Here is a 576716-nt window from a genome sequence, read left to right on the forward strand (position 1 = left end):
CAGTTTCTTAGACTAAGCTTTGGGGTTTGGAGAAACAGATCCCTGTTATAGAAGTCTATAAAGGTAAAGGGTGGATTCACTAAACATCAGATTTAGTTGTCAGCTTTACATTATGATTAGTTGATTAGTGTAATGTAATGTTAAATATATATTTTCTGCTTTTGTCCTGCCATTAAAAATTAAATGGAATTAGGTAATAACTAAAAATCTTGGGAGAAGGACCACACCCAAACTCTACTTTCTATGCACATAAAAACACTTCTCTCCCTTCCACTTCTCTCCACCCCTCCCCCCCGCTTCTTTTGATGGTCCAATTATGCTCAACTTCTGTCTGGCTTGGGGTCCCATCAGCTCAAAGCCCCCCAAAACTCCAGCCCAAATTTCTTGAGTTCCCCTTCCTTGCCTCAGCCAAGCGTGGTCCACACTTCGCAAACTTGTACTTAACGATTGTGTTAACTGCAGATTAAATAAATGAAAGGTGTTTGACTTTGATTTGTTTGTGGATGTTTTTCCACAGTACTGTATATGTTTCTGTATACGAGAGTTTGTTCTGATAATATGGACAAATAGAAAACCCAGTTCTCACTTATGCACTACATGCATGTGGTGTTTATTACCTCCGACCCGAGGTACGCTGACATTTAGGCTACTCATAATTTAGCAATGTTATGGTCACTCATTCAATACAAGCTTGTAACAATTAGCATCACAATGTTTTACTAGCTCAAACATGACAGACACAGTCATCACGTAATGTCTTATGTCATGTGTCCATTTGAGAAGTGACATACTGAAAAAAGAATAGAGTAGAATGGAGAAGAATGAATTTAGCATAACCTCATCTGGTGATAAACAGGTTGCTTGTGTGACGGATAAGCTTATAAAGCAGTAGAATAACAGTGAAGTTTAATGGCAGTGTACTTTCAGGAATGATGGTCCTTTTTCGCTGCCAGTAAAACTATCTAGCACTATTTGTGCTGCCATGTTTGAGTATTAGCATTTTTAATGAATGTTATGATGACAGTGATGAGAGAAAAGTCTAAGGTGTTCTCTGGGCCTCGACTGCCGATGGCTAGAAGCATGACCAGGATTCAAACCAGCGATAATCTGATCATAGTGAGTGTCTTACTCCGATGGACCACTTCGTGAACTGTGGTGTGGGGTTTGGACTCAAGTGCAGTTAAACTTATTTTATTGTATTTTTTATTTAAGAAGATTATGGGTGTCTTGATTTGCTTACCAGCATATAGGCAGTTCTTTCCAAGATGTTCTGTCTTCCAGAACTCATCTAGACCTCCACAGATCTTCTGAATAGCCATTTAATAACATTTCACACTGTAGAAACTGCAAAATGAAACACATGGCTATCTCCTAACAGTCTTTCCCTGCCTTGATTCCTTTCATTTTCAGATCATTAGACAATGGCTTAGAAGAGCGCATGGTTGTATCACAAGCACAAGATTTGAAAAAGTTATTGATTATAGTTGTTGATGTACCATAGACCTGATTTGCAAATCAAGGTCTGAGACCTTGGTCAAAAATACACATTTGCACAGGCCAGGCTGATGATTTTTTATGATTTATTTATGAAAGACAGAGAAACTGTGCATGAAGAGACTAAATATGATGTTTTGTGTTTGATTAGCTACAAAGGCTGATCTAAGAGATGCTCCAGAAAAAGCAGCAGTATCATATAACATTTGTTTTACATTTACTCAGAGTAAGACTGATACAAAAGATGTTGATATCAGCTTACATTGGGCTAAAGAAAACAAGCTTGTGATAAGCATCTTTGTGCCGAAAAAACACCTGCGAAATTCTCTACATCTCTATGTTTTACTCATTAATGAAGGTGAGATTTAATACAATAAAAAGTCTGATCTTCACAACACATGTTTGTGGAAGTGTATCATGGTACGAACAAAGGGGATTTCTGAGAACCTCAGAAGGACAGCTGTTGATGCTCATCGGGGTGGAAAGGTTTACAAAACCATCTTTCAAAGAGTTTGGACTACACCCCTCTACAGTCTGACAGATAGTTTACAAATGGAGGAAATTCAACACCATTATTACCCTCACCAGGAGTGGTTGATCAACAAAGATCATGGCAAGACCAAGGCATTTAGTGGCCTGCAAGGTCACAAAGGAACCCAAGGTAACTTCTAAGCAACCAAAGGCCTCTCTCACATTGGCTAATGTTAATGTTAATGAGTCCACCATTAGGAGAACATTGAACATCTATAGTGGGCATGGCAGAGCTGCCCATCTGCAGATCACATGGACAAGCCAGAATGACTATTGGAACAATGTTTTGTAGTGCAGTTAGCATAGCCTCTTATTTCTTAAACAATTTGACACCTACTAAGGCTTTTATTTTTAAGGCGAACATTAGAGTTCATTACATTCCAAGAGCACACAAGACTTTTCCTATTTCTCTGCTCTTCTACAGTAAACCTGCTGCAAAGGAAAAAAGAATTTACTGTAGCATAGCACAGCAGCAGCACATCTACCCACAGCAGAATAGCAAAACACCTCATCAGCGCAGTCTCTGGCACACAGCCATCACTATCCTCTTCCCCACTGCTCTCTCTCTCTCTCTCTCTCTCTCTCTCTCTCTCTCTCTTTCTTTCCATCTTGCCCGCTCTGTCTCCCTCCAGCCTTCGGACAGCCGAGGGTGCCGTGAGCAGAGGTGTTGATATGGCTCGGGTGTTAGGGGGGAAGGGGGGTGGCGGGGTTGAGTGTGATTTGGAAGCAGACCTGAGGGAATTTCAACGTGAGAAACTGACATTGGGGAGGGAGAGCACGCAAAGATACGGAGTGCCTAGCTTTACCAACCCTGAGTAGAATTAGAAACAGGAGAGAGAGAGAGGTGCTTAGAGAGAGGAGCAAATACACACCCAGCAGCGTTCCATCACACCACTGAAGGCAGGGCTGGAGTTCAGGGAGAGAGAAGGTGTAAGAGATGAAAAAGGAGAAACATAGGAAAATGCATCAGACCAAGAGCGCATCCCAGCACACTGACTTACCCTTTCTACTGGCAGTTTCCCTTCTGCTCCTCTCTTCTCCTCTTTACTCACCCTACCACCTCTTTATCTCTTCTGTGTTCCTCTGTGCTATCTTTTAGTCGCACCTCTGGTCAAACATGGGAACGTCCATCTTGCGAGCATGATAATGATGTATTAGTAAAGATGCTGTCTGTACTCGCAAACTGACATTTAGGAGTCAAACATGAGAACATGTATCAAAATATTGTTTTTTGTTATATATTCGTTAATATCAGTAGCATTTGTGAAAATCCATCCTTCCACAGGAGAACACAACAACCATTTGAAAATGTTCGCATGAGACCTCCCAGCCAGCAGGGGGCAGTGATGCCTTGCCATATTTGATGTCAGAATCCTTAAGAAGAACATCATGAGCATGCTCATTGCCCAAAATGTAGAGCGCAATGTTGGTATTCGTTAATATCAGTAGCATTTGTGACAATTATCCTTCCACATGAGAACACAACAACTGGTAAATGTTTACATGAGACCTCCCAGCCAGCAGGGGGCAGTGATGCCTTGCCATATTTGATGTCAAAATCCTCAAGAAGAACATCATGAGCATGCACATTGCCCAAAATGTAGAGCGCAATGTTGGTATTCGTTAATATCAGTAGCATTTGTGACAATTCATCCTTCCACATGAGAACACAACAACAACTGGTAAATGTTTACATGAGAACTCCCAGCCAGCAGGGGGCAGTAATGCCTTATAATATTTGCTATCAGAATCCTCAAGAAGAACATCATGAGCATGCACATTGTCCAAAATATAGAGCGCAAAGTTAAATAAAAATCACGGCAGTATAACGACACAACAGTCTTTATTAATCTGCCCCACTAATCTGATGTTTTACACATATTACAAGACTGATTTCTACCAAAGTTTAAAAGCAAGAACACTGTAATGATTGCTGCCATGGGGCTGTTTACAGTGCCATGGCTACATTACTGACTCTGTAATGCTAACACAGTCTTTATCCGACAAAGAAGCACAGTTTTATTATTTGATCCCCACATCTTCAGAATTGGCCTTTTTTAATCAAGTTGAGATTTGAACTAACTGAGCGCAGTACTTTCTGACAGCTGTGCACTATGATGTAATAAAATTGTAACACTAAATTCAGTGATCAACACATCATCAACCCCAGATTGCAGAGCATAGAGAAACCTAGACATCAACCATGTTGAATTTTGTGTGATCAATTCATGTAAACAGCAACAACCATGCACAAGAGAACAGTGTGATGTCAGCATTTTCAAAAAGCCAAAAGACAGAGAAAAGCTCTGTTTTTAATATAAATAAGTGTTAGACGATGCTTAGAGCGATGCCATAGACAAATCACTTGTGGCTTCCAAAATAATCATGTGTAAATGGAAAAAAAGGCTCTTCACAGTCACACACTGTATATGTAGTTGATACATCTGTTTCTTTAAGCTCACTTTGCAATATTTACTTCTCCAAGGTGCAGCTACATTGTTACCTATAAAGAAATCACAGACGACACAGTCTTTTTCACCATAAGCATATAAAAACTGACCAGTGTCTCCCATTAGTTCCATAAAATGCATGATTGCATAGAAATATCTGCCACAGCATTTTCTTTGGGGATTTCAGGAAAGCACTGATGCACTGAATTGGTTTCAGTGTATCTAAATGAGATGCAAGCAAGTGGCCAGGTGGAAACAGAAAGTGGGTACATCTTATCTGGAGGTTATCCGGATATGAGAAGTTTTAATTAGACTTCACTGTGACTGAAAATCAAGATGAATATCTGAATAGATTGCCCTATTGCTATTAACCTTTACACATTTTAGGATCAATACAGGAAAAGGATAACAAGCAATCCATAAACAGCATCACTATCATGTCAAAAGGGCAAGCAGGTTGTGTTTTCTGTGCTTTCAACATATTTGTGATCAGTGTGGGAGAGTAGTACAAAACAAGTCATGTAATATGGCTTATGCAAACATTGCTGATTAACATGTTTTTTATGTGATGTCACACACAAATTGAGTTAGATGTTTTAAAGTAGCAGTATGTGCATTTTATTGGCATTTTTTGCTCCTGGGTTCCCCCTACAGTCAGGAAGTTGAATTCATGCTTTCAGCCAACTCTAAAAGACATGCTTTTCTCATGCATTTCACACAGTGAGAGCTACAGGACTGGCATCTGAAGTGAAAGAAGCATATGGACTGACATAGTAGAGTAATACTGAAGGATGTTACACAAATATGAGTCGAGTCACACATCGTTATGCAGTTCTCTCAAACGCTTCCCTTCTGCAAAGTTAAATAGTACAGTACACAGTGCGCTGAGCCTGGAGAAGCAACGATAGCAGCGCTATTCTGCTTATTACAGATCAGTGGAGTATCAACATGATTCTGAAGCTGTTCTTTTAAGGTATAAATGCTACATAGTGTTGCTTTAAATGAATGGCTTGGAAACCCCTTACACATTTTTTTCCTTTTTTAAAATATTACATTTTAAAATACTACACTTTTCACAGAAGTAACTGATCACATAGGAAATGTGCATTTTTTAGACATGAGCTCTGAGGATACACTGCAGTTGTCCATATATTTAGGACTTGGTTGATGCAGTAATATGAAAAGCCTAATTTATTCAAATATATTGTGAAATGCAGAGCTATATTTGTTCTTGACAATCAGACAGTTGCATAGAACAGCTCCCTCAATGCTTTCCACTGATAGTTATTGGAAATAGAGCAACATTAGAAAAAATATAGCATTTTTTCTAATCCTAATTTTTGCATTGTGTCTACCTGTACACCTCCTCCAATCTTTTTTTGGTTAGTTTTGCTGACAGCTGTTGAAACATGGCTTTTATGGCTAAGTTGTGACTTCAAGCCAACAGGTCCTGAATCCAAGCTCTTTGAAAAATATGTAAGCTTATGGCTTATACTGTGTTAAATTAGTTTCACTTTTACTGATCCTGTAGACTATTTCTAAAACTACTTCAACAAGTAAGACCTTCTGCACAATACGTGCACCAATTTGGATTTACACTGCATTTCCCTAGTGTAAGGTGTAGTTAAAGAAGAGACATTTATTGCCCCCTGATGGTTGAATCATGACATACAGTTGGGTCAATTAAATGGCACAAGTGGCAGAATCTTAATAAAAGCAGGCATGATTGTAGATCATCAAGCTGGCTGTCATTAAAAATGTGCATAAATTCCACAAGGGACTCTTTTTTATAGCTGACTGAATGTGGTTCCATCTTCAGTTTTGTTTTATTATATTACATTATTATCTGTTATTATATGTTACATCCATAACAAGCCTGTTTATTGGGTCTACCTGCCTTTTGCACTACAGTCATTGGCCTTTTCATCAGGAACACCTACCATATAAAGTAAATGTTCTTTGGAAGCCTACAGTTCCTGACTAGCCTAGCTGTATGCTTTTTATCTAACTTATACCTTGTCCATCAATTGAAAAAGATACCAGCATAGAAACCACCCTCCATCCCACCCCACCCCCCAGAGACTGTCTGGGTGACTGATCATTCTCATCACAGCAGCACCACCGACATGGTAATGGAAATTTGTGTGTGGTGTTGCTGGTTTAAGTGTATCAGACAACGCAGCACTGCTGGAGTTTTAGGCACTTCAGTGTCACTAATGGATTGAGAATAGTTTACCAACCAGAAATATCCAGACAACAGCTGTCCTGTGGTCAGAAAATGACCAATGATGTAAAGCTGTGTTTAGAATTGTTCCATTTTACAGAAATAGTGCACTATATAGGGTGGCAGCCATTTTGTAGTGTTTTTCGAATTCTCAGCAGTACTTTTACTCCCTATATTGTTTACTATTAAACATCCATAATGAATTGCAAATTGCATTATACTGCATAATACTATTAAACACCCATAATGCATTTTCATTTAATGCACTGCAGAGAAACAGTGTTATTTTACAGACATTCGCAATACTGTTACTTTACACATTTCTTCTGAATTAGCCCAAGAGCCCAAGACCCCTTGAGCTTCAAGCATGGCTTGGCTTGACCCACCATCCTTTAATATCCATGGACGACAAGTGTCCAGGCTTTTTTCTGGCCAAGCACTGAAGTGGTGGAATGAACTTTCTCTGGGTGTTTTTAAATGCTAAATGTTTTAAGAGTTCTTAGGTGAAGTGTAGTGTGTTGTTAAGTATTATGGTCTCCATACTGACTTTTGTATTTAGTAGTGTCCACAAACTTTAAATGATGCAGGTGGACAACTTAAAAATAGGCTATTAATGGGATGTAAAATGGCAATGAGCATCGTGACACGCTTTGCACAGGGTGTAATATAGGGCCCATAGTTCCTTTTCCTAATTGCAGGATGCCACTTCACACACAGAAACACATAATTTAGCCTAAACAAATGGTGCAGTCAACGTTTAATGCATTCTGTTGTGCCTCTCAATCTCACATAAGAAATGAGGTGTCATATGTTCTTGTTTAGGCACACAGTGAAGGCATAAATAATTGTACCACAGGTTTAAAAAATTAAATAAAATAAATAAATAAATAAGTACCAGAGTACCAAGTTTAATACAGCGAACAACATAATCAACAACTCTTACATAATCAAGCTCTCATGTAATCAAGCTAAGCGCCTAATAAAAGATATGTTGTTAAGATAACAGAATAATACAATTGCATTTTTTACTGAACTGAGTGTTTTCTGGGCTCTTTTATTTGACAAATATCAAGCTTCACTTCACACACTATCAGCGTTTGCTCCCATGGCTTCATTAGTGTTACAGGAAAACTACCGGAATAAAATATGTTGCTATTATTATTAGCAGTAGTAGTAGTGGTAGTAGGACAATCTCTGCAATTGCTTTTGCTATTGCTCCTGGAGCCATTATCCCTGATATTCCTGGAACCTTCCGCAGATGTACTTAATGGAGATAATCATAATAATAACATAGTAACATTTTTGGACAGTCATTTTAGGTGGTCACTAACTCTGAAGTGGATGCAGAAACATTAGTGAATTACCACAGTTAGAAAAGGAAAGGCAAAGGAAGAAAATACCCTATGCCATCTCTTCACAGTCCAAGTCTGGTTTTCACACATTTGAATGATATTCTGTTACCAGCACCGACCTAGAATATATCATAAAAAAATAAGTCCAACACGACCAAATCAACAAACACACACTGAATTTGTTTAACCCACAAGAACAGTGTTAAAAATGTAAAAAAATAATTCTTACATTACCTTCAACAAGTGACAGCTTCAGACATGAACACCACAGTTTACTTTGAAATTAAGATTCTCTGCTGCTTAAATGACCTCAGTACATTGGAAATGTAATGTGGATGTACATGCTCAAGGTTAAAGTGGTACGTTTTCATGCCAGATGAGCAAGAGACATAATTGATGCATGAAGGTTCAGTTTTTAATAAAACAATACTAACAATATGTATTAAAGGAGCCATATTGGTTTGTTGAGATATCAATGTATCAAAGACATTAATGTATCAAATCTGCCACACTCTACAGCCCTGTTGACTACATTATTGGTTATGTCAGAAAAGCACTGTTATAACATGTTTCAGACACTGACGGACATGGCCTCTAATCATACACCTTCAAGGTGTGCCAACATGGTTGATGTTTCTAATAAAAAGGCTATGCTATTTAAAAGCGTCTGGTAGACTGAGATCACCTGTACACTGTAATATCATGGCCAGATTAGGATATGAGCTATGATCAGAGACTGATCATGCAAGAGGCCTCATTGGCTGCCTGGAGAGAGGCGTGGCAGAATTTGGCTTTTTGAATGTCATGACCAATGGATTGTGTGTGTGTAGGATTTGAACTAAAAAGGCAAATAAAGGGGGCCGATCCAGGCATTTGGATCGCTTTTATGGTTCGGATCCAATTCCGATCCTCAGGTTTGCTGTAGCAGGGTGCCATCTGGCCTCCTCTAGGCACCATTAATAAACATGATCCTTATCTGCTGCAGGTGAACTTCTCTCTTTTTTTTTGGGGGGGGGGGTCTTATTCTGGTGAGGAAAACTAAACAGAGCTTGATTTGAAAGGGTAAGTGCAGTGATGTTAACAGTTAACAGCCAAAACAAAAGCTCAAGTTAGCTTCTTAGGCGAACTCTGCATTCCACCTTAAATAGTGCCTCAGTTCCATAGAGTCCATTTCAACAGCAGAGCATAACTGCTGCGCTATTTAAGGTGAAACGAGAGTTCGGGGAAGAGGGAAACTTTGTCAAGAGTGTGTTAGGTGGTCTATTCTCTGACTATTTTCTGGTCTATTGTCTCTGCTGCCAAAACCACCCAGTTTGTTGTAGTTCTGCAATGACACAGATATTTTATCCAATTAGATCCATTTGGGAAGATCTAAAGCTCCCCCCAGCCCGTCTTTACTCCTGAATTCCGCCTGGTTAGGAACTAGACTATGGTGGAAATGTTCTGTTCTCCCAGCCAAAGGTAAAAAAAGGTAAATAAAGGGGGCCGATCCAGGCATTTGTAATGGATCGGGTATCTGCTTTTACTCCAATTCCGATCTTCCCGATTCCGATATTTTATCCCATTAGATCCATTTGGGAAGAACTAAAGTTCCTCCCAGCCCATCTTTACTCCAATATTTCACCTGGTTAGGAACTAGACTAGGGTGGAAATGCTCTGTTCTACCAGCGAGAGAATTACGCTCCTTTCTCTGGTTCTAAACCAGCTCTGGACAGCGCATTCAGAACCGACGAGGAGGCTAATGCTAATGCTAATGCACGCAAAGACTAGGTGTTCTGACTGCAGAGCTGTAGGGGCTGGGAGCTGAATGGTCAGGTGGGTCAGTCAGACTGGACTGTAAACACTATAGATTTTACTGCTGTTTACTAGCGTGGATTAGCACAGCTTACCTAAATTGTGTGGCTGTATTATTTATAGAAACACAAAGATCAGATCGGTATCGGCCAATAGCCAGCATTAAGAGGACTAAGTAAAACTAAATAAAAAAATTTAATTATTACTACTTTAACCAAGTATAATTTTATTTTATTACTGAATAAACTTTTTTATACACTCTGTTAATTTTATAAACTTTTCTCCAGTTTATTTATATGGTTAGAACATCTCAGGACATCTCATTACTTTAAACCTATTACATTAAATATTTAAAGTTAAACAACAGTGAAGCCTTTTTTATGTTATTTAATTGACTGTTATTAATCTACCAAAATAAAACTGACAGTATAACCAGAGACTAACATGAGAACAAACCCTGCAGTACTCTATTATATAATCACATTTGCCATCATAGCCTTTTAACACTTAGGCCAAGCACTCAGCAATCACAGAAAACAAAACTCATCAGCTAAGAGAAGGTACCCAGGGGCAAAGATTACACACTGATGGTGACTGAGGGTGAAGGACTCGCCCAATATGCAAATAGATGATACCAAGAACCAATGGGAAAAGTGTGAGTTTTCAACAAAATACTGAAGCAGAACAACTGACTCAGTTGCTGGACTTGTTGAGGAACATCAATATGAAAGAAATAAGTAAATCCAACATCAGGGCAGTTTCTATTTTTGTATATTTGTGCCATTTTAATATTGCATGGTCCAATCACTGTTCATCTGCCAATGGCAACTGACTTAACTCAGTTACTATATATCCTCCTGGTGTGTCCTACAGACTAGAACTGTGTGTGTGTGAAAGATTTGGTTATTGATTTGAATCAAGTCTTTTTGAGGTTTGAGGTTCTATAACTCCCTTGAGTTTATTCATGTTGGTTTTTAGATCATTTTCAGTTGGTGCTTATTGGTGTTTCCTGTTCTATCTCACTGGGAAGCAATTTAAACAGTGATTGTGTGTAGATACTTGCACATACACCTGTTTTCCCTAACCTTAGCATCACCTGCCTTTTATAGAGAGGGTTCTCCCTTGTGCTGCCATGACAGATCTGATCATGCAAGGTGTGGACTCCACAAGACCTCTGATGGCGTTGTGTGGTCTGTCAGTTGTAAGGTGGGGCCTCCATTGATTGCACTAGTGAGCCTAAGGTGTGCATGACCCTGTTGCCAGTTAACTGGTTGTACTTTCTTGGGGCACTTTTCGTAGGCACTGACCACTGCATACTGGGAATTCTTGAGTTTTGGAGATGTTCTGGAGACGTCGTCAGGCCATCATATTTTGGCCCTTGTCAAAGTAGGTCAGATCTTTATGCTTTTACCAGGAATCACAATTTACTTGTCAGTGGTGCTAATGTTGACCAGTTGTTGTGGTGAGAAGGCAGGACTTAAAGGGATGTTTTTAAAGCTGTAAAATCTGTTCACAGAATGTAGACGCAAGTGCTGGTGTGAAATGAATGCGAAATCCCAGACATGTTTCACACAATTTAGAAGTCTCAGCTAAATGCATTTTTCATATGCCGAAGAAGTGGATATGTCCAGGAAAAGGGCATCCTAGTTTAAATGTCATAAGGTATAAATAGTTTATAGTAAGTATGTGTTGTGTAAGTGATGTATAGTGTCCATGATATGATACAGTGTCTGTATTGTAGCTGACCTGTAAATAAAGAATGCTGGGGTGAGCTTCAGGCTGTGACAGAAGAGTTGCATGTCCTTCTTTGTAATTTACATCAGCTCATTCAAATATGGACAATAACGTGTCCTCAGACTGGGTAGTTTAGAAGGTTTTTCTCCAGTTTACAGCGTGTATAGGCTATGTTTACAAAATGCAGCTCTTAGTGTGTCCATGCCAGCACTTGACTGCAGTTTTGGTAATATGTGGGCAGTTAATATGTGTTAGTTGACAGTAACAACTCCAATAGCCTATAAGATTTGGTGATACTATAGAGTGGAGCCTTGAATTTGCCAAAGCGTAGTGTTCATCCGGCCCTGTGTAACATGTTTTTTTTGTTTTTTTTTACTAAAAAAAACAAGTTTCTCCTTCCTTGAGACATCTGGAGAACAGATACTGTGTTTTTTTTAATACTGCTGTAATTGATTGGCCTGAAGGATGTGGCATCCTGTTGGGTTTTAATGAATGTGTCATCAGCGTTCGACACACTCCACAGTGACAACGCTAACGCTGCCACCATGGCTACATCTAAATCTGCGGATGTATATTGAGAATATGACACACACACACACACACACACACACACACACACAATCCAATAATTATATCCATGAAAGTAATTACGGACTGCTTTATTTAAAAAGCCCACTCAATATAATGAGCATCTATTTTAGTCTAATAACAAAAATGATATAGTGTCTGTTTTAGAGCTCAAGTTTTCAAACTTCCAAAGAACAAACTGTGAACAACAATCGCTGGGGTCAGTTTGCAGCAGTGACAGAAGCCCACCTAGTGCCAAGTGGAGCGCCTGGCCAGTGAGCTGGAGCATTCCGCAGGCCTCTTCTGACTCCTTGGCTGGTATTTGGATAGAGACAATACACAAATGTCAGCGGCTGCATTCATTATCTCCATGTTGAGTTAGCGTTAATGATGCCATGCATCATTGTTGAACAGGGGAAGACCCCTGCTTCCTCGCGTTGTTCATTAGTCCTGCGTGTCAGCCCCTTGCTCAACGTACCACGCAGCAGATGTACGGGTAAGGACAGCGTGTCCATTCTTCCCTGCACCTATTATCTAGACACACACACACACAACGCCACGCCAGACCACGCCACACACACACTGGTGCTTTTATTTAACATTATGGGCTTGCATTCACCTGAAGTAAGGAACACGTCTCACATCTTATGAGCAAGTATGACAAGGTTTTCTTTGAAGCTTGTGTTTTGAAAAGTCCAACAGTTTGAAAAGTACACACGCCCATTGTGTTTTGATCACATCGCAGATTCAATGCGCCCAGTGACACCAATTAACTCAGCGAGAGATTCAGAGCAGGAGTGAGGATCAGCTTACCAAACACATACATACAAATATGCAACCATGCAGCTGCAACACTTGGATTGGCAGTTGTTTTTTTCTGTCTTTTTTTTCCAATGATGTTTTGCCATTTCATCATCATAAGTTCCAATGCCATTGTATATGTACTTCAAAGTGCCTGAGTCGCTTTTAAGATAAAATGAAAGTAATAGGAAATGAGACTTATTTCATCCCCCGCCCCTCCACACACACCCTCTAAGGAGTCAAAGCCCTTTGCTATTCCTGCTAAAATACATATAATTTATGGACTGACCCATGCAATAAGGGTTCACCACATTCAACTAAGAAAGAGAGAAAGAGCCCAGAGCTGCCCAGGGACACATCCTTCTCCTTTTTCCACTAAAATAATTTGTCCGGTGCACTGGCGCAGGGCTTTTTCCTTTTTTTCTTTCTTTCTTTCTTTCTTCCCAAAGCTTTTTGAAATATTTATTTCTATTTTTACCCTGGAATAAAATAAGGCCCTGTGATTAGACCCAGCCTAAATCTGCAACACAATTGGAAAAGGTAAATGGTTTTTCTGGGCTCGCTCCACGGATCAAAGAAGAGAACAACATGCATCAATCTTCCTCTTTAGGCGAGCTCTATTTTTTTCTTTCTTGGATGGAATTTGCAAGAGCATGTCTTGGAGGGAAAGGATGAATCCCCCCCTCCCCAAAATGTTATCACTTCACATTTCCCAGGGGAAAAAAAAATCATATTTAATGTATGAGTCAAGCAGTGGTGTCATATAAAGCACTGCCTTAAATCATCAGCTCTGCTTTCAGCCCAACAAAGCTGTGGATGAAATATCGAAGGTACTTGTGTGAATGGTAGTCGCAAAATGTATAATAGCATGCCAGCATTAGGGAACATGTGCTTGTTATTCCGAACATTTGGAACATTAATAATCATCACAAAGCTGTGGAGGTAGAAGTAGAGAAAATGTCCAGCAGAAGTGTTTATGCATGTGTGTGTGTATGTGTGTGTGTGCATTGTGATGAAATAGGGCAGCAGAGACAGCGCGTGCCACACACTCGTGAATCACACCGGCTGTGAATTACGCCTCAGCAGCCAGCAGACAGAAGAAAAAAAAAGCAAATTAGAAAAGTTTCCTAAAATGAAGAGAACGGACTGCTCCATAGATCATCCCCTGCAGCTCGTTAAAGAACGCGGGAGAGAGCGAGGAAGAGACCAAGAGAGAGAGAGAGTGAGAGAGGTGTATCCAGAGGCAGCCCCTTGCCTCTATGAGTTAGAGTAGTACAGGGAGTTATCCGGCACTCAGAGCGGATATTACTGCTGATTTGATTAAAACAGTGCTGAATGGCAGCAGAACCACAGTGCAGCAGGCTAGACTAAACAGGGCTATGTAAATACTTGTGTGGGCGCTGCACTGATTTATACTGCATGTGTGTGTGTGCCTGCCTTCTGATACTACTGCCTCCACAGGCAAGCCTTAAATAGACCAGAGCACACTATAGAACAGCATACAGTACACCATGTCTCACACCATGTGTCAATCACGCAAGACAATCTTATGTTCAGAGATGATTCACAGACATAGCCGAAACTTCTCTTCTCTAGGAGCAAGGTGTTGTTCTGATTGAACAGCATGTTGCTTGCTTGCTTATCAGCCTTGTCAAACAATGTTCTATAGGAATGACAGTGGTTCTAAATAGAATTAGAACCATAAAAAAGAAACACCTGATTATGGTCAAATGAGTCTTATACATGGCTATCTAAAGAACCTTACAATGGTTCTCTATATCTTCAAAAAGGTATTTGCAGAGTATGGAATAGCACCACCCTTTTGAAAAAATAGCCTGCCCTGCTCAAGCTAGTCTAATTGGTTAAGGTTAGTTGACCAATTTAGTACTGGACCAGCATAGAGTAGACTTTCATGAACACTTGATGTTTTAACTGGTCTACCAGCATGACAACTTGAGCAAGCCAGTGAGCCTGTATGAGCAAACTTGTTGACCAGCATAACCAGCATGATGACATTGATTGACTAGCTACCTAACCATGACCAGTTTGTTGACCAGCTACTTCATCTCAACTCAAATGAAAGTATACAGCTAAGCTTAACCAGTTTAACCAGCTCGTGTACCATCATAGATACATTTTCACCTGATTGACCAGCTTTTTAACCACCAGCACAGACCATCCGAAACCAGTCACCGTTAAATTCTGGTCCTTTACAGCAAGGAAAACTATATCTGTTATGGTTACTCAGGTAAATAACATAAAAGCCTCAGAATCACAGGCTAACACAGACTAACCACTGTTTATGTGTGTGTACATGTGCAGCTTTGTTCACGCACCTTGTCTGCATGCCTTTTGTCTATCTAAAGTATTATGTGTGGGTAAACTGAAATATTCTATAGCCCTGTAGACTTCACAAAGAGCAAGGACAAAACCTGCGCTTGTATTCATAAAGCTTATCACCGTAAATAAGAGAGGAATCTGATCCTGGACCAACACGCCTACTCTGAGAGGCTTTATGAATACAGGCTGAGGACAGCAGTCGTGACTGAAAGCCAAAGATGCAGCTGAGAAAGGCTGCGCTTCTTGGCCGTTATGTCACCGAAGGCTGACCCATTTTGCTATTTGTCCTTTAAATACAGCTAGCAAAAGCAGCCTTTCTCTCTGAAAAATCAACTGTTCAACTGGTTCAACTGGTGTTTCCTTCAAGAGCTTCAGGCATACACAGTTCCTTGCAGTTACAGCTGCAAGTGATGAGATGTTGCAGCATCAGTATAATGTAGCCTGTTGTAATGAATTGTATATTTAATCTAACGTGAGACGAGCAGGACGTGCATGATGTTTTGGCACAATCTACTCTGGCCTTCTTGAAGATGGATGACTTATGATGTTTTCAGTCCTCAAACTCTAGACCAAGGTCTATGTTTTTGCCAAAACACCTTAATGTGGAATAGGTGTTGTTTTGATGGGTGACAATAGTCTGCCTTAACTTCCTATAATTGGCCTGACAGTCCGAATCATCCAAAAAGGTGTTTTCACACACAAATTGAATCATGATTTAGTTTGACCTGAACTGAGACCACCTCGTTTGGTCAGACCGAAAGTTGGTTCTTTGGTCCCAGCTGTGGTCATCAACACTTTTCACTATTTCACTGCTATTTTGGTTTGGACCAAACAAGATATGTGTGAAACCACCCTAATCTTGAAAACCAAGCTTCATATACCAGGTCTCACTGCCTCTACTGCTGTCTTTACTTTGACAGACAAATTATATGTGCAGAGACAGAAACTGTGTTTCAAAGCTAAGAATGAAGCTGAGGAAGACCAGGTTTCTTGCCTAACAGCTGTCCTGGTTTGCAAGATCCTTCAAATGTGGAAGAGAAACGCAGCCTTCCCTTCTGAGACGCAACTGGTGTCTCCTCCTCCACCACCTATATCCCTGATGCGCAGAACAAAACGAGAGGACAAAATCAGAGGAAGCTAGCTTTCACTCTCTCTGCAGTGTCAAAGGCACTAGGAATCATAGCAAGTGACGTGTAAGTAGTTGTTTTTAAAATGATCAGGAAATTAAAGAATTTGTGATCTGTGCAATCTCCTTAGGTCACGTTAACTGTATGTGAAAAGTGTATTTAATTTGAAAAGTATATACTTTAAGCATTTAAACTTTATATGTATTTAAACACATAAATGAAAAAGGATAAAAGAGACTTTATTGTCAATCGCATCACATGTGGTACATAGGGTGGAACGAAATTGCGACCGCAAGGTCCCATATACAGCCAAAGAGCATTAAATAAATAATATATAAATACATAAATACATATACATATAAAATAATAGAATATAAAAAGTGTAGACATAAATGGAAGGAAAAGTGCAAAAAGTGGAGAAATAAAAAAGGTAGCAGAAATATAATCACAATATATAAAAGGAGTACAGAAGCATGAATGAATAAGTAGCGGTATTATAATAAAGTGTCCAAGTGAAGATGAAGTGTCAAGTGTGGGTAAAGTGTCTAAGTGTCCTCAAAAGTGCAGTGTGTTTGACTAGGTGGAGTTTAAGAGTCTTACAGCTTCTAAATACTACATGTACTACATGTACATGTAATACTACATGTTTTATTTATGAACATTTTATGTCATTAAAAATTATAAATAAACTGTTTAAATACAACTTGAAATTCTTAAGTTGTGCTTTTGAGTGTTTTTCCCCTGACAACTTAAGCAAACCTAGCTAGATTTAAGTATGTCATTTTAAAACATAATTGTTACTGCACTTGAAATATATTATAACTGTTCAACTTTCTTAAATTTATGGAAATTTAGTAAAAAAAATATTTTTTATAATAAACTCTAAAATTAATTTAATTAATTAATTAATCTGCAAATTAACAACCCCACTGTTATTTTACATATTATGCTAATAATTACATATTCCATTTATTTATTCATTTAAGCAAACAAAAGTTGAATGTATGTAAGGCACTAAACATATGTAATACCTAAATAAACATAAGTCATAATACCTTTCTAGTTAACTTAACCCAAAACCTCAAATGACAAAAGCCTGAAAAAAACCTCCCTCTTTAATTCCATAATTGACTAAACATTAACTGCCAAAAAACTGACAGTGCTCAGTCAGCATACAGTCACACTCAGCAACACAGGAAACCACAACTTGCTCTTATAGCCCAAAACACCGTGGCCAAGCAGTCAAGCATTATATAAACGATATATGCATAACCAGGAGAAGGTAACCTGGGGGAACAACTACACCAACCGACAGTGAGTGAGGTGGGACAACATACTCAAATGGTTGTGTAATTTACATTTATATTGAGAGCACTTGAGCACTCTTATCCAGAACAACTTACAAAAGTGCTGCACTGTTTATTAAGAGCACCCTCAGCTAGTTTGAATTGGCTTGAACCCAAAAAATACCTCTTAGCTTAGACTCCACTAAATACTCAGGACTACTCCTTACCCAACTTATCTTAGAAAACATGGGTCTTGAGGCAAGACAGTGAACAACTCTACTATTCAACCATCCAGAGAACGCACCCTCACTCAATGGTACTGGGACAGGAAAAAGCATGGACACTTGTTCTCCCTGGATCTTAAAGGATGGCAGGTCAAGCCAAGCCATACTTGAAGCTTAAAGGGCTACAGATCACTTTTGACCATTGCAATTGGAGGGGATGGTCCATTCTTGGCTTAGCAGGCCAGTGTCAGGGTTTTGAAATGGATGCGGGCGGCTAGAGAACATGAAGGGAACACAACAGAATCACATGGCTGCACTATAATGGGGAGTGGTGTGAGTTTTACTCAGATATAGAAACTGCACTTGGATATAATGATTTAATGAGATGATTTTACACTCATCTGTAGGGTTTGTTTGAACAGCCCAATCTCTGAGTAAACCCTACACCATCTGTTTGTAAACAGGGTGTGTCCTCCAGTAATTGACACTCACCACAAATCAAACTCAAGTATACTAATCTCTATTATACTACAGATCGCTAAAACACTTGTTAAAAATAGCATACCAATTGGCAACATTCATTTAGTGCATGAATGATTACTACTGCATTCAAACATCCTTGGCAGCACAAAGCATTGCACTTTGCTTTGACAACCTTCAACACTGAAAAACAGCTGCAACATGTCACAGATTACTTGAGGGAAGGTAGTTTGTGGAGAGCAACTTCACACTGATGGTGAATAAAGAGGACATGTCCAGTATGCAAGTAGGTGGTGCCAGGAGCCAATGGAAAAAGGTGTGTTTTACTCCACACACAAACCCACTGTATATCACTTGAACTTGTTGAGATAAATGACTGAATCCAACATCAGTGCAGTGTATTTTTGCATGGGTGTGTAATGTGGGATATATCTAGTTTAATGTACAAGAGACTTCATTTATTTGGGTAAAAACAACATTTGGGACTAAAGTGTACTTACATTAATAATTAATAAAACTCACATCTTCCCATTGTCTCCTGGCACCACCTATTTGCATACAGGGTGTGCCATTCCCCCTTCACTCGCCATCAGTGTTTATCCGTTTCCAGGCTACCTTCCCCTATGTGTTCAGTTATAGTTTATGTAGTGCTGTTGTTTTCCTGTTTCCTGTTATAGAAGTGTGTAAGAACAAGTAACTGCTTCCTTTTCTGCTGAGCCTGTAAATTCATTTTCAAGCCCCAAGTTGCTAATGCAAATTGTGGGTGTGGTTGTTCCTGAATTTACTTTGTGTGCAGAAGTTTAAATGAAATACTGAAATATTGCAAGCAGTTAATTTGTTATAGTATGAAAAATGCTAGTATTTATTTTTATTCATTTTTTATGTGAAACCATCAGTCACTCAAAACCCACTCTACTCTTTGTAACTGGACTATGATCAGAACCTTCAATCTGGGGTGGTCTGAGACAGATCTTGCACACCTTAATTGCTTGTCTGTTTCTTTTGTAATAGTTTTGACTGCATATAATTAAAAAGTATATGTGTTAGTGTACCCTTTACAGCGGATTACGCATTTTTGATGAAGGCTGTTAACAGAATCCAGTATATTAAGATATGAAATGTGTTAAAGCAAGGTGTAAACAAGATCTTTGAGACCTCATCTTGTTAAATCTCACTGATCTCTCTGTGATACCGGGTTCAAAAGCTAAAAAGCTAAAAGTGTTGCAATCGACTCGAAAATCGATCATTTAATCAAAACTTCATCTAGTACTAGAGCAGCATCTCTTTATTTTAAAGACATTGAAAGTTAAGAACTTCTTTATCCCTGCAGAAAAATGAGAAAATGCCTTTATTACTTCAATGGTAACATACAGTCTCAATTTTCAAGTCTAGACTAGCTTGAAATAGATCATTCAGGTTTGTGGACAGTGGAACAGATAGATGACAGTGTTTCTGGGTCCTTTTAGTTAGGTTGTGGTAGTCAGATCTGTTGTGAGACACACAGAGTTGTCAGAGTCAGAGTTGTTAGACATACTCTGATTATGTTCTTGTTCTTGTAGACTGCATTAATCCAAACTGAACTAACTCTATCTACTTTCTTTTTTCCGAGTTGATGACTGCCCATCTATCTGGCCTGATGCTAATGGAAGACTGACCATCAGGGTCTCCTGCTACCTGCCCCATGCCAGTTACCAACTCCAGCATCTGCTACACTCTACACCTTCAATCTATTCTCTGTGTCATCCTGATGTTCCAGCACTTTTATATATGATAGAACTGGTTCAGCATCACGTATGTGGTGTAAAGGTGACCTCAAACCATTTATTAGTAATTAATAAGTGGTTTTGACCAGAGGAGAATGGATCCCCCTTGTGAGTCTTGGTTCTTCCCAAGGTTTCTTCCTTTGGCTTTGAGGGAGTTTTTCTTCTCCACTGTCACATTTGGCTTGAAGTGACGTGTCTTACTCATTTGTTTCTTTCTGTATTATTTCTGGATTTCTGTAAAGCTGCTTCAGCGACAACATCAGTGTAAAAAGTCTAATATGAATAAATGTGACTTGACTTAAGTGTGTATATAGACAGAGAAAAACGAACACAACAAGCCACAGGTGATGAAGATAATGAGGAGACGGCGCCAGAAGGAGAATTTAAAGTTACAGCCATTACAGGCAGGTAAGGTCAGAAATACCCCCTGCTTGTCCAAGAACACTTTCCTGAGTTGGCAAAGCAAGGCCAAGAATAAACATAGAACAGCTAAGGTGACTGTAATATCACTTAACGGACAGCAGAAACAGATGGCAGATGTGGCTGTTGTCGTGGTTTGTTTGCTTTTCCATTGACATCATGTCACACTGTGGTACCTTTATACAATTCCCACTGTTTATGTTGGTATTACATCTCACAGACATGTCACATTCATTTCTGATGGCAACCAACACTTCAAATATATGCAGGATATTCTGGACAGCTATCAAAGGCAACCTAACAACAAGCCACAGGTCTTTAGGGTAATGGAGGTTTTAAGATAAGAGTTAAACTATTTCTGGGAGTGATCCCAAAAATAGGATTCTATACAATAAAACCTTTTCAAACAAATTTTATTTAGTCCAGGACAGCAGCTCTACACATCTGAAACATGTTTTACTTTCAGCATAAAAACATCAGTTTTAAATTATATGAGTCCCTTGTCTGGCAAACAAACTCAGCCAAAACCACACAAAGCAGCAATGTTCACATATCACAACGAAATAAAAAAAATATAAGTGTATAGATAGATGATTTCTTCACAAAAACCAACCAACAAGCAATAATTCCACAAAGAACTGCAATCCCAAGAGCATGTAGTCTAGGAGAAATGACTACACATCGATGGCGAATAAAGGAGGGGGGCGAGTGGGGTGAATAGAAAAGGTGAGCATTTTAGTGTACGCAACATAAGTAACAGCCCAAATAGTGCCATACCTACCAATGACTGTAAGGTCTGGAGTTGAAGAAAAATCAGCAACAGAGACAGTAACAACTTGCTCTTACAGCCTTCAACACCAAATCCACTCAACCAAAACACTACAAAGATTACAAAAGATCACAGGGAAGATAGCTTGGGGAAAATGACTACATACTGATGGTAGGTAAAGAAGGTGAAGACACTCCAAGTATGCAAATAGATGGTACTAGGAGCTAGTGGGAAAGCTGTGCATTTTAGCAATCAAAGTTGCACTGCCCAAAGCCCTAATGAAAAAAAGTAGAGTGCAAATCAAACCTAGTCTTTGTTCTCATCAGATCAGTTAATGTAAGCAATAGCCAACGTAGTGGCATACACACCAATGATTATAGTCTAGTGTTGAAAATCTCAATCTGACTTAACTAGAACCACACACTACAAAAATCAGGCAATATTAAAATAATCTTAATACTTACTTTAAGACTACAAAAGAATGCATAGAGGAAGGTAGCTTGGGGGGAATGGCTTCACATTAAAGGTAAGTGAAGGGAGAAAGACACACCCATTATGCAAGTAGTTGGTGCCAGGAGCCAATGGGAAAGTTATGAGTCTTACTCAAATAGGCTGTGTTCCACACACAAACCCACTGCATATTATTGGCCCAGCACAGCTGACTCAGCTACTGGACTCATTCTTTCATTTAGGCCAAAAATAAAACAAACACTATTGCTATTTATTTGTCTATGATAAGGCCATATGCTTTTAGACACAACATGTGCTTTAAATGTCCACCCACAATGTGATTTTAACAATGGGAAGGTTTCAGTGTGCAGACGAAACCTAACTAAGTGGGCAAGGGCATGCCTCTAGCTTGCCTCCACACAGCAATCTCACACACCTGCGGCAGATTCAATCTCTGCGCAAAGGGCCTTTCAGCGTAGTTGCTTTCATAAGAGGTTAGAGCAATACCACCCAATCCGCCTCTTAGCTCCGCTTGACTTCACAGATCTCTCTCTCTCTCAGGCCTTCACGTCAGATAAGGGCTAAATTCATCAGAGCTATCCACCAAAGGTCTCAGCAGACAAGACAGCAGAGCACAGTCTCCTTCTTTCAGTCTAATCATCCCTTTCTCGTTCTTTCTCTCTCTCACACACACAGCCTCGCCTCTTCTCATCCATCCGTCATCACTTCCTTGCTCTCTGCAGACTGGCGAGCGGCGATGAGGGTAGGGAATGCTCATGGCCAGTGTGGAATGGCCAGTGTTCTCTTATAGCCCTTTGTTTACCATATCCAAATAGCTAGACCCTGGACAGTGACATGTAAAGCAAGCTCAAATCAGTCATGTCTGTCTGTCTGGTTTTTATCAGTGGGATTTTATTTATGGGTTCTACAACTGCTGGAATCCAAGCCATGCTGGCCACTATTCTGTGATTTTTAGCAGCCTTTAATGACTATCTGACTGATCTACCCAAAGGAAACATTTGTTTTTCACTGCAATATCTCTCTGATCTCCTGAGATCAGCAGAAGCTTCTCCTTCTGGGATGGGTGCATTGAAAAGATATTTATTGTCCTTAAATGCCTCCTAGAAGCAATAAAGACATACAGTAGAGATAAAAATGTGGATTTTTTATGATGTAAAGAGGATAGAGAGGTCTTGGTTTGATCATGGGGTGAAACCTGAGGCGAAATCTGAAACTTGGAAGTCACAGAATTGCTTGAGGTCAGTTGGGCCAAATTCAAACGTTCTAAGAAATTTTCTGGTCATTCCTTAAAAGATGTAAATGAGATATGTGAGACAAACCTCTAAGTTGAGAATTTGTCTAGAGACATATTTCTAGAAGAGATAGATGAGTGTTGAAAATGTCCTGTTTTGATTTTGCTGTTTGCATGTAATTGTTAGGACTACACTTTGAAAAAGAAGTGTTTTATATAGTACTAAATGGAACCCTTTTGGTGCAAAATATACAGTAGTATACAGTAGTCTTTGTAGCATGAGGTCATTTTTAAACCACATGTCATATAACCGGTGATTATGAGAAAAAAAAAGTGTCAGTAAACTCTGTGCCCATTGACACTTGAAGATATAAAAATTGGCAGCACACATTACAGCAACTCATAACTTACAATAATTAGAATAACAGGATTTATATTAGGTACACTCTCCTTCCCAGAGTCCTTTGCTGCTGCAGACCTCTTAAACACAACCCTGAAAAGTGAAGTTAATCCCTTAACACTTTGGGAGTTAATCTTTAATCTTTTTACAGTAAAGAGCTGTTTTTTTTTGTTTTTTTTTAGAATAACATATGTAATGTTGCCTGTTAATTTATAGCCAAAATGTATTTTACAGTAGAGAGCTGCTGTATTAATAATATCAGGATAATACTGATGAAAAATGACTGTTATTGTTATTATTATTATATTTCTAACAGTGTAGTATCATGTACAAGAGGTTTTCTGCAAATCTAAAACCTTTTTAAGCAGGTGAAAAACCATTAATGCATCCAAAGCGTGTATGTTTCTGGTGTAAGTATCATTATTATTCGAGAAGGATCAGTTCACCACATTCATTTCCATTTTATTAATCTAATCTCAATCTTATTAGTCCTCTTTTTTACGAACGTCAGTTTGACACCTGTTTAATCTTACATCAGGACATATCCCTCATCATGAATCTGTTTGATCTGATCTGACCATCTCTGCCTCCCATGTGGTCAAAATCGGTAGAGAGAGATCACCACATTTCTTACAGAGATGTAAAAGCTTCAACTGCCAATTGTTAAAGCATCAACTGTTCAGGTGGTTTAAAGGATAGCAAAAAGATCCTAATCAGAAATGTGTCTGACAGTTCCCTGTTCACCTTTGCTCAGCGGCTGAAGAGACAGAGGTTAGAAGTCTGGGCTATTAGTAGCTTAGTTTTATGACAGCATCAGTACAAGAAGTACATTAACATTGACACAGGCCTTTATCCACATTTTAACCCTTTCAGATAAGTAAAATAGTGAGATCTTTGTTACAAACATTGGACTGTTCAAATGATATCTGATCATTTGAACAGGTTCCTTTTGTAAAATTGCACAGCTTAAGCAACAGAAGGCTAGACCTATTTGGCATTATATGCAAAGTGAAACTAATGTGCCATGATACAGAATAAGCCAGTGTGAGATTTCTCATTGTGCTTTAGCTTCACACTCAGGGAAACAAGATAGCCCTGCCATGCTTATTAGCGACTTCAGGAGTAGTGTTCCTAGTGTAATTCCAATGTTATGATATAAGTGTAGCATAATTAAATTATAGAACAATCCTAAAAAGCTTTATAGCCTACAGCCCCAAATGCTTAAAGCTTCTATTCTTTATTTACCTCTTTGTTTTCATGGTATATAAACAAAAACAGTATTTGCCAGTGACCACAGTGCTATGTAATGTGCTCATATAAACCAATAGTCAATATTTTGTTCACACTTTATGGCCTGCGGGCCATATGCTGTTTAAGGGGCTAACTTCAACCCAAAACCTAACCTGACCGTAACAATAACCCTAACCTTAACCTCAACCCAAAACTTAATGCTAATCCTAACCTAGCGTTAAAATCAACCCACAATCTAACCCTAACTGTAATCCTAACCCAATTTAAAATCTAACCCTAACCTCAACCCAAATCCTAATTCTAATCCTAACTCTAACTAAACCTAACATTAACCTCAACCCAAAATCCAACCCAAAATCTAATGTTAACCCTAACTTTAACCTCAACCCAAAATCTAATGTCAACCCTAACCCTAACCTCCACCCAAAATCTAATGTTAACCCCAACATTAACCTCAACCCAAAATCTAATGTTAACCCCAACATTAACCTCAACCCAAAATCTAATGTCAACCCCAACACTAACCTCAACCCAAAATCTAATGTTAACCCCAACATTAACCTCAACCCAAAATCTAATGTCAACCCCAACATTAACCTCAACCGAATATCTAATGTTAACCCCAACATTAACCTCAACTCAAAATCTAATGTTAACCCCAACATTAACCTCAACCCAAAATCTAATGTTAACCCCAACATTAACCTCAACCCAAAATCTAATGTTATCCCCAACATTAACCTCAACTTAAAATCTAATGTTAACCCCAACATTAACCTCAACCCAAAATCTAATGTTAACCCCAACCTTAACCTCAACCCAAAATCTAATGTTAACACCTAACCTTAACCTCAACCCAAAATCTAATGTTAACCCCAACCTTAACCTCAACCCAAAATCTAATGTTAACACCTAACCTTAACCTCAACCCAAAATCTAATGTTAACCCCAACATTAACCTCAACCCAAAATCTAATGTCAACCCCAACATTAACTTCAACCCAAAATCTAATGTTAACCCCAACATTAACCTCAACCCAAAATCTAATGTTAACCCCAACATTAACCTCAACCCAAAATCTAACCTAAACTCTAATGTTAACCCTGACATTAATCTAAACCTAACACTAACCCTCATGTGGTGCTTACCTGACCCAGTTCAGTTGAATCCAGTTACAGAATGCTGCCAGCGGCATGCTCATGCTAGTTTGTTGAGAAGGTTTATATGGTATGTCTTATACCTGTTGCTGTTCAGCAGCTTCTCAGATTAACATCAACATCTAACTTGGAATTCTTGAAGAAATGAATAAATAAACAAATCTGGTGCTCACAAGTGTTCTCTCTTTGGAGCTCTTTTTCAGTTGGCAGGATCACACTTAAACTGTTTGTTGCCTGTTTTTTCGAGCAGGCAAAGTGGCAGAGTTGTTATGCAGCGCTAACAGACGAGTCAACACAATGGTAGCTATAACACAGCCCAGCCCTAGCAGTGATAATGTCCCCTGTTTACTTTAGTAGGCGGAGAGGAATAGAAGTCATGGCTGTTCTCCAGCGCCAGACCTCGGGGTGTGAGTGGAATTCTCATTGACAGGTCAGAGTGCCTGTGATGGTTATAAATGTGCACTTATATATAGTGTGCCTCCAGCTAAAGTAGGATTTTAGGCTGCCCCATCCTCTGCCCCATCCTGCACCACTGCTGAGATGCTGCCAGAAATACACACCACTTAACCTGCCATTACGAGATCATGTGTCACCACCACAAATACACACTGCCGGTCAAAGAGAATAGGAAATAGAATAGAGTGAAGGGGGAGGTATAAAACACTTTACTACAGAAGACATTAAAAGCAATAGCTTTTAATCTCTCTCATAGTCGAAATTAAAGAGGCATACATGTCACAACAGAGATGTCCTTTAAGGTCATCTACAGTGCCTGTCAGAAATGGGCATGTATGAATTAGAAGAAGGATTTAACCTTCTATTGTGGTGAAACCTTGTTGTTGTTGTTGTTGTTTGACAAAATTAGTCAGTCATTGACACCCCTAGACATTCTTATGAATAAAATCTAACATCGACCGCTCTGTTAAAAACACCTACCATGTAGCACCACCTTATTGGTGTACACTTAGAGCTACTCTGCTGATACATAGTTAGTGTTAGACATCCTCTAAGAGACTGTTAACACCTGCCCCACCTGTTTGTACAGAAGTCCCTGTAGTTACTGAGTAATACTCCTTAGTGTGTAATAAGCCTTTCTACATTGGGGTTAAAAAACTTGACGCATACTTCATTTCCCTTTTACTTCCTGTAAACTACAGTTTCCTGCTCCAGAACACTTCAAACAACACCAATTTAAATAGCCCAACACAACTAATAGAACAAGTGCTTTCTCCATATTCAACACAAAATGACACTTTTAATTAACTACTCCAGTCTCATAATTATTCAACCCCCTCATGACAAGTATCTAGAGCACCCTTTTGCTGTTATGACCTGCTGCAAACGTGATGCATAGCCAGTCAACTGCTTTTGGCAGTGTTCTTGAGAAAACGTAGCCCATTCCTCATAGGCAGTGGCCTCTAGTTCATTGATATTCTTGGATTTATGTGCTGCAACCACCTTCCTCAAACCCCACCAAATATTTTCTATGGGGTTCAAGTCAGGCGACTGTTACAACCACTCCAGAATCGTCCAGGACTTCTTCTGAAACCAAGAGGCCTTTCAGGCCTCTGTGCCTGGTGCCACCAAATCTTGCTACAAAATGAGAAAAAAATCAGAAAATCACAAGTAAACATGCTGCAAAGGTGATGCATAGCCAGTCAACTGCTTTTGGCAGTGTTCTTGAGAAAACGTAGCCCATTCCTCATAGGCAGTGGCGTCTAGTTCATTGATATTCTTGGATTTATGTGCTGCAACCACCTTCCTCAAACCCCACCAAATATTTTCTATGGGGTTCAAGTCAGGCGACTGTTACAACCACTCCAGAATCGTCCAGGACTTCTGAAACCAAGAGGCCTTTCAGGCCTCTGTGCCTGGTGCCACTAAATCTTGCTACAGGTCTTTTGCAGTCACTCTGGGTTTTTGACCACCTGCCTCCTCATAATAGCTTCCTTTTTCTGCCACGTCCAGGTAGTGTAGCCAGTGTTCCTTTAACTATAAACTTACAAACTATGCTTTCAACTGTATCTCTAATGCTTGACTACTCCATCATTTCTAGATGGCACTATCTTCCACGGCTGTAGAGTGAGAGTGAGTGTGCTGATCTAGAGCCAGTTTTTGCCTTTTCTTCTAGAAAGAAAAATGTTTACAACCGATTCCAGAGCCCCACTTTTACACAGAAACAGGCACAGGTTTTACACTGCTTTACTTTAATAGAGCAGATCTTACCTCAGGCATAGACAATGTTCATCTATACGGGTCATCAGTGTTTTGCCATTTCGGAGGCATACACACAGATACACACAGATAGCCTCCCTGAGGCATTCGTTCCCTTCTTCTTCAAACATGCTTCACAAACGCCATAGTCTCTCTTTCTCTTGCTCACTCTCTCTGAGGCTTTTGTTGTTTGCCTTACTCATTTCTAGGGAAACCCAACTGAAAGTAATAACCTTTATATAAATCTGGAAACTGAAACCAGGGACATTTGTGTACAAATGCAAACATATCCTTGCTGAAAGATGCAGCTCAAGACCAACTTCTGCTGGTTGCAAAATGCTTGAAAAGCTGTACATCCAAGCAAATACATACCCTATGCTTGTAAGCCAGCTGGTTAAGGTGTTGACCAGCATTTTTATGTGAGGTTGATGAATTAGCTGGTCTATCAGCATGACTAACCTGACCTGACCTGGTTGGTCATACTGGCTGACTAGCTTAATCAGGTTGGTCATGCTAGTAGACCAAATAAACCATCATAGACCCTTTACTAGTTAACAGCTCAGCTGGTCAACCAGCCTAACCAGCTTGAGCCTTGAGCTCTTGTTAGTTTAAATATTATACTGGATATTCAGATGTCTTATTGGTATTGGCATGACAATACACACTGTACAGTCATTTGCATAATATCTATGCACCTTACTTACTGCATGTTACACTGCTTTGCTATATTCTTATTATATCTTCCTTCTGTTTATCTGTACATATATGGGAGGCTATTTTGCTCTTTGTTTTGCTTTGCTTGTTATTCACTGAACTTCTGTGCTGCTATAATACCTTATAATACCTAAGACTTTCCCTCTGGGATTAATAAAGTTATCTATCTATCTAAATGTAGGAAGTGGACAACTCAGTTAGGTTATTAAGTAACAAAAAAGAACATCTGTTGCCCTCAGAAAAAAACTACAGTCCTCCTTTTTTTAAACATGCAAAAATTATTATAAAAATTGCTCACACATTTCTGCAAATGACAAAGAGCCAAAACTGTGTAACGGCAAAGTCCTTATAAGAAAGTCTGTTCACTGTGCGGTCATCTTTGCAATGCCATCGGGCATAAGTAAGTTCTGGCCACACAAGATCAGGCTTCTATCTCTATGACTGGGGAGAGACCTAAATAAAAAAAAAATTACCTTTTCAAACACATATTTAAATCACTGATAAAATCTGACAAACCTCAGGAATAGTTTATAGAATTTGGCTCAGTTATGCACAACGCAGGATTTTTTGGCTTGTGCTCACTCGGCTGATTGGCTCTTTTAGTTGAATGGCAGGACTTTATCTGTAAACAACCACCATTTTGAGCATTACAAGTGTCCCTATTCATTTTTATTAATTGTTTTTCTCTTGCAACCCTCACATTTTAGAACAGTGCATATGCCAAAAGAACCTGGACAGACATTTACACACAGTCAGAACTTAGTTGAACAATAGCAGCCTTAAACTAAATAGACATCAATATCAGTTAAGTATTTCCAAAAAGTAAAGGTTCCTTTTTCTATAAAATTATCAACACTTCAGCCTAACCAGTCACACTGCTGGAGATTTCTGTTGAGGAACTATAAAGAACAAATTTTCCTATGAAGAAGCTTACTGGTTTGCTAATTTCCTGCGAAACTCAGCTCTTTGTGGATCTATATGCATAATGTTTTAATTAACCATGAAGACTATCCTATGATAAATCTAACATAAGCTACAATGTATTCTTAAATTTGGCCTAACCACTTTTTCGTTTTTTATTTAGTCATTTTTGCATGCTCGAACCTGGCATCTGCTCGCCTGAAGCTCTGAACATTCATTAGCTCTGAGTGCTAACCTACACCGCTCAGAGCAAACAGCACTCTGACATGAACTTAAGCACTTACACTAGAGATTCAATGCTAAGTGGCAACTGCGGTGCCTAAATGGACAAGTGAGCTAATTAGTTGCCATTAATAATTGATCATTATATTTTGTACCAGTACCCGTTGCCAGCTTGATATACAGTAGGGGAAAAAAGTATTTAGTCAGTCACCAATTGTGCAAGTTCTCCCACTTACAAAGATGAGAGAGGCCTGTAATTGACATCATAGGTAGACCTCAACTATGAGAGACAAAATGAGAAAAAAATCAGAAAATCACATTGTCTGATTTTTAAAGAATTTATTTGCAAATAATGGTGGAAAATAAGTATTTGGTCACCTACAAACAAGCAAGATTTCTGGCTGTCACAGACCTGTAACTTCTTCTTTAAGAGGCTTCTCTGTCCTCCACTCATTACCTGTATTAATGTCACCTGTTTGAACTCGTTAACAGTATAAAAGAGACCTGCCCACAACCTCAAACAGTCACACTCCAAACTCCACTATGGTGAAGACCAAAGAGCTGTCGAAGGACACCAAAAACAAAATTGTAGACCTGCACCAGGCTGGGAAGACTGAATCTGCAATAGGCAAGCAGGTTGGTGTGAAGAAATCTACTGTGGGAGCAATAATCAGAAAATGGAAGATCTACAAGACCACTGCTAATCTCCCTCGATCAGGGGCTCCACGCAAGATCTCAGCCCATAGGGTCAAAATGATCACAAGAACGGTGAGCAGAAATCCCAGAACCACACGGGGGGGCCTAGTGAATGACCTGCAGAAAGCTGGGACCAACGTTAGGCCAACGTTAGGCTACCGTCAGTAACACACTACGCCGCCAGGGACTCAGATCTTGCAGTGCCAGACGTGTTCCCCTGCTTAAGCCAGTACATATCCGGGCGTCTGAAGTTTGCTAGAGAGCATTTGGATGTTCCGAAAGAGTATTGGGAGAATGATCTTAAGGTCAGATGAAACCAAAGTAGAACTGTTTGGTACAAACACAACTTGTTGTGAGAGTGAATGCTGAGTTGCATCCAAAGAACACCATACCAACTGTGAAGCGTGGGGGTGGCAACATCATGCTTTGGGGCTGTTTCTCTGCAAAGGAACTAGGATGACTGGTCTGTGTACATGTAAGAATGAATGGGGCCATGTATTGTGAGATTTTGAGTGCAAACCTCCTTCCATCAGCAAGGGCATTGAAGATGAAACGTGGCTGGGTCTTTCAGCATGACAATGATCCCAAGCACACTGCCAGGGCAACAAAGGAGTGGCTTCGTAAGAAGCATTTCAAGGTCTCCAGATCTCAACCCCATGGAAAACCTTTGGAGGGAGTTGAAAGTCTGTGTTGCCCACCGACAGCCCCAAAACATCACTGCTCTAGAGGAGATCTGCATGGAGGAATGGGCCAACATACCAGCAACGGTGTGTGCCAACCTTGTGAAGACTTACAGAAAACGTTTGACCTCTGTCATTGCCAACAAAGGATATATAACAAAGTATTGAGATGAACTTTTGTTATTGACCAAATACTTATTTTCCACCATTATGTGCAAATAAATTATTTAAAAATCAGACAATGTGATATTCTGAATTGTTTTTCTCATTTTGTCTCTCATAGTTGAGGTCTACCTATGATGTGTGCTTGCTTTTTTACTTGGGGTCATCTTTAGCTTGTAAGGTAGGCTGGTTTTTAAATATACTTCTAACTAGATTCTGCTAACACTCTTGTCTTAAGGTTAACATAGAAGCTTGGTGCTCACTAGTTGATTGAGGTGCTGATTCAGGTGTAGTTTCAGGCCAGCTAGAAGTGTGAATTGCAGAGGAGGAGCCAAGTGCCTCCAATCTTGATAAATTAGGTGTGGAGCCGCTACAGACGTGCACGTCTGTAGCGGTTTGTTAGACGTCATGACTCCTAGCTAGAATATCTGCTGCAAAAACTTTTTTACTCAACTCTGTTCTGTTATACTTGAAGATGTGCTTTGCAATTCCTGTCCTCACCTCTGATAGCAGCCGGAGGTGCAGATACCGATGCAGACGCCGCAATTCCGGTAACCTCATTTACCCACCTTGTTCTAATACCAATGTGATGGTAACTGGGGGACTATGGAATTGCCAGTCTGCAGTGCAGAAGGCAGATTTCATTTCAGCTTTTGCTTCTGCTCGGTCTCTAAACTTCCTGGCTCTGACTGAGACGTGGATCACCCCGGACAACTCTGCAACTCCAGCTGCCTTGTCGTCTGCCTTTGTCTTTTCCCACTCTCCACGAAAGACTGGCAGGGGCGGCGGCACTGGTTTACTTCTCTCTCCTCTGTGGCGCTTCACCCCGCTCTCTTTTTCTAATCTTGACATTTCCTCTTTTGAATACCATGCTGTTACTGTCTCCTCTCCCACTAGACTTCTCATCATTGTTCTCTATCGTCCTCCTGGTCCTTTGGGCAGTTTCATTGATGAACTGGATGTTCTCTTGAGTGGACTCCCTGTTGACGCCCCACTTATTCTACTTGGTGACTTCAACCTTCCATCAGAGAAACTCCAGTCTTCATGCCTTCTCCCAATCCTATCCTCTTTTGATCTCGCGTTCAACCAGTCTGCACCAACACATAGAGCAGGGAACACTCTGGACCTGATCTTCAGCAGACCTGTCCCTGCTCTGGACGTGGCTGTGACTCCTCTGGACTTCTCTGATCACCACTTTCTCTCCTTCTCACTCCCCCTCTCTGCTCCTTCAACTACCACTTCTGCAAGTTCTTCCACTCTTCACCGCAATCTTCGCTCTGTTTCCCCCTCAGCTCTTGCCTCAACTGTCCTGACCACTCTTCCCCATCTTGAATCTTTCTCCTCTCTCCCACTTGAAACTGCTACAGACACTCTCCTCTCTTCTATTTCCACCTCTGTCGACCTTCTCTGCCCTCTCTCCCCTAGGTCAGCAAATTCTTCTCCACCTTCCCCGTGGCTGTCAGATGTTCTCCGCAACAACCGTAGAGAGCTAAGACTGGCTGAAAGGAAGTGGCGGAAGTCACAACATGACTCCGACCTCCACTCTTATCAGTCTCTTCTCTCCAGGTTTAGAACGGAGGTTGCTGCCGCTAAAGCATCCTACTACAGGGGGAAATTGGAATCCTCTGCATCTGACCCACGCAAACTATTCACCATCTTCTCCTCTCTCCTCAACCCTCCTACTCCCCCACCTCCCACTACCCTGTCTGCAGATGATTTTGTCTCCTTCTTTGAAGAAAAGGTTGACAAGATCCGCCGATCTTTCCTCCCCGCCTCTACCCAGCTCTCTAGGCACTGCCCTCCTCCTCCCTCTTCTCTGACCTGCTTCTCTCCTCTTTCCACAGACGACCTCCTACATCTTCTCACCTCCAATAATCCTACCACCTGTCCACTAGACCCTGTTCCTTCCCCTCTGTTCCAAACAATCGCTCCAAACCTCCTTCCCTTTATCTCCTCTATCATAAACAGCTCTTTGTCATCAGGTCATGTACCATCGGCCTTCAAGTCTGCCAGAGTCGTGCCCATCCTAAAGAAACCAACTCTAGACAGCTTGGACATCAGCAACTACAGACCTATCTCTCTTCTCTCTTTTCTCTCAAAGATTCTCGAGCGTTCCGTCTACAACCAACTGTCTCTCTTTCTCTCTCTGAACAATCTTCAGGACCCTAACCAGTCTGGCTTCAAAGCTGCACACTCTACTGAAACTGCTCTCATTGCAGTTACAGAGAAGCTCCATGCAGCTAAAGCTGCCAGACTTTCCTCGGTTCTGATCCTTCTTGACCTCTCTGCAGCTTTTGACACAGTGGACCACAAGATCCTCCTGTCTATCCTTGCCGGTCTTGGAATTACCGGCTCTGCATGGCAATGGTTTGCATCATACCTGCAGGGACGCTCATACCAGGTAACGTGGCAGGGCGACACGTCCGCTCCTTGTAGTCTCTCCACTGGCGTTCCACAAGGCTCAGTTCTTGGTCCTCTTCTTTTCTCACTGTACACTCACTCTCTTGGTAAAGTGATATCCTCTCATGGATTCTCTTACCACTGTTACGCCGACGACACTCAACTCATGCTCTCTTTCCCACCGTCTGACACACAGGTTTCTGCCCGTATCTCAGCATGCCTCGCCGACGTCTCGTCTTGGATGGCGGCTCACCATCTCAAACTCAACCCCTACAAGACGGAGCTGCTGTACATCCCGGGAACTGCTGGACCAAGAAACGATCTTGTCATCACCTTTGAGAACTCACTGGTCACTCCTTCTACTGAAGCCCGAAGCCTTGGTGTAGTGATGGATGATCAGTTATCGTTCTCAAGTCATGTTGCAAACGTAACTCGGTCCTGCAGATTCCTCCTGTACAACATCCGGAGAATTCGACCCTTCCTCTCTAGAGAGGCCACCCAGGTCCTTGTTCAGTCTCTCGTCACTTCCAGACTTGACTACTGCAACTCTCTTCTGGCTGGTCTCCCTCTGCGCACCATCAGGCCCCTGCAACTCATCCAGAATGCAGCGGCACGGGTCGTCTTCAATGTCCCAAAATTTAGCCATGTCACTCCACTGCTGCGTTCTCTCCACTGGCTTCCTGTTGCTGCCCGCATCAAATTTAAAACACTGACGCTGGCCTACAAAGCCAAGAACGGACCAGCCCCTCCGTATCTGATGGCAATGGTCAAAAGCCGATCCGCACCAAGAGCCCTTCGAGCTTCAAGTACGGCTCGGCTTGACCCGCCATCCCTCAAAATCCGCGGAAGACAAGCGTCCAGGCTTTTTTCTGTCCTGGCACCAAAGTGGTGGAACGAGCTGCCCCTGGATGTCCGAACGGCCGAGTCACTCGCTGTCTTCAAACGCAGACTGAAGACCCACCTCTTCAGAGAGTACTTGGACGAATAGTTCTATGGTCGCCTTATTGTATTGTTTAGTAATGTCTAAGCTTGGAGGTATCTTTTGAATTATTAGCCTATTCTAACTAGCGAAGGTTTTCGTGGGTAAATAGCAAAGCACTTTGTAAGTCGCTCTGGATAAGAGCGTCTGCTAAATGCCGTAAATGTAAATGTAAATGTAAATGTCAATTACAGGCTTCTCTCATCTTTTTAAGTGGGAGAACTTGCACAATTGGTGACTGACTAAATACTTTTTTTTCCCCACTGTAGCTGGTTCACCAGCCTCAAAGGTTTGTTAGTTCATCAGCCCCTCCACCAAAAGCTAACTTGGCTGTCCTGGTCACATCATTATACAAAAAACAAAACTGCTAAGCTTGCTAAAAGCTTATAAGCTTATATGAGCTAATAATATGACCAAAAGTTATGATCTGTAATACCTACCTTACCCACATACATTTAAACATACAAAAGTATATGGACATGTTCTGAGATTAAAACCGAACAAATTATTAGTATCATTACTAAGGGAAACATGCAGTTATTCAGCGCTCTGGTTGTTTGGTTATTATGACTGATACCAGTAACACAACTGATGGCGACGTACTCCTGACATCCTACTAATGTGTTGTTGCCAGGTGCGGCATAGATCTTCAGCACACATCTCTGAACTGTATTGCTTGGGAATGCTGTTTTTTCTTTATATTCTTAAAATCGCATGAACATAACAGTTTGTCCTCTAAATGTTGTTATTGCAACATTGTGTTATGACTAAGAAAAAAGTTAATGAATGAATATTTTTTTTTATGTCCCACACAGCAAGAGGATAGCAGGCCAGGAAATGACATAAAATGACTTATTTTCCAGCTTATTTTCCTGTTACCATAGTTTCTTTTTTTCTAGTTATCTTTTATTTACTTTCTTGTAATTTTTTTTCCCTTTCTAAAAGAATTTAAGCAAATAATCTAACAAATGAAGTTAATTATATTCATTATTGTGGGTATAAGAGCGTTTGTTAAGATAAATCTCTATCATTAATAATGGCAAACACCAAACAAACCAATGATCCTACCATGTCAGATAAATTCTGTATCTGTCAGTTGGCCATTGCATGCCACTGCATTCCAATTCAGCCATGTCTCTCCACTACTGCGTTCTCTTCACTGGCTTCCTGTAGCTGCTTCCCGCATCAGATTTGAAACCTTGACGCTGGCCTACAAAGCCAAGAATGGACCAGCCCCTCCGTACTTGATGGCAATGGTCAAAATGGTCCTTTCGAGCTTCAAGTACGGCTCGGCTCGACCCGCCATCCCTCAAAATCCACGAAAGACAAGCGTCCAGGCTTTTTTCTGTCCTGGCACCGAAGTGGTGAAACGAACTTCCCCTGGGTGTCCGTTAGAAGGATGCACGGCTTTTCTCAGTGTCTTATTAGCTTTATAAGAGTGACATGACACTTCATTATTCAAGCAAGACATTTATAACTAATCTAGTACAGCTTCAGCAGGAACATTACATTACTACATTAAAACTATTCTGTTAGCTGCTGCCGTTGTATTTTTTAATTCCATATGTTATTTCCCACCTTTGATTATAAAAACTAAGGCAAACAGAAAAAGACTTTTTTTGTTTTAACCCGTTTATGCAAATGTTACATTATAATAAGTTTTGAGTCAACCCTAAGAAAAAGTGAAGTGTCTCTTTCTGACATTAGACTTACTAATATATTAAACTACATATTAAACTACTTTCAGTCCCTCATATTGCATTTGTTACTCAAGCTGATTTTGAAATGAACAGCAGTGTGTCACCTTTTCCTACACCTCTGCACATGTTGACAAAGGAGTGAAGATCCCATCCATCATTTGTAATTCAGTGATGGATATCAAGTCAACTATTGTTTTCCTGTTCATGTTACTGTATCTCCAAGCCTCTGCTTTTGTCTTCCCACTTCCACCTGCCAGTTTATAAAATGTGTTTTTTTTTACCTTTACTAACTTCCAGCTTTAGTTGTTTTTTCTAGTTTTATAACACTCTTTTAACACTTTGTTTTTTTCTCCATTTGGGTTTCAGTTTAACCCCTTTCACACAGCAAGGCTTATTACACACTAAGGTGTATTACACAGTAACTACAGGGAGTCCTGTACAAACTGGTGGGCCCGCTGGTGGGTCAGCTGGTGGGTCATAGGGTGTTTAAGGGGTTAATAATAGAAAACTGTGGTTATAAGGGTTATTTTTTTTAAAGATGTGATTCATTCTTTTTGAATTTTTGATCACATGAGTCATTATCTATGTACTGAGTAGAATAAATTGGAATAACATTGTTGTTTGATAACTTTTTGGAAGGGAAAAAAATAGAAAACATGTCCTTAATAATAAAGCTAAAAAGAAATCAGCAGGCAAATTGGTGTTTATCTGCAGAAGAAGATGTGGTACAGGAATACTGCTACAGTAAAAGGGCATAGGTGAGCCTGTGAACATGTGAACATACAACAATGCAATCAGACAGATAACAATCACACACAGTGTCACACTTTGTTTTCAGAGAAGTCTTGTTTCTGTTGCAGTGTTTCTCTGTTTCTCATATTCTCTCATGGGTTCAGCAGGGATCTGTGGGTGATTCCAGTGACCTCGAGAGCACCACCTCATCGCCACAATCCAGCTTTGACATTTTCCCTGGATGCTCTGAAGCACCACACAAAGAGTAACCCCAAGGAGACAGAGCAGCTTTTGAAAGGTTCAGAATGTCCAGCAGAGACAGGCCAGAGTCTGTAGTTGTGGACATTGATCTTCTCCACGCTGAGATTGAGAGAATATTGTGTAAAAGAAGAATTTTGCGAAAGTGTTGCAGAAAGTTTTTTCACCAGGGCATCTACCTGCAATGCTCACTGCAAAACTGCCACAGCACACTGAGGCATTTTGCTTTACAGCCACACTGGAAAATATTAGTTACATATATTTTACATATTACATGTTACAGTTTTACGACTTTCTGATGTGGACATCAGGGGCCTTCGTTTCCTTATCTTCATTTCATTCTTCTGTTGGTTGACATCTCAGGCCATCCCCAGTGTGAGCCAGTGTGGTAGCGTTAGTGGAGTGGGGGTTGGCCTATTTCAGTAGTGCAACCATTTTTTAAATGCCCTAATGTGAAACTAAATATCTTGAAAGATAAATGTTTTGCAACAACCTCAATGTGTTCCTCAATTATTTGTCCTGAACTGGTTGGGACAGCATGCAACACTCTGTAAGTCAGCCAACATCATAATGCTTAGTTACATCAGTGAGGCTCTAAGCTTGTCGAGTTGCAGTTGAAACCTAAAATACTTGTGAAGAAAACACAATAGTCTTGGCAGTTTCTCAGTTATAACAACGGTAGCTGTGAAAAGCCTCAGTAGCACTATTTTCTCAGTTCTGGTTTGCTGCTCTAATATATATTGTTACCAGAATGCCAAAAGTCCATCAAAAAATGGTAGAATATACATAAAAAATACATATTACTGGGACATTAACTCCTGCAATACTGTGTCGTTGTAGGTTAAAGCAGAATATTTATCGTCAGCCTTATTTTATTGACACAACAGATTTTAAAAAATAACATTTTTGCTACAAACTTTCTTTAACATGTTCCTTAATTGTTTGTTCCGAACTGGTTGGGACAGCCTGTAACACTCACCATGCTAACCAGCATAATAAAGCTTAGCTACATGAGTGTTTGGCAGTAATATCACTACCATGTGCACTGTGCAAGCCAATTAAACTAATCACTATACAATCATCTATACACTCACCACAGTCACATTTCTCTGGGTAATCTAACCAGTGTCAGCAAACTGCAGATTTTGATTTATTTCTATAAAACATCACAAATTCTCTACCTCATTCATTAACTGCATATTGTTTTTATCCAATGAAATACTTACATTTTTGTTTTCTCCATCATTTGAACCCTATATAAGCCCTGTACCCTGTATATATCATTCTGGATTAATATATCAATAGAAATGCTATTAATATATGCAATGTAAAAAAAAAAAACTTTTTACATTGACTTTCACTTAATTTTTTTTCCTCCTCCTATAAAGTTGCTGTTTTGGAGATACATGTTTTTGTTTGTTCTTTAGACAGTGATTATATTGTCTCGCTTCTTGAGACATCTTTAGTTCTGTATGGATCAATCTACACATCAATATTCTCAAATTATAAACCTATCTGATGAAACTCAGCAGTGTTTGGATGAGGGTTAGGAGAAATTGTGTTTTTGGCACAAATACATCTTTTTTGGTATGACTATGATTTCTCTGCCATTGTTCTCCTGTTGAGAAGCAGCAGAAGATGGTCACTAATATGGCTACAGCAAAAAAACAAACAAAAAACACAGGAGTGAGACAGACACACTGACAGTAATTGTAATTAGGTACCATATTTTATTAATGTAGAACTAATGTATTTAAAATGCATATTTGAATCATGAAAATTCAACGCACCCCCTTACTCACTGTAGGGATGACCTCATCACTACCATTAAGACTTTATACCATTCAGCATCTTGTGTTGTGTTGGCAACATTTCAATTTTCTACTTTGTTCTTAGTTTTCTAATTAATCCTTTGACATCAATTTCTCCATATTGTCATTTCCATATTTACATTACCTTAGTGAAAAGGGTTCTCCACACTTGAATGAATGAATCTACCCGTGAAGATGCATGTGTTCTCACTGCATAATTTGTAATTAGAGCTGTTATAACAACACACACACACAGATTCAAAAACACAATACACTGAAATGACTTTTTCTGCATGAATACAACATTAACCATCTTTCCTTATTTAAGATTGACAATAACTGTGTTGATTTAATCATTTTTGTTAATGTGCAAATTATGTAAATAAATGACTTTGAAGTAAATTTAATGTATAACTGTCCAGCACATATTTAAACACATTACATGGACTGTGACATTTATTACACATAAAAATAAAATACAATGTCCCACAATGGTCTGTACTTGACCTTTACCATGTTCTGTATATGTGACCATTAGGAGCAATTAATATGCAGTTATGGTGGTACATGGCTGCAGGTGTCAGAAAGCATGATGTATACCCAACTCAATGTAACAAAGAAGGACTGGTCGTATAACTGAGTTCAGACAAATGAAATAAATGTTCACTAAGGGCACTTTTGCTCTGCCTCTGCTCTAAAATCTTACAAATCTCAAAAGATTCTTTGTTTATTAGCCTCATCTTTTGTGTGTGGCCCAATTACGCAGCTTTATGTTAATGTAATGTCAATGTCACTTCTGTTCTCTCAATAATCCCACACCATTTCTGAAGATTTGGCCCAGCAATGTGATTTGTTGAGCTCACTCATGAGTTCACTCACAATGAGTTCACTCATCCACTAGTACATAAAAAAATCTATTGACTTCCCAAAGTGTGGCTTGTTCTTTATCGAGGCTCTGAGCTTGCCGAGTTGCAGTTAAAACCTAGAATTGTTGTGAAAAAAAACACAGTAGTCTTGGCAGTTTCTCAGTTACTGTAGCTGTGAAAAGCGTCAGTAGCACTATTGTCTCAGCTCTGGTTTGATGCTTTAATAAGTAATGTTACCAAATTGCCTGTTCACATCAATAAATGGCAGAAGATCCACAAAGAATACATACAGTATTACTGGGACAGTCGCTCAATCAATGCAAATTCAAGCTTAGACTCCGGCAATGCATTGCTGGCTGGATCAACCGGGTCATAAAACAAGCAAGACAAGACAATCATATTCACTATACAGTTGAAACCAGAAGTGTACATACAGTATATAAAAAGACACATATGCATTTTTTTCTCACTTTCTGACATGAATTTAAAATAAACGTTTCCTGTATATTTTTACCAGAATCATGAGAGAGGGATATTTTTAAGGCAAGTTTTAATATTTTCTTCAAAGTCAAAAGTTTAAATACACTAATAGGCCAAAATTCCTGCCAACTATTGTGAAACGCTTGACATTTTGACCCAAGTCATTCAGTTCAAGGGCAATGGTACCAAATACTAATGAAATGTATTTAAACTTTTGACTTTGAAGAAAGTAATAAAACTTGCCTTAAAAAAGCCCTTTCTCATTATTCTGGCATTTAGCAAATAGAAATCATTTTGGTCATCCTAATTGACCTAAAACAGGAAAAGTTTATTCTAAATTCATGTCAGACAGTGAGAAAACAATGCATATGTGTCTTTTTATATAGTGTATGACAGTATGACAGTATGGTTACCCGAATACTGTATTACCTAATTAAAATAATGTCATGCCTGCCCCTGTTGTCATGTCTGCCTTTGTTTGGTTTTGCCATGTGCTCCCAATCACATGGCTCGGTTTGTGTCTTGTCTGCCCTAGCCACGCCTTCCCATTAGTGCTCCACCAGTGTATCCTTTGTAGCCACTCCCCCTTGATAGACCAAGGTGTTCCTTGTGAGTCTCTTGTTAGTGTCTGTATAAGTACCCCTTTGTTTCAGTGGTCCCTTGTCTGGTCATGTGCATGTTGTGCATGTTGTGCATGTTGTGCATGTTGTGCATGTTGTGCATGTTGTGCGCAAATGTTCCTGTGTTCGTGTTAATGGCAGTTCATAGATTTTGCCTGTTTATGGGATTTTGGCTAAATGTTGTGCTTGTTTGGTTTTCTTGTGTTTTGTTTTCTTGGATTAAAACATTATCCTGCTAGTACGTCCACCCCTGTCTTGACAAACCGTGACTAATAATAATAATAATATATACTTGAGAGATAGTCAGCAAGTATCTACAGTTAGTCCTTTCAGAAATGAGGTTTGGCTGTCTGTAACACTTGGCCCAGAGCAAGTTCTTCTGGCACAAGTTTTGGCACAGCTGTAGTTCTAGAATGTGACCGTTACTTAGCAACTCAGCTGCATGTGCACTACAGAGCAGAGTGGAGGATCAGCAGACAATAACTGTGCAGATGCTCCACTGACTCGTAATAGGGAGAATAGCGTCTCCTTGCCACTACAAGCTCAATATGTCGGCTACTGACCTATGTAACTTAGTAGAAGTGGGCAGGACAGAGCTTGTGAGAACTGTGTAATGCTGCATAAATAAGTCATATTTATGTGAATTCTGGTAATATTACTCCACCGTGACAAACCATATGACTCTTTCACTTCAAGTGAAATGCCAATGCTGCTGCATCTTTTAGTTTGGAGAAGGAAGGCTAATGAACAAATCAAAAAAAGGTATTTGCTGCTTTAAAAAATGGTGACATTGCATTACTTTAATTTCGGTATTCAGTGGATCTGACAATATAACATACTATTTTTAGCATATGAAAAACACGTTTGCAGTGTGCTTACCTCGTAGAATGAAAGTAAAATTCCAGCTGCCAACTGTAGGCTTTGCACCATGTAAGATGGAATGGAAAATCCCAAAGGAAACTAGCGAATAACTTCAGCTTTGTTGGTGCAGCTGTGTCATAAATTGTGTTTTGAATTTGATGGCAGAATTCTTTTTTTATGTGAGATTTCTTTGGCAATGTGTTTTGGCAGGGTTTTAGGGACACACAGTTGCTGAGGGATCAGATTAGACTAGATGAACTAATCGACTTAAAGCTGATTGCAGTGTCATGTTTGAAACCTAAACATTCTAAGCAAAACAGTTCAACCTTAGGGGTGGGAGTGTCCTGACCAAGGAACATCCATAGCAAATCCCACTTAAAGGTAAAGGTAAAGGTGCACATGTTTGTCACTGTAAAGTGTACACTGTACAGCGAAATGTGTCCTCCGCATTTAACCCATCTGTGGTAGTGAACACACACACACACACACTAGTGAACTAGGGGCAGTGAGTACACACACACCCAGAGCGGTGGGCAGCCAACTCCAGCGCCCGGGGAGCAGAGAGGGTAAAGGGCCTTGCTCAAGGGCCCAACAGTGGCAGCTTGCCAAGCCCAGGAATAGAACCCACCACCCTGTTATCGATAGCCCGGCGCTCTAACGGCTTGCCCACCACTTACAAAAGGGTTAAAGATAGTCTGATTGGCTTATACCTGTGTATCATTTCAAAAGGTCACAACGTTTGGGTAAAATATCCCATTCATTAATCTGAAGGATAGCTTTTTATATTGTCATTTCTTATGGCAGTATGTACATAAGACAATAAACAGATAGGATAATAGATATGTAGAGAACAAGAGAGGCAATCAATTCACAACATTAACTAAAGCAGGGCTGATTAACTATCAGATGTCCAGAGGGAAACTGGACATCTTGTTAAAACTGAAGGACATATGGATGGAGTAAGATACAGGGACACACTCCAAGACAATCTGTTTCAGTCTGCTAACAAACTTTGCTCTTTAGCAGGTTGGTGATCCCACGCACATGGCCAGTGCAACACAGGAGTGGTTGAACAACAACAAAAAAAATGTTCTACAATGGACAAGTGAAAGTCCAGATCTCAGTCCAACCAGGAATATGTGGCGCTGTTTGAAAATTTACTTTAGGTGCATTCTGTTTTTCAATAAAAAATACTGCATGAGACAATCTGTGGATTTTTAGGGAGATAATTACATACACTACATACATACACTATAGAAAAGTAAAAAAAATCTTTTTGGAGTCAAGACTTTTTTTTTTGGTGGTGTGTGAGTCAGTGGTGTGGGATGATGTGGTGATACAGTGACTACTAAGCAGTACTAGTTGTTGCATAATGGTGAATAAGCAGAGCTGTGGACAGTTACATTTGACATTCATGTGAATTTCACTGAATGTTTCAATGAAAAAAAAAAAGAAACCACAATTGAATTAAACATTTTCAATTGAGTATAAATAATATACAAAATCTCCCACAACATTGTCTACCTGTGTATGTTCCTCGGTTGGCTTCAGGGCTTTATGAAGTCTTGTTAAGCAAGGATTACACTACATGCTTTATACCCAGGTTTTAGTCCTGATTGTCAGTCTGGCTGAGTATGTGCTGGTTGGCTGAAGTCTTCAGATTTTGTCTGTCAGAGTCAACAATTGGAGAGAGAATCGAGTGATGTGTGAGGGGCGCAGGCACAGATTCTTGGCCTCCTAATCGTGTTTCAAAACAAAGTGTAATCTAGTTCTGGACAGTGACTAAATGTGTCCTGTCAATAACCAATTAAAATCAAGCATAAAAAGTGCAGTTTTCGAGCAGTTATTAGGCTGTTCCTTATTTTATTTTTACGTTCCACTTTAAATGATGCAGCAGCTACATGAGTTAGTACATGTCCGATACTGCAGCATCATTTAAAGTGTACAGACCATGTACAGACCACCTTTTTTTCTTTTTGGGTCAGCGAGAATCAGTGTCTCCGAGGCATGCATGTTTTGGGGGTATGGTCGGTTCAGTCCAGCAATAGGTTGAGGTTGCGTAGTTGCTGATCCCTATTCGTCTAGTGTGTGAATGAACATTTTGGGAAAAATCAACAAAACTCATTCAGGAAGTGTGTGATACCCAGTCATTTTTTAATCTACTCCAACTCCAAGTCCTGCAGACTTTTAAAGCTTTAGGCAAAAAACACCCATATTTCTAGTTTATCTTCTCATCTGTTCCAGAATTTTTAGGTTTTTTATTCAGTTTGCCTCTTCTCAGTTCTGATAATGGATTTGTCTGTGTACACCCAGTCCTCCTGTGCTCTTAATTGTTCAGCCTGTTCTGACAATTCCTGGTAAAATGTTCGGTCTTTCGCACATCACACTGCAACTTGTAATTATCAGCCATAGAGCAGATGTGTTTCCATAGGCCCCCAGAGAGAACATTAGCACTGAAGGGTTCATAAATAAGGGTTTATATGCGTAGTATTTGCTTGTAGTAAAAAGTGTGGTAAAAAAGTGCTTCAATGCACTTTAAAAATGTATGGTCATTTAAATGAAACTCACTGCTGACCGCAGAAGGAATTGCATGGTCACCATCAGGCCTACCCGAGAGTAGAACCACAGTCAGGTTAAATGACTAAATCTGTATGTTTTCATGCCAAGGTTTATCAACTAAATGAAGACTGAAAGCTAAAGCTAACTACTGATGGCATATCTGGGTTAATTCAAATTATTGTGGAAAGGTGGCACACATGTAAAGCACACACACATGTATGCACATGCAAGCATACACGTTGGAGAGGAACTCTCTAAAGCAAAATCTGTGAAAGCTACATACTGACTTTCCAGCTTGAAATGCTCTGATACTGAGTTTGAGTAGGAAGTAGCTAATCAAAACTCCCTAATTCAAATAAAACAAATATGACAAACAGAAGTTATGGAAACACAACAGAAATGTTTTATGTATTTACAATCAGACTACAAAACATTTAAATAAATGCATACTAAAGCAAACCTAAATCTGATCTGATCTCTGTTAGATGTGTTTAGATGTTTTCTAGATTCTAGTGTCAATCAGAAAATCATAACTCTATATATGTCATATTCTGTATACTGAAGTATGTACACCTCAGAACATATATGACATACTGGTTCAGACGAATAAACAAACCAGTCCGTCCATTCTTAATTAAAAGCTGTGTTCTTACCCCAGTTTTCTCTTTTTAGAGCAGCCATGTGAATTAACCTTTTATCTGATTGCTGTCTCATGTCTCTTCGGTTAAAATAAACACTCAAAAATGATATAATTCTCAATAGAATATATATAGAATAATGAAACAACTGGGTGTTCCAACAGGACAATGATACCAAACACATATCAAAAGTGTGGAATAGATAAAGCAGGCTAACATTAAGCTTCTGGAATGGACTTCCCAAAGTCATCGCAAATATGTGGAATGTGCCTGAAAGTCAGTCTGCTTTCAGGCAACAAATTTAATTAAACTGTTTCATTAAACAATTCTGACAAGACGAGTAGTCAAATATCCAAACACAATTCTGACAGAAGCTTGGTGGATACCAAAAGTGTCTGGTCAAGGTGCAACTTAACATTTAACCAAACATTTTGTGTGCTATTTGAATCATTTTGGCCTTATATTTTGAATTTCAGAACACCTCCACAAATGTATGTAAACATCCAACCACAACTGTACATACACACAGATCTTTACAATTGCCTAAAACGAAACATTTCACATCTGAACACTTTAAATACCTTTATGTCTTAAGAATTAAATGATGACATTTTGAAGAATTTGGCATGTGGATATAAACATACTTTCAATTCAGTAATACACCACATATTGTAGCTGGTTGAATGGATTTTCTTATACATATTCTATACAGTTTACCATATACAGGTTAACTAGAACCTTAGATTCCTAGTTGCTGTAATGTCATCTTAAAAAGTGTCACTGAACCTATATATTGAATCATTTAATGAATGTCCCTCAAGAATCAAAACACTGCATTGTTACATTAGCAATTACTACTAACTACAGCTACGAAGGACTGCGTGAAGAAGAAGGGTATCGCTTTGCTAAAGATAGTCACCAACAGCCAGAACAGAAAACTGTGCCCTATTCACTATTTAGTGCACTACTTCAAGGTTCTGCCATTTAGTTACTGGAGTTCCACATTTACAGTGCACTGTAACAATCCCATAATGCACCTTAATATGTAGTGTACACAGGATGTACACTAAATGGACATGGAATACCCATAATCCATCATGTTGTTTAGTTTGAAGATTCACACACAGCTTTTCTGAGGTAGACCACTGGTCATATTATTTATGCAACTCCATCTGCTGTCGCACAGCAATGAGCTCACACATATAATGATGTGTCCGAAGTCACTGCCTTGTCCAATTATGGTCCGTATAATAGTGCTCATAATAGTGATCTGGATTTTCACATGTAAGGGACAGTGAATAGGGTACTGTTCCAGACACAGCTAAAATGTTTTTTAGATTTGTACAAGCAAAAAGCAACAAGACCTAATTAAGGTGGATTGTGGCATTTTGCAGGTTATTAGCTCCATTTTTTTATAGTGTTTTGTCAAAGCCCAATCAGAAAAGCTAGCATGCATTGGCTTTCAAGCATGGCTATGTGTGGTTCCACTTCCCCACCCATTAATTACAGCTAGATGCTGAGGTTTTTGATTATTTGAACCTGGGTGGGAAAGGGCTAATTGCCCAGAATGAATTGCAATCAATGGTTTATGTGACAGCCTAAAATGTTTGCTGACCAATTATTTGAAATAGGGCCAATGTGCACTTGAATTTGGCAAGAGGCAATTTTTGTGCCAGTCCAGACCTGTTATTATAACCACACTCTTAAAAAGAAAAGGTACCAAAGGCTGCCATAGAACCACTTTATGTTTCCTAAGTAACTTTTTTCAGTGGGTGATTCACGCAGAACAGTTTTGGTAAATGTGCTCACCTTTAAAGGTGTATTGTAAACAAACCACAGAAGTACGCTCTGAAATAGAGGAACTGGTGATTTTGAATGATAAATATCACAATGTTGCAAAGTAGGAAACACTTAGGTAAGGCCATTTATCAATCTCATTTTGACCCCTTAAATAGCTTCTGGCCTGCTGGAGGGCCAAGAGTGTGATTGCAAACTTCTATAACCAAAGAATAGCCTCATCAGTTTGTACAGAAGTCCCTGTAGTTGCTGAGTAATGCGTCTAATGCAGAGTTCACACTATACAATTTTAGACCAGATTTTCTGCTTGCCGACAGAATTTGGAAGTCGCAGAGAAAAACATAAGCTAAGAAGCAAATTGGTGTTCGCTGGGGGCTCAAAAATCGGCTCTAGATTGCTATGTGTGAATTGTTCAAAGACGCAACACCGACCCAAGTTAAAAAAACATCTAGCATGCTAAATATCTGAACCTGTCAGTGAGTCGAAATCCTGTAGTGTAAAAAGTGTCACGACCAGGTTATGACTGGCAGTGAGTTCGGTCTCACGCTCCAGCCAATGAGAATGCAAGGAGAGAGAAAAGCCGAGGAAGAAGCGAAAGGACTCCCTAAGTCCAGTCTTATCAAGCATCTATGTGTGTGTGTGGGGGGCAGGGACATCATATAGTTTCTATCAGAACACACTGGCATACACTTAACCATAATACCTACATTTTCATTGCAAAAATGTAGATTTATTTACTTCCAGCTTCCTCTTCAGAACAGACAATCCCTGCTGGCCTCGCATCCCAACCCACTCCTTCACCCATATTCTTTTTTTCCTTTTTTCATTTTTTCAGTGCATATCAGCGCACAAACGTCTTTAACCGCTCGCCTCTTGCGGACATCCACATCCATCTTTTTAGGAATAAAAAAAACCTTTCTCACGCACGGTATCGCACCATCCTCCATCACTTCTCGTGTGTGTTTTAAGATCACACGAGAGCAGACAGTCATGTCTGCGATTTTTCCTGGAATGGTCACGTAATCTGTGGCCTGCTGTCGTTGAACAGTCGTGTAGTGTGCAAACCATAACCACTTAAACATTCATGATTACAAGAGATCGAGTTGTGTAGTTTGAACAGTACAGCGGCCTGATGATTCTACAAGTCGTGTAGTGTGTTGAAGCCATTAGTGTGTAATAAGCCTTGCTGTGTTAGGGGGGGTTGACCTGCATGAAAAGGATGTAAAAAATCAAAACAAGCTTTAGCTGATTAAGTTTGACAGTGCAGGCATTGTGACAGAGAGGGATTCTGACAACTGTTGAAGTTGCACCACAGAAGTGAAGAATAAAGAACTGATGTGAATTTCTCTGCAGAATACCATGAGTCAATCAGGTGACTCAGTCTAAATGATTACCCTGCCTGGAGGAAAAAAGGATTTCCTTAAAGAGTTTAACATGCGTGCAGTCACCAAGACCTAGAAAGAATGAATTAATGAATTAGTTCAGTTGTCATCACAAATTGCTCTAATGAGCACTTTAGTTGTTTGTAATAACGTTAGATTTGTGAATTGCTCGTTTCCTGATGGTCTGATCTTTCCTCTAATGGGTAACAGCTCTGCAACATGAGTGACATGGTGTGGTGAGTGACAAGAATCATTTGAACCAGCAAATTTCATGCTTCTGAATGAGGGAGAACTCCAAGCCACCGTACTGCCACTGATGATGTGTAGCAATGAAACTTCAGCGCTCACTCAGTCTGCTGTCCTTAAAGTGACATCCTCCTTCAGAGCTCTTCAAAGGCCTGTGTGAGGCCTGAGGGAGTGAGCTGGCGTGTGGGATGACCCACATATTTCACTCTCCTCTCTTTATTCACTTTGGAGTCTGCTTTATTTATTCTTTCCGCTGGTTCAGGCAAGGAGATGAAGCGGATTCATGTCCATCTCTGGCTCTCTCTCTGTCTGGCTCTCTATCTCTGTCACCATAATAGATTGCTTCATTCTAACTGTAGGAGTAAAGGAGCTTGTCTGCTGTATTAGGCCCTTTCAGAGCTCATTTACTGCATGGAACACAGTTGCTGCACATGTAACATTTAGTACAATCATGCTAGTAGCAGTAGCTCTCAGTCCGGCCCTCAGAGAACTGTGGCACTTTATCAATGGGGGAGAAATGCAGAATGGATCCCACTTCCACTGTCAAACCTCATTCTGTGTACATATGTACTGTGTGTGTTGAAAACATATCAGTTCACTTTGTTGTATCTTCTTTTTACCTTGTTCAGCCACACCCACTTTCAAGAGTTTATTTCTTCTTAGAATTTCTAATCATAAAATTCATAATATTCTATTCTTAGAGTATAGCTAACTAGCTTTCAAACACAGAGCATGAAGATCCGAGTGTTATGGGGCACCATGTAACTGATATCCACCACCTTCCAAAGAAGATGTACCATGTCTATGGTTGTAGGTGCTACATTAAAAACGTCCAAACATCAGCCTATACCTTTTTGTTGACGGGAAAACTCGCTTTTGATGCACCGGTGAATTAGATGCATAGGGGGTTTGTGAGGCTGTCAAGTAAGTTAGGTTAGTCTAAGAGCTAACCGAACATCTTCACAACACCCTTTATGAGTCCGCTTCACCAGAGCTCCATAACTGAACCCTCTCTCTCAGTAAGAATGTTCTGATGTTGGTTTCTCCTCCACAAAATGCCACGAGCAGACAAACTATGTGACTTTTATGGTGTGTCCCAAGCCGGCAACCCTGAATATTACCCTATCAGCACCACCCAATATTTTAATTATGTATGTCATACATTATATATATATATATATATATATATATATATATATATATATATATATATATATATATTGACTAATGCCTATAGGAAGGGACATCTAATCAAGAGTGCCATAATTTGTACTAGAGAAACTCATTGGAATGAGGACAAACTATGGTACACGTGTTACTATGTTACACACTATGTGGGTTATTGTGTTGTGTTGGGTTATGGTATTCAGACAATGTGTGGTTTTCTAAATGTGTCACTGAGGCTAAATGTGTGTATCCACCTTGCACTTAGTCTAGTGACTACAGTATAAACAGTACAGGGGTTGTTAACAAATAGTCCTACATAGTTCATGGTTTACATTCAGCTGTGAAAATGACACTTCTTTTAACAAGTGCTGTTAACTAAAATGTTAAATGTTAAATACAATGTAAAAGGCCTAATTTATAACAGTTTGTTCTAATTCCAAATCCCAAGAAATTGAGATCTCAGGTACACTATTCTTGCCCTGAGAAATATTTTTATTGCAGCCTTAAACCAGAGGTTAAAAACGTGCCTCATACCCATTAAACCACGACCAAAACACAGACAAACATTTACCTTTTCAAATCTATTCTAATGGCAATATTCTTCCACTGCTTGTTTTAATGCTACACCCATTAATGAAACAGAATGACACTTGAAAAATTCAAGTGGACAAAATAAAAGTAATGGAACAGAGAACATCTCTCCCTATTATTCTTTATTTTTCTTCTTTTCTTTTTTTGCCAGTTTTTTCCATTAATTGTGTTTCTTTGCTTGGAGGAAACATCACTGCAAACTAGATTTAGCACAACACAGCAGTTGCTAAGCAATGGTGACAGCAACTCCTTGGCTGCACAGCCCTCTGAACTTGTAATCATTAGTAGAGAAACCAGTCGATATCTAAAACCATCAACATGCTCATATCATCTGAGAGCCATGGCAAAAACACATAGGCTACTTAAATTTCATGAGAAAATCATGTGACACCCCCAAAGAACATCAATACCATGTGATCTCTGCCCCTGGCTCTGGCTGTTTAATGAATGAAATTCAACCTTCAAACTTCATACCCTCTGGGCTTAGATTTCAATGAGTTAATGTTCACAACTTAGAAACTACAAGGTTGGTAGTAAAGAGCTAGGGTAAAAAAGCCTGAAAATGCCTTTTTGGGGGTTATGTAATATTATTTATTATGTACTATACTTACTTATTTATATATAATATGTTCCATCCTAGCTCAGAATACACCTGTACCAGGCTATAACTTTTTAAATGGCTTAGTTTATGTGCATTTGGAGCTGGAGTTGAGCCAAAATCTGCATCACCTGTTGGTTTAGGAAACCTTGCTATAGCACATTGGAAGATGAGTGGTCTTTTGTATATCTCATAATGTTTAAGATATTTTAAATGTGCTTTAAAACTGCTTTAAGTGTTAAACCCTTTTACAAGTAAGTTCTGGCTCTCTAGAGGGAGATCTTTTGGCAAGTATGCTAGCTGTGGTTTTGAAATGTGGCCGCTGCACAGCTTTGGCCAGACTGATCACACAGTGAAAACTTCCATGTCTGTCTTTTTTTAATCTTCTTGTAAAATGACCCATTGCAACGTTCAGAGGAAACATGAAAAAAAAAAAACTACAGACGACTTGTTTTCAAGTGCACTGACAACTGAGAGTCAACTTATCAAACCCAATGTTACTGTAAACATACACATACACTTTAAGCTAAACCTAAACCTAATATAAACCATAGTGAAACTAGGAATCCTTCCAATTTCTCCATTGATGTCGGTTCATTCTTTTCTTTTTTGTGTGTATTTTGCTCATCAGCACCACCAGTGGGCCGGTGAACAAAACGGTGATAAAGACTTCAGCTCTACGTCATCTGCAGAATCATGTGAAGAAGCAGCAGGTTGTACATGCACACATGCAGGTTATATTCTGCACCTTACATACTGAAAGGGAAAATCCAGTCTTGTGGGTGCAAACATGTTTAAAGCCATAAATCACAGCATTCAGTGGCAGAAATGTTCTGCTGAGATTCAGCAGTGAGACGCAGGTCATTTAGGTGTTGTGTTCTTAGCAAGTAACGCTAACAAGAGAGACATCATAGGCGTTTACTTCGTGAGGACCCATAAATCACATTTTCCACAGGGTGGCCACATTCTTCCGCTAGAGGCTAATTTATGCCAATTTATACAGATTGCGGGTGTCACTGGCTATGTTAACATGCAAAGATTTTCTCCAATCCGACTGAATTCATTCCGATTATAGATGAAGCCTGAGGTGTTTATACATACTCTCTACTCAACAATCTGATTAAAATCTCTGTTAACATGCACACTACAAATAATCTGATCCACAATCTTGTGAATGTGCAGAGTACCATTTAGTGTACATGTTCTTAGGACAAGATGCGAGAAGCTCTGGATGAAAGTGTGCAGTACACAACTGCTAGGAGGGATGTACTGAAGATTTTGAGTAGAAGCTACATTTTTGTATGTCATTTAAGATTGTATGCAGTGGACACGAACCCTATTCCAGTTATAATGTATGTTGCGGTTGCTTTGTATATGCTGAGAACATACTTAAACTTTCAGATTAGGAATGTGATTGCATACATAGCTATTATTCGTCTATCTAATGGTTTATTTAAAGAACTGACCCATCTCATTCTATAAGATAGAAATTGTATTCAGGATGGCCTCAATCGGACTAGTCTATTCCAACAGAGGTGTATACATAGATGTATTCTACTCCAAAAGGCTATCAGTCATATTATTAACGGATTATCAAGCTGCATGTAATTGTGGCTACTGTGTTAAGGATACACTGATTAAAGCTAACTGTTGCATCACTTTCAAAGCTGAAACATGTTCTACGCTGAACATTTTCATCCCTCAGATGTGACTACACTAACCAGAGACCAGCCACAGCAAATCCCACCACTTGCGAAAGAGTTGAAGACTCTATTTGACCTGTCCATTGATAATATTAACCAAAACAGTCCAGACAGAAGTAAAGCACACTTTCCACATTCCATGCAAATGGTAAAAGCTCATATAAAATTTATGCCAATCCTAAATTAAGGATGAGTAAACATATTACCACAGTTCTATTTCTTCTTAACTCAACACGAAATCTGCTGGTGTGCTCTGGGAATCTGGCCAAATAACTCCAGATTCTCATGGCTTTGGTGACAATTTAGGTACGTTTGGCCGATCCCTCAAAACTCCAGTTGAATTGAACATCTTTAAAAGCAAATTTAGAGACTGAACTGAACTTTTCTAAAATGGAGTGAAAGACCGAGTCAGGTCTTCCCCCTCTTTTTTTTTTTTTTTTTACTTTGATGTGAGGTTCTTAGTGAGCAGGTCAGGCAATGGCGATTCAACACCTGAGGCAGGAACCCATTTGTTATTCCGTCTGATGTTCTGTTCATTATAGGCTGAGGCTGACCGAAGGAGAGGCTTTTTTACATCCACTTGTTTTGTTCAGTGAGCCTCTCTTCAGAATAATACAATGATATTATTTTCCTTTATCCACCATCGCCTCATCCAGACTTTTTACATTTAATAAACCCCCATGGCCATCTGAATTTATTTCACATTAGACATATTTACTATAAATAAAGCAAAGTACATCTCCCCTTCATCTCTCAGGTTAGATTAGTGATACTTTGCCAGAGGAGCAGACTGTGGGGGTGGAGGAGATCATATCTGGTGCTTTGTGCTGTGAAGTATTCATGCAGATAAGGGTTACTCTTTGGTGAGGTGCTCAGATACTCGATATGTTGACCACACATGACACACAGCTTAGCTCGGGAACAAGGTGAGCACAAGCCATACACATAAAAAGCACTTGTGGCCATTGAGCTGGCAGTGTAACTGATGGAGTAGAATACTAATTAAACTACCTGGCAGCAGTTAGTGTTGCTCTCCTTACTTTCTATGATCAGTTCTGAACTTATTGGCTGTGGAATTCAGAAATATGTGAACAGATAACCAAGAAAAACTCTTTACAAGGAGTCACCCCAAAGAAGGGGCAAAAGACCCCCTTGCTCATAAAAAGATAAGCAGTTATTTTTTAATCAGAAATAATCACAAAGTTGTTCCATGGAGTTGCTTGCACTAGCAGTATATGCTAGCTAGAGCATTTATGGCCATTACTGAGGAGCCTGGTTATAATTAGAAGTATCAGTAGATTTAAGTTTTTAAGATATCAGGAGCATTTGTAGGTTGTCATCTTATTTTCAACACCTTATTTGCACAAATTAATTTCCTATTTATTATATACATTTTTATTGTATATACATTACAATACATTATATACATGATCTATAATATATAATTAAGAATTATGTCCAAATTGAAATTCTACTTTACATTTTGATTTTATAATTATTTGTCATACAATGAAGTGTAATCATAATGTAGAAATGGACAACAATGCCATTAGTTTTATAGATTAAGATTTTATAGATTTTATTTGTTTTATAGATTAAACTGTGAAATAAGTAGAACAAAATACAAATAATTCATTTAGCAGTGGGATTAGCACATATGTAGTAGGTGCCTGAGAAAACCTTTTTGAAAAACTGCTGTCTAGACCAGAGCTTTGTCTTTGCCATTGTATTAGACACTTTCCAACACCCCATTACTCCACCCCATCTCCTCAATGGTCCATTACTTTATCCCCATCTCCTCAACACTTCACTACTCTAGGCTTTACAATGAGAATCAACTAGATGAATCTTTATTGCTTAGAGAGCTAAGAAAAGTAAAGCTTTGGGGAGAAATATATGTAATTCTAGACCACTGCAGCTAATGATGCTAACCAGCTAACAGAGTTGGTGACTGAAAAACTCCTTACTCCTGTCTTATTACAAAGAAACATTGGACAGCAAATAAAAAGGTAAAGGTGCACGTATTTGTCATTGTACAGTGAAATGTACAGTGTCCTCTGCATTTAACCAATCTGTGGTAGTGAACACACACTCACACACACTAGTGAACTTGGGCAGTGAGTACACACACACACCCAGAGCAGTGGGCAGCCAACTCCAGTGCCCGGGGAGCAGAGAGGGTAAAGGGTCTTGCTCAAGGGCCCAACAGTGGCAGCTTGCCAAGCCCAGGAATTGAACCCACAACCCTGTTATCGATCGCCCGGCATTCTAACCGCTGAGCCACCACTGCCCCTTAATAAACTTAGGCAGGATGAATGTGTTGAGTATGTGTGTAGCATGACTGGATGACATATAAATAAAACATTCTGTGTAAACTGAGTGATAACATGGACATATATGCCCCAGGGAGCTTTTTGCTTGGGGTTCTACATTAGTCCTTCTATAAAAACAAGGGTATCACTCTACTTAGATGGTCCATTATAGATGCCTTGTAGATGCCTACCTGATATTCAACAAACATTCAACTGAATATGTGTTAAATGCTGTGACATGTAATGTAATTTGAGGCTGAGGTAATATATGCATTGAAATGTCTTTCTTTAAATTTAATACACAGAAATATACAGAATTGACACACAGACATACCTACTCTCAATGTTTGTTTTGCACAAATCTTTGCTGATATTTAAAGCAGCATTATACGAGAATTGGTATTTCTTGCTTCACCTACAGCCAGGAAGTAGAATTCACGCCTTATGCCACCACTAAAGAAAACACTTTCACACACATTTTACAAGCTGAGAGATACTGAGAACTGGCACCTGAAAGTGAAAGAATCACGTGGACTGATGTGGTAGAGTAATATTACAGGATCTTACACAGATATGACTCAGGTTATGCAGAGTTATGCATTTCTCAGAAGTGTTACCGTTCATGCTTCACCTACATAGTAGAGTTTCTGGCGTGCTGAGCCCGGACTGGCAATGATAGCAGTGCTACTCTGCCTATTAAAGGTCAGTGGAGCAACAACATGATTTTAAAGCTGTTATTTTAGGGCAAAATGCTACATAACACTGCTTTACATCAAAAGCTGAACTTTAGTGCTTAAACCATTTACTAAAACGAATGGTACCTGATAGGTACCTCATAGCTAATCAGATCAGCAGTTTATATGGAAATAATGGGGAGTATTAATGGCAATACTTTACAGAACCTTAACACATCGGCACTGTCACACAAGCCTCAAACGTTTTTGGGATGATTGTTTTATACTTTTTGACATTATTTAAATCGGCCAGTTTACATTTACATTGTGTTAAAAACGTAATAAAGTAATAAAGTGTAATAAAGTGTATATCCTTTTCACATTGACTTCCTTTGAAAATTACTTTTCTGGCTCATATTTTAAAGATACGGATACAAGTTTGACAGGCCTGTGTCTCTCTCCTTTTCTGTATTGCTTTTCATCTGTTTATATTAATCTGTTAATCTGGTTACCTTTTCAACTTGCAGGATGTATTGAATTAGTTGTTATGCATTATATTGTCTATTTTATATTTAAATATGTTCCTACTGAGCAATTACTGAGGATTGGATATCCATTTGTAAACTGAACATAATTACAAAACTTACTATTGAAGCTTGCATGGGCTGTACCTTGTGTATAATTTCTAATTCCAGTGAATAATGATGGTATATTTCACAGGCAGACAGAATCTGTTTCATGTCTGATATCATCAGTTGAAGATTACAGCAGGTTTTATGAGTGAGATAAGTGTGGAACATGTGTTGAAGTGATGTAACAGAGAAAATGCAGCTAGTAAGATCTTCCCGACTGTAAGCCACAGGACCAGGTTTGACTTGAATAAGCCACTTTTAACTTCTGATTTGTTGTTATTAGTTGCTCAGTAAATAATACATAAATATATACGTCTCTAAATCTTGTCTTCAGTTTTTGTATCAAGACTACGCCAGCAGATATGGTTTTATGATGAAACAAATATTAACAAATTATTAAGTAATTCCAATACTGACATATAATAAGGTGGAAGGCCCAATATATTTAACACAGTGGAAGCAGAAGGAAGCTAGAACACTGTAATGACAGAGCTGTGAAAGTCATAAAGTCATAAAACGTCAGAATCAGAATCAGAATCAGAATCTCTTTATTTCACCAAGTATGTTACACATACAAGGAATTTGTCTTGGTGAGAGCAACACGTATGAAAAGTAACAAAAAACACTAAAGGAAACTAAAGGAAAAAGACACTAAACAATAAATAGGGTAGGGGATAAATTAAAAAAGTAAAAAGTACTAAAGGTAATAAAGAGCTGATATTTACAGAAAGTAAAGAGCTGATATTTACAGAAAAGAACATCTGTACAGTGTGCAAATAGACATAGTGCAAATAGGCAGAGTGCAAAATAGCTGTTCAGTGCGGTTTGGTACAGTTCAGTTGTATGTTTTGAGGTTTACAGTGGGAGGTGTTCACTGTGGTTGAGGAGCGCTACAGCTCTGGGGAAGAAGCTGTTAGCATGACGTGTTGTGCTGGTTTTGATGGACCGCAGTCTTCTACCAGAGGGGAGTGTCTGGAAGAGGAGGTGTCCAGGATGTGAGGGGTCAGATGTAATCTTGCCAGCCCGCTTCCTCACCCTGCTGGTGTAGATCTGCTGAAGTGATGGCAGGTTACATCCAATGATCCTCTCTGCTGTCCTGATTTTACGTTTTTGTTATTGCTGCTCTGTTCAAATGTAATTATGTAAGTGTATATTTAACCACAAAGTGGACCATTTACGTATTATTTACATTCTGTGTTGACTTTGATTCTGCATTATCATCAACATCAACAACAAACAAGTGTTTTTTTTTATTCACTCATTATTAATGCAAGAAACATGCTGCAAATAGACCCAATAATTTTACGTCCTGCCTATTCATGCATGAATGATTGTCTTGTATTGATTGTCTAGTATTGTCTTGAACAATATCACTGTTGAACAAGTTTAACAAGCATGTCTGAGCCAACTGCTTTTGATATAATGCCTGCTCTCTTTCTGAAACACTGATTTAACTTTTTCCTGTGTTTGCATATGATTTGCTGCCCATCTGTTCTGTAGAATGTAGTAAACGTATGTAGCCTAGACAAGTGTATCTTAGACTATATTTTGAAAAAAACAGTATTTGTAATATAACATCTGTGTTCTTTTCGTAGTTGGTGTTGCAAAGTGAGTAACAACTCACTGCCTTCCTTGTGGCAGACTAGGGCTCAATTCCCTGGCTGAGCACAACACTCTACACCAATAGAGTCCTTGAGCAAGACATGAGTAAAACCTTACATTCAATAGACAACCATGTACATGTAACTTAGGGTTCAGTTTCATCCAATAGCCTTTATCTACCATCCAAGTTAAGTGGACTGTTGTGGTAGAGTAATATTATAGAATTTTACACAGATCAGACTCAGGTTACACAGCGTTATGCATTTCTCAGAAGTGTTATCTTTTAACGCTTCACCTACATAGTGTAGTTTTTTGACATGCTAAACATGATTTTAAGGCTGTTATTTTATGGCATATATTTAATTATTCATATTTATATATATTTTAAGTATTATATTAGTAATAATTTTAAGTAATTTTAAATAATAATATTAGTTAGTATAGTATGTATTATTATAAGTGCTACCTAACCCTAAACCTAACCTTAACCTTTCCCTTGAAGTAACCCTAAAACCTAACTTTAAGCCTAACCTTTTATCTAAACCTTAAATCTCACCCTAAAACTAACCCTAAAAGAGTAAGACAATCAACATTGACAACAGACAATCATTTAGATTCAGTTTAATTTAATATGCACCTATAATAAAGCTGCAATCTGTATAGTCTATAATGGATCACCCAAGTAAAGTGATACCGTGTGTTTCAGTAAATTTACTCATAATACTGGAAGAAGATTTCAACCATTGTTTCGGATGCCCAGGGGAAAAAAATAGTGGGCCCAGTCATAGCACCACCATTGGTTGGAACCTATTCGCTTTCATGTTCAACACGGTTACATGCATCAGCACCTGGAACAGGAGCTTAGCTTAGAGTGTCCATCCCTGTGTTCTAAGGTTTGTGTATTAGACTCTGGATCATTTGTCCGACTCTCAATGCCAGGCCTACGTTTTCCTTTATGTTCCTCTTTTCACATGTTGTCAATGACAGACTGACCTGAAGCCTGTTGCCATTCAGTATTGTGATTGGCTGTTGATTCCACGCACTGGGGATGCCATCAGTCGCACAGGCCTGCATGCATTAGGGACAGTGCCGATTGCCACTCGTACCTGCAGATGGTGTCAGGCTGGCGGCTCGGCATGTGTCTCTCCCTCTGTGTGATACGTGTTCTCCACAGGCGCCGCTGACAGCACTGCTCAGCACTGGGCTAGCTGCGCTAAATCAGATTAGCGCTCCGGATCACAGAATGCTAGCTCCTTCACGGCGGAAGCACCTGTCGTGTCTCCCTAATGCTGTGAGACAGAGTTAAATAAACACACACACACACTCTCTCTCTCTCTCTCTCTCTCTCTCTTACTCTTTGTCACATTCACACACATATGCAGTGTTCCAGAAAGATAAAGGCAGGGCTGGAGGCTGGATGGGCGGCTCATGAGGGTTATCTACAGTAATTAATAAGAGTGGGCTCCAGGGACATGCTGACTGCACAATGGACCAGGAACATATCTCAGAACAGCACACACACACAGTGTACATAGTAACAGTAACATTGCCTGGACCAGCTTAAATCTATTATTTTTTTATGCACTGGAGTGAGGTAGTGGATTTATCTCACTTAAACATCACTGGCCCTTCAGTTCCACATGAGTGACATATACTACATCAACCAAGTTACTGTCAAACGTAAAGAAACAGAAAGACAAAACTGTGTTGATTTAATGTTTTATTTATGTGGATCTAATATCGGTTTATCAGTTCTTTCAGTGGACTTCATGATGTGTAGTATGACTGTATAAAAGAGTGAAAGGTTAAATTGGGTTTCATGTAACCAGTGGCAGATTTAGGACTGGGTGACCTGGGTAGCCACCAAGGGCAGCATGTTGCTGGGGGTGGTGCAGGGCCCATACACAAAAATATTGGAATAATGATATTGGAACCGCTTCTTTTTCTGCTTAGTAGACATGTTGACAGTGATCACTTAACCTCTTAATGCAGCAAGGTTTATTACACACTAAGATGTGTTGCTCAGTAAATGCAGGGAATTGTACAAACTGGTGGGGCTATTCTGTGGTAGCAGAAGTTCAGCCTGCCAGTGGGCCCTAGGCTCTTTAAGGGGATAGACCTCCCACACCAAACCGTCTCTTTTAATGTGCTGTTATGACCCTGCGGTTGTTCATTTGTTCAGTCTCTGTTTCTGTCTCTTCCTCTCTTGTCTCTCATTGTTTCTTTTTCCTAGAATCAATGACTGGAGGACTGTGACTGGGTGCAGCAGGGGGCGGACCAGTTACTTAAGGGGCAAAGATGACTGTAGGGGTTTGGGGCTGTTCCAGCGGTCGCATCAGCCCCGACTTACCTTATTGTCCCATAGAACTTTTTTTCTTAGTCTGTTTGTGTAAGTTTACCTAAAAGAAATCTTGTAAGTAAGGAAAGGGTGAGTGCCCTGTTTCTTTTGCATATTTATTTTCGCCTGGTTAATTTACAGGGAGGTAGGTGTAGCACTGTGTTTAGTTGTTCTGTTAGATTAGTTTAGTTATATCTTATTTCTAGTTGGTTTGGGTTTTTAACTCAGCCTTAAAGCCATTTGTTAGCAAAACAACAGCACTTGAAGGCAGCCTTGTTGCAGCTTTACTTCAGAGTCTGTTATGTCTGTGAATTCATCCCAAAAAGAAAAGTCTTTTAAAAGAGAAACTTAACAAGCATGGCAAGAAATAAATCTTGACATTTTTCTTTCTTTCATAAACATTCAGTCGGGTGCTTTGGCGTAGTGGGTGAGTTGGCACTGGCTTAATTTTTATGTCTGGCCTTGACATCTGAGGTCGTAACAGTACAATAAGACACAAAATGCTTCACAAAACTACCACTACAGGTCTCTACTTATGAAATAAATACAAATCCTAAAGGCTTACTAAAGCATCACAGGAGCAGAAAGAAAAGGATAAGCAAGTTAAAGATGAAGGTATGCAACTGTGTTATTCTCCCTTTATAAGTGTACATATAAATAATATTATCAGACATTTAGAGAATAGACTAAACACTAACATTTGTGAATGTTAGTGTGTTGCTACATTGCTTGCTATGCTATTACATATTTGTAATATAGTATTTTTTTATAATTAGCTCACCTAGCATTGGATATAGATTACAGTTCAATGCTTTGGTGGCAGGGTGGCAGATGGTAATGCTTTAAAGTGCATAAAGTATATAAAGCATTAATGATGTATTCATGAAGAGTACATTAAGCCTTCATTACAATTACATAATCACTTTTAAACATCCATTACATACATTTATTAATGAGTAACGGCCCTATAATATAAAGCACAAACGTGTTTTACATTTTATAAGATTGGCATGAATATATTAAAACACACATTCAGTCTTTTGCAGGAAACAAATGCATTGCTATGCACATGGTATTCAAAAGGTAGCTAAATTGAAAATTAATAAATTCAAACATTAACAATTAACATAATTCAGTCACCTGCTTTCATGATGTTTATAGTGTACCCAAATAGGCTTCATTTCAGAAACTAAATGCAATTCATAAATGTTGCAAGAATTGCAAGATAAAATACTGACATTTGAACAGATTTTGTGTAATTTATGAAGATTTTATGCCCATATGCATTTTGGCAACTGTAGGCTTACCATGTGTTGAGTATATCTCAAAGTTTTCATGATCATATCATGCAATATACAGTCAACTGTGTTTTCAAACATTTACATATACAGTCATTCCTCGTTAATGGATGTATGTAATGAACATTTCAAAGTAATTCTTAAGGACCAAGTGGAGCAACTGTCAAGTTGTTATCATGTTAAGGGCTAACCTTATCATCAGGAGTCTGATCCCTGGAAATGTCCTCCCTCTCCCCCATCACTGTGTAATTCAGTAATTCTGGCATAAGCATCTGTTAGCTGATCAACTGGGCAGTTAGTATTTACCTCCAAAAGTGTTTACTTGTCTAATGATGCTGCACAGAGGTGTCACTAGACATTTGTCAATGGGGGGCTAAATCTTTTCTGGGAGAGGTCTGGGGGCATGACCGTCTAAAATTAATTCATAAATTTGTACAGTAGCAACAGGCATATATGACTCAATATGACTTTTTTCAATCAATACTCATCAGCTTCTAACACACTATTCTTTCTCTCCTCTGCCGAAGGCTGAAGGTCCTATCATTTTATTTTTTCAAATCTAAGTTATAGACTGCTAACTAATCAGGCTGGCTTCTCTGCCATTTCTTGTTCGTGTTAAGAACTACAAGAACTTATTTCACAGCATGCTGTGACTCTTTTGCTTTCTCTTTCTCTTTCTCTGCCACAGTCAAACAAACAACATGGAGAACCCAGCTCATGGGGCATCAGGCACCAAAAGAAAATCCCCAAGGCAAAAGATAACAAGAGCAAACCAGAAGACTCTGGACCTGGAAACCCCTTATTGAAAGACAAGAAATAACAAAACCCAAAGGGAAAAGGATCAAGAGACATAGCAAACTTGACAGACATGTACAAAAGGGATGTTTGTTTGGGATCTGCATTATCAACTGTGAAAACATCCACTGAGTGGTAGTTCTGTGTTTTAAAGTGCCTTGTTGGTGAGAAGGAGATCAACAGTGAATGACCAGGCAGGTAAAGTACTTGATTTTTGCTTAGACATAAAGATAGTATGATCAGAATGTGGCATCAACAGCTTCAATCCATTGACCCAGCCTTGTTTCAAGTCCAGTATGGTGGAGGTGGATGGTATGGGGAATGTCTCAGTTTATTCTCATATCCCCTCAACCAAGCATACCCCCTCAAATAAATAGTCTCACAAGCCTCTTCACCCAACGTTAGCATGTAAGCTGTAAACAAATCCAGTAGCAACACATTTCTAGTTCTTCATTTCTAGACATCACACCACTTTACACAAGTTTTCATATAGGTTGGTTCACATTCATATATGATCTCTTCAGCTCTCTGAATAGAAGAAAGGCTTCTTAGTGACTTTTTAATTGTAATTTCATGCTTTAATATGGTAGAATATTCATCCCCAGACACAGTGCAGTGGACAGTGTTCCATTTGCCCTCAATTTAATGACCCATTAACAAACCTTTTAGACTGGGACACAGATGTCAATTACAACAATACAGAATAGCAGAGATGAGTTCAGCTAACAAAGCGAGGGGGAAAAAGCCACTATCGGCAGCAGGTACTGCGAATGAGTGATAGTAGTCTCATGTCTGGACTCAGATGAAGTTAGCAGTAAAGGGCAATGAACAAAGCTTGGCTTTTCTGTTAGCTAGACTAGTTCCCTTTAAAGTGGTGTCAGCCTTGAAATGCCAGGACCTCATGCAGTCTGACAGTGACCCTTTCACTGATGAGCACTGGCTCAGTGAGACGTGTGTCTGTCTCCTCTTATGAGTCCGTCATCGCAACATGTGCCTCATGCTAGTGACTGCCTTCTAAATGAGAATGGCCAAAAACAGACCCAAGGGCAAGGTTTGAGACTCACAGGGCCTCATTTGAAAATACGTTCATAGTTTTCAAATCTGATCAATTTATTTATTCTCTGCTTGCCATTTTCACAAATTTTACTCCTAAATTTTTTTTTTGTGTGATACATTATAGACTTCTATAGATTATATCATTCTATCAAATTCAAGTCTATGTTTGAGAGTCTTTAACCTTATCCAGGCAGGATTACATTTACTGTGGTCCTGTTGTAGTTCTCTCTTTCACAAGAGCTCTTCTGTCATTTTATTATCTACCAGATTGACCATGTCTGTGTTCTTCCTGCAATTACCTGCACATTTTCTGGATTTTTCTGAATAGGTGAACAAATCCTTGTAGTAAACATGAATTTGTTTGCACCGTTTGAAGCAAATGAAGCATATTTAATATTCCATTACTTTTGAACATGCCACATTTGGCATTTTTTCAGATTTTTACCCATTTGGACCCAATCAATACATATTGTTTCCTTATCAGATGCAATGCTTTCGACACTGGGAGGGTGAAGACCGACATGTGCTGGCCAGCACATCTTTTTTCTAAACTGTCGCCAATGCAACGCCATTGGGCAACCAACACACACAGAGGAAAGCACCATGTCCCTGGCTCTGATGCATTGGCCAGCAGCCACCAGTGCCAGACAGCACTGCACTGGAGTGATTTCGGAAAAAGTGCCATCTATCCATCCTGGAGAGAGCAAGGCCAATTGTGCTCTCTTAGTGCCTGACTGCCGATGTCTATAAGCATGAAGGCATAACACATCTCTGTATAAGTACAGTCAAGCCGGAAAGTCTGCACATCCCTTTCAGCGTCTCCATGTTTTATGAAATGACATCCAAAAATTTGCTTATACTGCTTCAGATGTTTCTACAACTTAACTGGAGTCCACCTGTGGTGAATTTAATTGATTTGACTTGATTGGGGATTGTAAACACCTGCCTTTATAAGGTCCCACATTTGACTGTGCTTGTCAGAGCAAAGTCAAAGCTATGGGGTCAAGGAGAAGGATACAGAAAAAAGCTTTACAGGTCTCAAAGAGCACAGTGGTCATTTGTAAATGGAAGAAGTTTAGAACCACCAAGAATCTTCCTAGACTTGGCCTCTCAGCTAAACTGATTGGGGAAGACAAGCTTTGGCCAGGGAGGTCCGAGCATCACTCTGGCAGAGCTCCAGCATATCCTAGAGAGATGGAAGAACCTTGCATCCAGGCAGCACTCCACAAATCACACCTTGGTAGAGTGGCCAGATAGAAGCCACTCCTTAGTAAAAGGCACGTGACAGCTCGCTTGGAGTTTGCCAATAGGCACCTAGAGGTTTCTCAAACCATGAGAAATAAGATTCTCTGATCTGGTGAAAGCAAAATTGAACTTTTTGGCCTGAATGCCAAGCGTCACATCTGGAGGAAACCAGGCACCGCTCATCACCTGGCTAATGCCATCCCTACAGTATAGCAAGGCAGTGGCAGCATCATGATGTGGGCATGTTTTTTGGCAGTGGGACCAGGGCGACTAGTCCTGATAGAGGGAGAGATGAATGCAGCTAACTACACAGAGATCCTTAAAGAAAACCTGTTCCAGAGCGCTCTGGACCTTAGACTGGGGTGAAGGTTTACCCTCCAACATGACAACGACTCAAAACACACAGCCAAGAGAGCAAAGGAGTGTTTCAGAGAAAGTGTGTGCATGTCCTTGAGTGTCCCAGCAAGAGCCCAGACCTGAATCCAATTGAACATCTGTGGAAGGAGCTGAAAATGGCTGTGTACCGGTGCTCCCCATCCAACCTGATGGAGCTTGCAAGGATGTGCCAAGAGGAATGGGCAAAAATGTCTAGAAACGAGTCTGCCAAGCTCATTGCTTCTTTCCCAAGATGCCTTGATTGCTGCCAAAGGTACATGAAGCAAGTATTAGGTTAAGGATGTGTACTCTGGACTCCTATCTGCCACTATTAATATTACCACTATTAACCATCATTACTCTCATTACTCTTACCATCACTGCTATGACTACATTAAGTTATACTATACTTTTTGTCTGTAAAATAAAACTGCATATTTTCTATAACTATTGGCAATTGTGTGTAGATGTCTGAGGCAAAAAATGTGGGGAAGTTGAAAGAGGTGTGCATACTTGACTGTAAGTATAGCACACAATGTCGCACATTGTCGCTGTCATGCAAAACCCTTGTATATCCAAAATTGCTACTTTACCAGAAAACGAAGATTATTAGGTTGAGCCGGCTCTGCATCCACTCAATATTAAACCTATTCTGAATCACAAATTGTAAATAAAATTTCACCCTAAATTAAAAAAGAGTCTTTTTTTACTTCAGAGTATCTTCAACAACTGAATATAATCATATGACCATGTGATTCCATGTGATTCTAGTACTATACGTGTTTTACTTTCGTCCAGTAGGGAGAGTTTTTTCACTAAGGAGACGTATAAAATACCTATAACAGTCATCCCCCTGATAAACTAATCTAGGCTGAATAGGGCTTATGAAGGATTTCACAAAGTTTTCACAGAAGGCCTTAAATGGCTGAAAGTTCTGTGGAGAGTTTAAATGCTAAACACACAGTAAGACTTTTAACATTCCATGTCAAGATATCTGTCTGTCTCTAGGGATTAACTGAATGTTTCAGCTTCGAGCCTGCTACTGCTCTCCATTATTCACTGCTGGTGAATATTACTGACACTGCAGGTGACACTGCATGCAATTCCTTTTGTAGTAGAACTAAACATTGGTGCAGGCCTGAAAACTGAAAACTCCAGGACTGAAAAGACATTACAACCCAAACATATATATTATATATTGTTAAAAAAGGCTGAATCCAAAAACTTAAAACTGTTACATAACAGTCTTGAATGTATATACATCCAGCCCAGCACTGAAAGCCTTTTAACACCTAAATGCTTTTACATGGTCAATCGTTACAGCCACTCTGGGAGAATATGGTGCTGTTGATACTTGTCATCAGTTTTCTGAGCCAATCTGTGTCGTAATTGTACCTTAGAAACACTGGACAGCAGCAAATCAGCAACAGACTCAGCAAGATACTGGAAAATAGTTTAAACAGAAAACCTGGTGACCAAAGTGTCAGCTGGGAAAGTGGATGGTATCTGTACAAGGCTAAAAGCTTATCCTAGCCAAACGGCTTTACCAAGACAGGACAAGAAAACTATTCAACAGATGGAATTTGGCTTCCACCTTTAACCCATCCGTGCAGTGAAAACACACATACACACCAATAAAACACTGCCATTGCTGCAGCGCCCCAGGAGCAGAGAGGGTGAAGAGCCATGCTCAAAAGCCCAACAGGGGCAGCTTGCCAGGCCCAGGTGTCAAACCTACAAGTCTGCCATCAATAGCCTGGAACTTTAACCGCTGAGCCACCACCATATTTGGACTTTCCCCAACCAAAGCCACATATATTCTATTTATACATCTACGAAAAACATAAATACTGAATAAATTGTACATTATTTTACCATAAAATAAAAAATATCCAAAATCATTGTGATGCTCCCCTGATGTGTAATAGGGAAAATAGAGTCTCTGTCATTGCTCTGTCATTCTGGACTGGGCGCACTGCTAACCACACTATGTACCTTTGGAGCAACAGGCAGGAAAAACTCACAGCAAAGACGTCCACATTGATTGTTTGTTTTGTCTTGTAAAACAAGCCATTTTTACGTTCAGAGGAAAAGCAACCTCTAGTGATGATGAAAAGACTACAGGGCACTCCTGAGAGCTGACTCTTCAAATACAACATTACTGTAACGAAGCTAAAACCTCAAAACTGTAAAATGTAATTTTATTATTTTTAATATATACCTAAACCTAATATTAACTTTTGTTCTAAACCCTTTCTCTAACCATAACCACACTGAAATGATGATTCCTTACCATTTCTCCAGTAATTTCAGTTGTTATTTTTTTCCAAAAAGTTTATAAACAGCAAGGTTTTCTCCAACAAGATCTCCCAGCACTGTTTTATCAGTTCTTCTTCATGCATGTGTGTGTATTTTACTTAACAGTGGTATTAGTGGACAGGCTGGGTTTTTTATTATATATATATTTTTTTTTTGGGGGGGGGGGGGGGGATTTTGGACCAAAACAATCAACATGTTTATGTAAAATCCTGTAATATTACTTTACCACAATGGACTATATTCTTTTTTCACATCTCTCTCCAGAAATGTATGTGTAAAGTGTGTCCTTGGGCTCAAAGCCCAAATACAGTTCCAGACTGGCAACTGACTGGGGAAGGAGCCCAGGAGCTAGAAATACCAATTCCCACGTAATGCTGCTTCATTCAAGGTAGGATGGAAAATTATTACATAAAAATTAATTCTGACTTTTTTGTTACAAAAATCCACACATCATAACTGGTCCTCGGTGCTCCTTGAGTACTGGAATTTGACAAGGAATTTGAGCAGTGGTGAGAAGCAGATTCCATCTAGGAATGCATCAAAACACACCAACTACTTCAAATATTGCAACAGTATGAAAGATGAAAAACGCATTGTCAGGATTTTCTAAATCCGCTACAGCACATGTGGATAAGGGCCTTCGATAAGCAACAGGAACAGATTAAGGTTCTGTTGACTCTTCCATTGCGATTCATTCACAAGCTGTTGTTTGTATTCCCCTCGACATCTTCCACTGGTTTGTGACACACACTTTATTTGTATTCACACATAAACACACACGGGGCGGATGGCATTTTTATTCTGAGCAGCATGAGGGCTGAGGAATAACTATTAAGGTGGCTGATTTGCTGGTGTCTGAAATTACAGACATCAAGGCTGAGAGGTGCTTGAAGCTTTGAGACATGACAAAGTGATGTCCCCTGCTACAGACAGTTGCAGTCAGTAATATTCACATGCAAAGTGTAACAGCTAAATTGGAAGCAAACCGTCTGTTAATAGTTGAATGGCTGAATGTGATCACCAACTCACTCCACTATGGGAACTCAGTCTACACAAGCCTTAAATGACTACTGTCCACTGTAAAAAACCCACAGACTGCCGTTCAGTGTTCAGATTTAGGTCTGCATGCTGTGTGAGTTAACTCTCTATTAAAATATGGCTTAGAGTGCAAAGATATAGTCTTCAAGCAGCTCATGCTTGATGAGTCACTGATAGATGAGTAACAAAGAGGTGTTACAGCATCAAATCAGCCAATGCAGTAGCAAATTTTAATGTATTGGCACTGATTCTAAAAGCCAAGAAGCTAGTGTCTCAAGAAAAGGATGTTATCATAGCTATTGCTTTAATTGTTCCTACTAGTTTCCATTAAATATGCTTAGACGTTCTTGTGTGAGTCTTATGAATTAAACTTGCCAAAACTAACTTGCCATCCTTTTATATTTTCTCATTTTTCTTCTCTTGAAACATTTCTCAACAATACTTTTCATGCAATTCCAACACACAGAACCAGTTTTCTAACAACCGTCTGCTGTGCATATTTGTTCTGCTTCTTTCTTTCACAAAGATCCGTCCCTTTATCTCAGTTTTCCCCAAACAGATTGTTCATTATTTTCTTTTTATTTTTGCTTTTTAAAATTTTGACTACTTTTCAATGCAGTTAATGTTCCTAAAAACTTTTCTTCTTCCCATTTGCTATTTTTTCTCCCTCTAATCATAATTTTTCCATCGATATGAGACACATAATTTATTCTCATTTTGAAATATTTTAAAGCTAAAACCACTAAACTTGACAGAAAGGTTCTAATTACTTTATTCCTCATTTGTACTTTTTATTCATTATACATTTTAAAATGTCATAGGTAATAATAGGTCATTTTTATAGCACCTTTCTCAAACGCTTAGCTTTAGCAACAATAAAATATGACTAACAAAAATAAAAACAATCACAACACACACACACACACATACACACACTGGTCCCCAAGAGGCAGGGGTAAAATCTCCTGAGACCAAGGTGTAACCTCACTTAGCTGAACGAGATAGAGGTCTTATGAGTGGGAGAAGATTCTGCCTACCCAGAGAGCCCCTAGAGCCGCAATGCACAGTCATCCCAGTGACTGTCATGCTAGGGCTTCTGAAATCTAGAAACATCAGCAGGTTGGGACACGTCTGAGCCATGTATATACAAACAAAACCAATTTAAATGCACAGTTTGCATCACTGGATCAGGCATGCTCACAAATAAATATAAAATAAAAAACAAATGCAGTTCCTGACTCAACTTTAGACCACCACTGGAAGTACATCTGGCATATATTTTATATTGTATATTTCATTAGTGTTTAAAGTTTATAAGTCTGAGGTTTGGGGCACAGACAGATCAATGATAATTTGAAAGAAAATATATTGTATTAGTTTTGCCCCCTTACCATTGCATATTCATTCATATATTATTTTATAAATGCTGAATATGTTTAATTTTTACATTTCAAATTCAGGGTAATCATGACTAGACTGTGGGTAGATCAGAAAGTCAAAGGGCAACCTGAGAAAATAAGCAATTAAATATCAACCCTGAAAGGCTGGCCTCAAAACCGGCTCGATTACCCTCATGTAGTGTGGCGTCAAAATAAAGTATACAGTGATTGTCTCTCCGTCACCCCTCTTCAATCTTCTGTTTTTAACCCACAGAAAATCATTTATTTTGATAGTTGAATTTCAAGCTGGAGCCATCAAAGCTGGTATACTCAATCCCTGACTCAAAACATATAACCTCTTAGAATGATTGAGTTATGGCCCTCCGCTTTCAACCTAAAGCACATGATTGCATTTTATACTGATACCACTTATCTTTTTTACCCTGCTTTTTCATCTCTCCATCATCTCATAGAAATTCAGTGATTCACTGGGTACTTCTTGAATGAACTATAAGTGAAGCCAAGCAGTTTGATAGAAAAGACACATCTCAAAGGACATGCCAATATTTTATTTGCACAAAGATCATCAACCAGCTATATTTTCAAGCTCCCATGCTCTTATATGCACTTCTAATGGCAAAATACTAGAATTCATAATTTCTGAACAAGGAATAAGTGTGTATCTATGCTCCACCTTTAGCTTGTTGATACCTTACATCATTTACCTTACATTTGCATCTGAATGTCTTGCTATCCCTTTGCTGCTGTAACACTGAGAATTTTCCCACTGTGGGACTAATAAAGGATTGTCTTATCTTATCTTACATTAACCTCTTTTCACAGATTAATGAGTGGATGACATTTCTGCAGCTGGTTGTTGCATGTACTTAATATGTATTAAACATTATCTATAAAAGTTTACACAAAAAAAACATTTTAAACATGAAAACACATTATATATTACTTTATATATACCCATATATATTATATATTAGCCATATATTATTTGTCTTTAAAAAAGCATGCCTAACTTGGGGGAAGAAAACATAGAGTATCCAACAAGAACAACAGCCTTGTACATCTTTTATACAGCGATAGTAGTTGGACCACAGAACATACCAGTTCAACACATTGATCCACTTCACTAACTTCACCATGCCTAAATATGCCATAACTTCCCTGGTGCCAGATTTAAACCAGAAAACATATATACATTGAACCAGTCAGTTTCAATCAAGGTACCACAATGGATACTAGGAAGCCTGCAGAAAAGATGGATTGCACCTAAATACATGAAATCCATTTATACTTTTCACTAAAATGACCAAATGCAATTTGACTTTACTTTCTTGTGTAAAAAGGAAATTCATTTAGCCTTAATTTCTGTAACTTACTGTAAACATGGTTCCACATCCATTTCTATGCTGTCTAATACAGAGGTCACAGACATTCAGCTTCTCTGGAAAAGTGTTAACAATGCTTAAGTAACTGTACGGTCATATAGAAAATTCCAAATTCCATTTACATTTGTGTTGATTGGAGTTTACAGCATTCCTGGCTATCTCTGACCACCTCTAAACAGCCGCACTGACTCTTTTTGTACCTCCTTTCTGCTCCAACTCCACCCTGGTATGGTCCACTAATCACTAAATCTGCACCTGTCTCTGATTGTGAATATGTTTTGAGTCTTGTAGCTATTTTCTGAATTTCTGAAGCACTAATCGAGCTGGGACTTTACAGGTTGAAGCATATGGGCTAAAGTATCTGTGTAATTTCCCCTTACATTAGCAAAGATGTTGCTGATTATGTTCAGGTCAGCATTACATAAAAGAGACAAGACTCAATAACAGTAAGAATATGGCAGATTCTCATGTTTACTGTAATCTGGAGTGCTATTACTGAAGGAACTCCAGTAATGAGGGACAGTCCAAATATTACTGTCAGCCGTAAAGGATAGCTCCCACTAATTTCATCCGTATTACATATCAAAGCTACATCAGGGAAAGCTAATACAACTCGTATAGGGCTTTAGTTGTGTGTTCTCTTCAGTGTTTCACATTTCCTGTGCTCTCCTCTTTCCAGTTTCCTACATTCTAGGATCTCTGGAAATTGCTGTTTGCCATTTGAGCATTAGAGTCTGGTAATGGTTATGCTTTGACTTCTGCTGTGTGTTATGATGATGATTATTGGATTAGCCCAAATAAACCTACCATGTGTCACAATATGCTCATACCTGAAATTGCTCTTTAAATAAATCTGCTAACACAAGTAAAGTGAAGGCATGTTGTTGTCATGGAGACCATTGACTGACTCTAAATGTTGTGCTCGTTTTATGGATAATGTTTTTTTTACATGCAATCAAATGCACAGTTCCCCCCAATCCCACCCCCCCCCCTCCCGATACAGGGTATATGACCACAGGTCCATGAGGCTTGCAATGGATTACCACATTCATCACATGCCCATTAACCTTTATTTGTGGTAGTTTCTGCACCACTTTTTACAAAGGGCTCTTGCTTAATTGAAGGTTGCCTCTTTAATAATTGCCCCATTTATCACCCTCTACCAGCAAATATGTGGTTTTCTAAGTTTTCTTTTCCAAACAGGATACTGCCAGTGTAGACGCATTCTCTTGACAGGGCCTAATGTATTTAAATAAACCTCTAGCCATCTCTAGACTATTTGTACCAATACTTCTAAAATAGCTGTATAATGTTATTTATCCTTTTTGTTAATATTTATTCTTAATAAAATGTCTTTATAAACAGGTTTTAAAATGACTAAAACCTCTTATTTAGTCCTTAAGACAACCTCCATATCAAGTCTTTAATTAAATATTTAATCATGTTTATGCATAATATGTGTTTTTATTAAATGCCAAATCGAATCTAGGCATCTGCATGTCAGAACGATAATGTGCAATATGGATCCCAAATTAACACATGCAATAATTCATTTAACACATTATTAATGTAGTGCAATGTTGACAACAGTTTAGAATATTAAATCTAGCACTAACACACTCCCTCACACTCCTCCTGAATTAACCTTGTTATATTGTACATCTCATAGCATCATAATAACAGGGAGCATGCATATTTTTACCACTCCTAAAAATAAAGGTGCATGAAAGGGTTCTGTATGTAATGTCATAGAATAAACACTTTAGGTTCTGTAAAAAAAATAAATAATAATAAACATTTCATGGTTCCTTAGGGACCTATGTATGTGTGCTATCTGGTTGTGAATTCAAACACAGTAAAACACACCACTTGGTTTTAACAATTAAAGTAAAGTGCTTCTAACAGCTGTGGAATGGAGCATTAGCAGTTGCAGGCAGTTTTCGAAGACTGTCTTTGGGCTGAAATCCGTTTATCCCTCCTCCAAACCAACACACACATACATACAAACACACACACACACACACACACACACACACACACACACCAAATACCTGAGCTTCATTCCCACATCCCCCCCTTATCCTATTGATCCAAACATATTGATTTCTTATGTTCACAAGACTTTTACCAACTTTGTTGCCGTTCACTTGTATTTTGCAAGCTGGGATAGGGAGTAGCACTGTTTCAGTAGAGATAGATGGCTTGGATACTGAGTTGAAAACACAGATTATGTCCATTTTGAGGTTGGTTCAGCATACGTCTCTTAAAGTTGCCACAGTAATAGTTGCCCCAACGTTTTCATCAATAACAATCTGGTATATATCGTTTTAATGATACAAATATAAATGTACAAAGGATTTTTATAGACTGGGCCAAAATAAAGCAACAATATATAACATTTTTATATTAAAATAACAACATCAAAATTCATTTTGCTGCTCTAGGCTCGGCCTACTACTGACTGCACTCTGTAACTGTGATGAAGCAGGCAGAAGAATCATCTCAGGAACTGTGCAACACTGCATAACCCTGAGTCATATATCTGCAATTTCTTGCCATATTACTCAGCTTTGACAGTCAACAGCTTTTTTCACTTTCATTGCTGGTTCTGTATCTCTCAGTACATAAAATTTCACAAGGATGGGGGAAGCTCAAAGCGTGATTTGTCTTCACTGCAGTGAATTACACTCTCCACCTTGCTTTATTCTACATTCTCCCGGCATACTGCTAATCCATAACCCTAAAAGAGTTCCAGTGTGGAACTGGAATTTATCAGGTGTGTTTGGATCAGTGGTATGCCTGAAGGAGGAAGAATGATGCATACACTAAAAGATTATTAATATTTTTTTTGTCATTTTTAATATATCACTATTCATACATTGTTCATGTGAAGATGGACAGCACAACAAAAGACAGCAGCCGAGAGGGCAAGAGTGATAAAATCAAAATGTAAAAATGATAAAATATGAATAATAAATAAGAGTAAAAAATGAAAACGATGAGGGCAGAGGGCTTCTCAAAATTTTTATCCTAAGACTTTTTTTTAGAGGAGACCTCCAGCAGAAACCCATTGCCCTGTACACAAGATCAAGAGTCAACTGGATCAATAACTGAGACCTATACAGTAAAAATAAGCAGTGAGCAGATTTATATCTGTATTTTTATCTGTAGTGGTCTGTCCAGTTGCTGTTATTCAGTTCAACATGTAACAAATCATTTTTCCACATCTGCAGGTTAGTGGCTTTTTATTAATACAGTGCAGGCCTTGAGCAGGGAGAAATACGGGAGATTGGTTAGAGACGCTAGGCACCATTTAAAATCACTCTATAGTCTCCTTTGGTAAAGCTCTGAGGCTAGAAGTTTCATCCTGCTGCAGCTCTTCTGCCAGATAAGCTTTTTTCTGTTGTTCTTTATCCCTGGGGAGGATACAGCAGTGAATATCTGTGAGTCAACTCCACAGCTCAGGTACCACATGACCCAGAGGTCTTCAAGCTTTCCCTTTTTTTATCCTCATCCTGCTTATGGCCTCCATTTCTTTACATTCTAGTCTACATCTGTAAGCTGCTGCAGTTGAATTTAATGATGACACAGCATTGACCCATCCAGATTTGTTTACCCAAATGGCATTTCCTTTAAAAGGCTTTTCTAAGGTATGCTGTATTGAAGTGACGGCCAGGTTGCAAAAGTCACCCGAAATGCCTGGTGTTGGTTTAAACTCACAAAACACTAACAAATCTCCACTGCACTGAAAAGACCTATCCAGCATATGTTGCAAGGCCATTCAGTTTTACTGCAGCCGCTCTGCTCCGTCTGAAAGCACTTTCAACTGCTTCTGTGTTGTCTCGCGGCAATATATCCCAAACCCAGGGCTTGAGGCATTAACTAAACATTAGCCACATATCAACACAGAAGGGAGAGCTTTAGGGCCATCCCAAGATTGATAATTCAATTATACACATACTATTTTTCACCACCGTAAAACTGCTCCAAAGACAAGTGAAAAAGCTGAGATGATGCATTTAGTGTGAGATTTTTCAAATGGGCTTTTTGTAGGATAATACTCAACAAAATAAATGAACTAAACAGAAAGCAATATATTACCTCTCATCTTGTTACAAGGGAAAATGTGGAATGATATAGATATATATTTTAATGCACTCAATTTCATTCAAACTCAACGTACAGTAAGGAAATCATGCAGCTTTCTGTAAACTTCCTGTACACCCTCATAAATTAGCAGAGGTTCCAGTCTAGGTCCAGTCCTGTCTAAAAAACTGCAAATTTACTGCAAACCCTAAAAAAGTTTAGGTTTACTAACACGTCCAATACAATCACATATATACAGTCTCTGTCATGCTAAAATCTCCAAATTGGCAACTTTCAAATTGGCAAATGAGTTAACTTTCAATAGAGGTCAATGTAAAAAGATTTTACCCCAATTTTGGAACATTTCTCCAATCATGTAATGTCAAAAAGTGAGAAAAAAAACAAACAAAAAACACAAAGATGGAGATACAGAGATACAAAGATTTTAGCATGACAATGGCAATAGCAATAGCAATAGCACTTCAACACAAGAAAATAAATGTATAAATATCAAAGACATGCTTCCAATCCTCACCTTCAGCATAACAATAACATGCAACAAAATGCACTTTATATGAAAATAACTAATAGAAATCAAAATTATATTAACACAAATTGTTAATAACAATGTTAACTAACACAAATCACCAAAGCTGCTAAGAATTAAGGGAAATTCCACCTTCTGTATAAATCAAAACAGTATCAGAGGTTAAGAATTTTTTTCTTTGGTAAAATGTGTTATTAAAAACAATTATTTTAATAGAAATACATAAACTAATACATTATTTCCACATAAACTGTGTTGATAATATATTTTTTTAATGTGGAAATTGAGTCAAACATGTCTTTCTGTGCCAAATTCAAGTCTGGGTAATATACAGTATATTGTCTGTAGTGGAAGTAATTACTTAATTTAATTAGTAATAGTTTCATTATTGGGAATCTGGTGTATGCCTGGTAAATGATTACAATATATAACAATATATACAATATATACATATATATAATAACATGTGATGTTATTTTAAGATACAAAAAGTCCAGTCAGAACCTACATCATTCTTTTAGCATAAAGTCATTCAACATTATTAATACAAACGTCAGTGTCATCAGATATTGTTATACTGTGATATATTTGGAAACGATCTAAATATTGGGTTTTGAATCTGAATGCTGTCCAGAAGCAGCAACATTGTATTTCAATTTGACAGTTTAGAAGAATTTCACAGCATTTCACTGGCTGTCCTTAAGTTCACCTGTCATAGCCGCTCAGAGAGACAGGGAGTTACAGTTAAGATTCCCAGCAGATTTAAGAATGGTAGCCTGAAGCCTTCCACTTCACACCGACACACAGATGCTGGAGCTTGTCACATGTAGCTTCGATATGTCACACACATCCACTTATACATACACACACACACACACACACAGAAGAAGGAGATTACAGGGAGCGTTTAAAAGTGACCCGGGGCCTGCTCTGCTGCTTTTAACCTTGTTTTGGGGGAGTGTAAGTCTCTAGCAGTGGACAAGCAGCCCTGTGGCATCAACAACAGGAAGTGATGCTAATACTCCACTGTCATATCTAAAAGCGCAACCTCACCCGCTGTCACCCTCTCCTCAGACGAAAGTGAGCAGAGAGCCAGTATTGTGATAGCTCGGTGCCGTTGGTCATAATATGAAGAAAGAGGGACTCTTCATTGCTGAGCGTGCTGCAGGCTCTAGATCCAGTCAGCACAGTCATCTTAGGATGGACTGTTTTGAGTGCAGTGATGATATCTAGCTTTGCTTGTCTCAGCACTGTCTGTCTGTGGCTCTTGTCCCTTTCGAATCAGTCACAGTTGCATTCTAGCCGCAGACACTTTGTGTCCAGAAATATCTAGACATTCCATCTAATGGTGAATTCAACTTCTATTCCACGATTGCTGATACAAGGCAACACTGCTTGTACAGCCTCCATAGAAAAGCATTAGTTTTTGGAGCACATAAGCCTGAGGTCTTCGAGACCCGATGCCAAGCGACGGATAGAGGCAATGTTCCAACCTCTAGTGTAAAGTTGAGGCTGTTACTGGAGCCAAAAGGAACAAACGTCTTAATAATACCCTTGATTTCAGAAGAAACACAGGGTGAGCAGGTGTCCATAAACCTGAGAGTTAGTAATGCACTTATGCATTTCGGGTGTGCAATAGACTCTGCAGCTGATGTTTCATATGTGCAGAAGCTTTTTTGTGTGTGTTGGAATGTATTATTAGTATTATTATTATTATCATATTTTATTATCATAATATATTTTTCTTTTCCAATTTAAATAATTCAAACTATAAAGAGAATGTTCTATCAGAGAATTCTTCTTGTTCAAATAAGCTTTTGACAACAAGCTCATATTATAAAATACATTTAAACATGCATGAAATTGCCTTCTGGCCTTGATTTCAGGGAACTAAAAAATGTTGATCTAAGGCAATGCAGTAAAGTATTTTTGATAAAACATTGTGATAGATGGAGAACAATCAAGCTCCCCTATTGGTTGGGTATTAGAAGCTGCTTAGAAGGCCTTACACATTAGATTAAATACCAGCATAATTAGGAACTGATTGATATATCCACCGATCTCAGTTTGATCTGCAATGGTTGGAAGCATGGAGGAAAAACATCACTTTGAATTTTCTGGACGTTCTGGGTATGTCACTGACTGAGAATACCAGCAGTAGTTAATAAGGTTTATCAGGGCGGAACTGAGAGAAAAATCACTAAATGTACAACATAATCAAAACACATTTGGGCATCACTTTTCCCAGTGTTTCAGTAATCACAACTGTCAGGTGTTAAGAAGGTGTCACTTACTGCTGATCCACAAGTACACTCTCAAACACACAATTACATACAATTAAATCTAGCCACTTTTCATCATGCCTGTAGGGAGAGGAGAAGTACATTCTAAGCAAAAAGGGTTCGTTACATTACTGCAAAAGTGCTCTGACCCTTGTAACAATAGTGGAGCCCTTTTGGTGCTATATAGAACCATTTGTAAAGATTCTTGGCAAACTCATATACAACATTTCCTGTCATAGAGCAGAACCATTTAAACATTCACTGAACCAGTTATACATTCAGGTCTGTCTTTGAGTTGCCATGGTTCTATACTGTATGTAAGCACTGCCTTTAGATAACTCTGGAACCTTTTTAGTTTACATGTAATGCATAAGCAGTGGTGGTCTCAGCATTGTGGAAATAAATATAAGCACATGTTGATCTGCAATGTGAGGAATATTGAGGAAAAATATTACCCTGAACGTTCTGGAAGTTCTAGGCATATCAATGACTGAGAATACCAGCACATTATGATCTGCCAAGTGAGGAAAAAACATTACTCTGGATTTTCTGTTGCTATATGCACCATATAGATATAGCAGCAGAGAATCTTAATCTTAATCTTAATCTGTGTATACAAAAGTGATTTTTCTATGTCACTGTTTGAAGAAGAGTCAACATATCAGTACATAATGTATATTGGCTTCAAATTTTTGGAGTAACTGTGCAATTATTAAAGGGGTGCAGGTGCACGTATTTGTCACTGTACAGTGTACAGCGAAATGTGTCCTCCGCATTTAACCCATCTGGTAGTGAACACACACACACACACACAAGTGAACTAGGGGCAGTGAGTACACACACACCCAGAGCAGTGGGCAGCCAACTCCATCGCTCGGGGAGCAGAGAGGGTAAAGGGCCTTGCTCAAGGACCCAACAGTGGCAGCTTGCCAAGCCCGGGAATGGAAACCACAACCCTGTTATCGATATCCCGGCACTCTAACCGCTGAGCCACCACTGCCCCTAGAGCACGAACGCAGTCCCACACTACCAGAAATTATGCAGTCGAGATTCCTACATTTGGGGAATTCGCAGTGGTCAGCACAACCGAAGGGCAATGGCTGAGCCTCACCCTAGGTGAACTACCTTCTTGATCATGGTATCTCCCCTGCCAGGTAAGTATGTAACAAACTTAAATAGTAAAGCAAAGTGACAACTACTACAATTTTAGACTTATGCCGGTTTAATACAGTATTGCTCTCTTTATCACATTAATTAGCTACTCCGGAAATGATGTTAAGTAGTCTGAATCTTGAGATACATACAGACACTGTAGTACAACGAAGCAAGCTGATGTATCTCTTTTCTCCTGAGAGAGCTCGGGTACCCCTAGAGCCATGGCCGTCTTAAGTCAATACTACTCATGTAATCTCAAGAGTACTCTATTCACCAAGCATCTCTGCATCTCTTATCCAATATCTAATGCTCGCAAGTCCTTTCTGATCTCGGTCTCTTTGGAAACAGCAGTGAAACGGATCCATGAGCAGCAAACACATTCACTCACTCGTTTAGCAGATGGTCCAGTCCCAGACTTTTTTTTTTCTTATTGTAATGAATATGTTTCTATGGGCATAGGGGAGTCAGCTATAATAGGGGTAACACAGTTAGTCCACGTCCACTGTGATTATGCTGATTTTAATCACTGAACCAGTCAAGAAAACTGCACCCAGCAGCTCTGAGTTTGTGGCTACCTGCAGGGAAGCAGAGTGCCACCAGCTGGCATTGATCAGGCACCAGCCTGGCACAGGGCACTGGAGGTGGGGCAGGATCTGGAAAAATGGTGCCATCTTCTCCACTGCAGTGCAAGTAATAGGACTAAATGGCAGCAAAATTAACACTGTGCCAGACATTTATGCCAGTTCACAGTGTTTTCTGTTAGTAGGCTTTACATGTTAGTTGGCAGATCAGATCCTAAGGATTATTATTCAGTAATTACATGGAAAACAATGCAGTTTGTAAAGTAATAAATGTAAAAATAGGAGTCTGAAATTCCATGAAGATTCAAAGGGTAAAAGTTAGTTTGTTGACACACCTAAACTACAGTTTTCATCTATGAACGTACTTCCAAACAAGACCACAAATTTGAACACAAAATGCCTCAGAATTATTCAGCCTCTTCATGACAAGCGTCTTTAGTACTTAGTAGAGCTCCTGTTACTGTTATGACCCACTGCAGACCTGAAGCATAGCCAGAGACAAGCTTCTGGCAGCGTTCCTGAGGAATCTTAGCTCATTCCTCATGGGCAGTGGCCTCCAGTTCATTGATATTCTTGGGTTTGTGTGCTGCCTTCCTCAAATCAACCAAAGGATTTTCTATGGGGTTCAAGTCAGGCAACTGTGATAACCACTCTCCCAAGACTTCTTTTGGAACCACGTCTTTGGACTTTGAGGTATGCATTGGATCATTGCCCTGTTGGAAGAACCAATGATGCCCCACCCTTAGTTTCCTCGCAGAAGGCATGATGTTTTCTCCTAGGGTTTCCTGATACCATCTTGACCTCCATACGCTGCAGAGGAAGCAAAGCAGCCCCAGAGCATTACTGAGGCACTGCCATGCTTTACTGCAGACAGGCTGTTCTTTTCAGTGTATGCTTTATTCCTCCTTTAGAATATCAAAGTCTGTGACTTTTTAATATGAGCAGACCGGAGTCAATTGTTCTTGTGCTTTTGGATCAGCAGAGGTGAAGAGCAAATGAGACCTTGCTGTGCAAAATGAAACTTCAGTGGCTGCTGCCATTAAATCTCTCTGCTGGTATTTTGCAGTCACTCAAGGGTTTTTAAAATATCTGTCTTCTCAGGAATCTGGTGGAAGCTGGTGATAGCTTCCTTTTTCTGCCACATCCAAGTAAATCTCAGGAAACCTCAGTTCCCTCTCATTTTCATGCAAAGGCAGAGATTTTGTGTCCTAAAAAGGTATGAAAACAAACATGTTCACCCAGACACACAAGTTAGCGTGTCATATAAGGTATGCATAGTAACATCAGGGCTTGATTATGTTGCCGTCTGCTTCTGAGTCCAGGTTGATTTGCTAAAGCACGCCGAGGCCCCCTGGTGGTGCTCAGCATGGTGCATGAGTGCTCACTCTATCAGCCATATTCCCCAACAACTGCACTCAAAGCAATAAGCATATTGGTAATGAAGAGGCTCATCAGAAAACACATGTAGTAGTGTTCATCTCAGCTACAGATCCAACTACAGCCTGGCTAAAGACTCCCTGCTCTAATGTTCAACCAAGCACAGACTTTCATTAAATGAACTCAATGAAACCACAGAGATGCCAGGTACACATAATTGTTCTTTTTTTTCAAATATGTGGGAGCAGTAGATCAGGGTTGTGATTCATTGTTTGGGTGATACAGAGAGCAGCTGGGAGAGGAACAAAAGAGAATAAGCCCTGCTAACGCTGCAGTAATTCAGGAACAGCAGATTCAGATCTTAGAGGCCATCATAAATGAATAAATTACAATCCAGCTTTAATATTGCTGTCATAGAGAGAACAAAGTCATGGGAGACCAGGGGACCATGTTTTCTCTTCTCTGTTTTCAGCCAGTTTCCTGTACATTGATGTCCAGGGACCAGGTTCTAACAGATGTGCTACCCGTCAGCCACAATTGAAACAAAACACAGAAGGTAAAGTGGCTCACCCACATTCACAGAGAGACCAAATAACAGTACATGCACATTTAAAACACACAGGATATCAGCCCTAATTTGGCTCAAGTGAAAAGTATCATAAGAGCTCTAATGATTACAATGTAATCATCCACTTCTTCAGGGTCTATAGTCTACTCGGTTCACTGGGCTCAAAGCAGGAATAACTGGACTGGGCATTGCAGGGTACCACATATTTGCTTTCATGTATGGGCAGTGTAGCATAGCTAATTTACCTACTACGAGTGTTTATAGGAGGTGTGAGGAAACTGGAGCACCTGAATACTCAAATGCTTCATATTCTTTTTTTTTCTTCTTCCAGGCTGATTGTATACCTGTGCTGATAACCTTATAGCAAAATGTCCATCATGTTTTGCTTAGATTATTTGTAATAGTGTCACGCCCGCGCCGCCGCGCCTGCCCCAGGGGCGGTCTCGGGCCGCAGCTCACAGGCGATCAAGAACTCCTTATCACGGTCATGTCATGGACTCCAATGTTGAAGAGGACTTTTATGTTGACCGTCATGTTTTGTTCTTGCTTCACTGTTCAGTTTGAGTCACTGTGTTTGACTTCACATGTGTTACACCTGTGGGCTGGTGCATTTAAGGAGGGCTAGAGCAAGCAGCCAGGGCCGAGAATTTAGTTTTAGAGACTTTAGTTGACTTCTGTCAACTCTTAGTAGCTCTGGATATCTCAGGCCAACACTGGGTTGGATCTGGTGTCTCATAGTGCTGGCATTATCCGTTGGGCTCTCCAACGGCCTTTGCTAATGTCAGCTGAACCTCCTCGGTCTAGGGACTCAAGTGTGGCTGCCGAACCACTACTGCCTGCTCACCTTCGGTCATAGAGCACCGTAAGGAGTATCAGGGGCTTGTTCATGGGAGTGCGCTGAACTCTCCTCGCTTCGGTTGTGAAGCTCTGGTGTGCGCTCTAGTTATCGCCTGTGCTCTGGTAAGCTAGCCCCGTCATTGTATCGGTTCTGTTGTTTGGGTTCGGCAGCGGATCCCTCAGCTCCGGAGGTCCAGTAAGTCTCCGAAGCGCCTGACCCGCGCTGTCTTTCTGTTTCACGGCTTTCCCCAGGCACTGCCTGTAGGGTTAGGTTTTCTGTATCGTTCTGGCTCAGCCCTGGCATGCTAGCCTAGCCATTGTCCCTCACCAGCCACAGGTGTGCTCTTTTGTTTACCCAGTTTGTTTGTCACTTTTATCTTTTGTTTATCGTTAACCCTGTTAGTCTGTTGCTGCTTTTTCCTTGTTTTTTTCCCTGTTTGAGTTACTTAACTCTCTCGCCTCGGTCCATCCCCTGCGAGTGTTCTCCCTCATTGTCTGACCCAGTGGATCATGACAAATAGTAAGGTAGTAAGAACATTAGCCTGCCTATTTTACTATGAATGGTTTCATTCCTGGCTAAAAGAACAATACCCATACATCAGGAAAAAAACCTGGATCGCTTGGCCTCCACTTGTTTTCACCTATGTGCAGCCGGGCACCTGGAAACTTCTCATGGCAAGTAACTGAGGGAGTTAAGCTGACTGTGATAACACTGGGGCCAATGGAACATTTCTTTCTCAGTCTCCCAGCTCTCAATAGTGTTGTCTAGTGTTTTACACAAGAAAATGCCCAGTATATATTTGGTGCATATGATTATCATGCTGTAACTTATTTGATTTAGGTCACCTGTTAGTTACCAGATTTAACCAATAAACAGGCGTTGTAACCACACTGTAGACCTCTGTACTGATGTACCAAACCGCTGTAATAAAAACTTGGCAAAACCCATATTTAACTCTTTGACTTTATTTCCCCTCATTGAATAGATTGTGTAATATTAATTACATCTACTGGCAATGTTGTAAAGAATAATAATATTTTTCTGAAAGTTGAGAGTGTGTGTGTGTGTGTGTGTGTGTATTGATGTGACTTTTCAGACATTTCCTACAGGTTACATAGAAAGTTGATGTAAAAAAAAAAATTATGTTCTACCTCTCCTAACAATTATATTTTTGTTGAATATAACTACCAGCAATTATTTATTATTCTCTGTCTGTACTGTGTTATGTTGTCTGTCCGCACTTGTTTGTGTTGCACTTGTGTTTTGTATGCACTGTCTATGTTGCACCATGGTCCTGGAGGAATGTTGTTTCGTTTCACTGTGTACTCTGTATGTAGTTGAAATGACAATAAAACCCACTTGACTTGACTTGACTTGACTTGGAGTGTGTCAATAAAACGTATCTCTGTTACCCCATAAAATGTATGTGACCACTTGGTTGAGATGCCCACTTAGGGTATACAGAAACGTATGCTTACGGTAGCTCAACATAAACACTGCACCAGACTTTCTGCCATGGCTGAACCTCACTGCAGAACACTGCACATTGAACAGCTATAGCATCAGCCATCTAGACAGGTGGGCAGCTATCAAAATGACATTTTACTCTGTTATGCATATGAGGCTGTAATTAAAGGGATTGGCACATTTGTCCATATATTATTAAGCACCGTAAACTTAAATCTATTCTGTTCTATTTTATTAAAGTCATTGTAATACTTGTTAGTTGCCTAGAAATATCCTAACTGGCCGCTTCCAGAATGGATCGTCTGAATTAAAAAAAAACTGAGAAGATGCTAAATGAGGATCCAGAAATACAGTTTTATCAATAAACAATTTTTGACAAATGCATTTTTTTGAGTGTGACCGTTAAAAAGTTAATAATTACAGCATATTTGAACACCCAAAAACACCCAAATTTGGACACTGGTCTTTCAGGACAACCCTTGGTGTCACATAAATATGACTTTTCAGTGAAAACAGCAAAAATGAAAAGACAAGGGATTGTGACTCACCGACCTTACCTAACAGTTCACCGGAGCAGTGCTGGAACTGGGAATTAAATGCTTATTCAGTCTGAAATGAGCCAACAAACAGCGAAAATAATGATTGATCATAATTTATTTCGAGGTCACCATTAAAATTCAAAAATGAAGGTTGGCTCCCGAGTATCATAGCTATGTTAGCCCTAACATCTCAATTCCAAGTGATGCCGCAGGCATCCATGGCTTGGAGTCCAAAAGAACATTGGCTTTGATTGACCTCACTCTCTCTGGGTGGGCAGGATGGTCCTCCTTCTTCCCCATCACTGAGCATAAAACTAGCCAGTGACTGTGCCTGTAGGCTGATGTAACAGAATTGGCAGTTAGAGCTCTCCTCCTGGTGCTTTGAGCTGTGCAATGATGCCGCATTAGTAGCAGTTCGTTTTTCACATGAAGCACGTGCTAGCCTTCACCTGCCCAGCTTGTGTGTGTTTGGTGGAGACCTTGTTAGGAGGTACAGTAGACATTATTGTTGGTAAAATTGGTGATGGGAAGGGGGTTAAATTGATTACTGATTACTTCACATTAATGAATACTTTTCTTTATTAACAATGGGACACATCATTGATGTTGGTGCATTTATAAAACCAAAAGGTGGAATTCTGCTGATGGAATGGCCACCTGGGGCCTGCGGGAAGCAGCTATATTTTTATGACCTGACAGTGTGGTTCTTTATTTGATATGGATCACTTACACTATCTAATTTACAAAAAAGGTCCTGTAAAGATCATCAGTGGCGGATTTAGGGATGGCCGATATGGGCGGGCACCCACACAAAAAAAAGTATATGGCGATTTTGCAAGTTGAGTCAATGACGTCATCATGTCACTTAATTAACCTTGTCAGGGTGATCTGATTAGGTCTCCCACCGAGAAGTAGGAGATAAGGTGGGGGTCTCAGTAATAGCCCTGGCTTAAGCTCTGCAGTCTGCAGTTTTCATCTCTCATTTAAAGTTACCTGGCCATGTGATTGTCCCCATGTTCTGTGTTTTTTTGTGTACCTAGCCCTGCCCCTCGTGTTATCATTGCCAGATGCTCATCATTCTGACTCTGTAGCTCTTTCTTTCAGTCAGTCCTTGTTAAGTCTTGTGCTCTATGTACACTAGCTCTGTGTCTAGTTTGTATGATATCCACAGACCTACACAGGGGTGTTTATGGTCATGGCTGTTTGTTAGTCTGTGTTTTGTCTTTCGTTCTTTCGTTCTGGTATTTTGAACAGCTGTGTTTTGGTTTATGTTTAGGTCCATGACAGTCCTGGAAGCCAAAGGTAGGGGGGGAGCAGGGGAGTCTAGTAAATAGAACATTGTACAGTACTAATGCAATTACTAGTCTGTCACCAGTCTTTTCAAATACTTTATTAAAGAGTACAGTTAGTGCAGAAAGGTGCTTTGTTTGGTGGCTGAAAGGGGGTCCACCAGGGCACCATAAAAGCTAAAAGAGCCACTGAGAAACATCCACTGAGGATTTGTCGGGAGAAATGTGGTTCAATGCGCCATAGAAGCCAACCATTTGCTACCTGTATGTCCTGTCCTTGGCAGCTTCCTGTGACTCACTCACAAGAAAGATTCATCTTAGCAGGCTCTACTGACACGCCCAAGCTAGGAGCAAAAATGGGGACTGTTTGATTATAAAATACACCATATGTAAGCGGTACTTTTGTGTTCTTGTCTGTGTGCAGAAGAGCAGTAATGATGCTAACTAACAATGAAGACAAGAAAGATGAATACCTTTTTCAAAAATTCACTGTTTTAATAAATATTACAGCTGATATCAAAGTTATATAAAATCCTAACATTTTTCTCTTTAAAACCAGGGATGTGCAAAGTAGCACCAATAAAATATTAAAAAACTAAATCAGCTTAATGAGTCCCATAATTTTACTGATGCGCCCAAGCTAGGAGCAAAAATGGAGACTGTATGATTATAAAATACACCATACATAAGCGGTACTTCTGTGTTCTTGTGTGTGTGTGTGTGCAGAAGAACAGTAATGATGTGGCAGGAGCTGGGAGGACAGGGCCCAGGAGCATTTCCTAGTATTTCTTAATGAGATGTTGCAGGTTTTACATTGAGTCCAGCCAAGGAATATTGGTTGTGTTCCTGCTATTAGCAAGAGAGCTACAGCAAACAAGCTCGGGTTATTTTCAGAGGCTAATCAGCCTTAAAGGATCAACAGAGTCACCACTCTGCTCTGCTGCTGCTGCTGCTGTTACCACAGGCCACTGATTGCTCCAGATGGCTAGAGCTCATATAATTATACAATACACAGGGGCTATGGAAGTAGATGCTAGGATCAAGAGCAATTTGAAAGGTTTGATTGAAGAAAATCTGCACAACAGTAATGATTTAATGCACTGAAAAGGCGATGAGGCACTTCCCTTTCATGTGTGCTAAATTTGAAGAGCCAGAGCAAACTCTTTTAGCAAAGGTCAGAGAGAGCAGAAAGAGGAAAATTGAAAGTTGTGATGAGCGCCACGGGCCATGGAGGGACGCCTCTGTGGCGTGGTAAAATTGGTAAAATCTCGGCTGCAGACATGCACAGGATGTAGAAACACGAGGGCAATGCAAAGGACCATTCAAAAAAAAAAAGAAAAATTTTATACTTTTACTCCCTGTTGAAACTTCAATAGAGAAAGTAATACAGAGCTTTTACCAAGAGAATAGTTTTACTTAGAGTAGCGTGACTGTTTTAATGGTAGAATAATCTATTGATTACTGAAAGGAATAATCAGTCATTTGGATTATGAATCGCTTGATTACAAGATAACTCTTGTGTAGCTATCAGCTTTTAAATTCAGCTTGAGGTTGTTTTAAGCATTTGCTAACTAACAATGATGACAATAAAGATATATACCAAAATTGTTCAAAATTCAGTTTTAATACATTCTAATACACAATCCAGCTGATATAAAAGTTATATATATATATATATATATATATATATATATATATATATACATATATATATATATATATATATATATATATATATATATATATATATATATAAATCCTAATATGTTTCCTCTCAGAATTTAAAACCAGGGATGTAAAAGTAGCACCAATAAAATATTACAAAACTAAGTCAGCTTAATTAGTCCCATCATGTTTCAGATCAGTGTAAAAAAAAAAACTCAAATGTTTTATATTGTTTGGCTTGATGACACATTTACCTTTTTTCTTAATTCAGTTTAGTTTTATTGTCTTTATTCCTGTTTTGATTTTTATTATTATCCGGTGTCGACCTGAGGATTATGGGTTCCCCTTTTGAGTCCTGGTTCCTCTCAAGGTTTTTTCCTCTCGACCCGAAGGAGTTTTTCCTTGCCACTGTTGGCACTAGCTTGCTCAAATGAGGCTTGGACCAAGATCTCTGTAAAGTTGCTTTGTGACAACATTTGTTGTAAAAAGCTGTATGTAAATTAAATTGAATTTAAATGAATTGAAATGTACGATAATTTCAGCTTTCAGTTTCAAAGATTTTTGTTACTGTTTTATTTGTATTGGTGACTTTTATGATGTTGCATTTCCATGTTAATAGATTAATTCATGTTAAAAGTTAATTGTGGAGTCTGTCCTTGAAGACTTCAGTTTACAGTTTTTACAGTTAGTGTCCATGTGAGACTTCCACGCCTCACGCTAATAGAACTCTGCTCTTTTATGGTGCCCTGGTGGACCCCCTTTCTTAGCCACCAAACGAAGCACCATTCGGCACTAACTGTACTCTTTAATAAGGTATTTGAAAAGACTGGTGACAGACTAGTAATTGCATTAGTACTGTACAATGTTCTATTTACTAGACTCCCCCGCTCCCCCCTACCTTTGGCTTCCAGGACTGTCATGGATCAAAACATAACCAAAACACAGCTGTTCAAAACACCAGAACGAAAGAACGAAAGACAAAACAGCCATGACCATAAACACCCCTGTCTAGGTCTGTGGATATCATACAAACTAGACACAGAGCTAGTGTACATAGAGCACAAGAGTCAGAATGATGAGCATCTGGCAATGATAACACGAGGGGCAGGGCTAGGTACTGAAAACACCTGGATACACAAAAAAACACAGAACATGGGGACAATCACATGGCCAGGTAACTTTAAATGAGAGATGAAAACTGCAGACTGCAGAGCTTAAGCCAGGGCTATTACTGAGACCACCCACCTTATCTCCTACTTCTCGGTGGGAGACCTAATCAGATCACCCTGACAAGGTTAATTAAGTGACATGATGACGTCATTGACTCAACTTGCAAAATCGCCATATACTTTTTTTTGTGTGGGTGCCCGCCCATATCGGCCATCCCTAAATCCGCCACTGATGATCTTTAAAGGACCCTTTTTGTAAATTAGATAGTGTAAGTGATCCTTATCAAATAAAGAACCACACTGTCAGGTCATAAAAATATAGCTGCTTCCCGCAGGCCCCAGGTGGCCATTCCATCAGCAGAATCCAACCTTGGTTTTATAAATCCACCAACATCAATGATGTGTCCCATTATTAATAGAGAAAAGTATTCATTAATGAATCAGTAATCACTTTAACCCCCTTCCCATCACCAATTTTACCAACAATAATGTCTACTGTACCTCCAAACAAGGTCTCCACCGATCACACACACACAAGCTGGGCGGGTGAAGGCTAGCACGTGCTTCATGTGAAGAACGAACTGCTGCTAATGCGGCATCATTGCACAAGATGTCATTCAGTGTTTGAAATGTGCTCAAATTCAGGAATATATACAGGAGGCAAACACTTCTTCATGTTGCTGTATGTAAGATGTGAGTAAGCATAGCATCTAACATTCCAGCAGCAGGCAGTTCAGTGTAATCAAGTGCTGTGTTTAAATTCAACTTTCCCCTCTCTGGGTATGGAGGCTACAAAGATGGCTTGTTGGTAACTGCTCATGCTTATTATAGCAATGTCTCTAATATACAATGCCTACTAGCTGCCCCCTCAACCTGTAACCAATCTACCATGAAATTAAATTCTGGCTATTTTACTGGTTTACAGCAAGGACTGACAAGAAAAAGCCCAGGAATTTGCTGTCAAGCAGCCCAAATTCGTAAAGGTTCCTGCAATCATCTCCTCTTTCCTGTCTGACTCAGGTTCATCTGTTTGTTAAACATTCTAATTTGGACTGTTTGATATGGGCATCAAATATTAAAGTTTTAATAAAATCCATGATGAATAGTCCAGTGTATTGTGCTCTAATTGCCTTTACAGTCCACATTCAATTATGCACCTCTGCCATTGCTAGATACTTTAAATAAGTACTAGTAAGATACCAACTGCCTAAATGATCAATGCATTTAATGAGTGCTAACTAGATATTAACTGTAGTAATAAATACTTTAAACAGGTGCTAGAGTGATAGAGACCTTTAATGAGTGATAGTAAGGTACTAACTGCCAGAGTTCTAGATGCTTTTACAGAGTGCTTGCTAGATACTAACTGCCTGAACACTAGATAATTTTAACGAATGCTAGCTAGATGTCAACTGCCAGAGTGGTTGACACCTTTTTAACGACTGCTAGCTAGATACAGTGTATCTGAGTGATAGATACACTGCATGGACAAAAGTATTCGGACATCAGCTCATTCATCGTTTTTTTCTGAAATCTAGGGTGTTCAAAATGTGCTTTGGGGAATTGATGTGAGGACCTGACTGCATTCAGCAACAAGAGCATCACTGAGGTCAGGATGTTGGATGATCACCATCTCAACACCATCATTCCAAAGAACACAGTTCCATTAATAAAGCCACCCAGCATTGGCCCAGCATTCCTGGCATTAGGTATGGTGCCAGCATTAATGTTACTTCTCTGCAGGGACTAGACAAACTGTGTGTGCATTTGCACATGTTTCAGCAATGGGTGCAACTTAAAATAGCTGAATGCATTTATTATATATATATATATATAAGGGATGTCCACAAACATTTGGACACATAGTGTATTTGTAATGAGTGCTAGCTAGATTCTAACTGCCCAAATGCTAGATATCTTAAGTTATGATGACAGCTGCTAAGTGCTAATATAACAAATTGGGCACCAAACATGTTTTAGCTGTGAGTGGGAAATTATTTCATTCATTTAACATAACATATTGGTGCATACAGTCATGTCTTTTATATTAAGAAGACATGGTTTTATATTAAGAAGACAACATTAAGAAATATTTCAAGAAAGTTTCATTTCTTTAAGAAATGTTCAGGTTTCAAGACAAAGGGATATTTTGACCAGTGAAAGCTCTTACAAATTACGTTCTCAAACTTTTTCTGGTAAAAAAAATATAAATAAGTGATTTTTTTTTTTACACATTTTAGACATAATTAGAGGCATAATACTATTTATGTGATCAAGCTAGGCTGGGGCAATAGGAAATTAGTGGTGTAACTGAACAGGCATCGTTATGCTGGGACCAGCTGGGGCAGGATTCCGAGATGTGACAGTTCAGAGGGAAAAAAAAGGGACCAAAGAGAATGAGGAGAAGGCTGCGAGTAAGGATCCATAATTAGAGCGAGACACAAAGTCAATCCCCAGGACTACCGGTGGCATGCAGGCTTACATTAACAGCTCTACGGTATGTCTATTTTTGGAGGCTTGTGTGGAGTTGGCAAGAGCGCACTTCCTGGGTGGATGGTCTTCCGCTCGTGTGGCTTCAAACACCACACTGGAGGTCCTGTCACATCATCCTCAAAATAATCTAAAATAAAAATCTATTTATGTTGTGTATACCCCTGTGACCTGACTCCATATCTGGTTTTAACCTGAAAATAGCTAGATAAATTTTAATCTGGGAATTACTCATATTTCATTTAACACTGTGATGTTCCATGCTATATCTTCAAGACTGGAACCCCTTCTTAGCCTATCATTATCATGTACTCATTAAAGAATTGAGAAAATAGTGGTGCCACAGCATTCTACTTTTTCCATTAGCTTTTAAAAAAGGAATTAGGGTTTAGGGTAAGGGTTGGGTAACTTTAAGGTAATGGCTAAGTTTAGGGGTATGGTTTGGTTAGGTTCAGGTTATGGCTAAAGTTACGGTTAGGGTATGTTTAGGTTAGGTTTAGGTTTGGGTTATGGTTAGGATTTGGTTAAGTTTAGGTTATGCTATGTTTAGAGTTAGGCTATGTTTAGAGTTAGGCTATGTTTAGGTTAAGTTTAGGTTTGGGTTATGGTTAGGATTTGGTTAAGTTTAGGTTGTGCTATGGCTAGGGTTAGGCTATGTTTAGAGTTAGGCTATGTTTAGGTTAAGTTTAGGTCATGGCTAAAGGTTAGGGGTACGGTTTGGTTAGGTTGGGGTTATGGCTAAAGTTACGATTAGAGTATGTTTAGGTTAAGTTTAGGTTTGGGTTGGGGTCAGTTTAATTTATGGATTAGGTTTGGGCTAGGGTTGGGGTAGGTTTAGGTTAAGTTTAAATTATGGTTAAGGTTAGAGTTTGGTTAAGTTCGGGTTATAATTGAGGTTAGGTTAAGTTTAGGTTTTCAATTCTATTGTACATTTTCTCAGAATCAATTTTAATGTAAATGAATGTAAAGGATTTGATTTTGGACATTTTTATTTAGACCATTCTTCATGAAATGTTGAAGTGTAAGTAGGATTTAAACATGATGTCTTTATATGGAAACATTATGTATTTGATTTATTAATTGCAAGGACTTTGCTCCAAACATAACTAATGACAGTTCAGGACTCTCCTCACAAAACAAGGATTAAACCTTTTTTATGCAATTCAAAAGTATCACAATAAATGTAATTTGGAATCTGATTTTTATTTTTGCTGTAGCTTTTGACAGTGGCATGTCTTATATGTCTGATCACAATCTAAATGAGCCTGTTTCTTCTCCTCACAGCTGATGGTACTTTCAGTATTTCATATTCTCCTATCACCATCTAATGAACAAGAACACATGTCAAGCTGAACTTTAATGAGACTCCACACAACATCAGATCAGTCAAAATGAAATGTGAATATTCATACTGTCCTGCAGCAAGCAATTACAGGAGAGCTCCATGAGAGAGAAACATTATTCCAGAGATGTTGATTCATAATGAAACAATACCCCTATTGTCAATGAATCAGTAATGGATTTTTTCCAATTTCTCAGTGTCACTTGGTGTCTCTTCGCACTTGTTTCATCTGCTTTCTTTAAAAATTATTGTTACAGAGATGAAAAAAATATATAGCTAGATGACAATTGTGATTCACATTAGAAGGTCTGGACATAATGGCCAAATATGCAAAGGGTTTTGCAAAGGTACATACATAACATTTAGTATGGCCTGTGAATGAGGAATTTTAATGAACTGAATGAGACTAAACTGGTGGTATGTTTGCCATCAATTAAGGCATCAGCCAATTACCTTTTCAGATATGACAATCAGGAGTGTAGAATAGCCTGAAGAGCACCTCATCATTCCAACACTGCAGCTCACACCAGGCATGAAACCCATGAAATGTCAGAGTTTATTAATCATCCTGAATTAAAAAGTTATTAAATCAATATCACCACGACTCTTTAAAAACAACTATTGTTACTTATTAAATCTAAACTGCATGAGGAAGATTAATTAAGTCATGTTAAAAGGAATCCTTTGTAGCCTTAGACTGTTCAACATTGTTGCTTTAATGAGAATGCACCCTAATGATAGCGCCTTCAAAAGATAATACTTTCATTAGACTTGTGTAAATCAGTTCATAAACGAGAATTATGAATTTCCCTGCAATGAAGAATTTGAAGCCATTGCATATGAGTTATTCGTAATTAAAGGGGGGGATGTAGGATCAGTTGGTCGTGCTTCATTAATGAGGGGTTAGACTGCAGAAATGGGTCCAGAGAGCCTGTTAATGAGTTCAAGGAGCAATGAGCGAAGAGCATAGTCAAATCTCTAGTGCTTGTGTGAGCAGTGTGGATAACGCTTTACATCCACAAGCTTGTACTCATGGAGAACACTCTTTTAAATTAAATTAAATTAAATTAATTTAAAATAACCGCCGCAAAGTCTCATGGGACTAGTACTTACTGAAAATCTTTTTTGAGCATAGATTCATTCTGATGGTGTAATTGGGCACTGCTGGTATTTTAGAGGTATGTAGCTTTCTTTGTAATGTTGAGAGCTGTCTTCTACCAATGTGCCAACACTGGTTCTTTTTTTTTTTTTACTTCTTTTCTCATGTGCAGAGTGAAAAAGCCCACTAACAGGAACATAAAGGCTTGTCTCACATTGCCAAAAAAATGAAGAATTCTTTGGAATAATGCTTTGTGGACTGCCAAACTGCCAAGATCAAAGGTGGACCTTTTTGTAAGACAGGGTCTAGGATCTGCTATACAGCATTCCACAATACAAATATCACACCAGTGTCAAACATGGTGGTGGTATACAGTATAAGATCACTGAGAAACTTTGGAGGTTCTTCAGTTTGTAACTGAGGAACCTCAGAAGGTGCTTTGAGGAACCTTCAAGAAAAGGTATTTAGAAGAAAAAGATTCCTTGAAGGTTCCTCAGAGCGCCTTAAGAGGTTCCTTCACAGAAGGACCTTCAAAAAGATCTTATACCTTTATTAATGCAGTGTGATGGTAGTGTTGGAAGGCGTAGCTGCTTCAGGGTCTGGTTGATTTGCCATAATTGACAGAACCATGAATCTCAGATGCAGAAATCTCTATTAGCAAGTGTAATATTTCTACAACATCAGTTACTATGTTTATTTGTCAGATTGTTTATGTTGGATATAGGGTGGGAGTTATTGTTGATCAGTTCTTGGCAGTTAGGAGGATATCCCAGGATGGAGAAGGCTGTGAAAAGGCTGGTCTCTGATCTTTACTAACCAACTGTGCTTAGCTCCAGCCTTAATCAACCTCCAACCCTTAACTTCAACTGCAATCCATCACCAAACCTTAGCTTCAATCCTAATCTATGTCCTAACCTTAGTTCCAACCTTAATCTACCTAGTAGCCATTGCGTTTAGCCTTGGCCTGGAGGGCTTCAACGGCATGAACTCTCATTTTTCAACTTGGTTAATATAGGTAAATATAAAGCCCTAGAATACAAAAGCTATAAGGGATAAGCATCTGCAAATGTAGAAGCAGGAGGAAAGAAAGTTGAGGTCTTAGACCCACCACAGGTCATTTTCCCTCTGCAGCTGAAGTCATCTTCGAACTCCCTTTTCTTTCTCCAGTCACTGCTTCCAACAAAGCAGCAGAGAAGTCCTTTCTCCTGCGTTTTAGTCTTAAACGTGAAGTCCACAGTCACAGCGCTGTGGTCAGTAATGGAAAAGCCCAAAGCCATGTCAAATCCACAGCAGCCGTTTGCAGTCTTCCTGTGCAGAGTTGTTATTGAAAACACCTTGGCAGCAGCACTTCTAAGGAGCAAGGGGCTTATGAAAAGAGACGAGCCTTCTGTCTCTCAGGCCATAATCGTCAACACCGGGCCACACACCCACACACACATTTCACACTCAGCTCTCCTCTGCTGCTGTATTGTAACAGCTGGACTTGGAATTGAATTGTTGAATGTAATGTCATCACTGATTCAAAATAAAGAAAGCATACAGTGCAGGAGCCAGTTTTAATAATTAAAATTCTACTTTTTTTGTCCTTGTAGTATCATATCACTGTCTGATTTTTCTCATAAAACCCTGAATCAGTTTCATCAGTTTGAATCACTCTCTCTACAGTGTGAAAAGAAGAAAAAAATAATGAACTGACAATCACAAACTAAGAATAAACCGAGTGCCTTTTCTGAGGAGCATTCCAGCCTGATGTGTGCAGATCCCCTAGCAGTGAACCAATTACTAATAAGAAAGGAATCACCAAAAAAACTACAAATAACTGTTTTACAGTGCAAATCTTAGGTGCATAGCCCCTCTCAGTAGTCATGCACACAATAAAATACAGAATTTATACACATTAACATATACTATTGCACTGATCTGAATATTCGAGCTATTAACTTGGTTGGGTAACAACAGAATACATGTAATGGCATAATGTAAACAAGATAATAAAAAAAACAGTAACTATAATATGTTACAATTACAATTTAAAAAGGTACATTTTAAAAAGAGAGTGATTACCTTACAGCCTAAACAGCATCACTGCTCTTACTGCATGTGTTTCTTAACGATTGAGCAAATGTGAGTTTGTGAGATGCTGCCAGGGGTGCCATATGGGGTGACTGAAAGGAGCCCTAAAAGATGAATTAATTGAATATTTTGTCAGAATTGTTGAGTGCAGTGCAATTTTTTTTTAATGTACACCAAAATCTCTGGCAGCGGCCCCAGATGCTGTTGTTGATGTGGTTCACTGTCACTGTTTCCTTCTTTTTGAGCTTGAGATCCCCCCCCCCTGCATTCACTAATAGAAATAAAAAAGGAAAAGAGTATCACTGTCCACCGTTAAATATCCGCTCAGTATCAAAGGGTCCACTCAAATTTAAAGAAACATTTGAAGCTATAAAAATCACCTCTAAATCCTTGTAGACGAGCCCAGACTGCTCTATGATTAGCTGAACTGCTGGACTCTGTGTTGTGTAAACCTTTCTTTCTGTTGCTGAATAAATGTGCAGGGGTGTTTATGGAGTGCCATAGGTTTGTGCCATAGGTTTTATACAAAATAATAAAATATGTAAGCAAAATGTTGAGAATCAGAATGAAAATGTATATATTCTACATGCAAAATATACATTAAAAAATCTATTCATCAAATATATACGTTAAAGATATATAAAAATGTTGTGATGCTTTTGCTTCTGGAAACTTTTATTTGTATCTTTTTTGTACTTCCGCTTCTGAGCTATGGCACATTTTAACCCCTTAATGCAGAAAGGCTCATTACACACTAAGTGGTATCATTCAGTAACTACAGGGACTTCTGTACAAACTATTCTTTGGTAATAAAAGTTTGTAATAACACTTCTTGGTTGTTTAATGGGGTAAAAGGAGTGGGTGGGTCTTAAGAGAAGGTGTTCATATTAATAGATGTTGGAGTGACAGGTGCTCTGAAACCTAGCCACGCCAGCATCTTTGAAGCATTTTCTAACATGGCAAAATGAACAGGTTTAAGTGCAAAAAATTCAGCTGCTGCTGTCTACCCATTCACTCCACCATGTTAGAAAACACTTCAAAGATGGCGCTGTGGCCATGGCTAGGCTTCAGATAAGGTTATATAGGCTTCATATAAGCATCTATCACTTCAAAATCAGTTCACCAATAGAGATTCAAGGTGAACACCTTTTCCTAAGACCCACTCACTTTATTTTTATTAAAAACATGTTGCTTACAGATTTTATTTTCCTAAAACCTTTGGCACAAAATTAACTCTACATGTGTTTCTGTGTAATATTGTAGTACTAATATTATTAATCACAAAAAGTCAGATCTTATAAACACTAACGGACATAATGAAACCGTTGTAGCACTGATTTTAAACACTAATTTTACATCTGCTTATCAGTTTTACAATGTGCATGAACGTGCACTATACCTTCTCTGGATTAAAACAAGTAAAATAAAAATCCAGTCAATTTCCACTCCTCCTGAAGAAGAATAGCCACTAGGGCGCCTGGAATGAGGTTAAACAAAGAAAGAGACCAGAAACGCTATTTTAGCTGATCACCTAGAAAACCAGTCTTTTTATGGTCTTTAAGATAAATCTTCCATTTTTGAAGTCCTTGAAAGGTTAGTTATCTGATATAGTACCATCCATCCATTTTTCCATCTATCTTCTTATCTCCTGGTCAGGGTCAGACTAGGTCCAGAGCCAATGGAATTATTACACACACACAATTATTCACTCACACCTAGGGGCAATTTAGCATAGCCAGTTCGCCGACCATGTGTGTTCAGCCATGCTCACAAATGTCACATTCCTATCAGGGGCAAGGCATGAAATATCCTATATATAAAAATTCAATATATCAAGACTGCAGTGTGTTCATTTCCATTTGCCTACTTTCTACCTTTGGCCAGCAGGTCTATTTTCCATCTGTTTTACTGATGACCTCTTTGAGCCATTAAACCAATGTGAAGAAAATTCTTTGGATGTGAGGGGCCCACTGGCCATGATAAAACATACAATAAAACTTCTTTATGGTAAGAACGTTTGGTATTTCCCCATCACAGATATGCAGTTGATGGGGACTGCCTGTGTGTTTCGTGCTGTACAGCCCAGACTTTGTTTTCCTATTCTGTCAGAAGCTCTGGAGAAATAAGCCAATAAATAAGCCAATAAATATTCCTAATTGCCTGCAGGTGAGTAATAAAGCAGAGGATGGTGACCAGTACGCAAGGCCAACCCTGAATGATCGGCAAATAATCAGCCAGGCAGACAGAGTGTTATTTTAATATATATATATAATTAGAATAACACTCTATATATATATATATACAATACAATACAACTCACAGACACACAACTCATACAAATTCTCAATTTCAATACCTGTTTTCCCTCCTTACATATATCCATATATGTACCCAAAGTTATATTTTTGGTTGGATTTGTAATAACTGAATAGGTTAATAAATACCTGAGGGCTGAGTACTGTATGTGCCTGTATCACACAGAAGCTGCCCAGACAAAACTTTAGTTACCTTAAGCCTATTACTTAAAACCATTTATCTATGTCTTAGAGTGTTTTTGCTTGTAAAATCAAATCACATTTGAACAGATGCAGGTATAAATAGAGTAGAAAGTAACAGAATTCTTTTTATTTTGCAGAAAGTAGTTGATGATTTGTGAGCTAGTTTGAAGAACAAAGCCTAGTTTAGAAATGTCTCCTGTATGGCCCCAGCCAGGGTGTGGATGAGATCCATTCCATCACCAGGTCACCTGGATTAACACCATTAAGCATTGATTTAACTAATAAGGTGTTGAATGATAACTAAAATTAATACTAGATTCCCATTAGGAGAGTTTTGGAGGTGTTTTAATAAACACAGTGACACAAAAAACACTACTTTCCATATTCATGGTTTGTTTATATTTACATTTATATTTAATTTAATATTAGTGTTTTAATGAGCAAACAAACACTTTATACCCAGATAAGGATTCACACATTTGCACTGTACTGTATCTTCTTGACAGTGTCAATCCTGACAGGATTTGTGACAATCAACTCAAATTAAAAAGTAACAGAAAAAAGGGGATCCTGGCCAGTGCAACTGTTTAAGTGCTGGCTCAGTTGTAGGGAGATTCTGTGATGCTACAAGCTATTCATTGTCAAAGAGTCAAAACTAGCACTATTGACCTGACTCGTTCTGGGTGACCCTCTTACCATCCCACTTTGGAAGCATTGTGTGCGACAGGGAGTCTTAGTTTGTGGACTTGACGAAAACTATGATGACCTGGGGAGAAAATTAGCAAAAAAAAGCAAAACTTCAAAAGTAGGCAAGGAGTCTCCATATCTTTGGTGTATCTCTAGACCACACACAGCCAGTGGAGTGGGCCCAAAAACCTTTATTCTTCATTCCAAGAAAAATTAGGCTCTATCAGTACTAAAGCATGTCACATCCAATCTCTTTTTGTAGAGGCTACACCCACATGTAATTTAATGGCTAAAGATCACTGTTAAAGTTTAATGATATCTGTTATGCCGTCTTTAGTCCGCTAAAAGTGGGCTCCAGACATAGGCATTCTGTGACAGCCGGACGTCTGCAGGGCAAACAGAGACAGAGACAGCACTGGTGTCAGGTTGTATTGCTTCAGAACAGAGCCTCTAGCATAACAAAGCCTTGCCCACATGTCTGGCCTGTCCTGCAGCACTGCACCCTCTGATCTAAGCTTCATCAGACCCTGAGGAGTTTGTCACCACAGCACTTTGTGGCACTTAGAGCCCGTCTATTTTATTTTTCTTCAGCTCATAAAGTGGAAGTTGACCTTCTCCTCCTTAACTAAGTGTTATTAGCTGCAGGCTCCAGCAGTCTGAAAGCGAGCCGCGCTGTGGTCAGCAAGGCACGTGGCCGTGTAATGGCTAACAATGCACCTACCTCTCCCTCAGTCGCCAAAATGGCACAGAGGAAATGTGCCGCAGAGCCTTAATGATGCAGTTAGAGTTCATCAGAGCAGTGCTGGGATTGGGAATTAAATGCCTCTTTAGTGTGATCTGAGCCACGGCCGGCCAGCTGCCAACATTCAACCAGCGATAAAAATGATCATTTTTTATGCTGAGGTCACCATTAAAACTAAATCTAGCAAAATGAATCTAGCTTTCAGAAACATCACACTCTTAAGATGAAAGATGTACTAAATGGTTCTTGGCTTGGGCCTCTCTTTAATAATCTTTAATTCTTTAAAAAATATCTACACAGTTCAATTCAATGATTTTATTTACAGTGCTGCTGGCTGGAACCAGGTATCTGTAGTTCAAATATAGCAACTTTATTACTTATTATTATTTATTTATTCAAATTAACCAAACAATCTACATACACCTACACGTGGCTTACATTTCCAAGTTAATAATGGTAAAATTACAATGATAATTTGCGTACTATTTTTCATGATGGCCCGCATGTTTCACTGAACCCTAGGCATATTTTTTTTAAAATCTAAATGTACAAAATATTGTAAAACTATTTCTCTGGCATTAGGCAGCATATTCACATTCAACTTTCAACATTTCATGAAATTTCTTTTTGTGATGTAGCTTTCAGCAGTATTTAGCACTTCAGGCGTCTGGCTCATTTCACCCTTTAACATTATTAGTTACTCTGTTTACAATACCAGTTGCATCTGTTGGCCCAAGTACCTGTGCCAAGAAAAATATATATATACTTGCTTAAGTCTTTGTTGTCCATGGCGAACATTTCTCACAAGGAAGCAACGTGTCAGATCTGCAGATTCTATGCAGTGCTGTGTTTTTATGGCTGCATAACACACAGAGGTTGGCCATTTGGATTGGTAAGTGCTTGGTATTGTCCTTTTTTGTACTGAGTATGGACAAAAATCCACAATGCACACTTAGAACCAGTAGGTTTTTAGGTGTGGTTTCGTAGGGCACTTTTGTCTCACAATGCAGTGCGAAACAGTAAGGAAGGAGCTACTTACATGTCGAAAATTCTTTGAAATGGCAGAAAATATTGCGAGTACAGTGGCGACGTACAGTGGCGACATACATTGGCATAGCAATGGTACATCACTTCCTGTTAGTACAAAAGTATGTTCAATTTGTACTAACCTGCCAAACCCACAATATTAAGATTAGTACATAGTCAATACCTTATGGTATTAGTGCAAGCAATTGAGATGCAGCCTGGATTTTTGTTTTTCACAGTGTACTACAGAAGGCACACAAAAGAGCCCAGCACTATACTAAATATGAGATATGCTTTTGATTGGTACAGAAATACAGCTGAATACAGACAATGTTGTCATAAATTCTTTACCTTTACTACCTAATGTATCAGTGCTGCTTGGGCCAATTTTTAAACTCTATAAAAACGAGTTCATGTGACTGATCCAAACAGCTAAGGCAGAGCTATTTCCAACACTTTCATGTTGAATTGAAAAAAAAAATGAGGCAGATGTCAGATTTTTAACATGTATTTCTCCCGAGGCCAGATGGCGAACATTATAATATCTTGTTGCTATAAAGATGTTCTCCTCAGAAACTTGTCCCAGGAGTGTAAGTCTTGAAACAGGTGTGTGTGTGTGTGTGTGTGTTTGTGTGTAGAGCTATAGTGTGCAGACAGAGATGTACTTCATGCTGGGGGGACAGACAGGGTGGAACCATCAGGAGTGCAGGCTGAGAAAACTAGATTTTTTCTTAGTTAACTGGAGTTGTCCATTTTGTTCAGCATCAGTGGCCTCCACCCAAAGCAGAGTCCTTAGAGACTGTTTGTCCATTCCTGCATCCCACTCTTTCTGCATCCTCTCTCTTTCTCGCTCTCTCTCACTGACCCTGTGTTATTTATTCGCTGATAGACTCGCGCTACTCTGGCTGCTCAGTGGCTTCAGTGAAATATCACACATAACAGACCCATTGTTACTGTTAGGAGAGAAATGAGCAAGCAGTGCCACAGTGGCCTTGCTCTTCATGGCCATTCAGTGTTAGAGCTGTACGACTTTGGGGAGCATGGGTGTGTTTCACTGTACTATGTGCCATTATAACCACTGCTTCTTTGATTGGGAAATTATTTATTAAATATTTATTACTCTTTTGAAAATGTTCTATTTTAAAATGTGTCTGTTCAGCCATGCCCTTTCATGATAACTCACATTGCCGCAGGTGGCTGTAAAGATGTGGACAATACGATCTGTCCATTTTGCAGTGACAACTGGATGGGTGTCCAAAACTCACTTCAACTCACTCTGTGAATTCAGTGAGTCACAGACAGATTGTGTCAGCTGGCTAATGAAATTCTCAGTAGCAGTATACTATAGCCAATGCAATCTACAACGTGCAGCACAGCTTACAATTGGGCTTGTGAGACTGCTCAAACTGGGAGACAAGCGTCCGAATTGTCTGACCTGTCAGAAATCTATCCGGTTGTCCGACTGCTCACTTGAAGCTCGTTTAAGCAGTTAATCGGGTATCGCTTACCTTCTCGTACTGCATGTTAAGCACCAGTCGATCAAGCAAAAATGCAGACCGATATATACAATCCTAAATTAGCTCTGTATATCTCTCACAGTGTATCCAACAATAAAGACAGTTTGTGCCTGCTTTACATAGTTATAGTTATGGAAAACATAATAGTACACAGGAAGCTCCAGTTTTACAAGCTGACATATTCTACCACTCAGCATAGGCATGCACACCTGTTAGCTATACTCTGGGGACAGATCTGAATAAGTGAAAAAAGGAAATTATCATCAAAGCCTACAAATGTAACACAGGACAGTGGTCTGCATGATAATGTCTCCGTTTGTTTTACGTGTCATTGCATTTCAAATGCTTGTAGTGGTCAACCACATGTATTTTCTAGGTACAAGTTGAACATAGTGTTTTTAGCCTTTCACAAGTGAGTTCTGGCTGTCTGTGATTGTCTGAGTTCCTTTGGCACAAGCAGTGAGGAAACTCAGCAACTCAGCTGTATACTGTAGCAAAAACATGGTTTGCCCATAAAATAAATACTTAATGTAGAAACAAGGGATTATTTAACTCAAGAAATACTATGGTTTATTCAAAAGTATTGGTATGAGTCAAATAAACAAAGTTTAACTGCTTTTTAGCACATAATGTTTAGGTTAAATAGACAAAACAAAGTACAAAGTACGTCATCTGGAGAATGGTGTGGGGAATCATCAGCATGCAAGAACTTCACAGGCAAGATTTTGCCGGAATTATCAATTATTTATATTATAATTATAATAAAGTAGTGGCATTTATTGTGACTGTAAATGTTAAGTTTGGTGAAAGCTATAATTATATGTGGTATAGACCTATTGCATTTTGAAGGCAGAAGTGGTTCTTTTCATGGTTAAATAGTTCTTCCTCTATATAAGGAAAGCATCTTGTAAATGGTTATTTAAGAATCTTTTAGAAAATGGTCCTGTATTGCTCCAATGTTGTTATGGTTCACAGAACCATTTCCAGTACTATTTATAACCCTTCCATTTCCACCACTGATGGCCGGCCGCATCTTAATACTTTAAAACATCCTTTTCCTAAATGTAGCCTGATTTGGTAATCATGTGGATCCTGATTGTGCTGGTACATTTACCCCCAGCATCTATATTGTTAAATTGTCATAAAATTACTTGGTTACAGATAATCTTACCAGAAAACAGTAGCAGCACTCCTGAACTCCTGTAGTAGACAATGTCAGATTAAGAATAACAGAATATTTTACATAATAATCTGACAGAATGATTTGATAGTCAAACCAAAGCCATTCTGAATGTTGATCATAATTAACACTAAATAAAAACTGGATGTAATATTACAGGTGAGACAAATTAATACTCATGTAAAGGGGCCACAGAAACTGGATGGTCATTGGTTAAGTAGGATGTGAGATTCGGAGGGGAAAGGAGTCCCTAAAGTCAATTGAGTTCAACAAAGCGCTTCAGAGGCCAGAAGCATGACTGAAGCCACATGAGCATTTCTTTGTATATTTGCATATATTATCACTAAATTCTTAACAACTGCAGCTGATACTGAGAAGAAAAGCCTTGCTTTGCTGACATAATGCTCTAACTAGTCTAACCTGTAACTACTCAACAATTGTTTTGCGCTAATGCTAAAACTTCAGATTTCAAGCCGTCAAGACACTGAAGGCCTATGTTAATTACTCAGGTCAAATCCAGTTACACACACACAAAAAACATTTGTTAATTTAAATCAGTAAATTAAAAACAGAGACATTCACCATTTGTGTTGGACACAGATGGAAATTGGCCTCTGTATTAAACCCATCCATGCAGTTGTCACGGTTTGTAGATGTTGAAGGCGGATGTACACGCAAGATATTTATTAATAAATGACAATAAAACAAAACAAGCACTCAGATTACCAAATCTGAAACAATACAAGAATCACACACTAACAGGCCAAGTCAACAAACCGTAAAACCGACATGAACATGAACATGCACATGCACATGACAAATAGGCAATGGACAGGAGACTGGAATTGAAACGGGGGCTGGACAGGAAGAACAGGAATCAAGACAGGGACAGAAACAAACACAGTGATGGGCACATGGACTGAAATCAAAGAGAAACTGGTACAGGGACGTACACCAAAACAGGAACCAAAACAGAGTCAGAGGCGGATGGGACCGCCAGCTGGAGCAGACACAGATGGCGTGGGAGCCGGCACTGGAGCAGACACAGACAGTGTGGGAGCCGGCACTGGAGCTGGCACAGCTTGCCTTGCCACAGGCGCAAATGCCACTGCCAGGACAGGAACAGAGGCGGGCGGGACCGTCGGGACAGAAACAGAGGCTGGAGGCCTGGGCGGAGACACAGGAGCCTGGACCTTGGGCGGAGACACAGGAGCCGGGACAGACTCTTCTGGTTCAGCGGGCGCAGTCATGAGAAAGTCCATGATGTCCCATGACAGAAGATCCTGTTAACCTTGCCTCTCCAGTCCTTAGACTCAAGGCCAACAGTATCAATCCGCAATACCCCCTAGTTATCTCACCACTCTCAAACAGAGAATTATCTGGTGAGGGAAAGACCCTAGTACATTGCCTGCGCCAACTCTTACGCCTGCGAGTAGAGGAGGTCTCCTTAACCTCCCACACATACCCAACAGGTGGACCAGAGAGGGGGGGGGGGGTCGCCTTATTGCACATCTGGCCCAGGTATCATTTTTATGTCTGGTCTTCTGTCACAGTTTGTAGAGGTGGAAGGCGTATGTACACTCAGGATATCTTTTAATAAAGGAAAATACAACAAAACAAACTATTTCCAAATAAACAATACAAGAATCACACAAATAGGCCAACAAGTCAAGAAACCATGAAACCAATATGAGCACACACCAACATGCACAAAACCAGACAAAGGAAGGCTGAAACAAAGGGTTATTTATAGGAAGGATAACGAGAAACACCTGGAAGTAACAAGGGGCGTGGTTACAAAGTAGACACAGGTGGGAACACTAATGGACAGGCGGGGCTAGGACAGACAAGACAAACAGGGCCATGTGCTCCCAAGCACATGGCAACACAAAACAGAGGCAGACATGACAGAACAGGTGCAGACATGACAGCAGTGAACACACACATACAGTGATACAGCAGGCAGCCATCACTGCGTCACCCGGGGGCAGAGAGAGTGGCAGCTTAGCTTAGCGAACACAGGTATCAAAACAGCCCTTTATCCCAGTTCTCTAACCACTGAGCCACCACTGCCCCAAGATTTTTGCATATCTTAGCTGAGAAAGCCAGTGTCAGAGCGCAGGGTCAGTCACACTACAGCACCCCTGGAGCAGAGAGGATTAAATGCCTTGCCCAAGGGCCCAGCAGTGGCAGCTTAGCAGACCTGGGTCTCAAAACCACAACCTAGTTATTACTGACAAGCCATCACTCTACCAAATGAGCCACCACTGCCATGACAATAAGAATAAATCAAATAGTTGATTAATACATTATTTTTGACTAGATTCTGGTGGTATAAAGGACACTGTGTACATACTTAAGAAGCTGGAGGAGCTGTAAATGTGTTGCAAAATAACATTGAGAATATTCGCTTCCGGCCTGGGGCATGCGGGTGAAATGGAGCTTGGCAATCAGACGTGACCCTGTACTGCTGCTGATTGATTGATCGACGCGGCGGGTGCACCTGAGAGACACAGGGAGCAAAAACATTACGCAGTGATTCTTCACGGTTGGCATGTAGGCCACAGTGTTACACACCTCTCACCTGGCAGGAGCGTGATTGATGAGAGACGTCAATCTGCTGTCCACTCCAGCAAATGCACAAATGCGCACACACACACATATACACCCACTGTTAAGTCTGATCACATTTCTCCCAGAAGTGCTGACAGGTCGTACTCAGATCAGAGCAGATACACCAAGAGGACTTTATTTACTGAGACTGCACGCACACACACACACACACACACACTGTCTTCGTTGTTCCCTTAAGAAACCTTGTCCACACTCAGCTTGGCTGAACTCCATTCCCATTTCTTGAAGAGATCTAAACAGCATCCATTCCAACCTGTAGCCTTCCACCTGCTCCTCACTTAGAGCAGAATAGAGCATTCATTCTTGTAGTTCCTGTAGTATGGTGGGCATACTGAAGCCTTGAATTCAAACAAAATGAGACAGTACCGTGCCAAAGTCTGAAACCACCCATGATTTTTCAGGACATTTCAGGAAGAGGTAAGGGAAATTAGACTCCTAACAACCGTAAACAGACCTGGTAAACCACTAACACTATCCAGATCAGATTACCAGCACCTAAAGCTTTCATCTTGAAGAGAGAGAGAAAGTAATTTTTACTCTCCTCTGATCTCAAACAATTTCATTCATCCTTCCACTGTGAAAAGGATGTGGAGCTGATCAAGAAGGTCTTATTAAAACAAAAACAGGCAGAAAAGAATCAAATCAAACGTATGAAGTTACTGCTATTCTCAGAACAATGGACGCATCACTCCAGAGTCCAGAGCTCAACATCACTGAATGTGTTTTGGATTACTTGGGTGGAGAATGAAAACTCTTAAGACTGAACTTTAAAGGTTTGGTATGCCCATTTTGGGCAGTAAAATGTATTAGAATATGGAATTGGAGCATTTTTCTATCACTATATGAAAGAAGCACATGTTGTATTTATTGTTGGATGCACTGTGAAAATATATAGTGAATTGGAATGTAAGTAATTCCACATCCTTTCTTCAGATTTTTTTATTGAATGCATTTTTAGAAGGCAGATTGTAAGTCAGAAATATTTGGTTTTTCATTGGTCTGTTTTGGTTCAACCTAATTATGAGAGTGTCAGAAAAAGCTTTATAAAAGCATATATTATTATAAAAGAAACGCTGAGAAGAATCAAACTCGAGCTGCTATGCCACACCTGAAGCAGAATTTATGACACAAATAAGGCAAGACTGCCAATTGTGCAAGACCTACACAATCGTAGATACGAGAACATGGTAAGAAATGAGTTTAATATGAGTGTCAAGCAGGATAACATCTTCCAGAAACAAGTTCATGTTAGAGACTATAAGTCATGAAGCTAATTACAAATCACGACAGGAGTCCAACAGGGATGATGACAGAGTATTCATTAAAATCCTTAAAAACCATCTAGATCTGCCTTTTCATGGCAGCAGGAGGGGAATGGCACATGGAAAGGGCTCCAACAAAATGTCAGGAGCCAATTTCAGTGTGTTCCTAGGCTGGGAAGTGATGAGTATGATAAGTACCCAAGTGAAGGTTATCCAGGGGATGAGGCAGTTGAGTCTCCAGAATTTGCTTTTGGGAGGCCACCTAGGAAGCATTTTAGCTAGGTTGGCAACCAGCAACTAGCCAACAAACGCCAGTCTGCTTCCCTGTAGCTTTTATGACCCAAGAAAAAAACACCACTGCTGACCCCAAATGTAACTGTCCGGATACTATAACAACTGGCAAGTTAAGTAAATACTACTTAACCAGAATCCCACATTTTACAGAAATAGTCGAAGATGTAAATGAGACAAACATTTTCTTTACATATTTTTTCTTAATGGACTAGTAAGATCAGTAGTAGTAATCAAAAAACAGTGAAGCAGGACAATCCTGTATTTCCATTACATGCTGTCTTTACCGCTGCATGTCCTTTGAGCAGTCAGTCGGAGGCCTGGCTTCCAAGCCTAGCCACATCCCGCAGGCTGTCATGGCTATGTCCCGAGTATGAAGCACAGTTGTGCGAATGTCTACATTGATGCTCATTTGATTGTGTACACTATGTCCTAGTCAGTCACTTTACATTAGAGATATTAGGCTACATTTAAATTCACATAGACAAGGTTGTTTAGGTCCTATACAGCAAATTCGCAAGTGTTAAATTAACACTGTGAGTGTTAAACTTTAATGGCAAGTTTGCTGTGAACTCATTTCCATTATCTGCACTCTAACATTGTCATATGCAGAGATGACAACAGAGACAGCAAAATGATTTTGTTGCTCCACTGACTGTAACAGTGAGAATAGTGTCTCTATCATTGCCACTTTAAGCTCAGCACACTGCTAACTGCGCTGTTTAACTCTGTTAAAGTGGGCAGGTCAACTGTATAATGCTGTCTAACCCAAGTCATAATTGTGTAACAATCAGCTAATATTACTCTTAGTTTGGCAATAAATGGATGTCCTTTAGTGGTGGCTCAAAGGGCAAATTATACTAAGAAATGCCAATTCTCGCATACTGCTGCTTTAATTAAAAGGCCAGCATTCACAGCTTTCAACAAAACGCCTTCCTGGACTCTATACCATGTTACACAATGCACTGTGGTTCTGGGAGAACTGCATTTCATGCCTCACTCAACACTTGGCTATGATGGAAACGATGATTTGAAAGCCACACCAGCTGGATTACTTCCTGCCTAGCCCTCATCATTCCTGCATGGCTGTCACAAACCTTCATACTCAAGGTGCCACCTCCACCATTAAGATGTCTTTTTAAAGAAGGTGACAATGCTTAAACTCTGCCATTTCCTAGCCCTCAATGCGGTTTAATCCCTGTTGGTGTGTGGTGTGGTCCTGTGGCTCCAGTACGAGGTTTCAATTAAAGTTATGAGGCTGGCCGACCACTTTGAATACCATCACTTAATTAAACAGAGTAGATCACAGAGCACAGAGTCACTTCAAAGTCCCCGGCTCTACTTTCATTTCTTTCTCCCATCAGTCTGTCTGAGGGACAGAGAGGGGCACACACACACACACTCGCATATCTAATCAATGAGGCCAGCGAGATGGCCACAGAGGCGGACAGTTTAATGTCCACACATCAAGCGCAGAATTCAAACATGCAGCAGTGCGCATTTCATTTTGCTCTAAAGGAAGATGGACACAATCGCAGCAGAGCTGATTACCACCCAAAGCACACAAAGTCTGCCACCGCTGTCTAAATGCTTGTTTATTCCGCATGTTCACACATAAACCATTTATCACTGGTCCCCAATAATTACAAAAACAGCCCAAGGCCATAAACATCTGCCCGGCACATGGAGGAAGCATATGGTCAGCCTCATTGCCTCACAGATCACTTTAAAACACCTTTCAGTGCCTTTCTGCTCCCCTATCTCACTGACTTCCTGGAGGGGGAAAAACTCAGAGCTGGAGCCCCCAGTTCTGGCTCATTCAGCCAATGTGCAACACTGAATGCCAAATGCGGAAAGCAGCAGCTTTCCCCATTTAAATCACAGAATGCATGAATAATTAAACAGCAACAGTCATGTTTTTCGGGATCTGTATTTTTATTTTTTCTTATCTGTGCACTGATTTATCCAGCAGCCAACCATTTACAGCAAGTCTGAGAGAGAGAGAGAGAGAGAGAGAGAACGAGACAGAAAAAAGGGGGTGGTAAGCTACAAAGGCAGTGAAATAGAGATAGAGACAGGGACTGAGAGAGAAATAGCGAAAAAGAGAGAGTGAGAGAGAGAAAAGAGAAAAGACAGATGAACAGAGATATATAGAATGACCAGGGAAAGAGAAGAGAGATACAAGGAGAGAGAGAGAGAGAGAGAGAGAGAGATGTATAGAGAGGAGAAAGAGACAGAGAGGGACTTAGAAATAGAAAACTACTTACCTTGGCATAGTTAAACAGACGGAGTTCGGTACATGGAAGTGAAAAAAATCCAAACAGGCCATTTCCAAAACCAACCCCAAAACCATCAAAATTTACATACACACCGTCCACTTGAGAAAGTTACCCTTGTTATCCCAAGTCCAATCTGGCGAGGCTGTAAAACACAACAGACACTTTGGGAGAATATGGTGTTTTGCTACTTCTTGTCAGTTATCAGCTTTCCCAGATGAGCACGCACATCGCCGCCATATTCTGCTAGTTCTTGAAATCTGAGTTGCTACACAAACCAGGCCTAGTGGCTGTGGCCTTTGCTGTGCCAGTGTCCGCAGAAACGTTAACCAGGCTCAGCCAGCGAGAAAGCTAACCCGGCCACAGTCTTCTCAGCTATCTAAGCGCACACTGCGCCGAAAGGCAGCAGAGGACTAATATTCAGAGTACAATATTCTTGCTTCAGTGCTAAAAAACAAAGTTATGTGGCTCCTGTGAGCTGTTGCAGCGACGTTAACCTGCCAATCAGAGACTCTTTGGTTTAATGATGGAAAGTGTTAGTGTTAGGCTTGGTAAACATCAAAGAACAACTTATACTATGTTGTACTATACTAGCCAAATGCATTCTATGGCACCTTTAAAGCGAGGAAGAGGGACAAATGTTACAGAAGGTTATATACATTATATTGAGGTTAGATATGTTATATAGAGTTATAGAAGGGAAAAGAGATAGATGGAGGAAATACGGGAGACAGAAAGTAAGAGAGATGGAGAGAGAGTAAAAGATTAGACTCAAGGACATTGGTGGTCAGCCCTGCTCAGGAAGCCGTGCTGTCTCTGGACGAAACGCTTCGTCCTGTAGAAATGCTTGTTTACACAATAAAGTTGTTTTTTTTCTGCTGGTGATTTTTGTCACAGAGGATTACAAACTCAAATGAGGAGCGAGGAGTCTAATCAGCACGAGCACTGGAGGGAGAAAGTGTGTCTCCCACCCTCACTCGCAAAATGTCACGGAGCGACGACTGCGGCAGTCATCGCTATGGAAGCAACACACCATTAGAAAGAAATTAAAGTGAATGTGCAAAACTGTGCTGCTCTGACGCATCTGACAGATAAAGCTGAGGTGAAATCTTCGACAGGGTGCTTAACTCCACGTTGCCCACCTTACTCCTTACTATTCTCCAGCAGCTGAATGTACTGAATGAACCAGATTGAAGGAATCTTAAAGTAAGTTATAACTTAAAATGTACACCTACCTAACAGTAAGTGTAACGTGAACCTTCGAAAAATCATTAAGGCGGCTGGTCATTTTGAGTGAAACATCAGTTCAGTGACTTCGATTGTGATCACAGTGCTCATAGCCGCAGATTTACAGCATAACACAGACAGAAACCGAGCTCTTACAGTCTCTACACGCCCATCTTTCCCAAGTTTGTTTGGCTTTTTTGGCTTTTTTTGAGATATTACACTACATGGTCATTCTAAAACCTGGTGGGTGACTCACTCAAGTACACAAGTTAACTATATGCAGTCATAAATCATAAGGCAGCTTTTCTGTCATTATGTAGCCAAATAAACACAATAAAAGTTTCAGTTTATATATGTATATGTACTATACTATATATGTATAAGTCAATATATATATATATATATATATATATATATATAAATATATATATATATATACACTCACATTACAATGGCCATTAAGAAACCATGTTGCTAGCGTTTGTTGAAGGACATGCTACTGAAAAACATTTGTTCCCAAAACATGACTAATATGACAAACTTACCTTAAATTAACCCCTTAAACAGCCTATGGCTCACCGGCGGGCTGAAAGTGTTATTACAAACTTCCATTAGCAAAGAATAGCCCCACCAGTTTGTACAGAATTCCCTTTATTTGCTGAGTAATACACCTTAGTGTGTAATAAACCTTTCTACATCAAAATCACCACATAGTCAAAATCATGAGTATAATAACTTCTGTTTATGTTGGATATCATTCCTGATTGCAAAGGGTTAAAAACATCAGTCTATGTGACAGTGTTTTGATCTACCATCATTTTACGCAGTACTAGTTAAGATGCTAGTTTAGTCTCTGTGGTACAACCGCAATTCTGTACACCACTAGGTTCAATGTATGGTTTAGGATTTTACACCCTAACCTATGATGGAACTTGTTTATTCAGTAGATGTGACCTATGTATTATTTTGTTGTTATGTAGTCATGTAGTGTGTCTGGAGAAGGATGGAAATATGGCCCTGGGTTAACCCTGTATGGAGAGGTTTGAGAGAGACACTTATGAAGAGAGATACCTAATTTCAGTGTAAACCTCTTAACACAGGAAGGTTTATTACACACTAAGGTGTATTATTCAGTAACTACGGACTTCTGTAGAAACTGATGGGGCTATTCTTTGGCAGTAGAACACTTTTGGGTTTAAGGGGTTAAGAAATTAGGAAAAACAAGTGGGGTTTTTTTGTGCAACAACACGGTATGGTCAACAACCGTGTTTCATCTGATTCTAGCCATAACACACACCTCTTATTCAATTTAGGAATACAAAGGGAGCACAGATTGAAAGTTTTCCACACTTTAGTCCGAAATTCTCTGCCTGGTTCAATGAGCTGAGAAATAATTCATAGCAATTTAATCATGCCTCACTTCCGTTGTTGCCAGCAGAGTGTTTAAGTAGATTTGTAATAGATTTGTTCTTTTCTTGGTGCTATAATCTTGATTCTGGATTCTTGATGTTGCACAGTATTGCAGTAGCTCCTGGATCTGCTACTGTTGTACTCCTACTCAAGTTAACTGTTGGAAAGATTCTCATCATTTTACATTTTGCAAGTCCAATCTGGCGAGGCTGTAAAACACAATGAACACTTCGGGAGAATATGGTGTTTTGCTACTTCTTGTCAGTTGTCAGTTTTCCCAGATGAGCATGCACATCGCTGCCATACTCTGCTAGTTCTTGAAATCTGAGTTGCTACACAAACCAGGCCACAAAACAGTCTTCTCAGCTATCTAAGCGCACACTGCGCCGAAAGGCAGCAGAGGACTAATATTCAGAGTACAATATTCTTGCTTCAGTGCTAAAAAACAAAGTTATGCTAAGTTAAGTGGCTCCTGTGAGCTGTTGCAGCGACGTTAACCTGCCAATCAGAGTCTCTTTGGTTTAATGATGGAAAGTGTTAGTGTTAGGCTTGGTAAACATCAAAGAACAACTTATACTATGAGAGACACAGTAGCTCCTGGATCTGCTACTGTTGTACTTCTACTCAAGTTAACTGTTGGAAAGATTCTCATCATTTTACTTGAGGGTTCAGGATTTCCTGAGTGGCACAGATATCTTAGCATTTACTGTACTATCAGGAGCCCCCAGGTTTAATTCTCTGTGCCAAATGACTCAGATAGCCATCTGTGACCATGCTTCCAAGGAGGCATAATGGACCTTGCTCTTTCACTGGGTGGTTAGAAGGGCTCCCCCTGCTCCCATTTGTTTTTACTATTGTATACTTGATTGATTTTTATTTTTGATACTTTTAGACTTCCAACCAAGTATATTTTAGATCACCTTTTAATTGAGGAATAAATATTTATTTCTTATTTGATGGGTTGGTTTGTTGTCAGTGACTCAAGCCTCCCACCATCTGAAGAGATGAAGAGATCAGCATGTCAAGCACCCTTGCTCTAAGAGAGTGTAGAGCAACTCTCTTAAGTGGAACAGTACCTACAGAACAGGAACATTCATGAGGATCTGCAAATTACATTACATGTCCAAATGTTTGTGGACACCCCTTCTAATTAATGCATTCAGCTACTTTAAGATGTACCCACTGCGGACACAGATGTGCAAACGCATACACACATAGATCGGCTAGTCCCTGTAGAGAAGTATTGCCAATAGAATAGGACTCTAGGAGCAGATAAACATGATCCTATCGGCACAATGCCTAATGCCTAATTCCACCGTTTAAAATTGCTTTCATGTATCTATCATTTCTATGTTAAAGTCTGGAATGTGTACTTTAATGTGTCTGATTGGTTTGATTTGTAACCTAAACTGGAGCAGTCCCAAGCAATGGGGGGCACTGTAAATAGTGTAAAACATTTTAATATTGGAATACTTAAATTAGATTCCTGTGCAGTTAATAATTATGGAAATTAAGGAGACTTGTGGTTAGTACGATGGTCCACAATTGGCTACTTACTTATTATACTTATGTTAAGATTGCAGTTCATTATATAGAGGAGTAATTAGGGAATAACTGACATGTTAATGTTTGATTACATACTATTACGTTAGTAAGCACTTAACTATTAGTTAAAGATGCTGTAAATGTATAGTTTCTACAATAACTGAAGACTGAAATATTATTTATTATATAATTACAATTGAGTCAACAGATGGTTATTATAATGATGATTAATTAATGAAGAACTAAAATGGTAACACGCCTTTACTTAGTACTTAGTAAAAAAGCACATAATGATTAATTAAGGAACCGTATTGTAAAGGTTACCCTTCTGTCTACATATATATATATATATATATATATATATATATATATATATATATAGTTCTGTGCAAAAGTGTTTTAGGCACTTAAGCATATTATTTAAAAATCTACCTCAGCAAAGTTCAGTAAACTACTGTCTCATTTTAAAGAAAGTAGTTGATATCATGTGAGGTAGTTTAAACAAAGAATGGTTCCAGATTTCACCTGGATGCTCCTCAGTTAGCACGTGGATGTGTTCAATTCCATCACCAGCTCACCTGGTTTAACATCATTATGCACTGATTTACCGAACCAGGTGCTGAATGAAACTATACATAATACTAGACTCCCATGAGGAAAGATTTGGAGGTGTTTTAATGAACACAGTGTTGTAAAACCCCTACTATTTGTATGAATATTGTTTTTATTTATTGTAATATTAGTGCTTTACTGAACAATATATACAATATAAAATGCTCAAACTCTTAGCTGCTGACTTTAAAGCCACTTCACCCCGTATACCATATTTCACATGACATTTCCCATTTCATATTGCGTCCCGGCGGAAACGATAGCTAAGAATGTTTCGTGAGCTGGTTCCAGGAGAAAAATCCAATGTGTAATAAAAGTGTCATCTTTAGATATAGCTTTATTGACGGGTAGCCGGCAGTCTCTGAGTGATGCTAGCAAAGGGAGGCTTGGCAGAGTACGTTGTGCTGAAGCCTGGGCGATGAGGATAAAGATATTCCGTCTGAAATATGGCTGTGGTCTCCTCAGCACTGGACTGACCACACTCCTAGCTCTGTCGAAGAGGAGGAACCTGCCCACAACTCGAGTTCATTCATTTGGATGTGTCACTTCAGCTGCTGCTGCTGTTGCGGTGTGGGATGAATCACAGCCTGATTGGGACGAATTAGACAGACAGACAGACAGACTGAGCACAAACTCACACACACTCACACACACACAAATGTAAGTGCCATGCTTTTTGGTTTCACTGTTCTGGCTCAGGTCGAGCTGCTTTTATCACTTCTCGAGCCGGCCCAGCAGCAAGGCTGATGATTTACTGCTGCTGAAATCTTGCCGCTGCTCTGCCCACATCCGGCCCTGCTGACAGAGAGAAACTCCAGCACAGCCTCGACTACCTCCACCAAATGATGCTGCTTCAGAAGTGACAGTCACTCCACAGCAAATTAGATGTCTTGCTCTCTCTGTCTCTTTCTCTATGTCTCCCCCTCATCCTTTTCTTTCTGCCTCTCCTCCTCATTCTCTCGCTCTGTATCCCCCTCATAATTGTCTCTTCCCACTAACCTTTCTCTCTCTCTCTCTCTCTCTCTCTCTCTCTCTCTCTCTCCTCTATCTTTTTCTCATTCTGCCTCTCCCGCGTTCTCTCTCTTTTCTTTTCTTTATCTTTTTCTCTCCTCCACTAATACTTGTCCTTCCACCTCTCTCCTTTCCTCTCTCTCTCCCTCCCTCTCTCTTTCTTGACTCTCCCATCTTTTCTTTTCAACCTCTCTCTCACATGCTTTCTCGCTCTTTCTTTCGCTCTATCTGACACTCTTTTGTATGCCTCTCTCTCACTTTTTTTTTCTTTCTTTTTTTCTGTCTTCCCTCATGCTTTTCTTTCTATCGCTCTACACTTCTTGCTCTTTCTTCAAAGATTCAAGATTTAAAGAAGCTTTATTGGCAGGGCTGTAATGACAACAATATTGCCAAAGCATTACAAACATAACAATAATAATATTAATTATATAATAATATATTATTATAATAAACAACAAAATTACAGTACAATAATAGTAACAATAATTACAACAGTGACAACAGTAGTGAATAAAATTCGCAATAATTAAAATAAAGACTAAACGCATATATATATGTACATACACTTTATATACACATGCTAAAATCTATTCACACAATACTTTACTGATAATTAAACTAAAATAAAAAAGCTGCAGTAATTACTGTTAAAGCAAACAGTGAGGTAGGTGTTACTTTTTCCTTCTCTCTCTCTCTCTCTCTCTCTCTCTCATTTACTTTCAAGTTATGTTTGCTGTATTGACATGACAAATGTAGAATTGTACCATGTATAACTATAATAATCATTTAACAATCCATTTATGCCTATGAATGCAAAATGAAGTCAAAAGGTCTCCACTGGTTTTAATAATTTTTATAGCTTATTAAAGTTATTTATTAAATGCTACAAACTTATTTACATGTATTCTTTTTAAGGTAAAAGAAGGACAAATACCAAAAATTAATTCAATATTTGTCATGCTCCGCTGGGACTGACAACAATGAGGGTGAACACTTGCAGGGGATGGACCAAAGCGAGAGAGTTTATTAAACAATAAACAGAGCAGAACACAAGATAAAGCAGCAAAACGCTACGGGATGAATGTACAACAGAAACACAAACGTGACAACGTAAACAGGGCAAAGCAAAGGAGCACACCTGTGGCTGACGAGATATGAGGGCTAGGCTAGCGTGCCAGGTATGAGCCAGAACAATAACGCTAACCTAAACCTACAGGCCGTGCCAGGGTGAAACAGTGAAACACAAAAGACTGCGCTAGTCAGCCGCTTCTGAACTTACTTGACTCCAGAGCTGAGGGAACAGCTACCGAACCTAAACGACAGAACCGATACTACAATAGGGCTAGCTTCCCTGAATACAGGCGATACCTCGAGCCTGTACTTGAGCTAATGAGCGTGACTCAGCTTTGAGCACGAAGCAAAGTGAGTTAAGCTCCTTCACATGAACTAGCCCCTACAGATCCTTATGGTACACTCCGTCCTAGATAAGAGAGTCAGAACGGTTCGGCAGATACACAGGATTTCCTAGGCTAAGGAGGTTAGCTTCTATTCCCAAAGGTCGTTGATGAGCCCAACAGATCCAGTCTAAACTATGGCACACAAGATCCAACACTTTTGAAAAACTGGGCCTAATTCGGTAGGATGGACTCTCTCTCTCTCTCTCTTTCTCTCTCTTAATATTCCCTATAATGGTGCTACTACAAGAGTTCTTGTCATGAAAGAACCACTTTTAGTTCCTTCAAGAACCAAGTTTGTAAAAGAGGTCTGTGAGTGTGAAGAACCTTTAAATCAAGCGAGCGTTCTTTAAACCTTCAATAATACAGTCCATTGCTTTATGAACCCCTTTGTAGCACCTTTGTTTTTAGGAGAACTAGTCTTGTTTAAGGGTCAACAGATGGGCATAATTGCTGACATTTGAATAGTTCTGGTGTGTTCTGAACATCAGATAAACATTAATAAAATAAAGTTTCAATTTTGCTTGTGATACTATTACTATTCATGCCATCCTCAGCTAATTTTCAACTGACATTTCCACTTGAATTCTCAATGAGGTTTTTATTGGTTTTAACATTATCTAGATGGAAGCTGAATACCGTGTAGACACTACCTACTCTAAAGAATCTCATTTTACATTGTTCTTCATAATGATCTCTGACACATACCAAAAACTCTAACAGACAACTTGGAGTGTTTATTAATACGTTAAAGGTCCTAAAGGACTTGCTTCCCATGCAGTCCTCTCTGTTGTCAACAGGCCATTTGTACTTGTTGGGTTTTTATTCTCGAAAGAGGATCCATAAGCATTGAAAGCAGTTACTGCAAGTGCATAAAGCAAAAGTAAAAAAAAGGTTCAGAATAAAGTGAAAAAGTATTGCCTGCACATTGCGAAAGGATGGAAGCAAGCCTAGCAAAAATATATCATTTATTACATTGAACGAGGCACAAAAGAAAAGTGCATTTTGTACCAAAACCTTTCAGCCTTTTGCCACCGTCAGTCCTCATAAAGTGTCCTCATTATCTCCCCACCCATTTCAAAGACCCAAAAATTGTCCTCCCTGTGTTGATTCTAAAGGTGACTTCTGATAAGAAAAGTTGATATTGCAGCAACTGGATCATATGCACATACAAGTCAAAAGCACCCACCAGTTCAGAATACAACATATTAATCAAGATTAGTTCATTTACAAAATACAATTAAGATTACAAGCCTTGTTTATTCCATGAGGAGACAAAGATGCAACAGCCCCGTAACAGCTCTTTATCTAGGTTACCCCCTTTTCTTTGCTGCAAAACACTCTTAGTGCCCAGGAAACGTAAATCTGTAGGTGAATGTTTGGCTGATTCAGATACATATTCTCGTCTCTGAACTGCACTCAGATGTCCAATCATTCTAGAGCACAAAACTTTTCTAGTTTTGCCAACATACAATAACAGGCAAGGACTGATGATTTTACAAATGTGTGCATTTTCAAGTTATGCATTGGCAAATCTTATTTGTTTATCTAATGTGTGAATGTGAAGGATTAATCTGTGAGCCTTATCTAGCCTAGCAAACAATAAACAGGTTTGTTTTAGATATTTGTGGATATGAAACCTTCAGCTGACACTGTACAGACAAATGCTGTGGTATAATGCAGAATAAAGCAAACAACACAGCAAGTAATGTGCCTGTCTTGGCTAGGTTGTGGTTTAGCAAACTGTTGCTGCTAAAAAGATTCTCATTTAAGATTAGCTATCAAAACATTAGCAAGCGCATCCCTTTTCATGCCTTTCAATGCTCGAAAATGGTCTTCTGAACTGCCTCAGTGCCGTTAACAAGACTCTTCACCCTTGCCTGGACTTGTTTCTCAGTCTTTGTTGGATACCACTGCGGGTATCCAGACAGGGAAGCCAGTGAAGAAAAACGTGTATCCATGCTAGGCTAAAAGCTAACCTTAGCAGACCCTACCACAGTTTCCTCAGCTGCCTGGACATTGAGAGGCCCCGGAGAGAATAGTAACACTATCCAGTAAGACAGAACATTACAATATTCTTGTTACAGTGCTAAAAACTAACTGCTTTGCTACGTGGATCCAGTGAGCTGTTTTTGTTTATTTTTTTCTAAAAGATACACAAGAAAGGAGAAGATCGAAACTGTTAATTCTGTAAAATTTGTTAATTGGCCAATGCTTTGGCCAATGTTTGTATGGAACTTTTTTTTTGCTAGACTTGGTCTCTTGCTTTTGCAGTGTGTGTGTTTTTTTTTACCCCCGACTCTCTATAGGATTTAAATTTGGGGCTGAATAATGCTTAACAGTCTGTTATCAGTCATCCTGAAATTCCTCCTCAAACGCCTATACTTTTACCTTTACTGGGCGAGTAGTGTTGTATACAGCATTGCATTGCTGTTGCATTGTTTTGCATTGTCTTTATGGTTTTCTTATTTCTTATTTTCCAAATCCTGCTGATTGAGTACCTCTGCTTTGTATATTTAGTGCGTTCCAGACTTTCCACATCCCACTTTCCAACTATTTTTGTTCATTAACAAGGCCTACCTGAGCTGAAATGGGTGCGTTACAGCAGGAATTCACTAAAATATGCAGGTCAAGCAGAACTTCAGGACCAGGGTTGAAAACCTGTGCTTTTAATGAGCAAAAAGAGTAGAGGTCTTTTCAATCCACCAAAACACTAAACAGTCATGCATTTCAGCAGTTCTTTTTGGCTGCCAGTTTTGTTATACTGCACTACATTGATTGAACTGCATTTTCAGTGCATTCCTTTTTAAGCCCTACAGTCTTGGTTGTTAGCTAATCCTTAGTTCATGTAATCTGGCCTGTATCTCATCCACAGTGCTGCAGCAGAGCAGCTCATCCACTCTTAAAGTCCCATCCTCCTACATGGTCAGAATGAGGCTTTGCAGAGAAAGAGAATTTCTAGAGACTTCTGTAATGTCACGGCACCTGGACACTGAGTCTTAACGGCTGAAGTCCAGATCAGCAGGCTTTGAGATGGCCAGAGGCAACAGGACAGAGAACAAAGAGGAGACAGACTGAGGGAACGACAGAGAGAGAGAGAGAGAGAGAGAGAGAGAGAGAACGACAAGCCCCTTGGGAGGAATAAGGGTGCACATCAACCCTGACTGTAATCCTCAGGACACAGACAGTGTGTATGCGTGTGTGTGATCCCCAGATTAGCAGTGTCCCAGGGTGAATGATCCATAAGACCCACGCTGATGCCTCAAAGCCCCAGCGACAGGAACAGAGGCAACGACAACAGAGAGAAAGAGCAATGCTCTCAAGGTTCTTACAGATCCAATAAAATGAGTGTGTAAATTAGGCCTACGGATGTGTCAGTATGGCTTCATGGGGGTAGACTATGTGACATTACCATGACATAATGTCACTAAGTCAGTTTTCTATAATATTAACAGTGACTTTTCTGGAATCATGCTTAAGTATCTGGCTGCTGTCAGCAATAGGAGAGGAGCAGACAGATGAAGTGTGTGTTAAAGCTTGAAATAGTTGTCCAAACTCAGTGGGGCCTGACTATTCACACTGAGCTTGGTTGGGTTCGGACATCATTTCTCAAACATTTGTCAGGATCTAATTTCACATTCATAGACTGTCTTCCACCTTTAACAAATTCAGACTCAGACAAAATGTTCTTGCTATATATTCAGAGTTTGGTTTAAAGTTTGGGAACCCATTTTTACAGACAGGACCAACTGTCTAAAAAATGGCCCTGTAGTTCCACTATTGTTCTCTAATGTTATCATTGTGTGAAAAAAATAAATAAATAAATAAAATCAGCCTGGCGCTTCACCCACTTTAGTTAAGGCACTGCCATTGGTATTATTGTGACTGAAGTAAATTCATCACATGTGCTTTTGTTCATAGACCTGAAGGAATAGTATGGTGGGGGTCACATGGATATGCTTTTCCGTACATTCCAGTGTACCTTACAGAGATGTTAAGTGGATCCAGTTGTGTTTTTATGTATACTATGTATGTTAAGCAAGGGTGGGGGCTGCTTTTTTACCCCTTATGATTACACTTGGGTTAGACGATTGACGTGCCACAGAATGGGAACTTTACAACAACATATGACGTGTTCTAGGGTATAAAACATAAGGTTTTTCTTTGTCTAGGGAGAGAGAGCAAAGGGGCACAGAGAATTGGCAGACTCTCTCCACACTGTACTTTTGATTGTAATATCATGTTTCATGAACTGAAAGATGGTGGTCACGAATCTTCTTTCAAGAGAACTCCTTCCAAGAACTCCTCATGACCTCTATTCTGAACATAGCTGCTATTACACCTATACTACACTGTGTGCAGAATTATTAGGCAAATGAGTATTTTGATCACACCATCCTTTTTATACATGTTGTCCTACTCCAAGCTCTATAGGCTTGAAAGCCAACTACCAATCAAGTAAATCAGGTGATGTGCATCTCTGTAATGAGAAGGGGTGTGGTCTAATGACATCAACACCCTATATAAGGTGTGCTTAATTATTAGGCAACTTCCTTTCCTTTGGCAAAATGGGTCAGAAGAGAGATTTGATGGACTCTGAAAAGTCAAAAATTGTGAGATGTCTTGCAGAGGGATGCAGCAGTCTTGAAATTGCCAAACTTTTGAAGCTTGATCACCGAACAATCAAGCGTTTCATGGCAAATAACCAACAGGGTCGCAAGAAACTTGTTGAAAAAAAAGGCGCAAAATAACTGCCCATGTATTGAGGGAAATCAAGCGTGAAGCTGCCAAGATGCCATTTACCAACAGTTTTGCCATATTTCAGAGCTGCAACGTTACTGGAGTATCAAAAAGCACAAGGTGTGCGATACTCAGGGACATGGCCAAGGTAAGGAAGGCTGAAAAACGACCACATTTGAACAAGAAACATAAGATAAAACGTTAAGACTGATTTTTCTGAGGTTTTATGGACTGATGAAATGCGAGTGACTCTTGATGGGCCAGATGGATGGGCCCGAGGCTGGATCAGTAAAGGGCAGAGAGCTCCACTCCGACTCAGACGCCAGCAAGGTGGAGGTGGGGTACTGGTATGGGCTGGTATCCTCAAAGATGAACTTGTGAGACCTTTTCGGGTTGAGGATGGAGTGAAGCTCAACTCCCAAACCTACTGCCAGTTTCTGGAAGACACCTTCTTCAAGCAGTGGTACAGAAAGAAGTCGGTATCGTTCAAGAAAAACATGATTTTCATGCAGAACAATGCTCCATCACATGCATCCAAATACTCCAGTGTGGCTGTAGGGTCTAAAAGAAGAAAAAATAATGACATGGCCCCCTTGTTCACCTGATCTGAACCCCATAGAGAACCTGTGGTCCCTCATGAAATGTGAGATCTATAGGGAGGGAAAACAGTACACCTCTCTGAACAGTCTGGGAGGCTGTGGTGTCTGCTGCACGCAATGATGATTGTAAACAGATCAAGCAACTGACAGAATCTATGGATGGAAGGCTTTTGAGTGTCATCGTAAAGAAAGGTGGCTATATTGGTCACTGAATTGTTTTTGGTTTTGTTTTTGAATGTCAGAAATGTTTATTTCTAAATTTTGTGTTATATTGGTTTACCTGGTGAAAATAAACAAGTGAGATGGGTATATAATTGTTTTTTATTAAGTTGCCTAATAATTCTGCACAGTAATAGTTACCTGCACAAACAGATATCCTCCTAAGATCTAAATCTAAAAAAACCCACTCCAACTTCTAAAAATATTAAGCTTTGAGCTTTGATATATATATATTTTTTATATTTGATGAGAGTCTTTTGGGTTGATTGAGAACATAGTTGTTATTGAATAATAAAAAGAATCCTCTCAAATACAACTTGCGAAACATGTGGAAGTCATTAGAACAGCTTTGAGGTGCTTCCACTTATACCTCTAATGAAGGCAGCATAATGTCACCACAGGTCCCTTCTGTTTCACCTCTTCTCCAATGACACAAGGGGCTCCCCTGGGTTCAGTATAAGCTTAGTGCAATAGGTTTGTCCAGCTACCTATGATACCATTTGGGCAGATACCTAAATTCATGTCCATTCCAAGCTTGCTGAGCAATTCTCCAACTGGGGGTAAAATCAAGGATTAACAGAAATCTCTTTAAGTAGTTGTCTGCTGCAGTAAGATGATGTGTATGATACGGAGCCCTGCTACATCTCTTGGGAAATCAGGACCTTCTCTGGCTCCAAGTTTTGAAACTTTTCTTCTTCTTCTTACTTAAATAGATTGGTGCTCTCTGACCTTTCTGAGGCCCATGCGCACAGTTCTTCTCACTATTCCTCACACTTAGTAGCATTTGTGTGGAGTCCGGCCTTTTAGCAGTGCTGCTAAAAGAAGTGTGTTTAAATGTAACCTTTTCTTTTTACTGAGAACTATGCTTTAGAGGTCTACCAGGCCTTGATGTTTCATATCTCCCCTCGCCTGCTTCAACCATGTCATGCCTGCCCATGTCTGCAAAATTTAACGTCATTCCTGGTTGCTCACATCCACAAAAACTATTGTCACTCCTGCCTGCACCCGTCTGCCCTTTTCATGTCATGCCCACCCGAAGTGCCCGCTTTGACAGTTCTTGTACAGACACACCCACGTTTGGCCTTTGTCATCCTTTCTCTTACTACCTGCTTTGACGTATTTCCACGAAATAAAATGCAGCAGAAAGAGGACATTATTATTCTTTTGCTTGGCCTCATGCTTGGAAACACCTATTTGAATAGTACATAATGCAGGTGAGTAGGTTAAACTTCACATTACTTTAAAAGAACAGAGATTTATCACTGGAACACAATAATGTGTCACAACTGAATCATGAATAAAATAATGGGCGATCTTTACCCTGTTCCTTTTTCCCCAGGTCCATGTATTCTCTCTCTCTTTAGGTATTCTCCCTCTCCAGGTATTGTGGCTCTCCGGGTATTCTCTCTCTCTGGGTATTTCCTCTGGGTATTCTCTCCCTGGGTGTTTTCTCTTTCCGGGTATTTTCTCTCTTTGGTTATTTTCTCTCCTCAGGCATTCTTATATCTTTCTCCCTGGAAATTCTCTCTCTCTTCAGATATTCTGTCTCTTTTTGGATATTCCCCTTGCCCAGCTATTCTCTCTCTCTCCAGGTATTCTCTCTCTCAGTGAAACCATACTGTTATAATATTTATCTATAATCTTTTAGGTCAAGCAATTATTCTAATCAAACTCCATAGTGGCATTAATATCTGATTACATGTCTCTACTTTCAAAATAGTGCCCCTCCCTTTACTGCCACTGCTTCTACAGAGGTTTGCCCACCTTGTGTAAGCGCAAAGCTTCACCACTCTGAAGAACTATTCTAACATGCTTTGTTGTTATGAGAACAGCTTGTTTATGGTTGCCCAAGGGTACAAATGGCTGAATTGACATGAGATGTAGCTATACTTTGTAGCTTTGTTTCTCCAGTCACAACATATACTGGGATAAGATGTAGCAGGCTGTCTTGATGAACCAGCATATGGGTAAAGCTGTTTAGCTGAGCACCTGCAGTCTGCCTGCTTCCCTCCATCATTTATTCATACATGCTGAGCCTCGTCAGGGTCAGGATGGTAAACAAGAGGCTTCAGCACCTTATCACGCCTTCTATGTAGAGCAGAGAAACAGGCAGCCATGTTTAGCAGAAGCACATTAGAATGAATGTTTACCCCGAATAGGGTAGTCAGTTTAGTCAGTGCGAATGTCTTTTGTTTGATGTAACAGAACTCTAGGAGTAGGAATTGGATATGACTATAATTGTGAAGAAAAGTGATCAAATAAAAACAAAAATAAACAAGCAGTTATTAGATATAAAATCATGTATAAAATGTATGTAAAATCATGTATGCAGGATACAGTTGGTTGTCAACATTTGTAATAGGGCAAAGATGGTCTTTAGGAAGAAGCTGCAAGGTAAAATGGTCCTAAAGAAGCTGTGTCAGAGGTCTTTGCTAAAATAGACAAATCAGATAAAAATGTAAAGCCCTGGGATAGGACTGAATTTATGTGGTGCCCTGTGGTGATTTTCTATCCTGTTCTGATTAGCCTTTTAAGAAAGTTAAGGCCAAATTACCTACTTATCAGTCAAAGATCCTCTACTACATACATATTATTTGTGAAATAGACAACTTGTGAAATTAAAATGTGGTGCTGGAACTTTGCTTTGCCCCAAACTAAGCAAGTGTAATTTCTTCACATTTCTAAACTCTTTGACTGTTTGGATCCCATCTGTTCGGATCCCATCTGTTCGGATCCCGCATTGTGAATTGAGTGTAATCACGTGACCATATGATGTGATTCTATTGCCATCCTGATGCGACAGTTTTACAGGGTTGTGATTAGAACCAATTGCAGTCAGCAGGAGGTCTCAGATCAAATAAGGAGGTGATTAGAACCAATTGCAGTCAGGGGGAGGTCTCAGAACAAACAGGGTGGTGATTAGAACCAATTGCAGTCAGGGGGAGGTCTCAGAACAAACAGGGTGGTGATTAGAACCAATTGTGGTCAAGGACAAGTCTCAGAACAAACAAGGTTGTGATTAGTGTGTTCTAATCAGATGTTGGTGCACACAATGCCTTATGAACTCTAACCATTATGTCGTCTTGGCCGAAAGGAACAACACTTTTGATTGAAGGATAGTGCTGGATTTAGATCGCTTCTCTAGCTCTCCATCAGAGCTGTTATGACATTTCATAGCACTTCCTGCAGGACAATGCATGTGATGATAGTAGAGTGTACATTGGGACCAGCATCTTCATCAGCTTAAGAATGCCAAGAATGGTCTGAACATTTCTCCGGATGCATGAGGTTACTAAGGCTTTGTGCTTCGGTATATGGAATGACCAGTGAGTTCTTAAAGGAGGCAAGATATAACCCTTGCATGTATGCTGGTGCACCTGTAAATAGGACTATAGCATAGTCTTTTATTCAAAATATGTCAGAAAAAGTCTTGTTTTTGGACTAAGAACATATTTAGACTATTGTGTGCATATGAATATAGCTAATGTGTAATAATATTTAGATCTGTAGTTTACTTGTTTCCAGCATCTCATTTAGCTGTTCTTCCTTCAGTATTCAACTATGTCATTCACAAGATATTTTCTTTCTCGTAGTGTGTCGGCTCATAATGCAGCATCCTGCAACAGCCTCTCAGCCAGGTTTGTTTCCCTGTGAAATACATGTACAAGGTGTCCCAAGTGGTTTCAGGCAGTCTACTTCTGCAGAGCTCTGTATTTATGCAACAGCGGCAAAGCCAACAGTGTATTCACAACTTTCACTGCTGGTATGTTGACACATACCTTTTCATTATAATACTGGTATGCTCAAAACATGAAGGGATACGGTTTGATTCTTATGCAACTTTTTTAATACTGTGTATTCTATATGGGCACTGTACTACATCATGCATTCAGCCACTGCTAAAGCTGTCTGCAGACTGCCAGTCCTGAGCAGGAGATCCACACCCCACTTCCCACTGAGGAGCTGACTGACAAGCAGTTAATTCACACACACACACTCAGTCACATTCAATTACAGTTACTCGCTCATTCAAGGTGGCGGTCATGCTCGGGTCACTCACCGGAAGATCTTTGCCCCTATGATGTCCTTCTCTAAGACAAGGGAGCAAGGCTTACATTTACCTGTAATTTAGAACGGCAGCTACGATTTGCAATGAGGTGTTGAAACTGCTTTTGATGGTGCATCTAGGCTTTACCTGCTAGACCTGCTGCAAACGTGCTGCATAGCCAGACAGAACTGTTCCTGAGAAATCTTAGCTCATTGCATATTGGCAATGGACTCCAGTTTGCTACTATAACCACCTTCTTCAAATCCCACCTGTGGGGTTTTTCTGTGGTGTTCAACTCAGCCCACTGTGACAGCCACTCCAAAACTTTCCAGGCCTGAAACCAAGTTGTGGTGGACATGGAGGTATGTATTATTTGGTTTTGGTGGAATATGTACCGTCATTCCCAGTTTGAATGCATGCAAATACAAACAGGACTTTAGATCGGGGAGCAAACAATTTTCACAGCAACATTTTCAACAGATTTCTAGAGTGACTCTGTCAGATCGGACATGTTTTCATTGTGCAGGCCATGCTTAGTACTGATGTCTGCTCAGCCCTAGTCAACATGCTGTATGCATGTTAGCATTGTTACTATGACAACAAGTGGACACTGCAACTACAGTCTGACCACACAAATCGGATTTGCTTGTAACTCGTGGACACACAAATGTGGACACACTTAAGAAACTAATCCGATTTGTGCTCCTGTGCAAACAGGTACATTAAGCTCTATTATGCTGTTATGGGGAACTAGATTCTCATAAACAGTGTAATTTGGTAGCAGTTGATTTAGCCACCTGAAAAGCTCTCTGAAAGCATCATCCACCTGGAGAACCATGCTCTGAATTTCACAGTAAGAGTTCAGGTCTTTGTGCTCATAACTCCTCGCTCTGTTTTGGCAGAAAATGCATCGGCCCCATCGCAATCAGCCTTCATTATGTGGGAAAACAATGGGTGCTCCTGCCCCTCGGCCTTCGCCTGTTTTGATTAATTATCTCTGCTAATTGGAGAGGATTGGATTGTTCATATTTTCATTAAGAGCAGATTAGCACGCTGGAGGAGCATGTGGCTACGGTTTGCTGTGTGGCACAGTGTGCACTGATTGCTTCCAACGATGTAAATATTGCATTGGTGGTGGGGTGGGAGTGCAGGGGGGCAGTATGCGTGTGTGTGTGATGCTGCTATAAATAGAACATTCATGTGGCAAAGGTTGAGATGGTAGAGCTTTGTGCTACACAATGAGAGAGAGAGAGAGAGAGAGAGAGAGAGTGCCATTAGGTTTTGGAAATACTTCTCTACAGGGACTTGACAAGCTGTGTGTGTGTGTGTGTGTGTGTGTGTGTGCTTGCACATCTGTGTCAGCAATGGGTGCAATTTAAAGTAGCTGCATTGTACTTAAAGGGGTGTCCACAAACATGCCTCCAGTAACAACAGGGGGCTATATCTATCTATCCATCCATCTATCTATCTATCTATCTATCTATCTCTCTCTCTCTCTCTCTCTCTATATATATATATATATATATATATATATATAGAGAGAGAGAGAGAGAGAGAGGGAGAGAGAGATATGGTATATCTCTCTCTCTCTCTCTCTATATATATATATATATATATATATATATATATAGAGAGAGAGAGAGAGAGAGAGAGAGAGATAGATAGATAGATAATACTAAATATATATAATAATATAATACCAAATTAAAAATTGTTATGCATTTACCATATAGATTACAAAAAGAAACATTAAATAATGTGGGTGTTTATATTAGTATCGTCTTAATTGTTCTTCAGTTTTATTATGACTGGTAATGTCAATCATTTATTTTATTGCTTTGACAAGCAGCAATTATTGTTAAATACATTCCATGTTAATTAAGCCATCGGAATTTGAATTTGAGTTGTGTGAGTGAGAGGATGAGAACAAGAGAGTGACAGAGAGAGACTGAGTGTGTGAAACAGTGTGAGTGATAGAGAGAGAGTGGGTGGGGAGAGAGAGAGAAAGAGAGAGAGAGAGAGAGAGAGAGAGAGAGAGAGATAGATGGAAGTTGAAAGTCAGCATGATGTAGAGTGCCCTCTATAACTTAATACTCCCTAATAGTAGACGCGTGAGATTTCAGCACAGTGGACAGCTCCACTCTCCTGCACAGCTCCACAATCAGACAGTGAGAGAACTGCAGCTTGCCCTGGCCATGTGGATAATCTCCTCTTCATTACTTTTTCATCGCCCTGGGCTGCACTTAAAAGCTTCCATTTAGTTCTTCACTGTGTCCAAACAGCTTCAAAACACACACACACACACACACACACACACACACACACTCTGCATGTCACCTGCCATCCCTGTCCCCTGTCCTCGAACTTCTTAATAGCTGCATGTATTTGTGTGACTGTGTCATTTGTGTGTGTGTGTGTTTGTTTATGGAACACCCACAGCTCCCTCTAGCTCACTTCTTATGAACCACTCATTTCAGTGCACAGTTTTAAAAGGGCTGTTCTTCACACCAGTGGAAAACCTTTTGTAGATGGTTCTGTACTGCACAGAAAAGCGTTGTCACAAGTCAAAGAATTTATTTTCAGTACTTTATACAAGCCGTATGGATTGGAATATACAGCAAAACAATCTGTCACATATGTCAAACCAGCCATTTCTGTCAATTCATATTGTCATTGTCCAATGAAAAACATGTATGTCCGAAATGGTGACTTTACAGGAGATGGCAAAAATGTTGAATGCATAGAAGTTAATGTAGAATAAGAGTTGATTCCAAGTAATTTAGAGCATTTCTAATGGTTCATTCATCCAGATTTATTTTCACAGTGTACAGAAGCAACTACATGGTTCAAACCATGGAGAAAAATAAAAACAGACAAAATGGAGATACATGTTTTTCATTGGATAGTAGTGACATGTTATTGAAGTACCTTTATGTCTTCATTAAATTACCAAATAATGGTATTTTGTATTTTATCATATTTAAACTCGAGATTTGAAAACACAGACTAACCCTTAAACTTATTTAAATATTTAAATAATAATATATACTTATATAAATATTTAATGATGATTGTACCTAAACTGTCCATATGTTGTAACTAGCTGGGGTAACTAATGGACATGAAAGTCATGTATTCTTTTTAAAATAGATTGAACTGAAATACCAATGTATTGTTTAATATGACCCATCAAAGGCTGACTTTCATGGTATAAATGGCATATTGTTCAGGATATTGTATTTTATTTAAGTGAGGGTGGGAGGATGCTAATGCTAATACAAATGTCAGAAAAATGTATTTATTTTAAATGTAATATTTTAAAGGTTCTTATATTTATATAACTATAAAAAAAGTGTGATAGACTCTATCTGTGATAGAGTGTTTTTATTGGAGCACATAATAACACAGTTTACCAATTATTTTTTTAAATAATTCATAGAAGTCACAGAATTCTTACACACAGTCAGGTCCATAAGTATTTAAAAAGGCTTTAATTCAAGGACTTTAACAAAAACATTGCAATACTAATTTAGAAATTACATTTTCTACATTACATTTTTTTTTACTTTTTTAAAAGTAATTGGACAAACTAATTATAAAACATGCATATGAATATGAGTAGTATTTTGAATAATACTGAATGAATGCACTGTCTGGAACCCACAGCCCATATCACCCAATGCTGACCATATTCCACAGTGGAGATGCTTTGCCGGGCCTTTACTGCAACCCCCTTTAGTTTTGTCTTCAGTAAATGAAAAGCTGCTCAGTTGGGTCAGGTGACTGACTGTTTAGGAGCACTACATGTCTTTGCCTTAGGCACCTCTTAGGTTGCTTTCTCTCGATGTTTTGGGTCATTAACCATCTTCACTGTGAAGTGCCATGCTTTCAGTTTTTCAGCATGTGACTGAATATGAGCAGAGAGTATAATCTATCAATCTGATTTAACATCAGCAGTCAGTAAACACCAGTTCCATTGAAAGCCATACATGCTGTAACAGTGCCTCCACCATGCTTGACAGCTGATGTGATATACTTAGAATCTTTAACCCTTCCTTTCCTTCTCCATACTCAATTATTGTCAATTATGTCTAATATGAAATTTCTAGAGTGTTACCAGTGGCTTGCATCCATAAACCCAGTATTTCATGAAGGCATCTTTTGATAGGCTTTGGTAGGCTTTGACAAGGGCATACCTACATTCGTGGAAGTGATTTTTAAAGGGGTGCAGTTGTCTTCCAGTGGTGATTTTGTTGTGATGCACCAGTGCATTTCTTCTTTTTAAGAATGTATAAAATTGTTCATTTGGCAAAAGGTTCTGCTATCCCTCTGTAAGGGTTGATTCTTTCTTTTCTAGCTTAATGATGGCCTACTTCACTTGCATTGACACCTCTTTTGAACCACACATTGATAGTTCCTATGCATGGCTGCGAAATGCAAATTCTACACTTGGGATCAACTCCAGACCTTTTATCTCTTTAATTTGTGAATACATAATGAGGGAAACAGGCCACCTGGCCTGAAAACGCTACTCAGTCACTTGGTGAATTATTTTTAAGCCTGTGAAAATGGAGGGACTATGTAAAAAATGTCTTCTCACTTGTTAATGGTTATATAGCAATATTTATGTTAAATCCATAAATTAAAGCCATTGTGGAATGGGGACAGAAGTAACATTCCTTTTTGTAAAATTTCATTTGAGCTTAGTGGTTACTAATTATTCACTTTTCTCCCTGAGAAGGTTTAAGTAGGATGGTAACCACATGAATAACACATCTACAAAGCTTATGATTACTCTTAGGATCAATGCTGCTGTTGTAAGGCTGACAAAAATATTAGTGCAACATTCCTCTTTTCTCAAAACTTTCACTCTTCTTCCTTTTACTAAAGTTACTGTACTCTATCCTGTTTCTTCAGTTAACAATCATGTTTACTTTTCAAACTGCTGCTAATGCAACCTCACTAGAGCACTTACTGACAATTCTGTTAGGGCTGCCAGCCTAGCATCATGCTGGGTAATGGAGGCAGGAGAGAGTGGGCCATCCACCCAGAGAGAGAGCGAGGCCACTTTCTCTCTCTAGAATTCCTGGCCATGGGTGGTATCACCAGGCTTTAAACCTGGTACTCCTGATTATATTGCCAACACTTAGACGACTGCACCAATCAGGAGGCCCCATCACAACTCACAGCGAGAGCATAACAAAATCTATTTCAGTGTTATGGTGCCGGTGCTGTTCTACTGTGTGGTCTAAAGCAGATCTGCCACGTTAGACATGGCCTCTTTTTGCTTATAATCATAATCATTCTGATACAAATATTGTTTATTTATGATTTTTGATGTTTTTAATTTTTTTGTGGATCCGTAAAACAGCACACAAGACAAACAAGCATGACAGGGCAAAGGGGAAAAAGAATAGACGGGGAACAGGCAGTACACAAGACAGCCAGATGTTAACATAAATACAAACGACATATTAGTATTTAGCTTCAAATACTATCAAATCTCTATGGGAAGCATGTAATGTATGTAATTGTGTTATTTTTGTATTTTTATATTTTTTGTATTTGTATTATGGATGTACAGAAAAAAAAATGAATAAAAAGACAATACAATTGGAAAATAAATAAATTAATAAACAAATGAGAAAGAACCGTAGTACTGGTGTACGTTTTTTAACGCATTCCATTTACAGTGCTTGTTGATAATGGTGCTTTGTGTCATAACAGGCTAGGTCAGACAATGAGGGTGAACACTCGCAGGGGATGGATCGATGCGAGAGTGTTTTATTAACAAATAAAACAGGGGTAAACACAAGAAAATGCAGCAATATTACAGGGACAAAGGAAAAACCAAACACAACCGTGACAACTGAACATGGGCAACACAAAACGCACACCTGGCTGGTGGAACTCTGGGAGCTAGGCTATAGTAGAGGGAACCAAAGGGATGAGGAAGGATAACTGGAACCAACAGGCCATGCCTGGGGAAATACAGGAAACTAAGAGGGCGCTCGTCAGGCGCTAGGGAAACTACAAGACGTGAAATAGCAAGCTGAGAGATCAGCTGCAGAACCCAAATGGCAAAACGTCTTACATTTACAGTATTTAGCTGACACTCTTATCCAGAGCGACTTACAGGGTTACTCGTATTACAGAGATGGGCCAACGTAGTGTTGCCCAAGGACTCTTATTGGTGTAGAACAGCATAGTCACCCAGACTGGGAATCGAACCCCAGTCTCCCACGTGGTGAGGTAGCTCACTAGCAGGTAGTGGTATTATCTGTTGCACCACACCAACCACAGACCTGATACCGAGGCTCACTCATGAACGGGAATGCAAACGTGACCTTGAAGATCGAGGAAACCTCTCCGACGCACGGTTTACGAACCTTGAACTTGACCACCAACGGACTAGGAACACTCAGTGTGTTGGCTACCGTGAATACATCCACATGAGTATGTTTAATTCTGGGCAATGGCCAGCTAGCGCTAGCTCCTTAAGTCCCTCAGCCTCAGGTGAAACGTATTAACCAAAACAATGAACATGAAACAGACATGACAATAATCAAACCGTAAAGCAAGACATGAACATGAATATCAACATAGTGAAACATGACATGAACGTGAATGGCAACCTAAAAGTTTGTAAAGCATGACATGAACGTCAAAGCAAAAGTCCTCAGGAGAGCCTGCCCCTGCTCGGGGCCGCGGCTCGGGGCCGCCCCCGGGGGGGGTGGCAACGCAGACCTGACACTTTGCCATGTGCATGTGCGTACGGAAACAGACACAGATATGCAGATGCACATCTCCAATCATGAATGCATAACCACACAGACAGCACCACAAAGACAGCACCAAGAGACAGCACCAAGGTGTTTCCAGAGGTATAATGTATTTTGGCTGGAAAGCTCATTTGACTTAAGCAACGAAGAAGTGTATTGAACTAATTGCACTTCATTGTATCAATTTACCAGACTTTTTACTTAGTAGCTTGTCTGTCTGTGGGGTCAGTTGCGATGATCACACAAAAACAGTAGGACTTTAAATTGCCTATTTATCTTAATTGAATTCTTTTAAAAACCAAAACATGTTCTCAGTCTCTCCTAGATAAGGTCAGGGTTAATAACTGAATAAGAGGCTTAGGATGTGAGGGGTTAACATCAGTTATGTGACAAGTCTGAAATATGAAGGGGTAGACTAAACTTTTGGACCTCTGGTGGCCAAATAGTCTGGGCTTTTGCTGCTGCTGCCATGCTGGTGCTGAGTGTGCATTTCTGTGTTGTTGTCTTTCTGGCGTGCTCTCCACAGTCTGTACCCTGTGTGCCGGTCCCATCTGCACATATGCTGCCATATGGAGTCCTGGGAGGAAGTTGGGTGATGTCAGACACAACAGACATGCCAGTGTGCTTTAAACAAACACATCATCCACTCTGATTCTGTGGCTGCTTGTAAGCTTTACGCAGTGGACAAAGCTGGAGCTGGATCCTGCAGCTGTCATGTAGTGATATAGTACTGCAGAGGCTGCTGTCTGCTGCTTCTTTTTGCCCTCGTCATCAACATCTACACTTTCCTCCAACATCTGCCCAGCGCTGACATTTCCCTGTAAGTGTGCTACTGTGCTCTGCTCTCCTGAGGCCTCGCTTCAGCGTGCAGCGCAGCTCTGGCTGAAACTCTGGGTATGAGTTTTGGGACAAGGGAGTGTGTGGGAGCAGCTGAGCCACACATATATACCCCCAACACAGACAGCGGGCCTCGGCTGCAAGAAGAACCAGGCATTTCAGCACACCAAGAGACCTCTACTGCACCAAAGAGTATGAGATAAAGAAATGGGACATATTTCAAGAGAGGAACAGCTAATCCATCTACTAATCTACTGCATCTACTAATCTTATATAACATGCACTTGTATGCAAAGATTTGAGCTTCCTGTTCAAATGATATGGGTTGTTTTGATATTCCTAGTGAAAATAAGTTACCATTTATTTGTGCAATTTATGGTTCATTTAAGTAGCTGGATTGTCATCACATATGGGGTCAGATATGCTTCTAGAGCAGAGTGGGTTAAATGCCTTGCTCAAAGACCCTAACAGTGGCAGCTTAGCAGACTTGGGTGTGGATCCTAAAACCCTGTGATCAATAACCCAGTGCTTTAACCACCACTGAATCACCAGTGCCACATTTTAGCATATTAGACGGACAGAAAGCATATGTGGCATGTAATACATTTAATTACACATAAACCCCTTAATGCAGAAAGGCTTGTTGCACCCTAAGATGTGTTACTTAGTAACTACATGGACTTGGTAGGGAAACTGGTAGGGAAATTCTTAGGTAATAGAAGTTTGTAATAACACTTTCAGCCCACCTGTAGAGGAGGTTATTTTGACATAGATAGAGGACAAAGCATGAACAGGGATGACCAGTCTTTTGCATAGCAGCAACACATTGGGGTAGGGGTCTTACTTTTCTGAGAAAAGAAATACACTTAAGCATGCACAAAAGCATACAAGTGCAGTGAGTGTTTTATTTTTTTTTATTGTTTTTGATAGAATAGTGGACAACTTTCCAAATCATGCTGACATGTCTTATATCACTACTATCAAATTTGAAGGAAATAACTACTAAACTACTAAACATTCAGAATGTCATTAAGGTCACTATGGACATACGAAGTACATCCTTTTTCATCTTTTGCACAACAAAGCTATTTGTAATACAAACAAAATACAAAAGCATACAAATCTACACTCCTATTAGATCACATTCTTTATGTAGAAATATTAATGAGACAACAGTATGGGTAAATCATGTTATTAAAGAAGGAAAGCTGATTTAAAAAGCATAAATAGTTTGTTTTACTCTGAATTAAAGGGTTAAATGGCAATGAGAGAAGAAAATGCTCTGTTGGAGAGCAAAAGAGGTCAACTCTAATTACAGCTAAACTGAGAATATGCATTTTTAATGACAGATCCCTTCATGACCTTTCTTCTCAACAAGGGATTTAACCTAAAATGAGAGAGGAAACGTAAATAATTTGTGATGTGATAGGCATGGTAAATGGCACTGCATATTACAGTACAGCACATGGAGTCTAAAAGGCTGAGATCACATTGATTTTAGTTTTATTTAAATACATACATTCTGAAGTTGGAATCTGAATGCTTGAAACCCTTAGAATAAGTGTGAGTAATATGTAAGTGTGAGTAAGATTTTGCACTATTTGTAGATATATGTTTAAATTTAAGCAAATATGACGTTAACTGCTAAGACCTTTGTATAGAAAGGTGAGATTGTACTAAGTCTTCCACTGACACTCATGTTCAGAGGACTCTCAAAAGGATTTCAGCTGCTCATCAGAAACATCAATGAGTCAATGCAGCTCAAGTACTGTCATATTGTCAAAGGTGACCACCAACCCACAAACTGTGAAATAAGACATCAAGACAATCAGTGTTTTTGTGAGCATTCAAACAGGCATTTAAAACAATGTTCAGATTTGGCCTAGCTTCCTACATCAAAAACCATCTAATCTGTGTCAGATTGCCCCCTATGTTAACAGCTCCACCCAGTACCTTTGTGAAAGCAGAGTTTCAAAATTCAGCTTTGGGCTGCTTTGAAAATGTACTGCAGCAGCCAAAGAATTGCAGGCAGAAGAAAGTAAAAACAAACTTCATCATAAGTGAATATAGATCCTGGTTTGAGTAGCTGAAAACCTAAGGACAGAAAGGCCGGTACAGCAGACTGTGTGTTTGTGTATATGATGTGAGAGAGCGAGCAATATAGGTATATCTACATATTTTCATATATCTTTTTAAAATTTGCCAAAACTCTAATTTTAATTATTATCATCTTTATTTATTACTATTGTTATCATGTCCTTATTATTATTATTATTATTATTATTATTAATATTAATATTATTGTCATTGTTGTGGTTATTATTATATAAAGGTTTTATTCTTTGGGAATAGTGTACTCAATAACATTAGATATGTTAATAAAGCTACCTTAAATCTTGATAGGGAGAAAGTGGACAGAACTCAAGGTAAAGTAAACTTAAGAAAGCAAGTGCAAACAGAAGCAAATTACAATAAACTGAGAAGTTAAGTCTAAGGATTTGTGTAGCTAGTAAAGAGGAGTACTGAACAGGTACTAACAGGAACTAAAAACACCTGTACAGAACAGGGCTGTTTAGACAGGGTAAAAAATGGGGGCTTTGGAGATGGACCTTTGAGGTATTATGACCAAAAATGTTATAGCCATTTCATTAAAACCCAAGGGTACCTGTGGAAAAGAGGTATCATCTGTCGCCTTAAGCATGATATCATTTAAGAAATCCTGAAATTCAAAATTAATTTTCATACACATTGTTTTAATAAAAAAATATTTACCAAGAAAGATTTTGCATTCAATTAGAAATGCAAATCAAAATAAAAGTATTGTCAGTAACAGTCACAGACCTCTGGAGCCCGACGTGAATATACAGCTCTTTTTACAGTGAAGTGGAGAGGCAGGGGCTGTGTTTTCTGAGAACTGTATGAAATTGCATGTTTTAATAATGAATGGCACTCTTCAGAGTATCAGCATCCAGCAGAGCTCCTGTGTAACTGCCAATGTTCAGCATAACCTTACATCCTTATGTATAGCATAACGCTTATATCCTCTTAGTGTCACTCACTCCTTCTCTCTCGCTTACTGTAATAATAGAACACATTTTTTTTCTTGTTCTTCTTTTCCCCAATAGATCCTCTATCAAGGCTATTCCGTGTGAACTGTGAATTGACAGATGGAGCGGATCAGTGCACATTCACTGGGAGTCAGGACCCCTAACGGCTGCACTTCAATTTGCTTGAAGACGACCCTGGCAAGAGCAGAGCGGAAATCTCCCTCCAAACAAAAACAACGAAAAACAAAACTCCCACCTGCTTCCCAGGCTATGCTGTCAGTATTCATGTCGATATTCAATATTCTGAAGGATTAATTGTTTCTTCAGCATTCCAGGAATGGACATTTGCCTTTCCCATAAGAGCCACCTGCCACAGCTATGGAAGAGCTGTCTGTACTGTATCGCTCCCACACAAAAGCCCTTGCAGAACACACTGCTCAAACAGTTACACTCTAACACACACACACTCAAACATTACACACTGCTCACAAATAGTGTCAAGTAAAGCCATACAGCCATGTCTGAGTGTATATATGAAGCGGTGAAACACATGTATTACAGTTTTTCCCAGCAGCTAGGACTCATTTCTCTGAAAGATTAGGAGCAATGTGTCCTTCAGCCTCCTCTCTGTAGGCCTACATTCATTTAACCATTTAAACCCTACTTTGTATTATATTACTGCATTAATGCAGAATTTAAAGGTAAATAGAGAGGTGGAGGTAGGGTTTAAAAGGTTAACAGGGTTATATAAAGGTGGGGGTGGGGTTAAAGGGTTAACAGGATTATATCAAGGTGAATAGAGAGGTGGAGGTCAGGTTTAAAGGGTTAACAGGGTTATGTGGAGGTAAATAAAGAGGTAGAAGTCGGGTTTGAAGGGTTGATACTCTGATATCAAGGTGAATATCACATCTACAGTTGCAAATAAATGAATCAAATAAGGTTTATTAGCAAAGTTTAAAACAAATAGTTATTAATAATTAGTTGCATCAAGTGTGCTTGAGATAAAACTCATCAAATACCTGGACTGGCTCGGGGGTTGTTGACTGTGACATTTGAATGCATGTTCGACTTATGGCTCATTTGTGAGTGTTGTCCAAGAGAGTTGTCCAAAAAGTTCACAGAAGAGATCACTGCCTTAAACCAACAAAGAAAAAGATGCAAAAAGAGCAAAGGCACTGAATGTTCCTAGAGATAGAACTGGAGGCATAGTTCACATGTTCGAAGTTAAAGGCACACTGGCTACACTACCTGGACATGGCAGAAAGAGGAAACTATTACCCGCTGCCACTAGATTCCTGAGGAGGCAGTTGGTCAAAACCCTCAAGTGACTATAAAAGAACTGCAGCAAGATGTGGTGGCAGCAGGCACTGAGGTTTCAATTTATACAGTAAGGTGCATACACATACACATCTACTGATCCAAAAGCACAAGAAAAGTCAGCTCCAATCTGCTTAAAACCATATAAATGAGTCACAGAAGTTTTGGAGAGTGAAGCATGGCGGAGGGATTCAGTATCAGGAAATCCTAGGAGGATTTCTTTCATGGCTTGAGTGGCATTGGACCCTCCAACAGTACAGTGATTTCAAGCATACCTAAAAATATACAGTGCTTGATTTCAGACAGAGTCTAAAGTGGTCACCACAAGAAGGTGGTTGCAGCACCCAAGAATATCAGCGAACTGGAGGTCACTACCCATGAGGAATGGGCTAAGATTTGTCAGGAACGCTGCCAGAAGCTGGTGTCTTGCTATGCAGCATATCCCAACAGCAAGAGGGTTCTCTACTAAGGATGAAAGACGCTTGTCATGAAGGGGTTGAATAATCCTGAGACTGCAGTCTTAATAAAAATAGCATTTTGTGTTAAGTTTGGAGAAAGAAAGCACCTGTTACATTAGTTGTGTGAGCTATTTAAATTAATCGTGATTGGTTTATTGCAAATAGCCGAACGTTTATAAATTTTGCTAATAAACCCAACTGAATTATTTCATTTAAGTCCCTGGAACAAGTCTGGTAGTTTCTCTTTTTACAGAGAGCACAGATGTAATATAAGATGGCATGTGGTCTGTAAGAGCCTTATAAGTAATCAAAAGCCAGTATGTTTCCTGACGCATAGCCAGATTGCGTATGCAATGATGAGTGTGAATTAGAGCACGGTGACGGACTGCATCTAAAGGCTTGAGAGTGTAATCAGACACACATATTACATACCTATAATCAATAATAGATGTATCAAACATGGTCAGTTTTCCATAATCTAGACATCTTGCTAGCACACAAAGGTGCAGAACAAAGTTTTAGTGATATATAGAACTCTTTGTAAAAAGATTCTTTAAAGAAACATCTACAGCAGGGTTTCCACCATGGAGAAGATCCATATAATCAGTCAAAGAGACATATATCAGCTGGTATTTTAAGTTGCAGAGGTTCTTTATAGCCCTCTGCCATTAATCAAACACCATGCACATTTTCAGGATAATGTAGTATGTAGTAATTCTGTTATAATTTATCAAAAGCAAAGTACAGCACAATGTTCAATAAATGTATTTAAAAATATATAACAATAATAATAATAATAATAATAATAATAATAACACAGCACAGCACTACATCACAGGCCATTACAGGCAGTGTCACCTGATGAGTTACATCAACCCCTGACAAGATTCCAAGGTAAAGCCTGCCTGGAGAGGATGTTCAGACAATTTCTTAAAATATTCTTTCCAGGACTATTCTGAAAAGACTGAGTTGAAGGCTTGAGGAATGGGGAATATAGTGGAAATCAGATTTGATCATTTTGGATTGTTATTGATCCAGCTGCACACCACAGCAACTGATGTTCTTCCAAATAACAATGTAGCATGACTGTAGCCCTCTGCTCTTGTTGAAAGTGTATCATTCTGAAGACCACTGAGGAAAGCTAGCAGACGTGTTGTGTTAGATGGGCCAAGGGTGGCATTAAGGTGAAGAAGTCCTCAATTACTGTTGGCAGTGCATAGTTTATGCTGGCAAGGAACTATCACAATGGACTGATGGCCAGCAGGGATGTACTGGACATTGGAAAGAGAGGGAGAATTCCCAGTGGGTCGCTACATGTAAGTGGGCCACAGACAGCTCATTAAACTCGCATTAAGGCTTGTGTGTGGAATTATATACAAAATGGACTGAGACCACCTGCAGCAAGCAGCATGCCCCCCATCCCCCCCCCCAAACAAAAAATACATGAGACTGTACAACTGGTTTGGGTATCAGAATGTGGGCAAAAGATGTTGTAAATGCTAACCCTACTTCGGCAGCTTATTAAGTCTACCTGTAAACTAAGGCTACAGGTAAATGTTATCCTAATCATTAATGGCTCCCTACTCCAGATGAATTACACTCTGTAGGTCTTAAAATAACTCCTGCACCTAAAAAGTTCTAGTCAAGTCCTGGTGGCCAAGTTTTTCGTCATCACTTAATATGCATTCATGTTGGTTGTATCTGTCATTAAACATGATTTATTCTTTACAAAAGTATATGTCATAAGTCAATTATGAGTAATTTACACACCTGCAAAAACAGTAGGCCACTATGCACTCAACAACCACTTCACTGGTGTAAAGTGAGAAACTGTGTCCCATCTGTTGACAAGCACAATTTATCTTCTAGTTCTTCATTGTTTGTCGGCTTCTGACCACAAAACTGCTCTCGGTTGGATTTTTTTGGATGACTTCCTCTCAGTCTAGCACTGACACTGATATATGTAAAGATCCTGCTGTGCCTGACACACTGCTACCATGCCAGTGTCACTGCTGTACTGAGTACAGTCCACCACTTGAACAATATCTAGGGAACAGCGGCCCTTTGGTCAGAAATTGATCAGTGATGGAGTAGAGGCTGGCTGGCAAATGTGTATGACAACAGATGGGCGGCAGTCTGTAATTGCACACCTACAGTGCCGCTAGAATGCTTATGTTATATATTTTTTTCAATTTCTGTATAAATGTGACCCAGCATCTGTTGAGATATTCATGTATTGCCTGAAACTAGATATAGAGAACTCAAAATGATACAAAATCAGAATTTTACATATAGCAAAATTATACAACGCATAAGAACTTTGTCTGAAAAAGTATGTGGACCTGTAAGAGTATGAGCTAATACCAGTGAAGAGAGTTAAACAGGCCACCCATATAACGAGGACCTTTGTTAATTTCCAAGGACCAGAAAAAATATTACCTGGGAAAAGTTGCTGGCTCCACCAACCCTCTGTCAATTATTATTCAAAGTCACATTGAACCCCAGGGTATCATCTAAGGGACTTTCAGTCCTCTGTCTTATTTTGTAGGACGAATGTTGATGAGCTCATAATCAGGCAAACTCTAAAAAGAACGATAGAATAGCAGGAAGAAAGACACTTCTTTTCAGAAGAATGGTGCTTCCTGTCTGCAGTGGACCACATGGATCAGCAAGTGGCCCATTGGTCTAATGTTCTGTTGACTGATAAATCCAACATAGTAATAACACAATAATAACTTTTCTGAATAAAGGAATGAAATGCAAATACAATACACTGCATTTCAACACAACAACATCATTTGGGGCTGCTTTGCTGCCTCAGGTCCAAGTTGGCTTACATTTATTAATTGACCTATGGATTCTAGATTGTACCACTAAAATACCGGAAAATGTCAGGGTATCTGTCCATAAACTGAAGCTTAAATGGGCCAGGCAACAAGGCAATTATGCATACACATAAGTGGTTAAAGCATTTTGAAATGGCCAAGCCTAACCATTTTGGAATGGTCAAATCAAATTCCTGACCTTAACTTAAAAGAAATGTCGTGTAAACAAAGCAAATTTTAATGCAAGGAAGCCCAACAACACCGCTGAGTTGAAGCAGTTTTGTATGAATGAATGGGCAAACATTTCTCCAACTGGATTGATCACTCTTTGCTTGGGTTTTTCTGAATCCAAAATGGATTTGGTGGGCTTGTTTCATGTGCTCTCTGTTGCCTCAAATGTTGTAATAAATGGCAGAGATGTAAATTTGATCCGTCTTTATCTTGAATTATTCTAGCCTGAATTCCACAGACAAACTAATGGCTTTGATCATGCTGACAACTAAAGATTCTTGTTCTTCTGAAAACAGCAATGGACTGCCTCTATAGGTTAGGCGTGGTTGGGTTCTTTAAAGTCAATGTAAATTTGTTCGTTTTTTTTCTGTCATACCATATCATTTGGTATTTCATTTCTGGTTTTCCAGATGTTCCAGGTATATACTTGCAGGAATATATACTCTATGTACTCCCTTGATGCCCCACATCATAACCGCAGAGCAAATATCAGGGCGTTCTTCTGAGTTAAAGTCTATTGCAGTAAACAACTTCTTTTCTTCGCCTGAAGATTTGGTTTGGATTATAGATGCTTCAATTACATAACTCAACTTTGACTTTACTTCTTGTCCAGTTTTCTTTGTGGTCCGTCCATGGACAAGGTCATGGTCAACTAAAAGATTCATCAGATAAAAATGTTCACCTTTCCCTTCCTGTTCTTCTTCCACATTCTCTCTGTTGTACTCCTCTCACCCCAGGTCTGTCTGGACTGTTCACATATGAATTCCCCTGTTCTTTTTATTCATTCAGGGGTTGTGTTAGGTGAACACTTTGAGATTTTTTGTGACTTAAGTTTTGAGGATTTCTGTGTTTCAGAGTTTTACACAGCACGCATCTGTGTGAAAATGATGAGATTTTATTGCTTTGGAAACTAATATTACTAAATTTTCCTTTTGTTGGTGGTGTAATGGTTTGGCCTTCTCCAGCCCTAGCCAGTGGCGAACCGTGACTATGAAAACATTTGTCATAATGTTCATTTCTATTTGCTAACCCTATAGAATTTCTTGTTGTATGTCAAGGCTAAGCTCAGTTTGGTGCACTTGAACACTTATACATTTATGATTAAACATCTGATGCCTAAATTCATAACACACGAGTTTTATTAATATCAATTGTAAATAGACTCAGTAAAGATGCTTAAAACAGCCACCTGTGCTTCCCATTTTTAAGAAATCACAGAATCCTGGTTAGACTATGTATTCACAGTCAGTGACGCATCTTCAAGAAGCTCTTAAGTGACATTTTTTTTACAAATATGGCCCCACCCACTGGAAATCAATATTTGAATGGTTGATTCCACTGCCAGGCATGTTATGTTGGTAATTGAGCTCATGTATATGGCCTTCTAGAGGCTTAAATCTGATTTGAATTGATGAATTTGAAACCCAAACTTGCGACTTCAAACTATAACACTTTCACAGACTATAACATTGCATAAGAGTTGCCAGGAATGTTTAGGCCTCCTCTGAATACTTAGAAGGCCCAGAGTCTTCCTTGCTGGCCTTACCTGTAAGGCTGCCATCAATAAGTGAATAAGTGAACGTGTTTCTCTTGAAAGTTCAAGAGAAATCACCAGCATCTCAAAAAAGTAGAATACTGTAGAAAAGTAGAATAGCGCTATATTCGAGACTACAGACTGCAGGTGCAGCTCAGCCATGTGGGTCAGCCCAGCAACTGCCTGTACACTGTAAATATAGACTCTGCATAGACACAGTGGTCCCAAATGGAAAGAAAAATTCATTATGATGAAACGCTGTGTCAACATTATGGCTGCAAATGAGGAGTTAGCATGCACTGGAAAGAATGAAAGAATGTATATTAGAAATAAGCATAATAGCTGAGATCTTTAGTTGCGCCTGAAAGGAGTGCTGATCATTCAAACGTGGCAGAAACTCCCATGCCGGCAAGTGATAAAATGAAACACTGAGGCCAGTCTCTAGAACGAGATGCTGAACACATTTATTTTAAATGTGTCTGTCAAATAAATCAAGTCAGTGCAAACTCAGCTTAGTGTGTGTGGTGAGGCTGTTAGAGACTGAGGGGCTCTTTCACCTGCAGCCTGCAAGACAGGCAGGCCCAGCAGTGTGTCAGGAGCACTGGAGGGGAGTGGGGGTGGAGGTCTCGGTAAAAGGGACTTTAGAGTGAAAGTGTGTATGTGTTAGGGGGAAAAGTGATTGACATGTATTTTCTATATGTGTTTGTGTGTGTGTGTTCAATGTAAATACATTATATGGAAAGCAGCTTTACAGACATCCAGGCCCAAGGATCATTTGAGCAAATCAAGGCCCAAGGTGACAGTGGTAAAGAACAAACTCCCTCATAGCAAGAGAAAGAAACTGTTAGAGGAGCAAAGACTCAAAAGGGGAACCTGTCCTCCTCTGGTTGGCACCTGATAGCACAGCAAATAACAGAGATAGGAATAACTGGACAGAAAGAGTGAGATAATGAAGAGCTATGGTTAATATGAGAGCAGGTCATGAGTTATGAGTTTGTGAGTGAGTGTAGGACACATGCTCAGTGTTAATGTGAATGTGAACGTCCATTCAGGTTGAACAATCATATGCACAGCTAAGCAGTATCTAGAGCGGCCTGAATGAATCAATATGAGGATCCAGAGCAGGACAGCATCTCAGCACAGTACATTAGAAGGAGTTAGAAAGACAGCAGAAAGGAAGGAAAAACAACAAGTTCAACAGATAACACATTCTAAGCAGATATAAATCTAGACATGAATAAGAGGTGCCCCTCCACTATGCCAGTGCAGGCTGCAGTTTTTTCGATCCATAGAAAAAAACTTGCAACTAACTTTACTACAGAGACAACCTCTAGATTCCACATACATTTGATCGCTTGTGTGCAACTTCAGGGGTTTACCTCAGTAGGCTGACTTAAACACTGCCTTACTGAGCTGTGAACAATAAAGCCCTATTTATATCCAACATTATTCAAAAACTGCCTTTATTCACATATTTTCTGACAGAAATATGATATGACTCAGTTCAACATTTATTATTTTTTTTAAACGTCCTTGTCAGTTTCCAGCAGAGCCGCCAATTCACGTAGCCCACCCAGACCACACAGAGGACAGAACACCTCTTCCAGAATCTTCAATTAACTAATGAATTAATAAATTAATAAATTACTCCACCTAAAATCCATACAGTGAATACTGTGTAGGTCTCCATATGACTCATCGAGCCATGAACTCCAGAAGACCTTCAAAGTTTTTATGTGAAATCTGGCACAATTATAGCAGATCATTTAAAGGCACTGTATATGATTTAAATTGAACTTCCTTATGAGAAAAAAGTCAGGGAATGTTTCCTCATAACTAACAAAAAGGTCTGGTGTTCGTACTCAGACCTGGCTCCGTAAATGGGAAACAAACAAACAATTCCAGCAACAGGGGACATTCATGGTCATGCATGCGATGGGGTAAGGGGCACGTGCAAACACTGGTGACATGTTAGAACGGTGGAGAGACCTCCAACTGTTGAAAGCCATGAAAAGGGATGAGGATGCTGCTCTATTCTGTAATAGATGGTCACAACTGTTTTGCTTGGCGGCAGTGCATGAATTTGTGTGGGCGGAGCTTCTGAAGGAGCACTGTGTTTGCTTTACTTTTGAGTTCAAATATCTCCAGATATGATATACAGCACCTTTTAGTCATTTAAATTGCTACCTGAGGGCCCCATGGATTGCCTCAGTCAGAATTTGGTGCCCATTACTCTGCCACCAGTTTACCACTTAGCTGTCTTTTTACCCTTTGTTTCTGACCGCCCCACTCCATGAGACCTGATGTCTTTTGTCATAAGGCACTCAGTTCCTTACACTTGCTCATTTTCCCTGCTTGCAACACATCAACATCAAGGACTGACTGGTCTATAATGTATATTTCACCCCTTGACAGATGGCATTGTAACCATATAATCAATGGTGTTGATTAACAGTGGTGTTAATGGTATAATGGTTGATCTGTGTATATTACCTTGCATGTTCACCCACTTCAGGTTGAAGTCCAAACACAGATAAACGGATCCGCACAAATAATGGCATTACTTTGCAGCTCTACAGTGTTGGTGAAAGTGAGAGACATGTCCATGCATTTGATGGTGAGGAAAGGGACTGTGTGTGTGTGTGTGTGAATATGTGTGTTTGTGTGTGATGAATGACGGCTGTGCAGGATTCTGGGCTATGCTCTAGCAGCAGTGGCAGTAGCATGCCAGGTTTGATCAGCTCCACTGAGACAAGCTGACAGAAGGGCAGAGGACAAAGTGCCTCCAGCTCTCTCTCCAGAGTCCTCTCAAACCCCTCACACACCCTTCATCACCATCAGCATCGCCACCATCACTCTCCCACCGACAGCTGCCTTCACCCCACCACATACTCCACTCCTTCAGAGAGCTCACAGGTGAGGGGCAGAGAATGAACCCTAATGCCCACTGAGAGTCAACCAGCTCTGCCTGGGCTGCTCTCTCTCTCTCTCTCTCTCTCTCTCATGCCTGGTAGAGCAGTGATTAGTGAGGCCATTCAGTAGGAGGAAGTAGAGGAGGTAGAGCATCTCCATGGGTAATACACATACACACCCTGCATTTCTCTCGCTCTCTCGCTCGTTTCTTATTACACCGGTACCATAACTTTGGTTTCAGAGTGAATTCTTTTATGTATAAGATAATTATTTATATATGTTTCATTTAATCAGCAATTTGATATTCATATTACATTATCCATAGACAGGTTTGAGTCTTCACACTTTTTCCCATTTGTTTTAAACATGTTACTGTGTTTGCTGGGAAATCCAACTCTACAACATTGTCAATGCCATTGTTGTCAAGACAACCACAATGCATGATAGCTCCACCTCTGTGCTCCACAATTCTAAAGATGTTCATTTCATGAAATGTAGATACCTTTTTAATGTTGACTTGTCTGTCCTACCAGCATTTGAGCAGTTTTCACCATCTTTTCATGGCCACTCCCTGCATTGTGGGCATCAATTACTTTTGTTTTTAGGTCTTAAGACAATTGCTTAGAGAAGTCCATGGCTGATAACTTTTAGAACAAGGTTTAAGTGCATCAGAGATTGCAAGTTGATTAGCTAATGAAGATCTGAGACTCTGTCAAAAACAAATATGGACTTTCAAATTTTTAGGGTGTTTTGCATTGGCCACATTAATGCTTTTGATGTTTTATGAAATGACAGAAAGACAAATAGTAACTGTTTATTAAAGTTTTTTTAACTATTTTGTTTGATTAGCTATAGAGGATGTTTTACTACTTCTAAGACTGTATTTAAGACCCTAAGGACAGTTACAGCAAATGCCAGTTTGTGCAAGCCACACTGTTAAATGTATCAGTGAGTGTAGAATCACTTTCTGTGTGCTGTACATTAAAGAGCAATTTTAAACACAAACGAATTACAACAAATGTTTGCCTTTGATAGATCATGCTCATTACATAGTGGCAACAGCACTGGCCAACCACTCTAACCAACCAACATGCTGTAACAGATTAAATGACAGTTTAGTCAACAGTTGGCTTTTTACCATAAAGGGTTAATATGAGAACATGCGCTTTTCATTCATAAACGGCACAAACCCCCAAATCAACACACTCTCAAAGACACGTCCTTTTCAATTTAAATGTCTTCAAATTACACATGGAAACCTTACTACATACGCCAAGTGTCATGATTCAGAACCGCTCTCTTCTTTTGTGGAGGAACCTCTTAAGGTGCTTTGAGGAACCTTCAAGAGAAGGTTTCTAGAAAAATGAGGGTTCTTGATGATTCCTTAAAGCACCATAAGAGGTTCCTCAACAGTTTCAAACAGAAAGTTCATCAAGGGACTTATAGGTTTAACAGTGTGTGAGCAGTGCACAGTGGAAATAGAGAGAGGGAGAGGGAAAGAGAGGGAGAGGGAGAGAGAGAGGTGCAAAATGGTGTTCTATTTACAGTAAAGAGTTTAAGGCTGTGTTGAGTCTTGCAGTGCATGATGGGATCTTCAGTGTTCAGAAAGCTCACAGCAGGGCTGTAAGCTACAGAAGACAAGAGAGTTTCCATTCTGAACCTGAAAAAGCCACCGTCCACAAAACCTAACTTTGTCCTGATGGAAAAGCAGCAAGGGTCCCTCACAAACTCGCTGCAGTCAGGCAGCGGTGGGAAGACCCTGTATTGAGGCTTTTGTGCAAGGAAAAAGCATTCAGCATTCTACAGACCACTGTCTACAGCCAGACAATGTCTCTCATACACACAATCAGTAACTACTAAACAAACCCAGGGCTGCAACCCTATTAAGCCCAGTGTTTAAAGAATGTAGCTTTGTTGCTGTTGTTTGTGAAAAATGATGAAGGGTAATGATGTTTAATGTAACAGGATTTTGGATCATTTTCTTGATGAGTTTATTCAGAAATGTTTAAGTGTTAACTGGTTTGAGGAATGCCAAGCAAATTGTTCTAAGGGAGCTACACTATATGTCCAAATGTTTGTGGACAACTCTAATATTCTAATGTTTGCATTCAGCTGCTTTAAGTTGCACCCATTGTTGACACAGATGTGCAAATGCACGTACACAGCTTGTCTAGTCTCTGTAGAGAAGTACTGCTAATAGAATAGGACTCTGGAGCAGACAAACATGAGCCTGTTGTCATGCCTAATGCCAGGTGGGAGCTAGAGGGGCACTGAGCAGTGGAGCAGAGGAACTGTGTTCTCTGGGATGATGGTGCTCCATCTAATACTTTTGGAATGAGTTGGGGATGAGGTAGGGTGGTGATCATCCAACATTTTGACTTCACCTACACCCTTGTCACTGAATCCTAATGTACATCCTGAAGCATTTGGAGCAATGTTCCAAAATCTAGTAGAAAGCCATCTTCCCTAGACAGCAGAGACAGTTACTTTTTATACACTTGATTTTCCGAAGAAACAATGAATGCACAGGTGTCCCAATACTTTTGTCCATATGTCCTTCAGGAAAAAACAGAGAAAGAGAACATGCACTTAATGTTCTAAATAAACCCACCCACACAGCCCATCAACAAAACCTTTTTTAAAAGAGCAGTCCCAGCTTCCATCACTGTCGCGTCTGGCTCCACAACGTCCAGCTCTGAGGGAAAACTACATTAGTATTCCAAGACTGAAGAAAGCTACTGGCTCCAACATTCTCTCCACAGAGGATCTGTTTCTGAATGCTGGGTAAAGAAGAATAAAACCACCCAGGACATTCACTTTGAACAATATCCTAAACTATAAAACACTAAATGTCTATATGTAAGCCCATATTTCAACTTCTTCTATTAGTTTCATAGCATTTACTAAATAATGTATAGTAAGTATTGATTAATTTATGGTAGTTAATTAAAAGTTTAAAATAAGCTTCATTTAATCAAGTTCATTTCTTAACCTCTAAGTAGTTTTGTGGACAGTTTTAGTACATACTGCTGATTTACTTCCAGAATTACACATTACGTTGACAAGTTGTACCACATATGACTGGTTAATACTTAATAAAAGTGTAATTGACCTCCGGGTTCTCCCTCTGCCTCCAACGAATCCACTAACTTCAATAACCAGTCATGCTTACAGGTCAAGATTCCACCAATCACAAACAGTTTCCTGCTTTTCTCATGACTAGGGGCACTACTAGTACCTAGTGATACCAATCGGTTTATGGAATATCCATACAGGCTCTGATTGATATGTCCTGTGACACAGCTTACATTGTCTGTCTAGACCTGTATAGATGGGTTTCCTGTCTAAAAACAAGGCACTTGTTTGGAAAACATAGCTGGTCACCAGACTGTAATGTTAGTCAGCTGCTGTAATCAACATAGATTTATGCTGTTTGTAAATTCTTGTTGACTCAATAATGAAATATATTTCAGAGTTGGATCTGTTTGTTTGTTTTTCATTTTTTTCTATTTGTTTCGTTTAGCATTTTCTATGATTTTTGGCAAAGGGATGTGAGCCTATCTAAATATTAAACATTTTAAACCATCTGTGGTTGGTTGGTGCAGTTTACTGCACAACAACTCCCTGTCATTTTTGCTCTCTAACAATGGATGCCACTTAAAGTAGCTGAATACATTCATTAGAAGAGGTGTCCACAGACATTTGGACATACAATGTATCTATCTATCCATGTAAAATCAATGTATCTATCTATCCAGTGTAAAAAAAAAAAAAAAAAAGTCCAATCTGCCACTGAAAGTTTTCTGGATGTTCATAAAAGGTTTTAGTCTTCTGGAAATTTGTATGCAATTGAATATGATATATATATATATATATATATATAATATATTTATAAGCATATTTAAAGCATTTATGAAAGTTCATAATTTCAAACATCCACTATTTTTTATGTATGATTGTGCTATTAATGTAATATTAGAGTGATTATGCATCAGTTGTATTAATGTTTTTAGCTTTGGGAATGTTACTTCAGACACTTCTATATTGTGAGTGTTTGTCTAACTAGAAACAATCTAATAACCATTATTATGTTGCATATTTTCAGAATGTTCTTGGTACATGTTGGAATTTATAATAATACATTATAATAATGTCAACATGCCTGCCTGCCTTTTCAACCGTTGGATCATGATGTGAGGTTAGCGCTCCCATTAGGCAATAAAATCACAGTCTTTTCTGGGGAACAATGAAGGAGCATCTCATTCTTTAGTTAGTGTCTCTTCTCAACCTGTTTTTCTTATTTTGTATTTACAGTGAACACTGGACAGACGGTAGCTGTGCTGGCGTTGCAGTCACCATAGTTACCATGCATGAGGCGCTAGTGATTTTCTGCCTGTTGTATGAAAAGCAGTGCTTAGTTCTGACCTTTCATACCTTTCATACAAGACGCAGAGAAAGACAGGTGGGGCAGAGGGCGAGTTTCCGCCTGCTAGGTGAAAAGCCCTTTATTCAGAAATGAAGGAGCTGTTGGTTGTTGCTGTGAACATTGTGTCCTGTTTACACAGGCTTTCATGGTTTGCAGGAATGTGTGTGTCCTGGTAATTTGCTTTGCATGTGTATAAATACTGCAAAGCCTGAACTTTACCAGTAGAAGTGTGAAAAGGGCTTATGACATGGTATACTACTATCTATAAAACATACAACAATGGTGCCCTAAAAGGTTCTTTGAGTGATGCCATAGAAGAACCACTTTTAGTTCCATAAAATACACGTTTGTAATTGATGTGTGAGTGTGAAAGACCTTTAAAGGCTTATAGAACTTTCTGAATGTAAAGGTTCTTATCAATATAGCAATATAAATACAGGTGACACACATCTCTCGTGATATAAGTGGTTCTTCTCCTTGCCCAAGGAACCATTTGAAGCACCTTTATCTTTAAGAGTGTTACTACTGTTTTTAACTATCTGACTTATTATGCAAATCATGCATTTAGTCCTCTTGTACAGGCTGTTTCCCAGTATTCTTTCAATAGTAAGCCTCTTCAGATCTTACATTTACATTTACATTCATGGCATTTAGCTGACGATCTTATTCGGAGCAACTTACAGGGTTACTCGTATTATAGAGGTGGGCCAATGTAGTGTTAGGAGTCTTGCCCAAGGACTCTTATTGGTGTAGCGCAGCATAGTCACCCAGACCAAGAATTGAAGCCCAGTCTCCCACATGGAGTGGTAGCTCACTGGCAGGTAGTGGTGTTAGCTGTTGCGCCACACCAACCACCATGATCTTCAGTTCCCCTCCACATTTCACTGGTACGCCACTACCAACATACCAGTTCTAAATTCTGCTAAAGACTGAAACCAATTATGATGTTTTACATATACTTCTTTGTGTATCTATCCCTACATACAAAGCACTGCACATCCAGGTTACTTAATGACTTGAAAATTGATCTTCAAGGTCTCCGTTACCTACCCTACATTCCTGACATCTGCCACACTACATACCTTCCAACTAGATCTCAGTGTCATCCTGATGCACCAGCACTTGGATATATGATGGTACTGGTTCAGCATTACTATTAGGCACTAATACTACTGCTAAGTGTTTCAGTACAACAATGCAACACAATTGGTGTAAAGATAATCTCGGTGTGTTTAGGTGACCTTGGTCATTTTTAAATACTTCTCCAGAGGAGAAGGATTCCCCTTTGAGAGTCTTGGTTCCTCCAAAAGGTTTCTTCCTTCAGCTTTGAGGGAGTTTTTTCTTGCCACTGTTGACTTTGGCTTGCTCACTTGGGATTACATGTGTATTGGTTTATTGCTTTTTGTATTTTCAGACTTCTGTAATGCTGCTTTTTATGAATAAATTGGACTTGATTCAGTGTAAAACTACTGTAAATAACCATGTATTTTTGCAGAAGTGAACAGTTTCAGAAGTGATGGGGCAGAACAGAAAGTTCTGTCAGTACATTATAGTTATTGCATAAAAGGGACAGACCATTAACTGACTGCACACAAAACCGATGGTGCCCTAATTCATGGTGAAAATGGCACTATTCTGAGGGGATGGGCTTGTGGGATTTTTTTCTTTGGCATCCTTTACAGAAACCCTGCCAGAATCATATTATAGTACGCTGGTGAGCAACAAATGTGCCAAGACAAAATCTGGAACATAATACATCCTGGCAAACAGACGCAATCATGACTCGCGATAAAGATGATTAAAGTCTGAGCTAATCCCACAGCGGTACGTTGGTGTACACTGAGAGATTAAATCACCTGATGCCCTGACTACACACACACAGTATGTAGCGCCACACATAAACACATAAAAAAGCTCTGATAAGAAATGATCAAATGGGTTATGCTATGTAACACTAAAAATGTTAAAGCCTAGAAGAAACCAGAAAAAAGCAGAAACAAGAAGACTGTAATCCACACTGAGAAAATGGAGAAGGATATCATTCCTCACCATTTTCTATATACTGTCATAAACAACAATAAGCTGTAGTTAAGCATTCTTCCCAAAGCAACTTAATTCTGGCAGCTTTACTAGAACTGTACTATAAATAAAGATGCAACTAAGGGCTCTTTGAGTAATGCTATAGAAGAACAGGTGTTGGCTCCATAAAGAAACATTTTTAGTTCCATAAAGAACCATTTTTGTAAAAGAGATGTGTGCAGAACCTTTAAAGTAGTAAAGAACATTTGCATGTTTTGTAAACCTTTAAACGGCTCTTAACACACACACCTCTTTTACAAACATGGTTCTTTATGAAGCTAAAAAGGGCTCTTCTATGGCATCACTCCTATAGTTTCATATCACCGTCTAGTGTTTTCTAGGAAAACTTGTTTTCCTTACTCCACAGGACTTCTTTCCAAAAGGCATCAGGCTTGTTTAGACTTCTAGTGCTGGATTATGTGGATGCAGGAAAGGGTTTCTTTTGATGACACTTCTATGAAGATTATATTATAATTCAAATGTATGGATACAATAATAATGGATTCATACAATTGAAATGAGTTTATGTAGCGCTTTTTACAATGAGTGTTGTCAGAAAGCAGCTGCACAGAGATCCTGGTCCAAGCCTCTCTGAAGCAAGCCTGTGGCACAGAAAAACTGATCAGATCAACAGGAAGAAAGCTTAGACCAAGACCCATCCTCCTCTGGTCGTCATCAGACACAACAGATGATAAAATAGCAGTAGAATAAATACAGAATAAATATAATAACATACATCAATACAAATCTGCATCTCTATTCACACTACGCAGTGATATCCACGTCTTCTGTGGTTACTTTATGAGCTTATGATAAGCCAGTGCATCCAACATGTAAGAAATATTGAAAAAAGTAATGAATCTGATTCATTCAATTCAAGCGTGTAGATCATGTGAATGGCTTAAAAACAGTCAATTTTACTGACGTTTGACAATATTAGTGTTGATGAAAATGTTTTCATTATTTATTTTTCATTCATTTTTATTATTATTTATGAGTTTTTGTACTTTCCAGAGTTTCAGGAATTTGAGTAAAATTAGGTTAACTCTACTCAAGGCTGAATATTGTTGTGGCTGGCTCTGACTGCTACCATCCAGAGAGACAGAAAAAGTAAATAGTGAGCTGAACTCTCTTCAGTCAAGGCCTTGCAGCTGTCTGCATGCTTTCATGGTACCCTTCTCACAGTCCCACAGTGTGTGTCCTACCTCTATACACACATTCAGATTCAAGATTATTAACCATAGTCATGGCCAGAAGAAAGCATGGGAATAATGAACCTGGACATTTAGGACAGCTCTGTGTATTCGTGCGTGTCAGGGGGAGCAGATAGGAGCAGAGAGAGAGGCAAAGAGAGAGAGAAAGAGAGAGAGAGAGAGAGAGAGAGAGAGAGAGAGAGAGAGAGAGAGAGAGAGAAAGAAAGAAAGAGAAAAAAACAGAAAGTTACTGTTGTTATTATATTTGTTTAGCATTGTTCATCATTAGCTTATTACAGTCAAAAAAACAACACAGACGAAAAAACAACACATGGGCCATCCTGCTCTGTGTGTTATATAGCCATAGAAAACACAGCACTGCTTAAAATCCATTGTGAAAAAGCACTTTTGCAATGGCTACTATAGATTTAGGCAAGTCTGTTTCTTTTTCTCTTAGGCCCAGTAACAGATCTGTCAGAAACAACCGGTTAAACTTCAAAATAAGAGAGAGAGAAAGAGAGAGAGAGAGAGAGAGAGAGAAAGATTGTATCTGTGTTGTACTGCAGAAAGAGTGGATTAAAGGATGTATTGGCTGTGTCTCAGACACACAGTCTGATCTTGTGTAGCTGCAGCAGCAGCAGCTCAGGCTCACAGACGTTAAGCTGTATTTTCCATAGGCTGAAGGAATTGAGGCTGCTTTTATTTATGATCTACAGCTATGCGTAATTTAGCTCTTGTGTTGTTGCTAAGATCTGTACTTTGATGTCCGAGTTTCTATAAGGGTATTTCACGTACATACACAAGCACACATACACACAGAGTGTGTATAGCCATGAGACAATGAGACTGGAGACACACTGTGTACCCCTTCAGTAGAAAAAAAAATGCTATGTCTGCATGTGTCTTCAGAGTGTGTGTAGTGTAGCAGGAGAGGCTTTTCGTGTTGTGTGTGTAGCAGGAGAGGGTGTGGTAAGCTCAGAAGCAATAGTGTGATCTTTATTATTGTATAGGAGAGTCTTTTATAGCTTTTTGTCATGGCCTGACAAAGTACTGAAGGCCTGCCGACATAGACTTCCATCAGCTTCAAAGATCAGACGCCATGGTCTATATGCGTGTATTTGTCTGTGTGTGTGTGTGTTCAGACTTGGGGGAATTTGATGACTCCAATAGGTCAGCAGTGAGCGACTCAGAGGCCTAATGGTACCCCTGTAGCATTAAGGATGAGTGCAACTAGAATGATATGGAGGATGATAAACCTTAATCAGTTTGCTGCTGCAGAGGCTCCATCTACTCCAGCTATTCCAGCCCCTCGAAGTCAAATAAGTCAAGGCATATCTGCTCCAGTTTCAGAGGAAAATCATATAAACCTATCTGCTAGAACAGTAATGAGAGGCTGCAGTCTGGCTGCTATCCTCAAATAGGGTCTCTGGCCTCAGGTAAGGAGCAGAAGCTCGGTCCTCGACGATACAACTACCTACACTGTATCTATCCAGCGTGAGCAGATATCAGCGAGTTCTGACATTTTACTATTTTACCTGATTCAAACAACTCAACTCAGGAAGGGATAGTACATTAGCACATCAGGAAAGCAGTATTAGGCAAAGTTTGGGCACCCCAATAAACTTTTGCCAAGGACTTTAATTAGCTTGTCCGAGTCATGGCATGTTTGCAATTATTGTTTTAAATATTCAAAGTTTTAAAGTATTACTTACTCTTACTTCCTCCTCAAACTTCGTCCAAACATTCAGCAACCCCAGGCTCTTCTAAGTAGCTGCCTCAAAATAACAAATGCTTAAAAAGCAGAAGAAGCCTATAAGGTGATAGCTGTATTAGCCATTTCCTCAGTTCATAATATTATTAAGAAATAGCAGTTAACAGGAGCAGTGGAGGTCAAGCTGAGGTATGAAAGACCATGAAAACGTTCCAAGCGAACTGAGATTGGCATAAGATTGGCAAACAGAAGGGCAAAACAAAACCCCTGTTTGACGGCAAAATACCTTCAGACATATTCAGCAGCCTCTGGAGTGGTGGTGCACTGTTCTACTCTGCAGCGACACCTGCACAAATATGGCCTTCATGAAAGAGTCATGAAAAGATATCCTTTCCTGCTTTCACACGGCACCAAACTCAGCATCAGAAGTGTATTTTGTAAGTCCTGTGGACTGAGGAAGTTGCATAATTCCAAACAATTGTTTGTTTGGAGAATTTCTGGTTTGCAGAATTTCATGAAAAGAAGACATGTCCAACTGTTAAACACAAGGGTGGATCGATCATGCCTTGGGCTTGTGCTGCAGACACTGCTATAGGGAACATTTAGAATGTTCCCTCATCTTCACGCTGTTCAAGAACGTTCCCTCACCTTCACACTGTTCAAGAAAGGTCCCTCACCTTTGCGCTGTACAAGAACATTCCCTCATCTTCACGCTGTTCAAGAACGTTCCCTCACCTTCACGCTGTTCAAGAAAGTTCCCTCCCCTTCACGCTGTTCAAGAACGTTCCCTCCCCTTCACGCTGTTCAAGAACATTCCCTCACCTTCACGCTGTTCAAGAACATTCCCTCACCTTCACGCTGTTCAAGAACGTTCCCTCACCTTCACGCTGTTCAAGAACGTTCCCTCCCCTTCACGCTGTTCAAGAACATTCCCTCACCTTTGCGCTGTTCAAGAAAGGTCCCTCACCTTTGCGCTGTACAAGAACGTTCTCCCACCTTCACGCTGTTCAAGAGCGTGTTGAAGAATGTTCTCTCACCTTCACACTGTTCAAGAACGTTCCCTCACCTTCACGCTGTTCAAGAACGTGTTGAAGAACGTTCTCTCACCTTCACGCTGTTCAAGAACATTCCCTCCCCTTCACGCTGTTCAAGAACATTCCCTCATCTTCTTGCTGTTCAAGAACGTTCCCACACCTTCACGCTTTTTAGGAACGTTCCCTCACTTTCACGCTTTTCAGGAATGAAAGGGGGGGGGGCTGCCTCTAAAAACCTGACTTGTAGTAGAGTGGGGGCATCTGATCCTGAGTGAAGGAGATGTCTGTGTGTCTGGAGATGTCTGGAAAAAAAGAAAAGCATTAGCAGATAAGGTTGTTTGGCCGTAACTCACCCTCGCTTCTGCTGTGCGTACTGGGCTCAGTCCTTTGCTTCTAACAGTGATATGGGGCAGGCTACTTTCACTGAAGTAAAACCACAGAGCTGCAGAGCCTCAGTCAAGAGCTGAAACCTTTTCCTTTCCCGCATATAGCTCAGACATCTGGCAAATTGTGAGACATTTTTGAGATACTAGTACTGCACACATTGGAGCAGTAAACACACAGTAAAGTCCAAGACACCGTTTGGCTTGGTTGTTGCCATGCCAGTGTTAGAGACTGTCTGAAAAGTTGAGTTCGGTGTGCAAGATATCATCAGTTATACACTTATTACTCTCTTATCATTACCATACACACATCCTTATCTTATACACTGACTAAATGTCTGTTTTCCTTATATTTTATATATTATATTTGAATGCCTTATCTCTATATATTTTATATAATATTTTAAATGTTCTTATCTTATTTTATATCCATTTTTTTTTCTTGATTTTCTATGCGCCCTGACTGTTATCAACGCATTTTACTGCTAATTGCACCATGTATGGCTGTGTATGTGACAAATAAACTTTCATTTGACGTGAATTCAATTAGATTTATTGGCAGATAAAAACAACTGTGTGTAAATGGCTATTATTAAACTGGTGATGTTTGGCTTATGTTGGGTCAGTGTGGCATGGAGCAACACCTTATATGCATGTAATATTTCTAGGAAATAATCTTCTGAATGGCAGACTGAATTCTATGCTACTCAACTGCATTTCTGGGCTGGCAATCAGCCACGGTTTAGCGAGCGAGGGCCCTTCTCGGGGAAATGAGATAAACGCTTGGATGTATTTTTCAGAAGCGGTACGGCTGAGCTCTCGACCCTTCCCCTACCAGTTCAAAGCCTGCAAGCACACACGGAGCAAGAGAGAGGAGACTGCTGCTGCCTTAGGGGGCTCAGATGCAAGGTCTTGTAAAGGAGATGTTCTAAAAGCGCCTGCCCGTGCAAAGGCTCTCTCAGCACAGACTGATCCAGAGCAGACGAAGGGGTCACAGCGCAGTACGACTCCTCCACGCCGCTCAGGCGGAAGGGGTGGGGTGGAGGAAGGGGGGGGGGGGATCACAACAAAAGCAGGGCCACGTTAAATATGGCCTCAGGGCCAAGACAGATGACCTCAGCACTCTGTTACAGACAGAGCTGAAGCAGCGGCTGACTCATCTCTGTGCAGAGCTGGAGCTGAGTGGACAGAGCAGCGTCCACTGCCTGACATGAGAGCACACACACTCTCCTGTTAGCATCAACATGCTGCGCCATGGCTTATATAAATGCTCGCTCGCACGCCGACCTCCATGTCAACCCCTAAATCAACAGTGCTCTGTGTGTGTGTGTGTGTGTGCGTCAGAACAGAGTGGGTGGACTATGTTCAGCTTTCCGTCTGCATGAAGAACAGCCAGAGTAGCCCATTAAATCATCTAAAAACTGCAGCCATTTAAACAGCAACTTCCTCCTGAGTCATCTGCGAATTGAAAGGCATTATTATTATTCCGCTGGACACTTTCCCGTGATCTATTTTTGGTCTTATCTGTCGTGAGGAAAGCGAAAAGCCGCTTCACAATTGATAAATGCTTTTGAAAGAGAGAGAGAGAGAAGGGGAGAGAGAGATAGAGGCTAAAGTTTAAGTTAACAGAGGTTGCAGACAGAGGTTTCCGCCATTCTTCGCTGTCTTCTGTCCCAGTGGACCCACCTTTCATTAAGCGTCTAGCAGGATGAAGAGATATTGAGTGAGAATATTAAAAAAAGACATAATGAGTGCCAAAGAAGAGGATAGAGTGTTGCCCCTGCGGCCAATGGTCACGTGTGCAGCTAGCCTACTTTCACGTTACAAATGTCTTCAAACAGGTTGTTGTACTGTTCACACGGCTCTGAAAAAAATCATATCACATATTAGTTGAAATTGTTGAAATTAATGTGCTGCATGTCAAGGTCACATGTGGTTGGTGTGGTGCAACAGATAACACCACTACCTGCCAGTAAGCTACCACACCATGTGGGAGACTGGGGTTCAGTTCCCGGTCTGGGTGACTGTGCTGCGCTACACCAATAAGAGTCCTTGGGCAAGACTCCCAACACTACATTGGCCCATCTCTGCAGGGTTACATTGTAAGTCGCTCTAGATAAGAGCGTCAGCTAAATGCCATTATGTAAAGGTAAATGTAGGTCTTTTGGATATATACAGACGTAAAGGAGCCTGAATTACCTGGAAAGTGATTACACTCGGCAACTCAGGTTGAGCTCAGTATAGCTACTATCAGTTCTCACATAATGCTCCTTTAAATCATTCTGCATTTGGCATGAGTCTTTGCTCCAACAACAAATCGATTCACAAGTCACTGTTTTACAATTAGGTTTAAAGGTGATTTTTGATTTCATTTAACCCCTTAAGCCAATGGGCCGTCAGTGGGCCAAAAGTATTATTACAAACAGCCCCACCAGTTTGTACAGAAGTCCCTGTAGTTACTGAATAACACACCTTAGTGTGTACGAAGCCCTTCTGCGTTAAGGGCTAATGCACTAAACAGTGATCCGATTTGGTGATTCAGTTCAGAATATAATAAAGCATTAAAAGTATTCCTTAAAAGTTAAAATTGCAAAGAAACAGGCTTATGAACAGAAAAGAGCTTATGAAGCATCCCAAGATTAACACTAAGATGTTCATAAGAATGTTCTTAAATGTAATTTTTCCTTTGAAAAAAACCTTTGAAAGTTCTTAAATATTCTCTTAAGAAACATATTGTTGTTTTCTTATTTAGGTCATATATAGCATAGGCTTTTATGCTGCATTTCATAACTCATCATAAACAATGCAAAATAAAAAAAATATTTTCCAATATTAAGTTAAATCTATGTGTGAGGAGCAAAACAGAATCGAATTTTCCTCATGTAGAAACTAACAGTACTTTAGGAACAATCTCCATATTTAATCCAATTAGATCATCCTGTAATTCAACTATTTAAACTGAGCATTTTAGAGGTTGTTTAATAACATATAAAAAAAGGAGAATATCAATTGTTCTTAGAAATTTTCTTAAAAAGTTCAAAGTTCAAAACAATTCTAATAACAATTTATTATCTATTTATCTTTTTCTTAAGCATGAAGTTAAGAAAAAAGTAATTGGACGCTAACGCAACGTGTTTAAAAGATTGGATTTGCTACTCCGCCTCTGTAATGCGAGTACAGTCTATAGTACATCCGGCCTGGTTTTCCCAGAGAGGGGTTTTTTTCTCAGCTGAGGGTGATGGAGAGCGTCTGTTTCCTCTCAGCCCTGAATGAGGCCACTCCAATTCATCAGGCCTCAATTAGCCTGATCTGCAGCGCAGACATGATTCAGTCATGCTCACACTCTTGTTCCACTCCTCCAGCGGCGTTCCCCCCGTCAGCAACCATTTTCATCTGGGACGGAGATACTGATCTACTGCAGTACTGCAGTCTGACCTCCACAGTCTGTTTGCTTATCGAATCCTTGGTTAACCCTTTGTCTCTATCACTCCCTCTCCCTCTTGCCATCCTTCAAGTGTGATCTTGTGTAACGCGTGGGTGCATGTACTGAGATACTGAGCTGTGTCTGATTAAGCCGGGTTGATTCAGTAGACTGGCAGGCCACTGGTAATGAGAGGCTCAAAGACAGGAGCTGAAAGATTCGCTCTGTCTCCTGTCTGTCTCTCCACTGGACACGGACTGACTGTAAAAACCGGCAGTGCTCATCTTTCTCTCTCTCTCTCTCTCTCTCTCTCTCACCCCCTGTCTCTATCTCTCATTCTCAGTAATTCACTTTCTTCTCTACCTTCCTACTCTCATTTTCTCTGTGCAATACACCATTGAGCCGCCCCAAGTCTGTGTGAACCTGCCACTGAATTTCTGGAGCCTGGTGCCCTCTGCTGGAAGAGAAGTGTAATTGATGATAAATGAGTTGTCCGTTTATTAGTCACCTAAGTAGGCTAAGTGGTTATTTTACCAGTACACCAAAAATATAGGTGCACTTTTTAGGCTTACTGTTACTAAATACATGGAGGATTATTCTCAACCCCTCTGTGATACCGAGGTTTATCAAACTTACTCTTGACCATGAGTGTTATGTTGTCATTCTGTAGTGGGTATCACAGGAAAATCCCCAGATAAGCAAGCTTGGACAAATAAGGTTAGTTTAGTGTTTTTGACAGTAGTAGAGTATTGTAAGGTTAAATAGCTGGTGATGTCATATGTTGGCGTTAAAGTTAAATAGACAGTTTAATAGTTAATAGATTTCCATGCAGCACCATATTACCACTGGGTATAACATCTTGGGAACAACCCCATAATTCAGAGGATTCAGAGGATCACCGGACATGACAGCAGCAATGCTTAATACTCGAATTAATTCCCAATCCAGCTTAGACCCACAGTTCCTAATATGGAAGCAACACGGACTACAGGATGACGCAGGATGACTACAGAGGTCTATAACCATGTCCATTACTGCTGTCCTGAGGACGATCCACCACCCAAATAATATCTGGTCAGCGGTAGTCCTTTTCCATTGCCTTCCTCCAAGCCAACCGACTGATCACTGGCTATGCCCTACTCTTCATAAACCACAATGGAAGCAGGTTCATGAGGACTCCCTACTTAGTCAGACATTGCAAAGTCACTTGTGCACACCAGAGGTCTGAGTCATGTTATACTGTATCAGCTATGCCTAGTCTGTCTTTAAGCCCTGCTTATTATTCCGGCCCTGGTTTTGTGTCTGCCCTTTATGCCTTTTGCCTGCCTTGTCTTTATTTGATATTTGGAACGCTCTGACCTTGCCGCTGTGCCTGAACCCTTAATAAACTTCCATCTACATTTGCATCCAGCTCTCTCATCAAAAAGATTTTGCCAACCCTATTGAGTCATATTGGGACCTCCACTTTTTTTGATGGTCCTCTGTAGGTTATGGACTTATCTTCAAAACTGTCAACAAACTGCTTCTCGGGGGAGTTCAGGTTAGGATGGGGTAGGAGTTAAGACCAGGGTTATGGTTAGGTTCAGGTTTTGAGTTGAGATAACGTTGACAGTACAAAGGATGAGCATATACAAAGGATGTACCTCAGGGTTGGACGGCATCTGCTTTTTTCATACCATCATATCATCTCAATATTATTGCGGTATATGGTATTACCACCAAAGTTCAGTTTTAAACCAGCACAATATTAAATCAATCATTCCATAAATGTTAAACCATCTATTTGACAATTTGACAAATGTTAAACTGCTCTGAATCAGGAGAGAAAAGCTGGTTTGCATTAGCTTAGGTAGCAGCAAGGTAACAATCTGCTCACCTCAGAACATCCTTAAGTCTGGTTTACTGAAAGCCCACTTATACTTGTAGAGCTACGTTTAGACGATAATGACTGGTGATGGACTGGTGTTGACAGGACAGAAAGCTGAAGGTAAAGTCTATCGCCCCGTGGTTTTGGATTTGTAACTAACTCAGCTACAGATCCCACAAATATAAGACAGACCTGTGCAGCTGCTCTTGACTAACTGCTGAGCTACCAGCACTAGTGTTAAGGATAAAAACGTGGGTCTGAGAGAGTCGAGCGACTGGTGTTGGAGTAACAGAAAGCTAGCTAAGGCTCGAATCACACGTGTTTAGAGGATACAGCCTCATATATGACAGCACAGCATCTAATGAATGGTTTAAGGAGTGTTTTCAGATGTCTCCAGGTATATTTAGTAGTCTAGTTGAACTAGAATGGCGCTAAACTTGGTGACTTGGTGACATCACCAATCAGCGAGCTCCCACAGCACTTCCACCCATGCGCAATGTACAGTAGACAAAATGATGTGTTACCAACCTGAATTAGGAGGAATTAGGCCTTAAAAAGAGTGGATGTGTCTGAAGATAATTCTTTGGTTTTATTAATCAAGCTGCTATTCCATTAGTGTCAAGTTGTTCACTTCTATTTTTGCCAGTGGTTACATTTCATTGTTTTTAAAAATATTTTGAAAATGCATGTCGACATACTAAGCAACCCACTCTCCATTATATTCTGCTCAGGGCAAGTGCATTAATCCTTTTTTTTTTAAATGCAAGCTATTAAACCGATCAGCTCACATATCATGTGCTTGGAATGCACTTAACCTCAACTATCACATTATGGCTTTGCATCAGTGTTATAATTTTGCTCCCAGCGATTCCAGCGCAGTTCCACTATAACAGCGCTATTTTGTCAAGAAAATGAACAAGTCATCGTTTTAGCATTCCTCAAGTGCTTGTGCGGTTATTTAGTCATCTCAAATAGACTCGCTGATGTGGCTTCTGTCACATGCTATGACATTCCGCTATCTATAAAAGTAGACAGACATTTAGACAGACACAATTCTGGCTTCAGAATGAGTGCTGCTACTGCTTTTAGCTGTGCAATGTACTTTTAGCCATTTTTATAGATAACAGTACATCACACAGTGTCATACACCACATAATCAAGTCTGCTTGAGATTACTTTAGAAATCAATATGGCTTCAGGCGAGTGTGTGATGATTTAGGCTTTCGGCTTTCAGAATGCTATCTGGTGGAGTACAAGTTTCCAAGTTTACATTAGCCTTGTTCCGCCACTGAAACAAGAAGCTGAACTCAGATACGACACATGCCTTGGTTGAGGGCTGCATCTATACATGGCATGCAAAAGCAAAAAAATTACATTTCTGTTACTGTGAATATTTAAGTGAGTAGCAAGACGTAAATATTTGAAAGTAAATAGCTTTTACCAAGGTCTCTGACCTTAATTAGCCGTTTAGGAATATGGCTTGTTCACAATCATTGTTAGGAAAGGCCAGGTTAATCTCTGATTCCTCAAACCTTGTCCCAACAATCAGCAGCCGGGGGTTTCTCAAAGCCACAATGTAGTGATCTGAAAAAAAGGAGGAGCAGGCGATAAAAAAAATGTTGTTGACAGTTGGCACAGGAACTGCTAAGGTCAAGTTGAGGCCTGGAAAACCGAGACAACGTCCAGAGACGGTTTTACTGTGCAGCAACACCTGCTCAAATAAGACCTTCATGTAAGAGTAGGATAGCAGGATAATGGTCCTAGACACACCTGGAAAAAAAAACATGGCCTTGACAGTCCCCTCACCCTAAATATCACTGAAAATGTTGATATCTGTTATGATTTATGTGCATATCGGCATATGCTAATACACAAACATTTAAAATGTACATTTGAATTGACTTTGCATATTGCTTAATTCTGTATGGTCACAAATGCAGTAAAATGAATAAAATGCAGAGATTTTAGCCCATAGCCAAGCATGACCTAAACATTCTGTTCTTCTGGAGAACAATAAATCATCACTGTCCAAAATAAAAATAAACAACATGTATCATGTATACAGGGCTTGTATCTTCTCTTTTTTTTCATTTTATTTTTTCTGGATCACTTGAGCACAGCAGCAGTATTTTATATGGTGTAAACTTTTTGTGGTGAATGGATGCTTCACAATAACTAATTTTGAACCATAGAATATTTTTGACTTCTCATTTAAAGTTGCCATTTATTTATATTTATTTATTATTTTAAACAGCAATTAAATACCTCATGAAATATCAGCCAAATCTGACCATCTGTCTGAAGCCAGCTATCTGCCGGTACCAATGTGATCTCATTGCTCATCCCTAGAAATTCATAAAAGGCAGCCATGGAAATCAATCAATCAGCTGCTGACTATTATACTCTTTGGGATGGCAAACATCTAGCAGTGTTAGCCATTAGGAAGACATGCATTTGAATTGCTTGTAGGTTGCAGATAATTGGCTGCCCAATTTCTTACAAGACATCCACTATCCTATACTTGAGAAACAGAGGGAGTGAGTGAGAGAGTGGGAGAGAGAGAGATTAGACCATAATAGGTGGGGAAGCGGGATTAAAAAAGGCCTTTTCATGCAGTATCCACAGCTGTAATGAGCTTCTTGCTTTGATGGATTGAGCTGATTCTTGTTCTCCCTCTTTCTCCCGCTCTTCTTAAATGCCCTTTGCTTTAATTATTTGTCTCATTTCAGCAGGATTTATTCTGTCCACTTTATTCAATAATGAATCACTCCAGTTATTAATTTGGGGCCTTAAACTAAAGGAATTACTGAAGCAGAGAGTGCCACGCAGAAGCACTCACTCGCTTTATATATATGATGCATACAGACACACAACACACACACAAACATATACACTGGACTCAGAGTCCACACACTCATCCATGTGAGGTGATGAGAGCTTTTCCTGGAATAACAGATACGGCCTCTCAGTGACTTACACAGGCTCATCCAGTCTAGGCAAGGCAAGGACGCCCCTTTGTGGACAGTCAGTGACATCTAGCTGTTCAACCATGGGCATGTTTTTATTTCTTATTTTATCGATAGCTTAAAATATTAAAAACTGGCCAGGTTCACTTTGAGGACATCTGCTTTTAAAAGCTACTCTGGTATAAAAGTAAGGTCATCTCTGCTTGAATAGCAAGTGTGTGTGTGTGTGTGTGTGTGTGTGTATTGGGGGTCATGGTGCTGGTGGTTTTCTGGGTATGGGTTAGTATTTAGCCACAGTTCCATTTGTGCATAAAAAAAATGGCTAGTGAATAAATTGAGTGTGTGTGTGAGAGAGAGAGAGAGAGAGAGAGAGAGAGAGAGAGAGAAAGAGAGAGAGGGAGATTAGACTTCAGTAGAAATGCAGCAGGATTTTATGGAACAGATGTTATTCAATAATGTTAACATTATTTATGTTGTTGCTAATAAATTATTAACCTCTTCAACTCCTCAGAACCATCAGTGGTTCCTGGCTCCCATGTAGAGTTACTGATTAGTAACCCTGAGGGGGTAATAAAACTCACAGAGCATAAGGGGTTACAATGACTAATGCTAATATGCTAATAATGTTCTCATCTTTTAATACTTTACAATTTTGTAGGTCGTTAGTAATTCAAATGTTTGTAATCACTGTTTTAACAGCCCTTGGTTCACAGGCAGCTCAACCCCAATCCCCCCCCCCCCCCCCCCCCAAGTTCCCCAAAGTTTCATGTATCAGTACACAGATTTATAGTTGGTTTATAGCTTTATTGTTAAATATTACATTGGTTTACGTGTGTGAAAGTGTAAGAGTGTGTGAATGTGTGAAAGCATGGAAGAGTAGGATCTAATGCAGATTAGGTGTCCCTGAAATGAAGGCTTTCCTGGAGATGCAGATAGCCTAAAGGTTAAGGGTCAGAAGCCTCAGGGTCAGTCAGCTATAGCCTGTTACAACTGCCTAGATCGTAAACCTCCTGAAGATTGATCATCTATTTAAAGAATACACATTTGTTGCCCCTCCCTAAAGCTGTAAACCAACTATAAAGCTGTGTTCTGAGACACAATAAGTGGGGTAACTTGGGGGTAACTTGGGGTTGAGCTGCTTGTAGAACAGACTGTGCAAAGGACTATGCAAAGGGCTCCTGCTCTAGCTCACGGTCCTCTTCTCTGCACAAATATACAAGCATACATCAATCCATAAGCATTGAAAACATTGTAAAACACTGAGAATGAAGTCACAATAAAATTAATATCCATAATATCTTGTATTTGAAAAGTGATGATCAAATCTCAAAGCAAGAGATGACTATAAATAAATAATTGCAGTGCATTATTAATCAGTTCATAACATCTTGTTGTTCCCCATTATGAATAAAACATCTCAAATTAGCTTCTAATATAAGCTGCAACATTTGACTCACCATTGTACAAACCACTGATGAATAAAATAAGTCTCCACATGATCCGGCTCCTAACAGAAAGGGTTCTTTATAGACGGGTTTCCTGTTTACAGCTTTACTGGGTGTGCAGCCAGGGGGCAAAAGGGCTTTGGAAACATAGCCGGTCACTACATTATCACATTAGTTAGCTGCTGTAATCAATGTAGAGTTTGCCCTGTTTATGAAGCCTTGTTAACTCATTAATAAAATACAAAAAAATTCAGAGCTGTTTGTTTTTCATGTTTTTGGCAAAGCGATATTTGACATTTCCCCTACAACTTCTCTGTAGTTGACAAAGACACCCATATTCATCATTTGTGTGGAACACAGATGAAATTTGGCCGGCCCCTTTAACCCATCTATGAGCAAACACACAAAGTGGACAGTAAGCACACATGCCCGGAGCAGTGGGTTGCCATTGTTGCAGCTCCCAGGCAGCAGAGAGATTGCTTAAGGGCCCGACAGTGGCAGCTTGCCACTATTTGTCATAAATAGCCCAACTGCTGAGCCACCACTGCCCAGTTTCCTGCACAACAACTCCTTGTCATTTTGCTTGCTAGCATGAAGAGTGCTGCTTTCTGCCCCCTGGTTACGCGTGCATCTCTGTGATGACATTGCACAGAAGCCTGCCTATAAAACTTTGATAGTAAAGAAGGTTCTACTAAGAAGAGGGTTTCCTCATATCATTGTATTTCTAGACCTATTGAACCATGAAAAGAACCACTCATGCATTCATGAGCTGTCATGATCCCAGTGCCTTGACTCGAGAACCCTTGAACAAACATGTCAGGTCATCAACAGCAAGGCCTGAGCAGATGAGCAACCTATCTCAGTCTTGCTGCTTTTCAATTTGTATTTTACATTCATCTGGGAGAAATATGCAAGGTTATCACACACACAAACATCAAGGACCTTCAGACATGCCTCCCAGAAGATAATAAGCACAGCATATGTGCATGCTCTTTAAAAAAAACATCTGCAGCAGGCGTCAATAACCTCATATCATTCACACCTTCATGTTAAACGCAATTATCTTCTGCCCTTTACCAAGGCCTTGTTTTGTTTTTTAATAAAACATTTCACAAGGACCATGGTGTTTTGTGTCACCTGCTCCATGTTAGGTAAGCACATGGTGTTCTTGTTGATGATGATGCTACAGTTCCTAAAGGTTCGAGAAGTGGGCTTGGGACCGAATGGTGGCTGGTTTGATCCCAGCACCGGCATCCACAGCTTAGGTGCCCTTGAGTAAGTAAGCACCTAAACCCTATTGTTTCCTGGTTGCTGAGGTGGCTGCCCACCACTCTGGGTGTGTGTTCTCGCTGCCCTAATTACATGTGTGAATGTGTGAGTGTTTACTGCCATGGATGGGTTAGTCTTAATAGCGATTGTTTGGGAAATGTTTCAGTCTATTCTCAGTTATCAAATTTCACCACAAATTGATTGGAATCGAACCAGTTACAACTCAATTACAATACAATTCTATGTTGTTTGAGTCAAATGAACGTTTTATGTTTTTGGCTACTAAGAAGAACAGCAAAATCTCAATAAAATCACATCAGTTGATAAATTGAATTGAATATTTAAAAACAGTGTAAGAATATGTATGAATATGGATTTATATGGGAGGATATGGACTTCTTTTGTTGTTCTTCTGGGGAGTCTTAGTTGTCACTCTGCATTAGAACTAACCCCACAGTACGGAGGCTGTACACTAGCCTGGCTAGTTCTCACTGTGAATTATGCTTTAAAATAGTGCAAAAAGTTTAAACTGTTTAAAAGTTTAAAAGTTTAACTGCATAAAAATGTTACAGGTCACATTGCTTGCTTATGTTGGTTTGCTCCTACTTTAGCCTAACTAGATTTCAATGCGTGTTACATATGTGCTTCCATATATATATATATATTTATATATATATATATATATATATATATATATATATATATATATGTGTGTGTGTGTGTGTGTGCTTCTAAGCAGTGCTATATTTTACCAAGAAAAAGACTAAAATAGTGTAGTAGTGAAGACTATGACTTATACACACACTACAGCAACCAACACACACTTATGATGAAAAGAAAAAAGTGAATCTTGATATACCACAAATATCTCTGGGAATTTGTGGGGGACTATTGCTATAGTAATATGACTGAAAGCTCTTCCTGGACCTATTTAACTACATTAAAGTTCCTGTTAGATTTGAATTAGCTTCAGTTGGTGCCACACTCTCTCCATTTGAGTCTCAGATTACTCAGGCTATTCACACTACACACGTCAGCTGCTGCGCTGCTGAAAGAACATGGCTACTTTTTAGCTCAGTGTCTGTGTTCGGCACTTCCAGTACATGCTGTGTGAATGGCCCCATTGATCACAGCAGAAATGTTGCATTGGTCACTTCACAATCCTCTTCCATGCTCCTGCTGGGTAAACAGGCCTTCAGAGTGAGTGATCCAAACTGCTTCACCATCAGAGCACACTGAGAGCAGCGGCACTGCCAGCCCAGCTCACACACACACACACACACACATAGGATCAAGTGCCTTAAGTGCTTGCGGGCAACTGCTTAAAACAACACTGGAGTCTGCTAAATCAGCACTTTCGTACTTCACACACAGCAGGGAAAGTCTGCGAGAGTGGAGGTTTCCAATAAAGCATTAAGGCAGGTGCTGCTTCCTCGAGGTGACTGTGTGATGAAGGCATTGTAATATTCCTAGATGTGTCACAGCATTGTCTACAGTTATTGGATATTGTGCCTCTGACTGATGCCTGCAAGCAAGAGCGAAGAATAATCTTAAATGTGTCATTAACAATTTAGCAGGCAGGCAGCAAAAGTCTTGCACAAAGAACTCTTAGGAATACGGTGAGCAATATTTCATTAGTAACATGAATCCTTTAGACCAGATGTTATAATGTTATATATGTCCATCAGGAATTAGAGCTGACTGTTGACAGCAGTGTTTCCCATGTGGTTGTGTTGGACCAGGTAAAAAAAAAAAAACACTAAGGCTGGATCTCTAAATGGTGCCTCCTTGATTCTTTTGTCCTCAATCCATCAGGCAGTGACCCAGAAACTGATCAGAGTCTACTATCTTTGTAGATGTATCAGTTCCTTAACTGTGCTCAGAAGAGTCGAGGCGCATGAGGATAAGAGGCTCTACCATCTTTATGGACGTATCAATTCCTTAACTGTGCTCAAGGGAATGAAGGAGTGAAGAGTGAGGAGGCTTCCAGGACACACTGATCAGAGTCTACCATCTTTATGGAATTATCAATTCCTTAACTGTGCTCGGAGGAATCGAGGAGTGAGGAGGCTTCCAGCTCAAACCGATCAGAGTCTACCATCTTTATGGACGTATCTGTTCTTTAACTGTGCTCGGAGGAGTAAGAAAGGCTTCCAGGGCAAGGATACAATTAAATACTTTTTTGTTGCAGCATGTGTCGTAGCTCGGCATTGTTATGAAAAGGGTAATCATGAAAACTTTTCATTTGAATTATTTAATAATCCTCAAGTTCCTTCACGATCATTAAAGTAACCATTTAAATTGATCAATGCCTGGTTAAACAATTCTGCTAATTGGTGGAAACCTTTTGTACACTGTAAAAAGTATAAGTAAGAGATCCATAAGGACATTTTGGAGGTTATTCAGTTTAAAACTGTGGAGGAACTTCTTAATATGCTTTGAGGAACCTTCAAGAAAACATTTTCTTCAAAGCACCTTAGGAGGCTCCTCCACAGTTTTAAATGGAAGAACCTCCACAAGTTTCTCAAGGATCTTAAGAATTTGAGATATGTTTAACAGTGCAGATGGCTCAATACAGAATTCTTCAAACAGTGATTCTATAAAGCACCAAAAAGGGTTTTTTAAAAAAGGTATTTTAAAGAAGCCCTTTTGTTGTTGTGTTGTTACCAGAGGGTTACAGTAATAACTAAACCGTTGATGTGTTTGAAGATCAAGAATGCATGTTTCTGTGAAAAGCCATTTGATAGTATATAAGAGGTTGGTAATGGCAGATCTTGGAGGTTCAGCTCAGTACGGTGTGTTGGAAGTGGCAACTGTCATTTGACTTGTTTCTGAGTCTTATGTAAGAAAAGAAAAAAAAAGACAAACAATTAAAGATATGAGATCAGTCTCATTACGTGCAAGACAGAGACACTCCAGCACCAGGATTGAGAACCTGTGCTTTAAAAGAGACATCTTACAAAAACCTCACCTTTTTCAGTGCTTAAAGGGCCTACCAACCCGCAAGCAGTGAAATAAGGCTTTCTATGTGAAAAAAACAGGACATTCAGCATGCTGCTCAAATTGGCTCTGCTTCCTACGTCAGAAGTCGTCTCATTAGAATTTTACTGTCCCCATCTGAGCAGCTCCATCTGCTACCTTTGCGATGGCAGAGTTTCAAAAGACAGCCATGGGTCAAAACTGTCAGGTCACGAGGTGCGTTTTTGGTTTTTAATACTTTTTTGAGCCACCAAAATGTAGACATTGCAGGACAGCAAGGCAGGTGAAGCAGACAACAGCTGAAGAGAAATGTGAACTCAAGGTGAAGTAAACATTAGCTAGCTGGCAAACAGGGACAAATGTGAATTACTTAGAAGCTAAGTATAAGCGTTTGTGTACCTGGGGTGAGGAGAAATAAAAAAAAACAGGAGTGGGCAGGACGAGCTGTGACTAATTATCATATTCATAATGTTCATTTTTTTTCCTGAGCCTACAACAAAAGGAAAGTCAGCATGTTTCATTCTGAGGTGTAACAACAATTGTATATTTAAAAACAACTTACTCTATAAAATACTCTAAAATATACAGTAAGTCACTTCAATCTAACATTATGAAGAAACCAGAATTGTGGGTTCTCCTAAGCTTTCTATTAACAGTAAGCTAAAAAAAAACACCACCAGACTTTCTGGCTAGAAGAACAGAGACATAGACAGCTCAATTAAGCACATGGTAAACAACAACGCAGTCTAATTAGTGCTAAAGCAACAGCTTTTGGACCATCACAGTTCCGCAAAGGGACGTGGGTATGCAAACAAATAATGATAAAGCCTAATACGCAAACACACACGGCTCAGTTGCCAAAACATGTCAGTCGCAGGCTAATTTAACACACAGACAGACACAGAAGGAACAGTCAAAAATAACAGATGACAGAATTTGACAGAATTTGACCGTCAAGTAAATCATACTCCTGTATAACTGAGATATTCGGGCCTACAGGTCTGCAGTTTCATGGGTCACAAATCATTTGGAATGGATTTACGTGGCATACAAATGATGAACACTACACAGCAATAACTGGCTTTTCTTAAAAATCTCTGTTAGATGAGATTAGATCAATGAGATCAGAGAGATTGGAATCGTTCGCTTGTCAAACACCTTATTATGGGACATGGAGGACGTCTTGTCACATCAGAGCATGCCATTAAGCCTGAATGTACTAACAAGCGTTGCTAAAGATAGACTGGACATTACATAATACAAGTGTAGCATTGCATATGGCTGTGCAAGCAGTGCCCTTGCTGTAATCAGAGGTAACTAGTAACCTGTACGAAATGCTGGCTCACCTTCATTCCTACTAACACCCACACCCATTTTCATCACATGTAAGATCCTCCATCTAGGAAACACTCAACAACAGACAGTGACCCTATTTAGCTGAAGGATATTTGAGGAGAAAGGAGGAAATTCGAACAAAAACATGCTAATTATTTACACGATTATTGGGCCCTAAAGAACGCTTGGTTTTCAGCTCTCTATGAGGGTGAGTTATTGTTTCTGAGGACATCATTAAAATGTTCCCTCAGACCAGATGAATTAATTACAGCCCTCTCTCTCTCCCTCTCTGTGCCTATTGTCACTCAATCTGTCTCTCTCTCTGTCTCTCTCTCGCTCTTCTTCAATCCCTCTCCCTTGGCACTTTTCTCTCACTTCTCACATAATGAAGGAGAAAGGCAATTATGGCTGGATGCTCTGCAATGTGAGCATGAATGCTGCCACCACTCACACACACATATACACACAACACACACACACACACACACACTCACCAACGGCCTGTGGAGAATGCATGAGGCAGTGATAACATGTGACAATTACATGGGAAATCCTCAAAGGTGTAACACTGTATTCCTGGGAGGCTTGCAGACGTTTAGTGCTTTCCCTGCTAGAGCATGACTAATTTCATTTCTGAAGGGGTGTGAAAATGATGCATATTTGTAATACAGGCACAATCTGGATGTTTGTTTGTTTGTTTGTTTTGTTTGTTCCACAGCTGGTGGATTTGCAGTGCACCGAGCATGAGCACCTCTACGTGTCCTCATGCATCTTAATATTTGTGAGGAAATGAATTTGTCTGGTCAACTTTATTTGGTTCAGTTGGTCCTATAGGCACCTGAACTGATTTGTTGTTGCTCACACACTTCTCACTAGACCACAAGGAGAAGAACATGAATATGCTGACAGTTGCTCGACATACTAAGATGCTCCATCACACAACATCGTACTTGCAGTTCTACTTCACTGTAATTCAGCAGAGACAGTGAATATAAGGTAGCTTTGCCTAAAGTGGGACATTCTCTGCATTTTAGACTTCTGGCATTTATTGCAGTATAAAGCTAATACTTAAAATCCACAAAAACATCCCACATTAAAATCCTCAGGATCTGTCCTAGTCAAACCAGTAGAAAGAATGCAGATTCCACACTTATAAAAGAAATGGTAGATATAGTCGTATTCTTAGAGCCAGACAGTCTGCATTTCCTAATAAGGGACGCTTCTGTTCCAAATGTGTGGCACGGAAAGGTCAATGTTAAAAGGCCTACATGCATACTGCTGCTGTCATAGAAAAACATTTTTAGGAATCTCCATAATTGCCATTTTCATTCTTTTGGCATAATGTGTATCTGGCAGTTGTACTTTACATTATGTCAACATTTGATTGGAAAAATACAAAAACTCCAAAGACTAAGAAAGTGTTGTTTTTTTTTATCTTCTCCTGTGAAGTTGACAATTTGGAGATATGGATAGTGGGTGACAGCAATGATTTATTAGAAAGAGCCCAATAATCTGTTAGAAAACTAATTAAGCAAGAGTACACAAAAGGGAGTGTGTTATCACCAATAGCAGCGCGACTGTGATACGGTCGCGGAATGAGCCAAAGGCAAGTGTGGTAGGTCATTGCCGCCATGATGTTGATCGCGATAACACAGAACCTTGAATGTTTTATCACAAAAAAAGAAATAAAATAAATTGAGAAAGCCCTGAATTTCATACCGCTTTAATACTGTTAAATCTTTCCGCCTAAACACCAAGTCTGACAAAGTGGAGGTTTACTGAGGTGCCTTTCCTATAAGCCTTTTCGATTGTTGTCAACGTGTCAGTGGAGCGATACAGGGTTAGTGTAGGTAGTTATCTCAAAGCCCGGTTCGAACACTTCTCAACCAATCACTATGTGAAGTCATAACCCTGTCAATATCATTTGTTCTACCACAATCCATAGCACCCCACACATTTCTGCCTGACTGAGAGCTGTCCCACATTAGTCAAATCATACGGTCACACTTTTTTAAACATATTTCCTAATTTGCTATAAATAATTGACACATATTTTAATACTTTTCATGAACAAACATCACAAACACACCCTAATAAAAGCCTATAAGAATTTTACACCATTAACATTAATTGTGTCTGACCTCCTTGTCACTGACCTTTGGCTAGTCTTCACATGATGGCTCCACCCTAATCTATGATTAGGCATTTGTTAAGTCATGCAAATTTGATCACATGCCATCAAAGCTTTTTTTATTATTATTATTATTTTGAGGAAGAAAATGAACCCTGAAAAAATGGTTCTTTGACTCTTATGACAATGGTGGAACCCTATCTGGTGCTATACTGCTATTCTAGAAAATGTCATCTGCAAGAGCTGCTCTTTGTACAGTATATTAAGATCACTTTTTAAGAGCGTACTTGAATGCACTTTACATCAGAGGTAAAACATTTATTTGAGGATGCTTTAGGCTGCTCTATCCATCTCTGGCAATAATGATGCTAGTGGTACAGTGTTACACTCACATAGTCACTTGTTCTGACCTCTTTATACCTGTTCACCTGAAAAGTGGTGAACTGAGCAGGCATCACCGCACAAAACTGCCACTTCCACAACTGATGTGCATAACCACACGACTGCTCAGCCTCTTAAGGCACTCACTGTGGTCCATTTCCTAGGCTATGAGAGGCTGGATGAAGAGCAAATTGCTCTTAACGCAGAGAAATAATAGAATGTCCAATCTGCTCCGCTAAGGGGTCATTTTAACAACGCTCTAAGAATCAATAGACCTTTTTCACTGTGCAAAGTGGTACAACAGTGATAATGTAAAACACAAACCAACTACAGTGCAATGCCCAGAAGTAAGGGCTTAATAGCTTATCGCTGGATTGGTAGGCAATGGTAGGTGCTGAGATCAAATCATAGAACTAACCAAACATGCCTGGTTGTGCCCTTGGGCAAGGCACTTAACTCCCCGCTGCTCTACTATCAGTGCTGTACTGCTCTCAGAATGGATGTAGCTAGTCAGCAAATTGGCCGATTTTTAACCAGAGATCGACAGCCTTTGCCAAACATTAACACACCGACATGTAGACCAGCCCTGGCTACTTATTTAGAGGACTAATGGACACTGAGTGGATGGAGCTCAGTATATTTCAGATTACTGCATTTTTTGTAAATGCATGAATGCATGTTGGACCATTAATGCAGCATTATTAGAAAATGGCAACTGTCCTTTAAAAAGTATTATAAAAAGGTAAAGATGCACGTATTTATCACTGTACAGCGAAAAGTGTCCTCCACATTTAACCCATCTGGTAGTGAACACACACTCACACACACACACACACACACACACGTGTTAGGGGCAGTACACACACACACCCAGAGCAGTGGGCAGCCAACTCCAGCGCCCGGGGAGCAGAGAGGGTAAAGGGCCTTGCTCAAGGGCCCGGGAATCGAACCCACAACCCTGTTATCGATATCCCGGCGCTCTAACCACTGAGCCACCACTGCCAATCTGGAGATCTGGAGATAATTCTTATATGACTGGAACTAATTGAAACGACATTAACCACCATATAGCATCTTATTTTCAAACTCTGAAATGCCACAGCCACGGCATTGTCCAGAAAGCTGTAGCTGCTTCTGAATAAAAATCAACATCTCGATGTTGGCGGGTGGCGAGCACTGAAGCACTGAGACCGAGTTCAAAACGAAGTGGTGTATAGAAGTCCATTTCTATTAGAATAGTTTGAATCACGGTTACACAACTTCCAGCATCCGACAGTGGGTTTTGGGGAGATGGGCTTGCTTGCTAGGTACTGTGCTTGGGCTTTACCTATGTGTGTCAGGATAATTTTCTCGAGATAATGTCAAATTATCTCAAGATAATTTTCTCAGGGGAATTATCCAGAGAAATGTTTCTAGAAACCTCATAACCTAAATTTATCCCTTGACTGAAGCCTGTTTACACTAAGGCTTACATTTCTAGGTGGACAACAGAGAACTTGTAAGCTAGTAAGCCACTGAATACGAGCATCAAATGGGTTTACAGCAGCCATCAACTGGACTTAACTAAAAAATAACACTTCAGCTTCTGTAAGATTGAGATAATATTTAGTTTTTAGCCAAATTTAAACGTATATCCCTCAGATTAACGTCATTATGTTGTTTCTCCTAAAGCACTGAACCAGAGACTGCGTTTTAACCGATGTCTCGACAGGCGGCGCCAATCGACCCACCGTCACTCGGCGAATGCGCCAACGGAGACATGCATCCCTCCGCCAAACAAAACAGTCCCCGCAAAAGTCCACATTGCTAGACTCGCAAAAGCACATTCCGAACGCTTCATACAACTCTGATCTAAATCATAATTTATATTAATAAAACATACATACAACACCGACTTAAAACAAACTGTAGATTTATAACAAACACCAGTCGTGCACATCCGCGGCCAACGCGCCACCGAGTCCTGCACTGGTTTGTGTACCCGTCGCCGCCTGATGACGCGAGACTTGCGGGTATTTGCATTGTTTTGATTCGTGCAGTTCCCTTTCATAAAACACTCCCAAACACTCCGTTTCTATCAAACTACAGGTCAGTGAACACTGGTCATCTTACCGTGGGTTTGCCTGCCTTGCTTTCATTCCATGTTATGACTCTTAACGGCTTTAAGAAACGAGTTATTATCTATCGTGCTGGTTCAGTTCGGTCGCTAATGTGTGGCTGAACACGACGAGCTGACTTCTAGCCTCCTGCTCGGGGGATAGCCAGGCTGTGTGTGCAGCAGAGACACTGATTTGTGTTTAATTGTGTTCAGATTAAAGTCCGGAGGATGTAAAGGATGTTGCACGAAGGCTGAATTTGATTTTATTTTCTTATTCAAATGTGTCAACTGGTAAGGTAGCTAGCTAGATACCTAGATATCCATGGGAGGAGATGCTCCCTACTCAGAGTGTCATAGGACAGGGAAGCATAAACACTGCATGCTGTTAGCTAGCTAGCACTACCTCAGTTTGACAGATTTTAAAGGCTAGCTGTGATCAGCATGGCTCTGCCCGTGTATTAATGCCTCGTAGATGCGTTTCAAACACGATGGGGTTGCACAAATACCTTCACCTTAACGTCACCCGTTTGTTGGCCTCAAGGCTTCAAGGCAGCATCGTTCAGTTTCGGACACAGCCACACACACTCTGTATTTTGGGACAGGACCGTAACCGCAGATGCTGCGCCATTTAAGGTGGAACTGGACATCCAGCCAGCTTTAGACTCTCTGTATTTTTTTTTTTTATATATGTATATGTCTCCATGAAACCTGAACTGTCACTGTCATGTAGTACTTTTGTAGACTGAGTATGAGATCTTTTATTTTTGGGAACACTGAACTCATACCAACAGCGCCTAAAATATAAGCAATAATTAGCACAAATAAGCCTGATCTAGTACATGTCCTTATGGGACGTTTATATGATGTGTGTTTGTGTGTCCTACAGTTCAGCTCGGTGTGTGAAGGGTGAGAGGTTATGGAGGAGCAGAGTGCTTCACCTGGGAACACAGATAACAGCAGCCAGAGGAATGGAGAGGAGGTAACGCTGTTATTCAGGTTGATTCCAAGCATTTTTGAGCATTTAATATCAATAAGCCACCAGAATCACATTCTCTGCTAACATACACTTGGGGTTCTCTGTCTTTCTGTAGAAGACAATAGATGAACTATAAGATGTTATTGTAATGTTATCAGAGCTTGACTCTCTCTCTCTCTCTCCCTGACCCTGTAGAAGCCACGCAGGGCAAGTTGGACTAAAGGGCGGAAGAGAAAGAAGCCTTTGAAGGACAGCAATGCCCCCAAAGCTCCACTAACGGGATATGTGCGTTTTATGAATGACCGACGGGAGCAGCTGCGGGCCGAGAGGCCAGATGTACCCTTCCCCGAAATCACCAGGATGCTTGGCAATGAGTGGAGCAAACTGCCTCCTGACGAGAAGCAGGTCAGGAACCCATTTTATTTACTTTTATTTTGTATTCTAAATGGAAATACAGCTTGGTGTATCAGGTTTATACTGGTGTTGCAAGTATGTCTCTACACCCAACCCTTTGAAAACTCTTTAAGACAGTTAGTGGACCAGTTACCACCAGGTCTCTTCTGGCAGCTGTGTAGTTATGTTAGGCTTATGTGATGAAATAAGCTGAAATGTAAACCCGTTGAGAATGTACATTAGGCACACATTTTTATCCACACATTTCTCTCTTATCACTCACACTCAAATGTAAAAGCCTAAGAAGCCACAGTAAGATTGATTGAGGGTCAAAATACTGAGCTCCTTCAGGACTATTTTTACTACTATTTAACATGAGTCAGACATTAAATGCAGTAAATTCAACAAAATAGTAAAGTATGCAAAACATTGTACAGTCGAGAAACTCACTTGAAATATCTCCATGTCTCTGTTTCTCTTCTTGCAGCGCTATTTAGATGAGGCAGAGAAAGACAAAGAGCGTTATATGAGGGAGTTGGAGAAGTATCAGCAGACCGAGGCCTATAAGCACTTCACCAGGAAAGTGCAGGAGAAGCAGAAGGGCAAGAGACACAGAGGAGGTACAGACCCAGAAATGTTACGTTCTTTCCAGGTGCTGGAAGAGAGGGGCTGATGGGATGGACAACATGACGATGTTTTCTTGTATCATGATACATTTTGTTATTGACATACATTGTCAAAGCATTTTGAGGATATGACATTGAAAAACTGATCAACAGCCCATGTCATTACAAACAGTGTAATTAGTTTGGTTTAACGGGATGAAGTGCAGCACATACGACCAAAATACACTGTAGTAAGGATTGGAGAGTACTTGAATAGTAGTTTTTAAGAATCTGTCCCCCACATTTATTAATGTGTTTTGTCTGCAGTCACATGTATTGCGCTAAATATTGTGTATCTTGAAAATGCTCATATAATATATTGTACCATATCGCACACCCCTAGGTGCTGACCTTACCTGATAAAAGCAGAGACTTTTTCATGTTTATTAAAAAGTATCACAGTAGTATCACAGTGTTGATCATACTGATGAAAAAAATCGCAGAGTACTATTACTAGTTTATCTGTACCTGCAAGGTACAGACAGTCAGTTAAAACTGTCAGACAGTAACTGTGTAGTTCTTGCCAAGTTTTTACAACAGCAACAGTAAATACTCTGAGATATTCTCTATATGAGTAATTATTCTCTCGATGAGTAAAATATTTTTTTCTTTCTTCTATTTGTGGTGTGAGATGCCATTTTTTCAGCTCTGTTTTTATTTTTTATTACTACTTTTATTATTACATTAAAATAAACATGGGTCTGTAAAAACATTTTTGTGAAAAACTGCTGTGTAAGCTGAGGGTTTTTTTTTTTGTTTGTTTGTTTGTTTGTTTGTTTTTTTCTTCTTCTACTTGTGTGTGAGATGCCATATTTTTCAGCTTTCTTATTTTATAGCCCGATTTACGGCACCACTATGACTCACAGTAGACGCCTAGACTAGCCAAGCCTATAAAAGGAGCCAAGACTGTTGCGTAACAGTTTTGGGGTTTTGGAATCAGACTGTTTTACAGCTCTGTTTTTGGTTCTTAATGAAGAGGCAACAATGTTTGAGGTTCACAATTTGTCAGTTCCATATACTGAACTCTGAACATTATACTGAACATTATTCAAGTATACGAAAGTAAATACAGTTTTCCATTATAGGGCATCTTTAAATAAAGGTCAGCAGCCAAAAATTCTATTACTTTTCATTTTACAAACTGGAACACAACATATTTCTCTCTTAGGGGTGGTGGACTCAAATCTCTGTCAAATTCTAATCTATTGATGGTGCAGATTCATTATTCTTCTATATCTGTGGCATTTCTGCTTTTGGAATGCCGTCTCAAGCAGAGGCTAGATAAGCTGCTCACATGCCTCAGTGTCTTATCAGTTCAAGATGGAAGGAAGGCTTAATCACAGGAAACATTAATCAGCTGCTACTGCTCTTAAGCTCTTTCTCTCTGTAACAGATGTGGGCCGGCAGTCTGCCAGGGAGGCTCTTCACGAGGTAAGAGAAACTTTAATCCCACCCTAAACACACAGAAGCACTTTGTCTTTCAGCAGATACAAAAAGTGTGTGCCTTTTCTTTCTGGGTGTTCACTTCACATCAGACCCAAATGTATTCCGCTCTGATGCCCGGAACTGAACCTGTTGCAGCAGCAGTGAATGCAAGAGCTTTGTTCTCATTCAGCTTTAGGAAATTAAATGATGTCCTTACCAGGCGCTTAGCTGCCAAATGCATTGGACTTAATAGGACTGAGAAGTGTCAGGACTTAATGAAATTAGAGCCCTTTGGATTTAAGAGTGTGCAGTGCCTTGTGGTCCTCAGACCAAAACATTTAGGGGTGCATATGTGTCGGGCAGTGCCAAGGATAGTGCAGAATAACATTTTATTATTTATTTTTTCTCACATAATACCCACTAAAATAAGCATCAAAATGAGGGATTGCCAAGAGGCATTGTCCTAAATGTTTATGTCCCCACTCTTTTTCTATTCCTACCTTGCGCTTTCTTACAATCTCTCTCTCTCTCTCTCTCTCTCTCTCTCTCTCTCTCTCTCTCTCTCTCTCTCTCTCTCTCTCTCTCTCTCTCTCTCTCTCTCTCTCTCTCTCTCTCTCTCTCTCGTCAGAACGACGGAGTGATAAAGGATCGGTCTGTGTTTGATATTCCCATCTTCACTGAGGAGTTCTTGAACCATAGCAAAGGTAAGCCATCTAGTCCAGACAAATTCAGACAGATGCAAGTGGGGGTCTGTGTGTAACACTCAGTGACCCCAATTTCACCATGAGTCAGCTGTCTGATTGTTAGACTGTGTGGTGTTTGACATGGAAAAATAAATAAATATACACACACACACGTTGCACACTGCCAATAGAATGGGATGCTCTGAAGGGGCTGGTGCCAAGTATCAGCTGGAAGGTTATTTAGCCCTATAGCACTGGGTTGTGGTGATGTAAAACTGTGTTCTCTGCAGTGATGAAGTTCAATTCGGTACCTCTAGGATGAGTTGGAGTGCAGAACTAATCATTCAACATCAGTACCTGTCCTTTCTCTTGTGGCTGTATTCAATCAAATCCTTACTGCAAATGTCAAACATGTGACCATGTGGTTTATGTTGGACAAGAAAGCCCACACATCTTAAGGTTTGAAGTGGTGAGTGTAATTTTTCTTTGTGTGTGTGTTCTTCGAATGCTTTCCCCAGCACGCGAGGCAGAGTTGCGGCAGCTGCGTAAGACCAATATGGAGTACGAGGAGCGGAACGCAGCGTTGCAAAAGCACGTGGAAAGCATGAGGAGCGCCGTGGAGCGGCTGGAGGGAGACGTGCTGCAGGAGCGCACACGCAACAGCCTGCTGCAGCAGCACCTCGACACTCTCCGCTCTGCACTAACACACAGCTTCTCCAATGTGCCCCTGCCTGGTGAGACACCCAGATTCCTGCAGCAGCCTGTTACAGCAAAGGACACACACACACACACACCTTATCTTTCACACACCCAGAGTCAGGGTCTCAGGGCAGTCTGCCTGTTTGTATAGATCTGCTCACATCACTCTAGCAGTAGAAGTGGAATGGAGCTCAGTATATTCGTTTCCATCCAGATACTTTTATGCAAATTTTGATATTGAATGGAAAAAAGGGCTTGATGGTAATGGCAAGTATCGAATACATTTGCCTCAAATTGCATAAATAAATTGTATCAGTTCAGGCAGATTAAAGGAAAATTAATAAATTCCAACTAGGAACACATTTGCCAAACTGATGATGTAAATCTGAATACAATAAAATCTTTTTATATTTATTTGTTTAGTATTTAATACTTTAGAACAACAATATTAAGTCTTTTTGGAGACTTAGCACATATTTCTCAGTGTATTTACAGAGAGTCTTCTTGTCTTGTAGGAAGCGTTCTTTCAGTAAAAACTAATGGCTAGTAAGAAATAATAATGCAGTAATATAGTAAAATGTAATCTCTTAAAGCCTAAAATAGTGATGGTTTCTGAACCCCTTCATTTATCAAGATATAAAGGTATATATAATCAGTGTGTTTGCTCTTTTATGCTCTGCAGCACCCTCATATGTCTCTGTGCTGTTCCCCATTTGCAGGCAGTGGAGAGACTGCCAGTCTGGACTCCATTGAGTCCTACATGAAGAAGCTCTACAATGTTGTTCTGTCCAACCCTCAGGAGCACGAGCACCTTATTAGTGTGGTGCAAGACATAGTCAACCGCCTCGACAGGTAACCGCTACACACATGCTTCACCTAAGACTGTTAACCAAGTCACTAGTTGCCATAGCTGTTTGTTTTTTCAGAAGGAGTTTTACACCCACTGCACCAATCAAAGTTGCACCTACACTGTTAAAAGTATAAGGTCCTTGAGGAACTTTTGGAGTTTTTTTTTTTGTTTGTTTTTTTCTTCAATTTTATTTAAAAAAAAAAGAAAAAACACTTCTTGAAGGTTTCTCCACATTTTCCAGTTGAATTTCCTGCAATGGTTCCTTATATTTTTAACAGTGTAGGCACAATTAAGTTCTGTCTTGGCCAGTTGTGCTCTCTGGGATTCTCGGCCACAGATGGCTGTGGCACCATCGCCTAGGATTGAAGTTACTCCCAGAAAATTACAACAAGGCATAAGCGCTGTTGATGCAACTGGCCAACACACTATTAAACACCAAATATCACTTAAAAATTTTAAAGTCTTAATTCTTAAAGTCTTATAAATTTTATATAGTCATTTTGCAGTCATTCCCAGCTCTACATTAGTATTATACTAATATAAACTGGTTACTAATATAAATACTAATATAATACTAATATAAACTGGTTATACTTATTATACTAATATAAACTGGTTATCCTAAATGGTCTTACTTTATTCAGGGATTTGTTGTATTTAAAGTAACAAAATAAAATGCAAGACAAACCTCTGTGTAAAAAGAGAGCATTCTCTTTTTTAACAACTGTCAAAACCGTTCTTATTACCGGGCTTGCACTGTTAGATCTGTACCTGACGCGTGCTATGTCTCTCTGCAGGTAATTGAGGCATTCTGATGACAAGACTGTGGAATCTGAGCTTCCCTGAGCTCTGTTTTATTAAGGAACACATCCCAACCAATTTTTAAGAGATGTTTTACTACACACACACTCAGATGTTGATTATTTATTTCTCTTTTTCTACAGTGCTATTTTTACCTGTTCTGTTCACTAGGTTTCACATGTTCAGCAATTGTTTATTCAATGTTTACTATGCTTGGATTTCATTTTTTTTCTAGAGATATGAAAAGATATGTTCATTTCAGCATGTTGTGATTTTTTTTTTTAAGAGAGATTTTAGAATTTTTTTTTTTTTTTTTTTTTTAGATTTTTAATTTCCTTTGTATGATGTTAAGAAGGAACCTTTTGTATTTGTGTTAAAGGAAATTTGTTGAAACTGTAGTTTGTGTATTTGTGCTTTGCCACTCTGCCACTTTGCCACACTCTGTGCCAGCATTATAGTACCCAACAAGAATAACACTGCAGTGACCAATAATTTGCATTTGCAATAAGCATTTGTCTCCTTTTTCCAGAATAAAAAGAGATCCAGTGGAGAAGCAACATGGCACGAACCATTTATTTCTTATAAAGCACTAATATTAGAATGAGTTGTTTTTCCTTAACCACTGCAAATTCACTGCAATGTCTCTTACGGAAAGGCCAGTATTTACAGATACCATTTAGCACCTACTATATCTATTTGATATTTTGTTGAAGTAAATCAGGTGAGCCGCTGGGAGGAATCCACAGTGACTAGAGTTCACAGAGAAGAACCAAACCTGTGTTCTCTCTGTGGTTTTGTTTTGTTTTTTAAATGCCAACAAGAACATTTGTTATTTTACTGTATTTATTAAGGAAGTACTGCTATGGTATCAAATTAGAATGTTTTTTTGACAACTCTGTTTAATGGGTTGGCAAGATACAAAGATTATCAATTATGTTTATAGCAATTTCTCTCAAGAGGGCCCTAAAAATACAATTACACCCCTTCCACCCACCCTGTATGACCCTACATTAACTTAGATATACAGATTTCCCAAAATATACAAGTACAATAAAAAAAGTACATTTTACAGATAACTGATTACCTTTATTGTGGTGCCCTTAGCAGATCAGACTGCTGAGTCCCTAAGAAGAAAGCAAAAAAAGTGCTAAATATTAGTGTTGATCTGCTTTTTTCAAGATACAAAAATAAGGCAAGATCTTTAAGCCAGCTTTTAAAAGGTGATGTGAAACTTTTTTTTAACTGAATTAAAATAAGACTGGGGATTAGACTAAATAAGGCCATCAGGGGACAAGGTTCAATTTTACAGTTAAGAATGAAAGAAAAACAGTCAAAAACAGGACAAGACCAAAACATGTGACCAAGGGTAGCTGGGACTTGGGAGCAATGGCCCCACAGAAAATGAAGATTTAGGTTAAGTTTAGCTAGTTTAGCTTTTGTCCAGTACACACGATGGACCAATTCTAACTGAAAAAAATTGTCTAGCCTGAAGAAGTAGGGATGAAATCAGAACGATTTTAATGTAATCTGTGTACTCCAATCTTTTCAGATCAGAACTCTTTCAAAAGTTCTGAATCAGGAACTTCCCACTGGTCATTTTTTGTGTGTAATGAGAACTAAGTTCTGCCAAAATTGATGGATTCCCTACTAAATAATGCCATAAATATGCTTTCATTCACTGGAACATGAGATCATTAACTTTTTGAACTGCTAGGAACTTGCCTTTTCACTTCCTAGCAGAGCTGCCACTCCATACAGCCCCCACGAAGCAGCAGATCTCTGCTGGAGTCAATAAATACATTTAGCCCTTTAAGGCATACATTTGGGCTTTTTTTTTTTTGTGTGTGAAAAAAAATTACACCTAAAATTTTGGGACCCCGGTTGATAAATCAAGCAATTGTTGGCACGGTCACATGTGGCTCTGGTTCCTGGAAGGAATGCTTCACACCCAGGTCAAATGTTAAACCCCATGTCAAACCCTATTTTTATTGGACAGAGGCAGGTCATGTGACATATTTAAACATATGTAGAACACTACAGTCTGATTCACCTCAATTACCTATTTTTACATGTAGTTCTGTTTCTACCACTACATATTTTTCCTTTGTGTATGTATATATACACAATATATAAAAATACATTATCCTTTATGTGAGCAGTCAAAGCATTTTACAGCTTGCTGTGCCATGTATGGCCAAGTGACCTACTTTGATCATTTTATAACTCATGTTCTGGACAGCAATGATGACATGGAAAGAACAATTTAGTGCATCCCAGGTTAGAGTCCTACATGCTGCAAGATCTGTCTTGCTACCATGATTGGCAGCCCTGTGGTCCAATCATGGTTGTACAGGGCAAAACACTTCTGCAAGGTGCAACGAGGCAAGTGTTAGGCAGCAAAGATGAAAAGCAGTGAACTCAAACTGGCTGTGGCTGTGATCTGGAGCAGTCTAAAAATGCCACCAGCAATGCACACATACAGGGCAGACCACCAGAAAGCTGCACTGCAGTTCAAGTACAGTCACATCATATGAAAAGACACAGGAGGTAATGGAAACATCAAAAGTGCTTTATTCAATCACTGTATAAAAAAAGTGAGTTGTGATCAGTCTTAAAGGGTTAAATCATATTGTGACATTAAAACGTGATGAAGTGGCCTTTTCCATTCAGTTACTGTGCAATAGTGTCATCAGCATCTTGTGTCTCTTCTGTGAATATCTGTAGGGGAAAAAAAAAAAAGGATCACCTTTCTAATACAATGTGTCCAGTTTCACAAGTGAGGGCACAACTGACCATTATGGTCCAAAAACCTCCCATTTCACCAATTAATTTCCACCCTAATAATTGTCAGTCTGATTAGCATGTGATGAGCCATGACAATATTGGGGTTATTGAAGGAAGGAAGAACAAAAAAGGGGAAGATAATCAAATAATGAATCCAACCCATACAAGCAAGTCTAGAAATGCAGGACTAACTCCTGCTAGTTTATAGAAAGTTAAGGAGTCCCTTCATTGACAATTCAATTCCTTACCTGGTGCAGGTGCATGCTGCTTTGGTTTATTGTGAGTTCTCATCTTTCCCGCATGTTTTATACTCTCCGTATCCGATCCTTGCACACTTCCTCTCCATGACCTCTCTAGGAGAACGCAAAAAGATGCCACATTACAAACGCAAAAGAATCCTTTACTGTACTTTAACTATAAGGGGGGGGGGGGCTACCTTTCTGTTTCTGTGAAATGAACCTCTGCTCAGTCTCTCTCCACCTTTCCGCTGCATAAACAGCCATGTTTTCCTCAGTGGCACTACCACACCGGCCACGTCCATTGCTGTTCCACGGTGGACTGGAATTAGGGAGACCTTTAGGGTCATCACAAGAGCAATTCTGCTCTCTAAGCTTGGACTGGTGAGACATGGGGCATCTCTCAGAGTGTCTGCCTGAAGACCCCTTTTGAGTATTATTATATAATCTCTTTTGGCCATCAGCGGCTCTCTTCTTTGGTCCCGCTGACTGGTTCAAGCTGTTTTCTGAGACTTCCCCCTCGGTTTCATCATCCACACCTATCAAACCTGAAACTGCTGCATTAGCTTTGCACTTCGCCTTCTTCTCAGGGTCACACAAACAAAGTGTACACAAGTGAACTTTAGTTTTGTCCCCTGCCAAATGAGAAATCTTGTGCTGTCTCTTACAGTTGGCCCTGGGGCTTGGGCTCCCAGAAGTGTGGCTTCCCTTTTGTTTCAGCAGGCAGCTCTTACAGATCCGTGCTTTGCGTTCAGCAGGGAGAGGCTTGACGGAACGTGATGGTACTGGACAGTTCGGCTGATCGGAAAGGTCAGGTCCAGCTGTCCTACCTTTAGGAATGCTCCTCTCCTCTTTGAAATGCACAGAACCTGATCTGGGGCTAACTGATGATTGGACTTTGGAGTCCTCGCAGACTTCCGCCTTCTGTCCAAGCTGCCCCTCTGGCCAGGTTCTGAGGTTGCCAAGCTCTTGCTGAACAGTCGAGGGTAGTTTACTGTAATAAACATTGCCGAAGTCAGCCAGCCAACTGGCAGCAGGAAGGTAGGGTGGGAGGGATTCAAGGGAGGTCAGAGAGTCTTGACCGTCCAGTTCAATCACGCCTTCAGTTTGCAGAATGTCCTGTGGAACAGATGTCCCATCTGTTGGGGTTTGATCGGCCTCCCGTGGAACCTCAGAAGGACTCTCAGCAGGAACCTCCATGACTGGAGTCAAAGAAGGTTTCTGAGGAGTTAGGAGACCATTCTGGATCATCCACTCTGCAGAAGGAACATAAGGCACCAAAGATTCCACAGACCAGACTGAGGCCTCCATCTGACGCAACTGATCCAAACACTGCAGGTCAAAGGGCAGTCGTAAAATTTTCGAGTTCCCACACAGGTTGTCTTCACCTTTGACCATCAAGGTATGCACCTCTGCGCTGTTGCCTGGTTCTACTGGGGTACCATCTGTTCCTTCCAGCGTACTGCTGGAGGGGCACGCTCCCATCATCAGAATATCTGGGCAAGCCGGCAAATACTCCTCACATTCAGCCGTCGTTGCCCTGCATTCAATCCGCACTTCCTCAGCCTGGAAGAGGATCTCACTATTTGAAACCACAGAGGCAACATTGCTAGCAGTAGCAAGGTTATCTGCAAGAGTTTTGTTAGAAGGCATCTCAAAGGGCTCCTCTGGCAGCTTGTCTTCATGCAACCCAGGTGATGAAAAGTTGCTGCTTGAGCAAACACCCCTCCCGGATTCAGAACTGGTCTGAGAACTTGTTGAACCTTTGCACCCATGTTGTGGGGACTCTGTACCAACAGGCTCTGTTTGTACTTCTGAACTGACCATGATTCTGCCAGACGGCGTGGTGTGCTGGTACCGGAAACGGCGGGCTTGGTATGCCATTGAAGGAGCCAGATGGGGAGCCAGGTGAGGGGCCATCATGCGTCTGTAATCAACCATGTGCAGCTGCGCATGGGGAAGAATATAGCCGGGTCCATCCATATAAGGCGCTGGAGGCAAAGGCGGCACCACCATACCATAACCTTTAAGAAGAAAAAGCACAAATATGAACAGAATATGGAATAATATGCTCAAAAGTACAGATAGAATTCAGGCTTCAATGTCAAAGCAAGTACTGGTTTTGTTTGACACTTGTTTGTGTCTTTATGTAATAGTATATCAAACCACCACAAACCACATAAGCATGCAATGGGTGATGTACACATACTGTGTGAATAGCGCCAACCTAGCAACAGGGCTACATTACCTTCCACCTTCATACCAAGTAGGTCTCTTAAAACTGACTTAATCTGGTTCATACAGTTGATAAAGGTCTGCAAGCTTTCTTGTAAACAGCACATTTAAGTAGACACAGGTACATACCCATCCCAGGAAAGCCACCATATGGAACATAAGGCATTGGCATGGGCCACTGGTAGGGCTGGTATGGCTGTGAAGGCTGGACATAGAAGAAAGGCCAGTTATGTTGCTGCTGGCGGTCTAGGTGTGGTCCTCTAAAGGAACCAGGCACAGGTGGTCTAGGTCCCCGCACAGGAGGAGGCCCTGGAGGAATATTCTGGGCTTGGGTTCCTAGATCTGCTGAGTGTTGAGGAGCCACAGCAACCATGCCTTCTGCTTTCTTTCCTGAAGTAAGAGAGAAACTGAGAAACAGGATGCTAACTGTTAGCAGCTTTGCATGGTCATGAAGCTAACACAGTCAAAGCAAACTAAAAGACTCTAGACTATCACTGAACACAATGTACCAAACCATGCCCTGAAAATCAGTTAGAGTAGTTCCAAAGTTCCCATCCTTACATGAACAGATCACGACTCAAACAAAAAGAAGAAAAACCAACATGGCTCCCTCCCCAGAGTTTAAATGGGTCATCTAGACACAGCACAGCGATTGGCTTCAAACAAGCATTGTGATTGGTCAGAATTAAATGACACACCAGCCAATTAGAGTGGCCACAGTTACGTGATGATACACTTGTCCACCAATGGTGGGCACTGTTTAGTGGCTTATAGGAGAAATGGGTCACATATAAGCCTGACTAAAGCCTACTTCTCTTTTATTGTACTGGGTGTGGATGTAATTTGGGGTATCAGCATACATTGATTGCCATGTTGAATTATTAAATTGCCATTATGTGTATCTGAATGTTACTGTGTATTCATTACAGGTGCCTGGTAAGATTCAAACAATCAATGAATGAAAAGAAACATTATGAGCTACTTAAACTTTTACAAGCTGCAAGTCTGAATCTATACTAATGCATTACTTGATGAAAGATATATTGGAATATGAAACATAAAGTCAATACAAACAAAAGTATGACATGAAAACATTAATTGTCCAAAGTAAAAATGAAGATATATGTGTATCAAGTAAACATGCTTTATTTCTGTGGGACATAAGATGCATGTTGAAGTGACAGTTGGTCATTTCATTGAATAACACCTACCAAGCTACCCTGGCTAAGACCTATGCTGGTTTAGCTGATCTACAAGCTTGATCAACTTGACCAAGCTAGACCATCAGTAGGACCAAGCTGGCCGGCCAGAATGGCCAGCATTACCAAGATTGTTGGTTAGCATGACCAGCGAGACGAAGCTGGATGACCAGCATGACCAAAATCTGCTGGTCAAGAGCTGGTCAACCAGCTGGCTTACCAGCACAGGATATGTTTTTGTATGGATGACCAGCTTTTTAACCACCTTGATCATCAAAGATCAGCTTAGACCATCTGGACCCCAAAGTAGTGCACTATGCAGTGAATAGGGCACAGTTTGAGACACAGCAGGGTACTGAGGGCAAATGTTGATGTGTACCATTACCCAACTTAAACATGAACAGCATATAAAGGAAGGCTGAACAGGCTCTTCCACGTTCAAATCTTTACTAAAGGAGTGTGTAAAACATAAAAAGGGAAAAATATTGTATCTGATATTTATTGCTAAACCTTCAAAGGCCTATGTTTGCTCACCCCACCCACTCCCCACCAGTGTACACAAAATTCAGAAAAGTTCATATGGATGTGTGTATAATGTACATAAAGTGATGATATGATGTAATAAAGTGTGACATCTTCCTTCCAGTTTCCAGTTTCAAGAAAAATGAAAGAAAGCACAGCAAGTAAACAACTCTATGATGAAGACACAGAAACAGACAGTAGCCTTTTTGCAAAACAAGTGTAAATAGCTTGTGGACATTTTACCTATTTTTGATATTCAAGTGGTCGTATTTTAAAATGAATAGCATAGGAACATTTCGTTCCCAACCAGAGCTGAGAAATGAAAAAAACATGGACTCACAATAGCTTTGAAGGTGCTCTGATAATGCACTGGCATTTTGTGAACAGTTGTTTATCAATTATTATCACTGTAGTTATGTAATTGGGGTGGAAATGGACAGATGGAATTTTTTTTAGGCTTAAACTTTACTGTTTTGCCTATTCCAGCTCGTGTTCAGTGATTGCCTCAGCTCACAAACATTTTTACTGTCATGCTAAACTACAACATATAGACAGCATATATATTAGTTCAGCATATACAATATAATGCATTAATGCACATGATAAATCTGCAAACTTTAACACTTACCAAGTTTAACCCCAACTTCTTCTCTTAGGTCACTTGGGGTCACTTTTCAGAGCCTAGTGATGTATTAGCAGGTTTATTTAGCGATGTAAACACGGCGTCATTACTGTTCAGCTCAGAGTGTAGGGTACACTTTATTTATGCTGAAATATGGATTAAATCTCATAACTAACTCTCGTTCCCAGTGAACACAGCAATGCATGTAGAGCTGAAAGGTAGTTTTAGACAATCAGCTATGTTTCCACTTCTTATGCTTTTGTTGTTGTTGTTTTGTTGTTTATTTGCCCCTTTGCTTTGGAAGGTTTGGCCACTTAATCTGAAATCTAGTCTAGAAATTTAGTCTAAAATCAGATAACCAACCAGTCCCCACTGGAAGCTTATGAACATATGGATCTACATGGCTGATCCATATTGAGCTAAATCTAGGAAAGGATGTTCTAGTATTTAGACAAAGCTGGTCATCAGTGGTCTCCTTCAGTATTCTGAGCTAAACATTGCCTTAATGAACTGGCAGTGCTTTTCAGTGACCTTCCTGGTGTGAAACCAAATCCAACAGAACATCTTAGGGATGTAATAAAATGGGAGAATTGCTATATGACAGTGCTCCTGAAACATCTGCAGGAATTGTGTGATGCAATCATGTCAACATGGACCAGAATCTTAAAGAAATGTTTCCAACATCCTGAAGCTGATTTGAGAGCAAAGGGAGGCCTCATCCAGTATTAGCATGGTGTTCTGGAGAACAGGTGATATTGTGTGGCGATATTGTGATCATTTTCAATAGAAAAATTAAAGCCTTGCCCAAAAACTATGACCTATGATCACGCTTGACATAGGCCGCATCGTTACGCCTAACCTACCGATATCCTACCCTCTCCAGAAAGAGTTCATATTGGCTGTTTTAAAAAGATGTATGAGTGTGTGTGTGTGTGTGTGTTTTTGTAGGGGTGGCAAAGTCTATATGAGGTGGTGAGAGTAAAGTGACGCTCAAGGCAGTTGTCTAGTTCTCCTAATATGGTTTGGGCTAGTGCTTGAGTAATGGTTGCTCTACAAGTCACATCTTGAACAATATTCCACAGTTCCTGGTATGAATTATTCAGTACGTACTATATAAATATTCAGGTTATGAGATGGATGAACTGAAATGTGAGCCCAGCTATGAACCCTTAGGGTTTGAGAGTCTAAAAGGGAAATAGTTTTTGTGACAGGTGATATAGCGTGTAACCAGGACTGTAATTCTAGCATGAAAATTGCTTCATTTCAAGCTGAGAAATTTCAAACGCTTTTAATGTGAAGGTATTCGAAAAAGTTGCTACTTTGTGCCTCAGTGAAAAGAAATAGCTAAATAGATCTTGAGAATATGTTAAAAAGTGAGACAAAATCGATTTGCACTCGCAAACTTCTGCAATTTGCACTCGTAAACCATATGGCTCAGCGGGCTTGGCAAGCTGCCACTGTTGGGCATTTTAGTGCACCTTTACCCTCTCTGCTCCCCGGGCGCTGGAGTTGGCTGCCCACTGCTCTGGGTGTGTGTGTACTCACTGCCCCTAGTTCACTAGTGTGTGGTCACTACCACAGATGGGTTAAATGCGGAGGACACATTTCGCTGTACAGTGACAAATACGTGCACCTTTACCTTATGTAGTTAAGGATGTCTATATTTTATGTCACTAAATCAGATTGTGTTACATTGACTACATTTTTTTTGACAACTAAACAAAAAGCTACTTATGCTATGTATAGCTATGCTAGATTTTTTACTGTGTGTAATACAGCGTTTGAAGCCACATAAGCAAGTTTGTTTTACCTAAATTCATTAACTATAATAAAGTAGTTTCAGGCAAATGTGTAAAACCAGCATCTGTAAGCGTTTTTAGCTTCTTAGCTACATTAGCATTGTGGGATTGTTACAGTGCATTGAATATTCAGCACTAAATATCTGTAGTACTACAAAATGGCTGAACCCCAAAGTAGTGCACTATACAGTAAATAGGGCACAGCTAGTGACTAACTTTTTTAATCAGTTAAAGCAGTATTACTTTTTGGTCCTGGGCTCCCCCAACAGGTGGGGAGTGTAATTTACGTTTACACCAGTGCTGTAAATATAAACACTATGAGCTCCTTGTAAGTGAAAGAAGCATGTGGGCTGACGTGGTAGAGGTTGTACAAAAATATACACAGCTTTACACAGTTCACACAGTGTTGCACGCTCCAGAATAGTTACATTGTGCAGTATCTGGCATTCTGGGCCTGAAGTGGCAATGCCAGAGACGCCATTCTCCTATTAGAGTCAATGTACCATCAACATGATTTTGAGACTCTTTGCCTATTTTAAGGTAAGAAATGCTGCAGAATGTTGCTTTAGGAAGTGTAGAGTGAAAAAGGTTTTGGGTGGAAATGTGGCTGTTGCATTTTTGGGGTAATTTAAACCCGTTTTCTGTTATTGTGGCCTCCTATGTGATTCATGAATGTGTTTAATTAGTATCTGGTGAGTTGAACCATGAATATTTAGTAAACCCCTAACTGTTGAGTGGACAGATACACTGCTCTAGCCATATATTTTGCAGTGCTTTTAGCCACAGGACAAAATGTTTGACACAGCACTGATGTTAGTGATGGAGAGCTGCTCCTCACACAGCACTGGACAACACTGCTGTCAGAAGGACAGTGGACACTCTTTTGAAAACAAACAAAATGACTGTATAAAATGTTTGCTTGTATGTAAAGAGTGCAACTATAGTGTGGCCTCTCTGTAATGATGGCCACTTCCTGTCCAAAGCAGCAGGACTTCCTATCAGTAATGGCTGCTGTGTGGCAGCACTGTAATCCCATTCACAGGTGGCTCAGATGACCTCATATCCTCTTACGGGTCACCCAGCTTCCTCCTGCTGTGTGCTCTGCTGTGCCCCTGACTTTTAGGAGTCCAGGGCATGATTACACTGAGCCTCCATTGAGCACACTGCTTCCCTTCAAGCCATGGCTAGTCCACAAATATCATCTACAGTTTTTCCCTTCCTGTAGACAGTTGGGCCCAATGTAAAAACGTGGCTATTGCAGCTGTTATATGTACTGTTTCATGCTACTGACCTAATATCACAGTGCTGTTGTTCTATTAATTCTAATCTGTAATGGATGTGCTGCTTAGAATCTGATGATCTTATGATCTTATGAGCTTTTGAAACTTATGAAACATTTAAAGTAACACTATGTAGCATTTTTCCCTATGTTCCCGCACTATGTTCCCCATTTCCCTTGAAATAACAGCTCCAAAATCATGTTGATGCTCCACTGACCAGTAACAGCGAGAATAGAGCCTTAATTCCTGCTGCTTTGTACCTCAAAAGAACAACATAATGAGTCAGAATCAGAAATACTTTTGAAATACTTTTGGAAATTACAGTTGTTACAGCTGCAACCGTTCATGTAAGAATAAACACATTATAAAATAAACACACTATAAATAAACATTCTATAAAATAAATAAAATAAATTTAGAACAAAAAGAGAAAAATAATAGAAACTTCAAATGTAAATATATATAAATTATATTAATTGAAATTTAAATTAAGTGAAAATATTAATGTAAAAATCCTGTAATTTCACTCTACTGCCTTGCTCCACATGTTTTCTTCACTTCCAGTGACTGTTCTGTATCTTTTAGCTTGTCCAGAAATACATGTGTACTGCCTGTCTTATAGTGGAGGCTGAAAGTGTGAATTCCACTTCCAGACTGTAGGGGAGCCCAGGAGCAAGACATCTCAATTCTTGCATATTGCTGCTTTAAGTCAGTTAATAAATAGTGCACTGTACTGCTTGGGGTTTTGCCATTTTGGAGAGGTGTCCGAAAACTTTGTGCCAATATGTCAGTGCACTGTAACAATCCCATAATGCACCATAATATGTAGTGAACAAATGATGTACACTAAAAGGATATGGGACTCATTTTTCATTGCATTGTTTGGTTTGAAGCTTCTCTGGGGAATGCCAGTGGTCAGATTGTTTGTGCGACGCCATCTGCTTTCGCACAGCTGTGAGCTCACGCACATAACGAGGTGTCCGAACTCGTTCACTACCTTGTCGAATTCTGTTCCCTATAATAGTGCTCTATATAGTAATCTGGAATTTCACATGTAGGGGATAGCAAATAGGGCCAATTCTAGACACGGCTCTGGATTCATGGACAAAGATTAGGCCTAGTCATAGCTTAGCCAACTATTTTTTCTATACAATGGGGAATCTCCATTCAAAATGCTGTGTAGTGCAGGATTAGGTTTAATCTCTGTCAGGGAAACCATTTAAAACCTCTTTGTTGTTGTTGCTGTTTATTTATTTGTTTGCTTGTTTGTTTTGTTTTTGAAGAGTATAAAACATTTTAGACACAGACATATATAAATGTCAGGGGCTTCCAAGTGGTGATTTCCTAAATCTGGAGAGAAGAGAAAGAAGGTGGAATTCTACACTATCCCTCTTGTGCCACAAAAGTTTAGAGTGAGAAGTTATATATATACTGTACTGTGTTCTTCAATGTCACTCCACTCCCCATCTTCAGCTGACTGTTTACTTATGAGGCCTGTGGGCCTGTGCCCACTGCACAGCAGAAAAGGGAGCCCACTTCTGCATTCCTTCAGCTGGTCTGTTCCGCCACTTTGATGTGGATGTGCTGTTGCGAGGAGATGAGGGAGACTCTCTACTCCTCTTTAGAGAGAGAGACTCCAAGCTCAAGCTCACACATGCTCGATCGCCCCGTGCCCTCAGGATGGCCTTCACGCTTCCTTTCACTGGCTTCCTGGGGAGAAAGCGAGAGGCAGCTGGACAACATAGGGAGACAGAAGAGATGGTGTGAACATTCCCTGGGGATTCTGAACTGGTTTTAGAAACAAAACTGTTTCTTATTTGGATGGCTTAACATCTTAATTATTTATTTTCTTGGATCACTTAACATATTTTTGGCTTGGCATATTGTGTGTATACATATATACAATACATGCATGATATTGGCAAAAGTATTAGCTCGCCTGCCTTGGCATGCATATGAACTTATGAATCCCATTCTTAATCCATAGGGTTTAATATGATGTCAGGCCACCCTTTTCAGCTATAACAGCTTCAGCTCTTCTAGGAAGGCTTTAACACAAGGTTTAGGAGTGTGTTTATGGGAATTTTTGACCAGTCTTCCAGAAGCGCATTTGTGAGGTCAGACACTGATGTTGGATGAGAAGGCCTGGCTCGCAGCCTCTGCTCTGATTCATCCTAAAGGTGTTGAGGTTAGGACTCTGTGCAGGCCAGTCAAATTCTTTTATACCAAACTCACTCATCCATGTCTTTATGGACTTTGCTTTGTGCACTGGTGTGCGCAGTCATGTTGGAACAGGAAGGGGCCATCCCCAAACTGTTCCTGCAAAGTTGGGAGGATGAAATTGACCAAAATCTCCTTGACCAAGAGTTCCTTTCACTGGAAATAAGGGCCAGAACCCAACTCCTGAAAAACAAGCCCACACCATAATTCCCCCTCCACCAAACTTTACACTTGGCACAGTGCAGTCAGACAAGTACCGTTCTCCAAACCCAGACTCGTCCATTGGATTGCCAGACAGAGAAGTGTGCTTCATCACTCCAGAGAACTCATCCCCACTGCTCTAGAGTTCAGTGGCGGCGTGCTTTACACCACTGCATCCGATGCTTTGCATTGCGCTTGGTGATGTAAGGCTTGGATGCAGCTGCTATATATATATATACTCTCATGGGACCACAATATAACCATTTATACCAGAGGTGGGGAATCGAGTCCAGCATTGTTAGCTGATTTACCTGCTCTAACACTGCGACTACATCTAGCAGTTAATGGGTGAATTGAATCAGGTGTTCTTGAGCAGGATATGCACAAAAATGCAGGAATCTGGCGTTCCAGGACTGGAGTTCCCCACACCTGCTTCAGACCATCTTCCTGACGGTGCCATTGTCAAGACATGTTGGTGTGAATGCTGCTGTGAATATTGAGGGAAGACAAAGTGATGTTCTTTTACTCCCCTGCCCCCACTTCCTGCCGGTTCAGGGGATAGAACTGCTGACCTTCCAGTCTGAAGCTCGCTTCTCTAACCTTTGTCCTTTCATTCTGAGAAATTGGATAGACCCAACTGGTGTATCTTTCAAAACGTTCAAAAGCTGGTGTCTTTTTCACCCACAGTCCTTCACACATGGCACATATCATATTTTAAATGTTGGAAACAGCTGCAAGTGACAAATGATGCATGGACAGGAGAGTTAGTAAGGAAATTCAATAGGCCATACATTTTCATTCAATGTATCTAAACGCGTTACACTGGAGACATCAGTAGGCCATGACTTGACCTTCTCCAATATCAATGGTGAAGAACTGAAAGGTAGCTTATATACACCAGTGCTAGCAAGCTTTCCCCTACCATCACTGCAGCATTCACTTTAAGACACAGCTACTGTGGAGCTGTGTGCATCTGCATATTTGCCTTATTTGCATACTCATAACCCTTTTCTGAGCTCGGCACCGCTGTGCAACCTGCTGCTTTAGGGCTAATAAGCTTAATGTTTGTTTAATTGCGCTACCTATGTCATTGTGATGCTAGCCAGGCTACCTGGTGTTGTTTGTTGGGCTAATACCAGGATTGAATCTATTGCCCCCCCCCCCTTCCTTTATTGCCCTCCTGCTAATTTGCGGCAGATCTACTCTGCAATTATCACAATCTTTTGATTAAATGTAGCTTAGCTTAGCCACCAGATATTGAGAGCTAAAAGCTGTAAGAACAGCTCGGCAGGAGGATCATTTAGAAAAGGGGGCAAAATAAATTACTAAGCAGACTCAATTATCTTCACCCAATCTGCGGCTGGAGATAGATTGATATCAGGTTAACAGGCTATCCTGCTTAATCCAGCAGATATCATCAAACACACACACACACACTGAATTCAACTGCTGTAGAAAATAATAAGGCCTGATACATGAGTAAAGGCTACAAAAGTTATTTTCTACCATACGATAGCCTACTGTATATAGCGGTGTCAGCAGGAAGGCACTCAACATATAAAATGCAACATATTAAATCTCTTATGATATCTTTACACTTGATAATCAGGCTCTGGAGTTAGACTGCTGTGCAACTCCACATCTGTGAAATTACACTACATAAAAGCACAGTTCTGAGTACATTTACCTTTCAGTTATGCCTTGGACACAGATATCTACGTGGTTTCACAGCTCTAGGGTGGAGCAACTGTCAAACTGCACTGTGGCACTGGGGCAGTGGTGACTCAGCGGTTAGATCTCCGGGATATTGATGAGGAGGGTTGTGGGTTTGATGCTCGGCAAGCTGCCACTGTTGGGCCCTTGTGCAAGGCCGTATACACTGTCTGCTCCTCGAACGCTGCAGCAATGGCTACCCATCCTTCCGGGCATGTGTACTCACTGTCCACTATGTGTGTTTCACTGGTGTATCTGTGTGTGTTCACTGCACGGATGGGATAAAAGCGAAAGCCAAATTCCATCTGTGTCCATCACAAATGGTAAATATGATTATCTTGTCTAAAAATGTAAACTATATTTTGTTCACCTGATTTGTGATTTTGAGTCACTGAGATACAAGAATCAGAATTTCCTTGCATGAACGTGCAAAATTGTGCCAATGGGTCTTTCTGTGTTACCTGAACAAGCAATTTTGTTACACAACATGGATGGTTTTGCACATACATACTAAGGCACACTGACGGCTGCTACTGGGCTTCTCTGGTCTTGCACACCAGTGGCTTCAAACAACACTCTCACATGCAGTGCCTGAACTTCCCAACAGGCTTCTGGTACCATCTGTTTGGACCACTGTTAGTTAGACATTCAAATTAAGGTGGGCTGAAAAGCTTTCCACAGTTTTAGAAGTATGAGTTCCTTAAGGAACTTTTGAAGCACCTTCAAAGGTTTCAAACAGTTATAAACTGAAGAACCTCCAAATGTTCCTCAAGGATCGTATATATATATATATATTATTTATTTTTTATTTTATTTTTTTTTTTTTTGTAACTGTGATGCTAACGAAAATCTACCAGACTGAGAGAAGTAGCACACAGGTCTGTCTGACAGTCTTGCTCGAAATTCACATTATTCCTGTGAGTGCAGTTTGAAGGGTAAGCTGAGGGGGCACAGAATTCCCACTGAGGCAGCACTGCTCCCCCATGCTTCCCAGTCTCCAGTGCACTGAGTTTGGTAGGAGAGAGCAGTCTGCCTAATAAAGAGCCAACAGGGTTCTCATTATTGTATCATTAACCAAAGTTGTATGGATGGAAGAAAGGTTTAAAGGCTAACAGTAGGTTTGGTATGGATAGTGAGGAAGGTCCAGGGTGATGATAGAGGTTAGGAAAGAGGATCCATGCTGGAAAGACCGATGGGTCTGAGGCAGTGAATGGTGGGAAGGGAGGATGTATGAGTCAGAGTTTGCACTGTTGCCCTCTCATCCTGCCACTCTCACCCTGACCCTCCGCTCACACACAGGAGACACAACCTCACACCCATTACTCACTCACCCAGAGCAGACTGGACTACATTACTTAACTCAAATCACATTACGTTTAACCCACTTACGAAAGCGTACCAGGACAGGGCGCTATTCTGTGGAGATATTTGCTCGTTCCTACCGATGTGCTCAACGTGATGGGAATTGATGCATATCTTTAATTATTCCACATAAATGATTCATTTTTTCCCCTCTCACTTTGCTCCACAGGCGTGTTCTCTCTGAGATCATGGCTCTCTGTGCTTTCTAACTGGTGGAATAAACATTTCTCTTTCATCGTAGTAAATTACATTCAGACATTGTACGACTGCAGTGAGATGATTAACATAATGCTATTAGACTGGGCCGCAGTGCCAGTGTGAGTTTTCTGAAGCGAATCAGCAGTTTCCAACTTCTGCTCATTCATCTTAATACAGAAAAATAGAGCTGCATTTAGTGGCATGCATTAAAGGCCAGTTTGTCAAAGTTTCACTACAGTTTAATATTTTAAGCTTCTAAAAGTTTTTTTTTGATGTCAGAGGTGGGTATAGTAACTATTTACTTATGTTATGCAGTTACATGTACCCAGATAACATGCTGATGGAGTTGTAGTTCTCTAAATATCTTTAGTGTATTTGTGTTTTAGTGTAATCTGCTATTTTCAGAGGTATGTTTCACAGAGGTATGCCGTTAACATTTAGTTAGGCCGTTGTGATTGATCACACTGCCCAGATAACTGTTGAGATCCAGTTCAGGCACTTAAGGGTCAGTTATGGTAAGGCAAGTAGACTGTGGGCCAAAACTGGCCCAGCTGTAGCTGCTTTGTCATGTAACCGGCCTGTCATGGCATTTGAACTCCAGGTCACATGTGGCCCACATGCAGCCTGCGACGTGAAACCAACACAACCGCAGCCATCGAACTACGTCAATTCACAACAGTAGGCTGGATAAAACTAGAAAAGAGTGGACCAGAACTGGGCGATTTACTCTTTTGATATATTTTTGGGGCTGGCAAAAAGAGGATCACACTTCGGCTGCTCAGCTGATAGAGGCTGGATGTACTAAGAGGCTCAGTCACTCAGTAGTATTCATGAAGCAGTGTTCACAATCTGGTATCCTCACAGAGCTGTCGAGGCTGCAGTTCCAGAACTATGAGCAGAACTACCACCTCTTGTGGTGAGCTGTATGAATCACAGCATTCAACAGGAGCTCAGTGTCCATCAGCTCCATATACATATACATATATATATATATATATATATATATATATATATATATATATATATATATTCAATACACCCTTTAAAGAGAGGAAGAGAGCTGTGGAAAAAAAACCCTATGAGAACCGTTTTACCATCCGGTTTTAGGCTGTGCTATTAAAGACCCTACTGGTCCACATCTTCTCTTAAAGAGGCCTCATTCTAGTTCCTTCTCCCTGCACTAATGCTTGTGTCTTCACATGCTTATTGGGATAACGGTAAACACGAGTCCCCGACTTGGAAGCTGTACATGGACACCCCCTCAAGTCTAGAGGGAAATTCAGAGATACAGAGTTGAGCTGACCTTCAACCCATAATTCTATGAACCATACAAATAAACATGATATTATTTTATTTATATTACCTAAATAAATATTGCACATTATTTTAATCTTGATGTTTTAACTCGATTAATCTGACTACCCTGCTGGCTAGGCTAGCTACATCAGCCGCCATTTTTCAGGTCGCTCCAACAACAAAGCAGCTGAACGTGACTTTGCTCGTAGTTCCGACTTCTCTGGTGGGAAGAGGGATCTTCCCCCTAGATCCCACCTCATGCTCCCTAAAAAAGAGAGGGGTTTGGATTGCAGAACTGATTTGAATGGATCACGACATGTTTTGGGGGCTCAAAAATGCGATTGTAAAGAAAAAAAAAGAAAGTGACTGAAAAAGACTTAAGACTCTTATACGTTCGCTTTTCCGAGTCAGTGAGAGAAACACAATTTTTTATTTCTTATAAACAGTTTTTAGCCCAATTTTGTTTCAGATATTTTTAATTTATTTAATTTGTTTTAAAAGAAACTCCAACTCAACTCTTACGGTGTTCACAAACCCCGCCCCCTGTCTTTAGATTGACAGGTAGCTCATAATTACAATCAGCCAGCCAATTGGCCAATCCCAGTGCGGAAGGCGGGATTTGCAGGAATACGAGGAGGAGGAAAGCTCGGTAGTTGCACTTCACAGTTAACGTTGGATTTCAGACCGACCCGTTTTTTTTGGGGGGGGGCATCAGATCCTCGAATCCTTCAGGACATGGATCAAACAAGCATATATAAATATGTCATTTCATATCACACATGAATTTAGAAAGACGTGGATTTGTATCCGTTAGAAATAATAATGACAAAGTTATTGTTTTCATCACGAGTTCTTATTAAACGCCATGTTTCACACTGACATTACGCAAAATACATGTTTATAGATGTAGATCAATATCAAACCTAACACTGAATGAGTATTAATATGACTAATTATGGTGAATTATTGATTATTGCGATAAACACAACAGCAAAACAATGTAAGGCGCGCTCCCGACATTCCAACATGAATCGCGCAGCGAGACCGCCCTGCCCTCAGCTACGTATGCGCGCTCCCGCTCAAGCGAGCGAGCAAGAGAGAAGGAGAGAGAGAGCGAGGGAGCGCGAGAGCGAGACGGAGCGCGCTTGCCGAAGGGCGAGCACGATTAGAGGCTAGTTTAACGGTCGAAATCTAACCGGGGCTCCGAGTCGAGGTCCAGAGCAGCTCTGGGTGAGAGGAGAAGAGAATGTCGAGGAGGGAGCGGCGCGGACAGACACTCCACAGCTCGCTGACTAACTAACGGTGAGGAGCAGAAACAAAGTTGGCGGTCTTCTCCAACTTAGAGCGGTCTGGAGTCTGCTTCCCTTCCGTCCCGAAGTTTTCGGCGCGTTGTCAACACGGAGTAGGACTTTAATGTCTTACCTATGTATATATATATGTATATATATATATATATATATATGTATGTGTGTGTGTGTGTGTGTGTGTGTGTGTGTGTGTCGCCTTTTTGACACCGTTTGTTTTCACGCGGCGAAGCCCTCGAGCCCTCGTCAACCCTAAGACGTCGTGCTGCTGCAGATAGCCTAGCTGAGAGCGTACAGCCCGACTACCCTAGCTGGGATGTGGCGTAGCAAAGAGTTAACAGCGGGTGTCCGCCATACGAGACATGGGAAGAGAGAGAGTGTGTGAGTGTGTGTGTGTGTGTGTGTGTGTGTGTGTGTGTGTGTCTGTGTCTCCGGCTGGAAGCTGCCTTGTAAAAGTGTTAGCTAGTGCTGTTGGTGTCCGAGCCGCTTCTGCTGTCTCAAACGTGGCAGTCCTTCGTTGTCGCTGGGTTGTAGTTCAACGTGCCTAAACGTGAACTTCCACGGGGAGTGAAGTGTCCCTGAATTACTGCTGTTGTCAAGTGTGTTTCAGGCCTACTTTCGAGGGCTTTTAGTGGACCTCATGACAGGTCTTCTGGACTTCATCATTCACCCATTCTCCAGCCAGATAACAAGTGGACCGACCACTCACTCAGACCTCTCACTCACTCAGACCACTCACCCACCCAAACAGATGGTAAAGGCTGCCCTGGAAAAAGAGCCGAAACAGACAGTGAGATTATAATATGATGCACTGTCGACTGGTTTCCAGTCCCTTTTCTCAAATGAGATTCCTATGCACACACATTTTCAGGCCGGAGACGGCTCTGTCTCTCCAGTCTGTCATCATCATCATCATCATCATTGTAGGTGGGATGATGATGATGTTATTATATGAATGATTGTCTGCCTTTGTTTTGATCAGGACAGAGCACCTGTCATCTGCACAGGCTTGCTGATGACAGACGCTTGTTGTGTGGTTAGGCCTGCGCCCCTGGAGCTGTTTGCGCTCGAGAGGGAATAAAGTAGAGAAATTTAAGCTTGCACTCCAGACCTGGCTGTCAGTGGGATTGCAGAAAAACTCTGATACCGTGTGGCTGGCCATGTGAAAGACGTTGTCACCGCCGGCTGGTAGTCTACCAGCTGAGTCATGATGTGACTGGATGTGTTATGACGGGTGTGATTAATGTTGGTGTTTACATCATTACTGTGTTATGTGGAGGGAAATATCGTCTCCACCACGGCAGTGAGAGCCAGTGCTCCCTCAGCTCGTCATCATAGGGTTGTAGTCTCCTCTTCAGGTTGTTCACGCTTGTCTCGTCCATGAGTGCGCACTTGGTCCAGAGCAGGGGTCTTCTATCCTGCATCTGGAGAGCTAACCTCCTGCTGACTTTGGGTGTAAGACCCCATCTGATCCAACTAGGTACTACTGTCTTCAGAAGTTCTTGACTCTTGGCTCGAGGCTGAATGTGGTGTTAGATTTGACCTGCAGGAAGGTAGCACTCCAGGAGGGGGGTTTGAGAAGACTGGTCCGTAGCTCCAGCCCACAGCTGAGCTCCATCTTGCTGGCATTTTCACCAGGTTTGGGCTGACTGTGCATCGTGCCTCTGCTCTATGCCTCATGCCACATCTCTCCCAAGACATGGGTTGTTTGGATGAACAGAGATGTTGAAAACTGTGGTTGTTGATGTGACTGCTATGTGTTGGTGCGAACGCAGGTAGTCACACACTTATGTGTTGTGGTGAACGACGTGGATAGCTGGCCATGATCCTTTGAGGGGGCATGTTACGTGACACCAGGCTGTTTGAACTTTCGCTGCCCTTCCTGCACCCTCTGCCCCTCTCTCAAAGCTACAAGCCACACAACAGGTGTGACCCAGGGGCCTGCAAGGGGGTGTGTTAGCACCAGTGTGTAGGAGAGGGAGCAAAAGCAGGCAAGCAAGCAAATGAGTGAGCAGGGCCTCATGCACCCACAAACACGCACACTGTACATGCTAAAAGTGTGTTTAAATGGGTTATTGTTTTGCTGCTTATTGATTAGATCAATAGTAATGAACTGAACATCTCTACAATTCAGTAAACCGTCACAGTCACTGGGTCATATTTCTGATCATGTAGTTAACTGCTACTGTGAAACATGACTGCCTGTATTATGAATTTTTTGTGTTTTTTTTTTTTTTTTTGCCAACTAGGTTAACTAAGCTCATGTTGGCTGGATGTTAACTACCACAGATAATAAAGATAAGCCAAGAAATATTTTTCTGATGAGCTTACGTTGGTGGATCGTTGAAAGAGGACAAAATGCCTTGTGTAGCAAATGGCAATTCAAATTCTCAGTGATCTAGAGACATACAGATGTGCATTGTAATTAGTGGGTGTTCAGATGTTTAGTGATGGAATGAAATCATTCTGAGAGATCTAAATTTGTCTAGGTTTTAAAATCCTTAAACCATGGGGCATCGTCAAGTGATGAGCGCCTTTCTGCTGTGTAAAAGCACAATATGTGGCATATGCTGATGCAGTTCCTATCCTTTCCAGAGGGAAATGGATGAAGTTGTCAGAGAGCAAGAAAAGCCTCCGGCTAAGAGGAACTGATTATGAGCTGTATTTCCTGTCCCGGTCAGCAGCAGCATGATCAGAGGATGTGGGATTCAAGCATTTTAATATAACTTTATGAGCTAGTTTAAAATATTTGTAATCCCTGCTTTCATCCCACTTGCAGAAGGCAAAGCTTGTACTGTCTTTTTCCAAGGTTCGTAAAAACCTATTGGCAATGCTGGCTCTGCGGCAGTGTTGCTGAGGGCCTCAACATGCTTGGAGGAGAAGCTTGAATATGCTCACCATGTGAACAGGTTGCAGCTGGAATTCGATTCCAGTCATGGTCTTCCTCTGCTGTGTGTATGGACTGTTGGAGATTCTGTTGCAAAAGCAGGCGCTTGTATTTTGACTGTAAGCTGTCTATTATTAGTTGAGCGTAATGTTAAGATACTGTAGCTTGATTGTAAAAACAACGTGATGGTAACATACATTTACGAACATTAAGCAGTATAGATAAACACCTGACGCTGCAGTAGCTCATTGATTTTACAGATATATCACACTCAGCTCAGCATGGTAATGTGATCCTAGATATCCAGCGCTATTCCCAGGACCCCAAAAAAAAAAAAAGAAACCCAATAGAGGTGTTTATTTTCCCGCGTTTGTTTATTTGCCTTGGAACAACCCCAGAAATATTCTGGTAGGATTTAGAGGGCAAATGAGTGTTATCACTATAACAAATAGCTTACTGTGGTAATGCTACGAGAACCATATTGATGCAGCAGGAGTTATTAAACCAACATTTTGGAGAAACAGAAGACTTTCAGTGATCTTCTGATTAAATGTCCACATACCCAGATATTATGGATCTCAAAATATTTGCAGTTTAACACAGAGAGTCATTGTTCATTTTAGCCAGCCTGTATGCGGATAAATACTGTTATGGTCCAAGCTGGGGATTTCATTCAAAGCTTCATTAAATAGCAGGACATTCCACATAAAAAACAAACAAACAAACAAAACAAATGAACAACCTTAAGAAGGGATGCTACCTCTTTAGAGGTTATTCATCAGGGCAGTTTATCACATTAAATGGAGTTAAATGGAGTTCACGAAGACTTGCATTCCAATTAAACCACAGTACCAGAGCTCAGCTGCATTGTGGTTCACACAGACAAGAGTTGTCCTTCCACCCATTTTGACCCCTGGCTATAGCTGTGAACTGGAATACGGGTGAAACCGTAATGCGTTTATGTGCTGGAGTAGGCCTATGTTTAGCATTACAGCCCTGAAGAATCCAACCTGTGTTTACAAACTGGCAGGTGGTGTATCGATTATAACGGGACAGCTTTGGGCTTGACCTGCTTGCGGGACCGGGTATTATTGATGATATTACTGTTCAGCGGACTTTGCTACCTGTCATTTTAAACGTACGTTTTAACGGCTGGTGGTTGTTGCAAGGCTACAAGAGCGCACAGAGTGGACTGATGCAGAGGTTCGTTCGATCCAGAGAGTGATTCAAAGTCGTACCTAACTGTGGTAAAATGTACTGTAATGGACAGTGCATATTGACACTATGGTTACAGTGGTGCCTTGTAATTATTTGATGTTTACTGCTAAAATGAAATCGTTCTGAGAGATCTGATTTTGTCCACTCGCTGTCCAGATCTACTGTAATGGACAGTGCATATTGACACTATAGTCACCTGACCAGACATTGTAATCATTCTGATGAACTACAACAATGGTTGATCACGCCCACCTCCCACCCATCCAAATAAGTGCTCATGCAAGTGTCAATAAAAAGATTCATCCTTGGTAAAAGTAGGTTGTGAATGTATTGTGATTGCGCTTTTCACCGAGCGAGCTTCTTGGCTGGTTAATTGGAACTTGAGTCTTCTGGTGAGATTTCCTTAAAGATTTTTTTTCTTTTGCGCGCTCTCTCTCGCGCTCTCTCTTTCTGTGTGGTTCAGTCTAAAACTATAATCCCGGAATAATGGGAAATGAATGCCTGCCTGCCTCATTGTGTGTGTGTGTGTGTGTGTGTGTGTGTGTGTGTGTGTGTGTGTGTGTGTGTGTGTGTGTGTGTGTGTGGAGTCTGTGACTCATGCCCTATTGTTGAACAAGGACTGTTCACCATCAAATCGGTTTCTTCTGTGATTTCCGTTCCCCAATCAGAGACAGTAGATGTAATAGATCAGAATGTGTTTGAAGGTATTTAGGACAGCAGTGAATTTTGCTTCCACTCCATGCCTCACTGAGGTTTATAAAAAGCTTTGTTTTGGCAACACTGACATCTTTAATTATTAGAAAACCTACACTACACAATACTTCTGTGCAAGTGGTTTTGTGAGCGAGTTCCAGAAAGTCTCCTTATCTTCTCCCTGCTTTTGGCTGTAGACACTGGCTGAGTTATTGAACTTGTGCCTGTTTTGTCCTTCCGTCTACTTTCAGCTTCACACAGCTAGAGTCCAGCTTTTTGCAGTTTCAGGGTGTGTGCTTTAGCATGTGTATGTGTTCACCCTCCTCATCAGTTTGATTTAAGAGGCTCAGTGCAGCTAGTTTTGTGTAGCAGACACACATTAAGACTGACCTAGAGAAATACAGAGAGAGGGGAACTTTCTCAGACTTCTCACCTGTCCTCAGTGTGTAAGTCATACGGCTTTCTCACCAAGACCTTTTGTGTTTTTCACCATTGTGGGTGGGTGCCTGGGTGTAGAGCCTCGTCTACGTGGAAGTAAAGGTCATTCCAAGAGTGCTCTCCTGACCTAGATGACCCTGTTTATTGATAGTGAGTTTTTAGAGTGGTGTTGTCAAAAGCATCATCGATACGAATCAGTTTGGAAACTATTCATGTTCTCGAGTATTGATTTCACACAGGTCATATATTCTATCCATTTCCAAATGAGCTAACACACATAAGTTACCGGGATACACAAACACTGGTGGCACACACTGCTGCTCCCCATGCAGGATGGAATATTATGAGATAATTTCTTTTAAATGAAGTGTGATGATCAGTTGATCGGATGAATTGATGTTAATCTGACCAGGAACTAAAAAGGTCCATTTTAAATTCAGAGTTGCGTGAGGCCCAGAACCCTCCAGTTTCTCATCTACCCAGTAGATGGCCAAACGGACCTCATTTCAGGCTGCGGAAACCCATTAAAGCCAGTGTTGTAATCTGCTCCAAATGCAGCATTTATTTACCATATCTGACTCAAACTCGTATTTGTAGATGGTGTAAAACTAGCAAGCCTTGTGAGGGAGACTACAACGCTAGCCAGATACACACTGAGCACATCACCCAGCCCAGTATAATAAGTCTTAGAACACAACAGAACTAGCAAACACCCCCAATAACACAGGAATTTGCAGATTCTTACAGCATGTGCTTGGAGTTTGAGTTTTAAGTGTGGTTGATTTCAAAAAGCAAAGTACATCTGAGCTTGCTTACACAGACATGATCTGCATGGACAGGTCATCTGAAGGAAATCCTTACCTGTGATCTCTTCGCAAAATGTCTAAAGTAGCACAACAGCATCTACACTAACTAGAGGCAGTTTGGAAACAAGACCGTGGTGTGGAGTGGTGAGATAAAAATGGAACTGTGCGGCCACAATCACCAAAATTATGTTTGGAGAAAAAGAGAGAATGAAATCAAAGAGATGAAAACATTGGGTAAGGATCGATTTTACTAAATATTTGCAAATTCTGCAAATGAATCTGACTTAGTCAGTTCAGAAACTGAAGCTGAAAGGAGTATGGCTTCTACAACAAATGCACTGATCCAAAACAGACCCAAAAATCCACCATGAAATACTTGCATAAGACACAGGCTGAAGCTTCTCGAATTGGCCTCTCGACTTGGAGAGCTCTTAAAATCTGTGTGTAGATCTCAGATGGATACTGAAGAAGAATACTGCAGAACTGGAAGTGATCTGGAGGAAGAGTGGGTGAAAATTCCTGAAACATCAATAGAAAGACTGGCTGGCTACAAAAAGTGTTTGCAAGCTGTGATCTCTGCCAATTGGGGTGTTACTAAGTACTGACTTAATATGGTGTCAAAACTGTTAATCGCGCCACAATGCTATTTTTAATTGCTGAGTTTTTCTTCTCTTACTACAAAATATGTTCCCCAACCTCTGCATATGATTATAGGTGATGGCACATAGTGTAGTTTTTAGGATGGCATGTAAGTAAATAGCGTGGAGTTGTATGCTGTTACATAAAAGTGTCGTTGGATTGTGTGGGAAGTGGTAATTTGTGCTTGTGAAGTGGCAGGTGTTCTGCTTGACCTGCCTTATCGTATTCACACTAGTGTGAGAAGCAGGATAAGAATAGACACAACAGTCCGATAAATCACCCGCAATGTGTTCAGTAGATGGTGTGAAAAGAATTGGCAGGCTGGATTACTCAAAAGAACTAGAAACATATTCGGGGAAGCCATTGTCATACTGTGGGAGCGTTTGGCCTCAGGTGTTTGGTACGTGATCCGCATCTCCCACGCCAGACCCTTCACCCACTCGCAGAGTCAGGTTTAAGTATAGACCTAAGGCCATACACACACACACACACACACACACACACACACACACACACACACACACACACACACACACACACACACCCACATAGCCAAATACCACTACCTGACGATGTCTTTCTGAGTGCTTAGTGTAGTGGTGCTGGCCCTTGGTCTAAGTTATCAGTGCTGAGTTAAATGTTGACCTGCCTTGAGGTCATTTCTGATTGTTTAATGCCCAAACTGAAAAAGATATGATTAAATAAAATCTAAGATGAAAATGAACACAAATGGCTAATGACCTGTTGTAGAGGTCAGTGGATTTTACTGCCACGTTCTGTAACCTGCATGATGGTTTTAATTGTAGCTGTTTTATTTTTCATTCGTTTTGTTTTTTGACAGCTAATTGTATTGACAGCTTTTTTTTGTTTCAGTTAATCACAATGAATAGTAATTCCATTTTAGTATTGGAATGCCATTACCTCAAATCGGTACATACATGCTAATGCTTTATGGCTTATATATATTTATTTATTTTTATTTATTTATTTATTTATTTATTGGCCAGCCATGCTCTGAACCAAACCCGCTACACACTTAACACAAGCTTTGTCAAGTTGTAAGTGATCTGAAAGTGACTTTCCTTGGATAGTACTTGGTGCATATGGTTATCAAAAGTAATTTCGTAAAGTTGTGTACTTTTCCTGTCTTGTCTGAGCTCTGTGCTTGTGTGTGCGTGTTTGCTGTATCTGCATTAGCCACGTACGTCTTGAATCTGATTGCTGTAGCAGGTTGACTGTATTTCTCCTCCCACAACTTTCTCTCCTCTCCCCTCCTCACATTCTTTCACTTTTACTATTCCCGGCAGGCATTACCATAGCAGCAGCAGCAGCAGCGAAATATAACATTCCTGCTCATCCAGACCAGACCGTGGACTTTGTATGTGCTACCACGATATTCACAGAAAGAACCAAAAGGAAGTGTTTCTCCCTGAGGGGTACGGTTCAGAGGGCAGTGGTCTGCCCCGCTGCAAGAACTCTGGGGAAACGTGGTTTTCATTTTCACTTTTTGAGGACATTGGCCTGGATGATGAGGCAGACCAGCACGGAGACATGAGTCACTGACTTTTGTTTAAACATTAGTCACACTGCATGGTAAAAGTGAATCATCAATTAAAATAGTGATGCAGTTTAAGGGTGCAAATTGTCGCTGTTGCGCAAAAACCTTGCATTATCCAATTTAGCTGTTTTTTACTTGTTGACATAATTTAAATCCAGCAACTGTCCTAGACCATTAGAAAAGCTCCGAAATGACTCTCAAGGGTGGTCTGAGTCAAAAGCTGTTCCTTTCCTTCTCCTGGAAAGTTCTCTGGAAATTTCAGAGAGATTCTTTCTACAGGTACAGCTTTTTGCCTGACAGCAACTATGTGGAAGTTGTGGAAGAGGCTGCAGAGCTGATTCTGAGAGCGAAAGCAGGCTGTGTACTTGCTGTTCGTTCAGCAGTGGTGTCAGACCCTTTCTGCCCCGAGCAGGCCAGGCACAGAGACACACTATATTTAGCTTCTCTTTAGCTATCTCTTTAGCTATCTCTCTTTCTCCACCAGCTGATCACTCTCTCATGAGCTGTGTTGTACCACACGACACACTGAACCAGGCCCATCTCGCCGGACACTGCTGTAAAGGTTTCGTTCCACAGGGAAGGCTGGGAGATTAGTTTGGTGCAGTGCTAGTGTTTACTGAGCATGGTTGGGGCATTGGACGTTTATATTGCAATTATTCGAGAATGCTTTTGATCTTTTGGCCCTACACAGGCAGACGCATTATGTACTGGAGCGATGAATTGAACAGCACTGATAGGGTTGTTTGTAGTAGTAGGCAGCAGCTAATTAGTGCAGGGGAACCGGTGTCTCTAGAGAATCTCTCTCTCTCACACATGCATATTGTTATGCACAGAGCTTTCAGATTCATTAGAGAATGCACTGGGCTTTTTGTAGTGTGATAAAGGTCAGCATGGCCTAAATGGCTTGATCACAGGCTGACTGTGACTGTATGAGATAGCAAAAAGCCTAGCTCTGCTCTTGGATCTCTTGGATGTTTTCACGCTTAAGCTTTTTTTTTCTTTCCCCTGCTCTTTTAGATCCTGGTTCGTGTTTCCTGAGAGTTTGGTGTGTTTGGTCGAGTGTAAAAACCATTTTCAAGTGGTCTGGGGTTCGCTTCAAGCTAACGTGCGTGTGTGTGTGTGTGAGAAAACTTTCAGTTTCAGGTGCTTCCTGTCTAATGATTCATTTTGTCTGGTGGCAAGAAAGGAGACATGGTATGGAATGTGGTAAACATGGAATTCGTGGTAAACATGGAATTCACAGTAAACAGCAGTTCGTCATTTACTGGGAGCAGTTCTGGGAGATGATTAGAGATGATCCTGATCCTGCTACTAATGCCAATCTGCATTTTTTTTCTTCTGTAAAATAAGTGATATAAGAGATATAAGTGTAATTATTTGAGATGTTGAGATGAGCTGTTTATCTACCTTTTTTGCACACAGGTGACCTGGTATTGTGCAACTCGCTACAGTTCTGTAGAAATTCCTGTGTATAAAAACAAGTGAACACAAACCTGTGATTATGAGATCACTTTAAACAAGCCCACAAACAGTCCTAGGTGTGGGCTGGGCATGCCAGCTTTTATTGACTCACATATCTAAAATCAACCAGTTAACCACAGAATATCAGTAATTCCGGTTGCACCTATTATTAATTGTTTTTCTTTTCTGTACAGATACAAATCCATGGTTGTTGCATATTTTCTGATACCGATCCAATATTGTTGATGAATTAATAAACCATGTACCTCACCATGTGGAAGAGGCATCGGGGTTGACTAACATTAATATCTGTGTTAATTTGTTATAGTTTGTTTTACAAAGTTAATATAGTAATGAACCCAGTTTCTATTTATTTGTCACTACGGTGAATAATTGTTAGACTTTGGCACAATGGTGTCTGAGCCCAGGATTTTTATTTTGAAATGTAAAGTCTGTGAGACCAAATAGGAGCTAGCAGCTCTTCCCTTTTTGTTCTCTTAAATGGAAAAGCAACTTTGGCAGTGATGTCATTACCCACTCCTCCTCGCTCTCGGCTCTCCTCGATTAAAGGCATGTCTCCAACCGAGCAGTTCAGCTGTGGTCTCTCTCTGTCGCGGAATGACTGGAGAAACGGCAAAGCTGTGTCCTTTAAAGATGACGATGGGGGATTTAAATCTGGAATTTAATGATATTTAATAAAAAAAAACAAAAAAACAACAAAAAAAAACATGTAATCAGTTGATTTTTAGGACAGTCCAGGGATTAAAAGGTGTGTGTGTGTGTGTGTGTGTGTGTGTGTGTGTGTGTGTGTGTGTGTGTGTGTGTGTGTGTGGTTCAATTGAGTTCAGTAAATGGATTGGTGCTGTGGATTGGCCTAATTTTCCCATACCCCATCTAGCTAATTTGTTTTGTATTGGGACCGATATCTGGTTCTAGTGTCGGATCAGTTCGTCCCTATTAGTAACTACATGTAAAATGACGAATTTCATTTTACACAATCGTTACATAGAACCTGTGCCCTTTTTACTGAGACTTTTAGACTCACGCCACTGAGGGAAGTCACAGTTAATGCGTTTAACGTGCAAACCCAGCTGATACAGGTGGGCATGGTTCAGCAGTGGCTGTAGGCAGAGGGCCCTGTGTGTGTGTGTGTGTGTGCGCGCGCGTATCTCTGTGACGTCCTTGTCTGAGAATGGTGTATAATAAGCATGTGCTGTGTAATGGGAGCGGACGGGGGGGGGGGGGTAGAGAGAGAGGGCGAGTGCGTGTTTGAGAGTTGGAGTGTGTGAGTGTGTAGGTGGTTAACAGGTTATGAACAGTTGTGGGCAGGCTGCCATGGTTGGCACGGCAACAGCGGTGGGCTGCCGGGAGAAGTTGAGGTGAAGCTAGGGGAACATGACTCCATTTAGACAGGCTTTGGGGTGTGTGTGTGTGATGCGTGTTCAGCTGGGGCTGTGGTTGGTCACAGTTTCCTGGTATCACAGTGTGAAGACCCTTGTCATAGAGAACTAAGCTGCAAAAACAGCCTGTTTTGATGGCAGGAGATCCTGCTAATTTGCATATCTCCACCTCTTCAGCCTACCTCAGTTTAGCACCTCCCACTCTGAAGTACGATACTGGGCAGCCAAACAAATCAAATAAAAGAGCTTTTATCTAATCAGTCTTAAAGGTGCAATAACAGAAATGGTTTAATTTAGAGAAAAAATAGGCAAGCATTTCAACAATGGGGAGTTTGGGACCAGAATATATGCTTTTTATTTAGTAAAAGGTGCTGTGGGATAAAATTACATCTATTCTTTCATGTACTAATCACCTGTGACCCTGTCTGATATGAGACTCAAGCCTTGTCATCAGAACCTTAAGATGTAGATCACATATTTACTGCCTTGCGGTACACGCTGTGGTAGCGATGCTGGGGGGGTTGGGGGCTTGGGGGCTTGGGGACTTGGGGGCTGGCACGGTAGTGATGCTCATTCCACAATAACAATGCTAATTCTGCAGTAGTGATTGTAATCAATGTTGGAATTATGTATAACTTTGTAAGAAGCAGAACAGAAACATTAAATATGAACATGCTTTTTTTAACGTACGTTGGCATGTTTAAAAATGACAACTTTGTATTCTTTAAAGGCCAAGTGCAAAAACCCTGTGTGTGTGTGGATAGAACAGAAATAAAAAAAACTATATATAGGTATATAGATCCACTCCCTTATGTTACTCTAAACAGTAGCCTACTTTATTAAATATTTGTCTGAGATGCTTGTAGAGCATGGTTTAATGTGTGGGTGTGGTCATAAATTGTGAAAAAAAAAGCATAGCCCTCAAAGCATAGCTTTAAATATCCGAATACTGAAACTGGGTGACTGAGCGTGCTGCGGCTGGCGGGTAGCTCTGAGCCAAAGTGGCTAACTTTGCTAACTATACTCATGTCTCAAAGTGAAGGCTGCAGGCAAGGTAAGAGAAACCTCACTAGCACAGGTATGTAGGCTACGCTTCAGTTCTCTGCCATGGGTATTTAGGACGGACTGAGCAGACTGAGCTGACCCCTCATGGTTTTAGTGACAACCAGTGCAACACATTGAAACCTCACATATAAATGCTTTAAGTTCATATTTACGCTCCATTTCATTACAGACGCTCCTGCCACAGCGTGTAGTCACTCACTGCTGTTTCCAACATTTCTGTAAAATGTAGTCTTGTGTTCTGTAAATGCAGCTTATACATGTGCTCCAGGCAACCTGTAGCTTTTCCATGACTGCCTAACAAAGCTTTAGGCTATTGTTTCTTTTCTGCACTTTCAGCTGTTAATGCTGAGCTGAAGAGCAGAAGGCTTTGTCAGTGGCAAGACAGTGTGGCCTCCGGGATAAACCTTAAACAATGAAAACTGATGTGTTTATCGGACCTGAGAGCTCAATCATCTTTAGTAAACTCCGAGTACATTTCCGAACCATGTTTTGGTGTCTTTGGTCTCTCACCCTGTGAGGAGGGGAAAACGCTGAGTCAGAAAGCTACAGGCCCCAACAGGAAGTACCCAGAAGAGCTCCGTCCTGTGGCCTTCGGATGCCTCCTCAGGATCCTGGCACTGTGTGTGTGTTGGTGAGAGAGAGAGAGAGAGAGAGGTCCTGGCACTCTTACAGTGCACAGTAATGTGCTCTGACTCAGGTTTCCTTATTTGGCTGGACAGGTGGGGTTTGGCATTGGTAAGCATGTAGTGTGGGGCGGGGGGGGGGAGGGTGTGTGTGTGCGCTTATGTGTGGGTGTCTGAGTGTGGTATGTGTAAGGCATGTCTGATGCTGTTCTCTTGGCTCAGCTCCAGCCATGTGATACTCAGAGCGTTCCTGCTCTGTCTAAAGAAGCTTCATACTGACCGGGGCCCACTTTAACAAGTCATCTGAACTGTTAAAGGAAAAATTGGGACTTGCTTTAACAACACTGATATTTTTAGCATCCTGATGCCGATTAGCCATCCTTAGAGATCCAAGCACAATGTGCTGTTATGAATCCAGTAGAGATCCAGTTCGTCTCACACTGAGATCTGGAATTAATCTCGGTGTGGCTTTGTTTGTTTGTTTGTTTGTTTGGTTCATGTTGTGGTCCAAATGAGCCTGTTCAGTTGTGCTTCTATTTATGGTTGAAGATGCTTGGGGCTTATGATCCAAACACCAGCACAACATTTCAGAGCTTAGTGGTTCAAAGCACTGAAAACTTCACAACAGAACATCTGCCCACGGGTTTGTGATCTTGTGAAGAAACGGTGCAGTTGTTTTACAGCAACACGCCACAAAAGCCCAACTGTTGCTCTGGTTTCATCTAGATTAAAGGGTGAGGTGAGGTACACAGCAACGCAGATTTAAAGCCCACCGCCACAGTTATACTTAAAAAGGTACCTTTCTTAAAACAGTGAAAAACTAAACTAAATTCTGTATGTATTACACTGTAATAAAATACAATCAGTGAAAAGCTAATGGTTTTTTAATGGATTTTGTACAAACATTTATCACAAAGACATCAATATCGTATTAGTATCAATGCCGAGACTGGCACTTGCACACAGTATCTGTATCGGCGATAGAGAGAGTGCCGGTACCATGAAGCTTACAGAGCCCCCTACAGGTTTATTTATTTCTTTATTTCTTTATTTTTTAAAGCCCTTTTTTATAACCCTGAAACTTTTGAAACTCAACCAGTAAATACTGTTCTTTCAAGCCTATTATGTCTTATGTTGGATATTGCTCTTCTAAACCTGGCTAGCGCACCCCAGTTGTTAAAAATCAGTTCTACTACATCTGTAACCTTGCTTTAATTGAACTGATGTAAAAGTCTTCCCCTCTATTATGTAGTGGTGGATGCTGACCTTCGTAATGTTAATGCTCCCGCTGGTCACCAAGCAGAAATGCCTCCAACTGTCAGCGTTCTACCCTGCCCACGCCTCACTAAGCCCCATCTCTGCATGCTCAATATTGACACTGGTTTCTATACTTGTTACCTTTTCATGTTTGGATAGGATCCAGATATAATCCTTCAGCCCTAGTTGTAATCGTTTACCCCAAGGAAAGGGAGAAAAGCCTCCAGGGAGGGCAGACCCTAGTAGAACAGGAGATATCAGAGCTTCCTGCTTGGAAATGCTTTGTTGTGTAATTGTTAGTGCCTGAAACGGATCACTGTCTTTCAGTTCATCAAAATGTCTTCATCGACTGTAAGTCATAACTACTGGAGGTCTCACAGTAATTGCTTTCATCTTCACTTGTAGCTCAAAATTGACTTTACGATGCCTGACCTCAAGCACTAGCTTATGCCAGCTGATTTATGTGACTGTGGGAAGGTTTTTACAGAGTCAGATAATAAAGCTCTAATTACGCTACATTTATTACACCAGAGCTTCCATAGTCTGTGAGCTGACATGCTATTCTTAAATGTGCAGATTTTTTTGTTTCACGTTTCCTCCAGGCAGATCCCCTCAGTTCAGTGTGTGGGGGGGGGGGGCTGTGATCGCTGTATTCTGCAGCTCCTGTTAGCCTCTCACTTATCTAAGGTCAGTGCTAATCACTCCTCGGGTATGCCATTCAGGGAGGTGACGTTTATTGTGCCGGCCTTTGGGGCTGTGCCTGGCTGTTCTGCGTTCGTGTGTGTGTGTATGAGGGGCTGTTAAAGACTTGGTAGTCTACCAAACTGTAATTACTGCCAGGGATAAACACATTGACTATTGCCACGGGTGGCTGCACTCACTGTGACTCTCTTTCCTTTGGACCCACTACAGTTCTACAGTGCAGGAGTACAGAGGCCGTACAGTTGGTGTTAATTATTCAACTTTTGCTGCTGTTGCCGATTTTAATGCCATGTTCTCTCTTTTAACACATTCATGTTCCAATTAGTCAGTACTGCATTATTATATCATCTCTGCCCTGCATGTAGAAAGATTTTAATTTCAAGTAATTTTTGGAGCGTATTTATTTATTTATTTATTTATCCCTCCGTTTTCTCCCAAGTTGGTACTGCCGAATAACCCACCTGTTCGTAATTCCCCCTAGCACTAGCAATGCTCCCAATACCGAGGGATAGGCGGCATTGCTTGCGATTGTAAATTACAACACCCAGGTCCCCCATAGTTTCTTTGGAGTGTTTCTATTGGTCTGTTCACCCCTAAAGTGTTGAGACCATGTAGCTAAAATCATTTAAAGAACAAGGATATTAAACTTTAATAAATGCTGCAGTGTACTCTTTGGTAGAGGCAGACTACTGATATGTGTCCAATAATCAGACACACCCCAGCAGCAGCTCTTGCTCAATATTTAACCAACCAGCTGTAAAAGTGTATTATTTCAATTGGTCAATCAGACTTTTCATATATCCAGATGTCTTTCTTCAATAGCTTTTCAATGGAAGCTATTCACACTTCCATTTGGGATTCATCTAATATTGGTGTTGAACGTGTTGGTTTCTGTCAAAGTTACCACTTATAACCACAGTGACCGCTCATGACCATCATCTACAACTTCAGTTGTATTAAATTGTATATTTCATTGGGGTGCAGGCACTGCAGGTCTTGAGGTCTTGTCCAGTAAAGAGCAAACAATGTCCTGGCACCAAAGTGGTGGAACGAGCTTCCCCAGTTGCTCGCTGTCTTCAACCACAGACTGAAGACCCACCTCCTCCGAGAATACTTGGGCGAATAGCAGAATGGTCACCTTACTGACTTGTGTTTAGTAATGTCTAAAGCTTAGAGGTATCTTTGAACTATTAGTCTATTCTAACTAGCTAAGGTTTTTCTTGGGTAAATAGCAAAGCACTTTGTAAGTCACTCTGGATTAAAAACGTCTGCTAAATGCCTTAAATGTAAATGTAAACAATGGCCAGTGTTTTTATAATAACCTCTATTTATCAAATATTTGGGCTGTCATTGAGAGATTTTGTAAATCTTGACCTTTTGACCTTGGTATAGTCAGCAACAGAAAGCAGATAAATGAGAAATTCCTTGAACGCAGTGCTATCTTCCATTTGCATAGTTGTTGAGTTTTCATGAGCGAAGTAAGAGCGATAGAGAGAGGGTCTGCCACAGTTCTCCAGTACTCATAGGGAATATCGGATATAAATATAGTAAGTGATGGTGTTTGCTTAGGGTGTGATGTCGTCATCATATTGGAACTTTTTCCGTTCTGCCTCTCATGGCAGGACAACGGATGACCTCATGAAGAATCTGAACTGGAATGTCTCTTGCCCCCCAAGCCCACCCTCCTCCCGCATGTGAAGGAAACATCACTATCATGATTATTTGTCCGCCCTGACTGACCGCTCATTTCCCTCTAATCGCCATGGAGACGGTGTGTCTTTTGTGCTTTGAAAGCTGAATTAGTGGAGTGTTTGGGTTGGCCCGACCAGCGCGGTCTGTCTGTCTCTGTTAAGCCCTGCTGTTTTCAGGTCACTCAGTGGCTCTCTCGCACTGCTGGCCTTACTCGGACTGCCCTTATCCCTCCTCCAAGCTTCTTCAGGCTTTGAACTAAGCCTCCTTGTGAAGTGAAGTGAAGTGAAGTAGTTAATAAGAAGTGAAGTGGTTAATATGAGGAAGAGGCTGATGTAGGTGTGTGAACGCTGTGAATACAGTACAATAGGAAGCGAAACGTGTGAAACGCACAGGACAAAAAGAGATTGTTGTTGTTTTTTTTTAATCGTTCCAACTTTCCAAAGACTATAAAGGTCACTGTGAACTTCAGGCTGCCGCACTGAGAGCTGGACTTGGCAGTGGGTAGAATGTGTTTGTGTTTGAGAAAATGTGTGTGTGTGTGTGTGTGTGTGTGTGTGTGTTGGGGAATGGCTGTTCATAGAACAGATTGTTCAACAAAGAGACAAAAAAGGAGTGTGTTGAGATGTTTTAACTCTTGGATCGGTGACAATACAGCTCGCTCTGCAGGAGTACAGGACTGTGTGTGTGTGTGCGTGTGTGTGTGTGTGTACGTACAGCAAGAGCAGCCAGATGGGAACAGAATGAGACATGCAGCCAGACTCCCCTGAGTGTGTTCAGAATGAAAACCAGGGAAGAGAGAGGCAGATTGGTGTAGTTTCTCCTCACAGTTCACTGCTCTTAAGGCTTTAAGACTGCAACTACAGATCACTTATTTAATCAATTAATCTATCGACTATTCGATTAATCTGCTCATTGGACCATTATGCCGTCTGCCCTTTCCTGTCACTTTGGGCCCTTTTACAGCTTGGTCTGTCCTAGTTATTACATAACGGCCTAACCGAACGTTGAACTAAATGTTGGTCTTGATTCATTTTTTGATTAACTGCCCAGCCCTCCGCTGTGACATTTTGATCATCTTCATGACCATTAGAAGATTGAGCGCTGTAAGGTACCACCTTATTAACTGACCAATGACATGCCTTGTCAGAACATGGGAAACGAAACCTGTGGAACCTCAGCAGTTTTCTCAGTTGTGGCATTATTTTGTATGCCAAACGCAATCTTTCCAAGAATTCTACTGAAGCCGTCAGTTGGATCTGACTCTGGATGTTTTTGAATCCCTTTTTTTTTTTGGAAATACCAAAATACATCGCCATGGCAACCTGCGCTGCATGCCTGTCCTGCTCCAGGACAGATCCAGGTCAGGATTTTGGATCTCTTAATTAGATTTGAAATCCCAAACCTAAGAGACTCTTGGAAATCTGAAATCCTGGCCAATCATCCAGAGTTAGATCCAGTCAAAAGTATCACTATACGTCTTGAGGAGAACCTGTATAAACTGGCTAGTTTGATGATTTTGTTTTTGCAGGGTTGTCTACACACACACACACACACACACACACACACACAGGCGTGCATGACCTGCCTTTCAGAATCCCTTTTCCTGAGTGTGTATCCAAGTTGTAGATGTTGTAGGCCGATCTTAGTGCGAGTAGGCTGGGAGAAGGGTCAGGTGGGTTTGTGTTAATTGCCTGTGTAGGATGTGAGTGTTAAATGTGTTTTCTTTGTAGCAGCAGATCAGAGCATTCTTACATAAGCCCCTCGCTCGCTCGCTCTCCCACCTGATCAGTAAAGTGTGAGCTATGAACATTATGACTTGAGGCCTCTCCAGCCTACAGGCTCTCGAGGTACGAGCGGAATAAAACCGCACCGCGTGGGAGACTAGTGTTTTTTCAGGCTAGTAAAAGTTTGACTGACGAGCATGCGGAGCCGTTTAGGACTCGGCTTCAGAAATGTCTTGGCCGTTAGTCACGGAGGAAACTGTCCCCTCCGAGGGGAAAAGGCATCGACTGCAGGGAGAGCGCAAGCGCGATGAGTGCCGTTTATTTCCCCTTCCTTCCTATCTGCTGCGAAGCTAATCATGCTGCAGTGAGAGAGATAGAGTTCCTCTCCCTTCCCGCGGAGTCTCAATAGGCTTCTGTCATGCCCATTAGAAAGAGGGGTGGGGATCAGCAAAATATGAGGGCGAGAGAGTGAGCGAGAGAGAGATATATGAGCACAGAAGGGAACATTGATGTGATCCACATTCAGAAGAGGACAGCTCGAGAGATTTGGAGGAAAAATGAAAGAGAGAGAGTAAGATGGGGAATGAACTCCTGAAGCTAATAGAAAATCTAATGCAAAAGCACAGAGGCTACGACGTGCTTCCCTGCATCCTGCTCCTCTACTGCCTAAACTTAAAGAACATGAACTTTAAATTAAGGGTCTGAGTTTGGTTCCACGCCTCAAAACATACATGAAAGAATTAGAATTGTTGGGATGCTTTTGTGCTTCGTGAAAGGGATTTATGATTTATATATCCTATATGATCAATACATCCTCTTCTTCCAACCCTAGTTGCTAAGCCTGCCTAGTCTGATTACAGCATGTTACACAATACTTTGCAGAGCGCTCACCATAGTTAGCACTTAGCTTGCTTTATTTAGATTGTGGGACTGATCTGAAACACTTGAGATTTGATCAGGAACACAGCCAATAGTTTTTGGCTGAATATATAATAGTAATTGTTAAATCAGTCGTAGTACGCACTGGCTGAATAATTCATAGAAGATACTGTGGGAATAATCATTTATAATATGTACTGAATAATTCATAATGATTCTAAACTTGATTTATAGTTGATGCTGAACAGTGCAGAGAAGGGGTATGGTTTGTACCTCTTTGTTCTGTATGAGTATGCTACAACGGTAATGTGTTATTTGAGTAGCAAAGTATAAGTGCTAGCATGGTCAGGGTGTTCATGAGTTGAAATAAGTGAAATACTTGTTCATTTTCAGTAGTTCCAAATTCAAAGATGAGAACAGTGAGGGATAAAGAATAAAGCATCGACTTACTTTATCGACTTATTGTTCGATACAAGGTTAAAATTACAATAATATAGTCCATCTCAGACTGCAATTTATCAAAAAACAGTTGTCTTTACACCACTTAGTCTGAGTCTTACTCACTATGTACATTAGTGGGAAAAGAGACAAGACTAGTTACCATAGTAATACTCCTAAAGTACTACAGTTCCCACAATATTTAGCTTAAGGTTCCTGCTTGTGGACTTAACATTTTTATCGTAATTGCATGTACCATGTGTTCCAAACTGTGACCCCCATTTGTGTGACCATTTGGTATGAATATATGTACAGTTAGACCTGTAATTTATAGGTGTTAATAAATAGTTCATAGTAGATACTGAATAATTCACAATGGTTAATTAACAATTCATAGTATAGACTGTGTGAGAAAGTGTTGTAGCCATTAATGAAGATTTTATATTGCATAATTCATAGTAGTTATTCATAATTATAGTTGAAGAATAATTTATAGTGGACTTAAGACAGAATAGTAAGTCTGCATTTTACACCACCTACCAGCGCGCACACACACACGTCTTTAACAGAATCCCCTCTAGCAGCTGACCACAGTGCAGCACCGAAGAGGAGAGGCCCCACAACACGAGGAGCTCTCTTAAAAAGGACATGTGAGAGAGAACTGAGAGTAAACAGTCTCTAAACAATTGGAGCTGAGAAACCAAGACCTTATATAGCATTACTTCTCGCTCTACATGTGTGTGTGTGTGTGTGTGTGTGTGTGTGTGTGTGTGTGTAGGGGTGTGTGAGCTGTGCCACAGAGAGTGAGTGGAGGACGCTCGTCTCAGATTGAGGTCACAGCAGCGGTTAACCTCGGCACCATCAGCATCATGACTCATCAATTTTATTGGAAATATGACTCATGAGATGCGAGACTAGAAAGGAACAAGCTGCATGTCCAGCACTGGCCTGCTGTGCTTCACGGCACAGTTGAGCAGGGAGAAGGCTAAGGCGCATCATGAAGTTATTAGGATTTATTCCTACTGGACTCTTCGCCACCGCAGTTTTGAAAGATGTGAAGCTGGGTCGATAGGATTCTATCTCCAGAGCATGTGAGGACATGGCCAGGAGTCTAGCACAAATGCTAGTGTTTCTTGTGTTCTCTCTCTTTTTCTCTCTTCTAGCCTTACACCTCTCTCCCTCTCCCTCTCCAGCAGTGAGGAGCAGTGTGCTTGTGACTTTCCGCTCCCAGTGATTTGAGCTCTCCGCAGTCCTAGAGTGTTAATCCAGCCTCAGGTGAGTGTAGAATGTCTACATGATCTCACGTTTGAAAAGGTTGTGTGTACTTATACAGTTAAAGCATCATTATGTGAGAATTCACATTTCTTGCTCCTGGGCTACCCCTATAGCCTTGAAGTGTAATTTGCCCTTTACGTCATTACGCAGCATTACACAGTTGTCATCATACGAGCGTAGTCCTGCCCGCTTCACCAGAGTTACATAGTGCAATGGGCTGAACCTGGAGTAGCATTGATAGAGATGCTGTTCTTTCTGTTTTACGTCCGTGAAGAATCATCAGATCTGTTTACACCTGGCGTTAACATAGATCAGATCATGTTTTAGATTTCACTAATTCACGTGACACACATTATGCACATTATGATCGAATTATGATTGGATCATTCAAACCACATTTCGGAGGTGGTCATAGACCGATCTTGTTTACATGTAACACAAGTGGCATGTTTTTTTTGTTTTTGTTTTGGTAATCAAATTCAGTCAGACAAGTGGAAATACGTAGAGGAAATAAAAAACTAAAACATTGAAGTGAAAGTAAAATCGAATCTCATCTGGTCAAACTGGGGGAGCATTTTAATGATGAGTGTAAACAGAATCCAGTCAGAGTAGATCCAGATACTATCCAGATACAAAACGCATGTTAATGCCTGGTTTAAACAGGCCCACAATGATTTTAAAGCTGTTATTTTAAGGTAAAAATGTTGCTTCATGCACGTTTTCATTCAGTTACAATGAATTAAGTTAGCATACAAAGTAGTGGTTCAACAGAGCGTAGATGATCCGTGATCTGTATGGGTCCATCCCCACAGAACTGCAGACTAATTGCCAGTTTAACCATTATAGTGTGGAATACAGTTTTACTGCCACTGTTACTGTTTATGAATACCTTGGAGAATAACTGAATCCTGATGCAGAGTTGCAGTGAAAAGATGCATACAGAACAGTTGTATATCGCATGAATGGAGCATATGGATGCATCTGTTGTGGTATGTAGGCATTGTGCCAGGAGGAAGCCATATGACTGGAGATGGAAGAATCAAACGGCTACTTATCCATGTCAGGCCATAGCAGACTTCTAACGCAGCACAAAAGTGATTGGTCTATTTTTTATATCCATACATTACTCATGGCCACACATTTGAAGGGACATTTGATCGGATCCGTCACTTCGTGAAGTTTTAATATTTCAGGGCAGTTCAGTTAATTTTCGTAGAAATAGAAGTTTCCTTGCTCTGAATAGATTTACAGATGCACGGTACCTGCCAATTGTTCTGCGTCAGCAACGTCAGCCCTTGTTGGCAAACATCACACTGAGGGTTGGGGGTGCATTAGGGGAGGCCCATCGTGCCCACTCAGAGAGAGCAAGGCCAGTTAAGCTCTCTCCGACTCCCAGCCACAGAAAGCTGTAGCATCACCAGTTATCGAACATGCAGTCTCTGGATCAAACTGGCAAACTGATGCGCTTAGACTGTTATGCCACCCAGTAACCTCACGAGTGGGGTTAACAGTTGACAGTAATGCATGTAACTATAACAAGATTTTCTTCTGAGTAATTTAATTTTATTTTTATTTTTACATAAGCTAGTAAAGAAAAAAAAATACAAGCTAAAAGCAATAAAATGCAACATACAAGATTGCACAGTTGTGTGTTGTATGTTGTGAGCATCTCTAATAACCTCAGATTATTAAGATGCTTTTTCTGTGGGTGTTTGGAGGAGTCAAGGCATTCTTAAACAATTTTGGTTAAGTAATGCATCCCAGACTTTAACCATGTCCCATCAAAGGGTCACCAATGTGTTTTTAATACTTCTTAATTTACGAAGCATTTTGCAGCCGCAGAGTGCAGCAACCCAAGCACAGTACTTTCTCACCGTCTTTCAGAGTGTGACCTAGCAGGAAGTCCACAGTGAGGTTCAGGATTCTGTGGGAGGCTGAGAAAATGACTTGGGAAATTAGTCTGAACTCCGGAAACGCAGCCAAACACAAACAAACACAACATATATGCAGGAATGCAGAGCAGCCTTGGATGTGTGGTTGCCTAGAGCTGGTCGGGATATGAGAGCTTAAATCCATCTTCCACAGCTGTGGACACGGCCAGACCTTCTCTCCAGTTTAGTCAGAACTGTTACTTGCTTCATTCTGTACTGCACTCTTTAAAATTATGGTGCTTCAGATTGTTCTTTGAGCGATGCCATAGAAGAACAGTGTGATCGAGATGAGCGAGAGTGTGAAGACCTTTTGAAGGTCTAAAAAAAAAAAAAACTTCTGTTGATGTAAAGAGCAAAAGTTTTAATATTTCAGGGCAGTTCAGTTAACTTTTGTAGAAATAGAAGTTTCCTTGCACTGAATACATTTACAGATGCACGGTACCTGCCAATTGTTCTACATCAGCAACGTCAGCCCTTGTTGGCAAACATCACACTGAGGGTTGGGGGTTCATTAGGGTTTGAAGGTGATTTTCCAAAGCAAAAGTGGATCTTCTGTGGATTCGCTTAAAAAACCTTTTGAAGTATCTTCATTTTTTAATAAATGGGTTAAAATAAAAGACGCAATGTAAAGTCTAAGTAATGGATTTCAATTCAATATACGTTTTTGTAAAATTCAGCGAATGATGGCTGTCCAGAATTGTGCCTTATTCTAAAATTCTAAGCTGAAACACTTCTGACAACTGAGATTTAAATGGGCGGAGCGAAACTCTCAGACTGGATAGGTATATTAGAGATATGTAAAAGGGTTAACTGTTGTTGTTGACACTCCATGCCCCATGTCCATAAGCCAGTGTCGAAAGGGTCAATCCTGTAGTACTGGTGAGATGCATTTGGACAGGCTGTATGGACAGAATGTTGCTGTGTGGATGTGGATGTGAGCAAACTTTGACATCTCGCTATACAGGAGAGTCTCTCACCTCCCAATTTTCTTGAAGAGTCTTTTAGAGATTGTTGTCTCTCTCTCTTTCTCCTACCACTTTCTTTGTCCAGACACCCACATTTATCTGGAAGAGTTTAGGAGAGAATTTGACTTTGTGACATAATTGGGCTGGATGCTGATTTGATGATAAGTGAGGTCATTATGGTGAAATTGCTCAGTAAACTCAAGAATGCAGCGCAGACATTATTTTCTTAAAAGCCACATCCTGCTAGCACACACACACACACACACACACACACAACCCACAGTGGCCCAAAGGCACATGAGAGAGAATCGGATACAGCATTACAAGTACACATATGGTCCACACATGAATGGCAGACTAATTAATTAGTCACCAAAACCCAGAGAGGGAGAGAGAGAGAGCGATGATTCTCATCCCTTTTGCTGGGATTGATTCAGCAATTCTTCCACCCCCTCACACACTCATCCACTCACACAGCATTTTCTGGTGCATTGTGTGCTTTTTTTTTTCCCTCTCGAGTAACGCTCGTGTACTGAAGGAATTTCTCATTTTTTTTTATTTTTACCCAATTTCCACCCCAATTTTAGTCTTTTTCTAGTTCCTAGGAGGTTGGACGTGTCTGTCACACACTGGCACCAATGCTGGGAGAATGAAAGTTGGCATGTTCTTCCTCAGAGGCACACAAAGCTCCACCACATCTCTTTGAACTGCTGCTTATGCTTTATCATTGGTGAGCTCAGCAGGCTTGAAGGAGAGCACTAACTACCAGTTCTATTACAGCAGACAAGCACCACATATAAAGGGACTACGGGAGGGAGTCTTCCTGCCCGAGAGAGGTTGAGTGAGGCCAGTTATGCTATCGGAGTCTCCCAGCTCTGGGTGGCTGTGGCTTTCCTGGGGAGCGAAGCAGCGATAGAGCCAGCGCTTATACGGCTGTCCCACTCGGGAGCCCCTGAAGGACAGTCTTCACTGCCCAACAGCTTGATCTTGTGGACCTTTTGTAGTCACCAGATGTGTGTTCTTGTATTATTAAGCACCACATAGGCCTAATGGAGAACAGCTCACATCTTCCTGTCTGGACAGACTGCCCTGCTGTGCATGAATTATACATGGGAATGATTGGTGGTGTTGATGTATTTGTATTCTGAACTTGGCTGAGTTGTTCGGTCCTGCTGGTCTGTGAGTGACCCTGAGAACCGCACCTGCTCCCTTATAGACAAACACACACATGCACAGCAAGGACTCTGTCTGGCAATCCATGATTTAGATTTTTTTCAAAATCGTCTTCATTCCCCGCTGCTCCATAGAGTTGTCTTGCTGTTTTCCAGGGCAGCACTTTTCCTGAAGCAGACGTGCTAAACTGCAGCACCACTAGAAGTGTGGGGTTAGCTGATGTGTCTTTGCTCCGTGGCATGGCAACAGAAACGATAAGACGAAGGGCAGAGAGGAGAAACTGGTTTACCCTCACACATTAAGCTCAAGCTTAAACTAAATTCAGTGAGATTCGCTGTTGAAAATCCTTTTAGCCCTGGGATGGGCGAATAGGCCTGAACTGTGCGTGGAATACAGACTCCAGAACCACAAGGGATCATCACGACTGCCCCACACAGCAGGTGTGTGTGTGTGCTTGAATAAGTATACATGTATAACTGCATATATATATGTGTATATACACAATGCAAGTCTTTCATACATCATGCTTAGATACATAACACAAGCTTGACTCAAACTGTAGAACATCAAATCCACCTGCATATCAACCAGGACTTATCTAGGACAAACATCCTGTTGATCCATCTGGGTGAGATTAGTAGCTGTTGAAGTACTGACGTTGCAGAACCAGTGTTTATTTACTTTGGGTATCCTGACCAATCACCATGTTTTTATGGGTGTTCTGCTAAGTCACGGTGTTCATATAATCCAACAAAGTAAATTCTTTTGGTCAAAACAGCATATTTTGTCCTTTTGTTCCCCAATTCTCTTCCCAATTTTTTATTCCCAATCCCACTAGTTAGGCCTCCTCCTATGACACGATGTAACCAGTACTCACAGGAAGAAGGCTAGCATATGCTTCCCTTGAGCCACGTGGTGCTAGATGCTAGATTATTATTTTTTTTTAATTTTATTTAAACATGCCACTAATACAATGTGATTAGACAGGTTAACACGCTTAGAGGAGAATACTAACTGCTAGTTCTGGCTAGCAGTGCACTTGGTGATGGGAGGAAGAAGGAAGGCTGTTTCAAGTAGCCTTAAAATAAGCAGATACAAAGTGGGGATTACCATCCTTTGCTCGGATGACACTAGAAAGATGTTGTGGCATAGACTGTGAAAGGTGTTCGTTGCAGAGGTTAACTGGCCCACAGTGGCACGTTGATTGCTCTGTACGAAGTTGTAGCTCCCCTATGCCATCAGTGGCCCATGGGGCACCACTGTTATGCCGTTGTGAGACACTCAGTGTGCGAGAAGTCCATTCTCAGTACACCTTCACTCCAGCGGTTCTTGAACATCCCGCAAAGTTGGCGGATTCCGAGATGCTACCACCCATCGTTCACTTCTCACGGTCAAGTCAGAATATTATGACCATCCCTGGTTTGGAACTACCTCTGCCTGGGACCCCTCAGTTGCGATTTGACTGATCTCTAAAAGGGTATAATAATAGGGTACTGGGCAAAGCTATTCCAATTGATGATATTAAATGGGATCATTTACTGTTTACTAATTTACTTTTCTTATTTGGAGAGTACGTTGGATTTGTTTTGTGTGTGTGTTTTTAATATTAAGGCTGGACTTTGTGAGTTCTCTCTTCTGCTTTGCGTTTGGGAAGAATCAGTTTCTCAGATTTTAGTTGGAGCTGCTCAGTGTGCTGTGGGAGTGAATGTGGGCCTCTGTGAAGAAGGCTAGAGTTACAATAGAGCGTCTAAAGCAGTGATAAAGAGAGGCATTGGACTGGCAGTGGGAGCTGTACATACTGAAGTTTGATTAGGTGGCTAAATTGAAGTGCAGAGAGGGTGACTGGATGGAGGAAAAGCATTAGAAGTTGAAGTTGTGGTATAGTGGTAAAACATCTGAAACCGCTGCATGCATAGATAATGTGTATACTGCACAAACTTCATATCACTGATTTCTCTTTGTATATCTTTCTAAATAGTTGGTGGTTAGTTGTCCAATATAGGGATTAAACCGAGATCTGGACTACAGTTTCAAAGGAAAAATCTCTATTCAGAATGCTGCATTATCCAGGACTAGGCTTAATCACTGTCTAACCAAAATGTATGAGCAACACAGTAGTGCCGGCATTTCCACATATTTCTGCAAGAAGGAGTACCTTTGAATTAATCTCTGTTTAGAAGATGACTGGGTCAAGGACTAGGCTTAATCCTGTCTTGGAAACAAACCCTTGTTGTCCAACCTCGAAGGAAGTAAATATCAAGATCATGATGCATTGAAATCTAAAACTGCTACCACTGAAACCTCTGCCAACAATCAGAACTATGTGAATCAAGGTGAATTATAACAGCGTAAAATGGGCAGGGTGGAGAGGGGTTTATGTAATGCGTTTTAATCATGAAGCTCAGTGAACCTTGAAAATCACAATCTCTAAAGCAGAGGTGCGCAACTCCAGTCCTACAGGGATATTCTCCAGCAAAGCTTGGCAGTTGCCCTACTCGAACAACTGTTTCAACTCATCAAAGTCTGAAAGTCTGTGTTTCTGAGTAGGGCAACTTTCAAACTTTGCTGGAGACCAGCCCTCCAAGACTGAAGCTTGTGCTTGTGCAGAGATTGTGGTTTTTTGAGCTTCACATTTTTAGAGAGCATAGGAGCTGCCATCAGGTGGTGATGCCAAAGCTATTTGTGGCTGGTAGTCCAAAAGAACAAAACTGGCATTGCGCTCTTTGGGTGGGTTGGATTGCCCTCCCTCTTCCCCATCATTGGGTACAATGCGAGCCAACACAGGTGTCTGTTAGCTGATGGCAGTTAGTATTCGCTAGTTAGTACAGGCCTCCAAGCGTGTTGTCCTATGATGTTCATATGCATTAGTGGCCAGATGTACTAGTGCACATGCTAGCTTTCACCCTTTCAGCACTGGGGGCGTTGTGTAGCTAAGAGGCTGGGAAATTACGTTAAATACATTAGAGACTGTTATTGAGTCACGGTTTTATCACACGTTCTTTTAGAGTGACACACTGCAGCTCTGATTGAGGGAATTATTACTGGAAAAAAAAAAAAAAAACAGCAGCAGTAAAACTGTATTTCACACAGTTATGGCCAAACTTCAGGTTCACGCGTCCTGAATCTGCTTTACCCACAATCAGTCAGTTCCAGTCTCCCGTACTCCATTCTCACACAGGCATGTGGAGATGTTTGACTAAGTAACCAAAACAAGACCTTTTCTGTCTCCATGTTGACAACATGGAGGCTGCAGAGAATGTAAGCACTGCGAGAGAAGATTCTAGAGCGCATTATATCCTGTAAACAGGTTACTGCTAGATGGAGGTCCTTAAGACTTCTTCTGTGAGGGCGGTGTGTGTGTGTGCGTGCAAGTAACTAAGATATTGAGCGACTGACTGGCAGCCAAAAGATCGTTCTGCCCCTCGCTTTCTCTCTCTTTCTTTTAGTAATGTATGATTGATGCTATGTGTATAGCAGATGATCCTTTAGAGCAGCCCTGCCTTTAGGCCGTTTATCATTCTGTCTAGGAACCCTCGGCCCTCTCCGTGTCTGAGCCACTCATCAGACTCAGGCCTACTGATGAGGGCAGACAAGCTAATCACTTTGTGTGTGTGTTTGAGAGAGTGAATGTGTGTGTGTGTTACTGAAGAGAGTCAGGGTTTTTTTTTTTTTTTTGTATGATTTTTCTCAGCTCGAGTTCTGTAGACTGCTCCGAGAGAGGTTTTCAGTGGAATTGGGATCTGTCAGTAAGAATATTGCATTGCGGAATCTGCTTTCATGTATGTGCTGGGGTGGCTGTGTCTAGCCTCATGCATATGTGTGCATGTGTGTTCTGGCTCTGCAGTAGCAGCAGCATTAGGCTCTGAGCTATCATAATATTTACTGAGTGGAGCTACTCTTACCAGCTCAGTGAGCACGCTGTGATCACGGACTGCCTGGAGGCCAGTGTGTTCGGTGTAATCCTCTACCTTTTGTTCATGTAAAGCTCTACTGCTGTCCCATACCAGGGATGCACTGCTGACATTTCAGCCAGGGAACGTAGTTGGCCAAAATTAGAACGAGGAAAAAAAGACGTTCAGCTGACTGAATACCTGCATACCGTGTCTGTTCCAGCTCTCTGAAGAGCACTTCTTTATTATTTTTTTTTTATTGTTGTTTATAGAACAGCACACACCACCACTTAAAAGTGCTCCTCTGACCTGTGCTACGAGCCTCAGTGTTTCTTAACCGCTTATTTAAGAGCACCATACATCATCACAGTTGCCCACTCCGTTATGTAAGGACAGCTGTGTAAAGTGAAGCACATTTCAAAACAGAAACAGGAGCTGCATCTCATTGTCGCCCTTTAACCCCCTTTTACCAAAGAATAGCCCCACCAGTTTGTATAGAAGTCCCTGTAGTCACTGAGTAATACATCTTAGTGTGTAATAAGCCTTGGAGTGTTAAAAGGGGGGAAACCAGCAGCACCACAGACTCCACACATACATGCATAAAGGTTCAAGCATTGAGTCTATTTTTGCCATTTGAAGTGAGTAGCATGCTGAATCTTCAGAAACCTTCACAAAATGGTGTGAAAACAAGGGCCTCATAGTAAACATTCCACTTGGCTTCTGGTATAAAATGAGCTCGCTTTCTTTGCCCAGTGCTGGTTACACAGTATTTTAGTGTAGTAGACGACTCTAATGTGGTGAAATAGGCACTGAATTATTTACCATCTCTGAGCGCTCCTCAGTGCTGCCGGCTGGGAATAACATTTGTTAATGCTGCCTTGATGACACCAGACAGTACTCTGAACACCGTGGTTAAAACAGACTTGGAATTGGATCAGGATTAAAATAGCCGATACCCGATCCATTCAAACATGCCTGGATTGGCCCCGATCCAGATCCACTGGATAGCATCAGGACATCCCTAGGGTGGTGGGCTTGCCTGATTGAGGTAATCAAACCCCAGTCTGCCACAGGGGCAGCAGTGTTGGCCACTACACTACAAAATAACTGCTGTTGGCTTTGTGAGGGGTACATGCAGCATAAAGGCAACTAGTTTTCCAGAGTAAGCCTATTTCTGAGCTAAAGCAGTGTGTGCAGTTTATAACTACAGCTCTGTGGAATCCAGACCCTTCTTTACACTATGAAATATCATGTTCGAATTGAAAACTTAAGTTAATCTTGTCTCAGTTAAGCTTCGACTTTACTGCTACTACCGGAGCCACACTGCTGCCCCCACTGCCTGAGCAGTGTATCCAACAATGGTGGAGGTCTGTTTTTGCAGCTGTGCTTGGTGATGCAGTGAACCAATGAGAGAGAGAGAGTGGATGCCTCTCAAACTTAGTCTGACACACACACACACACACACACACACCATCAGCTCTAGCCAGGCTGGCTGGTTCTCTAGAGATTTCTGACACCTGCTGATCAGTGTGTAAAGATGGCATCAAAAGGGCTGCACCCTATCTCATGCTCTCTCTCTCTCTCTCTCATGCTCTCTCTGTCTGCACCATATTGTACAATCTAAGGAAGCATCTGTTTTTGTCTTCAGGATTTTTTGCTTGGAAAAATAAGTGTTTTTTGTTTTGTTTTTTTTATATAAAGATCTGCTGCTGCTTTGTTATCAGTGATCTCCATTTTTTCAGTTCTCCATACACACACCTCTTTTCCTGTTAGAGCTCGTTTCTTAGCAACGGGACCAGTGCCTGTGCCGAAGATCCTCTGCAAAATGAAAAAGTGCAGCTCTTCTCGAGGGTAGATATGACGTGTGCCGTTGGATCAGATGAGCTGTATTTGGATGATTGGCCGGCTGAGGGCTCTGTCCAGGAGTCATGTTTTTGGGAGTCATTTGTTGGTTCCATTTCAGCTCCAGCACTCTGGACATTACATCGAGTCACTGAAAGTGTGCCCAGGACATTGGTTGGGGGGCAAAGTCTAGGAAAATTCATAGACTCGATTCATAGACTCCAGCCCAGTTTACAGTATATTCTCTGATTAAAGATGCAGCTTTGTCCTAACCAGCTGTGTGTGTGTGTGTGTGTGTGTGTGTGTGTGTGTGTGTGTGTGTGTGTGTGTGCGCCTGCCCCAGTTACACACTGCATAAGTCACTCGTAGCACTGCTACATTTAGATCACTACAATGAAATTACGGCTCATTTGGCCTCCTTTTCCACACAGCGTTGCCGAAAGCATGGAGCCCAAATGAGCCTTTAAAGCACTCGAAATGAAGCCGGACCTGTAAATAATGCAGCAGTTTGACAGCTGGACCAGTGACTTACCTGCCAAATGCTCCATCGTTCCCTACTGCCCAATTTACTCTCATAACTTAACCCCTATCCAGAGAGAGAGAGAGAGAGGGAGTAGGTTGAAGAATACCAAAGGGGATATTATGAGAAAGATGAGGCAGGTTATGTAACGCTCACGTGTGGAAGCCACCTCTCTCTCTGTGTGTGTGTGTGTGTGTGTGTGTGTGTGTGTGTGTGTGTGTGTGTGTGTGTGTGTGTGTGTGTGTGTGTGTGTGTGTAAGCCCTGTTCTCATTCTCATTCAGACCCTGAGGAAAGCAGCTTTGATCTCTAATTCACCAAAGGAATCTATTGAGTGCAGAGCGAGAGGGGGAAAATTAGCAAAGCTCATTTGTTTCCTGGGCATGAAGCAGAGCACCCCAACTCTAGTTTTAAGTCTGAACAAGTTGGTAATTGTGCTGCTCAGCTATTCAATAGTGGCTCTCTATTGTGCTGATGATGCTGCTCGCTCTACTGTAGCCTCCTCCTCCTTCTCCCCAGCCAGTGAAGAAGAGGGTTTCAGGACAGTTAATCTATGGGTGCTCCACGCACAGATGCGCTCTTCAGGAACCGGTGCGAGGTCACACAGACTTTACAGAACGCTGGCAAAAATCCCATTCATCCCAGGGAGAAACAAAGTGACCTCAAGTGAACCATGTTGTAGCAAAACCTGGCTAAATGGAAAAGGCAAAAACAGGTTTTCCACCTCGCCAGTGTCTGAGATATTGCACTACAAAATAACGCCATCCAACATTTGAGGTCCACTTCTGAAATTTGTCACGATTCACACTTAAATGACCACTTTTTTTTAACCTATTTGGCTAAGGATTAAACTAGTTGATTAGTAAATGACCTCCATATTGATGGGCAAGGTGGGACTGAACTCCAATAGACTGAATAGGTGGATGTAATACACTGATCAGCCAAAAATTAGCACCACTGACAGATGAAGTGAAAAACATTGATTATCCTCATCTACGGTGGCATCTGTCAAGGGGTGGATAATAGCTAACAAGTGAAGAGCCAGTTCTTGAAGGTGATAAAATGTGAGAAAATGACGTATAAGAATCTGGGCCTCTATGACAAGGGCCAAATTCTGATGGCTAGACAACTAGGTCAAAGTATCTCCAAAACATCAGGCAGGTCCAAGAAAGGACAACCAGTGACCCGATAGCAGGGTCATGGGCACCTTAGGCTCATTTATGTGATCAATGGAGGCTCCACCTCACAACTTGCAGCACTTTAAGGATCTACTGCTAACGTCTTGGTGCCAGATACCAGAGGACACCCTTAGGGCACCCTTGGAGTCCATGCCTCCAGTGGTCAGATCTGTTGTGACGGCATAAGGGGGACCTATTTATTATTAGGCATTGTCGGGTGTTAATGTTGTGGCTGACTGTTGTATGTAAATGAGTTGAATTCTGAACAGTGTTCTGCAACTCCATGTCCATGTATGGAGCGAGAAGTGAACGGTACATTGTAAAGCTTTAATAGAGTTTAATACTACACTGATCCTTTAAAAAAGGAAAGACATTTGGCTTTTTACCAGCGTCACTTTACACAGGCATATAAAATGCATGTAATGTGATGCACACACTTTTAAAACAGTTCATCAGAGCTCTTCCAACTTTGCATCCGCTCCTAAAAAGAAGTTCACTATTACTATCACCACTTATCACTAAGATTCAGTCCTTAGTCTTGCGTGCGCTCTCTCTCTCTCTCTCTCTCTCTCTCTCTCTCTCATACTCTTGTTCTCTCTCTCTCTTTCACACTCCCTCTCTCGCACTCATTTTTGTTGCTCTTACTCTTTTTCTGTCTCTTGCTCTCTCATTCTCTCACCCTCTGTTCTTTTTTCCCCCCTTCTCCTCGCTTGCTCTCTCTCTCTCTCATTTACAGCTCTGATCACCTGTGTTTCCCTCTGAGATTGTTTGTAAGAATAAATTATAGCAGCCTTTGATGTTCATTTGTTTTTGACACTGTTTTCATACCTTGTTTGATTCATGTTTTATGGAAAGATGCGTAGTGATGAATGTGAGTTGATCTGAAACCTCCATGGCCATAAGAAAAAAGCAGTGAGGCACATTTGCTTTGAATCTGGAGAGTGACTTTTGGCTGTAGTTTTACATAGGTCTGTGTGTGTGTGTGTGTGTGTGTGTATATGTATGTATGTATATATATATATATATATATATATATATATATATATATATATATATATATATATATATATATATATATGTGTGTGTGTGTGTGTGTGTGTGTGTGTGTGTGTGTGTGTGTGTGTGTGTGTAATAATTAGTTTACTAGAGAGTGACTCAATCTATAGCTTTTTGGCTTTCACAGCCCACGCTTATGTACACTGCTTGTTTGGTGTCAGAGATCTAGCAAAGATATTGTAACAATATTTAAAAACAGTTTTTTGATTTACAATCAGGGTTGGGTAGCATAATGGTAATACGGCATACCGCAGTATTTAAAAGACTGTTTCCAAATGAGGACAGTATTTAAAAATACTGTTCTGTGTTTATTTTAGTAGATGGCCAAATATTCATGTTCCCCCATGTGCATTTAAGAGGTGCCACTGTGGAAGCTTACTGATTGGTGATGCCATGCTCTGAAAACAGATGGGGTAAAAACAGACCCACCGTAGGTGAGAGTTTGGCGGAGTTGGATTAAAAGAGAGCGCGCAAACCTGGATGAACCAGTCTACTCAATGTGCCTGAGACACTAAGACCATTCTCACAACTTTATGCTCTCGAATATGAGGCTTTACCCTCTAATGGTGTGCCATTTGAGCCTCTGTTAAGTGAACCATGGTCTGCGCTGTGGTGTTTAGCCTGCTTGGTAACCTATCCGAGTCTAGAGCAGAGCAGAACCGTCTCCTTTTACCCTTCTGTTATGCCCAACACCGGCCATGTGACTTCGCTCTCTTAGGCACAAGTTTTAATTGTCAGTACTCATGCTTATTAGTCAACAGCAGCTGTTCTGAGCTGTCTGATACTCAGTGGAGCTGTAGTCGAGCTATCTAAGCAAAGACTAGCTTAGCAAGCGAGCTACAGATCCAAAACCACATGGAAAAACAGTTATTTTAAAGCTTTCAGTCCTTTGAACAGGAGTCGCTCGATCGTTCTTGTCTAAACATTTATAAGTGGCCTATCAGTCAGCCAGACCTGAGCGTGTTCTGTGGGGACCAGGATGTAATATGCTATTAACTAAACTAATACTTACCAGCTTCTCTCTCCGGATTCAAAGTCTTTAAACATTAGTAGTTGTCCAATGTTCAACATGTATTATTTATTTAATGTTTTAAAAGTGTTCACTCAGTTTTTCACCCTGTGAGCAAACTGAACTTTGTATTTGATCATTTTTCTGTTTGAAAATAATGCAGGTTGAGATTGCACAGAAACCATGTAAATGCAGGACTATCTGTGCTAACAAAGCAGAACAGCAGCACATTGAGATGATCTCCTTTGTGGTACATTATTGAAGTTCTGATTGGCTCGGGTTTCACAAAGCTGACAGGGTGCAGTGGAGTTTCAAGCGACTTTCAGGTATGTCACAAAGAAGCAACGCAATTATGAACACAAGTGAAATTTAGTTTCATGTAGGTGTCGAGAAACTAAAGCTGCTTTAGCAAGTTTCACCTTGTAAAGCCAAGTCTAATGATTCGGCTGCCTGTCTGACGTCCAGCCCACAGCTCCCGGAAAAGTCTTTCAGTGGTTTGTGAAGTTACAGAGTCATTTCTGACCTAGAACCATGTTGACTGGGGTGATTTGCTACTGGGCTGACTGCATGATCATTGGCAAGAAATGAGTTGGAACAAAGGGAAAGCGACTTTATCCCCAACTCAAGGCCACCTATACCACTGCATCCTGTGCTGCCAGAAGGGCGCCCATGAGCCAGTCAAGTTGTTGGGAGTGTCGGCTGTTTGAACACTGATCAGCGCTCAATCTGTGAACCAGACAAAGATTACTGCTGTCCATAATTGTGGCGAGAGGCGAGGTTATGAGGCAGGCGCGGGGGAAGCAGGGTTGAGCTGAATTTCACGGAAATTAGGAAAGATGAAAGCAATTTTGAGAGGGTGTGTTTGTTTGAGGTTGCCATAGAAACTCGGCCAGTGGTTTCAAGAGCAGTTTATATTAGACTCTTACCAGCTCCATCAGTATACACAATCTCTGACAGAAACACACACACACACACACACACACACACACACACACACACACACTTATTCTCTTAGTTTCCCATGACTGTGTTGCACTTCATACACTGGAAAAGACTGCCTGTCTGTTCCACAGCGCCTTTAGTTTCAACAGGGCAGTTCTTCGGTTTTCCTCATTAAGGTCCTGCATCGACTCTATCCTGTGTTTGTGTGTGTTTGTGTGTGTGTGTGTGTGTGCGCCTATGATAAACCACAGGGAGTGCGGCATGCAGATGGCGTATCCCCAGTAATGTAGGGAAGATGAGTTTATCCAAATGTTATTAGGAGAGACAATAACGTGACCACACTCTCGGAGGAAGAAGAGTGAGGGCGGGGAGAGGGAGAGAGGAATAGAGGGAGGGGGTGAGAAAGACAGAGAGCACTACAGCCTCTTATGCTAGTGTGCCATTAGTGCACGAATGGCTGCTGCCACCCCAGACTGCTTTAACTGCTTTTAATGAGGGGTGCCCCAAGCACCTCATTACCAGTATGACCAGTATGGCAAACCAGTATGAATGTTTTCATTTAGCTTTGCTTAAAACCCTTAGAGTATACCAACCCAGGGTTGCTTCTCTTCGCCATCACATGTCCCATCCGAAGAGTGCATCTGACAGCATGTCCAATAGAAGCTGCGGAGCGGCTCGGCCAGGTCTACTTCATGTGTAAATCCCAGAACACGGCCCTGCCGCAGATGAACGCCTGCCGCAGAGTAGGGAATCAATAGCAACATCCTACAGTCATTAAGCAGAGTGAGGAGCATTTTGTTCTTCCTCCGGGTGCGTCCATGTAAAAGCATTAGGCCGACTGTATTAACTTACTAATGGATGTGTTACGGTGTACATTACTGCACTAACGCTCTTCCTGTCTTCCTCCAGCTCATCCTGCTGCGCTGAAAGGGAACACGCCTCATCGGACAGGAAGAGGTACGGTCACTTGGATTCAGTTTACATTGAGTAGAGTCTCACAAATGTCCCCATCAAGCATAAAAGAGTGCATGATGGGTCATTTCCTTCAACACATATTGTGATGCGCTAACACGAACCATGAACAGAAGCTATGTTATTGACAATTGATTGGCCTTTCATAGCTGCTGCTGTCCTCATTGATAATACTACAGCAGTGAGTATAAATAATGACTGAAGACAAATCGATGTACAGGTTCAGAGTATTTAGAAAAAAAATGAGGAAAAGTGGGCATTCATGACGATATCAGAATCTTTTTTGGCGCCTGGCCGTTTAAATGTTAAAGTTTAAGCAATAATTCATATCAATATTTCATTATTTATTAAACTCTAAAAGCGCACAATGTTTAAATTATCCTGGATTACTAAATTGTCTGCTTTTTATATATTTAACTGCATTTTGAGTCACATTTGGTCCCAGTTACTACGCCGAAAGAAGTGGGATAGGGGTGTAACAGTGTTTCAGAGTTCGGTTCACATTGCTTTTGCTCATCACAATTTGGTACGACAAGACATCACCCCACCTTTTGTGACCCAAATAAATACCATGGGTCAATGTATAATAATAATGATGGGAAGAAAAAGAACAAGACACTGTGATCTTGCTTTGAGACTCAGAAAATCGTGAAAATGTCATACCATTGCAGTCGTAGTTCCACCAGAGTCCTCTCAAGGTAGCTGGTACAGCCCGTAGTGCATTCAACAGTAAAGTACATACAAAATGTATACATTGAACATATGCTCTAACATACAGTGGTGCTTAAAAAAAAGTGTGAACTCTTTAGTATTTTTAATATTTCTGCGTAAATTTGATCTAAAACATCATCCGAAGTTTACACAGTCAGACAAACGTAGATACAGAGAACCAGATCAAGCAAATGAGGCAACAGTCCAAAGCTTGATCATTTATTTGTTGAGTACCACATATCTGTGGGTGACAAACGTATGTGAACCTTTAGCATTAGCAGATAAATAGAAGGTGACTGGCAATGTGGTCATATTTAAAAGTCATATTGGCTAAAAAAATCTTTTTGATTGAAGTGCAAAATAAAACTTGAGAAGCATTAGAAGTGTTTCAGTTTTCAATGTAGGCCATATTTAGCAATTCAAAGCTTAATCCCAACCCAAAAGAAAAAAAGAAAAACACCAGCAACAACAGCCAGCCAGCTGTAGTCATTACATTCATTACATTTCTATTCACACATAGACTACCGCATATTCTCCGTATGACTGCATGCACCTAACTGTAATGTCTACAGTGTGGGGCAATGGTTTGGGACACATACGCATACCATTAAGTCCCACGTTGGTTCTCTGTGCCTCACTGGACCTAGTAATCTTATCGCATCAGCATTTGCAGTGAGATACTGTTGCGAGAGAGCAAAAGAGAAAGAGTGTGCGAGAGAGTTGAATGATATTAAATGGGCTGGCCTTCAGTGAGGCATAGGTGTGGGAGTTCTCAGTAATTCAGTAATCTGGTCTGAATGACTCACAGCAATGAGACTCAGGATAAAGCTGCATCCAGCCTCGCTGGGTTCAGGTTGGTGTGTTTGTGTGACTGGGGCTGGCTCAGTCTCTGGAATATCATCCAGTCAGCTTGAGCTGTGGGCATTTGTCATCATTACAGCCCTTATCTCCTGCATGCAACATGCGTGCGTATACACACACACACACACACACACACACACACACACACACACACACACACGTGCACACAGACACAAAGAGAAAGAGAGGGTCTCCTTTCTCCAGCGTATGTCTACGGGAGCGGGGAGAGGATGCTAATGAATATCAGTGGAATGCAGGTGCTGTCAAAGCCTCCGCTGCTGCAGAGAGACCAGGAAACACCACAGATGAAACGTACACATGCACAAATGCATGCGCACTCACAAGCTTTGAACTCCGTAGAGTGGAGGGTCTCATTATCCTCAGCTTTAGAGTGCCTTCTCTCTTAAGTGTGCTCCTCCTGCTACAACACACACATGCGTGCGCACACAGACTGTAATTATCATCTCCCCAGAGAGGCTGCAATAGTGTGGCTGAATATTGGAGAGAAGCAGATCAGCTTCCTGTCTAATGGGCTGAACACTTTTGCTGTGTGTGTGTGTGTGTGTGTGTGTGTGTGTGTGTGTGTGTGTGTGTGTGTGTGTGTGTGTGTGTGTGTGTGTGTTGTCACCTATTCTACGCTCAGAATAGATGACAAGATGCTGGAGGAAGCTGAGAGCAGAGATTCAAGCTGTGGTGACAGACAGGCTTTGACACCTTTCAATTGCCAGAGTTCACAATTTTCTCCATTGGCAAAAGAGAAAGACCGGAAACGGATCAATCAGGACTGCTAGTGAAACCCATTTAAAACAGCAGGTGTCTTTTAGATTTTTTTTACCATTTATTTATTTATTTATTTGCATCCTCTTTTTGGATTGTCAATTTTTTTTGTACTTCCGACATGTGCAGTCAGCCACAGCCTCTTTTTCCAAACTGCCACCGATGCAACGTCACTCGCCAACAAGCACACTCTGAGGAAAGCGCCAGTTACTCTGCTCTGCTTAATCAGTCAACAGATGCCAGTGCCGGCCAGCATCGCACTAGACTGATGTCGGGAGAAAGTGGCATCTACCCAGCGTGGAGAGAGCAAGGCCAGTTCTGCTCTCTAGGGGCCGCGGCTGCCGATGACCGGGCTTCGAGCTCTCGGGATAGTGATCCTCTGGTCATAATGACTGCTCGTGCAGTTTTGGAGTGATGTTTTGCACAATGTTCAGTGCTGTAATGGCCATTTCCTAATTCTACCCCATTTTCTACCCGATTTGGAAGACCAATTATGCAATCCCCGTTCATGTGATCTCCCCCTATCACTAGCAATGCCCCAAAACTTGAAGGGTCTCTTCCAACACCGCGCACAGAGCTGACCAACATCACAACTAGGAGTGATCTGGGGAGGAAGTGCCATTAACCCACCCCTGAGAGAGCAAAGTTAATCTGCGCTCTCTGACTCTGGCTGCTGATGGCAAGCGACATGACCCAGTATTCGAACCAGCAGTGCTCAGCTCAAAGTGCGGCACCTTTGTCTACACCTTTGACTGCTCTGCTGCACTGCTCGGGCCCAATTTAAGTCTCTACACATTGGTGCAAGATCAGTGTTCAAACAATCATTTTTATGGCTGCACAAAATTTTAACAAAAAACAAAAACAGAATTCTATATTTTGTTGCTAATATACCAATATGTTGCAGAAATGCAGGAATTATCAGATTGTCCCAGAAGTCTGTGATCCAACATGTTGTGACATTAATAATGCACCCCTTGTATCCAAGATTGGAGTAATATATATGATCTTGCCCAGATGTAATCTGCCTCTTCTAGATTTGAGAACAGTAGGGAAGTTTCCTTTCAAATTGAAAGCCAAAGAGTTATACAGTTATACATTTGTATGACTGTATAAATTATCTTTTTTATACATAATAAATTCAATTATGTATAAATCATACAGCAGTGATATTTCTGACACTAATTTATAATCTAGTCTGTATAAATAATGGTTTAAACTGTGTGCTTTTCTTTTTTTTTCTTTTTTTTACCTTGCATTTTAAAATTCAAATTTTGCATTTACATTTTGCTGTCAGACAAAAACCTTGTATCTTCAAAATGTAAACTTCACAGGAGAAGGAGAAGTGTGAAGTGAAAAACCTGGATTCTTCTATTCTGGGGATGTTTTTGCTCTCTGAGGCCTTATGCAGGCTGGGACAGATGTTTTTTGGCTCTTTTTAGCTGAGTGCACTTGGATGCTTCAGTCTTGGAGGATGTGGTCATATGGCAGGATGCTCAGCCTGGGGCAGGGATCTTCTCATACAAGTCATGCAGGAATCCCACAGATTGGGTTGCAAATCTGGTATTAATAAGCTTAGTGGAATTCCCCAAGTGCTGTAACGCTGAGAACAATTTCCAAGCGAAACATTACTACTTCTAAATATTGAAAGACAAAGGGTTTAAGGTTTTATGTCTTGCGCTAACACAAGCATTTTATCTTTTTTTTTTAATTTTTTTTTTTAAAGGTCTTTATCATATGCCTCTAAAGCCATGTAAACTCTAAGGGCCTGTAAGTGGGTCTACACTTCAGCTCCTTACCATCATAATTACGTCACCCACCTACACAGTTTGAACTTTATATGATGACAGTTTGTTGTCAGAATTAAAGGAGCTGCAATGAAATGCTCATGTGGACTTTTTGGAGATAAGGTCGTGAAACTTGACCTTGGCTGTCTAAGAGTGCCTATACACTGGAGGCTGACAGAGCATCAGAAACCCAGTCCCCCATTGTGTTTCAGTTAGGAAGCTGCGTCAGCTCTGTCAAACTAGGAACTTTTGCTGCACAGGATTCTGACGAGGACATCAGCCATTAGAATTGAGGATGCGCAGACACTGGCAGATGACTGATGAAAATCCAAGATGGAGGTCAGTGCGGCGTATTCCTTCCCAGTTCTGGAAGATACCAGATAGGTAGAATATAAGGATTAATTTTGTTGTGCAGCAGCTTGTTCAGTGTGTCTTTGTAAGCATTTTCTGGACTCCAAAGCTCCAATTTTTGGAGTGATGTTTTGCACAATGTTCAGTGCTGTAATGGCCATTTCCTAATTCTACCCCGTTTTCTACCCGATTTGGAAGACCAATTATGCAATCCCCGTTCATGTGATCTCCCCCTATCACTAGCAATGCCCCCAAAACTTGAAGGGTCTCTTCCAACACAGTGCACAGAGCTGACCAACATCACAACTAGGAGTGATCTGGGGAGGAAGTGCCATTAACCCACCCCTGAGAGAGCAAAGCTAATCTGCGCTCTCTGACTCTGGCTGCTGATGGCAAGCGACATGACCCAGTATTCGAACCAGCAGTGCTCAGCTCAAAGTGCGGCACCTTTGTCTACTAAAACACTCTGAGCCTCTCAGTTTTTTTTTTTTAGTTTGAATTGTGTGTTTGGTCAGCAGGTTGGACAGGGAAATGATTTGGAACATATTTGTACGTTTTGAAGAAAACCTTGTAGCTGTGAAAACACACCCCTTTCATGGAAAGATAAACGCCATATTTGTAACGTATGTCTTCTTCTGTGTACTTGGTAGATGCTGCAGTTACCGTAATGGTTTTATACCATGTGGATGTCCTCTGCATCAAATGAGGAAGTGTGAATAGGGTCATTTGCTGGAAAGCTGTTTACTATTTGGAGGTTAGAAATCACATTTTAACATTAGCCTTCCACTGCCTTTTTTATCTACAGTCGCAAGCTAAAGAGTGTCCCTTTTAAGATAACTAAGGGCCCATGGCTTAAATACTGGGTGCATCATTGAAGTAATTGTAATGCTAGTAATGCCAACACTGATCTTGTGCATTTCTGATGCTGGTGGCATACCTCCAAAAACTACTGAAGAATTGCCTATATTTAATTAATTTATTTATTTTAATAACACTGATTCTATATAGAACCATGATTACTTGAACAATTTAAACACTAAAATGGTTCTTCCTTTGATAAATCAGTATGCAAGAAAAAACTGTAGACATTTCTTTATATATATCAGTGGTCCAGGTTTGGAGGACCTCACCTTTAACTCAAGAAGGGCTTGTTAATTAATGAAGTTGGGAGCCACTACATTATAGAACCAAACGGGTTTGGTTCCATAGTTATGAGCCGAAGAATCCCTTTTTATATACTACATAGAACCTATATTTGCTTTGCTTGTAGACCAGAAGCTAAACCTTCTAGTTTCCTGGCCGTAGCAGTTCTGTTCTCTACTGACCCTTTTATGCACCTTATTGCTTGTGTTCATGATCATAATCCACTATAGGAAAGACATGCTGTTGGTTGTTGGTGTGGTAGTCGTGTGGAATTTCCACTGCCTAGTTTCAGGAGAGAAACAGCACCTCAATTCACAGCAGATGAAGAAATGAAGAAACCCTCCAAAATGCTTTGTGGTGGAGTGCAGAGGTGCTGGTTTTAGGAATGTGGGTCATGCTGTGCTGCATGTTGGATAATTGTGCTATGTCTGATCCTGCTTGCGTGTGGGTGGGTGCTACATGTGCAGGAATACTTGGATGTGAACGAGTTAAGCGGTTGAAAGTAAAGTTCATTAAGATGCAAACTAGAGGGCTTGTGTTTGTGCAATCCTTCTATGGGTGTGTGTGGGCCCAACCATTCAAACAAACCAAATGCAAACATTGTATCATAATACAATAAAAAGTCGTTATATTGCCTAACTCTACCTCTTAATATTCAGGAATTCCACTGATGCAATGCTTGACGCAAACTGCGTTAACAAGAAAAAAAACACATTGAAGTTAAAACTACATTCAGATAGAGCCGGCAGACACGGCACTAGACCACGTACTGGGCTGAGATGAAGGTGTTCCGTTTAAATGGCTATCCTACAGTTCAGCTGTGCTCTGAGTGGGTTAAGGACACTTTTAGGCATGTATTTATAGAGATGACATTGGTGACAGCCCAAGTCCAGTCACTGTTAACAATATTAGTAAGGCTGCATCTAATTATTATTTTTACAGCTACAGCTGGTGCTGCTGCAGAGTCTAACCCTGTCTCTCTTGTGACATAGGGTTTTCAAAGACACAAGGCATTGAAAAAATGAGAGAACCTGAAATTAGCAGAAAATGGCTGTTTGTACACTGGGCAAAGTTTAGAAGGCATACTACAGCAGCACTCACACAGTGCACAAGCACCTGAAGAGAAAAGCATGCAGGAGTGAAGAACACTCGAGTGGTAATTAGGGAAGCCTTGTAAATCTGTTGTTCTTGAAGCTGCTAAATGCTCTTATTATTATAGCGATGTATTCATTTGCCTGCTGCTTTCAAATTTCCAATGAATACGTGACTGGAATAGGTTAAGACTAGAATCTGGGCATTTACGTTGATTGATGGTGCCAGTCTGTGTGTTTGTGTATTTTGGCTTGACTGGATCATATCTAAATTCTCTTCAGCCATTATTTTAAGCACATAGGGAATGGCAGAAACACATTTTATCACATACACTTTGATAAGGGGTAAACACCCCACTTCACTTGCTGACTATTCTGCTTGTTTAAAGTTTTACAGTTAATGTAGTTTTACCTTTTATTGGAAGTTTTGTCAAAAAAAAAAAATTAAATGCTCAATTCCAACTATTTTGGCAGACAATAAATCGCTTAGATTAATCGCCTAATCGGCAAAATAATTACTGGATTAACCGAGGGAGAAATGGTCCCCCCTCTCCAGAGAAGTATGTATGTGTGTGTGTATATATATATATATATATATATATATATATATATATATATATATATATATATATATATATATATATATTACTTTACTTATATATTATGTTACTTATATATATATATATATATATATATATATATATATATATATATATATATATATATATATATATATATAATATTTTCAGTGGCCGCAGCCATCTTTACAACACACCAGCGTATTTTAATGAACAATGGCATTGGTCACGTCTAGGAGTTACCCCAGTTCTAAACGTTAGCCAGAAAGTTTTGTGTGGCTGGCTGCGTTTAGGGAAAGTGATGAATCATCATTTGTTAGATTTTGTTACTTATTTATTTATTTATTTATTTATTTTTTATAGAAGTTGCTTATAACTAGGTAGGCTTAATAGGTGGATACATGTCAGTACTTTTGTTTTCATGACTTTTTTTTTTTTTTTTTGCATTTTTATTTTCCACCTGTGCTCTGGAACGGTTTCATTTACTGAGCTTTAATGAAAGTCAGCATTTTGAAACTGCACTTGCTGTTAGACTGAGCCTTATGTTTCTTCCTGCCTTCCTTCCCTCCTGCCTCCCTTCGGGAAAGCTAAATCTAATGTTACAGACAGTGTATAGTGAAAAGTATTGAGCTGTTCTGTGGCATCAGATAAAGGAATCAATAGAACGCACATACGGTCTGGTGCTGTGGTGCAGATAGCGTGTGTATGACACACACACACACACACACACGCCGAGTTCTCCACAGCAGGTGGCTAATTCTCGTCAACCACCAGACGGCGGTTCTGGAACTACAGGGGATTCCAGAGTGGAGAATGGTGGAATTCCATTAAGGTCTCCAGTGAGAGGCTGAGGGAAACATTCAGCTGAAATATTGATGAAGATTATTGGTAAGCCGTCACTCACTGATGCTTTGTTATAGATTTAGGATTTATGCTTCCCATAAGAGGCGGAGTGTGATGGCTTGACCTTGTGCTTGTAATCCTCCACTATGACTCACCCACACACACAGGCCTCTAAATCAGCATCCCGCTCTGGTATGGGAGGAGAGCTGGCACTCTGTCTGTCGGTAGTGCTGTATCTGGGGCGTCTGATGCTGTTGCTGTGTAATGGGAAAATATGCTAGATTAAAAATGTATTCCGAAGTGCTGGATTCTAAGCAGGAGTGAAAGATTGCATTCATTTTGCATGTGTGTGTGAAAGTGAGTGTAAGTAGTCTGAAGTTGTGAGAGGTGGTTGAGGACGAGTGTTTCCCCATTACGAGTAGCTTCTAAGCACATGCTAACATGGTTGATCATCAGAGCAGCACTGAATAAAGACAGGCTGGAGAGTTTGGGGAGTTCCACTGTGTTTAATGTGCTCATGTCCTTCAGCACAACTGCAGCTGAAACGCTGACTGTAGGAGCTCAAGTACTACACATGACCCGTCCTGTCTCATTCAGGGGACTCTCGTTTTTTTCTGTCTCTCTTCAGTCCCTTTCAGACATGCCCAGTAACCACAACTTTCCAGACATTACCCAGAGGAGATGTACGTTGTACCGGACATTATCCAGACTTTACCCGAACTTTGTACCAGAGGGCTGGCAGGATAATGTCTGAGTGAGCCCATGTGAGAATGTAGCAGGTCATTTTCCAGGGGTGAAGTATGGGTCATGCTCTGCTTCCTGGCTCTGTCCCTTGCCGGCCGTGCAACTTCCGGATATCACGTATCTCATTCTCATTCTCTCTCTCTCTCTCTCTCTCTCTCTCTCTCTCTCTCTCATGACAGAGTCTCATGTCTTTCTCTTTGTCTCTGTTGACTGCTCTTTCTGTCTTCCTCTCACTTTCTCTCTCACGCTCTAGCTCTTATATTCTCCCCTCTCTCTCCTTTTTTTTCTTGGTCTCTCATTCCTTGTCTTTCTCTTACTCTCCTATTGTCTTGGTTGCTCTTGCTCATTGTCTCATCTCTGTCATTACCTTCTCTGGTTTCCTCATACATTCTCTCTCATCCCTTTTTTCTATCAATCTCTCCTCTTCACTCTCTTATTTGCTTTCTCATTCGCTCTCACATAAACTTTCTCTCTCTGTTCCTTTCACGCTTTCTCACGCTTTTAGAAATGGTATTGTGTAAATAAATAGAATAACTAGCTCCCCTCTGTGTGTGTGTGTGTGTGTTGCAGTGTGTGCAGGTAGCTGCGTACTGGTTCTCACAGGTTAATGTAATCTGCTGTGTGTGTGTGTGAGTTTAAAAAAGGTCAGCGTGATTAAGGTGTGTTGGTTTAGGTTAATAGATGCCCTGAGTTTTCATCCCCAGTGTCTGCATCCCTACGTCGGGCTTTGATGGTGCGAGCCGGGACTCAGGAGCCTGTCTCTGTGACAGCAGGCTGGGGGATGAGGGCTCTCTCTGGCTTTGATCTCTGCATCCCTCGCTCTTCCTCTCATCCAGCGGCCGGCCTGATCTGCTGTCAAGACCTTTATTCTAGCTCAGAGGAATTCTCCTCAACATATCATCAAATACTGTTACAGGGTGTGTGTGTGTGGAGACAGACTGAAGGGAATGATAAGGGTGCTTAAATAAGTGCTAGCAGATACCAGTTCAATCTCATTGTTCGTATTTGTTGAGACCATCATTCTTTGTATCCATCCATCCACCTTTTCAACATTTTAAGATGCAAAACATTCAAAAGTTTGGGCACCGCAATAAGCTTGAGCTCTCAGGTAACTTACCAAGACCTTGATTTCCCTGTTAGGACTATGGCTTGTTTACAGTAATCATCAGGAAGCATTGGGTAATGCGAATTGTGAAGCTTGATGAATACTTTGACTCCACAAACTAATCCCAACAGTCAGCAGCCATAGGCTCCTTTAAGCAGCTGCCTAGCACTCTCGCAAATTACAATGGTCTGTAACTACTAAGCAGGAGGAGGCTATATGAAGATTGCATTAGCAGGCAGTTAACAGGACAGGTGGGGTCGGGATGAGAACTTTCCAAGAGAATTGCTTGAGGTTTTACTGCAAAAGACCTTCAGAAAGTAGAGTACGGAGTGGTGGTGCACTGTTCTACTGTGCAGCAACACCTGCTCAAATATGACCTTCAAGTGGAAGTCCGCAAAAGAAAGGAATCTTCTAAGGAATATGTGTGGTTCTAGCAATTTGACTACAATTGAGCCGCTTTTCTTTCCAACATGTATCTCTCCCACACTGTGTAACGTTTTTACTCTAGAATTATGGCTGGTTACAAACAAAACCATTGCATTGCCAATTATTAACAGCAATGCAAAAGTATACCGCAGCCATAACTAGCCAGCATCCGTCTTTCTGTGTGTGCATTAGTGTGCAAGTGTGTGAGGCTTGGAAAGAGAACTGCCTGACCAGGAGCCTCTGAAATCTCGCCTTTACACTCACATGTTGAGGAGTGCCAAGCTTTGTTTGCTCTTCTCACTCCCGGGTTTGGGCCTCCTCGTTCCAGCAGCTGAATGGTGGCTGTGTGAGTGCTTTGACACTAAAGTTATTGCAGTACTACAAGCAAACAGTGCTTTATGGTAAGGTAATAACCAGTGTCTGCAAACATTTTGTTTAATTAAAATATACACAGCCAAACAAACACAGCTGGCTGCCTGAGGCAGACAGACAGCACTGGGTGAAGTGGGATGCCCTACAGGACAGTCTGAAGGGCAGTGGCAGTGGTATAGCGAGAGAGGGGGTCCGTCATTTCTTTGGACAACCTCTTGGCGACCCTAGCCCTGTTGTATGAATTCACATGGCACACTGGGAGTAGGCGTGCACTCAAATATTGGTTCTGTATCTGTATCGCGCGCTAATTATTGGCTCAGTCCGGTCTGATGCCCGTGCTAATCCCATTCCTCAGAAGCCTCACAGCTCCAGAGCAGGCATTGAGCAGCGATCTCACACACCAGCCTCTGCTGCTAGAAGAGCAGCTTATCTCTCCCTACCACTCGCAGCTCTGCATCCACACACACACACACACAGACAAAAACAAACAAAAAAAAACAACAGTGCCTTCTGACAGGCTCTCCTTATCAGTTTTATGGACCCGTGCTCTGGACCCGTGCTCTGGACCCGTGCTCTGGACCCGTAGTTTCAACCTTGGTTTTAAAGTCTGACCCTGCAATTTGTCTGTGTTTAAAATATTGAGATCTATATATTACATATATAGATCTCCTCTCCTCCCCTCTCCTCCCCTTCAGCTAGGAGCAGGCTTCAAAACTTTCCTTCAAAATTCTGATCGTGAGAGTGGTGGCATTAGCATTACCCTTTAGCCTTACAGATAAACAGTCACGTTTAGTGCTGTTTCGTGCCATTTCTGAGAACATCAAGGGAAAAACTGCATTAGTGGTTTCGTGTTCCAGTCTTACACAGAAAGATTATCCCAACAATAACTCAGGGTTATGATGCGTATGCTCTTAACTCTCGTGAGTGTTGCACACAATAGAAACCGTGTATTTACAGACCTGTTTGACCATATTCAGTAGACTTACTTTTTGAGTCAAATCTGACCGTTGGATTTACCGTTATTAAAATTTCATGGTGAATGCACCAATTAAAATGCTCCAAATTGACTCTGAATGAAGTCCTACATTGACTTTACCTTACACCTACAGGTAGGTTTTTACAGGTAAATTTGACATTTTGGATATACTATGTTTTTGTTTGACAGTGTCTGACACTGCCAGAGTTGGTAGAAATGGAGAATGAATTGAATGGCCCACCTTCGCTGTGAGTTTCCGATTGTCACTTGTCCATGGAAAGAGTTGCAGTCTGGATTTGATGCTTGTTTAAAAGGCTAAACTTTAAATCCTTCCTAAAGTCCTCCTGACTTGGTGTTCTGGTTATGTGTAACATGTTTTTGGTGGACATGGAAATGAACCATGAAAACCATGAATTTTAATATTAAACATATTCTAAAATGAATGAATTCACGGTTTACAAAAACTGTCTGTATGTAGTATGTATGCATAATATACTGCATAGCGTCTGTGTTGATTTGATACCATATCACATGGTGAGATTTTAAATCAGGAGAACATGGAATGATACAGGAAAATTCAAGTTAATTCAACAAATTAAAAAGAATATTTAATTGTCTTGTGCACTGCAATGATGTGTTTTCAGTTGTATATGTAGGTCTGGTGAATTTGGGCCTTATATGTAGTAAGATTTTTTTTATTTATTTATTTTTTTGGCTGCATTTCTGGGTGCTGACCCTTAAACAGTTTGCTAAGTAGGACTGCTAAAAGTCTGGCTGTTCAGAAGTTGTTTGAAAGTGAATAAGCTAGGCGTTAATAGACTGCAGTTTAGATCTTCTCCTGCATATGCAGAAACTGGAGACAAATCAATGTCGAGTGCACGGAGGTGTTCCGAATGTGTTACTAGCAGAAGCTGCTGCCTTCAGTGAGGGGGAGGGTTCATATTATACATATCATATGTCTACCTGCCTCTGCTGAGAGTGTGTAGGCAGTGCTCGGAGACAGGTGGTGGAACAGACTTACTTACAGAAAGCGATGCACGCTCTCCTGTCCTCTCCCTTCATCAGCATGGTGAAAGAGGGAGGGAGAGAGGGTGTTAGGCTGAAGGTGTGACTGTGCAATAGTGTCGTTCTGAAGGCCTAATAAAGACACAAAGACTCCTGTGTGTCCAGAGCTCTGGCCAGCTCTCTGCACAAGGCAGGAAAAAAGGAAAGCCGAGCTGCCATTCTCCATGTGCATCCTCTATCCGGGATAGTGACTGGTCGTGTCTCAGCAAAGGGGACTATAAATTTAAGTTTTGGTGCAATTCATTTCCTTCCAGCCAAAATGATTACTGAATCTAGTGCAGTCCATTTTTTTTTTATTGGAGCATTTCACTTAAAGCAACATTATGTTTCAACTGTACCTCAAAATAACCGCTTCATTCTAATCCACCACTGATCTGTAGTGGGGAGAATAGCGTCTCTATCGTTGCCTTAAAGAAAACGCTGGCTAGCTTTCACCCGCACAGCAATGGTAGCATCATGTCCTAGGGAGTCCTTGCTAGTGGGTGGGAACTGTCTCTGTATGCCACCTCAATAGATACAAATTAAAGAAATTAAAGATGTGAATTGTTGGGCTTTATTTCAAAAAATGTATCGCTTTGACCGGCTAGGAATTGCAGCCATTTTTTTTTTAAATACTTCCCATGCTGCCCAGCTTTCACAGGTCCAAAAGTACTTGGCCGGTTGACTCATGGCCAGGTGTGATATTTTCTCTCACTATTTTATGAGGTTCTTCTATTTAAACCTGTGGAGGAACCTCTTAGGGTGCTTTGAGGAACCTTCAAGAAAAGGTCTTAGGAAGAAAAAGGTTCCTTAGAAGGTTCTTTGAAGGTTCCTCAAAGCCTATTAAGGGGTTTCTTCCCCAGTTTCAAATTTGAAGAACCCCTCAAGATAGGTTTTCCTCAAGAAACTTGTAGTTTTAGCAGTGCACACGTTAAGTCAGGAATAAGCTTGAGGAGCCAGAGATGTCCTTGTCAAAGTCTACAATCAAGAGATGACTTAATGAATAGAAATGCTGGGGCTTTATTTTAAAATGCAAACCACTGGTAACTCTGAAGAACAGAAAGGTCGGCATTAGACTGACTTTTAAAAAGCCTTCCTGGTTCTGGAACAAGCATCCTTGGACAGATGAAAGCGACCTTTCCCTTTTTTGTTATTCATTCATTTTCATTTCAGATATGCTGCAGTGGTGTACAGAGGCAAAATCAAGAAAAACGTGTCACCGTCTAAATACTTCTAGGCCTGGCTGTCAGTTACACTCTGTGTGTAGATGTTTACTGGCCTATTTTTAATCCCCTACACTCCAGCATATCAGCAGATCTCGGCAGAGCCGTCAGATATCTCACTCTCTCAGGATACGCATTACAGAGCCTAATATTTCATTCTCTCTCTCTCTCTGGCTCACTCGCTCTTATTTCAACCTACACACACACTGAGCTCAGCGTATTAGTTTATAAATGAGTGTGTTTTCATCCTCCTGACAGCAATAGGCGTCGTCTTCTACACACTTTATGACAATTACAATGAAATTAACCAACACGAGAACTTCATTAGGACAGTGACAGGCTCTCGCTGCAGAATGAGCACTCCACGTTCGGGGGGGGGGGGAATGAGGCGAACAAAGCTTCAGAGAAACCCGAGGATTCTAGTTGAGTAGCTTTCGCCTCCCATTACTCCATGCATGTTTGGTAAATCTGCTGACACTTTCCCATCATAGCTCTTTCAGTCTAATCTGTACACTGTCCTGCCCTCGGTTTGGCGTGTGTGTTTGCGAGAGTGTACAATGTCAGTTATGGTATTAATGTGGCATTGGTCAGTTGATTTGTGTGGGAATTGTTGATTCATAACGTGAAGTGACTCCTGCAGATATCAAGACTCTTCCTCTCCCTCCCTACCTGCCTCCGTCTCTCTCTCATTTAGTCGATGCCTCTGGCTGAGTCACCCTGCAAGTTTGCCTCGTGTTCTCTGCTCTTTCCCAGCATGATGCAGCTGTAGCTGGCAGCCTCACACAGAATGACAGGGGGGTTGTGAATGTGTGCGAGACGTGCCGTTTCAGTGGCACTCTGTAATTACAGAGGATGAGGGGGTTTGTGAATATTGCCTCTCGCGTGTTTAAGGTCTAGATGTTTATCTGTCTACAGGTGGTGTTATTTATCCAGGGTCACTGTGTGTGTGTGTGTGTGTATACATAATTGAGTAGTGGAAATGGAACAGTACTTCTTAAAAAATGTGTGTCTGTGTATGTAAGCAAAAAAGAGACAGTTTTAGCTGGTTATTTTAAACTCCTGCTATGTTGCTAATCCAGGTGTGGGAGGAGCTCTTGAGTTCTTAGAAAGCTTTGAAGGATATTCAGTTCAGAAAACAAGCGGATTGAGGGGCTCAGGATTAGGTTCAGAAGTTGGTATTTTCGTGTGTGTGTGTGTGTGTGTGTGTGTGTGTGTGTGTGTGTGTGTGTGTGTGTGTGTGTGTGTGCATAAATATACAGTTAGAGGTGGCACAATATATTGATATTATTGAAGTTTTGAGTATTGACAGATACAGATATCACTGGTGTACCTATTTTTCTATTAATTAGTCAATCGATTATGTTGTCGATGAGTTGATCAATCCCAACGATAAATTTTCCTCCCAAAAAATAGAAAATTTGAAAATTCTTTTTATTTGGACAAAACTATTTTGACAAAGCTCCTGTTTGCATTTTAACTAGTGATCGTTCTCCTCATGTATAACGGCTGTGGGTTGACTTTCTTGAAGATCCTCCTTTTTACGTTCAGCCCGTGTCCAGATTACCTCATAGATATAACTCTCCTCTCCACTACATTTTGTTCATGTGACAGACAGCTGCTTAGTCTGTGTGCTTCCACTGCAGCTCTACGTCCAATTGATGGAATTATTACTGTAAAAAGTATCAGTGGCAGTAAAGTGTGGTTAAACCTGACGTTTAATCCACAGTTCCTAGCGTGAGATACACGTGTGGCAACATCAGTTACTAGTTTCCGACTGGGTTGCACCCCTAATTGACATTCATACAATCTCTGCTTTACATTACTAATTTTAATATTAGTGGTTTAAGTGAGTTTTTATAGATCCTTTTCAGAGGGTCTGACATTTGTACGGTACTGAATCACTGCATGTGTTGCAATCTAACTTGCATTACTACACACACACACACACACATATGCATTGTGCTGTCAGTTCTATCTGTCTGCTGCGTGTGTGTGTATGTATTGAGGTATAGAGTGCAGTGACCTATATAGAGATCATCCTGTGGTGGTGTTTCTTAGGAAAATGGCAATAGCGTATTATTTATTCATCAGCGTACCGCATAATCCTATGGAGGAGCTCAGTGTGTGATCCGTCATCCCTGCGAAATGTGGTGTGTGTGTGTGTGTGCGTACGTGTGCATATGAGTAGTTGATGAATTCTGAGTGGCGTATAGCACTATGGCTGTCGTTCTGTGCCCACCATTCTGTCACTTTCACACACTCTCCCTCTCTATCGCCTGATGTACACAGATGGCTGCCCACAGATTTGGAGTTAGGGTGAAGAGTCATGCGCTCAAACACTGGGTGGACAAAGTGTGTGTGTATGTGTGTGTATGTGTGTGACTGACAGCTGCTACACTTTTTGTGTTAGCAGGGACAGGCGTTTGACAGCGCAGGCACCCTGAGTGCTGGTATTCTACAGCTCTTAGACAGTTCACTCAGTGCTTTGCTTTTCACATATCCTTTCACACGCTGGGCGAGAGTGCAGACTGGGGAGGCTCTGAATGCGGAGAGGGAGAAAGCAAGCCGGCAGCCTTTTTTGTTTAGTTCATGCACATTCTTTAGGATAGCTTAGGTATGCATTCTGCTTTCAATATTCAGAGACTTCTGTAGTGTTTTGTTTTTTTTTTTTTTTTTTTTTTTTTTTTTTTTTTTTTTCAGATTTAAAATTAAATATGTACATTTATTCGCACATGCATGGCATGCAAAGTTTGGACACCACTGATCAAAACGTTGGTTACTGTGGATAGATAACCTAGTAAAAGACAAGATTACATTTTTATTTCTATATTTTATAAATTATTCAAAAGTACTAGAAAGTAAAAAGGCTCAAAGCCCTTGGCAAACGTTTAGCCACCCTGCAAGTGCCTTTCTGCTCTTGTTTTCTCATTCATCCTTACAAAAGGCTTCTTGCATCTCGAGTTCTTGGAGCTGTCTTGCTGTACTGCTCTTTTGAGGTCTGTCCACAGATTTCCAATGTTGTTCAGATTGGGGGGCCGCTAGGGCTATGGCAAAACACTTAGCTTACGCCTGCGTTGTAGTCCATTTTGGATTTTGAGGTGTCTTTAGGACCATTAACCTGCTTGAGCTTTCTTTTTGCAGAGTATGTGAAAGATTCCTTGATGGACAAGACTCCAAACACTACATTGGCCCACCTCTGTAATACCAGTAACTTTTTAAGTCGCTGTGGATAAGAAAGTCCGCTAAATTCCAAAAACATAAACAGATGGTGTTTGGTGTGATTCCTATTTATTTATTCAGATATTAATACATACATTTAATACATACCATACATATTAATATGTATATTATGTATACTAATCCACCCCCATGCTCAACAATTAAAATTCTGCACTTTTCTTTCTCCAACAAAGTCCATAGGACTTGCATTTCCAACATACACCAGGCTCGTGTAGATGTTCCTTCTGATGTTGAATTTTGCTGTGAGCATGCAGGAATGATTTTTTATTTCATGAAGGTTTGTCTAGGTGTTTCTACACAGTAGAATAGTGCCCCACCACGCCAGAGTCTGCTAAATCGTCTTGATAGGGTGCCCTAAACTTTTGCAAGAGGTTTCTTTTTTTTCCACTTTAAAATTGTACAAACAAAAATAACACGCCACTCTTATTTAAAATGCTGTGAAGAATGTTTCATCTTTTAACTTAATAGGTCATATTTGGGTCAAATTTGGCTTGAAGGTCACCTGAACAGATTTCTGCTAGCTTTGGTTCATGTCCCAAATGGAGGTGGTACACTAATACTCCTAATCTGATGCAACCATTTCCAATTCAGACTTCCAGATGAGACGTTCTCCTACAGCAGACTAGACTAGATTGAATAACACTGCAATGTTCCTTTAATAAGAGTGTAATACAGTTGAGTGCAGTTTGTGTGTGTGTGTCTGTAGTGTGCATACCTGGGGATTGCTTAACTGCTGTGGACTGTGTAGACTTGCTGTGTATGGTGTGCTATGTGTGAGTGGGAGAAGTGGCTTAGTAGAGGCCTTACAGACTCCTCCAAACCTCGTAGGACGGATTCTAACCACAGAGTTAGGAAAGATCAAACACACACACACACACACACACACACACACACACACACACACACACACACACACACTATATGCTAATACCCTCTCACAGTGTAGGGTTCCCCTCCTGAGGGAGATGGGGCTTTCTTTATGTTGGCATTTAACTAAGGATCAAAAGCTTTCAGCTGAACGTGAATGAGAGAAGATCGATGTAGTGCCGTGGTATTATAGGTATTCTCTGAATATTAATAGGGATCCTGATGCATAAATACAGTCTGAGTCTCCTACTGGGAGACCCTGTATGCATGGGTGTGTATGTGTGTGTGTTCTACAGGCCTGATCACCACTGATACCAGTGTTGAAGAACACTGGTATTGTCTTGTGGGACATTTCCTTTGCTTTCTTTGAGCTCACCGTATTGAAGCTCTTTAGCACAGTGGGGCTCTGGGTCAGATCAGTAGAGTTGTGGTTAAAGCAGTAGGTAGAGGAATGTCGGTGTTCCGTATGAAAGGTCTTTAATAACTTGGCTAGGTTCCCCATGGCCTGTATGCCTCGAATTGCCTTTTCTTTTACACTTGGATCAATTATTCCTCACTTGTAGCTCGCTGAGGCAAGTTCAGAAATTCTGCAGACCGTGTCGATTCGAGGTTTGTGGGTGGTACTGCAGTTGTGATTGTAAGTGGAGGGGGCATGTTGCGAGGTATCGGCAAAATATTTAGGTGAAAAAAAGGAATAAATCTGATCCAGTCCTGGAAACAAATATATCCTGGAACAGCACACAATCATACGGTGTGATGTGATGTATGTTAGCTGTTGCCCACACATGTTAAAGAGGAAATATTGAATTGTTGCTGGCAACCGTTTCAAAAGTTGCAGTGTTGGTGCTGAATAAAAGAAAACATTGGATTGTGCCAGTAGAAATTAAGATACAGTGTTTTTCATAATGATTTAAATTAGTTTTTCATGATTAAAATAATAGGTATTATAATACTGGAATTTTCAGAAACTTCAAAACAAGATCTAGAAGTTTTGATACTCCAGGAATGTGGAATTTCCTGTAAATCGTCAGTGTCTTGCCAAGCTTAAAAAAACAGCATTCTTGACATGTACAATCAAAATGCTGGCTTTACAATCTTTAGAAGGCTTGTTCTCTTTTAAAAATGTTACAGAGAGTATCATTGCTGCAGAAATTCAATTTCTATAATGTTTCACTTTTTCAGAAATATGTATCGATATATTTTGATAGATACTGATCAGCCATAACATTAACTACACCACTGACCGGTGGAGTGAAAAGCATAGATTATCTTTGTCTACAGAGGCATCTCTCAAAGAGTGGGTAGTATTAGGCAGCAAGTTACAGTCAGTTCTTGAAGCTGATGTGTTGAAAGCAGGAAAAATGGGCAAACCTACAAATCTGAGCCACTTTGGCCAAATTATTATGGCTAGAGGATGGGGTCAGATGGAAATGGAGGTCCCACAAAATTGCAGGACGTGAAGGGTCTGTTGCTAACGTCTTGGTGCCATATATCACTGAAGAAAGCTTCCATCCATCCCTCGATCACTTGCTTGGTTACGTTAGCTGCTCAACCTCAACTGTAAATTGTCTCGTTGCCCCAGTCACTGATGTCTGTCACCTCCCAGTCGGTTTATCTGCAGCGCTGATTACTGCCTGTCTCATGCTCTTGCTCTCTCAAACCACAATCTGACTCTCTCCCAAACCCCCTAACCGCACTCTGCCTCTATCGCAGTCAACACTGTTTACCCCTCTGGATGTATCCCGACACGCACAATTACCAAATGTCAGACAGCCCTGTGCTGTAAAGAAAATAACGTGCCTCATCTTCTTTGTCTAATATCTCTCTCTCTCTCTTTCTGTCTCTGCAGGTGCTGATCCCTGTGCACGGCTCAGAAGCTTGGTGACTGCGTATATACTGTGAGTGCCCTCCTCGGTCATCTGGTCACCTGGTTTCTCCTCTGTGTGTTTGCTATCGGCCCCTGTAGAAGGACATGCTCCATTTATAAAACATGGCACAGATCTGCAGCTAGCTAGCGCTTAGAGTACTGCCAAGCGTCAGTGTCTTGATCCTCCCCTGCCTCACACACACACACACAAACGCAGGTTTGAGTGATTGACTGCTTCGGTTTGCCATTTTAATTCTCTGTGTAATTTGAAGAGCTTCCGGGCCAATTTCCAGGTTGATTCGCTCTTTCCGACAATCGCAGAAGGTGACTCGATTTCAGGGTGGTCTTAAACGGTTATCTCCTGAGATTATCCTGTTGTGTGGGGTGTGTTTAATCCAATCTTTACCCCTCTGATCTGCCCACAATCCAGTCACAGCCACCCTGGTTTTGAATAGTAAATAAAATTCCTGCAATAAGAGCAGAGCTAAGCGCAGAGGCAAGCTGAACAGAAGGATAAAATTAATTATATTCTAATAATCTTTGTAAAAACAGAATTAAAAATGGTTTCCTTCATGTTGACTCTGCTAAATGTAAGCTGCAAACATGAATACTCTCTCAAAAATAAAGGTACTTCAGATGGGTCTTTTAATGGTGCCATACAAGAACCATGCTTGTAACTGAGAGTGTGAAAACCTTTTTAAAGGTCTAAACAAGCTTTGCTTAAAAAGCAACACCAGCAGTAGGACTGGGCGATATGGTAAAAATACTATATCACGACATACAAAGACATTTAAATGCCCATATCAACTCACGATTTGGGATGAGCGGTCAGAAATGACCACAATAACTTTAGTTAATCCGCCTCCTCTTGCACCGCTATTGGGTGTCCCCTCTTTTGGCCAGCAGGCTCTCACAATGCAGTGGACCGAAGCAATCCGAGCTTGCAGCTCCTTACGCAGTCTGGCTGAGAGTAGGGATTGTGGCTGGGTGTGGCGATGGTATACATTAGTTGGACACATCGGTTGTCGTTAGAAGCATGGGGGTCTCTAAAACGCACAGAGCAGCGTGACACGGCCAGTGTTGGGAAATGCTTCCCAAGGCGAAAGCGGTACATGCGCAGAGGGTGCATTCAGGGTGGGTTCACTGTTTCAAGCCAAGACTAAAAAGTCATACTTTATTTACGTTTACATTTACAGCATTTAGCAAACGCTCTTATCCAGAGAGACTTAGAAAAGTGCTTCGCCATTTACTCAAGAATAACTAGAATAGCTAGTTTGAATAGACTAAAATGTAAACATTCCTCTAAGGTTAGATGCTACTAAACACAAGTCAATATGGAGACCATAATACTCTACACTTTGCTTTACTTCACTTATCAAATAGAACACACAACCAGCTACTTTTCTTTTCTAGCTACTGTCACTGGTGTCGCTTTACCAATTTGAAGCAGCATAATGTGAGAAGTGGCATTTCTTGATGAGCTCCCCCTACAGTTGAGAAGTGTCATTTGCACTTTAAACCACTACTTGATATGACATTCTTTACACGTGCTTTTCTGGACAAGCTAAGAGATACAGCATTGTCCTGCCCCCACTTCACCAGAGTTGCATGGCGCAGGTAGCTGTGTTCCCAGCCCGTTGTGGCATCGCTCAAAGAGCCACATTTATTTTTAGCACTGTAGCACAGTAATCTGCGCCCTGCTGTCATCTGCCATGTTTGTTTTTCTTTGCTTTGAGAAGTCCTGTTTGTTCTCCAAGGTTCTCAAGTTCTAGCAAGCCAGGCCACTGAGAGTTTGTGCCGTTTTATTCTGGGTGAATCTTTTAGTGTGAGCGCAGTGAAGGGAATGACTAAGGACAAAGAAATGGTAAAATCGGTCATTATGTATGGGGTCTGACACATTTTCAACATCAGTTCCTGTGGTGCGGACCAGGCATTATAAATCATAGCTGCTCTTAGTTTCTCCAAATGAGCTCATCTCTTATTAACGCTGGGGGTAATTCTGCATTATTGCATAAGATAATGGGCCTCTTGAGGCTAAGTCCATATGGAGCTTAGACGGATGGGTAGCACTCCTCACAGACAGCAGTCATTTGTGAAGTGCTTGGACCTATGAGTGTGTGTGTGAGGGAGAGAGGGAGGCCACATGTCTGTGGGAGCGTTTTGTCATGCTCACGCACTGTTTGCCTTTCGACAGATGTTTGTGTTTGTCAGAGTGGGTCGTGTGCCAGTGTGTGCCGGCCAGTCGTCTCTAGCAGCGTGTGAGTCAGAGCTGTGTGAATGAATGAATGAATGAATGAATTCCAGTCTGTCGAGCTCTCACACACACACACACACACACACACACACACACACACACACACACACACACTGAGCTCTAAGACTGGTGAGCGCATGGAAGAGGGGGTTGATACACATGTTGGACAGACTGATAGAGCAGGACATCATTAAAGTGTCTGTAAGTGGAGCCTCAAGCGTCTTGATGTAACCTCTCATCAGGCAGGTACACGCACTGTTGCCTGACTCTGTGGTCATTTCGGTCATGAGAACTTCCACTGTCACTTTGAAGGAACACAAATCATGAAGTTCTTTGGTCATCCATTCAAAAATGCCTAATGTCACATGCTCACCAGTGGCAAGTTTAGTGCTAATTTTCTTTGGGTCTTCTTGCTGCACAGCTTCTTTAAGCTCCATTTCCAAACGTTTCAGTCCATTATGCATGTGGGGTTATGTTCTGAATCCATGTCCTTTTATAGGAGCCATCCTCCCTTCAGCTTTAGCCTTTTCACAGATGATTTGACATTTGCAGTTGGCAAGGTGTTCTTTCCATGATGTGCAGTCCTTTTCTTTTCCCCAAACTTATCTTTGCTGATTGCAACCAAAAAGTTCTATTTGGACTTCGTCAGTCCACAGTACTTGTCTCCCGAACCCATCGGACCTTTCTAGATGTTCTTTATATGTCTATGCACTTTAAATTAGGGATGGGCGATGTGGTAAAAATATTATGTTATGCTGATTAAATTTTTTTGTATTTTCGCAGTATTTATGGCGATGCACGTGATCGTAGACAAAATGCATCAGCAGCTACAGATCAGCATGCAGTTGATCAGCATTGTTAAGCACTGACTCTCTCCTCAATAGGCTCCTCAATAGGCTTAGGACAGTATATTGTGTGTCACAATAATAAAATACTATCACCTTATATTAAAATGTCATCATATATCCACCCCTACTTTTAAATGTTGAGTTTTATGACGAGCTGACAGTCTAGATTTCCTCCTCATGACTCTCCCATGATGATTGTTTGTACAGTGCAGTCTCCCTTTTGACTCAGCTAAACCTTTATGCAGGTTCTGGATTTGCCCGTCTTACCAGCACACGAGCAGTTCTCTCTGAGTCTTGGTCTTCCAGATCTTCTGTTGACCTCCATTGGCCATTTCTTGGCACCATAGAAACCTCACGCTGAAAACGTTTGGCTGTCTCCTGATAGTCTTCCCCTGCCTTGTGAGGATTGTTTACTGGAAGCTTTCAGACCTTTAGACAGTTGCTTAGGGGAGCCATGGGGCACAAGGTTTGAAGAGGCAGAGCTTGAAAATTGATGTAGATCACAGCTCCTAATTGTTGTAGTTGGTGACATTTGTTAATCAAGATCTAAAACTGTGTAAAAAAATAAATAAATAAATACAAATCCTGGGAGACTGGGGTTTGTATGTATGCGAAAGGTCACACATTAATGATAGGCTGGGTGTGTCTCTGAATGACCATTAGTAGCACACAGATCTAAAAACCCTTCAATTTGTGTGTCTCGTGGGACGTCACTGTATGAGCATCAGTACTGACTGAGCCACGTTTGGACTTGGCAGGTAAACTACTCAGTATACAGACAAATACAGACCTCACTACCACTACATTCTGTAGTAATTCGGCTTGAGTACCATTAACATTTACACCAGTTCATGGAATTCAGTAATGGTACCCAATTAAACTGTTTACTTTCGGTACTTTAGTCTCTCTGTAATAACAAAAATGCCAATGTGCTTGTGAAGAAAGTTCAAACTCCTCTGTTTCAGCTTGTTTTTTATTTATTGAGGACATTTTACACACTACATAAAACCAAACCACTTTCTACCTCTCTTCCCAGAGCCATCCCTACAGCCTCCAGTCTGTCACCAGGGCATAGCGTGAACAAGCTGTTAAGTGTGAGGAAGGTTTGCTTTGATGAAGCATCGAAAATAATCTCTGGCTTGTCCGAGTGCTAATATAAGATAGAGGGAGATCTTGTTTGCTGCTGATAATTGCTGAGATGAGCTGCCTGAGGGAGTCTTTGTGGGTTGTTCCAGGCCTCTGCTCTGGTTTTCACTGAGACTGTGGCACACATTGAGCCCCATCAGTGAAGTAATGTCCAGCCGTCATCTGTGGCAGTTTGACCCTTGCCAGAATCAGTAATTTTTGGTAACACTTCGTCTCTCTCCGTCTCTCTCTCTCTCTCGCTCTCTCTCGCACATACACAGACTTTGGCACTATTTTCATTGGCACTATGACAGCATTGCCTGTCTGCAGTCTCTTTGTCTTTGTCTGTGCATCTGTCTCTCTCTCTCTTTCTCTCCCTGTCTCTCGCCCACCGCAGATGCTCGTTCTGTACGTGTATGTGCGTAATGCTGTTTGAGAAAGACTGTGGAAACACACTCTCTTGTAGCAGGATAAAGAGTCCGAGACGCCCCGTCTGGCACTCCAGCAGCCGCATGGCTGTTTAGGGGAGGTGGGTGGCCTTTTCTATCATAACACTGTAACACTCTTAGCAGGCCTGGAGAGTTCTAGCTCTCCCCGAGCATTGTTCCTAAGTTTTGGTAACATTTTCATAAAGACATGGCGTCTGTTTCTGCTCAGAAAGTTGGCCTTTGCGCAGATGGTGGAATTTCCTGTTGCGCTCCACTTAGAAGCTTCTGAGCGTTCCCGAAAAATGCTGAAAAAAATAAGCACCCACACGGCAACTTGACCTGATCCTCGAGGTCTAGAATCGTTCTAGCCTACTTCTTCAGGGTGCTTTGAATCACTGCACACAGAGTGACCTGCTGCTGGACTGAGACACAGGGAAAACCAGTTTGTTGAAGGGAATTTAACCTGTAGATGGTGATGAAGGCTTAGAAGCTCCAGAGATGATAAAAGCATGGTGTTTCTTTACCTTCTTAGTTGATCAGTGACTAGTTGGCTAGTTGATTTATAAGCTCGTTCATCATCTTTTGTCAGAATTCTGGAGTCTTGTAATGGTCATACGTGGTTGTTTTTGTTTTTGTTTGCATGACTCCATGTTTGTTTGGTCTTTAAGAAGTTTAGACACGTGGACCTGCTGGATGGCATGATGGAAAGGGCTCGTTTAGAGTTGAAGTTTGACATTTAAATGCCAGGAGTTACGGTGGGAATGATGAGCACTTGCTCTCAAGGTTAAACGGAAGTGTGTTCTTGTGCTTGTGTGCGTCCGGGCGTATGTGTATCCTCGGATTTTAGTTGCCTGATCTTTTCCTGTGTGTGAACCTTACCTTAGCATTCACACTAGCAGGCAACCAGTCATTTCCTATTAGCGTGCACAATTTATAGCTGCAGTTTAGCAACAAGCGAGAAATCGAGTCTGGATATTCTTAACTTTATGCAAATGAATTATGCGGCGGTGAAGCGACAATTAATTCTTGGGACCAGTTGTAGACGTTGGGGGTTCGCCGAGGTCCCCAGTTTAACCACCTCCTTATTTTCTTATTTTCTATTTTCCTTATTTGTTTTTATGCATCTTTGTGCATGCAGTACCAGTCAAAAGTTTGGACAACTGCTGATCATCATCTTAAAAACATTTGCTCCTACTGCTAGGGTGACCCATATTAACTTTTTTTTTGTTGTTTTCTTTTTTTTAAAAAAGAGGACCTTGAAGACAGGTATTCACTGTCGTTAAGATTTTGTGGTTGGGCCTAAGCTATAAGTTAACTGAAAGGAGATGATTTGGTCACATAGGCTATTAAGGCTATTTATAGGGCTTGCTAAATGAGTGAAAGTTTATATATTAATGTACACTAGCACACTCTAGCTGCACAGTTTGAGAAGTATTTCCACCCTCCTGAACAACCACCACCCCATCCCACTTAAGCAACGACATCCTAACTACAGTGGATACTCTAAATACTTTGGAAGATGATGATGATCAGCACACATTTAACCAGGTGTGTCCAGACTTTTGAGCTGTACTGTACACAGAGAAAAATACATGTTTAAAAAGGAATGAGCGATACAAGTGTAGTGATTGTTTTGACTGATTATTTTCTTGTTGGAAACTAGAGCCCACGCGCGTCAACGCGAGCAGCCTCAAACACATCCATAAGAAACAAACTAGGGGTGACGTAAGTGCCTTGTCGCTTGCTAGTGTGAACGCAAGGTTACTGTGAGGGTAAACTACCCCCCCCCCCCCCACCCTTTCCCTTCCTCCCCCTTTATTTTTCCCCCTCTCTCTTGTTCTTTCACCCCCCCATTTTCTTTGCCACCCTCCTTTCTTTCACATACTCTCAGAGCATTAAACCCTGAGGTTGTGCAGTAGCACATAACAGTGGAATGTTGTTCGTGTTGATGGTTTTAACAGCACCTTCTACACAGGTCTCTCGCGCTCTACCTCTCACTACTCCTCCTCCCCCAGCTGTAGACAACCCCCCCCCCCCCCCCCCCCACACACACACACACACACACATTTTTTTAAACAGCAGTGTTTGTGTTGCAATCAGTGTACATTTTCCCACCAAACTTTTCGACAGCAGGGTCTCTGCGCTCCGTGTCACCGCTCTCAGTCATGGCCATGGAATGCGGTCTGGGCCTGTGCAGTCTGCACCATGCCCCAGAGTCCGTCTGAGTCGAAGCAGGCGACACTGGCCATGGTGGGGGGGTGGATTCCTCCTTTTCTCCGCATTCTTAGAGAATGCGTTCCCAGCTGCGGACCTCGGCAGCAATCCGGCTCCTGCAGAGCTGCATGTCGGGGTGGGAATAGAATAGGCCATTTGGCTCTTGAGACGGGAGCGTGGGGCATTCAGACTGGGCCACATTTGAGCGCAGGCAGTGAAGAGTTCATCAGAAGAGCTGGTGGGTTCTGGAGGCTTCCGCTGAGAAATGCTATTAGCCATGCTGGCTCTCCACTCACACACTCTCTCACTGGTGGTCTACGCATTGCATTCTCTGTGAGATGTGATTTAGCTTTTTTTTTTTTTTTTTGGAAGTGTGGCATGGGAAAAAACTTATATTTAGGAGCTTGGTCATTAGCCAAAAAAAATGGCAATTCCCATATGGGTGTGGGTATCGCTGATGTCACTCATGCCCACATTAGGAAGTCCAAGCCTAAGCTGGATTTCCCTGTGACAAATAAAAAGGATTTTTTGAAAGGCTGTCCCGTCCTGGGGTAAACAAAAACGGTCCCAAATCTACATGTCTCTGGAAGCCTTCAATCAAGTGGTTGTTAATGAGTCAGAGTGAGTCTCCTGCTGTAAAGTATACTTTAAAGGACTGAAAAAACGCTGTCTGGCTTTTCCAGTCTGTTTGATCATCAGAATGCTCACTGGATGACTCTATTACTAATGTCATTGCTAGTCACAGGCCCACACTCTCTTATGTACCTGATGTAATCATGACTGTCCTTTCCACTGCTGTCACCACTGTGACTTTTCCATGCTGTTATAGTTTATCCCAGATTCTCTCTGTACTCTCCCAAGTCACAGGTCACTGTGTGCAAATTCTGCTGTGAGCGACGTTAAGAACTTTTAACCAGTAAGCTTTGTGGAACTTACAATGAGATCAGATCCTACGCTGTTGTAGTATGGATGTGTGTTCAGTATTTCAGCAGTAGAAGAGACAAATGCCCTTGGTCTTACCATACAATAAGTGCTTTCAGCTTTTCAGTTTCTCTCTCTCTCTCTCTCTCTCTCTCTCTCTCTCTCTCTCTTTCTCTCTTTCTCTCTCTGTGTCTTTCCTTCTAGTAGGGCAGAAAACAGATGTGCGCAGATGCTTTTAAAATGCTTTTAATGTGTGTGTTGGTTCAGACTGGTCACAGTGGCTGCTGATTTCATGGGTACTTTGAAGTTTTAAGGAGTGTGAAATGAGTGTTTATCATTTGTGCTATGTCCACCCTCTGGCATACACCCTCACACATGTACACACACCCCACTGTTCCTCTTTCACTCACAGTCACAAACAGATTCCTATTTGGGCATTCCAACGGTAGTGCATGACCCTCCGACATAGGGATGTTGGACCTACAGGTCAACGGTCAGCTCGGACGCCTGTTCCATTTCAGGACAGATATGATTGGCAGCCATTGACATCCTTTAAATGTTCCAGTCATGTAAAGCTTTTGGTTAAACACAATGCATCTACAATTGAAAAATGTACTAAAACAGTACTAATAGATGGCAGTTAGGTCTGAGTGATATTTCAGAAAAATTGTTACAAACTTGCCTTTTAAGAAACGTGGTATTGATGATTATACTGTTCCCCTGGTTTTCTTTGCATTTGTGAGATCCTGCTGATGTGGGTGCAACTAAATGCCGAACAAAATAAACAACTACAGAGTATCCAAATCATTAGAATGCATAAGCTATTCCTTTTACAGTAGAAGAGAGTACTGTTACACCGAGATTATTTAGAACAGTATTCTGTGAGATTTGGTGTTTTTTGTGCTACTGCCATAAATATAAATTGTTCTTTAAGCTCCCCCTCATGGATAGCTGTACACAAGCATTTTACAAGCTGAGAGATACTGAAACAGCAAACAACATCTCAAGCATGCATACTGCCTCAGTCAAGTCATATTACAGGATTGTACACAAATAAGACGGCATTACACAGTCTCGCAGTCTCCTCTCTAATTCATCCCAAAGGTGTTCTCTTGGGTTGAGGTCAGGACTCTGTGCAGGCCAGTCAAGTTCTTCTACACCAAACTCACTCATCCATGTCTTTATGGACTTATGGACTTATGGACTTATCCACTGCTCTAGAGTCCAGTGGCAGTGTGCTTTACACCACTGCATCCGATGCTTTGTATTGAGCTTGGCGATGAAGACACATAGACATAGACACCATTCTTCCTATTATGAGCTATTATTTAAAGTTAAATTGCTACATAATGTTGCTTAAATAATATAAGTGTTTTTCTTTTTTATTTAGATTTACAGCCTTTGAGGAATCATCTGTTACTTGTCAGTCATAGATGGTTACATTGCCCTATTGACCGAGCTGAATAGGAAAAGATGGAACTAGGGTAGACAGGTCAAGTGTAGCTTTTAAGACATATAAACTACATGACTGACCTGATCCGTGCTTGTTATTGGTCTTTTTACTCCTGGCATCTACAAAATGCATATTATGGTGGTCTAACACCGCACTTTTTAGTGCTACAGAAAGGGTAGAATCTCTCTGAGCAGCACACTGTAGTGTGTGTGTGTGAGTGTGTGTGGTGCCATAAGCAGAGCTTTATTCTGACACGTCAGTGGGATTTGTTGGTGTGCGAGTAGCTAAATCTGGGTTGTTATGTACTCATAATGAGCTAGGCTGCAGTAATCTGAATTAACGCTAATGAGGTTTTTGACCCTTAACTGCAGTGAGTGCCACTAGTGCCAGCACTCTCCAGAACCCTCTACAAAAACTTCAGCCGTTTCAGAATCATTGGCTTACTTGCTCTCCATTGTGTTTGTAATTGCCAGCAATTTTTCTTGCTAAGTCCACAGATATTATTACACTCAAACAGGCATGTAGAAGAATTTGAACTCTTAACAGCAGAGCTCTGTCATGACTGGTAAGAATATTGAATGTTATGCATATGTGTAAAGCTTATACTTTGATAATAAATCTGGAACTCTAGCGTTAAAGGATACTATGCAAAATAGACATGACTGGGGGATGAATGGACAGATGGATGGTAAGATTGTCAGATGGGATGCTTAATGATTGGGAGTAGTTGGACGGAAGGATATGGATGTACAATCTGTCAGTGAACATTTGTGAATTATGCTTTAAACTGCTTTGTCTGTTGAATAGATGAGAATATATTAACCCTGTCTTACCTAGCATAATCTTAGGGATTCATTCAAAGGCTTTGTCCCTCTTCCACTCATTTAAATGAGCTGCCAGAGTAGTTATGTTGTGTCTGTCTGTGTTGGGTAGTAAAACATATCGGCATGGGGAACTGGATCGCTCTCTGTGACACCTTATTTTTCTATCATATAAAGAAGCACAATGCTGCCTTTATTGTTGGTTGCACTGCATTGGTTTCTGCACAGATTCAGATTTTATTTATATATAATTAAGCAACTGTAAGCAAAAGTGAATTGGATAAATCATAGTTAGGGTAAGTGAACATGATGGTACAGACTTGCAAATGCTGATGCATTTGATAAACATGACATATTACATCAGTGTAGCAGCATGCAGAAGAACGCAGTATAACCATGCTTTCTTATTAAGAATAGTCCTGGTGAATCAGTAGGTTTAAGTGCCGTAACGGAGTACGTTTAATAACTTCCTCTTCAGAGCTGCTAATGAGCTAGGACTAACAGAGGCTTACTCTTCAGAGCTGCTAATGAGCTAAGAATACTAATCAGCTACTGTAGTTAAAAGCTAGTCAGCTCATCAGCTATGGTGGTAAGATCTAGCTAACATCAGCTAAAGTAGATAACGTAGCATACTTCAATAGCATCTAACATACATAATCTATGCAAGCAAGCAAAATCGTCACATTGTATAGTTAGAAACAGTTAAATTACTTTATGATCTGTTTGTTTTCTGAAATCTAATGAGCATCCAAATAGTGATGGCAGTATTCAAACACTCCTCTCAAACGAGTAACCAAGTACTCAAGTGCTTATGCGTGTCCCTAAAGAAGACCAGAATAACTAGAAAAGTAAAGGTGTGTGTGATAATATAATCAGATCAATGTAGTCATACAAATACTTGGAAATTATGAATTCAGACAGATGTTTGTATTTGACCACTTCAAACTGATATCAAATTGCATATTATGCAATATTTGGTATTTATTTTGTTCCAGAAGAGTTTAGGTGTTGCTATTCCAGGTAAATTTCTGCATTACATAAATGGTCATTACATATTGGCTGTTGACTTTCCATTTAATGCGTTTCTTTATTCATTTTGTAATCCTAACAAAATATGATACCAATTACTGGTTTGCAGAAATGTCAACGTACTCATCTATGCTGTGTAGGCTTTAAGTAAAATTCCAAGAAGCAGATATACAGATATTCGCACTCATAGATCACAGTCTTCAAGAATGTATTTATCATATTAGGAAAAAATTACTGCAAGCTCACAAAGAGCTGACTACATTGACTACAATAGGAGTTTGGGCTGGCACTTGCTTACTGTAGAGGGAGGGAGGTGAAACCGGAGTACAGTTCATGCAGGCTAAACCTGCAGATGTATGTAGCATCATCCTGCTGTGTAAAGATCAATTTAAGCAGAAGTATGCGAGAATTGGCATTTCTTGTTCCTGGGCTCCCCCTACAGTCAGGAAGTGCAGGGGGGTGGGGGGGGGGCATGCAGACTGTACCAAGTTAAATGACTCTGATTGCGCAAGTAGCATAGTAGCAACGATAGAGATGCTGTTCTCCCTATTACAAATCAGTGGAGAATCAACATGATGTTAAAGTTGTTATTTTAAGGTACAAAATTCTACATACTGTTGCTTTAACAGGCAACCAGTGAAGAGATAATTACAGTACATATGCAGATACATATGAATGCATATTGCACAGTGATATTTATAGTCTTCTGTGTTTTTGTGGCCCTTTTGTGGTCATAGTTCTGGGAGTAGGCCTTGGGGAGTAGAAGCATGCTTACCCTTGGATGAACTCAAAACAGAAGTGTCTTTCTCTGCAGTTCAGACAGAAAAGTTGTTTTTCAGCATTGTCTCTATCTAGCATGCACACTTTCTCTCGCGCTCTCTCTCTCTCGCGCTCTCTCGCGCTCTCTCTCTCTCTCTCTCTCTCTCTCTCTCTCTCTCTCTCTCTCTCTCTCTCTCTCTGTCGCTAAAAGAACACTCTTTGTTCCTATGACTGGCTGTTTACAAACCCAATGCTCATCAGAGTAAGCAATGACACGAGACATCCATCCAGATCTGGTACCCAGAGAAGGGCCAAAAAAGGCCAGGCGAAATGAAGAGAGAGGGCTTTGTGTGAGCAGCACCCGCAACAGGGAGACAGGAGGCAGTCGTAAGTCATGCTATGCTGGGCAGGAAAGAGGGTGAAAAAAAAGAGAGAGAGAGAGACGAGAGTGGCTGCAGTGATTGAAAGGCTAAATAATGCTTGGAACTTCCCTTTGTGTAGGACATTGAGGGATTCGTTTCCTGTGGGTGGAGATACAGGAGAGGAGATAACAGGAAGGTGAGAGTCAATGGGTGTTGTCGGTTCTTTCAGACTGTGTGTGTGTGTGTGTGTGTGTGTGTGTGTGTGTGTGTGTGTGTGTGTGTGTGTGTGTGTGTGTGTGTGTGTGTGTGTGTGTCTGCTGATGAAGACAATGGCATTGCTTACCTCTTGAAGGCATCACCGTGTGTGAACCATCTCGTCATTCGGATTGGACAGTTATTCCAGAGACAAATGTACACAGAACGTTCCATACAGGGCAAAATATTACAGCTTCATTCTTTTCAGGAGACAAGCTTTCAGCGTTTCAGAAAAATCTGCAGAAGATTTTCCCACACCTACAAAGTTCAGTCTTAAAAGCTGGAGCATTTTCTGCTTCTCACCATCAAAGCCATCCCAAACACATTTAATGATGCTAAAGTCTGGACTCATGAGTTCAGTCCATTGTCTTGAGAACAGCAGCAGCTTCTGTAGGTTGACTTGATTGATTTTCTTTGTTTGCTTTTCTCAGTAAGAGCTTCTTAAACAGCTCCACATCCTTTCAAATCCAGGTTTTCTTTCGTTGTATCATTTTAGTCTCTTATAAACTTCAGTTTTGACACATTCTGAACCGAGCATTTTTATAAGCATGCAGTGATTTCGTGGTAAAGTTTTACAGTAACTGGGAGTCAGGGAGGTCAGTCGTACTGACTTATACGATACTAAACGCACTATAAAATAATAGAAGCAGAAGAACTGTTTTAGCAACTGATGATGCTCCAACATGGCTGCTGCTGCTACTGCTGCACTGGGTAAAATCCTACATGTGAAATGCTGTGCCCACACACTAAACCTGGCCTCGAAGTCAGCTCTTAAGTTGCCCACTGTGTCAAGGCTACTAGGTAGGGTAGGGATGTATAACTGCGTTCCTCCACTGCAGCCCCACTGCAGTATCTTCCAGCTGACTTGCCACATCGCTTCCATTTGTTTTGTTAATAAAAGATATTGGAGGTAAATTCATTATGATAATTAATCATTATCATTACAAATAGTTTGCTTCAAAAGTAAAAAAAAAAAATGTCAAAATTGCATTGCAGCTCCTTGAATCATGATCGAATCAAATCATGAGGTCCTGGAGATTCTTACCCCTATTATAGAGAGACACATGAAACCCGTGGTGTTCTAGAAAGATCAGATCGGTTTGGTATCTGCCGATACTCCGCAAGAAAACTGGATCAGGACGTCCCATCTTTATTTTTAATAGACCACTTAAAAAAAGCCTAAAGGAATTAGACGGATGTGTTAAAGGTAAAAGTTGTAGGAGCATCTCTAAGCAGCTTGATGTTTTTGTGGTTACAGTTTTAAATATTAAGAAGTTTAAGGTCGATGGAACTGTAGCCAACCTCCCTGGATGCAACCACAAAAGGAAAATTGTGCCCAGATTGAACAGAAGGGTAGTGTGAGTGGTAGACAAAGAGCCAAGCAAAACTTCCAAAGAGGTTCAAGTTGAACTCCAAGGCCGAGGTACATCAATGTCTGATTGCACCATCCGCCACTACTTGAGTAACAGTAGGCTCCGTTGAAGACCCAGGAGGAATCCATTGTTGAAAGAAAAACAAAAAAGCCAGCCTGGAATTTGCTAAAATGCATATTGACAAGCCACAATGCGTCTGGAAGAATGTGCTTTGGACAGATGAGACAAAACTGGTGGTTTTTGGCAAGGCACTCACATCAGCTCTGTTCACAGACGAAAAAAAAAAAAGCTTTCAAAGAAAAGAACACAATACCTGAGGGAGGCTCAGTTGTGTTTCGGGCTGCTTTGATACGTCTGGCATGGGGGGCCTTGAATCTGTGCAGGACACAATGAAATCAAGGTTGTAAAGGCACTCTGGAGTAAAGCGCTCTGCCCAGTATTAGAAAGATCCGCCTCAGTCGCAGATCATGGGTCCAACAGGGTAATGACCCAAAAGAAGCATAACTAAGGGCACCTAAAAAAGGATAAGAACAGAAACTGGAGAAGGAACCCTTCAAATCTGAGACAGCTTGAGCAGTTTGCTCAAGGAGAGTACCCTCTGTGTCCAAATGTTCTAATCTTATAATGAATGTATTCAGCTACTTTAAGTTGCACCCCTTTGATTTTAAAAAGGAATCAGCAGGTGTCCCAATACTTTTGCCCATAAAGTATACATGTTAATAATCAAGGCTGGAAGTGGGCTGGAACACATCTCTGTGGGACCTGAGGAGTAAAATACCAACTCAAATAATCAGAACTGTCCCAGTCTTAAAAAAAACTACTAAACTACTAAAAAAAAAAATAAAAAAAAAAAACAACGTAAAGAGAGTAGATGGGACGGGGACATCTTCGCAAAAATCTTTTAATGTTAAAACATTTTTCTGTTGCTCCATTCATCATGAATGTTTGATACAGTGCAAAGAACATTCACATTATTCATATTGTGTCAGAAAGTATGGTGTGGTGTTTGGTTTGCTGGGTGAATGCCATTTTCAGATGCTGTAGCCTACCTCGGTTTGAATGTTTGGCTACTTGATATAATAAGTAGTTAGACATAACTCATGTGACCATCTAAGGGCATTTGCACACCTGTAAGGTTCGTGGCTTTGTTACATTGCATACATTTGGTCACCACTGATCTGCCATTAATTGGTTTGTAGAGGCGGCTGCTTCGGTCGTCAATTCAGCGATATGCCTTTCCCTGCCGGAATCCAACTCCCTTTGAGAGCGTGTGCATCACGCAGCAGGTGCATAACTAAGCCTTCGGATTCCTTTCATTTCCGTTCAGAAATTAGGGTTAATCTACAGTTACAGTAGATACAGCAATCGCCAGCATACTGATGCTTCTGCACAATGGTCAGAAAGTCTGAGCCATCTAGAAGAGTGGAAGTTTATCAAGACTGCCTTCTTTTGGCCGGTCCAAATTTTGGTTCTCTGGTTCGAAGCAAACTGAAAAGTCAGAAGGTCCAGACCAAACAGAGTAGAGGTGACTTTTATTTAGATTAAAGATATAAATCTGGTTCTACCCTGTATGTACAGTATTATAAATAATTAGAAATAATTATTAGAAATAATTTATTAATAGTTATTTGTAATAAATTGAGGTCATGAAGTTCGTCTCTTAGTTAAACAGCTGGAATTGTTCCAAACCGAATGAATAAAAGCGTTACAATGTTTTTAGCTTGTGTCCAGGTGTGTCTTGGAGGCACTTCCTGTGGCACGGCCTTGACCCGCTGGAGCACGGCCAGTAACGCGTCACTGGAAAAGGAAAATCATTGTGCCATGCGGTTATTAGACTGAGACTTTTTCCCTGCATGTAGATTAGTGTGTGTGTGTGTGTGTGTGTGTGTGTGTGTGTGTGTGTGTGTGTGTGTGTGTGTGTGTGTGTGTGTGTGGACCTGTTAGTAATGTTGTATGATTGATTGACTGATTTAGAGTGAGTCAGTGTGATTGTTCCCAAGCCACTGGTGTAGGTGGGGGTGGGTGGTTGTGTGGGTTTGAGTGTGTGTCAGGTCAGCGCCCTGTAATGGGTGTTCCTGGTGTATTGTGTCTGCCCGTGGCTGAACAGGGTGTTACGTGGCCATATTCTCAGAACAGGATCTGACCACTGTGACCCTGTCCCACAGCCATGTGCACCTTTTATTGCCTGTATTCTATGAGCTAGCGCTATGTCGCTCTTTCTTTCTCTATCTCTCTCTCTCGCTCTCTTCTTCCCCTCCCCGCACCCACGGTCTCCACTCCCCAGGTGACAGATAAATGACTAACATAGCTGTAAGTGAGAACACACACTGAAGTGTTCTTGTGTCTGAAGTGTTTATTATGCTAATCTCAGAAAACCCATTGAGCACTAATTAGAACAGTGGCATGCTATATTAACAACAAAAAAAAAACATGACATGGACTTTGTTTGCTTTGTTTGTCTTTTATTGTTGCCGACTGCATCACATGTAAACAGTGGTGAGCCTGATATTTCTGAGCTTGCCTTCAGCTCATATCTGCCCTGTATTTGCGATCCTCTCTGCAGCGAAAGGTTGTGCCTGGTTCAGGTTCAGGAAAGGCGCTAAGAGAAGCACGTCTCATGCTATTACTTCCACCAGAATGCTATTTCTCATTCAGAGCTCGATTTCCCCCAAGCTCTGTGGAATTGGCTGGGATTCATGAGTGTGTGAACTGGTCAAGGATGACCAAGCAGGAACAGTGAAAACGATCTGTTTTATTTTTTTTCCGCCGACCTGAGGGGTCGAATAGAGCCGTGCCGAAATGAAAGTGCCTGATTGAATATTCAGTTGCGGTTCCCCAGGGCTAACTGCGTCTTTTACTCTATTAACCTCCACTTACCTGGTCACAGACTGGAGAAACTGCCCATTATGTGTAAATCACACTAAAAATCAGTTATAGTACAGGAGTACTGTATTCAGAAGAGAGGTCCTACCCCAGGTCCTATTCAGAACTTTGCCTCTTTTGTGATTCTGCTATAGGGAACGACAGATCGTGGGTCAGATCAGGCCCGAGTAGGTGTGCACACCCACTCAGGTATATATCGAAATGCCATGGTGGTTGTTACTGTAGTCATTTCATAATGGGAAACTTCCTTCTTGTTATTGACCCTGTTTACATCTGGACATTTTATGCATATTGAGTATAAGATCTTGAGTATCGGGATAAGGTCAAGCCACATAAGTGCAAGCGTAAACGCACTCGAGACGCATTCAGAACCGCGACAAATCCGACAAACGTTCAGGAGGAGGTCTGAGAGGTGTTTAAGCCAGTGCAAACACATCCATCTCTCCTAGATGCAATCAACAACCAAAACCCCTCCCAGTACCACCTGAAACATTAGCAATAATTGCTGCATAATGAGTACATTTGCATATCTCATCACATGCAGCAATCAGATTTCAGACTCGCTAACTGGAGAGGCCTGTGACTACCCAGTGGAGAAATGCATGGGGCTAAAATCTCATCAGGACTCAATCCAGATACTAGTCTCGTGAAGTGACCGGGTGTAAACAAGGTCATTGAGTCAGAGAATCGTCACTATCTGAAGTAGAACATACCATTCAAAGGCCGTCAGGCAGTTATCTTCCTGCTCACTTGGTGGTATTTGAACTTGTGCTCTGCACTCGGGCCACCTCACCCACATTTCTCTCATAGCTCTTTACTGAAAACAGACTGGAGTTGTGTGAGAGTCTGAGTATGTTATGCGGTGACTGATGACTACCTGCAACTGGTCTGAGCTGACTGCTAAAAATGGAGTGGAAAATGTTTAGCAGACCTGTTTGGGGGGGGGGGGGGGTCTCTGTGCCCTGTGTGACCTCTGGCCCTTCCCTTGGCCCTTCCCTTGGAGACTCATAGATATCTACATATACCAGCTGGAGCAAACTTGGGTTGTAGGTTGAGCAGTTCTTTCCTAAAAGGGAGAAACCTGCTCCCCCTGCTGGACATTACGAGCTGATGCAAGTTTTGATGTTAGAGTGGCTGTGTTTGACAAGTACATTATTATGGCTTCTAAAAAGAACAGGGTAAATCTACCCTTAAAACATACTTTAGTCTAGTTGTGTACCTTAATTAGTTTTGAATGACCACCCCACAAACCAACAGACATGACATAAAATAATATAATATATAATAAATATGATAATGCTATTATATATATTAATTGATTTCAGTAATGTCTGGCTTCTCATTCTCAGCTTTTTTCTGTCTTGTGTTTCCAGGTTGGGTTTGCCAGGGTCTCAAGAAGCAGTGAATTGTTCTCAGTTCCTGGCCTGCAGTAGCCGTGAGAAGCAGCGGTGTGTTCCCAGCCATGAGTGTGACGGAGGGCTTTCCTGTCCACTGAGTGTGCTGCTGTCAGCACTGCAGCCATGTCTGCTTGCAACACCTTCACCGAACACGTATGGAAGCCTGGCGAATGCAAGAACTGCTTCAAGCCCAAGAGTTTACACCGCCAGCCCGAGGTGGCCTCAAGAAAAGGTCCCCCTGAACAAGCCCCTGCACTTCACGGCCACACACCCACAGGGGGCCGGACTAACGTTAACCAGCATAGCCACTCTCCAGTGTCTGGCGGGGCTAGTGTTAACACGAACATTGCTGGCAGTACTCAGAGAAGTGGTGGATCCTCCAGGTCCGGACACTTTAGACCTCCTGTTGCAAAGAAGCCCACCATTGCAGTAAAGCCCACCATGATGTTGCCATGCTCAGCGATGGGTCTAGATGCGGAGGGGAATCCACAGATGCTGGCAGAAGGGGCAGAGCCTGGGAAAACTTCTGCTTTCACTGTCTGGAATCACAATGGCCTAAACCGAAAGAGGCCTGCAGGACCAAACAACAATGAAGGAGACGATGGAGGGAGAGAAATAGAGAGCTACGCTTCTCTCTGTCCGCCCAGCAGCAGCAGTAGCAACAACAATGGGCTGACTGACGTGCTGAAGGAGATAGCTGGTCTGGGCCCAGGTCCATGCTCTAGCAGAGACGACTTTCTGGGACGAATCAGCTGCTCATACAGGCGCTCGCTGGAGAGAGGCCTGCCTGCGGCTGGCTGCTTGGCCATGGGCAGCAACAGCAGTGGTGGAGAAGCCAAACATGTCTCTCTCAGTGACAGTGCTGAGGTAATTAGCTCAGAAGGGGGCCGCTTCTGCTACCCAGAATTTTCTAGTGACGGAGAGGATGATGATGATGATGATGATGATGATGGGGCTGAGGTAAGTGAGGAGGAGGAGGAGGAGGATGATGATGATGATGGTGAGCATGAGAGTTGGGATGAGAGTGATGAAGAGCTTCTGGCCATGGAGATCAGAATGCGAGGGCAGCCACGTTTTGCAAATTTCCGTGCTGCAACCCTTTCTCCTGTGCCCTTTGCTGTTGGGAAAAAATGGAACACGGTCCCCCTGCGGAACCGCTCACTTCAAAGGATCTGTGCAGTGGACTACGATGACAGTTATGACGAAATTTTGAACGGGTACCCGTCTGTGGACTCTAATGGAGCACCTGGCCTGCTCGTGTACGGCAGTGACCCCCAAGGAAGCGGCTTCCTGTCTAACTCCGCGTCCACCACCTCGCCAGAATCGTCGTCTTCGCTTCCTGAGGACTCCTGCACATCCAGCAGTTGTAGCAGCGCCCCTTGTGGCCAACGCAATGGGCTGCACCTGGCTCCAGCCGGCAGGGAGCTCACACAGCAAGGAGACCCAGCAGGACGAGCACTGAGCTCGCCTAAAACCACGGAGACGCACAAAGCTGTTTTGGCCATCAGACTACAAGAACAAGATGCCAGTCAAAGAGAAGGCGGGGTTCTTCCACAGGCTCTCCCTGGCCAGCCAATCACGATCAGCTTTAGCCCCACAGAGGAACAAGCTAAGCCGTACAGAGTGGTGAGTTTGGAGAAGACTCCCATTTGTAAGCCTTACACTGTGGTAGATGTGTCCGCCTCAATGGCCAGCACTGAAGAGCGACCTTCTGAAAGCACCACCAAACTTAAGAGTCCAAACCCTGCATTTGGTCCTCCACCCTACCCTGGAGCATCCAAAAACATCCCCCTGTCCGCAGGCTCTCCTTTCTCCCCCAAAACACCCTTATCACCCAAATCGCCTCTTTCTCCTAAATCTGCACAAGTATGTCCAACATCTCCGGTATCTCCTTTTACTCCAGTCTCTCCTTCGATACCGGTTTCGCCTAATACTTCTGCTGCACCTATTCCCCCAACCAAAAAGCCCGGTAACATCCGCTACCAAGAGGTTTGGACGTCCAGTACCAGCCCCCGTCAAAAAATCCCCAGAGTTGAGCTGCTGAGTGGAGGACCGTCTGGGCCGTCAGTCCCTCCCAGGCACAGCAACCATAAGTCGGCTCCCACATCCCCGGTCACCGGCCTCTCCTCCTCACGCACTGTACCTGTCAAATCGCCCAACCTGTCTGAGATCAAGTTCAACAGTTACAATAATGCAGGCATGCCCCCTTTCCCGATCATCATTAGAGATGAGCCTACATATGCACGCAGTTCTAAGAATGCTGTGAAGGTTCCCATTGTAATTAACCCCAGTGCATATGATAATTTGGCTGTGTACAAAAGCTTTCTGGGCCTGAGTGGGGAGCTACCGCAGCCCAAGCCGGGAGCAGGTGGCAGAGTCACCAGCCATACGTATGAGGAGATTGGCTCATCTGAGAGCACGCAGCCCTCTCCAACAGAACACATGCCCGGTGCCAGAAAACTTCCCTCAGCCACTACTGAGGAAGAGAGAGATACCGCAGGAGCAGGGGACACTCCTCAAGATGACAAAGCTAAAAGTATGACTGAGTCCAGTGTAGCAGCAACCAACTTCTCTGTTACTTTCTCCACTCCCCGGGCCAATGCTGCCCCTGCTGCCAGTCCTCTCTCCGGCAGTCTGACCAAGAGCAGCTCAGCCACAGCCAGCATCAGCCGCAGCCGAAACCCCAGTGGTGAGCCTCCAGCAGGCAGCAGCGAGTGCCAGTCCTTTTCAGTCAGTGGATCAGGGCACAGGGAAAAGGCCAGCATGGTGCTTTCTCAGATAGTTGCCGCCATCCAGCCTCCCCAGTCTCCTCCAGAGTCTCCGTCTGCTCAGAGCAAAACCTGCAGTGCTGAGGAGCTTTACGCTCTTCCTCCAGATGCTGCGAAAGGTACCCTCAGCAGACCCAAGTCCCTCCACTGCCCCGCAGACAACGGGCTGTCCAAATCCCGCAAAGAAACGCCACCATCCAAGCTCCTGCCTAAATCTCAGAGCGCCTCAGCTGCTGAGCCCCCCACGAGTCCCAAACCTGAACCTGGTGCCCCCTACCCCCCGCCCAGATCCACTTCTTCTCCGTATCACGCCACCAACCTTCTCCAAAGGCACTTCAGCAACTGGACCAGGCCCACAGGCTCCAGGCCCAGCGACGGAGAGATCAGCCCTGTGGCGGAGGGCAGGCGTTCGGCCGACGGCAACAAACCCAAGCGTTGGATCTCCTTTAAAAGCTTCTTCCGCCGGCGGAAAGACGAGGATGAGCAAAAGGAGAAAGCGGAGAGGGAGAAAGAGAAAGGGAAGCTGGTTGGTTTGGACGGCACTGTGATCACCATGCTCCCTCCGCCCCCCATCCAGAGGCAGCACTGGTTCTCAGAGTCCAAAACGGACGATCCCAATCAGAAACCCACTATTATATTTACCTATAAGCCTGACAGCGGAACTGGGGGCGACGGGGAGGGGGAACTCCGAGTGGAGGAGTGTAATGCCTCAACGCCGATCAATTTCAACCAATCAGGTGCCCCCAAAAGCAGAGCCAGCCTCCTCATCAGCAAAGTCATGAGGTAAGCCTCTCTCTTTTTCTCTCGCTCTCTATCTCTCCCCCTCTTCCAACCACTTGCTCACCACCATACCCCCATCTCTAGCTCTCCGAGCCTTTATGACTTCCCATTAAATTCCCATCAAGTTCCCTGGTGACCTTGGTTTAGCCTTTTCTGCTTGATTGTGTTGTTAGTGCTGGGATATGTGCAGTGTGCTAAGTGGGCAAAAGGCGTTTTGATGACCGCATTACTTCCTGGTGTGTGCTTGGATGCTGAGTCACCTTCTGGAGTATAGGGTGGTTTATGTACTCATGGCAGTGTTTGTTTACACATTCTGAGCTGTTCCACACTGCTGTAGTGTGTCAAATCTCCCGAACCAACAGAGGCCCACATCCAGCGATTCCAGACACCTATCATTTCCTGTTGTGTCATGTGATTATATTGCTTTGCGCTTCATCATAAATAATCTCTCTGACTCCCGTGTTTCACAATTAGAGTACAAAGGTCCTAGGCTTGTTTGCCATACACTCTAATGTGCTAAAGTCTTCCAGCTTATGAAAATTGTTACCGTGAAACACCTAGTTTATATAGTCAGTCCTTTGTTGAAGTGAATCACTTGAGCTGCTAAAGGAACCGAAAAAAATCCATATGGTGTGTGTGGAGAGCACAGAGAAATCAGCCTCCAAATATGTTGTTCTAACTGCTTCCAAGAAATCAAACTTGACTGAAAAGAAGAACGTCTAATGGCTGTTTGTCTCATAACGTGACTTAAAAGGTGAAGGATGGACCCTGGATGCCCAGATCAGCTTTAATTACTCGTGTAGGTTCAGTAAATCACTACTTTTGTGTAGATGTTTCTAAGGTCTGCAGTGCAGTGTTCTCACTGGAAGGAAGGGTTAATCACTCTTTCCTGTTTATCAGTGAGCACACTAGTAGAGGGTGTGTCCAGAAGCCTGCAGACCTCAGACCTAGGCCTCACAGGTGAATATCTGAGAGGGAGAGAGACGGAAGGATAGTGTAAGATCCCCCAAAGGCTTTATTCTCAGGATTGCTGGACGAGAGGGCTTCCAGGTATGGGTAACTGCGTGAGCCAGTACAGCAGGTAAACATGACTTTTTGACTGAAGTGTTGGTTTAGCAGGGTGTGTTTGCGTGTGTGTGGAGAGGTGCGGGGAGGTGTACTTTTGCTTTGCGAGCAGTAAATGCATCATTGCTCGGATACTATGCGAAGCGCTTATTCGCTCAGTCTGTTGGAACAAGTTTGAACAGTTTGGCGTATGTTGCTCGGGCATGAGGTCACTTCTCTTTAGTTGGGTTTTTAAAAGTTTCAGTAGTATTAAAAAAAGAGAAAGAAATGAGGTTGAAAAATACGCAAGCGTTACAGGCTTTGTCAAAAAATTTATTAGCTGTAATGGTAAAGGTAAGTGCTAGCTGTCAAACACACTGCACTTCTCTGTTTGTAGTCGTTTCATGCCAGAACAAAGTGGAAGGTATTGCCAAGTATTCAGACATGATCATATACGTTCAGGGCTGTAAAACCTTCCTTGTGAAATGACTGTGGTAAAACCTACAGATAGTTCTTATATTTGAAGCATGTTCAACAGGCAGGCAAATGTAGGCTAGTATTAGTAGTCTTGCTCAAAGACTCTTATTGATGTAGTATGTTTCTATGGTGTGTATGCCATAGAAAATCAGACCCCAGACTGACATGTAGAGAGGGCAGTGTTGTTACTCACTACACTACACCAATAATTTGCCAGTAAGCTTAGATTTTCACATCTGTAGGGGCACTATATAAGGAACTTGCTGAATGTGTATGCAGACCATGGTGGGGTTAGTCTGAGAATAGACCCTCAAGGTGTAATAATGATTAACTTTCTTAACAGAAATGATATTTCCAACTAAACCATGTGTTTTTGGCCAAAATGACATGGTGGTTTGACTGCAGTTATCCGTGTCACATTGTTACCTGCATCCCTGCACACGCTAGACCTCTAGTGGTGATGAGACACACACACACACACACTAGAACATTATGACCCTTACAAACATGGATAATTGTGTAACTGAGATGCTTATTTGCAAAATGGTCACCATGCCCATGGGCCCAGAGTGGCCCATCTGAATAAGGCGTTATGGTCATTCTGGTATGACCAGAGGATCACTCTGCATCAGAGCCGGGTACACAGTGCTTTCCTCTCTGCACATTGGTTGCCCGGTCACGTTGCATTGGCAGCAGTGTCTACATAGGAATGTTTTGTTCTCAATGGAAGAAGTCCAGTTTTCTTTTACATCTCATAGACAATGTCTTAAATGTGCACTGCTTACGTGGGGCAGTGATGGCACCAAGATGCACTGTGGGAAGGTGACGAGCCAGCAGAGGAATGTGATGCCCCGGGCAATGTTCTGTTGAAACCCTGGGACTGACGGTGACAATTTGACATGTTCCACCTACATAAACATTGTCAACCAGGATGGCCTCTTTGAGCAGGAATATGCACACTGGTCATGTTGTTTGGAAATGGTGTGAGGGTCATGCCGAAAAGTTGCCCTGGCCTCTGAATTCTCCAGATCTTAATCTAACTAAGCGTCACTCTGGTTCATGATGTCACATAACTTGCAAAACCTTAAGGACCTGCTCCTGTCAGCTTGGTACTTTCAGGTTTGACACTATAAGAGGAGATCCTTACCCTTTAACAGTCATTTTTGATATAATGTATGCTCACAGGATTACAGTCAATAACATAGACACCTCACGTCCGAAAAGTTTGTGGACAGCTCTTCTAATGAATCAATGTCTAGTCCATGTAGAGAAGTGCAGGCATTAGAGCATTGAGCTGTGGAACTGTGTTCTCTGAAATGATGGTGCTCCATCCACTACTTTTGGCATGAGGTGTGGTGGTGATCATCCAATATCCCTAACTTTATCTCTAATAGAGACAGATACTCCAACAAAAGCATACCCACAGAATACCCAAATACCTCTGCATCGCTATGCAAACTAAGCGGTGCCTGTTCTGCAGCATTACAAATACCAGTGATCCCAGCTTTAAGACAGTGGCTATTGACAAACACACATCATGCTGCTCAAGCAATGAAAAGCATGACCTGAGAGTAGAACTTAACCCTCACTCTCAAGAACAATGCACACATTTAGATACTCTGCGTTTGTCCGTACCCTCAGCCCAGCCTGTTTTTGTGCTGCTGTTCTGTATCCGCAGTGATGTCCTGTAATGTTTGAAGTAAAATAAATAATAAAAATTAGGAGCTATAAATAATAGTGGCAGCAGTTAATTAGTGCAGCTCTGCCCTCTTTCTCTGGGCTAAACTGGGGTGTACATAATGAAGCTGCTGCAGTCCTATCTGATCCTGCATCTGAGGCATCATTCATTAGACATCATGAGAGGCCACATGGGGGTGGGGTTTGGCACATCGGATTGTGGCTCTGACAGTGCGTACCCTGGAGCCTGAATCTTAAATGAACACTCAATGTAAGCGCTTATATTTATATTGTTTGACTCTCTCTCTCTCTCTCTCCCTCCCCACAAAATATTCCTATTGTATTTCATCATATTTAAATAGTATTCAAATATTAAAACATTTATAACACACATTTAGTATTGAATGAAAGCTCTAGAAACTTATGGCTCAGAATGTTTTCTGCTTTTCTCTGATCAAGTGTGATGGATAATCTTGCCCTCATAAACAGTCAGACTAAACCGGCTTCCTCACACACAGACAGTTGCAAGAAAAAAAAAAAAAAACAGTGAACCCTTTGGAATTACCTAGATCTCTACATCGATTACCGTGGTTTATTAAGCACATTGAGTAATCATACATAGTGCAGGCTAGAAAAAGTAAGTGAGCCTCTGTTGGCATGCAATTGCTCACAGCTCACAAATTTGTGGGCTCTTCCCACACTCACATGCAAGTCTTAGTTGGCGTGCAACTTGCTGAGTCTCCAACTTCCCATCTTAGCTGTTTGTTGTTGATTGCCCAACAGCCCAAAATGTAAACTTTCTCTGTAACTGTCTTTGTCTCCTGTAGTCAGATGCCAGCCGAGGGCTCGGAGACTGAGATGCCTGCTGCCGCCTCTCTGCCTGCCAAGCTGGAGCTGTCGCCCGTGTGTGAGGCATCCAGCCCCTCAGTTCGCCCCGCTGCTCGCCCTCTTTCGCCCAGCGAAGGCAGCGCCAGTCTGGGGGAGCCAGAGGAGGACGAAGGCGCGCACACACACTCCCACTCCCACTCACCTGCATCCAGCTCCTGCAGTGCCACCTACACCAACCTGGGTAAGTACCACTCATTTTAAGCTTGTGTGTTCACACAAAGTCGTATGTTTAGTTTCTGGTTGTCCGGGCAACTCTTATTGAAAAAGTGGGGGGGGGATTTGATTAGCTGAGAGTTGATCTGATTGACTCTTCTAGCTCAGTGCCGCAACTGAAAAGGGCAGTGCTTTTTTCTGAATCTTTGGAAGCGTTTATGAATTCAGACTGTTCAGAATTCATTCTCGCTCTTTTTCTTCCTCTCTGAAATCTATTAAAAAGAAGAAACTCGAATAACTCAAGTAACTCGAGTAACACTTGTGCTGAGGGAAAACAGCTGTGATGGCACAGACTACAAAGTGGTGAAAGAGAGAGAGAATGGCGAGGGGCAGATAGAAAAGATGGGCCAGTAGAAAATAAAGTGCAGTAAAAGGAAGATTTCTGAATGTGTTACTGAAAGTACTTGAAGACACTGAAGTCCCTCTTAGATTAAGAAGCTGGCTCCCAAGTGGCAATACTGTCTAAATGTTGGCCCAGTCATCGGGAGGTTGCAGGTTTGATCCCAACTGATGCTCCAGAAATCCATGGCCGGCAGTCCCAGACAGTGTAATGCCCTCTAATAACCCATCATTCAGCGTGATGCTAGCTAGGAACCAAACTGGCAGTTGGTGATCTACTCCAAACGCAGTAAAATACAATAGACATCTGATGAGGGGCTGACAGAATTGTAGCAACAGTTGCTAACCCAGAATGTGCGGAGCTTCTAAAGGAGCTCTGAAGGGAGGGTTGTCTTTGTTTTGCTGTTGAAATGAAATCTCAACAGTCGTTCTCCAGAATCGTGTACAGCACATTTAAAAGCTGGGTGGATAATGTACCTAGCCGTGGGTCTGACAGGGTGGATTCTCCAGCTTTTTTTTTTTTTTTTTTTTTTGTAGATCCTCTCACTGCGGGACTCTGTTTGCTTTTTAGATTTGCCTGCAAGTTGGTGTAGAGGCTGTAGAACTGCGGAAGAGTTATTCACTTCATATTAGCTTTGTGCTTGCTATCATGCATGCAAGCACATGCTTCTCTCCCTCTTACTCATTCTCTCTCTCTCTCACATACTCACACACACACACCGAGTAGAGAGGAAGAGCAGCTGACTGACTCAGTCTCAAAAACAGCTCCAGCAGAACAGGACCATCTCCCTCCCTCCCTCTGTCTCTCTCTCTCTCATAAATATATATTTATTTATATATATATATATTCAGAGCACCGGTGGAGTGTGTGTGTTTGCTCTATGCTACCTTCTCTCTAAACTCTCTGGACTGAGAGGGTGGCGCAGAGGAGGTAGGATCTCTTCTCTCTTCTCTTCGTCTCTATGCTGTGCTTTTGCTGTGTTGTATACTGATCTCAATAATTTTATTAACTCACATGTACATAGCATGAGTGATGATTACAGGTGTACAGACTTAATAGAGGATAGAGGGACAGTTTCTGCAGGACAAGCTTCTAATGCACTTTTTTTTTTTTTTTCTTTTACTTACTTTTTTTTTTTTTTTTTTTTTTTACAGCTTTAGAGAAGCTAGCTCCATTGATATCTTACCCACCTGAGAATTTCTGTGAGCCAAGCTGAATTATTGATGTAATGGTACTTCTTATTTTTGGGAAATCATTGCTTTGTTGTCAGGCTGAAATGAATAGTTTGTAAGAGTTTTTTGAGGCACTATGGACTGACAATAACTTGAACAAAGTTTTAGAGCTCCACGGTTTTAAGCTCACAAAGGCATTTTGTGACATTATTTTTTTAATAAACATGTAACGTTTGTGTAAACAAATGACTTAGAAATGAGCGTGGCTTTAATTAATGTGAAAAGAGCGTCAGCAGTAGAAAAGGCCAGGGAACGATTTTAAGATTTTAATCAAAAAGTAGTTCATTGAATTGGCAGGAGGAGATGGGGAAAGTTGAGGCTTTGGCACATTTTCCCATTAGGCTTTGGCACTTTTTCCCATGAGGCTTTGGCCCTGGGCTCATGCTGCTGGAACTGTAGTGTTTACAGAGCCTTTGACTGTCTCAAAAACTGCAGCAAGATTTAAAACCATCTCTACACTTCGCTCCCAGGTCAGGGTTAGAGCGCCGGGTGAGTGCTGTGTTTTCTCAAAGTCTTGTTGTTATATTCTAACTATAACTACTCAGTTGAAGCACATAGACTGTGGTACGCACTGCCCTCTGTTAGAGTCTCTGTACAGACGTTTGATTGTACTGTCTTTATGTTGGGCTGGACAAAATGACAAATTTGATATATTTTGTATTGTATTGTCATGATAGTATTGTTTTTAATAGCAATAGTGTGATGGAGGTTGCATATTCTGGATAGGATGGAGGTTGCATATATCATATATCACTCATTTATGGAATTCTACTGTTTGTTGGTTTTTTGTTTGACAGCCATAATAGGCAACTTGTCTCTAGTATGGATAGCACTGCAACCTTGCTGTGAAGGTGATCTGACCAGTAATGCACTAAAACAGCTACACAAACGTCAAATGATGCAAATAATACAGTGTGGCGCTGAAGTGGGAGCTTAAGAATCTAGAGCAAACCTGTGTATTTAAATGTGAATATAATGATATTTATCTGCATTGTTTCCAAAATTATTTAAATTATTTAAATGCCAGCTTGTAGTCCTAGTGTTGTCCAATTATGGACATGTTCCCAGTGTGTGTGTGTCGCGTTGGTGGACTAAACAAGGAAAAATCTAAACAGCGAGCAAAATACTAAATAACTTCACGTCTTTTGGATTTGAATACAGTGAGACGTGTGTATAAACTATTGATTGATTTTTAAGTCAAATGTTTTTTGGAAAGACTGAGGGACTTTTAGGCATTTCCAACTAGCTATGACTCCCCAATAACATCCTACCAGCCTGTGGTGCAACAAATCACAAAACTCCTAGTTCGGATCAGGTCACAGCTTTTAAGTCCACCAATCTGTTCATTTTTCGGATCAAGAAAAAAAAAAGGGAAAACAGTGTGTGGGAACTTTTGATTAACACTATTATACCCATGTGTATGAAGTAGTGTTCACGCAAACTTAACTGTTCACTTCGAAAACTTATCTGCGGCCAATAAAATGTGCAATAAGGCGCAAGGTTGCTGGGATATTGACCAAGGTGTTTAACTTTTTAGTTATTTTTAGTAAATAATAATAATAGAACTATTTTATAAATACATCATCCAGCCCTGCTCAAAATACTTTTATCAATACCTGTCAGTACCTGCTATTTAGCATGCAGGTTTACCCTGAACTCATTCCTGCCACTAAGAGCCAGTAAATGTCAACTCCTTTCACGCCCTTCAGTTCCTGTCCTGCTCTGTCCTGATTTCCTGCATGCTGCATCTTTAAACGGACTCTGCTTAACTCCAGCTCCACTCTCACTAATCTCTCATTCGATTGGATGGTAATTAAGGGCATCGTTAATATTCACACTCGCACGTTTCTGCAGCTCGCGGTTAGTAAACTCTGACCTTGGTGGTGTTCAGTGTGCAGGGGCTGATGCTCCTGAAGCTGAACTTGAAGCTGAGGGAAGGAGTAGAGGAGCTGACTGTGAAGATATGAAGTTCCTGAATGTATTTGAGCTGCACTGAGAATCACAACTGATGCATGCTGCCCTGAGACACTCGGTGAAGAATTTTTTCCTTTAGCCCAAAATGTAATCTTGTGAGTACAGGTGACGTCTTTGACATCTGAAGTTGGCTTCTTTAGTTCACACTGGAGCTACGAGGCTACGGTAGCTAAGAAGCCTTCACGCAAACTGCATGCCATTATACATAAACCATTATACACTCTTCAAATATGTTGTTAAGTGATCTCAAATACATTTGCTTATGTGCTTTCTGAAACTGTGTGACATACTATCATCACTATAGAAAAGCATTGCCAATAAAACGTGACACTCTCGTGCAGCCACACTTGAGTCTAAAGTCACCATTCCCAATGCCATCCAATAGATAGAGGGGTATAAAGCTGGGCAGTGGACCAGTGGAACTGACTTCTTGAGTGCTGGAGCTCTGGCCAATACCTCTGGGATCACCCATCATCAGTACCTGACATGGCCAAATGCCATCAAATCTGCACATCAGGGTTTCAAAATCTAGTTTAAAGCCTTTGTAGAAGAGTAGAGGCAGCAAAGGGAAAGCAAACTCCCTATGTCCACAATGTCCACAAACTTTTGTACGTATTAGTGTATGTTTCACAGCTATAAATAATGTATGTATGTGTATGTTTCACAGCTGTGTTTGCCATTGAGCTTTAATTCTGTCCATACTTTTGGGCAGTTTTATAGGTAACAGTATTCATGCATTACCAGAATTAAGGATTGTCCAGATCTGATTCAGTTATTATCGTGATTGGAGACAGATCCAAGCACATTGTAAGGGATACTTTTAATGGTATCGGCTATTAAACCCAAACCAGTTCTGAGCCATTGTTTTTACCTCTGTGTTACAGTTAGAAGCTGATGTCCTCTTGGCAGATATTATTCACAACCTGCAGCAGTGCGGTGTGTCACCTAGTGTTTTTTTGTTTTGTTTTTAGTGGAACATGACAACACGATTCCTGTATTTGTGGTGTTTTGACTGTTTGTTTTTGTTTTTTTGTATTAAACGAGCATTGAATAGTGAGAGGAGTAGACCAATAGATACCTTTTAGATAACTCAATCAAAGTAACATTCACAACCTTATAAAATGGTTATTTCACATCATTAGTCAACTACAAAAAAGATTGTATAGTTCAGACAGTTCACACAGCTATCATGAAATGATTTTACTGCAGCATTTAAAAGCTGATTGATCAGGGTCAGCCAGGATGGTCGTTTTAAATAAATAAATAAATAAATGAGTCTAGAATGTCTCTGTATAGAAACTGTTACTAAAAATAATGTGATTTTTACATTAGAATTCAGTGTTCATGTGGTTGAAAGCTTGTTTTCTGATCAAGCAGACACCACTTCAAGATGTCTCTTCAAGATTACGAAATAAATTGGTGCAGTTTGCACAATGCAGGTTCGTGGAGTTTAAGCGTTCACTACTTGTTAGCTACATTAGCCTCGTATCTAACCTTTTAATAAAAAAACATATCATATTCACCAGATATAATTGTTAAACTTCATTTGGTGTAAGAGATGAAAAGTTGTGCCGAACTATGCCTTTAAAATGAGCTCTTCTGGCACAGTCATCACAAATCCTTGGATTACCTTGATGAAATAATTTTCATCACTTAAAAAAGAGGGTTTTTGGGTGCGGTGGGGGGTGTCTCGGTCATAAGAGCATCTGCGGCAGCTGCAGATTGGGATTAGAGTTGAGATTATGCCTTCCTTTAGATGGATTAAGGCAGATTACAGAAGGGATGTTCAGTGATGTTACACTGTTCTGAGGATGTCTGCATCTCTCCTTACTTTTGCGTAGATCTTATCTCTGTGCTGTTTGTGGTCACGCTCGGGGCATACGTGACCTGCAGACACTCAGACAGGACAGACAGAGGTGCCGATGTGTCAGGCTACAGGTTGAGAGGAGGGTGGTTTGTCGGTCACTATTATCGTCTACTTTTTCTTTGTGATTTTCTCAGCTACCAAACAAAAAAAAGCATCTAAAGAATCACGAGTTCAAAGAAACACAGAACAGGACCGTGCTTTATTATCCGAACACTCCTGCTGTGTGCATGTACTGCTGTCTGTCTGTCTGTCTGTCTGTCTTTCTCTATCTCCTCTGCAGAAGCTCTACATCAGTCCTTTTCCAGCAGGCCACAGAATCAGGGCAGAGTTAACTAAAGTCTTCAAACTCAGTCCCAGGGAGAGAGAGTTGGACAGGGGGAGAGAGACAGACAGAAGCAGAGACTTTAATGGAAATCAATTCAGAGCTTGCTCTATTGGCATTCCTGTTAGTTTTACCCACATAAACCGAGCTCTGGACGTCTGAAGCTCAGCGGGACGCCTCACAACTACACGCCTAAATGTTTTATTGATAGAGCTGTAGGGCTTTGGAGACAACAATCAAACGCCCTGTTTTCATGGACTGAGCTCTGTGGTGGACGGACCTACTGTTTTTGCCTTTCTTTTGATGTGTGTGTGTTTGCAAACTGTCTCCTTCCTTCAAACTGGAACAAGTGTGATAATCACCCATTTCTCTTTTCTCTCCCTTCTTCTCCCTTTTCTATGTCACTCTCTCTGTCTCCATCCCTCCCATTTTCTCTCCCACTCTCTCTCTACAGGTCAGTCCAGGGCCAGTATGATTCCCCTGAAGCATCCCAGACACCTTAAAGCCTCTGATGACACTCTTCAGTCTGAGCCTGAGGGTTCTGATCATGGTTCTAAAGCCACTCCACCTCCGCTGCCCAAGAAAGCCGTTCCTCGGGCCCATACAGAGCCGTCGCTATCCAGAGAATCCGCAGCTCCGCGGTCGCGGGGCGAAGCCAAGCCAGGCGGCACCAGCCTGAGCGTGGCCAACCCGCTGTACGACCTGGACTCCACCTGGGAGACAGCCAGTCAGAGCTCCTCCCTCAGCTCAGACGCCCGGCAGCTCGATGAGTCCGGAGACTCTCTGGAGCGGCCCGCAGGTGGCCGAAGCCTGTCCTGCCTGACCAACAGCGGCTCGGCACAGGCCCGGGAGAGGCGAGCTGGCGAGCGGAGGGGCTGTCGCAGCACAGAGAGCCTAGCAGCCAGGGGGCGCTCGTCAGGAAGGTAAGAAAGCGCCTGAGAGAGTTAGAAATGAAGTACAGAACTATAGAAGGATGATTCGATGCCACACAGCACTGAAGGAAAAGCCAACATGAAGTCTTGTAGATTGTTTTACTTTGAGTAATAAAGCAGGTGGTAAAAAGGTCCCTCTCCATATTTACAGGGGCAGAGAAGGTGGCAGTAAACCTCAAAGGCAGGCTCTCTACAAGGGCATAGACAGCTGGGAGGAGGTGGTGGGCCGCATCCGAAGCCTGCACACAGAAACCCTCTGCAAACTGGCCAGCCGCTGCGAAGACCGCTTCATGGCTGGCCAGAAGGACCACCTGCGCTTCGGTACGGACAGCTGGTCTCACTTCAGGCTGACCACGGGCAAGCCCTGCTGCGAGGCTGGAGATGCTGTCTATTACACCGCCGCTTACGCCAAGGACCCGCTCGTCAACTACGCTGTTAAGGTAGATCACTTTCCACTCTGTGCATGAGTTAGCAGTGAAAAAAGGATTCCATAAGCAGTGGTTCGGCAAGCCAAGAATATGATACTACGATGGTACTAAGATACTATGGCCTGAGGGTCGCGAGTTTGGATCAGCCTGCTTTGCCATCAGCAGCCGAAGCCCAAGAGAGCACAATTGGCCATGCTCTCTCTGGGTGAGTAGAAGGCATGTGCTTGTGCTCACTCTCCAAGTGTCTGGAGCATTGCAGTCCTAGTGAGTGGGTTGTTTAATTGGCTCAGCTAAAATTGGGGAGAAATATAGGTAAAATTTAAAACAAAATATCAGCAATTTTTTTTTGCTGATGTTTGATGTTTTTTTATGCCAATTGTGGCACGAAAATGAACTCAGTCACTTAGCTCTGCCTCACATCCAGTCTCAGATCCAGACACAACTATTGGAAGCGTGGTTTGGGGTTGACTGACAGATGAGTGGGATCATTAGTATTCCAGAGAGTGGGTAAGATGAGCAGACTGTGGATGAGAGCGAGACAGAGTGAGGGTTATATATCATTTACATGAGAAAACCTTCAGTGTCGTTGCACATCAAAGAGCTTTCTACATTAAAGAGAACTACTTGTTTTTTCCCTACACACTCTCATGGATAAACAACCGCAGCATCCGCATGGAGACACTCGCAAAGTCCCAAATTAAAAGCCACCCTCTGTGTCCCACCCCCTCTCCACATTCCATACCCACCCACCCCCTGCTCAAACTGTTGTCACACACCACATGTTTTATTCATAAGCCTCAAATGACTTTGAGGACTTTGCAGAACATTGGTATCTGAAAGGCTCTGTTTAGAGAAATTGATTTGAATGTTTTTGGTGCTTCTGCATTTTTAACAGTTTTCATGACCGTCAAACGATCTCATCCAAGCTCATCCAGCCCAGAATCAAACCTGAGTCTAATAAATCATCTGTTAATTGGAATACCTTTTTTTTTTTTTTCTTCTATTCATTGAACTATTCATTGATACTTTGATTTAAGTATATTGAACTGTAGCAAGCAGACTGAATGTGTGCAGGAATTTATATGGGTTTAATGTGAATGTTTTGTATGCAGTGATGGTATTTTACTATCATAGTCATTGAACAATCAGCAAGGCTTTATGAAGAAGGCTTTTACATATAACCATCTACAAAAGGTTTTCCTCCAAAGTGAACATCCCTTTTACGAGGTAAAGAATCTCTGATTTGGCATGGGAACCATGACATTTACTAAAGAACCACTGAAGAACCTCTTTTGTAAAAGTGTAGAGAGAGGCTTCTTTGTTTCTGCCCCTGTCTAAGACCTGATGGTTTTCGGGGTTTTTTTGTTTGTTTTTTTGATGTTTCCCTTTTATCCATATCTGTATTTAAGTATGTACAAATACAACTATAAAAAATGTGAAACACTGCAACACAAAAGTACAGCTAGAAATATGCTGTTGTTTACATGACAGTCATTTATTTTATTGTACTTGTTTATTACTCTCACTTAATCACCCAGCAGCCTAAAATGTCTTTTCAAGCGGACACTATTAGATTTTGTTTTCTTTTTTTCTTTCTTTTTTTTGGTGAAAATGAAGCCACCCCTGCAGAATTAAAAGATCATTAAAGTAGGAGATTTGCTGTTTACTCAAAAGAGAAACAAAAAGAAAGAGAAAGAGGAACCATGCTAAAGAAAGTCCAGAAGCACCAGTGATGTTTAGCATGTGAAGATTGATGATACATAAAACAACAATTACACAAAACCTTCTTGTCCAGAGAATCTCAAACTCTGTGCTTTCCTGCGTAATATTTGAAATAAGCCTGAACTAAGCCTGTTTACTCCTGGTCTATAAACACATGCCTCTGAAATGCTTATTTTATATATACACAGGAAAGCACCACATTTGGACATTCTCTGAACATGAAGGTTTGTGTAATTGTTGCTTTATTGTGTGTTTTCTCTGGATAGTGTCTGGATTCAGTTTACTCTAAAATGCATCCCCCTGTGTGACCAGACAAGATCTGACTTTACCTTCCCACATCAACACACCAATCATTTTCCTTTTACTTCCTGTAAAAGTTTCTCCTCAGAATTGTCCTCCTCTAGGAGACTGTGAACAGTTTAGAGCAGCGGTGGGAGTTCTGCAACGAGGAGGAACAAATACACTGTATTGCCAAAAGTATTCAAACATTGAATTCAGGTGTTGAACTTGGTCAATTCCAGAGCTGCAGCTGTTATAGCTGTAAAGGGTGGCCCGACATCATATTAAACCCTGTGGATTAAGAATGGGATATCTCAAGTTCAAATGCGTATGAAGGCAGGCGAGTGAATACTTTCGACAATATAGTGTAGATGGTTCTCACACTGCTGTAACTCTGTACTACTGCTCTCGTCTACAGGGAGAAGCTATGTCCACCATAATAATTACTTGTATTAATGTTTTTTTGGGTTTTTTGCCTGACTGAATCCGAACGCAGAAAACACATTCCTTCTACGCTTAGAAGTGGATGAGAACTGTCTCTGACCATGTAACTTTTATCTGTGGTTTTCCAGATAACCTCTACCAACACCTTAATTAGCTTTGATCATGGACTCTCCAGAGCATATAAGCGTGACAGCATGATGACGAATGACCCACTGGAATAGTGGTGCTCCATCCAGTACTTTTGGGTTGATGAGTTGAGCATGAGGTGTGGTGGTGATCATCCAACATTCTGACCTCATGAATGCTCTTGTCGCTCAATGCGATCAAAAATTTTCACAATGATGCTCCAAAATCCAGTAAAAAAACCTTCCCTGGACAGTAGAGACTCAATCAAAGGCAGGATAAACTATTTTTAATACCCTTGAATTTGGAAGAAGCAATCAATGAGCACGTGTCCCAATACATATGTCCACATATAAGTTGTGGTAATGATACTGTTGTGGTAGTTGAAGGGGAACTGATGTAGAGTTCTGTCAGCATGCAGCTCAGCTCTGCCGTTAAGGCCACAATTCCCGTCCCTCACTGACAGGAGACACATGCAGAAGAGCAGCGAGAAGATAAGAGGACAAGATGACTGCTGTGACTTTGATCAAACTAGAAGAAAGAGTAGAGAGAAAGATTGTGGAGGGGCTTATGAATATTGGGAGAGGCTGTCACTCTACATTAATGCTCAGAGGAGCCTCTCATCCCACGCTCAGCCCTTCTCATCAGAGATCTATAGCTAAAAGAGTAATAAGCCTGATCAGCAGGCAAAATAAGATTGAACCAGAGGAACATGTCTCGCTGTCGCAGCCTCTCAGCTTTCAGAGGGTTCATGACCTGCTCCAGGCAAGATAGCTGATCAGGCACCTCATAATCACAACCATCTGTGTAGACACCTGTCTCGAAGGGATGCTTTGGCCTGCTAATTAAATCCGGTAAGATGTAAACAAAGTCATTCAGAGCAGTTTGATGTGAAAAATGTCATTCTAGGGAATTGTGCACAGTGACGATGCTATGTATCAGGTGCCTGGAGCGTTTTATGCCTGTAAAAGCTACATCACAGGAAGTTGAAATGAAATGAAATGCCTGAGACTGTGTTGAAAGTTTGTAGCCTCTTTTTTCAGGGTATTGTAAGGAAAATAGTGGTCAGAGAAATCCTATACACTTATTTCTTTAGATTTATCTCTATTACCATTATTAACCTTACACATCATTGCCGTCATGCAAATTCTCCTTTCCAAACACGTTCCTTTCCAGACTTCTCCGAATGTTTGCGGACACTTCTAATGAATGCATTCAGCTACTTGAAGTTGCACCAACACAGTGGCACAGATGTGCAAATGCACACTTGCACTTGTGCAACTTGTCTAGTCCCTGTGGAGATGTATTGACAATAGAATAGGACTCTCTGGAGCAGATTAACATAAACCTGTTGGCACCTTACCTGATGCCAGGTGTGGACTAGAGGGGTATAGCTGTGGAGCAGTGGAACTATATTCTTTGGAATGATGGTTGGTGCTCTATCCAATACTTTTTGCATGATGTAAGAAACTGCCTCATTCAAACAAACAAAAAAGTGGAAAACTGCAAAAATGGAGACTCAAAGCATCACATTTACATTGTAATTAAATAAAAATGTGTTTTGATTGACAGGCTACAACTTTTGCAAGGATTTTTCCTCAGTGTTCTGCATCACACTGTGTAAAGGTCTGCTGTCTTAAAGCCTTTTTCTTGCTCTGTCTCTTTCTTTCACCTCAGATCTGCAGGTACAAGGTGAAGGAGACACAGCAGCAGTTCTTCCACAGCCTAGCCGTGCGCCAGAGCCTGCCTGTGCACTTCAATATCCAGCAGGACTGTGGCCACTTTCTGGCGGACGTGCCTGCGCGTCTGCTGCCCTGGGAGCAGGAGGATGAGGAGGAGCAGAGCGATGAAGAGAAAGGAGAGAAGAGAGAGAGGAGTGAGGATAGGGAGGAGGAACGTAAGGGAGAGCAGAGCGAGGAGGAGGCGGCGGCAGATACCAAACTGCGCAGTCGAGTGGTGGTGATCACGCGTGAGGTGCCCTTCCAGACGGTGGCCGACTTTGTGCGCGAAGGTGTGGGGCGACATGCACGCAACCCGGAGCTGTACGAGCGGCAGGTGTGCCTGCTGCTGCTCCAGCTGTGCGCTGGTCTGGAGCACATGAAGCCCTACCATGTGACCCACTGCGATCTGCGACTGGAAAACCTGCTTCTGGTACACTGCCAGCCAGGCAACCCCTGGAACCTAGACCTGATGGAGCCCAACAACAACAACAACGGCGCTACTGCCTCTGCCTCGTCCTCCGCCTGCCCCGCCCGCCTCATCATCAGCAACTTCTCGCAGGCCAAGCAGAAGAGTTCCCTGGCCGAGGAGCCATCAGTTGTGCTGAAGGATCGCTCACGGCTAGCTCCCGAGCTGCTGAGTGCCACGCAGTACCGCAAGTGCGACGAGTTCCAGACAGGTATCCTCGTCTACGAGATGCTGCACCGGCCCAATCCGTTCGAAGAGGCACCAGGGCTGAAGGAGCGGGAGTATGCACGCTCAGACCTGCCACCGCTGCCCGCTCGCTCCCTCTACTCGCAAGGCCTGCAGCGCCTGGCCTCTCTGCTGCTCGACGCCAACCCGTCCGAGCGAATCCGGATGGGGGAAGCCCGCGCCTGCCTGCAGTGTCTGCTGTGGGGGCCGAGGGAGGACCTCTTTCACACGCTGGGCGCTGGTGCCACGCCGGCTCAGCAGCAGGCCACGCTGCAGAATTGGCTGGACCTGAAGCGCACTCTGATGATGATCAAGTTTGCTGAGCGCTCATTGGACTCGGGCTGTGGCGTTAGCCTGGAGGACTGGCTCTGCTGCCAGTACTTGGCCTTCGCCACTACGGACTCTGTCGACAGGGTTATCCGCATCCTGCAGGAACTGCAAGGACAGCTGCTCTGAGCTCTGCTGCTATAGCTTGAAATCTTTTGGACATGTGGTTCCCAGTCCTGGTGCTAGAATAGCTCTTGTCCTGCATATTTTGGTGTTTTCATGCTTTAACAAAGTGGTTCCCAGCTTCAGTCATCTGGTAGCTACTTCCCTTGAGTGTTTCAAGTATTCCCAGCTTGAGGTGGCCAATTTGGCAACTGTGTAATGTTGCAGTACTCAGACATTTCACTAGTATACAACACACATCACTAACTTTTGTATGATTGGTTTGATGGGACACAACAGGCACAGTGCACCAGTTCATAAATGCTATCAAGACAGAGTTCAGTGGTTTTGTTACTGTTTCACATTCCCGTGATATGCTAAAAAAAAGCTTGTAGTGATCTAACTTCACAATAATGGTATCATTGCCAATCCTACGGTCTGCCTCAAAGCACCAGATGTAACTCTTGAAGAACTTGAGAAATACCCAGTAAGTTGGCTTAGTAGTGTCGGGGCAGGGAATGCATGAAACAGTGGAGAGCAGTCCAGTGCGTTCCCAGGATTAGAGTTGAGAAACACTGCTCTGACACACCTGATCCAACTAATCGGGTAATTAACAAGCCCTTCCCGAGCTGAAGAGGGTGTGTCTGAGCAGGGCAAATGCCAAAATGTGCAGGACGGCGCTCCTCCAGAGCGAGGGTTTGGAAACACCACTTTGGGCGGACTTGCACGTGCCAGTAGCGACCACAAGTCAACTCTCATATCACAATCCACGCCCGTGCTGGAGACTGCTAGCACATGCACATTTGCGCTGTACACTTGTTTATTTTCTTTCTTATTTTCTTTTACTTTTTTTTTTTTTACATTTTTATTCATTTGATGAACATACAAGTTATGTTTTGTACTTTATTGGTTTGTGTCTGGTTTACATCAATATTTACTGGTGGAGAACAAGGAAGCCACATGGAATATTCAGCGAGAAATGTTTGGACAAGTGAGGTCGTGAATTGGTGAATTGACTGTTAGTGGAAAAGCTGTCAGTATTTTTAGTTTATCAGCATCCAGATTTAACTGTCAGACAGGATTCACAGAACGCTGCGTGATCAAATGCTCATACCGGTTTACAGCCACAGCTGGTTGGGAGATCCCTGATCTGGCATCAGCAGCTTTTCTCTCGTGTTGTGACTTGTAACTACACTTTTTGGGGTGTTTTTTTTTGTTGTTGTTTTTTTTTTTTGTTTTTTTTGGCCTATGTGGGCTGTGTCAGAGTTTCACCAAGGGCCTGTGAGATGTCTGTGTTATGGCAGTATGTCAGGGTTGGATAGAAAGACAAGGGTGTAGCTGTGTGGAGGAAGAAGCAGCTTTCTTGTTTAACTGCTGCTGAACAAGATACCACTAAGGTCCACGCTTAATATTACCTGTTTCTTTTTTCTTTTCTTTTTTTAATCCATAATCCTGTTTTATTGAGGCTCTCCTTCCTGCCCCGGCCCATCTCTCATTCATAGGCCGGGAGACTGATCCAATTTCACTCGTTGGAGATAAGTGAAGCTACTTATCTCCGATTGTAGATAAGATCTACACCCGAAGAGTTTACGTGTTATGAGCAACGGATCGTACAAATGATTCCAAAGCAGCCAGAGCGAGATATTTTTGTACCACCAGAAGCTACCAAAGGTTACCAAAGACATTTGGCCTCGGGTTTTGGCATTCAGGCGACTGAAATATATCGGAAATATCAAAGTGAAATGTATTTTTCAACGTTTTTAGCGCTTAGTTCGAAGCTTGCTCAAGCCGAGCAGAGTTATTCGGTGAGGTTACATTACTACTAAAGTGTCCTTATGCAGAAGCAGTTTGGTCCTCGGATCCCGCAACGGAAAGACTGAGTGGGAGGACGTTTGGTGAAGGTGCACTGTGGTTCAGAGCTTCGATCAGAGCGAGCTAGTTCCATTTCTGAAGCCCCAGAAGAGCTCAGCTCAGCGGCAGAACTGTAGAAGTGGGGCAGCTCGGCCCCGGAGGGTCATGGGTTGGAATGACTGACAGACACTATGGATTTATGTGCAATGATTGTAAATTTTGTTACCTATGGAAACAGTATTTAAACCCGTTGTATGTTCTTGATATTAAGCAGCATTCAGTTATTTAGATTTTATGTTCGGCACATAGTTGATTGACAATGCCTGCGTCAGGGCTCTGCTTTTTTTTCTTTTAGTTTTTTCTTTTTTTTTTTTTTAAAGTGAGTCATAATTTTTAATGATTTATGTTCACAAGCTTGTCGGAAGAGATGCTGTCACAGTGTGCGAGTGTGTGTGCGTGTGCGTGTGTGTGTGTGTGTGTGTGTGTGCGCGCGTGTATGTATATTTGAGTGTGCATGTTTGGCAAAAGATTAGTCAAGGAGTGCACATAACCTTTACCTTTTTTGTTGTGTTCTTAATGTGTGCTTGGCTTTGTGTGTGTGTGTGTGTATATATGTGTGTGTGTGTGTGTGTGTGTGTGTGTGCATGTGTGCTTATTTTGAAGAGTCGAGACATGACAATCGGACTTGTGCGGAGGTGAGAATGGAGCTTTGGAATCAGCAGCGAAGACCACTACAATGCCTTCAGAAACCCCTTAAAGTGACTGTGACAAGCAGACAGGCAGAACAGACCACAGCCAGAAATAGAGAAGCGGGCAGATGCATCAGGTGCGCTACTTGTACCGCCGGGGGGTGGGGTATGCCACTGATGCGTATTTGTCACATCACTGGGACATCCCTTGCGCACCAGCTGTTTTTCTGAGATGGCTTGAGAAACTACAGAATACTGCAAATAGGACATCAGCTGCATTACTGAGCCCTTAGAAACCGCAGGGTCCACAACCGATGGGCCAGTTGCACAGCAGTGCAGCACAAAACACATTTCCATCTCTCATACAAGAGCTTTAGAAGGTTCCTCCATCAATCATCCACAGGCCTTTTTTCTTCATCAGTTTGTCAGCTGTGGATCTGAGAGCAGGACAGGCTGCTGAGCAGTATGAACCTCTTTGTGACTGAAACTGAATCGTGACTGTTTGGAGCCAGTTGCCATAAGTGGAAAAGTGCTGATCCAGTCCAAGGTGTGTTCACTAATACACGTCAGACTGAATATAGGAAAGTACTCGTCACAGCCATCCATGACCAGGATTCTCTGGTTTCTTCTCTCTCCTACTGCTAAAGCCAAGGCTAACATTTGTTGGCTAAAGTAACAGAATTGTTGCAGTTCAAAAAAGGCTGCGACTGCTCAGTTTTCAAATGAGCTGTTTTGATTTGAAGCACTTCATCCAAGATTAGCATCTGAAAGTAGGCTGTCAAACTACTCAAACACTCGACTAACCCACAGGAAGAAGCACACAGCTGACATTGCATCGCACCGCACTGTGTGACTGTGTGCGGTTTCAGGAGAGATTTGTTACAGGTTCTACCCCACCAGTACTCATATGCCGCCTCTAGTGCGACCAGATAGCGGGCAGGACCGTTCGCTCCCTTGCGTGCTGATGTGATTGCAGTTGCACTCTGCAGAAGGGATTGTATGTCTGTGTGCGAACGTGTGTATGTGTGAGACTCCAGTTGCTGCTGAGCTGGTTGACGTGCTGGGGGATGTTCACGGACTGCACAGGTGGCCGTCCTGCCGTCGGAGAGTTTTCTGTTTTACTGAGTTTTTTATAGAATTGTATCAGAATGGCGCACACACACCCATACGCACGCTCCTACACGCACGCCTTGTTCCAGATGCACCGCTCCATCAGTCAGACACAGCTTTTCTCATTCATACCTTTTGTTTGTTTGTTTGTTTAATCTGAGGGGAACTTTTTCTCATGTCCATAGCAGTGAGGCCATCTGTAAGGCCAGCTGTACAGTCCATGATGTATGGTGACTGTGCTTTATGGAATATGTGCTCTACGCTCCTCCTCTTGTCAGCAGTTAATAGACTTCTTGCCACTCCACGCAGAATCACCCTGGACAATATTCCATTTTCCTAAGCGGTATTTTTCAGTAGTATTGCCAACAGTGTGTTTTACTGTTGCTTACCAGTGTATTTTAATGGTCACTGATTATATATGAAAGAGCTCTACTGGCTTTCTATAAATATATATATGTATATCTCATGGCAAATGGCCATTCATTGTTGTCTTGAGTTAACCGATAGTAATAAAATTATGAATATATGTTTTTATATGCTGTATGTGTGTGTTTTTGAAAGAACTACACGGATTATACGTGGAATTACATGATGAACTAATCCAACTACTACTTTATTTTAAATAGTGATACTGGTGTCAAGCAGGACAGTACTGTATGTGACAAATTTAGTGGAACGTGTCCCCTTTGACTACTTCTTACTAAACCAAATCTGTGCATTCAGCATGAATAAGCTTCATCAGAACATGCAAGACGTTAAAAAACGGAATTTGTTCTAAAACATTCTTTTAAGAAAGTCTTCATTATTTTCTTATCATGAACAACATGGGACACATTTTTAACTTTCCATTTTTCAGTTGAATCCTTTCGGTACACAGCTAAATGTACCAAACTCATTCTTAACTACACACGGACTAAGCATTCAAACAAGAACTACAAGTGATGATGGAGAAAAAATAACTAACACATTAAAACTATTATGTTAACTATTTTTCTTAAGCTGACATTGACAGTAAGTGAACAATTTTACATTGATTCTAGTAAAAACTAATTATTTTAGATACTTATGTTTATTCCGTGTAGTCCATATTTATTGGGCAGCAGCCATTTGTTTTTTTTTATATTAGATCTGATTTTTTTATGTTTTATATTATTTATTTTCACTTTTTGTGAAGTATGAAGTTAAGAAATAGAGCACATGTGAGAAGAATTTCTTTCTGATTTCTAAAAAAAAGTTTTTTCCAACTCTTACATTAATTCAAGTTGTCTATTAGTGTTTACAGAATAATCAGTTAGATGTACAATGACCTGTGTAGTCTTGTGTAGTCTAATGTAGTCTTTGCACCGAGTAACAGCCCTGAACATTTAATTGGCATTTAGTTGCCATATTTAATAGAATTTAATATTGCACTGCAATGTGACTATTGTGCATTTGCACACCTCAGTAGCAATGCTGAAGCAATGTATTGTGCAGCCCTAAATCTACATATTACATATTTGCATTATTTAAGCAGTTGTCATTTCTGCAAATAAATGCTCTAAATAGAAAGATTTTTATTTGGAATTTAGGGGAAGTGTTGTCCATGGTTTGTGAAATTCAAAGAAATGTTAATTTCCCTATGTGTTGGAAAGAGGTGGGCTGGTGGTCATCCAACACCCTTTTCTCGTAGAAAATCTTTCCTGGACAGCAGAAACAGTTACTCCAACAAAAGCAGGATAATCTCCTTTTTATTAGGAAGTAGATGTCCTAATACTTTTGTCCATACAGTGTACCAGGAATGGGGTCATTCAGATACAGTACATAATCACTGTTTATTAGCTTTATTGAGGATTGCTATGTGATGGACATTTTTCCTCAATTTCCTTGATTTCCTCGATTTCCTGGAAGTCTGCTATCTTTTTAATTTTCAGCATTTCTGGGTGTGATGTAATGACAGTTAAATACCAGTAGGAGGTGAAAGACGAGGCTTTGCACTCTCCGCAGCCTTCTCACATGGTCTGAGGTGTGCGAGTAAGCCTTGTCCTCACGTCAGCTTTGTGTGTGTGTGTGTGTGTGTGTGTGTGTGTGTGTGTGTGTGTGTGTGTGTGTGTGTGTGTGTGTGTGTGTAATCTCTGCCAGTGTTCTCTAGGGTTGATGAATCTGATGTCTCAGCATTTTTCTGATCCTCTTCTAGCAGAAGAAATGTCATGCTCACAGCATGCAGTCTGTGTTTGCGAGCACACGCATCCTCAGCCCCCACTGTGCTCTGTGCAGCCAGAAAGCCCACCAAGCCCCAGGACTCCAGCGGGAAGAGCTGTCCTGCTCAGCACCTGCTGTGTGTCTCAGTTTTATAGAGAGGAGCTGCACGGCTTCATAATGCTATACAGTTTAAAAACTAGACACATAGTTTGTTATATAGTCTTTATGTCTGTCTATCTGTTTGTGTGTGTGGGTGTGGGTGTGTGTGTGTGGGTGGGTAGGTAAACAGGTGATAAAAGGCTTAGAGTCTGACTCAGTGGGTGTAAGCCTGTGTGGACGTTCCGTACCTGTGTGAGTACCTGAAGCAGGTGTGACGGGTGCTTCAATCTGCAGTACTGCCTGCACACACACGCTCTTCTGTCACACAGCAGCACCAACGCACACTGGCCATGACTGCGAAAGAGTACTGCAGGTGAGTGTGTTCACTGCATGCACACTGCTCAGATGAATTCCAACATGCAAACGTGTGTGTGTGTGTGTGTGTGTGTGTGTGTGTAAACGTGTATAGCTGGGCATCATATAGGTGTGTGTGTGTGGTATACACCATTAAATGGTACTTTAGCATTCTACACTTTAGGGACACTATAGGGACACATTTGTGCAGCACACTAGATGTGAATAAAACAAATGTCCTGAATTTTGTGCCAGCTTTAATGTAAAGATATCCAGCTAATATATACATCGATTCTGCCGAACCCCTTAAACAGCCTACGGTCCACCGACGGGCCGAAAAGTATTCTAACTTCTATTACCAAAAAATAGCCCCTGTAGTCCCTGTAGGTAATGTCATTCAAGATTTGTCTGCTCTATTGTCTCGACACGAGGACCAAATGCACTCCCCAAGCATTGTATTAGGAACACCTGTACCTGTACACCTGCTCATTCCTGCAGTTATCTCCACCAATCGTATGGCAGCAAGACCACTGCCGCTTCAGGTAATGGGCACATTCTATTGTCAGATGGGCTGGTTGGACAGCAGAACACCACGTCAGGTTCTTTTGCATCACTTTTGACAGCCAAGAACAGAAAGTGGAGGGTGTAGTGAGCACAGTCTCACCGAAACTGTTGAAGAATGAAGAAATGTAGGTGTGATAAACCGGAAAAATATAGAAATAGGAATAAATAGTAATCTAGCATTAACAAAACATTCTTCAGGTCTGTGTTACCTGTTTGGTACCTTATTTATTACCAATAGTAAACCATTTGCAAGATGGGACAGTAACAATAGTGGGTGACGGAAGAATACTTTCAATACGAAAAAGAGCTAGACCGACGCAAATTGTCAAGTGTCGAGTGGTCTTTAGTGATGTGACTGTTGTAGAATCAGTTCTAAACAACCTTCAGTGCTCAGATCCTACTTAAAGAATTAACCATACAACCAGAACCAAAAATGTGGACGGAGGCAGCAATCTTACTTCCTGAAGTCAAGACTGAAGGGAAAACACACTGTGGCAAGTGGGGTCTACAAATGATTGCATTGCAGACCTTGCAGAACAACACCGAAGGAATTTCTATGGATTTGCAAGTGCGAAACGTGCACAAAAAGTATTGGGACACCTGCTTATTCAATCATCAAGCTGGTCCTGCTTGACCTGCTTTTATTGGAGCAACACTTGCTGTGAGGATTTGGTTGCATTCAGTGACGAGAACATTAGTGGGGTCAGGCTGTTGGATGATCACCACACTCCCACCTCAACTCCCCAACTCCAGCACCATCATTCCAGAGAACACAGTTCCACAGCTCCACAGCTCAATGCTGAGGGCTTTATTACCCCTCTAGCCCAGCCCAGCCCAGCCCAGCCCAGGCCTGGCATTAGGCATGGTGCCAATAGGTTCATGTTTATCTGCTCCAGAGAGTGCTATTCTATCGGAAGTACTAGACAAGCTGTATGTGTCAGCTTAATGTTTCTAAATGGATTCATTAGAAGGGGTGTCCATAAACATTTCCAGTACTAATTATGTTTTATTAAATTTGATGTCCTGGTATTGAAGCCCCGTGTGCAAAGAGGCTCATGATTTTCTTGACTAATTGATGTGAACCATTTCACATACAATATGGAGCCAAAACCGATATTGCCAATATGCAATGACCTAGAGACTGTACTGTGAGTAATACTGTACTGTACATGTGCTTTTGTCTATCGATGACAGAATGGGAAGCCTGGATGAAGTACCCTTTAAGGTTCCCCTGGGTTCTTTGGATGAGCCACTGGGAGACATTAATCTGGTCACCGACCCAGAAATCAATTTACCAGACTACCACCAAATAATGAAGGACACAAAGGTCTCTGACACGCATCTACACACTTAGTACTTCAGCAAGGCAAAATGTACATTTTCTAAATGAATGCTACATTTGTCAATATTCAGTGTCAATGAGCATTCACATCCTCTGATGGCAGTAATGTCATATATTATATTATACTATAGTGGCCTTAAAAGGTCAATTAAGCTGTGGAATCATATTGTGTATATTTAAGGCTTGTGAAATTGCACTAATAGGTGTGTGTGTGCTTCATTCTTCAGTACGAGTTCTCTATGGAGAACTGGATTCTCAACGGAGTCCACACAGGTTCCAGTAAGGACCCTGGCAAAGCATTGTGTGTGGTTCCGACCTGTCCGCCATACTGGCTACTATTTAGTAGCCCTCAGGAGAGGCCTGGCACACGTCACCGCAGCAAGGGACCATGGGAGGAGGGCCAGCGGCCCCGGAGCCTGAGCCTGAGCGCTGCGGGGGAGCCCCATAGGCGGCGTCTGCCACGCTCCGTTCACTTCTTCATGGCAGACTCTGAATGTGAAGGTGCAGGATACCGTGAGGATGACGAGGGTTCATCCAGTGAGGAAGAGGCCCCAGCTTTGCGCTCTCATAGTGCAGAGAGGCCGCGCAGCTCTGGACCAAAGCGTCAGCCTTCACTGCTGCGAGAAGTCCAGCAACGCTCTGCCTCTCAGCTGCCATTGCCCGGCTCGCCCAGACTCCCAGCAGGCCAGGGCAAGAAGGCTTCTACGGGCAGCCCACATGGCCAGAGGTCCTCAAGGAAGAAAACCATCTCTGGGTGTGGCGGTGGAAAACGGCACACTCTCACGCACAAGCAGACAACCGTACGCTCCCCTCTACAGCAAAGACCCTCCTCGGCTGGCCCTCAGCCATCGACCCGTCAGCACAAGCCTGCTCTGCAGGTAAAGCAGCAGATCCAGACGGCTCCACTGTGGGAGGCCAGTGGCTCCCAACCCTGGTCCACAATTTAGTGTTTTCCCTGCTCCCAACACCTGATCCAGATGCCCTTCAGTCTCGATCACTAGTTCTGATCAGTTAGGTCAAGAGAAGCTAATGCACCACCTTACCCTGTTTTTACAGCCATATGGAAGCAAGCAGTCTGAACTGCAGAGGTGTATTAGAGTACTGGACAGGCTTCAGATTATCATCAGATGATGAGAAGAAAGCCTACAAAGGCCAATAGTTGGTACAGTTTACACCAATCAGCCATAATACTGAAACAGGTCGTAAATAAAATTGATCATCTTGTTACAGCGGCACCTGCCAAGGGGTGGCATATACATATTGGGAAGCAAGAGAACAGTCAGTTCTTGAATGTGATTTGTTGAAGGCAGGGAAAATGGGCAGGCCTAAGAATCTGAGCCACTTTTACAAAGGCCAGATTGTGATAGCTAGACTACTGGGGCAGAGCATCTCTAATAAACCATCAGGCACATCTTGTGGGGTGTTCCCAGGTTATGCAGTGCTCAGTGCCTACCAAAAGTGGTCCAAGGAAGAACAACCAGTAAGCTGGCGACAGGTGATTCATCCTGCTCTATTGCTTCATGCAATCCATGCATCACCTTACAACTAGCAGGACTGTAAGATCTTGCCCTCAGAGGTCTTATGGTGTCCATACCTTGACGTGTCAGAGCTGTTCTGGTGGCACAATATTAGGAAGGTCATGTTATGGCATGTTATGGCTGATTGGTGTCGACTTGTCATTTCATTTAGAGTGAAGTAACATTTTATTAGCACTGTCCAGTTTATGACTCTGAGGACAGTTGTCATGAACGGCAGCAAAATGTGCTCCTACATCACAGTATTTTCCATATGGCCTCTCCAGGCATCCTGGCTAGGACAGATGGCATCACCCTTAGTAAACAGCTTGGTCAAACTGCACCTCTGGCTGAGAGGTGCCTCTTCATCCCAGCAGTAGGGACCTCATGATATTAGTCATGCATACTAGGGGTTTGAACCGAGGCCAAAAGGCATCCAGGCATACCAGGTCACCCCAGTGTGGAGGAACTGTAAATATGAGCATGCTAAGTGAGAGGCTTTATTTCATGAAAGTATGATGCCAGACAGGTACAGTTGTCTTGTTTTGAATGTGTTCCCTCTTTGGGTAATAATGTTGCTTGAACATGTTTTGTGTGTCAGGCTCTTCGTCCACGCAGTTCTCACGGAGGTCGTGGCTCAGGTGTGGACTCTTCGGTAGAGATGCTGTATGCTCTAAGTAAGGAAGAGCGAGAGCTGCTGGAGACCATCACAGCTCAGGGATACACACCCAACTCTGCCATTCTTGCTCTGCAGCGGACTGGCCCTCGCAGTGCTGAACAGGTAGCACACACTCACACACATTACTAAAGAACTTATAGCCCACATTTTTCCTCTATGGTTTTAAGTGAATTAGGCAAGTAAACATAAACAAATAGTACTTAAGTAGTGAGCTAGTTTGAAGGACAAAGCTTGCCACCCCCCCCCCCCCCCCCCTTAGCCAGCATGTGTTTAATTCCGTCACCAGCACATCTGATTTAATCATTTTTATCATTGGGCACTGATTTACCAAACCAGGTGCTGGATGAAACTATAAATATTACTAGATTCCAATGAGGAGAGCTCTGGAGATGTTAAAATGAACACAGTTATGTAACACCACTGCTTTTAGTATGAAGGTTATTTCTATTTATTCTAAAATGAATGTTTTACTGAGCAAAGGTGGCCAAAACCCTGCACAATAGTTGAAATGCACAGTAGTACATGAAATCTGTTCTGATTGGCTGCCCTGCATTGCAGTCTATTTAAATAGCAGTCTGACCTGAAACACTTCTTATAAGGGCAACCAGAATGGGCGTGGCTAAACTGCAATAGGCCTAATATGTAAAAGTGTTGTTTTTCCATAGGTTCATTAAAAACAGGCTGCTCACTTTTAATATAGAAACTTTATGGGCTAGCGCTATATATATATATATACACACACAAACACAAACAAGCCATTTATTTATTTGTTTAACTCAGAATCCCCTATCCTATATATTTCATATATCATCACTGTCCAATGAAAAACATGTGTCTCTAAAACAGTGACTTTACAGAAGGAGGCAAAAAATTCTTTACTTTGGATGGAAGTCAATATAAAGTAAGTGTCTATTCCCAGTAATTTAGAGCATTTCTATTGGTCCATTCATCCAGAATTATGTACACAGTGTACAGAGCAGCTACAGGGTTCAAACCATGGTGAAAACTAAAAACAGACAAAAATGCAGATCCATGTTTTTCATTGGACAGCAGCGGTATGTTCAGACAACAGGAGACTTGTGGGTTATTGTCACTCCAGGCATAACGTGGTGTTTAATTCAGATTTAAAGTTTAGTCAGAAATCTATTAGATGGACATCTGTAAGATTCACTCAGCCAGCACTAGTCCTTCCTCAGTTCACAGCAGCCTTGTTAGTCAATGGCATAGGCTCACTCTGTAAACCTCAGACTGCAACAGCAGACCTGCACCACTAGAGGTCCAAAACAAGCTGGGACTACAGCTGCACACATATCCTGAATAAGGGGGAATATACAGTCACTTCACGCTCTGTATTTATGCAGATTCTGAACTACCTGCTGGCCTGTGATCGTCTGTGCGCACTGGGTTATGACAAGACTCAAGTGGAGGACGCCCTGGAGATGTTTCAGAACTGTGAGAGCAAGGTTAGAAACACACATGTCATTTTGGAGTTACATGTAAATACTACACCTACCACACTCTTCTGGGCTGAGTGTCCCAAAACTTCTTAGTATAAGATGGTCAAGCATCACATTGACCTTTTTGACCTCTAGCAGCCAAAAATCCCAGAGAAAGGCATAGACTGCATGCATACATGCCATATTCAAATACTGTTACATATCTCTCATTTTGATATCATGTACATGGTACTGTGAATCAGGATGTCGACAGATTGCCAATATTTGTTCTTTACACACCTAGAAATGGTCTTAAAAATAAAATAATCACCCCAAATAGTCTCTTATGTGTTACCTTTAATCTTGCATTAACAGTCTACAAAACATCTGAACCATAAAAGTGCTTCATCATTGTTCTGAAGGTCTTTTTGAACTTTGGCTGCTTTACTCAGACCTTCATCTAATCTACGATCAATAGGACAGCGTTTAATCAAATATAAGCACAAAAGTAATCACAGTGTCTGGTGATTGCCTCTACATCTTGCCCTTCCTATGCTTAAGGAGAGGAACAGGTCGATGAAGGAGTCCTGAAGACCCACTGTCTTGCACAGTTTCTAATCCCTGATCTAGCTCATCTAGCTAAATATGAAGCTCTTTGAGAGCTGGATTAGGTGCGTTGGGGGCAGAGAGCAGGAGACAGCTGGCATAGACCCCTGCAGTTTGTAGGCCTGAGATCGGGGTATGTTGTGTGCTTGGTGTGCCACTCTAAATGGTGATGCGTAGGTGTGCTTCTCTCTCCGTCTCTGTCAGGCTGCAGAGTTTTTGCGGTTGTTGGCTCAGTTCCGTGAGATGGGCTTCCAGCAGAGCACCATTAAAGAGGTTTTGCTGTTACACGAGAACCACCGGGAGAGAGCGCTGGAGGAACTCATGACGCGTGTTGCCTGAACCTTCTGAAACCCATGGAGAGATTGCTCAGCTCCAGCCTCAATAACTCACAAAGCATGTTCACACACGTCAAATCCTTTTAGAGCAGAGCTCTAGTTGTGTCTCTTAGTTGTGTTTTTAGACCCTTTGAGATGAAGTTCTAGATGAATCTGATTAGAATGAAGATTAATCAGTTTTGATTAAGTGGTAGATTGAGGTGTGAGGACTATAAACCTCCGGGCATGTCATGAATAGCACGGGACGTTTGCAGGTTTTTGATTTATGTAAATGACTTTAAATTACACACATGAGGTAACATCAAATAAACAAATGAAGATTTACACCTTTTATTGAAGGGAAAAGTGGAGGGATTTTGGAACATCTACATTAAAGCAGCACTATTGACAGGGCTGTGAAAGGCAGAAGAACTTTCACAGTGCTGTGCAGTCTATATTTTCACACACTTCTGTAGCCTGACTGAAAAATGAGCTAAACCCTTGGAAAAATGAGGTTATTTAGTGAAGGCAGTGGTTTTTAATACACCAACGACAACTCAAAGACTTAGCTGAATGCATAAATGCTTCTTTGTCTGGTTAAATGGTTCCTTATTTACTAAGAATCATTTTTGCGTAGAGTGTGTAAAGTCTTATGCTAATGCTGAGAGATTATAGCACAAAATACTGATTGAGTTAACGCTTAAACATCTCACTCACCTTCATCTTTTAAATCAAGGACAGTCACTTGCAAATGCATTAGTGGTACAGGTCGACTCTGTTGGGGAAATGGCATTACTTTCAAATCACACAAACATTTTAATCAAACTATTACAACAACCCAAGCACCCACAAGTACTGTTCTGTACATGTTAGTGTTCTGATAAAGGAGATCAAGAATGCACAAACGCTGCTCAGCTGTTGTCTTGTTCATTTTGATAAACTTACCTTTACAAGTGTGTGTGTGTGTGTGTGTGTGTGTGTGTGTGTGTATAAAAGACAGGATGAGAGAGTAAAAGAGAGTTCAGGCTATTCCTTGTTTTGTGAAATCAGATATTTTTAGGTATTTTAAAGGAATAGTTTGGTATTAAAAAAAAAAACTAATTAACAAGATGCGTCACTGAATTAGTCATGGTTGTTCTCTGAAGTTCTGCTTCTTTAGACACTAGACCAACACCAGACCTAAGACGGTCGGCAATTTCACCTCCATACACACACACAGGACATGTCTCTCAGCCCGCTTAAAACTACTACTCCTCCAGATTGAAATTTGTTTTCCAATGATAAATTAGAGCAATGTATGTCTTACTGTAGTCTATAAACAACGACAATAATCCAATAATCTTTTTCACATAACACTGACAGTGGGGCAGCCCTTTATTTATTTAGAACTGTCCCAATTTTAGCTCTGTTGTATTATAACTAATATATATATATAGTTATAATACAACAGAGCTAAAATTGGTATATATATATATATATATATATATATATATATATATATATATATATATATATATATATATATACATACACTTTGTGAAGTCTTGTGTTTTACAAAAAAATTTTAACATATTGAATCTTTTTAAAACAAAAAAAAAAACTATTGGCAATATTTTACAAAGGTGAAATTGGTATCCAAGTCCAACATCCACCCACCCGTAAAAATGTGCTAAAACTCAAGCAAGACAACCTAAAATAAGTGTCAGATAACTGCAATAATTAATAAAAGTAGCCAAGTATGTTTTAAACTATATGTTCATGTTTATTGTCAACATTTTGCTTGCAGATTGTATTATTTTGTGTAAACCTTCTGGAACAGAATTATCAATATCTATAGTCAAATAATACATTTTATTACATTGTATTTTTTGCTAAACTATTACTTTAGGCCAGAGCTGAACGTATGCCTTATTGCCAGAATTAAATATTTAATTTATTTAATTAGTTTGTTTGTTTAATGGAGTGAACATAGGCTAGCTATTTATATTTAATAAATGCATAATAATAATTAATAAATGCACAACATTAAACATTTTGATAAGACATACTGTATGGATAAGTATAAGTAATTATAACACGGATTGTGGAACTACTCATTACCAGCCAGGCTGTGCTGTTTTGTGGCAGTGGACGTCCATTACAAATTACAAAGTAAAATGCGAAACTTTTTATTTATTTTTCATGATTTAAAATCATGTTATACAACATATAAAGCCTCAGTATCATTATACTGAGAATTAACATCTGTTCAATGTGGCTGTTCAATAACACCTCCATTAGTGCTGCAGCTCAGTCTTTTGATCTGTGAGTCTCTTTGCTCTTCCACACTGCACTAAAGCCCCTCTAAGCTCCACCCCCTCAGCCAATCAGCTGGCCGGAAGACCGAGTTACGATGACGCAACGAGGCTCCCAGCCAGTCAGGGGGTAAAACGCGCTGGGCTGCAGGATTTGAATCGCAGACAGGAAAACGGTTGAACACAGCGGAGTTTACAGAAGACCGGGGCCGAGGCTGGGGCTTATTTACCTCCTGTCTCAGCTCTACTGAGCAATCTTATTATCGTCGTCTTGTCTTTTACGCTGGAGGTGTTTTTTGGACTGCTTTTATTCGAGCGTCACGATGAGGAAAAGGTAAAAAAAAAAAAAGATCAGCAGCAGATCAGCTATGTGGCGCTAGCTGTTGTTAGCTAACTCGCTATCTTTACTCCAACGAGTAATAAGCAGGTAGCATTACAACTTATGATGAATTACTTAATTTTTCACAATTTCTCTTAGCTACTTCGTCATGACGTTGGCGTATTATTATTATTATTATTATTATTATTATTATTATTAGCCAGTCTGGCTAGCCGCCTAACTATTTGATCGTTAGCTAGCTAGTTAGCAACTGTGGCCAACGAGAGTCTTGCTAGCAACAGTTTACTACAGTGCACTGTGTCTTGTAACGTAGCTAAACACTCATAGACCATGGCTTCATGTTTACAGAATAGGTGTTTTCACCATGACAGTTTTATGAATAGACTCATCAGTTTAACGTAGCTAGCTAACATCAACCTGACTGGCTGCTTTATGCCCAGCTGAGTCTGCAGTCAGAAATGGTGGATTTGTGTATTGCCGAGAATCAGTGCTAATACGATAGGTGTCACGATACAGGGATTACTGTTCAGTACACCGCGATACTGTGGGTACTTTCTCAAATTTCAAACAATCGGAGTCAAAATAGCTTACTTCTTGTACAGTGGGATCTGGTGAACACTGTAGATTTAACTTTTGCTGTCTGACATCTTTGCATGTAAGCTCTATTGCAAAAAAAAATTGCATAACATACGTACATGCATGTATGAGTATTTACTTGCACCCCTATTTACAAACAGCTGTATTGAATATGGTGTGTGACTGTGTGTGTTTATCATTGTGCAGTGAGGTTCATGCCGCAGAGTCTGTGGCATGTCTCAATAAAGCTCTCAGCCACCTCCGAGACATCTGGGAGGAGATAGGAATCCCTGAGGACCAGAGGGTGCAGCGGACCGATGCGGTTAGAATGCATGTCAAGGTGATTAAAGCTGTATATTTATTTTTATTATTATTATTATTGTTCCGCTGTGTCTCTTCATGGCATGTCGTTTTTGGAAAGCTGTCAGTTACTAGCTTCTGTTAAATATGCATCCTCTCAGAACCTGCTGGACATGATGATAGCAGAGGAGGAAGGACTGAGGAAGAGGTTGCTGAGCAGTATTGAGTCCTGTCGGAAAGAGCTGGATAGTTTGTGTGAGGAGCTTCGGCTCCCTCCGTTCGAGGTAGGTCAGATTGACAGAACCTGAATTTGCGGTTCATGCCCTCACTGTGGAATGTGGACTCCAGTTATGTGTTTCCAATCAGTCTTCTCCATGACTACCCTGTTCATCCACTTCTGAGGTCTGGTGGAGGATTTTGAGTAATGCTTTGGTGTGTTTGTGTTTTTCTTGTGTCCATCAGGAGGACGATGGCCTGACCATGCTGCAGCTGGAGAAAGAGATTCGCACTCACTTGAAGGTGATGCTGAAGCAGAAGACTCAGAGAATGAATGAGCTGAAGAGTCTGATGCAGCAGGACCGGGAGCTGTGTGACATTCTGTGTGATAACCCTTACGTCATTAACCCTGACCGCGTGCCCTCCGCCCAGCAGCTGGAGGACTACAGTCAGCACATCGCCGCCCGCAACCAGGAGAAGGTAAAGCACATTGAAAACGGCATTGCCTCTGCATTTACCTTATCTTTTATGAACTCATACTTGTCTGTTTGGGGTGGTGCATGCAAACACTACAGAGACATTGCTAACTGTAGGCTGGGTTTTCAGGAACGTCGTCATGCTGAGTTTGTGACCATCAAGCGTCAGATCATTGTGTGCATGGAGGATCTTGAACAGATGCCGGACACTAGCTTTGAGCGCGATGTGGTGTGTGAGGAAGAGGACGCGTTCTGCCTATCCACAGAAAATATCACAGCCCTCAAAGTGCTGCTCAGCCAGGTAAACACACACACACACACACTGTTTTAAATAGTAAATCCCAAAAAAAACAGATCTTTTGGCTCCATTTTGCTCAGTGTGAAACAAGCAGGAAGAAATCATAACGGGCCAGGTGGTGTCCTGGAGGTTTCTACAACAACTTGACACTGTTAAGTTATTTGGCCGAAAGATATATTTCTGACAATACTGGCCCACTCTGAAAAGATCTGGTCATCCGCTGTGGCTCACGGCTCAGCGCAAGTGAACAGTTATGCTGTTTTTGTTTTTGTATATCACTCAATATGCTACTATGCTGAGAGTCTGCCATGGATTTAATGTGTGTTTCTTGAGCACCTCTCTCGCTTTGTTTTGGGCACAGGCTGTACTCCACCAAATACAGCCTCTCCGCCTTCCACTCTCCCCTGCTGATTGCTTTTCACGTCTTTTAAAATGAATCATTCTCACCTTTTCATCAAATAGATTAAGCTGTGTGTCTGATTAATCTCTTTAACGTTTCCCTGTTGTCATTTGTTAATCTTTAGTCTTTAGTGGTTTCTGCTTTCAGCGCTGTTGGGATCAAATCGAGTGTGTTATTTAATGCTGTGTGCGAATTGAATTGTTAGAAACTCCTTTCCACAGCAGGGGACAGGCTGGGTATGAATGTGAGACTACACTGTATCATGCTGAGTTGTGCGTTTGGGTTTCAGCTGGAGAATCGAAAAGCGGAGAACGAGGCACTGTGTGTATCCTACCGTGACCGTATTGGAGAGCTGTGGGAGAGGCTGCAGATCCCTCAGGAAGAGAGGGACTATATTGCCGAACACATGAAGAGCAGCAAAAAGAAGAACATGGAGGCTGTGAGTGAAAACACACGTCCATCACACAACCTATGTTTCTGAAATACGTTTGGGTTCTGTATCCCCATTTGAAACTAAGTGCAGCTTGTAAGCGCTACAACATGGCCCAATCTGTTACAAATCTGTGTGCAGTAGAGCTGCTGTTTTCATGTAGATACATGTTAAAGGTAGAGCGAGAAGGTTGTTGGAAGTGGAAGATAATTGATCACCACACCTTCCTATTTGGAATCTTCTCAGCTAATCCAGTGACACCTACTATTATAACATATGCAGTAAAAGCAATGCCTGAATTCACATACAAGGATCTTTCACTAAATAATAGATAGAGGTTGTGACATTCTTGGCTAAAACTATTTTTCTGTGTCCCATTGTCCTCATATTGAGAAATTAGTGGGTTAGTGTTATTTAGTGTTAAGTAAAGTAAGTAAGGTAAGTAAAGACACACACTTCTCATTTCTGTCCGATAACTTATATATAATTTTTTTTCCCTGATTCGTTCACTTCTATACCATTTATCAAGGTTCAATGGCCCACTTGGATTGATGTGCAGTTTAGCATGATGTTTATTGTCCTTGATGCATAGCAGCTTCAGCAAAATTGAATAGCAATGTGCTGCCTTACTTAATATAATCGCTGCGTTTCACATTAACTACTTCTTAAAATGGCTCATGATTTATTTATTACATTTTTTTTTTTTACCTCTTTCTCCAGCTGCATGCAGAGCTGGAGCGTCTGAAGGAGCTGAAGATGAAGAACATTCGGAGCGTGATTGAAACAATCAGAGCAGAAATAGCACTCCTCTGGGAGAAATGCTTCTACAGCCTTGAACAGAGACAAGCTTTCATTCCATACTATAACGGTATGACCGCTTTCACTGCTATACCAGTGCTTAAAATCAGCAGAGCAGCAATATGAAATAATTGGGCATGGCTGTCAGTTGTCCTGCCACACTTTGTCATGAGGGCCTGTTCTAGGTTGGAGTGTGTACCAAGGGTTTAAACATAATTAGAAGCAATTTCTGTACGCCTTGTAATGGTTTCTCAAATGTCTATTCAATAACATACAAGGATGACATGGAAAAAACTTGCACAAGTGAGGACATGTTTCTGGGCAGATAGCCTGCCTTTAATGTACTGGGGCTAGGTTTAGGTTTAGGTAGATATGGCTGTGTTGGGGTTAGTGTGGTTATGGATAGGTTCTGGCACATTTAGCATTATTCAGGCACTAATATATATTTGTGTATGTAAATAAAGCGGGACTTTAGACTGTTCCAGTAATGTTATTTGAATGTGCTTTTTAGATGATTTCACTGAGGAGCTGCTGGCTATGCATGAGAGAGAAGAGCAGAGGTTGAAACAGCATTATGAAGAGCATAGAGAGCTTTATGAAGGAGTCACTAGCTGGCAGAACAACTGGACCCTCTTCCAGACACTGGAGGTAAGATCCCACGCTTTAGTCATTCCATTTGAGTGCAGTTTGTGATCCTGTTTCTTTCCATATTTATGATATTACCTCAGCAAGCCAGTGTGAGACGCATTAACTGTGGTTGCCATAGATTGGTCGTCTTAACCTTTTCCTTTTTTTTTTCCTCCTGCCTTCAGAAAAAGGCCACAGATCCATCTCGATTTAACAACAGGGGAGGCAACCTGTTGCGGGAGGAGAAGCAGAGAGCAGATCTGCAGAAGAGTCTGCCCAAGGTCAGTTTGTCGCTACCTGCCATCAGTGTTTCTGAGCTGTGTGCGCACACATTTTGGGAGTTGGTGCCGTTGCAGCTTTCCACATTGATGAATGCTATATGACCTTTATTTTTTTTCCCCTCGTTTAGCTGGAGAAGAGTTTGAAGAACCAGATTGAGCAGTGGGAGGCAGCGCAGGGTGCACAGTTCCTGGTCAATGGGCAGCTCTTCATGCAGTATGTGGAGGAGCAGTGGAACCTGCACCACCTGGAGAAAGAGAGAGAGAAGCTGGAGAGGGTAATTACTGATCATGAATTAATAATCATAATCATTACTGCATGGAGAGATGGAGAACCTCGATGGCATCAGACCTATTTAAAATAATTATTGTTATGGTAATTACAGTGGAATGGGAGAAATAGCCAGGAGTAAAAGGCCTGTTTGAAAGCATTGTCATAAAGATAATTAAATTATAATGAAGCGAAGAGGGAAAGAGTCTGTAAAGGATAGAGTAATTATGCCATTATTACCTAGCAGACACCGTGCAGGAGCCTAATGCTGAGTTCATCTCTGCATGCTGAGTTCATCTCTTTCCTTAAAGTATCATAAGGAGATGCTGTGGCATGTTTCTCTTATTGTGTGTTATGTGTTTTTAGCAAATGAAGAAAACTAAGCAGACAGAAGAGGATATGCTGTATGGCACGTCCCTCCGAACACCCACTAAGAGGAGGATAGCAGGAACGCCCACACCAGGGAAAACACGCAAGGTAATGCTCTGTCTGTCTGTACTTGTGTTCCTTCATGTGAAGTTGTGTACTAGTGAATCACAGAGATGGTGCTCTCGTTCTTGTTGCAACACTGAATGTTGCACTCTCTCTTTTAGCTGAATACCACCGCCAGTATCTCTAGCTCCTCTAGTAATACCACCCTCCGCTCCATTTGTTACTCTCCATCCATGAGACCTCCTCTCTCAGCCAGCAAGGTGAGACAGACCTTTGCTTTTGCTTAGCCACACCAATTTTAAATGTGTATCATTTTTACCAGCCCTAAGGCCGTTATCTGCGGTTAAGAAACAGTGTAATATGGCACTTAATCGCCCAAAAACAATGCATAATAACAAATGCTGTACATTAACATGCTATGTTAAGCTTTGCTCTAGCTGGAACAAGTCGTAACTTGCACTGTCTATCCAAAAAAGCTGAAAAAACAACCTCATGCATTTGGGTTTTCCTGTTGTACAAAACTCCGACCGAATTGTAGTGAGAACTGAAGCGCACCGTGTGCACCGTTACACCCCTGGTGACTACTCCTTAATACATGCTCATGTATTTTTAATTTCACATTTGAGCTTTGATTATTCTTTTTTTTGTTTGTTTGTTTTCCCTGTTAACCATTTGAATGATCTTGAGATTCATGTAATTACACTATTCCAGCTTGCAATGACTTCGGTATCAAATAAGTAATGAGTTAAATACGGCTACTGTTATGCATTGCTACTGGGCACTGTCCATTAGAGCTATGAATCCAATATGTTCATGGCACAATTCAATATATTGCTGTTTATGTATTTATTTTTAATCACGTTTTAGAAACTGTCCTAGTATTAAAAACACACCATCATATGCATTTTCTTACACCCCTGCTATGTATAACCTAATCTCAATGGAAACCCCTATTGTTTTGTGAGCCATGGTTACCCCTAGCCATGGTAAATTCTTATCTGCAGTGCTGGCTAAAGTCCTAACAAAAAAAAATGTGTCTTTTGAAAATAAGGATGCCTGTCCAGTCCAGGGTGAATTTTAATGTAATTTATTTGTCTCAGATTGGTACAGGGTTGCGAACACCGGCTCGTGGCCGAACCCCACGTGGTCTGGAGAGGAATAAGGAGAACCTGTCTCAGCTGAATGGAGCCCTGCGCACCATGACCTCCAGCCCACACCGAAACAACTACTCCATTAACTCAGTTGCCAGCTCCTACTCTGAGTTTGCGGTAAATACCCCTTTCTGAACGTCCTCTATTGCTATCATCACCAGAAGAGTCAAGCAGCACTCAGTCCAGTCACCTGGAGTGGGGAGTGGTGGTGTGAAAAAGCCAACCATGCAGTAGATGAAATTATGTTAAATGACACCCACGTTTTATCAGGGATGGCTTTTGGATGAATGTGTTTTAAGCATGTGTCTGATGTCTGTTTCTGGGAACCTAGCTTATTGTCATTATTTGGAGTGGCGGTGCTTGACTGGGGTTAGACTCAGAACAGATTCTCCAAATTAAGCCAAAGCCTAGACTGAAATGCATTTCTATTTCTAATTTATTTGCAAGGCCAAGTTTATATCTGAGTTTGGGAGACCAGATGTAGTGTGTTAGCTAAGACCTGTTTGATGTCTGTTTCTTTAGCTTTTAACTAAATCAGCTAATATTAGTATATTTAGTATATTTATTCAGGCTAGACTTTTTGAGCAGATGATCAAAATCATGACCATGTTTAACTTTCATTAAAACCAGTCAGCTCATAAATTTGAGTTAATCGCCCCTGTATAGATATTTAGCTATTTTAGGTGTGCTCACATCTGGCTAACTGTGCATTCTATTTATAGAGGGATTGTGTCAACATTGAATCCACCACCATCGCCAGGTTTGTATGAGCTGCCCCATATCATCACTGTTGGAACAAAACCTTGTATCTCACAAAATCATTCAATTGTTGACAAAATACCGACTGTCCTTCACATTTTGTCAAAAGTTGGTGATGAATGGATATCAGAAGTGTCTTGAGTGACTTGAAATAGTTTCTACATTGGTATCTGTTGAATTGGTAGGATTGTGTGCCTCTCTTATAAAGTTGCCTTTTTGGGGGGTACAAAGGGTTTGTTCCAACAGCGACAATATGCCCTGATAACCTCTCCGCCCTGTTAATCTGTCTATCTACCTACCTACTTGTTCCTCTTTCATTTATTGACTTTATTGAATACTCCTTGACTAAATGCACACACACTACTCTACTCCGACTCCCACTTGTGTCCACACAGCTAAGAATGCTGTAAAGTATGTGTATCTGCTTCCTACTCTAACTCCTCCTGTTTGGCTGGACTGTGCTGCTGTCTCTGCTGGACTGATCAGTTTAAACTCACTGCTGTCCACACACTCACCTCTGCTCTCTTGCTCATTCACTTTGCTAGAAGGAAGCAAACTAATGAATGAATGAATGAATGAATACCTAGAGGTAGAAGTGTGTCCATCTTTATGGGAAAGTGGTAGCTCTGTGTTTAATGGTGTAACGATAGTTCGCATAGTAACCGCCACACTTTCTGGGGCTACTTCTCACACCACTGAGTGAATAGAAACGGTCCTGCTGTGGAAGAGAGGGAGAAATTTTCAGTGTCTGATAATAGAAATATATGTATAAGCACCGTTCAAATGTTGGAGTAAAAAAAAAAAAGGGACTGATGGTGGCATTGGAATCCTTTTGGAATCAGTGACAGATATTTCAAACTGAGATTTGATAAAGTTCAGAAGAGCAGATTGTTTAGTTAATGCTGAGCTCCTGCACCAACATCTGCATTCTATCTATTTTGCTGTATATTTAAAGCAGCACTGTAGAATGTGTGTAATATTATTATGTATTTATTTTATTGGGGGGGGGTGTCTATCATTGCTAGTCCGGGTCAGCACACTGTAACTTTGGTGCAGCAGGCAATGTCATCGCTCATAAGAACTGTGTAATGCTACATAACCTGAGTCTACTGTACTGTAAAATCCTGTAGTATTACTCTACCCTAACAGCCCACATTCCTCTTTTAGTTAGTCTTTCAGCTTGTCCAGAAATGCATATATAAAGTGTGTCCTTGTTATGGGTGTCTCAAAGTGCAGAGTCCTCTTTCAGACTGTAGGTGGAGCCCTGGAGCAAGAAATACCTATTTCCACAGAATGCTGCTTTAACCTTACAATTTAGCATCTGCAAATATGTTCATGAAATACAGCATGTCAGAGTTCTGCATCGACCCAGTTCCTACATCAGTGCTACCTTACTGCCAGTGTGTGTGTGTGTGTTTGTGTGCAAGTGTGATGTTAATGAAGTCTTTTTGACTCTTTCAGCGAGAGCTCTCTCAGGCCTCACAATCCAACAGCAAAGCTCGAGTTCTGAACTCCACGATCACACGCTGAGGACCGGTCCACTGGATGGAACTGGGTCGCCTTGACTACGGCAGTGTCCTCTCAGCATTAACCCTACTCCAAATGAAGAGAAGAGTGTTCAAGAGAATATTGAATGTAAATCACCTGCAAAAAATGTTTGTAAATATTTTACTCCTTTTTTTTTAATGTTTCACGTTTCTAACCTGCATCTTAGACCAAATCAGTCTCTCATGTGAAGTCAAGATCAAGATAGTTTTTATAAAAACTTTCTCTTTTTTTTGTTTGCAATAAACTGAACTTTTTTTTATTGCACATTTTTTATGGGAACGTGTACAGAATGGTTTGGAGTCACAAAGGCTTTCTGCTGGAATATTCTGTCCTGTCTGTATTTATTGTTGTGCTGTTTTCTACTACCTAACACTAGGAAAATGTTTCAGTTCCCACTTCACTACACTATTGCCAACCTCTAAAATAAATGTTCACGGAGAAAGCTGCTTGCAGATGATTTACTGAACGGGATCAGAAGAGGGCAATACTACATATGAATAGGGTGGATTGATGTACTATGATACTAAACAGTGGGGATGACGGGTGCATTGTGTTGTTGTTAGGGCTGCAATAAATGAGTGGACTGTCCACAATCGATTAAAATTAATTTGGAATGGAAAAATATCTTTAATTAAAAATATAAGATTTATTGAACTTTTGCATAATGCCCTTTAAAACAGTGCCCTGCAGCTCCTAAATCACATTTGCAACTGAAAAAAAAGCATCAGAGCTGTAGTAATAGATCTGCCTAATTAACAGTAACGTTAATCAAGCACAGAAGCTGAGTTTGCTTGCTTGAGAAGCTGAGGTAGTGGTTTCTCACTGTTGGAGTTACATCGTGTTTTGGCTGTGGGTGGTCAGTAGATGCTCTAGAAGAACAGTCATGCTGCAACTGTATGTTTATTTGCACCAGAATGTAACTGCTGCACTAGGGCTGGGCGATATGGTTAAAAATTCGATATCACAATATCAAGATATTGTATTTATTTTTTTGGTGATACATAATATTTGTCACGACACATGTAATCACTGACTAAATACATCAGTAACAACAGATTCTTATGACCCACTATTCAGAGACTCTCCCGTACTGAACACAGTGATTATTTTTTTTATTCGACGTCTGCTGCTCTTCATCTAATGAAACCAGTCTAACTACACTGTTAGTAATGAAACCTGCAGCTATGCTTAGAAGCAACAGTATGCTTAGAAAAGCATAGTGTTATCACAATAACAACATTTATCACAATACAATAAAATTAAGGTGAAAGTGAACATTTACAGCTTTGTATTTCTATTTCAGCTGATTTTAAATATACGTAGCTGATACCATCTGATAAATACAACATTTCAGACCATCAGAAACCGGATTTCTGTTGGACTCTACCTCGCCATCTTTCACAGAGAGGTGCTGAGAATTTCTCAGACTTTAAACCTCTGAAAATCGCAGAGCAACTAGTCATCTCATTAAGAAAGTGTTTTTTCTCACCTGAAGCAGCACAACAGCTGCGTTCTAAAGTCTAGGCCTGTCTGGGCCTTTCTCAACCGCAGAGTCATGGAATGCTGTTCCTAAGTGAAGGACTCTTGGTATACAGCTCAGGAAAGCACCCTCAGGTCAGACCGGTTTATAGGACGCAACTGATGTATCCTCCCCGGCCTTCAGTTACCCACAGTTCTTTGCGCACATACAACATGTGATCTTTCCGGTGACATCGCCACGCTGCCGAGTTAGGCTGATCCATTTGTGTGATCAACAGGCCACTAAAAAGGGGTCTTCATAGGACAATCCTACCGAGGGTCCGCCCTGCCTCACTGGGACAGAGCCTATGAATTCTTGGTATTTCTTGCTCTTGGGCTTCCTCTACAGACGGGAAGTAAATAAGTAGAAATCTGCACTATGAGCCGCCCCTTAAGGACAGTTTTGTTTTTTTTCCGGAGGAGCTGAGAGTGAAAAGCAGGTGGACTGAGGACTGAGGGTTGTGCAGCGTTACACAGTTTCACAAGCGTTATCCTGCCCGCTTCAACAAAGTTGCACAGCGCAGCAGCGTGCCGACAGTGCCAGTCGCAATGATGGAGACGCTGTTCTTCCTATTACAGCTCAGTGGAGCAGCACAGCGGTTTTGAAGCTGAGCTTTAAAGCAGGACTGAGCGATCTGTATTATTGCTCCTGGGCTCCCGCTAGAGGTGGGGAGTGTAATTCATTTTCACACCACCACCATGAATGCAAATTGTACTTCTGAGGACCCCCTCTTGGACACATGCATTTTGTTGCTGTCGGACAAAAACCTTGGATGTCCAACTTTCTTAACTTTCAAAGGAGCATTATGGAGCATTTCTATTGGTCCATTCATCATGACCTCTGAACAGCCGGATTCACTAGATTTCACATCATGTCAAAAAGTGTACAACAGCAGAGATGGAGATACAAGGTTTTTGAGTGACAGTGACTATTTGTGGAAAAGCTGAAGGGCAGTGAAGTATATTTTAGTGAAGCTCTCATTTTAAGATCAAATTGCTACTTAACGTTGATAATGACATAAATACCCATAACTACGTCCTCTCTGTGGTGAGGGGGCGTGGTCAGTTGTACACATACACACACATACACATACACATACACACACACACATACACACACACACACATACACATACACATACACATACACATACACACACATACACATACACATACACACACACACACACACATACCCATACACACATACACACACATACACATACATACACATACATACACACACATACACACACACACACACATACACATACATACATACACGCGCGCTTTTTCATGCTGGCCAAGTTCGACCTGAAGAAATAAATGTTGAGGAAATACGGGAGCACCCTGTCCCTGGACACGGTGTGTGTGTGAGAGAGAGAGAGAGAGAGAGAGAGAGAGAGAGAGATGCTGCGTGTGTGGTGGAGCGCTAGAAGTTGCATTGCAGGGGTGGGACTCCTGCATTCGGGAGGAGCGCTCTCTCTCTCTCTCTCTCTCTCTCTCTCTCTCTCTCTCTCTCTCTCTCTCTCTCTGCTCGCAGATGCAGTAAAAAAAAACAGCGTCTTCGAAACGGCTCGTGCAAAACCCGACCGACCCAAACACAACAAAGCGTTCCGGCAGCGTCGACCATGTCCTCGTGAGGCTGAAGCTGAGCCTGTCCGCTTTTTGATGGAGAGAGGCGCGTGAGGGCTGCAGAAGGGAGAGCGGACTTTCCCCCCTTCGTTGCACCAAACAGAAACTCCTCCAAGGTAAGCGCCAGCCCTCCATCTCCTCTCCTCTCCCCTCATCTCCTCTCCTCTCCTGTCCCCTCATCTCCTCCTCTCCTCTCCCCTCATCTCCTCCTCTCCTCTCCCCTCATCTCCTCCTCTCCTCTCCCCTCATCTCCTCTCCTCTCATCTCCTCTCCTGTCCCCTCATCTCCTCTCCCCTCATCTCCTCCTCTCCTCTCCCCTCATCTCCTCTCCTCTCCTGTCCCCTCATCTCCTCCTCTCCTCTCCCCTCATCTCCTCCTCTCCTCTCCCCTCATCTCCTCTCCTCTCATCTCCTCTCCTGTCCCCTCATCTCCTCTCCCCTCATCTCCTCCTCTCCTCTCCCCTCATCTCCTCTCCTCTCCTCGTCTCCTCTCCCCTCATCTCCTCTCCTCTCCTGTCCCCTCATCTCCTCTCCTGTCCCCTCATCTCCTCTCCCCTCATCTCCTCCTCTCCTCTCCCCTCATCTCCTCTCCTCTCCTCCTCTCCTGTCCCCTCATCTCCTCTCCTCTCCTCCTCTCCTCTCCCCTCATCTCCTCCTCTCCCCTCATCTCCACTCTTCTCCCCATATCTCCACTCTTCTCCCCATATCTCCCCTCTTCTCCTCTCATCTCCTCTCTGCTCCTCTCATCTCCTCTCTGCTCCCCACATCTCCTCTCTTCCCCTCTCCTCCTCTAGCCCGTCCTATAGAGTGTGAGCGTGAGCACAGTCCTACAGTCCTACCTGCAGATATGCTCCAGCTATCAGGAGCATCAAGGAGCTATCAGGATGCTCAACTCCGGGCATCCTGCTGCGTTTCAGCTCTGCTTGCATCTGTGTGTGATCTCAGCTTCCCAGCTTCCATAGTGCCATCTGCTCTAAACTTAGATGAATAAGCTTTGCACACATTCCACACCTGACTGCTTTTTTTGGAGGCCAGTCTTGACCTGCAGAGGCTCTGAAAAGTAAGAAATAAGCTGCGGAATTAGTGTGGAGATTGTCCACGAACTGATGAGGATTGTGTGCTGAGGAGGCCTGTGTGCTGACCATGGTGTTTTGCATCTTATGAATCCAGCCACCGCGTCTGTCCTTTTGTATGTGAAAAAGCTTTACCTGTTGTTACAGATCCTCCCACACATGACTGGTCAGGGCAGGCCTGTCCTTTTTTCCTGCAGGGTCTTCTGAAAGTGATAGCAGAATACTTTCACAGCATATGGTGTTTTGCTTCCAGCCAGACACACAGAGAAGCTCGGGAACATGGGGGTGCACCCATATGGCTGTTCAGTTCTGAGTTCTACCTGCTGTGTTGATATCCGGCCTTGGTCTGTGCGAGGATGTGCTGATGGGGATATTTGCACTGCTGCACACTTTTTAATAACCCATTTCTCCCTTGATGATAGAGTCATAGCACTGCTCGCAAGGTTGTCATGGTCACCACCATCCTGCAGCCTCTCTACTCCCTGCCCAGTGCGTGATTAGTACTGTTTGTGGTGGTGCTGCTGGTGCTGGTCTACTTTCAGCTCTCTGGATTCCAGATGGAGTATTGTAGTCATGAACATTAGGCTGCATGACGTAGTCGGACGCGGTCCGTACCTGTGGGAAGCCGTGCCCCAAAATCCAACATTATTGCTTTACACCTATTAAACACCTATTACACCTATATAACCATAGGACATGTTAACAATATAAAAAAATACATATGGATCATGTTTAAGATCCCATTTTTTGATATTGTACAAAAACAATATCAGTGTGTGTGTGTGGGGGGGGGGTCTTCAGCCAGAGTGCTTATTAGTTAACACCTACACATGACCACACTCTACTTTAAGCCCTATGGATTCCAGATGGAGGCTTGTAATCGTGAACGTTGGGCTGCATGACGTAGTCAGACACGATCCGTACCTGTGGGAGGCGTGAGCTCCACCCTGTTTGTACCGCTCGCGGTAGAACAAGCACACAGACTGGGCTGCTATTTTTAAACCTGTGATTGATCTGGGTGGTGATTCACTGCGAGTGGGAGATTCCGCTGAAGTTTTCTTCTCCGAGCATCATCCCTGAGCCTGGCAGGAAAAAAATGTGTGTGTGGTTTTATATATTTATCTGAATAAAAATGACCTGTGGGGAAAAAAAAGACAAACGCAAAATAGTGACTGAGATTAGGGCTTGGTTGGGGTTTGTTTTAGGCAACATCGTCATTGTACCCTATGCGAACATTTGAACACCCTGTTGCAGATCAGGCCTGGGGCATGTCTCACCAGCTGTGATTAGAGACTGAATTTAATTTCCCGGCTTTGTACGTATACCCTGACTCTTCGCAACTGTCTAAAGAGCTGGAGGAAGAAACGAAGGTAAGCAGTGCCCACAAGGCAGGGGACAGCCCTAAGGAGGAGATTTTTTTAGCTTGGGGTCTCCACAGTGTAGACTGTTATTGAGAAAAGGCAGTTCAGGGGAACTGTGGAGGTCAAGAGGAGATCACTGCCAAGAACCTGCAGGAAGATTTAGCTGAGTCAGGAGGGTGGTGCACTGTTCCACTGTGCAGCATTGCTTACACAACCATAATCTTCATGGAAGAGTCATAGGAAGGAAACCTTACCTGCAGCAGAACATCTAGACAAGGTGAGTTTAGGAAACGAACGCTGTGGACTGCTGAAGTCAAACCAGAGCTGTTTGTCTACAATCAGCAAAGTAACTACAATTCATGAAAAGAACAATGTAGCAGCTTTGAACTATGAACTATAAGGTATTGACAGTTTTGCACAGGTAATGGAAGAATGAAGAAACAATTGATGGGAGATTTTTAAAAATAGCAGCAAATTATTGATGCAAATGTCAAGCTATCTGTGAAAAGGCTAAAGCTAAAAGAAAAATGGCAAGCTAGCTTACCCAAGCCATCCCCCAATATCCAACATTATTGCATTACAGCCATTTAACACACACACAAACACACACACACACACACACACACACATATATATATATATATATATATATATATATATATATATATATATATATATATATATATATATATAATATGCATAGGACATGTTCTTCTTATAGTTACATATTGAAAATATATATGTGTCATGTTTATGACCCTGTTTTTTGATATTGTATAAAAACCATATCAGTGTGTGTGTGTGTGTGTGTGTTTGTTTGGAAGAAGGCATCTTACAAAGGCATACCTTTCAGATTGAGAATGGCCCCCACCGCCCCGTTTAGCCACAACACAACTGTGTTTGTATGTGTGTGACTTTGTCTGTGCACAAGTGAGTGTTTGTGCTGTGCCACCGCTGTGCCAGCTTGCAGTGCGCGTGTAAATGTGTGTGTGCGCGGTGATGGAGTGTGTGTACTCGGCCACGATGCAGTTAACGTTATCATGACTCATTCTGGAGATTAAAAGCAAAGTTGATTTATTAGTGTGTGTTCACTAGCTTTGCTCCTTCACTGGAATGAGCTGACAGTGCACACCCCACCCCACAGCCAACAGCCCCCCACCCCCCCTCCCAAGCCCATCGGCTTCCCTGGCTTTTCTCACAGCCCCGGCTCAGGCCCATTATTATTGATCACTGCTGTTTTAGAATGGATGACCAATAAAGGGAAGTACACATTTTCATTTTTCCTCAGCAGAGGCAGCCTGTGTCTCACTCTCTCCATTAACCTCAGATTCATCAGCGTTTGAAGCTGCTTTATTGACATGAGTGAATTACTGCATGCTCTGCCTTCCCAGCTGTGCTAGGCTCGGTTTCTGACGACAAGGGATGGGAGTGAAAGTCCTACATTTGAAATTCCTAGTGGAATTGTGCAAAATGCAGAACATATGTTACTTTAAAGCAACGTTATATGTGAGAATTGGTACTTCTTGTTCCTGGACTTAGAAAGTGTAATCCGCACTCTGATACACCCCTAAAAGACACACTTTACACATGCATTTGCTGACAGGCCCAGAGATTAATCAGACAGACAGAATCATTATTTAAGTTAGAGAAGCATGTGGACTGACATGGTCGAGTAACAGGATTTTGCATGGTTGTGACTGTGAGGTTATGCAGTGGTATGCAGCGGTAAGCGTTGTCCTGCCCGCTTCACCAAAGTCATATAGTGCAGTCAGCAGCATGCCGAGCTCAGATTAGCAGCGATAATGACACTATTCTCTGTATTACAGCTCAGTGGAGCGCCACAATAATTTTGAAGCTGATCTTTTAAGGTACAAATGTTACATAATGATGCTTTAACACATAAACACACACACTAGCATGTTGTGTTTATCCAGAAAGTCATTTTCCAGCACTCTCTGCATGACTGTGTGTGTCTCCATCTGTGTTCCTGTGATTGCCACACAAGCGTTGACACTTCCCACACACACACACACTCACTCACTCACACAGTATATGCAGCACTGTAATATATTGCACTGCAGAGCTGACACTGTAATCAGATCATTCTGACATATGATCATTCTGATTCAATCATAACTTCAGTGTTCATTACCATACACTCTTATGTACATTCTCTCAAACTCTCACACCTCCCTCTCACACTGTCACGTGTCCTCTTCTATAGCTCTCTCGCTCTCTCACACACATGCCCACTTTCACACAGCTTTTTAGCACTCAAAAACAGCCCTCATTATGAGTGTGACTTCTGCTATTTATACTCACTCACTTGTCAGCAGGAGGGCTTGCTTTAACGGAAGTGGGATAGGGATTGCGTGTCGTTTCATTGAAATATTCCAGTAGGATCTGAATGTCACTTTGCTGGTGTGAGTCAGTGTATTGTGGGCCAAATCTGGCCCAGCTGTAAAACACAAATTGTTAAATTTACTGTAAAAATGAACTTGGCTGTAAAAAAAATAAAAATCTCTCTGTTTTGTACTGGCCATTAACCCACCTGTTCAAAGCTCCCCCAAGCACTAGCAATGCTCACGACACTAGGAGGCTAAGGACTTCACACATGGTAAACATGGTAAAATGCACGTGTGGGGAGAACGGAGCTCAAAGCATGATTTGTCTTCACTGCAGTGAATTACACTCTCCATCTTTGTACAAAAATACTGCTGGAAATGAACAACCAAAACTTGGGTTGACTTTGATAGTATTCCCCTTAAAGATGCACATTTCTCTGTGCTTATTATATGGTAAAATTATGGTGGTTAGGAGATATTTACTACATAAAATGGTTTTGTCCTAGACTAGGGGCCTCCAGGTTTTCCTGACTTCAGGTTTTCATTTAAACCGAGCAGGAGCACATCATCAAAAACATGGTTTGAAATTATTTGAATCTGGCAGTAGTTCTTTACTTTGTGTCCCAATTTCATGGTAAATGGACCAATAGAAATGCTCCAAATTGACATTAGTTTTGACGTTTTTCTCCTTCTTCTTTAAAGTTGCCGTTTTGTACTGCTGTGGCAAACACATTTAACATTTTTCATGACATTTAAACTGAACCTGCATGTACAAATCTTTATACAGCATTTCCACTTTGGCCCAAACTGGCCCAGTTGTATCCAGCAGGGACTGTGTTCCAGTATCTAGATTCAGAGGAGGTCATCACCACCATTCATCAGTAGAATAAGTACTACGTGTAGGTCAGACCTGGCCCATGACTCGTCAGTGTCAGCTTTCAAGCTATTCAGGTGCTTTAGACCCGTGTCAGTCTGACCCCAGTCTGTGATTCCACTCCTGTGCATCAGTGACCTGCATTTATTCAGCTGTGATAACCTATGAGAAAGTCTAGTAACTGGACATTTTTACTTTGGAATTGGATGTAATGGTACGTGGTTGACTGTGTGTCAGTGCAATGTTCTGCATTAAGCACCCATATATAGTTCCTTTGAAAAGCCTCTAGCACGTGGTGTAATAGCTAGCTGAGCATTTAGGCTTGAGAACAAAGTAATGGGATTTTTGTTAACACATTTTTCAGCTTTTCTTTCTTCTTTTTGCCGGCTTCTGAACAGAGATGCGCCGCGAAAGTGACCTCCCCTGAGTTTCCAGAGAACTTAGAACTGCATCCATAAGCATGCAGGCAGTTCAGCAACATCAACAACCCCAGGACATGGTGTGAATTATGAATGAGTGATTTAACACCAATTCTGCTGTTTAACCATAACATCCTTATTAACCTGGTTTGTATAATATTCTATTAGTACTCTGTAGGCTGTGAGGGACCAACGTGGAAAGCCTAACTATAAGACAGAAATAAGAGCACACCCTTTCGAGCACTGTACGCTGCAGCATGTATTAGCGGTTGCTATTTCTGAACATTTGTAGGCTATAAGTGTCATCCTGCTTGGTCACAACCACCCCCCCATTACAACACACGCAGAGTCTCCAGTCATATTCTTTTTTATGCAAGAATAGGAAAAGACTAAATGTTGAACTGATTGTGATGAGGGAAAAAGAAGAGACTTACTGGACTCCATATTTGGAGCCCCTCTGATGGCTCAGAGGCTTGAATAGACACCTGTTAGAGATCAGCCTATTCATTCATTGAGATTGCTTTAAAAAAACTCAAACACTGGGGGCTTTCTCCTCAGAACTGTTTGAGAAGCCATTGTTTCAAACATAGTGTTAATTGACATGTTTACCAACCAGTAGTGATAAAAGCTTAATTTAGTTAACCTTGCCCGGGAACTGTGATTGAGTAACTACCAGCTGATTATGTTCGTGGGAGACATTTATTAGATCCCAGTGAGTCCCCGTTAAAATCTCCATCTCATTTTCTACTCACACAGTATGAGGCTGTAATTCGTTCAAGTAGAAGGACTCATGGAGGTGAATCGGTGGGTACCATGGATGCTAATTATATTATATCACCTGGAATATGACTCTAATGATTCACCGGAACGCTAGAATGAATATAAACATGCTGAAGGAGTGGTTTTATCTGCCATTCAGCGCAGCATACAACAACAATAACAGTGCCTTATTATAATTAGAACACTAACTGTGGTAGTCCTGCTACCTCCCAGGTTCAGTCAGCCCCAGAAAGTGTACTGTACCTAGACTCAGACTTTAAACATGGGTCATAAAGCATAGTTGATAAAAAAAAAAAAAAAAATCTGTAACTGTTGTTTACATGGGATGCCAACATGGAAGGGATGTTTTATGATAGGCTTATGCAAACAATTTTATGATAGGATTATTCAATTAATATATGATTATAATATATCAATCAATGGCTAAATGAGATCATCGTCTTAACATTTGATCTTAATGCTACAGTGATCATATTTTTGTAAAAAAAAAAAAAAAAAAAGGATACTGGAATCCACCATAGTTATCCAGGTATCCACCATAGTTAGGATGTCATGGCTAGGTGGTTTTAAGTAGGGCTAAGTTCTTGGACTGTGGCAGTGCATATGTGTGAGGGTGGAAATAGCTCTCAAACCGTGCAGCTAGAGTATGTTAACGTACATTAATACAAGAATAAAAATTTGCATATCTGACCAAATCATCTCCTTTTAGTTCAACTTACACCACAACATCCTAGCTACGGTACATACCTGTGTGTCTCCAGTGTCCTCTTTAGTGAAAACCAAAATATGGTCACCCTAGCATTTGGATCAAATGTTTTTAAGACGACGATCAGCACACATTCAACCAGTCCAAACGTTTGACTGGTACTGTGTATAAATGACAATATAAATGACAATTATATAATATAATATAATATTTGACCGTGGAGTACTTCTTAGGAAACGTCACACGAACAGTGATGCTTCTTGTGGTTGACAGTGCTTTCTGCTTTTCCGCTTGAGAATCATGAGAATCACTTTTGACCGGTTCCTTTCTTTTCTGTGGAGTAAGAACACTGAATATAGCCTTGGCTAGAGAGATCTGTACATATACAGTCTGCTAAAGGTTGGGCACACTTAGCAAAATGACACACTTTTAGTGAAGTAGTAAACCCAGCCTCTGCAGCTAATGAAACATTAAACACTATATTAACAGTAAATCCTCTGTCCTTTATAACAGAAAATGAATCAGTGTGGCCTGAGCACCCCACAGAGCCCCTTTGCAAGAAATCTCTGCTTGCTAGCAGTAAGAGGTCTTTCTTACATTTCCTTGCAGAAGGCCTCTACTTCTGAGATATTCTTGGGTCATTTTGTAAGCACAGCTAGTATAAGGTATATCCACAAATTTATCGAAAATGTGTAGTCGAGAGGACTGTGATCTGTGACTGTGACCAACAAGCTCTATTCCGACGCCATCAGTCCACAGCAGTTCTGTTGCCAAAACTCATCTGACTTCTTTAGATGTTCTGCAGCATACGTCACGCATAGAGTCGTGTGACAAGATCACAGTTAAGGTTTCCATGAAGATTATATTTGTGCAAGCAATGCTGCACAGTAAAATAGTGCACCAGCCTCTTGCCTCAGCTCAATGTTTGTGCAGGGTTTGGTCTAAAAGTTTATATGGGGGGTTTGATATGCCTGTCTTACAACCATACAAACATTTCTCTCTGAGAGATCTTCCAGGATCCTCCACACTTCCCTTATGAACTGCCATTTCTTAATGGCATGCCTCACTGTAGAAGCTTATAACATTTGGCAAATGTCGAGGCGGCAAACTTTACAGAAAAATGTTCTAAATAAATACAGTTTACCTGATTTACTAAGGATTGAGTAGATAAAGTAGGTGCTGAATGGTAACTGTACCTCCATTAGGGGGCGCTGGGAAATACTTACACTAACACACTCATGTACTGTTTACTGTTCAGAAATGCATTAATAATGGAACTAAACATTTTTCATGTACATGCACATATGGACAAAAGTATTGGGACACCTGCTCATTCATTGTTTCTTTCGATATCCTGCTGTTGTTGGAGTAACTGTCTCTACTGTCCAGAGAAGATGGCTTTCTACTAGGTTTTGTAGCAGGAGCATTAGTGAGGTTGGTAAGTGGAGAATCAGCACCACACCTCATCCCCAACCGAGAAGTGTTGGATGGAGAACCATCATTCCAGAGAACACCAGAGTTCCACTGCTCCACAACTCCACAGCTCAATGCTGGGGGCTATATATTTCCTGTAGCCTAGGCCTGGCATTAAGCATGGTGCCAATAGGTTCCTGAGTTTAGTACTGAGTTTAAGCTGTGTGTATGTGTGTGCACTTGCACATCTGTGTCAGCAAGGGTTGTGACTTAAAGAAAATGAATGCATTGATTAGGAGGGGTGTCCACAAACCTTGGATCTATTGATGCTGGCACTGATGGTGATACATGAGCATGAGAAAGTCTAGACATAGACCCAGGCCTAGGTTAGCATAGAGAGCATTTATTTCTGTAGGGATGCAAATGTAGTAGGATTTTCCAACGAATGCTGAGCATTTTTTAAAGCAATGATCTGCAGATACCAGTGCGATTCCGATGTCAGTTGCATCTGTGCATCCTTTGTGCATACCACTGTGTTCTGAGTAATTTACCGCCATTCCTCTTTTCTACCATTCTTTAAATGAAAAGGCTGTGACAGTGTGAAGGGCTGACGTTTAAATAAACAAATGGACTCAAGAGGTTTCCACATGACAGTGATGGACTATGTGTGTGTGTGTTTTTTTATGTGTGAGCACTGAGTGGCTGTGTGGGCTGAGCTGTTGTCAGTGTACTGCAGTATCAGACTAAAGGCTCGCCTTTACACTTTCCTCAGAACTCAGGCTTTTTTTTTCATCTCCCTCTGCTTCTTTCGCCTCTTTCCCACTCTTCTTCTCATTAGTGTAATGTTCCTGTCTCTCCTGCCAAGGGAGAGTGGGGGGTGACTCATACCATCTCTCTCTCTCTCTCTCTCTCTCACACACAGTTGCTCTCTCACTCACATTGTCTCTCTTTTGCTGTCTTCTCTTATGCGTGCACACACACACACACACACACACACACACACACACACACACACACCCCTCTTTCCCCCATCCTTCTTTGCTACTATCACATTATACATTCTAAGTGTTTTTCCTGCTTCTGCAGGAAAGTCTGTGACTGTGAGAGAGACCCCCAGAAAACAAACATGCTGTGACTGAACCTTTCTAGTGCACATTTCAGTGGGAATGATATTCATATGCTGAGTCAATCGGGCAAAGCTGTCTTTCTCAGATACTGAGCGCTTTATTCAGATGCTAGTCCCCTCTCTCTGTAACTGTGCTCCAGAACAGGAAGATCTTCTCTGTCTGACTCCGCATCTCCATCTTTCTGTGCTTGTTTTTCCTCTCCAGGCGGCGGGACCATGTCCTCAGTACACGGGGACATCTCTGAGTACCATATCAGCGGTGAGAAAGAGAGAGAGAGGAAAAGAGAGAGTTAAGTACTTATTGATATGTATTGTTTGCAACATGCTAACAGAGGACGTGTGTGTGTGTGTGTGTGCTTGTGCTTTAGTGGTCCGCGATCCGCCTGCCTGGGAGGTTGGTGTGTATGTGCTGGGGTTTCTTGTTCTGCTGCTTGTAGTGGGACTAAACCTGTGGAAGCTATGGAAGTCTGGCTCTTTCCCTGCCCCCTCCCCGTACCCCAATTTTGACTACCGCTACCTGCAGGAGAAATATGGAACCTCCTACTCTGAAGTCAGACAGAAGGTAGTGCGGTTCTTTTCTTTTCGCAAGAGAAAATTGTGAACCACAGGCTCTCAGCCTCCATCATCCTTGCTATGAGAGAGCTGTCTGTCTGTCTGTCTATCTATCTATCTATCTATCTATCTATCTATCTATGTTTCTGTCTGTTTATCTATATATTTGTCTGTCTGTCCGTCTATTTCTGTATTTGTCTGTATATATATATATGTCTGTCTGTCTGTCTGTCTGTGTGTCTATCTATCTATCTATCTATCTATCTATCTGTCTGTATATCTGTCTGTCTGTCTGTCTGTGTACCTATCTATCTATCTATCTATCTATCTATCTGTCTGTATATCTGTCTGTATATCTGTCTGTCTGTCTGTCTGTGTACCTACCTATCTATCTATGTTTCTGTCTATTTATATATATATTTGTCTGTGTCCGTCTATTTCTGTATTTGTCTGTCTGTATATATATATGTCTGTCTGTCTATCTGTCTGTCTATCTGTCTATCTGTCTGTCTGTGTGTCTATCTATCTATCTATCTATATATCTGTCTGTCTGTCTGTGTATCTATCTGTCCGTGTATGTATCTATCTATGTATCTATCTACCTATCTATCTATCTATCTATATATATATATATATATATATATATATATATATATATATATATATATATATATATCTGTCTGTCTGTCTGTCTGTCTGTCAGACCTGATCTAGCTAATTAGTGTCTGCAGACGTCTTCCATTAAAAGATGAAGCAACATGTTAAAGCCCTGTTCAGACTGCAGCCATTCAAGCTGGAGAGGTACTCAGTGATGAGAATGAGGTTTTTACAAGCCTGACCTTTACAAAGCCGAAGCGAATGAGCTTTTGTAATTCTCTGAGCCTAAAGCTCCTTCAGTAATTGTAGTCTAGTTCCACATCAAGGTAATGTAATAGCAAAACACAATAGACATGAGCTATGTCTGAAAGTATGCCCTATTTACTGTATGGCACACTGTTTTCGAAAATGTGTAGTGTTGTCTGAAAGCAAAGCATAGAGGTTGGTGTAGTGTAGTAGGGTTTGATTATGTGGGTAAGCACACCAGGCAAGAGTCCTAATTCTGCATTCACCTACTCAAATGTAAGTTAAGAGCATCCAGTGCGGTCTAATACCAGGATCAGCCTGATTTTACCATGATTTTACAACAAATTGTGCCGCATGTAGCCATGTAGAGTGGATGTCTGTCAAACAGGCATATCCCCTACAAATTTCAGAACAGAACATTCTCTGGTGAAACTACTTCAGCCTGATAGCTTTAGAAATGAGTGAGCACTACACATAGCACAGAGAATAGATTACATAGTAAAAATGATGTAAAGACTGATGCATACTCTCCTCTCACAGTGCATTGCAGCCTCTAACCACCGGAGGGCGTCAACAGCAAGCCGTAAGCCTAGCCTGCAGCTAGCCGATACTCCTGATGGCTTCCGGGAGCTGGGGACACTGGAGTTGATGAGCAGGGAGCTGGAACAGAGTGGAGGCGGCCTGAACCGCTCCATCTCCACTGATTCGCTCTGCTCCATATCCTCCATCGCCCACACCTTTGGCCACGACTTCACAGTGGGCCAACTGGAGGTGACACTGGAGATGGATGCACGGGCCTCCTTGCTGCACATCATGCTGCACCAGGGCAAAGACCTGCTGGAGAAAGAGGAGGAGAACTTCCCTGGCTGCTACATCACCATCACTCTGCTGCCTGACGAGATCAACGTAGGGGTCACAAGGGTGAGGAGCTGAAATCACTGGCACATGACATACTTTTAAACCCAATTACACACAATACAATAAATAGTGCTCTGTACAGGCCTGTCAAACTGCTCTATAGTGCTCCATACAGACCTGTCAAACTGCTCTATAGTGCTCTATACAGGCCTGTCAAACTGCTCTATAGTGCTCTATACAGGCCTGTCAAACTGCTCTATAGTGCTCTATACAGGCCTGTCAAACTGCTCTATAGTGCTCTATACAGGCCTGTCAAACTGCTCTATAGTGCTCTATACAGACCTGTCAAACTGCTCTATAGTGCTCTATACAGGCCTGTCAAACTGCTCTATAGTGCTCCATACAGACCTGTCAAACTGCTCTATAGTGCTCCATACAGACCTGTCAAACTGCTCTATAGTGCTCCATACAGACCTGTCAAACTGCTCTATAGTGCTCTATACAGGCCTGTCAAACTGCTCTATAGTGCTCCATACAGACCTGTCAAACTGCTCTATAGTGCTCTATACAGGCCTGTCAAACTGCTCTATAGTGCTCTATACAGACCTGTCAAACTGCTCTATAGTGCTCCATACAGACCTGTCCAACTGCTCTATAGTGCTCCATACAGACCTGTCCAACTGCTCTATAGTGCTCCATACAGATCTGTCAAACTGCTCTATAGTGCTCTATAATGGCCTGTCAAACTGCTCTATAGTGCTCCATACAGACCTGTGAAACTGCTCTATAGTGCTCCATACAGGCCTGTGAAACTGCTCTATAGTGCTCTATACAGGCCTGTCCAACTGCTCTATAGTGCTCCATGCAGGCCTGTGAAACTGCTCTATAGTGCTCTATACAGGCCTGTGAAACTGCTTTATAGTGCTCTATACAGGCCTGAGAAACTGCTCTATAGTGCTCTATAAAGGGTGGGTGCCTTGGTCTAGCACAATTCATCAGTAAACCTGTTTAATTATTTAATGGGAAGTGACTTACACTTGTTGTTTATAATGCAATGCTATAGGTGCATTCCAGATATACTACACAGGGGGGGAAGGCGGTGTACCACGTCGCAGGAAATTGCAGGAACATTTACTCATTAGTCACTGCATGTCTGTTTGTTGATGTGTTTCTTGATGACATTGCAGGAAGTATTTCATCACCTGCAGTTCCTTTAACCAATGTCCTGTGCTTAGGTACTGCTTAGGGACTCTGTGAAATGGAATGCAGCTTATCAGTTGTTTTCTGTCATGTAGCTTGATTTTGAAATGTTGGACATGCTAGAACACAGTAGCATAATAGAGACTTTTCCAAAACATTTTCTGAGCAGCTACGTGAAGCCACGTTTATTTATAAAGTGCTTTGTAAGAACAGGCACTGTTGCAAAGCAGCTTCACAAAACCCAGACCAAGACCTCTAGTGAGCAAGCCAAGCCAGAGGCAACAGTGGGAAGGAAAAACAAGAGGAAACATTAAGAGAAACCAAGACTTTCAAAAGGGTTGCCCATCTTTATCTGTCTTTCACAGAATAACAGACCAAATAACCCAACCGAAGCAATAGGAAAGATGAATAAAAGACTATGTGAATATAGAATAGTGAATAATAAACATAGAAAAGGTGCTGTTTAAGGAGTGAGTTCATCTATTCTTGCTAGTAAGAGTCCATGCAGGTAGCAGTCTAATGAGGAAGGTGGTTGGTGTATGCTGAGTTGCAGTTGCAGGTGGATCCATGGTGGTAAAGCTGGTTTGGAGGGCAGGCAAGCCTTATTAAACCAAAACCTTATTATGGTCAGTCTTACACATCAGTATGGGCAGGAAGAGCTCAAGCATACAGTTTGTGTCATGGGAATATCCAAGAAGTAAATATCATGCACTGGAAAAGATTAAGGCTTATAGCTTATGTGTGAAGAGTACCAGGATGAGTTTGAGTTGAGGCTGAGACTGTGCTGGACTGCTCTGTAATGTTCAGATAATACACAAGATCACTCTGACAGATTACATACCCTATAGGAAGCATGTGTGTGGGGGGCATATGGCTATTGAAATTGCTTGTCATTCACACGAAAGCAGGGTTGAGCCAAAGGAAGCTACCGAGGATATAATGGTTTGCTTGGCTGATGAATCGAAATATAGTCTACAAATGAATCGATTAGAGGAATAGCCTTGTGTTGCACGTCTAAGCGGCACCCCGCAGAGCTGCAAGAAACAGTCCCCCGAACATCAGTCACGCGTGTCTCTCTCAGTAATAATGAGCAGCAGTGGTGCTGTATTAGAGCCGTGCACTGAGGATCATAATGCAGTCCAAATGGTCCTTATTCAGCCAGCAGCAGCATTGGCAGAGAGAGAGAGAGAGAGAGAGAGAGAGAGAGAGAGAGAGAGAGAGCTGACATAAGCATTTCTTCTCAGCACAGTCCCAGAGCAAGAGAGCCGTCACTCTCCTCCTCTCTGCTCTTAGTGCATAAATATGGATGAGAACCTGTCACAGCATTTTAAAAAACTCCAAACTGACAAAGCTCAGGGTTCCTGCTCAGAAGCTGCTGAAATGCAGATATAGACCTGATCCTTGAAATTCATTGTCACTGAAACTGGCTGATGTCTGAAAAGGGCAGACTATAGTCAGATTTCACCCTTGTTTGATAAGGACTCTAAAAAAGACACTGTCAGTCCAACGCTCTTATTTCTCTTTCATTAATTTCTAAAAATCCTCACAACAACTGTAGTTTGCAGTGAAATCGAGCTTACTGTTAGATTCGATGAGATCTTACAGCAAGGCACTGCAAAGCAATATTTCTCACTTAGCCAGATGACATAAGCTCAACGGTGAGGACTGTCCAATAGGAATGTTCCTCAGCTCCTTTCTTAGTGACAGACTTGCCTTTAGGCTCAAGTTATCTGGCTAAACTGGTGAATTGGTCCTTGTGCTTTATAGTTTTAGATTTGGGGTGCGTCCAGAAACTTTTCCTCCTGCTCCTCTCCTACACCGGCAGAACGCGGACGAATCGAAGAGAGGAAAGGAGCAGGAGTAATGGCGAGAATGAGCAGTGATGGGGACTGTTGATCCCTTTCAAATATGATGTTGACTGCTGATGAACTAAGCCTATCACGTTTGCTTTCAGCACACCCCTAGTACTGCCGAGCCAATTGCAGTTGCTGCTGTGAATCTATAAACACTAGGGCCCGGTTGCACCAGCTGCATGCATGTTCAAACGTAGGCTAGTTTGTTTAGGTTTACTAAAAAACTGATTGCACCACACAAACTAGTATGTATGTAGGAGTTACTAAATATTTACACCTCCCCCTAAGCAGGTGTAAGTTGGGACAAAGCCGTTGGCAACCAAAATATGGCCCATTTGGAGCCATCTAGATTCTTTAGGTAACTATGATGTGGATATCTACGCTTGATTTCGGTTCAAACATCAAATTATGCTAATAACTAATCTACTTTCTACTTGGAGCACCAGTTAGCATTAAACTGAGCTCTACCTCTCAAGTTTATAAGTGTAAACATCACACTACATTATGCTCCCACTGGGTTTGCGTATAATGTAGAAGGGACGAAATGTAAGAAATCTGCCGTTTCCATGGCAGTGTGTTGATTGACAGATCATACATTTGTTGTCTGGGTCACAGAGGAGAGGAGGAGGCTCGGTAGTAAAAGCAGTAACTTTTAGGGTTTTGGGTGCACCCTTGCTTTTCTGCTCTGTCCTTGTCATCTTATTATCCCCCCCTGTGTATATTTAGTGGCCACGCCCCATCATCATTGCCCCCAGTTGTTCCTTGTTTGTTAAGTAGATTTATACACCTTGTATCATCTTGTTCTCTGCTTGGATTTGTGTGTGTTTGTTCTCAGATTCACGTTTTGCGTCTTTATTTTTGTACTTAGTTTTTAGGTCTACTTGTTCTAAAGGCCTTAACACTGAATGATAATAAAGGATCACGCTTGAAAAGCTACTTATTTTAAATTTGAAATTTAGAGTTTTGACTGGTAAATGATTTACAAGCTCAGATAAATTCTGCAATTTCACGCAGTCTGCTCTTCATAAGTTCCTCTTGTGTTTATAATACTACTCTTTGCTTGGCTTCTTCTTTATGTAGGTCACTGTAGGGGGGATTCCTAGCTTTGTAAGGAACTATGGTGATGTTGGCCTTCCTCCAAGCACGTCCGCTCTGGAATACCTAATCATTTTGCAAAGCCATGGCTGGTCTTGGATTGTGGCTGGACTGGATCTATATTCAGAATAGAACAAGTCTTTTGCAAAACAGTTACAAGGTCTTATTGATTAATATGAATAGATAAGGGATGTGATAGTTTGATGTTTTCAGAGTTCATGGAGACGAGGCTCTAAAGGATTTTAATCCGGCCTTGCTTATGATGGTTACATCACACAGAAATAAAGGTGCTTCAAAGGTGCGTCAAACACCGGCCAATGCCGCCTCTGTCTGAGCAGGTGGTTGGTGTTTACAGGCGTGACACTGGTTGGCGACGTTGTGGAGAAGGTTCTCTGGCTTCTGCCCAGTTTAGTCTTGGTACTATTCTAAAGAGCTGAGGGCAGCACTGCTGGTTTTTCCTTTGCTGACACAAAGCACAATCAAGCTAGCTTGCTTTCAGTCTTTTGTGATTAGGCCATAAATTGTGGAATTTGTTGGACACTGGGTGACAGTCAGTTAATCCATTAGCAATGTCCTCATCCAAAGGAAAACAAATTGGATGTTCCTAGGATGTTTAGGGCCTAGGTTTTCTTATTTAAGAGTGGTTATTAGAAAAGTTCAATTCAATTAAATTTTATTTACATATGGCTTTTTACAACAAATGTGGTCACAAAGCAGCTTTACAGAGATCCCGGTCCAAGCCTCTTTTGAGCAAGCTAGTGGCAACAGTGGCAAGGAAAAACTCCCTTGGGTCGAGAGGAAGAAACCTTGAGAGGAACCAATCCATCCTCCTCTGGTCGACGCTGGGTAATAATAAAGATTAAAACGTGAATAAAAATAACAATAAAACAAAACTGAATTAAGAAAAATACAATTGTAAATGTGGCATCAAGCCAAACAAAATAAAAATGTGAGTCACAATGATAAAGTTCATGCAGATAAACAGTCAGAAGCATAGTCATTCAGTGAGGTGAGGATGAGTCAATGCGAGGCCCCAGAGCAGGACAATGGGCAGCAGGGTAGTGGAGAGCCAGGTCAGGCAGAACCAGGATGGAACAGTCAGAACTGGGAATCTCAAAACATGTGAAAGAGACAGAAAGAAAACAGAAAGGAGGGAAAACACAAGAGGTGGGGGGAGGGGGGTTAATATAGCGTGATAGGATCCAATAAATGAACTTCAGCAGCACTATCAGCAGCAAGCAGACAGCAGGGGCAGCTCAGCACATAGGGGAGAGAGAAGGAAAGATAAAATACTGAAGTGTTTAGGAGTTTGAATAGGCTGATGAAGGAAAACCTATTCTGTTCTATTCAGACAATTATATTTCACCTTTGGGAACACCATAAAAATATAGTAAATGGAAATTTGTGTTTCTGTTCTTTATTGGAAGTTAAGTGATCTGTGGCAGAAATGTAGCAGCTTAGATTGTCTGCATTTTTATTAAGGCACCCTTAGTGAATTGTCAATCAAATTGGCCTCAAACTTTCCTATTTTTACAAGTTATGAAAAGCAAAAACCTCAGAAGGTGCTTTTATTTTTGTGAGCAATTTTCTGTCAGACTGTATAAAGGCACTTTTCAGCTACATCGCTGTGGCTAATTGATGTGTTCTGAAGTCCCGGCCTCTCCTGCAGATCCAGAGCAATGCTTTCACCGTGCTGTTTGATGAGCGCTTCTCCGTCCCGCTGGATCCAGCAGCTTTAGAGGATTACAGCCTGCGTTTCGCTGCATTTGGGGTGGACATGGATGAGCGGAACATCAGTGCAGGAGTGGCTGAACTTAAACTGTCCGATTTGGACCTGTCCATCCGGCCCTTCAATGCCTGGCTCTATCTGCAGGACATTAACAAGGTTCTGAAAACCACTTCAACACAATGAACCACTATTCTCTTGTGTACAGTTACTTCATGCTAAGAACATGACACATACATGTAACACCCTGGACACTTTAATCCTACATTTTATCCTACATCTCTGAGATTCACTTGTAGCTATTTGTGGTGCTTCAGGTATCAAAAGCAAACAAACTTTCCAAATTCTCTTTATCTCTAATGTATTTGTTACTGTACTTTTTAAAGACTGATCTATGTAAATAGATTCCTTATTATTTTAGCATGAACAGGCAGAGCAGCACTGCTGTAGGCTGAATAAGTGTAAGACACTGGATACTACATATAGCACATATATGGAAAACCAGACAATTAAGGACAATTAAGTTTTCTATGATATGAGTATTTTAATGTTACATGATCTTGTGTAGGTATAGGTTCACATTTGAGCATCTCATAAGATTAGATGCCTGAAAACAAAAGCCTTGATCATTTGAAGAGCAGATATCACAGCAGCATTAAATGACCAGATGTTTAAAAAATTCTGATGAGCAATTCTGTGTTGATTAGCAATGACAAGAGCCTTTTTGATATTACATAATACAACAAGCTTCAGGATGCAGGAAGCTAGACTAAAGAGGAAAGAGAATGACTGATGACATTTGAACTCGGCTGTATGGTAATTGCCTATTCTTGGCCTGGGAAATTGTCCTTAAGGTCTCATTTCTGAATGTCTTGGGCATAGCATTTCTCATTATTTAACACACACAAGCTGTTTAATGCTGAATATTCAGCTGCTTCTGTTCATGTCATTTATTTAATTGTTTTGCTTCACAGTGTTGTTTAGTATCTCTGTCTTTCGTTGAGTGTGACTCGGTTTCGTGTACTGCTATACTCAGGCGGTGGATGCTGTGGGGGAGATTCTGCTCTCTCTCAGTTACCTGCCCACTGCAGAGCGCCTCACTGTGGTCGTGGCTAAAGCAAAGAACCTGGTCTGGACCAATGGCAAAACCACTGCAGGTCAGCGCAGCCACACAAAGCTTCTTCTGTTTTTCCAGCTTAGTTTGGAAAGAGCTGTCACTTTCCTTACACCCCTTCTCCCCCCCTCCTTCTGACCTGCTTTTGCTGCCTAACATGCACTGTTTTTTTAAACAGACCCGTTTGTGAAGGTTTATCTCCTCCAAGACGGCAGGAAGATCAGTAAGAAGAAAACCTCCATTAAGAGAGACGACACCAACCCTATCTTCAATGAGGCTATGATTTTCTCTGTGCCTGCCATTGTGCTCCAGGTACTTATTAAAACGCAGAAGACAGAGCTACTAATTTCCACATTAGTAATTAGTCCTGACTAAGAATCACGAAAATGGAAATGAGGTAAGTAAGTAAGTAAGCAAGTGAGTAAGTACTTAGTGTTGCTGTTTGTCTTGAATCAGAGGGAGTAGAAAGCAGCATACGTTATGATTGATTGTTGCAGTTAATAGCTTGATCCCAGCTGAGCAGAATGACAAAGAGGTTCTAGGGTCCCTGCCCAATTAGTGCTGCTTTGATACACTTGACCTTAAGGGGACACTCCAGCCAGACTAGGAATAGGAAACCCCTTCTGATGACATACACTATAGGTCTAAATGCTTGTGGACACATTTTCAAATGAATGCGTTCATCTACTTTCAGTGGCACCCCACCCATTACTAACACAGATGTCCAAATGCACATACATAGCTTTCGTACTTCTCTATAGGGACTAGATTGTATAGTACTGTCAATAGAATAAGGCCTATTGGCACCATGCCTAGAGGTATAAAGCCCCTCAGCATTGAATTGTGAAGCAGTGGAACTGTGTTCTCTAGAATGATGATGGTGCTCCATCCACTACTTTTGGGATGAGTTGAGGTGTTGGGGATGAAGAGGGCTGATGATCATCTAACATCCTGACCTCACTAACGCTCTTGTCGCTGAATGTGATTAAATCCTTAAATAAAATTAAAGCCTTCCCAGGACAGTAGAACAGAGACAGTTACTCCAACAAAAGCATGATACACCATTTTATAAATACCCTTGATTTCAGAATACAGAAGTGAATATACAAGTGTCCCAATACTTTTGTCTGTATAGTGTATATTGAATTCAAAACGACCTACAAGTACAACTGCTTTGGTGTGGGAGTTTGGGGCAAATGCAGAAGGAGGCCAGAAGGCTAATGTCACTAGTAGGAAGCTAGAAAGCACATTTTAACCCTCCAACAGCCATATTCAATAGAATTAACCATCATAAGACCTTTTTTCAGTAATAATAAGAGAGAGTTAATGTGTGGGCCCACATAACTTCATTTGGTTGTGTCTTGCAACCCTATTCTAGCATCAAATGTATGTGTGTGCATATTTTATGGGCTGTTTTGTACAGTGTCTGATTGTGTGTGCACCCTGTGAGTTCTCTCTGGCATTGCCTGCATGCGTAATGCGTGTGCTCTGCATGTGCAGGACCTGTCTCTGAGAGTGACGGTGGCTGAGAACACAGATGACGGACGTGGTGAGAACGTTGGTCATGTGATCATTGGGCCAGAGGCCAGTGGCATGGGTATCACTCACTGGAACCAGATGCTGGCCACGCTGCGGAAACCCGTCTCCATGTGGCACCCGCTCCGGAGGACCTAACCTGATCCGCGCGGTGCCTGCTGTCTCACTGACCCAACCAGAAAGACTTTCCAAAAGGTCTAGAGAGCGTCTTTTTTCAGGAAAAAAAAAATCATTGTCTTTTTAAAGCAGTGGTACAGTCAGAGCCACAGAGCAGCTCTGTTCCTGTAAGACAAGGACTGAGACTCTGCCTGTCTCTGCTTTAAATCCCAGGTCCTTTTATCCAGGTTTAAACGGTCTTCATTTGTAGCAGTTCTAACAGGGTGGCTGACCAGAATACGAAGGCTGGAAAGTGCCAGTCAACACTGCATTGTAGTCATTCGTTCTGTTGTGCAGTTGTGTTACGAGTTGCTGTAGCCACTTTCTATCCATGTAAAGGTTATTCTTACTATTACTATTATTATTACTGTTATTATTACTCAGTGTTTTGCTTTTATACTCAGTCAATAGCAATAGATCAGTGTGTATGATGGATGGGCCGTGTGAAAAAATGGTGGAATGCTCTGCATTGTAATATAGTTAATTTTTTTTTCACATTCTCCATGTACTTTGTGTTTTCCTGCATTTAACTTTTCATCATCTCTGAATTTGCCATCTTGTGACAGTTTTTATAATTATATATATCATTTTTTGAAGGCTTTGTTCAGTTTTCACAGATTTTTGGTTGCGTTCTACCTGCAGGTGGAAAAGTGGTCTTCGCCTCCAGTCATTTTCAACTACAATGAGTAGTTTGGCAATAAAGTTTCCCTCCTTCAAGAGAAAGTCACATTACACATTACACACCCAATAACAGAAGATGCAATCTGTCACATGGCTGGTTAGCCACTGTTGAGGTTTTTTAAGAAATATAATTTAAAAATACCCGAGTAAGCAGATCTATGTTTTCTTACTGTAGCTGTTCTCCACTAGCCTGTATTAAAGTATCACAGTGCAGAGGTCTGTTTCATAACTAACACACAGCTTCATCCTGTGCCAAACTCACCACTAGAGAAGCAATATTTTCATTTAGGCTTGAGTCTACATTTAATGTTTGTGATCTTTGATGAGGTTAAAAAGTAAAAATGAAACAAACAGACAAAAAAAAAAAAAAAAAAGAAGAATCATTTTCCAGTGCATGAATGTGTTATGGATATGACATTCTGATGTTCCAATATAAAACTCTTTAAATAAATTAATGCCTCAGATTGTTTTGTTTTGGCATTCATGGCAGCAATGTATTGCATAGCCAAAGGCAGCTAATCGTGACTGAATGTACTAATTATTTATAGGTATAGTAGTAAAGTAACAGTGGCTAATGCATGACAGCAGTGTTTTCTCATAGAAGACAAAGCAAGTAAGCCTAACGCACAGAGTCAGTATCAACCTTATGTGGCCCCATCTGAGGAACACATCGGAGTTCGCTTATGCTGTGTATAAATGTCTTAATTTTATTCTAGTCAGATTTCTGGGTGTGGTGTTTATCAAGTCACAAATATGATACATCATTCAATGTTTTGCATCATTTTCCTTGTTCTAACACAACAGAAAACATCCTTACAGCAAAAGGTAAGGTTGACAATAAGTTGAGAATGAATTGAATAAATTCTACCTCACCAAACCTTTCTTCAGAAAAATCTGCCCACCCTCACTAACACTCGTCCCTGAATGCAATCAAATCCTAACAACAATGCTTCAAAATCTAGTAGAGAGACATAAGCAGGATCAACTCTTTCCTTTGATTTCAGAAGAAACAATGAATGGGCAGGTGTCCCAATACTTTTGTCCATATATAAATCAACACAAGGTTGGACCAGGTGCATTTGGTAGCCATCAACAAGCTTCTGGCAGAATTCCAGTTGGATATTTGACCAGTCTTCTTGGCAGAATTCAATTAAATTCTGATATAAAAATAAATAAATAAATGACTTCTGTAGGATTGAGTTTAGAACTTGCTAAAGCTTAATCTTAGCCTGCTTTAACCATTCCACAGTGATGTGTATTGTGGGTCACCCAACTGCGTCTATGTTTCAGCCGTCAAGCTGATGGTTTGAGGTTATGCTGAAGCGTTCTCAGGTAGTCCTTCTCAAATATTTCATCCACTTTGTGCAATGTTCCGCTGGCAGCAAAACAGCCCCAGCACATCCACCACCATGCTTAACAGTTGGTTCAGTGTTCTGAAGGTTGAAGGCCTCACCTTTACTTCTCCAAACACACCTCTTGTCATTATGTGGCCAAACCATGACAGTTTCTCAATCCATGGCGATGCAAAACTTGACTGTAGACAGTAACACTGGGGTTTCAACAACGTCCGGTTCATGGCAGGCCTGTTCCTTGGTGGTTCTTGGATTGTTCCTGACCATCTTTTTTTTTTTTTTTTTTTAGAAATGGCTCCAAGGTCCACAATTATCCTGGTCTGTGTGGGTCTGTGTGAGTCAATGTAATGAGTGATGTCAAACAAATTCTTTTATGTGGAACAGAGAAGCTGCCAGCTGTAGTCAATCATGATCACTAAAAGAAAGAGGCACTGGCCTTTTAACCCTAGAATTAAAAAAATGGGGACCAAATCACTGAAAACCCATTAGTCACTCTCCGTGAGCGGAAACTTCTGACCACAATCAAACATTGTAAGGACTTTTCCTTTTAATGCACATTAAGCTATAGACTGTAATAAAACAGACGTTATGTCGAATAGAAGTGAATAAGCCAAACGAGAGCCTCTGTGTATCAAAATGTTGATTTTATGATGATATTATACACTAATAGAATCTCCAGGCCACCAAATGTAGCATGCCAGTTCCTAGAAGATGACTGGTCATTATCTCAAACTGTCTTAGACACTTATTTTTAAAGGTGTTGATCAGAGTCATGAAATCTAAAACATCCAGCCCTCCACACTGTGTGATGCTCTTCACTAATAGATTTATGTGGATTTGCCTTTGCGTGTAAAAAGAGGGAGCCAAATAATATTTTTGACACTTTTGGGGCATGAGATGGCATTTTTATGAGAAGAAGTTAATGTAGGTCAGTTAGTCCACCGACCAATAGGAGTGCTGGGTTGGGTCAGGGGGGCGGTGCCTGCTGTAGTGACGTCCAGTAACAAGAGCAGCAGCGGCGGCAGCAGCGGCGGATCTTCCACCCAGGAGTCACACATATCTGTGTAATCTGAACCCTACAGCTACTACTGCATCAAGGATGGCGGAAAACAGAGGCAAAGCTACTGACCAGATGAAGCTGTGGAAAGAGAATAGAGGATCTCAGGTTTGCATGCGCGTTGCTGTTGTTTTTTTTAATCGCTGGTTTTCTTGGTCAGTTAGCTCGCTCGTTAGCTACCGTGCTAGCTAGCTAGCTAACTGTGGCAAAGGTCGTGCAGGCTGCAGACACAAGCGCTCTGGTTTACTGGCCGCTTCATGGTGCAAAGAAAAGCCAGATATGTAGTAAGCTGGCTAAAACCAGCACGATTGGTCCAAGCGACCAGACCACGGGCAGGCAGATCAGAGCCCAGCAGCAGTGGTGTTCACCTAGAGAGCGAAGTGCGGGTTCCGAAGTGCTGTTTGCCAGTGCGGTTGATTTTTAACGGGACCTTTGATTGCCCTGCTTATGTAATCAGCACTGACCTGAGCACCGAGGATAACGGGGCAAAGGCCTGTAATGAGGGCCAAATGGCACTTAGGTTGTTTCATGGAAACTGTTGGGTAAAATAAGTGCACTTCTGAGTGCACACTTCTATTAGACTGGACTAGCTGAAGATTTCTGGCTATACTAAGAACTCCCCCTAAATCCCTAGAACTCCCCCTAAAGTCCTAGGACCCCTTGCTCTTGGAAAGGTAAAGGTGCACGTATTTGTCAGTGTACACTGTAGCCCACTGTCTCTGCATTTAACCCATCTGTGGTAGTGAACATACACTAGTAAACTAGGGGCAGTGAGTACACACACACACACACACACACCCACACACCCAGAGCGGTGGGCAGCCAACTCCAGCGCCCGGGGAGCAGAGAGGGTAAAGGGCCTTGCTCAAGGACCCAACAGTGGCAGCTTGCCAAGCCCTGGAATCGAACCCACCACCCTGTTATCAGTAGCCCGGCGCTCTAACTGCTGAGCCACCACTGCCCCACGTAATGTAAGTTACAGCAGAAATGGACATGATTTGTGTCTGGTTTCATTTCTGCAATGTAAACAAAGTCATCCAGAGTGGCTGGATGTGAATAGGGTTATAGCAGAGAAAACTACTGATTGAGTTCCTGCTGAGGAAGCAGGGGTCTCGATGTCAACAACACAAAAATAGCCATTATTTACTACCCAAAGTGACCAGTGAAAATGCATGTGTTGAGTTTTTACATAGCTTTTGGATAGTGGTAAAATATTGGTAAACCGATTTGTCCTACAGAACCTTGCTTGTACCTCTGTATGCAGAAAGTATGCAGAAAAAAAGGTTGAATTTTTTAAATATTAATTTGATAACATTTATTTGTTAGTTGGTGGTTATTCTGCATAATAAGTATGTATTATTTGTTTTAATTTCATATAGAAACTGATAAACTGTAAACATGCAAGCCTGTTGCATATGAGCATGTGCATACTTAAGCCTGGGGTCTTTAATCAGTTTCAACGCCTCTGTGTGATGCCAGTTTATCTGTTTCGTACCCCTGACTCTTGACTGTTTTTGTGTCCCAGAAAGCAGATGTTCTGACCACGGGAGCAGGTGTCCCGATCGGTGATAAACTGAATGTTCAGACGGCAGGGCCACTGGGGCCTCTGCTAGTGCAGGATGTCGTCTTCACAGATGAGATGGCTCACTTTGACAGAGAGCGCATTCCTGAGAGGGTGGTGCATGCAAAAGGAGCAGGTCTGTCATTCACACATGCAAGCTAAGAATTTAAAGACTTGGGGTTTTTGGCATTGCTCTTATACTCTAGGCTACTAATAATGAAAGCAAATTTAGCAAAGCAGGGTTAAGCTGGGACTGCAGGTGAACTCTGTCCTCTCCCCATTTCACAGGTGCATTCGGCTACTTTGAGGTGACCCATGACATCACGCGTTACTGCAAGGCCAAGGTCTTTGAATATGTTGGCAAGACGACTCCCATGGCTGTGCGCTTCTCTACTGTGGGTGAGACACACTTCCTTTCTTCTCTCCAAAGAGATCTGATCACAGGAATAAAACCAGGATAGTGTTGCACAGTGTCAGTGTTGCACAACTGTTTAGTAGGCAGAGCTTGGTGCTTGGATGCCAGCACTGCTGGAGTTTGGACTCTGTGCATATATTGACTGTTTGACTCTTTGGTGGAAAGCAAAATATGGCAATTAATGCTCGCGCAACAGGTGAATTGACAGTTGTCCCACTGAAATGAAGCCAGATAGAACTTGTGTAAGAGCTTGTGGGTGTGTATTTCTTGCTCCAAGGTGCCAGGAGACAACACTTTGCCCACAATAGATCTTAAGTTATGTTATATAGTGTGTGTGTGTGTGTGTGTGTGTGTGTGTGTGTGTGGTTTACTTATTGAAGACACATGTCCTGACTGTAAGAAAACCACAGAAACAGGGTTATCCGACATCAGAATGGTCCTAAATTTGTATAGCTTATGTAGCTCTGTGTGTTTAGCTGGTGAGTCTGGCTCAGCTGATACGGTGCGAGATCCCAGAGGATTTGCAGTGAAGTTCTACACTGAAGATGGCAACTGGGACCTGACTGGCAACAACACACCCATCTTCTTCATCAGAGATGCAATGCTGGTAGGAAAGAGAGTTGACACAGAATTTGCACATTGTTTGAGATGTATGACTCTGTCATTGCTGGAATAGAGGCCACGGTCTGGAAACCTTTCTGAGTGTGTCTGTGTCCCTGTGTGTCCAGTTCCCATCCTTTATCCACTCCCAGAAGCGGAATCCTCAGACTCACCTGAAGGATGCTGACATGGTGTGGGACTTCTGGAGCCTGCGTCCAGAATCTTTGCATCAGGTGTAGTTCTTCAACTAGATAAACTACTAAAACTAAAAGTTCAAAGCCACATTAGAAGGCTATACCGATACTGGGTAATGCCTTCTTTTGCTCTGAAAACAGACTAAATTCTTCATGACCTGGTTCCCACAAGATGTTCCACAAGATTTTTAAGGGGTGCACTTTTATTGTGCGAATATCCAGTGTTGCCACATCCCAAATGAGTTCTTTTGGTTTCAGTTCAGGTGTCCAGGAAGGCTCCTGAAGAACACATGTTAATGTTAATCGTCATGTTCATGAAAAATCTGCAGGACTTAATGCAATCAAGGCCAAAAGAATGAGCACATTGACACAAGCCAGATACCACACATCACACAAATATTTTTACTGGTGTAATCAGCAGCTTTTTGGCTACTTTCATTGCCTCATTTGGTTGAAACTTGAGATTATATGGTATATTATATTGGTCTACTTTCACAGTTGTCACTAAAACAAACTTGATGTAACCATTGTTGTGGTGATTTATATTCTTCTGTTTTTGTATTTATTTGCTTCTCCCCACAGGTGTCTTTCCTCTTCAGTGATCGTGGACTGCCTGATGGATATCGCCACATGAATGGATATGGATCCCATACCTTCAAGCTAATAAACGCTCAAGGCAACCCTGTCTACTGCAAGTTCCACTACAAGGTCTGTGTATACTGGTGTGTATACTGGTGTGTATACTGGTGTGTATACTGGTGTGTATACTGGTGTGTATACTGGTGTGTATACTGGTGTGTATACGTGTCTGCACATGTAACCCTTTTTCTCGGTTTCTTACAGACTGATCAGGGCATTAAGAACCTGTCTGTGGAGGAGGCAGATCGTTTAGCCTCTACTGACCCAGACTATGCCATTCGTGACCTTTACAGCGCCATTGCCAATGGCAACTTTCCCTCATGGACCTTCTACATCCAGGTCATGACCTTTGAGCAGGCGGAAAGCTTTCCTTGGAATCCATTTGATCTGACCAAGGTGCTTAAATCTCCAATAACTCTTACCTCCCATCCTTTTACCCTGTCCTTCTTTCCTCCAAAAAGCTTTGCTGGTAGTGTTCCAAAAGCCTTGTAAAACACTTGCACTCCATTTTTTGCACATTTATTTATTTTTTTTAATTTTTAAAAAAATTATCATTAAAATTAAAAATTAAAATGTTCACTCACGGCTTCTTTAAAAATGTTTTTTTCTTTATCACTCTTTGTAGCTCTTTTTGCACCTACATTTTTAATTGTCTACTTGTCCAACCCAGGCATGTTTGAATTTGGTATTGTCTATAAAAACACAATCTGTCTACTTATTAGCTTTTTTGCTATTTGCGCTATATAATAGTAAGAAAACTGCTGTAGTAGTCAAACATGTCACATTTTTCACAACCTATCAAATATGTTGTAGAGATTCATGTTGCTCTGTTGTCTTTGACCCTGTTTGCACCGGTATCAGCTGATGCTCAGTATTAAGACGGGTAGAAAGCTGGACTAAGACATCTCTATACACGTACTGTATAATGTTTTTCTACACAATACTGTTCTGTAGTATGAGTAATAATACTAATATTAAACCCTAACAAAGGGATTCTGTCTGATTTTAGGGATACTTTAAGTTTTTAGTTATATTTCTATTTGTTATTATTTTTATTATATTATATAATATGATTTCATTTACTGATCAGTGAATAATAAGGGATTGGTGTTCTCAGGTGTGGTCTCATAAAGACTTCCCCCTGATCCCGGTGGGTCGCTTCGTGCTGAACCGAAACCCTGTAAACTACTTTGCTGAGGTGGAGCAGCTGGCATTTGATCCCAGCAATATGCCACCTGGCATTGAGCCCAGCCCTGACAAGATGCTGCAGGTACACACACACACACACACACACACACACACACACACACACACACACACACACACACACACACACACACACACACATTCACATCCACACATCTAAACACCTGCATGCTCATTGACTGTGTGTCTGTACATAAGTGAACACTGAGAACAGAGACATACCAAATCTGTACTGTGATTTTCAGCATTTAGAGACTGGTACCTTAAGCTATTTAAGTGCTTGTGCACTACTGGCCAGAAGTACTATATCTCATGTGACTTTAGAAAAGGATGCTGTTGCTCCCCAAGACCTAAAGATGGAGCCAAATGTCACTAAATTGTAGTGGCACTGGCTGCTATCCCCCCCAGCCAATCGTAAAGTTTGACTGATGTTTATAATGGTTTTATTGTTGTTTTTCAGCCTAATAGCTTATTTGACTTTCAAGAGCACAGCTTATGAGCTTATGTTGAAGAATGGCAACTACTAACTCCAAAGGTGTTTGCCAGCTTAGTAGGAAGCCTAGCCTAGATACCTGCACTAATGCAGCAATTAAACACACTTAATCAGGAAAACCTGCGAAACTGAATTTCTCAAATATTATGGTTCCCTGAAATGAGGGAGACAGTGTAAAACAATGTTGTAATGTTAACATATTGAAGCTCAAATGTTTGCAAATACCCATAAATTAAGGTCTGGAACATGAACTTTAATCACTCTGATTGGTTTGATTGTGGAGCAGAGGATCAAAAAAGGTTTCTAGCTTTTAGTTTTGGTGGTCGGTTTAGCTTAGCTCCCTAGTTAGCTTTCCCTTGCTTATTGGCTCTGACTTTAGAGAAAACTTATGCCGAATGCATAGTTCTGTTAAAAAGTTGTCAAATGATGCCAGTTTAAAATGCAGATATTTCGGTTTGCCATGTTGAAATTAGACTTTCGACAGTCCCCTCATTTTAGGGCCCCATAATTTTTTGGACAGCAGTGTTCACCTAGCAGTATATTTGAAATCATCATCATCTTGCTTTAGGATGACGTGACACCCAAAGAGTTGCATTTAGTGGAGAGCAATTATGCTGAATGCATAGTTCTGTTAAAGGTTGTCAAATGATGCCAGCCTTGAGATTGGTGAGGGTACTGCTTATGCAAACATTGCCAAAAAATAGGATCTTCCAGTTTACACTTCAAAATGAAAAGTATAACTGAATACACTGATGTCATTGATGCAAAGTCTGCTAAATGTGAGCAATCAAGTGAGTTGGTTACAAGCCAAGTGAAATAATACAGTATTGGGTCCTTAACCTTATAACTGGGGTTACATATGAGGCCCAATGCATTCCCTGCATCCCTTCACCCATATTCTAATCACCCGCTACCTCACAGGCTCTTAACATGGCCAATCAGGTAGGCACCTCCCTTTTGTCAGTGTTTTGCTGAATTAAGCCCGTAACATTTCTACATTGAGGTCTGGCGTCCCAAACCTACCCCCTCCATATTCACTTCACAGACCTGTATTTCACCCAGCCTCATTACTGTAGAACCACATTGGCCATACCAAGCCCCACTGGCACCGCTAATGCATCTCAGTGCTTCTGTTTATGCACAACCTTAATGGCACTGCACCAACAGGCTATGCCAAAAATGGTCCACATTTCCGACTTTTCTACCCCTGTGCATTTAATCATATACTGCTCTTCTCCATTCAACCTGAGTGTTTCCTATCTATAACCACTGACTAGGCCTTTTTGTTACTCTTGGCTGTTCCTTCATGGTTGCTCCTAGCACATGGCCTCTAAATCTAAATGAAGGCAGCGATGTCGTGGCCAAAAACCCCCATCACTTCTACCACACCTCTACAGATCTAATAATGGCTTGCCACCCTGTTTAAAAAATCCCCCATGCTTTGTCACCTCCAACCACCAAATCTGCATATCTCAACACCATCAGCCACCAGATCTGCATATCTCAACACCATGCTTTGGAAACTCATAGTTGGGTTTTCGTTTTCCAAAAATAACTAAGTATAAACATTAACGCTAATGACCGGGTCAAGTAAGCAAGATCATCACAGGTTCAAATTTCAGGACTGAAGGGATATTTCTGAATGTGCCTGATCATGGGCATGGCCATCCACACCATTTCACACTAGTAACCATTTTGCAATCATATTGCTCTATATGGACAGATGTATTTGGACCTCAACTGGAGCTTTTTATAGCATCCCATTCTAGATCTGTAGGGATTAATTAATGAATGTGTTGTGCCTTTCCTCCAGAAGAGGAAACTCAAACTGATGTTGGATAAGAGGGTCTGGCTCGCCATCTCTGTTCTAGTTCATCCCAAAGATGTTTGATTGGGATCACCCTGCCACTGGGACAGAAAGGGGCCTTCCCCACACAGTTGAAATCGTACTTGGTCAAAATGTCAATAAAGGTCCATGGCATGGTTGGTGTGGAAGAATGTGATTGGTCAACACAAAGCCCTGACCTCATCCCCATCAAACACCTTTAAGATGAACTAAATGAACTCTTGTCTGACAGTGCAGGGGGAGTGGGGGGTCTTTGGATTTAGAATGGCATGTTTTAAAAGCTTCTGTAGGTGTGGATGTCTCAGTCCTTTTGTCCATATAGTGTAGCTACTGGTATCAACTCCTCTTTGTCCTCATTGCTAAGTGTGTAATGTGGTGCCTTCTGTACAGGGTCGCCTCTTCTCATACCCCGACACCCATCGCCACCGACTGGGAGCAAATTACCTCCAACTGCCCGTTAACTGCCCCTACCGTGCTCGTGTGGCCAACTATCAAAGAGATGGGCCCATGTGCATGTCTGACAATCAGGGTGAGGGAACACCTCTCTTATTACACAGACATGTGCAGCCACTTTCTCTGAGACTGTGTAATTGAGCGTGTTGTGGATGGCGAGGGAAGCAGCAGACTGCTTGTAGGCCTGCCATGTGTAAAACCATGTTATTCTTCTGCTTGCCCACAGGAGGAGCACCCAACTACTACCCCAACAGCTTCAGTGCCCCCGTCTGTCAGCCTCAATGCATGGAATCCAAGTTCAGGGTGTCTCCCGATGTTGGGCGCTACAACAGTGCAGATGATGACAATGTGACTCAGGTAGGCGCGGGGCTCTTGAGCAAGTGACCATCTTTTGTGTGAGTCGGAAGGATGACATCCTCTAACCCACTCTGGGCTTCTGCAGGTGCGCACCTTCTTCACTAAGGTCCTAAACGAGGCGGAGCGTGAACGCCTGTGCCAGAACATGGCTGGCCATCTGAAAGGAGCTCAGCTGTTCATTCAGAAGCGCATGGTAAAGTTCTGACTGATCCCTCTCACTCTTGTGTTTCCATTGCGTCAAATTGCTTGTAGGCACCTGTTCATCTGACACTTCTTCTAAAATTAAGGGCTTTAAAAGGGGTTTCGTCCCCTCTTTGCTGCAGTAACAGGCTCTGCTAGGAAATATGTACACTATATGTTTGCTATTGAAACACCATATAAATACTTGCATTAGTGAGGTCAGGAACTGGTGATGTTTGTATTGGATGGAGCTGCCCCACAGCTGGTTTGCTTTGGATTGCTCTAGCTCAGGGGTGGGTAGTTCCGATGCTGAAGAGCCAGATTACTACACAGTTTTGTTCTTTTTCCTGCTCAAGCACTCCTATTTCAACTCTCCTCTTGGTCGCCAGGTTTAATAGGCCTGTCCTCCGTTGCTCACCCCTGCTCTAGCAGGATACCATTGAGCATAGGCTCAAATGCCTGTGTCAGCAATGGGTGCACCCTAAAGTAGCTTAATCTGTTGATAACAAGGGACTGGATGTTTGTCAGTTTCCTCTGTTCTCACCCTTTTCTCTCTGCAGGTCCAGTGCCTGATGGCAGTGCACCAAGATTATGGCTCACGAGTTCAGGCACTGCTTGACAAGTACAATGCAGAGGGCAAAAAGGTACACTTTCACAGCACTAAAAGCACAAATCATTTGATTACTTCTTTAACAAGACGTCATGTAAATTTATTTTCTTTCTTATTTTTACAGAACTCTGTGCATGTGTATACTCAAGGAGGAGCATCTACCTTTGGCGCCTCCTCCAAGATGTAACCTGTGTGTGGATTCTCCCTACTCACACTAAATTTAATACAGATACTCGCACCACTCGCATACTGGCGCACACACACACACACACACACACACACACAGTACTTCCACTTCTCCTAGCTGTTCCACAGCTCAGGGCTGTAAATGTAAGTGCATTGATCTAAGACCAGCTCTCCCATATCCATATTAATCCTTTTTAAAGCACAGTCATCATAAGCTCTTCTTATCTCTGATCGTTTGTTTTGGTCAGCCATCGTTGGAAACTTTAAATAGCCCAGCACAGTACACAGCAGTTCTACATCTGCAGAAGATAGGGAGGGGGAGGGGGGGGGTTGGGTTGCATCAGTAAAGCCTTGTCTGCTCTGGCAGTTTACCACTTTGATTAAGTGCTGAAATAACAACACTATGGGAATAACTGTCATATATTGGAGATTTTGATTGCGGGTTCTCAGCCTTAACTACGCATTCGCTGATTGCCACCTTGGCAGTGGAACACTTACTACATTAACAGACTGATCCTTTATAACAAAAAACTTAATTTATTTTTGGAGCTTTGATCTGTAACATAACTAAAATAATGCCTCATGCCTGTGAGTTTAAAATAACAGCAAGATGGAGGCTCTCATGAGGGTCACAGTGTGATTGTGCCTTACTGGAGTCCACATGGATCAACGTGATGAAAATAGAGATGCAAAGATGTACATCATAGGTCTTTATGTACATGTCAATGTTTTTATAACACATAGCATTACAGAAAGATATGACCTTATGACCTTAAATGCTATAAGGTTAGTAGCCCGACATCTCTTCAACATTCTGCTCTACTGAAGTTCGGTTCAGTTTTTTAAATAAATATGATTATTGTATATGCTGATGGAATTCTGAAATCAGTGTGCCTCGCTAGTATTTTAATGAATCATGTTCCCAACACTGGAAAATCAAAGCACTTAATGAGTTTGTGTGTGTGCTGTTGCCAAGCAGCTAAAACATTTCCGTCCGGTGAGTTTTCATGGAAAGGAATATTAACAGATGCGTTCACATTGATTTTGCCTGTTGATTTCTGTATCCTGTCTTATGTATTTGCCTAAGAGGAGAAAGTTTTGATTGTATTCTGATTGTATAAAGCCTAGTCTATGTAACCAACTTTAATAAATCATAATGATTTGCTTGACATTTACCAGTGTTTAGTTGTATAAGGGGAAACCTTTTGTTTTTGTTTGGATTCTTTTTCTGCTTCTTCTTTAAAACCCATTGTGCAGACCAGGCTGCAAGTAGGTAGTAGTCCCTACTGCTACTCGTGTGTGTGTGTGTGTGTGTGTGTGTGTGTGTGTGTGTGTGTGTGTGTGTGTGTGTGTGTGTGTGTGTGTGTGTGTGTGTGTGTGTGTGTGTGTGTGTGTGTGTGTGTGTGTGTGTGTGTGTGTGTGTGTGTGTGTGTGTGTGTAAATTCATTGTTTTTTTTAGAAACTATTTTTTTCACTGATTTCTTAGCTCTAGAAAAAAATCATTGTACTTTCATTATAATTTTTTTTTTGCTAATTAGCATAAAATGCAAAATTTAATGCAAACTAGTCCTAGGGTCCTAACATTTTAAATCCACAAGATCCTAAAAGTCAATAATAATAATACCACAGTTTCTGCGAAGGGATTTTCTAACCACCAATAATTTTTTTTTTTTATAATTGGCCACTAGGTTGTCCTAGTGTTTCTGTGCAATATTCACATTTCTTGTGTCAAGTGGATCAGATGAGTCTAAACTTTAATCATTATCAAAACAAAATGTTGGGATTTCAACAATGCGTCGATACCAGGTGGCAATCAAAATGGGAGTTGAGCTTACATATATCTAAATCATGCAAACAAAGCTATAACTCTGAAATGCTTTGACCGATTGTTAATACATTTTACAGGCGTGTACCCTAGAGGCCTCCTGGGTAATATTCATACAGGAAACTTGGTGTGCTGTATCATTGGCCATACTTACCTACTGAGGAGACTGAGGTCCTTTGGAGTGCAGGGAGCACTCCTGAGGACTTTCTTCGACACAGTGGTGGCATCTGCCATCTTTTATGGAGTGGTCTGCTGGGGCAGTAGCATCTTAACGCCAGATAAGAAGAGACTGGACAAACTCATAAAGAGGGCAGGCTCTGTCCTGGGGTGCTTCTTAGACCCAGTGCAGGTGGTGGGAGATAGGAGGATGACAGCCAAGCTGGCATCCATGCTGGAGAACAGCTCCCACCCTATGCATGAGACTCTGGCAGACTCATACACACACACTTAACTACACACACATGTTCAGAGAACAGAGATGCAAAAATACTATGTGCAATGCCCCCCCACCCCCCACCCATGTGCAATTAAGAGTCATTTGCTGTAAATAATACTGTTAGTTTTTTTAATTCGTATTTATATTGTGTATATAGTGTAAATTATTTATCTATATTTTTGTAACTGAGTGTCTTGCTATCTCTTTCTGCTGTGACACTGAGAATTTCCCCACTGCGTGACTAATAAAGGATTAATTTGTAATGACAACCTGATCATTCCAACAATTAATGGTCATCTCTGCCTAGTCCACTTTCAGTGGTCATTTGATATGTATGCCCAGGTATGGACTCTCCGCTACCAGTCAAACTTCAGGAGACTTTGGCCACTGTGGGGGCTGTTCGTTAGGCTTTAAAACTTTTTTTTTTTTATGAAACTTCACAGGCATGCACAGAGAGGGTTTCTAGGAAGTGGGGAAAAAAGGTATTTAGTCGGTCACTGATTGTGCAAGTTCTCCTACTTAGAAAGATGAGAGAGGTCTGTCATTGTCATCATAGCTACCCTTCAACTATGAGAGACAAAATGAGAAAAGAAAATCCAGGAAATCACATTGTAGGATTTTTAAAGAATTTATAAGTAAATTATGGTGGAAAATAAGTATTTGGGCAATAACAAAAGTTAAACTCAGTACTTTGTAACATAACCTTTGTTGGCAATGACAGAGGTCAAACGTTTCCTGTAAGTCTTCACCAGGTTTGCACACACTGTAGCTGGTATTTTGGCCCATCTCCTCTAGAACAGTGATGTTTTGGGGCTGTCGCTGGGCAACACAGACTTTCAACTCCCTCCACAAACAGCCCCATGCTTCACAGTAGGTATGGTGTTCTTGGGATGCAATTATATTGGTTTCATCTGACCACATGATATTCTCCCAATCCTCTTTTGGATCATCCATACATTCTCTGGCAAACTTCAGACGGGCCTGGACATGTACTGGCTCAGGGGCAGGGGGACACACCTGGCACTGCAGGGTTTGAGTCCCTCTCGGCGTAGTGTGTTACTGATGGTAGCCTTTGTTACTGTGGTCCCAGCTCTCTGCGGGTCATTCATCAGGTCCCTCCGTGAAGTTCTGGAATTTTTGTTCATTTTTGTTAACTTTTATATGGATGTATTTTCATTAACCATGAGATGTAGATGGGAGGCACTGCTGCAAGGTCTTCATTTCCTGAAAGCAATGTGAGCGCATATATAAAGCTGCCACCGGTCCATAAGCGCATAGATCTTTAAGAAGCCTGTCCAGCAGCACAGCACTGACAGCTACAGAGATGCAGAGACCCGCTGAGAATCTCCCACTGCAGGTGGCCGGACGCGCAGGAGAAGGAACTGTGGTGGTGTCCATTACTGAATATCCGAAGGATTACGTAGTGTGGTCCGTGGCCAACCTCTGCTTCGGAAACCCTCTGTGTCTAGGGCTGCTGGCCTTCTACTTCTCAGTGAAGGTGAGTCCCAGCATTAGAATTTACTTTACTGAAACTGTGCAGAGCCCAGCTTCCCAAAAGCATTGCAGTGTTGGGGCTGTCCTATGGTCTTAACTGGTAGAGAGAGAGTGTTCCGTGTGATTCTCGCTCAATATATACAAATAGTACTGCACCTACACCAGACTGGTCTACCTCTGCATACACACATGAACTTAGTGTATGCTTCCATGCATAACATCCAATTTATTACAGAATATCCATTTTATTGTTAGTATAGTAACTGAGTTTGGGCCTTCATGCACACATTTGCACATGTACATATTCATATTCACTGTATTATACATTAAGATTATTAGATAGTGGGTCATTGCTGATGTCTTTCCTTCTTGTCATTGTGTTAACACCCACCTGAATGCTCCAGACCAGCAAACGTTTATAGAGGTGGTCACGCTTGCTGACCATCAATTAATCAAGGGCATTTGATTAGCAGCACCTACTCTTAATTTCGTATGGAAGCAGTATAGGTCTACTTAAAGTTTCACACACTGTTTCTGCATTTTGGCCTAGTGCTTGTTAAATAAATAATGACACAGTGGAATTGATCATGTGATGTTGTTCATATGAGGTTGTATTTAACCAATTATAAGAGCTGCTAAGGACCAGATGTTGTGTTTTTTATGTGCCTATGTATAAAACTATAGAATTCAAAGAGACTGTATGTTGTTTTTTACATGACTGCGTTTTGTTAAGCTTTGTTTGTTACTTTTAATTGAATTTTAAAAGAAAAAAAAAACACTGTGCATGTGTGTGTGTTTCAGTCCAGAGACCGGAAGATTGAGGGGGATCTGAGTGGAGCAAGGTCTTATGGATCCACAGCTTGCTGCATCAACCGCGTGGCAGTTTCTTTGGTTCTTTCCCTCTTAATAACCGTGATCGTCTTGGTGACTAAGGTTATGTCATTTAGTGAATTTAGGTTTTTAAAAATCAAATTGTGAAGTATCTGTCGCACATTTGCTCAGCAAAATGGTGTTAGTGTAAAAAGCCTTCCAGATTGATTTGATAAACATATGTTATTGTCTTCTACTGACATTTCTCTTTGGCATGAAGACTGAGTCCTCACAGAGCTGATAAAATACACACTCAAATAAAAATGGGTCATGAAATTGCCTTGTCATAGCTTTTCACACTGCAGTTGAATTTCACACTTTAATTCAAACACATTAAGAACTGCTTGGATAATCAGGTTCCTTAAATATGTGTCTGTAAGATATTACATGGCAGGTATTATGGGTGGACCTAGTCGATTAAAAATAAAAATGAAAAAAAGGGCATTTTTTACATCTTTTGCTCTATGTTAATGACCAGGTCATCAGGAATAGGAACTGCAGTAGGAACATTTTAGGGTTTTGTAACAAAAGAAGCATCAACTTAGAATCAGGGGATATCTTTTATAAGTGTTTCATAGAATAAGGCTTGTTTCCTCATAACATATGTATTGCTAAATAAGTTCAAGAAATGAAATAAAATGAAATAAAAATAATGCACTTATATACTTATATAATAAAAGACTTACGGAATTGTTATCTTTTCAAATATTCGGATGCGGAACAGAGGAACACGCTCTTTAAATGTTGTTCTGAAACATTTTTAAAAATGTTCAGGTGAATCTGGATACTTAAAGATTATTGTAGTATCTCTTTTGTAAACTTTATTTTACATTTTAAATTTTTACATTTAACTTTTTTGGGAATCAAAAATACTGTCTACACAATGCCACATTTGGATGGAAGACAGAAATATGTTGTCTGTGTTTTGTTCTGTTGGCCTGTTGTTGACTACATATGTCTGTGACACATCTTTAATGTGGATGCCCTTGACTGTATATATCATGCTTAATAAAAAAAGTCTCCAGCACTGTAATTTTTTTCTCTAGCTGTATTTTGGTGTCAGATCACATTGTGCCGCTGCCTATCCAATCCAACATAAAATCTTTCACAACCCAAATACCTCATACACTATGTGTCCAAATGTTTGTGGACAGCCTTTCTAATGAATACATTCAGCTACTTGAAGTTGCACCCATTGCTGTCACACAAAGGCACAAATATGCATGCAGATTTTTAAGCTCTGTAGAGAAGTACTCTCTGGATTCTGTTGGTACCATGTCTAAAGCCAGGTGTAAGCTAGAGAGGTATAAAGCCCCCCAGCATTGAGCTGTGGAGTTGGGGATGAGGTGGGGTGGTGATCACTAATGCTCTTGTCACTGAATAGAGTCAAATCTTCACAGCAATGCTCCAAAATCTAGTAGAAAACCTTCCCCGGACAGTGGAGAGAGTTACTCCAATAAAAGAAGGATACACTTCTTTTTAAACACCCTTGAATTTGGAAGAAGCAGCGAATGAGCAGGTGGATCAAAATATTTCATATAGAGTATTTCCTAAATAAATAAAAGCTCAGAATGATTCAAAGGTATGTATACAGAGCATTTCTCTCCAAAATCTTACACATATCCATAATTTATTCAGATATTGTTGAATGGTAAGTTAGTTACAGTAGTAGTGCTTATAATGTGGACGCCTGTTTGTGCTTTGTAAGTATTAATCAAAATCCAAGGTCAGACACCAGAGGCAAAGCATGAGTTTTTTTTTACCTGGGGACGAACAAGATTTGTTTCCAGATCTGGATCAGGTTAGAGGCACAGGACCTGGAGCCTCAGGGCGCAGGGTACTAGAGGTTCTTCTCCAGTTGTAGCCACAACAAGCAAGGTGGCTCGGAGAGTCGCGACCAGAGCAGCATCAGGTTAGCCAGTGTTCTCAGGAAGTTGTAGTGGCAAGAAAAGGGCGAGCGAATGGCCCTGCAGCGACATCCACTGAAGCATGGGGGGCCTTCACAATGGGCAAGCACTTTGGTCTTTTCTGTGTCCATGTCAGCCTGCTTTATCATCAGGACAACAGGCAGTGGCTGAAACACAGACAGGCAGGTATATCCATAGTCAAAGGGATCAAACAAAGGAACCACACTGAGAACTCAGGTAATAACCAGAGGTGGGCTGCCTCCAGATCTAGATCAGGTAAGAGATAGAGCTTAGAGGGGCTTGGCAGCAAGAACTCACGTCCAAAAGCCCACACAAAAGCACATGGCAGGAAGGGGGATTCTGGTAGTAGTAGTTTCCCAGGCAGATTTGCTTCAGGTTGGTTAAGTTGACTGGATGTAGACCACAATTTTCAAACAGTGCCACAAATTCTTCTATTAGGACTGAGGTCTGGGCTTTGGCTTTGGCCTTTTGTTGTTTTGTCCTGTGCTTGAGATCATTGTTCTGCTGAAAGACCAAAACAGCTTGTAGTATCTCTGTGTGTTGTGAACCATCCATCAGTCCTTCACTTTTAACAAGATGCCCAAACACACTGAGGAAAAACACAAAATGATGCTGCCACAAAATGTAATATATATACAGTGCCCTCCATAATTACTGGCACCCCTGGTTAAGATGTGTTCTTTAGCTTCTAATAAATTGAGTTTTCTAAATAATATAGGACCACGATGGAAAAAAGAGTAAAATCTAACCTTTAACTCAAGTGAATTTTAAGGGGGGAAAAAAAATCCCACATTAAGAAATAATTATTCTTCATAAAATCACCTGTTCCACAATTATTGGCACCCCTAACATTTCTTAGGAAATAAATGTAATTAAAGTATTTCCGTCAATTCTACAGTAGTTTACGAAGTTGATCAGAGTATGTACGTACATTTAATTAGTAATTCACAACTTCCTGTTTCCCTGGGGTATAAATATGACTTGACACAGAGGCCATTTCTCTTCAACATGGGAAAGACAAAGGAACATACCATTCAAGTAAGGCAGATGTGTGTTGACCTCCACAAGTCAGGCAATGGCTACAAGAAAATAGCCACTCACCTACACCTGTCCATATCTACTGTCAGAGGAATTATTAAGAAGTTTAAAACAACTGGAACAGTGGTAAACAAGCCTGGACGAGGACGCAAGTTTATTTTGCCACCACGCACAGTGAGTAGGATGATAAGAGAAAAAAAAAGGTATCCAAAGCTCACTGTTACAGAATTGCAACAAATGGTAGCTTCTTGGGGTCACAAAGTCTCCAAAACAACCATCAGGCGCTATCTGCATGCCAACAAGCTGTTTGGGAGGCACGGAAAAAAAACTTTTCTCACTCACAATCATAAACGCAAACGTCTGGAGTTTGCTAAGCAGTACTAAAACTTCAACTGGGACCGTGTGCTTTGGTCAGATGAACTAAGAACTAAGATAGAGCTTTTTGGCAACAAATGCTCTAAGTGGGTCTGGCGTAACACAAGAGCTGAGTATGCAGAAAAGCACCTCATGCCCACTGTGAAATATGGGGGAGGATCAGTGATGCTGTGGGCCTGTTTCTCTTCCAAAGGCCCTGGGAACCTTGTTAGGGTGCATGGCATCATGAATGCTTTGAAATAACAGGACATTTTAAAACAAAATCTGGTGGCTTCTGCCCAAAAGCTGAAGATGGGTCGTCACTGGGCCTTTCAGCAAGATAATGACCCAAAACATAGGGCCAAATCTACACAGAAATGGTTCACCACACACAGAATCAAGCTCCTCCCATGGCCATCTCAGTCCCCAGACCTCAACCCCATTGAAAACCTGTGGGGTGAGCTAAAGAGGAGAGTGCAGAGGAGAGGACCCAGGTCGCTGGATGATTTAGAGAGATTGTGCACAGAGGAATGGTCAAAGATCCCTCTATCTGTATTCTCCCATCTTGTGAAACATTATAAGAGAAGATTAGGTGCTGTTTTGTTGGCAAAAGGGGGTTGTACAAAGTATTAACATCAGGGGTGCCAATAATTGTGGCACACATGATTTGATGTTAAACAATTATTTCTTAATGTGGGATTTTTTTTCCTACTGAATAAATTCACTTGAGTTAAAGGTTGGATTTTACTCTTTTTTTCCATCGTGGTCCTATATTATTTAGAAAAAAAAATCAATTTATTAGAAGCTAAAGAACACATCTTAACCAGGGGTGCCAATAATTATGGAGGGCACTGTGTATATATATATATATATATATATATATATATATTTGTGTTTTTCCTCAGTGTGTTTGGGCATCTTGTTAAAAGTGAAGGACTGATGGATGGTATATATATATATATATATATATATATATATATATATATATATATATATATATATTAAAGGCAGTGTTAGATCACTGGCCTAGCCAAACACTTGGATATCATTTTGTAGATTTGTCCACTCTTATGCAGGTCTGGAACGTCTCAAGTTTTATTAGAATGCTCTTCCTTTGTACATCAGAGCAACTGTCTGCCAATGGTACTTAAGGTAAGGGGGGTTTCTACACAGAAAAGGTGCACATTTGCCAATTGGCAGAGGCCAATTGTAAGCCTACTCTGTCCTCATTAGGACAATATCTTTCATCTGTGTCAACCTGAAGCTTCATACTACATTATATAATGTGAAAAATAGTGAAAATGCTACATTTGTCCATAAGGGGGCAGTGCTTAATCATATTCAGTATCAACAGAATCTTGATCAAGGACAATCAGTGAAAAGTAATGTTTTGATTCTTAGTGTTGAGTAATAATGCTATTATGATGCTGGTAGGGATACACTCCTGTCTCTACTGTCCCTCTTTATAATCCAGTAGAATTAACCTGTGACTAACCTGATTACATTTGTCAGACAGTATCTTTATTGAAAGGGCTTTATCTAAAGAGCAGGGACACAGTTGATGCTGCTCTGGTCGCGACTCCCCGATTCTGTGTCCATGTCAGCCTGCTTTATCATCAGGACAACAGGCAGTGGCTGAAACACAGACAGGCCGGTATATCCTGCCTAGATATATCCTGTATATCCTGTAGTAGGTGCTGCTGCAGGACGTACACACTTTTTGGTTAATACAACTGTAACAGAATTAGCTGTGTGTGAGGGTGTGCGTGTGTGTGTGTGTGCGTAGGCCACAGTGGGTAAGGAGGCTGTGTGAGGTTCCTTGTGGAGGGGCAGCAGCACCCTGCCCTGTTCTCCAGTATCCACCTCATATAATGACAGACCTCTCTCTCTCTCTCTCCCTCTGTGTGTGTGTGTGTGAGTGTGTGTGTTTGTGTCACCACCCCTGCATGCTGTGGATATAAGCTGGAAACTGAGTTTCCGGGGCTGCAGTAAAATCAGAGTCCTCTCAGGCCAGCAGCAAGATGGACAACGCCACGTACAGCTACTCGTCCGACTGCACTCCTCTCACGAATTGTAAGTCTGCACGCAAACCCGCTGGCTCCACGGTGGTGAACATGGGCGCAGCGGGGAAGAAGACCCCCAATGACTATCTGGTCTGGTCTCTCTGCAACACCCTGTATGTCAACTTCTGCTGCCTGGGATTCATGGCCCTCATTTACTCCATCAAGGTGAGAATTGACAGCAAGCTTTCAATTGGGGGCTTCCATCTCTCTCTCTCTTTCCCTCTCTATTCCTCTATGTGTGTGTATTAAAGCTCTTAAAGCTTTTAGGGATCTGCATGTGGTCCCACACTTCAATTTCTGTTTGTTTCTACTGAACACTGAGCCCAAGCTGTGCTTTGTGGTATCCTGTCCTGGCAGAGTGTCCTAATGCTATGAGGTCTGACTTAGAAACACTTTGGAGGTTCTTGAAGTTTACCTTGGTTTAAATGTGATCATCACTTCCACATGAATAACACACACCAATGCAGTGATTGATAGAAGTTGAAACTGTGGTGAAATGATGTATTTTATTCATATGGAAACGATGCACATGCACAATTATATGAAGCCAGGATGTGTTTCAGTGTAGTATCACAGGGACAGGGCACTGTAAGCGACCCACAGGAACGGAAGGAGGACGGGGTGGCAAAAATAAGATCAAGAGAAGGCAAGAAAGAAGGAGAGCATGAAAGAGAGAGACCAGAGGGTTGAGAGAGGGAGACAGACACATAAAAGAAAGAGAGAGAGATAAGATTAGCAATGTAGGAGACAGTAAAACAATGAGAGAGAAAAAAAGAGGATAAAAGAGTAACAGAAGATAGATAGAGACGAGATAGAAGGTGAGCGAGAGGATGAGCAAGGGAAAGAGAAAAAGAATGAGCGAGACCAGAAAGAAAGGTTGAGAGAATAGAGAGAGGGACGATAATGGAAGTGAGACAAGGAAAAAGAAACATAAGGGAAAGAGACAAAGACAGAAAGAAAGAAAAAAGAAGGTAAGAGAATGGGAAAAAAAGAGAGAGTCAAGAGATGGGTGGAAAGAAAAGAAGGCAGGAGAGACAAAAAGAAGAGAAAGAAAAATAGACAGAACGAGAAAGATAGAGAAAGAAAGAGAGAAGACAGAGAGAGACAGTTCAGGCAGTAGCAGAGCACACTCCCTCCGAGATGCTGAAATTAGAGGCAGTCGTGTTTATAAATGGAGTACAGTAATTAGTAGGTAGCTAATGCTACAGCCAGTCCTCTGGATTACAGACAGCACTGCAGACATTGCACTCTCTCTTTCTCTGTCTCTGTCTCTCTCTCTCTCTCTCGCCCTCTGTCTCTGTGACTGAAACTCTCTCATACCTTTATGTCCAGATTAAGGCCCACCAAAAGGCCCACACCACTGTTCAGCCTAACAGAAACCCACATGGACACACACATCTGTGTATCTGATGAGCTGTGACTTTCTCACACCATAGCAGGCCTCTGAACCTTTTTATTCATGTGTGTGTGTGTGTGTGTGTGTGTGCGTGCACATCTGTTTGTGTGGTTTCTCTCTCCAGGCACGGGACCAGAAGACGCTGGGAGACCTGCGTGCTGCTCAGGAGTGTTCAGACAAGGCCAAGTGGTACAACATTCTGGCCTCAGGCTGGAACCTGCTGGTGCCGTTGCTGATGCTTGGTCTTCTGGTGCTGCTCCTTGTGCACCTGGGCAGCTCGCAGGGGACCTTCGACTTCTTCGGAGAGGATGGCTTCCAGAGCTTCATGAAGCTGTTCGGCAGGTAGACTGACCTACCGGTAGACAGACAGACAGACAGCAATGGAACCAACCAACAACAACGGCAACAAGAACCTACCAACGGAACTTCAGCAGCCATGGACTTATCACCCTCTGTGCCTCACAAAATGTGTCTATCTACTCCTTTTTTAATGATCTTATTACAAATGTGTTATTGTATTATTGATATTGTATTTTCAGAGTCTTGTAGCCTAAGTGAGAACTTTCCAACAGTTTCCAAAAGACCCCCCCACTACTCTTTATTTGAAATAAATGTGACTTTTTAGTGGAATAAAATAACTTTAACTTCATTAACAACTCTGCTCTCCTGTCAGTGTGTTGGTGGGAAGCTGTGGAAAGGGGTGTCCACTATAGTGGGTTCTCCTCTGTGTGTAGAGCATGTATGTAACTGCCTTGTGTACAATGGATGAATTGCCCATTCATGTATGCACATGTGTGCGTGTCTGTCTAGCCTCCAACACTATGCTACTAGCGCTAATAGAGACCTCCAGAGCACAGTGGAGCATCAGCCTGAAGGATGCTGGTCTTTTACTAAATGACCAACATTTAACTGTGCCTTTCGTGAAGCAGATGTTGAATTTGGATCGCATCATGGAGTCAAGTGGAATACGAGGAACATCTTACGGTGGAGAGCTTACAGTGTTCTAGTCATGTTATGAAGCCATAAAGATCATGTAAAGCTCTCTTTTTTGGTCGAATCTCTTGTCTGAGATGAACATGGCGCTGTGGTCTCTGCTCTGTAATAGCGAGCTGAATATATATGTGCTGTGGGCTGCCCTGCCCTGTTGGGTTCCACTGCTGACCACTACTGGCCCTGCTGGTATTTATATGATCTAAATGACAGACCTGCCTGCCAGCACTCGAATCCTGCTCTATTTCTGCAGGCTAAAAGACTGGAGACAGATGTGGAAGGGCTCGATTAAAGAGAGGGAAGCACACAGGCACACACACACACACATGCTCACACAGCAACACACACACAGACACACTTAAGCATAAGGACACTTCAATTAAAGACCAAATGTATTCACCCAGAATACATTACAAGACCTCTGTGATCACACACAGACTCAACAACATACACAGACCTTTAACCCTGACTGGTGTTACAGTACATGTACAGCTTATAGGCTGTACCCTTTAATTATCTGTACAGTTTACAAAATGCCACAACTGTAAATGTAAAGAGGTTTTTTATATTAATATTAAATAATGAATCCACTGACCAATGCTGATGCATTCGATTTATTGACTCATCAGATTCACACAAATTAAATGAATCACTAGTATATGAGTCAGTGTTTATCACCACGTTTATTTATTACAGCTACACATTTGTAAGCCTTACTCATCCTACAGGCATCAACTCTTTGTTCTGGACTGAGTACATGTACTGCCTCCAACACATGCAGGTCTTGTTCTAAAACACACTTCCCCCCCCAGCAGGTGACCAAAGGTAGCAGTGACCCATTTCAAAGTCTAAGTGAAAAGCTAACAAAACAGACCTCCACGCTGCAGGACCCGCGTGACCCCTCTGTTCCCGAACATGCCATTGGCTCTGCGGGCCTGGAGCCGCTTTCACAAGCGCCTGAACGCTCGATGTGTCAGCGTGGGGGGGTTTCCACCTAAACTGAACCAACACCACCAAACCAGCCAAGTCTCCACGTCTGCGACCAGTGACCAGCCCGATACGACAAGGCCCCAAGCTCCACCACCAAGCCATCATGAGCGTGAGCAGGTAAGCTTTGAGAGTGAGTAAATGATGTTTCAACTTGTAGAATTATTCTGTTCAAAATAGCCAAATGACATCAGCTGTTCAGAACAGACCCAGAGCTACCGTGTGGGGTCATTTTTCTTAACTCTCATTAGACAGTGCTCTAACAGTTTGCCCTGTCCACCAAGAGGGGCTGTGCATAATAGTGTGTCCTATATATATATATATATATATATATATATATATATATATATATATAGTAATAGCTGCTATATCATGTAGTAATAGCTACTATATCATATGCTAATAGCTGCGGTATAATATAGTAATGTCATGTAGTAAAAGGTGGGTTGATGTTACCATCACGTGTATGCATAATAGTAATAATAATAATAATAATAATAATAATCAGCTTGTTTGCTTTTTTCTATTCATATTATTTAACAACTTATTGTTTTACACCTTGAAAATACTTAATGAAGTCTCATATGTTCCTGTATTCATCATTTCACCAAAGACAAAACTAGACCTAGAACTAGAACTAGAGAACTGCAGATTAGAACAGCTGTATGCTATAGGGATGTAACTAAAAAAGAACTGGTAATATTCTTCACAAAAATCATGCAGATTCAACAAACATGCTTACTAAATAGAGAAAAATTCAGATATCCATAGGTGGTTCTATTATTATTATTGTTAATTTAGCTGTCTTGTTCTTACCATGTTGTTACCAACCATCAGTTTGGATGTTTATTAAACTCCTTTCAGTTGCTTTTTTCTATTCAGTTTTAAAAAAGGTAATAAGACCATAAGCCCACCTCCTTATATGAAGACATTAGTTTTACACAAACAACTTTTTGTTCAAGAACAGAAGGTTATTTGTAGAGCATGTTTAATACAGGTGGCCGATCAAAGTGCATTACAGACAAGTTCAGTAACAGTCATCAAATTAGAAAAGGGATGTTAGTGATTATTCTATTCCTGTCACTGTTCACTGATGCCGAAAAGAAACACAATGAAAGCTCAATAAATAAAAAGGAGTAGGCCTGAAAGTGGAGGTCAGTGTACACAGATTTTATTTCAAGTCATTTTGGAGCATTTCTATTCGTCCATTTCCCATGAATTTTCATTGTGACACAATGTAAAGAACACCCTGTCAGACCACATCTCACATGACAGATCACTAGGTCCAAAAGTGAAAACTGTGAAAGAGTAAAAAAAGAAGCTTTTTGTATGACATTGCATAAATAACATAAACATTTATTATTTAAAGACAATAATGAATTTTATTATTTAAAGCCCAATTAAAGATATATTTTGACTGATTAAACAAAAAATGTGAAAATGTGTGTGTAAATTTAGAGGCAGAATAATAGAAGACAAGATTTGCAGAAGGCCGGAACCTGAACTGGAACACATACTGATCAACTGGCTGTATATATATATATATATATATATATATATATATATATATATATATATATATATATATATATGCAATCACACACACACATACACACACACACACATTTAGCTTTTGAGGAGTTGGGCGAGCTCTAATTCCAGACCTATATCAACTACAGAGTTCTGGTAATTAATGGTCCACATTTATTCATTAAGACGCTGAAAGTTGTGTGTTTTTACACCATTTTAACATAATCCGTTTTATAGTTGGGGATGGGGAGGTACTTTGCGTGACCGCACTGGTGGTGATTTAGGGCACTTGGGTGGATCACACACTCCATGTTCATGCTCACAAGCTGAAATTAGCAGCTGCAGCAGATGTCTATATAGAGTGGATTTCTGGGCTGTTGAAGCTAAAGGTATAATCTTCTCTGCTTGGACATTTTACCGGTAATGATAAACGCTGCAGTTCATCAAATAAAGCTTTCTGGGTGTTTTTCAAGATCCACCCAGTTCCAATAATAGCTCATAAAAGCACCGATGCTATGGTACATATGTCCACACTTAAGCAAAAGCAGCAAAGAAGTCTTGTTGCATTTTGGACCGGCATAAGTAAACCTCTGCAGTGTGTCTTGGTAGTTTCTGCTACACTTTTCTAAACACATTAATATTATTGTACATATGTTCTACACTGACTGCATGTATCGCAAAGAAGGAGTGTATAATTCAGTGTGTTTCACTGGATTTAGTACAGCACAGTTTGTGATGCACTGAATAAAGTTGTACGTTGTAAAGTTGTTGATAGCATTGGAATGTGGCACTACTGAGGCTTTCCCAGTTTCTCACAATTTCTCGGGCACAAGCCTTAAATGAAAGCAATCACTACTTACTTCCCTCAGAGCTTTGAATGGATTTTCCATTGCTTTCATACACAAATCTACTGTTGTAGCACACAGCTGTTTTCAGTTGGCCCAGAGATGTAGCTGAAGTTCTTCTAACCCTGCTGCCTGTTCCTCAGTTCCTCTTTCCAGCATGGAACTGTCCACAGGATATATATACATGCTGCCTTTACAGTAAGGACAACACTGCTGAAACATGATGGAGATGGTCGTATCGGAGGCCTCAGCCCAGATACCATGTCCATGTGGGGCCTGTGTGGTTAGCCCAACTGGCAACTAGAACGTTTTGTCCTTGGGTTCCATGTTAGCCCCACATATGGATGCCCACTAAGGTCAGTGATGGGCCCCACCTGGGTTGGACACTGCCCATGGGACCCATGTGAGATTAGGATGGGCTGTAACAATGGGGCCCATTTGGGAAGCCCAACACATGTACACACACATGTACAAACCCACTCAGAGCCCATGCTCACCTGGAACCCACCTAGCTCACACTACACCCTTGTGAGCCCCCTATGAGCATGTTGGCAGGGAGACCAGGGGCACAGACTTTAGCTCCTAATTTCATCAAAGCTTTATTTTTTATGTACAGACAAGACATGCAAAAGAAAAGGTTCATTGTAAGCACCTCTTTATTTCCATTTATTTATGTGGCATCTGATTGGATAGTGCTACTATTGTAATCAGTTGGCTACAGAACAAATCTGACCTTACGTTACAGTGGGCAGCTGCCTCAAATGAGCGTCATACTTATACTGTTTTGTAGCTTTTTGTTTGGGGACACCGATTGTCCAACTGTTTCAGTACATTAGCTTATCAATCTTCCAAAAAATCCAATGTTGTCATGTGCAGTGTGTACTGTATAATTGATGGCACTATTCACACCACCCTCATGACTCATATAGACTAATTGCAAGCCATCACAACTGACTGTGGTGAAAAACCTTACATTTAGAATGCAATTCCCTGTTTACCCTTTGCTCTCTTCTACATGGGTTGTTCGGATTTTCAGCCAAACGTCTACTTTTCCCGGCACATTTGCTTGAACTGTGTGATAAATGCCAGAATGATGTTGCTGTTGATCGCCGCTAGTTGACCCAGTGCAGCGCTACCTCGGTTTGTATATATTTGCACAATTGATCTAGCTGTTCTCCCTGTCCTCTGCCTTCTGCTGCAGGGGACAAGAGCTAATAGTCTTTATCACACTGACCATTTAATGAATGTACTCTTTCTGAAGTGGATTGACACCTTCTCCAACCCCTATCAGAATTACATTCTCTCTTTAGAGGTGCGGGAGGTTTTCCTTTACCGATTGAGCTCTATTGAAATCTGCCTAGTACCACAATCTGCTCTTATTGTGTCAGAGGTTAAAGTGACGCAATCTTTGTTTATTGTACAAGCAGAAACAGAGAAAGAACAGTGAGTGAGTGAAAGAGAGAGAGACAGGATGTGCTGTATTCCGGCAGGCTGCGTTGTGTTAGAGCAGGCTTTGCTGCATTAACACTGTCTGTGCTGCATTAAGGAAAGCTGTGTTGCATTAGGTCAGTCTGTGCAGCATTAAGGCAGGCGTTGCTGAGTTAAAGCAGGCTATGCTCCATTAAGGCATGTTGTGCTGTGTTAAAGCTGGCTGTGCTGTGTTTAAACAGGCTGTGCTGCATTAAGGAAAGCTGTGTTGCCTTAGGTCAGTCTGTGCTGCATTAGCACTGTCTGTGCTGCGTAAAGGCAGCCTGTGCTGCATTAAGGCAGGCATTGCTGAGTTAAAGCAGGCTATGCTCCATTAAGGCATGTTGTGCTGTGGTAAAGCTGGCTGTGCTGCATTAATACTGTCTGTGCTGCATTAAGAAAAGCTGTGTTGCATTAGGTCAGTCTGTGCTGCATTAACTCTGTCTATGCTGCATAAAGGCAGCCTGTGCTGCATTAAGGCAGGTATTGCTGAGGTAAAGCAGGCTATGCTCCATTAAGGCATGTTGTTCTGTGATAAAGCTGGCTGTGCTGTGTTTAAACAGGCTGTGCTGCACTAAGGCGGTCTGCACTGTGTTGAGATCAGGCTGTGCTATGATTAAGTCATCTCTGCTGTGCTTCTTGTGCAGATGTCTGCTGGTTCAGGCAGAGGTTCAGACATTTATCGAGTGCTGCATGGTGGCGGTGGGCACCAGAGCTAGTCATGCCCGCAGCCTGGCTGAGGTGCTGCTGGAGGGAGACCTGCGTGGTCACTACAGCCATGGACTCAACCGCTTGGGTGAGTATGCCAAACAGTGGACTATTTAAGTAAAACTTTTATAAGCATGGACAAAAGTGCAGACAAAATTGTACTGCTACTGTCAGTACTGTCAGTTTTGATAGAGAACACTATGTCACACAGTACCAGAAAGCACATAAGCACGTTTATCCAACATTGATTAAAAAGTGTATGTAGTTTGAGGCAAGTATGTGGTGATTTAGTTGTGTAGTTTGCAAGAATGCATATATTGATTTATGCGTTACATTCAGAACAGAGAGAAGTGGAAATTATGTACATTTCCAAAATATCAATTTAACCACTGTGCTGTGCCAGCCTTTGCATTATACAGTGACTGGCTCTAGGGATGTAAGTTTGTCTAGACTGGAAATCTTGGTGAAAAGTTCCCTTTTATGTTAACTATTAAAAACTGTTTGTTATTTTATTGTAGCTCCATAGTGACAATGTAAGTGTGTGTGTGCATCATAGATGTCTACATAAGGGAGATTCGCGCAGGAATCTGTGTGCGGGAGGGGGAGCCTGTGTTGGAGAAAGAGTCAGTGGCCACGGCCCTTGTGGATGGAAGGAACCTCCTGGGTCCAGTGGTGGGAAATTACTGCATGAATTTAGCTCTAAAGAAAGCACGAGACACAGGCATTGGCTGGGTGGTGGCCCACGGCAAGTCAGACACACCTTCATATTTCTCAAGCTGTCATTGAACGCCTTATCCCCTTGAAGCCTAGATTTATTATTAAATTATGATGTTATCAATTCTAATGCAAACCTACTGTGAATTATTCGGTAACTGTTGGTTTCACATCTCTTGTGGAGTCCCACAAGGCTCTATTTTAGGGCCTATGAACCTGATGCTAATTATGACTGTATGTAGCTCTGAAAGTGACAAAGTGTGAGCTTACATACGGGGTCTAAGGCTTTAAAGGGCAAAGGCCCATGTTTGGCTCACACTTTAGTTCCTCACCACATTACTTAAATATTAGTTTCATAATCAGTGTCCTAGAGCTTAACATTGATGATTGAAGAATAACTGAATAGTAGGCTTGCAATTGAAGGGCTGTGGGATGGTTAGATGTTAAACTACTGAAACTACATCTCTAAAGGACATGTGCTGTTACTGTTACTGCTTCTCTTTCTGTGTCTGTTCAGGCTCCAATCACTATGGCATTGCTGCTTATTATTCCATGCAAGCAGTGAAAGAGAACATGATCGTGAGTCTTAATTCACTTTTGGTAGTGATTGTGAGGGGGGTGGGGGTAGTAGAGTATGTGTGTCCAATGGGAATTCCACGGATTAATCGTTCAGAAAATCATCAACATTTAAATGGCTGAGATGGAAGCAGTCATTCAGGGTGGTTTGGTGTAAAAAGGTGCACTGTAGAGAAACTTAGCACCTACGACAGCCCAAGATTGTGCTGTACAACACTAAAACAGCAATTCTATTCACAATTTAAAACCACAGGTGAATCTACATGGGTCTTCTGTTTTGTAGGTAATACTGAATCTAGTAAAACTAGTAAATCTGGACAAATGCTGTTAAATTATTCAGAACATGTAAAAAATGTGGCAGAGGTTTTCTAAAAGTCTGTTGTTTGTGTGCAGGGAATGTCATACACTAACACCTCTCCTCTAGTTGTTCCAACACGAGCCAGAGAGGTGAGTTCATCATAGTCTTTATACCGTATAATATTTAACTGTTTCTATAGTCACACTGTCTGACCCTTATCAACACTTGACTTTTACATTACATTGCATTTCCTCCCAGACATCAGTGCTAAAGCTCCTACTGGGTCTGTTTCCCTTGCCCACATTTCCATTGTTAACACAGTCTCACAGCCCTACAAATTCTTGAATCACCTGAACTTTCTCACTCCTCAACCCACTCCATCACTTGAAGATCAGTGTGGCACCTTACGCTGTCTTGTTGGCACATCAAGTCATTTTTTTTGGATTGTCCACCTATTGGTGCAGTGGTGGCTCAGCGGTTAGAGCGCCGGGATATCGATAACAGGGTTGTGGGTTCGATTCCCGGGCTCGGCAAGCTGCCACTGTTGGGCCCTTGAGCAAGGCCCTCTCTGCTCCCTGGGCGCTGGAGTTGGCTGCCCACCGCTCTGGGTGTGTGTGTACTCACTGCCCCTAACATGTGAGATGGGTTAAATCCGGGGGACACATTTCGCTGAACAGTGTACACTGTACAGTGACAAATACGTGCACCTTTACCCTTAAAAAGAAGAGACAGATCCCTTACGTACACCTAACCTGTTGCTTTTTGACCGCCAGTGTATTACTCCCACTACCGCCACTTGCTTCTACTGTGTGATTAATGTGATTACTAATATTTACTCTTTATGGCCAATTGTGTTGGTTCACGCTCCATTTAGTGCACAGTGGGCACAAACCCTATTAGTGTGGCAGCTCCTGCTAAGAATGGAGACAGCTTTGTTCTGGACATGGCAACCTCAGCCGTCGCCCTCGGAAAGGTATGTACACAGACACCCACACATGTACACACACCAACACATCAAACCTCGAACCATGAACAAAGGGTACATTCACATATTCACATTCACAGCAGCTAAAATCCTGTACTCTCCTCACAGACTGTGAATGTCTCTCACCCTCTCTTTCCTCACGCCTCTTTCTCTCTCACTGACTGTGTGTTTGCAGGTGGAGATTCACGAGCGTAATGGCCTCTCAATCCCGGAGGGCTGGGGATGTGACGCAGAGGGCTGTGCTACCACTGACCCCAAGGCTGTGCTGTGTGGAGGAGGGCTGGTGCCGTTGGGAGGCAAGGAGACCACAGGTCTGTCTGTCTCAGACACTTCCTACTCTGTGCGGTCTCGTGCACCCCTATTATACATCAGCGTCCCACAGCAGCCTATTAGCTGCTCGTGATCCTTGTCATTACAGCCACTAATACTATCAATTTAGTGTAAGGAGTCATAACGATTGGTGCAGCTGAAACTGGCGAAAAGGCTGTGTTAGACTGGGGTGTGACAGTGCTATAGGATATCAAAGGTGAAGCCTTTGAACGGCGGGGAGGTGGAGCTGGGTATGTTTACATTGCTATCCACATGAGTTTTCTGTACCAGAAGCATGTGGACACAGTGCTGTCTCTCAATGGCTCGTTTCCAGATTTTCTTTATTATGTATTTGGGATATGCCCTGACTACTGATCTCCACATTTCTGGTAGTCCCATTGTGTTGCATAAACTTACCCATATGAAAATCTATTATATGACCATATGTGCACATATATTGTAAAGAATTGGGCATATTTCCAAATGTATGTACACATAGATTTTGTACATATATGCTAAGTATCATTTGTTAGACATGTATGTATAATATATGGACATATATTTTCAATTGACAGATGAAGACATATATGGGCATATAGTATACATAAGTAAATATTATTTATAATACATATATACATATCGTTGCTGTCCCACTTTTATCTCAATTTTTGCAGTTGTTCTTTACATTGTGTTGAAATGTCATGACAAAGGGTCCAATAGAAATACTCCCAAATGACAAGTTAACAATTTAAAGCCTGAACCATCAAATAATTGCCAGAAAATTAGATTTTTTAAAAAAGGAAAGTTTATTTGACCTTCTGTTCAGGGACCTCACAAGTCATCAAGATCAGTACAATGGGGGAAAACAAACAAAACAAACCCAGGTTTCTTTTCATTTCATTTCATTTCATAGACAGTTCTGCAAGATACAGTTCTCCATTTAAGTGCCATATAGACCCCTAGGTAATGCAGCCTGTAGTTCATTAAGCAGTGTAACGGTTACCATGCTGAATGTGTTTCCACACACAAACACACATATACAACTGACCAACAACACAGACACACCGGCCTTGTCCAATCCAACCGTGATTTTGTGAGTTAAAATATGTTCATTAAGACAGTAAATACCGACCATGTGAGTCACTCTCTCTACATGCCGGGAATGAGCAGAGTGGGAAGGGCAGGAAGAGCAGAGAGGGGGCAAACAAGACTACAGTTACCATAGCAATAATCCTAAAGCACTACAGTTTGTACACAATGTGTTTGTATATGTTGACATATGACAGAAATATATGCCCCATATTTGATAATGGGCAAAGGGTTTTCCATATGTGACTAATGTAAATAAATGTAATATTTAAGTATATAAGGGAATGGGAAAGAGAATATTTATCTAATGCTTATCATACAGTTCAGTTTATATACTGCTTTTTTATACTTTTATGAAAACTAATTTTACTCTAATAATAATAACTAATAACTAATCTATATTTTTTATTAGTTATTTATTGCTTATTATTACCTAACTACTAGTTACTATCACTCATTCATTAACTATGGAACTAATCTGTAAGTTATGGGGTTTTGAGAAGGAGGAACAACCAACCAGTATCAAAAAAACACATACTGTCAATATCATCTGTGTGTGTGTGTGTGTGTGTGTGTGTGTGTGTGTGTGTGTGTGTGTGTGTGTATGTGTATTAGGGAGCCATAAGGGCTATGGTCTGGGCCTGATGGTGGAGGTCTTCTGTGGGATACTCGCTGGATCTAAGTACAGTAGTAATATTCGCAACTGGAGGATGACTGACCGCAGAGCTGACCTGGTATTAACACACACACACATGTTCACACAACAGTATACACAATCACTGAATATGAAAGCTGGCAGTGGAAGATGACCATGCTTGTTTGCTGCCATGCTCCCATTTTTGGCTGAACCCCTCTGACACACACTATATGGGTAGTACAAATGCAAAAGTATTGGGACACCTGCTCATCAAGTGTTTCCTCTGCTTTTATTGGAGTAACTGTCTCTACTGTCCAGGGGAAGCTTTCTTAGATTTTGGAGCATTGCTGTGAGGATTTGATTGCATTCAGCAACAAGAGTGTTAGTGATGTCAGGATGTTGGACAATTACCCCCCCCCCCTCCCCTTCCACCCGCCACCTCATCCCCAACGGTATTGGATGGAGCACCATCATCATTCCAGAGAACACAGTTCCACTGCTCCACAGCTCAATTGTGGGGCATGGTGCCAAAAGGTTTATGTTTATCTGCTCCAGAGAGTCCTATTCCATTGGCAGTGCTTCTCTACAAGGACTAGGCAAGCTGTGTGTGTGCATTTGCACATTTGTGTCAGCAATGGGTGGACTGAATGCATTTATTAGAAAGGATGTCCACAAACATTTGGACACATAGTGTCTGTGCCTGTGTAAACTGTGATGACACTGACCTCTTGTGGCTAGTATGTACACTCTCACTCTCTCTCTCTCTCTCTCTCTCTCTCTCTCTCTCTCTCTCTCTCGCCACTCCAGGGTCAGTGCTTTGTGGCAGTAAACCCTGAGAACTTTGCTCCTGGATTTAATGACAGAATGTCAGATCTGCTGTCCATACACAGAAACCTGACGCCTGTGAGTGTTAAGGGGGCTGCAGAATAAAGCTCACTGTGTTTCCCATATGTATTTAATACTGAATCATTCCAATAAAATACATAAGAGGACATGAGGTATGTTTTACATCACTCATGAGAATGCTTATATATATACGAATGGTCTTAATTAAAAAGATGAATAATCACAATACAATATTCAGTTAAATTTAAAATGCTAAGCTAGCATGTCCCTGCATTTTTGGGTGGGAGAACAAATAAATGCCTAATAAACTGACTAGAGGAATCTTTTTTGGTAAGATGATTAATTTGTTTAATGATCTTTTCAAGCTGGTTCCTAGTAAAGGTGTGATAACAGAGCAGTAGTTTTCTGTGCCTGATATTCATGCTTCTCCTCCTCCTGTGTTCTTGTAGGTGGAGCCTGAGATGCCTGTAATGGCTCCAGGAGACCCAGAAAGGGAACATATCCAGATCTGCAGAGAGCTGGGGGGCATTCCATACAACCTGAGACTGGTCAACCATGTGGTACACACACACACACACACACCATAGCCACAAATGCATACACTCTATATAGTTTAAGACACAAGTTTAAACATTTATTTTAAATAATTATATTTATAAATATAATTATATTTATGATAACAATCATATCATTCAGCCACAAACAACAATAACAGCTGACAGTCCCTGGAGTGTTTAAACACTGTGTCCACTCACTGACCACTCTACTCTAGACACCCCTACCTAGTGAGTTCACCTTATAGCGTCAGAGTCAGAGTCAGAGTCAGAAGCTCATCTGTTGCTGCACAGTTTGTGTTGGTCATCCTCTAGTCCTTCATAAGTGGTCACAGTACGTTGCCCATGGGATGCTGTTGGCTGGATATTTCCGGTTGGTGGACTATTCTCAATCCAGCAGTGACTCTGAGGGGTTTAAAAACTCCAGCAGCACTGCTGTGTCTGATCCACTCATACTAGCGCAACACACACTACTAACACACCACCACCATGTCAGTGTCACTGCAGTGCTGACCCACCACCCAAATACTACCTGCTCAGTGGTGGTCAGTCCTGTGGGGTCCTGACCATTGAAGAACAGGGTGGAAAGAGGCTAGCAAAATATGCAGAGAAACAGATAGACTACAGTCTGTGTTATTAACTACAAAGTTCCCCTATAAGTGTAAGAAATATATATAAGAAAATATGATGCAGAACATCTTGTTGTTTTAGGCCAAATGACATATTTACTGCACTGGACTGCAGGGTTAAGCAATATGATTAAAGAATAATGTGCAGTACAGTGAAAAGGGGAAAGCCACTTGTGAAAACTGCATATTATTAATAGTTAACAGTTACAAAAGGACGCACAACACATAGAGGTGTTCATGGTTTCCTACCAACAGGTGGCGCCAAAAGCAAGGGTAAGCTAGAAGCTCAGCACAAAACGCTTCCTCTTGAATATTAGCTTTATATTCACGAATATTAGGTCTTTATTTAACTATATTCATGATAATAAGGCACACATATTAGAAAGGAGTGAGAGATCTATGTTTCGTAGACCCCACAACCATCGTTTCGTGTCAGATCTTACAGGGTCAACCCACTAGGAGGTGCTGTTACTCACACAGAGTTGGTGGCGATTGCTACAAGCTACTTTTATAAATATAGGATACTTATCAAAACGTCTTTTTAGGATTATACAAAAGCATCGATTTAAATATATATATATATATATATATATATATATATATATATATATATATATATATATATTATTGTGAATGTATTATTATATTATACAATCACATGTGGATTTATTTCTTAACAGTTATTTTTTAACAACGCATTTTTTTTTAAGCATTTCAACTTGTAATAGTTTAAAAATACATATATTATCTTAGTTTCATGTTCTCTCTATTCTCTCTCTCTCTCTCTGCATCTCTCTGTCTTCTTTGCTACCAGAATGAGTTTGCCAGCACGTTAGGAGTGAGCCCCCTTCTGCCCACCAACAGACTTATGGAGTGAGGCTGCAGTCTGCCCCAGCTCACACCTCTATATGGCTCTACTGCTCTCTATAGGGCTCCTCATTTCATACAGCAGTTATTAAATCAAATGTATTACATTACTCAGAGCTTAGGCCCTACCTTTAAGCTTCCCCTCGGGCTGCTCGTGTCAGATTTCTCCTCACACACAGATGAAGATGTGTGGACTTCATAGGAACTGACTGAAGTCTATCATTTTACTCAAGCTGCCAGTAGCTACTACTGAAACACCCTGTAAGCTATCTCACCCACCAATATAAACCCACCATGACTGAATGTAATTTTTTACATTTTATTTTGTCTTAATAAAATGAGTTTAGTGAGTTTAACGGTATGCGTGCTTTACTGCATTATTTCTTACCAACAGGTGGCGCCAAATGAGGGCCAAGTTGAAAGCTCAGTACCCTGCTTTCCTCTCGTTTCAGAGACTGACAGGATGTAGTGCTTCACTTTGTATGTGACAATAATAATGTTTCTAATAATCTTTTTTTTTAGCTCTTCATTTTGTCAATTTTTGCCCCTTTTCACTTTTGACTTAATGTGAAGGTTTATTATTATTTTTATTTATTTATTTATTTATTTATTTATTTATTTATTTATTTTAATGCTGGTTCCAAAATGAATAAGAACTAGACCAATAGAAATGCTCCAAAATAGCTTTGAATAAAATCTTTTTTACATTCACTTCTATTAAAAGTGGTCGGTGTGGCACAACAGATAAAACCGCTAGCTGCCTGTGAGCTATTACACCAGTCTGGGTGACCGTATGCTGCGCCACACCAATAAGAGTCCCTGGGCAAGACTCCTAACACGACATTGGCCCACCTCTGTAATACGAGTTACCTTGTAAGAAGCTCTGGATAAGAGCGTCAGCTAAAGGCTGTAAATGTAAAAGAAGATGATGATGAAGGGATAAGAAGAGTGAGCAGAAATGTGTGGTTAATAAATGTAAAAAAATAAATAATAAATGTAAAAAATTGCAAGACTACACCATAGCCAGCACTGTAGCCCCACAGTCAGTCTGTCCTTTCAGATGTACATGGGCAACCCCCCAAGAAAGGTCCACTATATAACACGGGATGTTCATGATCATTTGTACAGGCTGCTTTGCAAGTGCTTGATGCTCATCAGGATGACTAGAGATGTAGTGACACACGGACTAATAAAAAAAGAATCACAATCAAATAGACTTACACCTACTACTGTGTTTCTCTCTTTCTCCCATCTTGCTATTTCTGTGTGTGAGGATGTGTGGGCATGCTTGGCGGACATGCATCACTTCAAACCAGAGGAACAGATGGCCTGAAGGTTCAACAGCAGCTCTGGTCCCTCATAATTATCACAGGAGGGGACACACAGGCAGATATTAGAAAAAAAAATCAATCCTATTGAGCTACAGAGGAAAGAGAGAAAGTAAGGATCAATGGAGAGTGAGGAGAGAGCTGAAATTCGTGGGTTGCTTTTCTGCTCTCCAAAGGAGAGCATGCAGGCTGAAGACGGGCCTGTAGGAGTACGGAAGGTGTGGGTTTAAACACAAGTGGAGCTTCAGGGCCTCCCAGAGAGGAGCTCATCACACCGCTCCATCACCTCACACTAGTATTAGCTCACACGTCATCAAGCGGCCCATTACACCCCTCTACACCTACAGCCCATCACACGCTGCTTTAGCTCACACTTCAGAGCGGACATCAGTAGCACATCCTCACAGCCCCACGTTAGCACACATTCGGGCCATATTAGCCAATTTAGACCTGGTTAGGGGCTGCTGCTCCTCCCCACGCTTTGCCCACACAGGAAACACTCACTGCTGATCACTCTTTAACAGGCGTAGAGTCTCCATGAAGAGATATCAGCCTAGGTAAAAGACAGGCATGGGACCACCTGGATATACGTGTTTAAATCCAAGCCATTTTGGAGCATTTCTATTGGCCCGTTCTTTATGAATTTCTGACACAATGTTAAAGAGCAACTGACAGATTCAAATTATATCAAAAAGGGGAAATAGCATAAATAGAGATAGACCTACAAGGGTTTTGTGTGAGTGATGATTTGCTCTATGGAGCAATGGGCATAGAGTAGATGATTACAGCAACCGGAACATGCCCCTGCAGGCCTTGGCTTCATAGACTCTGATCAAAAACCTTCACATTTAGTGATTCCTGATTTGTGGCGGTGAGTTGGGGAGTCCAATGCCATTTCCTTAGTAATATTTGTCATTTACATCTATATCATTGTCACTATTATCAGAAGATTATCAAAAGATTTATTACTATTATTATTACTATTGATGACCCTGCATTGATATTACTGAAAGAATCAATACGATAGCAAAAATAACTCTTATTATAGCTCTTATTATTCAACACATACACTACAGTATTCCTCATTTGTGTTTCTGTGGGCCCCTTGGCCCCATGGGGGCCGCATACATCTCCCCTGAGCATGCACACAGTCTATGTAAGCTGAGAAAGAGAAAAAATGTAGAATCTTGTCTCCCAGAAGAATATTCTCAAATGTTATGTGCATGCATGGGTGTGTGTGTGTGTGTGTGTGTGTGTGGTCTGTCGGCCAACACACAGGATGTAAGAAGATTGTGAGAGTGCCAGAGCTGTGAGTTTAGGCACCGGCCAATCTGTAGCACCTCTCAGGTGATAAGTTCATCACATAGCACCATTTCACACCAGAAGTCACACACTACTGTATCTCACACCAGCAGCACATCTCTACAGCCTGCCTTACACTGCCATATGACACTAACGGATCAAATGTGCCACTTATCCAAGAACCCCTTACCTAACCCTAACTACACCAATCATACATATCACACCCAATTTAAGGGTCTTTCAGTAACCATGGTTTTGTCACTGTCATTACAAAGCCTTGGAGGTTTTACAGGAGAAGTAGTACATGGGCTTGGTTCATTTTAATCTATGCAGCTACGGCTTTAGCTTCTGAGAAAACAATATATGACAAACAGCTATCAATTATATTGTAATATGGCGTGGTTTTACAGGCAGAAGCACACTCAAGGCTGAAATAAACATTTATACAGTCGGGAAGTCTGATTCAGCAGGCTTTCCGCCATCTCGTCACACCTCCATAGCAATGTCGCCTGTGAGATGTGACTATTCAGACAGATATTTCTGAAGATTCACCCTCAACACTGGTTCTGTAATGTAAAAGTAACTATTTTCATCATTGGTGTTTATTGATTACTAAGTCGTGCTTATATAAAGCCATAGTGTATAAGCATTTACATTTACATTGAGGGCATTTAGCAGACGCTCAACGTCATCCAGAGCGACCTACAAAAGTGCTTCACTGTCAACTCCGAAAATCCCCATAGCTCCAAAAGATGCCTCTAAGCTTAGGTACTACTAATACAAAAGTCAATATAAAGACCACAATACTCAGCATACACTACACTTCGCCCAAGTACTCTTGAAAGAGATGGGGGTTCAGCCTGCATTTGAAGACAGTGAGCGACTCCGATGGCAGGACAGAAAGAAGCCTGGATACTTTTCTTCCGTGGATCTTAAAGGATGCCGGGTCAAGCCGAGCCATACTTGAAGCTCGAGGAGCCATCAAGTCATGACCATTGCCGTCAAGTGCGGAGGGGCTGGTTCATTCTTGGCTTTGTAGGCCAACGTCAGGGTTTTGAATCTGATGTGAGCAGCAGCTACAGGAAGCCAGAGAAGAGAACATAGCACTTACATGGCTGAACACTACATTTTAATCACTCTAGTGGCAACTGTCACTGGGAGCTAACCAGGCTAAAGTACAGCTTCCACACAGTGAGCTTAGTTGTAACACAGTGATACAACTAAGCCTCCCCACTGAAACAGTTAGAGAAGTCCATATTCCATTTTTAAGTTCTTAATAACTGTTTTTTTTATTTTCATCAGAAATATACCAACAATTTAATGCCAAATAAACATTCTTCTTTTTTTATTGTGCTGCTATTTGTCTTGACACACCGCCTCTTTTCACTCATATATAATTAGATGCAGATATTTTTATGTATTCACTTTGAAAAAAGTATTGATGTAAATGCTTGTATCAATATCAAGACTTTTAGCTACTAGCTCCTCTGTTTGTCACCTACTTAATCCATATCTCAAGCCCTTCTACAGGGTAGCTTGTAATGCTTGCACACACATGGTTTAATGCTAAACGGTTGGTGCTGTAAACAAGGGTCACACGCTCATTTGTGGCAGAGCTGTGCAGGTTTCTTAAAAATGTTCTTTTTAAAAGTGATTCAAATTAATTACTTTTAAAAGGGTGTGCTGTGCTCTCCTATAAGTTTTTAGTATATTTCTGGAACTCATAGATCACTTCAATTGGTCCATCCTGCAAATCTCTTCACACAATGTATTGACGTGACCACAGCAGTATATGACACCGCCTGTTTGAGATATGCATTGATTCTAACTTTGGACTTCTTTGCAATGCCAAATTTTGTCTCACCATTGAAAATGTGATTTAGGCTAGGCTAAAGCTTATTGTGGGTCTAGGAAACAGGCCTATATATTCAAAAGACCACTTGGTGTAACATTTGGTGTAATCAAATCTCATTAAAAACAGAAAAGGTTGGCTGGGCAGGGTCACTGACACTAAAACAGGTTCGGGCAAGTGACCTAAATACTACACACCTGTGCTTCCTCCGGGTTTTAATGAGGCAGGTGTGCTTGCGTTGGAATGAGAGAAAAGCCTGCATGTGCTGCTTAGCTCTGCAGTAAGAGTGAAGTATGAGGTAGGTTTTATTGGAAAGCAATGCCTTCCAACCAGGACAAAGCATTAGGTAGGTTTTATGAACATCTGCATGTTACACGTAGGTTTGTAGACTCAGAAATAGGCTGGACTGGGTGTCAGCAACTGGTTCAGTTCAGAAAATACACAGATTATGATGGCTAGAAGACTGACTCTGACTGGTTCATAGCATGGTCTTGTGGAGTTGTTCTGGTATGCAGTGGTCAGTAGCCTACCAAAGGTGCTCCAAGAAAGAACAACCAGTGAACCGCTGACAGGATCTGCTGCTAACGTCTTGGTGCCAGAAACCACAGGAGGCAGATCTGTCTTGGTGGCACAAGGGGGTCCTGTTCAGGATGAAGCAGGTGGTGCTAATGTTACGACATATTAATTGTTTTCAGCCAATCAAACATAAACACCCAGTTCGAGTGCCTTTTAAACTTTTTAAGGCTAGGATATTATCTAGCCATCTTGACCACATATGCTCTGACTGCCTTCTTAGTCAGCACTCTGACTCCCACACAGGTGCGGTGTGTTAACCAGATCACTCTTTCCAGCACGCAGTTGTTGCTCATTAGGAAGATTAAGTGGTGATTAAGAAGATTAATGCTCTCTGCTATGGTCCGCAGTGCCTGGACCCCAGGCGACACATGTAAAGATAGATCTGTAGGCCAGGGGTGGCTAGAAAACCCTAACGGCATGCTTCAGTAAGTGCCATCACTTCAGTGGAATGACGACAGAAGCACAACACACACAACTTGACTTTGAGTAAAGAAGCCTGAAGCACTAACATACAATGATAAAGCTAGAAAGGGAAGTGATGTGACCGGTTACAAAGCAACCCAGTTGCTAAAACAACAAAACATAGTGGACAATTAAACACGGCTTAAAATGCACCTTACATTAAAGGGCCAATATTGTTCATTTTTCTTATGTGCTCTTTATTTCTCTCATGTCTCATATAACATTTACATATGTACCAAAACATTAGCTGTTACTTTCTAACCTCCTCTAATCTCCTTATACCTTAAAATTAAAGAGGTAGTTTTGTTACTGTGTCTTTAATATATATAAAAAATGCCTTTTGGCACATTGCTCAGAACGCAGTCCGGGTTGGAACACTTTAACCCCGTAACAGTGGAGGGCTTATTACACACTAAGGTGGGTTGGGTTGGTGGGGGGTCGTATTTAGCGTAGAGGATTTAGTGTATTACTCAGTAACTACAGGAACTACTGTACAAACTACACTACGGTGGGGCTATTCTTTGGTAATAGAAGCTTGTAATAACACTTCCGGCCTGCCGACGGGCTATAGGTTGTTTAAGGGGTGTGACTAATGTGACTTTAATGTGGATGAGTAAGGAGGAAATTTCTGTAGGTTGAAATGACAGATGTATGCAAATAAATATGCTTTTGTGTGTGTTTTTAGTTTCCTTATATGGACTATATGGATGAAAATCAGTATTTTAAACCTTTAACAGCGTTTTCAGACCACTTCAGTGTTAAGGGCCCTTTATAAATATGTTACATGCAACTATGCATGTATTTGCACTGGGTTTTTTAAAGAAAAGTACAATGCGTTACACAAAAGCTGTGCTAACACTCCAGCCCCAAGATAACACGCTACGAGGATGGCTCATCAGCCCAACCTAAAGAAAATGACTTTATTATTTTTTTCAACTCAAATGACAACTTTCAATGATTTAAGACTGTTTATGTTTAAGAGTTGAATAAGCCTGGTTAAACTGCTTTTTACCACATAAAGGCCTTTCAGAGCTGAGCAAAGCATAGTTCCTTTTCCTTGTAAAAATCCTAGGTTGTAAGTAAGAGTGTAATTAACCCCAACTCATCAAACCTATAAACTCTAAAGCACATCAGCTGAAGACATATAACTACTAACACCCTTCCTCTCTATCTTCACAGTACAACCAGCAATCACATCAAACTAAAGGAAGAAGGAGGAGTAGAGGGAAGATGGGTGGGGGGATGTGTCATGTGTGTGTGTGTTTGGGGGGGGGTGATCCCCTGCTGAGTAAGGATTTAATGAAAAAAGCCATTCCATTGTTCCAACAGAGACCAATATTACTCTCCAGTGTGTGTTGTGTGTGTGTGTGTGTGTGTGTGTGTGTGTGTGTGTGTGTGTGTGCATGCAGGCACCTCATGGAATTTGGTATTTAGTAGACTTTGAATTGATAATAGCTTTGGATCGTTATCTTCACAGGAGCTCGAAACTTCACACACATTTCTCCGTATTCCCAAACACACCCAATAAACTGTCCTCTGCTTGACAGCAACACAGACTACCCTCATTGAAGTTGGAGCTGGAGAATTAGCATGGAAGCAGCACGCTACTGTATGGTAGCCTGGTGAAGGGTTTACATTTACAGGAAATTTACTGTTAAACTGGTGTACAGCTACTTTCATTTTAGAGAGAATTCTGTCTGTGGGAAGCTTATGGACATATTTAACCCTAGCATGAATTATGTGTCCCATCATAAAAGTGAAACTGTGGTAGTGAAAAAAAACATTAGTTTGTCTCTATGTTCCTCTAAAAGTGATCTCTCATGTGAGAAAATCTGATAAAACCGTGTGTCTGTGAGGACCCTTTTGTGTCCCACCAATGTCCTACTCTCTCCCCTCGATTACACCAGTTCATATTGTATCATCATTGGGTTTTTATACTAATTTATAAGACAGATCACTTAGTCTGCTTTAGTTGACTGTGTTGTTAACATGCGAACATGGCTCTCCCTGTGCTCTCTCCCTCAGTGAGAACTCTCACTCAAACAACCCTTCATTTTTCATGAATATTAATGACCTAGTCTGCTCCTCTTTTTAGCAGTTCATAATGCTCTCATTAATGAGTTAAAGAGCAACACCTTTTAGCACAAGACTGGGAGAGCATGTGTTAGTGTGTTGGGGGGGGGGGTGCATTTAGCGTAGAGGATGTGTGTCATGACAGGTGGTCACTTTTTCAACCATCAGCTGTTTTCACTGTTAATCATTTTGAACTGTTGGGACAGGTCTATCTCAGCACAGGATGACCCCCCGTAAATCTAATCTACATAGACAGACTCTAATTAGCTAGTATTCCACACTGGACACCCCCACCATTTCTTATTGCTATAGAGTGAATGATCTATTAATATGACACTTCCTAATCACAGGATATGACTGTAATGCACACTGTAAGAAATGTGTTAATGCTCAGTGCTATACATGTGTTAATGCACAGTGCTATAAATGCATTAATGTGACAGTGAAAGTTATAAATGTGACAGTGCTCACTGTTATGTGTTAATGCTCACTGTTTTAAGGGTTAATGCACAATGTTATAAATGTGTTAATGTACAGTGTTATAAGTGTGTTAATGTACAGTGTTATAAATGTGTTAATGTACAGTGTTATAAGTGTGTTAATGTACAGTGTTATAAGCGTGTTAATGTACAGTGTTATAAAAGTGTTAATGCTCAGTGTTATAAAAGTGTTAATGCTCAGTGTTATAAGTGTGTTAATGTACAGTGTTATAAAAGTGTTAATGCTCACTGTTTTAAGTGTTAATGCACAATGTTATAAATGTGTTAATGTACAGTGTTATAAGTGTGTTAATGTACAGTGTTATAAATGTGTTAATGTACAGTGTTATAAGTGTGTTAATGTACAGTGTTATAAGTGTGTTAATGTACAGTGTTATAAGTGTGTTAATGTACAGTGTTATAAAAGTGTTAATGCTCACTGTTTTAAGTGTTAATGTACAGTGTTATAAATGTAACAATACTCACTGTTATAACTTCTAGCTAATGTATACATGTATTAAATGTTATTGTACACTGTGATAAATGTGTTCATTTGCGTTACATGTGTATATACACACTGTTAAAACGTGTTAATGCCCACTGTTATAAATCTGTTAATGTCACATTGTTTGCACATATTTGCACACTGTTATGATTATGTACATGCTCACTGTTATAATGTGTTAGGGTATACTGTTATAAATGGGTTAATGCACACTTGTGTTATGCACACTGCTATAAATGTGTTAATACTGTTATAAATGTGTTAATGTGCACTGTTATTAACATGAACACATTTATAACAGTTCTAAATGTGTTAAATAATTGACTGTTATAAATGTGTACACTGATTATAGGGTACAGTAATCTAGAATAATATTATATATTTGTTTATAATCAGTAAACTGTCTAAACATTAGCTACAAATGCATTCTTGCAAATTTTGCAACAAACCTTGATGTTAAAAGAAGTGTGAGATAGAGAATGTGCCAGAGAACACTCAGACTCTTAGCTGTAATCAATCACTTTCCTCTGAAATGAAAATCAAAAAAAGTTTTTTAATGAAATTAATAGAGACGGGTGCATCATTGTGTCAGCTGGTACCCGGTACCCAGGCCAGTACCCTCCTTTGCTGACCCCTCCCCCCCGTCCTTCCTGCTTGATTTGGTTGGCCAGCTGGCGCTCATGGCGACGCGGCTGTGAGGTGGCTGAGAAAGTTTATGAACACCAAGACGCAGGAAGCCCTTACATCTGCTTCTAGAACGCCCCCCTCACACACACACACACACACTCACCACTCTGTCAGCTGAGAGATCAGAGGGACAGCTGGCTCTGCTCCAGCAGGACACTGACGTCACCCTGCAGGCCCCCTCCAAGCCCCACTCCCACCAACACACACACACAGTGTGTACTGACTGACATATTTATTATTGTGCGCTGGCCATGGCCCTCCACCAAACGCTTACATTTTTAAATGATTTTCAGCATTTATCTAAGTCAGGACCTTTGATAGGACTGTGCAATTGGTGCTGCAATTGGTGCTGCAGTGTCCCTGTGTGTGATCAGCGAGGTCAGTGTATCATTATAGTAAGAGGCATTAGTCCATCTGTCACGTTGGAGAGGTCAGAGGTCACGGGTCTATTTGTATCTCTTATTGATTTAGCACTGGAGCGTTAAATTCAGTATTGTTAAGCAAACTTAATTAACAGTTTGCTATTATGTCTGGGCTGGATTAATTTTGCTCAAGCAATTAATGTGAAAAGAGTCATGTAGCAGTGTTCATATGGAAAAATGAAGTCAGCAGCTGGTAGCTGAGAGTGATACCAGATAGTCTGTAGACTCATAAACCAGCTTTTGATTGGCAGTTAACAAAACAGCATAGGAAAGATTAATCCTTTACATTAGCAAAAGAACATGAGGGTGCAGTGCCGTTATAATAGAGCACATAGAGATGATAAACTGGGAGGGAGCATCTCAATGTTGTGCCTATTCCCACTACAAACTACTAAGTCCTGAACTGGGCATCAGCTCTCTATTAACAAACCAAATAATCAGCTATAAATAAATGTGCCACTGTAGCTGGCTTTAGGATAACTCCTACTACAGGTGAAGTGGGGAATAAGGGTATTCTCTTCACTGTGTGTATGTGCTGCTTACATTTGAAGGGAATCTTTCAAATAAAGGCCTGCATTATGTTGTACTGTGTGGATGAACTACACAGCTCGACAAACCTATTCTTCCACTCAGTGAAATCAGCTATTTTACATTGCTGGCAAAAGCATTGAGTCTCAGTGTTTAACTTCTATAGAAAAGCCTTGGCAATAGAATGGGACGCTCTGGAGCAGATGCATGTGATGTCAACCATCCCCAGTACTATTCTCTGGAGGGATGGAGCACCATCTGAAACCTTTGAGATCACCTAGAACAGATTCTTGTGGCTGGATACAATTTAATCCTCACAGCAATGAAGCCTGTTTATTTTGGATGAAATGTTGGATGAGCAGTTGTCTACAAACCTTTAGACATATTGTCACTGTCCTCCTATTAAGTCCAGGAGGAGGCAAAATTGTCCTAAATTGAAGTCAATGCAAAATAAGAGTTTATCCCAAGTAATTAAGAGTATTTCTATTGGTCCATTCATCCGGCATTAGTTACACAGCGAACAAAGTGGCTACAGGGTTCGAACCATTGGGGAAACTAAAAACGGACAAAAACGAAAAGACATGGTTTTCATTGGACAGCAGTGAATACTCATTTTTCCGCCCAGCTGTTTTTCTGGAGTTTACTGGTTGAGCCTTCGTGATCATCTCTCCATCATCATTCAGCTGAGTCACAGAGCTTGTTTGATGTGTGCGTTGTTGTTTGTGTGTGGTTGAAAAAGGGTGGCAAAGGTCTAGTCCTTCCTCGTAAGTCTGTCAAAACCACGAGTCGTATAAAAAGACTTGTTTGTTTCACGAAACAACTAGACAGTGATGTGACACACACTGTGCATATATACTGTCACACCCCAAAACACAAACTCTGACTAAGCTAACTTCATAATGTTTGCCTTAATACTACCCAGCTTGGATAAGCTGGGTAGTATTACCCTGGCCTGTATTTGCTGGACGTGCTCTGTTTTTTTAAAAAAGCAGCTTTGATGTTAAGATGCATGGAAATAATTTTTCCAATTTAAAAAATTATTTTTTTGGAACTTTCATAGATTATAAATGCACCACTCAGTATAAAACGCCCATCTCAGTAATACTCTGGTGTTTGTGTAACTCACAGTAGAACACAACCACATGGAAAGGATACAGTTTCCCTTTGGGTTGAGTAGTATTTATGCTCATTATCTGTAAGGCATGTCCGACTTCTCAACTGTCGCTGTAAAACAGTGGTGAAATATGTCTATTTGCCGTAGGTCTTCAGTTTAGGCCATAAATGTCAAAACTCAGTCAAATCAAATGAGGGTAAAACACCTCTACACTAATGCTATTTTCTGCTATTTATGCAATCTGGTAGCATGTTAGTGCTGCGATTACAGCAGCCCGGCAGTGCACTGGAACATTTTTGGTGTCTGCTTTAGATTAAAAACAGACATTTGGAGCTTGTAAAAGACACTGCATACAATGCATTTAAAGCCTGTCCCGCCTATAGTGCATCAAAATGTGATTCGTTGATTCATCTGTCAGTTCCTAATTATCTTGGCGGTTAATCTGACTCATGATGCTGCATTCATGATCACGTGGAAACTGGGAAACTAGGGGGAAAAATGTTCACTTTTTAAACAAACGAAGCACTAAGCAAACACTTTTTATTGGCAGTGTGAAAGGATTGAGCCTATTAGGCCAATGTAAAAACGTGGCTGTTTGTGCCTTTATATCTCCTCTTTTCATTAACAACCTGGTCTCTTTGCTTTAAGTTCTGATTGTTCTTTGATTGTTAACATGGGAAATGGGTATTAGTATGCATAGTATAAAGAATCTCAGCACATATTCACTATGAAGTTATGGAAATTACAGAAGCACTTAAATATCGCAGATACTACATGCTGGACGTGCATGCTGTAGATATAAACAGGCCACTCTCTTTTTCTATTAGGCCCGGGCTCAGGTCTGTCAGGTTTAGGTGGGTAGGAACTTTTTATGTGTCCACAGCAGCCAAACAACATTTCTGTGAGCGTCCATTTTTGACCTAAGCTCCCACAGCTGGAGTTCTGGAGTTGTGTGAACACTTTATGGTGGGAACTACACTCTTAAAACTAAAGGTGCTTTGAGTGATACCCAAGGAGAACCATTTTCAGAAATAAGGATGTGTGTGTGAAAATCCTTTAAATCAGCCAAAGAAATGACATCAAGCAAAGGTTTTTTTTAAGCCTTTTAAAGGTTCTTCACACTCACACATCACTATTACAACATGATTCATCATGGCACCAAAAGTGACTCATGCATCACTCGAATAACCATTGGACACACCTTTGCTTTTAAGAGTGTAGGAAGCTCCCCATTTTTTGACAATCCAAGTGTCCATTCGTCATGAAGTCCCAGCTAATGAAAGAGCTCTTTAATCCAACCCTAACCCTACCCTTAACCCTGACCCCTCACCTTATACCTAAAGAAAATGCAAAGACATATCTCATTACATTTCTACAAGACCTTTCCAGTGAGACATGAAGTGGTGAAGCAAAACCTCCTATAAAGTTGCTAAGATTGGACACTGCTGCCCTCCAGGAGGCCAAGTTTGTCCCAACCAATGGATTTTCTACTTCCAAGACATCAATAGGGCTTATCTGGAGGCCTAGAAGGCCCTGAGGGTTTCCCACTGCCACAAAGGAACACATTTGTGGAAAAAGCATGGATAGGTCAATTCCTGGCTGGTATCCGTTAGGAACAGCACAGCACCCACCTCGACCAGTAAGGCATCAGCAGCTCTCCTCTCAATCACACTGCCCACTGTGTCTTCACCCAGCTGCTGTTTGCACTGCTATCAATAATGTTTAGAGCTGACCTCACGTGTGTGAGCGAGCATGTGTGTTTGTATGTGTGTGGCCTGCAACATGGAGAAAGGATCCACAGAAGAGTGGGTAGCTGCCCCATTGAGCTTTTCACTCTCACATCCTGCTTCATGGTGCTGCTATTGTCCTTTCTCTATTACACACTGTTTTCTGCTTGTGTAGACAAACTTTAGGCCACTTGCCATCACTTGGCCTCCTGGAGGGTTGCAGTGTCCAATCCTAGCAACTTTATAGGAGGTTTGGCTTCACCGCACTTGGCACAACCACGTCGTGTCATGTCTCACTGGAAAGTTTGTTTCTTACAAATTGCACATTGTTTTCTGAGATCTTGCTTGGTTATACTGCACTGCACTTCCGAAAACCTCTGCATCTGCAAGACCTGCATTCAAGATTGTTTTTATTTTGAGGGTATAGATCATCTACAGACGGTGAAATTGTTGATTCTCAACAGGATTTTCTATTTTAAACATTAAATGTAAAGTTCCATTGCATTTAATAGATATGTAGGTGAATGACAGTGAATGAAGCTGATAATCTATTTGGTCATTGTGCTAGATTTTGCACTTTAAAATCACCTGAGAGACATCTTATAAAATAAGCAGCAATATTCCAACAATCCTCATTAAGAAATCAGTGAATACTAAACATAATCCAGACACAGGACTTTTAGTTTTATTTAAGTTTATTTATGCAAATATTTTTTCTATTTTTGCAAAACATACCCAGTGTTGCCTTCCAAAATGTCCAGTACATTGAAATCCTGTTATTAAATCCATGTATAGAGTAAAAGCAGTGTTATCATGACACACCGAGGTTGCAAGTGAAATCAGGGCCTATATTCAAGAAGTCTCTAAGAGCGGTGAAGACAATGGTTCTACAAGCCATGTCAACTTAGAGAACCGTTTGGGTGCTTGAATGGTTCTTTCCCTGGTTAAAGGGTTTCTTACATTGGTGAAAACCCTTTAGTAGGTGCCCATTTATATAACCTTTAAAAATGGTTCTACAAAGCAGTCAAATAACATGTATGGGTATTTTATAGAAGTCTGAAATCGATTGCATTTATCACAGCATTTCAATTAAACACTGCTGTCACAGTTCCCGTAAAAATGTCTTACTCTAATAAAGGGGTTCTTTAGTAAAGGTAATCATTATATAGAACCATGACAACTCAAAGAACCATTCGAGGTTTTCCATATGGTTCCATGTCCTATGATCAAGAACTTCTTGTATGTGGTTCTTTAAAGCCACAGGTCATCAGAGATCCCAGCTGGTCCAGATTTGTCTTCCAACCCATCTTGCAAAACTTTTAAGGATAAAGGGAAAATGTGGACTGTCTGGGGGCCCCTGAGGACCGGTTTGAGAAGCACTGTTAAATAAAACACCAGAAAGGGTTACGCTATTGTTACCCCAAGAACTAAGTAAAAGAACTAATGTGCAGTTCTATATACAGTATGATCCTTTTTGGTAATCACTTACACATGTAAAAAAAAAGACAGTTGTCAAAAATGCCATAAAAGCCACTAAAACCATGTTTGTCGAGATTTTAGTGTAAAGAACCTTTAAATAGGTTTTTAAAATTGTTACATCAAGTAATGGTTCTTTAAAGGTTCTTTACAGGCATGCTTCTTCATCACAAACATACCTTATATAAAAATAGATATTGGGTATTATTGTTGGGGGGGGGGGGTCTAAAACTCCTCGCTGCACCCCTGGCTCCTCTTAAAGCTATGCCTTTTAGCTTGAGCCAAAGCACACGCATAAAATATCATTTTTTTCCATTTAGCGCTGCCAAACCTTCATGATATTACACACAGTGCAGCAGGTGAAGGCGGGCGCAGGGAATCTTCCTCGCTCTTTTGTTCATGCAACCCGAAAGGAGGGGAAGTGGAAGCATCAGTTTCATTATCCCATTGTGGTGATGTCATGGGCAGGTGTAAGTGACACTGTTTTGCTGGCCTGGTTTCATCCTGCCCGCTTTGTCTGCCATGAACAGGAAACGCAGAGACAACAGAGCTCCCCATGGACAGGAGCATGCCTCCTTTACCTGCTTTATTGCGGACCCACGGTGACACACACAGCGAAAGCCCTGCTCTGTGCGGCTGCGGTCGGGGCTTTGTGTGGCAGGGCTAGAGGGGAGACAGTCCTGAGTCCCTACTGCTCTCATCTTACACATACTTTTGAAAATGTGCATCATGTGACCCTGCTGAAGGTAGTGCTGCACTGCTTTGAGGGTGGGAAGAGAGAGATGAAGAAAGAGAGAGATCACGTCCTTAGAGGGAATCCTATACTCCTACATTAAAAATGAAGGTTTCTCAGCTGTTCTTGGCTTGGATGTATGGTTTGAGGGGGGGAAATGGTTTAGGAACGTTAACTACATAGGGAGGTTCTTTAAACATTTAGAATGAATGTTTTTTCATACTCACACGTCTCATTTACAAACACAGCTCTTTATGAGAACTATTGAATGAAAGATTCTTCAGGGAACCAAAATTCTGTTGGGTCTGCCACAGTAAGGGGCAGCGGTGGCTCAGTGGTTGGAGTGCTGGGTTATTAATCAATGGCTAAGCTGCTGTTAGTTATTGATCACAGGGTTGTTGGTTCAATACCACTAAGATGTCACTGTTGGGCCCTTCAACAAACTATTTCTTCAGTGGTGCTGTGGCATGGCTGATCCTGCACTCTAACCCCAGCGGTCCAAACTGGTATATAAGAAGAGGCATTTTAGTTGTACTGTAAGATTGTATAAGTATGATAACAGTAAAGGTACACCTCAGGTAACAATAGCAATTGTTTGAGGATTGAGAGTGATGAAACAAATGGAGTCAGGACTGGTATTCATATAGCAGTTAAGAAGTAAGAAGGTAAGAGGGCTATCTCATGGCTGTCACTGATGCAGAAACTGATAGACATAACGAGGGTAGACATCATGTAAAAATACAATATGCAATACCCCCCCCCCACACACACACATGTGCAATTAAGAGTCAATTTGCAATTATCTGTAAATAATCTGTAAATAATAGTTATTGCCTAACTAGAGTATATTGTATATATTATATATAGTTATTGCACTAAATAGAGTATCTTGCTATCCCTTTTTTGCTGTGACACTGAGAATTTCCCCACTGTGGGACTAATAAAGGATTATCTTATCTTATAATGCAGAGGGCCAGATTAAGACTGTAGCGCAGGGGTATTCCATTCAAATGAAAAATGGTCAGTAACATTTCTTTAAGCCAAGGTTCAGAACATCCTAACGTCTATACATTATAATGGCTTGCAATTTAAATCAGTGCCATATTCTGCATATTGAAGAAGCCTAGTAGTTCTAACAGCATTTTAGGATAGGATGATTCTATGGGCCTCTAACAGGGGCCCTAAAACATGTATTAATAGAGTATTTTGGCATATCTTTTCATGAGGCTCGAAATCCCTGGCAGCGTCCCTGCCTTGGACTACCAGATAATCCTCTGAATTACAAGGTGTGAGTTAACACTGCTGCACACAAAACCAACATAAGATGGGCAACTATTGTAATATTATAATAATATTGCTATAACTATTGCTATTATTTTGCCATGTGTTCTGCCGTTTTAACTCACACTTAGAATATGATAATGATAAAAAGAATCATATAACCTCAACCAATTAATTGCATTGAGGTCAGCAAACCAAAAAGCTTATTTAATATAGTGGAGTTTAACTCTGCAGAGTTTATGATGTTATTTGATGTGTGCTTGGGAGCTGCAGAATGTTGCATGTTAAGACCTATTTCTGACGCATTTTAATATAATAATCTATGCAGCAATGTACACCAACTCTGTCTCTTTTCCAGTGCCTCATCTGCTCCATTTTTTCCTGCTTGAACTTGTTTGTGAAGCACAGACTGGGTAATACCGGATGAGCTCTGTACAGATCATACAGAGTATAGATATATACTGTTGTGCTCTTCTGTTCTTCTTTTTTGGGTCAGAATGCCACGAGGAAGTCTTATACAAAGCATTAACTTTGTATGATGAGGTCATGGAGATCAAGTGGCATGAAGATCAAGTGACATCTTCTTGTTTGAAATACTGAGGACATACTGCCCGTTGTAGAGATGTCTTTCTCAGGCAAAATGTGAAATGGAGCTTGTATACGTTGCATGTTGACGGAACATGTAGTACCCAGTGAACATTCCAGTGCTCGTTTCACAGGTTCGGGATGTAACCAAGGATCTGTGAATGAAAGAAAAGCTGCAAGTCAGCTGGTCCAAAAGGCTGGAAAATAATACACAAATGCTCAAAAGGTCAAAACACTGGTTGTGTGAATGTAGCATGCCAGTCAGTAGACTACATATATACTCATATATACATATATAGAGTACTGATACATAACATGCATAACATTTGCACCATGATTATTTGCACAGCTGTGCAGATGTTAACTTTCTGTAATGTTTATATAATCATGTCTGTACATAATAGTAACTTATTCTTATTTTATTTATTGTTTAATGTATTTTTATCTCTTAGTGTAATACCTACTCTCACCTAGTAAAATTCCTTGTATGTGTAATGCATACTTGGCGAAAGAAAAAAAAAGGTTCTGGTTCTGATATACTGAGAATGGGAATGGTGTACGTTCCTCCAAGCATTAAATCCTAATCATTTCAGGGGTTGTATTCTGAAAAGAGAAAAATCCTAATACTGGACTTCACTGTATTCTGAATGAAAATTCTCCAGTGGAAATCTAGACTGACCTGAAGTCCACAGCTTATTTCATGATGCATTTCAAGTCTATATGAGTTTTAGGAAACACACTAAAAGAAACTTTCCTATCACTGCTTTTAGAAGCATGACATAATCTAGATTGGATGCCTTCAAGGCAGAGAAGATCAGCTAAAAGGATCAGCACAGTTACCACAAAGGCAATGTGGTCATTTTTATGTCTATCTGTACAACCATCAGACAGGTCACCACTAACTGCCAATTCTGTGATGAAATATGCCATTGAATGACCCACATATAAATGAAATGCATATTTCCATTCCCATTTATTATTTTATGCACTCTTTGGCCACTAAAATATCACCCTCTGAATGTTTTTTTAATGCAATATGTTAGGAAATAACAGCAGCAGACTTCATGTTTGTACATTATCTTACAAAATTTATTCGTGAAAAATTGACAACAGTGACAAAATGGCTCAGATGCATGATGAGGCCCCGTTTCCAGGGAGAATGCTACATTGAAAAGCTAGGATACAATCTGATTGCAAACACAAAGTAGTAAAAACGAGAGACGTCTACACTGACACATAAATAAGTTAAATTAAAATGTGCTTTACAATATATTTTTGTATATTTACAAAAAAAAACAGCCTCAAGGGTCACATCTTTAAAGCTTTCCTCTTTCCACCATTGTAGGATGATCAGCCCAATTTCTCCACCTCAGTTCTGCAAAGATGAGCTTTTTTGTCAAGCAGCTTTAACTTTAGATCGTTTGGGAAAGTTATTGATTTAGGCCTGTTTGCCGCTACTCGCACATACACAATTATTAACCCCCCCACGAGGAGTTGGTATTAGAAATTCACGGCTGATTATTAAAAGGAAACATTAATCTGACATTAAACATTAATTTCTTCATATTTTCTGGGGGGAAAAAAATATTCTTGGATGTACTTGTCAGGAATCTTTTGTGAAATCTTAAACAAGAACATCTTGTGTCACGAACATTAAGTCAGGAGAAAGACACCGGGGGTAAAGTGACTACATGGCACTTGAAGTGGACACCATCTGAACACTCAGGGTGTGGAAACAAGCAAACCATGACGTAATAGTCCGCGCGGCCTGGGATAGAGGCCCGTGTGAACTGTAGGCGGAGGTTAGGCGTTAATTACACAGACCAGTAGAGATAACAGAATTGTCTGAATTAACTGTAGAACAAAACCGTTTTGCTACATTTCTTCTTTCTTTGCACATTCTTCAGCAGTCGCTCAGGCCAGGACCAATGCTGCAGTCCTGAGACGTTTACATATATTTGGCTTGTCACCGAGCAAACACACGAAGCTCCATCCCTCGCTCGGCGCCCTCTGGATTTTCCAGCCATGGACGCCGGAGTAGCTCTATTTTTTTTTTTGTCCTCCGACCAGCAGCCGTGTAAAGACCTAAAAAATAAAACCAGAGAGAGTCCACGGTCAGTCATGGGGTTCACAGTCTGCAGTAAAACATTTCACACGCGCTGAGATTCCTGCCTAAAAACGTGCAAATCTGAGCCCCCTGCCACCGTCACCATTCCTGCGGATTTTCCCGCCACAGTGACGCGCGCGCTCCCCTCCCCCAATAAGCTCCCACCACACCTAGCTGGTCGCCATGGCGCCGTGAGCGACTCGCTCCGCGCAGTAAACAACAAGCTCACGCATGACAACCGTAAAAACTCCACACGACAACCAACAAGCCCACCATCTCCCCAGTTTTCCTCCCCCTGCTTGTACACACCTTCACCGAATTTGCTTTCGTGGCGTTTGCTCCTCGGCGACTGAAGGGAAGGGCTTTCGGCTGCTTCTCTCGCGCTGCTTCACCCCGTCGCTGCTCCTCCGTTTGACGTAGAAGTCTGCAAAAAGAGCGAGGTTCAGTTTAGTGCACTGGCTTTACCTCACCTGATTACTGTAGCTAGCTACCCCTGCTAACGCCCCGCTAACACTAAACTGACTCCATCTGCGTCTCCGGGTCCTACCTGTAATGCGGGTTGTGGTGAGCGGTGAGGGTCTCTTCCTCCGCACCGTTTTGCAGGTCAGCTTCCCCGAGCCGCCGCTGCCCGAGCTCTGGTTTTCAGTCACATTTTCAGGGAAGACACGGCTGTCTCTGCTGCAGCTCACACTATCCTCCTCTTTGGGCAGCGGTGCGGGTTTCTGGCTCCCTCCCACCGCCCTGCTCCTCCCTGCTCGCACACACTCCTGGTAGAAAGCTGGCGATGTTTCTCCGGGCGCTTCCTCCCACTCGTACTCCCCGGGCAGCGGCTGTCCGGTGCCGAAGTTGAAGTTCCAGCGCTTCTGGTCCCGCTCGGAGATCTCGCGAAGCTTGGCCTTCATTTCTCGGTTCAGTTCGTCGTGGTCAACCGGTCCGAAAAGGCTCCGGCAGACTCTGGAGCGCGGCACGGTGTCCCTGCGGATCAGGGGGAAGGTCCTGGAGGAGGAGGAAGAAGAGGAGGCCGGTGGCCCTAAAACGCCGCTGCTGGGAAGCTGAACCGTGGACATCTCGGTCTTTTTCGGAGTCGAAAATCGAGTCAAACGCTGATCTACGAGCCCCGGGGGGACAAGAAACGTGGACTACAACCCGAGAAACGCGCCGTGCTCACAAACGCAGCCCCCGCCGCTCGCGTAAAGCCAGTCGACACTGAGCAACACTGAAGGATTGTGATTTAAAGTCCCCTTGGCTCTGCAGGTACGTGTAGCCCCATCAGGGACCCTCCCCCTCGGGCAGCGGACCACCTCCGCTCCACTCTCATTGGTCTACGGCTCCTTTGGGATGGCGCCAAGGAGTGGGAGACTCGTGATTTGTGTTTTAGGCGGTGGTGGGGGGGTTGGAGGTCCGTTTGAAGCTGCTGAATTGTTGAGCAACGCTTTTCTGCAAGCCACTACGTTTCCAGCTCTGCCCATCCCCCCCAGCTCTCCCTCAGAGCTCCCCTAGTTTACAACCGGTCGACCACAACAGCCCGATCAAGGCCTTCAGTAACGGGCTAAATCAAAGCACGCTGAGTGATTGAATGAGACTTGAATGAGGAGGATAGTGAGGGCTGTAGTAGTAAACACGAGTGGGAGCCTATTAACATGCTTATTAACACATTATTTCATTGTTATATCGAGCTACGTTTTCAATGTTGGGATATAAGCGTTTACTCCTGTCTGTCTGTCAGTCCAGCTGATGAGGCTAGTGTGATGGTGTAGCCTGTGTACCGATTTCAGAGGATCTACTCTGAGGATCTACTCTGAGGATCTAGTCTGTCAGAGTGAACTCTACAAAAACAACAACAAAAAAAAAACACATCTGGGCTTTAAGCTTTAATGTGGTGCCCATTGTGCTACAACACTCGTTTGGAGGGTGGGTTTTTGATGCACCATGCACTGACCCAGTGGTTTCCCGCAATACAGACTTAAAGCCTTAACGCGATCGCCCTCTAGAGGCCTGCTGCTGCACTCAGCCAGCCTCTCCAGGTCCATTTAGGAAAAGAAATCGTTGTCAGACACGTGAAGACCTCACTGATGATCTACACTTAAAATAATTACAATACACTGGACAATCTGCGCTTATTTATTAGCCATTCATTACCCTGGGTTGTACAAATAACCTGTTACACATTCTGTACACCCTCTCAACCACGTGCTCATCTCTTACATTGCACACCAGTTGCTCATTTAAAAAAGTTATAGATACATTTTTGGTATATACACTGACCGGCCACTGACACGGACACTCACTGTCCATTTGATCAGATCCACTGACCACATAGGAGCATGTTGTATTTCTATAATTACAGACTGTAATCTGTCTTTCTCTGCATACTTTGTTAACCTCCTTTAACCCTGTTCTTCAATGTTCAGGACCCCACAGGACCACCACAGAACAGCTATTATTGTTGGGTCATTCTCAGCACTGCAGTGACACTGACAATGGTGGTGAGGTGTTAGTGTGTGTGTGTGTGTGTGTGGCTGGTTCGAGTGGATCAGGCACTGCAGTGCTGCTGGAGTGTTTTAACACCGTGTCCTCTCACCCTCCACTCTATTAGACACTCCTACCAAGTCGGTCCACATTGTGGCTGTAAAGTGAGATTCAGAAGCTCATCTGTTGCTGCAGTTTGTCTTGGTCATTCTCCAGTCCTTCATCAGTGCTCACAGGACGTTGTTGGTTGGATATTTCTGGTTGTTGGAATATCCTCAGTCCAGCAGTGAGGCTGAGGTGTTTACATAATGTAATTATAGATCTACAGTGGAGCTGATTGAATAGACAGTGAGTGTAAAAACAAGGAGACAGTGTTAATGAAGTTATGCTTTTTCCCCTCATAACTGCTGATCTTATTTGGTTAATTCTGTCTTTGTGTCTTATAATTTTATGTGACCTAGTAAAGAAAAGCATTGTACAGTATATGACGAATAAAGTTGATGATGGGATTCTATGAATTTGCTTCCAAATGATCTGTAAGGTTTTAACTGTATTTTTGTACATATTAATATTCATTTATATGGTAATTATTAATGTATTATTAATGTATATTTGTAAAGACAATATAGCTGCCTCCTGTGATGATAGGTAATTACAGTTTGTTTTATATTTCTCTTATCATTTAACTTTATCAAACACGTATTGGTTAAAACAAATTAAGTATTAGTTCATTATTAAATATAGATATTGTTAAGAGTGGGTGAGCACCCAGAAGCTGGGCATCAGTCAGACCCAATACTACACAGAATACCAAATGAAAATTGAGATCAATTTCAGATATATTCATTACATTTAGCCTATTGACCTTCTGTCAGGATGTAGTCTGGTCAGACCCGCACTATTGAATTTGCACTACTTGTATTGCAAGTAAAGAACTTGGTTCTTGACCTCCCAGTTCTTTAATTTTGATTCTTATTTTTTGTTTTGAAGGAAATACTGAAAAACAGGTCCCCGACTGAAATCCCTGCAGGTCAAATCAAATGACATGGTTTTCAAATGGAAACTATAAAAGTTCTCTGTTTGGAACCAAACAGAACCAAAACAAACACTCAGCATATCGTGAAATTGTCCCATTTGAAGATTTGGGGACCTGAAAACACATGCTGACAATAAACAGTGGCACCAAGCAGCACAAAACAAAAGTAAAATAAGGATAAATAAATAGTAATAAATAATTTCTAGGTGTCATCAACCTGATTTACTCTTGTATATTCACACAGCCACTAGATGGCAGCATTGCTGAGATTAAGGTCACAGGGCTTCCCTGTTGGGTGAAGTGAAATCCAGAAGCTGAGGATTGTTTGAGAACAGCAGTAAAATGGTACACATGGCACTGGCCTCTGTTTGGCTTCAGACAGACCAGTATTATTTTTAACACCAACAGACTATGGATTTTGCAGACTAGTAGTGATGCTAATGATCATTCACCATTAAAAAATACCCTTCGGTTCAGGGTGTGGAAAACTACCTTGAAGGGGACTAAGCTTAATCTCTGTCTGCCTTTGCACTGGTTGGTCTCAGTGTGCATGTAGGCTGCTGCCTTACTGAGAAAGGTTACTAATTAATTCCAGGCTGTTTGGGAATGTCTTGATGGAATATCTGACCGCACCTGTGCCCTTGAAATAGTGTATGAATATGGCACACAGCCCAAAGGTACAAACCCACTTTACCCTGGATCATATAACACCAGCATATGCTAGTCTGTGAAATAAGTAGATTCAGTACCTTCTACCACATGCAGTGCAATCAGGATCCACATCACATCCAGATCTGAATCCTATGTACAGTTGATCAAGGTCAAGAATGAACTGATAGATCATTTCTGTTAAACTTTGACTTTTCTGAATATTTAAAAAGCAGAAACCCTTTCATGACTCATTATTGTTAATCTTTTTTTAAAGAATGGAAATATGAAAGTTAAGGTTTTAGCATCTTGTGAAGACAGAGCTAATAAAGCTCCTTTTAATAGTCAGTCATGATTGACATGGTGTGAAAATAGCATTAGTAGGTTACTGGGACAGATTTCAGAGCTCTCCAGACGAAGAAGCCATTGAAGAATTATAAAAGGGTGTCCAAAGAGCAGGGCTTTCAGTCATGTGGAAAGACAGAGCGTGCAGCAGAAGTTACCAACACCAATATGCAAGGTGAAGCACATAGAAGCACCATGTAAACCATCTTTTGTTGAACTGTGTTCTTTTGGTAATTCAACAAAGTGTTTTTTTTTATAGATAAAACAAATATTACACTTACACAAATATATACACACATATTACACAAACTGCACTTCTGGTATTAAAACTGTATATATATATATATATATATATATATATATATATATATATATATATATATATATATATATATATAGTGGTTGGTGTGGCGCAACAGATAACACCACTACCTGCCAGTGTGCTACCACACCCCGTGGAATACTGGGGTTCCATTCCCGGTCTGGGTGACTATCCTGCGCTACACCAATAAGAGTCCTTGGGCAAGACTCCTAACACTACATTGGCCCTCCTCTGTGATACGAGGAACCTTGTAAGTCGCTCTGGATAAGAGCGTCTGCTAAATGCCATAAATGTAAATGTAAATGTAGTTTAGATATGTACACACAAGATGTACACACAAGATGCTTAAAATTTGATATGTTAAATTATAATGCAACAATTCAGTTTTCACAAGCAATTAAGCAATATTTAGCAATAGATACTTTTATAAATCATTTGAATAAACACTTTTATATTAACATTTATTTGTAATTACTCCATATACATTATTTATAATCACATCTTACTTAAAGTAAACCTGAATGTAATACTGATGTTTTATGATCTTGTTGGTTCATGTCCTGATCAGGAAGAAAGGTCTATTTATACATTAATAAGTCCACAAATAAAAACGTACACAATAAGCACAATAAATACAATAAGCACAGAAACAGATGCTGAAAATGATTTGGTTTGTAACATAAAGGTTGGGCTGGTTAGTGTGTCTTTGTTTTTGGTGCATTAATGGCTTAAACTGACATTAAACTGTGATAAACTTCATAACTGTGGCTCATCAGTCTTGACCACTGTTTCAAGTGGTCTGGTTTGAGTTGGGCAAAATGACAATATTTTATTGTATCGCAATGAATTTTGTTAGCATGATACACAACATGCTTTTCTAAGCGTTTCAAGGATATTGCCAGTGCTTAATAAACATTGATCAACTTCAGGTTTCATTATAAACAGAAAAAATAAATAATAAGTGTAATAAGACTGGTTTAATTAGATGAAGTGCAGTAGATGTATTCAGTAAGGGAGAGTATATGAATGGTAGTTTTTGAGAATCTGTTGCTACTGATGTCTTTAATTAATTGTATTGTGATATAGTATTTTTACCATGTCGCCCAGCTCTAGTTTCAGGTTATTATTAATGTTGGGAGGTATACATATATATATATATATATATATATATATATATATATATATATATATATATATGCGCACCAGTGTGAGAACAATTCACTTATAGACTAGTTATAAATCTTGCATCAGAATATAAATGACTCTTGCCTCCTCTGAAACATCTGTTTGTTTTTTGGTACAGCACCATGCACCAGAAAGTGGACCTCACCTGCCTAATATTGTGTAGGTGTCATTCAGGCTAGGCATGGCAGTAAACTGGAAACACTTGCAGGGATGGAACGAGTCAAAACTGAAAAAATATGACAGGATAAACACAAAGGTGTTGCAATCTAAAGGACAGAACTATAGGCAAGGCAAGGCAAGGCAAGGCAAGGCAATTCCTAGAGAGCAGACCATGGAGTATGATACCATGATAATTCAAAGCATCTACCAGTCTGTGGACTGGGCTTAAGAAGCCACAGTCCCAGGTGCCGTGAATCATTAAAAACCGAGGGAAAGTCCTTATTTGGACCTGTGGGTGGAGTCCTGGGATTGCCCCAGGGGCAGACCAGTGGTGACAAGGTCCTGGTGACAGTAGGTTCCCCTCGTACCACCAAAACAGCTCTGCTGGTCAGCAACAGATCCTTTAAAGCGACATTTTTGCAATAATTTTATCTTAAAATATGAGCTGTCAAGTTGTGCTACTCATCGAAATATGCCAGTCAGTGGCATCACAAATACTGTAAATACCTGAACTATCCAAATATCCCGCCTGTACTTCTTATCCACGCCTGCTGGATGCTTTTTCTGTTTTTCTGATATGATGCATTTAGAGTATCAAAACACCCTACCCGCTCTAGTATTAAGGCAGCTTTGTGTATTATCACACACTATGGCATCACATTTACATTTACGGCATTTAGCTGACACTCTTATCCAGAGCGACTTACAAGGTGACTTGTATTACACAGGTGGGCCAACGCAGTGTTATGAGTCTTGCCCAGGGACTCTTATTGGTGTAGCACAGCATACAGTCACCCAGACTGGGAATCAAACCCTGATCTCCCACATGGTGTGGTAGCTCACTGGCAGCTAGTGGTTTTATCTGTTGTGCCACACCAACCACTACAGGATCACACTTTAACAAGGTAGCACAACTCCTGGTCCAAACACCAGAATACTGCTACTGCACCTTACTACCACAGTCCACATGCTTCTTTCACTCCGGATGCAGGGTCACTCTCAGCTGGTCAACAAATGCACATCTATAGCTGTCCACCAGGGGCAGTATTAAAGGCAGTGGGAAGAAAGTGGATTAAACTGCATCAACTGTAGGGGGCGCCAAAGAGCACGACACACCAATTCACACATAATACTGTTTGAAGGCCGATTCTTGGGTCGGTTCTCAGTCTGTACTTGTGTTCCTGTGGACTTGTAAAACCTCATCATTTTCAGCCCAAGCGCTGTTCCGTTTAAAAGCTCACATCTAGCCGAGTTCAGTCCGAATACCCGGACGTGTTCTTGCCCCCCCCCCCATTCAAAATGACCGTACAGCGTCCTCCCGTCCTCGGTCAAACTTGCAAAACCAGTACTACCAAGTACACCGAGAACCCCTCTTAATATCTGCCCCTTTTTGCCTGTACTTGTGGAGTTGTGGACTTGTTAAACGTCATCAGTCGCAGCCCAGGTGTTCTTGCTCTGCCCGTGTTGTCGAGGATGCTATATCCTCGACAACATATCCCAGAATGCATTGCGCACCAATCTCAGCGCAGTCGTGGCGGAGGAGACTGATTAAATACTGCTGTTTTTGTGTTTTACGGAATTAAATTCTATTTTTTAATGGCAACAGTTTAGCTGTTTAGACTTGAAGTATGTGGTTAATTACCCAAATTCCAGTCTACATTAAAATTGAACAATTTTGCCCAACGGTACGACATCAGGTACCAAGTATCAAATATGCTGCTGTTCCTAATGCACAGTGACCAGACAGCATCCTCCCGTCCTCAGGAGTTTATACTCGAGAGGTAAACATGCTAAATATGCTAGTCCGGACTTTGCGTACTTTGTATTGAGGACCTCCTTAAGTCCTGTAAGTGCCTATGACTCTTTCGCTGGTTTACTGGCTAGATGTCCTTCCTAGGAGGACCTTTGGCTGTGATCAAAGCCCGGCCTTCAACACATCAACACTTCAACACTTGTGCCATTGTAATAAAATAAAAAAAATAAATAAAATAATCAATCCCATTCACTCCTCCTGTCTGGATTTAATATTATGATCTGTTTGCAATTTAACAGAAAGTGTTGTTCGAATTTATGCTACACTTTTATTTTTGTATTATTATTTTTTTATTTTAGATTTTCAAGTAAAATCACAGTAAAATCACGTGTACTTCAGAACTGAATCGCTGTTAAGAAATTTGGCTAAAAGCTAAAACTTTCCTCCACGTTAATCCGCTGTAATGTGTGGACGGTCTGCGTATTTGCAGCGCAATATGCTGTGCTTCAACACCCTCGTGTTTTGCATAAGGGAAGTGACGTTAAACCGCGCGACCTCGGTGTATATAGGATTTTTTTACCCTGAAATCAAAGGCACGCGTGCTGCCGTGCGGTGTGTGTGTATATGTATGTGTGTATGTATGTGTGTGTGTGAGAGAGAGAGAGAGAGTGTGTGTGTGTGTGTGTAGTCCAAAGCCAGGTCTGAGACACGGTGTGTGTCCTGACAGGTCAGTTATAGGACATAATTAAGCGGTGAGCTAGAGCGCAGCTGAGTGACCTCTCAGAGTGCTCGACTGAGAGTGTGTGTGAGAGTGTGTGCGCGCGCGCGCGGTGTGTGTTAGTCATGTTGGGTTCTCTGGTGTCTCTGAGTTGTGTTGAATGTGTGTGTGTGGTAGTGAGGGATGTGAGAGTTGACTCTCTCCGGGCGGCTGAGTGGAGGAGCAGCAGCTCTGTGAGGAGACCCGCGAGTTCACTGTAGGCTGGACCGCTCTGTGAGGGGAACCCTGACCGGCTCTGTGTCTCTGCGCTCCGGTTGTCCTCTCGCTGTCAGATCGGTCCGCTAACCGCTAAACCAGGAGCGGAGTCTGTCTGAAGCTCCTCTGTGGACCTGTGGGTGTTTTCAGTCTCCCCAACACAGCCATATATTTCTATTCCTGGTCGGAGAGGTCTCGCAGCAGCCGCAGCGCCATGGCCAAGGCGGAGTCGAAGCGGAGCGGCTCGGCGCTGCTGATCGCCGGTAGACCCGGCGCAGACGAGCAGGCGAACGGCGCGACCGAGCCGGCTGCCCACGGGGTCAGAGCTGCCAAAGCGGCGCACACACGAGAGGCCTCGACCCGCCGGACCACCGAGAGCGAAGTGTTTGACGACGGGACCAACACGTTTTTCTGGTAAGTGGGCTAAATTAACACCAGCTCCTGACTGTCTAACGACAACCGAGAGACTGAGAAGTGTCACGAGTGAGGGGAACTAGCATGGGGCCCTACTCTACTTCTCAACACGCCTGACAGGCGAGGGTCTCGGAGTAGGTGGAGTAGATGATGAGGTGGATCAGCTGTGCTGGTTGTAGGAAAGTACAAAAATGTAAACATGAGTCTCCTGCACCTGCTTTGGGAGCACCTGTGTAATTGATGCTACACCTGTGTGTTTTCAGCTCCGCTCTTGTTTGACCCCCTGCCCTGTGCAGCTTCAGCCTGGTTTAGCTCTTCAGCAAGTTAGCTATGAAGTTCTTCAGGAGCTGGATAAGGTTTGTTTGGGTAAAAAAATGCCTGAAACTGTACATATTTACAGGACATGAGTTGAAAACCACAACATAAACCCTAAACCTTGGCTAAAATAGAGGTTTTCAACCATGATCTGTGGGTACCACGCCACCCTGCTGCAAACACACCGGCTGGAGCTAATGTTCTAGGTCCTTTCCCGAGGTGAAGGGAGTGTGAGAACTACAACACTCATGGCCTTGATGCTCAAGGACCAACATTTGAAACCATCGCAATGAATCTTCTGCACTTTTCACCCAAGTTTGAACGTTTGCCAAAGTCTTTCTGAGGCAGCTACAGGGTGGTTTATGCAAGAGGCACTGATGCCGTATTGTGTATCTGATGACCAGTGCACATGCAGGAAAGTCTGATGTATTTATTTATTGACACTAATCAAAATATCCTGGGTTGAATTTCCTTTTACAGCCCTGAGATGGGAGCAATAGACTAATGTGAGGGAGTTGATTGGAGGCAGTAAGCCGTGGGAGTATCCAGGGTCTGCTTCTGGGAGCATTAGAGCCGTTCCGGCTTTGCGTTGGCTTTTCTGCCATCCTGTCTCCTCAGCAGAAAGTGCAAGCTCAGATCCATTAAAGACCTTAAGCTGGGCAGATGTAGCATAGCAAAAGGTGGGTGAGGGGCAGAGAGTGAGGTGAGTGCAGTCGTGGACGTAGTTCAAATCTGTCATGGGTCGTACAGGTTGCACTGCTTACTAGTCCCAGGTTTAGATGACACAAATGTTTTTGGAAATGAGTGAAAGACCTGATTATCGTCTGATTGTCTGAATACATTTGTCAAACGGCCACGCCTGACAGGCTTCAACAGTGCCTCTTTCTGACAGACGTGTGGAAAAAACAACAAGGCTCAGACTGTGTGACTCAGTCAGTGCCTTTAAGGGCCCTCACCAGCTTAACAGGTTATGAGGTGAGGAAAACCGTTTGGTTTCGTGCCACTGTTCGGCATTCAGGGAGTACACCTGTGAATGTTGAGAGAGCTTAAACCGGTCAGGTTTACAGCCCTTCTCACTTTCTGTGGTCTGTAATATAGTACATGATCACTGCCTCCAAGCGCTGCAGTAAGACATCAATCAGTGGTCTGATTTCTGCAAATCACAACAAGGTCAACAGTCATGCTCTCGCTCTCAATTTAAGATGTCTGTTTGGCAAGGCTGCTATGAAATAATAGGAACTGTAAAATGAATGACAAATAATAATCTACTGCTAAGAATAACTAAAAACATGAAATAAATAAGAATTGAAATAATATTAAAAGAATATTACTATTTAATAGCATTATTAAATTTTACATTTTTAAAAGGTTGCTGGGATAGAAATGGGGTTTGGTACAGGTGTTGCTCCTTCAGAGGGTTGTCTCACGTTTGGCGGCGAGGGGTGCCGTTTTTCCTTCACTATTGAAAATTGGTTCTGAAATTCCAGATTTGGAATTTTTTTAGCGGTGGAGGAAGAAATGCAGCTCGCTCTGGATCTCCCCTCTCTCACAGTGACCACACTCTCTCTCCTCTGGGGACAGCCAGGACTGTTTGTACATGCTTGTCTCTATGGCCAGGCTGTGCTCACAGAGCCGATACTTGCTCAAAAATCTGTCTCTGCTGTGGCTCTTTGTCTGTGAAGAGATACTCCACTAATTCAGACACTCTGTTTGCTACCGGGCCTGATCGCATTCCAGTATAGACTGGGTTCTGATGTCGGTGAATAAAGTTTTCTGTTGTTTTGTTGTTTGGTTTTATTCTGCATTTAATGTTCAGACAGATGGACGTGATGTCATACAGCCTGGGGTGGCCATATAGTATTAAAATCTTTTTTTTAAGTTAAGAAAGCGTGTGAATATTTTACTGTTGCTGTTGTGGTGGAGGTGCTGGTTGATTAGGGTGTAAATATGATCAGTAGTGCTGTGTTTTTGGTAAAAAAAAAAATTCGGGACGCAGTCTTGGTAAAGAAGGCCTATATCCAGGCATTTATGATCCAGCAGGTCACCTTCCCGGGGTTACTGCTCTCACAGATGGCTCGTAGTTGTTTGGGTCAAATTGTCTCCACTTTTATTGATTGGGGAAATACGCCCCCTGTTCAAGGATTCAGGAGAGCCACCAGCTTGAAGAACCAGTTTGAAGAGTTTTCGTACAGCCCTGTGCAGGTCAGGGGAGCTGTTCTTTAGCAGGCCTGATGCTGTGAGCTCCACACGCTTTTTTTTTGTTGAATGGGTTTTGGAGTGCTTCTGACTCTTTCTTTGGAGTAATTTGGTGATCGTGTGGGTCTTTGACTCAACATTTATCCTGGATGTGTTTGTTTTTTTGTTTTTTTTTTTGATGGAGTTTCTGAGTTTCCCATGTGTTTCCAGTCTGAATGGGTATGTCCTGATTATGTCTTTTGCTTAGTGAGTTTCGTTTCTCCCAGAACTGGAACTCATTTATTGGATGGAGTATTTGATTTTCTGCTCTGCTGTAAAGTTGCTGTTTGTTCTTATATATATATATATATATATATATATATATTTATTATTATTATTTTATTTATTTATTTATTTTTCTTAATGTTTGAGAGTTTTGTGGTATTTGTCTCTTCTTTCAGGTTCTGCTGGTTCTTCTAGTGTTTTTGCATGGAGAGCTCAATTGCTGTCCTTTTTCAGATTCTTCATCAAACCAGTCTTCCTTCTGGGGTCTTTTTATTAAAGCTTTTAAGTTTGTGAGGTTTCTTTTGATTGCTCCTTTGTGATGAATTTTAGATACTTTATTTAGTTTACTGTCAGCAGAACTGGTTGCAGCGGTGAATTCATTAAGAAATTGATTTGGGTTAGTTTGTAGGACTCTACAGGTTTCAGGTATCAGATTGGTGAACTTTCTTTTCAGGAACGTGTTCATTTGGCAGTGGTCGGATAGTGGTAACTGTGATCTGACAGTGGATGCTGATGGAGGAGAGATCCACTTCAGTAATAGCATGGTCAGCAAGTGAACCGGCCTAAAGTCTCTCGTTGGGTCATTGCCAGTTTGGTGGGCTGTAACTTTGACTTTCGGACACAGAATCTGGTGATGTTTTGGTTGGTTCTGCAGGTGAAGTCACCAGAGACCGACATGGTCATTCTCAGAGGGCCTTTTGTGCTACCCTCTTTTGGGAGCCTGCCACACTCTCTCTTTGAGTGCAGATCGTTTGTACCAGTGTGGCTCACAATGTGAGGGGTCAGATAACATGGACTAACAGAATAGCTTCATTGCACTTGGTGTGTATTGGGGTGGTGTGAGTCTCCCTGTGGTAAGCTCCTGCGAGGCCTGAGGGCTGGATGGTTGTGGAGTTGGTGGGCACTGTAGCTGGCCTGTGCTGATGTGCTTAAATCTCTGTAGTTTTCTAATTGTTCTTGTTGTCTGACCTCGTATTCTCTCCTGTGTTTTAAGGGTCTTTAGATAATCTTTCCTTGCCAGTTTCCAATGTTCCAATTTGGATAAATGTTTCTTCTCAAAAAACAAATGACTAAATTTGCTCTGTTTCTTTCTCTCTGCAGGAGAGCACACACCTTGACTGTTTTGTTCATACTGACATGTGCTTTGGTTTACGTGACCCTGCTGGAGGAGACTCCTCAAGACACCGCCTACAACACTAAAAGGTGCGTTTGTGTGTAGTTAAGCGTGATGCAGAGTGTGTGTGTGTGTGTGTGTGTGTGTGTGTGTGTGTGTGTGTGTGTGTGTGTGTGTGTGCATAAACACTAACCCTGTTGGAGGGCATATTTGTATAAACACAAACATTCCAGTGTGTGCCTGACCTGGAGGTCACAGCGAACCTGGTCTGGAGGGCAGCGTTCGGCCTAATTAGGTTAGATGCTCTTCTCTGAACGTACAGCACAATCCCCTGCACTCTCCATGCTGTTACCCTCCACGTCATTAGCTGAGTGCTGCCCTTTACTGTAGGCGGATCCGCAAGGTGGACAGACAGACATGGGCTGCACGTGTGGGGCGGGGCGGGGTCGGGTGTTCTCATTATAGCATGGCTGTTGCTTAACAGGATTAACTGTGGTCAGCGTCTGCTGTAGATTACCGAGTTCAAGGGAGTGTGGCATCAAACAGGACCCATGAGCTAAAGTCTGTTGAGCTTTAATGTGGTGGTTATTCGGTTTGTTTTTTGGGGAGTTTCGTACAGTAGGAGGGAAACGGGCGCACACATACGGCAAGTTTTAGGCTCGGTGCTGTGAGATAAACAGACAGGCTGGCTTATCGAAGTCCAAATGCAATCAAGTACCAGTCATCCGTCTTAGCTTGAAATATGAAGGCATTATTGTTATTACAAGACACAGCAAAGCTGTTCCTGGACTTGAAGCAGTGGATGACTGATACTAAGTAATGAGGAACGTCAGAGTTGTTACTGTGTACTCTAGATGATAAAGAAATGAGATGAGCAGAACTGAAACGCAGTGGCAGTTAAAGATAATGATCTTAAAGATAATGCAGTTTATCTTAAATAAGGAATTGATTCCACAATAACAGTGAACTTTATCCTACTTTGTTCTTACTGTATTGTCTATGGAGGCAGTTTCATTATATACCTCTCTGGACACTCAAGAACATGCCAGCTTTGAATTGGACACAGTACAGTAAGATCTGTGTTGATGTTTTACATGTTTCAGAGGGATTGTGGCGAGTATTCTGGTGTTCCTGTGCTTTGGAGTGACACAAGCCAAAGATGGTCCTTTTTCACGACCACATCCAGGTAAGAGCACTACAGGACAACCAAGACCACTTCTGTGCTAGTCGTCACAGAGCAAGTGGAGGGGGAAGAAGGTTTCTGTGCACACAGACTGAAGCTTTCAGTGTAATCGTAATGGACACTTGGATTAGTAAGGACCAGCACACACACATAGAAACATACCTGTACACCACAGGTCTGTAAATACTTCTGCTCGTACATATATTAATGTAAGAAGTTGGTTGACTGTAGCAAGGAGGGCATTTGCCCATTTGCTTGTTCAGAGGAAGAGAATCTTTGCAGAGGAGGGAAGGAGGGAGGGGTCGAGTGTGAAATGGCAGGAAGAGAGCTATGCTGAGACATTGCTAAAATTCCCTGCATTTTCATAGAGGCTTGTCATCGTTTCTGTGTGTGTGAAACGGACAACAGCGCTTCTGTTGTTTTGATATCATATAATCTGATGTTGATATGTTTACAGTGGAGCTGTTTTTGGCCTTGAGTGTGACCAGTGCAGATTGTTGCGTGAAATGGGTTTGAAATTTAAGTAGAAGTTTCATGTTTCCTGCTTTCCAACATTCTTTCATAAATGGTCCTTAATGCGGGTATATGACTCCAAAGCTAGATTCCACCAACAGTTTTTTTTGGCTTCTACGGAAATAAATTGGATGTGTATTGGACCAACCTATACATACCTATACACGTGTTGGAGAAGAATGAAGGACCCTCTGACTTAAAGAATGGCGGAGTGTCCCTTTTAAAAGCAGACTCGCTCATCCTGCAGGACTAGTCCGTACTGCTGTCACTCTGCTCGTCCTCTAACGTAATGTGTGTTATTGAGAGACTCTTGAATGCATTGTTACTCCAGGGTGATTCATTTGTTTTCTAATCAACTTCATTGTTTTTACTGGGTGAACAGAGGTGGGAGGTGGTGGGGTTAGATCACCTTCTAGAACCTGTTCTCTGTACTCGCATAACTGAAGAGACCTGGTACAGGCACGATCTTCACTGAGATGTGCTATTTCCAGGCTTCTTATTTGGGGGAGGGGGGTTTGTGAGTGGAACTTTGCCCCCTCTTGGGGCCACAATACAGGTTTGCTTTATTAGAGCTGAAACCAGTAACGTGGCAACAGAGCATCCTGGGACGAAAGACCAGCTCTGGAGGAAAGCGAAAGATACTTGGATTTAGACTAGAGGGAATAGGGCTAGGAAGACTGAGGCATATTTTGACAGACAGGCGTAGTGAAATTTTAGTGAGCAGTGAACTATTACCGTGAAGTATTATTGCTGCATATTTGGTGCAGATAATGATTAAACGCTGCAGATATTAATAGATTGTATGCGCAATTACACACTTTCAGCAGGAATTTCATGAAAAAGACCCATTGTTTGTATCTGATTAATGACCATGTGTGTTTGTTTGTGTGTATGAGGACCATGGAGCACATGAGAGTAAAATTGTTGATGTGGTCCTTTCCTTTCAGCATATTGGCGTTTCTGGCTTTGTGTCAGTGTTGTCTACGAGCTCTTCCTCATCTTCATCCTTTTCCAAGTATGTCAGTATACACCTGTGTCCACACACATCAGATGCACAACAGATGTACATGTACATGTGTATTTTGTACTGAACTGAAAATATCAGATCTTTGTCTATCCCACAACCCAGTTAAACTGATCCACTAGCCTACTGAGGGGATGTTCTGTGGAACATTTTGGTTTAAATAACAAGGGTTCAGTTTGAGGTAAACCAAACTCTGCTTTAAACATAAGACCTTAATACAGTTGTTAAGCATAGGGGTGGCAGTATGAGGGTTAGGGAGCGTTCTGCTGCCTTTGGTCGAGTATGACCTACGATTTATGTATTGTACTAGCAAATTGTACTGAGGAATGTTAGGGTATTTGTCTGTGAACTGAGACAACAACCCTAAACACACAAGTCTACCAAAATAGCAGAAGTTGTTCATCATTTTGGAATGATGGAGTCAAAGTCCAGACCTTAATTCAATAGAATTGCCTGCAGTATCAGAGTTGAGGCAGTTTTGTAAGAAGATATAGGCCAGGATTCCTCCAACCTGTTGTGCAGGCCTGATCACCAGTTTATGAAAGCATTGAAGTTATTGCTGCTCAAGAGGGTTGCAACAGTAACTGGAAGCATATGTTAATATACTTTTCTGACAGTGGTATTTAATGTTTTGACCCTGAGTTTCCATTTCACCATATAAAATCTCATTTTGTTTAGGCTTAGACTTAATCCAGACCTGTATTCAGTGAGTTTACTAGCTTTTGTGATACAGATAATGCAGAATATGCGAATGCAGTATACATATAGCCCTGTAACAATTTATAAACACAATTTTTAAACACATTTATAAGGCAAGTTTCAGTTACAATTCATAGAAATGTACTCAAAAAGGTTATGTTGTTTATGTTGTAAAAGAAAGATAGTGGGCCATATCCTGCAGCTCCAATACACCATGCTCATCATGTAACACACATTGTATGTAATGTATTGCAGACAGTTCAGGATGGACGGCTATTTATGAAGTACATTGACCCAAAGCTGGGTGTTCCTCTGCCAGAGAGAGACTATGGAGGAAACTGTCTCATCTATGATCCTGGAAACACCACAGACCCCTTCCACAACATCTGGGTATAAATTACCCCCTCTAACACGTACCTACATACTCACGGATACACAATGGCATGTTGTGCTAAAGTGCTGTTGTTTTTTGTTTTTTTTATATATATAAGGATAAGATGGATGGCTTTGTTCCTGCCCATTTTCTTGGCTGGTACATAAAGGTTGGTGAGCTTCTCTTTATTTTCCGTCATGTGTTGTGAGTTCGAGTTCTGCTCCAGGGTGAAACTGTGTTTGTTGTCTCGTGTTGGTCTCCGTAGTACTTAGCCAGTCTGTAGTCTATTGTTCCTAAAGAGCTAACTATGGATTTGAAAGAAGATAAGCAGGTAAAGTCTCAAATAACCTAAGCAAATGAATGCCCATGATTACAATGGTCTGAAGTGAACGGAAGTACTCAGTGAATTTCCTGACTGACCGATCTGGACAGTCTTGGGTGTATGAGGTACTCTGCTCTGCCATTACATAACGAATGAATTTGCGCTTTTATAAGAGTACATCTGTCCAAACATGCCTTTGACACACCAGCCAGAATCTGTGTATGCTGGGTAGTGACTGCTTCTGTTGCTGACTGAATACTGTGTGGCAGTTTAAATGGTAATTAAGGGTCACTGTAATTTAGTATAGTGACATGTGATTTTTACACATAGTATTCTTCCATTTGAAAAAGGGAGTATATAGGTTCTGAGTTGTTATTCAGTGATTTAAAATGATGAAATTATACCAGTATTTCCTACCTGAAAATCAGGTCTGAATACATATTAATAAACAAATAATTTTAGTGCTTGTTTGGTGTGAATGTATGTGTGTATTATGTATGAATCTCTTTCTTGCTTTAGCTTTTCTCTCCTTTCTGTCTTTTCTTTCAGACACTAATGATCAGAGACTGGTGGATGTGTATGATCATTAGTGTGATGTTTGAGTTCTTGGAATACAGTCTAGAGCACCAGTTACCAAACTTCTCAGAGTGCTGGTGGGACCATGTGAGTCTTTCTCCTTCGCAGTTCCTTTCTCACTGCTCCATCATATTCTGTGATATTTTACATGCCCTTTCTTATCTGCACTGTTCTCTCATCTCTTTCTCTTCCTCACAGTGGATTATGGATGTTCTGGTGTGTAATGGTTTGGGTATATACTGTGGCATGAAGACGCTCGGCTGGCTTTCTATGAAGCCGTACCAATGGCAGGGCCTGTGGAACATTCCCACCTACAAGTAAAAACAAAAAAATAATTGAATTAATCACCATCATCTTAATTTAATATTCTATTATGATCATTTTTCATGTATGTATTTGGGGTAGGACAAGGACTGAGCAGTGCTTGAGTGCTTTCTTATGTTCCATGTAGCCTGTATGGTGGCTACTCCCAGAGTGGCAAGACTGGCAACGACTGCTTGTTTGTCTCTAGGGAGAACATGCTGTGTCCGGTGTGGTTTTCCCAAGTCCCAGAATGAACATCTGTGCCTGACAGTACAATCTGTACATGTTTCTGCTATTGGTTTTGGCAACTCTTGACTTTTGGCAGAGTTGAAGAATCAAACCCTGCTGGTTTGACCTCGCTGACCTCAAAGGTCAAATTGGGCCAGGGGTTATCCTAAGGTTTTCGCTTTTAGCTCTTCAGAATGCAAATTCTTTGGATGGCAGACCATTTATGCCCTTCAAGACATGTACTGCAGCACTTGAATGCACATGCCTTCAGGTGAGAACCTGACCCCTGAATACAAGGAAATGGGCAGTTAAAAGAGCCCCTCGTCCTTCCCCCACGTGTTGAAGCACGGTACCGGAGTTTCCATGGAGTCAGTTGGTATGGTTGTAATTGACTGGGAAGCTTATAGGCTACATGGATTAAACCTCTCTCATGTGGGACCTGGGTGTGTTGTAGGGGAGTCTCCAAGCCTACCCTTCATCCACTGACTGTAGAGCATTTATTTGGCCATTGTTTACTTACTACAGTTGCCTTTCATAGGCTATGTGGCTGTAGAGAATTCAAGCAGGTATGCTTGGATCTGTGCAAACCAAATCTAGTTTTTTTTTTGCCTGTGGACTTTGATCATATAACAGTGTGGAGCAGCCTCAGCTGTTCCAGTAAACCAATCAGCATTTAGTACCCTCCAAGAAAGCTTGGAGTAATTCTCTCCTTTTTTTTTTGTTTGTACTCCGTTTCTATGGGGGTTGACCTTGTGAGGTTTGACTTTGTGGGCTTTAGACTGCCTTTCTTCTGTGAAAGCCCATATCTGATGTCAGTACAATAGCAATTGGGTATTATCAGATAATTGTTGGATAATATCATTTGAATGCTCTACAAACACAGCCAAATCATATGGAAACTATAACTTTAGAGATATGGTTACAGAGAGATTTATATAACTATAGTTCTTAGTATGTTGCAGTACACATGGGTCCCACTTACTTGGAAATGTTTAACTTTCTTGGAATGTGCATTGCACAGTTAAAATCAGTTACACTATACAGACAAAAGTATTGGGACACCTGTTTTTGTTTCTTTCAAAATGAAAATATTGAAAAGTTTTTGAGTAGCTGCCTCTTGTCCAGGGAAGCATTTCTTCTAGATTAATATATACAGTATAATAGACCTAGATTTAATGATGTTAATCTTAGTCTTCAAAATGTCTTGTTCTGTTGTGAAAATGCACATACATGTTTGTGTTCAACAGGGGCAAGATAAAGCGCATTGCATTCCAGTTCACCCCATACAGCTGGGTGAAGTTTGAGTGGCGGCCAGCGTCCAACCTCCGGAGATGGCTGGCAGTGCTGGGTATCATCTTTGTGGTGAGTGCTGCACGGCGATGTGCTTATACACTGAGTGCAGAATTATCAGGCAAATGAGTATTTTGATCTCATCATCCTTTTTATACATGTTGTCCTACTCCAAGCTCTATAGGCTTGAAAGCCAACCACCAATCAAGTAAATCAGGTGATGTGCATCTCTGTAATGAGAAGGGGTGTGGTCTAATGACATCAACACCCTATATAAGGTGTGCTTAATTATTAGGCAACTTTCTTTCCTTTGGCAAAATGGGTCAGAAGAGAGATTTGACGCACTCTGAAAAGTCAAAATTTGTGAGATGTCTTGCAGAGGGATGCAGCAGTCTTGAAATTGCCAAACTTTTGAAACGTGATCACCGAACAATCAAGTGTTTCATGGCAAATAGCCAACAGGGTCGCAAGAAACGTGTTGAAAAAAAAGGCGCAAAATAACTGCCCATGAATTGAGGGAAATCAAGCGTGAAGCTGCCAAGATGCCATTTGCCACCAGTTTTGCCATATTTCAGAGCTGCAACGTTACTGGAGTATCAAAAAGCACAAGGTGTGCGATGCCAAGGTAAGGAAGGCTGAAAAACGACCACCTTTGAACAAGAAACATAAGATAAAATGTCAAGACTGGGCCAAGAAATATCTTAAGACTGATTTTTCTGAGGTTTTATGGACTGATGAAATGCGAGTGACTCTTGATGGGCCAGGTGGATGGGCCCGAGGCTGGATCAGTAAAGGGCAGAGAGCTCCACTCTGACTCAGACGCCAGCAAGGTGGAGGTGGGGTACTGGTATGGGCTGGTATCATCAAAGATGAACTTGTGAGACCTTTTCGGGTTGAGGATGAAGTGAAGCTCAACTCCCAGACCTACTGCCAGTTTCTGGAAGACACCTTCTTCAAGCAGTGGTACAGAAAGAAGTCGGTATCGTTCAAGAAAACCATGATTTTTTATGCAGGACAATGCTCCATCACATGCATCCAAATACTTCACAGCGTGGCTGGCCAGTAAGGGTCTAAAAGAAGAAAAAATGATGACATGGCCCCCTTGTTCACCTGATCTGAACCCCATAGAGAACCTGTGGTCCCTCATGAAATGTGAGATCTACAGGGAGGGAAAACAGTACACCTCTCTGAACAGTGTCTGGGAGGCTGTAGTGTCTGCTGTACGCAATGTTGATCGTAAACAGATCAAGCAACTGACAGAATCTATGGATGGAAGGCTTTTGAGTGTCATCGTAAAGAAAGGGGGCTATATTGGTCACTGATTTGTTTTTGGTTTTGTTTTTGAATGTCAAATGTTTATTTATACATTTTGTTATATTGGTTTACCTGGTGAAAATAAACAAGTGAGATGGGTATATATTTGTTTTTTATTAAGTTGCCTAATAATTCTGCACAGTAATAGTTACATGCACAAACAGAGATAGCCAAATCTAAAAAAAAAAAAAAAAACACTCCAACTTCTAAAAATATTAAGCTTTGATATGTATGAGTCTTTTGGGTTGATTGAGAACATAGTTGTTGTTCAATAATAAAAAGAATCCTCTCAAATACAACTTGCCTAATAATTCTGCACACACTGTATATCAGTGGAGGTCTTTATTACCTCATGTTTACTCATGTGTCATTAGTTTAGATATAAGCTAATCAGCTTAATCACCCTAACTGCCGGCAACATGTACAGTTTCTGCCAGCTTTGTTTATTTTAGTTGCTGCAAATACAGGAGGAAAAAATACTGGGCACATTGTCCTCATTTCTGCTGAACTGTAACATGATCCATTTCACACAGAAAAATAACGAACGGAAAGAAAAGAAAAGTTACAAAATCAGCGGTGTATTGTCATTGACTCACTGAATAAGATGACCTCGTATCTCAATTCGTCATCAGCACACCAAAACATCATAGCTCAAAAATAGAAATTTTACAGGAGAAGGAAAAAACCTTTCTATGGAAGTCGATGTGAAAGGATTTTTTTTCCAGGTAATTGTGCAAACATGGAGATACAAGGGTTTTTGTGTGACTATCATCACTGCTTTTCTTGAAGACTTTCTTGAACTCTTGTGATGTTCCAGGAAAAAAATAAAAATTCGAGACCAAGCTAGACAAGGTTAAAATATGTGATGACAGGATTGTCTCATACAGGATTGTGTAGCTTACTGTTTTAGGTGTGTAAAATGGCAATGAGGTCAAGTAATGACTAAGAATGATTTAATTGAATTTAACTTAAATGAATGAACATTTCCCATTTTTCTCTCTGCAGTTCCTGCTGGCCGAGTTGAATACGTTCTATTTGAAGTTTGTGTTGTGGATGCCTCCAGAACATTACCTGGTGCTGCTGCGACTGGTCTTCTTTGTTAACGTTGGTGGAGTGGCCATGAGGGAAATCTACGACTTCATGGATGACCCGTCAGTCACATGTTCTAGATCATTTCTTTCTTCCCTTTGCTTGTCATAATCAGTTTTTCATATTTTCTACAGTGTGAGTGGTACAGAGCTACAAATCTGACTAAAATGCAGTGACATAATATTGTGTTTTTAAATGTGCAATATACTATACTAAAACCATATGAATTAATAATTTAATATGAAATAATAGTACTGAATAATTATTGACTGTGGAACATCGGTCCAACTAAACCTGGTGCTTTTTCTGAGGTGTACTAGAATTTATTTCAAATTATAATTTACAATTTGTGATAAAGAAAGGGTGTTGACTGGGGTTAGTTTTCTCATGTCTGCTGTACTGATGCTGTATTTCTTTTCTTTGTGGTCTCTGCTGTGTAGCCGTCAGCTAAACTGCACTGAACCTGCTGACTGATTCATGAAGGGTCTGATTCTATTTTTGTAACCCTGCTTTAGGAAGTTCCATAAGAAGCTGGGTCAGCAGGCATGGCTGGTGGCGGCCATCACAGTGACGGAGTTCTTGATTGTGGTGAAGTACGACCCCAACACCATTATGCTCCCGATCCCCTTCTTCATCACACAGTGCTGGATCCTGGGCATCATCCTAATCTTCACTTGGACACTATGGCGCTTCTTCATCCGGTAAGTGAGTGCAGTGAGATATTTAAAAAAAAAAAAAAAAAAAAAAAGGTCTGGCTCTGCTCTCTTCAGTGAGTGATGTTCTGGTTGATGAACATGTCAACAGAAGTGCATCCACACACACTTGCCCTGTGTTTTTCTGCAGAGATTTAAACAGGTCGCACTCTGTGTTGGTAGCTGTGCGTGTTCGTGTGTTTCTGTTTTTCTTTGGCTGCTGTTGTGCACTGTGCTGCTGTTGTGTGCACTGTGGCGTGTGTGTTGAGCTGATAGTGTCTCTCTCTCCCCTGTGTTATGTGTCAGCGGTAATGTCCATGTGCAGTGAGAGAGAGGTAGGTGTAGAGTGAGAGCTGACTGCTGTGCTGACTTCACCTTCATCTGTCATTCTCACCCGCCTGCTCCTTCTCCTGCATGTCACCTCTATTCCAAACAATGCACTCTTTCAGCTTTCTTTCAGTTTTTTGTTTGTTCTGCCCTTTGTTGTTTGTCTCTCTCTCTCTCTCTCTCTCTCTCTCTCAGATGCTGTTGTGTGCTCTCATGTTCTCTGTTGCTCAACCTCTTGTTCTTTAACTTTTGCTCTCACTTGCGCACACTCATTTTTTTTTGCCCACAAATACTCTAATCATGCTCTTACCCTGGCACTTGCACTCTCTGTTTCTCTCTAGTGCTCTATCTCCCTGGGCTTCTCATACTTTTGCTCTTTTACTTTGTCTCTCACTCTCTTAATCATGCTCTTGCTTTTACTCTCGCACTTGCTGTCTCTCATATGAGCTGTTATGCAAACTCGCCCCCTGATCATGTTCTTGCTTTCTCTCTCTTGCTCTCTGTTAATTATGCTCTTTATTCTCGTTTCTCATACCTTTTACTCTTTCACTCAGTCACTCTCTTATTCATGTTCTCGCCATTTTACTCTCGCACTTGCTGTCACTCATAAGGAGTCAGCTTCCCCCCCCCCTTTTTTTTTTTTTACCCACACATTTTTCCTTTGCAGAAATGGCAGTTGTCGTACACTTGTTTGAACACTGGTACCTACTCCCCCTAGCTGTCAGTCAGGCTGTTGTCTGACAATGAGATTGACGCCCCATCCAGGCTGCACAACCCCATTTCCCCTTCATGGCCAGAGCTTTGTTACCATGACGATAAAGCTTTGGGCAAAGTGGCTATATGTCTGAAAGACTGTGTGTGTGTGTGTGTGTGTGTGTGTGTGTGTGTGTGTGTGTGTGTGTGTGTGTGTGTGTGTGTGTGTGTGTGGGGTTGTTTGTATAAGACAAGTGACAGCATCTTCTATGTTTTCAGGGACATCACACTCCGCTACAAAGAGACACGAAGGCGTAAACAAGAGAATTCGGTGGAGCGGGAGAAGCCCCCTGGCAACGACAACCCTGTGACAGCTTCTGGACGCAGCAAACTGAACGGCAACACAGATCCCGTACGGCACCGGAAGTCTTGAGGATGGGCAGGAGTGTAACGCTGCGCATTTGTCACACACACTGTCTCAGACACTGTGTGTGTGTGTGCGTGTGCGTGTGCGTGTGCGCGCGCATGTCTGATTTTCTTGACCATTTGAACCATTCCAATGCTGATCGCTGTTACGTGTGAGCTCTCTCTCTCACACACACACACACACACACACACACACACACACACACACACACACAGACTGGTGGTGATGGGTGCCAATCATTAATCTGACCTGACTGGGGGAGAATTGGTTCGTGGTGTATCAGGATAAATGTGCTTGGATATATTATTACATTGGACGTTTTTGCATGTAAATTGGTTAAAGCCGTCAGATGCTACGTGCTGGCCCAGCACAGGCAAACACGGCATGACTACTCTGAAAAAGCAGTGTGTGTGAGAGGGAGCGTTCCTTGGGTTGCCTTATAGTCCAATTTGACTGGACTGTTCACACATGCTCATAAATGTGACTCCCAATTCCAGGGGAATGGGGAGTTCTGGAGGTTTTCTTGATTTTCTTCTTTCTTTTTTTTTGTTCTTTTTGCTGCTATGCAATGAGACACTAGAGTTAGTAGAATTGAACTCTATAGACATGTTCCAGTTGGTTAGGCTTTAACTCCAAAGATCTCTCTGCTGGAGTACTGCTGTTACACAGCTTAACATGCTGGAACACACACACAAAACACTCTTCGACAGCAGGATTGCTCTGTTTTTCGTTGCGTTAAACAGGGAGAAGGAATGTTCTCTCAGGAGAAAACTCTCATTTTGTTGCTTAGGACTTTATCCTCTGGATACGTTGAGCAGGATGGTGTGTGCTGCAGCTGAGTAATTTTTTTTTTTTTCTCTTTTCCTCACCAGGTAAACTGACAGAATTATAGATAATAGCTACAGTTAGCTATTTTTAATTTTCCCTCATACACATGCACATATACTGTTTAATACTGTGTATATTTTACATATGTATGTATGTATGTGTGTTATGTATGTGTGTGTGTGTATGTACACACACAGTAGTAGTTGTCACACAAAAACCTTGTATTGTGTATGACATCTGGTCATTGAGTCTAGCAGCTGTTCTTTACATTGTGTTAAATTTGAATGATAAATGGACCAATAGAAATGCTCCACAATGATGAAATATGAGGTTTTTGTATGACAGTAATGACATACATACGTACGTACGTACGTACATACATACATACATACATACATACATACATACATACATACAGATATGCAAGCAGACATGGAGAAGAGAACAATCACTGAACTGACAGAACAGATTGTCAACCTGCTTGGACCAAACGTAGGAGGGGAGGAGGGGGTCGGCCCATTTTTTAATTTTTTTTCTGCCATCAATCCGCTAAAGCCAAACGCTAAACCCCCCCCCCCATTCAGCCTCCTGTAAGCCATTAACATTACAGCTGTCTCCATACGTTAATGCCAATGATGTCTGCTTGCACTTGTGCTCTGTGTGTAATGACAACTAAGCATAGTCGAAACTAGCGTCTGCTCTCGTTCGCAACTGAGCGAGTGTTAAATAGCCTCAATTTCTGACTGCGTAGGAGAATATTTCATAGACTGTTTTAGTTTTAGCTAATCACACATCTGCGCAGTCAGTGGACCAACATTTACAGGATGGTGCTAGATGACAGGAATTGAACACAGTTGCTTAAGCTAAAGAGTTCAGTACAACGAATGCCAGAACCAGTCCGGTTCCACTAAACCCCAGTGTAAGACTGTTTTCTAAAAGATGTGGAAGATTTTCCAGGTCTGTGACTGGTTAAGCAGGGTTCTACCTGCTGTGTAGAGGGAACGTTTTCATCTCAAGATCTGTGGTGATTTGGAATCAGACTGTATGTGTTGGAAGGGTCAGGGGGCATATAAGAGGTTTGTAAAAAATGCCCTCAGTACCCTCCCTCCTCAGTTCTACTGTACCAGTGTGTGTGTGTGTGTGGTGGTGTCGTGTGTATTTTAAAGGTTAGGAGAAGTGTAAAAACTGTCCAGGACTGCCTCATGTGGTGTAGAACACGCTGATGCCATTATAATCTTACTGTGAATGTAAACTTATGACCTAGATGTTTGCAGAACAGGGCTGTTGGTGCCCTCATGCAAAGTTTTACTATGTATGTACTGAGTTTATATATTATGCTAGGTGTATGTTTTCTGGATGTAAGTTAGTGGCAAAAAAACATGTGGACTTCTTATTCTTATCCAAGTTATTTGTTCAGTATTAATTTTTCATTTAAAAAAAAAATACATTTTTCTGTCTGACTTTTTGGTTTACTGACCTGATTAATTCTTTAACCAATGAAGTGTGTGTGAGTTGATTTGTGTAAGAGAGAAAGAGAGACACAGTGGGGAGTGGAGGACTACCTTAGAATCTGGAATTTCCGTCCTGAGCATCCTACCATGTGAAATGGACTATAGGCTGATGTGCCTTTGGGTAAGGGGAATTTCATCAAAAAGATTTTTTGACCACAAGTCAATAATTAAAATGTAAACAAGGTCTTTGCAGTGATTTGATGTGAAATGCTTCGTTCGAGTAACACAAAGTCAGAACTGTACGCCGCCATTGTTGATTTCCAGATGTTTGAAGTGCCTCTAAAAGCTATTTTAAATAGTTACTGATGCACAGTCTGATGCCTGAGACATTGTTTTGCATTAATTTACAGAAGAAAAAAAACATTTACAACAACAATTATCAGGAAATTCAACCCATAAGTATTCAGATTAATAACAACTAATAATAATTTTGCATCTGTATGCCACCTCAGTGAAAATGGACTATGTGACATAGAATTCTCCATCTGTTCCCATCACCAGCATATCTCTGTTTGAGGGATGCACCAGGGCGTGTCCATCAGGCATATATATATATATATATATATATATATATATATATATATATACTGCCGTCTGAGTATGGAGGGTAACCATTCTGGTGGCTTTTCCACATGGGAACGATTTGGCATTCGGTGCTTACAAATCGGACTGAGCGCGGTTTTATCAGCACAGTTAGCTCATTGGGGACATGGGGATCCACTGATTGGCTCCACATTTACATCAGCTTTGAGACACAGTATTTATATTTCCGGTACAGAAAATGGTCAAGATTGTTGGCCTGTTCATTCTAAGTGTGGCGGCAAGTACACAACAGCACCAAGCACAATAACATTTAGCATACTTAAGTCTGCTACCGGGCTCGTCCAACATTGCTACCACGGCATTAGCATGGCCTGCCTACCGGGCTCATCCAATAGCACTCCTGCAGTGTTGGCACAACGTCTAGAAACTTTCCTCCTTGGCGTGGTTTGAAGGGGAGGGGAGTGTTCATTTCCAATCCACTGAGGTAGAGTCAGAGGCAAATTACGAACACAGTCACTGTCCAAATAGTTACGGATCTTACTTTGTTTTGAGTAGTTAATAATCTGGCTGTTCTGGCATTGTAGACGTTTAGACCCCTTGTTTCTTTCACCAGCACCATAAAGAAAAGTACGTATTTGAAGTCCATTCACGCTGAACAACCTTTTTACATTTTAAATGATCTTTGGGACTCTGTGATGCTCCAGGCCTGTGAACAGTCGACCAAATCCTCCATCCACCCCACTTACATAGATGTACTTGCAGAGAAGAATATGTCAGGATCTGAAGCATCAGTGGGGGAATATACTATTCAGAGCTTACCTGTTCAGACTGGTTTAGCCTGTCTTGTTTAGTCAGAGGCTTAAAAGAGGTTACTTTTTTATTATTATTATTTAGTAAATATATATAAATAATTCTAGGTGCCATGGGCCCACAGGCCCACCCAAACTCCATCATGGGTGTCTGCATGAAGAAGATATTTAATATAACAAGCAAGAAGTACTGTGTATGTGTGTGTGTCCTGGATGTGGTGTTTCTTCTTGGTAAAGAATTCATGTCCTCTTATCCTGGGTTATGTGGATAATGTTCTGGGAGTCTAAACAATAAATCAGAAAGTGGACTGTATGAGTCATGTTTTATCAAATAAAGAGAATAAGTTTCAATAAGACGCACGAGAGTTTGTTTATTGGACTATTTTGATTAAACTGGATTATTAGTCAGTGTCCTCATGCTGTGGTTGTATTCTGTGGGAATTGGTCATGTTGTGCTCCTGGGCTCCCCTGCATGTTGGGAGTGACTCCATTGCCATTACTACTGTGGACAGCTACACATGTGCATTTGTTGACAAGCTGGGAAATCGAGAACCAGCATCTGAAGTGAATGAAGCATGTGGACCGAGGTGGTTGAGAAAATCCTGTCATATTAAAGTATTAATGCTGGCCTGCCCACTTCACCAAAGCTACATAGGGCAGTTGCCGGCTCGGTATGGCACTAATGTATTTCCTATTGCAGTCCGTGTACCATCAACTTCACACTACAGCTGTTATTTTTAAGATACAACTGCTACATAATGTTGCTGTTTCCTTCTCCAAAGTTCCTATTAATGGGTTTGAAGTGGATTTATTTTTATTTTTTTTAATAATTAATTAATTAAATAATTTTTGTTTGCTTAATTCCAAGTCATTTTGGAGCATTTCTATTGGTCCATTCCTCATGAAATTAACAGACAGAAGTTTAAATAAATAAATAAATAAATAAATGCATTTTATTGAGTTGTTGCTCAGCTCAGGTCTAGGCCCAGACGTATACAGTTCTCGGACGAAAGTCTTCAAGAAGAACCCAGACTGGTGGTCCTAAAGCAGCGGAGGTTCCGAGCGAGCTAGTGGTCGTGTCCGAATAGTCGACTGACACGTCCGTTCCCGTGCTCTTAGTGATCTCCTCTCCAAGCGGATACACAAGCTGCTCTCTACGTCGACAAATGTACTGACCTTCTGAGCTAGAGCTCGGGCAAAAGGGCGAGCAGTCAGGAAATGAAGTTTTTAAGGACGCAGCCTTACGCTCGGTCACAAATGGCTCATTGCTCCCTACATAGGGCACTACACTGAGCACGAGCTAAAGACTTATCCACCCAAACTAGTCCACTATCAGTTCACAGAGGGTTATTTGGGATCGAGCCTTAGTCAGACCTGCCTCTCCATTGCCGCGAGATCCAGTAGCTGTGCCTACTCACAACACCTCGCGAGACGGAGCAGGACCAGTGCGCTATGACATCTAGAGAGCCTTTCAACTGGACTGTGGTGGTCCTCACCTGCCAGCACAGAGACAGCGTCTATGCCTTCCAGAGAGGTAAGAGGGCGGAGCTGCCGGTCGGCGCACTTCGTTTCTGGGATGCGTTTCCTAAAAGCATAGTTGCTAACTGCGCTAGCAGCTTACAGAGGCTGGCCGGTGCAAGTGTTTCCCAAAACCACAAGACAGAACTAGACGGATAGCCTCGTTGGTAACTTGGTAACGTGAACTGGACCGTTCACCAACACTGCTGAGGAGCTTAGGCTAGGTTCACACAGCAGCTAGATAGATAGCTACCTCAGTGTCAGGTACAGCCCCATCTTTTTCCTCATAGGGGGCAGAGATGTGTGGTCTGTGTGGCAGTGTGAACTGCAAAAACACACCGAATCTGACATCTTCAGGTCCGATTCAGGGCCGCTTTCACATGTGGAATTGATCTCCGAGACCTCTCCGATGTAAGGCAGCGCCCCTCAGTCCGAGCAGCCAGGGTTCAGGCTCTGTCTTTATCTGGACATCTCGCCAGTCCTCATAGATGCGCCCTGAGGAGGAGGGGGGGAGGCAGCAGGCAGCAGGCAGCTGGGAGGGATGGGGTTCAGTGGTGGGACAGTGAGGTAACAGGGGGTGATGTCAAACGCGGCCACAGGAGGACGAGGCTGCAGAGCCAAAAATAAAAAGGTAAACAAAAAGCTTAAAAGTTCGCAAACCTAAAGAAGTGACTTTCTACAGCGAGCTCCGACGCATTCTCGGTGATAAGCCCAGCTGTCAGCCGCTGGATGTCCTTGTTAGCTCGTGATGTTCTCGAAGATGAAACCGGAACTTCAGGTTAAGCGGCGCTCTGTTGCGCATGCGCGCCGGTGTGGACTCTACCTGTTCAGACGAATCGGATTTAGGTCACATGTGAAAGAGAGTGTGAACAGACCGAAAACTTCGGATTTAGTGAGAAAATCAGATTTGGGCCTGCTGTGTGACTCATATTGAAAAATATAGAAAAAAAATTATTGATCAAATATTAAATTATCATTATGTTATATTGTAGTATTTGTGAAATATAATTGAAAAATGTATGTATCATATTGTATAATGTATTCATTTATTAATCCACTTATGTTTTGTCTTAGATTTTGTAATCTTAAGACTGACAAAAATAAACGTATTTAATATATGAATTATATTAAATTGAGTAAATTGCTCTATTTCGAAAGATTAGTGTTTAAAGTCTTGTTCATGAAATATTTACATAGATGTTCAATGTAAATGAGCTCAAAGGAAACATGGCTTCATGGCTTTAATATGAACCGACAGTTCTGATAAAGTCTATTAAATGATACTTTTTCCTGTTGATGTCATACTGATGCTTTGTTTCTTTAGAGTACTGTACTATAATGTGAATTATTTAAAAATAGATAAGTCCACAAACATTTAACATACAAGTCAGTAATATGTGATGAAATATATTGGAGTAATAGCTATGTCAGATTAGACATTTATAATGTACAGTTCTTGCCGTGTCTTGTTCAGAAGACTGGTAACGCTATTCGCTCAATGCTTATCAACCATTATTCACGTTCTTGCTCGAGTTTGTAGGTCCTTTGGTGAGGAGGTTAAACAAATTGAGTCATGGCCATATTTGCACTATGTGTGATTCTGGTGGTTTTGTGTTCTGAAAAACAAGAAATAGAAAGGATTGCTGGTTTCTGGTTGCTGCTTTCATTTCTACATTTATTAGGTCTGCCCTATTTCCCTGGACCACATTTTAACAGGACATTGGTTGGCACCAGAGCTTTGTATCAATGTGTGTAAGTCACAAGCCATGTTCCTGACGATCCTGAGCCCTTCACATCTAAAAACCTGTGTATGGTACTCTTAGTTAAATATGAGGTCTACATCTTAAAGCTCTGAGGACACGGCTTGAGTTCCTTACCAGACAGGATCACATGAGATGGTACATGAAACAACAGATGTAATGTAATAAAGAGCATGCACTTTGCTCCCCATTGTTAAAATGCCACTGACAATTCTATGCAGGCAATGGCAGGCCGGCAAAACTAGGCTTGCCTGGTTTTTCTTGTTTGGGTGTGTTAGCTAAGTAACGTTAGCCGAACTATGCTCTCCCAACATTGTATCACTTCAAAGTGTTTTTGTGGTGCAATTGCAGAACGTCCTGCAAGAGCAAGAGGTGGTTAGGTAGACTATCCATGGAGGGTTTTTGGTTCAAGACAGGTTCAAGACAGGTTAATCGATCAAGCAGGCAACTTTTCTTAGCTCTGAATAGGGAGACCGTGCTCTTGCTGTGAATCTTAATGTATTAGCCTATGTATTTGTTGGATGGGAAAGGATGGTGTTTACTTTTTTATACCTATTTTAAAGATATAGAAGAATTTTGAAATGAGGAGGTCTTATGCTTGTCTCATATGAATTTTGTTCAGCTGAGACTGAGGTGAGATCAGCCTAACCACAAAAGAGATGAAGCCACTTGTGAGATATTATTTTAATAAAAGTGAGAAAACCCAAGGGCTGTTTCTCAGGTGCTGAATTGCAGAAACAGGAGAACATTGCTTGAGTCTCACAGTGGTCTCGAACAGGACTTAACCATGTGAAGGAGAAATAATGAGACTACAAGAAGAGCTTAACTTGAACATTCCATTTCTCTGGGAAGGGCCAGCTAGAGGAAGCTGGGGAATCGAGCAGATACTAGGCAAAATGCTTAGGTAGGCCAACTTGAGAAGGCAGTATTGCCGACTGGGAGAAGATGAGGAATCAAACGGAGACTAGGTTAAAGGCTAATGATAAAGCCAATACAGGGCTGCCTGGAGAAAGCAGAAGGGCCAACCAGAGGAAGCTGGACAAGTCAGCAGGTGATAGGCTGAAAGATTGTCACTGTGACATAAACCAGCTATAAAAGCTTTCATCATTTCAAGAGTTCTTTTTTTCTGGGCCTAAGTCATATACATACTATTTATACATACAACGTAATATGCTCAACAAATGCACTCTTTTAATGCTTTTGTGTATATCATCGTTTTACATTATATGTGTAATTGAACTCTTTTCAGGTTATTACCAACTGGACTGAAGCAGTTCCTTCAACAATTCATGTCTTTAAGAAAGTAAGAGTGTAGAAATGTATGAGTAATTTGCTGCTTCATTGAGCCAATTATTTTACATTAAGCTAGGCTTCTGCTTTGCGGTTGCTTGTTTCCAGTTCGTCTAGCAAATGCAGTTGTATTCATAAAATACATGAGAATAAAATATATGAGACTACGGTGAGACCCGTAGATTGCGGCACATTTTTTAATTGTGAGCTTCTAGATCCTTTGCAAGGGTGGTGATCGATACCACCCTGGGCCTTGCTGGCAGGTCCTTGAAGGTTTTGCTACAGCAGTCCTAAAAGTGGCATCATCATCATCATCTGCACAGTCTGCTTGTTCCAGCTCTTAATATAGCTTTCCAATGCACTGTTATTTGGCCGCTGAAAATAATAACAAGAGTCAACCTAAGTGTGATCATTGTACCATTGGTGTATTTTCTTAGAGTTGGAGATGCGGCAGCAGCGTGGGGTTTTACCCCCTGGAGCGCTGCTGCTCACCGTGCCCGACCCACAGGGGCGTATTGGCAGTGGAGGAGCCACACTCAATGCATTGCTGGTGGCTGCGGAACACCTTAGTGCCAGAGCTGGATATACTGTGAGTGACTGAGGCAATAAGAACCTTACTGTATTAGTTAGCTTGACAAATTATTAGCATAATAAATTAGATAAAGTGCTAAATGGTTTCCTAATGGGGAACTGAATAATCTTAATGCCTGCTTTCTGATGTGTTTAGTACACAAATATAGTGACACCATCTTTACAAAGCACCTTTGTAATAATGTGTTGGGACACTTCTGCATGTAGGTGGTGACAGCAGATGTTCTGGATGATGCACACATTCTGATTCTGCACACGGTAAGATGAGAAATTCTGCACCAGGAATGGATTTTAAATAATGATTTTTCAAATCAGGTGAATGGTGTAAGAATTACAGCAATTTTAATGTAAGTGTTACCGGGACCCAGAAAGTTTTGTCTATGTGTTCCATGTTGGCCCCCCATATAGACCCCCCCCCTTGGTCTGTGATGGGGCCAGGAGGGGTTAAGCATGGGCCCAATCTGGGTACACTGCATATGGAACCTAAATGGGACCCATGTGGGATTAAGGTGGACTGAAACGTGTGTAAATGTATGTTATGTTATGTATAAACACACTCAGAGCTCATCCATGCCCACCTGGAACCCACGTATGTCATGTTTCACCTATCTTTAACCCTTGTGGTTTGGAAGCTATCTTCAGTTAGAAAATAGTATCTAGGTGGAAAGGTTGAAAGAAAAGTTAAGGTCTGTCTTCATTTATCTTTTTTTTTGGCCCTTAATTGTGAATGTGTGTATGTGAATGGCAGGGCAGGGATTTTCCCTGGGATGGCTGTAATAGAGCGTTCTGCTGGATGCCCACTAAGACGACTGAGCAGTGTATCGAGGGACCTGTCTGTTGCTTAGACATGTTGCTGGATTGCCTTTCAACTAAGGTTAGAAAGTCATAAATACACATTTTAATGCACGACACGTTTCATGTCGGAATATGTTTGTCCTGTATGTTTTGCGGTGGATAAACTGGGCTCTATTATGTTTTAGGTGTGCATTGGCTCTCCACCAGGTGTCTGGGTGTGTAGCACTGACATGATCCTGAGTCTCCCTTCCACTCAGAGTAAGATCAAACATTACATTGTGCCTCAGACACACACATATGCATGCACACAGATTTAAATGTTTAATAATTGTCTCTGCAGAGATATCTTGGGAAGGCTTCTCTGGAGTACGGGTCTTGTCCTTGCCTGGTGATGTGTGTTTTGCTGCAAACCATGGGGTTTATGTCACTGATGCAGCGGTGCGTATTAGGAAATGTAGTACACACTGAGGCTGACACGCATTGGATTAGATCACAGATTCCCAGCCCTAGTTCTAGAGTTTTTCTTGCCCTGGACATGCTGTTTGAACACACCCACTTCAGTTCAGTTAGGGCTTGTTAATGAGCTGATTAGCTGGATCAGATATGTTAGAAGCAGGGGGGGGTTGTCAAAAATGCTGAACAGGTGGTCTCCCGGGAACCACCATGCTCAAAACAGTGACATTGAGGTCTGTGTTGACAGGGTGGAGTGCGTGATATCATTTATCGGGGTTCAGAGAAGAAGATACGCTCTGCCACTCTGCCTGATGGGAAGGTTCCTCTGGTATGACAAGTTTCCCTTTAAGTCAAACAAGCATAACTGATAAACAGTGATAACTGTAATATAACATGTCCCTAGGAAGCTATATTATAGGAGAAGATTGACTTGTATTTAGATACTGATCAAGTATAATGTGTGGTGCTCTGCGTATGTACATATATATGTTTACATAGGATAAAGGGGCCTCAGAATAGAAAACTGTATTTACCCTGGCATACTTAAATAATCTGCGATGGAATAATGTCCTGTAATTCCTGCCTTGTTCCCAATGATTTTGTGTAGGCTCCAGACCCACCGCCATCCTGGCCAGGAAGAAGCAGATAAGAGCATAGATGGATGGATAATTGAGTAGTAATAGTTCAGTACATGAATGTGATTCTTTATACCTTATATACTGTCTTTTTATTCAAAAGAAATTCTGCCATAATCAAAGCAAAGTTCCAGAAATCCCCAAAAAGTCTTGGCTCATTTCATTTCCGCACCAAGACACTAGCGACAGCCATTTGAACACAATGGCTAGTTTGGGAGAATTTGGAAGCAACACAAAGCTGACTTGGACAAGAATAAATTGGAAGAAGTTGGAGAAGTGGGTGCTAGACTAAAAGCTGATGTGGTGTCATAAACTATAAAAAAGAAAATCACTCTACACTAAGGCAAAATAACAGGGTTGTAAATAAGCTTGTAAATAAGCTTGTAAAACAGCGTCTGAGCATTTTTGGCCTTAACTGAAGCAACATACATAATACTCAGAGAGAACAAGTTAAAATACTGTACAAATACATGCAATGGCACCTTTAACGCAGTTTGCGTATATCCATGTTTATGCTATGTGTATTGTGTCGCGTTGCAGGTGTCTGGTCCTGTGTTTTTCTCCAGGTCTGTATCTGAAAAGCTGTTGCAAACTCATGTTACTCCGCCCCTGGATGGCTGCACTTACCTAGGCATGGACTCGGGTGCTCCCCCGCTACAGGTACACATCAGAGATGGGCACTTAAGCTAATGACTTGAGTTTAAGTCGCACTTAACTCACATACAAATAGACTTCAGACTCGACTTGCAAGTCATCCCTAATCACCCCTGACTCGACCCGACCAGAGAAGCACTAGCAATAGAATAGGACTCTCTGGAACTGATAAACATGAACCTATTGGCCTAATGTCTAATGCCAGGCCTGGGGTAGAGGGGTATAAATTCCCCCAGCATTGAACTGTGGAGCAGTGGAACTGTGTTCTCTGGAAGGATGGATGGACGGATGGATGGTGCTCCATCCAGTACTTTTGGGATGAGGTGGAGTGGTGATCAATTGACGTCCTGACCTCACTTACGCTCTTGTTGCTGAATGAAGTCACCTCGCCACAGCAATGCTCAAAATCTATCAGAAAGCCTTCCCTGGACAGTAGAGCAACTAACTTACTCTAACAAAAGTAGGATAACTTTGCCATGGCCTCTTGACTTCCTGTTAGTGCTAATGATTGACTACAGCTGGTTGCTTTTCTCTGTTCACATAAAAAGGGGTTTGGTCCACATGTCTCTTGAAGACATTTATATATTGGTTGTTTATTTTTACAACTCTACAGACTCTGAACATCACTGGTAAAAACACATGGATGCAAATACACACAGAGTGAACATGCATGCCCTCCTTCGTAAATGTTTCTCTTACTCCTCTCCCTTCTCTCTTGTTGACTTTTTATCTTTCTGTAGATCTCTCTCTTTCTGGATATTCTGTTGTGCCTTTGCTCAGAATCAACTGAAACAGAGTTTGTGAATGCAGAGAGACCAGGATGCAGTTCACCTCTGGGTCCACAGGGGGCAGCAGTGAAAAGCGCTCGATCTGTGCTGTGGAGGACTTTGAAGGGGGTTCCTCTTTCTCTTGGTACTTTCTTTACACTCCTTGATTTTCTTACTTTTGCTCCACTCACATTTATCTACAGCGGCGTACATGCATGTTTTTGCAGTTTACCTTCAAGATGGGCAGTACGATTACCTGACAACGTCAGGGAGAGAACATGTTGTACGTCTGACACAAGCTGGGGCAGAGAGAGAAACCCTCTCACACATACAGGTGTGCCAGTCTTCAGTTCACTGGTCTGTATATTAGTTACAGATTGTTCTGTACATTGCATGATTTTATTTATTAATCTTTTTATTGTTTTTAAAAGACACAAACAGCACAAATACATTGAAATAAATCACAGTTTGTAGTCTTAAGCTTTAATTACTGGAAATCTTATTCTGGAACAGTAAAATTAGAAGCACATAGGTAAAAAAAAACAGTTGCCATATCTCATCTAAGTTGAGAGCAGAGCATCTATGTATCTATACTGTAATATTAATGGATAGAGTTTAGAATCTAGTCAGTTGCTGTGTTTAAATTATGTATTGTTATGTATGCATCTCCCTTCCTGCAGGATTTGCAGTCTGTGAGTGAGGGCAGCAGGGTGATCAACTCAGTACTGGAAGGCGACGTGCGTGTTGCAGCAGGGGCAGTGGTGCAACACTGCCACTTACAGGTCAGTGTTCTTGAAGCCAGACTTCTTCATATCTCCAGAGAGTCTGGTGCGTTACACCACTTGATGCGGCCTACTTTAGAGCAACATTGTGTAGCAATTGTAGCTTAAAGCAACAGCTTCACTGTCCTACAATTGGGAGAATTTATATACAGTTGTGTTCAAAATGATTCAACCCCCCCTGCAGTAAAGTGTTGGACATTTATTTCTTATCTAATCAGATTAAATAGTGACATGTGTAATGTGTAATAGACAAATGCAATCTAAATCACAACAATATTTTTTGTTGTATATTTCTAATATACCAACAAATGCCCTTTTGTGATATCCTCTTTGACAAGATTATTCAACCCCATAGTTACATACATCATTAGTACTTAGTTCAACTCCCTTGGGCAGTAATGATGTCCTTTAGACGTGAAACCTAGCCTTGACACAAGTTTTTTGCAGCGATCTACAGGTATCTTAACCTATTTTTAATGGGCAAAAGACTCCAGTTCATTGGCATTCTTGGGCTTGCATGCTGCAACTGCTCTGCAACCAGAGATTTTTTATGGGATTTCAGTCAGGCAATGCGATGGCCACTCCAGAATCTTCAAGCCCTTCTTTTGCAACCAAGCCATGGTAGAACTGGAGGTATGCTTGGGATTGCTGTCCTGTTGGAAGTTCCAACAAACGAGCCATATTTTGCTTGCTCTCTCTTTCGTCACAGCTTACACCTGCTTAGGGGTAGGTGTAAATATTTAGTAGCTACAAGCACATACATACTAGATTGTGTGGAGCAACCTGTTTTTTTTTTTTAGTAATAGTAAACCTGAATTTAGCAAACACTTATGTAACAACTGGCCAACTATTAAACATACATATAACTAGTTCAACTGGGCCCTGCAGCAAAAATTCTTGCATAATACTGCTTTAACAGAAAGAGAGTGTTTGAGTAACATACCAAAGGATCACAGGCCACCGCTTTGGTGGTGTGTAAGAGGAGGTGTGAAAAGCCCTTTGTCCATCACAACATCCACTGCAGGAAGCTATTCACTACTGCTTACATAAGTGTGTCTACACAGAAGTGTAAATAGCCAGTCAGCATGCAACTGAAAAACTAAAAAAGTTGTGGTTAGCTTGGGCAGAGCATCTGAGGCTATATCTTCACCTCTACAGTAAGTTGTTGGGACAAAGGTTTCTGCTCAGTTTAAACATGCAGGCATTCAGGTCAACACTTTGTTAACCCTTTTACAGTAGGTCTATTCAGGATTGTGAATACTGTCTAAACAAGATTGAGTTCTGTCTAAAGTCACCCCCCCCCAGCAACTGGCCTAGCTTCTGTGTTCAAGCACCAGTACAGTACAGTTGCATTTCAGAATGTCAGAGAGCTATAGGTACAGATCAAGCTTTGACAGTGTTGGTGTAGAAGCAATACTCCCAGGTCATGGAACCATCAAATTCCATCCCATTAAAGGAAAGGAAGACAGTCAGAATTCAAATCTGCACCAGTGGCACCCTAAAGACACAACAGTATGATCAAGGCCTCTTGATTATTGCTTAGTTTTCAGCACCCTGCAGGCCAAATCCCAGACCATGCAATTCTCTCCAATTTCAGTCTTGGATTTCAGCTAGTAATATGGAGTAGGGACTTCCTGTCACATTCCTGATTGGGGTGTAGGGTGACAGGACTCTGCATATGTATCTGCGGTTTTAGTGCATGTTTAATTGTGCATTTGTGGGGCAGCTAAACTTCAGTAAATGGAACCAAAGAAAAATCTGTTAATTTGAGGCCAATAGCAAATGATTTGATGTTGTGATTTGTTTTCTAGGGTCCAATTCAAGTACACTCTGGATGCCTCCTGTCAGGCCTGGATCTGGCCTCGTCAGCTTATGTACAGCGCATGCCTCTGACTAGTAACATCATCCTGCAGGGGCACAGGGTGCAGCTGGGAGAACTGAAGATAACAGCGTTCACAGTGTTTGGGGCTTGTGACAATTTGGAGGTACTGTATGTGTCACTGTGTTTAATATATCTGTGGATGTTTGAGACATGCTAAAGTTGGGTCTCACTCTGTGCATAGTGCACCGTATTGTATACGGTGATTAGTTGTACTATTATAAAACTATGATAAAAAAATGGGGATGATTGGCGTATTAAATATTTCGATATTTAGATGTTCTAGTCATTACTGTTCTGTTCCCTCCAGGCCCGTAGTGATGATCCTGCTAGCACATTCCTCAATCAAACATGGAGTCAGTTCTATAACTGCACCGGAATACAGTAAGGGGCACAGTAGATTCCACATCACTTAAAAATTTGAAATCAGTACAGCCAATGCATTAAAAGAGGCATGTGTGCAAAACAGGCCTGAGGAGGTGTGGGGCACAGAGAGCAGAGCATGTCGCAGTCTGCTGGATGCCCGCTTGTTTCCAGTGTTCATGCCAAATGGAGGGCCAGTGGGGCTGGAGGGAGTGAGCTTTCTTCTGGGAGGCTCTGGGAGCGTGGAGAGCTGGAGAGCGGCTTGGCGACTCTCCCTCAGCGAGGTGCTGTCTCTGACTGACCAGCAAGGAGAACTGCAGTGGAGAGAGAAGCTGTTCTTCAGCGCAGGGCGGAGAAGAGCTGTGGATACGCTGAAGGGTCACACTGACCACAACCTGCTGCCTTCCATCAGAGCAGCAGTATTGGAGGGCCAGCAGGGGGAGCTACTGCAAACGCTGGACTCTGGTGAGGACGGATGGAAAGTTACTGCACATAATACTGAATCTAATGTTCCCTTGTGTACAGAAAAAAAATTGGGAGTGCCCAGGTAAGGGACCCAGGAAGCACGTCCAACATGAGAGATATGGCTGTCCTATCTATTCCAGCCAGCTTGACTCTTGATATTACAGGCGTGCACAGATGCAGATCACCGCCTCCATGCAAAAATATCATTGGTCAACAGTGTCAACACCGTAATGACAATAAATCTTGTCCCTCTATTAAGTGTATATCTTCATCTTTCTCTGTCTGTCTGTCATTCTGTTGTTCTGTCTGTCACTTGGTTCTTCCTGTATTAGTGGCATCCGGCAGTAGCAGTGACCTGGGCATAGCTGCACGCAGTCTTGCATGTATCGCAGATGTTCTGGGCTGTCTGGCAGGAGAGGGCCAAGGGGGTTTGAGGAGTGGACCAGCTGCCAACCCCTCTTGGGCCTCCGCCTTTAGGCTGCTGGAGCAGGGCAAACTGGCTGATGGTGTGCAGGAACTGGCCAATCAGAGAGTCCTCTGGCTTAACAGGTAAAAATCCAGAGAGTGGAGAATCTGAGCAGTGAATCCTAGGTGTGACTGTGAGACCAGTTTATATTATCGCCCCCTACAGGCCAGATCTACTTGTACGAGCTGCCAGACACTATGAAGGTGCAGGGCAGATACTTCTGAGGAAGGCAGTGATGTCGGCACACGATTTCGTGTTTATTGGCCAGAGTGAGATGCCGTCTATGGGGGAGTGGCAGGAGGTGGAGTGTCCAGCCAGACTGGACCTCTCTGGTGAGTTAGCCTCTTCTGCATGACACTGCTTTTCTGTGGCCTGTGGCTTTCAACAGACCTTGCCACAACTTAACCATAAAATTTCGGACTCTCTAGGTGGCTGGAGTGATACCCCTCCTATTGCGTTTGAACTTGGTGGTGTGGTAGTGAATGTGGCAGTTAAGGTGGATGGAAAACGGCCAATTGGGGCCAGAGTCCGCCGAATTCCAAAACCACATTTAGTGTTGGTGAGCACTAGCGGCCCTCCAGACTGCAGTGTGACAACAGAAACAGTGTGTGAGGTGCTCGCTGATCTTAAGGACCACTGCCAGCCTCATGCTCCTGGTAAGGTGTTATGTCAATTACACAATATTCACTTTTTTATTATCCTGTGAAAAGACACATATTATATCAGAAGTCACAAAACTCATAATATTATAAGGCCAATTACATAAAATGACATCAGCAATCCAGTTTCACTGCAGTTCACCACTCCAAGTTTGAGAACTACTGTATGAAGCCACACATTCAGATTTAATAACAATAATTCAACTATATTGTGATTTTGCCATATTAAGCATGTTTGATTTTATTTGTGTCACTTGCTCAGAGCTCTGTGTGTGTGTGTGTTGCAGGTGCCCTTTTAAAAGCGGTGTGTGTGTGCAGTGATGTGGTGTGTCTTTCATCTCCTCTCTCTCTGGAGCAGCAGTTGATGCAGCGCTGGGGAGGAGGGCTGGAGCTGCACAGCTGGTCCCTCCTCCCTCATGGCTCTGGCCTGGGTGAGTTCTCTCTCATGCTGTTTGTGTGTGTGTGTGTCTCTGTGTTTGTCATTACTGGACGATGACTGCATAACAGTGTTGACTGAGTACTATGAACAGGACTTTTTGTAATATTTTAAGGTGATTACAATTGTCATAACTTTCCTCCAGGCTTTTTGATCATGTTAAAGTGATTAGCACCTTTACATCTCTGTGTGTGTGTTGTGCAGGTACAAGTAGCATCCTGGCAGGTGCAGTCCTGGCAGGTGTGTACAGGTGCACTGGGCGGAGCTATGACACCAGTTCTCTCATCCATGCTGTTCTGCATCAGGAGCAGATACTTACTACAGGTAAAATGGCCTTCATTTGGAAGTAATTTTGTAGTGACGAATGTTCAGTGCACCAAAACAGTCCCACAGTGCATCACATTTATAGAGTACAAATTAACCCGTCATAATATACACATAATATATTACATTATTTGGTTTGAAGATTCATGCACTGCTCCTCTGAGGAACTTAGATTGTTTATGCGACACACTCTCCATCACAACACACACATAACAATGTGTCAGAAATAGCTCACTAGGAATTCTGTTGCTTTTAATAGTGCTCTATATAGGGATCTAGATTTTCACATGTAGGGGATAGTGAGTAAGGCACAGTTTCGGACGCAGCTATGGATTTCTCGCCCACAGGCATCTAAAGTGTGGGAGTATTTTGGACCGAGACCCAACAATGTGGTCCTCTGTAAGCTTTGTAGAGTGGAGATGGTCTATTACAGCAGCACGGCTGCTAAGCACCAGCTTTAAAAGCTCAAGCATCCTGGAGAGCTTTGTCAGATGGTAGTCTTCACCGCCCTATGTTAAAAATTCCTGTACCACTACACCATGCATTATCTAACATTGTTATTAGGCTGTATATTTTTCTGTTTACTGTAATGGCCAGTGATTACATGTTACCCCAGTGATGGAACAACTCCAGGTAATACCCAAGTTTGAAGTCTAGTGACTTAAAGGGTTGCTATGACATAAAACAGAGGTTACCTGTTAACGCTATATTATATTTTTACTGACTTCCATTGAAAGATCAGAAGTTTTTTCTTTTCTCCTCTCAGGATGCCATTTTTTGAGATATGAGTTTTCTTTTTTATCAGAATCAGAGAATCAAAATTAGAATCAGAATCTCTTTATTTCGCCATGTTACACATACAAGGAATTTTACTTGGTGAGAGCAACACAAGTATGACATGTAACAAACAAACTGTTAACAAGTATTACACTAAGAGATAAAAATACACTAAACAATAAGAATAATAAGTAACAATAAAGAATAATAAGTAAAAAAGCACTAAAAAAAACAATTATGGACAGATAATTATTTAAACAGAAAATTAACATCTGAACAGCTGTGCAAATAATCATAGTGCAAATGTTCTGCATGTTATGTATCAGTACTGTGTTGCAGTTAAATCCAGTTTGGTTCAGTGAAATGTAGAAGCTCAGTTCAGTTATAGATTTAGATTGTAGTTTTATAGATTATAGTGTAAGGTGTCCACTGTGGTTTATGTAACAGTAACGATGGATGTCACTGGTATATTTTGTTGAAGAATAATGCCCTGAAGTGAAACCTTGTGTTGTTAAGAGAGGATGATTTAATGAAATAGTAGTAGTATAGTGCGAGCACACACACACTCCTTTATAACAATATTATTTAATAATTTATATTATTTATAATAATAAATCATTTCATGTTTGTTTAGAAATGATCGAAAACAATAATTATTAGATCAATCAATAATAATGGCATTATAAAATGCATTATATTAATATTTCCATTTTGACCTTTTTAGACTATTTCATATTATAAAGGTCCAATATTTTTTTGTAGAACTTTGCATACAGAGCTGTTTACTGAGCTTTATCTCTAGTCACAAGCTAATATGTGAGTTCACGCTAACATACTGGCTACACACTAACATGCTATGATATGATTTGTTGTATTTTTTATATTCCTATCAAATCTCCTGTGTTTAAAAGAAATATAAGAATCTGAGAAGATTTTTGACACATGACCATTTTTAATTTGATCTGTTTTAAAAGATGGGCCTGAATTAGTTGACAAGACATATGTTGTTATTAGTTGTTCTGATGAGTGATCTGTGTGTCAGCACTATGTATTACCCAGTAATCACAGTAATCTGCGATGAGCAAGATACATCAGACAGACTCACATCATGCAAAACCCTTCAATCTCACATTAGAAGAAGGGAAAACCTTAACATTCAGTGGAGGGCAATCTGAAAATATTATTTATATATATAAGTAATTTTACAGCAATTCTACTGGTTCATTCAACGTGAAAAGGTATTTGCATGAAACCATGAGCTTACTTTTGCACCTTTATTAGGGATGAGCTGTCATGTATCCAGGCCTCATCACTGTCCTCTTTTTACTAAAGTAAAGTTGTCCTAAAAATATATTTTTTGTCTGTGTGCTCATGTGCTTTAGGTGGGGGGTGGCAAGACCAGGTGGGGGGACTGGTTGGAGGAGTTAAGGTGGCACGGTCACGTGCCACTCTGCCACTTAGAGTGGATGTGGAGCAGCTCTGTCTTCCCCAGGACTTTCGGTCTGCACTGCAAGAGCGCCTCCTGCTGATCTACACGGGAAAGACACGTCTGGCGCGCAACCTGTTACAAGTCTGTATACTAATGTCTGTATACAACCTGTTACTAGTCCATGCTTTTATTGTTATTAATGCAGCAAACACATTCCACGGTTGTATGTATGTATGTATGTATGTATGTATGTATGTTTTGCAGGACGTGGTACGAAACTGGTACAGTCGGCTACCCTCGATTGTGCAGAACGCAGAGCAGTTGGTGAGCAATGCTGAGGACTGTGCTCGTGCCTGCACTGAGGGTGAGTGCACACACACACATACACACACACACACACACACAAACACACAATCAATCCATTTGCATCAGGGATTAAAAACAGGGTATGAGCCAGAGCAATATTTTTGTCAAAGTGTAATTGAAAACCAGAACAGAAAAATCACTTGTAATCAGTGTAGTATTAAACTATTTAAATATAGTTTGTTAATAACATTATTATTTATTTTCATTTAAATTACGTAGAATTATGACTAAATTAAGAATTCTCCCAGAGCACTGCGACTGAAGTTCACCGCTCCCTGCAACCTGGCTTGCCAAGTTGTGCAGGACCTCTTAAGCAGTTTCAGAGTGAATAGTGTTTCAGTAAATGCAATCGTGAAAACAGTCATTAGTGAAAACCGTTCTTGCTAGAACAAATGTTTCAGGCCTGGTCTATGTTAAAGCAGCATTTTGCGAGAATTGGTACTTTTTGCTCTTGGTCTCCACCTATAGGTGGGGAATGTAATTTGCTCTTTTTCCTCGTTGTGATGTTTCTTAGGGTCCCTCCCTGCACTTGGGGCCTGTATGGACCGTTATTGGAAGCAGAAAAAGGCAATGGCTCCAGGCTGTGAACCGGCTGCTGTGAGAACTATGATGAACGCCCTTCAGCCTCTGACATTAGGGCAAAGTCTGGCAGGGGCAGGAGGCGGAGGTTTCCTTTTCATTCTCACACAGCATGCACAGCAGGAGGAGAACGTACGACAGATCCTAAACAGCACACAGGTGGGAGAGAGAGAGAGAGATAGAGAGAGAGAGAGACTATAAGACTTGTACGGTTATAAATTTCCGCTTTCTGAACCAGTAACAGAGTGTTGTTGATCATAGTTGGGTGTTTTTCACAGGGCCTTGGGGATTTCAGTGTACACTCAGTGGAGCTGGACATGGAAGGAATCACCGTCCTGCAGCGAAACACAGTACATGGTCACTGACACATGCTCAGTGTGTTGGATGGATGAGACCTTTAGCATCTATTACTGACAAGAGTGAAAGAAACACACTGCCAGGTATGGCAGTAATAGCTTAAACCAAAAGAAAATGTCAGGTGCTAGTGAACAAATTTATAAGTACTTCAGGAAACCTTTTGATCTTTTTAATTGAAGTCAGTAAAAAAATATTTTACTCCAAGTCTTTGGAGTATTTCTATTGGTCCATTCATCATAAATATTTTTCACAAAAGGTGAAAAACAGCAAAATTGGAGGTTTGTGTGTGACAGCGGTGTTCTATGTAGTCATTGAATGTAAATGGGAGAAGGGAGGTCACAGTACAGTAATTTAAGTGTTTACATTTGCCTAGAGCCCGGACAGAAATACAAAGACCTAATGTTATACTGTAATATACTGTAAACCTTAATGTTAAAACTCATGTGCCCAAGATGACCTGTAAATAAAAGGTCATTCTGTATGTTTGCTGCATCGTTTTACATTAAATATTAAGAACTTGAACCTGTCTTTTTACCTGACTGGTTTAGTCTGAATGTATACTTTTTAACAGGTTACCTCAACTCGGACAGATAACTTCAGTCACTTTAGAAGGGTGTGTGCTTTTATCACACAGCACTGGCCTTCTGCTAACTATAGCACCATGACTGGCCTCACTGTCAGTAGGTAAGACATAAATGATTGTAATTAAGTAATCTTTGCTAAACTTAGTTGTCTAAACTAGTTGTCTAAAAACTTTGCTAAAGTTGTCTCTGATGCCACTGTATGGCTACATGGCCTTTGGACGTTGTGGGTATTAGAGACAATGTTGAAGGACACACAAAAAAGGAAGACTATTTGAGAAAGGCTGAGATGAGTAATAGAAATGGTCTTACAGATAATCTAACTCTGATTGACTCCTACATTAGGCCTAGTTTTAGAGTTAATTTACAACACTTTTGTAATCATAGAGCTCATTTTGTATGAAAGACACGTTTAATTGTATGTGAATCCTGAATAAATGGGTATTTCACCATAATTTGCTTTCTGAATTTTTCATTTTAATATCAGTTATGTGGTGTTGAACTAGGGTCAGTGAGCACACACACACACATTCAGAGTCATGGGCAGCCAACTCCAGCACCCGGGGAGCAGAGAGGGTGAAGGGCCTTGTTCAAGGGCCCAACAGTGGCAGCTTGCCGAGCCCAGGTATCAAACCCACAACCCTGTCATCAATAGCCCGGAGCTCTAACCACTGAGAAAGACAAGAATTTCATGTGCTGTAGATAATTAAACTATATATATATATATATATATATATATATATATATATATATACAGTCATGCCCGAAAGTATTCATACCCCTGGCAAAGTTTGACTTAAATTCACTTTTATTTAACCAGAAGTTATATTTTTGCCTTGAAACGACACAGGCATCTCCCAGGAGATAACACGATGATGTACAAGAGGCATCATTGTGGGAAAAAATATTTCTCAGCTTTTATACACATTTGAACAAAAAGTGGCATGTCCAAAATTATTCATACCCTTTGAAAACTGTCACAGTATATGGGAAAATCCAAAGTTCTATACCATTCCAAATAGTCCAAGCTGTTTTAAAGCATCCTAATTACCCTGATTCATTGGGAACAGCTGTTTTAATCAACTCAACAGGAGAAAAACAGCAGCTCTCTGCAGTTGGTTTGTGGACAGTCATGGCTAAGACAAAGGACCTCACTAAGGACCTGCGGCTGTGCATTGTGGCCGCTCACAAGTCAGGAAAGGGCTATAAAGCCATATCAAAATGTTTTCAAGTTCCAGTGGCTACAGTGCAAAGTATTATTAAAAAATACAAGAAGTTCCGCACTGTGGAAAATCTCAGAAGATGTGGTCGGAAGCCAAAAGTGACACCTGTGCTGGGCAGGAGAATAGTGAGAGAGGTGAAGAAAAATCCAAGGATCACCACCAAGGCCATCCTGGTGAATCTGGACTCTGCTGGTGGCGACATCTCAAGGCAGACAGTTCAACGGACACTGCACACTGCTGGGTTCCACGGACGCAGGCCAAGGAGGACACCACTTCTCCAGAAAAGGCACACAAAAGCCCGCTTGACCTTTGCAAATGCTCATCTGGACAAAGAAGAAGACTTCTGGTGTTCTGTTTTATGGTCAGATGAAACAAAAATTGAATTGTTTGGCCACAATGATGTGTGCACCATTTGGCGTAAAAAAGGAGAAGCCTTCAACCCTAAGAACACCATCCCCACTGTCAAACATGGTGGTGGGAACCTAATGTTTTGGGGGTGTTTTTCAGCCAATGGACCAGGGAACTTGATCGCAGTAAATGGCACCATGAAAAAAGAGCAATACATCAAGATTCTCAACAACAACATCAGGCAGTCTGCAGAGAAACTTGGCCTTGGGAACCGGTGGACATTTCAGCACGACAACGACCCAAAACACACAGCCAAAGTGGTGAAGAAATGGTTAGCAGACAAAAACATTAATGTTTTGCAGTGGCCCAGCCAGAGTCCTGACTTGAATCCAATTGAGAATCTGTGGAGGGAGCTAAAGATCAGGGTGATGGCAAGGAGACCCTCGAACCTCAAAGAGTTGGAGCTCATCACTAAAGATGAATGGGCAAAAATACCAGTGGAGACATGCAAAAAGCTGGTCAGCAATTACAGGAAGCGTTTGATTGCTGTAATAGCCAATGAAGGCTTTTCTATTAATTATTGAGAAGGGTATGAATAATTTTGGACATGCCACTTTTTGTTCAAATGTGTATAAAAGCTGAGAAATATTTTTTCCCACAATGATGCCTCTTGTACATCATCGTGTTATCTCCTGGGAGATGCCTGTGTCATTTCCAGGCAAAAATATAATTTCTGGTTAAATAAAAGTAAATTTAAGTCAAACTTTGACAGGGGTATGAATACTTTCGGGCATGACTGTATATATTGTATACATATATATGATTATATTGTATACCTTATGATGTTCATACTGGGCCGCAGTCTGGCTAATGCTCATTCCAGCGTACACCACATTCTGTATGCTGCTGAGTAACCCCCAATACATGAACGATTAGTCCATAGCTCAACTCATGGTTTTGAAGGTGAAGCATAAAACAGCAACACTCTCTTATGTTCCCAAAAATGGCTGCATACTGCTCTGTTGATGCTGTGTACATGTTATGTACATGCCCTATGACATAAGCTGAAGGTACTCTGTCTATAGTTAAGGCAGTAATCCAGTAAGTGAGAGTGATCCAGACTGAGCATTGTGTACTGCAGACAAGGGACCCACCCAGTGATGCATAAAAAATACACATAGCTCAGTACTGCTGATTGTGGCAGTCAAAGAGCTGAAAATTCATCTGGCTTGCCACCGTCCCTTGACTCAGCTAAACTTTTAGGGAGGTTCCAAGACGTCATATGGAGGTTCTGATTTGCCTGTCATGCCAGCTTACGAACAGTTCTGTCTGAGTTTAATGGTGTGAACTTCTATTTCTTAAAATCATTCAGCATTGTAGGAACCACAGGTTTAAAAGGTTTGGATATCTTCTTGTAGACTTCCCCTGCCCTGTGGCCATCAATTACTATCATTTTCAGGTCTTTATACAGTTGACATATTTCTCAATTACAAAAAAGTGAGAACCTGTCATAAAAAGGTTTTTGCATCACTTTGGTTGACCAAACTTTTGCACATTCCACATTGATGATTTTTATGTATATTTTTGTATGTTATTGAAGGCAGATAAAGTGTATTAGGATTAACTGACACAAATTGGTGTTTTGTGTTTGATTTGCTACAGATGCTGTTTTTTCTACTTCTCACCAAAAATCACAAAATGTGGCATTTAGCCAAGGGTGTCCCAATGTTTGCATAAGACTGTGTATACATTTAATTGTAAATCCCTGTCAATCTTTTCTTTAGATGGATTTAATTGAATTTTAGCTTTATAAAAAAAAGACATACAATCATTTAGTATAACAATTCATACAGTATTGTAAATTAACACAATGAAAAAATAATTGACAGTCATCGCCGCCTTGGTATTTACATGCATCAACACATACTGCTTTTGTATGAAAGGGTAGTGCACACCAATAACCAAAAAGCTTAGAGCTTCAGAGCACTTCAAGTCTTCAAAACCTTTCTGTAAAGATCACCAGGCTAGTATATTGGTATATTGATCTCTGTGTGAAGCTCTGTGCCATTTATCAGGTCCTTGAAGATGCAGTCTAGGTTCTTCTCTTCTATGCAAAATGCCAGTCTCGTGGGTTCAGGCACTCTACTCCAGATGCTCAACAGTGCTGCATGACTGATGCGCCACAAAGATGCGAACGTCTTCCTATGCTCAAAATGGGGTGTGTACAGCTTTAGTCCTAGATTTGTGGCACTCGAACAGAATGGGGAGAGATAGTGCTGTACTATGAATGAACTACTGATTCAACTGCTAAAGTTGCAGCCTATTTCCCAGCCACAGCAGACAGCTGGTCTCGGATGCGGCCCAGGCCGTCCAGCATGGTGTCCAGAGTTTCTTTGCTCAGCTCAACGGTGACTGAAGAGTCACAGGCACTGCCACTCACACTGGGTGAATCCTGGACCTGGAACATCCACACAAGTCAGGAAACATGACACTCCCTCTGTCTGCAGAATGGACTGCGTAATGCAGAGCTAAGTCAGTTTTACTGATCATTCTTCATACCTTCATGTGCAAAATACAGGTAGGCACAGCCATGCGGCTCACGGAGTCTGAGGCTGTCTTCATGTCCACCCTCCACTCCATGTCCACGAGCTGTGGCAAGGAAACTGCATACACACATACAGAACATCTGTTATAGAAGCACTGGGTTTGAATGGTGAAACCTATACAACGGTTAGTCAAGTATAATGATGAAAAGAACACTGCTGCTTTCAGCACACTTACTCTGACTGGCCAAGGCATCATTTCTCCATGTCGCGCTTAGAAAAAGGGCCACAATTATATTAACAACAAGCAAATTAACACGGATGTATGGACACCTCTTATTTCTTAGGTAAGACATTTACCTCTATGTGTAAGTAATAAATAACTTGTTAGTGACATTGTAATCACCTCTGCTCCAGCAGGATCTTCGTGAGGAGATTTTTGAGGTTTGGGTGGAAGGTGTCTGGGAACACAGACAGAATTTGTTCCGCTGCTGTTAAATTGTGGTACACAACATGATGTGAGAGCACATGCAATGCGGTCAGCACCTGCGAAAAGGAAGGCTTGAATTAAACGGCTTTCTTCCTGACAGATGAAGATGATTCTTTCATTAAGCCCCATGCGCTGACCTGCACAGCCTCACTACTGGACACAGACAGCGTCCGAGCAGTGCTGTCTATCAGAGCCCGAGACTCATGTGCCCTGGATGGGAAAGTGTCCATACATAGCTGCCGTACGACGTCTCTGGATGGAGCCTAGGACAAAACATTCAGACAGCACATTCATTAAATATTAGCAATCATACTGCAAAACCAAAGACGTTGACCCATCCCTCACTAAATAATAGAGTAAAGGAAAGGTTGAGCACTTTCGATCTATCATGTCTTTAAACCCCTTCAGAGAACAGGGATGGTCACTGTACTGTAGTGAGTGTACAGCACCAACACAGACACGTCCCAATAAAGTCTCAACAAAAAAAAAATGCCCAAATAAAAGAATCGATAAATGTTGTACATAAACACAGACAAGCATTTGCAATGTATGAGTCATGGGGTCTACAAACCTACGATACCTGACGTGAATGGACGCAGTGAACGAGGAACTACGTGTGTGTTAAACAGACAGACAGTCTGCACAGCTCATTCATTTATCTGACAGATCTACTGCCTGAAATTTATATACATCTATATATAAATATATTTGAAAGCCTACCTTTAATAAGAGCTGCAAAGAGCTGAAATGTTCTTCTACGAGCGGAGCCATCTTGAATAGCCTCTGTCACATGATTTCCCAGGGTTGGAGGACCGATCTTCACTTCATCCCTGTGTCAACAGCCACCAAGCACATGATGTGTAGATCGCACGAGGTGTGCACGGCGGCTGCGCGTCCCAACCTCGCAACCTAGAGCTCATGTCCACATATTAACTCCGCAAATTATATTTAATGCAGCAAAATGACAAATTCTTGTCATGCTGGCAGCCACTTTCTAAAAAAAAAAAAAAAAAAAAAAAAGGTCGGGACTAAAACTAAAGCTTTTTCTGACAGTGGAGGACTAGACCTGTGTAGGGGATGTGTGTTCGTATTGGCCCACCATGAGGGAAGGCTTTACTATTCCTCTTCAAGATAAGATAATCCTTTATTAGTCCCACAGTGGGGAAATTCTCAACCCCAGTTCCATACTCATGAACTTATTTGTTTTTATTTGCTATTCCCCCGGATTCAAGCCTTTATTAATTTAGACTTTATTTTCCAGTATCCTAATGTAGAGGTATACTAGTTCTAGTCTGACATTAAAAGACATTTATACGTTTTTCCAAATCCCTGTTGCATTTCAGATGATTGATTATGGCTGGTTGATCGATTGCTCAATCTGGCATGTTGCCAGTACATTTTGAATCAACCGGAGCCGGACTAAATCCAGATTTTATCTATAGTTAAAAATGTAGTTTTAAGAAATCGTTAAGTAAGAAAAAAAATTCAACACCTCTCATTTTATTAACTTTACGTTATTAAGTACGTTTGTGCATCTTCCTTTTTAAAAAAAATATTATTATTATTATTTTTATTTATTATTTTTTTTTTTTATTAATATGATGAAGCCATGATTAAAGGTAAGGTCAGTGGGGTTACCCCACTCTACATAACATATGTGAAACTCTTATCTGAAGTGTAACACGGCTGTACTGCGTTGTACAAGCACCGGTAGGTGGCGGCTCTGCGCCGCGTGTGTCAGTGTGTGTGTGTGTTTCTGTGTGTAGAAGAAGAAGCGGAGGTTAGAGGCGGAGCTCGAGCGCGCTGCTGCTTCCTTTTCCACAGTGGCAGTCAGAGAGACACCATGAAGGCGTCTGGCACAGTACGTAAATATCACTTTTACACCCATAGTTGTCGTAGTAGACGCCTGCCTGTGCACTATAATGTTGTATAAGAGACTGATCTGTCGGTAGGGAGTCGGGGGGACCGCTCATGTTCGGTATAAAAGTGTTAAATTTGATTGTAACGGGGTCGGGCGCGCTGCAACATGGCGGCCGTCAGCGCTTGTGGAAACCATGCGGTGCGCCCGGCCGCTTTGTCCATTCAGGCGATCGGAAAGAACACAGTTAACTCAAATATCTGAAAATACCCTGTCTTAAAGCTGTTTACTGCGCTAAATCATCGTAGCTCCAAGACTGTCTGTTGATGGGCTTATGGAGAGCGGGCGCTAGCAGTAGCATTGGTTTAACTAGCTAGCTGATTAACTCGCGTGCTGCCTGAACATGAGCAGCTATAACGAGGTTTAACGCGAAAGTACTGTGTTTGCGTTACTTCCAGTAACATGTCAGTATTTAGCCGAAAACGAGCAGAAGAGGCTCATTTGTTTTTTTTTCAGGTTAAAAACGATAGTAATGAAACTTCTCACCCTCATGAGTTTGGGATGAAGACAGATTGGCCTCAGTTGAAGTTAGCGTCTTAGTTCTGTCCTGTTAAACGAAGTGTAAAACCTTTCAGAGTTTTGTTAGTATTGGAAAGCTTTAGTTAGAAAACGCCTTAAAATCCGTGTGTCCTGATTATCATGTGTTGTATGTGTCAAGTTCACTTTCAAGTTATTTCTGTGCTTTTATTGGATTTTTCCACTCTTGGTTTGATTGATGCCAAAAGTGGTTGGTGTGGCGCAACAGCTAACAGCACTACCTGACAGTGAGCCACTACACCATGTGGGAGACTGGGGTTCGATTCCCAGTCTGGGTGACTACGCTATAAGAGTCCCTGGGCAAGACTCCCAACACTACATTGGCCCAACTCTGTAATGAGTAACCTTGTAAGTTGCTCTGGATAAGAGCATCAGCTAAATGCAGATAATGTAAATGTAATGTTATGAATATGGTAGATGTACAGTTTTAAAAACTTATCAAGCAACGTTGGATCATCTTGAAAACTGGCATTTTTCCCATGGCCAGTTTCTTGTTGGAGGAAAGGAAATCAGTTATTTGTGGTTAAGAGGATGACTGGTTCTCTTTTTAACCATTTAAACTATCAGAGCTGTTGGCACTTTTATCATATTGACTTGCTCTACATTTAGTTATCTAAATCAGTGTTTAACTGTTGTTTTCTTGTTTATCTCTCCTATTAGCTTAGGGAGTACAAGGTTGTTGGGCGTCTGTTGCCCTCCGCCAAGAACCCAACTCCTCCTCTGTATCGCATGAGGATTTTTGCACCCAACCATGTGGTGGCCAAGTCTCGCTTCTGGTACTTTGTCTCTCAGCTGAGGAAGATGAAGAAGGCATCTGGAGAGACTGTGTACTGTGGCCTGGTAAGACTGCAGCTTGTTTATATAAAAATTAATGTAGAGGAAAGAGGTCAAAACACTGCCTATGGGGGGCTGCACTATTTATGCTTTTAGTTTGCATGGGGTTTGATTATTGTATTGTTTGTATAAGATCAGACTAGTGAATATGCTAAATAAATGGGTAATTACGCTTTGTTAAAGCTGACATGATACTCATGGCTTTGCACAACAGTTAACATGTACACTCGCCTCTTCCAGAGCATGAAGTGTCAAATGCTCGTCATGTTATGAAAAAAAAAAACATAATAAAAATGTCCCCCTCCCAGCAACTGTAAAAACCTAATTGTGAATGTTTTTGTCCTTGTTCAACTAGTTCCTGGACTGTTGAGGTTAAAACTAATGAGATTTGTTTAGTTGACATGACGTTCCTTCGTTTATCCCCAGGTTCATGAGAAGACTCCTTTGAAAGTTAAGAACTTTGGCATCTGGCTGCGCTATGACTCCCGTAGTGGCACCCACAACATGTACCGCGAGTACAGAGACCTGACCACCTCTGGAGCAGTCACCCAGTGCTGTGAGTATGAACGCATGCCACTGAGATGTACACCTGAGATTACAGTGCCATTGCTGAATGATTTAAGATTAAATCCCACATTATTTCAAGAAAGATCATGAAATGAGTTGCACACAAACCCAAAGGTCATTATCTCCCTGTGTAATGTTCTTGCTATGTGTGCGCAAAGAAATTAAAGGACCTTGTCGCCTTTCATAAGCTGTTATGTGCCAATGGAAGTGAATTCAAGGTTCAACAAAACAAACTAGTGAAGGAATTCCCAGTCCTGGGGACCTCAAGCTGCACATTTTATGTCCCCTTGCCTGCTAGCACATAATTTAACTTAACAAGCTGCTCCTCTACTAGAGCAGGGAAAATGTGTGCAAAATATGGGGTCTCCTAGGAACAGGGGGCACCTGTGTTTAGTTTATCCAATATCTAACTGAGCCAGAATTTTGTTAATTTCAATGGGATGTTTCTATGGTTAACTCCTTTGCCCTGTGTGTTTTTTTTAGACCGTGATATGGGAGCTCGTCACCGCGCACGTGCTCATTCTATTCAGATCATGAAGGTGCAGGTGATTGCCGCAAACAAATGTCGTAGACCTGCCATCAAGCAGTTCCATGTAAGTTTTGCTTTTGTAGTTATCGTCCTCTACCATGCTTGACTGTCTAGTGATTGAGTAAAAGAAAGCCAATGCTTGCTGCTCACTTAGAATCTGGACACTAAGACGACATGGCCATGTTCGACATGTCTGTCAAATGCAGATAACCAGCAGGTCTCTCACTGGACTGGTTTTATGGCCAGCTCTGGTTAAAAGCCTGCAAGAGTAAATGGCCGGATACCTCTTCCAGATCAAGTGTACTGTCTTCCAATCTGGCGGCTTTAAAAACTGGCAACATCATGTTACAAAAACTTGTAGCTTTAAAATGACTGAGTGATTGGTTGTTAACATGGCTCTTTTCTCTGTTCAACAGGACTCCAAGATTAAGTTCCCCCTGCCCCACAGGGTTCTGCGCCAGCAGCACAAGCCCCGCTTCACCACCAGGAGACCAAACACATTCTTCTAAATTGTATGTTTATGCTGTTCAGTTTGCTGGGGAATTAAAAAAAAAGTCACAAAACTCAAGTGTGGCCTGAATTATTTGTGAGTGGTCAATTGAATAAGGACTATTAGGAGTTGATTCAGCAGCATGTAAAATCATTTATAATGAGATGGGTTCTCAATACTGTTATGAGAATATTTGTTTTCTTATCTTATTGAGACCTGTGGCAAGTGACTTTACTTGAAGTGACCAATTTCTTTGATCAGGTTCAGGGGACACCTAAAGGGTTTACAGTTGTCAGGGAATCCTAGATAGCCAGTCTCTGAGAACTCCTTCAAAGGCTTTCAAATCTGAATGCAATGCTTAAATTGTACAATAAATAAATGTTGTATTGGTTTTACAAGACAATGGCGAACACCTCAGTATTCATGGTTAGAATGGCATTAAGTATCCAGTTTATAATGTTTTGTGAGCTCTGCCACAATCATGAAATATGCCACCAGGTTTCAATCAGGAACCTTTTGTTATCATTGGTCTGGTTATGTTGACCGTTTCCCGTGTGTGTGCCATTAGTGATTTGCTAACAGTAATTATGAACACTACCGAGATGAACCTGATTGTGCATTTATGGATAAGCAGCCACTGAGAAACAATATTTAAAATGTTAAGTTTAGTCTGGCTTGAGGTTGTTCATGATTTTAATACAATTTTTAAAACATCTTTTGTTTCTGCCCATCATGTTAAAAAAGGTATCTGCTCTCTGAACCTGCCTTTTCTTTCCCCCTTTTTTCATCTTTTTATTTTGACAGCAGCCTATGTTTGATACAACATTGGACTTAATATATATGCTATAAACTCTGTAGTTCTAAATGCTGGTTAATATGCATTAGCTTTTAAATGGTTTTATTTTGCTGTAACTGAGTGGCAGGCTGAGAGCTGCAGCCATGGCTTTACTCAATTAAATTCAACTTTGTCATTATACTGACAGGCTTTTGTAGTATAAAAGGCTGAGACTCCAGTGCAAAACAGGTAACATACAAGGACAACAGACAAAACACAGAACAGGATACACAGTGGAGAATAAGCTAGTTTTCAGGCATAACAGTACACTGCTAATGGATGAAGTACTGCATTGCACATTGTATCTTTTCAACTCAAGATTCAACTCAAAAATTGTTTGAGTGATGTCAGAAAAAAAAACCCTTGTTTGCATGAGATATGTTTAAAATAGAGATAATCATTAAATTGGTAAACTTGATAAAAGTAAAGTTTTTTAGAAGCGCTTTACTTTCAGGTGTTTTTCAATGTAACCAAAAGTGGTTCATCTGTAGCATCACTCAAACAACCATTTAGACAATCTGAAGAACCATGTCTGTTTATTTAGAGAAGCATGGTTTCTCGAGCCATCTGAATCATTTAAAGTGTTTCTGTGAAGTTCAGATATAGAATCAGACAATGTGACCCAGTGTTAACCAATTATCAGCTTTTATATTAATTTAAGACAAAGCTAATAGGTAGTGTGAAATGCATATTGAGAGTTTCTCCAGAGGGACTTAAATTAGATTAAAAAAAATATATATATATACAATTTAGCACCACTAGATGGCAGTATTTGACTAAAATAAGAGTCACAAGCTGCAACCTAGAACAGGTGTCATCAATTCTGGTCCAAGAGGGCCAGTGTCCAACAAAATTTGCTGAGTTTCCTGCTCTAACACACCTGATCCTACTCATCAATTTATTAACCAGGTTTAGTGGGTGTGTGGGGGAAATGAAAATAAGCAAACAGTGCTGAACACCAGCACTTCAGGACCGGAAATGATGACCCCTGCACTAGAGAGTACGTCTGATTTCCAGTCTAAAGTCTGGCAAATATTATAACATAATTTTAGAAAAACGTGTTTTAAAAAATCTAACATTTTATGAAAAAATAAAGTCCTGGAAATATACATGAAACAGTCCAATAAGTCATGTAAGCACAGTCTCAGTTACAGAAGTTAATAACTAAAGAACAGCCAAAGAGCATATTTCTGTAATACAGTTCAAATAAATTCTCTCCTCTCAGCTCACTGGTGTGCTATGGGAACCTGGTTCAGCACACACATCCTACATACAGGGCAGATGTGAATATACACATTTGACCTACAGTCAAACCGGAAAGTCTGCACACCCTTTTTTTCTTATTATGTTACAGACTTATTCTACAATAGACTGAGTTCTTTTTTTTTTTATCAAAATGTAAAATATCATATGTACACATGTGTGCCCTCCCTTTGACACCAAAAAGGTGAGCTGAGGTGTATTCTGTTTCCACTGATACTGATTGAGATGTTTCTACAACTTAATTAGAGTCCACCTCTGGTGAATTCAACTGATTGGACACGACTGGGGATTGCAAACACCTGCTTATATAAGGTCCCACAGCTGAAAGCATATGTAAGAGCAAACTCCACACCATGGGATCAAAGGAGTTAACAGCAGACTTTATCTCAGAGTTATGGCAATGCATAGATCTGGAGAAGGGTACAGAACAATTGCTGCAGCTTACAGGTCTCAAAGAGCACAGTGACCACCATCATTCATAAATGGAAAAAGTTTGGAACCACTAAGAATCTTCCTAGACCTGGCCAGCCTGGACAAACTGAGGGATCAAGAAAGACGGGCCTTGGCCAGGGAGGTGAGCAGGAATCCAAGGGTCACTCTGACAGAGCTCCAGCATATCCTTGTGGAGAACCTTTTAGAAGATCCGTAATCCAGGCAGAACTCCACAAGTCACACCTTTATGGTAAAGTGGCCAGACAGAAGCCACTCCTTAGTAAAAGGCATGACATAGCAGCTCGCTTGGAGTTTGCCAAAAGGCACCTAGAGGTTTCTCAAACCATGAGAAACAAGATTCCCTGATCTGATGAGAGCAAATTTGAACTTTTCGGCCTAAAAATTAAGTATCACCTCTGAAGGAAACCAGACACCGTTCATTACTGCTTCTTTCCCAGGATCCCTTGAAGCTGTCATTGCTTCCAAATGTGCATGAACCAAGTATTAGGCTAAGGATGTGAACAGATATGTAACCCCTGAACAAGCTGTTTCAGTCTTATACTCTATATTTTCCAAAAACCTCAGCTTACACATCCAGACCTGTGCAAGATTTCAGATCACTCTGCAGTGTGTAAAGCCTGGTACCTTTTTTTCTCTAGTTATTATACCATTATACATTCTCCTCTGACGCACTATTAAACTGAAGCTTGTACTTTTGCCAGCTCTCTAAAATGCCTTTTCATTGCATACACTCGTCAAACTTGAGCTCCTCTACTCAACTTCCTAAAAATCTGAAAAGAAAGGCAATCGATGCCCCCAAGAACAGGGGAAAACCATAAGAGGATAGCCAAGCGTTTTTAGCTTGCAGTTTCTTCAGTGCAGACGGTTACTAAGAAATGGCAGTTCAAGGCAACTATGGAGCTCAAGATGATGTTTGGAAGATCAAGAAAATCTTTTACAGACGCTGGTAGGACAGGCAAATTAAAACCATAGCATAGCCAAGGACCTGCTTGTAATTTCAAAGAGACAGTGAAGGAAGTGGTTTACCGTTTCAATGTATGATGTTGCTCGCACAAACATAATCTTCAGAGAAGAAACATTTGAAGGGGTCTACAGATGAGTCTAAATCAGCAGTCCGATGAACACAATTTCCTGGCCACAATCAGCAAAGGCACATCACATTTGTACTGCATTTCATGAAAAGACCACCTTGCCAACTGTGAAACATGGGCGTAGACTCAGCAAGATTTGAGGTTGTGTTGTTGTCAGTGACACTGGCAGTTTTGCACGGGTGGGAAAAAAATGGATTCCACAAAACACCAGCAAATCCTGGATGCAAATGTTAAAGGATTCAAAATATACCTCAAACCTCCATGGACTACATAAAGAGAGAGAAGCAAACCAAAGCTTTAAGAATTGCCCTCACAGTCCCTTGGCCTTCACATCATAGCCAATTTGTGGATAGAGTTTAAACAAGCTGTGCAGCAAGATCACCCAAGAATATCTCCATCTGCAAAGAAGAGTGAAAAAATTACGCTTAGCTGCCTACTAAAAACGTTTGCAAGCTAAAGCAGAATGATCCCGGCAAAACATTTGCTTGTTTACTGGTTTTCTAAAGAGTGATGGGGCTAATTAAGCTACAATGTATAGTAGCTAGTTTATGTTTTATGCAGTATATATTTTTTGTAGTTGCACAGTCTCATGACCCATACAAGTTGCACTATGTAAGATCACTTATCAACTATGAGATTTAGGCACAGACTTTTCACAGAGCTAAGTAATGTATATAAGTATATATGTATATATGTGTATAAGCGTCCATTGCAACCTGCTAGCTACATTAGCCTTCTAAATTTCAGATGCAAATTGCAGACACGCCTATTCGGCCTTAAAGAGAGTAGTAGTAGTCCTCCTTACACACTCTTCTTAAATAGAAAAAAGGCAGTCTATAAATTAGACTGATGATGAAATGTCCCTCAGAAAACAATAGTAGTTCTCGAGGTGGAAAAATAATAACTAGAGAAGTTAACCAACCTGCTATGTATGTCAAGCATGTCCCCAGCAGCGCTGCAGGTCAGAGGTTTGGTTTGTAATGGAGGAGAATATGAGCTCTTTTTGACCACTGTCTGGTCAGAGTGGGTGGCAAGGTTTTTTTTGTGGGCACCACTGGGGTGCAGTGTATGTGTGTGTGAATTCCCTGCAGGCACCATGCTTTCCAGGAACCCTCGCAGATCATGGGGCACGAGCCTGAGCCCCAAAGCCACAGAATCCACAGCACATAAAGGCTCTTAGTTCAGACAGCTGGCTGGCAGCTACAGCGGAGCATGATGGCTGTGTTTGATTTGGTGGTATGTATGTGTATGTGAGTGTGTGTTTGTGGGGTGATGGTTGGGGCGAGGAGCAGGTAATCAAGCCAAATACACACAAACACACACACACGCACATGAATATGAATAAAAATGAATAAAAATAAAAAAAAGCTTTCTGCATGGGCTTGAGCATATGAACACAAGGGAATCTATTTGATAAAGATGCTTATGCTTAAAAGACATTTTATTAGAGTTATGACTGTAATTTAGTTTCATAATTTGTTAGATAATTATTCGTATTTATGTATTAACCAGTTTAAATCTTTTTTCTGTTTTTTTAACAAATAAATCAATCAAATTCAAATAAAATAAAATATCTCTTCACCTACTAACTAACACAAATGTGGATTTAATAGTTTATAACCTGCACTTTCAACAGAAAGTTTCGGGGTATGTTACGGTTCAGTGTCCCGCTGCTTCCAGAATGGGATATTTAGTGGTATCCATTCTTATCTGAGCAATGTTTCCTGTGACTTTCCACTGACTACCATTCGCTCTAGCATACGACCAATAGCATTAACCCACCTCATACTTAACAGTTGGCAAAGTGTTCTATGCATCAAATGCTGCTCCCATTTTTTTTTCTGCCTCGGTGGCACTCTTTTTTGAAATTCTTTCAGCCTGAAGCGTTTAATACTACGGGCCCAGTTTGTCATCAGTTACTTTGGAAATGCTTGCTGTAATTTCTTTGATTACTTGGCGAAGTGCAGGGTCCAGTGTACTACTCGCATTAATGATGAGCAAGTTGCACATCATTAGGCATTTGGAGGAAGCCATCTAGAGGGTCGTGTACTATGGCTTTTTGTTGCTTTTCAGCGGCATAGCATCAGAGTACCTCATAGTCATATTATAAAATATCCTACCACTTAAAAAAAAGCCCAGTCAAATTGAAAATACATGCATAATAGCGTGGAGCTCAGGAAAGTCTGCACTCTACCCCGCCATCTTGGAAGCCCCCAGTTTTTGTAATAAGGTCACAAGTATGGTTTCCCTCTGATGACATTTCCATGATCCTGATCATGTTCATGTAAGCAATGCTGCACAGTAGAACGGCATACCATCGGTACGCCTCCTGTCTTGGCTAAACCTTCTTGCAGGTCTAATAGGGATTTACTCTTTGAGTTTTTCTGGTTAGCATGCAAGCAGTTCTATCATAGAGTTTTCTTAGTCTTCCAGAGCTAACCTTGATTTACAGTTTCCCTTAACTGCATGTTTTAATTGCAAGCTGGAGGTGTTGTAATGTCTTTTTTTAGTCTGTCCACTCTTTGTAGGCACCAGTTATCTTGATTTTCAGATCCTCAACCAACTGCTTAGCACACCCATGGTATAATGAGGCAGAAAACTGCCACATGCTGCATCTAGTATTGTGTTTTCTATATGTTATGGAACAATCTAATACTTTGTGTTTACCTTTTTATTGCTCAGATGCCTGTAGCAGATTCAAACATACTCTAGGATTCAGAGGTAGTGGATATTTTAATCATGGAGCTCATCAAGTTCTGACCATTTCCTGCTGTAACCAATCCATAAAGCATTTCCAGGGTATCTGAAAGATTTCCTAGACATAATAAAATGACTTTATTTTGACACAAAAATGTCTGTCTTGGTCAGCGGAAAGCACACAGGCCAAAAACGGAACCATCAGCAGCATGGCAGCGCCAAGCGTCTTTCCCACACACTACCTGAACGAGATCCCGCTTAGCAAGCAGCTTTCGGCCCACGGCAGCCATTTTGATTGATTGGATTTTAAGTTGCCCAGTTTTCAGGAGTGTGTCTCTCGTAGAATAAAAAAAGCACAGACCTACAGTCCTCGGACTCTCACTGCGGTATTTGTTCAACACACGGCCCAAGCAAACACTTTGCCTAACTTAGATGTTTTTAGGCCCTTTACTTAAAACCTCCCATGAAATACTGCACCAGAGCCAATATCTCACACCAGTCCAAGACCAGAGAGAGAAAATCAACAAAGGAAGGCAAAGGCTGGTATGCAAGTACTGAAACGTGACCTTCAAAAAGCCAAAGGGCCAAGCCTTTTTTTAAGGTAATGTGTTACTTAGGACCTAGTCTAAAAGTTCATCCTGTGTTTTAGTTTAGAATTCCATAGAACTTCAATCTTCAGTAAATATCACAGTTCAGAGCTACACTATATTGCCAAAAGTTTTCGCTCGCCTGCCTTAGCACGCATATGAACTTGTGACATCCCTTTCTTAATCCATAGGGTTTAATATGATGTCGGGCCACCCTTTACAGCTATAACAGCTTTAATTCTTCTGGGAAGGTTTAAGAGTGTGTCTAAGGGAATTTTTGACCATTCTTCCAGATGTTCATTTCTGAGTTGGACAAGAACACCTGCCTATTGGGTTGAGGTCAGGACTCTGTGCAGGCCAGTCAAGTTCTTCAACACCAAACTCACTCATCCATGTCTTTATGGACCTTGCTTTGTGCACTGGTGCATGCAGTCATGTTGGAACAGGAAGGGGCCATCCCCAAACTGACCTGCAATGTTGGGAGGATAACATTGACCAAAATCTCTTCTTATGCTGAAGCAGTGTTCCTTTTACTGGAACTAAGAGGCAGAACCCAACTCCTGAAAAACAAGCCCACACCATAATCCCCCCTCCACCAAACTTTACACTTGGCACAGTGCAGTCAGACAAGTACTGTTCTCCAAACCCAGACTCGTCCATTGGATTGCCAGACAGAGAAGTGTGCTTCATCACTCCAGAGAACTCATCTCCACTGCTCTAGAGTTCAGTGGCGGCGTGCTTTACACCACTGCATCCGATGCTTCGCATTGCGCTTGGTGATGTAAGACTGGGATGCAGCTACTCAGCCATGGAAACCCATTCCATGAAGCTCTCTACGCACTGCTCTTAAGCTAATCTAAAGGACACATGAAGCGAATGACTCGAATGAGGAAGTTGGCGACCTCTGGGCACAATGCGCTTCAGCATCCGCTGACCCCGTTCTCTCATTTTACGTTGCTGTCGTTCGCAATCGCTTCCACATTGTTATGATACCACTGATAGTTGACTGTGGAATATTTAGTAGCGAAGAGGAAAATTCACAACTGGACTTGTTGCACAGGTGGCATCCTATCACGGTACCACGCTGGAATTGACTGAGCTCCTGAGAGCGATCCATTCTTTCACAAATGTTTGTTGAAGCAGTCTGCATGCGTAGGTGCTTGATTTTATACACCTGTGGCCATGGAATTAATTAATTGGAACACATGAATTCAATGATTTGGATGGGTGAGTAAATACTTTTGGCAATATAGTGTATGTTTATGGCCTGTTGAAGCCCAGGAAAGGTGATGCTAGTGAAGACTTACAAAAGAACTCTAATCTGAGGTGTGTTCAACAAATGATTAGCATTATTTTAAAAAATACCTTTAGTCTAAAACTTCTCATTTTCAAGCTTTAGCATTTTCTATTGGACTGAAACCCTAAACTCTAAAGCCCAAAAGTTGTGATGGACTGAAAGTGTGTCATTTCTGAATAACATGTACTGGAGTACATGCAGCCTAGTCTTCCAGGGGCAGGGCTTAGTCTTCATAATAGTAAACTTGACCTAGACTTCAAAAGGTCTTCAAAAGCAGCGTGTATGGGGCACTGAAACAGTTTGAACCTCATCAGATTAGACAGAAGTCTATCACACTATTCTCTATCAGTGTTGATGCTAAAGAGCCACTTGACTTAGGTTAAGGACTGTGATGCTCAGTGAATCTGGATGAACTGGAGAACACGAGACAAACGACAAAAAGTTAAGGGGAAAAACAGAGAACACTTTTCTATTTATAACATGAGCCCTTCGATGGTTCATTCCTTTCTCTCCTTCATTAGCCCTCTTTCTCCAGTCTAAGGTCAGAGCACTGTAGCACTGGCGTCCAGGTTCAGCATGAACACAGGCACTTGGGCGCCAACAGTATGTGATAATGGGCAAGTATTTTACCATAGCCACATTTATTACCAATGCTCATGTGTCCTTAAAATGTCTCATTTTGTTCCAATGTTGGAGAGTGCATAAAAGGGACTCTCTGCGAGTTTCTGGCCAAAAATTTCCCCCCTTACACTCTCAAATAAAGCAGCCATTATCAGGAGCCTAGCTCTTGGCCTACTGGGTGGTGAGCGAGCTGAATACAGTAGTTTCTGTATGTTCATTGAGTTCAAATTGACCCTTTTTCCTCCAAAGATCCAGCAGTCTTTCCACAAATGGATTTTTGATCCATTAAGAAAAAAAAAGGAGAGAAAGGAGGCCCTGCCTTTCAGGTTGACAGCAGGGGAATTCTGGGATGTGTTGCCAAGGGCGACCACAGGATGAACAGAGGGAAAGTCAGCCTCTCCGGATCCTAGCGCCAAAGCGCAGCTAAAATATATCTGCCTCCTGATTTCCACAGACAAGCGGGAGGGAAAGAAAGAGCAACAGAGCACACTGTAGCTTATTTTAATGTTCTAGATGTCGAAAGTGCACTGCAAGCGTTTTGAGCATATTTTCTGGTAGCGCACATCCCCAGACTATCAGTGCATGCTGTAAAACCAGAGGTGTCGCATAACAGGAATGTGTTCGGTTTAACATATTCCTCTACAATTTTAACCTTTTGTTGCCTAATAGGTCCGAATGATGAAGATACTTGTAAATCAGGGACCTGAACTGGCTGCTAATTACTCCATTTTTAAGCAGAAACTAGAGTGAATTAAGCTTTTTCCAGGGCTCTTGTAAAAGCCCTTATTAAGCCCTGTCATGCAAAACGTTTTTAATGAACTGGCCGCCAGTTTAATCCAGAGTGAATTACTGAATTTTCCAGAGCATTTTTGTTTGTGTAGTATATAGCGTAGTAGTACTACAGTGGTCTTAAGACCTCAAATAGTCCCAGTCTTGTCTTAGATGAGACTTTGCTGTGTTTCTTGAGACCAGTGCAAAGTGCAAAGCCTCTTTTATTTACTCTTATATTTTAATTTTTCTACCTGAGAGTAAAGCTGAGTAAAATGAAGCACATTTGTATTGCAGTAACTACGGCACACGCTGTACGCACAAAACACACCTACGATGATGATGGTAATACTGGTGTAAAACTCTGAACACTGTTGTTCAAAAGATTATAATGTGTAACACACAAAAAAAGCTCTAGCAAAGGGTCATTTCACCCTAGTGGCTGCTGAATAATGCAGTAATTAACAGCCAATTAATTATCCACTACTGACCCACCAAGGCTTAATAAGGACTTTACAAGAGAAGTGTAATTTCCCCTCTACACTAAGCTGCTACTGAAATTATTTATGCTCTGACATGATTTAATTCTCTCATTTGTCTGCATGTTCACTCCTACGCCATGAAAGGTGAGAAGTTTATGAAGTATTATTATTAAAAAAATAGACAGAAATTATTATTATGAAGTTTGAAAGATGAATCACCCTCTCAGGTTCAGTTTTCATGCAGAGGGGGTTTTCATCAAATCATACATCTTTACTTCACCAGATTTGCTTTTCTTTCTCTACTGTTTTCAAGGGAGACGAAAGCTTAAGCAATTAATCACGTTTAGGGTTATTGTGTAGTTAATAGCAAGACCTAAGTCTTAGTGAGCCAAGCACAGACAGTGACACATCCTGTTAACCCCTTATTGCAGGAGTGTATTATTCAGTTATAAGGTGTATTATTCAGTAATTACAGGGACTTCTGTACAAACAGGTCATAGGCTGTTTTTAAAGGACTAATCTGCAATGCAAGCAAATGAACCACCTCTGGACACCAAGGTATAACCTTACTTAACTTAACAAGACTTCAGCACTAGAAAGGTAACAGAGAACATCCACAAAATGTATCATTTTAAGCAGGGTGCCCAAACTTGCAAAAGACTGTATATATACATACCATACCCTTTTCCAGTTTCCCAGTTTTTCCTGACTAGGTTAAGGTCAGAATACTGCAATACAAGTGTACTAGTTTAGCATGAGCACATGCTGAACACTGTGTAGAATAAGAGCCATCTAGCATATGCTGATTTTGCAAGTAAGCTAATTCAACTCAAGATCAGATCAATAAAACCACTGATTAATCAAGAGTTGAGTAGTAACTATTAACTTCTTACTCAGTTTTTACTCACTTATTTTGAGTACGGGTTATCCACTGTGTGGATTTGTCTAATTCCACCAGGACTTATTAGATAAGCTAGCTATTAGAATGCAACTAGTAATCCTGGCCTTCTTTGAGGAGAGTTTTGGAAATACATACAATTAAAATAAACATAAAATTAAAACGCATTGTCTTAATGTTTATTTGTAAACATCCAAAAGTTTCTGTCTAAGGCTGGGTTTCTGAAAAGCTCAGATGATTCTCAAATGATCATCCCAATAAACACTCTCTGTACCGTTAAAATGTTAACACTAAGAAGCTTTTGGGAAACTGAACCCATATAAACAACTTTACATTCACTATAATTTCCTCAGATATTAAAGTCATCATTGCACAAAAAACCATACTTAAAAACTATCTACATCATCGAAGCAGAAATCTCATAATACAGCACGCAGAGCTGAACTCCAGAGCCTGCAGAATCAGATGCAGTTCCTGCATTTGCAATTAAAGTAAGTGCTGTATTGTGTTACTAGTGGCTGTGATTCGGTCCAAATTGACATCCATCCAAATGGACATCCATCCAAATGGACATCTATCCAGTTGCTTTGGCAAATTTATGAGGACACAGGTCACACAGACACAGCACAGGTCAGCAGCACAGGAATGCACTGGAGGCTGAGCATCAGGATTAGTGCTGACCACCCACCCACCAACCCACCTACACACACTGCTGCTGCAATTTTCCATAGTGAGTACAAGTGCTGTGCTTCTACACCTAATTCTAACCCTACTCTTAACCTTAATCTCAATGATGAGATTCACTTTTCAAGCAAAAGCTGGCTTTTGAGGGGAAAAAACCCCAAAAAACCCAAGAATGTTCCTTATGAAAACCACTTACACACACACACACACACACGTTTGGTTTTCACATTTGCTCATTGTCAGTGTGCCGAACATTCTGCAGAGCAGAAATTTGGACATATACTGCAGAAATGATGAAGTGAATTGCTAATAGAAACTGGACGTGCAAAATCGTTAAAAGACATTCTTCCAGTTTTGCAGGAGGTTCCATTCTGAATTATAATGACCCTCTGGTTTCACGGCACTTTCTGTAGGAGACCCAATGAAGCATGAAAATCATTCACAATAGTGTGCACTGTAACTAGGTGGTTCAGATTTTTGGGCAAGAAATGACATAGACTGGTAATCTGTAGCCTAACCAGATTCACATAGTCTGGGCAATTTTCAAACCACTAAAATCCAAAGAACATCAAAGAATTGTTGAATAATCATGATATATCTTCCTCTTTAGACTCCAAATCCTTGAAGAAATCCTTTCTTATATAAATACATGATGTCAGTGTTTGCTGGCAGCTTGTTTGAAATGGTCTAAGCAATTTTTTGATGGTCTAGGTGGGTAAAAAGCTGGTCATACAGGTAAAAACGTAACTAAGCATGATGTACAAGCTTCGCTCTTGACCAGCATAGCCTATGTTTTTATCTGTTTGCCCAAGCTGATCGTCCAGCTGATCATACTGGGTTGACTAGTTTGGTAAAGTTGGTCAACTAGTCTGGTAATGCTGGTCATTCTTGTCAACCATGATTGTTGGTCAACTATGCCGTCATCATGATGGTCATGGCGGTCATGCTGGTGTACCACCTTAGTCATGCTGGGTGTCTGGCCTGGTCAAGATATGTATGCTGGTAGACCAGCTAAACCATCTTAACCAACTGGCCAGGCTGTTGTTTTCAGCAGGACCTTCCCCTGATGTTTTTGGTGATCTTGTGTGTCACTTACTGGACATATTTAGAACTGCTGTCCCTTTAGCAATCGATTTAGAACATTTAAAAAAACACGGAATTAAGCAGGGTGCATGGGTGTGTCGTACCCTGTGATGGACGGGCACCCTGTTTCTGTGTAGACTCCAGACCAACAGCGACCCCGACCAAGTAGACAAGAAAATGAATGAATGAATAAATGAATGAATGAATGAATAAAAATATAACCAAAAATAACCGTAAAATGACCAAACCTGCAGTCTTCCTCAGTGGACTAAGCTCTCTTGGTTTCTCTCCTTCGCTCTGTCTCTCTCGAATGCACACACATTGTACGATGGAGGTGCCTGAACTCAAAGAGGTCGGTGGCCATAATGTAGTGGTTATGAGTTAATCACAGTGGCATGGGCGGCCAGCCGGAAAACCAGGATGTTGGCTTAAAGATCTTAAAATCTTGGCTTGAAAAATCTACCCACACCTCAGCGCAGGCCGTTAATCCTATCAGCATGCGTGAAAGTGTGTGTTTGCCTAGGGAATTGGGGCAAATTATTCAATTTGTCCGTTTTGAGAATGATGTTTGCATAGCTAATTTGTGGAGGACATTTCCTGTGGAGAAGAGAGAGAGAGAGAGTGAGAGAGAGAGAGAGAGAGAGAGAGAGAGAGACATGACCTCGTTTTGATTCCTAATTTGAGGAGCAGAAACAGGCAAAGCAAAAATAAACGAGACAATCAGGGGGAAAGTTCTCCCAAATGGAACCCACAGTTCCTTCTTAAGTTGTATAAATGAAGCCTGGTTAAACCATACAAAAAACACTGTGTGAAATGGTGTGTGTTTAAAGCTTTGCACCCTGTTAAACTCACATCTCCCCGAACAGCACTTTATACATTACCCAAGGTGATATTAATGAGGAATAAGGGAGAGGCGGTGGAACGCACTCACATTTACACTCATAACATTGCACTTCCACTGGAAATAGAGAGGCCTCTTCCTGAGTTAGAGCCTAATTAACTCTGTGCTCATCTAACAACTCTGTAACTACAACAGCAAGTGGACACTGTAGAGCATTGTAGAACATTTTGCAAACAGTAAAGTGTGTGCACTGGCAAAAAAACCCCAAAAAACTGCATGAAACAAAATCAAAACATACAGTAAAAAGAAATTTAAGAGAAGAGAGTATAATCAAAATGATTACATGGTTAACATGAATTTTAATGAGCCTAGAGATAGCCTTGAAAAAGTGAATGGAAGCCTTCAAACTAACCCCTTTAAAAGTGTCAGTTCATGCTAAAAATGTCATTTATTTTTTACACAAACAGTATGAAGAATTACATTCCTCTTACATGTGGAATTGTGTATAGCTTGTTCTGTATTTACATATATAGGCCATTTTTAATTGCGTGTGATTTTTTGTTAAGAGTCTGGACTGAAAATGTTTATATTGGATTGGCAAAGCAAAACAGGGCAGAATGAACTCACTGTTCTCAGTATTTTCGCTTAAAAACTACTGCGCAGGGGAGAGAGAAGGGGGGGTATTGTTGATGGCTGTCACTCTGGTTTTACCCACAGTGCTGTGGTTTGCAGAGAACGTATGGGGTCACTGTTCAGGCTCCTCTGAGGCCTATCAGTGACCGCTGCACTATTGTGGGCTCTTGACCTTTTGGCTCCAGGGGACTTTGGGCTTCCTTTTACATTACATCCTGCACCCCACCTCCCTCTCTCTCTCTCTCTCTCTCTCTCTCTCTCTCTCTCTCTTTCTTTCTCTCTCCTGCTTTACACTGCTAACTTACAGAGTCTGACTGCCCAAATAGCAGAAACTGAGAACCTGGAAACTATCATCAATACAAGCACAGTCAGATTTTTCTAAAGGAGTGGAACATTTCTCTCACTTTACACAAAGCAGTACCTGAGATCTACAGGTACCGTTTGAGGCCAATTTTCTTGGTATTGAAGTCTCAGGGACCACTGAGTGCTACGCTTGAATGGCGAATACTGGGATAGGATAATATAGCTGATCAGACCTGTCTGAGAACCATCTGCGAAGCTCTGCTAATTATATAATGATCAAGCTTGATTGACACACCTCCAAGACTGATGGTATTATTACATTAATTAAACATTAATTACAGCCTAAGCAAAGTGGGGAGAAATGGGCTCCCCTTATACAGTAGGCAGGACTGTAGATGCTGCTACTGGACACTAAGGATGTCCTGATTCAGTATTTTCCTAGATGTGTTCATCAATAATACATCCACAATCCTTTAGTTATACATGTTGCAAATAAATTTGACCACTTTTTTTAGGATACCGATACATTTAGTAACTTCCTGGATAACTATATTCATATATATTGTCCATTGAGTGTCATTAATTTATGTTATGTATATTCTGGACAGATATATGTTTATATAGACACACACACCCACACACACACACACACACATATATATATATATATATATATATATATATATATATATATATATATATATATATATATATATATATTTAAAGGTGTGCAGTACTCTTGTTCATAAAAGGCTGTGTTCTTGCAAGGGTTTAGTTTTTGTGCAAGACATGGGTGACCTTATATGTTCATTTTTTTGGTTACAGCTATTATCATTTGTTTTCCTAGCATACCTGCCGAAACAGTATGTTTTCATTGCCATTTTGAGATTTAGTGTAGGGCGTTGTCAAACAAGAGCATCCAAGTCTTATTTCCTAGCTTTTTTTCTTCTAACAAGGCTTGTTGAAATGAAGCCACTGCCATAGAATAATAACATCCAAGTGAGGCGTAATGCGCAGATATGAAAAGTGGCAACAGAACGTAACTGAACCTTCTCAAAAAAGTCCATTGAATTTACGAGTAAATCAAATGTGAGGAAAAAAAAGAAAGAAAGTGGGCTATGGTTGTTTTTGTACTTCCATTTCTTTCAGTCAGGAAGCCATTGAGCCAAAGCTGACGGAGGTCTCAGTCCAACAGCATGCTGGGACTTTTCAGCGCAACCTGAGAGGGTGACAAGGCAACCGCATGCTGGAGAACCACCGGGACTGTCATCGAAGGGAACTCGGTATTTGACTAACTGCTTCCCTCCTTTCCAGGGCTAAGCCCCTCTAAGGCCTGTGAGCTACAGTGGAAATGCCCCCGGCTGAATGGAGGCCTCTGTTCCTAGGGCCCTGCCCACCTCCATCTCCAGCAGCTACCACCCACAGAGCACAACACGTCACCCGGCCCTGCAGCACGTTTCTCAGACCCGCTCTGCTCTCTCTCTGCCGCTCCGCCTCATGGCCGTCTCACTGGGGATTTTACACCTACGTTTTAAATCACAGAGTGAGAGCTCATGCTGGAGGACGCTCGACTTCGAGAGCAGAGCATGTAGATCACGCAGGTTATGATCTGATAGGCTGCACGCGGGAGGGAGCGGAAAGGCCGTTTCACACAGGCCTGATTGTGGAACTTCCCTCAGCACCATGGCTGCTGAAACAGTAGCCCTGATTTGCAGGGTCTGGATCCACTCGAACAGACAGTTTGGCAAAAAGTCAGATTTACACATTTGCCCCACCCACACTCTGACCCATGTGTTCTTTCAAAGCAACTGTGGCAAGGATGGACAAGGTTTACAGTAAAGTCACAGTAGACCAGGTGAAGCTTCTGATCTATCGTTAGCATATTAGCAAGATCTATGTTGCTACTTTTTGTAGTCTGTGTTATTTTGACATATTGTAATTTGGTGGCTTTGCACAGTTCGGTTTACCCCAAATCAGTTAGCCAAGACTTGTTCGGTGTGTTCTGGTGCCTGTGTTATGTACTCTAGTCAGCTCTGCATCCACAAATAATTGCACATTTGCCTCAAACAGTGCTGACTAATTGCTAAAGGATGTTAGGCCCCATCCACTTTTATTACTGTCCCATACAAAATGATTGCTCAATTTTACTTGCTGGTCAGGGCTGCAGTGGGTCCGGAGTAGGGCTGCACGACAATGCGATATTTTGTCATTCTGCAATACAGCTTGCAATACTAAAAATACTAAAAATAGTTTGCCTTACGTGACATTGCATGTTCTGCAATGTGACTATTGCGCTTGCACACAATGCTGAAACTATATATTGGGCAGCCCTATTCTATGCAGAATCATTGGGTGCTAGTAGGCAGTAATACCCCCTGTACAGGGTGCCAGTTCATTGCAGGGGCAATTTAGCATTGCAAATTTATGTACCAAACCCATGCAGATGTGACGGGATCACCACCAAACTCCTCACAGATAACCAGAATGAAAATTTAGCCAGACAACCACAGACCCCTGGAGCTGTGCAGAACACGCCCTACCTGCCGCACCACCTACACTATATGTCCAAATGTTTGTGGACACACCTTCTAATGAATTTATTCAGCCACTTTAAGTTGCACCCATTGCTGACACAGATAGGCAAATGCATACACACAGCTTGTCTAGTCCTTGTAGAGAAGTACTACCAATAGAATAGGACTTGAAATTTTACATAAATATGACCCGTCATACAGTTCTCGCAAGCGTTGTTGGACCACTCTCCCTGTTACAGATCAGTGGAGCAACAACATGATTTTGAAGCTGTCATTTGTTAAGGTGTAAATGCTACATAATGTTGCTTTAAGCAACTTTTTTGATCATTATTGCTAAAGGATATTTTAGACTTTTACTTGAGTATATTTGTAATAAATTAACCTTACATTATACATAACATATTCTGTTTGCTATTGTGCCATGGTCAATATTCAAGGTTTGCTGCCTTTGAATTTTATTTTAGGATTATTGTACATTGTGCACATCTGAAGGAACTAATTTAGTTGTCTTTACTCTAAATTACTCCTACTCAAGTAATTATTATTTAGAGGACTACTTTTATTTCTACTTGAAATAGAAACTTAATAGAAAGCTATTAATTTAAAGTGTTGTCCAGTACTGCAGCATTTTCCTATTGCAGGTTTTCAACAACATTTAGCAGATGCCTTAGGATTTACAGTTTGTTTTATGTAGCCTATATTACTCTGCTAGCGGGAGTGAATTTTGATATTCTAATGCAAGATCATAGAGTTCCAGAAACCAAATATTCAAGATTACAGAACACCTAAACTCATGCAATTTGCAGGGCGTGTCAATTCCTTCTGAGCTACATTACAATCATAGCTTCAAAAGTGCAAAAGTAAATTTGATAACCATATTTCAGACAAGAGAACAATTGTGTAGATTCGCTCTTAAACAAATATGGCCAGATTAGCAATATAGCAAAAAAAAAAAAAAAAAAAAAAAAAAAAATAGTGATCCAGGTCCCACAGTTCCATTTTGAGATAGGAAGAATTTCGTCTTTCATGACTGGAAACAAGAAGGCCATCTTCACATAAGCTGTAAAGCATGAGTGCTTGGACATCTATGATTCTGAGCATGTATGCGCGGGTGGGTGAGCTCAAACTGTGGCGCCTTTGTGTTTCCATTTAATGAATCTTTTTCTCCTCAGAAATCTAATCCAAGATTCTGCCTTACCGAGAAAATGACTTCACAAGGAAGGCATTAAACATCTCAATGTTCTCACGTGTGTCTTGTGTAGGCCTTCCACAGACTGGGGGATCCAATCCCCAGGTGACATATGAGGGTCTACATCTACCCCACACAGTGCAGACAAACATATAAGTATGACACGCCCTACTGTGTGCTAGCAGTCCTGTACAAAGTTCCTCTTCTAAACCATTATTTAATACTGTTGTACTTCTGTATAAAATGTAGGACGCTCACCAGCGGATCTCTGCATCTGCGCTCATATTTAGATGGAAATTACTGCCCTCTAGGGACCACACATCAGAGCTACAAGTGCTAGATATGTGAGGATGTATGGTAACTGTAAGTTCTATGAAGCTCATGTTCTTATGTTTTATAGATCTAATTGTGATTATATATATATATATATATATATATATATATATATATATATATATATATATATATATATAATATATATATATTAATATATTATATATTATATATATTAATTGTGTTATATCCATTTTCCTGTACTGTGAAAAAGCCATTTTTCACAGCATCTTTTGACTTAAATGCATCTGAAAATTAAGTTGTACACAAATTGTTTACCTAACAGTATTACAATTATATGATCTACAGATAGTATGAAAAAGTTGTAGGGCAATACTTTGAAGGACCTGTGTACAATTTAAAACCTATGTCTGATCATATATAAGAGCTGTACCAGTAATGTTTAGGTTGAGTAAAATATTTTAAGCATAGTTCAGACTTTTCATATTTCCTGCCCTTGATACTTTTAAAAGAAAGTGATCAATTAATTATATGTGAAATTGCTACATGTGGAATGTGTTTATTTATTCCAACTGAGGTGGGTTTTTGGGCCTTTCCTCAATAAGGCCAATACCCCCCCCACCCCCCCCCCCCCCCCACACACACACACATAAGAATGTTTATATAGCATACAGACAGACAGGTTTCAGTGTTATTTTAGTCAGTTTGTAAATGTCCAGGGATTCCCTCTGTCCCAATTTCCTGTTTATGTTTCCCTGACCAAAACAATGAACTCTGACATTCTGTGGCCCACTGGAGCTTGACCCAAATAATCAACACCCCCTATTTACACTTCCTGCCTGCCACCTTCCTGTGTGTGTGTTTGTTTATGTGATGAAACTGTACATGTCCTGAGATCTTGCTGGGGTGGCCCTGCATGGGCTGCTCATTGTCATAAACATTTGGTGGAGTGTGATGGGAGTGATGACAAGGATAGAAAACACAAATAAACAGTGTAAAAGCCGTCATTAGACCTTTGCTTACGCAGCCTGCCCTTGTTAGTAGTGTATTACGACCACAGTGTCAAAGTCTTCATTTTCAGCAATATTTAGTTAGTTAATGACAGATTTCTCTCATTCTAATTCTAATCTCAGCTTCTGAAATGAGCAACGTTTGCTACTCTCTCTGTCTGATAATGTTCTTAGAATCATGTTTCAAATTCATCAGTCATATGTTTCAAATACACAACTCTTATTATTGTTCTTTCAAGTCTATCCACCACAAAAATGTAGTTTAACCACAGTGGGATTTACCACTGTCAGCTAAGCCTTTTAATGGCAATTTACTATAATTTATTATAAATTCCACAAATGAGATTAACTCTCCTCAATTCCACAACAAATTTGTACCAGAAACCGACCTCCAAGCAGAACGCAAGATGCCTGCATTTTAGGTTTAGCAACATACTCAACTTTGCTTTGTGAGTTTCTCCTCTGGGAAGACAGATCCCTTCTATCCTTGCAACGTGTCTGACAGGCTTGTACCTTGCCTTGTACCTAACTTTCTGGCTATTATATTGGAATAGGCCAGCTTTTTTTTTAACCAGTGTACCAGTGTAAAACATCTCTCCCCAAATTATTAGATTCAACGTGACCTGCATGCAGATCGAATAACACATTAGCGAGGGAAAAGCGTCTCAGTTATCACTCAACTTCAATGAACATGCTACTGTTCAAACTTGTTTTCCAAAGCTTTTTGTCCCATTCCATTTGTTTAAAAAAGTTTCCCCAGTGTGGGATATTTATTATGTTGGCAAAATCCACACACTCCTTCATATCATTAACGTGAATCAACATAATCCATAAATCTTGGTTAGTCTGTTGCTGACAAATCTGACAGAACACCAGTGCCTAATAAACAGCGAAATGAACTCCAAGTTCAGCTACTTCCTGAACAACTTCAACAGGTTGAAAATATATGCAGTCAAATTACAGAGTCAACATTTATGCTGTTTTACTACCCCACTTAGACATTTACACAGTAAAACCGAGGAAACAGGGCTTCTTTTGTATGAATATGAATCACATACAGAACAATACAATGCTGTATTGGCAGTATAGGTGAATGGAGCAATGAAACACCGCATTGCAGTGTAGTAGAATTCTGTCTAGGCACTGTAGGTGAGCAGAAAGCCTTATAGGCCATATAGGTGAACAGAACAGTAAAATGGCATATATATGAATACAATGGTAAAATGTATATGTATGTATGTAACTATACAGGCAGTATAGTTAAGTAGAGCAGTAAAATGCTATATGAGCAGCATAGGTGAATAAAGCACTGATATGCCATATAGATAAATATGTCAGTAAAATGTCATATAGGTGATTAGGTACATAGATGAACAATCCTATAGGCACCATGCCTAATGCCAGGCTGTGGAACAGTGGAACTGTGTGCTCTGGAATGGTCCATCCAATACTTTCTGGAAGAGTTGGGGAGATGGAGATGAAGTGAGTTGGTGATCCTCAAACATCCTAACGCTCTAGTTGCTGAATTGAATTAAATCCTTACAGCAATGATCCAAAATCTAGTAGAAAGTATTTCCTGGACAGTAGAAACAGTCACTTTCACAAAAGCAGTATAAACTCTTTCTAATAGCCTTGGTTTCAGACAAAACAATGAATGAGCAAGTGTCCCAATAAATACAGCAGTAAAATGCTAATGAAGCATTATAGGTAAATAGAGCAGTAAACTGCTTTAGAGGCAGCGTAAACGGCCATGTACACAGTTTAGACAAATCGAGAAGTCAAATGTCACTTTGAACAGTATAGGTGGGTGTAATATTAAAATCTCATACAGGCACTGTTGGCAGTGTGAACATGTTAAAGACAGGCCAATAAACCAGCTTAAAGAATGATGAAACAAGAAATATAATATAACAAAGCCGAAGGTGGACATTATTATTGCCAGGAACAAAAACATAATCAGAAATGAAATTATGTTTGACTGCACTAGAAATGTTAGTTTAAAATGTCTGTAACTAGTTAATAGTCATGTAGTTCACTAGCTAATTTTTTTTACGTCTTGTGATTTCATTCAGGGTTTAATTTTACCCACACTGTGTAGGCTTTTATTTATTGGGGAATTTGCTAACTCATTACGATTATTCCGGATGTTTTCTTATCAATACAACCTCAATCTCTAATAGTCTTAAACCAACTATGTGATTAAATCAGGCCTACACACACAGCCTGTGCAAAGGAACAGAATTGAACCTTTGGGAATGTTGTGTTTGGATTCAAATTCAAGGATATTTGAAAATATTGGTTTTGCTCAGAGCAAGGCGATTGATTTTTTTCTATTTCGTGTCTTAGCCGTTTACTTTCTAAGAAAAGACCACACCTTATTGCATGGCCTGGACCTGTAAGGACCTGGAGTAACTGTGTGGTCAGTTTCTCAGTATGTGAGAGCTTTAGTCTGGTGTGGTCTCGCCCTTGCCAGCATGACAGCAGGTGGGTTTAGAGCCTCTGTGACGGGACACAGATGCTGTCACTTCTCTAATTCATTCATTCACTCATTCAGTCATGTATTTAAGAAGAAAAAAAGATGAATGACCCTCTTAGTTCACACGGAAAATGTTGAATTGCACATTACAGTTGTTACTTTATGAACTTTAACACTGACTTTAAGACACAGAATAAAGGCTGAGGGGAAGAAACTGAAATCGCTCCAGGGCTTTAAAGTTTAATCAGACTGTGTCTGGCAGCAGGGAGTGGAAGACGAACAGCGTGTGTGTTGGGTTGACATGGAAATGCCATTGCCATGTAACTGCATGTACGTCAGGAATGAGCAACACACTCCCTCTGCACGCTGCAGGACACACTCATGCTGTGCCTGTGGGTGTGGCTGTGTAGGGCAACTCCTGGAACTGTAGCGACTCCTTCCTGGAACAGCTAATGCGCTTCAATTATTTAGTGACTTGCTGTCTGTCACAATGTGGAGATGGTGTACACAGTTTAATTCAAGGGAATACGCTGACTGATGCTTCAGGAGAATCGGCGCTTACATTTATGGTAGGTACAACACACTGGAAATGTCCCTGTGTGAGTCTGACCACCCTTAGATGTGTTTACCACATTGATTAGAACACGTCTATACAAAATGAAAGCCGGCCTGTCGCTGGTTTATTCCAAAATGTACACTGTTTACTCCAAACCAATCTGTGAAGGCTGAAAATAATCAACACAAAAGCCTCTGGTGCTACTCTGAGATGATTGCTTGAAGATGCTTTTCAGAGAGATAATCTTCAAGTGCTGCCTCACTACACATTTCCACCTTATTCATCCCTGACTTCTTTTGCGAATGTGAAACTTCAGTCCCATGAAATTGTGCGTGAGCATGTTCACCAACAGATGTGTGACCAAAGACCTCTGTATTGATCAAAGATCAGAGGCCAGGAAAAGGGTGCTGACTGCCTGTGCAGCAGCACCACACCCCCAGCAGCATCACAGAGACACACGCAACGATAAGACATGTATGATAGCAGCACAAAGCACAAGGCCATTCTGAGACACAACAATGATAGTGGGGAGGATGGGGCAGGGCAGGGCAGGATAGGTGCTGTGACTTAACCCGCAGAGTCTGTGTGTGTTGGGTAAAAATGTTGATTTAAAAAAAAAAAAATAGATATAAAAGATATTGGCATTTTAACAAATGCAGTTTTTTCCCCTATGTATGTCATTCATGGGACAAATATGTAGCTAATAAAATACAGTAAAACTGTCTCCACTTTTAGTACAAATAAACAAATACATGAATAAAAAAGTTACTAATTCTGGTTTCATTACTGAAAGAACATGCAGCACAGTTTGATAATTGGATTAAATGAAAATCCCTTTTTTTCAAAAACAATTAAATTGCAATGTAAATGTGAACATTGGTTGTGCTCAGAGAGAGCAAATTCATTTTTTAATAAAATAGGTTTAAGCCCTCTTGTCGCATGACCTTGACCCATAGAATGACCGTGAGGTCAGAAAAACATGCCTTCAGTTTTGGTGATCTAATATTTCTGTGAGAACATTAGTAATCAAGTAAGACCAATTTTTTCCAAATGTGACTTTATGTATTTATTGCACATCAAACCACTTAAACACGTGGCTGTTTGTTAAAATGCCTGAACGTTTGATTTTATTACAGAATGCTTTCTGAACGTGCTGTTCTGTTTTGTTGTTTTAAAATGAAAACTTTGTAAAAAAAAAAAAAGTATGCAGTCCCCCTCACAGCTTCTACAGTCAATGTGCATGCATTTCATATGGAAACTCTTATACTCGTCGCATGCATAAGTATTTGAGTGCTGTTATGGAAAAGTAATTGACGTAATTACCGAGGGAGTGATGCATGTCCCAGGGTCAGAGGCTTTCACTTTTGTAACTCCAGTGGAAACACCTCTCAACACCATTTACCTGTTATATTAGCTGGTAGAGGACTGAAGCAACGCACAAAGCTATACACAATGTTACACAAGGCTGTACAAATGCAGATAGATTATACGTTCACTAAGCAGGGGCAGCTACACTATGGAACTTTGTGGTCATATGCACATTTATGCTACAAGCTGTAAAAAAAAAACCATTTAATGCAAGTACAAGTTAAAACCCTTCCTTCTTCCGAGAGAGTATTTTTAGCTTTATTATGAATCTTTTCCCTAGGTTTAGCCAGCAGTCACACCGTGGGTGATATCTTTGGGTTTACTTAAGCATTGGTGTCATTCTTGGCTGTTGGAGGGCAATGTCTCTTCAAACACTTACAGTTTGCAAAGCCTGATTTTGGCTGCTACATTTCAGCCTCCATTTCCCATACAAACAGCTACTACTCAAACTGATTGCTTTCCTCTGGAAGTCCTGGAGCCTATCCTCTCTCTGATGTATCAGTTCAACCCCTCTTTTCATTCTTGACCTTCAACCCCTAAGGAGCTTCGCTAAAAAACATGACTCTCTATAGCCTGTTGACTACAGATTGAGTAGGTGTGTGTGCCACTCATGGGGACAGACATGAGGGTCTAGAGGGGCAAAACAGGTCTAATGTGTTTTTCAGCTGTGCTGAAAGAGGTAAATAGCAGACCCTCAACCTGTTTCTAGGGCTGCTGGGAGAAATGTGTGACAAACGAATGAAAATTAAGGTGAGAACTATTCTGCCTGTGGGGAGAGCTTTGATATATAAAGGAGCCCTAATTTCAGGAGTGTGGGATGCACAATATGCTTTTCTAAGCATTTCAAGGATATAGAACACTGATCAGCGTCAGGCTTCACTACAGACAGTGTAATTCGACTGGATTAATTAGAAGAAGAGCAGCAGATGCTGAATAAAAACCACTGTATTCAGTATGGAAGAGTATCTGAATAGTAGTTTTTAGGTGGTCACTACTGATGTATTTAGTCAGTGATTTATTATATCATAAAAATGTCAGTAATTAATTGTTACAATGAAAGCAGGAAAAATGAGCAAGCACACAGAACTGAGAAACTTTAACAAGATCCAAAACAAAAGTGTGTGTTCGTGCATCAGAGTTGTAGAAATGACAGCTATGACTGATCTGTGCTGGTGGTCCAGACACTCTATTACTAAACACACTCCCTAGAGATCTTTCACAGTAGGCTCATTTGGGGGCCTGATTTATGATTTGAGCATCCATCTTTACTTGCTGTACTACACTACTGAAATCCACAGGCTCAGAGCATGAACTCTCTATAACCTAAGAGAGGGGCCGCTGGTGGGCTGCCATCTCAGTGGGGGGTTAATGCTGGACAGTGGCTGTGGCCCTTTGTGAGCAGGCCTACAGTAGCCCCCAGGATCACCTTCCTTGCTGGAGGAAGCAGGAGTGGAGAGGAGCAGGCGTACAGCTTCAGGGAGAACAGCGCTGTAACAGTAAACTCAGCCGAGCTGCTGGCTGACGGCTCCAAAGAAAATACTTTGCCTCATGGCAAAATCAGAACCACATGCGGGTAAAAACAGGGAAACTGCAATAATGGAGAGGCTCTGTTTCCTCTCTGGTGATTGGCTATGGCCTCTGGGAACCGGCGCTGCATGGAGGCTGGGATGGTCAGGTTTAGGTGGAGAGGTGTGGAGTGAATGAGTCAGTTAGAGTCTGAAGGGACTTCAGGTTCAACTTTTCCTGCTTAGGGATTCTAAGAGACTCCACTGGGTGTTGAAGAGACATCCATTCATCAACTGACTTAACATAAGCCAAGACATTGTGTAAGAAAGCTGATAAATAACTGAAGTGGAAAAAATGTTTAACAGTGCCTTACCATTCGGGTTTTCACTATTAACCCCTTAATCTCTTAGACGGATTTCACTTGGTAAACATTTAATGCAAATTCAGGTGCGTGAAATTGAAATTAAACTAATTGTAATTTACGTTGCATTATATAAAGCCTCCTGCAACTCACTAAAACTTCTAATTTTCAAATACCAGCTGCACCAGTTACAACAGTCTCTATTTCTATAAAATAGTCCAATGGAACAGCCAATTGAAACATCTATAAAGCACCACCTGACACATTAATAACAGATGCTTAAATGGCTAGATCAGGCCCCCTAGCAAGTTCAGCCCAAGAGCAGACCACAAGATGCATAAGGACATCATACCAACTGTGAAGCATGGAGGTGGAAAAGTCATGGTTTGGTGCTGCTTTGCGGCTTGACAAACTCTCCATCACAGAATCCACTATAAAGTTCTTTATAGTGAGACCATTCAAAAACTGAAGCTGAAGCGACAGTGAACCATGCAACATGACAATGACCCAAAACATTCCAGTAAGTCCACCAAGAAATAGCTCAGAAAAGGAAAGAAAAAAGAAATGGGACGTTGTGGAGTGGCTAAATCAAAGCTTGGGTCTTATTCCTTTTGGGAAGCTGATTTAAACAAGCTGTGCAAGAAAGCCCTCAAATAGCTGAAAGAGGTCTGTATGGAGGAGTGGAAAACACTCTCCCAATTGATGTCACAGATTGGTAGACATTTATAGGAAATGTCTAATTGAGGTTGTTTTATCCAAAGGGGGAAATATCCTCTATTGGGACTCAGGATGCCCAACTTTTGCCTCACAATTTGCCTTTTTATGAAATATATTTTACAAACGAAGGCTTTTGTTCAGTTGTATGTGTGTAGTTATATTACCTTCATCGTAATTATTACGATTACCTTCATTATGTTCAAATGAATATTCTATGTCCATATGTTTAAATATGTTAAAGAAGTTACAAAAGTAAAAAAAAAATCCACATGTCTTTATACATACACAGGTGTGGTTGGAACATTTATCATGGACATGAATGTCATAGAAATATTAGACTTTTAGTGATTTCTTTGAACTGTTCTTGTTCAGGTGCGGAATGACTACACCACATACATATTTATTTAAAAACTGGTGGACACATTTTTATTTTTTTGGTGGTTTTCTGAAAGCAACAATCACACATACAGGGTCAAAAATACACACTGCAATACTTAAGTTTTGATTATGCCCATTAGAAAGGTTGCACCTTGACCAGACATTTTTAGTGGACATCAAGAAGCTTCTGTTAGAATTCTGGTTGAATACATGACAACTCTTCTTGGCAGAATTTGTAGAGTTCAATTACATTTGTTTACTGTCACAGACCCACATAAGCACAGTCCACATATAATAGATGTTAGATCAGGAATTTGGGAAGGCAATTTCCAAAGGTTAATATTTAGCCTAATTTATCCATTCCAATCCATACCTATTAAAGATGCATGTTGTCTCATTCTGTCCCAGAAAAAGAACAGGTTAAAGAAATCCTTTTAAAGCCCAACATTGCCATTGCATTTATGTCCATAATGAGTGCATCTAGACTGCTGACCACAACTTAAAAAATACAGTAATTTCACAACTATAAATGGACTACTTTAAGTATATTAAATAGGAGTAATAAAAATAAAAATCTTATATTGTCTGTCTGACAATAGAACTGGGTTAAGTTTTCAGAATTTTTATTATCAGTTTTGGTCAAACAGTATTATTATTATAACTATACCAATTGGTTGTGAAATGTAGGCCTACTGTATAAAGGCATGATTTATTTACCTCAGTAATGACCTTTATGCTACAATCAAGTTCGGCAAGATTCCCCTGCAATAGACAAATGATTTTGGATGTCTCTGAAAAACATGCATCTCCATTTTTGTCCATTTTTAGTTTTCTTCATCTTTATTGAATCTTGTAGCTGCTCTGCACAATGTTTAAATAATTTTGAATGAATGGACCAATATAAGTGCTTTAAATTAGTTCCAATGAGTTCAGAGCATCTTTGCCTTCTCCTGTAAAGTCACCATTTTGGAGATACATGTTTTTCATTGGACAGCGACATAGGACCAAGGATTGAAAAATAATTTATTAATCTTAACCAAAACAATTCTATATAGTACCCAAAGGTAATTTGTCTTGTAACAATGACAGATGCTGTTATTGTTCATTAAATAAATATATAAACAGTTTTTGTATCAGTATCGTCACACAAAAACATTCTATATTTTTATTTTTTACATCATTTGAATCTGAGAAAAAGTTATCTCTATAGTTAGTCTTTATATTGAGTCAAGATGAACAGACCAACAGAAAAGCTCTAACATTATGAGGAATATTTTTTTTACACTGACTTCCTTTGAAAGTGTATAAGGTAAAACCAGCATTTTGGAAATACAACTGTACATACAGTGTAATGCTTGCTTACAGATATGGCTGATATTTAATTGTAATCCATTTTTCCCTCTACCAAAGCCCAAAGCATGCTCCATCCAACCTCATGCATAACAGTTAGAGAGGTGTTCTTTTCATGAAATCTTACACCCTTTTTCTCCAAACATGCCTCTGACTATTGCAGGCAGAAATCTCTGTTTTATTCTTATCAGTCCACAGGATGTGCTTTCAAAATACATCAGGCTTGTTCTGATGCTGACTTTTTAATGAGGATGCAGAAATTTTGATGACTTCTACAAAGGTCATATTTGTGCTGTTATGGTGTTTTACAGTCAAACAAGGGCTTTGATTTGTATTTCTAAAAAACCTAGTAGGTAGTCTTGGTAGTCCAGAACTCAAACTGACCTCCGCTGTTTCTGTTAACTGACAATTTTTAATTACACTGAACTCATGAGGCAGTTTACAGAGCGCTATGCAGCTGCTTAGATGAGCATATTGTTGTGGGTAAGGTTTGAGAAGTATTTACAAAGCTTTAAAATGTGATGGGCCTTTTCTAAAAATGACTGTCAACAAAGCCACAGCCCTAACAACCTGAGACCTTGATAAAGGCATTTGCATTTCACTCTAAAGTAATGCACTAATCTTGCTGAAAATGTTGAAATTGTGTCTTTAATTCTATGAATTTTGAAAATCATCTTCTATTCATTTAACTATTCACAGCAATAGACATTTTGACTAGGGGTGCCCACATTTTTTTTATCCCACGCTATATATTTGTATGACAGAGAAGAACTATGCAAAGGACTTTTTAAGCATTTAAATGCTCCATAGCGTATTTATAGTTTCACATACAGTATAACCGGGTATTTGATTATGGAAATTGGCAGAATAAGAGGAATATGAATCATTTAAATAGAATCAAAACTAGAATCAGAATCTTATTATTTCACCACGTATGTTACACAAGGAATTTTACTTGGTGAGAGCAACACAAGTATGACATGTAACAAACAAACATACTGTTGACAAGTATTACACTAAGAAAGAAAAATATGCTAAACTATAAACAGACGCAAACAACGTAATAATATGTTGAAAAAGTAATACAGAGCTGAGGGGACTAAGATAGACCTTCACACAAACAAACTATTATGTACAGAAAGTTACAAATGATGTTAACAGTTCCAGAAAATTAACATCTGTACAGCTGTGCAAATAATCATAGTGCAAATGAGCAACATGCTATGTAGCAGTACTGTGTTGCAGTTAAACCCAATTTAGAAATTAATAAATGTGCAGCATTAAGACTCAAATTCTAATTTCACTTTTAAAGCTAAGCTGCCTTTAAAGTTTACATGTTAGAGGTACAGAAGAAAATTGTCTAATGTATTTAGAATGAATTGATATCACAAGTAATTGAACATTTGACCTCAAATACGATTAATGAACAATCATACACAGTAAATTTGCCAGTGTTAAATTAACACTGTCAGAATTAAATGAACACTATGCACAGTGGGGAAAGTCCTAACGGATTATAAAAAAATACATTATGTTATTCATTGCTTATGCAAACCTATCATACACAAATCCTACCTACTGTACCATGGCAGGTGTGCAAATACCAGTGTATTTATCTGTAGCTGAGCATACTGTGTAATCAAGTTCAACTGCAGCTTTTCCGCCTCACTCTGAGAGGCATCATACAGAAAGGTGTTCAGTCATTGGACACAGTGTTCATTTGGCTTTGATTCTGAAGAGCAGGTATAGCTCCAGCATACAGTAGCCACCTCAACGCAAGTCTTCGCCCTGAATGGCCACAGTCTGTGCACAACTTGCGAGTGAGCTCATAGTCAACTAAATATAGCCTGGTCTTGATTAATGAGCTCTAAATGGGTATTTCCCCTATGAAAACACTTGGCAGGTGACTGAGTGATGAGCTATTGCAGGCTGGTGGCAGTGGTGATGGTTGGGGCCATAAGGTCAGAGTCTGGCTGTGATGAGGGGGTGGTGAGTGTGTATGTGTATGTGTGTGCTAGCGGGGTGTTGGGGCGGGGGTCCTCTTTCTGGCCGGTCATCCTTGCATTGCTTAGGGCTCACACACACACAAGCCCTGTGTGAGCGCTGAAGCACCATTAAGAAAAATAACCTGAGACTACATCTGCCCAGCAGCAGACCAACATCTGCACTTAGAAGGAGAGAGAGAGAGAGAGAGAGAGAGAGAGGGAGAGAGAGAGAGATAAAGAGAGAGCTTGAGAAAGGGAAAGAAAGGGAGAGAGAGAAAACAATCTGTCCATCCTCTCTTACACCCTGCTGCTCCACAGCTGGAAACAGGAATGTGTGATAGGAAAAAGCAGCACTCCTTTTTTTGTATGCACACATTTGACTGGCCAAAAGCACAAACAACAAAACTGCACATGCTAATGCACTCTGCACTGACACACACAGACCTACTCCAAACTGAAACAGCTCGCACAGACACAGTGACACATAGGATAGTCTCCACAGGTGTGGTGGGTGGGGTATGGCTGAGAGAAAGACATTATTATAGACTTATTATAACTTACACACTAAGATGTATTCCTCAGTAACTACAGGGACTTCCGTACAAACTGGTGGGGCTATTCATTAGTAATAGAGGTTTGTAATAACACTTTTGGCCCGGCAGCGATCCACAGGCTGTTTTAGGAATTAAACATGCACTGAGGAATCCAAAGATCCAACACATTTTTGCATTAGAATAAGTGGTGTGCGAGTGTGTGTGTCTGAGTGTGTAGCTGTGGGGATGTTTCTTCAAATGAAAGTTGGTGCTGAGTGGTCTAGCCAGATGAATTGAAGGTAAATAACCAGAGCTGATTCCTGGGATGAAGAAGGAGGCAGGGAGGGGGAGGGGGGTGTAGGGAGGAGGTGAAAGAGAGAGGAGACGGGCAGACAGCAGTTTTATGGGCCATGCTTGACGCTTCAGCAGACCAAACTATTCACCAAAAAACTCTGGATGGACGGCAGGAATGCTCTGCAGATGGAACCTAGCTGTGTGAGGAAGTGAGCAATTGTCTGGGCCTATTAAGTGTCCAAAGGCTTAAGCAAGGATGTAAGGCAGTGGTTCCAAAGTTGGTATGTCCACGCAGCATATGCCAGCCATGCCTGTTGAATCTGGTCATGAGCTCATTTTTTTTATTAAATAATAGCCATAAATAAATAAATACACACACACACACACACACACTCACACACACAATATATATATATATATATATATATATATATATATATATATATATATATATATATATATTTTTTTTTTTTTTTTTTTTTGTTATTTTATTTATTTATTTATTTATTTTTATATATATTTTCTTTCCTAAAAGAAGCACAGATGTAGGCTTCCTGCAAGGTCAGTACATAGTACAATCCCTTTGCCAAGTATTACAGTCTATTAACACTTTCATAGCAGCTGAGATCATTATATTATTACTTCTCGTTTGGGATATTTTCTGCTATTCTTCTTTGTAAAAGTCTTCTATTTCTGCCTGTCTGTCTTGGGCTGTCTAGCATGCACTGCCTTTTTGAGGCCCATCCATAGATTTTCAATGACGTTTAGGTCAAGGGCCTGTGGAAGCTATGGCAAAACCTGCAGCTTGCGCCTCCTGAGGTAATCTTTTAAGGTGTGTTCAGGATCATTATCCTGCTGTGGAAGCCATCCTCTTTTTATCTTCAGTGTTTATACAGATGGTGTGGTTTGCTTGCAGAATCTGCTGGCATTTAATTGCATCCATGATGCTGAATTTTGTGTTCTCCCATATTAGTGCAGGTGTTACTGCAGAGTAGAACAGTGCCTCACCACCCCAGAGTCTGCTAAATCTCTCTGAAGGTCTTCTGCAGTCAAACTGTGGATTATTCTAGCACTCATTTAAGCAGCATCCCCAGCAAGTTTTTTTAGGACGTTCCTCTGAACTGCCATTACCTGGAGCTGTGTTCAACAACATAAAACGTTCAAAATGTGATGCTAGATAAATGCTGGAACAGATTAAAGATATCAAATAATGATAATAAAGCCAACCTCTCATCAGAAGTAGATGAGGCTGGGAACACTGACTACAGACCACTGCTGTCAAGGCTTGGGTTTGGTTCTACATTTGGATATGAGAGCACACACACAGTGAAGAGTGTGTGATGGGTAAAACAGCTCCTGCACCGGCTGCTTCCTTTCTGTGAGCCAGTAGAGATGAGAGAGAGAGAGAGTGAAGCAGCACATCGTCAGACAGCACAGATCTGGGAAATCTCAGAACACACGTACTTATCGAGTGCAGCGACAGGCCAGTGTCTCCTGACTCTTTTTATCTGAGCAGCAGCCGGGTTAATGTTCAGCATGTGTACGTGTGTTTGAAGCTGGGGCTCCTCACTGTCTGTGAAGCAGATCCTACAGTCGGTTGCGAAGTGAACGGAAATAATTCTCTGAATCCCGAATGTTACCTACACTTATTTTTCCTATTAGTATTTTTATTCTAACCCCCTTAAAAAGCCTGTGGACCACCGATAGGCCGAAAGTGTTACTGCACAGTTCTATTACCAAGGCATAGCCCCACCAGTTTGTACAGAAGTCCCTGTAGTTAAACTGGTGTTAAATACATGGTGTCTTGGTCATGCATGAGTATCCATCCTGCTCTAAAGCCCTGCCCTATTGCGACACATAGTACTGAACACTACGTTTTAAAGGCAGACTTTGTTATCTGTCTGCAAATAAATAAATAAATAAATAAATAAATAGAACATGCTGCTTGCACAAGTATTTAATCCTCACTCATTCGCACTTGGTTCTACCACCTTTAGCTGCAATAAAAGTGTTTTCTGCCCAGGATCAGCAGTACTAATTGTGTGTGCGTGTGTGTGTGTGTTTGTGTGTTTGTCAAAGATCTCACATATGTAAATTTTATGACATTTATAAAACAATGATGCTGTCATCATGCGAGCAATAATATCCCCAATCAGAAACAACGTCATGGTAATGTCTGATAACAGAATATATTAGCAGAAATTAATCGGAAAAGCACACCACTGAGCCATTACAGCGGCCGAAGTTTCCAAAACCTCCTCCAGTCTCTGGCAAAGCAATAAATAAAAAGATGTTGCCAATATATTACAGCGTATTACAAAACATAATAAAGCACATATAAACAGCGAGCAAAGAGTTATTGCTCTCCCTTTTCCATTTAGAGCACAGTCGTAAATCTTTTATTCAAAAGACGCAGATGAGGTTAAGAGCAGAGGCGGACAGAGCAGGACGTTCTCGCAGATCTCTCCTGATCTAAAGCTTTTATTGAAACACTAAGACTTTTTTTTTGGCTTTAAGTATGGAAGGCTGTGCATTCATCACTTTGTGAACCTGAATGGATGGCCAATTACCATTCTCTCTTCTTAATCCAATGGCATGACTATATGAAGTAACAGTGTTTGCCTAAGCATTTAAATCTCTTTGTCATACATCTGTCTATAAATTGGAGATGGAACACAGACACACATCCACACACAAACACACACACATTTAATCATAAGCTGCATTGTTTTTGCCTATACATGTCTGTGTGTTTCTCCATCTGTCTGTTTTCTATGTTCTTAAAGATTTCTCTGCTGCTGGTGAGCTGTCTTTGTTAGAAGACACTAATTCAGATACAAAATTACCTACAAACCACATTTTACCCTTAGTTATTTACAAACTCTGCTTCACACACTTTTAAATCCTGGAAGGCAGATAGTTTATTCAGCAACAGCTTTGTACCTATTCTGATCCATATCTTAATTATCAATACTAATCAGATTTCTGGTCAGAAAGAGCTCTGGCAAACTTTTAATACTCACATTGGACATTTATTCATATGTAATGCTAATATGAAAAGCCCTTTAATAAACAAAATAATAAGTAATAAACAAAACACCTGCTTTAAGATCTGGTCAACACTATCACCACCATAAAAGCACTGGACAGGATAGTCTGGACTCCTTTTTCTGAAGCCTGTGACCCTGATCATCATATAATGTATATACATTTGTAAATCCAAGAGATGTCCCTGTAATTAGTCAGTAATACACCTTAGATCATGTCATACTATTCTAATATTCATACTAAGTCTACAAAATATTAGATTTGGACTACAAATGATCTCTTAGAGATAGCAGTGTGTGGCCCTGGGCCACAATAATTTAGAGCTATTACCAGTAAGATAAAGGTTATTTTTTATCAAGGTTCTATAGTCGGACCATTACTATTTAATACCTATATCAATGATTTCACCTCCATTACTGACTGCAGAATACATTTACAGTTGCAACTAAAAAATATTCACCCCACATTGCATATTAGGTTTATTAGCTGTGCAAACTTTCAGATGTTTGCAATAAAAACACAACAAATAGAACAAATAGAGCTTTCTTCAAATTCAACACAAAATGCCACTTTTAGTGAACTGCTGCAGTCTCAGAATTATTGAACTCATTCATGACAAGTGTCTTTAGTACTCAGTAGAACCCCCTCTTGCTACTGCAAACATAATGCATAGCCAGATACCAGCTTCAGGCAGCATTCCTGAGGAATTTTAGCCTATTCCTCATGGGCAGTGACCTCCAGTTCACTTATATTCTTAGGTTTAGGCTTTATTTAAATCCCACAAAAGATTTTCTGTGGGGTTCAAGTCAGGTCATTGTGACAGCCACTCCAGAATCTTCCAGGACTTCTGAGAAAACAAGCCTTGGTGGACTTCGTGGCATGCCTAGGATTATTGTTCTGTTGGAAGTTCCAGTGATGCCCAAGCTTGAGCTTCCTCACACAAGGCATGAGGTTTTCTCCTAGGATTTCCTGATACTTGATTGAATTCACCTAGCCCTCCACACACAGTTCTCCAGTTCTTTGCAGCGTAGACTTCATCCTTCTTCCTCAACATACCGCTGGTCCTTTAGCCCAAAAAGTCCTAGTTTTCCTTTATGGCTCCAAAGAACAAAAACCCAAAACTTCTGTGGCTTATTTGAATAGTTTTAGCAGATTGGAAATGACTTTTCTTGTACTTTTGTGTCAGTAGAAGTGTACTGGCATGGAAACCTTACTATGGGTATATGCCTTACTAGGCAAACTGAAACCTCAGTGGCTGCCACCACCAAATCTTTTACAGACAATCGAGGATTTTTGACCACCTGCCTTCAGGAATCTGGTGATAGTCAGTGATATCTTCGTCATTTTGCAACGTCCAGGTAGTGTAGCCAGTGTTTCTTTAACTTTGAACATGTGAACTATGCTTCCAACTCAAACATTCAGTAATCACCTCTCTGAACTTTACAGATAACTCTCTTAAATGAGCCATATTTCTAACATGCAATGAAACATCACAGTCAACAAACCCCAAGCCAGCCCAGGTATTTGATGTATCTTATCTCAAGCACACCTAATGAAGTCCTTGATTTGTCACTTGAATTTTATTGCATTGTATAATCTGATGACATCATTCTTGTTTGGCTCTATCAATCTATCAATAGTAGTAATGGAAAAAAATACAGCATTCTTTTAATGCTTTACAATTTGCCTTTTAGCTTGCAACTGTTTTATTTGATCTTAGTTAGCTTTTATTTGACTGATACATTTCAGTTACATTTCATTCTTTTATGTATTGTCATTTTTCTATTTATTTGCTTTGATGTTTTTAATTTGAACTCATAATTAAGGGCCCATTCTGGCCTAAACCTAGAATTTAATTGCCTTTATTGTCTCAGAGCCAAATGTTTTGTTAATGTAACCATTGCTAATGGGTTGCTCATTCATATTATTTTACAACAATATACAGCAAATGTTATACAAATACACCATACAACCATTCAGAATCCTTGCAGCGCTTGTCCAGTCTTCACTGATAAATACAACCAAGCTAGCAAAAGTAAACTTTGTTTACTTTGGTAAAAAAAAAAAAAATAAAAAAAAAAAAAAAAAACTTGGGTCATAAGTTTATCCCATCCCAACCTACATAGAACCTACAAGATACATAATTAAAAGGGTATTTTTCTAATCTTTAAAAAACACAATTTTGCTTTAGTGAATTGTTGAACTAAAGTTCTTTATCTATGATTAATCCAGTTCCAAACATCTATGACTACAACTACACACAAAGAAATGAAAACAAAACCCAGTAGGTAGGAATACATCTAAAAGACATATTTTAATAACCATTATGGTTGGGAATGCAGGTCATGTAAGAGATTGATTGTCCTGGAGTACAATTGCTCTGCATGCTTGTCAAAGCCAGTTAATAAGCAGGAAAAACACAGATGCAGAACAGGGGTTCTCCAAAAAAAGGAGAATTCGAAATCACTATATGCTGATCTGATAAGGTCAGCGATGGAGCTCTATGTACATGTTAGAGGGCTGAGCATCAATGAAATGTAAGCCTCTGGCTTCTTAGTGCTGGAGGCCTGTGGACTGAGCCGACATTACAGCTCCCCAGATGAGCGCTGCTTTTTCCTGTCTCTCTCTCCCTCTCTACCTCATAATGAGTTTTCCAGCGCAGTGCTGCTTAAGCCCTGCTTTGATGTCGCTCATTTACGCGTGTCATGGCCGACCCACACACTCTCCCTCCGCTTTCCTTCAGGGGAACAGCTCCCAGGAAACACACACACACACACACACACACATCAGCCTCTCCTCTCAGCCTTTAACACTTTTATCAGCTCACAGTCACTTTCCTTCCTTTTTTGCTTCTTCCGATAGCTTACAAACACATAATCATGAGAAGAGCGGGGTCTGGTGCATTCACTCAGGACGAGCAGTGATCTGGCTGAGTTCAAGATTCCTTTTTGTTTGATGTTTGAGTCTCAAAGCAAATATGCACATTAAACCATGGTGCGGCCTTGCGACATGCCAGTTAATCCTCACAGCCTTCTGAATGGCAACTGTAACTGTATCAGGTTTAAACTTCCTCCCAGTGTCTGAATTATGAAGTAGCCAGAAGGAGTGATGTAACTGGCTTTGATAAAACTTTGAAAGAGTCTCTGCAAGATAGGAAAATGATTCATCTCACTTGCTTTGATAAAACTTTCAAAGACTGACCGCAATACACACAGTCCCAAAATGAATGTTCTTGAAAGAATCTGTGTTTTTGGCTTTGCAGTATGAATCAGTTAATTGCAACACTGAGTAGAATGAGGAAAGTACAGGGAATTCATGAAAAACTGTCTGTGAACAAATGTGTCTCAAAAGTGCATTCAACTTGGCTTGGACGGGACAATGGTAATACTGTGGCATGTAAAAATGTTGACGGTATCTCAAAATAAGGATGGAATTTTAAGTTATGATGGGTCTAATGTGTCTAATTTCTGTTCTGTGTCTATCTAGTTCACGGCCAAATAAGCTTATTCCCCCACGTGCATTTAAAAGAGCCACAGGGTGGGGGTGCTCACTGATTATTAACGTCACATTCCGAAAACAGGTGAGAAAAAAACAAGTACACCATAAGTGTGAGGTAAGCAGCGCTGAATTTGTCTGGAAGACAAGCAAACCTGGATAAACCAGTCTACTGAACGGGCCTGAAAACAGTCGAAAACCCTCCTAAGACCATTCACTCAATTTTGTGCTTGACCTCAGTTGCTTGACCTCGCTCTCCAGACACAAGTGTTTATGGTCAACACTTGTATCGTAGCTCAGCAGTTTGTCAGCAGGGGGGCTGAAACTTAGTGCATCTGTAGCTGAGCTAGCCAAGCAAAGGCTAGCTTAGCAAGTAGGCTACAAATCCAAAAACTATGGAAAAGATTCAATTCAACTTTCTGTCTTTTCAGCAGCTTTCAGTCGGCCGATCTGAGTCATTCTAAGAGGGCTTTCAGTCAGATTGACTTAAGTTTGTTCTGTGGTGAGCAGATTTTTATCCTGCTATCTGAGTTGGTAATGTAATGCTAACCAGCTTATCCTTCCTAATTCAGAGCAGAACAATAACATTTGTTATTAATGTCAGGCTGCTGTTTTAACATGATGATTTATTGAATGATTCATTTAGAATTGTGCTTGTTCAATTAGTTTTTCACCCTGTGAGCAAACTGAACTTCATATTTGATCGTTTTTCAGTTTTAAAATAATGCAGGAGGAGATGGCACGGCAGCCATGTAAAAGTAGAACTGCTAGCGCTATAGTCCCCTGTAAAGTGGCCATCCCCAATATCGGCCACTTCCGCATATTGCGAATTTCTGTTTTCTCTCTTTGCCAGCTGCTTGGAAAGTCCAAAAATGTAAGCTCCCATCTTAGAGAGGCATTTCAACTTTATTACTGCAAAAAAAAAAAAAAAAAAAAAACACATCTGCAAACAATATTTAAACATCGCTAGCAATGTTGCTATTCTGCTCATTTAGGGGTAATGCCCACTACATGAAAGTGCCCGATATTGGGGACAGCCGTTGTTTAGAGACTATATGTTACTGTGTTAATAATTACACTGGTAGGTAAGTTAAGGGAACCTTTAATCAATACAATGTGAACAGTTCAATGATATAAAGAAAGAAGCCAATTGTAATCCTACTCTGTCCTCATTAGGGCAATATCTCTGAACCCGAAGCTTCCACAGCTAAGGTTTGAATATGTATGCTGACACGTATGCTAACAGCCTTTTATCAATTCAAATGTTTTGTCACATAATATTTTCATACATAAAATCAACATCACCTTCAATAATTTATTCAGAGGTATAGTCTAATGTATGACAGCACAAAATCTCAGCCTGAATATGGTGACTTTTAAAAGGGTGGAATGCTTGTGCAAGGCCAATGCATCTCGCTTGCTGGCTCGCTTTTAGGCAAAAGGATTTATTTCTAGTACAAACATCGGCATTACCAGCAGGATTAGATTTCTGTATGCTTTCTGTACACAGCTCAAATAAATGCTTCAGGAGCTGTCACTCCATGATAATGAAGCTGTGATTCACACATGCAGGAATGGCAGTGTGTATGACTGCTGCACTGCAGGCATGGGTTACCGTAAGGACAAGCATCCTTAAAGCAGCAAAGTTTCACATCGGTGTCAAGCCCTTAACACATATACCAAGATTAAGCCAAACATGTGTAGTGCCATAGATAAACTGAGGATATGGAGCAAGTCAGTCTGTTGATAGAGGCATTACTGAACCAAGACTATATAAACATTAACTTGTTTATGGTCCTTTAAGAGAGTAGGAAAGTACATATACAGTTCCCCTCAAAAGTATTGGAACGGCAACATAAATTATTATTATTATTTCTTTTGCTGTACACTGAAGACATTTGGATTTATGATCAAAAGGCGAATTTAGCTGATAGATTATAATTTAATGGGGCAGCTCTGGGGCTTGCAATAACTGTCAACAACATCAGGTCAACAACCCACTGTTGCATCACCAAACGCTTGCATTCTTCGTTTGTGATGCTTTTCTTATTATTATTATTGCAGTTGTTTATTTGAAGAGTTTTTCCCTTCAGTCTCCTCTTCACGCTCAGCTGGGTTAAAGTCTGATGACTTACCTAGCCAGTCGAACCTTCCACTTTTTCCTTCAGTGAAGTCCTTTATTATATTGGCAGTGTGTTTTGGGCCATTGTCTTGCTGCATTATGATCAATGACACTGTAAGCATGTCTTTGTAAACCAGCTTTTGTAGACGCCCGAATTCATTCTGCTTCTACCATCAGTGATGTTGTCAATAAAACTTTGTGAGCCCATTTAAAAAAGCAGCCATGCAAGCCCGAACCATGACACTACCTCCACCATGGTTCACCAATGAGCCATCTTTGCAAATTTCAATCGGGCCTCTTAATGCTGATGAGTGGTTTGCATCATGTGGTATGGCTTCTATATCCCTGCTCTCTACATTTTCTTCAAAAGGTGAATTGTGATATCTTCACATTTGCCCTGTTCAGGTCATTGATAATGGCACTGAAGACTGATTTTGAGTTGTTCTTTATCGTTTTCACTCAATGTTTCTGCTGTTGTTTTCCTGGTGTGACTTGTTTGAAGCCTGATTATTAGTACACAAGGGATGTCTAGTTTCCCCTTCTTTTCTAAGTTTTAAAATGGTTAGCTTTTCTTCCATAGACCAGTACTACAGGTTTTCGTATTAGTTTACCTTTTTTTTTTACCAACAAATTCAGTCTTTACAGGTGAAACCCAGAGCTCCAATTAAAAGGATATATTTCAATGCTATAAATTATTTATTTAATGTCCATCTTATGTCATTTCACCCTACAAGATTATATGACAACTTGTTGGAGTAAGACAAATGCTTGTTGGAAAAATGGCAGTTATCATTAAAACCTGCAGTTCTGCAAAAAAGAGGAAAAACACCTTGGATCACCGTAACTGTAAATCTAATTTTACATTTTTTACAAATATTTTTTAATAATACATTACATACTTAATTCCATTTTTTTATCTGTATGAGAAAGGCAACAAGCATGCAGATTATGCAACAGCACACAGACACACAACACATCTGGTAACGCTTCATTTAGTGTTGAACATGCTTTCCAATGCACAATTAATTTAATTGCACATTAGGAAGCATTACAGGGCTATAATTACATACGCAACATTTGCATATTTACATGTGTCAGGATAAATATAACAGTTCCACTGCAAACTGCCCACCAAATCAGCTGCTTATGCTATATGTTTTTCTGCAGAATTAGAGCAGATATGAGGGCACAGGGAGGGCAGTATTTTTGTTCAGTATTAACAGGCACTACAACACATCAAGCTGAACCATGCGCACAGAGATACAATGCACACACACACAACACATTTTTGAAGATGAGTTAGTTTCCTAACTTCTGCTTAACTTCATTAGGCTATTTGTTGTGCATTATGGATACATGGAAAGAAAGGGAACTCGAACAAGGGCTTTCTTTGTGTTGGACCAGGAAGGCAGCCTCTGCTACCCCGGATAACAGCTTGTCCCCTTAAGCTTTTATGCTGCAGCCACATTTAATAGGCTGTCATCGTGCCAAATCAGAAAATCCAGTCCAGACTAGAGATTAAGTTTATGATTAGCCACGTGAACCATGTTTGGCTTGCTGAAACAAATCCCTATTCAGTCCAATTTGGCAATTTGCTTGTGAAAAACAAACAAACATGGAATTTAAACCAAAACAAAACATGAGAAGAGAGATACTGTAGTCTAAAGAGGGGAGAACTTATTTACCATGGCGCTCTCTCAGCTTTCTCAGTCAAGCTTATGCCATGAAGGCAGATTACAGTTGGCTGAATCAGGTCAGGTTTTTTTGCATGTTCATGTTCAGAGTTTCTGAGACCTTTTTTTCTGTTAAAAATCTACCTGGACCATGACATCACCAATCACCAAGAAAACATGTTAAAACACACTTAGCTCTTCCTCACTAAGTTTCTCTGACTAGAATGAACTTGAAATGGCAGGTATTGTTCAAACGAAGTATTGTTTAAGCTGTGGTCAAGATTAGGACAGTGTACACAAGAGAGGAAAAACACAAGGAAATATCGGCCTCTGGCTTTTTTGAATGTCATTCACAAGGTTTGTAGTTTTTACATGTATACTGATAGGTTCCCTGGCTGTAGGATGTCTGACATCACTGTATAAATCTTCTTACTTTGCAATCTGTAATAAAGTGGACTTTCTATTAGCAGGCATTCTAAATATCATCTATGTGAATTAAACTGAGCCAAATTAAACATCTGTTTACATAGTTAACCTTTACTTATGTGACTTATGACACTAAATGATATATTGTTATCAAAAGGCAAACACAAATCAAATTTAAAGATGGCTGCTACTGCTGTTTTTAGCAATGCAACATACTTTTGCTCATTTTAGTCAGTATCTGAAATGAAATGAGACAGTGAAAGCCAGTCTGTACAAAATTACTCCACTACTAAATGTGTTTTAGGACAAGTGTGAGATGACTTAGACATGCCTGATGATATTTGATGGGATATACGCTCCCAACACTGCTCCCAAGCCTCACAGAGCCAATGCACAATGCACTACAGAAGCAAACATTAGATACCAAACGTGTCTTGGCTGATTGCCTACATTCTGGGTGAGGGGAAAATTGTGTGAATTCGATTTTTGCCAAGCTTTAAATCAAGTTCCCATTAGATTTCCTGAGGTGTGTGCAGCAGTTATGGCTGAGTGTGTCACACTGCTGCACTGTTTGCAGTGGCGAGGGCTCCAGTAAACGGACTGTCAGGGCGAAATCTTCACCATCTCATATCCGTTAATGCCCATGCCAACTGCAGTTTAAACCATTTATGCTGGTGCAGACAGATGCTGAGTAGCGCGGAGTGCTGCCGGCTGGCAGGGTCCTTTACCACGGCCTTACAAATACACAGAATCATCGGACTCCAGGCAACGATGAATAATACCTGCCCTTAAGCCACCAGTAAGTGCTGAAAGCCTCCCAGTGTTGTTGCTTTTTGCCTGCAGGCCTATAACATGTCATGTTCAGCCAGCAGGCCTTTGCCTCAATCTGTAAACAAACGATCAGCATTACATTTGAGATGTCAATCACTTTCCTGAAAGACTTCATGCACTCTTTTTCCACAGGCTGAGAAAAAGCTGAAAATGGGTTTTTAGATAAGCGTCATTTGACTAACCGCACTGCTCAGTAACAAGCCCCGACTCCCCATACTGCCTAATGTAAAACACACTAAACCATAACAGATGACTGTGCAGCTTTTTTTCTGGTTAATTATTCTGGGGTGGATTGGAGAACAAATGGGTCCTAGAGCTGGGTGACTGTAGGGCTGTAGTTGTGTGATTGGTGCGACTCTAAGCAGGCATTCGAGCTGAAGTGGCAGTGAGTCTGCTCTGAGAGCGCACTGACTAGCGGCTTTGTTCGAGCGTACCGTCTCATGCACATTTGATTGTTCCTGTCTGCGTCATTTTTAAAACTCAATTACACACGCATTCCTTTGCCGGTTAATGAAAATGGACATTTTCTGCTTTTAATGGAGGAGTTCAAACTGCGGTCTTGCTGCACGGTTGCATGCCTCTCTGTTCTACCTACAATGAATGGACGCTATTTATGCCACTGTCAGCATGAACAGAACCCATCAGCATCAGAACCCAGACTGCTGGATTCAAAAAGCATAGACAGGGACCCAGTTCTAAAAAAACATCAAATGTGAGCCGCATAATGTGCTTCATAGCAATGACTCATAATGATAATGAGTGGTCGTATGGTGTGGCCAGTTCAGATGCTTATGTTGACGAGATCTAGCACTCTAAAAGGTCAGCCATGGTGTGTTTACTAATTAATCACTAAAATGGGACGTGTCAGCTAAACAGAGGTAGACAGGAACATTTCCTCTCCACAGGTGTGCTGTTTTACGGCCTCTACTTCTACTGAACTGAGTAGAAGACATCCTGCTGTCAAATCAGCAAATCTACAGGCACAAGAAGGCACATGTTACTCATGAGAACAAACACTTGTCTGTGAATTTGAACTAGCTTGTTACATGAATGGCACAAAAGTAATGACAGCAACAGTAAGGCCAGCCCAAGAAGGAAAGATAGAAGAGATCATTTATTATTGCTTACTCAGACCAGATTAATTCACTAGTAAAGGACATGTAGCAGGTCAATGTGATTAACTATAAACTGAGCAAGGTGAGATACGGTGCAAGATCCAACTAGTTACTACTTATTAGGAAAAATCCAATAAGCAAAAGTAGATTCGTAAGAAAGGTCTGAGTCAAGGTCAAAACACACATTACAGGCTAATCCATTAACAAACAAATAACAGACTACAGTCAAACATCATAAGAAATAATATGGCACACCAGAATATACGACCAAAAATGCCTGAAAAGATATGCATGCAGAATAAGGACAACGGATCCAAGATCCTGTGACAAACTTACCGTACAATTTTTCAATTGAATTCAAATTTTATTCAATTGTATTTATATAGTGCTTTTTACAATGAACGTTGTCACAAGATGGCCCCGGCGAGGTACGTTGCCATCATGACTGCCTTTTTTATTTCTTGTTCACTACATTTCATACTTTAGACTCTCTTTCTCTTCACCATGGCTCCCATGAGTTACGATAGAAGAACTCTTGTTTCTGTTAAGCTACAATTCACAAATCTTCTGTCATTTGTAACTCCTAACACGCAAAGCAGCGGCCCAGAGGAAAGCGAGTCTGCGTCTGGAACAGGCTAAGGGCTAGAGCACACTGAGCACCCCAGCCTAGTGTCCTGCTAACCAACGTCCGGTCTCGGAATAACAAGCTTGACAAGTCAGGATAAAGTTCCAGAGGGACATTTGAGACTGCAACCTCTTCAAACTCACCACCAAGTTGGAAGATCTTGGACTTCATGCATTACTGCTTGACTGGATCTCCAATTTCCTGACAGACAGACCGCAAGCAGTGCGGGTAAGCAAACATGTCTCACCCACCCTCATCCTCAGCACTGGAGCCCCCCAGGGTTGTGTCCTAAACCTCCTGCTGTACTCAATGTACACTTATGACTGCATGGCCACTTCAACCTTTACCATTTACCATTGTCAAGTGTGTTGTGGTGGGTCTGATCTCTGACTCCAACGAGAGGGCCTATCACTCCATCTGGACCAACAGAGTTCAAGTACCTTGGAACTCGTACCTCGCAGCTGTCATGCTGTCATGGTCTTGCCACATCAACTCCCTGATGAGGAAGGCCTAGTAATATAGTGGTAGTGTCTCAACCACCTCAGACACCTTAGAGACTTTAGACTGCCCTCTAAGCTGCTTTACTTCTACTCCTGCATTGTCAACAGCACCCTGATGGGGAACATCACAGCCTGGTTTGGGAACAGCACCAAGCACCAAGCTCTCCAGAGTTCAGCTCAGCGCATCATTCGGACCCAGCTCCCTGACCTGCAGACCATCTACAGCAAACGGTGCTGGACCAAGGCCAGGAAGATTGCAAAGGATCTCAGCAATCCAAGCAACGGAGTGTTCTTTTTGTTGCGGTCAGGGAAGTGCTTTCGCTCCCTGAAGGCAAACACAGAGAGGATGCCTCTTAACCAGGACTGTGGCTATAAAAACTGCCCCCCACCCACACAGGACTTTTCACGAAACATATCACTATTATTAGTGATAATTATTATTACTATAATAATTACTACCTACTGTTCAGTTGCACAACATTATAAGCAAGGTGTGACAGTAGCAAATAAAAACGCCCCTGGAACAAGAGGAAGAAACCTTAAGAAGAACCAGGACAATGATGAATTTTCAGACCCAGAATCATATGTTCTAGTTTTTTCAATTTTTTCTTAAATGACCAATTAAGCAGCCCACAGTGCAATAATAGAAATTTAAAGATTGCCTGTCTACAATAAATTCAGTTATTACAAAAGAATACATTAACTAAATGGACATCTACTGTGAACGTTTGGTATGGTGATATCAGCAGTCTTAGTATACAAATATTTTGTATTTAAAATACAGCATAAAAGACTCCATAATGCACGTACTGTATTTCCTCATACTCTCAAACAAAAGTGGGGAAAATATTTTTCCTGATTCCAGGCTAATGATACTAGTATATTTTGATATATTGTAGCTTTAGATTATGCTCCATTAAGTTCTCTTGGGGAATATAATTGATTAACTGCGAGTAAGAAATACATAAATGATTGCTAAACAGACTGTTATGAACAAACTGCTTAAGAAAATGAACCATTTAAAACACAACGGGCTAATAGACTGTTTAGGCCTTTAGGCTAAAACCTCCAAACTGAATTATACAATCTTTGCTGTCCCCTGCCATGTACTCAAAGCACCAAATGTGATGACCAATCATTCCCAATTATTGTTCCCAAATCAAGCTATTCCAAAAATAATGCAAGGAAATAATGTACAAGTCTTTGCTGCTCTTTTAATTAGCCTTAAAGAGGCATTTTCTACTCTATTGAAGCATGCTTGTTCTCTATTAGACAAATACTTATGTAACACAGAGCTACAGACAGGGATATTTTAAGCTGCATCACTTTCGTTTAATATAATCATTTAAATGTATTCATTTCTGTGAAAGGCACGTCATTTTCAGGGAACAGCTTTTAGATACATGATGCCATTCTCATCACTGGTCTAGTGTGAAAGTGCAGCCAGATGAAAGCTGCTGAAGACAGGAGAAGTCAGCATTTCAGAGTGTGGGGAGTTCCTCAACAGAGATGGTTATCGCCGTTTCTGATCAAACATGCTTCAGATCTTTGAGACCTACTAGGCCCCTTTCTAAGAAAGTTTGTTTGTAAGATCCAGGCTGAACTCCCTGCACCTGTAACTGCTCAGCCGGTTCCTTTCTGGAACTCAAATCTGTGGGAGAATTAGCCTCTACTGTGGGCTGGATCAGAGGTCTGTAGTTTTATAACACAGCACTACTGAAGCTGGTTCTTCAGCAGACTCTATGAGACCCGTTTAAAGGAGGGCAGTTTTGCAAGTAGAGTATCCTGGAAGCTGCTAACAGTCATGACTGTGCCTCAGGGGATAATCATGTGAGGTCGGAACATAATTTTAGGGGTCAAAGAATGGCTTTCAAAATGTACTGATAGCATAAATATATTTGTTTTATGCTAAAGTCTTGATAAATAGTCCATTATCTTTTGGTGTGTTGATATCAGCAACCTTAGCCTACAATTGAGAAGACTACAATTTCTCCATAAATGGTCAAACATCCATCATTGTCATAATGGACTGGACTTTAAAAGAAACAAACAAAAACTCTGGATTTGCAGTGGACAAGAGCACTCATAGTGCCACACTGCAAAGTTGGAGAATTAGCATTGATTTAGATTTAGCGCTAAATACACAGTAGTTCAGAAATAAAGAAATATGAAAAGATTTTGCAGTTATATTACAGTGAACCACAGCTGTATAGTTAAATTAAACTCAGTGTCTAATAAGAAAGAGTCAATGCAGTTTAATGAATGCATAGCATACTACTTTAACTACTTTACAACTTTCAGCAAACCTTTAAAATGATTTTGCTTCTAATATGCTGTAGATACTACTTACAGTTGTCTCTGGTGGGATTTGTAGAAGGTAATTGCAGCACGCAAACCTCACCCTAATAAAAATAACTGGAAGCCACTGCCCAAGAAGCTCAAAAGATGCGACCCAAGAACTCATCGTTGACTAAAAGATATCTAGCAGGCTAAATATCTGGAACTGTCAGCAAGTCCAAATCATGTAGTGTACATTTTGCGACTGGCACTGGGAGCAGTGGCAGGCTACAGCCTATGAGAGTGCAGGACTCAGGGTGAGGAAAACGTGGGGAAGTTGCACAACACGTAGTTTGGAGAGCAGACAGACTCATTGGGGATTCCTCCTGGTTAAATATCTTGTAACTTGCAATCTGATGAAAATTATGTATTGTGCACATGGCATTAGAGGTTGCTATGAAAACTGTAAACCCTGGCTGTGTGGCTATGAGAGGGGCTATCTCTCCACTCCCATTAAGAGAACACACTTCCTTCTAAGCCAGCTATAAAGTCTAGAATGATTTTGATGAAGTTTTGCATGTAGACAATGGGTTTCAAAGGTACTTGATAATTGTTCTTCAAAACTATGCCTGTTCGAAATAATGAGTGGTATAAAAAAGTTTAGTACACAAATGGAACAGTACGCTGGTAGTGGTGAATTTGATGTGCTTTCTGAACCATGTGAGCTATATTATTTTCTCAAAAATGGAAGCCATTTGTTCTCCTTTGACCTTATACAATAGCCTCATTAAATACAGACTTGATCAGTCAGAATATCTCCTGGACTTCTCTTTTAACCTTGAATAAAGTTACTGAAACCCTTAAAAATCCAGTGGACCGCCAGCGTGCCGAAAGTGCTATTGGAAACGTCTATTACTAAAGAATAGCCCCACCAGTTTGTACAGAAGTCTCCGTAGTTACTGAATAATACATCTTAGTGTGTAATAAGCTTTGTGAATAGTGTGTAATAAGCATTTAGTGTAATAAGCTTTGCTGTGTTAAGGGGTTAACACTGTTCGTGCAAATAGTGAGCAACTGCAACAGAGTACTGGCCTTTTCAAACGCTGTGTTCTAATAGAAAGGGGCAGTCTGTGCAGGAAATTTAGCTTTGGCATTTAGTCTTTGATCACCTACATTAATGAGACAGATAGCAGACAGTGATCCCACTGGGCAGGCTTCATCATCCAAACCCCATGTGGGAAAAATCTCTGAACTTCATTAGCACAAATCTCACGCCACTTTAATTAAGCATGACCTAGACTACCTCAGCCTCTTGTCTGACAGTGCCGTGACACATGCCTTAGCACCGCGATAAGAAGCTGGCCAGCCTACTGCTTTAGCTAGCCACCTGACCTGCTGAATATCACACAAATGGGACGCAGGTCTTTTCCTGTCTCGTGCCAAATGCTGAGTTCTGACCAATCAGTGAGTGAAGAGAGCCATTTTATTCACTCGAGAAGTACGGATTGAGGTGCTTGGCTCTGAAATCACCCAAAAAACCCTCATTCATTTTCCTCAGACACTCTGTGATTTGAGAAAACAATTTCACATCCTTGGTTAACCACCATAAGCATATGGCACATGTAGAATTTACTTAAGGGGAAACATGGCTTCCATCTGCAACATGAATTTAAATGGAGGGTTGTCCTGCTGTGCGAGGCATGTGAATTACCTCACTCTTTAGTGGCAGAGCAGTGAATGGAAAGAGGCGACGCGTGCCTTCCAGTGTTGGTCACTGTGTAACGACATTGTGAATTTCCCCACTGCGGGACTAAAAAAGGACTATCTTATCTTATCTTATCATTCATGAAGGCTTGTTTAAGTGCCACAGCACTCTTCCTAATCTTCCTAAACATGTGATGTGATAACAACCGGTGAGCTAGGATAGACCAGGCTGCATTACGTCTAATCAGGTCTAAGTGGCCCACAATAGATCAGGCAAGCATGTCCAAGACACAAAGCAGCATGTGCAGCATGACTGGCGTTGCATGAATGGACTATCGAAAATAATTTTTTTCCTGAGAAATCCCTGGAAAAATCATTGGTGTGGATTTCAGAGGAGATGAACTCAGAGCACCTAGTATGCTGGGTGTTTGAAAAGTATAAGCCAATCACTGCTACACAGTATTTAAGGAAAATGCTGCATGCTGTCATTTTTCACAGTCGGTTCATTCCGACTTGTTCCCTTTTCTGTTTGAGAATTGTTGAAAGCATCCCGAGCACAGCTCTATATTCAAAGTATTCTCAAAGAAATGGAAATCTTAGTGGTTGTGGCTCATGGGGGGCAGGCCATCCACAGGCTCCTGGCACAGTGGGACTATTGTCACTGGATCCCTATCAAACCTGCTGCTTGCAGGAGCCAAACAACCTCCAGCAACCTCTTCTTTTACTAGGATGATAAATCTCAAATAGTCTATTCAAAATACAGGCCATGTTGGACATATCAGTTTTAATAGATTGGCAGAAGCCGTGCTCAGTAGGGGTGTTCTCCAACAGAAGCCTCAATACTGGTCTTGCTCAGTGACACTACTACAGCCTCAGGGTGTGTGGCTCTCGAATGAGGAATCTGCATGAGCCTTGTACATGGACCACAAAGCTCCCCCTGAGACTTCAGAGTACATCAGCAGAGGAAAAGAATAAACTCTACATGGGGAAGCTCTCACAAGAGAAGCACATTCTTGGACTAAATGGCGTTCCTAATTCACCTTGGAGCTGGCTGTAGGCACCTGTGGGATTGGCGCACTCATTTTTGAAGTGAGGAAAGAGCCAAGACTATTGTTGTAACACGGATGCCAGACTTGTTAGCTGTAAGTAGCTCAACCACCAAGGAGCCTGGCGTTTAAACCTATCTCAACTGTTTTCCACTCCATTGGAAAACATGATGACTCGATTCATTTGTTTGAGTGAGGAACGCCGCTAATCTGCACAGAGCATTACAGCTTTAGTGGGCCATAGACATGTTAGCAATATTCTAACTGAACTCCTAGAAGATTTGTACTTTCAGTTCACTTATCCACTAGAGTCCATTACACATTGTAAGACACATCAGCTCTATAAAGTGTAGAACACAATCATCTAATATTAAACACATTTATTTAAAGGCTGATTTACTTTCTGTGGTCCATCAGTAAATTTCCGTGCATCATGTGCATTCTGACATAACTAGATATTTATATAGTTTACAGGGACGGATTAGTTTACAGGGACGGATTTGGAAAAATATTTATGGGGTAGCGAGAGGAGTGCAGGATTTTTTGAGGTGTGGCAACATATGGCAGACATATATATACTGAATTTAATCACAGTTTGATGAGAAATAGTATGTACACACAGGCTGCCATTTGCAAACTTATACAGACAAACTTAATCTCATGCAATCAGTGGCTTGCATTTGAGGTTTCCTGTGAAACAGTTCATATTAGAAATAAGTGACCATACAATGTGATCTCACTTAATAGGAGATAGAAGTATGGTAAAACTACTGTACTCTGTGTGAGAGGGAAAGCAAACCGTGTGTTTTTTATGCCGTGTGTGAGAGTGGCAGCGTTTCAGGCAGCATTTCTACAAGAAGAAACTAGCCAAAGAAAAACATACCCATTAAGCTCTATGAACTGAGCTGTACTAAGGTGAGCATATATACACTGTGGAAATAAATGGATCATGGCACTCAAACAAGGTCCTGGACATCGCTTTTACTGTTATACACATTCACATTCACATACTGTTATACAAATACACATTCTCCCCATTTGTCCCTCAGTAGCTTGAACAGATTTATTCTGTATATACAAAAAAAGAGACATTAAAAACAACAATAAAAACAATAACCACATCCTTCTCTTCCCTCGCTCCTTCCACCTCTTCTCTTCTTTTCCCTTGAACTATGTCCTTCTCTTCTCATGTATATATTACATGTATATTATCTTCATCTACAGAGGCATTGGCCAAGGGGTGGAACAGATATATTAGGCAGCAAGTGAACAAGCATATAAATCTGAGACACTTTGACAAGAGTTAAATTGTGCTGGCTAGATGACTGGGTCAGAGCATCTCCAAAACATCAGGCAGGTCTTGTGGGGTTTTTTGGTATGCAGTGGTCAGTAGCCTACCTACCAAAAGTGCTTTAAGAAAGAACAGGTAAACCAGCAACAAGATCATAGGCACCCAAGGCTTCCCTCTTTCTTTTTAGCTTGATGTTTTGTGATGAGATTTATATATATGTTGTGATTTCACCCCTGGGGAGAGGCCCAGTCAAATGACTGGATGACTGAACCATGCTCAGATATGAACACGCAGACATGTATATCTACACAAATGTGTTCTATTTACACATAAATTGGCCAAATCCAAACACTAATACTAGTTCTCTAGTTTTGAGTGACTATTTCTGCTCTCGGCAGGCTAGTGTCCTCTCCCTCGTACCAGCAAAAGCTGAGTTTCCTGAAGCATCTAGTAGCCTAGGGACAGCTGCAGCTGTCCCTAATCAGTAGAAGAGCACCCTGCACGAACAAGTGCAAACTGTAAAAAACGGCGAGTCCACCTTCTTCTCGCTACAATGTATTTGTGCATGGTAATTGCTTATATTATCAGCCAGTATGAATGTAGTACGTTACAATACCCTTATACATTGGACGTTCAGGTTCAGTTTCACCCATGTACCATTTTCTTTAAGCTATTCCACCCCAAACCACAAACCAAGTACACTGAAAACATATATATGGCAAGAATACTTTAGTTTCACTTTTTAAAGTATATATATACAGTAATTGATTAATTACCAACATAGATATATTTTGGGTTAGCATGTCTCTGATGCTCCAAAAAAGTAAACTAAAGGCATACCTATTTGTTTTTAGTTTAAAATAAATACTAAATACTAAAATGTACTTCAATATACATAATATTTGTAAGGACTCCAAGCAAAGAACCCCAAAAACTGTTGTTTCTGTATAATACTCAAAAAGGACTCAATTAGGAGCATTACAACACTCAGTCATGAAAACAGGCAGGGGTCAGGGCACAAGCCAACTGGTAATAACTAAGCAAATCTAAATAATAAAAAAGACAAGTGTAAAAAAAAACAAGAGCCCAGCAAGACAATGCAAACTAAGAAAAACATAAAAAACACACCTTTCTTATCCCCCCAAAACAGATGTTGTCTCAGTGGTCCAGGCCATTTGAACCAGGAAATAGTTCAAAATGACTGAAATGCCCTATTCTCAGGTGAACCTTTCTGCCTACAGTAACTGCAAGTGTCTGGAAGTGTATAATCAGGACAGAGTCAAAGAAAACATAAAAGAAGTGGCATGGGTGAAAGCGCAGTTAAGAAAACAGAAACTAGAAAAGTCTATACCTTATTCATTTTATTATTTTTTTTCCGTTGAATCGTTACAAGCTACAATTTCACTGAGGTTAAACTATGGTTAAGAAGGCCCTGCCTTGCGAAATGCAGTGACCTTTGACCAAACGTGCTGCCAGCAAGGAAAGTCACAGACTGGTTGTATGAGCTGAAAATGAGATGAAAGTTCCGTTGGAAGAGAAAGGCTGGTGCACATCCAGCACTATGCACAATGAGGATGTAGCTGCTTCCATGCATTCCCTCACAGCATGTACAATCCAAACACACTTCTCATACTACAGAAAACAGTTTTACACCACTCTAAATAGCGTTAAACGCTCAACAAGAGAAGGCCCTACCTGGAAGCAATTTCATAAAGCACTCGTAACCAATTAAACCAGTAATTCATTCTAACTGCTGGTCATACGATAACCAGTCATTTCACCCCTGTTACTTTGCTGTGAACCTGTGGCGTGAGTCTATGTGTTTTCCATCAATGATATCATTGTTCTCCAAGGTGGGCTCTTTGATATTTCAGTTTGTAGCACATTTTCAGGTTACAGAGAAATTACGCAGCGCGAAAAGTCAGACAGTTTAACTTGAACAACCTTGATTTGATGTCATTAAGCACATTTCAAACACTGAAAACACTTTAGCTCAGCAAATGTTGACATACTGCACCAAGCTGCTGACAGCTAAGACACATCAGCTTATTCTGTACTATAGGTACTTCTGATCGCTTCTGTTCAGCACTATAGGACTTCACCTTCCTTTTTTACAGCCTTTGTAAACAGCTGCTTATTGTAAAACTGCTTACCACGAATACTGCACATCTGGAATCATGTTAGGAATGTTCACTTAGTGCACTAAGGACAGTGAGGAGAGAAGATTGAGGAGAGAGGAGAGAAAGAGAGAGAGAGAGAGAGAGAGGGAGACAGAGAGACCAGTCAGTGCATTCGAAGTAACACACTGTACATACATATGGTAGCAGGTACAGTTCATAAAGCTCACATATTTCCTTTGCAATACTTGGTCATGGGTCCATGGGTAAGGGTTATACTGGTCTCTTTAGATAGCTCCTGAACGTATCATTCAGAGGCCATGCAAAGGGTCACAATGAGTGCTGCAGCTCTGCCTGAAATATAATCAGCCTTCCTAAACAACGTCCATTAAAAAAAGGATTTGTATATGATTTACATATTCACTGTTTTTACATTTAAATGTATGTATATAGATGTATATGGATTATATATTTAAATAAAATCAATGAAAAATTACTTTTCAAATGTTTGGTGTAAAGGCCTGCATGGAGAAGAAAATGGAATTGTTTGGTTTTCCATGTTATCACTGTTCTTCAAGGTGGGCTCTTTGATATTTAAGTTTGTAATATTTTCAGGTTAAACAAATTATGCAGCATTATAAAAGTCAAGTGATATAACTTAAACAACCTTGATTCGATGTCATTAGGCATATTTCAAACACTGAAATGTTGCTGAATGTTGATGCTGCTTCAAGACATATATGGCATATGTCCACAGTCACAGATTTCATTCTAGCTCCCTGCACAGGATTTTTTTAAATACACATACGTGTCTGGTATTTATTGTATTGTGTGTCCTTTCTTGTGCACTGTTTATGTTATCTAATCTGTTCATTATGTTATATGCCATACATGTCCACTCACCAAGACAAATACCTTGTATGTGTAACATGGGTTACAGCTAGTGTGTGCCTTTATGAGTATGTCACCAAGGACTATATACTGTATATTGTCACTGCCATGCAAAAACCTTGCCAACTAGTCAGTCTTTAAAGTCATTGTGGACTGTCATTTTCATCCATTCATCATGAAATTTTGACACAATGTTAAGATTCAAATTCTGTTTAAAAGTGAAAAATGTACATGACAAAAATAAGCCATGACTTGAATACAATAAGTTATTATTTTTACAAAATTAAACCATATTTAAGTCACTGTTTCAGCAACAGAGAGGTTTTTGTGAAGCTTGTGGTATTTTACCCTGGATTGTGAGGAAAAGCTAATGTTAGTTTCCCCTCTGTGAAAAAGTAGAGGCGCACATGCTCGACTTGTTCCATTGCTCAGGTGCTTATGAACAGTTAACTCCATCATTACATTTTCCAGTCACACAAGCACACAATGTGACTATCTGTGATAGTTAGGTGGTGATATGCTGTAATGGGCTTAGGGAGTGTTCCTTTAAATTGACCTTTGACCTAAGACACACCCGGACCCTCTGCGTACGTGCTGTCCTGCTGTTGAGGAAATGAAAAACACAAACAATCTCAGATAGTGTGGACAGCTTGGCACCAGTACTTCTCTCACCACCACCCACCAGCACCTTACTATAGGCTCCTCAATCATGTGATTTCTCTGTGAAAAAAATCTGATTTTAAACCGCTCATATGTGCCACATTGGTGCCGGACACAGGTTTTCACAGGAGTTGGTCAGTCCTAAGGATTAGGGTTAAGTGCACATGTCATTATGCTGACAAAACCTGACCAGTAGAAAGCATTGTACTGATGAAGCAAGAGGCTGGCTAAAGGGTAACTGAAGCTTTTTAATCGGTCAAATGTCTTAGTCTTCAGATGTAACCCTTGGGTTGCTTTATAGTAAACAGAAACAACAGGAATCACAATCATAATGCCCAAGCTGCTGCATGATGTGCATGCACGCGAAGGGGAGTTGGCTTTCAGCACAAAACCAGTGCTGGCTGATGACAACAGCAGTAAGAGCATGTGTACAGGCCCAGGCCCAGGCCCAAAAGACACATGAAATCATGGTGCATGGCCACATTTTGAATGGGTATTTAATGTTGAACCACATATGAAAATTAAATCTGATTTGAAAATAGCAGATTTCAAATGATCAAAAATATGAGTCACTTTAGCCTGGTAATGTAAACATACGTTTTAGTTAAGATACTCCCAGACATAAGAGTACTATATATATATTAATTTGACTATGAAAAAAATCTCACTAATCAGGGTTCAGGTACTGTATGTTTTAGGTTCGTAGGATATTGTGAGGGATCCAGTGGGAGCAATGCAGTGACATGGGTGAATTTAGGAAGATTAAAGACGATCACTTAAAGGCACATAAAGAAAGACCAGCCACGAGAGAGTTGCAATTCATCTACATGGTTAAAAGAAGTTGTATTTGGCATACCTAGGTCTGTCTTCATACTGTATGTTAAATAGTGATAGTAAAATGCAGACATTTGTCTTTAGAACAGTGCAAAAGTGCTGTCATAATGAAACCTTTTTTATTCATTTTTTCTATTATTTATTATTTTGAGTTTTTTTCATTAGCATGTTTAGTAGCATTTGAAAATGTGGCTGCCTTTGCATTGTTTCAGCATTTTATGACACTGGAAATGATCCAAAAAAGTGCCAAAAAGGAACATCAGATTACATAATGCCATATTAACGTATTAAACCAACATTTTTACTGAATTACGGCTCTCACGGGGGAGAATGGGCAGAATCTTAGGCCACAGATCAGAACTTAACATTCTGTACCCATCAATGTATTTGCTGTTATTCGGTGCCACACTGGAATTGTGTGAGCCACCATACCAGCAAGCCAATTGCAATGACATCACCCAGCAGGAAAACAGCTCCTGAGAGTAGCACGCTCCACCCAGGACCCCAGTTCACACTCTTAATTTACTTTAGTTCCTCCTCTCCCCTCCTGAATCACATAACCCATCAAAAAAAAAAAAAAAACACTCAAAGTATGCATTCATGTCAAACTACCCTCCAGTGCATTACCTCCTTTTTCCAAATCCTTTCTCTTTTAGTGTGCTGAGCATATACATCACACTTTCAGAACCTTTCTCACTCATTCTTGTGCGTGAAACACCAGTGTGAGTTTTTCCACTTAAAATGATCAGATAAAGCAGAGTAAAACACTGTATACTGTATAGAGTAAAAAAACCTGTATATTTAGGCTTTCCAACATGTTGTATGTTCTTATGTTATGTCCTTATTGTAAGGCCCCACATCTATGCAACAATTACATTTATAGCAGTCCATAACAAGTGTATGGTTGTAATAACTACACAATTAAGTATTTTGTTTTGGTAATTAAGTGGAATTTGTCTGGTTACATTGCTGTGAGAGTAGATCCACTTTATGTCCAAAACTTTGTAAACACCATTCAGTTACATTAAGGTACAACCATTGCTGACACATATTACATTTCATACACACACATCTTGCACAATCTTTATAGAAAAAACACTGCCTATGGAATGGGATCGTCTGGAGCAGCCATAGCCAGGTCTAAAGTCACTATGCCTACTGCCAAGTATTCACTAGAGGGGTGGAGCAGTGGAACTCCCTATTAATACCTTTTATTTTCAGTAGTAAGTATTTTATTTATAATATGTTATTAATTTAAGACATCTAACTAGACGTCTAACTATTCCTGACTTTTTGACTTTATTACCTGGTATCCCACCAAGTACTCTAATATCACACATCTTGGTCATTTGGGAATTGCACTAAGCGTGGGCACTTTGCTACATGCAGAACAATAAAGCACAAATGCAAATACTAATACTATATATATTATATATATACACAAATACTATAAATATAAATGCAAAAGTTTTAGGCGCCTGTGAAAAGTGTAATTAAAAACCTGGGCAGTAACGGTTTATTTGCTCAGTAAAACACCAATATTAGAATAAATACAAAAAACATTCAGTCTATCATTTATAGTTGTCATCCAACCCCTGGCTTCACAATTCAGTGCTTATTTATGTTAAATCAGGAGAACTGCTGGTGGAATTGAACAAACCCATGTGCTGGCTGGGGCGTCCAGGAGAAATCTGAACCCAAACTTTGCCAAAAGCAGGAACTCCTGATACTTTTTACTATATGTAGGTATCACTGCATCTATTGTTTTAGGAGTTTCTAAAAGCAAAAATATTAATTGCTAAGATAAAAGGTTTTTAATAATGTGCCTAGATGCCTAGAACTCTGCACAGTACTGTAAATATGTTATTATCAAAGTCACGTTTTTCACACCCTAAGAAAAGGGTTGAATTGGAAATGAAATGCTTCTCTCAGTCATTCTTCCCCCTGCACAAATTAAACAATATTTTGCAAACTATTACTGTCACTATGATTTACTGTGACTTTTTATTTGATACTATAGCAACAAGTACAGTGTACATTCCTCACTGTTTTCGGTTCCAACCTGCTCAGAGAAACAGGTTAAAAAGCCAAATTTCTTAGAAAACAGGAAAATATGCTGACTTTGATTAATTACGCTTAACGCATTAATATGATTCATGAAAGATCATCTGCTGAGTTTCAGGGAGGAAAAGCTTGATTTGGATATTGTTTTACAATGCATGCACATTTGGACAGCTGACAGGTGGCTTTTGCATTCCCAGGCTTTGACTCAACACATGAGCAGGAATACATGAGCACCTGTCCTCTCAGAAGGGTATCATAGAAGCGTCATCATATCCTAGCGTATGGGTCCGAAAATGCCTCAGCTGACTCCGACCTCCCACCAAAAACACCAAAATAAACCAAGGGAAGTCCAAAACACATGGAAATAGAAGCATGCCTTCATACTCTGGGGAGATTAACACATAAGAAAGAAAGTGTGGAGTACCGGATCATACGTATCAGTCATCACCACTTCCTCCAGCTCAGAATGCGGCAGAATAACAAACAGTAATGGCCCCGTGATGTGACAAACCACCAGCGCTGACCCACAAATACACATCTACACACATAGTGTCTGAGGCGACAAGCCATAGTTTGACTTCTCCCAGCGTTACGCCCTTCCTACTGGACGGACCACACAGGCAGAACACTGTTGAAGACGCCTTTCATCTCCTGATGGAAAAGTATGGTGGGAGGAGAATTGGGGTGGAGGTTCCCAGGAGATGTACTGTTATCTGGAGGACAAGCACAAGCTTGTTCCAATTGGGAACGAGCGTGTAGGATGAATGGAAAGCAGACATCATTGGAGCCCACCCAGTCAATGTGACGAGAAGAGCTGGGAAAAGAAACACTAGTATGGCTTAGGAAGAGCAGTTACATGCCATCATAACCTACCATTAGCATGTGTTGGCCAATCTACGGGGGAGGGGGGGGGTGGATGACTGTATTACTTGACAGTTCTTTACAGTATTTAAAGTAGGCCTGGTTGCCACTAACACTAACTTCCTGATCACTGTTGTAGGGTCACTCTGGTTCCCCTCTCCCCCCAAAAAACAATTCACCTCCACATCATGACCTTATAATGTATTCAAATATTCAAACTGCTAATTCACCTTTTAATCCTGCTAATTCACATATACATGATATTTAATGTAGGGTGACATGGTGGCGCTGCAGGTAGTGTGTGTGTCACACAGCTCCAGACACCTAGGCTTGTGGGTTTCATCATTGCTCAAGTATCTGTCTGTGAGGAGTTTGGTGTGTTGTTCCTGGGTTTGTGAGGATTTCCTCCTAATGGTTTCATGCTGTCTCCCCAAAAATACACATGGTAGGTGAATTGCCTTTGCTAAACTGCCCATAGGTATGAGTGAATAGTGGTGTGTGGTACCCCGTGATTGCCTGATGCCCTGTTTAGGCAGTGTTCCTGCCTTCTGGGTGATTCTGCTGTAGGCTGTGGACCCACTGCAACCCAGACCAAGAAGAAGCAGATAAGAAGATGGATGATTTTTAATGCACAATTTATACACCATGTTTTGTCTGTTGTCTTCATAAAAATGGGGTAGGACCCACAAGGTTACATGTAACTTGTAGCATGTTCTTTCCATGGTTACTGAGTATCTCTCTCAGCTAAAGCTTAAATACTCTTTTTTAACTGGGACCCAACTGAAGATCAATCCAAGGTTTTTTACTAAAGGGTTGAATATTCAACAAGTGTTTGACTGAGTGTGTTGTACAGATCAGCAATGGGGCTTTGCTGTTAGGTATTATTGCACATCATTCAGCGGGCATGTGTGGCCCCACTGAGGCCCATCTGAGCCAGAGATCATCTTTAAGACATATGTGAAGGAAGCTGCAAGCTCATGTATATGGAAAAGAACATTCTTTGGAGAGTCCAGACATTAACTAATGGACTTCACTGCTGGGTATGTCAACCTAACTCACTCTCAGTTTTCGAGCCAATACCAGTCCGTTCTATGTAAAATCATCTACCCCATTTTCTGAGTCAGAACTTACAGTCTCTCTTCACTGAAGCGAGAGTTTTAAGCAATCAGAGCTGTATGCTCCAGTGTGTGAGCGTCACTTTAAAATGTAGTAAATCTGTGGTTGCCATAACATAGCAAATTAAGTCAAAACATGTGTTAGCTTCCAGGAGTACACTAGGGTTGTAATCCTCCGCTAGTCCAGGTCATTGACACCAATACCTCCCAAAACACAGGATGAAAAGAACGGGATAAAGAAGAAAGTTACTGTGATATGTTTTTCCCATGTGCTTAAAAGTGCTTAACACAAAATGTAGCCAGAAAAACCTTGGCAAGGGTCTCTTTTTTCTTGCTTGGGTGCTTTATTGCATTAGAGCAAAAAAAAAATGAAAGAAAGAAAAGGCCATTTGAAGTGGATACTGTGCTCAAAACGATTGGGTGAACAAAATAAAGCGAAACCCTATACTGTCATTTAAAATGAGGGGATAGAGGAAGTAGGGCGAAACTCGGCCAGCTGCAGAATGTGCGAAGAGCCTTTTATGTCGGGGAAATAATGCTCACCGCTGCATTTACATCACCCTCCATCTCGCCGCTTGTTTGTCTTGCTGTGGCACTAATCCTGTCCCTTTTTTCATCTCTAATCCTTACAACAACATGGCCTTCGCAAACTAATAAAATGTAAGGGTTCGATTTCCTCCAGCTATGCCAAAGACCACAGGCTCACCTTGAGAGCATAGGGGTGAGGTGGGAGCGCAGGGCGAGTGCAATAAGGAGAAAGTGCTGTTTACGTTCAGGGTGTTCCCCTTTATTGATCTTATACGTCGCCCAGGTTCCAGCACAGCCAAGCAGGGTGGGGAACCATAACAGATAAGCAGCGCAGGGCGAGTAGGATAACACGGATCATATCAAAGGGCCTGATTTCCCCCCCTGTCCATGGCCTGAGGTGGACTGAGGAAGGCTGGGCCAGGCACTGGGATTGAAGGGACTCAGGAAAGCGCTGGGAAAGGAGCTCCCTGGAGCATTTGGGCCCATCCGTCCACACGAAGCAGATGCCATCTTCCAGGAGGGCGCTGTTTGGATAAGTTTTACATAATGCTTCAAAGAATCAGCAGGATCCTCTAAGAATGCCCTGCTCAGACGAGGAAGACCTGATTGAGGGCAGGATCCCATCATTACCTCACCAGCAAGAAAGTCTGCAGATGGATTTGCTGATAAGTGGAGTTTCAGTCCAAGGAGCTAAGAGTGTGGTTTGAGTTAAAGCAAGACAAACAGAATGTCCTGTCTGCAGCTGGACTGCATATATCTATAGTTTAAAATGTAATTTAGACATGATGATAGAACTTTTGACAGCACGAAAAATGCTGCTGAATCGACTCCTGGCTGAGGCAAAGGTATTGTTGAGGATAATGCTACTTTTTCTCAATGTCAGTACACAGTCCATTACTGTGTTAATCTGATTCCCGAGGTAAGATACAGCTTGCAAACAAGAAGCTGTCATAATAATTTTCTTCCTTTAATTCTGGCGATTCAGTGATTGCTATGGTCAAATACACCCATTAAAATGAACTGATGGGTTACTCCGTTACTGTATTTAAGACAGAAAATTAATAACCTGTGTTTAATCTCTTAAATTCTTTGGAAACACCGCTGGTTCCTGGCTTTTTTCCCCTCTGTTATAACTTAGGAACAGCTCAGGCAGTTTCCATTGCTTTGCATGCAGTTAATAATTAGTAATCCATTATGAGTGTCATAAAAATCACAGAGCATAAGGGGTTAATCTGCTATGCACGTTTTGTAATCCCACCATATTGCTCGTACTCCAATAATCAGATAACTGCATGGACCAGCTTTGAGTTCAGAGGAACACTAGAAGTCACAGCTTACTTAAATGGTTTCCTGATGATTGATTTGAAAAGAAAGAACAGAAGAAAGAATGCCCTTCTATCTTTTCTCAAAGTGGCTTATTTTAAAGCTTCTCTACTGTACTCAGACAGAACTCCGGACTTGAGCTTGCCACATGACTTCCACTGAAAGTCTGCAGCTCACGTCTGGCCATAAACAGCTCGAGGTGCGCTCCATTAACAGACCAGCACGTGGGCAGACATATGGGCTTCCCCAGAGGCCAGAGGGCCGAGTCATGTGGAGACATGCCATTTACAGCGTTCATCAAAGTACCCCACCAGTGCCATTCAGACAGAGAAGGCGAGAATTACATGGCCGTCCTGCCACAGGTATTTGCCATGCATCTGTTTACATGTGAGAAAACCAGAGTGCCAATCATCAGATGCACAAAAGACACGAGGAAGAAAACACGGTTCTGTGTGGAAACGCTTTTATCATCCCGCAGTAAACAGTGTAGAAAATAATCCAAACACAGGATAAGATCCCAAGGACTCTGCACTGGACCGGCTAGGCACAATCAACCAAAAGTCTGGGCGCAACACCAGGTGTGCTCTTCATCTTTTAGCCTGTGGCTTGGTAACATCTGCAGGGGAAAGAGAAACAGGTCAGGCGCAGACGTGCCAAAGGGTCTCCATCTTCTTTTGTTTTTTCTTTTTTTCCCGTGCGATTTTTCCTCTCGCCGCTCGTTCAGGCATGGCACGCTGCTTTCTCCCCAACTGTTTATTTGCTAAAAGACATACCAGGAAGTGAACTTCCAAACAATGGGCAGGACATGTAAACCCAAAGCAGCTTCTCTGTTACTTTGTCTGGCAGACCTGGCCACTACCTGCTCGCTTGGGCAGGGAGGCAGAAGCAGGGGACAGACAACGAGGGGAAAAACACCACATGAAAAGAGGCATGAGAAACCTCACACACTGAGACTGCAGACAGAACGCAGCTGACCGCAGCCCACACGTAGCTATTTTGGGGAACACACACCAAGACAATGACAAGAAAGGTGTAGAAAAACAGAGAAAGGCTACACTCTGTATTTGTATTGTCACGTCACTACACAGTATAAAAAGTGACTGAAATTCTTGTGTATGAAGTTCACAACCAGTGATGGTGGTGAGGGCTCTAATATCTTTATTGGATCCTGTATACTGCTGCTTGAGCCAGTGTACACAGGTGTAAAGGTAAGTGAAAAAGCTACCATAACATAGAAATACACTTAGGATACACACAAGTACATTATTGTAATAGACAGCCAGTAACATTAGGGCTAGGGTTGTCAGTAACTGTGTATAAACTGACAGTTACTTCCTATTCCAATGAAACAAACCACTGCAACCATCCTCATGTTTTAGTGCACGCCATGACAAAAAAACTATCAAACAAAATGAAGCACAAACACGTACATTCTTTTTTTACCTTCTCCGAGTAAATGGCCACCCAGCCCGACCTGCTGGAAGATTGCCCGCTGAGGTCCCCTCTACCTGCGTCAAACCAGCTGCCACCTACCGGTACAACCAGCAGGCCCCCCACCCACCACCACCCATAGCAGACCAGCGGCTCACCCGCCTACTGCTACCTGTTTAGTGAGCATGTTAAAACTAAAATGGACTCGTAACTATCTGCCACTATTAACTAACAACCAGGTATAACAACTGTTATACCTGGTTTGGTAATTTTTTATCATTAATGTTTAAGTAGTTCTGATCAGAGGAGGACGGGTCGGGTCCCCCTTGTGAGTCTTGGTTCCTCCCAAGGTTTCTTCCTCCAGCTCTGAGGGAGTTTTTCCTTGCCACTGTCGCCGTTGGCTTGCTCACTGGGGGTCTTTGATCCTTCATGTCTTACGTTATTTCTTCTTTCTTCTTTGTCTCTGACTTTTATTAATTACTAATTATGTAAAGCTGCTTTGTGATGACAACAGTTGTAAAAAGCGCTATACAAATGAATCTGACATTTAAACCACTGACCGGTGAAGAGACTTATCTGAACATTGATTATCTGGTTCCAGTGGCGCCTGTCAAGAGATTTATTGTGAACAGTTAGTTCTTGACTTTGACAGCTAGACGACTGGGTCAGAGCATCTCCACAACATCAGACAGGTCTTGTGGGGTGTTCCCGGGTCAAAAGTGATCCAAGGAAGAACAACCAGTGAACCGACAACATAGGTCATGGGAAGGTTTACTGATGGAGGCACATGGAGGCACCACCTCACAACCTACAGGACTTAAAGGATCTGCTAATGTCTTGGTGCCAGCTTTCACAGGATGCCTTCAAAGGTCTTGTGGCGTCTGTGCTTTGATGGATCAGAGCTGTTTTAGTAGAAAGAGGGGGGCCCACACAATATGAGGCAGGTGGAATTAATTTAAAGGCTGATTGGTCTGTAGTGCATATGTACATCAATAAGCCATAATATTAAAACCTACAAGTGAAGTAAACAACATTGATTATCTTATTGACAGGGGGCCATATTGTGAGGCTGGACGACCGAGTTAGAGCAACTCTAGTGGCCTCCATAATATTTGGGAGAAAGGAACAGTTTAAAATTTCAAATTCAACCAATCAGATGTGATTAAGGTTCGCATTCCAGACTTTAAGGTTATTTGCAGACATTTCAATCTCACCATGTTGAAATTACAACACTTTCTTACAGTCAATACAGTAACACAGTCGTAACAATGATAGGTACATTAAAGCAGTCATGCTTAGTACTATGTTGTATATATCTTTCATGCCCAGGTGCTGAGTATCTTCTCTGGTGGTGCTTTGTTCAGCTTCTAATGCAGACATCAGTCATTATGCTCAATTGGATCTAAATTGGGTGACTGGCTTTGCCATTGTGCTACTGCCTTCAGCAGTTACATCATCAATGAAGATAAAGTGTGCCGGTCCCTGTGGCAGCCATACATGTACAAGCCATGACATGTTTCACAGGTGAGGTAGTATGCTTTGGATTGTGGGCAGTTCTTGTTTGTCTCCAAACTTCACTTTTGGTCTCATCACAAGACCTTTTTCCACAATTCTGCAGGCTTTTTAAGTACCTGTTTGCAGTCTGGTGTCTGTGTTTCAAAGTCTGTAGTCTCTGATAAATACTCACCCCCCTCCTGAAAGCTGTTTCTGATCTGTCTTTCAAATAAATTGAGGATTTTTAATGAGCTCACAAGTTCACTTTCTCTTCTCACTGGGCATAAAAAAATAATTGAAAATAAAAGTGCATATAGATAAGTGCAAGGTTAAAACAGTTCAGATGACATGACAAATCCTTCAGTCTACACAGTGAATCGTGATGTACCAATGGACTAATTTGTTCAAAACTTGGGAGCATTTGTGATGTGGTTTATGGTTTCTCTTATATTAAGCATGGATGTCACTTTCAAGTAAGAAAATCTGGGAGCCAACACATTCATTTTTTGGATCATAATTATCTGCTTTTCATTTTCCTTAAACATGACCAGGACACACTTCAGTCAGCCTTTATGACTGGAGTCAGTGCTGTGTGACCCTCTAGAGCAGTTTACGTAACATGCAGGCTGGGGGAAAAAAGTGTTTGGGTGTTGAAAGAGGACAGGGGCCATAAAGTGAAAGCTATTCGGCAGCAAGAGTGAGAACGACCAACCTGATCTAAGGCTGAGTGAAATGGCTTCTGAACATCAGCTGGGCAGGCTAAGAGCTGCATTACAGCTCTCTTTGAAGTTCCGACCAGCTCCACTGCTATTAATTTATGGCCACTAAATTGAAAATGCAACAATGTGCCAAAGCAGCTTGTACACTGCAGAGTCGCTGAGCAGAGAGCAAAGAAGCCAAATAAATCGACCGTCCTATGCTACTCAAATTTCCCCAAATCAGGAAGTCTGGTGACACAAACATCACAAATGATGTAAACCATTTCCTTCTTTGTTTGTTAATAATAATAATAATAATAATAATAAGGTTTGGGTTTTTTTTCCAGCTCTGTTTTACTTATGTGGGATTCGTAACAGTATGAGGTTAGTCTAAATTATTATTTACCTATGCCAAGGTACATACAGTTTTCTAGGGCACATTTAAAGCACTTCTCTACTGGTTTAAAACATTTTGTTATTTAAAGAATTTAGATCAGGGGTACCAATTGGTCCTGGAGACCAACACACCTGGCTCTAATATTGAGATGCCCCAAAAAGCCTTCCTTAACTTGATCAAGCATGCTAAATTAGAGTAGGAGATATACATATATATTTTAATTACATTAGGTCCAATAGACAAACAGTTAGGCTGAATTCTGTTTAAGAGATTCAAGAGGCAGACTTGGGAGTTACCACTGTGATAAACTGTGTATTTTAAGCACAGGAAGAATCCTGTTTAAAACACTGTGGTTCACCGTAAAATATTTAAGGAAAAGTAGCAGAGTAAAAATAGCTTTGTTCTTTGAAACACGTTCATTAAAATGTACCCTAATAAAAAAAAAAAACTACCATCTTTTTATACAGTCACACAAGTTAAATATCAAGTTCTTATTCAATACTGAACGGCCACTCATGATCAATTACTTTTACCACACCTCGAGATTCATGTGATTTGTGGGTTGACTGGCTTTAAACAGCATATCTCACATAGTTTCCCAGACACTGGGTAATGTGGAGGCTGTCCTGAAACCATGCTGCATGCAGAGTACTCTCCACAGCTCATTAACCTCCTCAAACAATCTTCAGTGTTCTAGGGACCAGGACACACACATGGATCCATACAAACCCAGGCTATTTTTAAACACTGGTTCCTTCACTGGGAAGGTCAGCCAGCCCCCTTTAGCCCCATCTCACCCAGGTGTGTTCCGCCAAATGTCTTCAGTTGATAACTTTAACAGACTGGGCTTTGAGATTCTGTTTTCTATTTAAAGAAAGCCCCCCTTTTTTCCGGAAACACATGAGCAGTGCTCTCCTCACTCATTTGTTTTGCTATAACCTCCCAGGAGGCCAAATACATGAGCCGGAATTCTCTGAGGTTTAGAACTCTAACCCTAACCTGGCCTCTTAATTGGATGGAAAGTATCTTGTAAAGAGCTGAAACATTCACTGCCTTAAAGTTTGTCTCTCTTGAACCTGCGACTTGGCTGCGTGAAACTGTTTTTCTGCAATGTCCTGGGTTTTCTTTTAAGAAACTGGACCCCTTTAACAACCACTCTAAATCAAATTAACCATTTTCCTTGCTGTAGGCACCATATGCCTTATGAAAATCTCATTAGAAGGAGCAAACCAGCGGTTTGTGAAATGCCTTATTCAGGCTAGCTTTTACAAGTCGACAATTCCTTTCATTTTACTGTACTATTGATAACATAATTATGTAATTAAATAGTTACTTACAACATAAATTACCATTTACATTCAACTTACATGCTGTATTGTATTCTTTTGTTCTGTTTGTGATGAAAAAGCAAAACAATATTAATATTAAGTACCTTGTGTGAGCATAAATGTCATATCAATTAAAGGTGTAAAATCGGTATGTTTTAATGAGCTCTGAGTGAGAAATAATTAAGGTCAAATTACACAATGCTTTTGTTACTGACCACAATAACTGACCTCTAAGGATTAAGATACTTTGTCATATGTAAATGAGAAGCCATGGTCCCTCAGACAGACGAGCAAGATAACCAGGGGGATAGGAAGGACAGCATTTTCCATCTAATAGTTCTGGGCTCAGTAATGTCCTCCACCCCTCCGTCCACACAACCCTTTCAACGAGGATCACATATCACTCCTTGTTATATAGGAAACTCCATGCATCTCGTGCAACGTAAACATGTGGTCGCTTCAGAAAGCTTCAGGACTCCGACATAGGACGAGAGATAGGGGCCAATTACTGGCCATCTGTAGAGGAGCGTGTTGATCTCTGCTGAAGCAATCAACATGTGGCAAGGCTGCGGTCCCCGTCCTCTCGCACTGGTATATGTAACAGAATAGTACTCCAAGAGAGAAATCCTGGAACAAAAACAATGGCCAGCGAAAAACCATTTGGCCCCTGAACTAGCCACTTATTTCCTCTTCCTGCAATTACAGTATTTCTATTAGCATTCCTGCCGATTTATTTTCTTAATTCAGACCGTGTGGTAAATTCTAAAGGTGAGATACAGTTGCATGAGGGACTTGAGCGATGGTGTGCGAGCTAGAGTGCGGTTTGGAGGGCCTGTTTAAGATGCACTGAGTTCGGCCTGAAATAGGTGCTACTGTTCGGGTTTCTGCAGCTCCTTGTCCCTCCCCTCTTGAAAAACCACCCTTAATGAACATGCTCCTCTATTACATTGGCACTGAAATTAATCAGGGCCTTTAATGTGATTTATGTGCTTGAAACCCAACACAGTGAAGGACCTTCAGGACATGAAGGCGATGGCTGAGATCAGAAAAGGAGACGACTACATGAGCTGAAGAAAAAGGTGAATAAGACTGAATGGACAGGGAATTAGACCTCAGTGGGGAGAAGCAGTGCAGTAGCCACTGAATAGAAACAGCACCTGCTCTATTACAGGCAAGAATGATCTGGAACCTCGTTCTGCAACCCTCTAGGCCATTTGGAAGGGAAACAGAATCTACCATCTATCTTCTCCAGTGTGTAATGATTTTATCTGCAGCATGACTGACTTGAAACATTAACCTTCTTTCTGCGCTGATTCACAGAAAGAGTCAAGCAAAGAAAATGAAATCAAATTTAACCATGGAGGGGAGATTGTCCACTTATCCAAACTTTCAATGACTTTGTCCAGATTTGTTTATCAAATTATGTGTGACTGAAACTTGCTAACAAGTTGGCTTGGCGTGTGCATGGTAGAGGTGGAAGGAACGATGGGGCTATGTATCGTTATCGGCTGATTTTCAGCCCAAGCATACAATCAGCAAATGGTCAATAATTTATCCTGGGATGATAATTTAATCCTGGGAGCTGGACAGATCATATGATTCATAGTTTCTGCAGCGTTGTGCAAGGCTCATTTGGTTACAGAAAGCTGAAGTTCCTCGTCTGACTACTAGATGGCAATACAGAGCTCAGATACACAGCTGCAGAACCCCATTAAAGCCAGTGCTGAAATACAGTCAATCTGAGCCAGTCTGATATTTTTTTAAAACTGTATTTGTCTCAAACCTGCATGTTTGTAGAATGTGCAAAATGAACTTGCTCTGAGAGGAAGCAGAATAAAGACTTTTAACACCACTTACCGGATACCCCTCTTTAGAGTACAACACTCACCACAGCCCACCACTAACCACACTTCAATTCTCCACAGTGCAGCACAGAGCATGGGAATCTCACAGAGAGGGCTTTGAGGTCGACAAAGTTAAAAAAGTGGTTGATTCCACAAAATTAAAGTCTCAAGAACATTACAAAAGCCCTGCATGATGATACATTATCAAGTTTGTCTGGAAAGGTTAACCCAAGGCTGTGGGATTCGGCTCATTACATGCATTTTATTCAGTAACTACAGGGACTTCTGTACAAAGTGGTGGGGCTATTCTTTGCTAAGAGAAGTTTGTAATAACACTTTCTGCTCCCTGGTGGGCCATAGGTCTTTTAAGGGGTTAATATGACTGACTGTCAGTCTGTATCTGCCCCAAAAATACTGATTGGTCCATCTCTAGTGCACTGTGTGTACAAGGTCACATTTGACATTTGACTATTAATTCCAAAATAAAGTCTTATTCAGACAGAATTATTTGTGAATGGGGAGGTGGAGTTATGAAATTTTACCACAGGATGTACATAAAATGTATTACAGAATCAGCTGGGGTAAGAAATTTAGGCATTGACTGATTGCCCTTACTTCCAAAAACATGATGATAACCCACTGATGGTAACACTGAAATTTGCTATATGTTCATAACACGTATGCAGGCTATAGGTTTTGTCACGTGTGTCCTCTGGTTGGTTCTAGATTTGACTGAGGTCTCAGTTATCTGTGCCGTGCAAAATTAAATGTCTCCTCGAGCACTTCCATACTTGAGAAAAGTTGCAAAACATGCCGTGACATGTATTTAGGTTATTAATGTCACCGAAAAAAATGTTTTTTAGGTCAGGCACAAGTGGATACTACAGTTACAGGCAGCAGAAAAGAGTTAGCAACCTGTTCTGAAGTTTGATAAAATCAGGGCCTGTGACCCCCGAATTCCCTTAATAAATCCACCCTACTACAAACAGAGCAGAAATGTTTAAAATAAATACAGAGAGCCAGATGTACATATGAGCACAGGTGCAATATATGCTCATGTGTCTGAAAATAACAACTGATTTACTAAGACTGTAGCTACTCATGCAAACTGCACAGAGAACCGCCTATGAATTACACCCCACAGTGTGGGGTTGAAAGGTCACAGCAAAAGATACTAAAGATGTCAAAAAGATCCCAGTCTGTACCAGTTTTCCTAGCAAAACATTATGCAATTATGCAACATTATGCACTCCGGCCAAACAAGACAATGTTAATACCTAGATACGCAGATGTATAATACCTGATGCACAGATATAATAGAGAATACAGAGATACAGAATGTCAGCTGCTGCATTCAGGATCAGTTGCAATTACTTGCTGTCATGCATAAGAACACCTGCCAGTAGTGAGTTGCGTTTGCAATCAGGTTTGCAATTTAGTTTGCAATTAGTTTGCAATTTCAGCTTAGATATTAGAACAATAGCTGGTAATCCACAAATGTACCAACCATACATACAAGATGCATACATACATGCATTCAACCGTCACATTAAGGGGGGAGGGGGTTTGTTACAGTTTGGTACACGCTATTATTGTAAATACAGTACAATGAAAGTACAGTAAAACAACATTTTATATATATATAGTGCATGCCATTCAAGGTATTGTAAAAACTGTAGTGCTTTAGGAGTATTGCTGTAGTCTTGTTTGCCCCCTCCCTGCTCCTCCTGCCCTTCCCGCTCTGCAGTCATTGTCATTGTCAAAAAAAGACTCCCATTAACACATTTTTGAGACACTACCACACAGAAAAAAATACATTTATATTGGGACAAGTGATAGCAAATGAATAAAATATAAAATATTGTATATAACATCAACAGAACAGACCTAAAACCATCTGCAGTAGAGGTGGAAGGATATCTCAATGCCTACAGTGAGCTGCCAGGAGAAAAGATCTCTGTTTTTGCCACAGAACACAGAGAAAAGTGGAGACTCTCTATGATTTACTTTATAAAATAAAAGCATTACAATCTTGGGTGGCTGTCAGAATCCATGAGAGTTACATCATAGACTTTGGATTCCTCTGTGCTTAAAGCTCTAAATCTTTGTCTGCCTTTACTGTGGGGTTTACAGTGAGGGGATTGTCATGATTTGCCTTTTGTGTTCAGTTATGAAATATTCAGTTACATATTTGAAGCAAAATGCTGTTTAATGTTATGGAAGATCAACAGATTTCATCCTCCCGCAACTGTAGATGCTCCTATTAGTATTCCCATTGATTTACCTCCTGTTGGCATTGTGAAATGCTGCAGAAACGGGTACATTATTGCTCTCTCCTCTTTAGACCCTCTTTCCGTAATCTGTAAATCAAATTTTAACATAAATTCCGAAACACATAGCTGATTTCTACTCATACAGAAGGTGCCTGACTGAAATACCATATTCTAGTGCCTACGACACAGCAAGGTTTTAATAAACACAGCCTTTATTCCCCTTGAGTACAAAATCATTAAATAGGCGTCACACGATTGCCTGTTATTGTCAGCTTTCACTGTTTTATAGAGTACAGAGAAGCTGAGGACTGAACCACACACCAAGATTGTCCTTGGCCCTGGCTGAATGTGCCTGCTCTGTAGGACTGGTATAAATAATTCATGCAACTATGGTGTGTGATCAAAATCCGGTCAGTGCCAAATCCTGAGTCATCACTCACTCAGTGTGTGTGAGGGTGAGTGGTTCTGGGTTCGAGACCTCCCTGAGTGGCAGACACACACAGCGTGTGTTGCTGATCTCTCAGCTGACTGCATCAGCGGTTCACTTCAGTGGAGTGAGCTGCTTCTCGAGACGAATAATGCAGCCTGTGTTTCTTCATTCAGAAAACAAGTAAACACTGATGATCATGGCTGACACAGCTTCTCCCACTTCAACTGATGCTTCCCGTTCCCCTTAAATTCCCCTTTAACAATTATTACAACATTAGACATAAATGCAAACTATTATACATACGCATGCACTCAAACAGACACACGCACACACTCAGAAAAGTTTCCTCACATTCACATTCTTTGACTGTCATGCTGATAAACATTTTGGTTAATCTACTATATCCAGCAATAAATGTCTATATTTAGGAACAGATGAGCTCTAGTTCTGGGAGTGTTTTTGTTTTTTTGGCCGTGACAAAAGCTGACACAGTCCCTCCATTTTCACAGGCTTGAAAGATATTGGACAAACAATAAATATAAGATAATTATAAATATTGTTTAAGAATTGTTTTTATATGTAAATGCAAATATTCTGGAACCCACAGGACATCACCAAATGCAGGGTTGCCATAATGAATAAGCTTTGGCAGGGCTGCTCTGCAGCCATCTTCAGTTGCTGCTTGTTTGTGGGTCTTTCTGGCTTCTGTTCTGTCTTCAGCCAGTGAAAAGCATACCCAATTGAGTTAAGCTTAAGAACATTCAATTTTTTGCCTTAAGAATCTCTTGGGTTGCTTTCATGGTATGTTTTGAGTCATTATTCATCTAAACAGTAAAGCATCATACCCTTGGTTTTGCAGCATTTGACTAAATCTGAGAAGAATCTATAGCTCTCTAATAAGTATATTAATTTTCCTGCTACATCTATCAACAGCCATATCATCAATAAACACCAGTGACCCAGCTCCAATGGCAGCCATACATGCACATGTGATAGTAGTGCCTTTTTAGATGGTTTCTGTCAGTCTAATCTGGCCTTTCTGTTCTTAACTGTTACAAGTGGTTTGCATTGCACTGCATCTCCTGATTGTTTTTGACTGTAGTCTTGTAGACTAGTCAAGGGTTTATTCTTTACAAAGGAACGTATCTGTGTTGGTGAGCTTTCCAGTGCATTTCTTTGTTTTAAGAATGCATGTAGGATGTATTCCCTCTACTCACATTTATGCTATCTCTCTGATGGGTTTGTTATGTTTTTAGTCTAATGAAGGACCAATGAAGTCCTTCACTTGCATCATCACTTTTCTTGGCTGCATATTGAGAGTTCCAATGAACGGCTACGAAACGCACATTCAAGACCTGTTGGAATCAACGCCAGGCCTTTTATTCCTTAATCTGTTATGAAAGAATGAGAACACCTTATCAATTCATTTTGAGCCTGTAAAAATAGAGGGATTGTGTAAAAGTGTCTGTAAATTCCTATTAAAGCTAAATTATACACTTCAGCTACACTTTAATCAATTAAAAAACAAAAATCCACTGCACAGCAATGCACAAAAAACTAAATGTGGCATGTAATTAATGACTTTGTGCTTCATGTGAAACGGGTGGGATATACATTTTAGGTCAGACTTTGGTCAGTTCCAAAGTCAGTACCAAAAGTGATTCAACCTAGAACAGACTCCGAATTAGGTAAATACACAGAAACAAAATGTTTTACATCTTTAGGACATCATATTGGAATGTAATACCTATAAAATTTTTAAGAATTATAAAATTATGCAAAATTATTTTTGAAAGCATCTGCAGTAACCCTGATTAGTATTAATATACCTAGAACAAACATGATTGAAATATATTTAAGCTGATTGCCATAAATGAAGAGTAAAATGAACGCAAGAGAAGAAAGTAAGAAAGGAGGAGAGAGGAGGCGTGAGAGATTAGTGGAATCCTGAATTCTCCCAATACTCCTGTGTGTCTAAACTGCAAATTGAGGCTGCTGACTGCATTGTTAAACAGCGTCCATCCTCGTCAGAGCTGCCCATCTCGGCCCCCTGGCTCCCCCAAAAACCACAAGGCCAAACACACTTAGCTCCAGGCTGTGCCACAAAAGCCCGCTGTTCGCCTCTCCTCTGAGCGGCACGCACCCGACATGTTTAGAAAACAGCAGTCATGTCCAAAACACACAGCCGGCCCCACCGCCGAAATAAATCTCAATTTCCTTCAGTCTTTCTCTTCATTTAGCAGTTATGTAATGAATTAACAGTTAGGTCACCTGCCTAACACTGTCTACACACCACCCCGCGCACAAGCCTGTTTAGGCTCTAATCTCAGCTAACAGTGTCTTGCGCACTGAAAGGCAGGAAAACGTCTCCTGCGTTAGCACTGCATGTGCCCTTCACTGCTCGGGTCGTCACGGCCGCGTCAGATTTAATGGAGCTGTCAGGAGAGGCTAAGGTGTATTGCCAGTCATTTTCCAAATAATTACCCTCTCCAACAGAGGGCTGATTGTGCGTGGCCATGTGGAGCAAGCCTCTGAACGTACAGAAATGAGCTGAGTGTGGCCCCTAGCAGACATGTGCAGCCTTTTTGACTGGAGTTTGGAGGGACAGGGGTATCATGATACTAGACAGGCATGTAGCGGTTATGAGAAATATGGCAACTTGATGAGGTGTGCGTCTCACCACATCAATCACTGCTTCTTAGTTATCAAGGTCACCGCTACAATAGTCTGTGTTTAGCAACATTTTTTCTTAAGTCAATAGTTTAGTGACGATGTACACGACTTTTCTTCTGATCCCATGCCCAAATGATTAGCCAAGACATGTGGTTTGGTATCTGAAATTAGTTGCAAAGATGCTAATGTAGCTAGCAAGGAATGCACATTTAAGACCACCAATGCATCAAACAAATTGCATGCCTAAACAACAGCTCATAAAATACATAACCACAAAAGGAAGTCAATGTGAGATTATTCAGCAGCTTGACATGGTTTAGGTATGCATGTAATGATTTAGGCGTGGTGGTGATCATACATTTCCAGCCCGTTTGATCTCCACTAGCCTCCTCATTCTAAGATAAGACGAAAATTGTAAACATTGCATATGCATTAAGTAGCCATGCAGTTTATATGGATTATGCATTTCATCCGATTTTTATAGGTAATCATATGGTATCAACCCTGCACCTAGAGAGCCTACCTTCCTCAAGACTTTAGTTCCAAGCCTAATCAACTCAACCTGATCCATCTCATTACTGCTTTCAGAAGTCCTTGATTTGCTGAAGGAGGTATGTTAGATTGCATACAGAGACCACATGTTAGAGATTATTGTGATGACTAAGACACACAGCTTATGTGATGCTAATTGGTGGGGTATATGCTTCCATTACTTGTGAGCTATATCACCTTTGGTACTCCAGTGCAAAACTAAAGAGGCAACATTTGTGCTAATTGGAAATCAGATTTTTTGTAACTACTGCTACAACAAGTACAACAAGAGGAAGTCTTTACACTGGTTCTAGACATACGCTTCTTGTGCTAGACCGCCAGCAGGAGTCCTTCACACACGCACACACACACAGGTCGCAGTAACCCTGCCCTAACCCTTACACACTTGCACACTTGGCCGTCCATGGGCTTCAGCCTAACTGAAATTGCTTCACAGGCTGTGAATGTGTGCGGTGCAGGGCAGACATAAACCCCAACACCTCACACAGGATATGCATCACTGGCGGGTTTCCATGGGAAACAGTCAGGAGGGACTAGGCCACTCAGTGCTGGATCACACAGCAGACAGACTATAACTTTCCTTCATTCCCATGGCGAGGTCCTCCCACACCGCCTGCACTGAACTGTCGGTCTGATTCATCTCTTTGTGTATGCTGGATCCCTATGTATCTGCAAATAACACTGACTAACTGTATTTGTCATTCCAAAAATATCCATCCACACACATAAATAGGTCAATCAGTGCATCTGGCAAAGATCTGGCTTTGGGACGGGTCAATTTCTGCATATTTTTAAAGCCATCTTTTAAGAAACAGCATGTAATAGTAGCGTATTTTGTATCAGGGTACGATCACGCTTTCTCCTTTCCACTGACCCTTTCATCTGTTCTTTCCAGGAGAGGTAGGAAAACTTCCTCCCAAAAGCCTGCAGAGGTCATCCTGCTGTAGACATTTACTGCTGTAAGGCCACGTCTGTCATTTTTATTTTCATCATGACATCATGACGAGGAAAAAAGTTTGTGGTCTCTCTGGCCATGTTCGCTATACTGACTAACCTACATGCATACACAACCACAGGCATGAGGGTGGTTTGGGAATTCGCCTGGTATACCACCTGTGTGTGTGTTTGTGTGTGCGCCTGTGCCTATTTGTCTATAAGCGAGAGACACCATGTATGCCTGCATTTTGTTATACATATTACAGCTTCCTCCTGCTGAGTACATTCATAGCTTTTTTCCGTTTGCTCACTCATGTTTCATGTAATGAGACTCCGTTTTCCATGACTCGTACCCCAAAACTGCACAAATATGTGTCAAACTCGAACACCGTTTTCAAAACCTTGTCACGGTCTTTCAAAATGTTAGTTCTTACCTAATTATTCATGCAGCAATACAAGGAACAGACTCCTCAGCACTGGGGAAAGCAATCCAAATCCAATACCCAGAATAACCTACATCTGTTGATAGCATTACCTGCAACTATGCTCAAAATCTACCCTGAAATAATGCAAAAAAAGTGATGTGTAAATGACTGCAGGGGTGTGAGTTTAACAAACCTATTTTTCATGCACTTGTACCAACCTCTTAAACCAGAAAAGAAAAATGTAAAAAAATAAAATCAAGCCACATACATCGCCATACACAACTAGCAGTGAAATGGTCTGATACCTGCTCACATGAAACAATAAGATAAAATATAAAGAAGGAATTTATAAAATCTAAAGATAAAGCAGAGATATAACAAAACAATTAACAGTAGTCTGCCATGTGTAATGTGCAATATGTGCAAAAATGAATGCGCAACATGATGCTGTGCAACTGATCAGGAGGTAATATTTTAATATTTCTATATTCAAGTGATTAGTGTTGAGTGGAAAGTCCCGTGTGTTGAGGTGTGTGTGAGGTTGACCCAGTTCCTGCCCTAGTTGATAGCCCAAATGTCCTGCAGAAAGAAGCTCCTCCTCATCCTTCGGTCCGGATAATATGCTCAGCTGATCACACCACCCTCTGGAGAGCCAGTATGTCCACCTTGATGCTGTTCACAAACAAGAGTGTGATGTTCCCTGTCAGGATGCTTTCGATGGTGTAGTGTAGAACTTCTGCAGCACCTTGACTCTAAAGTCTTTTAGGTGTCTGAAGTGGTACGGCCGCTGACAGACCTTTTCCAGCTAGATGATGTGACAGGACCATGACAGATCCTGCTAGATGTAAATTCCAAGGTGCCTAAAATGATGTTAGGGAGGAGATTATTATCCTGGCACCAGTTCTTCAGGTATTTAATTTTCTTCCAGGTCGGTCCTCTCATCACTGTCAGAGATCAGACCCACCACAACAGTGTCATCAGCAAACTGGACAATGGTGGTAGAGCTGGAGGAGGCCGTACAGTGTCGTCTGTCAGGAAGTTGGAGATCCAGTGACATTGGGATCCACAAAGTCCCAGAATTTCCACCTTGGTGGTAAGGTTGCAGGGTTTAGCAGTTAAATGCTGAGCTGTAGTCAACAAACTGCAGAATTTTAACATAATTACCGCTCCTAGTGTCCAGGTGAGCCAGTGTTGGGTGGAGCAGATGTATGATGGCATTATCTGTAGATTGGTTGAGGTGGTATGCAAACTGTAGTGGGTCTACAGATTTAAGCAGTGAAGAGGTGATGAAGTCCCTGACCAGTTTTTCAAAGCACTTCATCACGACTGGTGCGAGGGCTACTGGGCGAAAGTGATTGAGGTAGGCTGGCTGGGATTTCTTTGTGACAGAAACGATGACGGATTGTTTAAAGCATGTTGGAACAGCGCCCAGCACCAGGGAGGTTTTAAAGAGATCTGAAAATACTGCAGCAAGCTAGAACATGCAGATTATGGTGAAGGGGCACTTTCCTCTGCTGAGCTCTGCGCATGGGCCACCAGCCGCACCTTTAGCACTCTTAGTGTCACTGGTGCTGACAGCTGCAACCTCGAAACGATCACAGAAAGGGTGGGCTTTTGTAGTCTGTTATCGTACGCAGCCCCCCAACCCCAGGGTTCTACAGCCACTCTGCTGGAATTGTGAAGCCTTTCTCACCACCTTCCATACTCCATACCTTGTACTCATCCTTGTTCCTGCTATAATAATCCCAAAATAAATCGCATTAGGTAATCTACAAACAATGTACACTGGCGGACATGGAATAATTATAATTCATCCCGTTGTTTGGTTTGAAGATTCATGTGCAACTTTCCTGTGGATGACTGACACACAGCAGTGAGGTCACACACAAAACAAGGTGTCAGATGCTTCACTAACTCGTTGAATTTTCTTCCCTATAATAGTGTTCCACATAGTTATCTGGATTTTCACATAGTAAGGAATAGTAAGGAAGGGTTCAAGAACAGCTCCAGTCTGCGTCATCCAGAGCTTCCACCATTTGGTCCGTCACGTGCACGACATCCCTCTTAACCAGAACTTCCCATTTCAGCCTTTATTCATATTTTGAGATTATGAGATGCCTCTTTGCTGAGGTTTGATTGTGTGCTTTATTGTAAGGTAGTTTTTCAGTTGGATAGCATGAAATATATTTTTAGGATTATTTATTCAGAATAACAAAATCAGTATCTGGCAGTAAGTATGGTTCCTGTTTCCTGTGTATAATGCAAAAATATGATGTCATGAAAATATAAGAACGTCAGGGACAAGATTGTAGACCATCACAAGGCTGGAATGGGCTACAACACTACAAGCAAGAAGCTGGGTGAGACAGAGACTGCTGGTGCAATTGTTCGACAATACAAAATCACCATCAATCGCCCCGGTCTGGGGCTCCACACAATATCTCACCTTGTGGGGTATCAATGATCATGAGAAAGGTAAGAGATCAGCCTACAACTACATGGTAAGAGCTTGTTAATGATCTCAAGGCAGCTGGAACCATAGTAAAGATTGGTAACACACTACTGTGGAGGAAGAAGTAGTGTAACTGTGGAGGAAGCTTTGAGTTGCCAAGCGACAGTCTCGAAACCTTAATTATTTAGAGATGAACTACAAAGAGAAGTGGACCAAAATTCCTCCTGATACGTGCTCTGACCTCTCTGCTTGCCAACAAGGACTAGGTGTTGTTTTGCTAAGGGATCAAATACTTATTTTACTCAGTGAAATGCAAATTAGTTTAGGTGTTTTATATTATGTTATTTTCAATATTCTGCCTCTCACTGTATAAATCTACCATTAAAATTATAGACTGTTTATTGACTGTCAGTGGGCAAACTTACAAAATCAGCGAGGGATCAAATAATTATTTCCCCCACTGTCTATGTATACATATATTAGAGCTGGGCAATATGACAATATTTTATGGTATCGGGATAACTTTTGTTATGGTGATAAAAATATGCTTTCCTAAGCATATTGAGGATACCGTTAGTGCTTAATAAACACTGATCAGCTGCAGGTCTCATTACTAACAGTGAGGTTAGACTGATTTAATTAGATGAAGAGCAGCAGATGTTGAATAAAAATCAGTGTATTCAGTACGGGAGAGTATCTGAATAGTAGTTTCTAAGAATCTGTTGCTACTGATGTTTTTTGTCTGTAGTTACATGTATCGTGATAAATGTCATGTATTGGTAAAAAAAATCTTCAAATATCATGATATATATATATATATGTCTGTGTGTGTGTGTGTGAGCAAATAGCTATATTTATAGGTGAGGTGTAAATAATGTTTATGAGTGTCAGGATCTACATCAAAGAACTCTCCAGTATGTCTCTGCAGTTCTGCAGTTTAGCTTTTTATGTGCAAGTTGAGCGTAAAAAAGAAACAGTGTTCTTGGGTTAGAAACAGTGGGGGACGCTTAGCTTCAGCTTTGATTATTTGTGTATCAGATGTTCATGTCTGCGTGCAGGCAATTGGAAAAACTGCAAATGATGAGTTGAATGGTGCGGTATGCAGCCCACCCACACGGACAAGACCTGCAATCCCACCCTCATTCTCTATCGATTTACAGTAAGTAATAAAAAGTCTTTATGAGTCAGGGGTTGTGCAAATGTCAAATTTAGCGTTATGTCTTTAAGAAATGAAAGAATGAATGAATAGAAAGAAGATAACTGTTTCTCTCTCAGTTTAAAGAGACAACCCTGAATGCTTATAGATCATGTAACAGCTGCCAAAGAGCATGTGATAAAAACTGCGGTCACCAGTGCTACCTCTGCAAACTGAACAATACCTCCCTGCAGGAATCATTCTATGCCACTCCTGTGGCTCAGTGTTGTACCGGACTGCACAGAGATTTCGTCAAGATGCAGTGTGTATTGCTGGTTTATAAAATGCATGTTTGTGTGTTTAGGAGGTAGCTACAAGTGTGGCAGCAGTGACTGTGTATGTGTGGCTGGCTGAGCTGAAGGAGAGAGAGAGCGTGAAAGAGGGAGAAACTGCTGGCAGCTCAGAGCGTCTGCCCACAGCCTGCCAGGTTCTGCCAAGCCTCTGGCCCACAGGGATGGTCCTCTCATGCCTTGTCACATCTAGACGGACACCCTGTCCAGACGCTGGCCCGTCTATGTTTACAACTTTGACTGACCAAAAACAATCAGCCCATGAATATTTGCACAAATTAATGCAGCACAATCCCTCAGAGTAGCTACACCTTGCAAGCCAGATAACGGACACTGCAACAGTGGTAAACACAGCTACGCCACAGCTTATACAGCGTTCACTCTACTGTATTGACCGGGTTTATCACATATACAAAGAGTTTGCTGAACTGTTACTTCAGTTACTGCAGTTCAAATGTCATTTATGACTGGCTTCCGGTCGCTGCTTCCCGCATCAGATTCAAAACCTGGACGCTGGCCTACAAAGCCCAGACCAGCCCCTCCGTACTTGATGGCAATGGTCAAAAGCAGATCCGCACCAAGAGCATTTCGAGCTTCAAGTACAGCTCGGCTCGACCCGCCATCCCTCAAAATCCACGGAAGACAAGCGCCCAGGCTTTTTTATGTTCTGGCACCAAAGTGGTGGAACGAGCTTCCCCTGGGTGTACGAACAGACAGAGCAGAGTCTCTCACTGTCTTCAAACGCAGACTGAAGACCTCTTCCGAGAATACTTGGGCGAATAGTAGAGTGGTCACCTTATTGACTTGTGTTTAGTAATGTCTAAACTTAGAGGTATCTTTGAATTTCTTTTTCTTCTTGCCTTTTTTAAACTAGCTGAGGTTGTTCTTGGGTAAATAGCAAAGCACTTTTGTAAGTCGCTCTGGATAAGAGCGTCTGCTAAATGCCTTAAATGTAAATGAATAATGTTTAAAAAAGGTATTGAAAACTGTTCTAATTTATATACAAAAAGAACAAAGAAACAAAGAGAAAACTACATTATAGCAACTAAACTTAGTCAGCTGATTTTATCACAGGTAAGGAGGGGTCCTATCTGTAATACACTTTTTAGGTGTATCTTTTTACGATATCTGTATAGATATATATTGCCCACTGACTATTTGCTCACCTATCTGTGTCTGAATTAGAATCATTGCCCACTGACAAAGAAATAAACAGCCTATCATTATAATGGTAGGCTCATTTTAACAGTGAGAGACAGAATATCGAAAATAATATAAAATATATAACTTGATTGCATTTCATTGAGTAAAATAAGAAATACGTATTTGATCTTACACGTATTTTGATGTCTACACGATATTTGGTGTTGGACATTTAATTTCCCCATTGGGGTTCAGTCTCAAATGGTCCTAACACCCTCACACATAGCTCAATGCATGTGTATGTCTTATATGGAATATTTCAGTACATACACAAACTGGGCAGTGTAGCCTGTTCAGATCAGTCTAGTTCTACCCGATCAGCCCCTTAGCAAATGAAATATTGAGTTCTGACTTCATCCATCAATGTAAGAGCCCAATATTAAAGCAAGTCTATTCAGCACAATAGTGGCTCCAGATGCAATTCAGCTAAACTAATCCGATTTTAGACCAAGATCTGTCATATATATCTTTTAGTTCTAACATTTTGAACTCCAAAAAAGTGACTGGGAGTAAGCATGTACAATAATTTCAGTGCTAAACAAAACAACCACCACCAACACACCAGATCAGAAGCTGCATTAGGTGCTTGTTGGTGCGCCTGGCCCTAGAAATTCAACTGAGAACGGCTCACAAGAAGTACTGTTCTGGAGGAACTATTGTCAGTTTAGCTCAGAAACAAGTGGGTACTTAAGTGGAATGGACCACTAGCAATGTGTTTAACTTCTTTCTTTACTTTGTGGTCATGCAGTGGAAGGAGATGCGAGCCAGTGACCTCTACAGAGCCGACAAAGCTTGAGCAGTCAGACCGGTACAGCGTCAACGTCAAGATGCTCTCCATGAGGACACTGCTGAGAAACGCTGGAAATCTCCCACTCGCTAGAAGTACGTTTTCAGTAATGTGTATGGTGTAATGCCGATGACGAACCTTTTCCACTTAAAGATGTTCAGACGTAGAGGCTTTCAAGATTATTCATTCAAGTTTAAAGGGGGTCAGGAAGAATTTTAGTAGAAAACATGACATTCCAAATGACCACATCATCATGCCAGGTGATTCACTTTCTCCTCTATCTAATCTTATTACCTTTGGCATAGAGACCCACCAGGGTGGTTTTATACACAGGTGTTTGGGGTGGATACAAGGGCAGTCATTGCTGTCCACTGAGCACTGAAGAGAGCCTTATTTGTCAAAATAGGGAAAAAAAGGAGGAGCGGATGTTCCCCGAAGGACTGAGTGTTTAATAAAAACAACAACGTAATCGTGTTATTGCTCTTTTGCTTCCAGAAAATGCTGTTGTCACTAATAATACACGCTCTGTTCGTGTGTATGTTTACACCAGCATCATTAGTCAAGAGGTCAGTGCACTCTCAGTGTTTGTATCTCTGTACACAAACTTAATCACAGCACTTTACAACAATTTGCCAAGTCTTAGTCCTGAAAAGGACGTTTTTAGGGACTATTCTGAGCAAATATTGCTGAGTGACTCACATTTGATGTTTGCATCTGATTTCTGATAAAAAAAAATGTAGCATTTATTAACAGCTGTGGCAGTGATTGTTGGGAAAGTGCTTGTGCTAATGCCAAAGTCACTGGTGGATATCCTCAAGCAATACAGGCCACGGGTAATTGCAGGCTTTGTCCATGAGAGGGCAATGTGCTGGGCGGCAGCCATTGCTCTGGCCTTTTGCTGTCCTTACATAATTCTCTGGAAAGTTTTGTGCAGTCAAGGTGCGGAAAAATTAATTAAAACCCCTCGTCTGCACTATTTTAAGACACGCTCAATCAAAAGCGAGGAATTCAACCGTGCAGATACGAACATTCAGCTCCTCTGGGGCACGGGTATGTGTTGGGTTTTGGCAGCGGCAAATGAGCGAGAGAGGACGAAGCAGAGTGTTTGGACATTTTTCTGAACTGGATTTATTGTTGGTCACCGTCTAAAAACGGAAAATGGGACAGCTGGGAGATGTTTTGACAGCGGGAGAACTGCAAGACAGCTCTCTCCTGGAAGGACGAACCTCAGTAAGGCCTACAGACTGTCCAGGCAAAAACCCACAACAAACAGATGAAGAGTGTTATTATGACAGTCAGAGTTTAGTTTTTGCATTATTACTTTTTCAATCATTCATTGTGCAGATGTTTACCATATGGACACAAATTCTACTGTTCTCAGATACTATTACGAACCACACTCCTTAAAACAAACCACAAGCGTTTCTAGACAGAGAGAAACTGAATAGAAGGTTGGTAGTCATACGGCTGTCCTGCTTTAATATGTTCCATATTACCAGGCTGGGCTCAGCAGGCCACTAGGTGTGTGTGTTATCCTATGTGCTGTGGGGGTGAAAAACTCTACATACACCATGTCCGTCCAGCCTCTCCATCACAGTACTGGGCCCATGCTAAGCTGTTTGGGAGACCCCTTATAGAGGCTAGAAGAGAAAAAGAAAACTGGCAGCCTTCTGCGGTCTCTGAACCTTTACCACCCCTTCCCCAGCCATCACTCACAAGAGCGCAGATATAAAAGGTGTTGAGCTCTCTGGGGTGTTTGTTTAATAGAAAAGCCAGAGCAGAAAGTGGTTCAAGGCTTTAGGTTTTAAATAAGTCCTTTAAGTACTTGTTACATTTCTGGTGTGGTAAATCTTTGGGTCGTAAATTTGTTGGCCCATAGTAGCTGGGCTTAAGTATGGACGATAGATATGTACTCCAATGAGGAACAGGAGAACAATACTATATCCAACAGACAGTACCACGCAAAGGACGCCTGAAAAAAGAGACACTAAACCTAAAATAAATGCAAATAACGTTCCTATCAAAAATATGTCAATGTGTTTATTTAGCCATTTCCAAACCTCTCTTTAAAGAAACTCAGGTATCTTTGTAGCTTACATGTATTACCTGTTTGTTTTACTAATAGGCCCTTCGGTAAGTGAATTCAGGTGTGCTGCTGTGAGCTACAAGCAGAAACCTTTATTCTTTCAATGAAAATGACCTGTTACTTTTTAAGAACAATACATTCTTCTTACTTTGTACTGTATTTATGGCTGTGTGCATTTATTCTAATGTTACAGTGTCATGCAAAGTTTGGGCACCATGTAAAACTTTCTTTTACTTTTAAGGACTAAGTGAGTAAAAGATAATTGAATTTTCATTAAGGCATTGAGTTAAATATACATAATTTCTTTAATATTTTAAGCTTTTTTTTTAGGGGGGGGGCAAAAACAAAAAAGCAAAGGGGCCCACAGTATGGTCAGTATTTGGTAACCCCTTTGCACCCCCTTTGACAAGTATCACAGCTTGTAAACGCTTTTTGTAGAAAGCTGGGAGTCTCTCTTGTTAGATGTATAAGAGTGGAAAAAGGAAAACTTTCATCTTGACAATAATTTTAACAATTTGAAGAACAATAACTGTAAGCTAAAGTATTAGCCAAAGTAGTAGGCCCTGTTGTTGGACCAGGTCTTGTAACATCTAGATCCTTGCAGACAAAGGTGTCAAAAGTATTCACAACCATTACTCAGGTAGAAGAAGTAGATACTAGGGTTTAAAAAGACTTTGAAGAATTAAAAAGAAGTTGAAGTATCAGTAAAAGTATAAAAGTATAAGCAATGAAAAACGAATGCCAAATGTAAGAAAAATTAATGCCAAAAGCTTAGACCGTGCCACAGAGACCTATAATGCACTACCCCACCTCCCCAAAAAAACATTTTCCTAAAAGCCATAATGACTAAAATGTTCTATTAAAATGTTAATGTTGAAAAATGTTGGGATGCACTAGACTGCCTGTTTCAGCTGCATATATGCCCTTTTATATATGCATTTTAGAAATATCAAATATATTAAAAGACCATCTATGTGTACTACTACAAACTTCAGAGGCATGTTACTTAGAGCAGTAACCTTTATTGGAATGTAAATGTGGTGCTTAGTTGGGATTCTAGTTCTCTTGAGCCACAGACATCTTCATACTGCTACATACGTCTGCTATGTCCCACTTTCTGGATGGCGCGATATATCTGGATAGTTTTTTTTTTTTTTGAACGATGACACGCTGGAATGAAAACAAACAGAAATGAAATAGGAGTAACAAGGCTATTTTTAAAATGTAAGGAGTAGAAAGTACAGATAATTGCATGAAAATGTAAGTAGCAAAAGTAAAAGGTCAACTCCAGTAAAATACAAATAACTACAATTTCTACTTAAGTAAGTTAGTAAGTATTTGTACTTTGTTACTCGACACCTCTGCTTGCACATCCTGTGAAAAGATAAACGTCAGCTCCTGAAAGCAAAAAGGCAGGCAGTAGAGGACTTTGCAAGTCAGGAGGAAACTGTAGTAGGTTGAGGTATTGAAGTGACATAGCGTTAGAGTCTCCTGGTTGAACTTTCAAAGAGGCTTTAATTTTTGTTTATGATTGTCATTCTACTCTACTAGTGAAATGTTCTCTGTGCCACTGACTGCAACACAAACCCAAAGCATGATCGATCCATCCCAATGCAAAAAAAGTTTCATAATTAACATCATTTCTTTTGGCGATCAGCTCATCTTCTACACATTTATCTAACCACAGTACCGTGAATAAAAACGACTCTACTCTGAATTGCTGCTAACCATACTTTTATCAAATACAAAAAATATTGATATTTATGCTAAAGATTTGAGCCCATGCTTTGTGCCGATTCAGTCAAAATGTGTGACATTAGTTGAGTCAATTTCAAAACTGACACTGTCATTGTCCCTAAGCCAACGTTTTGGTCAGTGGAGCTATTTTAACAGTTGAAAAGTTATTTTTTTGCCTTTAATTTTTTTTCTTTCCCTGCAAAGCTGTAGCATAAAAGCAGCAGCACATTCAGTCATGTGTTATTACTTCCTTGCATGCACTGCTGCTTAATTAGTAAACCCCACACATGTTTGAGACTACACAACAGTAAAACTCAGTTAGAACTCGCGGGTGTTAACTCTCGTTGAAGCTGTGCTGCTGTTATTGTAGTTAGAGTAGGAACACAGGCAGTTCTCTGTCACTCTCCAGTCTCTCTGCAGTTTATCTGTCGTGTATGAGCTAAAGCAGGCCTAATGTGTGCTCATGACTTCACACTTCTGGCTCTATGCAGTTGTATTATGTGTTGTCTCTCTGTTCCCCCTCCCCGCCCCCTGCACACATGATGGATGTGAACCAAGCTGCAGATGAATTGCCCTTAGGCCCAGCATCGCCCCCTGATCAGTGTTCTGGCCTCTAATTGGCAGCATGGCCTCCCGGAGTAGCTGGCTGCCCCTGACTCTGGATCAGTTGTCTTGACACGGCAGCATAATGGATGCAGACCACACAGGGCTTTAGCTCTTACAGTGCAAGTCGCAGCAATTTCCTCTTGTAAATATTTTGTGCTGTTTGCGTCTGCCAGGCTGTCAGTATGTGTGTGTGTGTGTGTGTGTGTGTGTGTGTGTGTGTGTGTGTGTGTGTGTGTGTGAGAGTGTGTGTGCAAGCGGCCTGTGTGAGTGAGTGAGTGAGTGAGTGTGCGTGAGTGCGTACGTGTGTGCATGTCTGTGAGAGAGAGAGAGCCCACTCTGATACTGCAGACAGCAGAGCCTAAGGGTGTGCTTTAATTAAAATGATGTGAGTTTGCTTTTGTCTTTTATGTGGTATACTCCTAATTCCAGATATGCCTTGGTATGCATTCATGAGTATGTATAAATCATGCACACTACAGGTCTTGTTTGAGTTTATAAGAATAATTTTCTGCCGTAATGGGGGGAATTTGATTCCTAACCTTGGTTAGCATGCATTTGTTTCCTTGAGCCAATATACAAATTAGAGTATTGTCTTACAAGCCTATGGTAATATTGTAACTACATTCAAAAGAACCTCATGAAACTAGCTTTGTTTTAAGACAAGCTGCCATACTAACAGCTTGAGTGATTGTTCCCGAGGAACAGTAACACAGCCAAACAGCTCTCACCAAAACCCCTATACAATCCAGGAACAGCAAACATTCAAAGACAAAAGGGAAATTTTATAAACTAGTGTTAACCCAGATGTGGTCCTGGTTATAATGAAAATAAAACATGGCTCTATAGATGCAGAACACTAAAGCATTCCGTCTCTGGAATCATAACAATCATAACTTAGTAGGGACTATTATAATTTGAATCATTTATTTGGAACAAGATGAATGTGATGAATGTAACATGACCAAGGTGAGTGTGCTAGTTTTTTAGTAAAAGGTCTATGTGAAATAGATGGCCTATTGCGACTTGTTTAGTGTTAATCAAGCTGGGTGGTAGAACAGGTGGTATCAATACTTGCAGTATGTTTAAGTTCTGGAGAAAAATCAATACTGTGCTCCTTTCTTTCACTGATTCGTTCATGCCATAACCTCCACAGGACATATCCCTTTACTAAAATTACTGTTGGGTAATATGACAGAAATATCACAATACACAAATCTCACAATGTCAGAATATTATTGTTTTTCTAAAAATCTCAAAATCTGGAAAGGAAAATACAAGTAATCATTCTTTTTAGTAAACATTTTTGTGATGAAAATGACTTTGTTATGATGTAATGTTTCATTTATGGCTTAAATGTAACAGAAATCAATACAGTTAAAAAGAATATATATATATATATATATATATATATATATATATATATATATATATATGTGTGTGTGTGTGTGTGTGTATGTATATATATATATATATATATTGGTGGATCCCCTGCCTTAGGTTAGTAGCACGTTAGCAACAGGCCCTGCTACATTTAGCTTAAGCTTATTTTACTAACTTAAAATAATAGTACAATAATAAAAACAAACCAAGTCTTTGACATTTGGATTTTTGCTGGTTTTTTTCTGTTGTACCAGACTCAAACCGTGATGTGAACTAAACCATGACTTTTGTGTACCGTTACCTAGTCTAAAGCAAGGTTCAAAAAAAGATGACAAAAAGGAAAGTTGTAGTTTATTTAACATAAATAATCCTAATTATTTAATAAGAGTGAACTATAGCGTTCCAAATGTACTTTCATTTTCAACTCAGACACAGTCCATTTCATTTCAACAAAGCAATGGACTGATCATTTTGACAAATGACTTTTTCTTAAAATGGGATTAGGAACTTTGTAGCCTCAGGAGGAGCCAAAACACAAAATCTGAGCCCTCTATCCAAGCATAAGATGGCACTGGATAGTGAAGTAACTGGAAAAGAAACATGGCATGAGCAGAAGTCAAAGGAAGAAGAATTTGCATCATGTTGAGGATACATATGGAAGATAACCTGGTAAGCAATGTTATTGCACAGTATGCACAGTCCAGACTTAAGGTTATTGGTTCACTGTTGTACTACAAGAGAGAGAAAAAGAGCTTGCACATTTAGCTCTGAATTGTGTACAGGGCAAAACTCTTTGAAATCTCTTCAGGAGTAAAGTAATAATGGGTCAAATGCCACATACAAGGGCTCACACTGATCATCTTTATGTCACAAAGCTTTTTTCACAACTATATGTGCCCAAATATAATCATGCTGGAAAGAACAGCAGGACGCCAAGTGTTTTTGAAAAGTAGCTGTGATATATCAAAGTGGAAAGCCATCAGAGTGGCCAGAATATCCCCCTCTGGAGCTGCAGAGGAGAAAAGGCAGCTTGATTAATGAACAGAAGGGAAGCACACATAGCCCATTACAGTGACTTCTGCTTAATCACTCTGCACTTCTTTGAAAGAAGCTTCTCACAAACACAAAACACTGGAAAAGAACCCTGTCACAGACTGAAATAATGGCCACCTTGCTGCCCTACCAGCCACAGGCTCTTAAAGACAGAATTGTGCCATATTTACCCTGGACTGCAAAGCACTGGAGTGCTTAACTGCAACCACACCATCTGACACAATCATGCTCCTTCCCTGGTCCTGCGTTTCTGCAGCATTGCTTCCGACTGGCGTGAGGAAACATTCAAGCCTTGGCTTAATGTGGAACAAACGGCTAAACCAATTAGATTCTTCCTTGATGACAATCAATCTCTCGTTTACATGCAATGGTTTGAGACCTGAGCAGCTGTCAGGTCTCACTCACCTTAGTTACTGTTTCCAAGCAGGACAAACAATACCTGCAAACTGCAGATATCCCAGGAGACACCTTGCCTTAGTGTTTGTCTAAATGTACTTAACCGTAAGACTGTCGGAATTTTAATATTGGCTCCATTAACTCAATGGCTGAAAGCACAGCTGGCTTAAACCCACCACAGGATAGGCTAATGGAGCAATGTCCACTCTGGCCTGCTCCAGATACAGGTCTCATATGCAGTGTTTCATCATTTTACACTGGATTTGCTTGATTCCTGGTTTTCATTAAATGCTTAGCAAAAGATGCAGCTCTGTCTGAGTCGGTTAATGTCAGCAGAGGATCAAATGACCTTTTTAAGTGATCTGATAGACGGAAGAGAGGTGATCTGAATATACAACTACTCCATACGTTTCTATATATCCCTATATATACTGTATATGTGTAGTGAAATAACTAACAAGCAAACAAAGTACATTTTTGCACAGCAAATCTCTGACATCTCAATGTTCAGGTCTTCATAGCCTTCCTCCACACCACAGCTACAAGCACAAATACTAAACAGGACATTTAATCCCTGCCTAGGTTTTAATAAATTTATGATGTTTTAGTTTTCCTTGGAGAAGAAGTAAAATTTTTTTCCCTCAAAGCTGAAATTTTGATTTGAACACAAAATAATTTCAGCAAACCACTTTGGCATAACTTTGTAGTTTCAAATTCCTCAGACACTCTCTAGCAGAGTTTTTTTCTTCTTTTGAATCCAGCATGAGCACTGAGTATCTGTCACCCACTGTAAATGATGAATTATGGAGAGTGAGAGGGAGAGGACTGGGACTGGCCACAGGTTCTGTACCGCAGACCAAAATGACAGAGGTCATAACATGCCTTCATGTCAGGAAATAAGACTTATGGCTTGGCCTGCCAGGATTACTTTATAAACACTGCATGCGGGGAATCACTCCGGGTTACGCTCCTCGTAAAATCGAAAGTATATTTGGAAAGGTCTAGTTTGCACACTGCTCTTTTAGAACGCATCTCCCCGAATAGAAACTGAACCGTGGAATGGTGACGAGAGAATTGGCTTGACAGCGCCAACCTTTAGCGCTGACGTATGTCTCTGGGCTGGTCCGGCAGGCGTAGTGGTGGATGACAGGCTGGAAGTTAAAGGCTATCTGTCCCCTTAGCCAGTAATAGTGGACCACCACTGGCCACCACTCCCACTAGTCCTGTGACGATGACCATGACTCATACGATTCATACGCCCCAAAAGAACAGCACAACTCCTCAAATAACATCACGACTCCAACTCCAAACTGACCATAAGCTTCCTAAAAACGGACACCAAGCGTTTATGACGTCGGGTACTTGGGGTCGAATTATATGAACGTCAGCTTCGATCTCTAGATTATCTGAAATCCATCCACAAACTTCTCGATTTGTCTCTCAGTGACAGAAACACGTCATCATGTCGTATTGTGTGTTTCCACAAATCCCCTGGATGAATGCTAGTGGGGTGTGCTCATCAAGTGATGACACTCTGACCTATGCGTGAGGTATCCTGTGTCCTTTTCATCTATCTAGCACTCTCAGAGTCAGTGCAAGCATGTCTGTGGGAATGTGTTTGTTTTCACAACAAAAATGTCTTTCTTCATACTGAAAATAAATTAGAGGTAATTACAATTGTAATACTCACATAATGCTAAAGATGAAATCTGCTTAATGTAAAACTATTTATGTTGGAGGGGTTGGAATTACTGGGTAGCTTACAAAATTCATATTATATTTAGGAAGGTTTCTATTTAATTCCTCTTAAAGCAACATTATGCAGCATTTCTAACTTAAAATTAGAGGTTCAATAGGGAGAACTGTATCTCTACACTCCAGACTCTGTAACTCTGTTGAAGCAGGCAGCGCTCATGAAAGCTACACAACACTGCAAGCCATATTCATGTAAAATCCAGTATTAGAAGTCTACCATATCAGTCCACATGCTTCTTTCACTTTGGATGCTGAATCTCTCAGATCTGTATCTCTCAGCTTGTCTAGGAATGCATGTGTAGAGCGTGTTCTTTAGGAGCGGCTCAATGCGCAAATTATGCTTCCCGACTGTTGGGAAGCTCAGGAGCAAAACATGTCAATGCCAATTTATTTTCTGTTGTTAAAAACAATAGTTGTCTTTTGCATACATATGAAGTTATCTACATCCAATAACCCAAATGGAGCATATCATCATGCAAAAACCCTGTAACTTTGACATTTTTCACTTTTTGGTGTAGATTAAATTATATTTAATTCCTCTTAAAGCAACATTATGCAGCATTTCTACCTTAAAATAAGAGGTTCAATAGGAAGAACTGTGTCTCTACACTCCAGACTCTACATGCTGCTAACTGCACTATGTAACTCTGTTAAAGCAGGCAGCGCTCATGAAAGCTACACAACACTGCAAGCCATATTAATGTAAAATCCACTATTAGAAGTCTACCACATCAGTCCACATGCTTCTTTCACTTCGGACGCTGAATCTCTCAGCTTGTCTAGGAATGCATGTGTAGAGCGTGTTCTTTAGGAGTGGCTCAATGTGCGAATTACACTTCCCGACTGTTGGGAAGCTCAGGAGCAAAACATGTCAATGCCAATTTATTTTCTGTTGTACAAAACAATAGTTGTCTTTTGCATAAATATGAAGTTCGAAAAATATTAGAAACCATACACAGTTGCAATAGTAACTACATCCAGTAACACCAATGGAGCATATCTTCATGCAAAAACCCTGTAACTTTTGATATTTTTCACTTTTTGGTGTAGATCATGATAGATCATGACAGAAGTACTATAAAATGACTTGAAATAAAATCTTTCACAGAAAGTTACGTTTTTTTCTCCTTTTTCTTCTCCTGTAAAGTTACTATCTTGAAGATACAAGGTTTTTGCGTAACAGCAACAATATGTATGATGCAACATAACAAATATGTGTGAGCGTTCCTGTACTAGGCTGTAGGTCTGTCCTGGGCTGTGCCCTTCGTATCAGCTTTCTGCAGATTCTCCACAAACTTGCCATGCTTTGCCATTAGCCAAAACCGCTGCACAGTTTGGCACTGTTTTTGTCTGCCTGACCTGACCATTAGTTTAATCCGAAAGCTCATTTGTTCAGTGTGTGTGTGTGTGTGTGTAAATGTAAGTGCGTCTGTGTTAAGGGTCTTGAGAAACACACCCCTCTACCCCCCTCCATAGGGGGCATCTGGCGCCACGGAGGACTTTTTTGGTTGGCACTCACTAGCGACTGGCAATTACGCTGCCATGTGTTGAAAAGTAAAACAAACAGGAATAATTGGCAAGTGAGCCACTGGCAAAACAGAGAGACAGAGAAAGACAGGCATATGCAGAAAAAGAGAGTGAGAGAGTGAGAGGGAGAGAGATGATCTGCAAGTCTCCAGCTACAGAGACGTGGCTGTTAGCAGTACCTCAGTGCCTCTGCTCTCTCTCATTCCGCAGTTTCATAATCAAACAAAGTACAACTGCAGTCCCGACTGTACGATAGCATGATGTGTCAGCACCACCTCCCCTAAACAAAATTTTTTTTTAGTGGTTAGGTCAAGTTATGTCATGAAGTCCTGAGCAATGTTCCAATACCAGATTCATGAGCAGTACAGAACAAGGCAGTGCATTATTTGTAAGAGTATGTTTACATGAAAACGTATGTGGTTGTATCCTAAAACAACAACAAAAAATTGATGACTGGTTCTAAATGTAACTAAACAAACCAATGCTTACATATTTTCTACAATTTTCAGTCCCAATGTCCCTCCCCCTCAATTTATTTACTTTTTATTTCCCATCTGTAGGTTTGACCGTGCCCCAACACATGACATCCCCAAGCTGGGAGGCTTATGACGAAAAATTTGATCTCCACATGCTTGATGAGCATGGAAGTAGACTGCTGTGCATCTCTAGAGCTGTGAAATTATACTACATGAGAACAGTTCCAATTTACCTTTCTGTTATTTCTTTCTAGAGTGCCACAACTGTCTAACTGCCTGCTTCATGAGTGTCATGCTTCCTGCTCCTGCCCGCTATCTTACGGACTCTTTATTCTTTATTTCGTAAAATGCTCTTTCGTCGAACTCCCTCCACAATCGACCAGTCAGCATTCAGTTTCCACATCATTGTAAATTGAGTACTGCTCAACCTGAACTGTTAACCTCTTTACCTGTGTATAAAAGCCTGTTTGTTTCTGCCTCATCTTGCAAAGTATTGCCTCTGTCACCAGTTGCATATTGAACGTTATCATATACATTTAATATGTTTTGGTTTCTTATAGACAGGGACAAAAGAGGAACACCTAGGACTAACAAGAGGGCATGGCTCAGGTGGCACAGGTGGAAACACTAATGCACAGGAGGGGCTAGAACAATAAACAAACAGAGCCATGTGCTTGAGAGCACATGGTGACACAAAACAGAGGCAGGGATGACAGAACAGGGGCAGGCATGAGACATATGCTAGCACTTAGCTATGAATTGTTTTAGCTAATGAAAAGTCATCCTACCCACTGTACATCACAATGTGATTGGCAGAAAACCAGCAATTTCCTAAATATGTTATTCTTATGTCCAGTCCCCCAGCCCTGCCCCAGCTTTCTATTTCAAGCCTTTGCTGTTTTCACTGCTTCTGTGTATAATGTGTGCTATATAAATAAAGCTGCCATGCCTTGCAGTTAAATTTTGTTTTCAAAAAATGCAAAACTGTCACAGGTTGGTCCATTTCCAAAGACAAATTCATTATTTATCGGCAGATCTTATACATCTAAAATGCTGCATTCCTAGGTTCAAGCTCTACTACATGGTGGAACCATTGTTTGATTGACTCCATTATATATAAACATATTTGCTCCAGGTTGTTCAGGTTGGCTGTATTTTTTGTATCTATTGCCTGTTGGCACAGTTGTTTGCTGCCGTTGTGTAAAATGTTCTGTGCTAAATCTATTAATGCGTCCTGGAGGAAAATACTCCTCATTCCTCATTCAACACATCTGTGGCAATAAAGCTGACTAGAAGTGGGCCTAATAATGCACTGACTAAATGTACAATATTTCAACTCCTTATCTGTTTCTGTTTGCCTAGGCCAAGTCTTTCAGCACTTTTTAATAACAGATTATCCCAGTGTGCTAATGCTCTGACTTTCAGTCCTTTAGTGCAATAGGAATAGACTGAGTGTGTTGTATATGAACAAAAAATGGGTTCTAGGAAAAGGTTTATGCCTATGTTGTATTTATACAATTACAAAACATTTATTCATCTCATCATGTGCAATAAATCTATGTTAGCTCTTAACATAATTAAGACTCCCAAAGGATCTGTGTAAAAGTCTTATTTTGAATTATTGTAATAACATTGTTATAATGAAATGTGAGGTTCATAAGTAAGATAATGGTGCAATTTCTGCCTCTATAAACCACTGAAATGGGTTTAAAATGAAGCAACCAACATGAGATTGAAGCTGCTTCCATCTTTAATTTAAAGAAAAAGGAAAAGGAATCAAACCATTTTCACAGGCTTAGAAATAACTGGACAATAACCTGGTAAGCAGTTATTGGCCAGGAATGGACCATTCCCACATTATTTTATGAGAGAGAAAAGGTCTGGAGTTTGGAGAATACAAAGGGTTCATCCCAAGATGAGGTCTGGCAGCAGGGAGTTTGTGGTGCAGCAAAAGTGGACTATCACACAGGCACTCACTTCAAGTACAATCGCCAGAGCAAGATTTCCTGTTCCAGCAACAGCTTGACCCTCATGCAACTTCATGATGTGCTTGCAATGCAGGTCCTTGATAACAGACGCATACTGGACGTGCAGCAAACAGGTTTCTGAGTGGAACTCGCACGTAAAATTTGGTATTACATTCATTAATACCTAAAGGCTACAGTGTGCCGTATGTTTTCTACCACGACAGAAACTCTGAAGGGCAAAGAAGTGGAACATTCTTAACGTTAATCACCTGACCTCAACCCAATGGAGCAGGCTTTTCACTTACTGAAGACAAAATAGAAGGCAGAAAGTAAGCTGCAGTAACGGCCTGGCAAAGCAGTCCAAGGAAGGAAACTCAGCATTTTCTGGAAATGTTCATAGTTCCACTTTTCTGGCACTTTTCACTGGCTGCATAGAATTTGCATCCAGGTACAAAAAAGAATTCTAGGTGCTCCAAGTGGCTCAGCAGACTAAGATGCAGACACTATGGCCTGAGGATCGCAAGTTCAGATCCTGGGCCACATTCCTTCACCATTAGCAGCCGGAGCTCAGAAGAGCACAATTGGTCATGTCCTCTCTGCTCTCTCACTGCTCTCACTCACCCACTCTCTCCCCCCATCACTCTCATTGTGAAGCTGGCGTCTGTTGGCTGATGTGTCAGAGCTGGGTATCCGGTGCTTTTCTTCCAAATATATTGGTTGCCTAGTGATGCTGCAGCGGCGGCTGTTCGAAAAGAGGCGGTGGCTGACTTCACATGTATCAGAGGAGGCATGCTCTTGTGTTGGGATCAGTCCTAGTGAGTGGGTGGGTTAATTGGCTCAGCTAAATTGGGTAAAAATAAAAAAATAAATGCATTGAATGTATATAATTATGCTATTATTGTTCATTACATTCCATCCTGTAAAAATGGAGACACTACATAAATAACGGCTGTAAGTCCTTAATGTTTAAAGTAATATTTTTGTTAAAATCCATGTAAAAGGGTGAATTACAAAAATGGTCACTGTTGAAAATAAGACAAAAATAATATATATATGATGTTAATGCTAATGTTCTGGTAATAATGATCATACAACATCAGCATGGATTTCATTCACTTAACAGATTCAAGGAAGAAAACAATTCAGGCAGAGCAGACCTTCATTTTAACATCTACCGCACCTGCTTCACAAAGCCAGTTAAGAACAGGCCAGCTTTTAATAACTCCCCTGCTCTATTCCTTCAGCAGCAAGTGCATAAGCAGAGAAAGTGCTTTCTTTTAATGGCCGCATTCCCTTTAAATGAAGTCTGATCTGAGTCCGCTCTCAATAATCATTTATAGAAGTAGCCTATACGTGTATCCGTATATGTGGGTGTGCACACATGTACATGCATGCATCTGTGTGTATATGATCTAGGGTCTGGAAATCTTCAATGGGACTTTCCTCTTACAACAAGCTAATAGAAGGTGAATTGCAACATATAATCAAGCGTGAGCCAGAAGAAAATATCCAGACCAGAAACATGAGCAAGCAACATGAAAAAAGACACTTTAACAGCTACAATTCCTGTCCTTTAGCCAACTCAGCAAGTACTAAATGAAAGATAATACCATTTAGTCTCTTCCCTACTAAAACTGGAAAATGTCGCAAGGACCATAACCCTTGGCTCAGGCTGATGATAGCATAAATCGAACAATTTATGATCCAATAAAGTGGAGCTCCAAAGCAGGCTTTTGGTCTGCTCTCTCTCAGCAGGCCAGGCCTTTACTGGAAGGCCATCATTTAATTGCAATGGATTACAAATTGGAGACAGTCTGGAATCTGAGTTTGGGAGCTTGCATGCACACCAGAGAGTGCAGGAAAAGACAATGGCTACAAAAGTGTGTTTCCCCAGCCCAGAGGAATTAGATACACTGACGAGAGCCCTACAGTGAAGAGAACAAAAATAGCAGCAGTGACTGTTTCTAATGATCGATTTAGATTTAGCTCCACAAAGGAAATCAGTCACAGAAGGAAAATAACGCAACTCAGCACTGAGATTTACCCCCCCCCCCCCCCCCCCACTGCAGCACAAGACATGTGTACCACATGAAGTTCAGTTCAGTTAGAGGAACACAGGTTTGGTTCTTCTTTATGGACTCCAGCCACTGCATGGATTTATTGATTAGATGAACTAGGTATTGGATGGTGAGTGTACATCCCGATCTTCTACAGAGAGAGCTTTTGAAATGGCTAAGCTAACAGACTCACATCCATTACATTACTATGTATTATTGATTAGTCTAAGGTTGATGTTTACTGTAACATTTGTACAAATAATTGTATTTTTTTAACCAAATTTAACAAATCAAGATCTGCCCAGATATATAGCTTCACATATGCTTCACATATATACGATGCTCTGAGGCTTTTGCACATTACAATAAACAATATATGACTCATGATATATGATAGCTAGGCTTATTACAGTCTAAATCTACCTGTAAGCGGTAACCTTAACCTTAAAAGTTCTACCCTTTTGAAAATTGAAAATTTAGAGAAAATTGAGAAAGCACATTCTTATTACGTATGATGCATAAATGTTGAGTTATTATAATGTTATATAGTAGTTTTGCAGGTTTTAGACAGCTTTCCACATTACTATATACACAGTATAGAATTTTAGACCCATTATTGTAGGTCGGTTTCAACAAAAACAGCCCATATTTGTCCAAATTCTATTAAGCAAAGCTGATCAATGTTAATCTCTAAAAATCTGTACATACTAAACTCAAAGTGGAGTCATAATGGGCATGAAAAACCATGATACATATATTAAACTGAGCACAAATTAGGCTAAAGCTTGAGTGTGTTTATTTTAAACTTGGGGCGACTGTGGAATTACTCATCGAGGGAGAGGCAGACTGGGGCAACTGTATCATTTCAATAAGTTTTAACCTCAACACTTTCAATGCCGCGAGGGTTTGGACAGACAAAGCACCAACCGCTGGCTAAAAGATCTTCTCTGCCATGTGTTTACAATACAGAGTGTGAGGTGAGGGAGGAAAAACCCAGCCTGAGCAGTGGCAGCGCGCACTTGTGGAATTCCCCGGCACACATGCTCTTGCTACAGCCCAAGTACACAGATACTTATTAACACAGTTTACATATCAACATAGCCTAGATTTAAACATACATATACATTAACACAAATACTGGCATTGGCTGCGCATTAGCACATTTTATACTGACACAGCCTCCACATTAACCAACTTATGTTAACCTATTCATCAGCAAATCCTATACATTATGACACACACCTCACAATTAAGCCAAATTTATGCTTCACAGGTAGGGAAGTTGAATTCTGATGAAATGCTTGAGTTTGACTGTGACAATCATAGCTTGCCAGCTTTGATCCAGATTCACTAAATTAACTGAGCTAGGCCAAGTCTACAAGTCCAGTGGAGCTATAGCTGGGTGGTTCTTACTGTTGTCACTGACATAAGATGCAAAAAGGCAGAGCCCCATTGACTTCACCTCAGTTGGCTGCAGTTTTACTGTAAATACAGCGTTACACACACATACACACTCAAACACACACAACCTACACATTAAGACAGCTGCACATGAACAGTGGTATATGCTTTTCTGTGGAAAAAAGAGGTCTAGACAGGCTACTCTCTGTGACTTCATGTTCTGTGCCTTCGTTACCTCTGTGGTGCAAGTGTCATGCAGTCTAATTGTATCACTTCGTTTTCGTATCACTACCAATTTCATTGAACCAAACATGTAAAAGCCCTTTCCCTGTTCCACTAAAAAAAACAGCTTTCTGTATTTGGCAAAAATGGAATTATGGTGGTCACACCATACTGAAAATGAAGTCTTTATTCTCGCAAATCACCCAAAGAGCCTCTGTCTCAAAAGGACATGTGGAAATTAAGGTGGAATCAAAAAAAGAATCATTACAACCTCTTTGTTTGGACTACACTGAGACGTCTTGGCTTGCTTATCAGCACAATATGTCACCAGTAATTCTCTGCAAGCAAAAGTGAGTCACTACTTTTTAAGTAAAAATTGAGCAGCAGATAAATGGACTGTTTTAAAACCACTATCTGGAACTGAAAGCAGCGGGACATGGCCCCTTTACTGAAATCTTCACAATCACTGGTAAAAGAAATAAATAAATAAAGATAAAATATTTATGCTTTTACAGTTACAGCCGATTGCAATGAATTCTGAACTTTAAGCTGTTTAATTTTTAAGAGGAACAGAGTGACTCTTGGTGTATCAGATGCAATATAACCAAACAAATAGCTACTTTGTACAAATAGCCAAAAAATGCTACATAAGCTACTTTTTGGAAAGAAAGTTGCTTTAAAAGAAAGTGTATCATTCCCACCATATCCAACTCATTTTTCCATTTTTTTCCAATGATCTGATTAAGATGATCCATTACTTGGAAAAAATATTTTCAGAAATATAATCTGCAACATTCACAATGTCCTGAACAAGGATTTTATTATGTAGGTCTAGAACAGCGAGTGCAATAAGACAAACACTTGGTGGAGCAGCAAACGTTTAAATCTATTGCATTCTGACCATGCTGTATACTGACCTTTAAAACACACAGTCAGTGACAGTTGACTATTTTTTGGCATTCTGTTACAGCTCTTTAGAATAATAAAATAATCGATTAAATCGTGAGTTTGGGATGTTTGCTTAAATTGTGATGGGTGGTTTTCAGCCTGGAGTAAAATCACCATAAAGAGCTGCATGCAAAAACATGGAAAAACACAATGAGTACATGACTACACACTGCTCCTTAATGAATACATCAGCAGATGATTAATGAAATAGGGGTTGATTCAAGGGATGAATTTGACTCTGTTACACTGTAAACATCCTCATAAATCCTTGGTCGAGCTCCCCCTGGAGGAGCAAAGATCTACTGTGGTTTAACTCCTTCGTCTGCATGCTTATCATTCAGTTATTCAGCTTCATACGTATTATTCCGAAACAACTATAAATCATCCGTCAACGACAATGAAACTAATATGTAAGTGACGTAGTTATGGGAGTGAGGACTTCAATTGTGAACCCACATACAGGCCCTTACACTTTAAAGTTTAATTAGCCAGACAATTAAACAGACTGTAAGGGAAATCCCCAATTTCTGTGTCTATGAAGCATGTTTGGGTGAGAAGATAATAAAAGCCAGGTGCATGAGTGACCCACCCAAACCAGTGGCCAATGTCATGCGACACCACACCACACCAGACAGAACTGTGGACAAACAGCCCTCATCTCCACAGCACCGTTATGAGAGGATTGTAAGACATTTGTGATTGAAAAAGCTCTTGCGGCTGTGAGCCATTTTTCAGGGTGTTTTCAGGCTGCTTCAAAAAGGCCAGCGTGTCTGAGAGGCTGGCAGGCCCGTGTGTTTGCAGTATCCGTGGGAGTTGAATCTGTCTCGCTGCCAGCGCACGGTAATCTGTCAAACTGATTCAGCTTGGGTTTATGCTTTAACGGATGCCTACTCTTTGCCACCACGGAGGGGGGCTATGTCCAGGTCCAAATTTAGTATGAATGTGTTATTTATTCCCATTTTCCCCCCTTCTTTCGAGTCAGCGGGTGTGGATATTTTTCTTTTCTCCGTGAGGCATCTTCTTTTGCAAGGTTTGAGAAACTTAAGCCACCACCAAACGCCTACCACAGAGCCTGCTGAGGGCCAAGGGCAGAAGAGAACTTGGCTGCTTGGGGCTCGCAGCACATGGATTTGCACTCATAGCGATGAATAAATCTAGAGCGAGGCTTCCGCGTGAATTTAGAGGGTATCAATAGTGCACACCACACAGTCTTCTCCTGTCACTTCCAGTTATCCATCTATGCAAGCATACTTACAAGTGAGGAGACCAAAAGAAGATATATCTATAGTGCAATTTCACTATTTGCCAACTCAACTATATTTACAGTCTTTCCTGCTTTTTTAAAGACATTCATTGCTGTTGTTTAGACTACTTAATATTAAGAGTTCCATAACCCTACAGCCAAAGTTCTTAAAGTGAGCAGTCATTAGCTAGCTGCAAACAACATCCACAGGAACACTGCCAGACAAAAGTATTCTGAACAACGATGGCAGACCAAATGACCCTTATCCTTGCCGGGTAAATCTTTTGGTAGATTGGTGATCGGAATATTGATACTGACCTATAACGGAGAGATCTGTGGGCTTCCATGCACAGAAAAAAACATACAGAGCTACAGGGAAACCCGGGGTATAATTTGAGGGAGCATGAACTTGGCTCAGGGCCGTAAAAGCCTCCCCAGTTATCAAATCACCTTCACACACTTTCCACTCATGCTAGCAGACCACCATGCAGAGCCGAGCTTTACACAGCTCTTCTGAAGCAGTGGCTTTTCTTTATAGGGAGTCATTAACGACCGCTGCTTCCCTACCTGCTGCTACAGAGGAAGTCATGGACAGAGACAGGCAAAATGACAAAAATGGAGCATGGAATACAGATGTTGTTTTCAGAAACACCTATGGTTGAACACACTTGGGAAGTCCTGAAGGACCGGAAGCACTAAAAAAACAGAAGGAGCTAGGGAGTGAGAATTGGCACTGATTCAATATGTGAACAACAACAAAAATAATAAGTTGATAGAGGAAATAAAAGACTTGACAGTACATTTATGGTAATGTGATCATGAAAAATGGAGGCAGGAGCAAAATGGGCCATTTAAAAAAAAATAATAATAAAATAAAAAGATGACATTTTTAAATAAGTGAGGTATTAAGATGTGAAACTATCCAGATATACACATGGCCATCATAAAACATCTGACAACTCTGGCTGTTTTTTTTTTTACCTTGTTTGAACATTTCGTAATGAAGGGACCAGTAGAAATCCTAAAAAGCCAATCTTTCAATTTCTAAAAATAACAAGTACAGAGAGACATAATAGTTTCTAATTACAGTGACGATATGTTAGTTAACTGTTATAAATAGAACTTTATTTCCTTCCTGTATCCCATGCTTTCATTCTTTCATTTAGTCTTTATGAGGCATCAGAACACACCCGTCACTCATCAGCCCCATTTCCGGTGAGCGGGTCCCACGAGATGAGGTGATGTTGACCGTGTCGTCCAGCATGGACCAAGTAGCCTCAACAAATCCATCCAGTAAAGCCCCATTTGTACTGACAAAGGCGCACACCAGCTACAGAAATGAGTGTCTCGAAATCTGGAAGTTGCAGCATAGCTTGGAGTCTTTCCACCCATTCAGTTTGATTGCTCTTTGAAAACAATGAACTCACATTCTCTGGCTCAAGGGAGACAATGAGACGTGGAAAACTGGAAGAGGCAGAGGAGGCCAGAACAGAGCGTGCAGAGGTGACAATCAGGGAAGAATTAGTGGACATCTACTAATTGCACATTCCATGACTTCATATTCAGGATAGCCTATCAGGTTACTGAACTCAACTTCTCTTAAATTCTCTTTCCTCTCGCACATTAGCCATTAGTCCAGTTCTCTTCTCTGGGACTGCAGTTTCTTGAAATGGACACACTTCTTCTAATGACTTCATGAGTGGAGTAACGGCCTCAGAAAATGCAGAGATGGACAAGATGGACAAAGGTAAAGTAAATTCAACAGAACACATCAGAAGCCGTAAATGGTGCAGATTCATCTCCTTGTTTGGACAAAGTGAAATGAGGTGATGCAAAGGGGAGGCTGAAAATCCCCCTTCTCATACCTTGGTCACACTGGAGAAGGAGAAGTACCAATCTCTTTCTGTTTATAGATCGTGAGACACCACACTGACAGACGAGATGGTACACGATAAAAGTCTGCCGGCAACTCCCTGATGGAAAATAGAAACTGTTGTAATATGTTGTCAGTTTACTTTCCTTCTCTTATTAGCTCGCTGGTCCAACCCAAAACAAGTTGTACTGCATAATAGAAGCAGACATGTCAGAGTTTCCATTTTTATGAAAGTGGAGTCATTGGCTTGTATTGTTATGTCTATTTTGTAAAGCTTAAAACATCCATGAAATGATGCAGAGGCACCCAGAAGTACATAGTACGTATTTTGACTCAAATGTTCAGGGTTTTTTTCATATATGAAAAATGTATAATGTATAATGTTATAAACTTTAAGAAAGTTTTTGAACTTCATTTCTTTATTTTTGTTTGCTCCCACCAATGCATCCGAAGGAAACAATGGCATGCTCCTCACATAATGGCAATGCTTTCACAAGAGCTCTTCTATGGACCCTATAATGGAAAAGTGAGGAAAGGAGGTTTGGGCCCTAGATAGTTCAGGAATCCACTAAAATCCAGCTAAAGCTGGGCAGAACTGTATCTTTGATGCATGTCTAAAATGATAAACCGTGAATCAAATGTTTCAATGTTTAAAGTGGAAACCAGATAATGTCAAAATACTTCTGTGACGCAAGTGTAGCAAACAGAGTTTCAAAAACACTTTGAATGTAAAACAGGCATATATTTTTGCCAGTTGCCACAAAGAGCCCCGCTGACTGCTGGAAAGACAGCCAGCCTGAAATCTGAGAGTGAAGATCAGAGAGAAAAAAAGAGAGAGAGAGGAAGAGCGAGAGAAAAAGAGAGAGCGCATCCAGTGAAGGCCGTCATATTGTGGGCGAGGCCACGCCCTTCCGCATGGGACCGTTGCATCAAAGCAAGTTGGCCCACGGCAGCGGATATGTGGGTGGACGTAGTGTGACATATCCACACTCCGCATGTATCCCACAATCCGGCCTGGCCTGCAGCACAAAACCCCAGTGGCCACAAACACAACAATATGTTCTAAATTTAACACAAGTCCTCTTTCCTTGTGCACTGATGCGTTGAAGAACAGAAACAAACACATCTCATGGAAAGACAAGCATATTTTACCCAGCTGAACATCTACCAAACATAAAACTGCCAGCAACATTTCTTAGATAAGGACTGTGTGATTCACGTCAGCGGGCAAAACAAAACAATGTGCATCACAGTAGTAAACACAGGAAAAGACATTAGTCTCCTGCTGCTAAAAGCATTTAGGGCCTGTATACAGGAACTGGATTACTTTTTTTTTTAACAGTCACATAATTTAACAATCTATGTATTAACCAGAGGTAGGTAGAATACAGAAATGCACTCCATTAAACGCATAAACAGTAACTTTTAAAATACATCCTGATAAGACCCAGAGAAAAACGCTGCTGTTGTAATTGTTATTGAATTATGCTGGTTCTCACAAACACTGGTCAGAGGTTCTCTTCATGTAATTATTCTGTTAAGATGATTCATGAAAAATGTGCTTATCATGTAAATGAGGTTTTTCCTTTCATCACCTCTTGTCTGCCTCAGCCCACTGCTGCTCCCGCAATCCCCCAACCAGATCTGTTGCCTGTCTCATGAACTCGGAAAAACAATTCACCATATTCCTGTACAAAACAGATTTTTTTAAACTTTTGAAACTATGGGAGTACAGTGCAGGGAGTTTCAGTTTATAATACACAGTACAGAGTTTGCAAGTGGTTGTGGTGTTCATACATTAATAATTTGACCAGGGATAAAAAATAAGGTTACATTAAGGGTCACTATTTAATCATTAATTGTATGATACTAAAAAAAAATTAATGAATTCAACCAGGTATCAGGAAATTCTAGTAGAAAACATCATGCCTTTTGTGAGGAAGCTGCAGCTTGGGCATCATTGGACCTTCCAACAGGACAATGATCCCATGCATACATCATATAATAAATAAGGCAAAACCAGTACATTAAGTACATTAAGGCTACTTAGCAATTAGCAATTAAATACACCGTTAATTGATAGGTTTATTAGCTAAAATTTCAGCTATTTGCTATAAACCAATCATGCAACAACTAATAAAACAAGAGTTTTCTCCAAATTCAATACAAAATGCCACTTTAAATAAATACTGCCGTTTCAGACTTATTCAGTCTCCTGAATAGAATCCATCATAAGAGCACACATTTGCAAATCAGGTGGCAAATCAAGGGCATCATTAGTTAGCATCAGGCATGCTTGAGATAAAACTCATCAAATACCTAGACTGATTGTAGCGCATGTCTATGAATATGGCTCAGTCAAGAGAGTTGTCCAAAAAGTTCAGAGAGGAGATCACTGCCTCACACAAAGAAGGGAAAGGTTACAAAAAGAGTAAATGCACAGAATGTTCCTAGAGATACAGCTGGAAGCAGAGTTCACACTGGCTACAGTACCTGGACGCGGCAGAAAGAGGAAGCTCTCATCGGCTGCCACAAAATCTCTATGCCTGTACACCTCAAGTAACTCAAAGGCACAAAAAACACAGAAATAAGCTCAGTAGAACAAAGAAAGGAACTTTTTGGATAAGCGGTGAATCTGAAGAGGGAAGAATGAAGCATACGCTGAAAAAAACACCCTGCCTACAGTAAAACATGGCAGTGGCTTGGTGATACCCTGGGGCTACTTTGCTTCCTCTGGCACTGGAAAACTGCAGCGTGTGGAGGGCAAGATGGATGCAACCAAGTATCATGAAATTCTAGTAGAAAACTTCATGCCTTCTGTGAGGAAGCTGGAACTTTGGCGTCACTGGACTTTTTCAAAGTCTACCAAGGCTTGATTTCAGAATAAATGGTTGCAGCATGCAAACACAAGAATATCAGTGAACTGAAGGTCACTACCCATGAGGAATTGGCTGAGATTACCAGGCAATGCTGCCAGAAACTGGAGTCTTGCTTTTAGAAAGTGGTAATATGTACCAGAGACTAAATTTGCTATGTATCAGTGGCTAAAACCAAACAGGACTAAATTTATCAGACCACTGTTGGGTTCAATAAAACAGTAGGTAATTCAGCCTAATTCAGTAATTTTCTCAGAGGAGGAAAGAGTAAAATACAAACATGGTGGAAATAAAATCACAGAGGAGTCCCCATCTTAATTTAATGTCAACCGAATAGGGCTTAAGTATCAGTACATCTTAACCTAGTCAGTCACCCATAACATAGCAACGGCCAGGATATCAAAGTATAACAAGACATGAGTAATAGCCACAGGTAGTAGCCATGGGTAATTAGTCTTCTAATAAACTAATATGTGCAAGGTGAGCAAGCTAACATCAGTACTACCAAAACTATGATATAATCGTCTTCAGCCTCATGCTTAAAAGCATACCAGTGCCAAAATCCACGGCATAGCTTGACCTCTTTTATTCTGTTAAATCGCATCCATGTCATTAACCAGGTAAGACTGAGGCCCCTCCCTGAAAATACCAGAGTAACATTATGAGTAATAGGCTGATACATTCCATGACAATTCAGCTTAATTGCAGCGAAGTATCTTACAGGTTCTAGGTATTAAATAAGCAAGTGTACAAATCCAACATTTCATAGAAATATGTAATTATTTTGGGTAAAATAATGATAAAGTACATGTGAGTAAATTACATAGAATTGTCTAAGATCTTCTACGTAATTTCTAAATAAGTGTATGACACAAATTCCAAAAAAACTGTGTGAACAGACTGGGTTAAATGTTTATAAGTATCTGGACAGCCTAAATTAATTACACTGAAATGGCATGTTCTTAGTATTAAGCTGCGAAAAAACATAGTAAAATACCTGAAACTGGATAGCTATTTGGAGTAACAAGCTGTTCACACACACACTAAATTTCACATTAAAATGGACAAAATTCAGAATACAGTGGTTTTACTATGGAATAACAGGACATTTGTCACAGATTATTATTTAATCAATTTTAATAAATTAAAATAGTAATATTATTGCACTGTTAAATACATGGACAAATATGTGAATAGAACTAAACAACAAAAAAAGTTGTGAATATTTATGTTCTCATAAATATTGATGAACATTTAAGTTAACTAAATAGTTGGTTATTGATATAATAAGCTGAGCTTGTTTATTCTCAACTAGGGTGTCACAGAAAAATTCATGGGGCAGCATGTCAGGGTATGCATTATGTATATGGAAAAAAAAACCTTATTTACACATTTGAATCTGATACTGATATTTAGGAATAGAAAATGCCAATTCCAAATTAAATTGAAAATGTTCTATATAAATTATCATTGTATTACTAACTTTGACTTTAAATTTAACATAATTAACACTAAACACCACTAGTGGGAGACCTGTCAGGGCTAAAAAGAGTGTTTGGTTGACCCTCCACACATAAGTCATATATGCTCCAGCTTGTATGGAATGAAAAGCGGCAGCCCTTTATGGATCAGACTGGACAACCTGTATTACAGTCTAGGTTACACTGATAGACTTTGTGGTTTTGAGTATGTGTTTTTTTGTTGTTTTGTAGACTTTGTACAGTGCACCACAGATGAACTAGCTGCAAAATTAATTAACTCAAGTCTGTATTTGTTGCTTTGAGAACACCTAAATGCAGGGTGGTACATTTTCAAACCATTTAATTCAGGATTTCAAAGTTTCGAGAGGTTTTCACTACCTAAACTGACCTGAACCAGTGATTTTTGTTTAAGGACGCACTTAGGATGCCATATGCTGATGGTCGTAGACAAGCCTGTACCTGACTTTCACTGTGTTGAGTTTCTTACCTTTACATGCTAACATGTCCTGATCTCTAGGTCTCAGCATATTGACTTTGATTTGACCGATGTTGAGTTTTGATCTGTTGCAGTTTTAAGCTTCTCTGTATTCCTTTGTATTTTCATAACTCTGACTGTTGTAAATTCAGTGTCGACCAGGCGGGGATGATTTCATCATTTCTGTCAGTGTTTTTTCCTTGCCACCGATGCCCCTGGCTTGCTCATTAGAGGCCTGGGCCTGCATTCCTGTAAAGCTGCTTTGTGATAATGTCTGCTTTAAAAAGCTCTAAACAAAAAAGTCTAAAGTAAATAAGTCTTTGTATTTTGTCTCGGAACAGTTGTGGGTTTCCTATTGTTTTTGTAGAACAGTTTCCTTTCCTTACTCTCACTTTTAGCCATTTGGTACTAATATAGAAATGTGTGTATTTATTTCTTGATTATTTGTTCCGTTTTACAAGCTAGACACAAGCTGGCACATTTATTGAGCAGCTTAGTAGGAACACTGATACTAATACTGGTTAAGGGCTCCCATTACTCTCAAAGCAGCCTCAAATCTACAAGATACTGGAAACACTTTTTTAAAATTCTGATCCATGTTGACATGATTGTGTCACACAATCCTGTTGATTTTTCAGGGGTACATGCTGCAAATCTCCCGTTCTACCACGTGACAAAGCGTTCCACTGGATTCAGATGGGGTGACTCAAAAACATTGAGCTCACTGTCATGTTTATCAAAACAGTTTGAGAAGACATTTGCTTTGTGGCGATAAAGCCAATACAAGGTTGGCAAATTGTATTGTAATGATGTGATTTACATGGCCAGCATCAATATTTAAATGGATTGTGGCATTCAAGCCACTGCGTGTGCCAGGAAAACATTCACAGGGGTTTTGACACAGGGCAAGTTGGGTCCATGGATGTATGCTTTTGGCACAAAATTCTGACCTTCCCAACTCTATATATATATATGGTAAAGCCTTGTAGAAGAAGCATTGTAAGAAGCCCAGATTCAGTTTTGTTTCTTGATAATAGTGAGGAACATGATATGTCAGATTAGCTGCTTCTAGATCACCCACATTTCTAAACACAACAAAATGCAGATTATTATTTTTTATATTTTCGGGAAATGTTTTGTATCATGTAGGTACATAACCTATAATAATGACAAGCCAGCATGAGGCTGTAGCTGTTAGGAACCCTTTGTTCAGTAGTTGAATTTAGTTTATGCACTTCTGTCATGGGGAATCATGTGTGTATCAAATGTGTATCATGGAAATCATGGAAAAGAAGGCAATCATTTAAATATTGTAAAATGCACTATATGTTTGCAGTAGCCCACTACATCAGGGATAATCACCATACAACAGAATGAAACTGGGTGATGTTTTTTCTTTGAACATAGGCCGAAGGTTTCCTTAAACAACAAAGGCAGAGGTGGACTATGTAACATAAAAAGACATAATTTTTTTCATCACCATAATCCACAGATATTGTTTGAAAGCAGATTATATATTGATATGATCATTTTCTTAATGAAGGAGTAAATATTTAACAGGGTGCCCATTTTTTTCACATGACTGTGTGTTCGTACAGCATGTACATATCAAGCTAAGGTACTTTTTTTTAATAGACAGACTACAGATGAATGCTATGAGGCCTTCTTACTGACATGAGCTTATTTCAACCAACAATCTATGTTTGCTGTTAATGTGGTTATTTTAAAATACTGTAGCAAAGACTAGCTAGCATTATATGCATAAATCAAAAACATTTTGAATTTCAGTACCACATATAAAAGTGTCAACCTAATTGTGTTTTGCTGTATACACAGTGCAGCATGGTGATGATAACCAGGCTCTATATCTCCTAAACAAGCCATGATCCTAATACTGCAGCACTTGAAAAGAAAACTTACTTTACTTACTTAAGTGGGCTAACTCAGGCTTCCAGCATTATGTAAATAACATTAGCAAGCTAGGTAGCTTCTGCTCTAGCTCATTATACCTTGCTGTGTCAAATTCTGCTTGTCTTTTCACTTGTGACAACTGATCACAATTAATTTAGGACTAGCATCAAGGCTTTCTTGCCCAGGCAGTGTGCAAGAATGTTTTATTCACATTGCTTTGGCTATTGTGTTTTAGAATAGCTAAGCGGACCCAAAATCAACAGTTAATAGTTGGCAAAGTGGAGTGCAATATGAACATTGAAAGAGTTAACTATGAGAGAGACATTAAAGCCATATCTACTGGAGCCTTTCACCAGGCCTTTTATCAACGGGTAATTTGCATAAGGTAATTTCAGCCGTCTTTTGAGGACAGATCTGGCTGAGAAAAATTCAGCTGACTGGCCTCCTTCAGCACCTTCAGAAAGCAGAGATGCATTACTTTAAAGTGCAATGGAGGGCCTATTTCTGGAACATCTTTAACCGTGGTATATATGGAAATTAAGCAGTGTGCCATCTCCTACATCAGCCAGGAAAAGCTGGAGAATACCATGAGTCAATCCATCAGCTCCTAAAAAGCCCTGACAGTGGACATTAGAGTAGTAATGATCTCAGTTCACAGTCATTGTGCTTTCCGAATGTACCCGACAGCAAGCATATGCCAATATTCTTTGCACACTGTCATTCCTCTTCAGTTCAAAAAAAAAAAGAAAACTGACATTTGCAATCAGATTTCATTCTCAGTATCCCAAGCCGAAAATGGGTTATGGAGCAGTGGCGTCTCCGTAGTCCATGCATTCTGTGCCAGGCCTGGCTTTTTAGAGAGAGTAAACTTAAGATTTTTAGAAAATCAGTTTGCCTGGAGCATGGGAGCATGGAAAGAAGTCAGTCCAGTCAAGTCCACCACTTGAAGATCCATGAAAAACAGATGGTGGTCCAGCAATTACTGACTCACATGATCTTAAACACAGCATAGGTCACCCTGGCCTGGTTAAAAGCACCCCATACATAGGCAGTCCATCTACATTCAATACAATTCAATGTTCTTTTGTCTAATGCCAGTAGTAGACAACAAAAGACAGCCATATTCACCATTTGTGTTGGACACAGATGGGATGTGGAATGTGGCCTCTGTCTTTAACCTGTCTGTGCAATGAACACACATATACACACTAGAGAGCACACACACAGTAAACAGAGCACAGACGTGCTCAGAGCGCCTGGGAAGCAGAGAGGGTTAAGTGGCATCTCATAGAGCCCAGGTATCAAACCCACAACCCTGTCATCAAATTACGCCTGACCCTGTCATCAATAGCCCGGTGCTGAGCCAACACTGCCCCACAGCAAGGTTAGCATAAGTGAATAGGCTTGTGGGTTTTAAGACAAAGACTTTTAAATAAAGCAGAAATCTGAAAATCTCTGTATGCTCAATCTTCCATTTACTTTAAGCACAGGTGTTGCCCTGAACACACCAGTTAAACTCACAGCATTCAATTGGCTGCGTTTGAAATATGTACTGTGTAATGTGAACTGCATACTGTACCAGTATATACTGTCTACTGTCACAGTATATTCATCAAAGCACACTCCTTATAGTTACAGCCCAATTTACCTTACACCACAGTGTACTCCACTGCAGGGTCACATAATAGCTCTTGTTATCTGGGTGTCTCTGGTGTACTGAAGAAACTTGGTCACATACTGCACACTTCCTAGGGGTGAACAGTTCACAAAATACAGCAGTGTCTCAATTTGATACATTCAGATACAGCAAAAATACTGACACAAAAATCAAACAAAGATTAACTCTCTTCGCTTACAAGCAGAGACTTTCCTTCCTGCATTTGATTCTAAGCTTTAGAGAACCAGACGTTTTCAGAGAAGGGATGGTCTGTCCCTTCATTATGGGCTTTCTGTCTTTGCTCTTAATGCAGTACAATAAGTAGCAAAATGGTGTCTATGTCTGTTTACTGTTGTACAGAATACATTGTTTGATTATCATTATGTGCTAAGTTAGGCCATTCTTCCAATACCAGTGTGTGTGTGTGTGTGTGTGTGAGAGTGAGAGAGAGAGATGACAATAGCTTTGATCAGTTTGCCAGTTCAACTCTTTGGTAGTTGTCAGCAGCAAGTGAGTGCAGTTCCAGCAGTCCTGGCTTTGATCTCTTTTGGTAAGGCCCAGTCTTCCCGGCAGTAGTTCAAATACTTTCCAGGTTTCTTTAGAATCCCACTTTCTCTTTCTTTCTGAAATTCTACTCTCCCTACTAACATCGCTTTGTGTTTTTAGATGTGTAATGAGCAGACAGTGCTTCAGTGAATGAAATGTTTCACTCCAAAGTCCATTAATAAAGCTTTGTGCCATCTCTTCAGTGTATCCTTCTCTCACACATCTGAGATTTGGTGGCTACGTATCTAAATGCTCGATAGATAAAGAGAGCTAAGGGGGTGTATTTCAGGCTCCGATGTGATATAAAATAGCTAAGCCACAGTTACTGCAGACGTCACTGCCCTGATCAAACACACTAAAGGGTGGCAGTGCTCTATAAAGCTGGCTCCAGAAAGGGCTCGCTCCTTTATTTGCTGTCCCAATTTGTTTTGGGGCTGCTCTGCCATGTCTTCTGGTTGGCCTCAGCAGGGCTGTTAACACACAGCACATTTTACACGCTGTCATTAAAAGCCGCACTCTTTAAAAGCCCAGCTTATTTTTAGCATGTCTCTGTTCTAGGGAAAAAAAGGGGGAAAGTGGCTTTTGAATGCAGACTGGAGAGAGTGCCTTTGCCATAAGCCGCTCCCCAAACCCTCCGCAGCGCCACGCCAGCTTAAACAGCCACTGTAAAAGTTTAGACTTTCAAACATGAAGGCGCAGACACCCTGTTAGGAAGGAGTGCTTGCACATTTGAGACACATTTGCAGTCTGTAACGCTAATTTGGTAAAGTCCCTGTCTGTGACGTCCCAACCCACCCACCCTCAGCCTTATGTAAGCCAGACAAATGAACCGGGAGAAATGCAGCGAAGGCTGAAGCAATGCCAAGCTTAACTGGTCTGGTCCACCAGAGGTCAAACTTATAACCTCATGAATGCAAACCCTGGAACCACTGTGCCCACAGTACCAACCCTAATACACCCTCAATAAACCACTCACAGGCGATTTATTGTAAGCTTCTACATTTCAGCGCTAAAGCAAACTAGCACCACTTTAATACAAAAAACAATATTGTTTTCATTTTGAATGTTTTATTTTCTAATATTATTTATAACAATAATGACAGTGATGAGACTTGTCTAGTTTTCTTTCTACTTTCCATAGCTTTTCCCATACCATGACAATCTAAACTTTTATCATTGCCTATTTTCTAAGCTTTCTTTCTTACCAATCAGATCAGTCAAATGGTTCTAACACCATTATCAATTATAAATGTCATGTTGCTAATATACATTATGACATTCAGTTAAGTTTTAGATTTCACATTTATCATATTTACTGGGCTACTATTATATTTAAAAAGGCAGTAAACAAATAAACTTAACTCAAAAAATTAATAATACATGTACAGAACTCCAGAGCGTTTCCAGAATGTCTTTGTCTGGAATCCAGTTTATATATGCATAAACTTTGGCCTACACTATCAAAGTCTTGTCTTTACCAGACCAGTTTACTGAATAGTGTGTCACGCCATGAGCAAAAGACATTCCTGAGGACTTATTGAGTTTTTGAAACTCACCAGTCTGGAAAAGGTTACAAAACCATTTCTAAAGAGTTGGCCTTCTTCAATCATTGTAAGGGAGATGATTCAGCACCATTGCTACTCTTCAAAAAGAGCACTGCTGCTCGTCTAAAGAAGCTAAAGACTATACTGGAAGAATGTTCTGTGGACAGATGAATCCACAATCAATCTTAATATATATATATATATATATATATATATATATATATATATATATATATATATATATATATATAGATATATATAATAAGTCTTCTGTTTGACAGAAAAAAAAACTTTATTCTAACATAAGATCCTTATGCCAACTGTTAAGCATGGGGGTGATAGTATCATGGTTTCAGGCTGCTTTGCAGCCTTAGGTCTGGACCTATGAATTCTGCAATGTAGCAGCAAACTCTACACGTAAATGTCAAGGTAATGGTCCATGAAATTAAACTTAACTGTAAATGGGTCATGCAGCAAAACAACTACCCTTAGCACTAGGGGTGTAACAGTGCTTGTAAAAGTCTAATTTTGCTGCGTCTTGCAAACTCCTTGCCACCAGAAATAATTCCCTTTACATCCCCTACAGTCTACAGTGACTGGTTATTTCTCGACCGTACTGGACCATGACTTTTGTGTCATAGAAATTTTGAAAAAGGTGCTAAAAAAGCAGCCCATGTGTGGAAGCTCACCAACATCACTGAGTTAAAGCAGTTTCGGAAGGAGAAATGAGAGAAAATTCCTCCAATCTGTTGTGCATGATTGATCACCAGTCACCAAAAATGTTGTCACTGATGTTTCCTAAAAGTCTAGGTTATAGTTGAAAAGATATAAGATATTTATTGTCTTTGTGTCATCTAACTAGTTTGGTAATGGTTTAGTCTCAGTACTTGTGGTAAAGATCTTGTCACATCAACATCCAATTTTCCATAATTAAATACAACCTATAGATGAAATTAGGAATATTTAAAGCAACACTACAAAAAAAAATGTCTTGCTCCTGGGCTCCCCTACAGTCGGCAAATGTAATTTGTGCTTTGAGCCACCTCTAAAGGACGAGCTGATAGATGCAGACCAGCAACTGAAAGTGAAAAAAGCATGTGAACTGAGGTGCTAGTAATGTTACCATATTTTACATGAATATAAATTAGGTTGTGTAGCGTTACAAGGTTCTCACAAAAGTTTCATTATTGTAGTTAGCAGCTTGCAAGCTCGGAGAATCAACAACATCAACGCTACTCTCCCTATTATTAAGTCAGTGGAGCATCACAATGATTTTGAAGCTGTTATTTAAGGTAAAAATGCTTCTTTGCATTAAAGCGTTCACAAAGTTTCTACTGGAACTGCTTTTAATATATAATACACCATATTTAATTTCCCTCACACTGCATGTTTTGTTTCCTAGTTGGTATTACACAAGGCTTATTACACACTAAGGTGTATTATTCAGTAACTACAGGGACCTCTGTACAAACTGGTGGGGCTATTCTTTGGTATTAAATTTGTAATAACACTTTCGGCCCGCTACTTTTCAAGGACTGCACAATAAGGCACTGCATAGGGACCGCAATATTTGTGAAAGCTGCCCATGACAAAACTTTGTGACCACAGGAAACTAAACTCATTCCAAGGACAAAATAATTTGTAACCACAGAATACGATGCTTGAATTTGTGCTCATAAGTTCACATTCTAGAAAGGTTATGGTCTGGACATGAGACCAACGTACATTACCACAAATCATCACTATTTTAAGCACTGTATTGAAAGTGGTCTCATTTAAGTGTATTTGGGCACGGCAAAATATCACAGCATTTCTGTCTCTTCACAAACATATTACATGTAAATGCATTTAACTGAAGAAACTCTAGGAAACATGTTCTAAAACTGGGTATTAGAGGAGTATTTAAAGGATCTGTGTGTTTAAAAACGCATCAAGACTAATGAAAATAAACTGTCTCAATCTCAAAAGTCTCTGCAATGTCTGTCAATGACCTATCCCTACTCATTAATGATGACTCACAACGGTTACTGGACTGCAACACTACATTGCCAACTGTATGTGAATATCCCCTACTATTAAATTTGATTGACTATTCCAGCCACACTCACTGCTTCTAGGTGCATAAAATCAAAACAGACATTAAAAGTCCACAGACCTAAATTGGCTATAGAATGGATGTTCTGCAGAGCCCTGGTTAACGGTAAGTGTTTTTACTGTGAACGGAAAGCTCTAGGAGAAATTAACAAAATTATGTTTTTCCTGGCACTTCATGGATGGGTTTTCATGGCTGATCTGATGCATACAAGTGTCAAATGTGGTTTAGTACAGTACAGTAACTAATATAATCCCAAATTAATTATATCTTTCTCAAGTACCTGTGTCAAGGACTATCGCTCAACAGTATTCATGAAGTTAGCCAGTTCGTACATGAAGATAGTAAACACAAGCAAAACAATGGTAGAACTTTTGGTTTGTTTTAATGGTTCCATTATTACTGTGTACTGTGTTTGATGGTTGGTTGACAGTGGTCTTCTAGCTCCACCCATACTGGTAAGAAGTGTAACCAAATTCAGCAATGATACTCAGATACTGTACCACTCAATTGGAAGTAGAAATGACAAAGTACGTAAAGCACATCGCTACTAGATTAATCCTGTTTCAGATTCTGACAGTCTGTCAGGTGAACCTGGACCCAACATTATTTGCCTTAAAACTAAGTGACAAATGTACTGTTTGCTTTTCCTAATGTTCAAAAAGCAAAGTCTGTAGAGAAATAGTACGTAGAATTTAGTGTGCAAAACCTTTTACCTATTATTTGAAAGTTTAGAATCTGTTCTTTTGAGAGGATCCATTTTTTTAAGTGCGTTAAAAAAATACAAAAAATAAAAAATAAAACCCATATGCCAATATGTTTGGTCAAACATTTTAAGAATCTCTGTTGTACCAAATTATTTGTGCTATAATTCAATGTATTCATAAATTTGTAAATTCATATCAAGATTCATATATTTCGGTCTTATTTAAACCCTCCCAGTGCTACACACTGTAGTATTTTTCCCCCTCCAAATCTCTAAACATTTCTCTGTCAGAGCAGTAAAAATATTCATCTGTGGAGTACAGGACTGGGAACGGGAAATGTGTGATCGCCGTGGAAGTATTTTTAGCATTTTTTTCTCTAAGTATAGTTTCAGCATCAAGAGGCTCAGACACTACGCTACAGCCACTGAGTCAGTCTTCCCAGGCTTTTCGAATACAACACAGTCATTTCTTCTTGTGAATCAAAGGAAGACGATGAGCCAGGATTTAGACTGCTGCTGTCATCCGCCTTCTTGACTGGTGATGTGTCGCACATGCAAATAATGACACTTTCCCCACTCGGTTCCACGGTGGTATTGTAGCTTCCATAACACAGACGTCACTGTGCTAAAACACAGGCTAAAACCAGGGCCACTTATAGACCAGAAACACTTATTTTTAGTAATACGTGAGAATACATGCCATTCCAGACTAGGGTTAATCTATTTACATATATTTGGACCTTTGTAAAGTAAATTAGGAAGTCAGTGTGTACTGTTTTATGTTAGCATTACTGTGGGGAAATAAAATAAAATGAAATTAATGTCCAAATATGACATCCCAGCACAGTTATTTATGGAAAGAGAGTGTGCAGAGAAAAGACTAAAGCACAAAAAAGGAGTTATCTGCAATAAGATTAGCAGCTGGGCTACAATCAACCTCTCTTTGCAGGTCACAGCACACCAGCATGATATCTTGGCAGTTTGTGATTCACTTTTGGTGTGTCGCTAGCAAGCCCAGGTATGTATAAGGATATGACAGGTAAGGTCTGAAGATGAAGGTGATGGTGGGAAAGGCAAAATCTGTGTGCTGTTGTGGATAGCACAGAAGAAGAAGGGGCAAAAAAGCAGCAGTGCCCATGTATGCCTGGCACATGTCTGGACCTTTCCCTCCTCAGGGCTCAGAGAGGAAAGGATTATAAGATTATTACTTGCAGGATGCAGTAAATTACACCACTTGGATAGAAAAGGGCAGAATATGTCTGGCTCCTAAGAGAAGGGGACCACACGGTCATTTTCTATGAAACGGCTCAGGAAGAGTGTCGTGTTTAGGCTTCAGTCCGGGCAGGTGAGGAAGAAGTTGCCTGGCTCGGCCGGAGGGAAGAAGTGAGGTCGTTTAGTGTGTATGCTATTTGAATTAGCCTAATACTGCACCTGGCTGAGGATCTGAAGGTCTGACATGGCTCCTTCTCTCTTCATCTTACTGAAGTCTTGTTGTCTGTGTGAAAGTAGACAGCTGTCTTTCAACTCTTCCTCTCCAAAAGGTTTCAGGCCTTTCACTCCCTGCAAGACATTTTAAAACAATTTACAACCACAGTGAGTCACAACAAGGAAGCTTGTAGCTGCAGTTGAGGGATCCATTTCACCACACAGGAGGATGGTATTGTCATTATAAAATGTCAATGGCTTCGCTGCAGCATACATTTCAAATTTGAATAATTGCACAGACAGACCTATACACCACCCCAACGTCCTACGTGCTGGGCGATACACAGTGAAGATGACAATCGCAACGCCCAGCATCTTAAGTGGATTCATTAAGTTAGACAAACAGCTTTGAAAGCCACGAGTCACATCGCATTTTCCACACTGCCTCCTTAAATTGCACGGCTCAGGCCCAAGAAGCTACTGTACCTCGTCCAGTGGTTTGATAGATATACCATAATCCCTGCAAATTGATATGAAATGGAAAGTGCATGGAATTTTATACCCCAAATGAAATCAGGAAAATGTCAGAAAAGAGAAGATTCATAAATCACCTCCTTCCCATTACAATAAATACGGCAGCTGACTCACAGGAGAGAATTTACAGTAGGAAACATCAGGGAAACTAATAGCTGGCTGTCAAACCGATTTAATGCTCAAATCCTAAACATCACTCTTCAGCTATACATATAACAGCTGACTAAGTGACATAGATGATGTCACTGAACTCTGAATCAGTGTCATTTTAATTGTGTAGGATTGTCCACTCAGACTGAGAATCTATGGTCTACAAAATCTAAAAAGGTCTGAGTATATAGGTCTTCTTAATAACTGCCACCAAGGACCAGGGAGACAAAGCACAGAAGCAAATGTATTTGAGAATAGAATTTGAGGCAAGTGACATAATATAGGCATTCAGTATTTGTCTCCGGACTCTCTGAAGTGTGTTTATTTTCATTCCTCAAGACCATTTAAATGTGCTCTAGAATAGAAACCTGTATTCACCAAAAGCAAAAGCCTTAAAAAAACTTTGTAATAATAATATTAATTAAATAATACAATTATTTTACACCTCAGTTTGGGAAGTTCATGATCATCTCAAATCAATAACTTGTGTTTTCCTACTTCTCAATGAAATAAATATTAAACTGTCCTGTAGGAAGTGAGTTTTGCTCAAGACATGGCTCCCCTTAGCATGCACAGTGCAGAGGCCTGAGCAGGATGTCCATGAGACTAAGATGCAGTCAGAGAAACCTGAAGTGCCCTAGTGATGCACAGCACAGCACAAGCTACAGAGACAACCACTTTCTTTCTGATTTAACACATCACAGAAAACTGCACATACTGTAAATAATAGATTTTATTTCCCCTTAGATCTTCATATGTATATAGTCATGTAATCTATTTAAGCTAGATTTTTTCAACATTTCTGCCTTAAATGTATAGTAAATAATTTCTTAATTTTTATCTTAGGGAACCCTAGTTCTCGTTAAATACTTGTCAACAGTCTATGTT

General features: G+C 41.0%; 14 protein-coding genes and 2 non-coding genes across 26 annotated transcripts; 13 read left to right on the forward strand and 3 right to left on the reverse strand.

Moving 5' to 3' along the window:
• Positions 1-79248: 79248 nt before the first annotated feature.
• LOC140550383 (U1 spliceosomal RNA) lies at positions 79249-79407 on the reverse strand. The gene has a single exon (XR_011979087.1). It is a non-coding gene; the product is annotated as a U1 spliceosomal RNA (small nuclear RNA).
• Positions 79408-177432: 98025 nt separating this feature from the next.
• On the forward strand, positions 177433-184575 carry hmg20a (high mobility group 20A). Of its 2 annotated transcripts, XM_072673806.1 has the most exons (9): positions 177433-177527; positions 178424-178516; positions 178709-178918; positions 179394-179526; positions 180965-181002; positions 181625-181700; positions 182198-182413; positions 183098-183230; positions 184026-184575. In XM_072673806.1, exons 2-9 carry the CDS (start codon positions 178454-178456, stop codon positions 184027-184029), a joined length of 873 nt encoding a protein of 290 aa, XP_072529907.1. In that variant the 5' UTR covers positions 177433-177527; positions 178424-178453; the 3' UTR covers positions 184030-184575. The 2 variants fall into 2 exon arrangements, with proteins under 2 accessions (XP_072529907.1, XP_072529908.1); XM_072673807.1 differs by lacking the exon at positions 184026-184575 and having other exon boundaries at positions 183098-183234.
• An 18232-nt stretch (positions 184576-202807) lies between these two features.
• peak1 (pseudopodium-enriched atypical kinase 1) lies at positions 202808-301891 on the forward strand. Of its 6 annotated transcripts, none has more exons than XM_072672417.1 (9): positions 202808-202998; positions 223674-223755; positions 239169-239216; positions 259217-259265; positions 277333-280907; positions 284930-285171; positions 291393-291861; positions 292022-292310; positions 296544-301891. In XM_072672417.1, the coding sequence occupies exons 5-9, from the start codon at positions 277480-277482 to the stop codon at positions 297732-297734; spliced, it is 5619 nt and encodes a 1872-aa protein (XP_072528518.1). In that variant the 5' UTR covers positions 202808-202998; positions 223674-223755; positions 239169-239216; positions 259217-259265; positions 277333-277479; the 3' UTR covers positions 297735-301891. The 6 variants fall into 6 exon arrangements, with proteins under 6 accessions (XP_072528518.1, XP_072528520.1, XP_072528517.1 ...); XM_072672419.1 differs by having other exon boundaries at positions 223677-223755; XM_072672418.1 differs by lacking the exon at positions 202808-202998 and adding an exon at positions 223552-223571.
• Positions 301892-303984: 2093 nt separating this feature from the next.
• ubap1la (ubiquitin associated protein 1-like a) lies at positions 303985-310468 on the forward strand. The gene is made up of 6 exons (XM_072673808.1): positions 303985-304007; positions 305747-305879; positions 306122-306772; positions 308010-308189; positions 309449-309550; positions 310334-310468. Exons 1-6 carry the CDS (start codon positions 303985-303987, stop codon positions 310466-310468), a joined length of 1224 nt encoding a protein of 407 aa, XP_072529909.1.
• Positions 310469-313054: 2586 nt separating this feature from the next.
• prc1a (protein regulator of cytokinesis 1a) lies at positions 313055-321788 on the forward strand. Of its 2 annotated transcripts, XM_072673809.1 has the most exons (15): positions 313055-313071; positions 313861-313993; positions 314115-314237; positions 314416-314649; positions 314776-314946; positions 315633-315782; positions 316494-316641; positions 317083-317219; positions 317384-317479; positions 317608-317754; positions 318114-318224; positions 318341-318439; positions 319280-319447; positions 320053-320090; positions 321551-321788. In XM_072673809.1, the coding sequence occupies exons 1-15, from the start codon at positions 313061-313063 to the stop codon at positions 321597-321599; spliced, it is 1815 nt and encodes a 604-aa protein (XP_072529910.1). In that variant the 5' UTR covers positions 313055-313060; the 3' UTR covers positions 321600-321788. The 2 variants fall into 2 exon arrangements, with proteins under 2 accessions (XP_072529910.1, XP_072529911.1); XM_072673810.1 differs by lacking the exon at positions 320053-320090.
• Positions 321789-324605: 2817 nt separating this feature from the next.
• Positions 324606-346951, forward strand: syt12 (synaptotagmin XII). The gene is made up of 8 exons (XM_072672423.1): positions 324606-324906; positions 335092-335145; positions 335255-335448; positions 336822-337202; positions 342957-343172; positions 344050-344170; positions 344306-344439; positions 345628-346951. The coding sequence occupies exons 2-8, from the start codon at positions 335103-335105 to the stop codon at positions 345799-345801; spliced, it is 1263 nt and encodes a 420-aa protein (XP_072528524.1). The 5' UTR covers positions 324606-324906; positions 335092-335102; the 3' UTR covers positions 345802-346951.
• A 1908-nt stretch (positions 346952-348859) lies between these two features.
• On the forward strand, positions 348860-358830 carry cat (catalase). The gene is made up of 13 exons (XM_072672424.1): positions 348860-349017; positions 350435-350606; positions 350759-350869; positions 351362-351492; positions 351614-351718; positions 352262-352387; positions 352523-352714; positions 353436-353588; positions 356254-356392; positions 356543-356673; positions 356759-356866; positions 357414-357497; positions 357588-358830. The coding sequence occupies exons 1-13, from the start codon at positions 348952-348954 to the stop codon at positions 357648-357650; spliced, it is 1581 nt and encodes a 526-aa protein (XP_072528525.1). The 5' UTR covers positions 348860-348951; the 3' UTR covers positions 357651-358830.
• Positions 358831-361234: 2404 nt separating this feature from the next.
• Positions 361235-362382, forward strand: LOC140549680 (interferon-induced transmembrane protein 3-like). Its single transcript, XM_072673429.1, has 2 exons — positions 361235-361408; positions 362206-362382. The coding sequence occupies exons 1-2, from the start codon at positions 361235-361237 to the stop codon at positions 362380-362382; spliced, it is 351 nt and encodes a 116-aa protein (XP_072529530.1).
• A 5233-nt stretch (positions 362383-367615) lies between these two features.
• On the forward strand, positions 367616-369399 carry LOC140550016 (interferon-induced transmembrane protein 5-like). The gene is made up of 2 exons (XM_072673811.1): positions 367616-367822; positions 369178-369399. Exons 1-2 carry the CDS (start codon positions 367616-367618, stop codon positions 369397-369399), a joined length of 429 nt encoding a protein of 142 aa, XP_072529912.1.
• A 1722-nt stretch (positions 369400-371121) lies between these two features.
• On the forward strand, positions 371122-383094 carry LOC140550017 (uncharacterized oxidoreductase YjmC-like). The gene is made up of 11 exons (XM_072673814.1): positions 371122-371150; positions 375520-375668; positions 376137-376325; positions 376812-376873; positions 377264-377317; positions 378043-378141; positions 378329-378464; positions 380167-380285; positions 380996-381091; positions 381484-381594; positions 383032-383094. Exons 1-11 carry the CDS (start codon positions 371137-371139, stop codon positions 383092-383094), a joined length of 1092 nt encoding a protein of 363 aa, XP_072529915.1. The 5' UTR covers positions 371122-371136.
• Positions 383095-401281: 18187 nt separating this feature from the next.
• Positions 401282-403598, reverse strand: cdkn1cb (cyclin dependent kinase inhibitor 1Cb). Its single transcript, XM_072673815.1, has 3 exons — positions 402869-403598; positions 402631-402745; positions 401282-402299 (listed from the first exon to the last, which is right to left on the reverse strand). Exons 1-2 carry the CDS (start codon positions 403386-403388, stop codon positions 402633-402635), a joined length of 633 nt encoding a protein of 210 aa, XP_072529916.1. The 5' UTR covers positions 403389-403598; the 3' UTR covers positions 401282-402299; positions 402631-402632.
• A 7193-nt stretch (positions 403599-410791) lies between these two features.
• Positions 410792-430614, forward strand: ptdss2 (phosphatidylserine synthase 2). Its single transcript, XM_072672425.1, has 12 exons — positions 410792-411625; positions 415502-415603; positions 416618-416700; positions 418158-418225; positions 419189-419323; positions 419425-419475; positions 420178-420291; positions 420403-420521; positions 421983-422097; positions 424345-424490; positions 424944-425129; positions 426420-430614. Exons 1-12 carry the CDS (start codon positions 411426-411428, stop codon positions 426571-426573), a joined length of 1473 nt encoding a protein of 490 aa, XP_072528526.1. The 5' UTR covers positions 410792-411425; the 3' UTR covers positions 426574-430614.
• A 1063-nt stretch (positions 430615-431677) lies between these two features.
• Positions 431678-448639, forward strand: fcsk (fucose kinase). Of its 4 annotated transcripts, XM_072672427.1 has the most exons (23): positions 431678-431792; positions 435264-435415; positions 435625-435675; positions 436166-436291; positions 436398-436470; positions 436553-436650; positions 436913-436993; positions 437841-437960; positions 438695-438866; positions 438949-439055; positions 439402-439503; positions 441315-441488; positions 441693-441766; positions 441852-442210; positions 442543-442759; positions 442842-443008; positions 443105-443332; positions 443623-443766; positions 443976-444095; positions 446255-446442; positions 446566-446665; positions 447182-447405; positions 447525-448639. In XM_072672427.1, the coding sequence occupies exons 1-23, from the start codon at positions 431711-431713 to the stop codon at positions 447609-447611; spliced, it is 3246 nt and encodes a 1081-aa protein (XP_072528528.1). In that variant the 5' UTR covers positions 431678-431710; the 3' UTR covers positions 447612-448639. The 4 variants fall into 4 exon arrangements, with proteins under 4 accessions (XP_072528528.1, XP_072528527.1, XP_072528529.1 ...); XM_072672426.1 differs by having other exon boundaries at positions 446255-446665; XM_072672428.1 differs by lacking the exon at positions 447525-448639 and having other exon boundaries at positions 446255-446456; positions 447182-447271.
• Positions 448640-451529: 2890 nt separating this feature from the next.
• Positions 451530-453589, reverse strand: commd9 (COMM domain containing 9). The gene is made up of 6 exons (XM_072673816.1): positions 453509-453589; positions 452926-453051; positions 452705-452844; positions 452537-452571; positions 452315-452418; positions 451530-452213 (listed from the first exon to the last, which is right to left on the reverse strand). Exons 1-6 carry the CDS (start codon positions 453557-453559, stop codon positions 452076-452078), a joined length of 594 nt encoding a protein of 197 aa, XP_072529917.1. The 5' UTR covers positions 453560-453589; the 3' UTR covers positions 451530-452075.
• Positions 453590-454561: 972 nt separating this feature from the next.
• Positions 454562-457736, forward strand: rpl18a (ribosomal protein L18a). Its single transcript, XM_072673817.1, has 5 exons — positions 454562-454649; positions 455904-456083; positions 456504-456633; positions 457128-457237; positions 457590-457736. Exons 1-5 carry the CDS (start codon positions 454632-454634, stop codon positions 457680-457682), a joined length of 531 nt encoding a protein of 176 aa, XP_072529918.1. The 5' UTR covers positions 454562-454631; the 3' UTR covers positions 457683-457736.
• On the forward strand, positions 456740-456873 carry LOC140550489 (small nucleolar RNA SNORA68). Its single transcript, XR_011979184.1, has one exon. It is a non-coding gene; the product is annotated as a small nucleolar RNA SNORA68 (small nucleolar RNA).
• Positions 457737-576716: the final 118980 nt, after the last annotated feature.

The sequence above is a fragment of the Salminus brasiliensis genome, chromosome 2, assembly GCF_030463535.1.
Source record: "Salminus brasiliensis chromosome 2, fSalBra1.hap2, whole genome shotgun sequence".
Taxonomy (NCBI): domain Eukaryota; kingdom Metazoa; phylum Chordata; class Actinopteri; order Characiformes; family Bryconidae; genus Salminus; species Salminus brasiliensis.

Bases quoted from the DNA above. Each gene is read 5' to 3' on its own strand.
- hmg20a (XM_072673806.1), top strand. From the start codon at position 178,454: ATGGAGGAGCAGAGTGCTTCACCTGGGAACACAGATAACAGCAGCCAG. The intron at 181,701-182,197 runs GTAAGCCATCTA...TGCTTTCCCCAG, and splicing joins GTTCTTGAACCATAGCAAAG to CACGCGAGGCAGAGTTGCGG. The intron at 182,414-183,097 runs GTGAGACACCCA...CCCCATTTGCAG, and splicing joins CTCCAATGTGCCCCTGCCTG to GCAGTGGAGAGACTGCCAGT.
- peak1 (XM_072672417.1), top strand. From the start codon at position 277,480: ATGTCTGCTTGCAACACCTTCACCGAACACGTATGGAAGCCTGGCGAA. The intron at 285,172-291,392 runs GTAAGTACCACT...CTCTCTCTACAG, and splicing joins TGCCACCTACACCAACCTGG to GTCAGTCCAGGGCCAGTATG. The intron at 292,311-296,543 runs GTAGATCACTTT...CTTTCACCTCAG, and splicing joins TCGTCAACTACGCTGTTAAG to ATCTGCAGGTACAAGGTGAA.
- ubap1la (XM_072673808.1), top strand. From the start codon at position 303,985: ATGACTGCGAAAGAGTACTGCAG. The intron at 304,008-305,746 runs GTGAGTGTGTTC...TATCGATGACAG, and splicing joins ACTGCGAAAGAGTACTGCAG to AATGGGAAGCCTGGATGAAG. The intron at 309,551-310,333 runs GTTAGAAACACA...CGTCTCTGTCAG, and splicing joins TTCAGAACTGTGAGAGCAAG to GCTGCAGAGTTTTTGCGGTT.
- prc1a (XM_072673809.1), top strand. The intron at 316,642-317,082 runs GTATGACCGCTT...TGTGCTTTTTAG, and splicing joins TTTCATTCCATACTATAACG to ATGATTTCACTGAGGAGCTG. The intron at 317,755-318,113 runs GTAATTACTGAT...ATGTGTTTTTAG, and splicing joins AGAGAGAGAAGCTGGAGAGG to CAAATGAAGAAAACTAAGCA.
- syt12 (XM_072672423.1), top strand. From the start codon at position 335,103: ATGTCCTCAGTACACGGGGACATCTCTGAGTACCATATCAGCG. The intron at 335,449-336,821 runs GTAGTGCGGTTC...CTCCTCTCACAG, and splicing joins ACTCTGAAGTCAGACAGAAG to TGCATTGCAGCCTCTAACCA. The intron at 344,171-344,305 runs GTCAGCGCAGCC...TTTTTTAAACAG, and splicing joins CAATGGCAAAACCACTGCAG to ACCCGTTTGTGAAGGTTTAT.
- cat (XM_072672424.1), top strand. From the start codon at position 348,952: ATGGCGGAAAACAGAGGCAAAGCTACTGACCAGATGAAGCTGTGGAAA. The intron at 351,719-352,261 runs GTGTAGTTCTTC...TTCTCCCCACAG, and splicing joins GTCCAGAATCTTTGCATCAG to GTGTCTTTCCTCTTCAGTGA. The intron at 352,388-352,522 runs GTCTGTGTATAC...GGTTTCTTACAG, and splicing joins ACTGCAAGTTCCACTACAAG to ACTGATCAGGGCATTAAGAA.
- LOC140549680 (XM_072673429.1), top strand. From the start codon at position 361,235: ATGCAGAGACCCGCTGAGAATCTCCCACTGCAGGTGGCCGGACGCGCA. The intron at 361,409-362,205 runs GTGAGTCCCAGC...TGTGTGTTTCAG, and splicing joins CCTTCTACTTCTCAGTGAAG to TCCAGAGACCGGAAGATTGA.
- LOC140550016 (XM_072673811.1), top strand. From the start codon at position 367,616: ATGGACAACGCCACGTACAGCTACTCGTCCGACTGCACTCCTCTCACG. The intron at 367,823-369,177 runs GTGAGAATTGAC...TTCTCTCTCCAG, and splicing joins CCCTCATTTACTCCATCAAG to GCACGGGACCAGAAGACGCT.
- LOC140550017 (XM_072673814.1), top strand. The intron at 375,669-376,136 runs GTGAGTATGCCA...TGTGCATCATAG, and splicing joins CCATGGACTCAACCGCTTGG to ATGTCTACATAAGGGAGATT. The intron at 381,092-381,483 runs GTGAGTGTTAAG...GTGTTCTTGTAG, and splicing joins TACACAGAAACCTGACGCCT to GTGGAGCCTGAGATGCCTGT.
- cdkn1cb (XM_072673815.1), bottom strand. From the start codon at position 403,388: ATGTCCACGGTTCAGCTTCCCAGCAGCGGCGTTTTAGGGCCACCGGCC. The intron at 402,746-402,868 runs GTAGGACCCGGA...CTCTTTTTGCAG, and splicing joins CACCACAACCCGCATTACAG to ACTTCTACGTCAAACGGAGG.
- ptdss2 (XM_072672425.1), top strand. From the start codon at position 411,426: ATGGCCAAGGCGGAGTCGAAGCGGAGCGGCTCGGCGCTGCTGATCGCC. The intron at 419,476-420,177 runs GTTGGTGAGCTT...CTTTTCTTTCAG, and splicing joins TTCTTGGCTGGTACATAAAG to ACACTAATGATCAGAGACTG. The intron at 424,491-424,943 runs GTCAGTCACATG...ACCCTGCTTTAG, and splicing joins TACGACTTCATGGATGACCC to GAAGTTCCATAAGAAGCTGG.
- fcsk (XM_072672426.1), top strand. From the start codon at position 431,711: ATGACATCTAGAGAGCCTTTCAACTGGACTGTGGTGGTCCTCACCTGC. The intron at 431,793-435,263 runs GTAAGAGGGCGG...GTATTTTCTTAG, and splicing joins CGTCTATGCCTTCCAGAGAG to AGTTGGAGATGCGGCAGCAG. The intron at 442,211-442,542 runs GTGAGGACGGAT...TTCCTGTATTAG, and splicing joins ACTGCAAACGCTGGACTCTG to TGGCATCCGGCAGTAGCAGT.
- commd9 (XM_072673816.1), bottom strand. From the start codon at position 453,559: ATGGCTCCGCTCGTAGAAGAACATTTCAGCTCTTTGCAGCTCTTATTA. The intron at 452,419-452,536 runs GTAAGTGTGCTG...GTGTGTATGCAG, and splicing joins TGATGCCTTGGCCAGTCAGA to TTTCCTTGCCACAGCTCGTG. The intron at 452,214-452,314 runs GTATGAAGAATG...TGGATGTTCCAG, and splicing joins CCTGTATTTTGCACATGAAG to GTCCAGGATTCACCCAGTGT.
- rpl18a (XM_072673817.1), top strand. The intron at 456,084-456,503 runs GTAAGACTGCAG...GTTTATCCCCAG, and splicing joins AGACTGTGTACTGTGGCCTG to GTTCATGAGAAGACTCCTTT. The intron at 457,238-457,589 runs GTAAGTTTTGCT...TCTGTTCAACAG, and splicing joins CTGCCATCAAGCAGTTCCAT to GACTCCAAGATTAAGTTCCC.